This window comes from Engystomops pustulosus, chromosome 1, assembly GCF_040894005.1.
Source record: "Engystomops pustulosus chromosome 1, aEngPut4.maternal, whole genome shotgun sequence".
Lineage (NCBI taxonomy): Eukaryota > Metazoa > Chordata > Amphibia > Anura > Leptodactylidae > Engystomops > Engystomops pustulosus.
In genome coordinates, this window is record NC_092411.1 from 224,558,378 (window position 1) to 225,007,743 (window position 449,366).

Sequence of the window (449,366 nt, forward strand, 5' to 3'; positions counted from 1 at the left end):
AGGTCTTGCCAGGCAGCAGTTGCTGAAGGTCCACTGGACCACAACCAGTCGCTCAGGAGGGATGATATGCCGAGACACCAGTTCTTCACCAATGACATCTGAAGCACAAGAGAGGGCATGAGCCTTGATGTTCTTTTCTTCTGGAAGTAAATGGATAAGGAAATTGAAATGGGAAAAGAAGAGTGGCCAACGGGCTTGTCGAGGATTGAGTCGCTGTGCAGTCTGCAGATAGAGGAGTTTCTTGTGATCTGTGAAGATGAAGAACGTTAAATGAGCACCCTCTACAAGATAGCACCACTTTTCTAAGGCAAGTTTTATCGCCAATATTTCCCGATCTCCTATGGAGTAATTTCTCTCTGCAGAGGAGAAAGTCTTTGAAAAGAAACCTTAAGCAAGGGGCTAGTTTGAATGGCCAGCGCCAATGGAAGGTAGACAGGAACTGGGACAGGTGAGAAGCGTGGGCATTGCACTGGCTGGCACAGAGGGGCACGGGTGAGCCCGTGACTCGCGATATGGGTCATAGGAGCCCCCATGACAATGTTCTTTGTCGATTTCCAGAGTGTACTAGGTGATTCTCTAAGCAGATTCATTATGATCCCTGTGTGCTGACAATCAGGTTACATTATCAGGGTCCAGATGAAATATACTTTTATTTCTGAACATTCACTAGTATCTGACACAGAGAAAAAGAGAGATGAGACAGTTTAGAATGATACCAATCAATAAAAAAAATATTTTGGTCTCTTTCACCAATATTTGTGGTTTTGGGAAGTAGTACAAGTTTGATGATTCAATAGGAATTCATAACCTGTATTCTGTTCTTTTGAGGACCAATAATAAAAGACTATATTTATGCTAAAAGGGCTATATATTCATTGTTCATGGTATAAATTATAAAGTGGGTCAGGACCTGCTCATGGTTTGGCATTTACCCAATGTAACATAACAGACTGTGGTTCAGTCGCCATAGCATTCTGGAGTTTATTGAAGGCTATTTGGCCTGTTATTGCAGTAGTCTTAATACACACTGCCACAGGTATGGTAAAAAACAGTGGTACAAAACCAAAAATAATTGTATGGCTGATCCCTTGTTGCAGTACCCTAGGCCATTTATAAGGAGAGTAATAATGTTTTTGACAGTGTGTTAGTAAAAACTGAAAAAAAAAAAATACTATTTACATACCATTTTTTTTTTAGTTTTTAGTATTTCTCTACTTAGCAGAAACTGTTGTAAGGTGGCTTCACTAAATCAGAGCTACCATTCATTCAGTTTCCAGATCGGTGGGGGTTCCAGAGGTCAGACAGTCATACAGTGAAAAAATATTCTTGAGTTTGTAAGTTAGGAATATCTTTTTAATACTTGTAATATTGATATAGATGGGTTGTATACAACATTATATCAAACTGCATAGACAATATAAAAATAGCTACATCATTTTCACGTATTTAACAGCTAGGCATGAATTTAGTAAATTGATACTATGGCTTACATCCAACCTAATATGCAATATATTTTCTAACTTGATCATTCTTCTGTGAGCCAAAATACCTTTTAACAATATTATGTATCCTGGTAGTGGCAAGGGCTTAATGTTTTGTTTGACTGCCCTTAGATCTCTACTGATGTTTCATTGCTAAGTATATTTAGCAAACAAATCAAATTTGGAGTCCACCAACACCTCACAAACTTGAAATAATTCATGAGACTAATTCCATTTGGTGTACAGCATGAATCTGAGGAGCTCTTTATACTGTATGAGACATGTACAAGTGTGACTGATTAACCCATTGTCCATTACAAATAGCACTGCAAACCGCATTATTTGTGTCTTATAAATAATGGAAATGATGGACAGACACTGTTAATAGCAGTTTGAACTGGACCTAAGAGGAGAAAGAAACACTTTATAAAAAAAAAACAAAAAAAAACATGTACAACAAAGTCTCTTGTATTCACAACTATTATTGTCAATGACCTAAACTTAAATCTAAATGTACTGTTTAAAGTCGATCACATCCCAAGAACATCGGGGCAGCGTGCAGCGTAAAGTTAATATAGTACAATAATTATAATATTAAGACTATAGAAGAAATTGAACTGCAGGGCTACTCAACAGGCAGACAGTAGTCCAAGTCTAGATCCCAAGTGTCAGACCCCGGGCATCAAAAGAGTAGAGCAGTGTTCAATCTAACTAGTACAGGCAGTAGGTGTTACATACAGGATAGGCTCTTTAGGTATTTTATAATTGTAACTCTATAGTAGACACATTTTTTCTTCTCTGTGACAATAAAATTTTCAAAATTTTGTGCTGTCAAGGATAATCAATAAATATGTATTACAGACACCTTACAGCTGATCATTGAAGCCTTGAACTAAAGTAAAGCATTGTCTGGTTCCCCTAAAGTATTAAGAAGTAGTTCAGGCACAAAGAATAATGAGCTTCACATGTTTGGATTAATTATCTGTTTTTCAGCCTTTTCCTCCGGCGCCGAGGCCAGGCTTGTCCAAAGAGTCAAGGCTAACCCAAGGACAACAAGGAAGGAGCTCCGGGAAGATCTCATGGCAGTGGGGACATTGGTTTCAGTCAATACCATAAGTAACGTACTCCACCGCAATGGTCTCCGTTCCAGACGAGCACGTAAGGTACCTTCACTTTCAAAGCGTCATGTCAAGGCTCGTTTACAGTTTGCTCATGATCACTTGGAGGACTCTGAGACAGACTAGTTCAAGGTTCCCTGGTCTGATGAGACCAAGATCGAGATCTTTGGTGCCAACCACACACGTGACGTTTGGAGACTGGATGGCACTGCATACGACCCCAAGAATACCATCCCTACAGTCAAGTATGGTGGTGGCAGCATCATGCTGTGGGCCTGCTTCTCAGCCAAGGGACCTGGCCATCTGGCCGCATCCATGGGAAGATGGATAGCACGGCCTACTTGGAGATTTTGGCCTAGAACAGTGGTGGCGAACCTATGGCACGGGTGCCAGAGGTGGCACTCGGAGCCCTCTCTGTGGGCACCCAGGCCATCACCCAGCACAAAGGTCACCATTCAGAACTCCTCCTCCTGCAGTCACAGGCAGTCCAGAACGGGCCATGTTCAGCTGTATTTTAAAGTGACTTGAAGAGTAAGGGAGGAGCAAGGAGGAGTGGGCAGAGCTGGATTATCATTAAAGCCCCTTCTCAGGGCCTGTGATTCATCCTGTTCAGGGGACCTTAGAGGGAAGCTACAATAATAATATGAATTTCTCCGTCATTCTACTGTATTGGTGTCTTCAGGGCTCCAATGCGTTCGAATCTGTGACACAGCAGGGAGCAATAAGTTCCTTTAAATTGCCATTTGGCACTTTGTGAAAGATATGTGGCTTTCGTTTGTAGTTTGGGCACTCAGTCTCTAAAAGGTTCGCCATCACTGGCCTAGAACCTCCGCTCCTTCATCAAGGATCTTAGGATGCGTTGTCATTTCATCTTCCAACAAGACAACGACCCAAAGCACACAGCCAAGAAAACCAAGGCCTGGTTCAAGAGGGAAAAAATCAAGGTGTTGCAGTGGCCTAGTCAATCTCCTGACCTTAACCCAATTGAAAACTTGCGGAAGGAGCTCAAGATTAAAGTCCACATGAGACACCCAAAGAACCTAGATAACTTGGAGAAGATCTGCATGGAGGAGTGGGCCAAAATAACTCCAGAGACCTGTGCCGGCCTGATCAGGTCTTATAAAAGACGATTATTAGCTGTAATTGCAAACAAGGGTTATTCCACAAAATATTAAACCTAGGGGTTGAATAATAATTGACCCACACTTTTATGTTTAAAATTTATTACAATATAACTAAGCAACATAACTTTTTGGTTTGTAAGATTTATGCATCTGTTAATAAATCCTGCTCTTGTTTGAAGTTTGAAGGCTTTGACGTATTTGCTTCTTATCAAACCTGCTAAATCTGCAGGGGGTTGAATACTACTTGTAGGCATTGTATGCTACAAAGGGGCTCATTACACCTGGGTGGTAAATTCTGCAGCAATAGGCCAAGGTCAGGAGAAAGAAAAAAAACCTGGAAATCCCCATATTGCAGCCATCAAAAGAAGTCATATAACCCTAATGACTTAACAAATTTCATTTCCTACATACTGTGAGATAATACATCTCTCCTTTCAACAATTTAGGAAAAAGGCGGGAAACTTGTGTGCAGTCTGAGGTTAGAGGTGTCTGCTGCCTGGCGAGAGGCGATGTAACAGACCTGTGCACACGGCAGCCGGGCAGGTACAGCTGCGGCGCCTCACAGGAAAACTGCTGCTGCTGCTGAGGGAGGGAGGAAGGCGGGACTGGACACTGGGAGGGATAGCGGGACGACGCTGACAGCGAGGGGCGGAGGAGAAAGAGGAGGGGAAAAGAAAGGGGAAAGAGGGAGACGAAGAAGAAGAAGGAGGAGGGAGAAACAGAGATTCACAGTGGGGGGAAAATGTGTCTCTCCCATAATTTATCCCGTGCGATATCTCAAGAAGACGGGACATAGCGCGACCCCCCCTATTCGGAAACATTGCACTGCTCCTCTTCCATAGACAAGGCAAAGGGAGAGCCCCGGCCACTGCTTCCAGGAGGGGGGAGAAACTTGTGGTCGAAGGAAGGAAAAAAAAACCGAGGCGGAAGAGACCGACCAACCGCCCAGCGACTCCTGCCGGGGAGAGGAGGGAGGGATCCACTGCTCCCAGGAATAATACGAGCGGCGGATAAAAGTTTTCCTGAAGTTTGTCCGTGTACGGGAGGCGCTGAGATCCGGAGTACACGCTGAGGAGAGCCATGATGATGAGCTCGGGCGGAGGAGCGGGCGGCGGGGGAGAGGTGGTCTGCTCGGGCTGGCTCCGTAAATCTCCGCCGGAGAAAAAGTTAAAGCGCTTCGTAAGTACATGGTGCACAGTGTGAGTGGAGCCCTGGTGGGAGGGAGCGGCCTCACAGCCCTGGCACACATACGGCTCACTACCTCCGAGTGCCAGGAGCCTCTGCAACATCAGACACTACAACTCCCAGCATGCCCAAGGCTCTGTACACAGCCTCAGGGTCTAGATAAGTGCAGTCTATGGCTCTGCAGCTTCTATAATTTCTCCAGAAGCAATAAATCAAAAATTTTAATCTGCGAGTTTGTGTGATAATCCCCCAGCCCTGTGCCCTGTATGTCTTATAACTCAGGACCTGTCAGATTTTGAGCAATATCTTTATTCCAGTGTACAATAAGTGTACTGTGGTTTCCTCTCTATGGTATATGTTGGTGCTGTGTCCTGGTAATTAGGTGGCATCTTCAGATCTGTGTTTTTGTTGATACAACTGGCTATGTCCAGGCTCCTAGATGTGTTTCCAACTTGTATACGATTGTTGAACAGCAGCTCTCGTCTCCATTTGTTTTGTTGTTTCGGGATTTTAATTAGAATAGAGCGCCTGCTGTTCTCGGTCCAATAAAAATTTCATCTTGTATAGGCAACCTCTATAAATCTGCAATCCTATAGCTGTCAGCTGACTGCCATCTCATTTTCCACCTCCTATACATTTATATGATTGTCTGAGAGGCAGCTACCTATCTCTCTGAGATTATATCTATGGAACAGGTGAGATATAATGCCTGATCTTTATATCCCCCTAACATCTGCTCTAACAATATCCGTTACATTGACACGGCGATCATTGGGTTCAACTGATGTACATCTAATGTGTATAGGAAGCTTTTAACTATGCTTACACCTGTGTGAGAGACTGCTGCAGTATCCAATACTGGTAAAATACAGAAACTAGATTGATGAACCCTATTGACTATGCGGGTGCCAGACTCTTTTCGTGACTGTTACAAAGTGGATCCAATGCTTTTATATTTGGTAGTTCTGCCTATTTTTAACTAGGCAATGCAGCATTTAAGTGAATAAAGCCTGAAAGCATAACTAAACTTTTCAAGCCCCCCCTTCCCCCCGCCATATGAATAGATCAGGTGATTATAGTAACCTTGAAGGTGTGCTTCTGTTTTTCTACTCCTTTCTTTTCCATTAGTGAGCATTGTTTTCAAAAGCCTCCTCGAGACTCCTTATCTCTCAGCTGTCAGTGGATATAGAACAGAAAGCTGATTCACACAAACTGCTTTAAAGATTAATAAAGAAAATGTCCCTATACCTTTCTTTAAGTATATTACAAAGTTTAGTAGAAGCTGCACTATTGAAGTATGCAGTTTGATGAAATGTACAGGGGGGCTGATCCAGAGGGATTAAGCATATACAGGCAGTCCCCGGTTTACGTACAAGATGATAGGTTCTGTAGGTTTGTTCTTAAGTTGAATTTGTATATAAGTCAGAATTGTATACTTTATAATTATAACTCCAGGCAAAAAATTTTTTTGGTCTCTATGACAATTGGGTTTGAAAAATGTTGGGTTGTCATAAGAACCAGGATTAACAATAAAGCTTCATTACAGATACATTTGATAACTGTTGTAGCTGTTTATTTTAACCTGGGACTAAAGTACAGTAAATTACCAAAATCCAGAGGTCCATTTGTAACTAGGGGTCGTCTGTAAGTCAGGTGTTCTTAAGTAGGGGACAGCCTGTACAGTATTTTGTAAACACAATGCAAGTGTGAGAGATCTTCCTTTGTGTTATTTTGCTATTTAAAATGGTGAGCATTATTATTTCAGTATCACATTATTATTAGATACCGCCCAGATATCTCTTTGCATTGTGATGCAACTGCTTACTGCTTAGTCATTGAAGTTTTGTGCATTAGTCTCTTGCCCATTTATCAGTGTGGACTGTTTTGACAGAAACTTGGTATTGTATTCTGACAACCATCTGTGACCATACTCTTAAGGGCCACTGTATACAATCCAGAAACCTATTTCACGTGTTTGCTATATTTTCGAAGACTCAACACTGTGCACGGAGCCCCCTCCTGGTCACTGTACTATTACTTAGTACTGTAAACATGATCACAGTAATACTGTAGTTCCACGTAGAGGAATTAACTTAGACTGTGTTCACATTACGTTTTGTGCCATACATTGAAAGGACATGTTGGGGGGATTCTAATGCGTCCTTGCATCTTATGGCATAGAATTAGATCTATACCACTGTAGGCTTAAACAGTGTGATATGTCGGCTGGGGACCCCTGCTCCACCCTGTATGTAGAAGGAGTATACATCGGTGCTAGCCAGTGATTGGCTCCTGCCGGTGTACGTGGTGTTTTCCCGGTAATGTCACTGGTACGCTGAGAAGGACACTCCATTCCCCAGTAGCCTTAGTGACCAGTAGTAATTTGTACTGTTAACACTCAACACTCAAATAACACATCCTAGATCTGAGTGAATGAAACATTCTTATTAAAGAGGACCTGTCATCCATAAATCGGGCTAAAGTAAACAGCTCCTAGTGCTTGAACAAACGCCACAGTGTTAGAATGATAGCGTTACTGGAAACCTCCAGTAGCGCTATCTAACACTGCGGCAGAGTACAATGTAATCGTCGGACCGCTCGCAAAGCTGTCTGATGTATTCATGAGGGGGCGGTCTGAGGCGCTGCCTCTTCCCTGGAACGCCCCACTCGCTCCATATGCTGGCGGTGACTGCCCTAGTCACCGCCCCTAACCACGCCTCAACCCCGCCCCCTTATGAATACATCGGACCGCTTGGCGCGCGGTTCGACATTTACATTGTACTTCGTTTCCGGTAACGCTATCCTTCTAACACTGCGGCGTTTGTTTAAGCACTAGGGGCTGCTTACTTTGGAACATATGCTGTGACAAAATAAAAAATAAAAAAATCAATGGAAATCAAATTTATAAATCAATGGAGTCGTCCATTGGATTTGAAGTCGCCCACAAAATTAAAGCACATGCTGATCCAACTTTGATGAAATGTCCTTAAAACAAGTCAAAATGAGGCTCAATATTGTTTGTGGCCTCCCTACAACACCTCGGCATGCTCCTGATGAGGTTGTGGTCCTCCCAGACCTGGACTAAAGCATCCGCCAGCTACTTAACAGTGTGTGGTACAACGTGATGTTGGTGGATGTTGCAAGAAATTATGTCTCCTATCTGCTCAATCGGTTTCAGGTTTGGGGAAGGAGTGTCAAAGGCGGAGGTAGTGGTCTGCCAGGACTGGCAACAGGAGGAGCCCTGCAAAAGGACCTCCAGCAGGCCACAAATGTGCATGTGTCTGCACAGACTGTTAAAAACCGACTCCATGAAGATGGTATGAGGGCGCAGATGGGGGTTGTGGTCACACCGTGTAGGATGCTTAGCATTTGCCAGAGAAAATCGGGATTGGAAAATTTGCCACCGGCTCCCTGTGTTCTTCACAGATGTGAAGACGTCGTGGAGAGCAATCTGCTACCTGCAACATCCTTCAGCATGACCTATTTGGCAGTGGGTCAGTAATGGTGTGTGGTGGCATTTCTTTTTGAGGGCTGGACATATCTCTATATGCTCGCCAGAGGTAGCCTGACTGCCATTAGGTACTGAGATGAGATCCTCAGACCCTTTGTGAGACCATATGCTCATGCGGTTGGCTCTGGGTTCAAAGCTAGACCTCATGTGGCTGTAGTGTGTCAGCAGTTCTGGGACATCTTGTCTCACACCATCCATCCTCGCCCCGCAACATCGCGTCGCACCACAGACTGGCCAGGAGTTGGCAGAAGCTTTAGTCCAGGTCTGGGAGATGATCTCTCAGGAGACCATCCGCAACCTCATCAGGAGCATGCCGAGGCGTTGTAGAGAGGTCACAGTGTGTTTTTTCCATGTTTTTTTTCATTCTTTGTGTGACTCCAAATTCAGGCCAACATTGGTTAATACATTTGATTTTTTTTTTCTTGTCAGCACATTCAACTTTGTAGACAACAAAGTACTCAATGAGAATATTTCATTAATTCAGATCTAGGATGTGTTATTTGAGTGTTCCCTTTATTTATTTATTTATTTTAGAGCAGTGTACTTATTACTACAATAAAATGAACACAACAAGTTAATTAGTGTTCTGGTCACCTTGAAATAAATCTGCTGCTATGATAAATGACAGTAGAATATAACAGAAAAGTTGTAGAATTTACATAAAAATGCAGGTACTAACAGATCAATAAATCTGCCCTAGTTTGCCAAGCCACGTGATCCTGGCCTAGGTGTTTTGTGTTCTTGAGAATTGCATGATGCCACACAATGTACAAGAATATCGGTGAAAGGAGAAGGTCTCGCAACATCCTTGGTCACCATTGTCTCCTACTTCAATACATTTACTACTCAGTTTAACACTGTGTAGCAATGGCATTGAATTCTGTGAATTGTGACCTTCTGAATTCTTATTGATGGCCCAGCAAAGGCACACCCAGGAGTGTTTTTATGTAACTTATAGGTTTATCAGATGCAGGTATAAACCATTTTCGGTAAAGGAGTCGAATGTAAATAATTGGTGTTTCCAGTCAAGTGTGCCTTCTATGTTTCTTGTAGACCACACAATCGCAATATTTTATGTTGAACCACTTGCTGTTATGGTGAACCCACTACTACATGGAAAATGCCACTCTTGATCAATTTGGGTTTAACCATTTATCTGTTTCAAAGCTGTGGCTGAAAAAAATATATGTAAATTAACCTATATTATTCGTGAGGGTACCATTTGCTCTCTGGGGGGGGGTGTATATCTGTGTAATGTATGAAAATAAAGTATCTTGCCCCTTGGCTACTACAGGATAATTCTAATATAGACCACATGTTATATATCTTTTTCATTTGTCCATTGATACAAAAGTATGTCAAAGCAATATACAGGCACACAAGGTCCAGTCCTTAAATGTCTTTTACCTGTTTTAAGGGAATATAAAATATTTAATCTGGGAAAACCCCACATGTGTTAATTTTGTACCAGTTTTATCTTCATTGCTGTGCAACAGTAAGCTCCCGAAATAAAACCCTGAACCATGCCTTGCACATTCCTTTCCAGATTCCAGTCCGGATACATGCCACCTATGTAGGGGGAGGGGTGGTGTCTGTGCCAGTTGTTAGTGAAGGATGAGAGGGAATAGGGCTTGTGTTTGTAGTGTGCGCTGGTTGTTATTCACTGCACAGAGTTCTATTTCAAAACAGTCTGCTCCTATGAGTAGTAGTATAGACTTAGACTTGGTCTGAGTGAGAATGTGTGGGAATGTTGGCTGGCAGCATCGTTGGGAGGCTTCACGTAACACGTCTGCTGAGAGGACAAATTCCTGCACACGGTAGAAAGGCTGATAGTCCAGGCCCGCTGGCTTTATGTACATGTGTAATGTTTATTTTACAGAAATCGGAATTTACCTTTCCCTTTATTTGTGGGAACCAACCTGTAAATCAATTCAGTATAGAGATATGTGCCAGAACAGGGAAAACTATATGTAAATACGACCCAAAATGTTGGCTCTAGATTTGTTAACTATAAATCGTGCTGTATTAAAAGTGGAAATGAATCTGAACTTTGCCTCCATAAAGTATTTTTTTTTTCTTTTTTTAGTTGATATTTGGCTGGAATCCATTGTTCTGCATTCCAATGTTTAGTTGACAGTATCCTGGTAGAATTGGCCTGACAACATCTTGGCTGCCTCAATCTTTGATTTATAAATGCAAAATGTGGATTATGATTACTACACAATAACATACATTCAATGTCCCTAAAATTGCACACACAAATCTAAAAAGGGCTGGCCATTGGGAAATGTAGCTGGATGCTGAATGGGTTAAAAAGTAAAGGTTCATCCTGTTGATTTCTTACCACCCTCATCCCCTCCAGTTTCTTAAATCCCTTGTGCCTCTCTCATCACTGGCCCTTACTACACACAGGAAATGTCTGCTGCTGTTTCCCATTTTAGTGATTGGCTGAGCCTTATTCCCCTCACATAGAAAGCAGGGTGAGAATTTTTATTCATTTATTTTTTTTGAGACCCATTCTGCCCCATTTTTAGAAACATGTTGGAGGGGATTTATTAGGTAGACTTGTTTACAGACTTTTAGGAGCTCTGTTCCTGGCTGTATTTATTCTTGTTATTTTATTTTGCAGCTCCTTCTAATCTTTCCCATGCTTGGAGGGGACTGGGGTGTTTTTTGACCAATTTTTGGTGGCTATTTTATCCAATGGCAAATAAAGCGCCCACGTCTGGTATTGGGTGCGATGCAAATAAGGCACAAATCGGGTTTACTGGTAGATGTCAAAGTCCTGTGTACACATGAAAAGGTTGCAGAAAAATGTGCGAAATCCTTTTATTTCCGTCTTTGCAATATCCATACAGTGAAAAATAATATGAGCTCCCCAAATATGCTGTTTCTGCATTTTTTTTTTTTTTTTTTTGGGTGCATATGCTTCTTCTTTCTGATGGGTATGCCAATCATTGTGTAAACTGATATGGTGAACCTACTTGTCAGATGGGGAAACTGGAGGTGCACATCTGGACAGCTTCGTTCATTCCCTTAGAAAATTGCTTGGGAAGGGTACAGAATAGTAATTACAAAGCAGGAAGATTTCATGTCCAAAAAACTTTTCTTCATGTTTATGAACTATTTGTAGTAAAGTCCATCAATACCTGATTGTTGCAGGTCTGACTCTTTGCACCCCAGCTTATTGCTTTTTGAAGGGGATTCAATGTTCAGATGGACTCTACAGCCTCTTCATTGTGGACATCAGTGTGTCTTCCTTCACAACATTAATTTAACAAATGTCAGCTTAAATAAGTAAAACCTCTTTTTGGTAATGTTAAAGAGGTTGTCCCAGGTTTAAAAAACAAAAACTAACTGGCCAGTGGGGGAGATAACAAAAATGAACTTGTACCTGCACCCACCCGACCACTGCCACGTGCCTGATTCAATGCTTTAGCCAGAGACAAGAAGTTGTCGGATCCAAGCTCCTGCTTTTGCGAAAAAACGGAAGCATAACACTGACAGGAGACGGTGCCGGATAATAGGACCACTGCTGAAGGAAAGTATAATGTCCTTTTTGTTAGCTTCCCTGGTTGGTTATGTATTTTTTTTAAAACCTGGACAGTAACAAGAAATAATCTTTCTACCTTATGCTCACTGATGCTATCTGTGAAATGTCGTTGTTGGAAAACTGAAGCTTGGCTCCCTTTTTGCCTCAAACTTTTTATATTGTTCTTAATTGGATTTGTGTGTAAGTCGGAAAATGTATATTTTGTAAGTTTAACTCCAGGCAAATTCTTTTGTGGTCCATCTGATCACTGGATTTTGAAAATTTTAGGTTGTTAAGGGAACAGGGATTAACAATAGAGCTTCATTGCAGCAACACCTACAGTTGATCATTGCAGTCTGGGGCCAAAATTCAGTAAATTACCTGCACCCTGAGGTTACAGTGGAAGTAGTAACTAGAAGTTGTCTGTAAGTCGGGTGTTCTTAAATCTGGAACTGCCTGTAGGTATGTTTATTAAATACCTAATAATGGCCATACGCCATCTTACCTGGTTAACCACTATTGTGCAGCTCTACCTCCTTACAGGTTCGGCACCAATAACTTATATATTAAAAGTATCCATTTTTATTTTTCCAATTAAAAAAAAAACTGTTAGGATACTGTTCAACCATGCACTGAGCTTTTCCTCAGTTACAATAGCATATTTTAATAACTTGATTGAGGTTAGAAAACATTTACACATTTTCTATTACTATAGAGCAGTGATGGCGAACCTTTGAGAGACCGAGTGCCCAAACTGCAAACCAAAGCCAACGTTTCTATCGCGAGGTGCCAACACAGAAATTTAGCCCAATGGTGCCACAATACCACCTAACAATAAGACAAATAATACTGCCATATGATGATGCCACCTTTACAACCACATAGATAGTTTCATTCTATCTAATAAAGACTATAGAAAGGCCAATGTTACCCATAGTACTGCTATACTATCAGAGGTCGCACTAACATTTTTCCAGAAGGGTAATAATACTCCTCTCACCATTTTTGAGGAGTATTTTTAGGCGAGGAGGAGTATGAAATTTTCAGTAATGCATATAAATAAATACTGCCTGCAATCATTCATTTATGCATGAATATGATTGCAGCCAGTGTTTTGTGTGCTTAAATAGCCAATTGAGACAATTATATTAATTTCACATCATGCATTAAATAATGGGGCAAAAGCTCTTTCCTTTTGTCTCCTTAAATTATTTCAACCTACAGACCAGACTATGGCCGCCCCCCCACCTTTCCAGACCATGGCTGACACCCCAGCACCCGTGTCCAGACCTTGGCTGACACCCCAGATCCCCCCCCCCCCCCCCCCTATCCAGACCTCATCTGACACCCCTGATCCCCCATGTCTAGACCTCAGCTTACAGCCCAGACCCCCCCCCCCCGGCCCCCCTGTCCAGACCTTGGCTGACACCCCAGATCCCCCCCCTCCTATCCAGACCTCATCTGACACCCCTGATCCCCCATGTCTAGACCTCAGCTTACAGCCCAGACCCCCCCCCGGCCCCCCTGTCCAGACCTTGGCTGACACCCCAGATCCCCCCCCCCCTATCCAGACCTCATCTGACACCCCTGATCCCCCATGTCTAGACCTCAGCTGACACCCCTGCCCATACCTTGGCTGACACCCCAGACCCCCCCCCCCCCCCTATCCAGACCTCATCTGACACCCCTGATCTTCCATGTCTAGACCTCGGCTGACACCCCAGACCCCCCCCCTGTCCAGACCTTGGCTGACACCCCAGATCCCCCCCCCCCCTATCCAGACCTCATCTGACACCCCTGATCCCCCATGTCTAGACCTCAGCTTACAGCCCAGACCCCCCCCCGCCCCCCTGTCCAGACCTTGGCTGACACCCCAGATCCCCCCCCCTATCCAGACCTCATCTGACACCCCTGATTCCCCCATGTCTAGACCTCAACTGACACCCCAGATCCCCCCCCCTATCCAGACCTCATCTGACACACCTCATCTCCCATGTCTAGACCTCAGCTGACACCCCAGATCCCCCCCCCCCTATCCAGACCTCATCTGACACCCCTGATCCCACATGTCTAGACCTCAGCTGACACCCCAGACCCCCCCCCCCCAGCCCCCTGTCCAGACCTCAGTTCACACCGTAGACCTCCCTCACCCCTGTCCAGACCATGGCTGACACCCCAGACCCCTCACCCCCATCCAGACCATGGCTGATGCCCAAGACTCCCTCTGTCCAGACCATAGATGATCCCCAGCAACCCCTTCCAGACCATGGATGACGCCCCTGACCACCCATGGGTGGTGATGCTGGTCATGCAGACCTGATTGTGGACAACGCTGGCCGCTAGAGATGAGCAGTCACGATGTCCGCGTTCTGGTTCTACCGTGAGTCCCGGACCCAAACAGCCCAACAACAATGCGGCAAATTGAAGCTCCTTGCAACTAGCTGTGACCATGACTAGCCAGGGATGGCCATATCCACCAAAAATCATTATGGTCTCAGAAACTGACTGAAAGTAGAAGGCCAGTATCACCTAAAATGTAAGGCTGCTTTTACACATTGTATACATGATATATGCCCCTCCATGTATGCCCCTGCCTGGGCATCAGGCTGCTGCAGGTGTTACACTGATGTGATTACTCACTATGGAGTCAGACCCCAGCTCCCTTGTTGATCTGTTGTCACCTTGTCCTCTGGAAGGAAAGAGCTGTAACGGAGCACAGAGGTGGGGGCTGAGAGCTGAGACTCCAACAAGTCGCATGTTTTAAATGCATCCAAACCAAAGCAAACCTGGGATTCGCCTCTGGCGACTTGTTGGAGTCTCAGCTCTCAGCCCCCACCTCTGTGCTCCGTTACAGCTCCTTCCTCCACCACTGATATCAGCTCAACAGGCTATGAGCTCTGTCCCCGTGTCGGTGAAGGAGCAGGAGGTGGGAGTTGTACAGGAGTTGGATGCTGTGGAGAGAGTGTGAAGCACGGACAAGTTGTTGTTGTTAATGCCTCCAAAACAGACCTGGGACTCGTTAGAGGATTTTAATTGGGTGCAATTATATATATATATATATATATATATATATAATCTCTTCTGCAACCTGTCTTTAGTTAAAAAGAGGTCTCTGGTAACAGGTTCCCTTTAATGCCCATGCTTTTACAGGTTTTAGTTGTATAAGAATTACAGCTTCCAAATTTTCATTGGATGGTATTGTATGCTGCCTACATTGCCTATGTATCTGATGCAGTTGAGAATAGGGTTCCACCAATACTAGAATTTTGAGTACAATATTCAATACCAATGCAATATTTTCAAGAAAAGGAAAAAAGTATCTGAATGTTTAGGGTGCGGCCTCATGGGACGTTGACATTGTGTTTAGAAATGCAATGCAAATGTCTGGGGGCGGGGCTCAGTCTGCATATGTGTTTCCTTTGAAACGCATGCGATCAGTAACGGTCAACCAGGGATTTGCCAGGAGAAGCTTTACTGCTTTGACAGTGTAGTATGTGTGTGGTAAAGGTTGTCCTAGTAATGTTAATATAATATAAAATAGTATACTAAATAGTATAATTTAGAGATGGCAAATGGACCCACTGTTTCCTATGGGAAAAAATTTCAATATGCGTTATTTTGTCTCGTATGTGAACCACGTACATCCATAGAAGTCAATGGATCCACAAAAAAATGGACGCACATGCATGTCTTTAGGACATTTTGGGACATGGGAAGTATACATGTACCTTATACCAGCAGAAGCTAATCGCTCCTTTAGGCTATGTATAACAATAAGATGTTATAAAAAGAAAAAAGATCCATGTTTTATAGGAGACAAAGGGCATATTAATGCATAACAGGGCTAAAGGTAAAATTCTAGAATGGATTATAAACATAAAACTTTCCCATGGTATAGTATTGCTTATATTATAAATTCCATTTCACTAAATAATTCATTTCTCACAGAGCTCGCAGGCTGATCATAAAATTTGGCTCTTATGCAGACCACACACATGCTGCCATGTCTAGATTTTTTGCAAATGTACTGTGGCTGAATAAATGTAATAAATAGGAGAAGAAAATCTGTATTTGCTAGGTCGACCCATAGATCATGAGATTTAAGCTTTTGGGGTACTTTTAATACACATGCAAGCTGGGGCATATGACGGCGCACTGAAAAGGGGAAGAGGTGAACCCTCCCCTATCCATATAAAACGGCACTGCCTGGCCGCACACACAGGAAAAGATAGAGCATACCACACACATGTGATATCGTACCGTTGCTGGGCCACCGTTGCCATCTATGGGGACGTATATGCGGCCGCAATTTTGTAGCTGCATATACACTCACCGGCCACTTTATTAGGTACACCATGCTAGTAACGGGTTGGGCCCCCTTTTGCCTTCAGAACTGCCTCAATTCTTCGTGGCATAGATTCAACAAGGTGCTGGAAGCATTCCTCAGAGATTTTGGTCCATATTGACATGATGGCATCACACAGTTGCCGCAGATTTGTTGGCTGCACATCCATGATGCGAATCTCCCGTTCCACCACATCCCAAAGATGCTCTATTGGATTGAGATCTGGTGACTGTGGAGGCCATTTGAGTACAGTGAACTCATTGTCATGTTCAAGAAACCAGTCTGAGATGATTCCAGCTTTATGACATGGCACATTATCCTGCTGAAAGTAGCCATCAGATGTTGGGTACATTGTGGTCATAAAGGGATGGACATGGTCAGCAACAATACTCAGGTAGGCTGTGGCGTTGCAACGATGCGCAATTGGTACCAAGGGGCCCAAAGCGTGCCAAGAAAATATTCCCCACACCATGACACCTCCACCACCACCACCAGTCTGAACAGTTTATACAATGATGGATCCATGCTTTCATGTTGTTGACGCCAAATTCTGACCCTACCATCCGAATGTCGCAGCAGAAATCGAGACTCTTCAGACCAGGCAACGTTTTTCCAATCTTCTACTGTCCAATTTCTATGAGCTTGTGCAAATTGTAGCCTTAGTTTCCTGTTCTTAGCTGAAAGGAGTGGCACCTGTCTTCTGCTGCTTTAGCCCATCTGCCTCAAAGTTCGACGTACTGTGCGTTCAGAGATGCTCTTCTGCCTACCTTGGTTGTAACGGGTGGCGATTTGAGTCACTGTTGCCTTTCTATCAGCTCGAACCAGTCTGCCCATTCTCCTCTGACCTCTGGCATCAACAAGGCATTTCCGCCCACAGAACTGCAGCTCACTGGATGTTTTTTCTTTTTCGGACCATTCTCTGTAAACCCTAGAGATGGTTGTGCGTGAAAATCCCAGTAGATCAGCAGTTTCTGAAATACTCAGACCAGAACTTCTGGCACCAACAACCATGCCACGTTCAAAGGCACTCAAATCCCCTTTCTTCCCCATACTGATGCTCGGTTTGAACTGCAGGAGATTGTCTTGACCATGTCTACATGCCTAAATGCACTGAGTTGCCGCCATGAGATTGGCTGATTAGAAATTAAGTGTTAACGAGTAGTTGGACAGGTGTACCTAATAAAGTGGCCAGTGAGTGTACATCCCCGCAGACGTGCATGTCAATGTACCCGTTATGATGTATCTGGGGCGGGGCTCCCCCCATAGTGTTTGGTGCAAACATTTTATGAAGATGCACATCAATAAAATACTGCAGTTGATGTCCTATCCATCTCATTTGTGGAATTCTGATGCTTGCTCTTTGGGAGATTATCATCTAATCTACAAAGCGAAAACGGGACAGAATCGTTTCTTTATTTTATTCTGTATAACATTCAGTTTCTCTCCCATTTTTCGTTCCTTTGCCTACTCTCAAAAAGTAGGCCAGTTTATTAATAGAACAAGCTTTCCATATGGTTTATGCTGGTCATAACAGTGTTCCCAGGCCTGTAGACATGTTGTGCAAGTTAGAGGATTGATAGTCATCAATCATACTTGGGTTGCTGGCCTCACATGCTGTGATACCAGCTAATTGCCTGACATCACTGTGATTATGGCAGCTTGTTTAACCAGCATTGGCTAAATCGGGTAATTATGTTAATTATAGACACTTTGCCTTTTCCCCATTTAGAGAACATATGGAGGGCTTACAAGGGGGTAAGGGTGCGTTCACACGTTGCAGTTAAAACTGCATCACAATCAGCTTTGAGGTGGTTTTAGGTGCAGTTTTGTCAATTGTACAGGTGAAAGACATAAACTGAAAGAGTGAATTTGATTTTGAAGGGGAAACCTGCTCCACAAATGTCATTCACTCGTTCAATTCATGTCTTTCACCTGTTCATTTGACAAAACTGCACCTAAAACCACCTCAAAGTTGATTGCGATGCAGTTTTAACTGTAACGTGTGAACGTACCCTTGGCGTGGCGGCAGAGTAAGTTTTATTTTACCACCTAAAATTGAACTGGTTATTTGTTGGTAGTATTAGTTATTCTGTTGCTCCTCCTCCGATTTGTCTTTAATATGTAAAAAAGGCTTAAGGCACAGCTCACCTCAAGGTCTCTCGCCCTATCAAATCAGCCTGTACAGACAGAAGGTATGACAAGTTGTGGAATTCAAGGAAATCTGAGGAAATCACTTTAGTTTGTAACGCTGACTCCCGGATGACTCAGTTGAGAGAGATCTTTCCAGCACTGAAAATTCACTCAACTGACAAATGTTTCAACTTGCCACAGCTTTGCCCTAAGACCTGCATGTATACTATGTAACTGAAACTTGATTTTCTGGTTTGGTTTGCTTTGTGGTAGACCGTCTTGGGCAGGTGATTTGTCTTCTTTTTTTTTTTTTTTTTTTTTTTCTTCTTCTTAAATGAAAACCTCTTTTTTTTTTATTTTTTTATTTGTGGCTTCGAAAAAATTGAAAAAGGCAGTTCTGTTTTCAGTAAACAAAGCTTTTAATGATTGTACACTAATATTTTCATAATTAACCCCTTCCCACCTCTATTACACAGGCTCATGAATGGAGCTGGCGCCAGAAGCAGCGGGTGTCAGCTGTATATCAGTCTATAAAAAATTAACACTAATCACCTTTCTGATTCCGATTTTAGTATGTTGAGGGGTATGGTTTCCATAATGGGGTAATTGTTTCTTTTATTTAGGCCTCTCACAGTCAGTTGAAAGTCCTGAGTATAAGTCGAGATACCTAATTTTAACACAAAAAAACTAGAAAAACCTATTGACTAGAGTATAAGCCGAGGGTGGGAAATGCATTGATCACAGCCCCCTATAATGTATAGCCTGCTAGCCCCTGCCTCTAATAAAAATGCCTTTGGGAAAAAAAAACAAACCGTGTACTCCCTTTCTGACGTCCCCTGGCAGGTCCTCTTCTATACAGCGATGCTCCGGCATCGGCTGTGTCCCTGCGTGGTCCATTGCAGGCACCATGATGTGAGCTCGCTGACATCATAGTGTGTGTTGATGCCGGTGAACATAGTAGAATGTCAGTGAGCGGCTGACGTCACGACGGACAGCGCAGGGACACGGAGCACATGCCAGAGCATCGCTATATAGAAGAGCATCGAAAGGCGGGTACACTGTTTTTGTTTTTGTTTTTTTTTTTTTTGTTTGTTTTTTTTTTTCTTGGCTCGAGTATAAACAGAAGTGAGATTTTTCAGCACATTTTTGTGCTGAAATAGAGGGCTACCTAATTACTATGCATACAATAACAGCTTCAGGTGCGCCCTGATTGGAGTGGTGCCAAAGCTCCACCCACTCAGGGCCTCAGAATTTTTTCAGGCGGCTTCAGAGAAAGATGTGTTCCCAGGTAGAGCAGCAAAATATGTGGACAGTTACCACAGAATTGTTCAAAAGCTCTCACAAATTACAACTAGTGGTCCGTAAGTAACTAGGAGACATTTCTGGTCAGTTCTCTTATAGTAAGCTAGGAACGCTGTATTACTGAGCAATTTTCATGTTTAAACTATGACTGAAAACTTCTCTTTACTAATATATTATAAATAGCAAAGTCTATGTTTTCTGTGGCCTCCGTTTTATATTTTTGTAACTTTGTGTCACACACCATGCAGTATAGACCACCTATGACTGCTGTATACTAGTGTATGACCTGTATCATGTATATCAGATATGAGTGTTGTATGCTAGTCTGACTTGTGTCATATATATAGATAGATAGATATATATATATATCTATCTATCTCAACTATGGCTTCTACTGCTTCAAACTAGTGTCTCAATTGTGCAGATTATTGCTTAGGCCAGGCTGCCTGCCGATTATTGGTTCTGTGGTACATTTTGCCATATTATTCTGAAAGGGGATAATTACATGTTTATGATTAACCTCTCTCATAGCTATGAGCTACCTGTGAGGAAGATTCTAGCTGTAAAGACCCTCCTGGATGATGTAAAGGAAAATGGCCTAATTTTGTTTGAAACTGAATGATCTCTCCAATAAGGCTGTTGGGACCGCATTGTGTGAGCAGAGTGTTCACTCCATTATTGTTCACAACATCCAAAGACCTCAGAAGCTTGTTTGAGTGAACCCATGTCATTTCTGAGGCAGATGAAGCGTTTGCTTCCACAACACCTCACAATGGTGTCATTAGAGCGGGAACGCCAACCCTGCATCTCTGACATGGAAACCGCACCTACGGGAAATAACGAGGAGTGCAGTTGCCGGTGGGAGACCCTGCACCTCAGCTAACGAGGCTGCAGCTGGTGGCAGACCCCTCACCTCTCATAATGGTAACCATTCCTGGTAATGAAACTGCAGCGGGTGAAGCAAACCCCGCAGCCATGATGGAGGAGACCGTAGCTGGTCGAGAGATTTTGCATGTATAATAGGGGGTCTGAACCTTAGGGTATGTATTTTGTCTCAGGTAACATAAGACTGCTGTGATGTGACGGATAACAGCAGCTGACTAGATCCTGCATGTATGGAAGTGAGAGACCACAGCGGGAATAAAGAACCTGTCTTTGAATATGTGACAATGCACTTCTAGTTATAGGTGACTGCTACCTATGAGACATACCATACACTTCTCATTGTGTGTGAGTGCAATTTGGTGTGGCAGGCCCTTATCACAGAAAACTTATCAGGTGAAAAAATCAGCCTGAGTTCCTTTGACATCCTGCAGGGCCATGAGGATGCAATCCGTGAAAAGAGGATTTGCTCTACTGTCAGCTTACAATCCAAAACAACTCAGACGTTTGGTTTAGTTGGTTAACTAATTTTATCATAACATTAAAATAAAAATAAAATATATATAATTTTTTTTTTTTAACGTTATCTGAGCCTAATCCTTACAATTGAAGATGTTTTACTTCATTAATACTATTCCTGCCACACCAAGTGGGCAGCAGAGACACAAAGACGTACCTTGTGATATAACTACCGTATGTACTCGAGTATAAGCTGAGGCTCCAAATTTTACCACCAAAAACTGGGAAAACCTATTGACTCAAGCCAACGGTGGGCAATGCATTGGTCACAGCCTCCCAGTATATAGTGTGCCAGCCCCCCTGTAGTATACACAGCCTGCCAGCCCCGTTTGCCCAGTACTTAAAAAAAACGTACGTACTCAACTTCGGGTGGTCCCAATGTTCGGCGCGGCTCCTCTTATGTCTTTTGCGCAACTAACTGGTCCCTGCGACTCCTCCTGTCTGCTGTAACAGCCAGGAAAGATGTGGCTATGAGCTCTGCCGGCGCACACTATGATGTGGCCTCTGGTGACGTCCTAGTATGCGCCGGCTGGCAGAGCTCATAGCCGTGTCTTTACTGGCTGTTACAGCAGACAAGAGGAGCTGCGGGGACTGGAGCGTCGCAGAGAAGACAGAAGAGGAGCTGGATCGGGGGCGCCAGAAGGTGAGTATGTAAATTTATTTTTTTTTTTTTTAATTTTCCTCAGCCGAGGTGAGGTTTTTCAGCAAATTTTTTTTTTGTGCTGAAAACTCGGTCTTCCCATCTGCTACCCCGACCGGAACCTGTCCCTGGAATAACAAAATCCCTATTATCCCCTTATCAAAAATATGGGATCCGGGTTTCAAGTAAAAAACATGAGTTTAAAAAAATATAAGCACAAGGAGTCAGAAAATCATGACATGTTTCGCCCCCAAGGTTTCTGAGAGGGGAGAAAGGGATATGACCTCAAATCATAGATTCGAAAATATAACGCTAGGGTAAAACAGGTGTATCTTTAAAGGATTCAGAAACCGTCCCAATATTACGGAGAGGCAATACATAGATCCTATGCCAAGTTGTCCGTTAGCCGCTATAGTAATGCTGCTCGAGCGTGTGTTGGGAGGGAGAGCTAAATGTTCATGCTCCCTCTTTCCTTGCTGATCTGGATCAATGAGTCAGTGGACCAATAGTACTGCATTCCTTCACATTCAGATGGAATTGGAGGCTGTCCACCTGAGAAAATGTAGTTTGCAGATCATAGATTCCTGCAAACTCTGCTTTAATTTCTTTGTATCATCTCTTGCAAATAGAGGACTTTTGTAGCTTTCCCACAGCATATGTTTGGCTGGAGGGGTGAGTACTCCTCACTCTTCCCCTCTCCATAGGAAGGTGTGCAGCCGGGACGTACATACAGCAAAAGGTGAAGCCTGCTCTATATTTTCTTACGGCAGTGTACAGTGACATACTTGACTGCTAGCATACTCCCGACATATACAGTTGTGTGAAAAGAGCCTCAAAGGAAACCTAACACTTGAAATGGTAGGTGTAAGCTGCAAATACCGAGCACCAGCTCGCGATCGCGGGTGTTATAGACAGCTGACAGCCGCTGCTTCTGGTACCGGCTCCGTTCGTGAGCCGGTGCAAGAAGCAGGACGTTATAGTGCGTCCTGGTGCGCTAAGTATCTAGTCACCGGGACGTACTATAACGTCCATGTGCGCCTAGGGGTTTAAATGTACAGGTTAGATTTCTTAATCCCAGAACGCACAGTAAACTACTTTACTGTATTGTCCACACGTGTTTGTATGGAATCACTTTTATGGATAATTACTAGATCTTAAATTTCCCACAGCAAAGCAAACAGGAAACATACAAAGGGAAGTGAACATTTTAAATATAGCACTTGCAACTCCTACAGATTTTTTTTATTTATTTATTTTTTTAAATCTGATTGATCTTTATTGGATTTACAATTTTTGTAGAAAACAAACATCCCCAAATAAGATGTTCAAAATGTCTACACGTTTGTCTCAATTGAAATGACTCTTTATAACACTCTTGTTGTGCAATAGCTTGTACAACTTCAATTGATCAATGTGCAATTTGTAACCTTTTTGAAAACTGAGGAAGTGCATGATCATCTGTCATTGCATTGCCTCATGTGGGGAAGTGTTGTTTGAACACACGTTATAGGTTCACATCGGGCGACTTTTAAATGAACTATCTGCATAACAGGTCACCAACTCCAATATTTGAATGGGTGCAATTTTATTTTGGAAACTTTAATATATCTTATCACAAAGAGCAAGGGAAGGAAAATGGAGAAATAAGTACTTTCCTTATGACTTTTTTTCTGCTATATTCCATCTTTGCTGAAATATAAGCTCACTGAGCTGCCAGATTTCATAAGTGAGTGGAGATGAGTCACAGCAGATATGGGACAATTAAAAAGCAAGCACCATGCAGACAGTAAAACCTATAGAAAATACAGAAGGTATGGTGTTTCTTGGGCCCCTTTCACAAGAACGTATGCTATACCACATCCATTTTAATGGGCAATACAGCCATTTGTTTACAAGGGCGTATTGTCCACTGTACTGTGCTGTGATCACAATGGAAAAAATATAGAGCGTGTTCTTTTTTTCCTCATGTATTTACGTTCTACATGCCCCATAGAAGTCTACGGGAACGTTTAAAATGTGTTGCATATGTGCCGCATACATCAGTAGTAATCTCTTTGCAGTTGACTTGCACTGTCACTGTGCATGATTTTTTTTTGTTGTACTACACAGTTGATTAGCAATTCACCACTGGCCAGCTGTCTGTCTGCCCCATCCTTTAAGGGGATGTGCCATTAGTGACACTTATCCCCCTATTCACAAAATATTGATATATATACTGGACATATTCCTGGTCATTTGGCTAATCAGGTTCAGATTGTAAAATGCTCTGCACTCAGACCAGTCGGCACAACCTCAGCTGTAAATAAGCTAAAATACTAAATTGAAAAGTGAGACCTTTTTATACTGACAAATTCCCATTTTGCAAGTGATTCTACTTGTAATGCCCAGCACCAGCCGTGCACACAAGTCTTATTGTGTGTCTTGGAAATACAGAGTCAGATGAATAAAGAGCCATAATTGCTTCACATTTACCAAGAGCAAACAATCACCCACTTGTTCTATACAATGAGTACTGTTTAAAGCATTAAATACAATACAATTTAATGTTATAAGTGTGCTTGTGGGAAAAGAAGGGGGGAAATGAAAATACCTTGGCTAGGGTCTATGACCTGGCAAAGCTACTTCTTTGCTGCATGAAACCATAGTTTATCTAAAACGCCAAAGCTTCTTCTCATCTCATCTGATATAAATAGCTGTCATGGGTGAACAACATTTATTGGTCCCATGGCCACATTGCCATACTTCTTAACTTTAAGAGGCCCAGCACATTATAGCAATAAATAATACACCAGAAACCAAATACTGCATTCGGAGCAGACAATAGTGTAGACCCCCAGAACAGATGATGATAATAGAGCCCCCCCCGAGAGCAGTCAAAAATAAATAAATAAATAAATCCTCTTTATTTCCTGGCTCATCTTCTGCTCCACATTGCAGCTTTTCCTCTCCTCCATGTGCCTCTGTGTCCTGTGCTGGTTGTTTGCAGTGGAGAGCACCCAGGAGCAGTACAGTACAGCTGACAAGTGCTTGTCATTTCAGGAGTCTGGACACAGAGGGGACCGGCAAGAAAGAACCCCAGAACGGTGAGGCCTTTTCAGCTGCACTCATCGCTACCTGGCCTTCTGCAGCTATGATCAGCCATCAGTTATAAAAATGCTTATTGGACTGTGTCAGAAGGGTGCAGGATGCGTGTGGTCTGTTGGCAGTGGTTTGTGCATCCTCATCCAGGTTTGCAGTTGATATGATTGTGGCTGCACTTTAGTTACATGCTCAGTAGTGAAGTTCCTCCACTATAGATCAGAGAATAAAGGCACTGGCAAGGAATGCCTGCTCACATGTTAGAACTGCTAAGATGAGCAAGCACACAGCTTGCCTATTATCTGACACCCTCTACTGCTCCATCCTCTACCGGACACCCCAATCAACCACCCTTATATGGCCAAATGGGAAGCCATAGCAGGAGCCCCCATAGGGCAAGAGACCTGGCACCAAATATGGCAGAAAGCAGCAAAAACCTCCCTATGTATCTCTTACAGAGAAAATCTGTATAAATTATTGTACCATTGGTACCATACCCCATCGCAACTGCACAAGCTTTTCCCAGACACCCCTGATGTATGTTGGTGCTGTCAGGCCTAGGGTGGTACCCTAACACATATTCTGGATGTGCCCATTAGTGCAACCCTTCTGGAAGGAGGTCCATGATCTCTTATATGCAGTCTCTTTTCTTAAGATACCATTGCACCCGCTATTCTACTTATTGAATATACCCCCTTTAAAGATACCCAAATCCATGGGTAAACTTAGTCTACACATACGGCGGCAAGATGCTTGATAGCGAGCCATTGGAAGAGAACAGCCCCACTGACACTGCTGGAGCTTCAGGCTAGGATCCAGGAAATTAGAAGTATGGAACGCCTGACGGCTTCTCTGAACAACATGGTGCTAGCTTCTGACAAGGTTTGGGACCTATGGGATACTTACTGGGCTCTGGAAAGATTGTTAGATGATTGATCTGCTATCCCCCAACCTTTCCCTCCCCTTTTTTTCTCTTTATGTGCTCTGAGTCTTTTGTGATTTTGTTCTAGTTACATTGCTGCCTACTCCCAGATCTATTTAGGCAAATAGGGTGGGCATATAGGCCTATTTTATTAGCTAAATGTCTGCAAACTAAATGTACGCCGTCTTCTATTGATAGCTATGAGTGTGTAGTAGCAATATGTTTCATGTAAGAGATTCTGTCTGAACTTTATCTTTGCAACTTTGAAAAAATACTATTGTGTTCCTGTATAGTTTTGGTATAAGAAAACTTTCGAAAACTTTGGATCCCCTCGCAATGCCGGCGGCTCACAAACAATGTCGCCGGCAAGAGGCGTATGTCATTTTGTGTGGAGGCCGAGCTCGAAGACCCGAAGAGGAGCGGAACGTCTCGGAGAGGACAGAAGAACTCGAGGCAGCATCGGAAGCAAAAGAGGGGGACGTCGGAAAGGGGAGTACAATGTGGTTTCTTTTTACTACGGGGTTGGCAGGCTGTATAATACAGGGGGCTTGCTATATACTGACCAATGTATTTCTCACCCTCGGCTTATACTCGAGTCAATAGGTTTTCCAAGTTTTTTGTGTTTAAAATTGGGTACCTCGGCTTATACTCTGGTCGGCTTATACTCTAGTACAGTGGTGGCGAAACTATGGCAGCTACTGGACAGCTACCTTGTGTCACTAGGTTATTTCTGTGTAAAAATATGAGATGTATATAGCAGTCAGTTTTGTTTGAATCTTTACTTTACTGACAACGTATATGTATAAAAAGGTATTTTATAAAATCATAGTGGTAGGAATGGAACTGGCCCGAATCTCTTAATGTTGAAGTAGTAAACAGGATTTGTAATGACAATATTATGGGAGGAGGAAACTTACCAGTTTATAGGTCACCCAGAGCAAAACTCATTCTATCTGTACAATAGAATGATACTCAACCCTCCCCAATCATTTTCTATAGTTTTAATATTTCCCAAAATGAAAAGAAAATTTGAATGCGTAAAGTACCTTATATACTCGAGTATAAGCCTAGTTTTTCAGCACAAAAAATGTGCTGAAAACCCCAAACTCGGCTTATACTCGAGTCAAAAAAATAAATAAATCAAAAGTCGCCTTTCTGGCGGCACCCATAGATCTTCTGTGCGATCCATCCGGTATTATTGTGCTGCACGACGGGGAAGGGGGGGGGCTATATACACTGGGGCAGGGGCTGGCAGGCTATATACACTGGGGCAGGGGCTGGCTGGCTATATACACTGGGGCAGGGGCTGGCTGGCTATATACACTGGGGCAGGGGCTGGCTGGCTATATACACTGGGGCAGGGGCTGGCTGGCTATATACACTGGGGCAGGGGCTGGCTGGCTATATACACTGGGGCAGGGGCTGGCTGGCTACATACTGGAGAGGCTGTGACCAATGCATTTCCCACCTTCGGCTTATACTCGAGTCAATAGGTTTTCCCAGTTTTTTGTGGTAAAATTAGGGGCCTCGGCTTATACTCGGGTCGGCTTATACTCGAGTATATACAGTAAATATTTTATGGTACTTTTACCCCTTTACTGGACACCGCAAAATAAGAAAAAATGCAAACATAGTGGAATTGTGGAATTGTTGTGCTAAAGAAATTGTTGAATTAGAAAAGTGATATAAATGATATATTTTTATCTTCCCATCTTTGCAACAGAGTAATGTGGAATACTAGGTGCTTGATACTGTATATGTTTAAGGTAACTGTTCAGATGCTGGTGCTTGCTGTTGCTGTGATAAATGATAGCAAATCGCTTTCTACTCTTCATATTTTTTTCTATAAGAGAAACCATGACCTTTCTCTTGTTAAATGCATACTTTTAAAATGGAGGATTGATGTAGCCTTGGTGATTATGTTCCTATTGTTAAATGTGAGTAGAGAGAATTGTGAGGCTCCATTATCTTTATGCAGGAGTGCTATCCTAGTCCTCCAATCCTCTTATGCTCTTCGTAGCCCCATGTGTATTGCTGCATTTGTTTTATTAATATACAGTAGTTGAAGTCACTAACTTTGACCAAGGTCAGTCCTCCATTGTAGAGCGCAGCTTCTGCAGGCTGACGTGATGCTGGATTGTAGAGACACCATGGCAAACAGGTTTGTCCCTCGCTTTAGCATGTAGAAAATTCTCCTTCTGCTATTGTTTCCCTGGGATCAATCAAGTTCATTCTGATGGTTATATATACTTGTTTGCTTCAAGCCTTTTTATTATAGCTACTTTTTTTCTTGAAGTTGAATTTATGCTTGTAGCTTAAAGCTGGCAATGGACTTGATATTTGTTTAGGAGAATTGTGTTTCTTTTAGTGGTGGGATCTGTGTAATGCTTGTTTGTAGATTGAAAATGTTTGCAGGGGCATTGTGATCTGCTGTGCTTACAAGTCATTAACATTGTTACTTGCATTAATCCTTATTTTCTTTGTCTGAAACTGATGTCAGAAAGAAATGTATTTTATTGCATTTTCTTTACCTTACTGTGGCATATGTACATACCTCATTGTATACAAAGACCATTATATGTGGGTTTTGGTTTTGTTTTATGTTCAATGCACTTTTATCTTCTGGGCTGATGAGAATCTGATTTTCTAGCTTATGCAATTTTAATGAGCGTTAAAACCTTTCTGTAATAGCAATAGAGTTGGGTTGTGTCAATCATAAAGATGACTCTGCACAGTGGCTGTATTTGGGAGGAGAATAAAAGGTTCTGTGCTTCTTTAGCTTTTTATTATTTCTTTACTTTTAAGACTTGTTTAGCATCCAATAATTGTCTGTAAGTGCTGAAATGCCCATTACACCGTCTGACACTAGCAACACTCATTCAATACTTATGTTGGGTATGAGGAAAAACTGATTGTCTAGGATTAATTACAGAGGAACACTACAATTTAGCATTGCAAGACCATATAATGTTATACAGTTGTCTTGGCTGTAAGAAGGCAATACATCCCACTGGACGGGAGACATACCAGATCTCTGGTATCCCCCCACTGGGATCACTGGTGGTCGGGAGAAAAGGGTCCTGAAAGTAAACTAAATGACCCCATAGAACAGTGATGGCGAACCTTTTTAGCGACTGAGTGCCCAAACTGCAACTGCAAATCCTCATTTATCGTGCGGTGCCAACCAAAAATTAATTCAGCAACTTATTGCTCCGTGTTCTTCAACAACGTTCAATCATACTGGTCTCCGGGGGACACCAGCCAAGTAGAAAGGAGGGAAGATTTGCATTATTGCAGCTTCTTTACAGTGTCCCTCTGTACACAGAGAATCCAGCAGGAGGTCTTCCAAAGATAATTCGGTCATGTCTCCACATTCTCCCTCTTCCAAGTAGCCGAGTAAGTATCGCTTTAAATTATCACTGAAAACCGCATCTTTAAAGTTGTTTGGAACTGCAAGAAAATTATTTGCGTCCTGTCTGGTGTGCTGGGGCGATGGCCCAGGTGCCCACAGAAAGAGCTAGGAGTGCCCCCTCTGCCATCCGTGCCATAGGTTTTCCACCACTGCCATAGAGAATATGCCTACACTCTAGATTTCTCATAGATTTGAAGGATTGCCATCCCGTCCGAAGACCTGTTAAATGTTTCTTGTGGCCCAATCCATAGAAGTAAATAACAGAATTGTTATATTATAAGAAGACCATCTTGCTGTTTGTATGTTGTGTGGAATCCACTGTCTACCTGAAGCAATGCTGTTTTGAATATTGAATTGTTTGGGGAAAAGTCAATATTTTGTCCGCAGCAGCTGATTTTATTGGTGACATGCAGACAGGGTACGATTATAAAATCTATTGATGAAAAGTCTACCATGACTTGTAGGTACTTAAAACCAACTGCTCCTGATAGTCTTATAGTTAATCCCTTGGTCACAAAGTTCCGTTTTGGTAAAATTTTTGAAATGGGCTTCAAATAAGTTTTCGCTCCAGAAAATTCCCAACTTTGGCTACACTGATGGATATCTCTACAGGAAGTGACCCCTAACAGCGACCTCCAGTAAAAAGTATCTTCTGCAGTGCTATAGTGAATGAGAGCTCAATATCCTTTTATAAATACAGTAACGTGTTGTCATACTTGCCTATTTTTGTAATTTTTTTTTTTCAGATATAAAGCTAAATTCCACAGCTTTACATTTGTATTGCTTTGTAGCAAAGCGAGGAAAGGCAATACTAATTCACAAGTGTAGTAAACAGATTAGTAGATGGCATGGTTGCATTAGGATGTCAGGGGAGTAAAGTAATGGCTCACCATCCAGGCAGCCTAGTGAAATGGGACGATGATTACCTCATTCCATTAGCTGAATCCAGACTCAACAAGATTTAACATTTGTCAACATGAAAAGTGTGTGTGTAAGAAATATTGCAATCTTACGTTTAAAAATATGCATTTATTAATGCTCCATTAAAAAAAATAAGGTTATATAAAAGCTTAGCTTGTACATTTTGAAGTATTGCCTGTTCTTGATCATAGCTTATAGAAACCCATGGAATGAAATCCAGGACAGTCTGGGAGGCTTAATTTAACCTAAAGAAATGCAAAGGGATGTATTGGATTGTCAGCCGCATGATTAGTGGACACAGCGCCATATGATAACCTTATATTTACAGCTCTGCTTTCATTAAAATGAGCTGCAATTCCTACCACCTGCCACTTTATAGGAAACCGAGGTGGGCTTCTGGCTCCCTTCTCCATGCTTTATTTTAGTTATTGTTAGGACCTCAATATATTAGGCTACAAGAAAAACCCTTTAATCAATTTTTCCTTGTTATGCATTATTTTGCCAAAAAATCAATGTAAAATTATGTAAATTAAGATGAAAGGCTCTGGGAGTGTCACCCAGACCCCCGCCTCACTTGCTAAAATGTACATAGTGTCAGTGATCATCATTAATTTTTGTGCATGCACATTAGGAAGATGGCACTTGCCATGCTTGAGGTTTTATCTCTGAGGCTGACGACATGGGCTTTGGGATGCTTCTGACAATGGAGGAAAGATGTGCTCCGTGGGTGTGTTTTAGTCTCAAACAACACATCATCCCTGCCCCTCCTGGGAGCCCTTCAATCTCATTTACATAAGTCCATTTTTGGGCAAAAGCCTAAAAAAGGAATATAAAGACACTTTGCAGATGTTGACCTGGGACTCGAACCCAGGAGCCCAGCGCTGCAAGGCAGAAATGCTACTCAGCCACCGTGCTGTCCTAATGCAAGTCCTTTATACAATTACTTTTTGCACAACCTGCTGATCTGGAACAGGGAACTTGGTAGAAAAACAGGACGTTTAAACAGTCCTTCTCATCATACTGTTCAAGTTTTGATCAACAGTACTACACTGTTGCGAAGCCTCAAGCAGGGTGTTCTCACACAGAATTGGCACCTGCCGTTGACAGTGTCATCAGCAGGTTGTAACAGACTGGAAGAGTCTCATTACTCTGGACGTCCTTTGGCCATATCCCACAATGATGACCTTTATTGGGAACAACGGCCTGCAGAACTGGATGATTAGGATCACACAACTCGGGCAGATTTAAGGCGGTTGAATGGACCCCAGGTATCGCATCAAACCAAAATCATTTACATTTTTGTGGTAATGTGCAAGGCTACCTGACCACACCACCAGGCACTGGTGTCATTGTTTGCACTAGACAAGTAACCAGTGTGCCTCAGTGTTGGTCATTGATGAGACTATTCACGTGGAGCAGAAATAATGGCTGCCAATGATGTTGGAGACATCAAGAAGAGAAGTATCCATCAGCTTTTGCATTGGCTTTATGAATGGTACAGTTACTCTAGTAACCAGAGGTCACACTAACATGTTTCCAGGAAGGTAAATATGCTCCTTTCACCATTTTTGAGGAGTACTTTTAGCTGAGGAGTATAATCTTTTCAGTAATGGATGTAAATAACTCCTAGAGTTATATTAAGTGTATATGGACAAATATTTACGCAAGAAAATCGTTGCAGACCGTGGCTGTCGGCCTAGACATCCGCATTCTGGTTCAGCTGTCTGACCCGGCTGAGCACAATCTTCGAATGTAGAAGACATTCATTATACATAGAGTGCAGTGTACACCCCGGCCGTGGCTCTCACTTACCTTGCACTGCTCTCAGGTCCCACCGGGATCACAGGCCTGCAGAACGGGTAGGGAGCCCTGCAGCCTGCATATCCCCCTGGGCCTGCGCTCGCTCTGGGTCTATCTGGCGGGCCGGACACTGCATGTTTCCTGCACACTGCATGTTTCCTGCTGAGCGGTCTGACGCGCACTGCGATCGCACTATTGACATTTCCTTCTAATGCAGAGTGCGCCAAACTGTTCAGCCTGCTCACTACAGGGAATAATTGCCAAGCGTACATTTTCACATGGCAATTATTTTTGGTTATAATGTCTATGACGCATGGTGAGGCGTTAATGCGATCTCTGGTGATCTGTATATACAGACATGCAGAGAGGATGCGATGTGCGCCCCCCTTTGCATGTACTTTAACCCCCTCTGCACTGGGGACCCTGTTGAAGTCAATGGATTCCCTTGCAGACACATTGCTTATTATGAGCAATATGGGGGCCTGTGTGTCAGGGGACTGATTTCGGCCTACTGTCACAATGCAGGATTGGGCAGTCACACTGAGATCCTGATCCAGCCGCTGTTTTTTGTGTGCAGGGGTGCACACTGGGCCTTGGGGACGTGCAGAGCTCGCTCCTGGCCACGGCAGAAGGTCTTGTGACCGAGGATCTGTGCTCCGGTCATGTGACCTATAAGTCTGCGAATTGCTGCAGGACAGGAAGTTCTGGCCTCTGCAGTGCACACACTACTACTATACAAGACAGGCATCGTGGAGCCAAGGCCTGCAGCTTCTGGCTTGGACAGAAGGAAAAAGGATAAAAGTCCTGCGGATATATCTGCTTGGGAATTTTTTTCAGGAGTAAAAATGCCTTTACACACGTAATAGACGCTTGTAGAGGCGTTAATGCGATCTCTGCTAGTAACATTGCTTTATGTATTCATGGTGCCTCTACATGAACAACACAGGCCTTACCACATCTTCATGGATGACAATGCTCCAGCTCATGCAGGTTCTTCATTAGGGAAATGCAGCTGGAGAACTCGGGGACCTCAAATGGAGTGGCCTTTACTTTCTCCATGTTGCAGTGTATTTGCTCATAACTCATTTAAACCTCAGACATGAGGGCTGCCTTTTGGGAAGAACGTGGTGCCATGCCTCAGCAGACAGTCGGCTTGTGAATGGCAAAAGATGATGTTGATGTCAAGTTAGATAATGGTCAATGGACGCATCCCAAGTTACTCAGAATCCCATTTAAAATAACCATTATCTTAAGGAACTAAAATAACCAGGACAAGTTGGATTATAGTCCTAGTCCAAATTGTTTAAATGGCATATATATCCCTGATCGATACTGTTGAAAATTCCAGCAGCAACAAGGGGAAGACTGCTCTTACTAGCTCCATGCATGAAAAAATAAACCTACGACTTCAAAATGATGGGGATCGTTAAGTGGAGGACTTCCTGTACACAGTATATTTGTATGTGTTTATATTATAATATCAAATTATAAAGCTCTTTGATTCTTCAGTGATTTAACCCCTTAATGCTGAAGCCACTTTTCACCTTCCTGACACGGCCCATTTTTTCAAATCTGCCCTGTGTCACTAGAAGTGGTTATAACTTCGGAACGCTTTAACATATCCAAGTGACTTTAAAATTGTTTTCTCGTGACACATCATACTTCATGTTAGTTGAAAAATTTTGGTGGTATGTTTTGCATTTATTTATGAGAAAATCAGATATTTGGTGAAAATTTGGAAAAATGCTCGATTTTCAAACTTCAAAATGTTCTACTTTTTCCATACATAGTCATAACCGCAAAAATACTTAATGACTAACATCCACTGAATGTCTACTTTATGTGGACATGGTTTTTATGCATAGTCTTATTTTTGTAGGATGTTATGGGCCTTTGAACGTTAGGTGCGATTTTTCACATTTTCATAAAAAACGCAAAATCCTGCTATTGAGGGACCTGCTCAGGTTTCAAATCACTTTGAGAGACCTAAATAAAAGAAAACCCCATAAATTACCCCATTATAGAAACTAAACCCCTCAACGTACGTAAAACAACTTTTATGAAGTTTGTTAACCCTTTAATTGTTTTACAGGGGTTAAAACAAAATCGGATGCAATTTTGAAAGGGAAATTTTTTTGGCTAAATTAATGTGTTTTTCAAAAAATGTACAAATTTTCAGTGGATAAAATACCAAAACGCTCCACAAAATTTGATTCCCTATCCCTCCCGCGTATAACAATACCCCATATGTGGTGGTAACCTGCTGTATGGGTACACGCCAGGGCATCAAAGAGAAGCTGCGCCATTCAGAGCAGATTATGCATTGTCACTTTTTATTGGCTATACAATCTTTATTTTTTGGGGCAATTTGGACATAGAAGGGCTTATTTTTTGCGACATGAGATGCACTTTACAAATACTTCATTTTATTAGCTAATTGATGAGGTTTTATTAACTCTTGAATGTATGGGTGAAAAGAAAATTGTCAATTTTGGTTTACATTCTTTTTGTATTTTTTTGGGGGTCGTACACCATACACTAAAAATACTATATTATCTTTATTCTATAGGTCACTACGATTACAGTGATACCTCATTTATATAGTTTTTCATTTATTTTTACATTTTTACTGGATAAAAACTAATATAGAGGAAATCTCATTTGTTTTTGCATCACCATCTTTTCGGAGATGTAACTTTAATATTTTTTGGTTGACAGAGCTATTTTAGGGCTTATTTTTTACGTGTTGAGTTGTTCTTTTCAGTGGTACCATTTTGGCGCACATAACTTTTTTTTTGATCACTTTTTAGAACATTTTTGTGCAGAGATTTTATGAAAAATGTACATTTTTGGCGTGTTTTTCAGGTTTTGTTTTTACAGCATTCACCGAGAGGGTCTGAGTTATGTTTCTGAGTTATTGTACAGATTGTTACGGACACGGCGATACCAAATATGTGGGGGTTTTTTGGAGATTTTGTGTTTTTCTCACTTTATTGCATGTGTATAAGGAATATTTGTGTTTAAGGGACTTTAACTTTTATTAATTCTTTTTATTCAAAAATGTTTTTGTTTTTAACTTTTTTATTTACTTTTACAGGTAAGCTTGAAGAAGCGATCCACTGATCGCTTGTTCAAGCTATTCTTCACATTACACAGTGTAATACACTGCGCATGCTCAGTGTGTTACAGCTGGGTCCTGTCACAAGGCACGGACCCGGCTACAGGACGGAGATCGCGCAGCCCTGGGCACCGGCAGTCCCGGGGCTGCGATCGGAACAGCGGACCGCCCCGGTAAGCGCCGCGGGGGGGTTTGATTCACTTTAAATTCCCCCTAACACGCCGCGGTCAGCGAGACTGTGGCGTGTTAGGGGTTAACACCCGCGATCGGAGAAATTTCCAATCGCGGATGTTAGAGGCAGGTGTCGGCTATAATATATAGCTGACACCCGCAGCTTCTGGCCCCGACTCCGTTCAGGAGCCAGGGCCAGAAGCATGACGTAATAGTACTGCATTTTGAGGGAACGCACCTCCCGCGATGCAGTACTATTACGTCAAATGTCGGGAAGGGGTTAAGATTACTTTCTTCCTTAACCCTTTAATGACCTGGCCCTTTTTGTGTTTTCACTTCCATTTTTCAGTCCCCACCTTCAAAAATCTCAACTTTTTTTTTTATTTTTACTATTTTTGACTCCCCAAGGTACTTTAACCCTAGGTTGTCTGATCGGCTCTATCATATACTGCCATACTCATTAATTAAATGAAAGGGTTAAAACGAGGCAGCGCTGTGTCTTTGGAAGACGCGAGGCTGTCATGGCGATGGATCGCTGCTCCCCGATAATGTCACAGGGAGCGACTATCCTCGACAAGATTCTTTGCCCATGTGCCGCCATCTGCTTTGAAGCTGCGGCAGCGTTGCCAGGGGTGCCCGGGGCTGTGCGATCTCCTTCCTGTAACCGGGTCCGTGCCTTCTGACAGGACCCGGCTGTAACACACTGAGCATGCGCAGCATGCTCAGTGTGTTACATTACACAGTGTAATACATCTGTATTACACTGTGTAATGTGAAGAATAGCTTGAACAAGCGATCAGTGGATCGCTTCTTCAAGCTTACCTGTAAAAGTAAATAAAAAAGTTAAAAACATTAAGTAAAAACATTGTGTCAATTTTACATTCATGACACGACCAGTGACATCATCGGAGGTCCTTCAACCTTCTAAGAATAGCAAACCGTACCCATGTATGTGATTACATGAAATCACAGCAACCTCCATGGAAGATGGAGAGGAGTAGAGGTCCATGGAGGCTCCTATGACTTCATGTGATCAGATACATGCATGGGGTACAGTTCCCTATTATTAAGAGACGAAAGGACCTGAGATGATGTAACATGACATGAACTGTGACCAGTGAGAAGGCATGGGGAGGATTAGTTGGGAGGGGCCAGCCAAGATGCACACGCCCCTCTGATGCCAGGTAATAAAAGATGAAAGGTGATTTATGTGGATGTAAGCTAAACCATTTTTAGCTAAAAGAAGGGTGTCCGTAAAAGAATAGGGCTCTATAGGAACCAGTCACTGTCTGTATATGTGCAAAGGTGGTGACCGGTTCCCTTTAAAGGAAATCTACTATTTGCTTTTATGAATTATGCTGTAGCTACACTGATGCAGGAACATATCTTGTTTAATCCCTGAACTGAGTTGTTTTGCTAAAAAAATTAAGATAATAAGGCTCGGTCGCTCCTGTGGCTGTCCCGGCGCTTCTCCTCTTACCCTAATAATTATGCACTGCTTCAGAGAATGTTGTATTTACTGTATTGTCTATGACGCACAGACATAATCAGTCCCTGTACCATCCCCCAGCTAAGGTTGGGGGATGTCATCCAGCTAAGGTTGATTAGTCCTGTCTGGACAGTTTAGGAAGTTCAGTGTAATGTGTTTGTAATGTACTCAGCTATTCTGCACCCAGCAGAATGATTTTTATCATTGTTTTTTAAGCAAAATCACTTTGTTCAGGGATTAAACAAGATATGTTTCTGCATCAGCGTAGCTACAGCATTCTTCACTTCAAAAAATGTAATGTTATTGATGTCCCACCAATGCTAAACTGTCTCCATCCTGAAAGGCTTAATGTATTTGCTTACTTTTTACATTTCCCTTTTTTCCCCCAAAAAACTCTCAGATCCGACTTAACACATGAAATACTCAGAAGCAGAATTTATCAGTTATCAATAATTAGCAGACTTTTTGGTGTGTGTAAAATGATTGCAAGTGATGGAATTGGACTGATGACTTCCCAGTCACCTGCTTGTTAGTGCCAATCTGTGAATTCTTGGGGAGAAATGCTGGTTTTGTTGTCTTCGCCCCTCCGCTGCTAGAGGCAGGAGTCCCCCCACCCCTCCTGCATTAAATCATACTGGATGATCCGCAAGCACTGTTATTTCCACTTCCATTGTGTCTGCTTCCTGTTGGTCAAAGGTTATAAGGATGGGGTACTGCATGGAGATGGAAAGCTTACAGGAAAGAAAGCCTGCCTTGCATGTTTAAACTCTCTTCACTCACAAGCTTTTACATCATTTTTGGATTCTGCTGGCCAAACAAAGGTAATTTGCTATCTCCACCCCCTTCCCTTTGTGTTTGCGCTTTGCTTTGAGCAGAAGCAATGTTCACACTGAGGATGTTGCTGCTATAGGACGAAAAGGGATTTTGAGACGATGCTTGTCCTGTTGCATGAATGAAAGCTGCTTTTCATCTGTCTACTCTTAACTCTCTGCTTACCAGATTGGCTGTAATGCATTTCTACTGAAGACTTCCACCACGTCCCTTTCAGAAGAGCCTTAACCATTTGTTTTGCACACCGGTACATGATAATACAGGTTATGTAAGAAAATTGCTGTAGCTGGAGAAGAGGGCAATTGAATGGGCTCCACCCTTGCTTTGTATTTCTCGCTATGCTGTCTTTCAGTACTGTGTTGTGTGGGTTTTTTGTTAGGTACATGTGATTGTTGTATTCAGTTTATTATAAAAATATCTGTGTTTTCATTTTTTATAGCAAATAGATTTTATTACAGCACTTTGTTTTTATTCAGAGCTCATAGTTTAGTTAAATCAATCGGTATTCTTGCACAACGACTGCAAAATCCCTTGAACTCCACAAGCCATGTGCGTGTTTGGAAAGGGGTAACTTATGTAAAGTAAAAAACACTTTGAATAAAAAAAAATGCACTTTTCTGCTCTTAACCCACCAGGATGCATTGCTGCAGTTGTAATCATTTCATGTCTCCCATCATTGAGCCATCATGACAGTAAATATAGTTATCACATGGCCAATGATTGGCTACAGGGGTCACATGCTGGCTCACCATAAACTGGAACCAGGATGCCCACTGCATTGCTGGGGAAAAGAAGATATAATTAAGGTCCAGTAGTAATATACTTTACACCACCCCAGTAAACAAGTGGCATCATGCATGTTGATGTGTGTGATGCTCCCAATCGACAGTTCTTATGATTTCATTTCCACAGGCATGCTTGTTTCGACATTCCTGATTTGTTGTGGAATACTTTTACATGTGGTTTGTGAGATCCCATTCATACAAATTTTAAAGTGTTTTTTAATTTTTTTTATTATTATTATTAGTATTATTATTATTATTTTACTACATATCTTAGGAATGCCATGAATCTTAAAACATATAATGCCTGTTTAAGCATGACAAATCCCTGTTTGGCTTTTAAAGTGCACCAAAACTTTAAGCGACGAAAAAGTGCAGACGATGGTAGACGTTTTAATATAGTTTTATTAAAGAGATGTTCATGTGTCCTTTTCACCCTTCGCCCTTATGCATGCAGTTTAAGTGAATCGGGTTTCTGACCCCATACACCACTGACAGTTGAGAGTTTAATATCCGTGCCAGAAGACTTTAAGGGGTTTTGCAATGAAAGAAAATTCTCAAATCTCAACCTCCTTGTGATAACGCAATAAAGATCATTTTTAACAATGTACTTCATAATTTTACTTAGTTTTATTTATTTTTTGTAGCTTCTATCACTGGTCAGTGCAAAATTACAGGCTGTGGGCAGGGACTCTCTAAGCAGACACAGTACTTTGTACTTTGAGCTCACTAGCCTCAACACGCTCTGCGGTGGGGTGGGGGGCTGCTCTTCTGGGGAATCTGGGGACGGCATCAGCCCTGGCCAGCTCTGTAGGGTGGGTCTAGCTCCAGCGTTAGCCCCGGGGCAATCTATGAGGATTCGAGCGCCGGCGTCAACCCCGGTCTGCTCTATAGGTAAAGCCAATGAAAAAGTTGTGCACCACTTGTTATATAGATTAGGTAATATTACTTTAATGGTCCCAAGTTGCAACAGTAGCCACAAAAAGCCCTCTAGCTTTTTTGTATTAATGGACGTTTATTAGATCATTAATAGATGTTATATATAATTTATATATGTATTACTGAAAATTTCATACTCCGATAAAAATACTCCTCAAAAATGGTGAGAGGTGTATTATTTTCTTTTCTGAAAAATGATAGTGCGACTCTACAGACTCCTGGGAGGGGATGCTGCTCCTCCCTGCTCACATCGGAGGTGGTCATGTGACAGAGCTCTGTATGTAGCAGAGCTGTATGTGTTCCAAGACTGGATACAGATGTCTCCTGCACAGAATTGTGAGGAACAAGATCTCCCCTGTTCCCCATCAGTCCCTTCATCCCAGTCTTTCACTGTCTCTCTTTGCACCTCATGCTGCTCTCCCTCCCCCACCTTGTCATTGGGATTGTGCACTGTAAAGTGAAGCTATTAACCCTTAGTGTTCACACAGTACAGGCTTTAGACTGCATGTGACTGGTTTGCTTGGATTTCTTCCACTTATTCGTGTTCCCTGCTGCCTATGCAGTGTTCTTTGTATTTACTTGAGGGAAACCAAATGGATATAATGCTTAATTACTTTGAGAGAGAACACAAGACATCCTGGGATCTGTGGGCAAGCTAACTGACCTCAGCTTGAGGGCATAGACAAAAAACTAGTCATCGTTCTGTTTGTTTTTAAAGGGGGAATCGCATATAATTTGGTAAAATCATTATAACTTTACTGTTAGGCTTTAAGCAATGACTTTGTTAGAATACATCACTCATTCAGCTGTATACCACTTTCATGTGGCAGCTGAGGAACAGTGAACAGGATGTCTAGAGTGGAATAAAGCAAACCCTTTGGATGAGAGAACATTTTTTTTTTTTTTTTACTCTAAAATCTCTAATTCTCTATGGCTGTCTCATGGACTACTCTAGCTTTGCTTAGTACCCAAATTGTCTTTTGATGGCCGGTGGAAGAGGGTGACAAGTCTGATACAGTTTATCTTACTTCCTTGTGCTCTTGCTTCATGGAGGGGCATTATAATGATGTAATGCATTTGTGAGCTTTCAGCTTGGCTTCATAGTTTGGAGAGATTTATTCCTGACTTACCAGTAATGTGCCTTTCTGTAACAGAGAGCCCCATAGCCAACAGCTAGCCAGTCTTATATTTGATACCAGAATCGGTGGTTCTTTTGTCTATAATTTTAGTGGAAAAGGCTCTCCTGGAGTGAAGCCTGTTTTATTTTAGGCCACATATTTTTCTATTTTTATTTTTAAATTTCACAAATCTTTCAACAAATGTATGCTGATCATGGTTAATATAGTGAACTTGATAATAACTTAATACTTACCGAAACTAACTTACCCACTAACTTACCCACTAATTATTCAACTTGCTGTCCACTTTCAAGAAATCTCTTTCAGAAATGACACCTGCAGAAATTGTCAAGAGGATAATATTTAGTCGAGACCTAAATGTATGTCATGGTGCAGGAAGAGGTTAAAGAAACTTCCAAATTCACCATTAATGATATATTGCACAGTATTCCTTTAACTTTAACTGTAAATTTAGAAAAAAAAGTTTTGCATACATTAGTCTATTTACATACCACAAGCCTTATGATTACTGTACTTTTCTGTGTATGCAGCAAAGCTAAAGTTAGATGCAACAGCAAAAAGTAATTTTGCTGCTGGTGACAATAGTTTGAAAAACAGGAAATGTTATCCAAATGTGCATGAGGAACAGATGATCAGGATGGTGGTTAGTGGAGTGGAAACTTCCATTCAGCCTGTTTTTTCCTTATTTTGTTCAGTTGTAGATCAGTTTTACTTCCTGGAAAACCTTTTCCTAAAGTGTAAATGAACATATTTCATTGATTTGCATTTGCTTTGTCATCAGTGCCCCGCTGCCCCAACCGCATGTTCACAGAAGTGATATGTAATGAATAACGTGGAACATGTTACATATTACAAGACATTACAAGACTATGATAAGTCATAGTCTTGGCTTCCATTAGTTAGGTAGCAACTGCCAGATTTACTGCTTTCCAAGTGTTGTGTGTGTCCTGGGAGATCATTCCGGGTGAGCACTTCTCTAGAAAATTGTATAATACTTCATAGTGCTTCATATTGGGAAGTTGTTGAGAAGCATCCCTACTAAGGCTGAATTCATAAGGTGCGTTTGAACTTTGTTTTGAAGCGTAATTCAGATGCATCGTAGAGGGACTTGTCCCCATTGCAGGTGTATTTCAGAACAAGAACCAGTCGTTTTGCATTTTTTTAAAATTCAGTGGAAATGCATTTATGATTGTTTTTTGAGATGCACTTCAAAAGGCAATTCAAACGCAAGGCATGATTGTGGTATCCTTTTTATCAAGGATTCTTGCACAGATTACACAAAGGGTAGCCACCCAAGTCCCAGATTATCATGCTAACATGAATACAAAAATAAATAAAAATAAACAGGAATTGATTGCAACTTTATTGCCATATTTATGGGGAATAGGGCAATCACTGCTACAAGAGCTACAAATTGGAGCCAATTTCTTGAGGTCTATAGGGAGTTTTCTAGGAATGCTCCGTGTAGATATAGATGATTGTATATCTTATTTACTCCTCCTGTTAGTAGTTGATATACTGATAGGTATCTTGGGTATCCTATGTTGTAACCCAATATGGGATATAAACTCTGTCTATTAAGCCTAGTGGCCAGAGTGAGAACGGCAAGATGCACTCCTATTAAATGTCAACATAAAAACATGGTTAAAAATTAGGTCATTCTCTGGTGACAACTTCCCTTCAAGTCTATTCTGTAACAGACGGGGAAGATCTCTGCTGCAGTCCTGTATAAATATGTCACATCCAAAAATAGAAGTGCTCTAAGAATGTGAGATATTCTCCAATAACAAAGAGTAATTTATGTGGAGTTTTGTGCAATCTGCTAAAAACAGAGGCACTTTTGTCCTGTGCTTAGCATGGCTGCTGATGTCAGTTTGCTTGTCTGGCATTAAGCTTTTTGCTACTACTAAACTCTTCTTTGTACTCGCAGCCAGAAGACCTTTGTATATGGCCTATTAAAGTGCGCAGTTAGTAAATTGCTCCCCCCCCCCACCCCCCCGATTCTTGTTTAATCTGTGCCAGTCCCTATGAGTGATTCACTTACTGAAAGCAACAAACATAAAGAGTAGCAGGTGCTTATATACTAAAGTTAGCAGTGTACTTATGTACTGCGCAAAGCAATTAGACATCTGACGGAAGCACAAAGCCAACAAGAGTCATTATGATGAGTAATCTAAACTATTCAGACATAATTTTTTTGGGTAAGGGGAAATTGAGGATGTGTTAAAAAGGATGACTATTTTGGAATGAAGTGACATGTTTGGCCTCTGACACCAATTCAAAACATTTTTGTGTTATTAAATTCTATCGTTTTCTTGTCCCCGGGTCTATATATAGTGGCAGCATTTCAAACCGGAATGAATTTTCTGAACTTTTAAGATTCCTCTGCTGAATTCTTTGAGGAAGTCATTTTAATAAACTAGAACATAAATGGAGAGGAAGCTCTAAAAATCTTTAGCAATTTTCACTAAGCTGCTGTAGACCTGTTAGGGTGTGGTCACATAAGGCATTTACATTTAGAAACACAATGCAGTGTAAACGCCAGGGGGCGCTGCCCGACTGCAAATGCATGCGATTAGTAATAAGTAGGGGTATTTTTCATTGTTTACATACAAAACACTGGATGCTCTTTAACCTCTTCCCGCTCAGCGTCCGATATATCGGACGCTGAGCTCAGTGACTTAGCGCTCAGCGTCCGATATATCGGACGCTGAGCTGATGCCGGTTTGGCTCAAGATCTGAGCCGAACCGGCATCGGGAAAGACGGGGTGCCGGCTGTGACTGATAGCCGGCACCCCAGTGTAACACCCGCGATCGGAGTTGTCTCCGATCGCGGGTGCTTAACCCGTTAAATGCCGCGGTCAGCGCGACCGCAGCATCTCACATGTATCTGGGGGGTCTTTCCCCCACGATCGGCCCCCCCGAACCGTTTTCGGGGTGCGCCGATCGTTGCTATAGTAACTCTGGGGTCCGATCTGGACCCCAGAGTTACCTGCAAGAATTGCCAGTAAGATGGCGTCTGTGACGTCATCTTACTGGCATAGTGCCAGCCTATGCAAGTGTATAGGCTGACACTGATAATACTCTGCAATACATGAGTATTGCAGAATATTATCATGAAGAAGCAATCAGAAGATTGCTTCTTCATGTCCCATGGTATAAAAGTGAAAAAGTAAAAAAAAAAATGTTATTCAATAAAAAAATAAAGTAATAAATCACTAAAAATGCCCAAAACCCCCAAAACATATAAAGAGACATATAACTAAAAAAAAAAGTCTAAATCATAACACAAACCCCACATATATAGTATCACCGCGTCCGTAACAACCCGTAGAATAAAAGTAAATCATTATTGAACCCCCACGATAAACGCCGTAAAAAAAAACTGCTATAAACCTTCCAAAAATTATGATTTTTAGCTATTCAATCCCACAAAAAATGCTATAAAATGCGATCAAAAAACCATGTGTACTCCGACATGATACTGGTGCAAAGTACAACATGTCCCGCAAAAAACAAGCCATCAACCAGCTCCGTAGCCAAAAAAGTAACAATGTTATGCCACTTGGAAGACGGCAATACATAAATGATAGATTTTTCCCCACATTAGGGTTTTGTTTGACAAATTTAGTAAAACGTAAGAAAATATATTCAAGTCTGGTATCCCCGTAATCGTATCAACCCATAGAATAAAGATAACATGATTATTAGTCTATACGGTGAACACCAAAAAAAAAAAGAGTAAAAAATCCAGTACAGAATTGATGCTTTTCTACTCCTGCCCTCAAAAAAAGTTCCTAAATTTTCAACAATAGGTGATACCAACCCCAAAATGGTAACAATGGAAAAAGCATCTCATCCCGCAAAAAAAATGGCATCACATGGCCCCAATAACGCAAAAGCGAAAATTTTATAGCCTTCAAAAGGGGCCAATGAGGAAACTAAAATCCTGGCAGCTGCAGGGCGCTCCTTCCCTTCTGCGTCTCGCTGTGCGCCCATAAAACAAGTCACGGCCACATGTGGGGGGTCTTTGTACTCAGGAGAAATTGCAGAACAAATTGTATGGTGGGTTTTCTCTTTTTATATTTTGGAAATGTGTAAATATTAGGGCTAAATGAACGTATAAGGGAACAATTTGACCATTCTAAATTTCACCTCCATTTTGATTCAATTACTATGAAGATCTCAAGGGGTTAACAATCTTCGTAAAAGCGGTTTCTGATAGTTTGAGGGGTGCAGATTTGAAAATGGGTTGGTTATATACGGGGGTTTTGATGCTAAATATGTAAAATTTCATTCCAAACTGTATTTATCCCCAAAATAGTCAATTCTGAAAATCCGGAAAAGCGATATTCTTTTTGTAAGCCGCGTGACATCAAAATAAATTATCCAGACATATCAAAAATTATGAAAATGTAAAGTAGACAAATGGGAAATGTTATTCAGCAACTTATTTAGGTGGTAAATCTATCTGCCTGGAAACGCAATGATTTTGAATTTCGAAAATGGCAAATTTTTCAAAAAATTTATCATATTTTCTTTTTTTTTGTAAATAAACGCAAAACTTATCAGCCAAAATTTACCACTAAAATGAAGTACAACATGTGGGGAAAAAACAATCTCAGAATCGTTTTGATAAGTAACAGTGTTCAAAAGTTATAACCATATAAAGCGACGCAGGTCAGAATCCAAAAAATCGGGCTGAGCCTTAACCTGCAAAATGGCTGCGTCCTTAAGGGGTTAACGGTCGGATACGTTTCCGGGGAAATGAATACGTTATTTCTAAATGCAATGTAGACACCCTGTGTAACTGCACCCTAAAAATGGTGGTTCAATGGAAAAAAAAACACTCAGGTTTATAAATGAAATAAAACCTAAAACTAAAGAGGGCTGTAAAATGTGCTAAATGTCTCTGCCTTAACTGTGGGTTAGAACCCAAGTATTGCATGGAAACCACCCTACCCATGTGTGATCTTAAAGGGTTATTCTTGGAATATGAACATTGATACAAAAACCCATAATGCTGTAAGTAAATGAACTCCACAAAATTCAATGTCATTAATCATAAAATGTAGATTAAATAATTTGCCTTTTATGATTCACAAAATGTTATGGGCTTTCTAAAGTAGGCAGAGTTGTCGCCAAGATGGCTGCCATCTACAACTCCCATGATCCCTTAGTTCTCAGTAACTCCTCCTCCCTCTTATGCTCTGCACCCAGTGATGAGGTAACAGACTGTCCTGCCCTGTTACCATAGTAATGTGTAACTGCCATCACTGCACATTCCCTCACTGAGATGGGTCTTGCCACAACACTGGTCATACTGGATGCACTGCAAACAACTCACTGTAGCCAAACATAGTGATGATCACATGACCTGCCCAGGCACAGCAGGACATGTGATGTGGGCATGTGACCAGCGCCCATCTTCTGTTGTGTGCCTCCTCCACAGAGAAAAAATCACAAGACTGTTTAAATGGCCTGAAGCATCTAAATTCTTCATTACAGTGTATGTACACATCATTTTTCTTCCATGGGGAGCAGAATTTGAATTAAAAACTAATTTACATATTATCTTATTTTAATGACCCATTTGAATATGAATAATGCTTATTCCTGGAATAACTTCACCCATTAGCCAATTCCATTCTATTTCCCCAGAACTTAACCTCCTGCTGCTAACAATGATATTGCTGCACAGACAAACTTCTCCCCTTTTCCTGTGTAAGGGTGCATGTACACGAACATGTGCCCACACAGCTACGGCCGGTCTGGCACACGTCGGTGCACTGGAGAGGAGGAGAAGTGATTGCTGCTCGCCCCTCTCCTCTCCATAGAGAATACTGGTGCTCTATCTTCTATGCGGCCATGCCACGGTACGGTGAGTAAACGGTGTGCACACCGTACCGAGCCCGGGCGCCATAGACAACTATATGTCCCACATACGTTCGTGGGCATGGACCCTAAGGCCGTCTGTGCATGAATGTGTGCAGCCTGTGTAAACGGACCATTATATTGACCTGATTCCACAGGCTGAACACATTGAACAGTCCTCATGTCCTGTGCAATGTGTTCAGGCAGCATAAAGGGGACTGGCATTGTTTGCCATGTAAAATTACTTTGGGATGATTTTTCATCCTACTGAATTCTTATAATTCTATGTTTTGATCTTGGTGTAGAACATTTTTGTGAAATCTTGTTATGTGACAGGATTTGTATAGTTGACGTCTGTGTTCTTTCCCTTTAGGCATGGAAGCGGAGGTGGTTTGTGCTTCGAAGCGGGCGTTTAACTGGCGATCCTGATGTGCTCGAATACTACAAAAATGACCATGCCAAGAAGCCTATTCGTATTATTGACTTGAACCTTTGTGAACAAGTTGATGCTGGACTGGTTTTCCCCAAAAAAGAATTTGAACATAGTTATATTTTTGATATAAAAACTATTGATCGGATATTTTATTTGGTAGCCGAAAGTGAAGAGGAAATGAATCGGTGGGTTCGAAGCATATGTGACATCTGCGGTTTCAACCCCACTGAAGAGGGTAAGACTATATAAATGAACTTATGTTTTTCAGATGGCATAATTGTTACGTGTAAAGTCAGTCTCTGTGTAATGTTGGCTGTAGTGGTATTATAGTAGCATGAAAGTGAATGTGATGTGGAGATTGTAATTTACAGCAGACCACCCTATTTAAAAATGGGCAGTCTGCTGAGATCTCACTGCGTAATAATGATGTCCCTTTTCTGCCACGACTTTGTGAATCTGTCTGCTCCAAAATTCTGTTGAGTTACTATTATTTTTGTTGCACAGACCTTTTGTCAGTCCTCCTTTTCATAAGAAACCCCTCTTTTGTTGACATTCTTCTGGTGCAAATTACAACAGAATTGATAAATCTTCCCCACTATAAGTAAACCGCTTTTATTTGATGCAGTTTTGCATAAATTTTTTTTTCCATATGAAAATCTTCTGTGTGTGCAGTTTACTTAAAGGGAACCTGTCAACTATTTTTACCCCACTAAACTAGCAGCCCCCTCCAGATCACTGCCCCCATAACGGACATGTTAGTTAGACTTAGTTGGGTAGATTGTTTTGTCTGTATGAGCATGAATATTCAGTTGTATTACTGATGTATCATTTAATATATTCTTGCAGCTTGTGTCTACAGAAGACCAGAAAAATTGTGGGAAATGTATTAATGTGTCAGTCTTTAGACCAGTACATAGTAGACAGTTCTCTGCTGCTCCAGATTAATTATCCAGCATCAGACACAAGGATTAATTTGGAGCAGTATAAGACTGGTGAGTGGTACTTTGCACCTCATTTTAGTTGGTCTAGTTAGCTGCACCACAATGTTGAGTTTTCTGGCAGACTGATTATTTCTTTTGCAGACACACCCCCTTTTACTGCGGACAAGCCCCTTTTTTGCAGGAGTCTTAAAACGGCCTTAAATTGCCCTAAAATCTTCAGCAAAAATGGCATATAGCATTTCAGGTTCATATCACACCAGTTTTCTGGTGTAGACAGATTAATAATAATTCTTTATATAGCACACACAGATAACACAGCGCTGCACAAAGCTGTCAAATTGGTTCCTGTTCCCATGGGGCTCACAGTCTAAACAACCTACCAGTATGTTTTGGAGTGTGGGAGGAAACCGGGAGTACCTGGAGGAAGCCCACACAAACACAGAGAGAACATACAAACTCTTTGCAGATGTTGACCTGGGTGGGATTCGAACCCAGGACCCCAGCGCTGCAAGGCAGAAGTGCTACCCACTCAGCCACCATGCCGCCCTGATTGATAAGTTTTCTCCTTTGTGCTTAAATTGCAACTGGAACAACGCTGGAAAAAGTGTTTTGCAAGACCCTATTTGTTTGTGTCAATTTGCAGCCACCTATGGTTGTGATTGACTTATGCACTAATAGCTATTTGCCTCCGTTGTTCCATATTATGACACAGATGAAAGTTTCTCTCTGCTACATCAAGTCACTGTTGCGAACAACAGGGGAGCTTTGGTTAGGTCCAACCCCTAGATTAGTGATGGAAAACCTTTTAGACGTTGAGTGCTTAAACTACAACCAAAACCCACATATTTTTCGCAAATTGCCAATGCAACAAATTTAAGCAGCAACTTATTACTCCCTACTGTCACATGTTTAAATTGTATAGGCACCTGAAGACACCAATACAGTAGAATGAAGGAGAAGAAGTTTTGATTATGATTGTAGCTTCCTTCTAGGGTCCTGGGCTGCCTGTGACTGCAAGAGGCCTTGAGTCCTGTCTGGTGAACACTGTGCTGGGGTGATGGCATGGGTGCCCATAGAGAGGGCAACGAGTGCCACCACTGGCACCCATGCCATAGGTTCTCCACCACTACCCTAGATGAAGCGAAGAATTGCTCTCAGTGAAACAGCCATAGAGAGGTGACACTCTGTCCTGTGCTGGCGGTGTGGACATTGTGTGTGTGTGTGTGTGTGTGTGTGTGTGTGTGTGTGTATATACCCCTGCTCTCTTCTACTTATAGACAGTGACTTCATGCAACAGGAAGACACTTTAATCTCTGCTGCACATCCGGTTTGATCCTGTATTTCGCAATTATTTACCAATACTGTTTGCAGGATGGTTTTATTCATATATACATAATATGTGCTGAAATCTGAGCAGGATGGAAAGTCGTGCTTTGCTATGTCGTTAATTATGATATTTTGGCTCACCCCTGCCATAAGGTGTCTGAATGATACTGCTAAAATGTTGCTAAATTAAAAACACTATGGAAATAATGAAGTGCTTGCCAACCCTCATGTAAATGCCTATTTTTGTTCTGGTAGGTCTTCCATAATAGTAGCTCTGATATGTAATCACTGTCTTCGACATTGTTCAGTACATGTAGCGCTTGTACTTGGAGGATATTGCCTCCATTAGCTATGTGGAATATGGCACATTAGGGAGTCTTGCAACCACAGCTTCCCTTTTATGATAATGTTCAACCAGAAAAGCTAATGACATATTAATAATAAATACAGATTCAAGCACAGAGTAGTAAAGTCCAACAGGTTTGACCCATTTTCAACGCTGTATTGATCCTAACAAAAGCAAAATGAAAGGGAAAATATATTTTCAGTGATGCATCCTTAAAAACCTACTAGATTTACTATTTGATTTTGTTGCAAAATGTCCACCTGAAATGCTGGCTAGGTTTCATGAAATAAGTGAAAGTCCACTCTTTGTTTTGGCTTCTCTAAGTGCATAAAAGATCTCCTAGAAATGTGACTAGAGTTGTTTAAAGATAAAAATCCTAGAGAAATTGGAAAGCTGCATTCCTGCAACATCCTCTTCCAATGCTTCTTGTCTGAACATGCCATCAGTGGAAACTCCATGGTTTATTTTTAACATTCATTTGCTTCTGTAGATCTGAGACCCTCCAGTGTTCCTGTACAAGCACCCATTGAGATTCCCATGACTGCAGGCTCCGATGTCTCTGCCCATTCACACCATGGTCAACTCCCCCAGCCCTACCAACTCCTTAACGTACCACCTGTAGAGTCTGCAAACAACCACGAGGACCCCCCAGACTATTTACTGTTAATCAACTGCCAAAGCAAGAAACCAGAGCCATCAAGGTAAACGCTTCTTTTTACAGGGCAAAAATTATCTCAGGACTGTGGTGTCTAGCAGCCTAATATCCACAGTTAGGATCAATACTGCATTAATACAAGCAGTCCCCGGGTTACGTACAACATGGGTTCCATTGGTTTGTTCTTAAGTTGAATTTGTATGTAAGTCGAAACTGTATTTTTATAATTGTAGCTCCAGACTAAATTTATTGTTGTCCCAGTGACAATTGGATTTTCAAAATTTTTTGCTGTGATGGGACTAAAAAAATATCAATAAAGCTTCATTACAGACACCTTACAGCTGATCATTGCAGTCTGGGACTATAGTAAAGCATCCAGAGAGCTTCACCAAAGGTCACAGTGGGCAGAGGGGTCTTTAACTAGGGGTCGTCTGTAAGTGGGGGGTCCTTAAGTAGGGGACTGCCTGTATGTGTGTATTTTAATCTAATTCAGGTCAAATCAAAGCTGCCTCTTCTGATGGTAATGGAAGAATAAAAAAACGTATTGTCCTATTCATGTCTGGTCATTCTGGAAATGTTTTCAGTCCAAAAAAATATATATAGTTGTGCTGGTAAGAAAGGCGATTCAGTACATTTCAGACAGGTTTTTTAACAGCTTCATAAATCTCCCTTTGTACAAGAATATTTGTCCATAAGGTGGGGATGTTAGAAAACCATTTTACATTTATGTACAAATGTACAAATATTTTACAAATATGTACAAATATTTTACAGAAAAGTTAAGCCACCGAAAATAATTTTACATGAAATTAATGAAATATTCAATTGAGCTGACCGAAGGTACAATTTGATATTTTTGGACTTTAAACTTTTGCAGATGTTATGTGGGAATATATTTTTACTATTCCCAGGCAGTTGTATACTGATTGTAGGAACACGTTACTAAAATATCATACCGTTACATATGATATAGTTGTGGGGATGCAGGTGGATTGGTGACCACACTTCTACCCTCTAGAAAAATGTTAGGTGGATATACATTTGCTCTCACTCCAAAGGAAACCTCTGTTTAGTTGCATCAAATGAATTTGTATTCCAAGTTAAACTGGTAAATTGATGTGATGCTACCAAACTGTATATGCACTTAATGAATGCTTTTACTAGAGCGTAAAAGTGTGATCAACAATCCACCTTAACCCACACATCTATAGCGTTCTCAGGGGGATGGGCAGCAGCTACTCCTTCACACACAGGAAGGTTACCTACACACTAACTAGGCAAACATTGTCCGAGAATATCAGATGCTATTGTCATTTTTCCTCAACCAATTTCCCTGAATCTTGCAACTACTTTTCGTAAACTGAAGTCTAACCATAAAAACGGGTTGTTAGTAGTCCATTCTAGTTTTTAATGGATCTATTTCACAGTCCGTTAACCCCTTCCCGCCATTTGACGTAATAGTACTGCATCGCGGGAGGTGCGTTCCCGCAAAATGCAGTACTATTACGTCAAGCTTCTGGCGCCGGCTAATGAACGGAGCCGGCGCCAGAAGCTGCTGGTGTCGGCTATATATTATAGCTGACACCCGCCTCTAACACCCGCGATCAGAGGTTTCTCCGATCGCGGGTGTTAACCCCTAACATGCCGCGGTCGCGCTGACCGCGGCGTGTTAGAGGCATCTGAAGTTAATTAAAAGTGAATCGGACCCCCCCGCGGCGCTTACCGGGGGGGTCCGCTGCTCTGATCGCAGCCCCGGGACTGCCGGTGCCCGTGGCTGCGAGATCTTCCTCCGGAAGCCGGGTCCCTGCCTTCTGGCAGGACCCGGCTGTAAGACACTGGGCATGCGCAGCATGCTCAGTGTCTTACATTACACAGTGCAATACATCTGTATTGCACTGTGTAACCTGTAAAAAAGCTTGAACAAGTGATCAGAAGATCACTTGTTCAAGCTTAGATGGCAGTAAATGTAAAAAAAGTAAAAATAAATAAAGGTTTTTTACAATAAAAATAAATAATAAAAGAAAGTGAAAGTCCCCCCCCAAACACCACATTTCCCTTTACACGAGTAATAAAGTATAAAAAACACTAAATCACGAAAAAACCCCACTTATTTGGTATCCCTGCGTCCGTAACAATCTGTACAATAAATCATAATCATAATTGGACCCGCTCGGTGAACGTGGTAGAAAAAAAACGCTAAAAACTTGCAAAAAATTTAAACTTTTTATCAAATTGCTTTACAAAAAATGTTCTAAAAAGTGATCCGAAAAAGTTACAAGCACCAAAGTGATACCAATAAAAAGAGCAACTTGTCACGCAAAAAATAAGCTTACAACCAGCACCGTAAACCAAAAAATACTATAATTATGCCGCTATAAAAATGTCAATACTAAAACAAATGCAATTTTTTCTATTCTAGTTTTCCTTCAATAAAATTGGACAAATAAAAATAAAACTATATAAATGAGGTATCACCGTAATCGTAGTGATCCGTAGAATAAAGATAATATATTATTGTTATGCTACAGTGAACACCCCCCCAAAATAATGCTAAAAATACAAAACAAGAATTGATTATTTTATTTTCCTCCACACGTAAAAAGTTAATAAAATTGCTTCGATAAGCTAAACACCCTCTAAAATAAAGGTTTTTTTTACAGTGCATCGCGTCTCGCAAAAAATAAGCCCTTATTTGTCTAAATTGCTTAAAAAATAAAGATTGTATAGCCTATTCCCAACAAGCGTTGTTATAGAACGGTGCGGCGGGTAGTGACTTTCCAACACCGGTCAGACACAGTGATCGGGGTAAGACGGCGGCTGTTCCTGACGGCCATCCATCCTGCCCCATGGACCAGAAGGGTTACGTCCCCCCCCCCACACCCCCAGTTTATTATCGCTGCTATTGGCTCATCAATTCAGACGAGCCAATAGCTGCGAATTTACTTATGACGTCAGTAATACCGATCACCATGTCTGTAGATACTGTGATCGGGGCAGGGTGGCGGCTGTTCCTGACAGCCACCAATTTTGCCTTGCGGTCCAGAGGGGTTTTGTTGCCCCCCTCTGTCCATGTTGGCCGCTATTGGCTGGTCGATTTGGTCCAGCCAAAAGCAGCAATATTCGTCACAATGGGCATCGCTAGGGTGAATAAGAGCAACACTTGGTGATAATTTCCCTACAGAAAACGAAGATATGGTACAAAAGCGCTGGCCATGCACATTGTACAGATGATGCTGTACAACTCTTACGAGCTGTTCCAATGTGCAGGTCCTGCTGTATCATTTCTCCGTTTTCAAGAGGAAGATATTAGGAAACTAATATTAGGACAAGAAGGACGGGGCCCCTGTACCTCTGGTTTAGATGTTCCTGTGTTTTGCCAGGACAGCATTTTCCCGGCGAATTCTGCTGCTTCTAAAGGTAGGAGTCAATAAAGAGTTTGTTCCAAAAGAGGAGTTAGGATGGACACCACATACTACTAAGAGACCTGCGACAACTCCAGAGTGACAAAAGTTTAGTTGGTCCCCTGGTATATTCTACCTCCTTATACACTAGACATTCACAATTCACCCCCAACCTGTTGTGAATTAATTTCGGTAAAATGAATAATTGTAACAACTGTTATGTCCCGTTGCTCCCTATACCCCTCCATTATTTCATAAGGGGCGCCACATAATGGGCACTGAACTTTCCAGAAATAATTGCAATTTCCATCTTGGACTCCATTGCACATCATATTTGGAAACCACCTGTATGTTCTAAATTCTCATTTCACCACGTGTATTACACTACACCACATATTACACCTTGCTATATTCCCCAAGGGGTGTACATTCAACAATTAGGGTCACTTGTCGGGTTTTCCTCTGCTTTGGTACCACTACGGCTCCCCAAATGTATCCTGACACATGTGAAGGATTTCTTGCAAATTTGGCCTCTAAAAGACAAACATCCCTCTTTTCCTCTACTGTGCGCCCATAATACATTTTATATGCACATGTGGGGTACTTCTACACTCGGGAGAAATAGTTTTATCCCTTGTGGCTTACATAAATTAGGGGTAAAGTGACATTTATAGGAAAATTTTCACCTTTTTAATGATTAGGGCCTAATTGGATCATTCACCTGTAGGGGCAAATACATATATTACACATTGCAAAATTCTCTAAGGGGTGTGCATTCAAAGATTAGGGTCACTTTTCGGATTCTTCTCTGTTTTATACCACTAGGGTTCTCCAAATGCATGTCAAACATTTCTGTCAAATTTGGCTTCTAAAAGGCAAACATTCCCCTTTCCTTTTACTGTGCACCCATACAACATTTTATATACACATGTGGGGTACTTCTACACTTGAGAGAAATAGGTTTACACATTTTGAGGGGTTATTAAATTTTTTTATCCCTTGTGGCTATATAAAATTAGGAGTAAAATGACCTTTATAGGAAAATTTTTACCTTTTATCTATTTAAGTCCTAATTAAATCAAACAACTTTACGGTCAAATACACATATTACACCTTGCTAAATTCTCTAAGGGGTGTGCTTTCCAAAATGGTGATACTTGTTGGGGTTCCCCTCTGTTTTGGTACCACTACAGCTCTCTAAATGCATCCTGACATATGTAAAGGATGTCTGTCAAATTTGGCTTCTAAAAGGCCAACGCCCCTCTTTCCCTTCTGAGCTTCACTGCGTACCCATACAACATTTTATTTGCATGTGTGGGGCAATTTTATACTCGGGAGAAATGCTAGTACACATTTTTTGGGGTTGTTTCATCTTTAATGCCTTATGGGATACAAAAATTAGCCGTAAAAGTGACTTTTTTGGGAAAATGTTTATCTTTTTGCTTTTAGGGACCTAATTGAAGCAAACACCTGTAGGGGAAAATACACATATTACACCTTGCTGAATTCTCCAAAGGGTGCACTTTCCAAAATGGTGACACTTGTTGGGGTTCCCCTCTGTTTTGGTACCACTAGGGCTCTCCAATTGCATCCTGACACATGTAAAGGATGATTGTCAAATCTGGCTTCTAAAAGGCCAAAGCCCCTCTTTCCCTTCTGAGCCCTACTGTGTACCCATACAACACTTTATATGCAAAAGTGGTGCAGTTCTGTGCTTAGGAGAAATAGTTTTACACATTTATGGGGTTGTTTCATCTTTTATCCCTTGTGGCTTACAAAAATTTTGGGTAAAAGTGACTTTTTTGAGAAAATTTTCACCTTTTTTCCCTTTTGGGGCCTAATTGAATCAAACACCTGTTGGGGAAAATACACAAATTACACGTTGTTAAACTCTCCAAGGGGTGTACTTTCCAAAATGGTGTCTCATGTTGGGGCTTTCCTCTGTTTTGGTACCATTATGGCTCTCCAAATGCATCCTGACACATGAAAACTTTTTCAGCCATATTTGCCCTGCAAAAACGAAACAACGCTCTTTCCCTTCCAGGTGCCCCCCTGTGTCCGTACAGCAGGGTACAGTGACAAAATGGGTATTGGCATACTCAGGAGGAATTGCCCTAAACATTGTAAAATGCATTTTCCTTTTTAACCCATTGTGAAGGTGCAAATTTTAGTGTTCAATGAATCTATAGTAAGATAAAATTACATTTCTCTAATTTCACTTTCATTTATCTTTCACCCTCATGAAACGTTCATAGGGTTAACAAAATTCCCAAAGGTTGTTTTGAATATTTTGAGGGGTGTAGTTTCTAAAATGGTGTCATTTGTGGGGGTTTTCTGTCATGTGGGCCTTATAAAGGCACTTCTAACTGAATTGACCCTCCAAAAGTAGGTTTTGATGATTTTCGTGAAAATCTGAAAAATTGCACCTAAAGTTATAAGCCTCATAACATCCTAAATAAAGGAAAAGATGTTTGAAAAATGATGCCAAGTTAAAGCAGACATATGGAAAATGTTAGTTATCAAGTTATTTTAGTGATATGACCAACTTTCCAAAAAGTAGAAAATTTTGAATTTGGAAAACATTGTTTTTTTCAAAATTTTTGCCAAATTTCCATTTATTTCATAAATAAATACTAAATATATTGATTAAATTTCTCAACCAGCATGAAGTACAATGTGTCACGAAAAAACAATCTCAAAATCAACTGGATATGTTAAAGCGTTCCAAAGTTATAACCACTTAAATAGACACATGTCAGATTTTAAAAAATGGGCCGTGTCAGGAAGGTGAAAAGTGGCTTCAGCGTTAAGGGGTTAAAGTAACAGCCGTGTGCTGTCCATTCTTCACTGTTACTGGCGTAAGGGCACAAATATAACATTACAGACTCCACAAGCTGTGGAGCAGTGATAGAAAAACTGGGCGGTAGAGGAAGCTAGAGGAGGAGAACAAAATAGCTCATTTACATACAGCTTCAAATTCATCTTCTGAATAGCACCAGGACTCTGTGGGAGATGTCTAAAGGTAACTGTTACAAGGTTGGTGGTAGACATCACAGAAATTGGGAAGAAATTGCTGAGTCCTTCATTGTCCGCTTACCTTTATACCTTAGTGGGTGTACACTTCTGTTTGCTGCTACATGTGTTGGGTATTTCACATTGTCCTGTTTGTTCCTATGTCATTTGTGTTAACGTATCAGACATGGGTCATCGTCTCTTGCATCAGAGGAAGATTATCTGCTACTTGAAGATTTTGAGAGTAAAAAGATTACAAGGCTGTGAGTGTGAGGGCTTTGTAGCACCAAGTGAACTTTGCATGTTATAGGGAATCGCTCACATGTATGTTTTGGATTGAAAAATCTAACATAACCATTATTTTTGTGGATTTGTGTGGTTTTTTTGCAATGTTTTACTGAATTGTCACTTGTTACGGACTTATTGTTTTTATCACTCATACTTCATTATTTCTGAAGGGCATGCAAATATATAGTTTTATTATGTTGTAGTTGCATTACACTGTAATGATTGCAAAGTAATAATTTTTAATTTTCTTTCATATTTATGGAATTTATGGAAGTCATACCTAATGGAAACTTTTTTTTTTTTTAAACCACGTTCCTTAAAATATGTATGTGTGTGTGTATATATATGTGTGTGTATATAATATATCCTTTTTTATATTGAAGGTTTTCAAACTTCCTCTAAAATATTTGATTTATATTAGCATGCAATATTTACTCTGGCCACTCTTATCCTTCTAATAGACTAACACTTGCAAATTCTGCAGAGGTTTTCTATGGTGCAGTCACATAAGGCTAAGTGCATACTTGTGTTCTGTAAAGTCCGCTAATGGTGGAAAAAATAGCGCAGAAACCGCTTCCTCCCCCACCCCTCTTCCCCCCCAATATTCATAACAGGAGGTTTTAATTCAAGCCTATGGGGATCAGACGATTTTCTGTTCAATTTCCATTTTTCTACTTTAAAACAGAGCATAACTGAGGGGAGACCTCATTACAATGTACAAATACCTGAACGGACAGTACAAGGATCTCTCCAAAGATCTTTTTATACCTAGGCCTGTGACCAGGACAAGGGGGCATCCTCTACGCCTAGAGGAGAGGCGATTTTACCATCACCATAGACAAAGGTTCTTTACTGTAAGAGCAGTGAGACTGTGGAACTCTCTGCCGCAGGAGGTTGTTATGGCCGACTCTATGTACATGTTCAAGAGAGGCCTGGATGACTTTCTGGAGAGAAAAAATATCACGGGTTATGGGGATAAAACATTTATTTAATTCTTGAAGGTTGGACTTGATGGACTTGCGTCTCCTTCCAGCCTTATATACTATGATACTATGATAACTGAAAGCTATGTTCCTGAGCATCTGACACCTTAGATACTATGGCACCTTGGAGCACCTAACACACCTTAGGGATTATGAAGATTATGATCTCCTGCTGTGAGACATGGGGATCTCATAAATGCAATTGCACTTGAGCATGGCATCAAGGCAATCAAGGGGCCTAAGTGGTCCCATGAACTGCCTGGATAATATATTAAGAAAAAAAATAGTCCAGAAAAGAAAAATGTATCCACCTCCCCAACTACAGAAAAATAATACATATTGGGTATCATAGTCTTCATTATGAAAGTTTTTAATCCAGAAGATGAATAGCTAAAGTGCTAAAAGATAATGGTGGAATTATTTAGTTAAAGGGGTATTCTCACGAAGATGAGCTTCATGAAAATACTCTCGATAACAAAATAACACATTCTCTAATTCCTTGAATACAGCATTTCACAGATACAAGTCCAACTTGTCACTATCCTGGTGTGAACAATTATGTCTGTCCTTGGATCGACTGTAAATCTTCTGTCTATGGTCTGGCAGGGCAGATTCTTCACATGGATAGCTTCTCTCTTGTGCACATTGCAGTGCTCTCTGCCTACTGCTCCTCGCCCCCTGCATTACAAGATCAGCTCAGACTAAGGCACTTCTGGCCTGCAGGCAGCAGTGTGTAGAGACTTTCTCTACAAGTTACAGACAGATTAGGTCTTTATAGCAGAGCTGAATGTGTGTGTTATAGCTGGATAGTGTTTTTGTGTGTTATATCCATCTCATGGATCTCTTATTTTTGAACTTTCTCAACTCTCTTTCTATGTGTCTTACTAGTAGAATGTTCAGAAGATAAATGAAAGTGTAGCTAAACCCTGTACTCTGATACTCTAAGCACATTGTCAGCTCAGAGAGTCCCCGCCAATATAACAATGACCATCCCTGAGTGATAGGAGCTAAAACAGCAATAAAACTGAGTAAAATGGTTAAGTCCTTTTCTGAATATGGTCTTTCATAGTCAAACTCCTTTAATAAAAGTTAAACCGTTTACACCAAATTTGTGCTTTCAAATACTTTTGGGGGTTTCACCCTGTCTGGTTTTGAGTACTACTTTTTTTTCAAAATTGAATCTTAAAAACTAGTGCAAGAAACCATGCAACAAGCAGATAAATGCCCTGCAGTGAGCAAGCCCTAAAATAATTTACCATTCATCTATATTATTTTTCTCCTGTGCCGTCCCCTTACTAAGGTTCAAAAATGTTGATTTTTTTTTTATATTAATTACCTTTCTGATTCCAAATCTGTTTCTGTAACACATTTTGCTCAACTTCTGTTAAAATAAATTTTTTTAAAAGAACCTGAATGTAAATGTATCTGATTGATACCAAAATTCAGAAATCACTTTGCATATTTGTACTTGAGAGTACAACATTTTAAGTTTGTCTGTGCCTGTGCATCAGATATGAAGAAGGGGGCAATTGGAATAAGCCAGACAGCCAGACCCCTGAAAGCACAGACCTGGTCACATGCATCCACCAGAAACTCCCAGAAACCAATAGATGTGTCATTTTCTGGGGATTGGGACATCTTTGATAACCCTAGTATATTAGTAAGTGTTATGTTACATGTGGCTTTATTTTTAGCTGCACAATCTCTCAAGAAGTAAAGTACCATATAAAAATATACAATTTTAGCCTTGGATACGGCACATCAGAAAACTCATCTTTACTAATCTTGCTTGCCAGTTTTCAGTTTGGGACATCTATTGCATTATTGTATAATTTTTTATTTTTTGTATATTTTACTAATGCTTCTCTATTTCACGTTTAGATCTCATGCAGATTCTGCAAAGTCGGTAACATCTGAAACGGACTGCAATGATAATGTTGCCACTCATAAGAGTTCTTCAGCACACAAGCACACCCTAAATGGATACTTTCAGCAATCTAGTGTATATGACTCTCCATCCCGTGCTGGATCTTGCTCAGAGTCTAGTTTGTATAACTTGCCGAGAAGCTATTCACAAGATGTTTTACCAAAAGCAGTTTCTCCTTCTGGTACAGATGTGGATGGGGATCAGAGTGTTTTTAATATGTCCGGTGCATCCTTATTGGAATCCCAGCTAAGGCAAATGTCTGTAAGCTATGACATTCCACCCAGCTCAGGAAGCACATATCAGATACCTCGGACTGTACATGAAAACTCTTTAGGACAGTCTACAACAAAGTTAGAGACTATTGCTGATGTTCCCCCACCAAGACCACCAAAGCCTTATTACTCTTCTGAGCGCTCCCCAGCAGAACACAGTCTAACACGCACTGCCTCAGAGACTGACAGTAACTACTGTGTGCCTACAGGAGGAATGGCCACATCACGTAGTAATACAGTCTCTAGTTTAGAATTAAATAAATATAGGAAAGGTAAGGATACCTGTTTATTTTTTATATGTAACATTCTTAACAGTAAAAGTGTATTTGTATGTGCTCTGTAAATGTTCCAGATTTAACCTTTTATTAGTCATTGGGAGTTTTCACATTAACTTATTACTGAACCACAGAAACGGGGGGGGGGGGGGGGGGGTTACCAGCCTATTCTGTAATTTGAGTAATGGGTTTGATAGAGAAAACCCTGGCTTTCTCTTCCATATCCCAATGTATAATACTCAAATTTAGATAAAATCTAAATATTATTTATTATTCCATTATAAGTGTTGGATTTGGGATCTTTTATATAGGGGTTGGTAAAATTGTGGAATTGTACCAGAATTTTACAGACTCTGTTCACCTTCCCTTTTTTTAGACTGGTTTGTTGTTTCAGTGTGGCTTGATATGACTTGCAGGCTGCACTAAGACACAAGAAAGAATTATCACAGGCTGGCAGAAAAATGCCATATGGGCTTCTCATAAATATAAATCTCTCAGAATATGCCATTACCATTTCCTAGGTGAGCAGTTTACCTCTAGGGTCCCGACTTGTGGTTGACTATTGTCTACCAATCTTGATTTATGGATTGCAACGTTTATATATGGAAGAAGACAGTGGATCTGCACAATATCTTCCTAGTGATCACCCATTTCCCCAATAATGTTATCAATATTTTTGCAAACTGAACACACAATTAACACAGTGTCTAATCCAACTCGCTTTCCCAATTGTCTACCTATGTCATTTGAGTTTATAATAATTTTTTTTTCTAGATATGAGTTCCCAAGAGTTGTATGATGTTCCACGTCCTTTCCCCAGTGATAGATCTAGTTCACTTGAGGGTTTTCATTTTGTAAGTAACTGTATTTTCTATTGTTGATATTGTTAAGTGTGCTTTTAAGTATGTCTTTTACATGTTTTTACTTACCATTTCAGAAAAATAGAAGCATGTTGGCAATGGGTAGTTTCTCTACAGAAGAATTAGATGAAAACTATGTTCCTATGAACCCCAATTCTCCTCCTCGGCAGCATTCAAACAGCTGCACAGAACCCATCCAAGAAACCAACTACGTTCCCATGACCCCAGGCACGTTTGATTTCTCAGCATTCGGGATGCAAGTTCCACCTCCAGCTCACATGGGGTTTAGATCCAGTCCCCAAACCCCACCAAGGAGGTCTGTGCCCTCCACTGACTGTGAGCCTCCACCTGTAGATAGAAATCTGAAACCTCACAGAAAAGGTAGGTTGGGATTACAGCATGAACTGCTGCTTACTGCTTCCTCTAGCGAGCAATATTACCAAATGTTTCTCAAAGTTTAAGCTGCTTTCTTAAGAGCAACTCAAGACTGGTGGTGGATTGGTGTGCTGTGGTGCTACTGAAAAACTAATGCCAAAAGACTAAACTAACTTTTTTTTTTTTGGGTGTTAAATAGTTGACTCAACTCAACTGTGACCTCTCATTTTTAAGTTCAGTTTAATTAAATGCAGGGAATTAAAGACTACTCACTTCTAAACCAAACTCATGTGGATCAGCTATGTTCCCAAGAACAAGAATTGCACAGCTGGCAGCATGTGGTAGATAAATGTACAATATCTGTATAATTCCTTTCCATTATGATGTTTTAGAGAAATTCTTGTTTGAAACCGTATTCTAATGAGGCAGATTGTGCAGCAAGGTCATGCACACAGAGCACCGTGATTCCAGCCTTGGGAAAAGAGGGAATAGCAGCGCTCCGGCTGCTGAGGACACTACTTTGTTGCTCCGGTTGCCTCATTAGCATATGGTTTAACTGGGAACATACAGAAACTCTATAAAAACTACATTATGAGGAGAAAAATTAGAAAATCACAGTGAATTTCTCTACTATATGCTGCGCGGTTGATTCTCTTATACTGTTATAAAATTGGTAAATGCACTTTTTATTATGGGCTGATATGTTTTATACTGCATCATTTGAGTTAAAAGATAAAAATCGCGGTTTGCCGTCTCTGAGGTTATTTTGCATATTGCATGTTCCTTTTTTTTTTTTTTCTTTTAATTTAGCTTTGCTTTAAAAAAAAAAAAAAGCTGGAACACCCATCATTTTATATGTGCAGTTTTTAGTATCGGATCTCACCCCATAGAAATTACAACTATGATGTACCGAGCCTGTATCTTTAGACAGTTAGCCTTTGCACTTTTTAGCAAGATTTTTTTTCGCGCTATAAAGCTTATCTTATAGTCTGAAAAATATTGTGCATGTAAACATGTGGCATCTGTTGTAATGAAATTGGTCCTACTGAAGCTGATGCACCGTAATATACTTGAGTTTAAGTCGAGGGCCCAAATTTTACCACAAATAACTGGGAAAATTTATTGACTCATGTATAAGCCTAGGCCCTAAATAATGCCCGACAGCCCCTTGGTGTTTGAAAAAAAAAATTTACATACTCTCCTTCCGATGCTCTGCGCAGCTCCTCTTTTCTACACTTGTAACAGAGCAGGCAAATACAAATCTCTACCTGTTGAGACAAGTTCTCTACCTGCCGGTGCACACGGTGACCTCAGCAGCTGCTACACTCCCGCGTCATAGTGTGTGCTGGCGGGCAGAGTGCATGGACGCGTCTCTGCCCACTCTGTTACCAGTGAAGAGACGAAAGAAGAGGTGTTCCCAACATTAATTTGCTTACGTGTCGGTATGGAACAAAAATGGTGCACAAGACCAAGCCACAGGAACCTACATTTATGGACTGTATGCATTATAACATTGTGGGGTGGGCTAATACATACAGTCTGGTCTAATGTGTAATTCCCTAATCACAAACCACAATGTTTGCTGTGCAGCTGTGTTCATGTCCTTTCTTTTCTCCCTAAAGAGAGGCGAGTTTTGCCTTGAAGGTATAATTACATCTGGTTAAAAAAACAAAGTATAGCTTTTATGCTGATTTGGCCGATTAGTTTAGTGTTTGGGTGAAGAGACTTTTTGGCCATTAAACATAAATGAAAAAGTTGATCTGTCAAGCCTGGATGCGTTGTTTTTAACACTGCATTGAAATGTTAACATTATAACAGATGCTGTAATTGCTGTAACTTTTTTTTTTTTTTTTGAGAAAGTTGTTCAGAAAATCTACGTTTGCTTTGTATATATGAATAGTTTGTTCTGTAGAAAAATAAAACATTTACTCCCGCAAAAATGACAATTCATATTTGATTTTTTTTTTTTTTAATTCTTTTGCTCTCCTCTTTAGTTTTATTGATATCTCACATAAAAGCTTCACCTGGTTGATCTCTATGTGGATGTTAGGTCCAAAAGATGTGATTTTACAGTTTCTTTATGTTTAAAAGGGACTGTAATTGAAAACACTAATCAAAAAGCTCTTCATGCCTATATCAACCAATCACTGCATTGCTTTCACTTCTTGTAGTGCTCTTCGTAATTAGAAGCTTTACAGTGATTGGTTACTAGGTGGGGCATTTCATTGGGATGTAACCACATGACCTCTGTTATGGTGAAAAGGTATGGCATGCAGAGCCCTGTCTGTGGGCATGAAGGCCTTCACAGATGGTACTGGAGGCCGGCACCTGCAGTCCCACAAAATTTCAGGAGGAGCTTAGCACTATTTTAAAGCCTAAGGGTGCAGCCACACATTCAGTTTTTCAGATGCAGTTTTTAAAACCAAAAGCAGATTTGGATCATAATAGGTGAGGACTTATCAATAAGAAGTGCTCCTCCTCCTCTATTTTCACTCCACTCTGGTTCGGGCATCAAAAACTGCATCTGAAAAACTGAACGTGTGGACGCACCCTGAGATTGCAGGTTGGAGTATCTCTGTAGCTCCTGCACCAGGATTCTAGCTGTTTTAATGCAGTGATTTTCAACCTTTTTTGAGCCGCGGCACACTTTTTATACTTAGAAAATCCTGGGACACACCACCAACCAAAATAGCACAAAATGACACTAAAACAGTCATATTATACATATAGTTAATAATATAGATTGTAAATTTATTTTACTCACTCATTGTGAAACCTGGGCCTGTTTCGATAAACACAAAAGGGATATCCTGGCAGGAATGGTGGAAAGACACACACGAAGCTCTTCCTCAACAGTTCTCAGTTTCTCCCTGTTTTTAGTATATGGTGCTGATTATTATGTGGCTCATATAGTGCAAAATAAAGGAGTACAATGAGAAGTACTATGGCCATGAGGTCAGAGTACAAGTGCCAGCTCATATACTCAGCATATGGTGGGCATTACCTTGGCAGTGGGCAAATGCGAGAGTCTCTCCGCTCTCAGGATGATGCGCCGGCCTCGGTGATGTCATTTTGTCGCGCGAGGTTCAAAGCTTGCGGATGTGTTATTGTACACGTCTCCTACATTGTAAGAAGCCGTGACTGCGTATCGCTGCGCATTGCTGGGAAACAACACACAGGGGGCACCATAGTTTGGGGAACTTTCCCCGCGGCACACCCGACCATGTGTCGCGGCACACTAGTGCTTAAGAGTTCAAATAAAATTGCATGCAATGGGTTTTTAGCTATAGAACATTTCAAGCACATCCTTTTAGATTTTCTACTTTCAGAAGACATAAAAAGCTGACACTTTTTTTTTTTTTTTTTTTTTTTTTTTAGTAAATTACATTTCCTATAAGATAAAGATATATCTGTTCTGGAGCAACTTTTCTTAGAGAGAGGCACCACCCCCCCACGGTAAAAGCTGTTGACACTGTCCACAGTGATCCCGAAACATCTGCCCACAGTGATCCCAAAACAGATGTGATGGTAACAGCGCTTGTACTGCCAATGTTACTCCATCCGCCCCCGCCCCCCCCCCCCCCCCGCCCCAAAAAAAAAGAAATCCCTGGCAGATGAAAATGTTGTAGCTCCCACTACAAAAATATGAGTCGGTTTAATGCTGCAGCTCCTGACCCCGATACAAGGTCATGTGACTGGAGCAGACTCCAGTAGAGACTGAACTGGAGCAGCGATGAGCCCTCCCTGTCCAGTGTGCTAACATGACACTCTGTGCTCCTGCACTCAGAGCCATCTGCAGGATCAGGCTGACACACTGACTCTTACCATTGTTACATGTGATCCGTACAAAACAACACCGGGAGCACATATATTATATGCTACCTGCTAATACTTGCCCCAGGTTAAAAAAATAAAAGCCAAAAATAGTAAATGAAATAAGAAAATAAGTAAAAAAAAAAATTAAGGAAATCTACCAACAAAATCAAACATGAAAAACCAGACAAACACTTATTCATAGATCCAGGCACCCTGACTGTGGTAATCTTAAATTAGTTATACATGACCTCCTTCCTTCCAAAATCAACTTTTAAAATGTTAATGTATCTCAGGGGCTACCATAGCCTCACCGAGCAACCAACCCAACCGAGCAACTAACTGTGCTATGGTCTGGGGCGTAATCTGTGAGCTGTGCTACAGTCTGCGGTGTGTGGCGTCAGCTATTGCCTGCCTTTGTCCTGTATTTGTCCTGCACAATATTTGTCCTGTATTTGTCCTGCACAATATTTGTGCGCCCCCTCAAAGAATGACACTGCAATCCTCACTTGAGAAAAGGTTGTGCTCCCCTTGTTAAATGTATGGTATAAGCCCTTTTTAGCCCTTTAATGATTTTCTTGCATAAATGGTCAACTATTTAAATACAAGTATGTGTAATTTATTCTTGTGTAAAATTCATACTGTACCTTGGCTATAAAATGGTAAGAGGAGTATTGCCCTTCTGAAAAAATGTTATTGGGACTTCTGATCTCAAACATACCTTTTATAATGATCTTTGTGCCTTTATTTGTTCCAAAAAATATATAATAGTCTGGTGGTGCCCATTGGTCAGTCTTTGCACCAGGCACGGTACCTTATGAAGCCTCTATCTTTGTACAGCCCAGTTCATTCTCTGCCCCTTTGCTGATAATCTCACTTGCCCTCAGATCTGTTAGTTCATTGTGGAATCTGATGGTGCTATAGCCCAGCTTATGGAGCTGATGCTTGTATTCTGACTCGTACCTCAATGGTTTCTAGTGGTGTGTGCATTATGCGCATTTGCTATGCAAGATATTCCAAGTTGGAGGCTTGAATTTTTAGGGGGGGGGGGGGGGGTGGAGGCAATGCCTGACTACACCTATAGACTTTAATAAACTTTTTAGGGCAACTTTATTATCAGAAAATTATGTTGAGGATCCCTGTGGAAGAAGGTATAGGGTACTGCCAAGAGCTTGTACATCAACATACATACAATGGACATAGGATCCATCAAATATCAAACGATGGACATGGCCTTATTCTGAACTATCTGCACTTTTCTCTCACTTTTCAGTCTTTTCAATAAAACTTGTGTTATTTATATGATATAAATGAGAAGTGTTCTTACATTGTTGCAGATATACTTCCATTTAATTTTTTTTATATTACATTTTTTGCTTCAACTGCTGATATTGTAAGCGTGGCTCGCCCCATTTAACCACCAATCCATTGTACACTCCTAAGAGTTTTCTTACTGTCAATTAGCAGTAGGTAGTGCTGTAAAAGCATTTGTCTATTACTTTGCATGTACATACATCTCCTTGGGAAATACATCCTGAATACATAATTTAAATGCTGCATTGCTATTGATTTTTATAGAGATGCAAATGTACTTCACTTTAAATTCTAGCAATGAGAAAATTATAGAGGTGAGCTATTTTAATTTGCTGTGCTATAGGCGTAGCGTAAATATTAAATTGTTAAATTAGCCTAGGTGTTTCTTGTTTTTGACTTAGAGGACCTGTCAGGGCGATTTGGGAATCTAAACCTCCCATAGGTCCTTATGGGCTGGTGGTTTAGCGTCCCATATTGCCTATACCAAGTCGCTATAGGCACGCCATTAAAATAAATCTTTTATATTTGCTTCGTTCTGATGCTCCCCACATCTGCGCAATCCCACACTGCGCATGCTCCAAGTTTACTGCTCCAAAAGTAAAAAATCCAGTACAGAATTGATGCTTTTCTACTCTTGCCCTCAAAAAAAGTTCCTAAATTTTCAACAATAGGGGATACCAACATTGGTAACACTGGACAAAAGCATCTCATTCCGCAAAAAAAATGCCATCACGTGGCCCCATAATGATAATGTGGTGCAGATTTGAAAATGGATTTTTTAATGGGAGTTTTTGATATTAAATATGTAACATTTCATTCAAAGCAGTATTTATCCCCAAAATAGTCAATTTTGAAAATACGGAAAAGCGATATTCAATTTGTAAGCCTCATGACATCAAAATCCATTATCCAGACATTTCAAAAATGATGAAAATGTAAAGTAGACACATGGGAGAGGTTATTAAGCAACTTATTTAGGTGGTAAATCTATCTGCCTGAAAACCCAATGAATTCGAAAATGGCATTTTTCAAAATTCATACTTTTTTTTTTTTTGTAAATAAACGCAAAACTTATCAGCCAAAATTTACCACTAAAATATAGTACAACGTGTGAGGAAAAAACTCTCAGAATCTTTTATAAGTAAGTGTTCAAAAGTTATAACCATGTAAAGGGAAGCAAGTCAGAATACAAAAAAATGGGGCTGAGCCTTAAGCTATAAACTGGCTGTGTCCTTAAGGGGTTAAAGTAGCACACGGGGAGCTCTAGAGAGAGGTCTGATTTGCTTTACCAGACCCATTTTAGGTAAATAGAGAGGTGTGTGAGACACTGAATCACCAGTCCATTAGCACCTGTGGGTGGTTTAGAGTCTCAATTCCCCCTGACAGGTCCTTTTTAAAGCATTCTAATCAAATTCAATAAATAAATAATGCAGATGATAATCTACTTTGTAATATTAACCCCTTAACTACATGTGGCCTAATAGTACGGCACGCGTCAGGTGTGGGTACATGCAGCAAAGACTTACCGGTAACATGTGTGATTGATGCTAGCACCGATCGCGGGTGGTATGCTGGTGGCTTGGGACACGTGGATGGGACGGGGGGGGGAAGGGTGTGATGCGTAATAGTCAAAATATGTGCTGACGTCATTGTAGTCACCTTCTTAACAATGGATCATGTTGACACTTTAGGTTTCTGTAGGAAACTGAAGGGCTTTCTGCATCTTCCTTTTAAAGTGCACTGGTCATTTCAGGTGAATTTACGAGAACATTATGAATAATATTCAATCTGGCTTTTATTTAGGATGTATCAGTAACTTTTAGCTTGTTTTATCTAGTCTCTTAATGTTAAACCAAGTGGTCTCTGGGACAATAGGTGGAGACAAACTTTTGGTGTCTTCCATGCACTGTACATGGAGAAAATGGTAGATTCTGCTCTATAATGATTCCTGATTCTTTCAAAGGAACCATGGAGGGCGTTATAATGAAGTGCTGTGGGGAACGAGCTCCTTGACTTCTGTGGAAAGCTGTAATCTTATCCCTAACTTGACTAGCAGTCTGTCAAACTGAGCATTTAGACTTGCGCTAAATTCACACTGCCGCAAGGGGGACGTATATACGGCCGATATACGTCCCCCATAGACGGCAATGGGCGCACAGTGCCCTACGGGAGCACCATACCGCTCCGTACTCAGAGGAAAAAGATAGGACGTACGCCATACATCCCTATGGAAAGGGGCAGGGGTGAGCAGCGCTCACCACCTCTCCCCGCGCGCTGCCATTGCCCACCGTGCTACGGTACAGCGGGCAACGGCAGTGTGAATGTAGCCTTAAGTGGAGCCTGAGATGTGTGAAAAGCATACATTTTTATAAACGGGGTAATATAGGCTACATATATTCATAATGTATCCATTAAGTAGGTCCTCAGTATCAGATGATGGGGTTGGATTGGGGGTCCAACACTTGTCACCCGTTAGATCAGTTGTTCCCATCTTCTAAACAGAAAATGAAAAAAAGAATGTACAGCTCTAAGTCAAGGAACTCTTCCATTTTAAAAGGAATATAAATTAATAATATATACGACTTGCCTGCTCAATCTGGTCCTGCTTTTTACCACAAAAACTGCCCTAAATCTGCCGTCAATGTAGCAACAAACTTTTGTAACTATTTTTTGAGCCATCCTTTCTAATCAGCAGGAGAATGGCGTTTATTTGTGAAGAAAAAAAAAAGTGACTTCCACCAGGGCTGTGGAGACGGTGACTATTTTGGCGTCATGTTGGAGTCATGAGAAAATGGACCAACTCCTATACCACAAATGTATAATAAATTAAAAAATGTAAATCCAGGAATAGATTACACATTTTAAAAGAAAATTTAGTAATTTTATAATTTATTTTATTTAGACCAGGAGTGAGCAACATTTATTGGTCCATATTGGGTCATATTGCCACACTGCTCAACTTTAAGGAGCAACATCAGTAACCAGCAACTCAGGTGCGCCAACAGATATATATCACAAAATACCCCTGCTCCTCCAGAAATTATAGATGTACACAGTACAGCAATAAATACCACCCCAGCAACCAAATACTGCATTCAGTGCAGGCAATAATAGTACAGACCCCAGAGCATACAAATAATTCTAATAATAGAGACCATGTAGAAGATAATTACACTCTATAGACCACATTGTAGGCAAAAAGAAAAATCCTAGATCCTCTTCTGCTCCCTGCAGCACACTGTAGATTCTTCTCTCCACCATTCGCCACTTCAATAGGACCCGGAGAAGACTTGGGAGCAGTTCAGAACAGCTGACAAGTACTTGCCACTCCTGGGTCCTCTCCTGCGAGCGCTCTGCTCTGGGTCCTCACCTTGACGCAACCAGTGTCGGGAGTCATTGCATAGAACGAAGTGGCAGCAAAAGACCCAGGAACCGTGAGAACTTCTCGGCTGCATTAATCGCCACACGGCCTCCTGCACCAATGAATGTTTTCATCAGTTATGTTACATCTGTTATGAAAGCTCTCATTGGACACTGCGTGTCAGCAGCGTGAAGACCATAACTCATGGCTTGACAGGCCACATGTGGGTATAGGTTGTGCGCCCCTGATCCCCTTTTTAGTTGAGATGAATATGTACTGCACTTTATGTACATGCTCAGGAGTGAGGCTCTTCTGCTGTTACTATAGAACTGCCAGAGGGGCCAGGAAAATGTGACTTTGGAGTCAAAATAGATCGGAGTCGGTTGTTTTGGCTAACCAACTCCACAGCCCTGGACTTCACAGATAAATTGGGTGCAACACAAGAAAACTACTCCAACTACTCTAATAAAAATCTAAAAAAAAAAAGTGCAAAAATGGAGGAAAGAATGTGATAAATCCCACTTACTGTTTGTCTCCAGCATGAAAGTGCTCCATATTTGCCTATACTATAGATTTTATGCCAAGATTTCAGTGAAAAAATCAACTGTTTTAAATTTATCTGAAAATTTACCAACTCTAGAATTTTATTGAATTGAATGTTTTAAATTTTTAGTCCAATATATTACATGATGTAGTTTCTCAGGGAGAGTGTTAGAGGCACCCGAGCAGATGTTTTCTGCTGATGTGGTGCCATACATATGATTTATCAGGTGCTCTTAGGTGAGTATTTGCTTATGAAGAGTGGATTCGGGGCTTGGGAATAGGGCAGTGACTTTTTTCTGTATTCCTGTGTTGTGCTGGCTTCAGAAAGCTTCTGGCATGTGGCAATATTTTTCGTTTTGGTGCTTCCACTTTTAGCATGAAAGCAACTCATGTGGACAGGGTTGCTTTTGCTGATTTAACCCTGCTGTGCCTGGATTCCGCTGCTTTTCATGCAGAACTTTTTGTTCCTCCTCTTATTTTCTTTTTCCAGACAACTGTTTTATTAAGAGAGTCTTCTTTTTGCCAATTAGGTCAAAGCCCTAAAATTTTAAGACCTAAACCTCACGGTTTAGAGCGAACTGATTCACAAACCATAGGTGAATTTCCCAGAAGAAAAAAGGGTATGTATTTAGTTCTCCACCTTGTCCTGTATTAAACTGTTATGCACATCTGTCTAGGACTGCACATAGATGGTGCATGGTAAGACCTTAGATCCCATGGCTGTGGCGAAAGATGATTGGATTTAAAATTTAGACTTTTATTTTTAATTTCCTAAAAGTGTATTTATTTCCTTGTTCTCATATGACAATATATTGGGCAGAAATATAGACTCCTACTACATTTTTTTTTTTTTTTTTTTTGTTTACTGTTTGATATGTTCACGTAAAGGCAATAATAGTTCACTTTGGATTTTTTTTTAATGCAATTTATAGTATTGTATTGGTGCAGTGATTTTGTCTGTTTAGTAGATGTTTAATAGATGTGGTGGAGTGAAGGTTTTGCTTGAATGCAACTCACTCCAATGAAGTTTTATAAAGTTTGTCAACTGCTTAATCTTTTCCATAACAAACATAAAATAAAAATAGTCTTATTTCTTTATATATTTATAGGAATACAATTCAAGTAATGGCTCTTGTCTGTCAGTGTGATGTTTTAGTCCCAAAAAGTTTTGCATCCCTAGTCTAAAGCAATGCAGACTAAACTTCTATTGTATGAAGGGCAAAATCTTCTTGATCTCAAGGTTCATTATGTCATTACTTAATTATGTCTGTCTATAAAGCCTTGAACACGGTAAAATATATAATACTTAGGTTTGAAATGGCTTCAGCTCAGATCCAAGTACCATATTTTTTGGATTATAAGACGCACTTTTTAGCAAGAAAAAATCTTGCTAAAAGGTGCCTGCGTCTTGTAGACCGAAGGTCAAGAGAATCCAGCACTGTCAGACCCTCCTGACCGCTGTAATGGAGATCAGGTAATGTCTTGATATAGACCTGCACACGATCTCCCAGAGAGGAGAGCCTCCACCCTGCTCTCCCCTTTCCTGGGTGTCTTACAGGACCTGCGGTGATGTCAGATGTTTGTAACTGTATGGATGATGCAGAGCAGTGTGTGTGTAACTGTATGGATGATGCAGAGCAGTGTGTGTGTAATTGTATGAATGATGCAGAGCAGTGTGTGTGTGTGTGTAACTGTATGAATGATGCAGAGCAGTGTGTGTGTAACTGTATGAATGATGCAGAGCAGTGTGTGTGTGTGTGTGTGTGTGTAACTGTATGAATGATGCAGAGCAGTGTGTGTGTGTGTGTGTAACTGTATGAATGATGCAGAGCAGTGTGTGTGTAACTGTATGAATGATGCAGAGCAGTGTGTGTGTAACTGTATGAATGATGCAGAGCAGTGTGTGTGTGTAACTCTGCGGATGAAGCAGAGCTGTGTGTGTGTAACTGTATGGATGAAGCAGGGCTGTGTGTGTGTGTAACTGTATGGATGAAGCAGGGCTGTGTGTGTGTAACTGTATGGATGAAGCAGGGCTGTGTGTGTGTAACTGTATGGATGAAGCAGGGCTGTGTGTGTGTAACTGTATGGATGAAGCAGAGCTGTGTGTGTGTAACTGTATGGATGAAGCAGAGCTGTGTGTGCTGTGCTTTAGTGCGACCAATAGGGATATTTTAATTGGAGTAAAATATATTTTTATTTTATTTTCAATCTAAATCTGCGGTGCGTCCTATAGTAAGAAGCGTCTTATAGTCCAAAAAATACGGTATTTGAGTTTACTACTACTATACTGCATATACATTATCTGCACAACTGCTGTGACCCGGCATTATATATGGGCACTGCACAGTACTACTACTTTAACCTTGCACATATTGTCACAGTACGACTATTCGAGGCCCCTTACCGACAACTGTATATGGCAGCCAAAAGCACACTGTAGAGATGGCAGCTAGCATATGCCCATCGTACTAGTGCATTGTGCATGGAACGGTGAGCACACAATCATGTAAATAAAAAAAAATGCTATATCTTTAACCGGCCCAGCAGCGCAACTCCCTGTCGAGAGGGGAGGAGTCAGGAGTGATCACACCTCCACCTCTCCAGCAGAATGTGTACTATGCCCAGTTTCTTGCCCAAGCATAGGATAGATTTGTGTGAAAGAAACTGAATTCCTAACATATGGGCACAGCATTGTACTACTGATCATACTTATGTAGTGCACAGTACTACTACTACCCTTATCCTGTATGGATTTTTCTCCTGGGGAACATTTGTACTGGGCCCACTTGTGTGTTTAAATGACCATGACCATATGTTAGTGTTTTTTAAATGAAGAATCAGGATTCTTGTAAAAAGTGTTGTTTCATTTGGGAAATAATCTGTTGTTACCAGGTTCTTCCATATTGATACCGAAATAGATTTAAGAGTTAAAGAGAAACAAAACTGTTCAGTAATATTCGGATATTGGGTTAACTATTGGACAGTACATTCAGAAGAACATTAATTTCGGAGTTTTGGATCTCTTTTATTACAATGAGTTTTCTGTATTTTCATTTTGGTGTACGTCAAAACCATTGTCATGTTTTTGTGTTCTTCTTTATATAGTTAAACCAGCGCCACTGGAAATAAAGCCAGTCCCTGATTGGGTGGAGTTACCTGTTCGCTCTCCCGTAACCAGAAGCTTTACACGAGAGTATGTATTGATTTCTTAACTCTAATTATGTTTTGTCAATTAATATTGAAAGTGGGGATGGTTGGCCTTTAACCCCTTAAGGACCAGGCCCTTTTTCGTTTTTGGTATTCAATATTCTATGCCGTATACTGGGAAACCGGAAAAAAAAATTCTAAATGCAGTGAAAATGATTTAAAAACACATTTGAGCCATTTCTTGTGGGCTTGGATTTTACAACTTTCACTGTGTGCCCCAAATGACATGTCTACTTCATTCATTGGGTCAATACGATCACGGGGATAACAAATTTATATAGGTTTTGTGTTTTCATACATTTACAAAAATTAAAACCTGTACCCCAAAAATATTCTTCATTTTGCCGTCTTCTAGCGCTAATAACTTTTTCATACTTTGTTGTACGGAGTTGTGGGTAGTGTCATTTTTTGCGAATTTTGATGACGTTTTCAATGCTTCTATTTTTCGGACTGTACGACCTTTTGATCGCTTTTTATAGAATTTTTTTATATTTTTCAAAATGGCAAAAAAATGCCATTTGCGACTTTGGGCTCTATTTTTATTTACGGGGTTAAACGAAGTGAAAAACCGTTATTATATTTTGATCTGGCATTTTCGGACGCGATGATACCTAATGTGTTTTATGATTTTTACTGTTTATTTATATTTATATGACTTCTAGGGAAAGGGGGGTTATTTGAATTTTAGGGTTTTTTTAATATAATTTTTAAAAACTTTTTTAAATTTATTTGTTTTACTATTTTTTAGACTCCCTGGGGAACTTTAACCCTAGCTTGTCTGATTGATCCTACCATATACTGCCATACTACAGTATACTACAGGGATTTTGCACACCATCTATTATAATGTGCAAATTGCACATTGTAATAGCCTAGATCATGATAGCATCGGATCTTTGTGTGACCCGAGGCTATCATGGCAACAGATCTCCGCTCCCCGATGACGTCACGGGGAGCGGCGATCAGAGCCAAAATGACGGCGCCTGTCATTGTGAAGCAAACGCCCGGTTAGTATGAAGAGGGCTCAGCCCGTGAGCCCTCTTCATACTCCCCCAGGCGCAACAAGACTTCTTATTGTGCTGTGGGGTTAAAGGACATCTCTCAGTAGGGTTGACCATGCAAATCTGCAGACCTTGTTAAGTAGCAGCCACAGCAGGCTGTTTAACCACCCAACAGCTGGTGAATACATGGTGAATGGTGCCCAATAAATACCTCATGGTCAGCCATCGGTGTATGTGTATTATTACACTATAGTGGTGTTTTCTAATAGATTGCCAGGCAGCCTTTGCTAGCAGTGCAATATGTTTTATATTTTGGCTATAATGGCTTCTATAATGGCCTTGTAGTACTTATGTACTGCAAAGTCTCCTTGTGAGTCTAAAAAACTTTAGTTAAAATAGTGCCGCAACTTTTAAATGTTTTGAAAAATTTAAGAATAAAAACCTAATTAAAATGCTTGGGGAACTCCTCTTACTGCTGCACAGTTCCTCCCCTCTGCTCTGAGTAACTACAGTAGCAGGCTACTAGTTTATTACCACAGCAGACGCTAGGGTTTTTTTTGAGAGATCTCACATTGCAGTGAACCCAATGCTTTATAACGCCCCCTGCCTTCTCTCTTTTTTTGGTATTTCCCTCTTTCACCCCAAACCCTACCACTCCTGGAGTAACATATGTTGAATCCGGCTTACCTAACAGCCAGCACACCTGAGCAACATCTCACAACTGACTCCATAGTGTGCCAACTCTTTTAAAGTTCATAACTTCTATCAAGTCAACACAGTCTCTAGCAAAAGTAACTGAAATATTGTATGGTAATAAATTCCCCTCCGAATAGCCTATAAAGACATAACATAACAAGTGTTGTGTTCCAATTCTACATGTGTTGTGTTTCAGTTCCTCCAGGTTTCCCATGCCTCCCAGACCGGACTCTGTTCATAGCACAGCTTCCAGCAGTGACTCACAGGACAGTGAAGAAAACTATGTGCCTATGAATCCCAATCTACCCACAGATGGCCCAGTATGTATAATCTGGATTTTCAGGATTTATACTCTATATGTTGTGCTGCCAGAAATGCAAAGAATGTCACCAAGGGCTCATTTAGACGGACAGAATTGTGGCCAGATTACAGCCACAATAGCTACCCGTCATTGTGCTGTGTCACCGCACTCACCCCTCCTCCACCTGGACCTATGCTTGACCGAGATCTGGTCCAGGCGAGCACACAGCCCACTGAGTGTACTCAAACTGTTAGGAATTGTTAGGAATTGATATTATGTTACCTGCTTAGAAACAAACAACACTTTTTACATCGGGATAGCACTTTAAAGTGCAGATGACTTTGGTGAAATGTCAACATGATTGAAAACTGATTGAAGAAAGTCAAGGGAAAGGTGGCCATACTGATTGGAGCAACATCAAACAGACTATTAGACAAAATTTGCAGAAGGGCTGGGGAGGGCTCTTTAATAAAATAAAGCTCCTCAGGAGGAGGCTCCTGGAGGAGGTGAGTAAAGCTTTATTTTTTTTATTTTTTCAAAGAGCCCTCACCAGCCTACCTGCTAATTTTTTTTTTCTAGCTGGACAACCCCTTTTAAGTTTTTTTTATTTCATCCTGTCTGATTCTTCTGCAATTTTGTATTGTCACATTATCACTTGCCACTAATATTCAACCTATGCGTAAGACAATGTCCAAGCTTGAATAAAGAATATAACCTTTTAAAATGTTATTTTGCATTTATAGTGCATATTTGAGAGCAACAGCCTGGATGGAGGGAACAGCCCCATGGTGAAACCGAAAGGTGACAAACAAGTAGAATATCTAGATTTGGACTTGGACTCTGGCAAGTCAACACCTCCAAGAAAAGTATGTGAAATTACATTTCTAAGTTACATAACGTTTTAACAAAATATAACTCTGTGCTAGGTGACCTATAAGCATTTTACCCAAAATCCTCTTGTGCACCAGCAATCTGCCTTTTGTTTTAATAAAATGTACTTTTCATGAGCACCAGTTATGTGGTCATGCCTGCTAGTGCACACGTGTTTCTTTTCTTTCTGTTCCACCCTGTGACAACTAGTACTGGCCCTTGTTATACAAACATGGACTGGACTGGCACCACTTTAGATAAATAACTAGAGCTCTTTCAAACAAGCACAGAGTACACTGTACTGGAAAGAAAATCGGGGACCATAAAAGCGAACTCCTAAAGAATACATATCTTTATTGTACATCAATTTTCAAATAAAAAACACCATAGGTTAAAATACAAATAAACATTTTAAAAACGTAGCATAATGTTACCTTTAAAATACAACTATACCAGATTGGGCACAATACTAGGCCTTAACCCGGTGTTTCCCTCTCCCCAGCCTAATATACATGCATCAACTCAAATAAGGGCATTAATGCAAAGTACATGTACACAAATAGAAATTGCACTATAGTTTTACTGGTGAAAATCACAATAAAAATGAGAGAAAAGACAATATTACTGGTGTAGAAAAGGTATAAGCTTGGGGAGGTGGGATTAACACCCCAAGGGTATCATCTTTTCTTGAGCGGCTTCCTGGGAGTACTACCAAGTACTTCTCCTTTTAATCAATGACTGAAGTGTCCCATAGAACTTTATTTTGATAACTTTTTTACTTTTACGTCGACCGAGGTGTGATGCTTTGTTATCTGTGGGGCAAATGTCGCCATTTAATATTCCATGTAATGTACTGGAAAGCAGGGGAAAAAATCCAAATGCGATGAAATTGACAAACCATTCACATTTGCAGCGTATTCTTGTGGGCTCTGTTTTTACGTCTTGCAGTCTGTGATCCAAATGACACTTCTTTATTTTTTGGGTCGAAATGATCACAGGGATATCAAATCTATATAGGTTTTAGTAGATTTAAAAAACAAAAAATCTGGCGAAAAAGTGGCGATTCTTGTGCTATTTTCCGTTAGTTTTCACAGCCGGGAATAATAAAGTACTAGTACATCCTGGTGCGCGAAGGGGTTAAAGAAAGCCATTTTCTCATGTGATTTCTTTATGTTGCTGGTGAACTGTCTAGTCCTATTGTGTAAAATTTACATATATCTACTGTCCTTCATCCTCTGTATTACATACTGTTAATACTGGCTATGTAATGCAACATGTTATCTTGTTTTTATTCTTGTATTGAAACTAAACAAAGCCGTTTTTTACTTGGGAGTAAGCTTGGTTTCCCCGTTGACCGAGGCTAATGCTTTCCTTGCTTTTGTAGAAGAAGAGCACGGGGTCTGGTAGCAGTGCAGCAGAAGAAAAGGTGGATTATGTTGTTGTTGACAAGGAAAAAACCCTGGCACTGACAAATACCAGGAAGGCATGGACTGACGAAAGACAGTCGACCGAATCTGAAACCCCAACTAAGAGCGTCAAATGAATGTTTTCTAAAGCTGAACATTTGAATTTCATCATGACAAGCTAGCCAAGTTTTATATGGTGCAACACTATGTCATCTGTCATTTGAAGTCAACAGAACTTGTATTTTCAGAAACCTTTCAGATGACCAAGTAAGACAAAGACTGGATTGTGCACTGTGCAGTCTGAATCCCTCAGACAAATATGTAAATACACAACTATGGAGCTAGGACCATTTGTTTGACACATTTAGCCATGTTTGTAGTATTACTATGTTTTATGCACTTTGTGTGTTTGATACAATGGTTCTTGTGGCTAACAATTGTTTTGCCATTAACACCGCTAATTTCTTTGTTTTATTTCATATACTAATATAACTAAAAAGCTTGATAAAACTGTGTGATGGCCGGCTTTGCATAGTGGCATATACAGGCCTTCTATCACGGTCACAACTACAATTATTGTATCTTTTGATTGAGATGTTTATGCTTCCTTTTATGTTCCAATTTCAGGATAGTAGTGTTAATGTCCATACCTGCAGAATCATGTGCTTTTTTTTAACCTTTTTTTCTTTTTATATATTAGAGATCATGAATGTAAAATACTTTTTATTCAATGAAATTATATTTTGCTACCATGCCCTAAGCATATCTAGGAGCATTGGTGGTGACTGCCACATGACGGCTCCGTGCAGTTTATGTATCTTTACCACTAAAGATTGGATCGCATCACGGAAAAGCAGAAACATTTTTTATGGAATCAAGTATTGAAAAACTATTGGATTTTTTAAATATTATTTTTATTCATTTTGTTTTGTCCAAATGTGTAAAAAAACTTGTTTTACTAAATCAATTACTTTAAGCAGTACATTGAAGGAATATTCATAGAAATATATCATTCTGTCTCTTCAGAATTTGGATAATAATCTGTCACCATTTTATATTCTGATCTCTAATATTTGGGAGCCGAAGTAAACTTGTAATCTGTAATATGTAAAGTAGCTATGATTACATTATGGTAGTCCGTCAGGTATGTTGAGCATTTCTTACAACACACTAATGTATTTTTATTTACATATACTATGACCTCTTGGTGGAGATTCTGCAGGATAGGATCTTACACTAGTTCACATGATATGGGCCGCGATCTTGATACTCGGCCTCCTGGAGTCCATATGTTGTGTTCTTTTTAAAGTAGCATTTTTGTAAATGAAAGTGGAGCTCTAAAAATCAGGTACTTAGACAGCACTGCGGTGCTGATACTATGATCAGGTTGTTACAGGGAAATGTAAGCATCTAATACGTTCTAATACTGTAATGTGGAGACAGCTGCCATTAACTTTCTAGTGCAAGTACAAAACTGTGATTTGTGTTAATAAGCCAAGTATAGAATTTTTGACACCACTGTGCCCTTTGCATTGACATTTTTAAATTAACACCTGCTTTGCCTTATATTGACATTTTCTATGCAATCTGTTTTGTATAAGCCTATGTATCCCTTTTAACATATTATTTAATAGTTCCCAATTCCCATAATTTGCTACAATCCAGTCAGTTGGCTGTCACTCTTCAAGAAAAAGCAGTGTCTTGATAAATATCCTTACATAGTGTTCTGACATTTTGCCAGATTTATTCCATTTTAGAAGAAATGTTTCCTTTTTTTTTAATTTGACACTATCATCACAAATGATTTAAATTCAGAAATGTTTCCCATTGTTACTTGTTATAGATACTGTCATTATAGTCATGACAGCTGTAAAGTTGCTCATATACTTCTTTGCAAAACTCCGCTAATCAACAGTTTTTGTGGTTGAGAAGGTTTGGCTGTGTTTTGGTTTTTTAAAATAACTGATTCTTTTGTTATTGAGAGATAATGTATTGCCAGAGGGTTTCTCCACTCTCTGCCATGCTGGGAGTGCATGTGGATGGGGAGAATGTGAAGGCTTGGCCTCACTTGGGTTTGGCTAACAGCTATAAGAAACTTGATGATGATAGGTTCATTTACACTTATGTATGAAAAAATAGATTCCCTTTAAGTATTGAACAACTGCCAAACCCTTCAATGGAAACTGTCAGCATGCAATTTCTCCTAATGACAAGTTCCCTTACCCTTTTTAAAAGTATTTCCCAATCTGCTTTTACAATTAACAGTATTGCTTCCACTCTCTTTTAAAAGTACCTAAAAGTTTATGGTGCATCTGGTACGTGGCTGTAATCGTCATTCTCTGCTCGATCTTGCTCTTCCATCCTCATGCAGCCGTTAGCTGATCCTGTTCTCCAAACAGCTCATGTTGGCGGGAGAAAGCTAGTAGAGCGAAGAGTAGATGATGATAATGACATCAGGGGCTACAACGCCCCTGTGACTCAATACAGTTTGCTGGTAAACGTTAGGAAACATTTATCAACAATTATTATTATAAATAATAATAGAAGATTTTGCAAACTGTTGTAAAAAGGCTGCGGGACCCTGTCATAAGGTGAAAATGTGTGATTTGGTTCCTTCTAAGAAATTAGTATGCTTTAAAAATAAAAAGAGGAGCAACTACGCACACATAAACTTTGCACTCATAGCATATGTTTTTAAATTCAACAATTCCAATAATATCTAAACAAATTAAAAATACTATCTGTACATATCAATGGGAACATGCTATATCGTAAGAAGATTAATATGCATAACACATGGAAATGTGAAGAATAGTTTTAAAAATTATTGCTATGGTTACCAAATAAGTCAAGGTTTAAATATCAGAGTAGTTTTTTTTTTTTCTTCGCATAACTATTGATACAGTAACTATTCTCCATTCTCTAGTGAAGACTTATGTGGAGTGCGATTCTGATGGGCTTCTATGAATGGCAAACCTATTACTACCTATTGGCTGTAGTGAGGTTCCAATAAATTTAGTGGCCATACATGCACTGCTTCAGACAAAGATGCCTAAGAAGTTAAGAAAATCTACTACAGATACTCGCCTATTGTCCTCTTCATCTCGATCCCAGCGCTGGTCGTCTTTAAGCCTGACACCCTGTGATGAGAGGGCGGTGACGTCACACGAGAGGCGTGAATAATTAACAGTGCTGAGTGCCGTTTTTTATAACAATTTTTTTCCAGAGACCCTGGGTGTCAAGCTTAAAGACTACCAGTGCCAGGATCAGGATGAAGAGGTCAATAGGTGAGTATCTGTAGTTTAATTTTGCTTTACGTCAGTGGTAGATTTACTTGAAGGCGGCAGAGTCGCATGTAAAAGGCAATGAGGTGAAAAGAACTTGTTAACTAAAATAGAAATCATACGGATCGAAGTAAGCCAATAGACTGTAAAACAAGTTTATATCTGTTTTCTTTTTGGCTGCAATTTTCTAAAAAAAAACTTTGTCAAAATAGAAAACCTACAAGGATACAGTTAACATTGACAAGTAATAATTTTGGAGAGCTTTCCGTTTATGATGATTGTGTCTTTTTTTTTTAAACTGAGTTTACAATGGATTTATATTTTTACTCTGGTTATATGAATATATGAAAAGCGTAACTCCAAAGAAATTATAATAAACTCCTAGTTCTGCTAAAGTGCATAATACTACTGTCACAGCATGCAAGTTTTCAATTATTGTATGTACTGTAAAGATATGTCCATCGGTTTAGTGATAAATATGTACAATAATGAATACTTTTACCTTTACCCTGGCAGTCAGCAAAAGATTCTTGTAAATGGTTAATATGTCCGAGCCATTAAGTAGTAATGTCTCTATGTCCATGATGTGTTGAGTCCAAGTTTGCCTGATCAACAGCACTGGCAATGATCATTGGAATCATGGAATTGGCCAACAGTTTCTCAGACACTGCACTTCGGCTTGTATTTGCAGTGGAACTGAAGTGTCCAGAAGTACAAGCTGTAACACAAACATATGACCTGGTACTTGGATATTATTTGGCAGAGGAATAGAAATGCTAATTTTAGCCATGTGATTTAAGAATGCGTCTTATTGTTTTTAGTGTATTAAACTGGTACTTACTGTCACTGAAACCAGTGCAGGAGCTAACGAACACACACCAATGTCTACAGAAATAAACCTCTCTTGCTCACTGTATATTTTTCTGCCTCTTGCATCCTTACAGCAAATGTTCTTTATGTGTTGCCACACTGGCTAATATATGTTACATGATGTATGCAATTGTATATGTAATATATTCAGAAAACTTTCAGACCCTTTCACATATTCAATTTAATTTATTTTTTTAACTCATTAAGCATCCAGCCTGTTTGGCACTTAAAAGTGTATTCCCATCTGGGCATTTACATTTAATTTAATTCATCTGCCTTATATATGTGTCCATGTTGTCAACAATGTAGATGGTTGTCCTTGGATACAACCACCTCTGCACTGACAGTGATGGCCAAATATGTGCTATTGAACCCTGCCTGACCCCCTGTATTTGGTGTTAATTACCACAGGACGGTTGTAGGTGATGCAGTAACTACTGTGCATTTCCTATGCAAAAACTATTTGTTTCTATGTACAATCTCTCCAGCAAAAGTGGTCGTATCGAAGGGCAGCTGCCTTCTCTTCCTATGGAAACAAATGTCTACATGTATGGGAAATGATCCTCAAAATTAAATGTCAGTATCCAGGCCAAGAATACCCCTTTCATCTTTTGAAAACATTCCAGAAGACAAAACTTTATTTTTCTGTCGACATGAGGGGTTGCTGTTTTTTCCAAATGACTTTTTTTCAGTGTTTTTAGGGTAAATCTTAGGGGAATCTTAATAAACAACATTTATTAACTCTCTATTGGGTGGGGAATGAAAAAAAATGGCAGTCTGACTCGTTTCTACATATTTTTATGTTAAAAAAAAGTTTTTGTATAGTTTTTTTTTAATTTTTATTTCCATATGATTCAATGTACAGGCACAATTATTGCAATAACCCAAACATTTTGATCAGCACTCACCGGTTCAAGTAAAACATGGAATTGTCTTAATTTATCCAAAATAAAAGCACCACAAATATACAGCCATGATACTGCATCTATGGCTAAAGGCCTGAAACGCATCAGGTGCCATTTACACATTCTTATGGCTGCTAATTTTGTAATTCTTTTATTCTGGAAAAATCAACTATTCTACTTGATCATCAATTTGTTTAGGTTGTATGCAAGTTCAGGAGAGTGGAAGGCGTTTCTCAGCATCGTGCACCTGGGATACAGTGGATTTGCTTTTTCTGCAATTGGAATAACCTGGCTATCCCCTGGCACCCTCTGATTGCATCAAATGAATCACCCGTGATCACTGCTGGTAATCATTCTCCATTTAGGAGAGATGCAGTAGGAGTGTGTATGACACAGGAGTGTGTAATTGCTTGATCAACAGACATGCATTTTTGTCCAGTGGCGCTATCAATTGTTTATTTAGGACAAAAATGTGAGTTAATGAGGAGGACCGTTTCTAATATAAAACCAATATTTCCACAATCCCATTGCACTGAATACCCTCCAATAATAAATTTGCTAATTTAACTGGAAAACCAGAATTTTGCATAGACTGAAGTATTCAGAACATTTATTAGCTCTTGTAGATGTTAGTAGACTTTCATGGCAGTCCACAAGAGGTAAATTCATTTGACTGGACATGATTAGGAGATGTACCCCTGTTTGTACAAGTGCTTGCATCCAACAATAAATATCAGAGTGAAAACCAAGCCATGCGAAGAAAGCAAATCCCTTTACGAATCAGTGTAGACACAAAAAAAAAAAAACAACAAAAACAAATGCTTTCTTGAGGTGGCTGCCCCAAGAAATGGGAGAAGCACTTTTTGTTAAAGAAATAGGTAATTCTGTCAGAGCACCAAAGATCATGCATGGGGGTTAGAGAAACTTCAACAAGATCAAACATCACCACTGTTCCCTTGTTCAGAGGTTAGCATAAGTGTGGTTAACCTGTGAATCCCAGCCTAGTAAGTCTGCTATGGAGATGTAAGACAAAGATAGTCGTTAAATGGGGTCCTGACCCCCTAAGCAATGCAAAGAGAAGCTCATTAGGAGAAAATTACAGTATGACTTGGCATTCCCTGATTGTAGAAGGTTTGTGTAAATTTTTCAAATAACATTAAAAATAGTGGACTAGTTCCACAATAAGCATTCCAAGAACTTGAATGGCCTGCAGTCATGACCTTTCACTCATGATCCTTCCCTGGCGGTTGAAAACCTCAAGTCCTGTTCACAACCCTTCTATTTTCACCTTCATGAATCTGCAACAGGATGGCAGGTTACACTTTTCACATCTGATGGCCTGTTCTCACTGATGACCGATAACTTAAAGCTGTTAAAGTTTAACCTTACTCAAAGAGACAACGAGAATTTATTTTGAGTTCAATGACATCCCATTGGGCTATACATAGAAATTATTCAAGGAGCTCATAAGGTCCCTAATCAATTACCAAAATCAACTGGGATTACATAAACTTGAGCCACTACCACGCAAACATAAATTGCCTTGGTCTACATTGTGCCCTATAACCCTTTTAAAGGTTATATTATTCTGTAAAACCTTAATTATCTGGGAAGTAATGCTCCTGCATTGTGGTTTCCTGGAAAATTAATGGCCCTGGTGTGGGCACCTTGTCCTACGAATACAAAGAGCTGGGGTATGGCCTAAATGATAATGGCCAAAGGGGTAACTGCCCTGGTGTGTATGGTTATGACTGAGCCCTTGGTGGCCTGCATCGGAAATACTTTACTGCGCTTATGGGGATTGTTGTAGGTTGAATCAGCTTTAGATACTGTGCCAGGACACAGCGGAAAATGTATGATGCAGACTCCTAGATCCTCCACTTCAGGTGTGTAATAACCACCTGCTCCACCATTGCACATGGGTCCACACTGTCTGCAGCTTTCCTGGCCTCCCATGATTGATAGCAATCAGTAGTTCTGGGTGTGGCAAAGCAGTGCCTTAAAGTGGTGTCCCAGAACCAGCAATTGAGGATCCCACCTCCACCTGTGCAACCTCAGAAGATGAGGCTGATGTCAGAGTTTTCTGTGCTAGCCTTGTGTCATTGATGACCTCTTCAAGTGTGGACTCTCTTAATGTGGGTCCTATTATAAATAAAAAATTGGGAAAGATTATAATTACAATAAGTTAAATGGATAGCGGGAGTGCTTATGTTATCTAGCACTGGTCTAAGCATTTGTGACTGCAGAAATACTAAGAAATATACATTGAAAAATCTGTTACAAATTTATCTTGAATAACATTACCCCAAAAAGGTAACATTGCTCTGAAAATGTACATTTTAGAGACAGGCTGTAATCTAAAGATGAGGCTCTAAAAAGAAGGATCATAGTATCAAAAAGAAGTCATTATGTACTTGCACCAAAAAGGGCCAAACAATGGTCCCAGAGCCTCAAATGTTAGAAATGAATCCAGAGATCCACTTAGGAAATTGCAATGAATTTCAGCAGAAAGGGTACTAAGCAGCAAAAATGATGACCAGATGGATCTTTAGCTATCAGTCCAATTACCCGGGATAGATGGAACTTCTATAAAGGGTAAACTAATGGCCCAAACCCCCAAGCTTTCTCACCTTATCCTACATAAGTTTAAGTGAGGTACTAAGGATTCACAGTTGCAGCCTGCTGAGATTCTCCTGAAAGGCGAGGTATTTAACCTGTTCTAAGGATAACTACAGCAAAAGTTTTTTTCTACGACAAAGCTTATGTGATTTTATATTTGCAGGATTGTAAAATCTAAAAAGTTTTCCAATTCTTTCTGTAGCCTTCTGTTATTCTCCTGTGGATAGGGCCTAACTTGTGTTCATGGGAAAACCCCTTTAACCCCTACGCACACCTGGACCTTATGGTACGTCCCTGCAGGTAGATACTTTCTGTACTGGGACGTGCTATAACGTCCTGCTTCTGGCACTGGCTCACGAACGGACCGGGACCAGAAGCAGCGGCTGTCAGCTGTCTAGTACAGCTGACACCACGCTCTAACACTCGCAATCGGAGCCGGCTCCACTTACCCCTTACATGCCGCGGTCAACCATGAGGGTTTCTCCTATGGATCGCAGAACAGATCAGAGCTTTGCTGTTTCAAGTATGTATAAGTAATAAAAGTTAAAAAGACTAAAGTTTAAACATAAGAATAAATAAAAAATAAATACATAAAAATATAGCCCCTAAAATGTGACTTTCCCATAAAAACACTTAAAGTATAAAAAACAAACACACAAAAAAGTCGCCACATATTTGGTATTGCCCCGTCTGTAACAATCCGTGTAATAAAACAGAATAGTTACTGGACCTGCAGGTTAACGCCGGGGGAAAAAAACACAAAAAAATGGTCGAAAAAAAAGATTTTTAATTAATACCTTTAAAAAAAAATGCTGTAAAAAGTGATTAAAAAAATGTTACGCACTCTTAAATGAGACAACTAAAAAGAACAACTCTTCTCGCAAAAAATAAGCCCCTAACCAGATTTGTCAGCCGAAAAATAATAAAGTTCTACATATGTAAACATGGTGATGCTAAAATGAACAAGATTTTCTCCAAATTAGTTTTCAGTAAAATTTAATAAAATACACAAAACCCCCACATATTTGGTATCGCTACGTCCGTGACAATCTGCATAATAAAACAAAATCCGTATTGGACCCGCGAAGTGAACACTGTAAAAAAAACAATGTATGAAACGCTCTGAAAAAAAGAATTTTTAATTAATACACTTTAAAAAGTGATAAAAAAAATGTTCTGCACTGATAAAATAAGACCACTAAAAAGAACAATCCTTCTCGCGAAAAATAAACCAATAACCAGATTTGTCAGACAAAAAATTAAAAAGTTATGCATATAAAAGTCGGTGATGCTAAAATTAACATTTTCGCCAAATTTATTTTTATTCAGTAAAAATGGGGAAAAAACCCCATATAAATGATGTCTTTTCGTAATCGTAGAGACCCATAGCATAATAACAATATACTATTTTTATGGTACGGTAAAAACCCACAAAAAAGGTCCTAAAAAGAGTTAATAAAATCTCACCAATTAGCTATAGATGCTCCGAAATTATGTACCAGAAAAGTGCATGTCATGTGGCAAAAAAAGCCCCTATAGGTCCACAATAAAAAAGCAAAAAAAATTATGGCCGGTACAATGTGACAATGCAAATCTGCTCTGGATGGTGCCTCCTTTCCTTCTGTGCCCGGCCGTGCGCCCATACAGCAGGTTACCACCACATATGGGGTATCCGTGTACTCGGGAGAAATTGGGTATCAAACTTTGTGGAGCCTCTTTTCATTTAATCCATTACAAATGTTTAATTTTCCACCCAAAATGAAAGTATTGTCAAAAAATATTACAATTTGTAGACTGCACCTCCGTTTTGTTTTAACCCCTATAAAACATTAAGGGTTAAACAAACTTCTTAAAAGTGGGTTTTCATACATTGAGGGGTGTAGTTTCCATAATGGGGTCATTTACAAGTCTAGCTATTATTTAGGCCTCTCACAGTCAATTTGAAGTTGAGCAGGTCCCTCTAAATATGAGTTTTGGTGATTGTTCCCAAAAATTTCCCAAAAAATGGCACCCAAATTCTGAGCCTTATAACATTCTAGTAAAATATGTGGAATCTTAAAAAACCATGCCCACATAAAGCAGACATTTGGGAAATGTAAGTTATGAATTAATTTGGGTGCTATGACTATCTGCATCAAAAGTAGAGAATTTAGCCAGTAAGTCTTTGCTGCATATTGCAGCAAAGGCTTACCGGTAACACACACGATCAGTGCTAGCACTGATCGCGGGTGTTTTCAAGTCAATTGGCGCTGGCAATGCTGCGGGCGGCTTAAAAAAGATGGCGGCACCCATTGCCGCAATCGTCGCTCCATGATGATGTCACGGGGAGCGGCGATCCGTTTCCATGACAGCTTCAGGTCTCACGAAGGTCTGAAGCTATCTCGTTTTAACCCATTCATTACAATGTGCTAATTGCACATTGTAATGAATGAGGAGGAAAATCCCCATATACTGCCATACTGCAGTATGGCAGTATATGATAGGATCGATCAGACAACCTAAGGTTAAAGTACCACAGGGAGTCTGTAAAATAGTAAAAGTAAAAATAAAAAAAGTAAAAAAAAAAAAATTATAAAAAAATCTAAAAATTCAAATCACCCCCTCTCCCTAGAACTGATATAAATATTAATAAACAGTAAAAACCATAAACATATTAGGTATTGCCGCGTCCAAAAATGCCTGATCTATCAAAATATAATAACGCTTTTTCACAAGCGCCCAAGGCACTTTTTTTGCCATTTTGAAAAATATAAAAAGTGATCAAAAGGTTGTACAGTCCTAAAAATTATAGCAATGAAAATTTCATCAAAAGTCGCAAAAAATGACACCACCCACAGCTCTGTACACCAAAGTATGAAAAAGTTATTGGCGCCAGAAGATGACAAAACCCCCCAAAAATTTTTGTACAGGAGGTTTTAATCTTTGTAAATGTATGAAAACATTATAAAACCTATACAAATTTTATATCCCCGTAATTGTACCGACCCAAAGAATAAAGTAGACCTGTCATTTGCGGCGCACCTAATCCAAGCCCACAAGAAAACGTCGCAAATATGTTTTTTTTTTACCATTTTCACTGCATTAGGAATTTTTTTCCAGCTTCCCAGTACACGGCATGGAATATTATATACCGTCACTATGAAGTGCAATTTGTTATGCAGAAAATAAGATCTTTAAGTGGAAAAATAAAAAAGTTATAGATTTTTGAAGGTGGTGAGTGAAAAATTTTCAGTGAAAAAACTAAAAAAGGCCAAGTTGTTAAGGAGTTAAATTAATTTGAAGTAAAATGTGTCATGTGGAAACAATCTCAAAATCCCCTGGATATCTTATACTGTTCCAAAGCTATAAGCACTTATAGTGACACAGGGCAGATTTGAAAAATGAGGCCGCACCGTAAAGGCCAAAATAGGCTGAGTCCCGTAGGGGTTAAACACAGTATGGGGGGGGGGGTCTCAATTGGTTATTATAATTGGTTATTGTAGAGTGGCTCTACACATATTAGAATTCATTATGGGTCCAAATAGTTTAGCATATTTTAATTCTATAAAATTAATATAAAGTATAATTAATTTATATGCATAATATAAAGGGTGTAAAAAAAGTTCAGTATCTTGCAAAATACATATCGGATCAAAAAAAATGTCAAAATGTTTAAAAAGTAACAATACAGGTATTTTCCTATATTAGGTTCACAGCCAGGGAAATCAGTTATATTTTTTATAGACCGATATTTTTATGGTTTTTTTTAAATTTCTATATCAGTTCTGGGGAGGTGGCAGGATTTCGTAGGAAGTTAACCTAGGTGATGCTTTTTACGTTTCCTATTCTCTAAGGACCTCTGATTATAAGGCTTGCATGTTGAAAGTCTTGAAGAGACTTGTATTGCATTTACTGTAAGAAAATCTTCACACACAAAAAATTCTTTAAAAATGTCACTTGGGAGCTATTGCTAATCTCTGCTGCGAGCATTTAGCTGCAAACATGTCCCCCTATCTGGCAAAACTGCTCACAGTGCTTCTATGTGCTATAAGACCTCTTTATAAGCCAGGTTCATTAAAGCAACCCAAAAGGAGGCGCCGGCACTAAGATCTTCACATATCTAGGTAAAATAAATGTTCGGCTTTTTTTTTTTTTTTTTTTTTTTTTTTTTAACATTGCGCCCATGGACATTACTCATACAGGTTCGTTCGGGCCCCAATGCACAGGTACATAAGGAACTGTAGTTGGTTTAGGATCCATCTATGACTAACGATCCAGGGAACCTATTGTTTATTTGACTCCCATAAAAGGTTTACAGATTTTATATGAATTGTGGACATTTACTTTATATAAGCAGACGAATATGTAAAATAGAAGTAAAAATGGTGTACTTTACAATCCATTTATTAAATACAAATCCACTGTTTTGCTTTACCCAATGACGTCCAGTAGATGGCACTAAAAGACAATCCTGAATGCATCAATATGACAGATTTTACATGTTTAGACTGTAATGTATGGTATTTCTAAACTTTTAGGCCGTTATACCTAATATATTATTTATTCAGACAGGTTTTTCATGAATGCTCCGTGATCTTATCCTTTTGCATCATTTATCTACTTGACAACATTTACAAAAGTTTCAAAATCTACCTATACAAAGATTTACATGCATTTGTCTATGTTTTGGCAAGTTATATAACATGAGTGCTTACATACAGTTCCACATAAAAACAACTGCTCTATAAAAAAAAAAAAAAACTGTTTTTGTGACTTCTTACTGTAATGCTGATATATCGACTCTATATCGACTATATTGAATGCAGCTGGACTCGATTGTAAAAATCCTGACCTGACAGTAACACTCCTGATTGGCAGACACGGAGGTCTTCATCTGCTATCGGGAGGGAATCCTGTTACCTCTGCCTCTCTCCTTAGCGGCTATGATTACGCTTGATCGTGGCAGTTAAGGGGTTAAACTGCCCAGCAAAGAGAGATTTTGGATGCAGCTGGGGCCAACCGGACGCCTGCTGCACATTACGCCTGCACATGGGCAGGGCTGGCGTGATCAGCAGGATGAGATAAAGTCATAAAGTGGGAAATACCTGCTAATTAGGACGATCTATCTTGACCAATTAAGGTCAAGTAATCAGAGTATCAGAGTGCCCAGTCAGATCCAGCTACTGCTCCACTCCAGGAGACATTGAGAAGGTGGTTAGGGCCATGGAATCTTTCTGTAATTCATGGAAATTTGTACTATGTTTTTTGTAGTAAAAATCACCAAAATATGCTTGTATTTTGTCAATAAGAGAATAATTTGTCCCTAGAGGTGATACTTTAGATGAAGAATATGGCAGATAATGTGGATTTTTGACTTACAATACTAATGTTTCAGTATATTCCATTTACTGTAATGGTTAATGAAGGCCAATGCAAGTCTGCAATAATTATTATTGAGGTTAGTTCCACATACGGCACACTGGCAGTGCATTAACCACTGTAACCTTGTTCAAAGCTTTTGCGCTGTAAAGAAGCAACCGGGTGAGACGGATCACATCCAATTTGTTTTTTGAAAGGCAGTTACTTAAGCTGTGAATTTTTTCAGGGCTTCCACTTTGCAAAATGTAACATCTCCAAAATGCTTCCGTGATTACTCAATGAACTCGGAGACCATATCATGTGAATCTATTGTGTAGACCTCTGCACTTGAAGCCCCCGTTACAGTATTTTGGCATGACAATTAACTGTCCACTTACGTATTAACACAGAAGTGTGTGGAAAGTTGTTCAGAAATATACCAAGAAATAGATAATCTATTTGCAATTATCACCATTTTTATATTTAGAAGAATCTTGCAAATAAAATATCTGCATGATATATACAGTATTACACATTTTGACAGCCATAGACATCTAAAATACATCCACATATAATCACAGCATTCATAGTGATAAATAATTAACAGTCTCCAGTAACCCAGTAGTTGTTGCTGGGGATATGTAACATATCTATAGTCATATAACTCGACAATCAGCTTTTTACACTTACTCAAGCACAGCATTTTACATACATAGAAAGTATATAAACTACGTTAAGCATTTGTTCTTCTATGCAGAAATCTCAGTACATTGCTAGGAAATTGCAATTACATGCTGTTGGTTCTGCTTATGACAATGCCAGCTCATGCACGGCAATCTCCTAAAGTATGGATATCCTAATATCACAGGAGAAATAAGATTATAAATATCTGCAGATATCCTTTGTATGTCAAACACACGAAATTCTGAGAGGGTCCTTAGGGTAAGGCTGACAGTACTGCAAGTAACATAACAAATCATGAGGGCAACAACACCCTTAATGATAGTAAAGTCCCTCTGTCTGTTCCTGGATCTTAAGGTTCCATCCACAAATACTGTCTTTTGGTGCTTCAGGAGAATCAACACCATCTTAATGCTTACAAAGCACATTGCAATGATAACTAGGTAGAGTGCACCAGCGCCACATACCCAGTCGAAAATTTTCACACCCAGATCCTTTTCAGTCAAACTATTTAGAACAGAGCATGAACAAGTTCCATTAAGGTTCTGGTTATATGCACGGTTGGTTGGGACTAGTATTACATATGGGAAACAAGCCGCAATCAAGATTAAGGACGTTGCTCCCAAAACCAGGTGCACGTGAGTTCTTGTCCGGATGAAGAGTGGTTTGTTTTTAACCTTCAGAAGACGAAACAGCCCAAGGAAAATTGTCAATAACATGGTCCCTTTTCTTGCAATACATAGGAATAACACAGCAGTCTTGCAAGGAAACGACATCGGATAACAAATCCCTTGTTGATCCGGGATGATTATGGTCAGGACCCGAGAAACCAGTTGCAGTATATTGGTAACAGAAAGGTGCATCATTATAAGTTCTGCAGGTGACATCTTCTTAGAATTGCTGCCTATCATATACATTAACATTGAGTTCATTAAAATTCCTACAGTAGCAAGGAAACAATATGTGACAAACATTCTGCCCAACAACCTCAGAAGGACAAGTGTTCAGAAAGTGGCCAGGATTTTGAAGGTAGCTGACCTTTAAGGTTTCAACAGGTATTGCTTTTTACGTTTCTTATTCTCTAAGGACCACAGATAATAAGGCTTGGAGGCAAGACTTAGCATGTATCTTAAATGCCTTGAGAAGACATGTACAGTATGTATTTGGAAGCTTAGATCAATTAAATGTAATATTTTGATGAAATAATAGTAAAAAATACAGCACCGACTTCTACCATCTACCATCAAATTTGAGCATGATAAACCAGGCACAGTCACTGTGGTAATCTTCTAATATTTGTTATCCATGAACTCCTTCATTCTAACATAAACTTTTAAAGGTATGCTAATTAACCTGAGGGGCTTTGGATGGTGTTTCCAGAGAGGGAGGACAGAGAGAACTGGAGGTTGGATGTTCTGCTCATTATAACAGCTTGTGAAGCTACAGCACTTCATAGCATAATGTTAAAAGTTGACTTTAAAAGGAAGGAGGCCATGGATAACAAATATGAGAAGATTTGGGTCAACAATCTGGGTCTCTGGTTTATCCATGCTTAATTTTGATTTCCTTTTAATAGTGTATACAACAGCAGGACTATGCACAACACAACCAGCAATGGTTTAAAAAGCCAACACACTACAAATGGGCTAACAAAGAAAAAGCAGATGTGTGTCACAAAACGGCTTCAAAAAAAGTACATAAATTTTATTAACATGAAAAATAACAAAGAAATATTTATACACAAACTGGTTAAAACATTTAAGTTGTACATCCATACATACACAACAATTGGTTGTGTCAACCAGATAAGATCACTCAACCACACACCTCCTAATTAACAAAATAGTAAACCCCACGTCTACCCATGTATAAAGGTACTAAGACACTAAAATCAAATGCCTATTAATGACCTGGTGTGTCTAAAACCTATCAGCTAAAATACACAGTCCCAAGACATTGGGGCACATTTAGTAAGGGTCCGCACACCGCATTTCCGCAGGGTTTCCCTACTATTTACGATTTGCGCCACATTTAACAGGGGTTTTTGGAGTAATCGTGCCGACTTTCATGCGACACAAATTGGGGGCCGTGGCCGGCGGACAAACCGACTGATTCGGACTAAGCGGGGCTTTAAAATTCAAATTGTGTCGCAAAACATGCGCTCACATACACCAGGAAGAAGAAGGTGAACTCCAGCGGACCTCAGCTGGGAAGCAACACATGCAGGATATCTGGGGCATGATCTCAGTGAATTGCGCCGGACTTCATCCTCGTCGGACAACCTACCTCGGGGATCGCGACAGGACCGACCATTGACTAGTCTTTAAATAAGTATGCTACAAAGAGTACAGAGTACAAAAGTACTTAAAAATACCAAAAGGGGAAATGTTGTGAAAAAAAATGTATATGTATGTATATATTTATATACACACCCACAAGGCAGATACTAGCAGCGGATAGGTCATATTCCTGATAGATAACATCGGGCAGACCGAAGTTAAATAGAAGGTGGAGGGAGGTTAACCCCTTAACCGACTTAGCACTCAGTGGCGGATATATCCGCCACTGAGCTGATGCTGGCTTGGAGCCGAACCGGCATCGGGAAACACGGGGTGCCGGCTGTAACAAATAGCCGGCACCACAGTGTAACACCCGCGATCGTAGAGGTCTCCGAACGCGGGTGTGTAACCCGTTAAATGCGGGTGTGTAAACACATCTAACATGCCTCTGGGGAATCTTTCCCCCACGATTGGCCCCCCGAAAACAGTTCGGCGCAGATTGGGACCCCAGAGATGCCTGAAGGCACTGCCTGAAAGATGGCGTCTGTGACGTCATCTTACAGGCAGAGTGTCAGCCTATGCATGTGCATAGGCTGACACTGCTAATACCCTGCAATACATCAGTATTGCAGAGTATTATCATGAACAAGCAATCAGATGATTGCTTGTTCATGTCCCATGGTGGAAGTATTAAAAAAAGTTAAAAAAAAAAAAATAAAGTAATAAATCCCTAAAAATGCCTATAAGCCCCATAACATATAAAGAGACATATAACCCAAATAAATGTCTAAATCATAACAAAAACCCCACATATATAGTATCAGCGCGTCCGTAACAACCCATAGAATAAAATTAAAACTTTATTGAATCCGTACGATGAACGCTGTTAAAAAAAACTGTTGAAAACCCACCAAAAATTATCATTTTTACCTACAGTATTCAATCTTACAAAAAAATGCTATAAAAAGTGATCAAAAAACATATCTACTCCAGAATGATACTGGTGCAAAGTAAATCATGTCCCACAAAAAACAAGCCATCAACCAGCTCCGTAGCCAAAAAAGTAAAAATGTTATGCCACTTGGAAGATGGCAATGCAAAAATGATCGATTTTTCCCCACATTGCGCTTTTATTTGTCAAATTTAGTAATGTAAGAAAATATATTCAAGTCTGGTATCCCCGTAATCATATCAACCCATAGAATAAAGATAACATGATTATTAGGCTAAACGGTGAACACGGAAAAAAAAGTCAAAAATCCAGTACAGAATTGATGCTTTTCTACTCCTGCCCTCAAAAACGAGTTCCTAAATATTCAACAATAGGATATACCAACCCCAAAATGGCAACACTGGAAAAAGCATCTTATACCGCAAAAAAAAATGCCATCACATGGCCCCAATAATGAAAAAGTGAAAATTTTATAGCCTCCTTCCCTTCTGCGCCCCGCTGTGCACCCATCAAACAAGTAACGTCCACATGTGGGGGGTCTCTGCATTTGGAAGAAACTGCAGAACAAATTGTATGTTGAGTTTTCTATTTTTATCTTTTGGAGATGTGTAAATTTTAGGTCTAAATCAACGTATAACCGGCACAATTTGACCATTCTAAATTTCACCTCCATTTTGATTCAATTACCATGAAGATCTCAAGGGGTTAACAATCTTCCTAAAAGCTGTTTCTGATAGTTTGAGGGGTGCAGATTTAAAAATGGGTTGATTATATAGGAGGTTTTGATGCTAAATATGTAAAATTTCATTCAAAACTGTATTTATATGCAAAAGAGTAAATTCTGAAAATACGGAAAATCGCTATTCGATTTGTAAGCCGCGCAACATCAAAATAAGTCAGAAGTCAGAATCCAAAAAATGGGGCTGAGCCTTAAGCTGTAAAATGGCTGCGTCCTTAAGGGGTTAATAAAATTTATGTACTTTTTTGAAGCCGCTTTGTGACACACATCTGCCTTTTTTCTTTGTTAGATTTCCTTTAAATGGCACACAACATGATGCTGATTACCATATATAAATATACATTGTATTTATAGTGTAGCAAAACCCTAGTGGAATGTTCAATGTAAAGCTTTATTTGGAGTCTCCATCCATAATTTGGGACCCCAGTCTTCAATCTTCCTGAAAAAACACCCTCATGCCCCTATATGACTGTTATGCTATACAAATCTATACAACCTATTTCTAGTTCTTTTAAGGCAGTGTTAGCAATGTTACATTATTATTGTGTTTGGATATGGGTAGATATACGGTAGAGATGGAACAAAATAGTGTATTTGGATAGCAGAATACAATGTGGCTTTTTTTTTTTTTTTTAACATTGTCTAAATGTTTAATGTCTAAATGTTTCCTTTTTGGTTGAATATATCCAGAATTTTACCTCCACTCTAGGAAATGAAATCAACACACTCAATGTTTATGAAATCAAGTGTTTATCATTTTTCATTATGGCCTACACATTACATGTGGTGAATCTGGTGATCCCGCCCCCCCCAAAAAAACTTTATTATTATTAATTTTTATTTATTTATTAATTATTTATTTAAACATTGAATGCATGATTTTCTTTTCCATGAGTTTAAATGGGATGGGACCCAGGACACTGCACCAATAATATCCAGTTGTGTGACCATACAAATTGTAAGCAGGACCTACCACTATGTGGTAAGCAAACCCAGTAGCAGCAGCGGCAGCCATGGAAGCATCTATTGGAAGATGTCCACCTGTGTAATGGCAGTAGTAGTGGCAATTGTGATCTAGTGCAACAAAGCAGAACATAACAGGAAGTGCCCGGCTGAATTTTGGTAGGAATAACATTAGCATCAGACACAGTTTTGCTGTTTCTTCATAAGGCTGTGTTTGCTAAGTCTGATCAAATGATCTTCTACTATCTCTTCATAGGGGTCATTTGTCTCTATTTCGGACAATCTTCTTACAGCTTACTCTATGTCAATCCAGTTAGCTTGTCTACCAGGGAGACCAGTAAAGTGATTGGATTCAGAAGCAGGCATGAAATACTGGGGCACAATAGTCCTTGTAGGTTGCCTAAACTGATCCAAAGAAAAACCTTTGCCCCGTGTATCATTACAAGGGATAGCCGGCCATGTGTGACAGTTCCCTAGGTCCTCAAACTAGCAGGTGGAGCAGTTTTTTCCTTTACAACAAAGAAAAGATTGAAGTGTTTACTACACCATTCATCTTTACTGACATCTAAAAAAAAATATGGCAGATCAAATGCTTGCACTACTATGGAGCATTATACAGAGAAACTAGGGGCGTAACTACAATGGCTATGGGGCAGCTGTTATGGGGCCCACAATGTCAGGAGCCCCAGAATCCGACCTGACACTGTAAAGAATTGAGGATGTGTGCCATCTTCCATAGCACACACCTGTGTCAGCAGCTCAGACAAGAAATGTCAGGGTAGAGGGAATGGACAGAAGAATGACAGGACTAGGGATCTGTCATCTCTAATCTCGTTTACTTCCCCCATGTGGTCAGCAGGTACTGAGACAGATCTGTCCATATAAACGTATGTAAAAGTGTATAAATGTGTGAGTATTCAAAATATGTATATTTTCTCAGGGTGTAGGGGGGCCCCATTCAGAGGTCTGCTATGGGGTCCAACTCCTGAAACTTCCTCCAATCATGGAAGCAGTAACCAGTGAGCACACAAAGGGAGGTGGGAAGTGCTGCTTCAGGAGGTAACAGTCTGTGAATCTGCAGCATAGAGGGCTCTGATAACATGCCCATAGCCTTTTTGTCTCATTAGCATAATTTAAAAGTAGCTTTTTAGAAGGAAGGAGGCCAATGATAACAATTATAAGACACATACCACAGTCACAGCTACTGTATCTATGAGTTAATCTATCATTTTGATGTTAGATTTTCTTTAAACTTCATTATACATCATTCACTTTCAGCTATCCTCCTTGAGGAAGTGAAGTGTTGAAGATTAACCCCTTTCCGACATTGGATGTAGTACTGCGTCATGGGCGGCAAGGACTAGTCGCATCATAACATAGTACTACATCCAGCTTCTGGCACCAGCTGCCAAATGGCACGGGTGCACCTGAGTGAAGTTGGCCCCCCCACCTTGTTCAAATCAAACAAAATTGGTGTCAAACGTTTGTGCTACGTTTGTGCTGGTTTGTGCAGCAGAAATTTTCGTTTGTGCCGCTATCGTTTTTAAGATATTAATGAGAGTTTCCAGAGGTCATTGGAGGTTAACCAGCCCCCCCACCTTGCCCAAACCCAACCAAACTGGTGCCGAACAATTCTGCTACGTTTGTGCTGGTTTGTGCTGCTCAATTTTTTGTTTGTGCTGCTTTTGTTTTGAATAAATGACCAAAAAATTAAAGTTCAAAAGTTCAAGCAGCAAGAGAAAATACTTGTTGATGTAGTTTATTGTGTTATGTACAAATCTGCTCACTTTGTGTTATTATTTGTATGTGGCTTTTTGTGCGTAAACCTCCGCTTTGATGTGAGTTTTATGTAAAAACTTCCTTAATAATTTGTGTTTGTCACAAAGTTACATGAGGTTGGTACAGGATGTCAACTGTTAATCAAGGCAAATGCAATCAACAAGTTGTCTGCTTTCAAAAAATATATAGGTTTTAGGTGCGTCTTCGCTTTTTATTCTGTTTTATTGCTATGTTTTGCAGGTTGTGACTGTCTTAAAATTTCTAGCTGAAAAGCAGATATTTAGTTATTTCAGTTTTAGTGATATTATGATTTATTCTTGTGAACATATTACTATGAGGTATCTCTGAACTCTTTATATGTTAATCTATTACATTTAGGAGATGGAAAAGTAAATATTTTCTGTTTGGAGCATACCTTTGCCATCAAAGTCAGATTTTATGTAATTTTTATAATATTTTACATTTTGAATCTAAATTGCAAGAAGATGCATATGTCCATAAACTCTTTAATGCAATTTAACAAAATGGTGCAAGTGTCTGCTTTGAGAAAATATATGGTTTGGTGCAGTTTAATATGTTTCTGTCTGCTGTAATTTCAGCTTTATTTGTAAACCTCAAAATTGTAAAAATTGCTCTAGCCAATAATGCAACAAACTTTCCAGAAATGCCTGGCAGTGAATACGTTAACTCATTACTGCCACAGTCCATTTATGTATTTTAATTCTGACAGTCACATTTTTACTACTATTCTGTGTTTTTAGAAAAATAGTGAGTTTGTCTTTTGCTCCTCCCTCCCTCTTACAATGTTTGTAGTAAAAATACCACTTTTACTAATGAGCTCACATAATTGGACAGGCTACTGTCTCCCGCGGTTAAGAAGCTTATTACCTACTGCAGTCAGGGCTCCCATAAACTGATTTAATATTAGTCTCAGCATGTCAATATATTTCTATGCTTGCCATAAAATGAACTCTAGAATTTAAGAAACAAAGTTAGGATTTATTTACATACAACAGATTTGGTGTAGAAATGTTTTTTGACTGAAGGGCAATTTTATTCATCTACAGTTGAAACCAGAATTTTACATACATTATATAAAAAGATATAAAATATAAAAAGTCCTGTAGACGGATGACAATCATTATGTTTTAAAAAGAAAAAAAAGAAAAAGATGAGGACGGCACCTCAAGTGATATCTTCAAAAACAAGTAAACTAGAAACCAACCCCATTTTAGGGGCGATCATCTGGTTTCAATTTGGTTTTCAAGCCAAATTCCCCTTTGGGGGTAAAGGATGTCTCCAACTTCATGTTGAATTCCTCTCTGGTCTTCCAACATGGAACAGCTGCCTTTAGCCATAAACCGAATTCCCTTGGGAATTCCGTAAAAATCAATAGTAAGGGAAGAAAAAACTTAGCAAAAATTGGCGCAAAAAACCCAGACTAGAAAAGAAAAATATGGCGTGTCTAGATCAAGAAGACATTTGACTTAGCTCCATATAAACAATTGCTTTTCTTTTTATTTCTGAGTGTAAAATACAATTAAAAAAATCTAATAAAATAACTATTTTATACAGTCCTTGTGACACGTTTAGGTGTATAACCCCTTTCTCAAACTTCAGACAGAACAATCCTCAGTACACGGCAGACAAGGTTCCATATACCAATCCAACAGAAAAAAACAGGGAGAGGGTTTTGTCACACTTTAATAAATAACCAATAGGCATGCTGAGAGCAATAAATCAATTAAAATAAATGTATTAACTTACTTGTATTTGTTATAAAATAGATAATAAGAAATACACGTAATCAGTGTGCCTGCACCCACTTCCCCGCTTAGGTCCTCAGCGTCATCCAAAGGGAGTACCAGAAGTAGACATCTGGGTTGCTTTTGGCAGCAGTATAACAACTCTAGTAAGAGAGGGTGTGTCTCTCTAAGGACACCTGCGCATGCTTACTAGTGCGTGGTACTTCTTGAATCCAAAAATGGATACCCCCGAAAGCAGGGGCTGGCTATATACTAGGGGATATGGGAATGCAGGCTTTTTACCAGGGTGCATGGGCTGACAGGCTACATACTAAGGGAAATGGGCTGGCTGGCTATATACTAGGGGACATGGGCTGGCAGGCATTTGCTTTTTGTATACTTGGGCATGAGCTGACTGGATATAAATTTGTGGGAGAAGCTGCTGGCTATATACAAAGGGGCAGGGACTGCTGTCTGTATACTAGGAGGCAGGTTGACTACATGCTGGGAGCAGGGGCAGTCTGGCTGGCTATATACTATGGGGCATGGGAATGCAGGCTATATACTAGGGTGCATGGGCTGGCTGCCTATATACTAGGGGACATGGGCTGGCTGCCTATATACTAGGGGACATGGGCTGGCTGGCTATATACTGGAGAACAGGGGACTTGCTGGCTATTCACTGGGGGACAGGGGGCTGGCTGGCTATATATTGGTGGGTATAGGCTGGTTGGCTATGCACTAAGGGGCATGAGCTGGTTGGCTATTTACTGGGGGGACATGGACTGGCTGGTTATATACTGGGGGATATGTGCTGTCTATATACTAGGGGGCATAGGCGGGCTGACTATATACTGGGGTTTAGGGGGCTAGCTATATCCTGGAGGACAGGCTGGATATATAGTGGGGGGGCATGGGCTGGCTATATATTGGGGGACAGGGGGCTGGGTGGTTATATACTAGAGGGCATGGGCTGGATGGCTATATACTGGAGGCATGGGTGGACTGGCTAGCTGTGGGTGGGTGTAGGGTAGGTGGGAGTGGGTGTAGGCTGTGACAAATGCACTTACCACCCCAGGCTAATACTCAAGTCATTAGGTTTTCCCATTTTTTTGTGTTAAAAATAGGTACCTCGGCTTATATTCGGGTCGGCTTATACTCGAGTATTCGGGTCTGCTGGGATTTACTAAGGTCGTGCGCCCGATATCCGCCGGAGTTCACCTTCTTCTTCCCGGTGCATGTGAGTGCTTGATCTTGCAACACAATTCTTTTTTTAAATTCTGTGGTTTGTCCGAATCCATCTGGTTGTCCAACGGCGATTTCTGTTGCATGCAAGCCAGCACCGATGTGCCACAATCCGATAAGGGCGCCAAAACCCCCGGGCAATTCAGTGCAAAACAGTGCAAATTTGAAATATTCGGGAAAACCCAACGGAATCGTGGCCGCAGGACCCTTAGTAAATGTGTCCCAATGAATTGCAAGTTTTGAAAAACTACTTGACACTTGTAAGTCTTAAAATATAATAACGTATAAAACTCTTTGGACATACTATGTGGCACAATTATGACTACATGTAGAACATTTGTACATTATTATTTATTTGTAGCGTTATATAGGAGACACACAACTATAGGATACATTACAATTAACAATAGGAGAAAAATGCTTATTCAACAAAAAATTTCAAATTTTTACCACTTTGAAAAATACACACAAAACATATTAACTTAATCACCCAAAAAAATAAAGCAACATTTTGTTAACAAACAAAAACAATAAAAACGGAATCATCATCATGGATTCTGGGTCCTTAAGGGGTTAATGCACAATTTTATTCATGATAATGCATATTAATTCAATATAACTCTTTATATATATATATGCTATGGATTTATAAATTAAGCTAATAAAGCTAATAGGAGTACTTATAACATGAAAAACAACTGTGTAACTAGAAATTAGATTCAGTGCATATATTTATTCTGTGAAATGCAGATGATTATGAATTTCTATTGTAGATAGAAAATTTCTTCAATTATTACATGAAAAAATTGTACTTGTAGAGCACAGATACATTATATGAATACAGAGTGAATGGAAATCATAGTCTGACAATCCATATGTCAAATCTGTATAATACATATTTTTTAACATTCATTTATTAATACCCAACTACTGGGGTTTAGCTTTTGTTTTGTCTTCATACATATCAGTGACACGCAAATAAGTAACAATGTGTGAAACTATTTATATTTGAAGCATGTACACAGTAACAGTTTCCATTATATTAATAAAGTACAACACAATACTGTACAACACAAGATCCAAATGTATTAAAAAAACATATACAGTAACATTGAAAGTAACATTACTATCCATTATGAAACAGTCATTACCTCGCTTACATTAGTTGTTTTACAAGGTCTACAAAACATGATGCACTTAATTCTCTTTCTGAATCTCTTGTCTCCAAATCCCAAAATGAATGGAGAGACAACAGGATAGAGGTGTTCAATCAGTCTTCGAATATGATCTACAAATTCATTTGAGTAGTTCCGAAGCAACGCATCTATAAGATGGCAAATGACAAAAAACACCACCAAGCTTGTGATAACTTTAATGGCAGTGACCTCTCGGTGATGGCTTCTTTGTCCCTGTGACATGTCATGTGAGACAATAACTAGTTGATGTTTTCGAAGAATCCACAAAACTTTTACGTCCACCAAACACATCAGGATGATAGCCAGGCCCTGAAGAACTGTGCCAAACACCATGTCATAGGTTTTTAAAAAGAAGTCTTTTTCAGTTAGCACATCAAATAAAGAGCAGAAGCAGGTAGCATTCATGTGAACAGTATTTTGTCTGGGACGGTCCGAAGGAATAAGTAATGGGTATGGTACACCAGCTGCAACCCATATAAACCAGTTCAGAGCCAGACACAGCTGCACGCAAGATTTTTTCAAATGAATCAAGCTCAGAAATCTTTCCTTGTTTGTGATTTTTACCAAATGGAAAACATCAAGCAATAATGTAATCCACATACTTGCTTTTCTACTGCAAAATAAAATGAATAAAAAGAATTTGCATGGAATAGACATTGGATAGCAAAAATTATCCTGGTACGGAACTATTAAAGTTGGGATTCGCGTAATTAGCTGCAACAGATTTGCAATAGATAGATGAATGAAGAATATATCAGAAGCAGCAACTTTTACAGTGGAAAAACAAAATATATAAACTAGAAGAAAATTAACCGGCAATCCTACAGCAGCTAAGAAAATGAACATAACTTGCACATACATGATGAGCAGCGAGTCTTCCAACCTCCTATAGGCAAAATACGATGTTTTCTGGCAGGGAAGAAAAAAATATAATTGTATATTCTCCAAGGACTACTGCACAGATAATGACTGATCATAGTCGTCATAGGTCAGTGCTACTAGACATGTATTAACTTGCGGACGCAAAGAGCCGAATAGCTTAGGGCTGAAGAAGAAACTAAAATGTGCATTCGTACGGATACTATTAATGAACAAACTGACAATAACATCATTAGTTACTATTTTTGTTAAAAGATAACATATATGCTACATCCAGCTAAGGACAACAAAGACCGATAATAATAAACACACATATACAGTAGGTGCAAAAAGTATTCAGACCCATTTCAATGCTTCACTCTTTGTTTCATTAAAGCCAATTGGTAGGGAAAAAAAAGTTCTTTTATTAAACAAGAAAAACTGAAATAATCAAGATGGTCAAAAGCAATCAAACACTTTGATTTGACACTCACATTTAACTCACATGCTGCTTATTTCCTTCTGATCCTTCTTGAGGTGGTTTTACTCCTTCAATGGAATCCAGCTGTGTTTAATTAAATATATTGGACCTGATTAGGAAAGGTACACATCTGTCTATATAAGACCTCACAAGTCACAGTACATGTCAGAACACATGAGAATCTTGAGGTCTAAGGAACTGCCCAAAGAGCTCAGAGACAGAATTGTGGTAAAGCACTGTTTTGGCAAAGGTTACAAAATAACTTCTGCAGTATTTAAGGTTCCTAAGAGCACAGTGGCCTCCATAATCCTTAAATGGAAGAAGTTTGGGATGGCCACAACTCCTCCGTGTCCTGGCTATCCAATTGTGGGAGAAAAGCCTTGGTGAGAGGTAAAGAAGAACCCCAACCCCAACTGTGGTGAGCTCCAGAGATGCATTAAGGAGATGGTAGAAAATTCTACACCGTCAACTATCACTGCAGCCCTCCACCAGTCAAGACTTTATGGCCGACGGAAGCCTCTCCTGAGACTGCTCATCACCTGCCAGAACAGCATGACTGGTTGCAATTGAAGGAAAGATAAATGCGGCCAAGTACAGAGGTATCCTGGATGACAACCTCTTCCAGAGTGCTCTGGACCTCGAACTGAGCCAAAGGTTCCAACAAGATAATATAAGCACATAGCTAAAATAACAAAGCCGTGGCTTCAGAACAATTCTGTGACCATTCTTGACTCGCCCAGCCAGAACCTGACCTAAATCCCTGGAGAGACTTGAAAATAGGGGAATATTAATGACTCATTAGGAGTGTAATATCTGAAATGTAGAAATGACAAGGTGGAAACAAAAGGTAGGCAGAACACACTATTGAGTAATGAGTAATGTCTGCCTGCTGCCGGACAAAAGACACAGCATTCAACAGTCATACATCAGATTTGAATTACCCTAACTGGTTCATACCTGGGAGGATAAAAGACCACTGAAACAGGAAATGATGCATAGGTATAAAGCAGTTTAATAGAGGGTGAGGGGAACTTGTGCTACCTATGGACTCCATGAAATGGAGCCCCGTCATCTGACCTGAAACTAAAGCATGGAGTCTGTGCACCATAATATACATATTATGATGCACATTGTAGAGCATAATATGTATATAACACACATATATATATATATATATATATATATATATATATATATATATATATAAATAATGTATATGTTTGTGTATCTGTGATGTATATGGGGTGTATGTGTATATATACTGTATAGGGGGAAATTTATCACAAATGCCTGAGGTAAAACTGTTTTAGTTGCCCATGGAAACGTATCGGAGCTCAGCTTATTTTTTATAAATTGCTGTGGGAAAATTGAAAGCTGAGCTCTGATTGGTTGTTGTGGGCAACTAGAAAAGTTCAGCTCTCAGACACTTCATATCAATCTCCCCCTATGTATGTATATATATGTTTTCTGTATATGGCACTGTATGTGTGTGTATATATGCTCTATGTGTGTGTAAGAGAGTATAAATGTGTGTGTATGAGTGAAGAACTATATGTTTTTGTATATAGATGTGAGGAGGTTAGTGTCATTTGTATATTTTTAAGCAAGAAGGGGGGCCCATTCAGAAGTTTGCTATGGGGCCCTGCCTCTCCTAGTTATGCCCCTGATTAAAGTTTTTGAGCTTGATCACATAATGGCCCAGTAAAGCTTGTCTTGCTACCTTTGTTTGGACAATAAAATTGGAAGAAGAGATTTTCACATTTACAGAAGCTTCTAGTGATTTCTTTTACATGAGGAAGGCTCATTTAACATGGTCCTCAAGATTACTGCATATGGAAGTCACCTTAGGTAAGGATCTGAAATGGCAACAACCTGTAGCTCGCTCACTCTCCTGCCCGATGTAACTGTCACTAGAAATAAAGTCTTCATGGACAATCTTTGCATAAATAGATGTCTTCTAGTGACTCAAACACAGCTGAATTCAGGTGATTTAGAACAATGGAGAGATCCCAAGAAGAAAATGGTTCTTGAAAGGGCGGCCTTAACTTTTGAATGGGATGGACAACAAATCTTCCCTGTCCCTACAAAAAAGTCTTCTACTTACTAAACTCTCTCCTCTAAAATTCATTCTTAATGCAGCAGCCAGGCTTATCTTTTAGACCAACACTACATAGATGCCTCTGGCCTGTGCCAGTCACTACACTGGTTGCCCATCTCCTTCCAAATACATTTTAAACTAATAACCCTCATCCACAAACCTCTTCATAATGCTGCAACCCCCCCCCCCCACCTCTCCTCTCTCATTTTAATCTATCGCCCAACTCGTGCTCTTCGATCTGCCAGTAATCTAAGCTAATTCTCTTCCTTAATTCGAACTTCCCACTCACGTCTCCAGGACTTCTCCAGAGCTGCACCATGCACTATGGAATTCCCTACCCCGTTCTATCAGACTAATATCCAACCACCAAAGCTTCAAACGTGATCTTAAAACTCATTTATTTAGGCAAGCCTATCACACTTATTAACTGCATGCAATTTTAACTCTAAATGAACCAATTCTGGGTACTCCCCCTGTCTGCCATCCAGAAAATGCTTCTCTTCAGTCCCACTGACTTTCGACTTTGTGTATAAGATGTTTGCTGATGGCCAGTCCAAGCAGCAGCATTTTTATTTATGAAATAATTTTTATTCCATTCCCTTGAAAAAATGGCTGGACCATTATACAAGCTCTTATGCCTCTTTTGTCACCCCCCTCATCCTCAAACTGTAAGCTCTTGCAAGCAGGGCCCGTACTCCTATTGCTTCATATGACTGTTGTTAGTCTATAATGTCTTATTTTATTTGTATATGTTTCCCAGAATCTGTAAAGCACTATGGAACTTGATGGCGCTATATAAATAAAGCCTATTATTATTATTATTATATGGTTTTTCTTAACTTTGTAGAGGCTGGTAAAAAAAATATATATATATATATATATATATATATATAGAAAAATGGAAAAAAGCAGCACTCCAAATGGTTACTTCAAAAAAACGTGGTCTTTTATTTCATGTGCGACAGCGACGTTTCGGCTCACCTTGAGCCTTCCTCAAGCCAAACAATCAATGTGTTACAGGGATATATATACATAAGATACAATGATCATGTGACTACATAAGCCCCACCCCTTTCGTGTTACGGCCAATTACACAGTGACGTACATATATCCAGTAATATAAATACATATGTATACAAGTAATTCATATCAACATAAGTGCACTTAATCTATTGACAGTATGAAAGTGTACAAAACATATTCAGTTATATATACAGTAATAAATCGTTACCCTATGTCCAAGTGTTAAAGTGCACATAATTAAAATAACCCCCTCAGACGGTGGTTAGACGTACCGCCGTATGTTCCAAACCACTCCGATTCTCACTCCGGGTGTTCACTGGGTGTGCACAGACTCCAGCATATCGCTGGAACGCATCCTTGGCCCGCAAGCCTTGTGAGTCCGGGATTGCTTCCGCCCGGGGCACCGGAAGTGCTTCCCCGTTGCTATGGGGACGTGTTCATAATCGTCTTACGACCTCAAGTCGTTGTCTGCACCCTTAATCAGGTAATGTCCATAGACTTGGATAAATAAAGGTACACAAATAAATGTGAATTGGCACACAGCTTCTATATAGTTATGAAGATCCACGACGTCACCGCTCTGTGGAGGGTTTAAAGCCATGCAATCAGAATACTGGGTCTGGATGGTCACTCTCTCAGTGACCCCAACTCTGTGACCCATAAGGCGCAACCAATACCTCTCCTGGTAGACAGATGTCGTGACTTTAAATTATTGAAAGACGCTGTGGCCCGTGCATATTAGTGGTAACAGAGAATCATAAAAGATATCAGCGTGTGCACACACATCCAGCATATGGTGTGAGTGATTCATCAGAGGGTAGAACACACGGTGGTCGTCGTTATAAGCTCAAGATCTTTTTGGGAATTCATGATCTAAAACAATAAGAAAAAATAATTCCTATTAGTATACATATGAAATATTCACCAATTGTTATCTTTTACGTATACCGCTGGGACCGCCAAAGGGTGCAGGACTGTCGAGAGACTCCCCATATCTTACACTACATTCAATTTATAATCTACATTTAATCCGTTGGGTTTCAAAGTATTAAGCGAAAAAATCCATTGAAGCTCCCGTTTTTTCAAAAGCCGCTCCCTATCACCACCCCGTCTTAGTATGGGAATGTGATCAATTAGTCTAAAACGTAAGTGTTTTTCTGTGTGACCAACTTCACAGAAATGTTTGGAAACTGGTAGGTCTTTTCGACCAGATCTTATCGTATATCGATGTTGGTTAAAACGTACTTTAAAGGCCAAAGTGGTTTCGCCTACATATAACAGCCCACATGGGCAATACAGAATATATATCACGTAAGTGCTGTCACACGTTAGAAAATGTTTAATGCTGTACTGGACACCATTATGTGAAAACTTAGCTCCCTTTTCCATGACCTTGCAATTGATACAGTTACAGCAGGGGTAACAGCCCTGTCTGCTGTTTCCTGTTAGTGTCAACTGTCTGCCCGTTTTAGCAGACCCCACATCGGATCTAACCAGTCTATCTTTAATGTTTTGTGACCTACGGTAAGAAAAGAGGGGCGGATTCTCAAATTCTGAAATATTTCTATCAATGCCCGATAGTTTGGGCCAATGTCTACGGACAACTTTGGCTATTGCATCACTCTGATCGTTATATGTACTCACAAATGGTATCCTTTGAGTGTCACTTCCCTTCCTGCTGTCCATAAGTAAATTTTCTCTTGTTCTAATCTCTGCCTTCTGTAAATTTTGTAAAATAATGGAGTCCGGGTAACCCCGACTTTTGAATTTTTGGGCCATTTTATGCATGTTATTCATCGATTTCATCGGGTCACTGGTTATTCTTTTAACCCTAAGCAATTGACTATAGGGGAGAGATTTAATCGTACTGCGAGGGTGATTACTTTCATATCTCGTCAAGTTATTTCTGTCTGTTGGTTTAGTGTAGATGTCCGTGTCGAATTGGTTCCCCCGTTTCGTTACCAATACATCTAGAAACTGTAGGGAAACCTCTGAGGACACAACAGTGAACTTGATAGTTCTATCTATTGTGTTTAGGAAGGTATGGAATTCATCCAGTTGGTGTTGTGTACCAGACCATAGGAGGAAGACATCATCTATGAACCTCCACCACTCCAGGCAATGCCCAAAGAGTGGGGAGGCATAGATGACGTCCTCCTCCAAGGCCCTCATCACGATGTTGGCGTATGTGGGCGCCATATTCGCGCCCATAGCCACTCCTACTTTCTGAAGAAAAAAATCATCTCTAAATAAGAAGTAATTGTTTTTAAGGACAAAGTCCAATAATGTCATGATAAATTGTTGTGTGCCCAATGTTGGCTGTTTAGTATTGAGCATTCTCCGTACTGCTTCAAGGCCCATATCATGGTCAATGGACGTGTATAATGATATAACGTCAAAAGAAACCAAAAGAATGTTATCGTTTGTTGAAATATTAACTGCGTCCAATTTATTGATAAAATCTGATGTGTCCTTTATGTATGACCTACCCTCCGTGGCTAACTCTCTCAATGTTTTATCCAAAAATGTGGCAATATTCGAAAAGATGGATCCCGTGCCCGATACAATAGGTCTCCCCGGAGGTGAGACCAGACTTTTATGAATCTTAGGTAAGACGTAAAACACTGGAGTGGTGGGATGTTCAATTATCAAGTATTTATATAAAGCCTCATCAATGACTTTTGCCCTAAGGGCCCCATCCAGTATCTCCTTAATTTTTTTAGATAATCGGAATTTCGGGTCACCAGAAATCTTTTGGTAAGTATTCGTATCGGAGAGTTGCCTCAGGATCTCTGTTAGGTATGAGCTGGTATCCATGACGACGACCGCCCCGCCTTTATCGGCCGGCTTGATGGTAAGGTCGTCGTCATGGGCCAGCTCATCCAATGCAGAGATTTCTCCCGTGGTAAGGTTCGCATGTTTCAGTGGTTTATCAACATCAGCTAAACGTAGTTTTTTCAAATCATTCTTCACAGCTGTAGTAAATGCAGTGATATGGGGAGCATCAACTTCTGGTGAAAAATTGCTCTTATTATGTAACCCAAACTGTCTAAGATTCAATTCAGACTGGGACGGTAATAAACATGACATTTGATTGGCAAAGTAATATTTCAATTTGATGGCACGAAAAAATTGATGTAAATCTACCTCTAGCTGAAACCAATCTGGTCTAGCACATATGCAATACGACAGTCCTTTGGACAACACTGATATTTGGTCATTAGTCAAGTTTTTAGAGGAAATATTTACCACCAACTGCTTTAGTTCCGTTTCCTCAGGGCCATCTTGGGTATTGCTCCATTCGACTTGTGCTGGACTGCTTTTCCTACATCGGTTATGTTTTCTTCCTCCTCGCCGTGTCTTAGGTCTTTTTTGGTTGTATCCTGAGGTGTCCCTAAAAAAGAAAGGTCTTCCTCCATTTCATTGGATGCGAGAGTGGACCTCTGTGCAGATCGTTTGTGGAAGGCTCTATTTCGTTGTTTGTAACCGTCCCTTGCATTGGACTGGGTGCGTCCACCCTGCCAATGATAAATTTGGCCACTTTTATAATCGTCGGTATCCCGTTGCCACTTGCTCCTTTTTATGGCTTCCTGCTCTTCTTTGGCCACTTTTATAGAAGATTGGACCCGGGTCATAAATTTATTAAATTCTTCAGTTGTTAAAGCATTCCGTAACTGTGTTTCAATATCTTGCAATTTTATCTTTAAGGAGACAACTTCTTTTCTAATAAATTCAATATTTAATAACATCAAATCCATAGCATATTTGTTCGAAATTTGTGCAAACTTAGTGCAAAAGTCCATATCATGTAAGAAAAAAGTAGGCGTTATTCGGGAACGCATCCCTCTTGGGGCCATGTGTGCCTTATAATATTCGCTTAGTGTAACAAGATGTAATTGAAGTGTTACCAACCTCTTGGAATCATTGCCATATTTTCTCTTTAGTTCAGGTGTAGCTGGTGTTGTTAGAAAAGTGGCGTCCCCTTCCAAATCCTGCAAAATCCTTTCGCCATCCTCGGCTGAATACGTAAAGACATGAAAACGATCCACAGATGTAGTTATGTCCATTTTGTCAAAGTCAAATTCCTGAGCAGTGCAAGCCAATGGTACCCAAAAAATACAAAAGGAAAGTCCGGGCAGCACGTGCAAACAATTCGTGGGTGCAAGCTTGTTAGGATTGGGTAAACGATCCTCTATATGTAGAAAAATGGAAAAAAGCAGCACTCCAAATGGTTACTTCAAAAAAACGTGGTCTTTTATTTCATGTGCGACAGCGACGTTTCGGCTCACCTTGAGCCTTCCTCAAGCCAAACAATCAATGTGTTACAGGGATATATATACATAAGATACAATGATCATGTGACTACATAAGCCCCACCCCTTTCGTGTTACGGCCAATTACACAGTGACGTACATATATCCAGTAATATAAATACATATGTATACAAGTAATTCATATCAACATAAGTGCACTTAATCTATTGACAGTATGAAAGTGTACAAAACATATTCAGTTATATATACAGTAATAAATCGTTACCCTATGTCCAAGTGTTAAAGTGCACATAATTAAAATAACCCCCTCAGACGGTGGTTAGACGTACCGCCGTATGTTCCAAACCACTCCGATTCTCACTCCGGGTGTTCACTGGGTGTGCACAGACTCCAGCATATCGCTGGAACGCATCCTTGGCCCGCAAGCCTTGTGAGTCCGGGATTGCTTCCGCCCGGGGCACCGGAAGTGCTTCCCCGTTGCTATGGGGACGTGTTCATAATCGTCTTACGACCTCAAGTCGTTGTCTGCACCCTTAATCAGGTAATGTCCATAGACTTGGATAAATAAAGGTACACAAATAAATGTGAATTGGCACACAGCTTCTATATAGTTATGAAGATCCACGACGTCACCGCTCTGTGGAGGGTTTAAAGCCATGCAATCAGAATACTGGGTCTGGATGGTCACTCTCTCAGTGACCCCAACTCTGTGACCCATAAGGCGCAACCAATACCTCTCCTGGTAGACAGATGTCGTGACTTTAAATTATTGAAAGACGCTGTGGCCCGTGCATATTAGTGGTAACAGAGAATCATAAAAGATATCAGCGTGTGCACACACATCCAGCATATGGTGTGAGTGATTCATCAGAGGGTAGAACACACGGTGGTCGTCGTTATAAGCTCAAGATCTTTTTGGGAATTCATGATCTAAAACAATAAGAAAAAATAATTCCTATTAGTATACATATGAAATATTCACCAATTGTTATCTTTTACGTATACCGCTGGGACCGCCAAAGGGTGCAGGACTGTCGAGAGACTCCCCATATCTTACACTACATTCAATTTATAATCTACATTTAATCCGTTGGGTTTCAAAGTATTAAGCGAAAAAATCCATTGAAGCTCCCGTTTTTTCAAAAGCCGCTCCCTATCACCACCCCGTCTTAGTATGGGAATGTGATCAATTAGTCTAAAACGTAAGTGTTTTTCTGTGTGACCAACTTCACAGAAATGTTTGGAAACTGGTAGGTCTTTTCGACCAGATCTTATCGTATATCGATGTTGGTTAAAACGTACTTTAAAGGCCAAAGTGGTTTCGCCTACATATAACAGCCCACATGGGCAATACAGAATATATATCACGTAAGTGCTGTCACACGTTAGAAAATGTTTAATGCTGTACTGGACACCATTATGTGAAAACTTAGCTCCCTTTTCCATGACCTTGCAATTGATACAGTTACAGCAGGGGTAACAGGCTTACGGGCCAAGGATGCGTTCCAGCGATATGCTGGAGTCTGTGCACACCCAGTGAACACCCGGAGTGAGAATCGGAGTGGTTTGGAACATACGGCGGTACGTCTAACCACCGTCTGAGGGGGTTATTTTAATTATGTGCACTTTAACACTTGGACATAGGGTAACGATTTATTACTGTATATATAACTGAATATGTTTTGTACACTTTCATACTGTCAATAGATTAAGTGCACTTATGTTGATATGAATTACTTGTATACATATGTATTTATATTACTGGATATATGTACGTCACTGTGTAATTGGCCGTAACACGAAAGGGGTGGGGCTTATGTAGTCACATGATCATTGTATCTTATGTATATATATCCCTGTAACACATTGATTGTTTGGCTTGAGGAAGGCTCAAGGTGAGCCGAAACGTCGCTGTCGCACATGAAATAAAAGACCACGTTTTTTTGAAGTAACCATTTGGAGTGCTGCTTTTTTCCATTTTTCTACATATAGAGGATCGTTTACCCAATCCTAACAAGCTTGCACCCACGAATTGTTTGCACGTGCTGCCCGGACTTTCCTTTTGTATTTTTTGGGTACCATTGGCTTGCACTGCTCAGGAATTTGACTTTGACAAAATGGACATAACTACATCTGTGGATCGTTTTCATGTCTTTACGTATTCAGCCGAGGATGGCGAAAGGATTTTGCAGGATTTGGAAGGGGACGCCACTTTTCTAACAACACCAGCTACACCTGAACTAAAGAGAAAATATGGCAATGATTCCAAGAGGTTGGTAACACTTCAATTACATCTTGTTACACTAAGCGAATATTATAAGGCACACATGGCCCCAAGAGGGATGCGTTCCCGAATAACGCCTACTTTTTTCTTACATGATATGGACTTTTGCACTAAGTTTGCACAAATTTCGAACAAATATGCTATGGATTTGATGTTATTAAATATTGAATTTATTAGAAAAGAAGTTGTCTCCTTAAAGATAAAATTGCAAGATATTGAAACACAGTTACGGAATGCTTTAACAACTGAAGAATTTAATAAATTTATGACCCGGGTCCAATCTTCTATAAAAGTGGCCAAAGAAGAGCAGGAAGCCATAAAAAGGAGCAAGTGGCAACGGGATACCGACGATTATAAAAGTGGCCAAATTTATCATTGGCAGGGTGGACGCACCCAGTCCAATGCAAGGGACGGTTACAAACAACGAAATAGAGCCTTCCACAAACGATCTGCACAGAGGTCCACTCTCGCATCCAATGAAATGGAGGAAGACCTTTCTTTTTTAGGGACACCTCAGGATACAACCAAAAAAGACCTAAGACACGGCGAGGAGGAAGAAAACATAACCGATGTAGGAAAAGCAGTCCAGCACAAGTCGAATGGAGCAATACCCAAGATGGCCCTGAGGAAACGGAACTAAAGCAGTTGGTGGTAAATATTTCCTCTAAAAACTTGACTAATGACCAAATATCAGTGTTGTCCAAAGGACTGTCGTATTGCATATGTGCTAGACCAGATTGGTTTCAGCTAGAGGTAGATTTACATCAATTTTTTCGTGCCATCAAATTGAAATATTACTTTGCCAATCAAATGTCATGTTTATTACCGTCCCAGTCTGAATTGAATCTTAGACAGTTTGGGTTACATAATAAGAGCAATTTTTCACCAGAAGTTGATGCTCCCCATATCACTGCATTTACTACAGCTGTGAAGAATGATTTGAAAAAACTACGTTTAGCTGATGTTGATAAACCACTGAAACATGCGAACCTTACCACGGGAGAAATCTCTGCATTGGATGAGCTGGCCCATGACGACGACCTTACCATCAAGCCGGCCGATAAAGGCGGGGCGGTCGTCGTCATGGATACCAGCTCATACCTAACAGAGATCCTGAGGCAACTCTCCGATACGAATACTTACCAAAAGATTTCTGGTGACCCGAAATTCCGATTATCTAAAAAAATTAAGGAGATACTGGATGGGGCCCTTAGGGCAAAAGTCATTGATGAGGCTTTATATAAATACTTGATAATTGAACATCCCACCACTCCAGTGTTTTACGTCTTACCTAAGATTCATAAAAGTCTGGTCTCACCTCCGGGGAGACCTATTGTATCGGGCACGGGATCCATCTTTTCGAATATTGCCACATTTTTGGATAAAACATTGAGAGAGTTAGCCACGGAGGGTAGGTCATACATAAAGGACACATCAGATTTTATCAATAAATTGGACGCAGTTAATATTTCAACAAACGATAACATTCTTTTGGTTTCTTTTGACGTTATATCATTATACACGTCCATTGACCATGATATGGGCCTTGAAGCAGTACGGAGAATGCTCAATACTAAACAGCCAACATTGGGCACACAACAATTTATCATGACATTATTGGACTTTGTCCTTAAAAACAATTACTTCTTATTTAGAGATGATTTTTTTCTTCAGAAAGTAGGAGTGGCTATGGGCGCGAATATGGCGCCCACATACGCCAACATCGTGATGAGGGCCTTGGAGGAGGACGTCATCTATGCCTCCCCACTCTTTGGGCATTGCCTGGAGTGGTGGAGGTTCATAGATGATGTCTTCCTCCTATGGTCTGGTACACAACACCAACTGGATGAATTCCATACCTTCCTAAACACAATAGATAGAACTATCAAGTTCACTGTTGTGTCCTCAGAGGTTTCCCTACAGTTTCTAGATGTATTGGTAACGAAACGGGGGAACCAATTCGACACGGACATCTACACTAAACCAACAGACAGAAATAACTTGACGAGATATGAAAGTAATCACCCTCGCAGTACGATTAAATCTCTCCCCTATAGTCAATTGCTTAGGGTTAAAAGAATAACCAGTGACCCGATGAAATCGATGAATAACATGCATAAAATGGCCCAAAAATTCAAAAGTCGGGGTTACCCGGACTCCATTATTTTACAAAATTTACAGAAGGCAGAGATTAGAACAAGAGAAAATTTACTTATGGACAGCAGGAAGGGAAGTGACACTCAAAGGATACCATTTGTGAGTACATATAACGATCAGAGTGATGCAATAGCCAAAGTTGTCCGTAGACATTGGCCCAAACTATCGGGCATTGATAGAAATATTTCAGAATTTGAGAATCCGCCCCTCTTTTCTTACCGTAGGTCACAAAACATTAAAGATAGACTGGTTAGATCCGATGTGGGGTCTGCTAAAACGGGCAGACAGTTGACACTAACAGGAAACAGCAGACAGGGCTGTTACCCCTGCTGTAACTGTATCAATTGCAAGGTCATGGAAAAGGGAGCTAAGTTTTCACATAATGGTGTCCAGTACAGCATTAAACATTTTCTAACGTGTGACAGCACTTACGTGATATATATTCTGTATTGCCCATGTGGGCTGTTATATGTAGGCGAAACCACTTTGGCCTTTAAAGTACGTTTTAACCAACATCGATATACGATAAGATCTGGTCGAAAAGACCTACCAGTTTCCAAACATTTCTGTGAAGTTGGTCACACAGAAAAACACTTACGTTTTAGACTAATTGATCACATTCCCATACTAAGACGGGGTGGTGATAGGGAGCGGCTTTTGAAAAAACGGGAGCTTCAATGGATTTTTTCGCTTAATACTTTGAAACCCAACGGATTAAATGTAGATTATAAATTGAATGTAGTGTAAGATATGGGGAGTCTCTCGACAGTCCTGCACCCTTTGGCGGTCCCAGCGGTATACGTAAAAGATAACAATTGGTGAATATTTCATATGTATACTAATAGGAATTATTTTTTCTTATTGTTTTAGATCATGAATTCCCAAAAAGATCTTGAGCTTATAACGACGACCACCGTGTGTTCTACCCTCTGATGAATCACTCACACCATATGCTGGATGTGTGTGCACACGCTGATATCTTTTATGATTCTCTGTTACCACTAATATGCACGGGCCACAGCGTCTTTCAATAATTTAAAGTCACGACATCTGTCTACCAGGAGAGGTATTGGTTGCGCCTTATGGGTCACAGAGTTGGGGTCACTGAGAGAGTGACCATCCAGACCCAGTATTCTGATTGCATGGCTTTAAACCCTCCACAGAGCGGTGACGTCGTGGATCTTCATAACTATATAGAAGCTGTGTGCCAATTCACATTTATTTGTGTACCTTTATTTATCCAAGTCTATGGACATTACCTGATTAAGGGTGCAGACAACGACTTGAGGTCGTAAGACGATTATGAACACGTCCCCATAGCAACGGGGAAGCACTTCCGGTGCCCCGGGCGGAAGCAATCCCGGACTCACAAGGCTTGCGGGCCAAGGATGCGTTCCAGCGATATGCTGGAGTCTGTGCACACCCAGTGAACACCCGGAGTGAGAATCGGAGTGGTTTGGAACATACGGCGGTACGTCTAACCACCGTCTGAGGGGGTTATTTTAATTATGTGCACTTTAACACTTGGACATAGGGTAACGATTTATTACTGTATATATAACTGAATATGTTTTGTACACTTTCATACTGTCAATAGATTAAGTGCACTTATGTTGATATGAATTACTTGTATACATATGTATTTATATTACTGGATATATGTACGTCACTGTGTAATTGGCCGTAACACGAAAGGGGTGGGGCTTATGTAGTCACATGATCATTGTATCTTATGTATATATATCCCTGTAACACATTGATTGTTTGGCTTGAGGAAGGCTCAAGGTGAGCCGAAACGTCGCTGTCGCACATGAAATAAAAGACCACGTTTTTTTGAAGTAACCATTTGGAGTGCTGCTTTTTTCCATTTTTCTACATATAGAGGATCGTTTACCCAATCCTAACAAGCTTGCACCCACGAATTGTTTGCACGTGCTGCCCGGACTTTCCTTTTGTATATATATATATATATATATATACACACACACTCACCGGCCACTTTATTAGGTACACCATGCTAGTAACGGGTTGGACCCCCTTTTGCCTTCAGAACTGCCTCAATTCTTTGTGGCATAGATTCAACAAGGTGCCTCAGAGATTTTGGTCCATATTGACATGATGGCATCACACAGTTGCCGCAGATTTGTCGGCTGCACATCCATGATGTGAATCTCCCGTTCCACCACATTCCAAAGATGCTCTATTGGATTGAGATCTGGTGACTGTGAAAGCCATTTGAGTACAGTGAACTCATTGTCATGTTCAAGAAACCAGTCTGAGATGATTCCAGCTTTATGATATGGCGCATTATCCTGCTGAAAGTAGCCTTCAGATGTTGGGTACTTTGTGGTCATAAAGGGATGGACATGGTCAGCAACAATACTCAGGTAGGCTGTGGGGTTGCAATGATGCTCAATTGGTACCAAGGGGTCCAAAGAGTGCCAAGAAAATATTCCCCACACCATGACACCACCACCACCAGCCTGAACCGTTGATACAAGGCAGGATGGATCCATGCTTTCATGTTGTTGACGCCAAATTCTGACCCTACCATCCGAATGTCGCAGCAGAAATCAAGACTCATCAGACCAGGCAACGTTTTTCCAATCTTCTACTGTCCAATTTCAATGAGCTTGTGCAAATTGTAGCCTCAGTTTCCTGTTCTTAGCTGAAAGGAGTGGCACCCGGTGTGGTCTTCTGCTGCTGTAGCCCATCTGCCTCAAAGTTCGACATACTGTGCGTTCAGAGATGCTCTTCTGCCTACCTTGGTTGTAACGGGTGGCGATTTGAGTCACTGTTGCCTTTCTATCAGCTCGAACCAGTCTGCCCATTCTCCTCTGACCTCTGGCATCAACAAGGCATTTCCGCCCACAGAACTGCTGCTCACTGGATGTTTTCTCTTTTTCGGACCATTCTCTGTAAACCCTAGAGATGGTTGTGCGTGAAAATCCCAGTAGATCAGCAGTTTCTGAAATACTCAGACCAGCCCTTCTGGCACCAACAACCATGCCACGTTCAAAGGCACTCAAATCACCTTTCTTCCCCATACTGATGCTCGGTTTGAACTGCAGGAGATTGTCTTGACCATGTCTACATGCCTAAATGCACTGAGTTGCCGCCATGTAATTGGCTAATTAGAAATTAAGTGTTAACGAGTAGTTGGACAGGTGTACCTAATATAGTGGCCGGTGAGTGTATATATATATATATATATATATATATATATATATATATACACAGGAGTGGGAAGTATCATGTAAAAGGCGTGAATAATTAACAGCCTGGAGAGCTGCACATCACGTTGCCACGTTGTTGTTTTTTTTTTATACAGTGATTCCAGCATGTGAACATAAAAGAAGACCAGCGCCGGAATCAAGGAGAAGAGAACTATAGTTAAAGGACACCTATCATCTGGTCTCTGTAACTATTTCTGCCACTACTACCTGTTGGAGCAGCCCACAAGGATCCATTCCAGCCTTTTAACTAGTTAATTCATACATTAATCATGAAAAAAAATATTTTTTCTTTATTATGTAAATGAGGCTGGGCATATGGATAGAGATGTCATCCGTGTTACCCCTCCCCTCCCCCTGCTCATGTCTTGGTGAAATGTATAGATAAGCATTGCTAGTGCTTTACCTGCTGACATGCTCTATCTCCTAATACACATGTGTGAGACACAGACATCAGCTACACATGAATCTGACATGTTCTGCTATAACATGGCTGCCTGGAGCTGTGGTATCTCTCCTATACACACACAGGCTGCAGGGCTAGAAAGCACATGAAGGAACCATTACACCATTATACATCACACCATTATACAGGCTGTCAGTCAAGCACTGGGGGGTGTGGCTGTGCCTCCCACTCATGAATAAGCTGGACAGATTAATATGATAATGACTCATTGGACATCTCACAGGTCATTTGCATACAGCTTTAGAACATGATAGTTTGAGTGTACAGGCATGTAGAGGGACAATGCTTTCTAATGGCAGTTTACGAAAATATATTTAAATTAGGGGGTTAATTTGCCTGAGAGGTTTTCTTTAAGAATGCTTGGTTTAATTTTTCTTAATGGTATATTTCCTTTAACTAATCATAATAAAGACAAAGGGGTGGTGTTTACATGTATTTCTCAAATGGACCACTGCTACTGGTTCATAATTGGTGACATAAAAGTCTGGGCTTCAGACACACCCATTCCCTCTATATTGGGCCTAAGTTTTTGCCATTAATATGTTGTGATTGGTCAGTCTATTGATAACTGCACATCATACATATTTCACTGAAGATAGGTTGCAGATGCATATTACAGTTGCATTGCAAATATGCCTTTCTGCTTTCTCTAAGCATTTGCATTAAAATATAATTGTGTGTTATACTTACCTTGCACCCTGATAAAAACCTTTGTGTAGCCCCAGATCTAGAGGTAACAGAAAGAAAATGTTCCAGCTCACCAGCCTCTAAAACCACAGTCTCCTCGAACACCCCACTGCAAGGCGCATGGAAACATGAGACAAAAAAGTATGGAACCAGCTCATGGAGATCTTGTGAAGTGGTATTTCTTTATTTGCGCACAGGTGACATCCAGGTATACAGAGATACAAGTCTACGCGTTTGAAGTGGTTCACCCACTCTTATTCATGACAATGTCATTGTGTGGTATGTTTTGCATTTATTTATGAGAAAATCAGATATTTGGTGAAAATTTGGAAAAATTCTTGATTTTCGAATTTCAAAATGTTCTACTTTTTCCATACCTAGTCATAACCGCAAAAATACTTAATAACTAACATTCACCGAATGTCTACTTTATGTGCATATGGTTGTTTTATGCATACTCTTATTTTTGTAGGATGTTATGAGGCTTTGAATTTTAGGTGCAGTTTTTCACATTTTCATAAAAACGCAAAATCCTGCTATTGAGGGACCTGCTCAGGTTTCAAATCACTTTGAGAGGCCTAAATAAAGTAAAACCCCATAAATTACCCAATTATAGAAACTACACCCCTCAACGTACGTAAAACAACTTTTATGAAGTTTGTTAACCCATTAATTGTTTTACAGGGGTTAAAACAAAATCAGATGCAATTTTTGAAAGTAAAATTTTTGTTGGCTAAATGAATGTGTTTTTCAAAAAATGTACAAATTTTCAGTGGATAAAATACCAAAACGCTGCACAAAATTTGATACCCTATCCCTTCCGCGTATAATAATACCCCATGTGTGGTGGTAACCTGCTGTATGGGCACACGCCAGGGGATCGAAGGGAAGTTGCGCCATTCAGAGCAGATTATGCATTGTCACTCTTTATTTTTTGGGCAATTTGGACATATAAGGGCTTATTTTTTGCAACATGAGATGCACTTTACAAATACTTCATTTTAGTGGGTCATTAGCTAATTGATGAGCTTTTATTAACTCTTGAATGTATGGGTGAAAAGAAAATTGTCAATTTGGGTTTACTTTCTTTTCATATTTTTTGGGGGTCGTACACTAAAAATACTATATTAACTTTATTCTACAGATCACTATGATTACGGTGATACCTCATTTATATAGTTTTTCATTTATTTTTACAATTTTACTGGATAAAAACTAATATAGAGGAAATCTTATTTATTTTTGCATCGCCATCTTTTCGGAGACGTAACTTTAATATTTTTTGGTTGACAGAGCTGGTTTAGGGCTTATTTTTTTACGTGTTGATTTGTTCTTTTCAGTGGTACCATTTTGGCACACATAACTTTTTAGAACATTTTTGTGTAGAGATTTTATGAAAAAATACATTTTTATGAAAAAGTACATTTTTGGTGTGTTTTTCGGGTTTTGTTTTCACAGCGTTCACCGAGTCCAATAATGTTTCTGAGTTATTGTACGGATTGTTACGGATGCGGCGATACCAAATATGTGTGGTTTTTTGGCGATTTTGTGTTTTTTTCATTTTAATGCATTTGTATAGGGAATATTTGTGTTTAGGGGACTTTAACTTTATTTAATTCTTTTTATTAAAAAATGTTTTTATTTAATGTGTTTAACTTTTTTAAATTTACTTTTACGGGTTAGCTTGAACAAACGATCCACATCACATCTTCACATTACACAGTGTAATACAGATGTCCCGGGGCGGTGATCGGAGCAGCGGACCCCCCCCCCCCCCTCGGTAAGCGGCACGGGGGGGGTCCAATTCACTTTAAATGCCCCTAACACGCCGTGGTCAGTGCGAGTTAGGCATGTTAGGGGTTAACACCCGCGATAGGAAGTTTGACGTAATAGTACTGCATTTTGCGGGAACGTACCTCCCGCCATGCAGTACTATTACGTCAAATGTCGGGAAGGGGTTAACCAGATTCTTCAGACACAAATTTAAAAAGTTATGCATCTGAAAAGATGGTGATGCTAAAATAAACAAGATTTTCTCCAAATGAGTTTTTATTCAGTAAAATAATACACAAAATCCCCCACACTTTTGGTATCACTGCGTCCATTACAATCTGTTTATTAAAACAGAATTGTTATTGACAAAACACAAAAAAGCGCTCTGATAAAAAGACAATTTTTAATTAATACCCTTTAAAAAATGCTTTAAAAAGCGATTTAAAAAATGTTACACACTCCAAAATAAGACCACTAAAAAGAACAAGCTTCTTGCAAAAAATAAGCCCTTAACCAGATTCGTCATCGAATAAAAAATGTTTTGCATTTGAAAAACGGTGATGCTAAAATTATCACAGTAGTATACAGCCAACCAGAGCCCATGTAGTATACAGTTAGCCCGCAGTTTGCCAAGCACATAAAAAAAAACAAACAAACTTAGGCCCCTTTCACACTTGTGTTTTTTCTGCGCGTGCTTTTGACGTGCAGAACTTGCATTACACTCTTACCCATTGAAACCAATGGGTCTTTTCAGACTTGCATTTTTTTTAACGCACGTTTAAATCTCGGCATGCTCTACTTTTGCAAGTCACGTGAAAAACGCACCATATAAGTCTATGGAGATGCATCAAAAACGCATTGCACTCTGAGACACTTGCAAGTGCAATGCGTTTTTCACGCATCAATTGCCATAGAAAAGATAGAGCTCAGTCCTGAATCCATTGAAAATGCATTGAAAACGCACGTGAAAAACTGAGACACTGAACAAACTCTGACTGAAAACTGATTGCACTCTGATGCAAAATGTGCGTTTTTCACTGACCAAACCCTGATCAAAATCTGACGTGATCTGCAACGCAAGAGTGGAAGGGGCCTTACATACTCACCTTCGGGTGGTCCGGATGCTCGTGCAGCTCTCCGATGCTCTCGTCCCCGCGGCACCTCTTCTTTCTTCTCTTTGCTGTAACAGCCAGCAGAGATGTGTCCACGCTTTGATGTCATCAGCGGCGAAAACGCCACATCCTAGTGTGGGCCGGATGGCAGATCACATGGATGCTTCTCTGCTGGCTGTTACAGCAAAGAGAAGAAAGAAGAGGAGTCGCACCGAGCATCAGGGTGCCGGAGGGTGAGTATGCAAGTTTATTTTTTTTATTGACTCGTGTATAAGCTGAAGTGAGGTTTTTCAGCACATTTTTTTTGTGCTGAAAAACTCTGCTTACACATGAGAATACCGTATATACTTGTGTGTAAGCAGAGTTTTTCAGCACAAAAAATGTGCTGAAAAACGCCCCCTCGTCTTATACACGTCAATACATAACATGCATACTTAAAAAATATTAAAAAAATAATAAACGTATATACTCACCCTCCGGTGGCCCCGACGTGCAGCGCATTGTTTTTCTCCCAGGCGGCGCTGCTGACGTCATACTAGGCGTCCAGCAGAAGAAAGAAGACGGGCGCGGAAGCCTGAAGAGGACCCGCGCGGATATCAGGGGAGCAGCGCTGCGCATCGGGGCCACCGGAGGGTGAGTATATAAGTTTATTATTATTTTTTTTTTATGCTGGGCTCGCTCGCTTCCTTTCATTCTATGCGCAGATGTGTGCCCATACAGCAGTTTACCACCACATATGGGTTATGGGAGAAATTGGGTTTCAAACTTTGTGGGGCCGTTTTTCATTTAATCTAGTGGGAAGGTTTAATTTTCCACCCAAAATGAATGTATTGTCCAAAAATATTAGAGCGCACCTTCATTTTGTTTTAACCCCTATAAAACACCTACCGTATGTACTTGAGCATAAGCCAAGCTTTTCAGCACAATTTTGTACTAAAAATTCCCCACTCGGCTCATACTCGGATATACAGGGGGTCCCCTACTTAAGAACACCCGACTTACATACGACCCCTAGTTACAAACGTACCTTTGGATTTTGGTAATTTACTGTACTTTAGTCCTAGGCTACAATAATCAGCTATAACAGTTATCACTGGTGTCTGCAATGAAGCTTTATTGTTAATCCTGGTTCTTATGACAATCCAACAATCAGAACAAACCTACAGAACCGATATATATATAAAAAATAAATAAACTGAGTACTCGCCATTCCGACAGTCCCAGCAGCTCCTCTTCTATTTCCATGACCGCGGCGGGTCCGCGACAGTGCCTCTTCTTTCTTCAGGCCGGCAACAGCCCAGCCGGCACACAGGGGGCAGGCTATATACTACAGGGGGGGGGGCAGGCAGGCTGTATGCTACATGGGGGGGGCAGGCAGGCTATATGCTACATGGGGGGGGCAGGCAGGCTATATGCTACATGGGGGGGGCAGGCAGGCTATATGCTACATGGGGGGGGCAGGCAGGCTATATGCTACATGGGGGGGGCAGGCAGGCTATATGCTACATGGGGGGGGCAGGCAGGCTATATACTGTGACCAATGCATTTCACACCCTAGTCTTATACCTGAGTCAATAGGTTTTTCCTGCGTTTTGTGTTAAAATTAGAGGTCTCGGCTTATACGGTATATGGTTAACTTCTTAAAAGTACTTTTTCATACATTGAGGGGTGTAGTTTCCATAATCGGGCAATTTACTAGTCTTGCCATTATTTAGGCCTCTCACAGTCATTTGAAAGTTGAACAGGTCCCTCTAATTATAGGTTTTGGCGATTTTTTTAAAAAAAATATAAGCTTCATAAGATTATAGTAAAATACATGAAATCTTAAAAAAATCATGCCAACATAAGGGCTCATTCGCATGTACGTCCCCATAGACGGCAATAGCGGCGTGGCGCAGATACGGTGCCACACATGTGTGGCACGGATCCGGGCTGCACACCGCAAAAAGATAGAGCATGCTCTATCTTTCGGCGCGTGTGCTGCCGTGCGCCGCTATTTTCTATGGAGAGAGGAGGGGCCCCCCTCCTCCTCTCCAGCACACGACGGTATGCCCACACGGCGGGCATACCGCATGTGAATGTACCCTTAAGCAGACATTTGTAAAATAATTTATAAATTTGTGTGCTATGACTATCTGCTTCAAAAATAGTGAATTTAGAACTTTGAAAATAAAGAATTTTTCAAAATTTTTCCCAAATTTCAATTTTTTTAATGACTAAACACAAAAGATATCTTCCAAATTTTCAAACTAATTTGAAGTACAAAAGAGCCACAAAAATGATAAGGGTTATGGAGGGTCTCAGTTATGAAGAAAGATTAAAAAAACAAACAAACAAAAAACTAGGTATATTTAGTCTGGAAAAGCAGATGCGGTGTCCCTTCCAGTGGATCTGACAGGGGCACTGTCTCCGTCTGGAGAAAACAAAGTTTAAGCACCGGAGGCGACAGGGCTTTTTTACTATGAGAACTGTAAATCTGTGGAATAGCCTGCCACAGGCGCTGGTCACAGCAGGGACAGCAGAGAGCTTCAAGAAGGGTCTAGATTTTTTTTTTTTTTACACCCAAATAACATTGATGTTTATGTTATGTAGAATTGTTTCCCCTAAATCCCTTCCTCATCCAATCCCTTCCTTGGTTTAACTTGATGGACATGTGTTTTTTTCAACTGTATAAACTATGATACTATATCACAATAAAACTGTCTCAAAATCCCCCTTATGTATTAAAGCGTTACAAGGCTAAAACCACTTATAGTGACACAGGACAGATTTGAAAAATTGGGCCGTGTCCTAGTCCTGAAGGGGTTAATAGATCAGCAGCAGCATTGCCACTATTATCTGATACTGGCGAACCATACCTCTCTACCTTAATTCCCCCCCAAAAAAACAAACATGTATTAAAATCCCGTTTTCCATGCGTTTCAGACAGACAGTCTCAGGCTGCATTCACACCAATGTATGAAAATGGCCATATGCAACCTGGACCGTACCGTTTTTTTCATGGGTTACATATACGTCTAAACATTTACATTGCCATTGTTCACGCCGTACCGCATATGATAACAAACGTCACGTATATTCGTTCTCACATAGCATGAAAAGACAGTACTGGAGAAATTACACGTTCATATGAATGCAACCTTCCACCTATAAAACTGTACAATAAATCCTGTGTTTCAGCTTCATTTACAGGGAAACAGTGCAGTAAACCTTCTATATAATGACACTACACTACGGTAGCTTCAACCACTGAGAGTAGTGCTGCCTCCAAACACAAGGCTCGTCCATCTAAGCAAGAAAATGACGTCACATAATAGGAGACGTTAGCCGCACAACATATGGCGCCAAACCAGCTCGAACAATAGACGCGGGAGACAAGACCATAATACAACAACTGTAAAGAGCGGCATCTGCTGTAGTCTCGCGAGGATTGGCGCTGCTTCATATCTCCTCCTCTCATTCATCCAGCGCAGCTCTTCCGCCCTGTCCTACGAGCACAGCAGGGGGCGCGCACGTCAGCCGTAGTGAAACTACACACCCCAGTATGCAATGCAAATCAAACCACAGACTGAAGCCGCCGTCTTACGCGTCGCATGATGGGGATTGTAGTTTTATTGTAATAAAACACAAAAGAGCCTCCCTCTCCTTCCGTGTGGTTCTGAATACAAAAATCCGTGCCCCCCGTAAGCTAATTTAACGTCCATCGTGTGAGTGAATTGATCAGGCTACGCTACTGACACTAAACATTGGGACACCGGTAGAGAACACGCCGTTGAACTGAAGGGAGTTGTGTCAGATATCGCGAGACCTGTTATAGAAGTCCCGCCCACTCTACAACAACCTGATTGTGAAGGGGCAGGGGAAAAAGCCGGCAGCAGCACAGGAGCGCGCGCCTTCCCCTCCGGAGACTCCCGCCAGCCTCGTGTAGCGGTAGCGCCGCCTCCTCTCTATTGTCGGTTGTAGACGCGAAAACGGGAGACATGTCCGAGGAAATCGCAGAGCAGCGGAAAGACCCGGGCAGCGAGGTGAAGGAGGAAGACGATAAGATGACGGCGCAAGAGGCGGGGGTTGCTGACGGGAACAAGGTGCAACCGGGCACAGATGAAGCCACGGTCAAGGAGGAAGAAGCGCTGGAGGTGAGAGGGGGGTAATGGATGGACCGGGCAGATGTCTTGCGGGTCACACAACACACTGGGCGATCGGTACTAACAGGACCCGCGCTTATAGGGATAGGAGCGGTATCGCTTATGTAAGGCGGCCGTGGAGTCATCAGAACTATGTCTCCAGTGAAGACAATGGAGGATAAAGTAGTGTTGAGAAGCACTCTACACCCCCTGCGTTTAACCGCCGGAGGGCGCTGGCACCCTGGGCGTCCCGTGCGTGTGGGCGCCGGAGGGCGCTGGCACCCTGGGCGTCCCGTGCGTGTGGGCGCCGGAGGGCGCTGGCACCCTGGGCGTCCCGTGCGTGTGGGCGCCGGAGGGCGCTGGCACCCTGGGCGTCCCGTGCGTGTGGGCGCCGGAGGGCGCTGGCACCCTGGGCGTCCCGTGCGTGTGGGCGCCGGAGGGCGCTGGCACCCTGGGCGTCCCGTGCGTGTGGGCGCCGGAGGGCGCTGGCACCCTGGGCGTCCCGTGCGTGTGGGCGCCGGAGGGCGCTGGCACCCTGGGCGTCCCGTGCGTGTGGGCGCCGGAGGGCGCTGGCACCCTGGGCGTCCCGTGCGTGTGGGCGCCGGAGGGCGCTGGCACCCTGGGCGTCCCGTGCGTGTGGGCGCCGGAGCGCCCTCTGTGATGCTGCTGATTCATATGACAGCTAGTGCGGGAATATACCTTCCTTCTCACTCTTATCTGTATAATGATTGTCTTGGCACATTCTTCCAACCAGAGATCACGATCACGTCTATGACGCTTGTAGAGGCTTATTTACCCCCCCCCCCCCCAAAAAAAAAAAAACACCATGCGTTTAAATACACTTGGTGGTTTTTTGCAGTGTGGGTGCTAGAGCTGCCGCCGTTTGCTGTGCAAGATCGCAGTTCACGCCCGCACCACTTGGCAAAACCCACCCTTCTCTCTTGCCAAGCCATCTTGCGGCTCTGATAGAAAGTCGTCTGACTGGAGTTCAGGTCACATGACTTTCTACATCAGCCGCAGGCTGGAGCACTGAGTAGGTCTACCCATCCCCATGGCTGTGTGCGATCGTGCACACAGAGCCATGAACAAGATTGAGCGGTCTATGTGACAGCTCAATCCTGGACTGTGACAGAGGACCCCTTACCGACGTGTAGGCTGCTGATGCATGGAGGGGGCTCACAGGCTGAGTCCTCTCCTTCGCAGGTAAGTCTTTCCTAGCACCGATCGCGGGTGTCATCTCGTCGATCACCGCTGGCAGCTTCAAAAACATGGCGGCTCATAGGCGATAGCAGCGATCCGTTACTATGGCAGACCAAAGACCCGAGGCTTTTTATTTTCTCGAGTAATGTTTCCTGAGTGGATAATGTATTGATGCTGTAAAAAAAAAAAACAAAAAAAAAAAACAATTTTTATTAACAATTACCCTTTCTTCTGGAACAGGATTCTGGAAAAGAGGAGAATGATTCCCTTAATAAAACTAAAGAGAGCAATGAAATGGACCCAGATTATGAAGAAAAGAGGGTAAGTTCCTCTGTGTACTTTTCATGTTTGAACTTTAAGAGTTCTTTTGTGTTCTCACCTGTTAATCGTAATATAGGTCAAATTTTGCTGCATGCCAATCTGGTAAATTTTTCAAAAGGGTGAAGGGTGCAGCCACACGTTCAGTTTTTCATATGCAGTTTTTGAAGCCAAAAGAAGGTGTGGATGATAATAGGTTAGAACACTGAGAGAAGCTGCTCCTCTATTTTCACTCCCCGCCTGTTTTGGGCATCAAAGATGGAGATGTTTAATGGCATAGACAAGACATGTCCAGCTTGTTTAATTTATTTGTTTCCATTTCTGATTTTGTGTTTGCATAAACAGAAAGAAGACCGATCTAACAGATTTGAGTACCTCCTTAAGCAGACCGAATTGTTTGCACACTTTATTCAACCAGCAGCACAAAAAACACCAACTTCTCCATTAAAAATGAAGCCTGGACGTCCTAGGTTAAAGAAAGATGAGAAGCAAAATCTCATATCTGCCGGCGAGTATGTTTGATCTGTTCTGACTATTTATTAATGTTATATTATTATAGTTGTACTTTTTGTGTGCTGTAATTGGCTCATTTGCACACTTACAGCTACCCACAAGGACTTAAATAAGGAAATCTCAGTATTTCCTTGTTTAAGGGAACTAATTGACATCGATTTTGTACTGCAATATACACTCACCGGCCACTTTATTAGGTACACCATGCTAGTAACGGGTTGGACCCCCTTTTGCCTTCAGAACTGCCTCAATTCTTCGTGGCATAGATTCAACAAGGTGCTGGAAGCGTTCCTCAGAGATTTTGGTCCATATTGACATGATGGCATCACACAGTTGCCGCAGATTTGTCGGCTGCACATCCATGCTGCGAATCTCCCGTTCCACCACATCCCAAAGATGCTCTATTGGATTGAGATCTGGTGACTGTGGAGGCCATTTGAGTACAGTGAACTCATTGTCATGTTCAAGATACCAGTCTGAGATGATTCCAGCTTTATGACATGGCGCATTATCCTGCTAAAGGTAGCCATCAGATGTTGGGTACATTGTGGTCATAAAGGGATGGACATGGTCAGCAACAATACTCTGGTAGGCTATGGCGTTGCAACGATGCTCAATTGGTACCAAGGGGCCCAAAGAGTGCCAAGAAAATATTCCCCACACCATGACACCACCACCACCAGCCTGAACCGTTGATACAAGGCAGGATGGATCCATGCTTTCATGTTGTTGACGCCAAATTCTGACCCTACCATCCGAATGTCGCAGCAGAAATCGAGACTCATCAGACCAGGCAACGTTTTTCCAATCTTCTACTGTCCAATTTCGATGAGCTTGTGCAAATTGTAGCCTCAGTTTCCTGTTCTTGGCTGAAAGGAGTGGCACCCGGTGTGGTCTTCTGCTGCTGTAGCCCATCTGCCTCAAAGTTCAACGTGCTGTGCGTTCAGAGATGCTCTTCTGCCTACCTTGGTTGTAACGGGTGGCGATTTGAGTCACTGTTGCCTTTCTATCAGCTCGAACCAGTCTGCCCATTCTCCTCTGGCATCAACAAGGCATTTCCGCCCACAGAACTGCCGCTCACTGGATGTTTTTCTTTTTCGGACCATTCTCTGTAAACCCTAGAGATGGTTGTGCGTGAAAATCCCAGTAGATCAGCAGTTTCTGAAATACTCAGACCAGCCATTCTGGCACCAACAACCATGCCACGTTCAAAGGCACTCAAATCACCTTTCTTCCCCATACTGGGAACTGCAGGAGATTGACTTGACCATGTCTACATGCCTAAATGCACTGAGTTGCCGCCACGTGATTGGCTGATTAGAAATTAAGTGATAACGTTATAAGTGATAAGCAGTTGGACAGGTGTACCTAATAAAGTGGCCGGTGAGTGTATGATGTAAATAATGTGACTGATGTGCAGAAAACCACTATAGAACTAGAACTTTTCAGCTCCTAGTCTGGCATTCTGTATGAAAATAAGAGGATGTTCTACTTATTAAATATGCAAAACTGACAAATCTCTACCTTAAAGTGTTACTGTAAAGTTATGATTTTACCAAATTCTCATGCGATTCCCTCTTTCAAAGGGTATCTACAACCAGGATTGTATGCAAATGAGCCAGAGGGGCTTCATAGTTGTTAATCTTGTACTTCATAGTTGTCTTCCTGTACTTGCCCTGAAGTTGAGTCCAATCCATTCTGCCCACAGATCCCATGATACCTTGTGTTCTCTCATTAAGTAATTTAGCAGCAAGTCCAGTGAGATTCCTACAGTGTACATATAGATTGTATATGGTGACTAGCCCGGAAGCTTCAATCACATGGAGGAGCGTGGAAAATGTAATTAGTGGTAGAAATCATAAGTAAAACAGTTGCGTTTTAGTTCGTGGTGTTAGAGCACAAAGGGTTAATGGCTTATCTGGACAAAGCTGATGGTGTCAAGTACAAGGTGCGGGAGGGGTGCAGCATAAGGGGAACAAAGACAAGAAAGTTATGTAGAATCAGACTGGGATGGAGGAACTGATGGGGAAACAGAGGAGATCGTATGCCTCACTATTTTGTGTAGGATATCTGCATCCATAGTTCTGAACATTTTAACTCTGCTACACACGCACAGGGAGCACAGTCACATGACCTCCTCCTCTGAGAAGGGAGCAGCAGCTCCTCCCCTCCTGTTAGACTTTAGATTTAACACTGATTCACAGGGCTTGTCATCCCAGGCAGAGGAAGGAGCTACACTACTGTTCCCTTGGTCATAAAAATGTTTCAGAATACTTGCCTAAATAAAAAAGAACTTGTTGCTTCTCCCTGATGGTGTTTAGTGGTGGCAATGCCATTCTGACCATTGTCATGTGCTGCTTTCTGTAATATCTTTATGTAATACAAAGACTGGCAGTAATGGTATGTGTTGTGGCTTAACAGGAGAGGCAAGTATAAGTTCACTTTCATTTAAGCCCTCCCAGAGAGTGAGATGGCTAGATCTCTTGCACAACCCTTTTAAGATGCAGATTTTATGGAGTTGCCTTTTTAAATTCTTAAGCTCCCAATATACAGCATGAGTAAGGGTAGCTGTGCAGAGCTGTAAATCTGGCTGCTACATGGACTAGGCCTTAGGATGTGAACTTGCCCATGTGTAACTGCCTTCAGGCTTTAAAAAAATATATGGAAATATACTGAAGGTTTGTTTTCATAATAAGTGTACATTTGTATGAGAAATTTTTGTATATCTCTAAACCTGATCACAATTTGTTTCAGTAACCGACATCGAAGAACGGAGCAGGAAGAGGATGAAGAGCTATTAACGGAAAGTTCCAAAACGACCAATGTTTGCACCAGATTTGAAGAATCCCCATCCTGTAAGTTATCTTTTAGATGTCAGTTGTATAAGCTCCATTATATAGCAGCATATCTTGTAGCACTCAACAATCATGAGGTTCATTCAGATAAAATTAATGTTTCCTAGTAAAATGGGTTTTCATTTGGAGTATGATGAAATATAACAAAGCATTAAATTACTTGGCCACTTTATTTCATAGCTTTATTTTGCTTTTATAACTTGTATATTTAAGAATTCCACCTTAATGTTTACAGCTATAAATGTTTAATGTAGCACAGTATGACATCTAATTTATGTTTTTCACAGATGTAAAAGGTGGTACATTAAGAGATTATCAAGTCAGAGGATTGAACTGGCTCATATCATTGTATGAGAATGGTATCAATGGAATACTGGCTGATGAAATGGTATGTGACCATAGTCTTCTGCTCTTATTTTGGATATTACGCTTAGTGCTTGATTAGTGATTTGGATTTATTTTGAGGGTTCTGTAATTTTGTTGTTGGTTAGAGCCTCCCAAATAAAGGGGTTGTCCACATCCATCAAACAATTGATATGGTTTGTGTAAGGAAGTTATACAATTTTCAGATCTACTTTCTGTATCACTTCCTCACGGTTTTTAGATCACTACTTGCTGTTCTGCCATAGAAAGCTTCTATGTTGACTTCCAGTAGATACAAATCTCTCTGAGATGTGATGTTCATGCAGGTGCACAAGCAGTTATAATCACAGAGTGATAGAAGCTGTGTGATAACTGCTTGTTCACCTGCCTGTCTATCTCCTCACCATGGACAGATTTATTTTTACTTGAAGTAAACATTGAAGCTTTTTATAGCAGGACAGCAAGCAGAGATCTAGAAAACCATGGAATTGATACAGAAAGTATATTGGAGTATAACTTTTCCTTACACAAACCATATCCACTTTCAGCAAATAAATGATAACCCCTTAACGACCTGGCCCTTTTTTCGTTTTTTCACTTCCATTTTTCACTCGGCACCTTCAAAAATCTAACTTTTTTATTTTTACATTTGGCTCATTTTCTGCATAACAAATTGCACTTCATAGTGACAGTATTGAATATTCCATGCCATGTACTTGGAAGCGGGAAAAAAATTCCAAATGCAGTGAAAATGGTGAAAAACCGCATATGCAATGTTTTCTTGTGGGCTTGGATTTTACAACTTTACAATAGAGCGCCACAAATTACACATCTACCTTATTCTCTGGATTACCGGGATGCCAAATTTTTTATAGGTTTTATGTTTTCATACTTTTACATTTTTAGCAACTTTTGGCGTTTTCATTGCTATAATTTTTAGGACTGTGCAACCTTTTGATTACTTTTTATTAATTAATAAGTTTTGTTTTTTTTAATTTAAGGTTTCAAAATGGCGAAAAAGTGCCATTTTCGTCTTTGGGCGCTTTTTTCCGTTACAGGGTTAAATGCAGTGAAAAACCGTTATATTTTGATAGGATATTTTTGGACGCAGGGATACCAAATGTGCTTATGATTTTTACTGTTTATTAATATTGATATCCGTTCTAGGGAGAGGGGGGTGATTTGAATTTTTAGGGTGTGTTTTTTTTTTTTTTACCATTTTTGAAAATCCCTAAGGTACTTTAACCCTAGGTTGTCTGATTGTTCCGATCATATTCTGCCATACTACAGTATAGCCGCATATGTAGATTTTCCTACTCGTTCATTACAATGTGCAATTAGCAGCATCGGAAGACCCGAGGCTGTCATGGCGACGGATCGCCGCTCCCGGAGCAATCCGCTGCTTGAGCGCCGCCATTTTTTTTTTTAAGACGCCGGCAGCGTTGTGAAGGGGTTAAGTGATGTCATACACTCATGGAGAGGCCACATGTGGTGGTTGCATTGCGTTTGGCCGTACCTTAAGACTTCTTTACTTTTTGGCTAGAAAAACCCAATGTTTACTTTTTTTGGTGGGAAAACCCATTTTTAAATGCGAACTTAATTTTGGTTTACATTTGATCTGGTACATGGTTGTACAGCAGCTCTTTGGTTAGCAATAGAAAAACAGAAATGTCTTTGCTATGATTGCAGACAGCAGAAACAAACTTGGTGTCATTTGTTCTCCGGTGCAAATTATAACTCGAATCTCTGACAGCTCCTATCAAGTTTCTAGTGCAGGAAATGTGACCAACTCATTAACATAAGTAGATCTGTTAAAGCTTTATTCCCCAGTGCAATAAGCAGCAGCAATTCTTTCCTGATGGCTTGAAGTTATTGTTCTACAAACTTTTTGACATATAGCTACTTTTTTTCAACACTATTTGCCTCTTTTTTGTTTTGCTCATGATTGTATATTTAAATGTTGCACTTTCCTAGGGTCTTGGCAAGACACTGCAGACTATCAGTCTTCTTGGGTATATGAAACACTACAGGAATATTCCTGGACCACATATGGTATTGGTTCCCAAGTCCACTTTGCACAATTGGATGGCTGAATTTAAAAGATGGGTGCCCTCTTTACGTGCGGTCTGCCTTATCGGTGACAAAGATCAGAGAGTAAGTTTTACCACTTCTTGGTGGGTGTTGGTTTGTGCTTTTCCTGAAATGTTAATAACGTACTTTGTATTTTTAGGCTGCATTTGTTCGTGATGTCCTTTTACCTGGGGAATGGGACGTTTGTGTGACATCATACGAAATGCTCATTAAGGAGAAATCTGTTTTCAAGAAGTTTAACTGGCGTTACTTGGTTATTGATGAAGCTCACAGAATAAAGAATGAAAAATCTAAGGTTTGTATAATTATTTGCAGGATAAAAATTTAAATTTAAAAAAGAGATGACATGATTTATTCAAATATTTTATTTCTATTTCAGCTGTCCGAAATTGTGAGAGAATTCAAAACTACAAATCGTCTGCTTCTAACAGGAACCCCCCTTCAAAACAACTTGCATGAACTTTGGGCACTTCTGAATTTTCTGCTTCCAGATGTATTTAATTCTTCCGAGGCAAGTGATGTTTTACAAATTATAAGCTACTATAAAAAGAACATACATTTTAGCCAGTTCTTGCAATATAAAGAATCCAAAACTTTATCACAAGAATAAATAACACCGAAGGGAAACTAATTTAAAAATATTAAAATAATGCAACCTTGAAAGATACAATGCTGACTAACCACAGCATAAGCATGTAAAGACCAGAATTTCTATGTACAAATCATGCACATGAAAAGATGGTCGTGAGGACAAGAGGAAGGACTGGGGGAGCAGACTCTTATGGTTGCATTCTTTGTTATACTATACTAGGGGGTCACTTTAGGACGTTGAATTGTCCCTTTCATGCCCAACTGTTAAGGTGCTTTTCCTGCACCATCTTAAAGGACGTGTGTGTGTGCGCACTGTACCATGGTCAGGCATCATAGGCATCTAGTGGAACGCTTATGGACCAGATATACACCCCCACAATTCAGTGTGAAAGGGGCCTAAACATTTTGTGTACTTGGATGACTAACTTATTTTTGTGTGTACTATTTTCGACTTTAGGATTTTGACTCTTGGTTTGATACCAACAACTGCCTTGGGGATCAAAAGCTGGTGGAACGTCTTCATATGGCAAGTATCAGTACACTTGGCATTTATTTTATAAATATAAAATGAGGCACCCATTGTAGTGCACGTTTTAATACATTGAACTACTTATTTGTAGGTATTAAGGCCGTTCCTTTTGCGTCGTATAAAAGCTGATGTGGAAAAAAGTCTCCCTCCAAAGAAGGAAATTAAAATTTATGTTGGTCTCAGTAAAATGCAGAGAGAATGGTAAGTCATTGTAAGCCCTTAGCGACACTATCATCCATTTTTCATTCCTTATCTTCAAAAATCCGTAACTTTTTTTTTTTTTTTTTTTTTCTTCCATGTAAGGAGCTGTATGAGTGCTTGTTTTCTGCGTAGTAAATTTCACTTCATAGTGACAGTATTTTAGATTTCATACTGTGAAGCCGGGAAAATTCCACATGTAGTAAACTTGGTAAAAACGATTAATTTACGGCGTTATCTTGTGAGTTTGCATTTATGGCTTTCACCGAGCACCTTAAATTACATGTCTACTTTATTCTTTGAGTCGGTCTGATCACGGGGATACCAAATTTCTATAGGTTTTCTTGCATTTTTTAAAAATTTAAACCAACTGTACGAAACCATCTTATGGTGCTAATAACTTTTTTCATACTACAGTGTATGGAACTCTATAGCCTTTTGAAAACTTTTTAATGAAATTTTTATTTTTCAAAATGACAAAAAAGTGGAATTTTCGACTTTGAGCACTATTTTATGCTACAGGGTTAAATGACAGTTATTATATTTCGATCAGACATTTGGGGAAGCAGCGATGTCTAACTGGTTTGATTTTTACTGTTAGTATTTTTAGTTTTTAGTTTTTTTTTTTTTTTAAATGTTTAGCGATTTTTCACACCCCTATGGTACTTTAACCCTAGGTTGACTGATTCAACCATATACTGCCAAACTACAGTATGGCAGTATATGGGTATTTTACACATCATCTTGGTGGCAGTGATTGACGGCAAGCAATGATCACGGGTGTTACCCGTAAGCTTTTGCTGCAATATGCAGCAAACGCTTACTGGCTACGGAGAGGGCTGAAGATGCATTGGTCGGCGAAACGCAAGGGGCTACTGGGGTGTGGAGTAGCCGCACTGTGTAACCTCAGCTTCAGCTACTCCACGCCCCAGTAGCTTCTTTAGAAAATTTGCATATTAGGGGAATTAAAATGTATGAAAGTTGGGCCACAAACGAAAAGGGCTATACTACTGTACATTAGAGGAACCTGCCACCGGATCTACCTATTAAGATGGTAGGTTTCATTTGATTTCTAAACTCTCCTAGTCTAAAAAGATTCCTAAAAATCTATATTATCGGACAATCTTAGTCACTGATAACTAATTTACCCTTTCTCTCCATAATTGTCATTCCCAAATTTAAGCCCTTTAAGTTCTACCATATTTACTTTATTTTTTTTTCTCTCATCTATAGGTATACAAAGATTTTAATGAAGGACATTGACATTTTGAATTCCTCGGGGAAGACTGATAAAATGAGGCTATTAAACATCTTGATGCAGTTGAGAAAGTGTTGCAACCACCCTTACCTTTTTGACGGTGCAGAACCGGGCCCACCATATACCACAGATATGCACTTGGTTACAAACAGTGGTAAAATGGTTGTGCTACACAAGCTTCTTCCTAAGTTAAAAGAACAAGGTAACTGGTCTTGTATTGACAACACAAAATTGTATGTTATGGGTCAATGATATGAATTTTACAGCATTGTTCTAGTATACAGTAAAATATTTCTAAAACCATGTCTAAGCACCCCTTTACCTAGTTCAGGCTTTTGAGTTTAAATTCCTGTTAAATTTAATATTCACACCTGCTTGAAAATTCAACTTACAGTATTTAAAATTGTTATTTATGCTACATAGGTTCTCGTGTGCTGGTATTCAGCCAGATGACAAGAGTCTTGGATATCTTGGAAGATTATTGCATGTGGCGAAATTATGAATATTGCCGCTTGGATGGACAGACGCCTCATGATGATAGACAAGTTAGTGTTTCAGTCTGGTTTAGTTGTTCTACACTTGTGTCAAAGCTTCATGCTAATCCCACTATTTTTGCAGGAATCGATATTGGCATATAATGCTCCTGGTAGTTCGAAATTCCTCTTTATGTTGAGCACACGTGCTGGTGGACTTGGAATCAACCTTGCTACAGCTGATGTAGTCATCATATATGATTCTGACTGGAACCCTCAAGTGGATCTTCAAGCCATGGTATTTTAAATTTATTGATTGTGGGTTAAAAATTTTGCAAATGCCGTTTTGTTCCCCCAACCCCCCCCCCCTCCCCCAGCTTTTTTTTCTTTCATACAAAAGATTTTTTTTAAACTGTTGTAACCTTTTAAATTTGATATCCTTGTGCCAAAACCAAGGAATGAACTAAAGGTATTATTTGGAGCTCACCATGAATCCTGTAAAAACATAGCCCACAAGAAAATAATGATTGATGGGAGGAAAAAAATGTCAATGTACTTTGATTTTTGAAGGTGTCAGTAAAAAAGAGGAAAATCAAAAAAGTAAATTGGAAGCAAGGGGTTGATGTTATTATAATTTTCATACAATGAATGTTGTAATGAATAAAGTGCAAACGTCCAAATTGACACTTTTTAAACCATATACATTTGAATAAAAATTAATCAAATGCTTGTTCAGTTGACAAAATGTTATCAAAGAGGACAGCTCATTCATCACATTAACTAGCTCAACTCCATACACCAAAGTATGAAAATATAAGAGCTCAAAATTTTGTGATACAAGACTTTAATATTTTTCTAAAGGTATTGAATTTTACTAAATGTAGTATTCCAGTTACAAAGAGGTTGCATCAATTGTACTGTAACCTCTTTTAAAACATAACCCATATGATAATTGCACAACTGGTTGGTGGTGGGTGGCTAATTCCAAAGCATAAAAAAAAAAAAAAAAAAAAAAAAAAATTCCAGCTTCCCAGTAAATTGCAACGAATCAAATTGTGCGCCCAGGTAATAAAATTTACCCAGCCAATAACAAGCCATGATGGCTTCTTAAACAGAAAAAACATGACCTTTTCAGGAGTGAGAAAAAGAGAAAGCAAAAACCTTGTCCTCACAGGACTATTTGTTCACACTATTTAACATCCTTTTTTAGGACAGGGCTCATAGAATTGGGCAGACGAAAACTGTGCGAGTGTTTAGATTCATAACAGACAACACCGTAGAGGAACGGATTGTGGAAAGAGCCGAGATGAAACTACGGTTGGATTCAATAGTTATTCAACAAGGTATGTCCTTTGTAAATGTTTTCTATGTAAATAGAAAACATCACTGATTATCTATAAAAATGTACGAAAGATGGGGCAGCTCCTCTACAAATTCTTACTGTTATACTGCTGAATAAGGAATATATAAATACATTTTCCAGAGTGAGATAAGTAAAACGATGGCATGTCTCCATTTTGACCATAATGGCTTCTCTCAACTTTGCTGCCTATCGCTCACATCTTAATAAACCCGGTACAAAACCTGCAAGGTTGCAAATGGACATTGCTACATTGTCAAATTCACAATCCTGGGGGCGGGGGGTGCTCTGAGAATTTCCTTCCTTGCTCATTGCTAGGTGAGTGCCATAGCCAGATCTATTTCTGGTAGCTGAAGTTGTCTGAACCAAAGAACTTGGATTTCCCCCATCTTGCCTACTGCTAAATATGAAATATGGTTATTTGCGTTTTCAGCTGTGACCATTTAATCTTGTGTATCTAATGCAGGAAGGTTGGTGGACCAAAACTTAAATAAGATCGGAAAAGATGAGATGCTTCAGATGATTCGACATGGTGCTACACATGTGTTTGCTTCAAAGGACAGCGAAATCACTGATGAAGATATTGATGCCATCTTAGAAAGAGGCGAAAGGAAGGTATGTGTTATATTGTATCCTATATTGTTTAAGTTTTTTTTTTTTTTTTTTTTTATAAACTTGCACAATTTTTAACATTTATTTGTTTTCGTAACCTAGACGGCAGAAATGAAAGAAAAACTTTCAAACTTGGGGGAAAGTTCACTGAGAAACTTTACTATGGACACAGAGTCAAGTGTGTATAACTTTGAAGGTGAAGATTACAGAGAAAAGCAAAAGGTAATTGTGTCTGGACCCCGCTATCCATTAAACATTAGGAGTTAAATTGGTGGCTTTTATTTAATTACCAGTTCTTATTTGTAGCCTAATCTATATGGACTGATGGATGTAGAAGTAATTTTTTTTTTTCCCCTAGATGGCTTTTACGGAATGGATTGAGCCACCTAAGCGTGAAAGAAAAGCAAATTATGCTGTGGATGCTTATTTTAGGGAGGCCCTTCGTGTCAGTGAGCCAAAAATACCAAAGGTGAATGAATAAAATATTTTTGTGACTATTAAAGAGCAATAAACTCACATTCCGTTAATTCACTCTTTGCAAAACATTATTGTAAAAGTTCTTTCCTCTCCCTTTTTCTCCATATGCTAGGCTCCACGGCCACCAAAGCAGCCCAATGTTCAGGACTTCCAGTTCTTCCCTCCAAGACTGTTTGAACTGCTGGAAAAAGAAATCCTTTATTATAGGAAAACAATTGGCTATAAGGTACTACTTAAGTATTGACACTCAATGTTATATTTGTATAATGTTCTCTCAGGATGAATATTATTACACTGTTAAACTTTTTTTTTTTTTTTTGCTTTTATAGGTGCCTCGTAATCCAGACTTGCCTAATGCAGGCCAAGTGCAAAAGGAGGAGCAGTTAAAAATTGATGAAGCGGAACCACTTAATGATGAAGAATTGGAGGAGAAGGAAAAGTTGTTGACACAGGTGTGTGAAGATAGTATCGAAGAGACTTGGCACTCCTTCTTAGATACTTAAAATATACTATGAAAATTTTAAGTAAATGCGGAATAGCAATCCAAATCATTAATGCAGTGTCTCGGTCTATTAACATCAGACCTTCATAAGGCATGGATTGCAAGGTATAGTAGGGTGAGGAGCGCGGTACTATGACCGCTACGGCTCACTGGGCAAGCGGAGTATTCTCTTGCGGGTATACCCACCGGGCCGTTTGCCCAGTGTGACATAGCAGTCATGGTACCACACTCTACTATACCTTGCAATGCATGCCTGATGAAGTTCCGATGTTAGTAGACTGAAACGTTGCATTAATTTGTATTGCTATTCCTCATTCACTTAAATTTTTATGGTATATTTTTTATCTATGAAGGAGTGCCAAGTCTTTTCAATGTTATCTGGATGGTGTTATAACCTACTTGAGCACGCGGTGTGATTAATGTTGAGTGACGTGTACTATATATTGTGTGAAGATAAACTCTGCATTTTGGTTACAAATGTCTGTCGTGTGATATGAATGTCTTGTCACAAGAGGGCGTAAGTGTTTGAGTGATAATAGAGACGTAAAATGAATAAAGGCAAGGGATCCATGTAGTTATGTAGTTGGTGAAGCTGGTCAAAGGTTTTTTTTTTTTTTGGAAAAGCTTCATATTTGGGTTGCTACATTTTTGGTAATATTTATTTACAATTTTTTTTTTTAGGGTTTTACCAACTGGAACAAGAGGGATTTCAATCAATTTATTAAGGCTAATGAAAAATGGGGAAGGGATGACATTGAAAACATTGCCCGTGAAGTGGAAGGCAAGACTCCAGATGATGTAATGGAGTATTCGGGTAATTATTACTCCCATATTCTGTAATACCCTTCTTGTATCATCCCATCATTAAAACCTTTGTGTAGGCACTTAATAAGCTTTCATGTGTATATTTTCTGTTTTCCAGTGCTATATAATATCTTTGTGTAAATTAACCAATGATTCGCCTGTTTTCTTTTTACGCTGTCTGACTACATTATATTTCAGCTTGCTAAGATGAACTTGTAAGAATGAATAAGCACAATAGAGATGAGTGGACCTGACGTCCGGGTTTGGCCATACGAACAGATGCCGCTAGCAACTAGCCATTGCTATGATTTGCCGGGGGGCATCATTTGCCAGATTGACTGTTCGGTTGAACCCCTAACACAATCGTCGGGTCCACTCATCTCTAAAGATCAATAGGTATGAATGTAATGGCTGTTATAATCTGATTTCTTTTGTTTCCATTTCTTAGCCGTATTTTGGGAACGGTGTAATGAGCTCCAAGACATAGAAAAAATCATGGCTCAAATAGAAAGGGGAGAAGCAAGGATACAAAGGCGGATAAGCATAAAGAAAGCATTAGATACAAAGGTAACCAGACATTTGATATCTGTTGCTTTTTTTTTTTTTTTTTTAATATTTGTATGAATCTAAAATTACATTTCTTTTATAGATTGGTAGATACAAGGCCCCTTTCCATCAGTTAAGGATATCTTATGGCACCAACAAAGGGAAAAATTATACAGAGGAAGAAGATCGCTTTCTTATATGCATGTTGCACAAACTTGGTTTTGATAAAGAAAATGTATACGATGAGCTCCGGCAGTGCATTAGGAACGCCCCTCAGTTCAGGTTTGACTGGTTCCTGAAGTCAAGGACTGCAATGGTGAGTGATTGCTTAGTAAATGTAAACTTTAATTGAGCCTATGCTTACTGGTAGTATATTACCTGTATGCTAAAACCTGAAGAATGTTTAAAACTTGTTTATAAATGAGCTTCACTACCAGATTAAAGAGCCAGTCAGACAAATTAACTTCTCAAAACTAAATATATTTTCATAATCTGTCATTAGAAAGCATTGCCCCTATCCCCATATGGTCCCTCTACATGCCTGTAAATGTAAACAATCCAGTCCTAAAGCTGTATGCCAATGATCTTAGAAGGTTCCAATGAGTCATTTTCATATACCGTCTAGCTTATTCATGAGTGTCAGTCACAGCCCCAACCTACTGTGCTTGACTGTTGGCCTGTATAATGAGACACTACTGGTGCTGGCTCCTCTGTAGTTCCTGGTTCTTATGGCCACACCCCCTGCAACGTGTGTGTGTGTGTGTGTGTGTGTGTGTGTATATGAGATACTCCTACACACATGACTGACAGGCTGTATAATATTACACTCCTGGTGTTAGCTCCTCTGCTTCCTGGTTTTGATGGTCAGGCCCCCCCCCCTTCCCCCCCGTAGCCTGTGTGTATGAAACACAACTGCTGCAAGATGCAACCATATGTACAGGAGAAGAAAGCATGTCAGGACCTTGTGTAGCTGATGTCTGTCTCACACATGTATAGGAGAATACGGCATGTCAGCAGATAAAGCACTAGCAATGGTTTACTATACACTTCACACAGACTTGAGCAGGGGAAACGGGGTTGACATCACTTTCTCCATGTGACCAGCTTATTTACATAAGTGTGATTTTAGAATGATATATGAATTAACTAGATAAAGGTTGAGATTGAATCCTTGTGAGACCTGATGACATGTGTCCTTTAATGTTATTTATATAAGGAAAATGCAAAACTTTGATACACCACATATGGTGGCTTGTATTACTTTGATTGTCAATTGTTTATGCAGTAAAGTTGTTTTAAACTTTTTTGTTTTTAGGAACTTCAAAGACGTTGCAATACGCTGATCACTTTAATTGAAAGGGAAAACCTTGAACTGGAGGAAAAGGAGAAGGCTGAGAAAAAGAAACGTGGACCAAAACCTTCTTCGGTGAGGTTTTTGTTTAAAAATGGTCATTAAAGGGGTATTCCCACAAAGACAAGTTTCTTATATGTACTCAGCACATCAAAATAACACACTCCTAATAGACTTAACAAAAATGCAGCATTTCACAGATATAAGTCCAACCTGTCTCGGTCAATCCTGCTGTACATAATTTCAGTTGACCCTAGATCCAAGTGATACTGATTCACTTCCTGGTAGGAGATTATGAGAAGAGACAAGCTGCAAACTACAAGAACATAAGTGCTCCAGGGGAAGCGGAGGCAGGCACATATCTATGAGATGTAGCAGATCCCACAGTGTAATGGTCTATCAGCCTCTGTGTAATCATTTCATGCATCTCTGATCTGTCTAATCTCCGTGTCAGTGTGTTAGTACAATGTCAGAAGCCAGATGAAAGTGCATATACACTCTGTACCCTGATAATGTAACCACATTGTCACTCCACGAAACTAGATGGGTCATAATGTGTCTGTTAGAGGCCTCGCCAACCCCCCTGGATTTTGCACTGAACACCATAGAGAGTGATAGGAGCTAAAACAGCAAAAATACCTGAGTAAAATTGTAAAGCAAGGGGTTAAAATTGTCTGTGTTAACATTCCTTTTATTTTACTGACATGCCCCATAGAATTTTTATTTTTTTTGGTCTTAAAGGGGTATTCCAGGAATTTGACCGTCTGATGCAAAAACCCTTAATGCTCGAAGTAAATGAATATAACGAAAGTCACAAAATGGAGCTTAAATACTTCTATTTTATGGTTCACATAATATTATGGACTTTCTAAAGTAGGCAGTTATCACCAAGATGGCTGCCACTGGAAAGTCCCATGGTCCTTTAGTTCTTAGTAAAAGCTCCTCCCTCTCAGGCTCTGCTCCCAGTGATGTAACAGACTGGCTGGCTGTAGTCGGTTGGTTGCAGGACAATGATGGTGGTGATCACATGACCTACCCAGGCATGTACAGGACATGTGATGTAGATTTGCGACCAGCGGCCATCTTCTGTCCTGTGTGTGCCCTGTGCAGACAAAATCAACAGACTGAGTAGCGTTTAAATTTTTCATAACTGTATGGCAATAGCATTTTTCTGCTAAGAGGAGATAATGGCTTATATTAGCTTATATTTAAAGGACCTATTTGTATATGAATTATGCTGATTCCTGGAAAACATTTTTAAACCTTGATTATTTCTCGTTACAGGCACAGAAACGGAAAATGGATGGTGCTCCTGATGGCAGAGGAAGAAGAAAGAAGCTTAAGCTTTAAAGTGTATATTCTGTATTCAATAAATTTCAAAGTAGTTCTTTGCTTTACGGGTCTTCATAAGATGTACTGTACACTGATCAACTATTATGTCATTCAACGACATCAAGGTTCATCTGTTAAAATAGAAACTTAGTACTTGTTGTAGTTCTTTTTTTAAAAAAAAAAATACAGCTGAGCTGGACATTTTTTTACCATTAACATTTGAAGTAATAAAATGGCCTTTATTAAATGTGGTATTAAGAGGTGTATGTGTGTGTGTTTTTTTTTTTTTTTTTTTTTTTTTTTTTTTTTTTTTTTTTATAATTATAGGGAAGTAGTATCGTTCTATACCGTTTTCAGTCTGAAATATATATATTCAGAGTTGTCTTGAAAATTGCAATATGACAGAACATATGATAGATTAGATGATATCAGTGGGAACTTGGATCAAATGTGATGCACATGGTGAGCCAGCTTATGTTGAATATAAAAAGGCGCCCTGGCTTTCTGATAACTGGCAGGAAGCTTCACTTCTGGCCTGTTCCTACTTGGTCTATAATTTGGCTATAGCATGCTTCAGGTCCTGGTTCTCGCTGTAGCTAGTGTGTGGGGACAGGAATGCCCTCCACTGGTCCACCATACTACTGGGTATAGCTGAAGCCTGTGTGAAAGGCCTGTGTTGGTCTTCTCTCCTCCAAACTCTTGCAGGCTCCACACTTCCGGTCATGTTGATTTAAGCAACTTGGGGAGGGGATGGTGTGGAGCATAGGAAAGTGCACGAGGAGACAGACGCACACGCAGCAGCTTTGAACCCTGGCAAAAAGGCACCATGGTACTGAGACCTTGTGGCCCTTTTAGGGCCCAGATTGTGTTTCAACAAGAGAAGAACTTCCAATAGGACAATGTACCCAAGCTTGCCAACTGCCAAGGCCCCGCATTGCTACCAAGCCTACTAAGGGGACTCCCTTTCATGTGGGCCAAGTATGTTAATCTATATCCTTGAACGTCTCAATTTGCCGGCTTAGCCTAAAAAGGAAGCAGCCCTCTATCTTCACATGTTGCAGAAAATCAAGTGTAATAGTAGTGTTAAAGTGAATGTCATCTGGAAATATTCATCTAGACTGGGGGAGACTTAAAGTGTGAGGTAGAGATGAGCGAGCACTAAAATGCTCGGGTACTCGTTATTCGAGACGAACTTTTCCCGATGCTCGAGTGCTCGTTTCGAGTAACGAGCCCCATTGAAGTCAATGGGAGACTCGAGCATTTTTCAAGGGGACCAAGGCTCTGCACAGGGAAGCTTGGCCAAACACCTGGGAACCTCAGAAAAGGATGGAAACACCACGGAAATGGACAGGAAACAGCAGGGGCAGCATGCATGGATGCCTCTGAGGCTGCTTAAATGCACCATTATGCCAAAATTATGGGCAACAGCATGGCCATGACAGAGTGACAGAATGAAGCTAGATAGCATCTAAAACATCCAATAATTGACCCTGACACTATAGGGGACGGCATGCAGAGGCAGCGGCAGCAGCGGAAGGCTAGAGAGTGGCATGGCGACATACCCTAAATGGACTCAGGCTTCAAACCAATGGGTAGCAGAGAGGAACCAAAGGAGGTGAGCAAGAAGCGCTCAAATAATATCGGTACATGATAAAAGTTTGCCAGTATATTTTGTGGATTACACAGCAGGGTGGCGACAAAGTTAACATGGAAGCCATGAAAACAATCCAAAATTCTGCCTGACACAGCTCGTTTGATAAGGGGACGATGTATGGAGGCAGTGAACTAGTAGTAGATTAAAGGTGCTGCAGTTAAAACTATGTTAGTTGTTTCTTGGCATGGAGCTGGCGCTCCGCTGCCAGGCGAGCTTTCGCCAATCCAAGCCCCTGTCTCTAGGCTACTCCCCAAACAGCACTTCTAAGAACCTTTCGGATAAGATCAAGTGTAGTAGCGTTCTTATAAGTTTGGGATATGGCGGGTGAGGGGAATGTAAACATCTGCGCAAGAAGCGCTGAAATAATATCCGTAAATGAAAAAAGTTTGCCAGTGTATTTTGTGGATAACACAGCAGGGTGGCGACAAAGTTAACAACTTTGATGTGGAATCCATGAAAACAACCCAAATTTCGGCCTGACAAACCTCGTTTGATAAAGGGACGATGTATGGAGGCAGCTATATGGACGACTTTTGGAGGTAGCAATGGAGACAACGTGTGGAGGCTGCTATGGAGACAATTCAATTTGGATAGTGCCTGTATGTGGCAGTCCAAAAAATTTTTCAAATCAGAGGAGCAGGTAGGTGGCCCTCCAGAAAAATGGAATAGATTGAGTGCCTGTATGTGGCAGTCCAAAAAAGTTTTTAAACCAGAGGAGCAGGTAGGTGGCCCTCCAGAAAAATGGAATAGATTGAGTGCCTGTATGTGGCAGTCCAAAAAAGTTTTTAAACCAGAGGAGCAGGTAGGTGGCCCTCCAGAAAAATTGAATAGATTGAGTGCCTGTATGTGGCAGTCCAAAAAAGTTTTCAAACCAGAGGAGCAGGTAGGTGGCCCTCCAGAAAAATGGAATAGATTGAGTGCCTGTATGTGGCAGTCCAAAAAATTTTTCAAACCAGAGGAGCAGGTAGGTGGAGCTCCAGAAAAATTGAATAGATTGAGTGCCTGTATGTGGCACTCCCAAAAATTGTTTAAAACAGAGGACCGGGTCGGTGGCCCTCCAGAAAAATTAAATGCATCAAGTACTATAGGTAGAGCCAGTGGGCCCTGTCAAAAAATAGCCAGTTTCCTCTGCTTTACTGTACAAAGAGCAGGAGAAGGAGGAAAATGAGGAGGAGGAGGAGGAGTGGATAAATTATTCAGGTTGAGCTTCCTTCACCTGCTGGAGATTGGAAATTAGGAGAAATCCATGCTTTATTCATCTTGATAAGCGTCAGCCTGTCAGCGCTGTCAGTCGACAGGCGTGTACGCTTATCGGTGATGATGCCACCAGCTGCACTGAAAACCCGCTCGGACAAGACGCTAGCGGCAGGGCAGGCAAGAACCTCCAAGGCGTACAGCGCCAGTTCGTGCCACATGTCCAGCTTTGAAACCCAGTAGTTGTAGGGAGCTGTGTGATCATTTAGGACGATGGTATGGTCAGCTACGTACTCCCTCACCATCTTTCTGTAAAGATCAGCCCTACTCTGCCGAGACTGGGGACAGGTGACAGTGTCTTGCTGGGGTGACATAAAGCTGGCAAAAGCCTTGTAAAGCGTACCCTTGCCAGTGCTGGACAAGCTGCCTGCTCGCCTACTCTCCCTCGCTACTTGTCCCGCAGAACTACGCACTCTGCCGCTAGCGCTGTCAGAAGGGAAATACTGTTTCAGCTTGTGCACCAGGGCCTGCTGGTATTCATGCATTCTCACACTCCTTTCCTCTCCAGGGATGAGAGTGGAAAGATTTTGCTTGTACCGTGGGTCCAGGAGAGTGAACACCCAGTAATCGGTGCTGGAATAAATTCTTTGAACGCGAGGGTCACGGGATAGGCAGCCTAGCATGAAATCTGCCATATGCGCCAGAGTACCAACGCGTAAGAATTCGCTCCCCTCACTGGCCTGACTGTCCATTTCCTCCTCCTCCAACTCCTCCAATTCCTCTTCTTCTGCCCATACACGCTTAACAGTGAAGGACTCAACAATGGTCCCCTCTTGTGTCTCGCCAACATTCTCCTCCTCTTCCTCCTCATCCTCCTCCACCTCCACCTCCTCCGATATGCGCTGAGAAACAGACCTAAGGGTGCTTTGGCTATCAACAAGGGAATCTTCTTCCCCCGTCTCTTGTGAGGAGCGCAAAGCTTCCGACTTCATGCTGACCAGAGAGTTTTTCAACAGGCCAAGCAGCGGGATGGTGAGGCTGATGATGGCAGCATCGCCACTGACCATCTGTGTTGACTCCTCAAAGTTACTCAGCACCTGACAGATATCAGACATCCACGTCCACTCCTCATTGTAGACTTGAGGAAGCTGACTGACCTGACTACCAGTTCTGGTGGAAGTTGACATCTGGCAGTCTACAATCGCTCGGCGCTGCTGGTAAACTCTGGATAACATGGTCAGTGTTGAATTCCACCTCGTGGGCACGTCGCACAACAGTCGGTGAGCGGGCAGTTGGAGGCGGCGCTGCGCTGCCCTGAGAGTGGCAGCATCTGTGCTGGACTTCCTGAAATGCGCACAGATGCGGCGCACCTTCGTGAGCAAATCAGACAGATTGGGGTATGTCTTGAGGAAACGCTGAACTATCAGATTTAACACATGGGCCAGGCATGGCACATGTGTCAGTCTGCCGAGTTGCAGAGCCGCCACCAGGTTACGGCCGTTGTCACACACAACCATGCCTGGCTTCAGGTTCAGCGGTGCCAGCCACAGATCAGTCTGCGCCGTGATGCCCTGTAATAGTTCTTGGGCGGTGTGCCTTTTATCGCCTAGGCTCAGCAGTTTGAGCACCGCCTGCTGTCGCTTAGCGACGGCACTGCTGCTGTGCCTAGAGCTACCGACTGATGGCGCCATGCCCACGGATGGTCGTTCGGAGGAGGAGGTGGAGGAGGGGTGGGAGGAGGAGGAGGCATAGTAGGCCTCAAACACCTGGACCGAGGTAGGCCCCGCAATCCTCGGCGTCGGCAGTATATGACCAGCCGCAGGGTCACACTCGGTCCCAGCCTCCACCAAGTTAACCCAATGTGCCGTCAGAGATATATAGTGGCCCTGCCCGGCAGCACTCGTCCACGTGTCCGTGGTCAGGTGGACCTTGTCAGAAACGACGTTGGTCAGGGCACGGATTATGTTGTCTGACACGTGCTGGTGCAGGGCTGGGACGGCACATCGGGAAAAGTAGTGGCGGCTGGGGACCGAATACCGAGGGGCGGCCGCCGCCATGAGGCTGCGAAAGGCCTCGGTCTCTACTAGCCTATAGGGCAGCATCTCCAGGCTTAGCAATCTGGAGATGTGCACATTAAGGGCTTGGGCGTGCGGGTGGGTTGCACTATATTTGCGTTTCCGCTCCAGCGTCTGGGGTATGGAGAGCTGAACGCTGGTGGATGCTGTGGAGGATCGTGGAGGCGACGATGGGGTTTTTGTGGCAGGGTCCTGGGCAGGGGGCTGACTATCAGCTGACACAGGGGAAGGAGCAGTGGTGTGCACGGCCGGAGGTGAACGCGCTTGTTGCCACTGAGTGGGGTGTTTAGCATTCATATGCCTGCGCATACTGGTGGTAGTTAAGCTAGTAGTGGTGGAACCCCTGCTGATCCTGGTTTGGCAAATGTGGCACACCACAGTCCGTCGGTCATCCGGTGTTTCCTTAAAGAACCTCCAGACTTCTGAAAATCTAGCCCTCGCCGCAGGAGCCCTTGCCACGGGAGCTTCACTAGTTGACACATTTGGCGCTGATGCACCAGGTCTGGCCCTGCCTCTCCGTCTGGCCCCACCACTGCCTCTTCCAACCTGTTCTGGTCGAGGACTCTCCTCCGTCTCAGAAGCACTGTGTTCACCCGGCCTCTCAACCCAGCTTGGGTCTGTCACCTCATCATCCTCCGATCCCTCAGTCTGCTCCCCCCTCGGACTTCCTGCCCTGACAACAACTTCCCCACTGTCTGACAACCGTGTCTCCTCATCGTCGGACACCTCTTTACACACTTCTTCCAGTACGTCAACAAGGTCATCATCACCCACAGACTGCGACTGGTGGAAAACCTGGGCATCGGAAAATTGCTCATCAGCAACCGGACAAGTGGTTTGTGACTGTGGGAATGGTCCAGAAAACAGTTCCTCAGAGTATGCCGGTTCAAATGGCAAATTTTGCTGGGAGGGGGCAGACTGGGGGGGAGGAGACTGAGGTGCAGGAGCTGGAGGAGTGCCGATTTCGGTGACATGGGTGGACTGCGTGGAAGACTGACTGGTGGACAAATTGCTCGAAGCATTGTCGGCAATCCACGACATCACCTGTTCGCACTGTTCTGGCCTCAAAAGTGCTCTACCACGATTCCCAGTAACTTCAGACATGAACCTAGGGAGTGTAGCTCTGCGGCGTTCCCCTGCTCCCTCATAAGCAGGTGGTGTCTCACCCCGCCCAGAACCACGGCCTCTGACCCCTGCAGTAGTTGGACGCCCACGTCCCCGCCCTCGTCCTCTACCCCTAGCCCTCGGGTTAAACATTTTGAAAATGAGAGTTATAACTTGAATTTTTTTTTTAACTTTTTTTTTTTGTTTGTTTTTTTTTGTGTTTTTTAGTTTTTAAAACCAAACGATGCTATCCTATTGCTATGGCTATTTTCTAGCCAAGTATGAAAGCACACTGCTATGCCAGATGAGATGACGCTGAGTTATGAAAAAAATAAACGTAAAATAAAAAAGGAAATGGCAGACTGTGCCTAATTGAAATACAACCCCGGGCCCTAATAAATTTTCCCACTTCGGTCTTTGCGATGGATATGTGCGTCACTAAGCGCAAAACACAGTGGTCGCAAGTCTGACTCCAAATTGCTCACAATTTGCTAGTAGATGCACTGCAACAACTACAGCCACCAGCAGATCAACCAGAAATCAAATATATATAACGCTACTGTAGGCGTAATTAAGCCGTTTGTATTCTCCTATGGCTATTTTCTAGCTAAGTATTACAGCACACTACTATGCCAGATGAGATGACGCTGAGTTATGAAAAAAATAAACGTAAAATAAAAAAGGAAATGGCAGACTGTGCCTAATTGAAATCCAACCCCGGGCCCTAATAAATTTTCCCACTTCAGTCTTTGCGATGGATATGTGCGTCACTAAAACACAGTGGTCGCAAGTCTGACTCCAAATTGCTCACAATTTACTAGTAGATGCACTGCAACAACTACAGCCACCAGCAGATCAACCAGAAATCAAATATATATAACGCTACTGTAGGCGTAATTAAGCCGTTTGTATTCTCCTATGGCTATTTTCTAGCCAAGTATTACAGCACACTACTATGCCAGATGGGATGACGCTGAGTTATGAAAAAAAATAAATGTAAAATAAAAAAGGAAATGGCAGACTGTGCCTAATTGAAATCCAACCCCGGGCCCTAATAAATTTTCCCACTTCGGTCTTTGCGATGGATATGTGCGTCACTAAAACACAGTGGTCGCAAGTCTGACTCCAAATTGCTCACAATTTACTAGTAGATGCACTGCAACAACTACAGCCACCAGCAGATCAACCAGAAATCAAATATATATAACGCTACTGTAGGCGTAATTAAGCCGTTTGTATTCTCCTATGGCTATTTTCTAGCCAATTATTACAGCACACTACTATGCCAGATGAGATGACGCTGAGTTATGAAAAAAATAAACGTAAAATAAAAAAGGAAATGGCAGACTGTGCCTAATTGAAATCCAACCCCGGGCCCTAATAAATTTTCCCACTTCGGTCTTTGCGATGGATATGTGCGTCACTAAAACACAGTGGTCGCAAGTCTGACTCCAAATTGCTCACAATTTACTAGTAGATGCACTGCAACAACTACAGCCACCAGCAGATCAACCAGAAAACAAATATATATAACGCTACTGTAGGCGTAATTAAGCCGTTTGTATTCTCCTATGGCTATTTTCTAGCCAAGTATTACAGCACACTACTATGCAAGATGAGATGACACTGAGTTATTAAAACAATAAACGTAAAATAAAAAGAAACTGGCAGACTGTGCCTAATTCTACTCAAACCCCTAATAAATTTTCCCACTTTGGTGTTTGAGGTGGATATGTGTGTCACTAAGAGCTAAACACAACGGTAGCAAGTCCCCCTGCTAATTCCTCACAATATGGTACTAGCTGCAAATAAAAAAAAAAAAAAATTATAACGTTATTGTAGCCCTAAGAAGGGCTGTTGGGTTCTTTTAGAATCACTCCTGCCTAACAGTAAGCTAATAGAACACCCTAACGCTTTCCCTGACCAGCAGCAGCTCTCTCCCTAGCGGCATCCAGACAGAGAATGATCCGAGCAGCGCGGGCAGCGGCTAGTCTATCCCAGGGTCACCTGATCTGGCCAGCCAACCACTGCTATCTACGTGTAAGGGTACCACGTCATGCTGGGTGGAGTGCAGAGTCTCCTGGCTTGTGATTGGCTCTGTTTCTGGCCGCCAAAAAGCAAAACGGAGGGAGCTGCCATTTTCTCGAGCGGGCGAAATACTCGTCCGAGCAACGAGCAGTTACGAGTACACTAATGCTCGATCGAGCATCAAGCTCGGACGAGTATGTTCGCTCATCTCTAGTTATTATACTTGTTTACATCAATTCTCAGTCCTCTAACATGTAAGTTTGAATTTTTTTTGAATATTGTGTCTGAGAAATAATCTTTCAATTGATGTAACTCAAATCCATGTTTTCAAACAAGAGAACATGAAAATGTGCATTTGTCTATAATTTAAAAGATTTTGGACAAAAAATCTTTAATGTACATTGGGGGTATAGCTCAGTGGTAGAGCATTTGACTGCAGATCAAGAGGTCCTTGGTGCAACTCCGAGTGCCCCCTTGTACCATACATCTTCATTTTCAAGTCTTATACACAATACATCATTCACTATTTGAAGGATCATAAAATTACGAAATTACATTGCTTGACATGTCCAGTTACTTGAAATATTGAAGGTTTTTTTAAATTAGTTATTATACTTGTTTACATCAATTCTCAGTCCTCTAACATGTAAGTTTGAATTTTTTTTGAATATTGTGTCTGAGAAATAATCTTTCAATTGATGTAACTCAAATCCATGTTTTCAAACAAGAGAACATGAAAATGTGCATTTGTCTATAATTTAAAGTTTTTTGGACAAAAATTCTTTGACGTACTTTGGGGGTATAGCTCAGTTTTAGAGCATTTGACTGCAGATCAAGAGGTCCTTGGTTCAACTCCGAGTGCCCCCTTGTACCATACATCTTCATTTTCAAGTCTTACACACAATACATCATTCACTATTTGAAGGATCATAAAATTACGAAATTACATTGCTTGACATGTCCAGTTACTTGAAATATTGAAGGTGTTTTTAAATTAGTTATAATACTTGTTTACATCAATTCTCAGTCCTCTAACATGTAAGTTTGAATTTTTTTTAAATATTGTTTCTGAGAAATAATCTTTCAATTGATGTAACTCAAATCCATGTTTTCAAACAAGAGAACATGAAAATGTGCATTTGTCTATAATTTAAAAGATTTTGGACAAAAATTCTTTCACGTACCTTGGGGGTATAGCTCAGTGGTAGAGCATTTGACTGCAGATCAAGAGGTCCTTGGTTCAACACTGAGTGCCCCCTTGTACCATACATCTTCATTTTCAAGTCTTACACACAATACATCATTCACTATTTGAAGGATCATAGAATTACAAAATTACATTGCTTGACATGTCCAGTTACTTGAAATATTGAAGGTGTTTTTAAATTAGTTATTATACTTGTTTACATCAATTCTCAGTCCTCTAACATGTAAGTTTGAATTTTTTTTGAATATTGTGTCTGAGAAATAATCTTTCAATTGATGTAACTCAAATCCATGTTTTCAGACAAGAGAACATGAAAATGTGCATTTGTCTATAATTTAAAAGATTTTGGACAAAAATTCTTTAATGTGCATTGGGGGTATAGCTCAGTGGTAGAGCATTTGACTGCAGATCAAGAGGTCCTTGGTTCAACTCCGAGTGCCCCCTTGTACCATACATCTCCATTTTCAAGTCTTACAAACAATACATTATTCACTATTTGTAGGATCATAAAATTACGAAATAACATTGCTTGACATGTCCAGTTACTTGAAATATTGAAGGTGTTTTTAAATTAGTTATTATACTTGTTTACATCAATTCTCAGTCCTCTAACATGTAAGTATGAATTTTTTTTGAATATTGTGTCTGAGAAATAATCTTTCAATTGATGTAACTCAAATCCATGTTTTCAAACAAGAGAACATGAAAATGTGCATTTGTCTATAATTTAAAAGATTTTGGACAAAAATTCTTTGCCGTATATTGGGGGTATAGCTCAGTGGTAGAGCATTTGACTGCAGATCAAGAGGTCCTTGGTTCAACTCCGAGTGCCCCCTTGTACCATATATCTTCATTTTCAAGTCTTATACACAATACATCATTCACTATTTGAAGGATCATAAAATTACGAAATTACATTGCTTGACATGTCCAGTTACTTGAAATATTGAAGGTGTTTTTAAATTAGTTATTATGCTTGTTTACATCAATTCTCAGTCCTCTAACATGTAAGTTTGAATTTTTTTTGAATATTGTGTCTGAGAAATAATCTTTCAATTGATGTAACTCAAATCCATGTTTTCAAACAAGAGAACATGAAAATGTGCATTTGTCTATAATTTAAAAGATTTTGGACAAAAATTCTTTAATGTTCCTTGGCGGTATAGCTCAGTGGTAGAGCATTTGACTGCAGATCAAGAGGTCCTTGGTTTAACTCCGAGTGCCCCCTTGTACCATACATCTCCATTTTCAAGTCTTACACACAATACATCATTCACTATTTGAAGGATCATAAAATTACGAAATGACATTGCTTGACATGTCCAGTTACTTGAAATATTGAAGGTGTTTTTAAATTAGTTATTATACTTGTTTACATCAATTCTCAGTCCTCTAACATGTAAGTTTGAATTTTTTTTGAATATTGTGTCTGAGAAATAATCTTTCAATTGATGTAACTCAAATCCATGTTTTCAGACAAGAGAACATGAAAATGTGCATTTGTCTATAATTTAAAAGATTTTGGACAAAAGTTCTTTAATGTACATTGGGGTATAGCTCAGTGGTAGAGCATTTGAATGCAGATCAAGAGGTCCTTGGTTCAAATCCGATGGCCCCCTTGTTCCAAACATTTTCTTTTTCAAGTCTTATACACAATATATCATTCACTATTTGAAGGATCATAAAATTACGAAATTACATTGCTTGAAATGTCCAGTTAATTGAAATATAGAAGGTGTTTTTAAATTAGTTATTATACTTGTTTACATCAATTCTTAGTCCTCTAACATGTAAGTTTGAATTTTTTTTGAATATTGAGTCTGAGAAATAATCTTTCAATTGATGTAACTCAAATCCATGTTTTCAAACAAGAGAACATGAAAATGTGCATTTGTCTATAATTTAAAAGATTTTGGACAAAAATTCTTTAATGTACATTGGGGGTATAGCTCAGTGGTAGAGCATTTGACTGCAGATCAAGAGGTCCTTGGTTCAACTCCGAGTGCCCCCTTGTACCATACATCTTCATTCTCAAGTCTTACACACAATACATCATTCACTATTGGAAGGATCATAAAATTACAAAATAACATTGCTTGACATGTCCAGTTACTTGAAATATTGAAGGTCTTTTTTAAATTAGTTATTATACTTGTTTACATCAATTCTCAGTTCTCTAACATGTAAGTTTGAATTTTTTTGGAATATTGTGTCTGAGAAATAATCTTTCAATTGATGTAACTCAAATCCATGTTTTCAAACAAGAGAACATGAAAATGTGCATTTGCCTATAATTTAAAGTTTTTTGGACAAAATTTCTTTGACATACATTGGGGGTATAGCTCAGTGCTAGAGCATTTGACTGCAGATCAAGAGGTCCTTGGTTCAACTCCGAGTGCCCCCTTGTTCCAAACATGTTCTTTTTCAAGTCTTATACACAATATATCATTCACTATTTGAAGGATCATAAAATTACAAAATTACATTGCTTGACATGTCCAGTTAATTGAAATATAGAAGGTGTTTTTAATTTAGTTATTATTCTTGTTTACATCAATTCTTAGTCCTCTAACATGTAAGTTTGAATTTTTTTTGAATATTGTGTCTGAGAAATAATCTTTCAATTGATGTAACTCAAATCCATGTTTTCAAACAAGAGAACATGAAAATGTGCATTTGTCTATAATTTAAAGTTTTTTGGACAAAAATTCTTTGACGTACATCGGGGGTATAGCTCAGTGGTAGAGCATTTGACTGCAGATCACGAGGTCCTTGGTTCAACTCCGAGTGCCCCCTTGTACCATACATCTTCATTTTCAAGTCTTACACACAATACATCATTCACTATTTGAAGGATCATAAAATTACGAAATTACATTGCTTGACATGTCCAGTTACTTGAAATATTGAAGGTGTTTTTAAATTAGTTATTATACTTGTTTACATCAATTCTCAGTCCTCTAACATGTAAGTTTGAATTTTTTTTGAATATTGTGTCTGAGAAATAATCTTTCAATTGATGTAACTCAAATCCATGTTTTCAAACAAGAGAACATGAAAATGTGCATTTGTCTATAATTTAAAGTTTTTTGGACAAAAGTTCTTTGACGTACATTGGGGGTATAGCTCAGTGGTAGAGCATTTGACTGCAGATCAAGAGGTCCTTGGTTCAACTCCGATGGCCCCCTTGTTCGAAACATTTTCTTTTTCAAGTCTTATACACAATATATCATTCACTATTTGAAGGATCATAAAATTACGAAATTACATTGCTTAACATGTCCAGTTAACTGAAATATAGAAGGTGTTTTTAAATTAGTTATTATACTTGTTTACATCAATTCTTAGTCCTCTAACATGTAAGTTTTAATTTTTTTTGAATATTGTGTCTGAGAAATAATCTTTCAATTGATGTAACTCAAATCCATGTTTTCAAACAAGAGAACATGAAAATGTGCATTTGTCTATAATTTAAAGTTTTTTGGACAAAAATTCTTTGACGTACGTTGAGGGTATAGCTCAGTGGTAGAGCATTTGACTGCAGATCAAGAGGTCCTTGGTTCAACTCCGAGTGCCCCCTTGTACCATACATCTTCATTTTCAAGTCTTACACACAATACATCATTCACTATTTGAAGGATCATAAAATTACGAAATTACATTGCTTGACATGTCCAGTTACTTGAAATATTGAAGGTGTTTTTAAATTAGTTATTATACTTGTTTACATCAATTCTTAGTCCTCTAACATGTAAGTTTGAATTTTTTTTGAATATTGAGTCTGAGAAATAATCTTTCAATTGATGTAACTCAAATCCATGTTTTCAAACAAGAGAACATGAAAATGTGCATTTGTCTATAATTTAAAAGATTTTGGACAAAAGTTCTTTAATGTACATTGGGGGTATAGCTCAGTGGTAGAGCATTTGACTGCAGATCAAGAGGTCCTTGGTTCAACTCCGAGTGCCCCCTTGTACCATACATCTTCATTCTCAAGTCTTACACACAATACATCATTCACTATTGGAAGGATCATGAAATTACATTGCTTGACATGTCCAGTTACTTGAAATATTGAAGGTCTTTTTTAAATTAGTTATTATACTTGTTTACATCAATTCTCAGTTCTCTAACATGTAAGTTTGAATTTTTTTGGAATATTGTGTCTGAGAAATAATCTTTCAATTGATGTAACTCAAATCCATGTTTTCAAACAAGAGAACATGAAAATGTGCATTTGCCTATAATTTAAAGTTTTTTGGACAAAATTTCTATGACATACATTGGGGGTATAGCTCAGTGGTAGAGCATTTGACTGCAGATCAAGAGGTCTTTGGTTCAACTCCGAGTGCCCCCTTGTTCCAAACTTGTTCTTTTTCAAGTCTTATACACAATATATCATTCACTATTTGAAGGATCATAAAATTACAAAATTACATTGCTTGACATGTCCAGTTAATTGAAATATTGAAGGTGTTTTTAAATTAGTTATTATACTTGTTTACATCAATTCTCAGTCCTCTAACATGTAAGTTTGAATTTTTTTTGAATATTGTGTCTGAGAAATAATCTTTCAATTGATGTAACTCAAATCCATGTTTTCAACAAGAGAACATGAAAATGTGCATTTGTCTATAATTTAAAGTTTTTTGGACAAAAGTTCTTTGACGTACATTGGGGGTATATCTCAGTGGTAGAGCATTTGACTGCAGATCAAGAGGTCCTTGGTTCAACTCCAAGTGCCCCCTTGTACCATTTATTTTCAAGTCTTACACATAATACATCATTCACTATTTGAAGGATCATAAAATTACGAAATTACATTGCTTGACATGTCCAGTTACTTGAAATATTGAAGGTGTTTTTAAATTAGTTATTATACTTGTTTACATCAATTCTCAGTCCTCTAACATGTAAGTTTAAATTTTTTTGGAATATTGTGTCTGAGAAATAATCTTTCAATTGATGTAACTCAAATCCATGTTTTCAAACAAGAGAACATGAAAATGTGCATTTGTCTATAATTTAAAGTTTTTTGGACAAAAATTCTTTGACGTACATTGGGGGTATAGCTCAGTGGTAGAGCATTTGACTGCAGATCAAGAGGTCTTTGGTTCAACTCCGAGTGCCCCCTTGTACCATACATCTTCATTTTCAAGTCTTACACACAATACATCATTCACTATTTGAAGGATCATAAAATTACGAAATTACATTGCTTGACATGTCCAGTTACTTGAAATATTGAAGGTTTTTTTAATTAGTTATTAAACTTGTTTACATCAATTCTCAGTCCTCTAACATGTAAGTTTGAATTTTTTTGGAATATTGTGTCTGAGAAATAATCTTTCAATTGATGTAACTCAAATCCATGTTTTCAAACAAGAGAACATGAAAATGTGCATTTGTCTATAATTTAAAGTTTTTTGGACAAAAATTCTTTGACGTACATTGGGGGTATAGCTCATTGGTAGAGCATTTGACTGCAGATCAAGAGGTCCTTGGTTCAACTCCAAGTGCCCCCTTGTACCATTTATTTTCAAGTCTTACACATAATACATCATTCACTATTTGAAGGATCATAAAATTACGAAATTACATTGCTTGACATGTCCAGTTACTTGAAATATTGAAGGTGTTTTTAAATTAGTTATTATACTTGTTTACATCAATTCTCAGTCCTCTAACATGTAAGTTTAAATTTTTTTGGAATATTGTGTCTGAGAAATAATCTTTCAATTGATGTAACTCAAATCCATGTTTTCAAACAAGAGAACATGAAAATGTGCATTTGTCTATAATTTAAAGTTTTTTGGACAAAAATTCTTTGACGTACATTGGGGGTATAGCTCAGTGGTAGAGCATTTGACTGCAGATCAAGAGGTCTTTGGTTCAACTCCGAGTGCCCCCTTGTACCATACATCTTCATTTTCAAGTCTTACACACAATACATCATTCACTATTTGAAGGATCATAAAATTACGAAATTACATTGCTTGACATGTCCAGTTACTTGAAATATTGAAGGTTTTTTTAATTAGTTATTAAACTTGTTTACATCAATTCTCAGTCCTCTAACATGTAAGTTTGAATTTTTTTGGAATATTGTGTCTGAGAAATAGTCTTTCAATTGATGTAACTCAAATCCATGTTTTCAAACAAGAGAACATGAAAATGTGCATTTGTCTATAATTTAAAAGATTTTGGACAAAATTTCTTTGACATACACTGGGGGTATAGCTCAGTGGTAGAGAATTTGACTGCAGATCAAGAGGTCCTTGGTTCAACTCCGAGTGCCCGCTTGTACCATACATTTTCATTTTCAAGTCTTACACACAATACATCATTCACTATTTGAAGGATCATAAAATTATGAAATTACATTGCTTGACATGTCCAGTTACTTGAAATATTGAAGGTGTTTTTAAATTAGTCATTATACTTGTTTACATCAATTCTCAGTCCTCTAACATGTAAGTTTGAATTTTTTTTGAATATTGTGTCTGAGAAATAATCTTTCAATTGATGTAACTCAAATCCATGTTTTCAAACAAGAGAACATGAAAATGTGCATTTGTCTATAATTTAAAAGATTTTGTACAAAAATTATTTGACGTACATTGGGGGTATAGCTCAGTGGTAGAGCATTTGACTGCAGATCAAGAGGTCCTTGGTTCAACTCCGAGTGCCCCCTTGTACCATACATCTTCATTTTCAATTCTTATACACAATACATCATTCACGATTTGAAGGATCATAAAATTACGAAATTACATTGCTTGACATGTCCAGTTACTTGAAATATTGAAGGTGTTTTTAAATTAGTTATTATACTTGTTTACATCAGTTCTCAGTCCTCTAACATGTAAGTTTGAATTTTTTTGGAATATTGTGTCTGAGAAATAATCTTTCAATTGATGTAACTCAAATCCATGTTTTCAAACAAGAGAACATGAAAATGTGCATTTGTCTATAATTTAAAGTTTTTTGGACAAAAATTCTTTGACGTACATTGGGGGTATAGCTCATTGGTAGAGCATTTGACTGCAGATCAAGAGGTCCTTGGTTCAACTCCTAGTGACCCCTTGTTCCAAACATGTTCTTTTTCAAGTCTTATACACAATACATCATTCACTATTTGAAGGATCATAAAATTACGAAATTACATTGCTTGACATGTCCAGTTACTTGAAAAATTGAAGTTGTTTTTAAATTAGTTATAATACTTGTTTACATCAATTCTCAGTCCTCTAACATGTAAGTTTGAATTTTTTTTGAATATTGTGTCTGAGAAATAATCTTTCAATTGATGTAACTCAAATCCATGTTTTCAAACAAGAGAACATGAAAATGTGCATTTGTCTATAATTTAAAAGATTTTGGACAAAAATTCTTTAATGTACGTGGGGGGTATAGCTCAGTGGTAGAGCATTTGACTGCAGATCAAGAGGTCCTTGGTTCAACTCCGAGTGCCCCCTTGTACCATACATCTTCATTTTCAAGTCTTACACACAATACATCATTCACTATTTGAAGGATCATAAAATTACGAAATTACATTGCTTGACATGTCCAGTTACTTGAAATATTGAAGGTGTTTTAAATTAGTTATTATACTTGTTTACATCAATTCTCAGTCCTGTAACATGTAAGTTTGAAATTTTTTTGAATATTGTGTCTGAGAAATAATCTTTCAATTGATGTAACTCAAATCCATGTTTTCAAACAAGAGAACATGAAAATGTGCATTTGTCTATAATTTAAAAGATTTTGGACAAAAATTCTTTGACGTACATTGGGGGTATAGCTCAGTGGTAGAGCATTTGACTGCAGATCAAGAGGTCCTTGGTTCAACTCCGAGTGCCCCCTTGTTCCAAACATGTTCTTTTTCAAGTCTTATACACAATACATCATTCACTATTTGAAGGATCATAAAATTACGAAATTACATTGCTTGACATGTCCAGTTACTTGAAATATTGAAGGTGTTTTTAAATTAGTTATTATACTTGTTTACATCAATTCTCAGTCCTCTAACATGTAAGTTTGAATTTTTTTGGAATATTGTGTCTGAGAAATAATCTTTCAATTGATGTAACTCAAATCCATGTTTTCAAACAAGAGAACATGAAAATGTGCATTTGTCTATAATTTAAAGTTTTTTGGACAAAAATTCTTTAATGTACATTGGGGGTATAGCTCAGTGGTAGAGCATTTGACTGCAGATCAAGAGGTCCTTGGTTCAACTCCTTGTGACCCCTTGTTCCAAACATGTTCTTTTTCAAGTCTTATACACAATACATCATTCACTATTTGAAGGATCATAAAATTACGAAATTACATTGCTTGACATGTCCAGTTACTTGAAAAATTGAAGGTGTTTTTAAATTAGTTATTATACTTGTTTACATCAATTCTCAGTCCTGTAACATGTAAGTTTGAAATTTTTTTGAATATTGTGTCTGAGAAATAATCTTTCAATTGATGTAACTCAAATCCATGTTTTCAAACAAGAGAACATGAAAATGTGCATTTGTCTATAATTTAAAAGATTTTGGACAAAAATTCTTTAATGTACATTGGGGGTATAGCTCAGTGGTAGAGCATTTGATTGCAGATCAAGAGTTCCTTGGTTCAACTCCAAGTGCCCCCTTGTTCCAAACATGTTCTTTTTCAAGTCTTATACACAATACATCATTCACTATTTAAAGGATCATAAAATTACGAAATTACATTGCTTGACTGTCCAGTTACTTGAAATATTGAAGGTGTTTTTAAATTAGTTATTATACTTGTTTACATCAGTTCTTAGTCCTCTAACATGTAAGTTTGAATTTTTTTGGAATATTGTGTCTGAGAAATAATCTTTCAATTGATGTAACTCAAATCCATGTTTTCAAACAAGAGAACATGAAAATGTGCATTTGTCTATAATTTAAAGTTTTTTGGACAAAAATTCTTTGACGTACATTGGGGGTATAGCTCAGTGGTAGAGCATTTGACTGCAGATCAAGAGGTCCTTGGTTCAACTCCAAGTGCCCCCTTGTTCCAAACATGTTCTTTTTCAAGTCTTATACACAATATATCATTCACTATTTGAAGGATCATAAAATTACGAAATTACATTGCTTGACATGTCCAGTTACTTGAAATATTGAAGGTGTTTTTAAATTAGTTATTATACTTGTTTACATGAATTCTTTGTCCTCTAACATGTAAGTTTGAATTTTTTTTGAATATTGTGTCTGAGAAATAATCTTTCAATTGATGTAACTCAAATCCATGTTTTCAAACAAGAGAACATGAAAATGTGCATTTGTCTATAATTTAAAAGATTTGGGACAAAAATTTTTTAATGTAAATTGGGGGTATAGCTCAGTGGTAGAGCATTTGACTGCAGATTAAGAGGTCCTTGATTCAACTCCGAGTGCCCCCTTGTACCATACATCTTCATTTTCAAGTCTTACACACAATACATCATTCACTATTTGAAGGATCATAAAATTACGAAATTACATTGCTTGACATGTCCAGTTACTTGAAATATAGAAGGTGTTTTTAATTTAATTATTATACTTGTTTACATCAATTCTTAGTCCTCTAACATGTAAGTTTGAATTTTTTTTGAATATTGTGTCTGAGAAATAATCTTTCAATTGATGTAACTCAAATCCATGTTTTCAAACAAGAGAACATGAAAATGTGCATTTGTCTATAATTTAAAAGATTTTGGACAAAAAATCTTTAATGTACATTGGGGGTATAGCTCAGTGGTAGAGCATTTGACTGCAAATCAAGAGGTCCTTGGTTCAACTCCGAGTGCCCCCTTGTACCATACATCTTCATTTTCAAGTCTTACACACAATACATCATTCACTATTTGAAGGATCATAAAATTACGAAATTACATTGCTTGACATGTCCAGTTACTTGAAATATTGAAGGTGTTTTTAAATTAGTTATTATACTAGTTTACATCAATTCTCAGTCCTCTAACATGTAAGTTTGAATTTTTTTGGAATATTGTGTCTGAGAAATAATCTTTCAATTGATGTAACTCAAATCCATGTTTTCAAACAAGAGAGCATGAAAATGTGCATTTGTCTATAATTTAAAGTTTTTTGGACAAAAATTCTTTGACGTACATTGGGGGTATAGCTCAGTGGTAGAGCATTTGACTGCAGATCAAGAGGTCCTTGGTTCAACTCCGAGTGCCCCCTTGTTCCAAACATGTTCTTTTTCAAGTCTTATACACAATATATCATTCACTATTTGAAGGATCATAAAATTACGAAATTACATTGCTTGACATGTCCAGTTACTTGAAATATAGAAGGTGTTTTTAATTTAGTTATTATACTTGTTTACATCAATTCTTAGTCCTCTAACATGTAAGTTTGAATTTTTTTGGAATATTGTGTCTGAGAAATAATCTTTCAATTGATGTAACTCAAATCCATGTTTTCAAACAAGAGAACATGAAAATGTGCATTTGTCTATAATTTAAAGTTTTTTAGACAGAAATTCTTTTTTACGTACGTTGTGGGTATAGCTCAGTGGTAGAGCATTTGACTGCAGATCAAGAGGTCCTTGGTTCAACTCCTAGTGACCCCTTGTTCCAAACATGTTCTTTTTCAAGTCTTATACACAATACATCATTCACTATTTGAAGGATCATAAAATTACGAAATTACATTGCTTGACATGTCCAGTTACTTGAAAAATTGAAGGTGTTTTTAAATTAGTTATAATACTTGTTTACATCAATTCTCAGTCCTCTAACATGTAAGTTTGAATTTTTTTTGAATATTGTGTCTGAGAAATAATCTTTCAATTGATGTAACTCAAATCCATGTTTTCAAACAAGAGAACATGAAAATGTGCATTTGTCTATAATTTAAAAGTTTTTGGACAAAAATTCTTTGACGTATATTGGGGGTATAGCTCAGTGGTAGAGCATTTGACTGCAGATCAAGAGGTCCTTGGTCAAACTCCGAGTGCCCCCTTGTACCATACATCTTTATTTTTAATTCTTATACACAATACATCATTCACTATTTGAAGGATCATAAAATTACGAAATTACATTGCTTGACATGTCCAGTTACTTGAAATATTGAAGGTTTTTTTAATTAGTTATTATACTTGTTTACATCAATTCTCAGTCCTCTAACATGTAAGTTTGAATTTTTTGGAATATTGTGTCTGAGAAATAATCTTTCAATTGATGTAACTCAAATCCATGTTTTCAAACAAGAGAACATGAAAATGTGCATTTGTCTATAATTTAAAAGATTTTGGACAAAAGTTCTTTAATGTACATTGGGGGTATAGCTCAGTGGTAGAGCATTTGACTGCAGATCAAGAGGTCCTTGGTTCAACTCCGAGTGCCCTCTTGTACCATACATTTTCATTTTCAAGTCTTACACACAATACATCATTCACTATTTGAAGGATCATAAAATTACGAAAATACATTGCTTGACATGTCCAGTTACTTGAAATATTGAAGGTGTTTTTAAATTAGTCATTATACTTGTTTACATCAATTCTCAGTCCTCTAACATGTAAGTTTGAATTTTTTTTGAATATTGTGTCTGAGAAATAATCTTTCAATTGATGTAACTCAAATCCATGTTTTCAAACAAGAGAACATGAAAATGTGCATTTGTCTATAATTTAAAAGATTTTGTACAAAAATTATTTGACGTACATTGGGGGTATAGCTCAGTGGTAGAGCATTTGACTGCAGATCAAGAGGTCCTTGGTTCAACTCTGAGTGCCCCCTTGTACCATACATCTTCATTTTCAATTCTTATACACAATACATCATTCACTATTTGAAGGATCATAAAATTACGAAATTACATTGCTTGACATGTCCAGTTACTTGAAATATTGAAGGTGTTTTTAAATTAGTTATTATACTTGTTTACATCAGTTCTCAGTCCTCTAACATGTAAGTTTGAATTTTTTTGGAATATTGTGTCTGAGAAATAATCTTTCAATTGATGTATCTCAAATCCATGTTTTCAAACAAGAGAGCATGAAAATGTGCATTTGTCTATAATTTAAAGTTTTTTGGACAAAAATTCTTTGACGTACATTGGTGGTATAGCTTAGTGGTAGAGCATTTGACTGCAGATCAAGAGGTCCTTGGTTCAACTCCGAGTGCCCCCTTGTTCCAAACATGTTCTTTTTCAAGTCTTATACACAATACATCATTCACTATTTGAAGGATCATAAAATTACGAAATTACATTGCTTGACATGTCCAGTTACTTGAAATATTGAAGGTGTTTTTAAATTAGTTATAATACTTGTTTACATCAATTCTCAGTCCTCTAACATGTAAGTTTGAATTTTTTTTGAATATTGTGTCTGAGAAATAATCTTTCAATTGATGTAACTCAAATCCATGTTTTCAAACAAGAGAACATGAAAATGTGCATTTGTCTATAATTTAAAAGATTTTGGACAAAAATTCTTTAATGGACATGGGGGGTATAGCTCAGTGGTAGAGCATTTGACTGCAGATCAAGAGGTCCTTGGTTCAACTCCGAGTGCCCCCTTGTTCCAAACATGTTCTTTTTCAAGTCTTATACACAATATATCATTCACTATTTGAAGGATCATAAAATTACGAAATTACATTGCTTGACATGTCCAGTTACTTGAAATATAGAAGGTGTTTTAAATTTAGTTATTATACTTGTTTACAGCAATTCTTAGTCCTCTAACATGTAAGTTTGAATTTCTTTGGAATATTGTGTCTGAGAAATAATCTTTCAATTGATGTAACTCAAATCCATGTTTTCAAACAAGAGAACATGAAAATGTGCATTTGTCTATAATTTAAAAGATTTTGGACAAAAATTCTTTAATGTACATTGGGGGTAAAGCTCAGTGGTATAGCATTTGACTGCAGATCAAGAGGTCCTTGGTTCAACTCCGAGTGCCCCCTTGTACCATACATCTTCATTTTCAAGTCTTACACACAATACATCATTCACTATTTGAAGGATCATAAAATTACGAAATTACATTGCTTGACATGTCCAGTTACTTGAAATATTGAAGGTGTTTTTAAATTAGTTATTATACTTGTTTACATCAGTTCTCAGTCCTCAAACATGTAAGTTTGAATTTTTTTGGAATATTTTGTCTGAGAAATAATCTTTCAATTGATGTAACTCAAATCCATGTTTTCAAACAAGAGAACATGAAAATGTGCATTTGTCTATAATTTAAAAGATTTTGGACAAAAATTCTTTAATGTACATTGGGGGTATAGCTCAGTGGTAGAGCATTTGACTGCAGATCAAGAGGTCCTTGGTTCAACTCTGAGTGCCCCCTTGTACCATACATCTTCATTTTCAAGTCTTACACACAATACATCATTCACTATTTGAAGGATCATAAAATTACGAAATTACATTGCTTGACATGTCCAGTTACTTGAAATATTGAAGGTGTTTTTAAATTAGTTATTATACTTGTATACATCAATTCTCAGTCCTGTAACATGTAAGTTTGAAATTTTTTTGAATATTGTGTCTGAGAAATAATCTTTCAATTGATGTAACTCAAATCCATGTTTTCAAACATGAGAACATGAAAATGTGCATTTGTCTATAATTTAAAAGATTTTGGACAAAAATTCTTTAATGTACATTGGGGGTATAGCTCAGTGGTAGAGCATTTGACTGCAGATCAAGAGGTCCTTGGTTCAACTCCGAGTGCCCCCTTGTTCCAAACATGTTCTTTTTCAAGTCTTATACACAATACATCATTCACTATTTGAAGGATCATAAAATTACGAAATTACATTGCTTGACATGTCCAGTTACTTGAAATATTGAATTCTCAGTCCTCTAACATGTAAGTTTAAATTTATTTTGAATATTGTGTCTGAGAAATAATCTTTCAATTGATGTAACTCAAATCCATGTTTTCAAACAAGAGAACATGAAAATGTGCATTTGTCTATAATTTAAAAGATTTTGGACAAAATTTATTTGACGTACATTGGGGGTATAGCTCAGTGGTAGAGCATTTGACTGCAGATCAAGAGGTCCTTGGTTCAACTCCGAGTGCCCCCTTGTTCCAAACATGTTCTTTTTCAAATCGTATACACAATACATCATTCACTATTTGAAGGATCATAAAATTACAAAATTACATTGCTTGACATGTCCAGTTACTTGAAATATTGAAGGTGTTTTTAAATTAGTTATTATACTTGTTTACATCAGTTCTCAGTCCTCTAACATGTAAGTTTGAATTTTTTTTGAATATTGTGTCTGAGAAATAATCTTTCAATTGATGTAACTCAAATCCATGTTTTCAAACAAGAGAACATGAAAATGTGCATTTGTCTATAATTTAAAGTTTTTTGGACAAAAATTCTTTGACGTACATTGGGGGTACAGCTCAGTGGTAGAGCATTTGACTGCCGATCAAGAGGTCCTTGGTTCAACTCCGAGTGCCCCTTTGTACCATACATCTTCATTTTCAAGTCTTACACACAATACATCATTCACTATTTGAAGGATCATAAAATTACGAAATTACATTGCTTGACATGTCCAGTTACTTGAAATATTGAAGGTGTTTTTAAATTAGTCATTATACTTGTTTACATCAATTCTCAGTCCTCTAACATTTAAGTTTGAATTTTTTTTGAATATTGTGTCTGAGAAATAATCTTTCAATTGATGTAACTCAAATCCATGTTTTCAAACAAGAGAACATGAAAATGTGCATTTGTCTATAATTTAAAGTTTTTTGGACAAAAATTCTTTGACGTACATTGGGGGTATAGCTCAGTGGTAGAGCATTTGACTGCAGATCAAGAGGTCCTTGGTTCAACTCCGAGTGCCCCCTTGTTCCAAACATGTTCTTTTTCAAGTCTTATACACAATACATCATTCACTATTTGAAGGATCATAAAATTACGAAATAACATTGCTTAACATGTCCAGTTACTTGAAATATTGAAGGTGTTTTTAAATTAGTTATTATACTTGTTTACATCAATTCTCAGTCCTGTAACATGTAAGTTTGAAATTTTTTTGAATATTGTGTCTGAGAAATAATCTTTCAATTGATGTAACTCAAATCCATGTTTCAACCAAGAGAACATGAAAATGTGCATTTGTCTATAATTTAAAAGATTTTGGACAAAAATTCTTTAATGTACATTGGGGGTATAGCTCAGTGGTAGAGCATTTGACTGCAGATCAAGAGGTCCTTGGTTCAACTCCGAGTGCCCCCTTGTACCATACATCTTCATTTTCAAGTCTTACACACAATACATCATTCACTATTTGAAGGATCATAAAATTACGAAATTACATTGCTTGACATGTCCAGTTACTTGAAATATTGAAGGTGTTTTTAATTTAGTTATTATACTTGTTTACATCAATTATTAGTCCTCTAACATGTAAGTTTGAATTTTTTTGGAATAATGTGTCTGAGTAATAATCTTTCAATTGATGTAACTCAAATCCATGTTTTCAAACAAGAGAACATGAAAATGTGCATTTGTCTATAATTTAAAAGATTTTGGACAAAAATTTTTTAATGTACATTGGGGGTATAGCTCAGTGGTAGAGCATTTGACTGCAAATCAAGAGGTCCTTGGTTCAACTCCGAGTGCCCCCTTGTTCCAAACATGTTCTTTTTCAAATCTTAGACACAATACATCATTCACTATTTGAAGGATCATAAAATTACGAAATTACATTGTTTGACATGTCCAGTTACTTGAAATATTGAAGGTGTTTTTAAATTAGTCATTATACTTGTTTACATCAATTCTCAGTCCTCTAACATGTAAGTTAGAATTTTTTTTGAATATTGTGTCTGAGAAATAATCTTTCAATTGATGTAACTCAAATCCATGTTTTCAAACAAGAGAACATGAAAATGTGCATTTGTCTATAATTTAAAGTTTTTTGGACAAAAATTCTTTGACGTACATTGGGGGTATAGCTCAGTGGTAGAGCATTTGACTGCAGATCAAGAGGTCCTTGGTTCAACTCCGAGTGCCCCCTTGTTCCAAACATGTTCTTTTTCAAGTCTTATACACAATACATCATTCACTATTTGAAGGATCATAAAATTACGAAATTACATTGCTTCACATGTCCAGTTACTTGAAATATTGAAGGTGTTTTTAAATTAGTTATTATACTTGTTTACATCAGTTCTCAGTCCTCTAACATGTAAGTTTGAATTTTTTTGGAATATTGTGTCTGAGAAATAATCTTTCAATTGATGTAACTCAAATCCATGTTTTCAAACAAGAGAACATGAAAATGTGCATTTGTCTATAATTTAAAGTTTTTTGGACAAAAATTCTTTGACGTACATTGGGGGTATAGCTCAGTGGTAGAGCATTTGACTGCAGATCAAGAGGTCCTTGGTTTAACTCCGAGTGCCCCCTTGTTCCAAACATGTTCTTTTTCAAGTCTTATACACAATACATCATTCACTATTTGAAGGATCATAAAATTACAAAATTACATTGCTTGACATGTCCAGTTACTTGAAATATTGAAGGTGTTTTTAAATTAGTCATTATACTTGTTTACATCAATTCTCAGTCCTCTAACATGTAAGTTTGAATTTTTTTTGAATATTGTGTCTGAGAAATAATCTTTCAATTGATGTAACTCAAATCCATGTTTTCAAACAAGTGAACATGAAAATGTGAATTTGTCTATAATTTAAAAGATTTTGGACAAAAATTATTTGACGTACATTGGGGGTATAGCTCAGTGGTAGAGCATTTGACTGCAGATCAAGAGGTCCTTGGTTCAACTCCAAGTGCCCCCTTGTACCATACATCTTCATTTTCAATTCTTATACACAATACATCATTCACTATTTGAAGGATCATAAAATTACGAAATTACATTGCTTGACATGTCCAGTTACTTGAAATATTGAAGGTGTTTTTAAATTAGTTATTATACTTGTTTACATCAGTTCTCAGTCCTCTAACATGTAAGTTTGAATTTTTTTGGAATATTGTGTCTGAAAAATAATCTTTCAATTGATGTAACTCAAATCCATGTTTTCAAACAAGAGAACATGAAAATGTGCATTTGTCTATAATTTAAAGTTTTTTGGACAAAAATTCTTTGACGTACATTGGGGGTATAGCTCAGTGGTAGAGCATTTGACTGCAGATCAAGAGGTCCTTGGTTCAACTCCGAGTGCCCCCTTGTTCCAAACATGTTCTTTTTCAAGTCTTATACACAATACATCATTCACTATTTGAAGGATCATAAAATTACGAAATTACATTGCTTGACATGTCCAGTTACTTGAAATATTGAAGGTGTTTTTAAATTAGTTATAATACTTGTTTACATCAATTCTCAGTCCTCTAACATGTAAGTTTGAATTTTTTTTGAATATTGTGTCTGAGAAATAATCTTTCAATTGATGTAACTCAAATCCATGTTTTCAAACAAGAGAACATGAAAATGTGCATTTGTCTATAATTTAAAAGATTTTGGACAAAAATTCTTTATTGTACATGGGGGGTATAGCTCAGTGGTAGAGCATTTGACTGCAGATCAAGAGGTCCTTGGTTCAACTCCGAGTGCCCCCTTGTTCCAAACATGTTCTTTTTCAAGTCTTATACACAATATATCATTCACTATTTGAAGGATCATAAAATTACGAAATTACATTGCTTGACATGTCCAGTAATTTGAAATATAGAAGGTGTTTTTAATTTAGTTATTATACTTGTTTACAGCAATTCTTAGTCCTCTAACATGTAAGTTTGAATTTCTTTGGAATATTGTGTCTGAGAAATAATCTTTCAATTGATGTAACTCAAATCCATGTTTCCAAACAAGAGAACATGAAAATGTGCATTTGTCTATAATTTAAAAGATTTTGGACAAAAATTCTTTAATGTACATTGGGGGTATAGCTCAGTGGTAGAGCATTTGACTGCAGATCAAGAGGTCCTTGGTTCAACTCCGAGTGCCCCCTTGTACCATACATCTTCATTTTCGAGTCTTACACACAATACATCATTCACTATTTGAAGGATCATAAAATTACGAAATTACATTGCTTGACATGTCCAGTTACTTGAAATATTGAAGGTGTTTTTAAATTAGTTATTATACTTGTTTACATCAGTTCTCAGTCCTCTAACATGTAAGTTTGAATTTTTTTGGAATATTTTGTCTGAGAAATAATCTTTCAATTGATGTAACTCAAATCCATGTTTTCAAACAAGAGAACATGAAAATGTGCATTTGTCTATAATTTAAAAGATTTTGGACAAAAATGCTTTAATGTATATTGGGGGTATAGCTCAGTGGTAGAGCATTTGACTGCAGATCAAGAGGTCCTTGGTTCAACTCTGAGTGCCCCCTTGTACCATACATCTTCATTTTCAAGTCTTACACACAATACATCATTCACTATTTGAAGGATCATAAAATTACGAAATTACATTGCTTGACATGTCCAGTTACTTGAAATATTGAAGGTGTTTTTAAATTAGTTATTATACTTGTTTACATCAATTCTCAGTCCTGTAACATGTAAGTTTGAAATTTTTTTGAATATTGTGTCTGAGAAATAATCTTTCAATTGATGTAACTCAAATCCATGTTTTCAAACAAGAGAACATGAAAATGTGCATTTGTCTATAATTTAAAAGATTTTGGACAAAAATTCTTTAATGTACATTGGGGGTATAGCTCAGTGGTAGAGCATTTGACTGCAGATCAAGAGGTCCTTGGTTCAACTCCGAGTGCCCCCTTGTTCCAAACATGTTCTTTTTCAAGTCTTATACACAATACATCATTCACTATTTGAAGGATCATAAAATTACGAAATTACATTGCTTGACATGTCCAGTTACTTGAAATATTGAAGGTGTTTTTAAATTAGTTATTATACTTGTTTACATCAGTTCTCAGTCCTCTAACATGTAAGTTTGAATTTTTTTTGAATATTGTGTCTGAGAAATAATCTTTCAATTGATGTAACTCAAATCCATGTTTTCAAACAAGAGAACATGAAAATGTGCATTTGTCTATAATTTAAAAGATTTTGGACAAAAATTCTTTAATGTACATTGGGGGTATAGCTCAGTGGTAGAGCATTTGACTGCAGATCAAGAGGTCCTTGGTTCAACTCTGAGTGCCCCCTTGTACCATACATCTTCATTTTCAAGTCTTACACACAATACATCATTCACTATTTGAAGGATCATAAAATTACGAAATTACATTGCTTGACATGTCCAGTTACTTGAAATATTGAAGGTGTTTTTAAATTAGTTATTATACTTGTTTACATCAATTCTCAGTCCTGTAACATGTAAGTTTGAAATTTTTTTGAATATTGTGTCTGAGAAATAATCTTTCAATTGATGTAACTCAAATCCATGTTTTCAAACAAGAGAACATGAAAATGTGCATTTGTCTATAATTTAAAAGATTTTGGACAAAAATTATTTGACGTACATTGGGGGTATAGCTCAGTGGTAGAGCATTTGACTGCAGATCAAGAGGTCCTTGGTTCAACTCCGAGTGCCCCCTTGTACCATACATCTTCATTTTCAAGTCTTACACACAATACATCATTCACTATTTGAAGGATCATAAAATTACGAAATTACATTGCTTGACATGTCCAGTTACTTGAAATATTGAAGGTGTTTTTAATTTAGTTATTATACTTGTTTACATCAATTATTAGTCCTCTAACATGTAAGTTTGAATTTTTTTGGAATAATGTGTCTGAGTAATAATCTTTCAATTGATGTAACTCAAATCCATGTTTTCAAACAAGAGAACATGAAAATGTGCATTTGTCTATAATTTAAAAGATTTTGGACAAAAATTCTTTGACGTACATTGGGGGTATAGCTCAGTGGTAGAGCATTTGACTGCAGATCAAGAGGTCCTTGGTTCAACTCCGAGTGCCCCCTTGTTCCAAACATGTTCTTTTTCAAGTCTTATACACAATACATCATTCACTATTTGAAGGATCATAAAATTACGAAATTACATTGCTTGACATGTCCAGTTACTTGAAATATTGAATTCTCAGTCCTCTAACATGTAAGTTTAAATTTTTTTTGAATATTGTGTCTGAGAAATAATCTTTCAATTGATGTAACTCAAATCCATGTTTTCAAACAAGAGAACATGAAAATGTGCATTTGTCTATAATTTAAAAGATTTTGGACAAAAATTATTTGACGTACATTGGGGGTATAGCTCAGTGGTAGAGCATTTGACTGCAGATCAAGAGGTCCTTGGTTCAACTCCGAGTGCCCCCTTGTACCATACATCTTCACTTTCAATTCTTATACACAATACATCATTCACTATTTGAAGGATCATAAAATTACAAAATTACATTGCTTGACATGTCCAGTTACTTGAAATATTGAAGGTGTTTTTAAATTAGTTATTATACTTGTTTACATCAGTTCTCAGTCCTCTAACATGTAAGTTTGAATTTTTTTTGAATATTGTGTCTGAGAAATAATCTTTCAATTGATGTAACTCAAATCCATGTTTTCAAACAAGAGAACATGAAAATGTGCATTTGTCTATAATTTAAAAGATTTTGGACAAAAATTATTTGACGTACATTGGGGGTATAGCTCAGTGGTAGAGCATTTGACTGCAGATCAAGAGGTCCTTGGTTCAACTCCTAGTGCCCCCTTGTACCATACATCTTCATTTTCAATTCTTATACACAATACATCATTCACTATTTGAAGGATCATAAAATTACGAAATTACATTGCTTGACATGTCCAGTTACTTGAAATATTGAAGGTGTTTTTAAATTAGTTATTATACTTGTTTACATCAGTTCTCAGTCCTCTAACATGTAAGTTTGAATTTTTTTGGAATATTGTGTCTGAGAAATAATCTTTCAATTGATGTAACTCAAATCCATGTTTTCAAACAAGAGAACATGAAAATGTGCATTTGTCTATAATTTAAAAGATTTTGGACAAAAATTCTTTGACGTACATTGGGGGTATAACTCAGTGGTAGAGCATTTGACTGCAGATTAAGAGGTCCTTGGTTCAACTCCGAACCAAGTTACTTGAAATATAGAAGGTGTTTTTAAATTAGTTATTATACTTGTTTACATCAGTTCTCAGTCCTCTAACATGTAAGTTTGAATTTTTTTGGAATATTGTGTCTGAGAAATAATCTTTCAATTGATGTAACTCAAATCCATGTTTTCAAACAAGAGAACATGGAAATGTGCATTTGTCTATAATTTAAAGTTTTTTGGACAAAAATTCTTTGACGTACGTTGGGGGTATAGCTCAGTGGTAGAGCATTTGACTGCAGATCAAGAGGTCCTTGGTTCAACTCCGAGTGCCACCTTGTTCCAAACATGTTCTTTTTCAAGTCTTATACACAATACATCATTCACTATTTGAAGGATCATAAAATTACGAAATTACATTGCTTGACATGTCCAGTTTCTTGAAATATTGAAGGTGTTTTTAAATTAGTTATAATACTTGTTTACATCAATTCTCAGTCCTCTAACATGTAAGTTTGAATTTTTTTTGAATATTGTGTCTGAGAAATAATCTTTCAATAGATGTAACTCAAATCCATGTTTTCAAACAAGAGAACATGAAAATGTGCATTTGTCTATAATTTAAAAGATTTTGGACAAAAATTCTTTAATGTACACTGGGGGTATAGCTCAGTGGTAGAGCATTTGACTGCAGATCAAGAGGTCCTTGGTTCAATTCCGAGTGCCCGCTTGTACCATACATTTTCATTTTCAAGTCTTACACACAATACATCATTCACTATTTGAAGGATCATAAAATTACGAAATTACATTGCTTGACATGTCCAGTTACTTGAAATATTGAAGGTGTTTTTAAATTAGTCATTATACTTGTTTACATCAATTCTCAGTCCTCTAACATGTAAGTTTGAATTTTTTTTGAATATTGTGTCTGAGAAATAATCTTTCAATTGATGTAACTCAAATCCATGTTTTCAAACAAGAGAACATGAAAATGTGCATTTGTCTATAATTTAAAGTTTTTTGGACAAAAATTCTTTGACGTACATTGGGGGTACAGCTCAGTGGTAGAGCATTTGACTGCCGATCAAGAGGTCCTTGGTTCAACTCCGAGTGCCCCCTTGTACCATACATCTTCATTTTCAAGTCTTACACACAATACATCATTCACTATTTGAAGGATCATAAAATTACGAAATTACATTGCTTGACATGTCCAGTTACTTGAAATATTGAAGGTGTTTTTAAATTAGTTATTATACTTGTTTACATCAATTCTCAGTCCTGTAACATGTAAGTTTGAAATTTTTTTGAATATTGTGTCTGAGAAATAATCTTTCAATTGATGTAACTCAAATCCATGTTTTCAAACAAGAGAACATGAAAATGTGCATTTGTCTATAATTTAAAAGATTTTGGACAAAAATTCTTTAATGTACATTGGGGGTATAGCTCAGTGGTAGAGCATTTGACTGCAGATCAAGAGTTCCTTGGTTCAACTCCGAGTGCCCCCTTGTTCCAAACATGTTCTTTTTCAAGTCTTATACACAATACATCATTCACTATTTCAAGGAACATAAAATTACGAAATTACATTGCTTGACATGTCCAGTTACTTGAAATATTGAAGGTGTTTTTAATTTAGTTATTATACTTGTTTACATCAATTATTAGTCCTCTAACATGTAAGTTTGAATTTTTTTGGAATAATGTGTCTGAGTAATAATCTTTCAATTGATGTAACTCAAATCCATGTTTTCAAACAAGAGAACATGAAAATGTGCATTTGTCTATAATTTAAAAGATTTTGGACAAAAATTCCTTAATGTGCATTGGGGGTATAGCTCAGTGGTAGAGCATTTGACTGCAAATCAAGAGGTCCTTGGTTCAACTCCGAGTGCCCCCTTGTTCCAAACATGTTCTTTTTCAAATCTTATACACAATACATCATTCACTATTTGAAGGATCATAAATAGAGATGAGCGAACACTAAAATGCTCGGGTACTCGTTATTCGAGACGAACTTTTCCCGATGCTCGAGTGCTCGTCTCGAATAACGAACCCCATTGAAGTCAATGGGAGACTCGAGCATTTTTCAAGGGGACCAAGGCTCTGCACAGGGAAGCTTGGCCAAACACCTGGGAACCTCAGAAAAGGATGGAAACACCACGGAAATGGACAGGAAACAGCAGGGGCAGCATGCATGGATGCCTCTGAGGCTGCTTAATCGCACCATTATGCCGAAATTATGGGCAACAGCATGGCCATGACAGAGTGACAGAATGAAGCTAGATAGCATGTAAAACATCCAATAATTGACCCTGACACTATAGGGGACGGCATGCAGAGGCAGAGGCAGCGGCAGCAGGCTAGAGAGTGGCATGGCGACATACCCTAATTGGACTCAGGCTTCAAACCAATGGGTGTCAGAGAGGAACCAAAGGAGGTGAGCAAGAAGCGCTCAAATAATATCGGTACATGATAAAAGTTTGCCAGTATATTTTGTGGATTACACAGCAGGGTGGCGACAAAGTTAACATGGAAGCCATGAAAACAACCCAAAATTCTGCCTGACACAGCTCGTTTGATAAGGGGACCATGTATGCTTACAGTTCATGCCAGTCGCTGCACTGGCTGCCAGTCTCCTTTCGAATACAGTTTAAAATAATAATAACCCTCATCCATAAAGCTCTGTATAATGCTGCACCCCCCTACCTCTCCTCTCTTATCTCAGTCTATCGCCCAACCCGTGCTCTTAGATCCGCCAGTGATCTTAGATTAACCTCTACCCTAGTGCGGACCTCCCACTCGCGTCTCCAAGACTTCTCTAGAGCTGCACCAATTCTATGGAATGCTCTGCCCTGGACTATCAGACTAATACCTAACCTCCAAAGTTTCAAACGTGCTCTTAAAACCCATTTCTTTAGGCAAGCCTATAACACTCATTAACTGCATGAAGTTTTAACTCTTCTACTAACCCGTCCTGTGTCGTCCTCCCATCTGTTATCCAGCAACCAACAGGCACCAGACTTCTCTGCAGTCCCATTCACCCTGGACCTGGTATATAAGATGACGGCTGAGTGGTTCAAGCGACAGCAATTCCATTTATTATATTTTTTTCTATTCCCTAAGAAGAATGGCTTGACCATTAAATATTCTTTTACCTCGTGTTACCCCATCATCTTCATAAACCGTAAGCTCTGGCGAGCAGGGACCTCACTCCTGTTGTTCCATACAAATGTTGTGCTCTGTTACATTACATTTGTATTTGTTTCCTATGATTTGTAAAGCGCTACAGAATATGATGACGCTATATAAATAAAGATTATTATTATTATTATTATGGAGGCAGTGAACTAGTAGTAGATTAAAGGTGCTGCAACTATGTTAGTTGGATCTTGGGATGGAGCTGGCGCTCTGCAGCCAGGCGAGCTTTTGCCAATCCAAGCCCCTGTCTCTAGGCTACTCCCCAAACAGCACTTCTAAGAACCTTTTGTATAAGATCAAGTGTAGTAGCGTTCTTATAAGTTTAGGATATGGCGGGTGAGGGGAATGTAAACAGATGCGCAAGAAGCGCTGAAATAATATCCCTAAATGGTAAAAGTTTGCAAGTATATTTTGTGGATTACACAGCAGGGTGGCGACAAAGTTAACAACTTTGATGTGGAATGCCCTGTAATAGCTCTTGGGCGGTGTGCCTTTTATCGCCTAGGCTCAGCAGTTTCAGCACCGCCTGCTGTCGCTTAGCGACGGCACTGCTGCTGTGCCTAGAGCTACCGACTGATGGCGCCATGCCCACGGATGGTAATTCGGAGGAGGAGGAGGTGGAGGAGGGGTGGGAGGAGGTATAGTAGGCCTTTGAGACCTGGACCGAGGTAGGCCCCGCAATTCTCTGCGTCGGCAGTATATGACCAGCCCCAGGGTCAGACTCGGTCCCAGCCTGCACCAAGTTAAGTGTAGTAGCGTTCTTATAAGTTTGGGATATGGCGGGTGAGGGGAATGTAAACAGATGCGCAAGAAGCGCATGATGCGCATGGAGCTGGCGCTCCGCTGCCAGGCGAGCTTTCGCCAATTCAAGCCCCTGTCTCTAGGCTACTCCCCAAACAGCACTTCTAAGAACCTTTTGTATAAGATCAAGTGTAGTAGCGTTCTTATAAGTTTAGGATATGCCGGGTGAGGGGAATGTAAACAGATGCGCAAGAAGCGCATGATGCGCATGGAGCTGGCGCTCCGCTGCCAGGCGAGCTTTCGCCAATTCAAGCCCCTGTCTCTAGGCTACTCCCCAAACAGCACTTCTAAGAACCTTTTGTATAAGATCAAGTGTAGTAGCGTTCTTATAAGTTTAGGATATGCCGGGTGAGGGGAATGTAAACAGATGCGCAAGAAGCGCATGATGCGCATGGAGCTGGCGCTCCGCTGCCAGGCGAGCTTTCGCCAATTCAAGCCCCTGTCTCTAGGCTACTCCCCAAACAGCACTTCTAAGAACCTTTTGTATAAGATCAAGTGTAGTAGCGTTCTTATAAGTTTAGGATATGCCGGGTGAGGGGAATGTAAACAGATGCGCAAGAAGCGCTGAAATAATATCCCTAAATGGTAAAAGTTTGCCAGTATATTTTGTGGATAACACAGCAGGGTGGCGACAAAGTTAACAACTTTGATGTGGAATCCATGAAAACAACCCAAATTTCTGCCTGACACACCTCGTTTGATAAAGGGACGATGTATGGAGGCAGCTATATGGACGACTTTTGGAGGTAGCAATGGAGACAACGTGTGGAGGCTGCTATGGAGACAATTTAATTTGGATAGTGCCTGTATGTGGCAGTCCCAAACATTTTTCAAACCAGAGGAGCAGGTAGGTGGCCCTCCAGTAAAATGGAATAGATTGAGTGCCTGTATGTGGCAGTCCCAAAAATGTTTCAAACCAGAGGAGCAGGTAGGTGGCCCTGCAGTAAAATGGAATAGATTGAGTGCCTGTATGTGGCAGTCCCAAAAATTTTTCAAACCAGAGGAGCAGGTAGGTGGCCCTCCAGTAAAATGGAATAGATTGAGTGCCTGTATGTGGCAGTCCCAAAAATGTTTCAAACCAGAGGAGCAGGTAGGTGGCCCTGCAGTAAAATGGAATAGATTGAGTGCCTGTATGTGGCACTCACAAAAATTGTTTCAAACAGAGGACCGGGTAGGTGGCCCTCCAGAAAAATTAAATGCATGAAGTACTATAGCAAGAGCCAGTGGGCCCTGTCAAAAAATAGCCATTTTCCTCTGCTTTACTGTACAAAGAGGAGGAGAAGGAGGAAAATGAGGAGGAGGAGGAGTGGATCAATTATTCAGGTTGAGCTTCCTTCACCTGGTGGAGATTGGAAATTCTGAGAAATCCAGCCTTTATTCATTTTAATAAGCGTCAGCCTGTCAGCGCTGTCAGTCGACAGGCGTGTACGCTTATCGGTGATGATGCCACCAGCTGCACTGAAAACCCGCTCGGACAAGACGCTAGCGGCAGGGCAGGCAAGAACCTCCAAGGCGTACAGCGCCAGTTCGTGCCACATGTCCAGCTTTGAAACCCAGTAGTTGTAGGGAGCTGTGTGATCATTTAGGACGATGGTATGGTCAGCTACGTACTCCCTCACCATCTTTCTGTAAAGATCAGCCCTACTCTGCCGAGACTGGGGACAGGTGACAGTGTCTTGCTGGGGTGACATAAAGCTGGCAAAAGCCTTGTAAAGCGTACCCTTGCCAGTGCTGGACAAGCTGCCTGCTCGCCTACTCTCCCTCGCTACTTGTCCCGCAGAACTACGCACTCTGCCGCTAGCGCTGTCAGAAGGGAAATACTGTTTCAGCTTGTGCACCAGGGCCTGCTGGTATTCATGCATTCTCACACTCCTTTCCTCTGCAGGGATGAGAGTGGAAAGATTTTGCTTGTACCGTGGGTCCAGGAGAGTGAACACCCAGTAATCGGTGCTGGAATAAATTCTTTGAACGCGAGGGTCACGGGATAGGCAGCCTAGCATGAAATCTGCCATATGCGCCAGAGTACCAACGCGTAAGAATTCACTCCCCTCACTGGCCTGACTGTCCATTTCCTCCTCCTCCAACTCCTCCAACTCCTCTTCTTCTGCCCATACACGCTGAACAGTAAAGGACTCAACAATGGTCCCCTCTTGTGTCTCACCAACATTCTCCTCCTCTTCCTCCTCATCCTCCTCCACCTCCACCTCCTCCGATATGCGCTGAGAAACAGACCTGAGGGTGCTTTGGCTATCAACAAGGGAATATTCTTCCCCTGTCTCTTGTGACGAGCGCAAAGCTTCCGACTTCATGCTGACCAGAGAGTTTTTCAACAGGCCAAGCAGCGGGATGGTGAGGCTGATGATGGCGGCATCGCCACTGACCATCTGTGTTGACTCCTCAAAGTTACTCAGCACCTGACAGATATCAGACATCCACGTCCACTCCTCATTGTAGACTTGAGGAAGCTGACTGACCTGACTACCAGTTCTGGTGGAAGTTGACATCTGGCAGTCTACAATCGCTCTGCGCTGCTGGTAAACTCTGGATAACATGGTCAGTGTTGAATTCCACCTCGTGGGCACGTCGCACAACAGTCAGTGAGCGGGCAGTTGGAGGCGGCGCTGCGCTGCCCTGAGAGTGGCAGCATCTGGGCTGGACTTCCTGAAATGCGCACAGATGCGGCGCACCTTCGTGAGCAAATCAGACAGATTGGGGTATGTCTTGAGGAAACGCTGAACTATCAGATTTAACACATGGGCCAGGCATGGCACATGTGTCAGTCTGCCGAGTTGCAGAGCCGCCACCAGGTTACGGCCGTTGTCACACACAACCATTCCCGGCTTGAGGTTCAGCGGTGCCAGCCACAGATCAGTCTGCGCCGTGATGCCCTGTAATAGCTCTTGGGCGGTGTGCCTTTTGTCGCCTAGGCTCAGCAGTTTGAGCACCGCCTGCTGTCGCTTAGCGACGGCACTGCTGCTGTGCCTAGAGCTACCGACTGATGGCGCCGTGCCCACGGATGGTAGTTCGGAGGAGGAGGTGGAGGAGGGGTGGGAGGAGGAGGAGGCATAGTAGGCCTGAAACACCTGGACCGAGGTAGGCCCCGCAATCCTCGGCGTCGGCAGTATATGAGCAGCCCCAGTGTCAGACTCGGTCCCAGCCTCCACCAAGTTAACCCAATGTGCCGTCAGCGATATATAGTGGCCCTGCCCGGCAGCACTCGTCCACGTGTCCGTGGTCAGGTGGACCTTGTCAGAAACGGCGTTGTAGTGTTTTCAGAGGGTGACAACGCGCTCTATGTGGAGATTTGGAATAAGGTTTTTTGTCACACTGTCAGGTGTGGCAGACTGTGTAAGAAAGCTGCTGCGTCCTCTGGTATTCAGGGTGTGAGGCCCGAGAAGTTTTCAAGCGGTTATTTGTCTTTTGACCAGTATTTTGGTCGCGCTGCTTATGACAAAGATATAGGAACTTGACAGTTATCACACGTATCAATGTGAATTTTTTGAAGTGGTACAAGAATTTATTACAACAATATTTTTTAGAAACAAAAGTCTTTAGTTAAAATTATTTGTAAAAGTGGACTACGCGTTTCGGGGCGGGATTGGCCCCTTCTTCAGGTCCAGATGTTTCTGTAACGGGTAGAGATAATAGTTTCACATAATGTTTTGAGGATTTCACAATGGAAATATACAGTATTGTTAAACATAATGTATACACAATGTTGCTGGAGAAAACAGTAACAGCCTTTTTTCAGTATACAAGTGGTAGTCTTAAAATAGTGGGTGTTCCAAAAGACAGAATAAAACATATATATAAAAGGTTCTGAGTGGATCAATAAAAATTCATAAAATACATAAAATTCATAAATGATACATAGAAGTTTTTTATAAAATAGCGATATGGAGCCAAGTTGAAGGTTATAAATTTAAAGATTAAATTCTTTGAAAGTACAATTAAATCAAAACGGTTGGACCAGAATGTAGTACTAACCTCTCTGTGCTAGGAGGATATTTGCAGACTTTTAGCTGATTGCTCTAGAAGAGAGATGTTGTGTGTTAGGGACGTCCGAGAGGGGGATATGTGGTGGTAAAACGATATTAGGATATAAAAATGTGAAAGGGACTAACCTCTTGTGCTGGAATATAGTGGGGATATCTAAGCCTCTGAGGACCTATATTTAGAATGATCCCGCGAGACTGAAACATAAGGGAGTCCGTAATGAATAAAAAGTTACCATAATATGGGGATATAGAGGCTAATGGAGACTTACTCAGTGTCTTGTCTGTTCCTGCCGGCAGCAGATGCGTGAATGATCGCTGCTGATAGTGTATGACGGCTTTTTATAGCGGTGAAGGGGGAGGGTGCATGCGCAATGCAATCAGAATGTACTGCGCGTGCGCCAAAAATTATGGCGCGTGCGCCAAAAATTATGGCGCGTGCGCCAAAAATTATACGTGGAGAAGGATCAAACAGAGGTTCGGGGAGTGTTGCGAGGAGGAATGTCCAAAAATTTAAATAAGATTTATTCCCTGGTAATGGTCAAATGTAAATACGCTGAGTGTTTTTGACCTCCAAGGTGTATTCAATGAAAAAATATATCAAATTCTTTCTATAGTTTCATTAAGACCAAATGGACTCATGGTGTTAAGTTTAAAGATCCAGTAATTCTCCCTCTTTATAAGTTGATTTTGTCTATTAGGGAAATGTTTTGGAATCTGTTCTATAATGCTTGCCTTAACTTGGGAGAAGTCTTTGTCATGATGGAACTTAAAGTGTCTAGAGACGCTGTGTAGTAGGTACCCTGCTTTAGTCTTACTGCGGTGTGTGTTAATGCGCTCCCTAAAAGGTTGTGTTGTGCGGCCAACATATTGGAGGGAGCAGGGACATTCTAATAGATAAATAACATGATCGGAGGAACAGTTGACAAATGATTGTATTGAGAATGTCTCAGATGTAGTATGAGACGTAAAGGTTTGTGCCTTATGTTGCATGATCGTGCATGTCAGGCATCTTGGGCTATTGCACCTAAAAGAGCCTTTTACTGCTGGGAACAAGGTGTTGTGTTGGAGATTAGTGGTGGCGTTTTTTGTAGTAGAACGTAACTTTGTGGGTGCCAGAAATGTTTTTAGAGTTGGAGCTCGTTTGAATGTGAGCATGGGGTTCTTGGCAAGGGTCTTTGCCAAGTAGGGATCTTGCTGGAGTATTGGCCAATGTTTGTTTAGAATTGATCTGATAATCGTATGGTCAGATGAGTAGGTTGTAATGAAATTGAGATGCCGGTTTGTTGCTGGCGTGGAGGTTTTTTTGGATGGGAGTAAGCAGTCATCTTGGGTTAACTTATTCACCTTATGATAGGCGTCCTTAATGATGTTAAGGGGGTACCCTTTTTGTATGAACCGTTCCTTCAGTATCCCTGATTGTTCCATGTATGTTGGTCTGGAGGAGCAATTTTTTCGTATCCGTTTGAATTGGCTGTATGGGATATTATTGAGCCATTTTCTATGGTGGGAACTAGAAAACTCCAAAAAGCTATTGACGTCCACAGATTTAAAATATGTTTCTGTTAATAGTGATGTCTCTTTTGGGTCCACCGAGATGAGGAGGTCCAGATATTCAATACGGAGTGGTGAGATGTTTAGGGTGAGGGTGATGCCCCAAGGGTTACTGTTGATGGTGCATAGGAAGTTATGGGCTTCTTGTTCAGTGCCGGCCCAGATTAGGAACAGATCATCAATGTACCGTTTAAACATCTTGATCTTTCCGCTGTATTCTGAGTCCCCCATAATGAAATTCTTCTCGAATTCCCCCATAAAAAGGTTAGCGTAGCTGGGGGCGAATTTCGTCCCCATCGCCGTACCTCTTTTTTGGGAGTAGACAGAGGTCTGAAAGGTGAAAGTATTATGATTTAATATGAAGTGGATACTTTGAAGGATAAAATCCACCTGTTGGGCTGGCATTTTTTGAGACCTCTGCAAAGCTTGTAAGATTGCTTGTAGACCCAATTCGTGAGAGATATTGGTGTATAAGGAAGTCACGTCCATTGTCAATAGGTGGTATGATGGGTCCCATTTGAAGTCTTTTAGTTGCCGGATGAGTTCCGTGGAGTCTCTTAGAAACGGCGTTGGTCAGGGCACGGATGATGTTGTCTGACACGTGCTGGTGCAGGGCTGGGACGGCACATCGGGAAAAGTAGTGGCGGCTGGGGACCGAATACCGAGGGGCGGCCGCCGCCATGAGGTTGCGAAAGGCCTCGGTCTCTACTAGCCTATAGGGCAGCATCTCCAGGCTAAGCAATCTGGAGATGTGCACATTAAGGGCTTGGGCGTGCGGGTGGGTTGCACTATATTTGCGTTTCCGCTCCAGCGTCTGGGGTATGGAGAGCTGAACGCTGGTGGATGCTGTGGAGGATCGTGGAGGCGACGATGGGGTTTTTGTGGCAGGGTCCTGGGCAGGGGGCTGACTAGCAGCTGACACAGGGGAAGGAGCAGGGGTGTGCACGGCCGGAGGTGAACGGGCTTGTTGCCACTGAGTGGGGTGTTTAGCATTCATATGCCTGCGCATACTGGTGGTAGTTAAGCTAGTAGTGGTGGAACCCCTGCTGAGCCTGGTTTGGCAAATGTTGCACACCACAGTCCGTCGGTCATCCGGTGTTTCCTTAAAGAACCTCCAGACTTCTGAAGATCTAGCCCTCGCCGCAGGAGCCCTCGCCACGGGAGCTTCACTAGTTGACACATTTGGCGCTGATGCACCAGCTCTGGCCCTGCCTCTCCGTCTGGCCCCACCACTGCCTCTTCCAACCTGTTCTGGTCGAGGACTCTCCTCCGTCTCAGAAGCACTGTGTTCACCCGGCCTCTCAACCCAGCTTGGGTCTGTCACCTCATCATCCTCCGATCCCTCAGTCTGCTCCCCCCTCGGACTTCCTGCCCTGACAACAACTTCCCCACTGTCTGACAACCGTGTCTCCTCATCGTCGGACACCTCTTTACACACTTCCACTACGTCAAGAAGGTCATCATCACCCACAGACTGTGACTGTTGGAAAACCTGGGCATCGGAAAATTGCTCAGCAGCAACCGGACAAGTGGTTTGTGACTGTGGGAAGGGTCCAGAAAACAGTTCCTCAGAGTATGCCGGTTCAAATGCCAAATTTTCCTGGGAGGGGGCAGACTGGGGGGGAGGAGGCTGAGGTGCAGGAGCTGGAGGAGTGGCGATTTCGGTGACATGGGTGGACTGCGTGGAAGACTGACTGGTGGTGGACAAATTGCTCGAAGCATTGTCAGCAATCCACGACATCACCTGTTCGCACTGTTCTGGCCTCAACAGTGCTCTACCACGAGTCCCAGTAACTTCAGACATGAACCTAGGGAGTGTAGCTCTGCGGCGTTCCCCTGCTCCCTCATCAGCAGGTGGTGTCTCACCCCGCCCAGGACCACGGCCTCTGACCCCTGCAGTAGTTGGACGCCCACGTCCCCGCCCTCGTCCTCTACCCCTAGCCCTCGGGTTAAACATTTTTAAAATGAGAGTTATAACTTTATTTTTTTTTTTACTTTTTTTTGTGTTTTTTTTTTTTTTTTGTGTTTTTTGTTTTTTTTTGAGTTTTTAAAACCAAACAATGCTATCCTATTGCTATGGCTATTTTCTAGCCAAGTATCAAAGCACACTACTATGCCAGATGAGATGACACTGAGTTAGTGCCTAATTGAAATCCAACCCCTACTAAATTTTCCCACTTCGGTCTTTGCTATGGATATGTGCGTCACTAAGCGCAGAACACAGCGGTCGCAAGTCTCACTACAAATTGCTCAGAATTGGCTAGTACATGCACTGCAGAAAGTACAGCCACCAGCAGATCAACCAGAAATCAAATATATAGAACGCTACTGTATGCGTAAGTAAGCTCTTTGTATTCTCCTATGGCTATTTTCTAGCCAAGTATCAAAGCACACTACTATGCCAGATGAGATGACACTGAGTTAGTGCCTAATTGAAATCCAACCCCTACTAAATTTTCCCACTTCGGTCTTTGCTATGGATATGTGCGTCACTAAGCGCAGAACACAGCGGTCGCAAGTCTCACTACAAATTGCTCAGAATTGGCTAGTACATGCACTGCAGAAAGTACAGCCACCAGCAGATCAACCAGAAATCAAATATATAGAACGCTACTGTATGCGTAAGTAAGCTCTTTGTATTCTCCTATGGCTATTTTCTAGCCAAGTATCAAAGCACACTACTATGCCAGATGAGATGACACTGAGTTAGTGCCTAATTGAAATCCAACCCCTACTAAATTTTCCCACTTCGGTCTTTGCTATGGATATGTGCGTCACTAAGCGCAGAACACAGCGGTCGCAAGTCTCACTACAAATTGCTCAGAATTGGCTAGTACATGCACTGCAGAAAGTACAGCCACCAGCAGATCAACCAGAAATCAAATATATAGAACGCTACTGTATGCGTAAGTAAGCTCTTTGTATTCTCCTATGGCTATTTTCTAGCCAAGTATCAAAGCACACTACTATGCCAGATGAGATGACACTGAGTTAGTGCCTAATTGAAATCCAACCCCTACTAAATTTTCCCACTTCGGTCTTTGCTATGGATATGTGCGTCACTAAGCGCAGAACACAGCGGTCGCAAGTCTCACTACAAATTGCTCAGAATTGGCTAGTACATGCACTGCAGAAAGTACAGCCACCAGCAGATCAACCAGAAATCAAATATATATAACGCTACTGTATGCGTAAGTAAGCTCTTTGTATTCTCCTATGGCTATTTTCTAGCCAAGTATCAAAGCACACTACTATGCCAGATGAGATGACACTGAGTTAGTGCCTAATTGAAATCCAACCCCTACTAAATTTTCCCACTTCGGTCTTTGCTATGGATATGTGTGCCACTAAGAGCTAAACACAACGGTAGCAAGTCCCCCTGCTAATTCCTCACAAAATGGTACTAGATGCAAATTAAAATAAAAAAAGTAGAACGTTATTGTAGCCCTAAGAAGGGCTGTTGGGTTCTTTGAGAATCACTCCTGCCTAACAGTAAGCTAATAGAACACCCTAACGCTTTCCCTGACCAGCAGCAGCTCTCTCCCTAGCGGCATCCAGACACAGAATGATCCGAGCAGCGCGGGCAGCGGCTAGTCTATCCCAGGGTCACCTGATCTGGCCAGCCAACCACTGCTATCGACGTGTAAGGGTACCACGTCATGCTGGGTGGAGTGCAGAGTCTCCTGGCTTGTGATTGGCTCTGTTTCTGGCCGCCAAAAAGCAAAACGGCGGGAGCTGCCATTTTCTCGAGCGGGCGAAGTATTCGTCCGAGCAACGAGCAGTTTCGAGTACCCTAATGCTCGACCGAGCATCAAGCTCGGACGAGCATGTTCGCTCATCTCTAATCATAAAATTACGAAATTACATTGCTTGACATGTCCAGTTACTTGAAATATTGAAGGTGTTTTTAAATTAGTCATTATACTTGTTTACATCAATTCTCAGTCCTCTAACATGTAAGTTAGAATTTTTTTTGAATATTGTGTCTGAGAAATAATCTTTCAATTGATGTAACTCAAATCCATGTTTTCAAACAAGAGAACATGAAAATGTGCATTTGTCTATAATTTAAAAGATTTTGGACAAAAATTATTTGACGTACATTGGGGGTATAGCTCAGTGGTAGAGCATTTGACTGCAGATCAAGAGGTCCTTGGTTCAACTCCGAGTGCCCCCTTGTACCATACATCTTCATTTTCAAGTCTTACACACAATACATCATTCACTATTTGAAGGATCATAAAATTACGAAATTACATTGCTTGACATGTCCAGTTACTTGAAATATTGAAGGTGTTTTTAAATTAGTTATAATACTTGTTTACATCAATTCTCAGTCCTCTAACATGTAAGTTTGAATTTTTTTTGAATATTGTGTCTGAGAAATAATCTTTCAATTGATGTAACTCAAATCCATGTTTTCAAACAAGAGAACATGAAAATGTGCATTTGTCTATAATTTAAAAGATTTTGGACAAAAATTCTTTAATGTACAATGGGGGTATAGCTTAGTGGTAGAGCATTTGACTGCAGATCAAGAGGTCCTTGGTTCAACTCCGAGTGCCCCCTTGTACCATACATCTTCATTTTCAAGTCTTACACACAATACATCATTCACTATTTGAAGGATCATAAAATTACGAAATTACATTGCTTGACATGTCCAGTTACTTGAAATATTGAAGGTGTTTTTAATTTAGTTATTATACTTGTTTACATCAATTATTAGTCCTCTAACATGTAAGTTTGAATTTTTTTGGAATAATGTGTCTGAGTAATAATCTTTCAATTGATGTAACTCAAATCCATGTTTTCAAACAAGAGAACATGAAAATGTGCATTTGTCTATAATTTAAAGTTTTTTGGACAAAAATTCTTTGACGTACATTGGGGGTACAGCTCAGTGGTAGAGCATTTGACTGCCGATCAAGAGGTCCTTGGTTCAACTCCGAGTGCCCCCTTGTACCATACATCTTGATTTTCAAGTCTTACACACAATACATCATTCACTATTTGAAGGATCATAAAATTACAAAATTACATTGCTTGACATGTCCAGTTACTTGAAATATTGAAGGTGTTTTTAAATTAGTCATTATACTTGTTTACATCAATTCTCAGTCCTCTAACATGTAAGTTTGAATTTTTTTTTAATATTGTGTCTGAGAAATAATCTTTCAATTGATGTAACTCAAATCCATGTTTTCAAACAAGAGAACATGAAAATGTGCATTTGTCTATAATTTAAAGTTTTTTGGACAAAAATTCTTTGACGTACATTGGGGGTATAGCTCAGTGGTAGAGCATTTGACTGCAGATCAAGAGGTCCTTGGTTCAACTCCGAGTGCCCCCTTGTTCCAAACATGTTCTTTTTCAAGTCTTATACACAATACATCATTCACTATTTGAAGGATCATAAAATTACGAAATTACATTGCTTGACATGTCCAGTTACTTGAAATATTAAAGGTGTTTTTAAATTAGTTATAATACTTGTTTACATCAATTCTCAGTCCTCTAACATGTAAGTTTGAATTTTTTTGGAATATTGTGACTGAGAAATAATCTTTCAATTGATGTAACTCAAATCCATGTTTTCAAACAAGAGAACATGAAAATGTTCATTTGTCTATAATTTAAAAGATTTTGGACAAAAATTCTTTAATGTACACTGGGGGTATAGCTCAGTGGTAGAGCATTTGACTGCAGATCAAGAGGTCCTTGGTTCAATTCCGAGTGCCCGCTTGTACCATACATTTTCATTTTCAAGTCTTACTCACAATACATCATTCACTATTTGAAGGATCATAAAATTACGAAATTACATTGCTTGACATGTCCAGTTACTTGAAATATAGAAGGTGTTTTTAAATTAGTTATTATACTTGTTTACATCAATTCTCAGTCCTCTAACATGTAAGTTTGAATTTTTTTGGAATATTATGTCTGAGAAATAATCTTTCAATTGATGTAACTCAAATCCATGTTTTCAAACAAGAGAACATGAAAATGTGCATTTGTCTATAATTTAAAGTTTTTTGGACAAAAATTCTTTGACGTACATTGGGGGTATAGCTCAGTGGTAGAGCATTTGACTGCAGATCAAGAGGTCCTTGGTTCAACTCTGAGTGCCCCCTTGTACCATACATCTTCATTTTCAAGTCTTACACACAATACATCATTCACTATTTGAAGGATCATAAAATTACGAAATTACATTGCTTGACATGTCCAGTTACTTGAAATATTGAAGGTGTTTTTAAATTAGTCATTATACTTGTTTACATCAATTCTCAGTCCTCTAACATGTAAGTTTGAATTTTTTTTGAATATTGTGTCTGAGAAATAATCTTTCAATTGATGTAACTCAAATCCATGTTTTCAAACAAGAGAACATGAAAATGTGCATTTGTCTATAATTTAAAAGATTTTGGACAAAAATTCTTTAATGTACATTGGGGGTATAGCTCAGTGGTAGAGCATTTGACTGCAGATCAAGAGGTCCTTGGTTCAACTCCGAGTGCCTCCTTGTACCATACATCTTCATTTTCAAGTCTTACACACAATACAACATTCACTATTTGAAGGATCATAAAATTACGAAATTACATTGCTTCACATGTCCAGTTACTTGAAATATTGAAGGTGTTTTTAAATTAGTTATTATACTTGTTTACATCAGTTCTCAGTCCTCTAACATGTAAGTTTGAATTTTTTTGGAATATTGTGTCTGAGAAATAATCTTTCAATTGATGTAACTCAAATCCATGTTTTCAAACAAGAGAACATGAAAATGTGCATTTGTCTATAATTTAAATTTTTTTGGACAAAAATTCATTGACGTACATTGGGGGTATAGCTCAGTGGTAGAGCATTTGACTGCAGATCAAGAGGTCCTTGGTTTAACTCCGAGTGCCCCCTTGTTCCAAACATGTTCTTTTTCAAGTCTTATACACAATACATCATTCACTATTTGAAGGATCATAAAATTACAAAATTACATTGCTTGACATGTCCAGTTACTTGAAATATTGAAGGTGTTTTTAAATTAGTCATTATACTTGTTTACATCAATTCTCAGTCCTCTAACATGTAAGTTTGAATTTTTTTTGAATATTGTGTCTGAGAAATAATCTTTCAATTGATGTAACTCAAATCCATGTTTTCAAACAAGAGAACATGAAAATGTGCATTTGTCTATAATTTAAAAGATTTTGGACAAAAATTATTTGACGTACATTGGGGGTATAGCTCAGTGGTAGAGCATTTGACTGCAGATCAAGAGGTCCTTGGTTCAACTCCGAGTGCCCCCTTGTACCATACATCTTCATTTTCAAGTCTTACACACAATACATCATTCACTATTTGAAGGATCATAAAATTACGAAATTACATTGCTTGACATGTCCAGTTACTTGAAATATTGAAGGTGTTTTTAAATTAGTTATTATACTTGTTTACATCAGTTCTCAGTCCTCTAACATGTAAGTTTGAATTTTTTTGGAATATTGTGTCTGAGAAATAATCTTTCAATTGATGTAACTCAAATCCATGTTTTCAAACAAGAGAACATGAAAATGTGCATTTGTCTATAATTTAAAAGATTTTGGACAAAAATTCTTTGACGTACATTGGGGGTATAACTCAGTGGTAGAGCATTTGACTGCAGATCAAGAGGTCCTTGGTTCAACTCCGAACCAAGTTACTTGAAATATTGAAGGTGTTTTTAAATTAGTTATTATACTTGTTTACATCAATTCTCAGTCCTCTAACATGTAAGTTTGAATTTTTTTGGAATATTGTGTCTGAGAAATAATCTTTCAATTGATGTAACTCAAATCCATGTTTTCAAACAAGAGAACATGAAAATGTGCATTTGTCTATAATTTAAAGTTTTTTGGACAAAAACTCTTTGACGTACATTGGGGGTATAGCTCAGTGGTAGAGCATTTGACTGCAGATCAAGAGGTCCTTGGTTCAACTCCGAGTGCCCCCTTGTTCCAAACATGTTCTTTTTCAAGTCTTATACACAATACATCATTCACTATTTGAAGGATCATAAAATTACGAAATTACATTGCTTGACATGTCCAGTTACTTGAAATATTGAAGGTGTTTTTAAATTAGTCATTATACTTGTTTACATCAATTCTCAGTCCTCTAACATGTAAGTTTGAATTTTTTTTGAATATTGTGTCTGAGAAATAATCTTTCAATTGATGTAACTCAAATCCATGTTTTCAAACAAGAGAACATGAAAATGTGCATTTGTCTATAATTTAAAAGATTTTGGACAAAAATTATTTGACGTACATTGGGGGTATAGCTCAGTGGTAGAGCATTTGACTGCAGATCAAGAGGTCCTTGGTTCAACTCCGAGTGCCCCCTTGTACCATACATCTTCATTTTCAATTCTTATACACAATACATCATTCACTATTTGAAGGATCATAAAATTACGAAATTACATTGCTTGACATGTCCAGTTACTTAAAATATTGAAGGTGTTTTTAAATTAGTTATTATACTTGTTTACATCAGTTCTCAGTCCTCTAACATGTAAGTTTGAATTTTTTTGGAATATTGTATCTGAGAAATAATCTTTCAATTGATGTAACTCAAATCCATGTTTTCAAACAAGAGAACATGGAAATGTGCATTTGTCTATAATTTAAAGTTTTTTGGACAAAAATTCTTTGACGCGTTGGGGGTATAGCTCAGTGGTAGAGCATTTGACTGCAGATCAAGAGGTCCTTGGTTCAACTCCGAGTGCCACCTTGTTCCAAACATGTTCTTTTTCAAGTCTTATACACAATACATCATTCACTATTTGAAGGATCATAAAATCACGAAATTACATTGCTTGACATGTCCAGTTTCTTGAAATATTGAAGGTGTTTTTAAATTAGTTATAATACTTGTTTGCATCAATTCTCAGTCCTCTAACATGTAAGTTTGAATTTTTTTTGAATATTGTGTCTGAGAAATAATCTTTCAATTGATGTAACTCAAATCCATGTTTTCAAACAAGAGAACATGAAAATGTGCATTTGTCTATAATTTAAAAGATTTTGGACAAAAATTCTTTAATGTACATTGGGGGTATAGCTCAGTGGTAGAGCATTCGACTGCAGATCAAGAGGTCCTTGGTTCAACTCTGAGTGCCCCCTTGTACCATACATCTTCATTTTCAAGTCTTACACACAATACATCATTCACTATTTGAAGGATCATAAAATTACGAAATTACATTGCTTGACATGTCCAGTTACTTGAAAAATTGAAGCTGTTTTTAAATTAGTTATAATACTTGTTTACATCAATTCTCAGTCCTCTAACATGTAAGTTTGAATTTTTTTGGAATATTGTGTCTGAGAAATAGTCTTTCAATTGATGTAACTCAAATCCATGTTTTCAAACAAGAGAACATGAAAATGTGCATTTGTCTATAATTTAAAAGATTTTGGACAAAAATTATTTGATGTACACTGGGGGTATAGCTCAGTGGTAGAGCATTTGACTGCAGATCAAGAGGTCCTTGGTTCAACTCCGAGTGCCCCCTTGTTCCAAACATGTTCTTTTTAAAGTCTTATACACAATATATCATTCACTATTTGAAGGATCATAAAATTACGAAATTACATTGCTTGACATGTCCAGTTACTTGAAATATAGAAGGTGTTTTTAATTTAGTTATTATACTTGTTTACATCAATTCTTAGTCCTCTTACATGTAAGTTTGAATTTTTTTGGAATATTGTGTCTGAGAAATAATCTTTCAATTGATGTAACTCAAATCCATGTTTTCAAACAAGAGAACATGAAAATGTGCATTTGTCTATAATTTAAAAGATTTTGGACAAAAATTCTTTGACGTACGTTGGGGGTATAGCTCAGTGGTAGAGCATTTGACTGCAGATCAAGAGGTCCTTGGTTCAACTCCGAGTGCCCGCTTGTACCATACATCTTCATTTTCAAGTCTTACACACAATACATCATTCACTATTTGAAGGATCATAAAATTACGAAATTACATTGCTTGACATGTCCAGTTACTTGAAATATAGAAGGTGTTTTTAAATTAGTTATTATACTTGTTTACATCAATTCTCAGTCCTCTAACATGTAAGTTTGAATTTTTTTGGAATATTATGTCTGAGAAATAATCTTTCAATTGATGTAACTCAAATCCATGTTTTCAAACAAGAGAACATGAAAATGTGCATTTGTCTATAATTTAAAGTTTTTTGGACAAAAATTCTTTGACGTACATTGGGGGTATAGCTCAGTGGTAGAGCATTTGACTGCAGATCAAGAGGTCCTTGGTTCAACTCTGAGTGCCCCCTTGTTCCAAACATGTTCTTTTTCAAGTCTTATACACAATATATCATTCACTATTTGAAGGATCATAAAATTACGAAATTACATTGCTTGACATGTCCAGTTACTTGAAATATAGAAGGTGTTTTTAATTTAGTTATTATACTTGTTTACATCAATTCTTAGTCCTCTTACATGTAAGTTTGAATTTTTTTGGAATATTGTGTCTGAGAAATAATCTTTCAATTGATGTAACTCAAATCCATGTTTTCAAACAAGAGAACATGAAAATGTGCATTTGTCTATAATTTAAAAGATTTTGGACAAAAATTCTTTGACGTATGTTGGGGGTATAGCTTAGTGGTAGAGCATTTGACTGCAGATCAAGAGGTCCTTGGTTCAACTCCGAGTGCCCCCTTGTACCATACATCTTCATTTTCAATTCTTATACACAATACATCATTCACTATTTGAAGGATCATAAAATTACGAAATTACATTGCTTGACATGTCCAGTTACTTGAAATATTGAAGGTGTTTTTAAATTAGTTATTATACTTGTTTACATCAATTCTCAGTCCTGTAACATGTAAGTTTGAAATTTTTTTGAATATTGTGTCTGAGAAATAATCTTTTAATTGATGTAACTCAAATCCATGTTTTCAAACAAGAGAACATGAAAATGTGCATTTGTCTATAATTTAAAAGATTTTGGACAAAAATTCTTTAATGTACATTGGGGGTATAGCTCAGTGGTAGAGCATTTGACTGCAGATCAAGAGGTCCTTGGTTCAACTCCGAGTGCCCCCTTGTACCATACATCTTCATTTTCAAGTCCTACAAACAATACATCATTCACTATTTGAAGGATCATAAAATTACGAAATTACATTGCTTGACATGTCCAGTTACTTGAAATATTAAAGGTGTTTTTAAATTAGTTATAATACTTGTTTACATCAATTCTCAGTCCTGTAACATGTAAGTTTGAATTTTTTTGGAATATTGTGTCTGAGAAATAATCTTTCAATTGATGTAACTCAAATCCATGTTTTCAAACAAGAGAACATGAAAATGTGCATTTGTCTATAATTTAAAGTTTTTTGGACAAAAATTCTTTGACGTACATTGGGGGTTAAGCTCAGTGGTAGAGCATTTGACTGCAGATCAAGAGGTCCTTGGTTCAACTCCGAGTGCCCCCTTGTACCATACATCTTCATTTTCAATTCTTATACACAATACATCATTCACTATTTGAAGGATCATAAAATTACGAAATTACATTGCTTGACATGTCCAGTTACTTGAAATATTGAAGGTGTTTTCAAATTAGTTATTATACTTGTTTACATCAATTCTCAGTCCTGTAACATATAAGTTTGAAATTTTTTTGAATATTGTGTCTGAGAAATAATCTTTTAATTGATGTAACTCAAATCCATGTTTTCAAACAAGAGAACATGAAAATGTGCATTTGTCTATAATTTAAAAGATTTTGGACAAAAATTCTTTAATGTACATTGGGGGTATAGCTCAGTGGTAGAGCATTTGACTGCAGATCAAGAGGTCCTTGGTTCAACTCCGAGTGCCCCCTTGTTCCATACATCTTCATTTTCAAGTCCTACAAACAATACATCATTCACTATTTGAAGGATCATAAAATTACGAAATTACATTGCTTGACATGTCCAGTTACTTGAAATATTGAAGGTGTTTTTAAATTAGTTATAATACTTGTTTACATCAATTCTCAGTCCTGTAACATGTAAGTTTGAATTTTTTTGGAATATTGTGTCTGAGAAATAATCTTTCAATTGATGTAACTCAAATCCATGTTTTCAAACAAGAGAACATGAAAATGTGCATTTGTCTATAATTTAAAAGATTTTGGACAAAAATTCTTTAATGTGCATTGGGGGTATGGCTCAGAGGTAGAGCATTCGACTGCAGATCAAGAGGTCCTTGGTTCAACTCCGAGTGCCCCCTTGTAACATACATCTTCATTTTCAAGTCTTACACACAATACATCATTCACTATTTGAAGGATCATAAAATTATGAAATTAAATTGCTTGACATGTCCAGTTACTTGAAAAATTGAAGCTGTTTTTGAATTAGTTATAATACTTGTTTACATCAATTCTCAGTCCTCTAACATGTAAGTTTGAATTTTTTTGGAATATTGTGTCTGAGAAATAATCTTTCAATTGATGTAACTCAAATCCATGTTTTCAAACAAGAGAACATGAAAATGTGCATTTGTCCATAATTTAAAAGATTTTGGACAAAACTTCTTTGTCGTACATTGGGGGTATAGCTCAGTGGTAGAGCATTTGACTGCAGATCAAGAGGTCCTTGGTTCAACTCCGAGTGCCCCCTTGTACCATACATCTTCATTTTCAATTCTTATACACAATACATCATTCACTATTTGAAGGATCATAAAATTACGAAATTACATTGCTTGACATGTCCAGTTACTTAAAATATTGAAGGTGTTTTTAAATTAGTCATTATACTTGTTTACATCAATTCTCAGTCCTCTAACATGTAAGTTTGAATTTTTTTTGAATATTGTGTCTGAGAAATAATCTTTCAATTGATGTAACTCAAATCCATGTTTTCAAACAAGAGAACATGAAAATGTGCATTTGTCTATAATTTAAAGTTTTTTGGACAAAAATTCTTTGACGTACATTGGGGGTACAGCTCAGTGGTAGAGCATTTGACTGCCGATCAAGAGGTCCTTGGTTCAACTCCGAGTGCCCCCTTGTACCATACATCTTGATTTTCAAGTCTTACACACAATACATCATTCACTATTTGAAGGATCATAAAATTACAAAATTACATTGCTTGACATGTCCAGTTACTTGAAATATTGAAGGTGTTTTTAAATTAGTCATTATACTTGTTTACATCAATTCTCAGTCCTCTAACATGTAAGTTTGAATTTTTTTTTAATATTGTGTCTGAGAAATAATCTTTCAATTGATGTAACTCAAATCCATGTTTTCAAACAAGAGAACATGAAAATGTGCATTTGTCTATAATTTAAAGTTTTTTGGACAAAAATTCTTTGACGTACATTGGGGGTATAGCTCAGTGGTAGAGCATTTGACTGCAGATCAAGAGGTCCTTGGTTCAACTCCGAGTGCCCCCTTGTTCCAAACATGTTCTTTTTCAAGTCTTATACACAATACATCATTCACTATTTGAAGGATCATAAAATTACGAAATTACATTGCTTGACATGTCCAGTTACTTGAAATATTAAAGGTGTTTTTAAATTAGTTATTATACTTGTTTACATCAATTCTCAGTCCTGTAACATGTAAGTTTGAAATTTTTTTGAATATTGTGTCTGAGAAATAATCTTTCAATTGATGTAACTCAAATCCATGTTTTCAAACAAGAGAACATGAAAATGTGTAGAGATGAGCGAACACTAAAATGCTCGGGTACTCGTTATTCGAGACGAACTTTTCCCGATGCTCGAGTGCTCGTTTCGAATAACGAACCCCATTGAAGTCAATGGGAGACTCGAGCATTTTTCAAGGGGACCAAGGCTCTGCACAGGGAAGCTTGGCCAAACACCTGGGAACCTCAGAAAAGGATGGAAACACCACGGAAATGGACAGGAAACAGCAGGGGCAGCATGCATGGATGCCTCTGAGGCTGCTTAATCGCACCATTATGCCGAAATTATGGGCAACAGCATGGCCATGACAGAGTGACAGAATGAAGCTAGATAGCATGTAAAACATCCAATAATTGACCCTGACACTATAGGGGACGGCATGCAGAGGCAGAGGCAGCGGCAGCGGCAGCAGGCTAGAGAGTGGCATGGCGACATACCCTAATTGGACTCAGGCTTCAAACCAATGGGTGTCAGAGAGGAACCAAAGGAGGTGAGCAAGAAGCGCTCAAATAATATCGGTACATGATAAAAGTTTGCCAGTATATTTTGTGGATTACACAGCAGGGTGGCGACAAAGTTAACATGGAAGCCATGAAAACAACCCAAAATTCTGCCTGACACAGCTCGTTTGATAAGGGGACCATGTATGCTTACAGTTCATGCCAGTCGCTGCACTGGCTGCCAGTCTCCTTTCGAATACAGTTTAAAATAATAATAACCCTCATCCATAAAGCTCTGTATAATGCTGCACCCCCCTACCTCTCCTCTCTTATCTCAGTCTATCGCCCAACCCGTGCTCTTAGATCCGCCAGTGATCTTAGATTAACCTCTACCCTAGTGCGGACCTCCCACTCGCGTCTCCAAGACTTCTCTAGAGCTGCACCAATTCTATGGAATGCTCTGCCCTGGACTATCAGACTAATACCTAACCTCCAAAGTTTCAAACGTGCTCTTAAAACCCATTTCTTTAGGCAAGCCTATAACACTCATTAACTGCATGAAGTTTTAACTCTTCTACTAACCCGTCCTGTGTCGTCCTCCCATCTGTTATCCAGCAACCAACAGGCACCAGACTTCTCTGCAGTCCCATTCACCCTGGACCTGGTATATAAGATGACGGCTGAGTGGTTCAAGCGACAGCAATTCCATTTATTATATTTTGTTCTATTCCCTAAGAAGAATGGCTTGACCGTTAAATATTCTTTTACCTCGTGTTACCCCATCATCTTCATAAACCGTAAGCTCTGGCGAGCAGGGACCTCACTCCTGTTGTTCCATACAAATGTTGTGCTCTGTTACAATACATTTGTATTTGTTTCCTATGATTTGTAAAGCGCTACGGAATATGATGGCGCTATATAAATAAAGATTATTATTATTATTATTATGGAGGCAGTGAACTAGTAGTAGATTAAAGGTGCTGCAACTATGTTAGTTGGATCTTGGGATGGAGCTGGCGCTCTGCAGCCAGGCGAGCTTTTGCCAATCCAAGCCCCTGTCTCTAGGCTACTCCCCAAACAGCACTTCTAAGAACCTTTTGTATAAGATCAAGTGTAGTAGCGTTCTTATAAGTTTAGGATATGGCGGGTGAGGGGAATGTAAACAGATGCGCAAGAAGCGCTGAAATAATATCCCTAAATGGTAAAAGTTTGCAAGTATATTTTGTGGATTACACAGCAGGGTGGCGACAAAGTTAACAACTTTGATGTGGAATGCCCTGTAATAGCTCTTGGGCGGTGTGCCTTTTATCGCCTAGGCTCAGCAGTTTCAGCACCGCCTGCTGTCGCTTAGCGACGGCACTGCTGCTGTGCCTAGAGCTAGCGACTGATGGCGCCATGCCCACGGATGGTAATTCGGAGGAGGAGGAGGTGGAGGAGGGGTGGGAGGAGGTATAGTAGGCCTTTGAGACCTGGACCGAGGTAGGCCCCGCAATTCTCTGCGTCGGCAGTATATGACCAGCCCCAGGGTCAGACTCGGTCCCAGCCTGCACCAAGTTAAGTGTAGTAGCGTTCTTATAAGTTTGGGATATGGCGGGTGAGGGGAATGTAAACAGATGCGCAAGAAGCGCATGATGCGCATGGAGCTGGCGCTCCGCTGCCAGGCGAGCTTTCGCCAATTCAAGCCCCTGTCTCTAGGCTACTCCCCAAACAGCACTTCTAAGAACCTTTTGTATAAGATCAAGTGTAGTAGCGTTCTTATAAGTTTAGGATATGGCGGGTGAGGGGAATGTAAACAGATGCACAAGAAGCGCTGAAATAATATCCCTAAATGGTAAAAGTTTGCCAGTATATTTTGTGGATAACACAGCAGGGTGGCGACAAAGTTAACAACTTTGATGTGTAATCCATGAAAACAACCCAAATTTCTGCCTGACACACCTCGTTTGATAAAGGGACGATGTATGGAGGCAGCTATATGGACGACTTTTGGAGGTAGCAATGGAGACAACGTGTGGAGGCTGCTATGGAGACAATTTAATTTGGATAGTGCCTGTATGTGGCAGTCCCAAACATTTTTCAAACCAGAGGAGCAGGTAGGTGGCCCTCCAGTAAAATGGAATAGATTGAGTGCCTGTATGTGGCAGTCCCAAAAATGTTTCAAACCAGAGGAGCAGGTAGGTGGCCCTGCAGTAAAATGGAATAGATTGAGTGCCTGTATGTGGCAGTCCCAAAAATTTTTCAAACCAGAGGAGCAGGTAGGTGGCCCTCCAGTAAAATGGAATAGATTGAGTGCCTGTATGTGGCAGTCCCAAAAATGTTTCAAACCAGAGGAGCAGGTAGGTGGCCCTGCAGTAAAATGGAATAGATTGAGTGCCTGTATGTGGCAGTCCCAAAAATTTTTCAAACCAGAGGAGCAGGTAGGTGGCCCTCCAGTAAAATGGAATAGATTGAGTGCCTGTATGTGGCAGTCCCAAAAATGTTTCAAACCAGAGGAGCAGGTAGGTGGCCCTGCAGTAAAATGGAATAGATTGAGTGCCTGTATGTGGCAGTCCCAAAAATTTTTCAAACCAGAGGAGCAGGTAGGTGGCCCTCCAGTAAAATGGAATAGATTGAGTGCCTGTATGTGGCAGTCCCAAAAATGTTTCAAACCAGAGGAGCAGGTAGGTGGCCCTGCAGTAAAATGGAATAGATTGAGTGCCTGTATGTGGCAGTCCCAAAAATTTTTCAAACCAGAGGAGCAGGTAGGTGGCCCTCCAGTAAAATGGAATAGATTGAGTGCCTGTATGTGGCAGTCCCAAAAATGTTTCAAACCAGAGGAGCAGGTAGGTGGCCCTGCAGTAAAATGGAATAGATTGAGTGCCTGTATGTGGCACTCACAAAAATTGTTTCAAACAGAGGACCGGGTAGGTGGCCCTCCAGAAAAATTAAATGCATGAAGTACTATAGCAAGAGCCAGTGGGCCCTGTCAAAAAATAGCCATTTTCCTCTGCTTTACTGTACAAAGAGGAGGAGAAGGAGGAAAATGAGGAGGAGGAGGAGTGGATCAATTATTCAGGTTGAGCTTCCTTCACCTGGTGGAGATTGGAAATTCTGAGAAATCCAGCCTTTATTCATTTTAATAAGCGTCAGCCTGTCAGCGCTGTCAGTCGACAGGCGTGTACGCTTATCGGTGATGATGCCACCAGCTGCACTGAAAACCCGCTCGGACAAGACGCTAGCGGCAGGGCAGGCAAGAACCTCCAAGGCGTACAGCGCCAGTTCGTGCCACATGTCCAGCTTTGAAACCCAGTAGTTGTAGGGAGCTGTGTGATCATTTAGGACGATGGTATGGTCAGCTACGTACTCCCTCACCATCTTTCTGTAAAGATCAGCCCTACTCTGCCGAGACTGGGGACAGGTGACAGTGTCTTGCTGGGGTGACATAAAGCTGGCAAAAGCCTTGTAAAGCGTACCTTTGCCAGTGCTGGACAAGCTGCCTGCTTGCCTACTCTCCCTCGCTACTTGTCCCGCAGAACTACGCACTCTGCCGCTAGCGCTGTCAGAAGGGAAATACTGTTTCAGCTTGTGCACCAGGGCCTGCTGGTATTCATGCATTCTCACACTCCTTTCCTCTGCAGGGATGAGAGTGGAAAGATTTTGCTTGTACCGTGGGTCCAGGAGAGTGAACACCCAGTAATCGGTGCTGGAATAAATTCTTTGAACGCGAGGGTCACGGGATAGGCAGCCTAGCATGAAATCTGCCATATGCGCCAGAGTACCAACGCGTAAGAATTCACTCCCCTCACTGGCCTGACTGTCCATTTCCTCCTCCTCCAACTCCTCCAACTCCTCTTCTTCTGCCCATACACGCTGAACAGTAAAGGACTCAACAATGGTCCCCTCTTGTGTCTCACCAACATTCTCCTCCTCTTCCTCCTCATCCTCCTCCACCTCCACCTCCTCCGATATGCGCTGAGAAACAGACCTGAGGGTGCTTTGGCTATCAACAAGGGAATATTCTTCCCCTGTCTCTTGTGACGAGCGCAAAGCTTCCGACTTCATGCTGACCAGAGAGTTTTTCAACAGGCCAAGCAGCGGGATGGTGAGGCTGATGATGGCGGCATCGCCACTGACCATCTGTGTTGACTCCTCAAAGTTACTCAGCACCTGACAGATATCAGACATCCACGTCCACTCCTCATTGTAGACTTGAGGAAGCTGACTGACCTGACTACCAGTTCTGGTGGAAGTTGACATCTGGCAGTCTACAATCGCTCTGCGCTGCTGGTAAACTCTGGATAACATGGTCAGTGTTGAATTCCACCTCGTGGGCACGTCGCACAACAGTCGGTGAGCGGGCAGTTGGAGGCGGCGCTGCGCTGCCCTGAGAGTGGCAGCATCTGGGCTGGACTTCCTGAAATGCGCACAGATGCGGCGCACCTTCGTGAGCAAATCAGACAGATTGGGGTATGTCTTGAGGAAACGCTGAACTATCAGATTTAACACATGGGCCAGGCATGGCACATGTGTCAGTCTGCCGAGTTGCAGAGCCGCCACCAGGTTACGGCCGTTGTCACACACAACCATTCCCGGCTTGAGGTTCAGCGGTGCCAGCCACAGATCAGTCTGCGCCGTGATGCCCTGTAATAGCTCTTGGGCGGTGTGCCTTTTGTCGCCTAGGCTCAGCAGTTTGAGCACCGCCTGCTGTCGCTTAGCGACGGCACTGCTGCTGTGCCTAGAGCTACCGACTGATGGCGCCGTGCCCACGGATGGTAGTTCGGAGGAGGAGGTGGAGGAGGGGTGGGAGGAGGAGGAGGCATAGTAGGCCTGAAACACCTGGACCGAGGTAGGCCCCGCAATCCTCGGCGTCGGCAGTATATGAGCAGCCCCAGTGTCAGACTCGGTCCCAGCCTCCACCAAGTTAACCCAATGTGCCGTCAGCGATATATAGTGGCCCTGCCCGGCAGCACTCGTCCACGTGTCCGTGGTCAGGTGGACCTTGTCAGAAACGGCGTTGGTCAGGGCACGGATGATGTTGTCTGACACGTGCTGGTGCAGGGCTGGGACGGCACATCGGGAAAAGTAGTGGCGGCTGGGGACCGAATACCGAGGGGCGGCCGCCGCCATGAGGTTGCGAAAGGCCTCGGTCTCTACTAGCCTAAAGGGCAGCATCTCCAGGCTAAGCAATCTGGAGATGTGCACATTAAGGGCTTGGGCGTGCTGGTGGGTTGCACTATATTTGCGTTTCCGCTCCAGCGTCTGGGGTATGGAGAGCTGAACGCTGGTGGATGCTGTGGAGGATCGTGGAGGCGACGATGGGGTTTTTGTGGCAGGGTCCTGGGCAGGGGGCTGACTAGCAGCTGACACAGGGGAAGGAGCAGTGGTGTGCACGGCCGGAGGTGAACGGGCTTGTTGCCACTGAGTGGGGTGTTTAGCATTCATATGCCTGCGCATACTGGTGGTAGTTAAGCTAGTAGTGGTGGAACCCCTGCTGAGCCTGGTTTGGCAAATGTTGCACACCACAGTCCGTCGGTCATCCGGTGTTTCCTTAAAGAACCTCCAGACTTCTGAAGATCTAGCCCTCGCCGCAGGAGCCCTCGCCACGGGAGCTTCACTAGTTGACACATTTGGCGCTGATGCACCAGCTCTGGCCCTGCCTCTCCGTCTGGCCCCACCACTGCCTCTTCCAACCTGTTCTGGTCGAGGACTCTCCTCCGTCTCAGAAGCACTGTGTTCACCCGGCCTCTCAACCCAGCTTGGGTCTGTCACCTCATCATCCTCCGCTCCCTCAGTCTGCTCCCCCCTCGGACTTCCTGCCCTGACAACAACTTCCCCACTGTCTGACAACCGTGTCTCCTCATCGTCGGACACCTCTTTACACACTTCCACTACGTCAAGAAGGTCATCATCACCCACAGACTGTGACTGTTGGAAAACCTGGGCATCGGAAAATTGCTCAGCAGCAACCGGACAAGTGGTTTGTGACTGTGGGAAGGGTCCAGAAAACAGTTCCTCAGAGTATGCCGGTTCAAATGCCAAATTTTCCTGGGAGGGGGCAGACTGGGGGGGAGGAGGCTGAGGTGCAGGAGCTGGAGGAGTGGCGATTTTGGTGACATGGGTGGACTGCGTGGAAGACTGACTGGTGGTGGACAAATTGCTCGAAGCATTGTCAGCAATCCACGACATCACCTGTTCGCACTGTTCTGGCCTCAACAGTGCTCTACCACGAGTCCCAGTAACTTCAGACATGAACCTAGGGAGTGTAGCTCTGCGGCGTTCCCCTGCTCCCTCATCAGCAGGTGGTGTCTCACCCCGCCCAGGACCACGGCCTCTGACCCCTGCAGTAGTTGAACGCCCACGTCCCCGCCCTCGTCCTCTACCCCTAGCCCTCGAGTTAAACATTTTTAAAATGAGAGTTATAACTTTATTTTTTTTTTTACTTTTTTTTGTTTTTTTTTGTGTTTTTTTTTTTTTGTGTTTTTTGTTTTTTTTTGAGTTTTTAAAACCAAACAATGCTATCCTATTGCTATGGCTATTTTCTAGCCAAGTATCAAAGCACACTACTATGCCAGATGAGATGACACTGAGTTAGTGCCTAATTGAAATCCAACCCCTACTAAATTTTCCCACTTCGGTCTTTGCTATGGATATGTGCGTCACTAAGCGCAGAACACAGCGGTCGCAAGTCTCACTACAAATTGCTCAGAATTGGCTAGTACATGCACTGCAGAAAGTACAGCCACCAGCAGATCAACCAGAAATCAAATATATAGAACGCTACTGTATGCGTAAGTAAGCTCTTTGTATTCTCCTATGGCTATTTTCTAGCCAAGTATCAAAGCACACTACTGTCAGATGAGATGACACTGAGTTAGTGCCTAATTGAAATCCAACCCCTACTAAATTTTCCCACTTCGGTCTTTGCTATGGATATGTGCGTCACTAAGCGCAGAACACAGCGGTCGCAAGTCTCACTACAAATTGCTCAGAATTGGCTAGTACATGCACTGCAGAAAGTACAGCCACCAGCAGATCAACCAGAAATCAAATATATAGAACGCTACTGTATGCGTAAGTAAGCTCTTTGTATTCTCCTATGGCTATTTTCTAGCCAAGTATCAAAGCACACTACTGTCAGATGAGATGACACTGAGTTAGTGCCTAATTGAAATCCAACCCCTACTAAATTTTCCCACTTCGGTCTTTGCTATGGATATGTGCGTCACTAAGCGCAGAACACAGCGGTCGCAAGTCTCACTACAAATTGCTCAGAATTGGCTAGTACATGCACTGCAGAAAGTACAGCCACCAGCAGATCAACCAGAAATCAAATATATAGAACGCTACTGTATGCATAAGTAAGCTCTTTGTATTCTCCTATGGCTATTTTCTAGCCAAGTATCAAAGCACACTACTGTCAGATGAGATGACACTGAGTTAGTGCCTAATTGAAATCCAACCCCTACTAAATTTTCCCACTTCGGTCTTTGCTATGGATATGTGCGTCACTAAGCGCAGAACACAGCGGTCGCAAGTCTCACTACAAATTGCTCAGAATTGGCTAGTACATGCACTGCAGAAAGTACAGCCACCAGCAGATCAACCAGAAATCAAATATATAGAACGCTACTGTATGCGTAAGTAAGCTCTTTGTATTCTCCTATGGCTATTTTCTAGCCAAGTATCAAAGCACACTACTGTCAGATGAGATGACACTGAGTTAGTGCCTAATTGAAATCCAACCCCTACTAAATTTTCCCACTTCGGTCTTTGCTATGGATATGTGTGCCACTAAGAGCTAAACACAACGGTAGCAAGTCCCCCTGCTAATTCCTCACAAAATGGTACTAGATGCAAATTAAAATAAAAAAAGTAGAACGTTATTGTAGCCCTAAGAAGGGCTGTTGGGTTCTTTGAGAATCACTCCTGCCTAACAGTAAGCTAATAGAACACCCTAACGCTTTCCCTGACCAGCAGCAGCTCTCTCCCTAGCGGCATCCAGACACAGAATGATCCGAGCAGCGCGGGCAGCGGCTAGTCTATCCCAGGGTCACCTGATCTGGCCAGCCAACCACTGCTATCGACGTGTAAGGGTACCACGTCATGCTGGGTGGAGTGCAGAGTCTCCTGGCTTGTGATTGGCTCTGTTTCTGGCCGCCAAAAAGCAAAACGGCGGGAGCTGCCATTTTCTCGAGCGGGCGAAGTATTCGTCCGAGCAACGAGCAGTTTCGAGTACCCTAATGCTCGACCGAGCATCAAGCTCGGACGAGCATGTTCGCTCATCTCTAAAAATGTGCATTTGTCTATAATTTAAAAGATTTTGGACAAAAATTCTTTAATGTACATTGGGGGTATAGCTCAGTGGAAGAGCATTTGACTGCAGATCAAGAGTTCCTTGGTTCAACTCCGAGTGCCCCCTTGTTCCAAACATGTTCTTTTTCAAGTCTTATACACAATACATCATTCACTATTTCAAGGAACATAAAATTACGAAATTACATTGCTTGACATGTCCAGTTACTTGAAATATTGAAGGTGTTTTTAATTTAGTTATTATACTTGTTTACATCAATTATTAGTCCTCTAACATGTAAGTTTGAATTTTTTTGGAATAATGTGTCTGAGTAATAATCTTTCAATTGATATAACTCAAATCCATGTTTTCAAACAAGAGAACATGAAAATGTGCATTTGTCTATAATTTAAAAGATTTTGGACAAAATCTCCTTAATGTACATTGGGGGTATAGCTCAGTGGTAGAGCATTTGACTGCAGATCAAGAGGTCCTTGGTTTAACTCCGAGTGCCCCCTTGTTCCAAACATGTTCTTTTTCAAGTCTTATACACAATACATCATTCACTATTTGAAGGATCATAAAATTACGAAATTACATTGCTTGACATGTCCAGTTTCTTGAAATATTGAAGGTGTTTTTAAATTAATTATAATACTTGTTTACATCAATTCTCAGTCCTCTAACATGTAAGTTTGAATTTTTTTTGAATATTGTGTCTGAGAAATAATCTTTCAATTGATGTAACTCAAATCCATGTTTTCAAACAAGAGAACATGAAAATGTGCATTTGTCTATAATTTAAAAGATTTTGGACAAAAATTCTTTAATGTACACTGGGGGTATAGCTCAGTGGTAGAGCATTTGACTGCAGATCAAGAGGTCCTTGGTTCAATTCCGAGTGCCCGCTTGTACCATACGTTTTCATTTTCAAGTCTTACTCACAATACATCATTCACTATTTGAAGGATCATAAAATTACGAAATTACATTGCTTGACATGTCCAGTTACTTGAAATATAGAAGGTGTTTTTAAATTAGTTATTATACTTGTTTACATCAATTCTCAGTCCTCTAACATGTAAGTTTGAATTTTTTTGGAATATTATGTCTGAGAAATAATCTTTCAATTGATGTAACTCAAATCCATGTTTTCAAACAAGAGAACATGAAAATGTGCATTTGTCTATAATTTAAAGATTTTTGGACAAAAATACTTTGACGTACATTGGGGGTATAGCTCAGTGGTAGAGCATTTGACTGCAGATCAAGAGGTCCTTGGTTCAACTCCGAGTGCCCCCTTGTTCCAAACATGTTCTTTTTCAAGTCTTATACACAATATATCATTCACTATTTGAAGGATCATAAAATTACGAAATTACATTGCTTGACATGTCCAGTTACTTGAAATATAGAAGGTGTTTTTAATTTAGTTATTATACTTGTTTACATCAATTCTTAGTCCTCTTACATGTAAGTTTGAATTTTTTTGGAATATTGTGTCTGAGAAATAATCTTTCAATTGATGTAACTCAAATCCATGTTTTCAAACAAGAGAACATGAAAATGTGCATTTGTCTATAATTTAAAAGATTTTGGACAAAAATTCTTTGACGTACGTTGGGGGTATAGCTTAGTGGTAGAGCATTTGACTGCAGATCAAGAGGTCCTTGGTTCAACTCCGAGTGCCCCCTTGTACCATACATCTTCATTTTCAATTCTTATACACAATACATCATTCACTATTTGAAGGATCATAAAATTACGAAATTACATTGCTTGACATGTCCAGTTACTTGAAATATTGAAGGTGTTTTTAAATTAGTTATTATACTTGTTTACATCAATTCTCAGTCCTGTAACATGTAAGTTTGAAATTTTTTTGAATATTGTGTCTGAGAAATAATCTTTTAATTGATGTAACTCAAATCCATGTTTTCAAACAAGAGAACATGAAAATGTGCATTTGTCTATAATTTAAAAGATTTTGGACAAAAATTCTTTAATGTACATTGGGGGTATAGCTCAGTGGTAGAGCATTTGACTGCAGATCAAGAGGTCCTTGGTTCAACTCCGAGTGCCCCCTTGTACCATACATCTTCATTTTCAAGTCCTACAAACAATACATCATTCACTATTTGAAGGATCATAAAATTACAAAATTACATTGCTTGACATGTCCAGTTACTTGAAATATTGAAGGTGTTTTTAAATTAGTTATAATACTTGTTTACATCAATTCTCAGTCCTGTAACATGTAAGTTTGAATTTTTTTGGAATATTGTGTCTGAGAAATAATCTTTCAATTGATGTAACTCAAATCCATGTTTTCAAACAAGAGAACATGAAAATGTGCATTTGTCTATAATTTAAAAGATTTTGGACAAAAATTCTTTAATGTGCATTGGGGGTATAGCTCAGTGGTAGAGCATTCGACTGCAGATCAAGAGGTCCTTGGTTCAACTCCGAGTGCCCCCTTGTAACATACATCTTCATTTTCAAGTCTTACACACAATACATCATTCACTATTTGAAGGATCATAAAATTATGAAATTAAATTGCTTGACATGTCCAGTTACTTGAAAAATTGAAGCTGTTTTTAAATTAGTTATAATACTTGTTTACATCAATTCTCAGTCCTCTAACATGTAAGTTTGAATTTTTTTGGAATATTGTGTCTGAGAAATAATCTTTCAATTGATGTAACTCAAATCCATGTTTTCAAACAAGAGAACATGAAAATGTGCATTTGTCCATAATTTAAAAGATTTTGGACAAAATTTCTTTGTCGTACATTGGGGGTATAGCTCAGTGGTAGAGCATTTGACTGCAGATCAAGAGGTCCTTGGTTCAACTCCGAGTGCCCCCTTGTACCATACATCTTCATTTTCAAGTCTTACACACAATACATCATTCACTATTTGAAGGATCATAAAATTACGAAATTACATTGCTTGACATGTCCAGTTACTTGAAATATTGAAGGTGTTTTTAAATTAGTTATTATACTTGTTTACATCAATTCTCAGTCCTGTAACATGTAAGTTTGAAATTTTTTTGAATATTGTGTCTGAGAAATAATCTTTCAATTGATGTAACTCAAATCCATGTTTTCAAACAAGAGAACATGAAAATGTGCATTTGTCTATAATTTAAAAGATTTTGGACAAAAATTCTTTAATGTACATTGGGGGTATAGCTCAGTGGTAGAGCATTTGACTGCAGATCAAGAGTTCCTTGGTTCAACTCCGAGTGCCCCCTTGTTCCAAACATGTTCTTTTTCAAGTCTTATACACAATACATCATTCACTATTTGAAGGATCATAAAATTACGAAATTACATTGCTTGAAATGTCCAGTTACTTGAAATATTGAAGGTGTTTTTAAATTAGTTATAATACTTGTTTACATCAATTCTCAGTCCTCTAACATGTAAGTTTGAATTTTTTTTGAATATTGTGTCTGAGAAATAATCTTTCAATTGATGTAACTCAAATCCATGTTTTCAAACAAGAGAACATGAAAATGTGCATTTGTCTATAATTTAAAAGATTTTGGACAAAAATTCTTTAATGTACATTGGGGGTTTAGCTCAGTGGTAGAGCATTTGACTGCAGATCAAGAGGTCCTTGGTTCAACTCCGAGTGCCTCCTTGTACCATACATCTTCATTTTCAAGTCTTACACACAATACATCATTCACTATTTGAAGGATCATAAAATTACGAAATTACATTGCTTGACATGTCCAGTTACTTGAAATATTGAAGGTGTTTTTAATTTAGTTATTATACTTGTTTACATCAATTATTAGTCCTCTAACATGTAAGTTTGAATTTTTTTGGAATAATGTGTCTGAGTAATAATCTTTCAATTGATGTAACTCAAATCCATGTTTTCAAACAAGAGAACATGAAAATGTGCATTTGTCTATAATTTAAAAGATTTTGGACAAAAATTCTTTAATGTACATTGGGGGTATAGCTCAGTGGTAGAGCATTTGACTGCAGATCAAGAGGTCCTTGGTTCAACTCCGAACCAAGTTACTTGAAATATTGAAGGTGTTTTTAAATTAGTTATTATACTTGTTTACATCAATTCTCAGTCCTCTAACATGTAAGTTTGAATTTTTTTGGAATATTGTGTCTGAGAAATAATCTTTCAATTGATGTAACTCAAATCCATGTTTTCAAACAAGAGAACATGAAAATGTGCATTTGTCTATAATTTAAAGTTTTTTGGACAAAAACTCTTTGACGTACATTGGGGGTATAGCTCAGTGGTAGAGCATTTGACTGCAGATCAAGAGGTCCTTGGTTCAACTCCGAGTGCCCCCTTGTTCCAAACATGTTCTTTTTCAAGTCTTATACACAATACATCATTCACTATTTGAAGGATCATAAAATTACGAAATTACATTGCTTGACATGTCCAGTTACTTGAAATATTGAAGGTGTTTTTAAATTAGTCATTATACTTGTTTACATCAATTCTCAGTCCTCTAACATGTAAGTTTGAATTTTTTTTGAATATTGTGTCTGAGAAATAATCTTTCAATTGATGTAACTCAAATCCATGTTTTCAAACAAGAGAACATGAAAATGTGCATTTGTCTATAATTTAAAAGATTTTGGACAAAAATTCTTTAATGTACATTGGGGGTATAGCTTAGTGGTAGAGCATTTGATTGCAGATCAAGAGGTCCTTGGTTCAACTCCGAGTGCCCCCTTGTACCATACATCTTCATTTTCAAGTCTTACACACAATACATCATTCACTATTTGAAGGATCATAAAATTACGAAATTACATTGCTTGACATGTCCAGTTACTTGAAATATTGAAGGTGTTTTTAATTTAGTTATTATACTTGTTTACATCAATTATTAGTCCTCTAACATGTAAGTTTGAATTTTTTTGGAATAATGTGTCTGAGTAATAATCTTTCAATTGATGTAACTCAAATCCATGTTTTCAAACAAGAGAACATGAAAATGTGCATTTGTCTATAATTTAAAAGATTTTGGACAAAAATTCTTTAATGTACATTGGGGGTATAGCTCAGTGGTAGAGCATTTGACTGCAAATCAAGAGGTCCTTGGTTCAACTCCGAGTGCCCCCTTGTTCCAAACATGTTCTTTTTCAAATCTTATACACAATACATCATTCACTATTTGAAGGATCATAAAATTACGAAATTACATTGCTTGACATGTCCAGTTACTTGAAATATTGAAGGTGTTTTTAAATTAGTCATTATACTTGTTTACATCAATTCTCAGTCCTCTAACATGTAAGTTAGAATTTTTTTTGAATATTGTGTCTGAGAAATAACCTTTCAATTGATGTAACTCAAATCCATGTTTTCAAACAAGAGAACATGAAAATGTGCATTTGTCTATAATTTAAAGTTTTTTGGACAAAAATTCTTTGACGTACATTGGGGGTTAAGCTCAGTGGTAGAGCATTTGACTGCAGATCAAGAGGTCCTTGGTTCAACTCCGAGTGCCCCCTTGTTCCAAACATGTTCTTTTTCAAGTCTTATACACAATACATCATTCACTATTTGAAGGATCATAAAATTACGAAATTACATTGCTTCACATGTCCAGTTACTTGAAATATTGAAGGTGTTTTTAAATTAGTTATTATACTTGTTTACATCAGTTCTCAGTCCTCTAACATGTAAGTTTGAATTTTTTTGGAATATTGTGTCTGAGAAATAATCTTTCAATTGATGTAACTCAAATCCATGTTTTCAAACAAGAGAACATGAAAATGTGCATTTGTCTATAATTTAAAGTTTTTTGGACAAAAATTCTTTGACGTACATTGGGGGTATAGCTCAGTGGTAGAGCATTTGACTGCAGATCAAGAGGTCCTTGGTTTAACTCCAAGTGCCCCCTTGTTCCAAACATGTTCTTTTTCAAGTCTTATACACAATACATCATTCACTATTTGAAGGATCATAAAATTACAAAATTACATTGCTTGACATGTCCAGTTACTTGAAATATTGAAGGTGTTTTTAAATTAGTCATTATACTTGTTTACATCAATTCTCAGTCCTCTAACATGTAAGTTTGAATTTTTTTTGAATATTGTGTCTGAGAAATAATCTTTCAATTGATGTAACTCAAATCCATGTTTTCAAACAAGAGAACATGAAAATGTGCATTTGTCTATAATTTAAAAGATTTTGGACAAAAATTATTTGACGTACATTGGGGGTATAGCTCAGTGGTAGAGCATTTGACTGCAGATCAAGAGGTCCTTGGTTCAACTCCGAGTGCCCCCTTGTACCATACATCTTCATTTTCAAGTCTTACACACAATACATCATTCACTATTTGAAGGATCATAAAATTACGAAATTACATTGCTTGACATGTCCAGTTACTTGAAATATTGAAGGTGTTTTTAAATTAGTTATTATACTTGTTTACATCAGTTCTCAGTCCTCTAACATGTAAGTTTGAATTTTTTTGGAATATTGTGTCTGAGAAATAATCTTTCAATTGATGTAACTCAAATCCATGTTTTCAAACAAGAGAACATGAAAATGTGCATTTGTCTATAATTTAAAAGATTTTGGACAAAAATTCTTTGACGTACATTGGGGGTATAACTCAGTGGTAGAGCATTTGACTGCAGATCAAGAGGTCCTTGGTTCAACTCCGAACCAAGTTACTTGAAATATTGAAGGTGTTTTTAAATTAGTTATTATACTTGTTTACATCAATTCTCAGTCCTCTAACATGTAAGTTTGAATTTTTTTGGAATATTGTGTCTGAGAAATAATCTTTCAATTGATGTAACTCAAATCCATGTTTTCAAACAAGAGAACATGAAAATGTGCATTTGTCTATAATTTAAAGTTTTTTGGACAAAAACTCTTTGACGTACATTGGGGGTATAGCTCAGTGGTAGAGCATTTGACTGCAGATCAAGAGGTCCTTGGTTCAACTCCGAGTGCCCCCTTGTTCCAAACATGTTCTTTTTCAAGTCTTATACACAATACATCATTCACTATTTGAAGGATCATAAAATTACGAAATTACATTGCTTGACATGTCCAGTTACTTGAAATATTGAAGGTGTTTTTAAATTAGTCATTATACTTGTTTACATCAATTCTCAGTCCTCTAACATGTAAGTTTGAATTTTTTTGGAATATTGTGTCTGAGAAATAATCTTTCAATTGATGTAACTCAAATCCATGTTTTCAAACAAGAGAACATGAAAATGTGCATTTGTCTATAATTTAAAAGATTTTGGACAAAAATTCTTTAATGTACATTGGGGGTATAGCTCAGTGGTAGAGCATTTGACTGCAGATCAAGAGGTCCTTGGTTCAACTCCGAGTGCCCCCTTGTACCATACATCTTCATTTTCAAGTCTTACACACAATACATCATTCACTATTTGAAGGATCATAAAATTGCGAAATTACATTGCTTGACATGTCCAGTTACTTGAAATATTGAAGGTGTTTTTAATTTAGTTATTATACTTGTTTACATCAATTATTAGTCCTCTAACATGTAAGTTTGAATTTTTTTGGAATAATGTGTCAGAGTAATAATCTTTCAATTGATGTAACTCAAATCCATGTTTTCAAACAAGAGAACATGAAAATGTGCATTTGTCTATAATTTAAAAGATTTTGGACAAAAATTCTTTAATGTACATTGGGGGTATAGCTCAGTGGTAGAGCATTTGACTGCAAATCAAGAGGTCCTTGGTTCAACTCCGAGTGCCCCCTTGTTCCAAACATGTTCTTTTTCAAATCTTATACACAATACATCATTCACTATTTGAAGGATCATAAAATTACGAAATTACATTGCTTGACATGTCCAGTTACTTGAAATATTGAAGGTGTTTTTAAATTAGTCATTATACTTGTTTACATCAATTCTTAGTCCTCTAACATGTAAGTTAGAATTTTTTTTGAATATTGTGTCTGAGAAATAACCTTTCAATTGATGTAACTCAAATCCATGTTTTCAAACAAGAGAACATGAAAATGTGCATTTGTCTATAATTTAAAGTTTTTTGGACAAAAATTCTTTGACGTACATTGGGGGTTAAGCTCAGTGGTAGAGCATTTGACTGCAGATCAAGAGGTCCTTGGTTCAACTCCGAGTGCCCCCTTGTTCCAAACATGTTCTTTTTCAAGTCTTATACACAATACATCATTCACTATTTGAAGGATCATAAAATTACGAAATTACATTGCTTCACATGTCCAGTTACTTGAAATATTGAAGGTGTTTTTAAATTAGTTATTATACTTGTTTACATCAGTTCTCAGTCCTCTAACATGTAAGTTTGAATTTTTTTGGAATATTGTGTCTGAGAAATAATCTTTCAATTGATGTAACTCAAATCCATGTTTTCAAACAAGAGAACATGAAAATGTGCATTTGTCTATAATTTAAAGTTTTTTGGACAAAAACTCTTTGACGTACATTGGGGGTATAGCTCAGTGGTAGAGCATTTGACTGCAGATCAAGAGGTCCTTGGTTTAACTCCGAGTGCCCCCTTGTTCCAAACATGTTCTTTTTCAAGTCTTATACACAATACATCATTCACTATTTGAAGGATCATAAAATTACAAAATTACATTGCTTGACATGTCCAGTTACTTGAAATATTGAAGGTGTTTTTAAATTAGTCATTATACTTGTTTACATCAATTCTCAGTCCTCTAACATGTAAGTTTGAATTTTTTTTGAATATTGTGTCTGAGAAATAATCTTTCAATTGATGTAACTCAAATCCATGTTTTCAAACAAGAGAACATGAAAATGTGCATTTGTCTATAATTTAAAAGATTTTGGACAAAAATTATTTGACGTACATTGGGGGTATAGCTCAGTGGTAGAGCATTTGACTGCAGATCAAGAGGTCCTTGGTTCAACTCCGAGTGCCCACTTGTACCATACATCTTCATTTTCAAGTCTTACACACAATACATCATTCACTATTTGAAGGATCATAAAATTACGAAATTACATTGCTTGACATGTCCAGTTACTTGAAATATTGAAGGTGTTTTTAAATTAGTTATTATACTTGTTTACATCAGTTCTCAGTCCTCTAACATGTAAGTTTGAATTTTTTTGGAATATTGTGTCTGAGAAATAATCTTTCAATTGATGTAACTCAAATCCATGTTTTCAAACAAGAGAACATGAAAATGTGCATTTGTCTATAATTTAAAAGATTTTGGACAAAAATTCTTTGACGTACATTGGGGGTATAACTCAGTGGTAGAGCATTTGACTGCAGATCAAGAGGTCCTTGGTTCAACTCCGAACCAAGTTACTTGAAATATTGAAGGTGTTTTTAAATTAGTTATTATACTTGTTTACATCAATTCTCAGTCCTCTAACATGTAAGTTTGAATTTTTTTGGAATATTGTGTCTGAGAAATAATCTTTCAATTGATGTAACTCAAATCCATGTTTTCAAACAAGAGAACATGAAAATGTGCATTTGTCTATAATTTAAAGTTTTTTGGACAAAAACTCTTTGACGTACATTGGGGGTATAGCTCAGTGGTAGAGCATTTGACTGCAGATCAAGAGGTCCTTGGTTCAACTCCGAGTGCCCCCTTGTTCCAAACATGTTCTTTTTCAAGTCTTATACACAATACATCATTCACTATTTGAAGGATCATAAAATTACGAAATTACATTGCTTGACATGTCCAGTTACTTGAAATATTGAAGGTGTTTTTAAATTAGTCATTATACTTGTTTTCATCAATTCTCAGTCCTCTAACATGTAAGTTTGAATTTTTTTGGAATATTGTGTCTGAGAAATAATCTTTCAATTGATGTAACTCAAATCCATGTTTTCAAACAAGAGAACATGAAAATGTGCATTTGTCTATAATTTAAAAGATTTTGGACAAAAATTATTTGACGTATATTGGGGGTATAGCTCAGTGGTAGAGCATTTGACTGCAGATCAAGAGGTCCTTGGTTCAACTCCGAGTGCCCCCTTGTACCATACATCTTCATTTTCAATTCTTATACACAATACATCATTCACTATTTGAAGGATCATAAAATTACGAAATTACATTGCTTGACATGTCCAGTTACTTAAAATATTGAAGGTGTTTTTAAATTAGTTATTATACTTGTTTACATCAGTTCTCAGTCCTCTAACATGTAAGTTTGAATTTTTTTGGAATATTGTGTCTGAGAAATAATCTTTCAATTGATGTAACTCAAATCCATGTTTTCAAACAAGAGAACATGGAAATGTGCATTTGTCTATAATTTAAAGTTTTTTGGACAAAAATTCTTTGACGTACGTTGGGGGTATAGCTCAGTGGTAGAGCATTTGACTGCAGATCAAGAGGTCCTTGGTTCAACTCCGAGTGCCACCTTGTTCCATACATCTTCATTTTCAAGTCTTACACACAATACATCATTCACTATTTGAAGGATCATAAAATTACGAAATTACATTGCTTGACATGTCCAGTTACTTGAAATATAGAAGGTGTTTTTAAATTAGTTATTATACTTGTTTACATCAATTCTCAGTCCTCTAACATGTAAGTTTGAAATTTTTTGGAATATTATGTCTGAGAAATAATCTTTCAATTGATGTAACTCAAATCCATGTTTTCAAACAAGAGAACATGAAAATGTGCATTTGTCTATAATTTAAAGTTTTTTGGACAAAAATTCTTTGACGTACATTGGGGGTATAGCTCAGTGGTAGAGCATTTGACTGCAGATCAAGAGGTCCTTGGTTCAACTCCGAGTGCCCCCTTGTTCCAAACATGTTCTTTTTCAAGTCTTATACACAATATATCATTCACTATTTGAAGGATCATAAAATTACGAAATTACATTGCTTGACATGTCCAGTTACTTGAAATATAGAAGGTGTTTTTAATTTAGTTATTATACTTGTTTACATCAATTCTTAGTCCTCTTACATGTAAGTTTGAATTTTTTTGGAATATTGTGTCTGAGAAATAATCTTTCAATTGATGTAACTCAAATCCATGTTTTCAAACAAGAGAACATGAAAATGTGCATTTGTCTATAATTTAAAAGATTTTGGACAAAAATTCTTTGACGTATGTTGGGGGTATAGCTTAGTGGTAGAGCATTTGACTGCAGATCAAGAGGTCCTTGGTTCAACTCCGAGTGCCCCCTTGTACCATACATCTTCATTTTCAATTCTTATACACAATACATCATTCACTATTTGAAGGATCATAAAATTACGAAATTACATTGCTTGACATGTCCAGTTACTTGAAATATTGAAGGTGTTTTTAAATTAGTTATAATACTTGTTTACATCAATTCTCAGTCCTGTAACATGTAAGTTTGAAATTTTTTTGAATATTGTGTCTGAGAAATAATCTTTTAATTGATGTAACTCAAATCCATGTTTTCAAACAAGAGAACATGAAAATGTGCATTTGTCTATAATTTAAAAGATTTTGGACAAAAATTCTTTAATGTACATTGGGGGTATAGCTCAGTGTTAGAGCATTTGACTGCAGATCAAGAGGTCCTTGGTTCAACTCCGAGTGCCCCCTTGTACCATACATCTTCATTTTCAAGTCCTACAAACAATACATCATTCACTATTTGAAGGATCATAAAATTACGAAATTACATTGCTTGACATGTCCAGTTACTTGAAATATTGAAGGTGTTTTTAAATTAGTTATAATACTTGTTTACATCAATTCTCAGTCCTGTAACATGTAAGTTTGAATTTTTTTGGAATATTGTGTCTGAGAAATAATCTTTCAATTGATGTAACTCAAATCCATGTTTTCAAACAAGAGAACATGAAAATGTGCATTTGTCTATAATTTAAAAGATTTTGGACAAAAATTCTTTAATGTGCATTGGGGGTATAGCTCAGTGGTAGAGCATTCGACTGCAGATCAAGAGGTCCTTGGTTCAACTCCGAGTGCCCCCTTGTAACATACATCTTCATTTTCAAGTCTTACACACAATACATCATTCACTATTTGAAGGATCATAAAATTATGAAATTAAATTGCTTGACATGTCCAGTTACTTGAAAAATTGAAGCTGTTTTTAAATTAGTTATAATACTTGTTTACATCAATTCTCAGTCCTCTAACATGTAAGTTTGAATTTTTTTGGAATATTGTGTCTGAGAAATAATCTTTCAATTGATGTAACTCAAATCCATGTTTTCAAACAAGAGAACATGAAAATGTGCATTTGTCCATAATTTAAAAGATTTTGGACAAAAATTCTTTGTCGTACATTGGGGGTATAGCTCAGTGGTAGAGCATTTGACTGCAGATCAAGAGGTCCTTGGTTCAACTCCGAGTGCCACCTTGTACCATACATCTTCATTTTCAATTCTTATACACAATACATCATTCACTATTTGAAGGATCATAAAATTACGAAATTACATTGCTTGACATGTCCAGTTACTTAAAATATTGAAGGTGTTTTTAAATTAGTCATTATACTTGTTTACATCAATTCTCAGTCCTCTAACATGTAAGTTTGAATTTTTTTTGAATATTGTGTCTGAGAAATAATCTTTCAATTGATGTAACTCAAATCCATGTTTTCAAACAAGAGAACATGAAAATGTGCATTTGTCTATAATTTAAAGTTTTTTGGACAAAAATTCTTTGACGTACGTTGGGGGTACAGCTCAGTGGTAGAGCATTTGACTGCCGATCAAGAGGTCCTTGGTTCAACTCCGAGTGCCCCCTTGTACCATACATCTTGATTTTCAAGTCTTACACACAATACATCATTCACTATTTGAAGGATCATAAAAATACAAAATTACATTGCTTGACATGTCCAGTTACTTGAAATATTGAAGGTGTTTTTAAATTAGTCATTATACTTGTTTACATCAATTCTCAGTCCTCTAACATGTAAGTTTGAATTTTTTTTGAATATTGTGTCTGAGAAATAATCTTTCAATTGATGTAACTCAAATCCATGTTTTCAAACAAGAGAACATGAAAATGTGCATTTGTCTATAATTTAAAGTTTTTTGGACAAAAATTCTTTGACGTACATTGGGGGTATAGCTCAGTGGTAGAGCATTTGACTGCAGATCAAGAGGTCCTTGGTTCAACTCCGAGTGCCCCCTTGTTCCAAACATGTTCTTTTTCAAGTCTTATACACAATACATCATTCACTATTTGAAGGATCATAAAATTACGAAATTACATTGCTTGACATGTCCAGTTACTTGAAATATTGAAGGTGTTTTTAAATTAGTTATTATACTTGTTTACATCAATTCTCAGTCCTGTAACATGTAAGTTTGAAATTTTTTTGAATATTGTGTCTGAGAAATAATCTTTCAATTGATGTAACTCAAATCCATGTTTTCAAACAAGAGAACATGAAAATGTGCATTTGTCTATAATTTAAAAGATTTTGGACAAAAATACTTTAATGTACATTGGGGGTATAGCTCAGTGGAAGAGCTTTTGACTGCAGATCAAGAGTTCCTTGGTTCAACTCCGAGTGCCCCCTTGTTCCAAACATGTTCTTTTTCAAGTCTTATACACAATACATCATTCACTATTTCAAGGAACATAAAATTACGAAATTACATTGCTTGACATGTCCAGTTACTTGAAATATTGAAGGTGTTTTTAATTTAGTTATTATACTTGTTTACATCAATTATTAGTCCTCTAACATGTAAGTTTGAATTTTTTTGGAATAATGTGTCTGAGTAATAATCTTTCAATTGATGTAACTCAAATCCATGTTTTCAAACAAGAGAACATGAAAATGTGCATTTGTCTATAATTTAAAAGATTTTGGACAAAAACTCCTTAATGTACATTGGGGGTATAGCTCAGTGGTAGAGCATTTGACTGCAAATCAAGAGGTCCTTGGTTCAACTCCGAGTGCCCCCTTGTTCCAAACATGTTCTTTTTCAAATCTTATACACAATACATCATTCACTATTTGAAGGATCATAAAATTACGAAATTACATTGCTTGACATGTCCAGTTACTTGAAATATTGAAGGTGTTTTTAAATTAGTCATTATACTTGTTTACATCAATTCTCAGTCCTCTAACATGTAAGTTAGAATTTTTTTTGAATATTGTGTCTGAGAAATAATCTTTCAATTGATGTAACTCAAATCCATGTTTTCAAACAAGAGAACATGAAAATGTGCATTTGTCTATAATTTAAAGTTTTTTGGACAAAAATTCTTTGACGTACATTGGGGGTTAAGCTCAGTGTTAGAGCATTTGACTGCAGATCAAGAGGTACTTGGTTCAACTCCGAGTGCCCCCTTGTTCCAAACATGTTCTTTTTCAAGTCTTATACACAATACATCATTCACTATTTGAAGGATCATAAAATTACGAAATTACATTGCTTCACATGTCCAGTTACTTGAAATATTGAAGGTGTTTTTAAATTAGTTATTATACTTGTTTACATCAGTTCTCAGTCCTCTAACATGTAAGTTTGAATTTTTTTGGAATATTGTGTCTGAGAAATAATCTTTCAATTGATGTAACTCAAATCCATGTTTTCAAACAAGAGAACATGAAAATGTGCATTTGTCTATAATTTAAAGTGTTTTGGACAAAAATTCTTTGACGTACATTGGGGGTATAGCTCAGTGGTAGAGCATTTGACTGCAGATCAAGAGGTCCTTGGTTTAACTCCGAGTGCCCCTTTGTTCCAAACATGTTCTTTTTCAAGTCTTATACACAATACATCATTCACTATTTGAAGGATCATAAAATTACAAAATTACATTGCTTGACATGTCCAGTTACTTGAAATATTGAAGGTGTTTTTAAATTAGTCATTATACTTGTTTACATCAATTCTCAGTCCTCTAACATGTAAGTTTGAATTTTTTTTGAATATTGTGTCTGAGAAATAATCTTTCAATTGATGTAACTCAAATCCATGTTTTCAAACAAGAGAACATGAAAATGTGCATTTGTCTATAATTTAAAAGATTTTGGACAAAAATTATTTGACGTACATTGGGGGTATAGCTCAGTGGTAGAGCATTTGACTGCAGATCAAGAGGTCCTTGGTTCAACTCCGAGTGCCCCCTTGTACCATACATCTTCATTTTCAAGTCTTACACACAATACATCATTCACTATTTGAAGGATCATAAAATTACGAAATTACATTGCTTGACATGTCCAGTTACTTGAAATATTGAAGGTGTTTTTAAATTAGTTATAATACTTGTTTACATCAATTCTCAGTCCTCTAACATGTAAGTTTGAATTTTTTTTGAATATTGTGTCTGAGAAATAATCTTTCAATTGATGTAACTCAAATCCATGTTTTCAAACAAGAGAACATGAAAATGTGCATTTGTCTATAATTTAAAAGATTTTGGACAAAAATTCTTTGACGTACATTGGGGGTATAACTCAGTGGTAGAGCATTTGACTGCAGATCAAGAGGTCCTTGGTTCAACTCCGAACCAAGTTACTTGAAATATTGAAGGTGTTTTTAAATTAGTTATTATACTTGTTTACATCAATTCTCAGTCCTCTAACATGTAAGTTTGAATTTTTTTGGAATATTGTGTCTGAGAAATAATCTTTCAATTGATGTAACTCAAATCCATGTTTTCAAACAAGAGAACATGAAAATGTGCATTTGTCTATAATTTAAAGTTTTTTGGACAAAAACTCTTTGACGTACATTGGGGGTATAGCTCAGTGGTAGAGCATTTGACTGCAGATCAAGAGGTCCTTGGTTCAACTCCGAGTGCCCCCTTGTTCCAAACATGTTCTTTTTCAAGTCTTATACACAATACATCATTCACTATTTGAAGGATCATAAAATTACGAAATTACATTGCTTGACATGTCCAGTTACTTGAAATATTGAAGGTGTTTTTAAATTAGTCATTATACTTGTTTACATCAATTCTCAGTCCTCTAACATGTAAGTTTGATTTTTTTTTGAATATTGTGTCTGAGAAATAATCTTTCAATTGATGTAACTCAAATCCATGTTTTCAAACAAGAGAACATGAAAATGTGCATTTGTCTATAATTTAAAAGATTTTGGACAAAAATTATTTGACGTACATTGGGGGTATAGCTCAGTGGTAGAGCATTTGACTGCAGATCAAGAGGTCCTTGGTTCAACTCTGAGTGCCCCCTTGTACCACACATCTTCATTTTCAATTCTTATACACAATACATCATTCACTATTTGAAGGATCATAAAATTACGAAATTACATTGCTTGACATGTCCAGTTACTTAAAATATTGAAGGTGTTTTTAAATTAGTTATTATACTTGTTTACATCAGTTCTGAGTCCTCTAACATGTAAGTTTGAATTTTTTTGGAATATTGTGTCTGAGAAATAATCTTTCAATTGATGTAACTCAAATCCATGTTTTCAAACAAGAGAACATGGAAATGTGCATTTGTCTATAATTTAAAGTTTTTTGGACAAAAATTCTTTGACGTACGTTGGGGGTATAGCTCAGTGGTAGAGCATTTGACTGCAGATCAAGAGGTCCTTGGTTCAACTCCGAGTGCCACCTTGTTCCAAACATGTTCTTTTTCAAGTCTTATACACAATACATCATTCACTATTTGAAGGATCATAAAATTACGAAATTACATTGCTTGACATGTCCAGTTTCTTGAAATATTGAAGGTGTTTTTAAATTAGTTATAATACTTGTTTGCATCAATTCTCAGTCCTCTAACATGTAAGTTTGAATTTTTTTTGAATATTGTGTCTGAGAAATAATCTTTCAATTGATGTAACTCAAATCCATGTTTTCAAACAAGAGAACATGAAAATGTGCATTTGTCTATAATTTAAAAGATTTTGGACAAAAATTCTTTAATGTACATTGGGGGTATAGCTCAGTGGTAGAGCATTCGACTGCAGATCAAGAGGTCCTTGGTTCAACTCCGAGTGCCCCCTTGTACCATACATCTTCATTTTCAAGTCTTACACACAATACATCATTCACTATTTGAAGGATCATAAAATTACGAAATTACATTGCTTGACATGTCCAGTTACTTGAAAAATTGAAGCTGTTTTTAAATTAGTTATAATACTTGTTTACATCAATTCTCAGTCCTCTAACATGTAAGTTTGAATTTTTTTGGAATATTGTGTCTGAGAAATAGTCTTTCATTTGATGTAACTCAAATCCATGTTTTCAAACAAGAGAACATGAAAATGTGCATTTGTCTATAATTTAAAAGATTTTGGACAAAAATTCTTTGACGTACACTGGGGGTATAGCTCAGTGGTAGAGCATTTGACTGCAGATCAAGAGGTCCTTGGTTCAACTCCGAGTGCCCGCTTGTACCATACATTTTCATTTTCAAGTCTTACACACAATACATCATTCACTATTTGAAGGATCATAAAATTACGAAATTACATTGCTTGACATGTCCAGTTACTTGAAATATAGAAGGTGTTTTTAATTTAGTTATTATACTTGTTTACATCAATTCTTAGTCCTCTTACATGTAAGTTTGAATTTTTTTGGAATATTGTGTCTGAGAAATAATCTTTCAATTGATGTAACTCAAATCCATGTTTTCAAACAAGAGAACATGAAAATGTGCATTTGTCTATAATTTAAAAGATTTTGGACAAAAATTCTTTGTCGTACGTTGGGGGTATAGCTCAGTGGTAGAGCATTTGACTGCAGATCAAGAGGTCCTTGGTTCAACTCCGAGTGCCCGCTTGTACCATACATCTTCATTTTCAAGTCTTACACACAATACATCATTCACTATTTGAAGGATCATAAAATTACGAAATTACATTGCTTGACATGTCCAGTTACTTGAAATATAGAAGGTGTTTTTAAATTAGTTATTATACTTGTTTACATCAATTCTCAGTCCTCTAACATGTAAGTTTGAATTTTTTTGGAATATTATGTCTGAGAAATAATCTTTCAATTGATGTAACTCAAATCCATGTTTTCAAACAAGAGAACATGAAAATGTGCATTTGTCTATAATTTAAAGATTTTTGGACAAAAATACTTTGACGTACATTGGGGGTATAGCTCAGTGGTAGAGCATTTGACTGCAGATCAAGAGGTCCTTGGTTCAACTCCGAGTGCCCCCTTGTTCCAAACATGTTCTTTTTCAAGTCTTATACACAATATATCATTCACTATTTGAAGGATCATAAAATTACGAAATTACATTGCTTGACATGTCCAGTTACTTGAAATATAGAAGGTGTTTTTAATTTAGTTATTATACTTGTTTACATCAATTCTTAGTCCTCTTACATGTAAGTTTGAATTTTTTTGGAATATTGTGTCTGAGAAATAATCTTTCAATTGATGTAACTCAAATCCATGTTTTCAAACAAGAGAACATGAAAATGTGCATTTGTCTATAATTTAAAAGATTTTGGACAAAAATTCTTTGACGTACGTTGGGGGTATAGCTTAGTGGTAGAGCATTTGACTGCAGATCAAGAGGTCCTTGGTTCAACTCCGAGTGCCCCCTTGTACCATACATCTTCATTTTCAATTCTTATACACAATACATCATTCACTATTTGAAGGATCATAAAATTACGAAATTACATTGCTTGACATGTCCAGTTACTTGAAATATTGAAGGTGTTTTTAAATTAGTTATTATACTTGTTTACATCAATTCTCAGTCCTGTAACATGTAAGTTTGAAATTTTTTTGAATATTGTGTCTGAGAAATAATCTTTTAATTGATGTAACTCAAATCCATGTTTTCAAACAAGAGAACATGAAAATGTGCATTTGTCTATAATTTAAAAGATTTTGGACAAAAATTCTTTAATGTACATTGGGGGTATAGCTCAGTGGTAGAGCATTTGACTGCAGATCAAGAGGTCCTTGGTTCAACTCCGAGTGCCCCCTTGTACCATACATCTTCATTTTCAAGTCCTACAAACAATACATCATTCACTATTTGAAGGATCATAAAATTACAAAATTACATTGCTTGACATGTCCAGTTACTTGAAATATTGAAGGTGTTTTTAAATTAGTTATAATACTTGTTTACATCAATTCTCAGTCCTGTAACATGTAAGTTTGAATTTTTTTGGAATATTGTGTCTGAGAAATAATCTTTCAATTGATGTAACTCAAATCCATGTTTTCAAACAAGAGAACATGAAAATGTGCATTTGTCTATAATTTAAAAGATTTTGGACAAAAATTCTTTAATGTGCATTGGGGGTATAGCTCAGTGGTAGAGCATTCGACTGCAGATCAAGAGGTCCTTGGTTCAACTCCGAGTGCCCCCTTGTAACATACATCTTCATTTTCAAGTCTTACACACAATACATCATTCACTATTTGAAGGATCATAAAATTATGAAATTAAATTGCTTGACATGTCCAGTTACTTGAAAAATTGAAGCTGTTTTTAAATTAGTTATAATACTTGTTTACATCAATTCTCAGTCCTCTAACATGTAAGTTTGAATTTTTTTGGAATATTGTGTCTGAGAAATAATCTTTCAATTGATGTAACTCAAATCCATGTTTTCAAACAAGAGAACATGAAAATGTGCATTTGTCCATAATTTAAAAGATTTTGGACAAAATTTCTTTGTCGTACATTGGGGGTATAGCTCAGTGGTAGAGCATTCGACTGCAGATCAAGAGGTCCTTGGTTCAACTCCGAGTGCCCCCTTGTACCATACATCTTCATTTTCAAATCTTACACACAATACATCATTTACTATTTGAAGGATCATAAAATTACGAAATTACATTGCTTGACATGTCCAGTTACTTGAAAAATTGAAGCTGTTTTTAAATTAGTTATAATACTTGTTTACATCAATTCTCAGTCCTCTGACATGTAAGTTTGAATTTTTTTGGAATATTGTGTCTGAGAAATAGTCTTTCAATTGATGTAACTCAAATCCATGTTTTCAAACAAGAGAACATGAAAATGTGCATTTGTCTATAATTTAAAAGATTTTGGACAAAAATTCTTTGACGTACACTGGGGGTATAGCTCAGTGGTAGAGCATTTGACTGCAGATCAAGAGGTCCTTGGTTCAACTCCGAGTGCCCGCTTGTACCATACATTTTCATTTTCAAGTCTTACACACAATACATCATTCACTATTTGAAGGATCATAAAATTACGAAATTACATTGCTTGACATGTCCAGTTACTTGAAATATAGAAGGTGTTTTTAAATTAGTTATTATACTTGTTTACATCAATTCTCAGTCCTCTAACATGTAAGTTTGAATTTTTTTGGAATATTATGTCTGAGAAATAATCTTTCAGTTGATGTAACTCAAATCCATGTATTCAAACAAGAGAACATGAAAATGTGCATTTGTCTATAATTTAAAGTTTTTTGGACAAAAATTCTTTGACATACATTGGGGGTATAGCTCAGTGGTAGAGCATTTGACTGCAGATCAAGAGGTCCTTGGTTCAACTCGAGTGCCCCCTTGTTCCAAACATGTTCTTTTTAAAGTCTTATACACAATATATCATTCACTATTTGAAGGATCATAAAATTACGAAATTACATTGCTTGACATGTCCAGTTACTTGAAATATAGAAGGTGTTTTTAATTTAGTTATTATACTTGTTTACATCAATTCTTAGTCCTCTTACATGTAAGTTTGAATTTTTTTGGAATATTGTGTCTGAGAAATAATCTTTCAATTGATGTAACTCAAATCCATGTTTTCAAACAAGAGAACATGAAAATGTGCATTTGTCTATAATTTAAAAGATTTTGGACAAAAATTCTTTGACGTACGTTGGGGGTATAGCTCAGTGGTAGAGCATTTGACTGCGGATCAAGAGGTCCTTGGTTCAACTCCGAGTGCCCGCTTGTACCATACATCTTCATTTTCAAGTCTTACACACAATACATCATTCACTATTTGAAGGATCATAAAATTACGAAATTACATTGCTTGACATGTCCAGTTACTTGAAATATAGAAGGTGTTTTTAAATTAGTTATTATACTTGTTTACATCAATTCTCAGTCCTCTAACATGTAAGTTTGAATTTTTTTGGAATATTATGTCTGAGAAATAATCTTTCAATTGATGTAACTCAAATCCATGTTTTCAAACAAGAGAACATGAAAATGTGCATTTGTCTATAATTTAAAGTTTTTTGGACAAAAATTCTTTGACGTACATTGGGGGTATAGCTCAGTGGTAGAGCATTTGACTGCAGATCAAGAGGTCCTTGGTTCAACTCCGAGTGCCCCCTTGTTCCAAACATGTTCTTTTTCAAGTCTTATACAGAATATATCATTCACTATTTGAAGGATCATAAAATTACGAAATTACATTGCTTGACATGTCCACTTACTTGAAATATAGAAGGTGTTTTTAATTTAGTTATTATACTTGTTTACATCAATTCTTAGTCCTCTTACATGTAAGTTTGAATTTTTTTGGAATATTGTGTCTGAGAAATAATCTTTCAATTGATGTAACTCAAATCCATGTTTTCAAACAAGAGAACATGAAAATGTGCATTTGTCTATAATTTAAAAGATTTTGGACAAAAATTCTTTGACGTACGTTGGGGGTATAGCTCAGTGGTAGAGCATTTGACTGCAGATCAAGAGGTCCTTGGTTCAACTCCGAGTGCCCCCTTGTACCATACATCTTCATTTTCAATTCTTATACACAATACATCATTCACTATTTGAAGGATCATAAAATTACGAAATTACATTGCTTGACATGTCCAGTTACTTGAAATATTGAAGGTGTTTTTAAATTAGTTATTATACTTGTTTACATCAATTCTCAGTCCTGTAACATGTAAGTTTGAAATTTTTTTGAATATTGTGTCTGAGAAATAATCTTTTAATTGATGTAACTCAAATCCATGTTTTCAAACAAGAGAACATGAAAATGTGCATTTGTCTATAATTTAAATGATTTTGGACAAAAATTCTTTAATGTACATTGGGGGTATAGCTCAGTGGTAGAGCATTTGACTGCAGATCAAGAGGTCCTTGGTTCAACTCCGAGTGCCCCCTTGTACCATACATCTTCATTTTCAAGTCCTACAAACAATACATCATTCACTATTTGAAGGATCATAAAATTACGAAATTACATTGCTTGACATGTCCAGTTACTTGAAATATTGAAGGTGTTTTTAAATTAGTTATAATACTTGTTTACATCAATTCTCAGTCCTGTAACATGTAAGTTTGAATTTTTTTGGAATATTGTGTCTGAGAAATAATCTTTCAATTGATGTAACTCAAATCCATGTTTTCAAACAAGAGAACATGAAAATGTGCATTTGTCTATAATTTAAAAGATTTTGGACAAAAATTCTTTAATGTGCATTGGGGGTATAGCTCAGTGGTAGAGCATTCGACTGCAGATCAAGAGGTCCTTGGTTCAACTCCGAGTGCCCCCTTGTAACATACATCTTCATTTTCAAGTCTTACACACAATACATCATTCACTATTTGAAGGATCATAAAATTATGAAATTAAATTGCTTGACATGTCCAGTTACTTGAAAAATTGTAGCTGTTTTTAAATTAGTTATAATACTTGTTTACATCAATTCTCAGTCCTCTAACATGTAAGTTTGAATTTTTTTGGAATATTGTGTCTGAGAAATAATCTTTCAATTGATGTAACTCAAATCCATGTTTTCAAACAAGAGAACATGAAAATGTGCATTTGTCCATAATTTAAAAGATTTTGGACAAAAATTCTTTGTCGTACATTGGGGGTATAGCTCAGTGGTAGAGCATTTGACTGCAGATCAAGAGTTCCTTGGTTCAACTCCGAGTGCCCCCTTGTTCCAAACATGTTCTTGTTCAAGTCTTATACACAATACATCATTCACTATTTGAAGGATCATAAAATTACGAAATTACATTGCTTGACATGTCCAGTTACTTGAAATATTGAAGGTGTTTTTAAATTAGTTATTATACTTGTTTACATCAATTCTCAGTCCTGTAACATGTAAGTTTGAATTTTTTTTGAATATTGTGTCTGAGAAATAATCTTTCAATTGATGTAACTCAAATCCATGTTTTCAAACAAGAGAACATGAAAATGTGCATTTGTCTATAATTTAAAAGATTTTGGACAAAAATTTATTGACGTACATTGGGGGTATAGCTCAGTGGTAGAGCATTTGACTGCAGATCAAGAGGTCCTTGGTTCAACTCCGAGTGCCCCCTTGTACCATACATCTTCATTTTCAATTCTTATACACAATACATCATTCACTATTTGAAGGATCATAAAATTACGAAATTACATTGCTTGACATGTCCAGTTACTTGAAATATTGAAGGTGTTTTTAAATTAGTTATTATACTTGTTTACATCAGTTCTCAGTCCTCTAACATGTAAGTTTGAATTTTTTTGGAATATTGTGTCTGAGAAATAATCTTTCAATTGATGTAACTCAAATCCATGTTTTCAAACAAGAGAACATGGAAATGTGCATTTGTCTATAATTTAAAGTTTTTTGGACAAAAATTCTTTGACGTACATTGGGGTTATAGCTCAGTGGTAGAGCATTTGACTGCAGATCAAGAGGTCCTTGGTTCAACTCCGAGTGCCCCCTTGTACCATACATCTTCATTTTCAATTCTTATACACAATACATCATTCACTATTTGAAGGATCATAAAATTACGAAATTACATTGCTTGACATGTCCAGTTACTTGAAATATTGAAGGTGTTTTTAAATTAGTTATTATACTTGTTTACATCAGTTCTCAGTTCTCTAACATGTAAGTTTAAATTTTTTTTGAATATTGTGTCTGAGAAATAATCTTTCAATTGATGTAACTCAAATCCATGTTTTCAAACAAGAGAACATGAAAATGTGCATTTGTCTATAATTTAAAAGATTTTGGACAAAAATTCTGTAATGTACATTGGGGGTATAGCTCAGTGGTAGAGCATTTGACTGCAGATCAAGAGGTCCTTGCTTCAACTCCGAGTGCCCCCTTGTACCATACATCTTCATTTTCAAGTCTTACACACAATACATCATTCACTATTTGAAGGATCATAAAATTACGAAATTACATTGCTTGACATGTCCAGTTACTTGAAATATTGAAGGTTTTTTTAATTTAGTTATTATACTTGTTTACATCAATTCTTAGTCCTCTAACATGTAAGTTTGAATTTTTTTGGAATAATGTGTCTGAGTAATAATCTTTCAATTGATGTAACTCAAATCCATGTTTTCAAACAAGAGAACATGAAAATGTGCATTTGTCTATAATTTAAAAGATTTTGGACAAAAATTCTTTAATGTACATTGGGGGTATAGCTCAGTGGTAGAGCATTTGACTGCAGATCAAGAGGTCCTTGGTTTAACTCCGAGTGCCCCCTTGTTCCAAACATGTTCTTTTTCAAGTCTTATACACAATACATCATTCACTATTTGAAGGATCATAAAATTACAAAATTACATTGCTTGACATGTCCAGTTACTTGAAATATTGAAGGTGTTTTTAAATTAGTCATTATACTTGTTTACATCAATTCTCAGTCCTCTAACATGTAAGTTTGAATTTTTTTTGAATATTGTGTCTGAGAAATAATCTTTCAATTGATGTAACTCAAATCCATGTTTTCAAACAAGAGAACATGAAAATGTGCATTTGTCTATAATTTAAAAGATTTTGGACAAAAATTCTTTGACGTACATTGGGGGTATAGCTCAGTGGTAGAGCATTTGACTGCAGATCAAGAGGTCCTTGGTTCAACTCCGAGTGCCCCCTTGTACCATACATCTTCATTTTCAAGTCTTACACACAATACATCATTCACTATTTGAAGGATCATAAAATTACGAAATTACATTGCTTGACATGTCCAGTTACTTGAAATATTGAAGGTGTTTTTAATTTAGTTATTATACTTGTTTACATCAATTCTCAGTCCTCTAACATGTAAGTTTGAATTTTTTTGGAATATTATGTCTGAGAAATAATCTTTCAATTGATGTAACTCAAATCCATGTATTCAAACAAGAGAACATGAAAATGTGCATTTGTCTATAATTTAAAAGATTTTGGACAAAAGTTCTTTGACGTACATTGGGGGTATAGCTCAGTGGTAGAGCATTTGACTGCAGATCAAGAGGTCCTTGGTTCAACTCCGAGTGCCCCCTTGTACCATACATCTTCATTTTCAAGTCTTACACACAATACATCATTCACTATTTGAAGGATCATAAAATTACGAAATTACATTGCTTGACATGTCCAGTTACTTGAAATATAGAAGGTGATTTTAATTTAGTTATTATACTTGTTTACATCAGTTCTCAGTCCTCTAACATGTAAGTTTGAATATTTTTGGAATATTGTGTCTGAGAAATAATCTTTCAATTGATGTAACTCAAATCCATGTTTTCAAACAAGAGAACATGAAAATGTGCATTTGTCTATAATTTAAAGTTTTTTGGACAAAAATTCTTTGCCGTACATTGGGGGTATAGCTCAGTGGTAGAGCATTTGACTGCAGATCAAGAGGTCCTTGGTTGAACTCCGAGTGCCCCCTTGTTCCAAACATGTTCTTTTTCAAGTCCTATACACAATACATCATTCACTATTTGAAGGATCATAAAATTACGAAATTACATTGCTTGACATGTCCAGTTACTTGAAATATTGAAGGTGTTTTTAAATTAGTCATTATACTTGTTTACATCAATTCTCAGTCCTCTAACATGCAAGTTTGAATTTTTTTTGAATATTGTGTCTGAGAAATAATCTTTCAATTGATGTAACTCAAATCCATGTTTTCAAACAAGAGAACATGAAAATGTGCATTTGTCTATAATTTAAAAGATTTTGGACAAAAATTCTTTAATGTACATTGGGGGTATAGCTCAGTGGTAGAGCATTTGACTGCAGATCAAGAGGTCCTTGGTTCAACTCCGAGTGCCCCCTTGTTCCAAACATGTTCTTTTTCAAGTCTTATACACAATACATCATTCACTATTTGAAGGATCATAAAATTTCGAAATTACATTGCTTGACATGTCCAGTTACTTGAAATATTGAAGGTGTTTTTAAATTAGTTATTATACTTGTTTACATCAGTTCTCAGTCCTCTAACATGTAAGTTTGAATTTTTTTGGAATATTGTGTCTGAGAAATAATCTTTCAATTGATGTAACTCAAATCCATGTTTTCAAACAAGAGAACATGAAAATGTGCATTTGTCTATAATTTAAAAGATTTTGGACAAAAATTCTTTAATGTACATTGGGGGTATAGCTCAGTGGTAGAGCATTTGACTGCAGATCAAGAAGTCCTTGGTTCAACTCCGAGTGCCCCCTTGTTCCAAACATGTTCTTTTTCAAGTCTTATACACAATACATCATTCACTATTTGAAGGATCATAAAATTTCGAAATTACATTGCTTGACATGTCCAGTTACTTGAAATATTGAAGGTGTTTTTAAATTAGTTATTATACTTGTTTACATCAGTTCTCAGTCCTCTAACATGTAAGTTTGAATTTTTTTGGAATATTGTGTCTGAGAAATAATCTTTCAATTGATGTAACTCAAATCCATGTTTTCAAACAAGAGAACATGAAAATGTGCATTTGTCTATAATTTAAAGTTTTTTGGACAAAAATTCTTTGACGTACATTGCTCACAAAAGCTTACAGGAGTCTGAGGGGGTGACACAAGAGGTATAAGAGGTTGTATAATGGTAAAGCCAGTCTTTATAAGGGAACACAATAAAACAATTTAATAATTAAAATTGCTGCTTCTGGAACGAGCCATCAGCCACCATCTTATATACAAGCTGAAAGTGACTCCAGAGAAGCCTGGAGCTTGGTAAATATCGGGTGTTTGCTGGATAACAGACAGGAGAAGGACATTCGATGGATTGGTAGAGAGACTTTTTAACCCCTTATCACCGGCGCTTGTTTCTAGTGACCGATTATTAGAATCTGACATGTGTCACAATAAATGGTTATAACTTCGGAAAGCTTTAACATATCCAGGTGATTTTGAGATTGTTTTTTTAAGACACATTGTACTTCATGGTATTTGTAAAATTTAAGTAATAAGTTTACTTATTACTAATAAATGAAAAATTGGCAAAAGTTCATAAAAATTCTTCATTTTCAAAGTTTGAAATGTTCTGCTTTCCAGGCAGATAGTTAAAATACCCAAAAAGCTACATAACTAACATTTCCGGGATGTCTGCTTTATGTTGGGATGATATTTTATGCATTCTCTCACTTTTCTAGGATGTTATGAGGCGCAGAACGTTAGGTGCGATTTTTCTCATTTTCATGAAAATCGCCAAAACTCACATTTTGAGGGACAACTCAGCTTTCAAGCGACTTTGAGAGGCCTAAATAATAGTAAAACCCCATAAATTATCCCACTATAGAAATTTCACCCCTCCATGTATGTAAATCCACAGTCTATTAACCCTTTTAAAAATGACAGCAACAGATGCAGCAGCAGTGCATATGCAGAAATGTTACACTGCTCGGGTTATCGGAAACCTGCGATTTAGAAATTTTATAAAATTTTTGGGAAAACACATTAATTTAGGCCAAAACTGACAGCTTCATAATGAATTAAATAATGAAATGCTCTGCAAAGTTGGATGCCCAATTTCTCTCGAGTGTACTGATACACCATATGTGGTGTTAACTGCTGTATAGGCAAACGCCCGGGCATACAATGGAAGCAGCGCCATTCACAGCAGATTTGTATTGTCACATTGCACAGGCTATAAATTTTCAGTTTTTTGGTAATGTGAACATATGAGGGCTTATTATTTGCAGGGTGAGATGCAATTTATAGATAATTTATTTGGGGACTCTATAGCTTATTCATGAGATTTTATTAACTATTTCAAGGTGAACACAAACAAAATCATACATTTTTATTTTGGATTTTTAGCACTTTTTTCCCCACTCGCTATAACATAAAAATAATATTTTATTATTATTCTCTGGATCACTACGATTATGGTAATATCTTATTTAGATATATCGTTATATTATATAGTTTTTCTTATCTTTGCTCAATTTTACGGAGCAAAACTAATGTTAGCGAAAAATAGCATTGTTTTTACTATCGACAAATTTTCAGGGGCAGAACTTCTGTATTTTTCTGTTGACAGATCTGGTTGAGGTCTTATATTTTGTGAAAAGAATTGTTCCTTTCAGTCGTATCATATTAAAGCGCATAACTTTTTTGATAAATTTTTAGAGCATTTTTTGTGATGGTGTGATTTGTGATTGAAAAATAGTATATAACGGGAAGTTTTATGTGTGTGTGTAATGTTTTTACATTTTATAACTTTTCCACAATTGGGGTTTACACTACATTGTATTGCAGTGTACAATGTAAGTAGCTGAGAATGCTCTGTTAGTTACAGCCGGGTCCTGCCAAAAGGCGGAATCCGGTGTGAAGAGGAGCCGGCGGCCTCAGGGTACACGCTGGTGCCCGGGGCTGAGGCAGTACAGATTGAATCCCCGGTAAGCACCATGGCGTGTAAGGGTGATGTGATGTCAGAGCCCGACACCGGCACCAGCGAGACTCGATGTCCCAAAATCTTTTTCTGATGCGCCACCGTAGAAAGCCGTTGTGTCAGAAGAAGTTTTCTTAATGACCGCTGATTGGGCGGTCATTAACGGCTTAAGAGCATGTTTAAAGAATGCACATATCAGCCCCTGTCACTGTACAGGATTGTGCTGTCAGGATGTGCCATAGGTATAGGCACAAATATTCCCTGCCGAAGTTCCTGCCTGCAGTGCAAGGTCATGTGACATCAGTGGGCAATACTGAGTGACACTTCTTCGGACATATGAGTTCCACACATGTACATGGCATTATATTAATTTATCTAATATTAGTCATAGGAGCCTATGGCACATACAAAATTCTTTCATGTATTGGGCTTGTTGGGTTTACTGATGCCCTCCTGCTGATTCCTGGAGAATGTGCAAGTGAAACAAATGTGATGTTTGTTTGTCGCCTCATCATATTTGGATGCTACATTTTTATTTCTGATATTGCCGTGGACATCACTACTTTGGGCTTTTCCCCCAATTGTTTTTGATCCTTGGACTGGTTTTCCCATGTATACATATAATAATTGTATATATTGATATTAAAGGGGTTTTTCCACCAAACAAGTAAAGCCTTATGCACAGGATATGCCGTAACTTGCTGATCGTTGGGGGTCTCAGTGATAACAAAATTGAGGGTTCCAGTGGGATCCCAGGTACCTCCGTCGAACCCCTAGTCGCTCCCCGAGATTAATGGAGCAGACATCCGCACATCTCTATGGAGCTGATGGAGATTGACAAGTAGCATTGATCCTATTTTGGTATTGTACAAAATACACCAATGGAGCAAGAAGCTCACTAAACAAAAGTGCCACCAGTTACCTGATGAATAATAAATCTGCCCCAATGTACTTCACTTCTGGATGATTGCTATGTTGTTATTTTTACTATTAGAGTGCGTTCACATGACTGTCGGGACAACGTATATCTGGCTGCATAGACCGCTATGGCGCCCTGGCTCGGTACGGTGAGCACAACGAATGCTCACAGTTCTGAGCTGTGGCCGCAAAAAAGCTAGAGCATACCCTATCCTCGGCTGTGAGAACGGCCATGTGGCATTATTTGCTATGGAGAGGAGAGACGTCACCCCTCCTCCTCATCTACAGCGCGCCTCCATCGTGGGTGTGAATGCACCCTTATATGTAGAGCACCGCTAAAGGAAATCAAGTACTCAAAACAACCCTAGAAATATTCTGTCTGTCGCTAGTTTTGACACGCCGGGATAACCTAGAAAAGAAAGTTACAATTAGTAGCATAGAACAAGATGTCTCCATGTTGGAAGATGGAGGTGATGTCACGCGAGAGGCATGAATAATTAGCAGCCCAGAGCGCTAAGTGGAAGGAGAAACCTGCTCAAAATCTCAAAATGTATATGGAAGGGTAGATGGACACATGAGGTAAAAGAATACGAAAGTGCAGTTTTTGCGTATTGTAGGCGATCCTCAACAGATGGGACCATCTGATACGTCTTTTGTCGAGTATTCCTGGCTGTGGGGGATTCACGTGAAAAGCCTTGGAGACTGTTATGGGAAGAGCTAATGATAGTGGAGTAAAGCAGAAGGTCTTGTGATAAGCTAAGGTTACATGTGGGATGATTGGGTCGGAGATGTACACTGGAGATCAAAATTAGAGAATCATGTATGATCACTTGAATTTAACAGGAACAATTAGTGCCGAGGCCTTTGCTGTGAGTAACTTCAGCACATCTGCGGTCACAGGACATCACTAGTCTCTCACGCCTCTGGTGGGATCCTGGTCCACTCTTCTTCCAGTCTCTTCCACAGTTCTGAGACTGTTGTGGATTTCTTGGCCATAACTTTGTCACCAAGGATTTTCCAGAGGTTTTCTATTCTGGACACTGGGCTGCCATTTCATTGTTTCATTGAACTGCTTTACTCATTTTGCTCTGAGACAAACATTGTACTACATGTTAATTGTTCGCTGATTTAGTAAGAAAGGAACCATGTTTGCATAGAAACGCATATGCGATCGGCCGTGACCCACCCCCGTGTGCATTGATTTAATTTCAAAACGGTATCAAAACGCAATCTAATGATAGCACTTTAAATTGCTGGGGTAAAATAAAAGAGCACTTTATTATAACTGTGGCAAGCATTTTCATTGCTTTTGTTTCCCAAAATAATAACATAATAATATCTTTTGTATTTCTCCTTGTAAGATGTCAAACAAAGAGAGAGAAGAATCCAGGAGAGAAGTGGCTGTGCTGGCAAATATGAAGCATCCAAATATTGTGCAGTACAGAGAATCATTTGAAGGTTGGAAACTAAAATATATTGTCTTCATGCTAATTGCAACTTTATCCCTTATACATTGTAGAATAACGGGTTTGCTTCATAATTTCCTGGTTTAATATGTGTTTGTGCTTCTTTGGAAAGATCATGTCTATGTGTATCTTCAACCAAAATTGAAAAATCTTTGTACATTTCAACACAAAATATGCATCTACTCTAATGACCCCTGCACAAGAATGTGCTCGCTCTGTCGGAACAGACCCAAGTGTGGGTCAGATCGCAATGAACAAGCACTGTGCAGTGGAGGGGAGTCCTTGCATCATAGAGAAATACGATGCATGCAATTTTTTTTTTTTTGCCCACAAATGTCTACTCTATCTGTTTAGTAGTTACATTTATACAGCATTACCATTACAATCAGCCCTTTTAGGGCAACCACGAAACTGAACATATAGCTAAATGATCTTGGACACCGCCTGTGCAAGAATGTCCCCACACAGCAGTCAGAGCCAATAGTCAGAGTGCCCCCACAGCAGTTGGAGTGCTCCCCAAATTTACTAACTTTTTTTCCCACTTCTCCAAAGCTACAGCAGACTTCTTCTTTACTCCAGCACACAGAACTAAAGAAGAAGACTGCTGTAGCTTTAGGGGCAAGGTGAGTATGGAATTACCCTGCTCCTATACCGCATAGGGAATGGGAGCCAATGATGTAGGCTTGTGTTTAACACTGTGACTTAGATTGTCCACTTACATTATAATAATTGTCTTATTTTCCATGGTAAAGAACCACAGTGCATCTTTTATCTCTTAGTTTAAGAAATGAATACTGAATCCTTATTGTTATTTAGTTGCTATGTCTTATACGCAAACACCAATAACATTCTCTTCCTTGTAGAAAGTGGTTGCCTTTACATTGTGATGGACTACTGTGAAGGAGGGGATTTGTATAAACGAATAAATGCACAGAAAGGAGTTTTATTCTCGGAGGACCAGGTAATTGAATTGTACTCCAGTCGGATATCCTGCACAGATAATGGCTACGTTGGAAGGATAAAGTCTACACTGACAAGTTAAAATGCTAAATCCAGAATATTAAACTCTTACTTTGTTGAACTACTCTTGAATGTATGAATCTATTCAGTCTTTTTGGCAGGAGACAGGAGGGCACAGAATTTTGAGTTTTTGCCCAACTCTTCCACATCTGTCAGCTTGAAAGGGCATCTCCTGAAGTCTTTTTGCTAAAAAAAACAACCCCAAATCTAAATTATTGCCACCATGCTTTGATGTGGTAATGATGGTGATATGTGTTCTGTTCAGAGCCCAGTGCTGGAAGAACCAAGTGCTTAACTAGTGCAGAACTTAGTTCTGGTGCTTTATTTCTGTACCAAGCTCCGTTCTGGTGCTGTATTTCTTTAAGGAGTGTGTTTTCCTTGTTGTATTTATGGTTTGAGTATTGCTTTGATGATGTGTTTGTATTTGTACTGTTGAATATTTCTTAACTTCTTAACGCTGCCCTGCTGTTATGGTCTTTGACAAAAGGTCTGTGGCAGCTTTTGGGCCTTTGAACATTTTGCAAATGCAGTGATGTATATACATTAGGTTTCCCTTTTTTTTCACTAGATCCTAGACTGGTTTGTCCAGCTTTGTTTGGCTTTGAAGCATGTTCATGACCGAAAAATTCTTCATAGAGATATCAAGTCTCAGGTTAGGCAGAATTTTTAAACTCCATTGCAATTCTGGATTTTAGTAAAGTTTTACATGTTACTAATTAATGTTGTTTTTTCACTATTGTAGAATATATTTTTGACCAAAAGTGGGACCATCCAACTGGGTGATTTTGGTATAGCGAGGGTATTGAACAGGTAATTTTATTTCTACTAAAATGCTTACAGTTAATGTTTTTTCCCTTTTATTTTTCTTAATGGAGTATTTTTTCTTTATGTAAAGCACCATAGAACTGGCTCGCACATGTATTGGAACACCCTATTACCTGTCTCCTGAAATATGTGAGAATCGGCCCTATAACAATAAAAGGTAATTAATCCACAGACTTCTACTGACTAGTTTTGGTGTTTCCAAGGTAGGAGGCGGATTAAAGCTCAGACACCAGCGCTTCTGCATCTAGAATTCTTATTAAATACTGTCACTATGAAGCACAATTTATTACAGGAAAAAAAAGCCCTCACACAGCTCTATACATGGAGAAATAAGATTTTTGAGGTAGGAAGTGAAAAGCGGAAACACAAAAGCAAAAAAGGGCCAAGTGGTTAATATAAGGCATATGTATAGGTACTTCAGAACCCAAGATAGTGGCATATGAAGTGACAATCCACCCGCAGCCTCTAAACTTGACTCTTCTCTGCTAATTTATACTTGACTTTTTGGGGATGAATTTTGATAAACTGGCAAGATTTCACGTAAAGGAGGGAATTCCAGAAAGTACATACCCTAATTGAGGAGGTTGGTATGGGTTAAAATCTGGAGGTGATGTCTCTTTTAAAAAAAAAAGATTTACATTGTAAAGCCACACAATTTGCACCCAGTCTTTTCAGTGAGGCAGTGAAGGAAAGAATGATTTTGTCCTCTGCCTTGAACTTATATCTATCCTGGGGCTTTTACATATAGTTCAACGTACCTGTGCCCGCCCCCTGCTGCTCGTAGCATCAAACCATTGTTTTCTTCATTTGCAGGTCAGAGAGGGTTAGCTCTTACATTGGTAATGCTTTCCATCCTAATATTGATTTTCACAGCTTTATATATATTTTTTTCTCTTTCTCCAGTGATATCTGGGCCCTAGGATGTGTCCTGTATGAAATGTGCACTCTCAAACATGCAGTAAGTAGCAATTTGGGCACAATGAGGGGTGTCATGTCTTCAGGATCATTCAGATTTCATTTGCATGCTCTATAACAGCCCATATCTGCTGGTGTTATTTAATCTATGCTTGCAACATTTTAGGATTGTTTCATAGAGAGAAGTGTATAAGAATGCAGTTTTTATACAAATGATATATTCTGCATAACATTTCAAAAAGCTATTTTTTTATATTTCTGTGACTCCTTTCTTTTTGCAGTTTGAAGCTGGTAACATGAAAAACCTAGTATTGAAGATCATACGCGGCTCATACCCTCCAGTGTCTGTGCATTATTCGTATGATCTCCGCAGCCTGCTTTCTATGCTTTTTAAAAGGAATCCTAGGGATCGTCCATCTGTCAACTCCATATTGGAGAAGCCTTTTATATATAAACGCATTGAAAAGTTTTTATCCCCACAGGTAAATATGTACCTCTAGATCAAAGAATTGATTATCTCTATCTGTGTGTAGTCGAATTACTACATAGCTCAGTGGTAGAGCATTTGACTGCAGATCAAGAGGTCCTTGGTTCAACTCCGAGTGCCCCCTTGTTCCAAACATGTTCTTTTTCAAGTCCTATACACAATACATCATTCACTATTTGAAGGATCATAAAATTACGAAATTACATTGCTTGACATGTCCAGTTACTTGAAATATTGAAGGTGTTTTTAAATTAGTCATTATACTTGTTTACATCAATTCTCAGTCCTCTAACATGTAAGTTTGAATTTTTTTTGAATATTGTGTCTGAGAAATAATCTTTCAATTGATGTAACTCAAATCCATGTTTTCAAACAAGAGAACATGAAAATGTGCATTTGTCTATAATTTAAAAGATTTTGGACAAAAACTTTTTAATGTACATTGGGGGTATATCTCAGTGGTAGAGCATTTGACTGCAGATCATAGAGGTCCTTGGTTCAACTCCGAGTGCCCCCTTGTACCATACATCTTCATTTTCAAGTCTTACACACAATACATCATTCACTATTTGAAGGATCATAAAATTACGAAATTACATTGCTTGACATGTCCAGTTACTTGAAATATTGAAGGTGTTTTTAAATTAGTTATTATACTTGTTTACATCAATTCTCAGTCCTGTAACATGTAAGTTTGAAATTTTTTTGAATATTGTGTCTGAGAAATAATCTTTCAATTGATGTAACTCAAATCCATGTTTTCAAACAAGAGAACATGAAAATGTGCATTTGTCTATAATTTAAAAGATTTTGGACAAAAATTCTTTAATGTACATTGGGGGTATAGCTCAGTGGTAGAGCATTTGACTGCAGATCAAGAGGTCCTTGGTTCAACTCCGAGTGCCCCCTTGTTCCAAACATGTTCTTTTTCAAGTCTTATACACAATACATCATTCACTATTTGAAGGATCATAAAATTACGAAATTACATTGCTTGACATGTCCAGTTACTTGAAATATTGAAGGTGTTTTTAAATTAGTTATAATACTTGTTTACATCAATTCTCAGTCCTCTAACATGTAAGTTTGAATTTTTTTTGAATATTGTGTCTGAGAAATAATCTTTCAATTGATGTAACTCAAATCCATGTTTTCAAACAAGAGAACATGAAAATGTGCATTTGTCTATAATTTAAAAGATTTTGGACAAAAATTATTTGATGTACATTGGGGGTATAGCTCAGTGGTAGAGGATTTGACTGCAGATCAAGAGGTCCATGGTTCAACTCCGAGTGCCCCCTTGTACCATACATCTTCATTTTCAATTCTTATACACAATACATCATTCACTATTTGAAGGATCATAAAATTACGAAATTACATTGCTTGACATGTCCAGTTACTTGAAATATTGAAGGTGTTTTTAAATTAGTTATTATACTTGTTTACATCAGTTCTCAGTCCTCTAACATGTAAGTTTGAATTTTTTTGGAATATTGTGTCTGAGAAATAATCTTTCAATTGATGTAACTCAAATCCATGTTTTCAAACAAGAGAACATGAAAATGTGCATTTGTCTATAATTTAAAAGATTTTGGACAAAAATTCTTTAATGTACTTTGGGGGTGTAGCTCACTGGTAGAGCATTTGACTGCAAATCAAGAGGTCCTTGGTTCAACTCCGAGTGCCCCCTTGTACCATACATCTTCATTTTCAAGTCTTACACACAATACATCATTCACTATTTGAAGGATCATAAAATTACGAAATTACATTGCTTGACATGTCCAGTTACTTGAAATATTGAAGGTGTTTTTAATTTAGTTATTATACTTGTTTACATCAATTCTTAGTCCTCTAACATGTAAGTTTGAATTTTTTTGGAATAATGTGTCTGAGTAATAATCTTTCAATTGATGTAACTCAAATCCATGTTTCCAAACAAGAGAACATGAAAATGTGCATTTGTCTATAATTTAAAAGATTTTGGACAAAAATTCTTTAATGTACATTGGGGGTATAGCTCAGTGGTAGAGCATTTGACTGCAGATCAAGAGGTCCTTGGTTCAACTCCGAGTGCCCCCTTGTTCCAAACATGTTCTTTTTCAAGTCTTATACACAATACATCATTCACTATTTGAAGGATCATAAAATTACGAAATTACATTGCTTGACATGTCCAGTTACTTGAAATATTGAAGGTGTTTTTAAATTAGTTATAATACTTGTTTACATCAATTCTCAGTCCTCTAACATGTAAGTTTGAATTTTTTTTGAATATTGTATCTGAGAAATAATCTTTCAATTGATGTAACTCAAATCCATGTTTTCAAAGAAGAGAACATGAAAATGTGCATTTGTCTATAATTTAAAGTTTTTTGGACAAAAATTCTTTGCAGTACATTGGGGGTATAGCTCAGTGGTAGAGCATTTGACTGCAGATCAAGAGGTCCTTGGTTCAACTCCGAGTGCCCCCTTGTTCCAAACATGTTCTTTTTCAAGTCTTATACACAATACATCATTCACTATTTGAAGGATCATAAAATTACGAAATTACATTGCTTGACATGTCCAGTTACTTGAAATATTGAAGGTGTTTTTAAATTAGTTATAATACTTGTTTACATCAATTCTCAGTCCTCTAACATGTAAGTTTGAATTTTTTTTGAATATTGTATCTGAGAAATAATCTTTCAATTGATGTAACTCAAATCCATGTTTTCAAAGAAGAGAACATGAAAATGTGCATTTGTCTATAATTTAAAGTTTTTTGGACAAAAATTCTTTGCAGTACATTGGGGGTATAGCTCAGTGGTAGAGCATTTGACTGCAGATCATAGAGGTCCTTGGTTCAACTCCGAGTGCCCCCTTGTACCATACATCTTCATTTTCAAGTCTTACACACAATACATCATTCACTATTTGAAGGATCATAAAATTACGAAATTACATTGCTTGACATGTCCAGTTACTTGAAATATGGAAGGTGTTTTTAAATTAGTTATTATACTTGTTTACATCAGTTCTCAGTCCTCTAACATGTAAGTTTGAATTTTTTTGGAATATTGTGTCTGAGAAATAATCTTTCAATTGATGTAACTCAAATCCATGTTTTCAAACAAGAGAACATGAAAATGTGCATTTGTCTATAATTTAAAGTTTTTTGGACAAAAATTCTTTGACGTACATTGCTCACAAAAGCTTACAGGAGTCTGAGGGGGTGACACAAGAGGTATAAGAGGTTGTATAATGGTAAAGCCAGTCTTTATAAGGGAACACAATAAAACAATTTAATAATTAAAATTGCTGCTTCTGGAACGAGCCATCAGCCACCATCTTATATACAAGCTGAAAGTGACTCCAGAGAAGCCTGGAGCTTGGTAAATATCGGGTGTTTGCTGGATAACAGACAGGAGAAGGACATTCGATGGATTGGTAGAGAGACTTTTTAACCCCTTATCACCGGCGCTTGTTTCTAGTGACCGATTATTAGAATCTGACATGTGTCACAATAAATGGTTATAACTTCGGAAAGCTTTAACATATCCAGGTGATTTTGAGATTGTTTTTTTAAGACACATTGTACTTCATGGTATTTGTAAAATTTAAGTAATAAGTTTACTTATTACTAATAAATGAAAAATTGGCAAAAGTTCATAAAAATTCTTCATTTTCAAAGTTTGAAATGTTCTGCTTTCCAGGCAGATAGTTAAAATACCCAAAAAGCTACATAACTAACATTTCCGGGATGTCTGCTTTATGTTGGGATGATATTTTATGCATTCTCTCACTTTTCTAGGATGTTATGAGGCGCAGAACGTTAGGTGCGATTTTTCTCATTTTCATGAAAATCGCCAAAACTCACATTTTGAGGGACAACTCAGCTTTCAAGCGACTTTGAGAGGCCTAAATAATAGTAAAACCCCATAAATTATCCCACTATAGAAATTTCACCCCTCCACGTATGTAAATCCACAGTCTATTAACCCTTTTAAAAATGACAGCAACAGATGCAGCAGCAGTGCATATGCAGAAATGTTACACTGCTCGGGTTATCGGAAACCTGCGATTTAGAAATTTTATAAAATTTTTGGGAAAACACATTAATTTAGGCCAAAACTGACAGCTTCATAATGAATTAAATAATGAAATGCTCTGCAAAGTTGGATGCCCAATTTCTCTCGAGTGTACTGATACACCATATGTGGTGTTAACTGCTGTATAGGCAAACGCCCGGGCATACAATGGAAGCAGCGCCATTCACAGCAGATTTGTATTGTCACATTGCACAGGCTATAAATTTTCAGTTTTTTGGTAATGTGAACATATGAGGGCTTATTATTTGCAGGGTGAGATGCAATTTATAGATAATTTATTTGGGGACTCTATAGCTTATTCATGAGATTTTATTAACTATTTCAAGGTGAACACAAACAAAATCATACATTTTTATTTTGGATTTTTAGCACTTTTTTCCCCACTCGCTATAACATAAAAATAATATTTTATTATTATTCTCTGGATCACTACGATTATGGTAATATCTTATTTAGATATATCGTTATATTATATAGTTTTTCTTATCTTTGCTCAATTTTACGGAGCAAAACTAATGTTAGCGAAAAATAGCATTGTTTTTACTATCGACAAATTTTCAGGGGCAGAACTTCTGTATTTTTCTGTTGACAGATCTGGTTGAGGTCTTATATTTTGTGAAAAGAATTGTTCCTTTCAGTCGTATCATATTAAAGCGCATAACTTTTTTGATAAATTTTTAGAGCATTTTTTGTGATGGTGTGATTTGTGATTGAAAAATAGTATATAACGGGAAGTTTTATGTGTGTGTGTAATGTTTTTACATTTTATAACTTTTCCACAATTGGGGTTTACACTACATTGTATTGCAGTGTACAATGTAAGTAGCTGAGAATGCTCTGTTAGTTACAGCCGGGTCCTGCCAAAAGGCGGAACCCGGTGTGAAGAGGAGCCGGCGGCCTCAGGGTACACGCTGGTGCCCGGGGCTGAGGCAGTACAGATTGAATCCCCGGTAAGCACCATGGCGTGTAAGGGTGATGTGATGTCAGAGCCCGACACCGGCACCAGCGAGACTCGATGTCCCAAAATCTTTTTCTGATGCGCCACCGTAGAAAGCCGTTGTGTCAGAAGAAGTTTTCTTAATGACCGCTGATTGGGCGGTCATTAACGGCTTAAGAGCATGTTTAAAGAATGCACATATCAGCCCCTGTCACTGTACAGGATTGTGCTGTCAGGATGTGCCATAGGTATAGGCACAAATATTCCCTGCCGAAGTTCCTGCCTGCAGTGCAAGGTCATGTGACATCAGTGGGCAATACTGAGTGACACTTCTTCGGACATATGAGTTCCACACATGTACATGGCATTATATTAATTTATCTAATATTAGTCATAGGAGCCTATGGCACATACAAAATTCTTTCATGTATTGGGCTTGTTGGGTTTACTGATGCCCTCCTGCTGATTCCTGGAGAATGTGCAAGTGAAACAAATGTGATGTTTATTTGTCGCCTCATCATATTTGGATGCTACATTTTTATTTCTGATATTGCCGTGGACATCACTACTTTGGGCTTTTCCCCCAATTGTTTTTGATCCTTGGACTGGTTTTCCCATGTATACATATAATAATTGTATATATTGATATTAAAGGGGTTTTTCCACCAAACAAGTAAAGCCTTATGCACAGGATATGCCGTAACTTGCTGATCGTTGGGGGTCTCAGTGATAACAAAATTGAGGGTTCCAGTGGGATCCCAGGTACCTCCGTCGAACCCCTAGTCGCTCCCCGAGATTAATGGAGCAGACATCCGCACATCTCTATGGAGCTGATGGAGATTGACAAGTAGCATTGATCCTATTTTGGTATTGTACAAAATACACCAATGGAGCAAGAAGCTCACTAAACAAAAGTGCCACCAGTTACCTGATGAATAATAAATCTGCCCCAATGTACTTCACTTCTGGATGATTGCTATGTTGTTATTTTTACTATTAGAGTGCGTTCACATGACTGTCGGGACAACGTATATCTGGCTGCATAGACCGCTATGGCGCCCTGGCTCGGTACGGTGAGCACAACGAATGCTCACAGTTCTGAGCTGTGGCCGCAAAAAAGCTAGAGCATACCCTATCCTCGGCTGTGAGAACGGCCATGTGGCATTATTTGCTATGGAGAGGAGAGACGTCACCCCTCCTCCTCATCTACAGCGCGCCTCCATCGTGGGTGTGAATGCACCCTTATATGTAGAGCACCGCTAAAGGAAATCAAGTACTCAAAACAACCCTAGAAATATTCTGTCTGTCGCTAGTTTTGACACGCCGGGATAACCTAGAAAAGAAAGTTACAATTAGTAGCATAGAACAAGATGTCTCCATGTTGGAAGATGGAGGTGATGTCACGCGAGAGGCATGAATAATTAGCAGCCCAGAGCGCTAAGTGGAAGGAGAAACCTGCTCAAAATCTCAAAATGTATATGGAAGGGTAGATGGACACATGAGGTAAAAGAATACGAAAGTGCAGTTTTTGCGTATTGTAGGCGATCCTCAACAGATGGGACCATCTGATACGTCTTTTGTCGAGTATTCCTGGCTGTGGGGGATTCACGTGAAAAGCCTTGGAGACTGTTATGGGAAGAGCTAATGATAGTGGAGTAAAGCAGAAGGTCTTGTGATAAGCTAAGGTTACATGTGGGATGATTGGGTCGGAGATGTACACTGGAGATCAAAATTAGAGAATCATGTATGATCACTTGAATTTAACAGGAACAATTAGTGCCGAGGCCTTTGCTGTGAGTAACTTCAGCACATCTGCGGTCACAGGACATCACTAGTCTCTCACGCCTCTGGTGGGATCCTGGTCCACTCTTCTTCCAGTCTCTTCCACAGTTCTGAGACTGTTGTGGATTTCTTGGCCATAACTTTGTCACCAAGGATTTTCCAGAGGTTTTCTATTCTGGACACTGGGCTGCCATTTCATTGTTTCATTGAACTGCTTTACTCATTTTGCTCTGAGACAAACATTGTACTACATGTTAATTGTTCGCTGATTTAGTAAGAAAGGAACCATGTTTGCATAGAAACGCATATGCGATCGGCCGTGACCCACCCCCGTGTGCATTGATTTAATTTCAAAACGGTATCAAAACGCAATCTAATGATAGCACTTTAAATTGCTGGGGTAAAATAAAAGAGCACTTTATTATAACTGTGGCAAGCATTTTCATTGCTTTTGTTTCCCAAAATAATAACATAATAATATCTTTTGTATTTCTCCTTGTAAGATGTCAAACAAAGAGAGAGAAGAATCCAGGAGAGAAGTGGCTGTGCTGGCAAATATGAAGCATCCAAATATTGTGCAGTACAGAGAATCATTTGAAGGTTGGAAACTAAAATATATTGTCTTCATGCTAATTGCAACTTTATCCCTTATACATTGTAGAATAACGGGTTTGCTTCATAATTTCCTGGTTTAATATGTGTTTGTGCTTCTTTGGAAAGATCATGTCTATGTGTATCTTCAACCAAAATTGAAAAATCTTTGTACATTTCAACACAAAATATGCATCTACTCTAATGACCCCTGCACAAGAATGTGCTCGCTCTGTCGGAACAGACCCAAGTGTGGGTCAGATCGCAATGAACAAGCACTGTGCAGTGGAGGGGAGTCCTTGCATCATAGAGAAATACGATGCATGCAATTTTTTTTTTTTTGCCCACAAATGTCTACTCTATCTGTTTAGTAGTTACATTTATACAGCATTACCATTACAATCAGCCCTTTTAGGGCAACCACGAAACTGAACATATAGCTAAATGATCTTGGACACCGCCTGTGCAAGAATGTCCCCACACAGCAGTCAGAGCCAATAGTCAGAGTGCCCCCACAGCAGTTGGAGTGCTCCCAACTTTTTTTCCCACTTCTCCAAAGCTACAGCAGACTTCTTCTTTACTCCAGCACACAGAACTAAAGAAGAAGACTGCTGTAGCTTTAGGGGCAAGGTGAGTATGGAATTACCCTGCTCCTATACCGCATAGGGAATGGGAGCCAATGATGTAGGCTTGTGTTTAACACTGTGACTTAGATTGTCCACTTACATTATAATAATTGTCTTATTTTCCATGGTAAAGAACCACAGTGCATCTTTTATCTCTTAGTTTAAGAAATGAATACTGAATCCTTATTGTTATTTAGTTGCTATGTCTTATACGCAAACACCAATAACATTCTCTTCCTTGTAGAAAGTGGTTGCCTTTACATTGTGATGGACTACTGTGAAGGAGGGGATTTGTATAAACGAATAAATGCACAGAAAGGAGTTTTATTCTCGGAGGACCAGGTAATTGAATTGTACTCCAGTCGGATATCCTGCACAGATAATGGCTACGTTGGAAGGATAAAGTCTACACTGACAAGTTAAAATGCTAAATCCAGAATATTAAACTCTTACTTTGTTGAACTACTCTTGAATGTATGAATCTATTCAGTCTTTTTGGCAGGAGACAGGAGGGCACAGAATTTTGAGTTTTTGCCCAACTCTTCCACATCTGTCAGCTTGAAAGGGCATCTCCTGAAGTCTTTTTGCTAAAAAAAACAACCCCAAATCTAAATTATTGCCACCATGCTTTGATGTGGTAATGATGGTGATATGTGTTCTGTTCAGAGCCCAGTGCTGGAAGAACCAAGTGCTTAACTAGTGCAGAACTTAGTTCTGGTGCTTTATTTCTGTACCAAGCTCCGTTCTGGTGCTGTATTTCTTTAAGGAGTGTGTTTTCCTTGTTGTATTTATGGTTTGAGTATTGCTTTGATGATGTGTTTGTATTTGTACTGTTGAATATTTCTTAACTTCTTAACGCTGCCCTGCTGTTATGGTCTTTGACAAAAGGTCTGTGGCAGCTTTTGGGCCTTTGAACATTTTGCAAATGCAGTGATGTATATACATTAGGTTTCCCTTTTTTTTCACTAGATCCTAGACTGGTTTGTCCAGCTTTGTTTGGCTTTGAAGCATGTTCATGACCGAAAAATTCTTCATAGAGATATCAAGTCTCAGGTTAGGCAGAATTTTTAAACTCCATTGCAATTCTGGATTTTAGTAAAGTTTTACATGTTACTAATTAATGTTGTTTTTTCACTATTGTAGAATATATTTTTGACCAAAAGTGGGACCATCCAACTGGGTGATTTTGGTATAGCGAGGGTATTGAACAGGTAATTTTATTTCTACTAAAATGCTTACAGTTAATGTTTTTTCCCTTTTATTTTTCTTAATGGAGTATTTTTTCTTTATGTAAAGCACCATAGAACTGGCTCGCACATGTATTGGAACACCCTATTACCTGTCTCCTGAAATATGTGAGAATCGGCCCTATAACAATAAAAGGTAATTAATCCACAGACTTCTACTGACTAGTTTTGGTGTTTCCAAGGTAGGAGGCGGATTAAAGCTCAGACACCAGCGCTTCTGCATCTAGAATTCTTATTAAATACTGTCACTATGAAGCACAATTTATTACAGGAAAAAAAAGCCCTCACACAGCTCTATACATGGAGAAATAAGATTTTTGAGGTAGGAAGAGAAAAGCGGAAACACAAAAGCAAAAAAGGGCCAAGTGGTTAATATAAGGCATATGTATAGGTACTTCAGAACCCAAGATAGTGGCATATGAAGTGACAATCCACCCGCAGCCTCTAAACTTGACTCTTCTCTGCTAATTTATACTTGACTTTTTGGGGATGAATTTTGATAAACTGGCAAGATTTCACGTAAAGGAGGGAATTCCAGAAAGTACATACCCTAATTGAGGAGGTTGGTATGGGTTAAAATCTGGAGGTGATGTCTCTTTTAAAAAAAAAAGATTTACATTGTAAAGCCACACAATTTGCACCCAGTCTTTTCAGTGAGGCAGTGAAGGAAAGAATGATTTTGTCCTCTGCCTTGAACTTATATCTATCCTGGGGCTTTTACATATAGTTCAACGTACCTGTGCCCGCCCCCTGCTGCTCGTAGCATCAAACCATTGTTTTCTTCATTTGCAGGTCAGAGAGGGTTAGCTCTTACATTGGTAATGCTTTCCATCCTAATATTGATTTTCACAGCTTTATATATATTTTTTTCTCTTTCTCCAGTGATATCTGGGCCCTAGGATGTGTCCTGTATGAAATGTGCACTCTCAAACATGCAGTAAGTAGCAATTTGGGCACAATGAGGGGTGTCATGTCTTCAGGATCATTCAGATTTCATTTGCATGCTCTATAACAGCCCATATCTGCTGGTGTTATTTAATCTATGCTTGCAACATTTTAGGATTGTTTCATAGAGAGAAGTGTATAAGAATGCAGTTTTTATACAAATGATATATTCTGCATAACATTTCAAAAAGCTATTTTTTTATATTTCTGTGACTCCTTTCTTTTTGCAGTTTGAAGCTGGTAACATGAAAAACCTAGTATTGAAGATCATACGCGGCTCATACCCTCCAGTGTCTGTGCATTATTCGTATGATCTCCGCAGCCTGCTTTCTATGCTTTTTAAAAGGAATCCTAGGGATCGTCCATCTGTCAACTCCATATTGGAGAAGCCTTTTATATATAAACGCATTGAAAAGTTTTTATCCCCATAGGTAAATATGTACCTCTAGATCAAAGAATTGATTATCTCTATCTGTGTGTAGTCGAATTACTACATAGCTCAGTGGTAGAGCATTTGACTGCAGATCAAGAGGTCCTTGGTTCAACTCCGAGTGCCCCCTTGTTCCAAACATGTTCTTTTTCAAGTCCTATACACAATACATCATTCACTATTTGAAGGATCATAAAATTACGAAATTACATTGCTTGACATGTCCAGTTACTTGAAATATTGAAGGTGTTTTTAAATTAGTCATTATACTTGTTTACATCAATTCTCAGTCCTCTAACATGTAAGTTTGAATTTTTTTTGAATATTGTGTCTGAGAAATAATCTTTCAATTGATGTAACTCAAATCCATGTTTTCAAACAAGAGAACATGAAAATGTGCATTTGTCTATAATTTAAAAGATTTTGGACAAAAATTATTTGACGTACATTGGGGGTATAGCTCAGTGGTAGAGCATTTGACTGCAGATCAAGAGGTCCTTGGTTCAACTCCGAGTGCCCCCTTGTACCATACATCTTCATTTTCAATTCTTATACACAATACATCATTCACTATTTGAAGGATCATAAAATTACGAAATTACATTGCTTGACATGTCCAGTTACTTGAAATATTGAAGGTGTTTTTAAATTAGTTATTATACTTGTTTACATCAATTCTCAGTCCTCTAACATGTAAGTTTCAATTTTTTTGGAATATTGTGTCTGAGAAATAATCTTTCAATTGATGTAACTCAAATCCATGTTTTCAAACAAGAGAACATGAAAATGTGCATTTGTCTATAATTTAAAGTTTTTTGGACAAAAATTCTTTGACGTACATTGGGGGTATAGCTCAGTGAAAGAGCATTTAACTGGAGATCAAGAGGTCCTTGGTTCAACTCCGAGTGTCCCCTTGTTCCAAACATGTTCTTTTTCAAGTCTTATACACAATATATCATTCACTATTTGAAGGATCATAAAATTACGAAATTACATTGCTTGACATGTCCAGTTACTTGAAATATTGAAGGTGTTTTTAATTTAGTTATTATACTTGTTTACATCAATTCTTAGTCCTCTAACATGTAAGTTTGAATTTCTTTGGAATATTGTGTCTGAGAAATAATCTTTCAATTGATGTTACTCAAATCCATGTTTTCAAACAAGAGAACATGAAAATGTGCATTTGTCTATAATTTAAAAGATTTTGGACAAAAATTCTTTAATGTACATTGGGGGTATAGCTCAGTGGTAGAGCATTTGACTGCAGATCAAGAGGTCCTTGGTTCAACTCCGAGTGCCCCCTTGTACCATACATCTTCATTTTCAAGTCTTACACACAATACATCATTCACTATTTGAAGGATCATAAAATTACGAAATTACATTGCTTGACATGTCCAGTTACTTGAAATATTGAAGGTGTTTTTAAATTAGTCATTATACTTGTTTACATCAATTCTCAGTCCTCTAACATGTAAGTTTGAATTTTTTTTGAATATTGTGTCTGAGAAATAATCTTTCAATTGATGTAACTCAAATCCATGTTTTCAAACAAGAGAACATGAAAATGTGCATTTGTCTATAATTTAAAAGATTTTGGACAAAAATTCTTTGACGTACATTGGGGGTATGGCTCAGTGGTAGAGCATTTAACTGCAGATCAAGAGGTCCTTGGTTCAACTCCGAGTGTCCCCTTGTTCCAAACATGTTCTTTTTCAAGTCTTATACACAATATATTATTCACTATTTGAAGGATCATAAAATTACGAAATTACATTGCTTGACATGTCCAGTTACTTGAAATATTGAAGGTGTTTTTAATTTAGTTATTATACTTGTTTACATCAATTCTTAGTCCTCTAACATGTAAGTTTGAATTTCTTTGGAATATTGTGTCTGAGAAATAATCTTTCAATTGATGTAACTTAAATCCATGTTTTCAAACAAGAGAACATGAAAATGTGCATTTGTCTATAATTTAAAAGATTTTGGACAAAAATTCTTTAATGTACTTTGGCGGTATAGCTCAGTGGTAGAGCATTTGACTGCAGATCAAGAGGTCCTTGGTTCAACTCCGAGTGCCCCCTTGTACCATACATCTTCATTTTCAAGTCTTACACACAATACATCATTCACTATTTGAAGGATCATAAAATTACGAAATTACATTGCTTGACATGTCCAGTTACTTGAAATATTGAAGGTGTTTTTTAATTAGTCATTATACTTGTTTACATCAATTCTCAGTCCTCTAACATGTAAGTTTGAATTTTTTTTGAATATTGTGTCTGAGAAATAATCTTTCAATTGATGTAACTCAAATCCATGTTTTCAAACAAGAGAACATGAAAATGTGCATTTGTCTATAATTTAAAAGATTTTGGACAAAAATTGTTTGACGTACATTGGGGGTATAGCTCAGTGGTAGAGCATTTGACTGCAGATCAAGAGGTCCTTGGTTCAACTCCGAGTACCCACTTGTACCATACATCTTCTTTTTCAATTCTTATACACAATACATCATTCACTATTTGAAGGATCATAAAATTACGAAATTACATTGCTTGACATGTCCAGTTACTTGAAATATTGAAGGTGTTTTTAAATTAGTTATTATACTTGTTTACATCAGTTCTCAGTCCTCTAACATGTAAGTTTGAATTTTTTTGGAATATTGTGTCTGAGAAATAATCTTTCAATTGATGTAACTCAAATCCATGTTTTCAAACAAGAGAACATGAAAATGTGCATTTGTCTATAATTTAAAGTTTTTTGGACAAAAATTCTTTGACGTACATTGGGGGTATAGCTCAGTGGTAGAGCATTTGACTGCAGATCAAGAGGTCCTTGGTTCAACTCCGAGTGCCCCCTTGTTCCAAACATGTTCTCTTTCAATTCTTATACACAATACATCATTCACTATTTGAAGGATCATAAAATTACGAAATTACATTGCTTGACATGTCCAGTTACTTGAAATATTGAAGGTGTTTTTAAATTAGTTTTTATACTTGTTTACATCAGTTCTCAGTCCTCTAACATGTAAGTTTGAATTGTTTTGGAATATTGTGTCTGAGAAATAATCTTTCAATTGATGTAACTCAAATCCATGTTTTCAAACAAGAGAACATGAAAATGTGCATTTGTCTATAATTTAAAAGATTTTGGACAAAAATTCTTTAATATACATTGGGGGTATAGCTCAGTGGTAGAGCATTTGACTGCAGATCAAGAGTTCCTTGGTTGAACTCCGAGTGCCCCCTTGTACCATACATCTTCATTTTCAAGTCTTACACACAATACATCATTCACTATTTGAAGGATCATAAAATTACGAAATTACATTGCTTGACTTGTCCAGTTACTTGAAATATTGAAGGTGTTTTTAAATTAGTTATAATACTTGTTTACATCAATTCTCAGTCCTCTAACATGTAAGTTTGAATTTTTTTTGAATATTGTGTCTGAGAAATAATCTTTCAATTGATGTAACTCAAATCCATGTTTTCAAACAAGAGAACATGAAAATGTGCATTTGTCTATAATTTAAAAGATTTTGGACAAAAATTATTTGACGTACATTGGGGGTATAGCTCAGTGGTAGAGCATTTGACTGCAGATCAAGAGGTCCTTGGTTCAACTCCGAGTGCCCCCTTGTACCATACATCTTCATTTTCAATTCTTATACACAATACATCATTCACTATTTGAAGGATCATAAAATTACGAAATTACATTGCTTGACATGTCCAGTTACTTGAAATATTGAAGGTGTTTTTAAATTAGTTATTATACTTGTTTACATCAGTTCTCAGTCCTCTAACATGTAAGTTTGAATTTTTTTGGAATATTGTGTCTGAGAAATAATCTTTCAATTGATGTAACTCAAATCCATGTTTTCAAACAAGAGAACATGAAAATGTGCATTTGTCTATAATTTAAAAGATTTTGGACAAAAATTACTTGACGTACATTGGGGGTATAGCTCAGTGGTAGAGCATTTGACTGCAGATCAAGAGGTCCTTGGTTCAACTCCGAGTGCCCCCTTGTTCGAAACATGTTCTTTTTCAAGTCTAATACAGGCATTCCCCTACTTAAGGACACCCGACTTACAGACAACCCATAGTTACAGACGGACCCCTCTGCCCACTGTGACCTCTGGTGAAGCTCTCTGGATGCTTTAAAATAGTCCCAGATTGCAATAATCAGCTTAAAATTGTCTGCAATGAAGCTTTATTGATAATTCTTGGTCAATTACAGCAAAAAAATTTGAAACTCCAATTGTCACTGGGGCAAAAAAAAATAATTGTCGGGAACTACAATTATAAAGTATACAGTTTCGACTTACATACAAATTCAACTTAAGAACAAACCTACAGTCCCTATCTTGTATGTAACCCGGGGACTGCCTGTACACAATACATCATTCACTATTTGAAGGATCATAAAATTACGATATTACATTGCTTGACATGTCCAGTTACTTGAAATATTGAAGCTGTTTTTAAATTAGTTATAATACTTGTTTACATCAATTCTCAGTCCTCTAACATGTAAGTTTGAATTTTTTTGGAATATTGTGTCTGAGAAATAATCTTTCAATTGATGTAACTCAAATCCATGTTTTCAAACAAGAGAACATGAAAATGTGTATTTGTCTATAATTTAAAAGATTTTGGACAAAAATTCTTTAATGTACATTGGGGGTATAGCTCAGTGGTAGAGCATTTGACTGCAGATCAAGAGGTCCTAGGTTCAACTCCGAGTGCCCCCTTGTACCATACATCTTCATTTTCAATTCTTATACACAATACATCATTCACTATTTGAAGGATCATAAAATTACGAAATTACATTGCTTGACATGTCCAGTTACTTGAAATATTGAAGGTGTTTTTAAATTAGTTATTATACTTGTTTACATCAGTTTTCAGTCCTCTAACATGTAAGTTTGAATTTTTTTGGAATATTGTGTCTGAGAAATAATCTTTCAATTGATGTAACTCAAATCCATGTTTTCAAACAAGAGAACATGAAAATGTGCATTTGTCTATAATTTAAAAGATTTTGGACAAAAATTATTTGACGTATATTGGGGGTATAGCTCAGTGGTAGAGCATTTGACTGCAGATCAAGAGGTCCTTGGTTCAACTCCGAGTGCCCCCTTGTTCCAAACGTGTTCTTTTTCAAGTCTTATACACAATACATCATTCACTATTTGAAGGATCATAAAATTACGAAATTACATTGCTTGACATGTCCAGTTACTTGAAATATTGAAGGTGTTTTTAAATTAGTTATAGTACTTGTTTACATCAATTCTCAGTCCTCTAACATGTAAGTTTGAATTTTTTGGGAATATAGTGTCTGAGAAATAATCTTTCAATTGATGTAACTCAAATCCATGTTTTCAAACAAGAGAACATGAAAATGTGCATTTGTCTATAATTTAAAGTTTTTTGGACAAAAATTCTTTGACGCACATTGGGAGTATAGCTCAGTGGTAGAGCATTTGACTGCAGATCAAGAGGTCCTTGGTTCAACTCCGAGTGCCCCTTTGTTCGAAACATGTTCTTTTTCAAGTCTAATACACAATACATCATTCACTATTTGAAGGATCATAAAATTACGAAATTACATTGCTTCACATGTCCAGTTACTTGAAATATTGAAGCCGTTTTTAAATTAGTTATAATACTTGTTTACATCAATTCTCAGTCCTCTAACATGTAAGTTTGAATTTTTTTGGAATATTGTGTCTGAGAAATAATCTTTCAATTGATGTAACTCAAATCCATGTTTTCAAACAAGAGAACATGAAAATGTGTATTTGTCTATAATTTAAAAGATTTTGGACAAAAATTCTTTAATGTACATTGGGGGTATAGCTCAGTGGTAGAGCATTTGACTGCAGATCAAGAGGTCCTTGGTTCAACTCCGAGTGCCCCCTTGTACCATACATCTTCATTTTCAAGTCTTACACACAATACATCATTCACTATTTGAAGGATCATAAAATTACGAAATTACATTGCTTGACATGTCCAGTTACTTGAAATATTGAAGGTGTTTTTAAATTAGTTATAATACTCGTTTACATCAATTCTCAGTCCTCTAACATGTAAGTTTGAATTTTTTTGGAATATTGTGTCTGAGAAATAATCTTTCAATTGATGTAACTCAAATGCATGTTTTCAAACAAGAGAACATGAAAATGTGCATTTGTCTATAATTTAAAAGATTTTGGACAAAAATTCTTTAATGTGCATTGGGGGTATAGCTCAGTGGTAGAGCATTTGACTGCAGATCAAGAGGTCCTTGGTTCAACTCCGAGTGCCCCCTTGTACCATACATCTTCATTTTCAAGTCTTACACACAATACATCATTCACTATTTGAAGGATCATAAAATTACGAAATTACATTGCTTGACATGTCCAGTTACTTGAAAAATTGAAGCTGTTTTTAAATTAGTTATAATACTTGTTTACATCAATTCTCAGTCCTCTAACATGTAAGTTTGAATTTTTTTTGAATACTGTGTCTGAGAAATAATCTTTCAATTGATGTAACTCAAATCCATGTTTTCAAACAAGAGAACATGAAAATGTGCATTTGTCTATAATTTAAAAGATTTTGGACAAAAATTCTTTAATGTACATTGGGGGTATAGCTCAGTGGTAGAGCATTTGACTGCAGATCAAGAGGAAAATGTGCATTTGTCTATAATTTAAAAGATTTTGGACAAAAATTCTTTGACGTACATTGGGGGTATAGCTCAGTGGTAGAGCATTTGACTGCAGATCAAGAGGTCCTTGGTTCAACTCCGAGTGCCCCCTTGTACCATACATCTTCATTTTCAATTCTTATACACAATACATCATTCACTATTTGAAGGATCATAAAATTACGAAATTACATTGCTTGACATGTCCAGTTACTTGAAATATTGAAGGTGTTTTTAAATTAGTTATTATACTTGTTTACATCAATTCTCAGTCCTCTTACATGTAAGTTTGAATTTTTTTGGAATATTGTGTCTGAGAAATAATCTTTCAATTGATGTAACTCAAATCCATGTTTTCAAACAAGAGAACATGAAAATGTGCATTTGTCTATAATTTAAAGTTTTTTGGACAAATATTCTTTGACGTACATTGGGGGTATAGCTCAGTGGTAGAGCATTTAACTGCAGATCAAGAGGTCCTTGGTTCAACTCCGAGTGCCCCCTTGTTCCAAACATGTTCTTTTTCAAGTCTTATACACAATATATCATTCACTATTTGAAGGATCATAAAATTACGAAATTACATTGCTTGACATGTCCAGTTACTTGAAATATTGAAGGTGTTTTTAATTTAGTTATTATACTTGTTTACATCAATTCTTAGTCCTCTAACATGTAAGTTTGAATTTCTTTGGAATATTGTGTCTGAGAAATAATCTTTCAATTGATGTAACTCAAATCCATGTTTTCAAACAAGAGAACATGAAAATGTGCATTTGTCTATAATTTAAAGTTTTTTGGACAAATATTCTTTGACGTACATTGGGGGTATAGCTCAGTGGTAGAGCATTTAACTGCAGATCAAGAGGTCCTTGGTTCAACTCCGAGTGCCCCCTTGTTCCAAACATGTTCTTTTTCAAGTCTTATACACAATATATCATTCACTATTTGAAGGATCATAAAATTACGAAATTACATTGCTTGACATGTCCAGTTACTTGAAATATTGAAGGTGTTGTTAATTTAGTTATTATACTTGTTTACATCAATTCTTAGTCCTCTAACATGTAAGTTTGAATTTCTTTGGAATATTGTGTCTGAGAAATAATCTTTCAATTGATGTAACTCAAATCCATGTTTTCAAACAAGAGAATATGAAAATGTGCATTTGTCTATAATTTAAAATATTTTGGACAAAAATTCTTTAATGTACATGGGGGGTATAGCTCAGTGGTAGAGCATTTGACTGCAGATCAAGAGGTCCTTGGTTAAACTCCGAGTGCCCCCTTGTACCATACATCTTAATTTTCAAGTCTTACACACAATACATCATTCACTATTTGAAGGATCATAAAATTACGAAATTACATTGCTTGACATGTCCAGTTACTTGAAATATTGAAGGTGTTTTTAAATTAGCTATTATACTTGTTTACATCAGTTCTCAGTCCTCTAACATGTAAGTTTGAATTTTTTTGGAATATAGTGTCTGAGAAATAATCTTTCAATTGATGTAACTCAAATCCATGTTTTCAAACAAGAGAACATGAAAATGTGCATTTGTCTATAATTTAAAGTTTTTTAGACAAAAGTTCTTTGACGTACATTGGGGGTATAGCTCAGTGGTAGAGCATTTGACTGCAGATCAAGAGGTCCTTGGTTCAACTCCGAGTGCCCCCTTGTTCAAAACATGTTCTTTTTCAAGTCTAATACACAATACATCATTCACTATTTGAAGGATCATAAAATTATGAAATTACATTGCTTGACATGTCCAGTTACTTGAAATATTGAAGGTGTTTTTAAATTAGTCATTATACTTGTTTACATCAATTCTCAGTCCTCTAACATGTAAGTTTGAATTTTTTTTGAATATTGTGTCTGAGAAATAATCTTTCAATTGATGTAACTCAAATCCATGTTTTCAAACAAGAGAACATGAAAATGTGCATTTGTCTATAATTTAAAAGATTTTGGACAAAAATTATTTGATGTACATTGGGGGTATAGCTCAGTGGTAGAGCATTTGACTGCAGATCATGAGGTCCTTGGTTCAACTCCGAGTGCCCCCTTGTACCATACATCTTCATTTTCAAGTCATACACACAATACATCATTCACTATTTGAAGGATCATAAAATTACGAAATTACATTGCTTGACATGTCCAGTTACTTGAAATATTGAAGGTGTTTTTAAATTAGTTATTATACTTGTTTACATCAATTCTCAGTCCTGTAACATGTAAGTTTGAAATTTTTTTGAATAATGTGTCTGAGAAATAATCTTTCAATTGATGTAACTCAAATCCATGTTTTCAAACAAGAGAACATGAAAATGTGCATTTGTCTATAATTTAAAAGATTTTGGACAAAAATTCTTTAACGTACATTGGGGGTATAGCTCAGTGGTAGAGCATTTGACTGCAGATCAAGAGGTCCTTGGTTCAACTCCGAGTGCCCCCTTGTACCATACATCTTCATTTTCAAGTCTTACACACAATACATCATTCACTATTTGAAGGATCATAAAATTACTAAATTACATTGCTTGACATGTCCAGTTACTTGAAATATTGAAGGTGTTTTTAAATTAGTTATAATACTTGTTTACATCAATTCTCAGTCCTCTAACATGTAAGTTTGAATTTTTTTGGAATATTGTGTCTGAGAAATAATCTTTCAATTGATGTAACTCAAATCCATGTTTTCAAACAAGAGAACATGAAAATGTGCATTTGTCTATAATTTAAAAGATTTTGGACAAAAATTCTTTAATGTACATTGGGGGTATAGCTCAGTGGTAGAGCATTTGACTGCAGATCAAGAGGTCCTTGGTTCAACTTCGAGTGCCCCCTTGTACCATACATCTTCATTTTCAATTCTTATACACAATACATCATTCACTATTTGAAGGATCATAAAATTACGAAATTACATTGCTTGACATGTCCAGTTACTTGAAATATTGAAGGTGTTTTTAAATTAGTTATTATACTTGTTTACATCAGTTCTCAGTCCTCTAACATGTAAGTTTGAATTTTTTTGGAATATTGTGTCTGAGAAATAATCTTTCAATTGATGTAACTCAAATCCATGTTTTCAAACAAGAGAACATGAAAATGTGCATTTGTCTATAATTTAAAGTTTTTTGGACAAAAATTCTTTGACGTACATTGGGGGTATAGCTCAGTGGTAGAGCATTTGACTGCAGATCAAGAGGTCCTTGGTTCAACTCCGAGTGCCCCCTTGTACCATACATCTTCATTTTCAATTCTTATACACAATACATCATTCACTATTTGAAGGATCATAAAATTACGAAATTACATTGCTTGACATGTCCAGTTACTTGAAATATTGAAGGTGTTTTTAAATTAGTTATTATACTTGTTTACATCAATTCTCAGTCCTGTAACATGTAAGTTTGAAATTTTTTTGAATATTGTGTCTGAGAAATAATCTTTCAATTGATGTAACTCAAATCCATGTTTTCAAACAAGAGAACATGAAAATGTGCATTTGTCTATAATTTAAAAGATTTTGGACAAAAATTCTTTAATGTACATTGGGGGTATAGCTCAGTGGTAGAGCATTTGACTGCAGATCAAGAGGTCCTTGGTTCAACTCCGAGTGCCCCCTTGTACCATACATCTTCATTTTCAATTCTTATACACAATACATCATTCACTATTTGAAGGATCATAAAATTACGAAATTACATTGCTTGACATGTCCAGTTACTTGAAATATTGAAGGTGTTTTTAAATTAGTTATTATACTTGTTTACATCAGTTTTCAGTCCTCTAACATGTAAGTTTGAATTTTTTTGGAATATTGTGTCTGAGAAATAATCTTTCAATTGATGTAACTCAAATCCATGTTTTCAAACAAGAGAACATGAAAATGTGCATTTGTCTATAATTTAAAAGATTTTGGACAAAAATTATTTGACGTACATTGGGGGTATAGCTCAGTGGTAGAGCATTTGACTGCAGATCAAGAGGTCCTTGGTTCAACTCCGAGTGTCCCCTTGTACCATACATCTTCATTTTCAATTCTTATACACAATACATCATTCACTATTTGAAGGATCATAAAATTACGAAATTACATTGCTTGACATGTCCAGTTACTTGAAATATTGAAGGTGTTTTTAAATTAGTTATAATACTTGTTTACATCAATTCTCAGTCCTCTAACATGTAAGTTTGAATTTTTTTGGAATATTGTGTCTGAGAAATAATCTTTCAATTGATGTAACTCAAATCCATGTTTTCAAACAAGAGAACATGAAAATGTGCATTTGTCTATAATTTAAAAGATTTTGGACAAAAATTCTTTGACATACATTGGGGGTATATCTCAGTGGTAGAGCATTTGACTGCAGATCAAGAGGTCCTTGGTTCAACTCCGAGTGCCCCCTTGTTCCAAACATGTTCTTTTTCAAGTCTTATACACAATACATCATTGACTATTTGAAGGATCATAAAATTACGAAATTACATTGCTTGACATGTCCAGTTACTTGAAATATTGAAGGTGTTTTTAAATTAGTCATTATACTTGTTTACATCAATTCTCAGTCCTCTAACATGTAAGTTTGAATTTTTTTTGAATATTGTGTCTGAGAAATAATCTTTCAATTGATGTAACTCAAATCCATGTTTTCAAACAAGAGAACATGAAAATGTGCATTTGTCTATAATTTAAAAGATTTTGGACAAAAGTTATTTGACATACATTGGGGGTATAGCTCAGTGGTAGAGCATTTGACTGCAGATCAAGAGGTCCTTGGTTCAACTCCGAGTGCCCCCTTGTACCATTCATTTTCAAGTCTTACACACAATACATCATTCACTATTTGAAGGATCATAAAATTACGAAATTACATTGCTTGACATGTCCAGTTACTTGAAATATTGAAGGTGTTTTTAAATTAGTTATAATACTCGTTTACATCAATTCTCAGTCCTCTAACATGTAAGTTTGAATTTTTTTGGAATATTGTGTCTGAGAAATAATCTTTCAATTGATGTAACTCAAATCCATGTTTTCAAACAAGAGAACATGAAAATGTGCATTTGTCTATAATTTAAAAGATTTTGGACAAAAATTCTTTAATGTACATTGGGGGTATAGCTCAGTGGTAGAGCATTTGACTGCAGATCAAGAGGTCCTTGGTTCAACTCCGAGTGCCCCCTTGTACCATACATCTTCATTTTCAAGTCTTACACACAATACATCATTCACTATTTGAAGGATCATAAAATTACGAAATTACATTGCTTGACATGTCCAGTTACTTGAAATATTGAAGGTGTTTTTAAATTAGTTATTATACTTGTTTACATCAATTCTCAGTCCTGTAACATGTAAGTTTGAAATTTTTTTGAATATTGTGTCTGAGAAATAATCTTTCAATTGATGTAACTCAAATCCATGTTTTCAAACAAGAGAACATGAAAATGTGCATTTGTCTATAATTTAAAAGATTTTGAACAAAAATTCTTCAATGTACATTGGGGGTATAGCTCAGTGGTAGAGCATTTGACTGCAGATCAAGAGGTCCTTGGTTCAACTCCGAGTGCCCCCTTGTACCATACATCATCATTTTCAAGTCTTACACACAATACATCATTCACTATTTGAAGGATCATAAAATTACGAAATTACATTGCTTGACATGTCCAGTTTCTTGAAATATTGAAGGTGTTTTTAAATTAGTTATAATACTTGTTTACATCAATTCTCAGTCCTCTAACATGTAAGTTTGAATTTTTTTGGAATATTGTGACTGAGAAATAATCTTTCAATTGATGTAACTCAAATCCATGTTTTCAAACAAGAGAACATGAAAATGTTCATTTGTCTATAATTTAAAAGATTTTGGACAAAAATTCTTTAATGTGCATTGGGGGTATAGCTCAGTGGTAGAGCATTTGACTGCAGATCAAGAGGTCCTTGGTTCAACTCCGAGTGCCCGCTTGTACCATACATCTTCATTTTCAAGTCTTACACACAATACATCATTCACTATTTGAAGGATCATAAAATTACGAAATTACATTGCTTGACATGTCCAGTTACTTGAAAAATTGAAGCTGCTTTTATATTAGTTATAATACTTGTTTACATCAATTCTCAGTCCTCTAACATGTAAGTTTGAATTTTTTTTGAATATTGTGTCTGAGAAATAATCTTTCAATTGATGTAACTCAAATCCATGTTTTCAAACAAGAGAACATGAAAATGTGCATTTGTCTATAATTTAAAAGATTTTGGACAAAAATTATTTGACGTACATTGGGGGTATAGCTCAGTGGTAGAGCATTTGACTGCAGATCAAGAGGTCCTTGGTTCAACTCCGAGTGCCCCCTTGTACCATACATCTTCATATTCAATTCTTATACACAATACATCATTCACTATTTGAAGGATCATAAAATTACGAAATTACATTGCTTGACATGTCCAGTTACTTGAAATATTGAAGGTGTTTTTAAATTAGTTATTATACTTGTTTACATCAGTTCTCAGTCCTCTAACATGTAAGTTTGAATTTTTTTTGAATATTGTGTCTGCGAAATAATCTTTCAATTGATGTAACTCAAATCCATGTTTTCAAACAAGAGAACATGAAAATGTGCATTTGTCTATAATTTAAAAGATTTTGGACAAAAATTCTTTAATGTACATTGGGGGTATAGCTCAGTGGTAGAGCATTTGACTGCAGATCAAGAGGTCCTTGGTTCAACTCCGAGTGCCCCCTTGTACCATACATTTTCATTTTCAAGTCTTACACACAATACATCATTCACTATTTGAAGGATCATAAAATTACGAAATTACATTGCTTGACATGTCCAGTTAATTGAAATATTGAAGGTGTTTTTAAATTAGTTATTATACTTGTTTACATCAATTCTCAGTCCTCTAACATGTAAGTTTGAATTTTTTTTGAATATTGTGTCTGAGAAATAATCTTTCAATTGATGTAACTCAAATCCATGTTTTCAAACAAGAGAACATGAAAATGTGCATTTGTCTATAATTTAAAAGATTTTGGACAAAAAATCGTTGACGTACATTGGGGGTATAGCTCAGTGGTAGAGCATTTGACTGCAGATCAAGAGGTCCTTGGTTCAACTCTGAGTGCCCCCTTGTACCATACATCTTCATTTTCAAGTCTTACACACAATACATCATTCACTATTTGAAGGATCATAAAATTACGAAATTACATTGCTTGACATGTCCAGTTACTTGAAATATTGAAGGTGTTTTTAAATTAGTCATTATACTTGTTTACATCAATTCTCAGTCCTCTAACTTGTAAGTTTGAATTTTTTTTGAATATTGTGTCTGAGAAATAATCTTTCAATTGATGTAACTCAAATCCATGTTTTCAAACAAGAGAACATGAAAATGTGCATTTGTCTATAATTTAAAAGATTTTGGACAAAAATTATTTGACGTACGTTGGGGGTATAGCTCAGTGGTAGAGCATTTGACTGCAGATCAAGAGGTCCTTGGTTCAACTCCGAGTGTCCCCTTGTACCATACATCTTCATTTTCAATTCTTATACACAATACATCATTCACTATTTGAAGGATCATAAAATTACGAAATTACATTGCTTGACATGTCCAGTTACTTGAAATATTGAAGGTGTTTTTAAATTAGTTATTATACTTGTTTACATCAGTTCTCAGTCCTCTAACATGTAAGTTTGAATTTTTTTGGAATATTGTGTCTGAGAAATAATCTTTCAATTGATGTAACTCAAATCCATGTTTTCAAACAAGAGAACATGAAAATGTGCATTTGTCTATAATTTAAAGTTTTTTGGACAAAAATTCTTTGACATACATTGGGGGTATAGCTCAGTGGTAGAGCATTTGACTGCAGATCAAGAGGTCCTTGGTTCAACTCCGAGTGCCCCCTTGTTCCAAACATGTTCTTTTTCAAGTCTTATACACAATACATCATTGACTATTTGAAGGATCATAAAATTACGAAATTACATTGCTTGACATGTCCAGTTACTTGAAATATTGAAGGTGTTTTTAAATTAGTCATTATACTTGTTTACATCAATTCTCAGTCCTCTAACATGTAAGTTTGAATTTTTTTTGAATATTGTGTCTGAGAAATAATCTTTCAATTGATGTAACTCAAATCCATGTTTTCAAACAAGAGAACATGAAAATGTGCATTTGTCTATAATTTAAAAGATTTTGGACAAAAATTATTTGACGTACATTGGGGGTATAGCTCAGTGGTAGAGCATTTGACTGCAGATCAAGAGGTCCTAGGTTCAACTCCGAGTGCCCCCTTGTACCATACATCTTCATTTTCAATTCTTATACACAATACATCATTCACTATTTGAAGGATCATAAAATTACGAAATTACATTGCTTGACATGTCCAGTTACTTGAAATATTGAAGGTGTTTTTAAATTAGTTATTATACTTGTTTACATCAGTTTTCAGTCCTCTAACATGTAAGTTTGAATTTTTTTGGAATATTGTGTCTGAGAAATAATCTTTCAATTGATGTAACTCAAATCCATGTTTTCAAACAAGAGAACATGAAAATGTGCATTTGTCTATAATTTAAAAGATTTTGGACAAAAATTATTTGACGTACATTGGGGGTATAGCTCAGTGGTAGAGCATTTGACTGCAGATCAAGAGGTCCTTGGTGCAACTCCGAGTGTCCCCTTGTACCATACATCTTCATTTTCAATTCTTATACACAATACATCATTCACTATTTGAAGGATCATAAAATTACGAAATTACATTGCTTGACATGTCCAGTTACTTGAAATATTGAAGGTGTTTTTAAATTAGTTATAATACTTGTTTACATCAATTCTCAGTCCTCTAACATGTAAGTTTGAATTTTTTTGGAATATTGTGTCTGAGAAATAATCTTTCAATTGATGTAACTCAAATCCATGTTTTCAAACAAGAGAACATGAAAATGTGCATTTGTCTATAATTTAAAAGATTTTGGACAAAAATTATTTGACGTACATTGGGGGTATAGCTCAGTGGTAGAGCATTTGACTGCAGATCAAGAGGTCCTTGGTTCAACTCCGAGTGCCCCCTTGTTCGAAACATGTTCTTTTTCAAGTCTAATACACAATACATCATTCACTATTTGAAGGATCATAAAATTACGAAATTACATTGCTTCACATGTCCAGTTACTTGAAATATTGAAGCTGTTTTTAAATTAGTTATAATACTTGTTTACATCAATTCTCAGTCCTCTAACATGTAAGTTTGAATTTTTTTGGAATATTGTGTCTGAGAAATAATCTTTCAATTGATGTAACTCAAATCCATGTTTTCAAACAAGAGAACATGAAAATGTGTATTTGTCTATAATTTAAAAGATTTTGGACAAAAATTCTTTAATGTACATTGGGGGTATAGCTCAGTGGTAGAGCATTTGACTGCAGATCAAGAGGTCCTTGGTTCAACTCCGAGTGCCCCCTTGTACCATTCATTTTCAAGTCTTACACACAATACATCATTCACTATTTGAAGGATCATAAAATTACGAAATTACATTGCTTGACATGTCCAGTTACTTGAAATATTGAAGGTGTTTTTAAATTAGTTATAATACTCGTTTACATCAATTCTCAGTCCTCTAACATGTAAGTTTGAATTTTTTTGGAATATTGTGTCTGAGAAATAATCTTTCAATTGATGTAACTCAAATCCATGTTTTCAAACAAGAGAACATGAAAATGTGCATTTGTCTATAATTTAAAAGATTTTGGACAAAAATTCTAAAATGTGCATTGGGGGTATAGCTCAGTGGTAGAGCATTTGACTGCAGATCAAGAGGTCCTTGGTTCAACTCCGAGTGCCCCCTTGTACCATACATCTTCATTTTCAATTCTTATACACAATACATCATTCACTATTTGAAGGATCATAAAATTACGAAATTACATTGCTTGACATGTCCAGTTACTTGAAATATTGAAGGTGTTTTTAAATTAGTTATTATACTTGTTTACATCAGTTCTCAGTCCTCTAACATGTAAGTTTTAATTTTTTTTGAATATTGTGTCTGAGAAATAATCTTTCAATTGATGTAACTCAAATCCATGTTTTCAAACAAGAGAACATGAAAATGTGCATTTGTCTATAATTTAAAAGATTTTGGACAAAAATTCTTTAATGTACATTGGGGGTATAGCTCAGTGGTAGAGCATTTGACTGCAGATCAAGAGGTCCTTGGTTCAACTCCGAGTGCCCCCTTGTACCATACATCTTCATTTTCAAGTCTTACACACAATACATCATTCACTATTTAAAGGATCATAAAATTACGAAATTACATTGCTTGACATGTCCAGTTACTTGAAATATTAAAGGTGTTTTTAAATTAGTTATTATACTTGTTTACATCAATTCTCAGTCCTGTAACATGTAAGTTTGACATTTTTTTGAATATTGTGTCTGAGAAATAATCTTTCAATTGATGTAATTTAAATCCATGTTTTCAAACAAGAGAACATGAAAATGTGCATTTGTCTATAATTTAAAAGATTTTGGACAAAAATTCTTTAATGTACATTGGGGGTATAGCTCAGTGGTAGAGCATTTGACTGCAGATCAAGAGGTCCTTGGTTCAACTCCGAGTGCCCCCTTGTACCATACATCTTCATTTTCAAGTCTTACACACAATACATCATTCACTATTTGAAGGATCATAAAATTACGAAATTACATTGCTTGACATGTCCAGTTACTTGAAATATTGAAGGTGTTTTTAAATTAGTTATAATACTTGTTTACATCAATTCTCAGTCCTCTAACATGTAAGTTTGAATTTTTGTGGAATATTGTGTCTGAGAAATAATCTTTCAATTGATGTAACTCAAATCCATGTTTTCAAACAAGAGAACATGAAAATGTGCATTTGTCTATAATTTAAAAGATTTTGGACAAAAATTCTTTAATGTACATTGGGGGTATAGCTCAGTGGTAGAGCATTTGACTGCAGATCAAGAGGTCCTTGGTTCAACTCCGAGTGCCCCCTTGTACCATACATCTTCATTTTCAAGTCTTACACACAATACATCATTCACTATTTGAAGGATCATAAAATTACGAAATTACATTGCTTGACATGTCCAGTTACTTGAAATATTGAAGGTGTTTTTAAATTAGTTATTATCCTTGTTTACATCAATTCTCAGTCCTGTAACATGTAAGTTTGAAATTTTTTTGAATATTGTGTCTGAGAAATAATCTTTCAATTGATGTAACTCAAATCCATGTTTTCAAACAAGAGAACATGAAAATGTGCATTTGTCTATAAATTAAAAGATTTTGGACAAAAAATCTTCAATGTACATTGGGGGTATAGCTCAGTGGTAGAGCATTTGACTGCAGATCAAGAGGTCCTTGGTTTAACTCCGAGTGCCCCCTTGTACCATACATCTTCATTTTCAAGTCTTACACACAATACATCATTCACTATTTGAAGGATCATAAAATTACGAAATTACATTGCTTGACATGTCCAGTTTCTTGAAATATTGAAGGTGTTTTTAAATTAGTTATAATACTTGTTTACATCAATTCTCAGTCCTCTAACATGTAAGTTTGAATTTTTTTGGAATATTGTGACTGAGAAATAATCTTTCAATTGATGTAACTCAAATCCATGTTTTCAAACAAGAGAACATGAAAATGTTCATTTGTCTATAATTTAAAAGATTTTTGGACAAAAATTCTTTAATGTGCATTGGGGGTATAGCTCAGTGGTAGAGCATTTGACTGCAGATCAAGAGGTCCTTGGTTCAACTCCGAGTGCCCGCTTGTACCATACATCTTCATTTTCAAGTCTTACACACAATACATCATTCACTATTTGAAGGATCATAAAATTACGAAATTACATTGCTTGACATGTCCAGTTACTTGAAAAATTGAAGCTGCTTTTAAATTAGTTATAATACTTGTTTACATCAATTCTCAGTCCTCTAACATGTAAGTTTGAATTTTTTTTGAATATTGTGTCTGAGAAATAATCTTTCAATTGATGTAACTCAAATCCATGTTTTCAAACAAGAGAACATGAAAATGTGCATTTGTCTATAATTTAAAAGATTTTGGACAAAAATTATTTGACGTACATTGGGGGTATAGCTCAGTGGTAGAGCATTTGACTGCAGATCAAGAGGTCCTTGGTTCATCTCCGAGTGCCCCCTTGTACCATACATCTTCATATTCAATTCTTATACACAATACATCATTCACTATTTGAAGGATCATAAAATTACGAAATTACATTGCTTGACATGTCCAGTTACTTGAAATATTGAAGGTGTTTTTAAATTAGTTATTATACTTGTTTACATCAGTTCTCAGTCCTCTAACATGTAAGTTTGAATTTTTTTTGAATATTGTGTCTGCGAAATAATCTTTCAATTGATGTAACTCAAATCCATGTTTTCAAACAAGAGAACATGAAAATGTGCATTTGTCTATAATTTAAAAGATTTTGGACAAAAATTCTTTAATGTACATTGGGGGTATAGCTCAGTGGTAGAGCATTTGACTGCAGATCAAGAGGTCCTTCGTTCAACTCCGAGTGCCCCCTTGTACCATACATCTTCATTTTCAAGTCTTACACACAATACATCATTCACTATTTGAAGGATCATAAAATTACGAAATTACATTGCTTGACATGTCCAGTTACTTGAAATATTGAAGGTGTTTTTAATTTAGTTATTATACTTGTTTACATCAATTCTTAGTCCTCTAACATGTAAGTTTGAATTTTTTTGGAATAATGTGTCTGAGTAATAATCTTTCAATTGATGTAACTCAAATCCATGTTTTCAAACAAGAGAACATGAAAATGTGCATTTGTCTATAATTTAAAAGATTTTGGACAAAAATTATTTGACGTACATTGGGGGTATAGCTCCGTGGTAGAGCATTTGACTGCAGATCAAGAGGTCCTTGGTTCAACTCCGAGTGCCCCCTTGTACCATACATCTTCATTTTCAAGTCTTACACACAATACATCATTCACTATTTGAAGGATCATAAAATTACGAAATTACATTGCTTGACATGTCCAGTTACTTGAAATATTGAAGGTGTTTTTAAATTAGTCATTATACTTGTTTACATCAATTCTCAGTCCTCTAACATGTAAGTTTGAATTTTTTTGGAATATTGTGTCTGAGAAATAGTCTTTCAATTGATGTAACTCAAATCCATGTTTTCAAACAAGAGAACATGAAAATGTGCATTTGTCTATAATTTAAAAGATTTTGGACAAAAATTCTTTGACGTACATTGGGGGTATAGCTCAGTGGTAGAGCATTTGACTGCAGATCAAGAGGTCCTTGGTTCAACTCCGAGTGCCCCCTTGTACCATACATCTTCATTTTCAATTCTTATACACAATACATCATTCACTATTTGAAGGATCATAAAATTACGAAATTACATTGCTTGACATGTCCAGTTACTTGAAATATTGAAGGTGTTTTTAAATTAGTTATTATACTTGTTTACATCAATTCTCAGTCCTCTAACATGTAAGTTTGAATTTTTTTGGAATATTGTGTCTGAGAAATAATCTTTCAATTGATGTAACTCAAATCCATGTTTTCAAACAAGAGAACATGAAAATGTGCATTTGTCTATAATTTAAAGTTTTTTGGACAAATATTCTTTGACGTACATTGGGGGTATAGCTCAGTGGTAGAGCATTTGACTGCAGATCAAGAGGTCCTTGGTTCAACTCCGAGTGCCCCTTTGTACCATACATCTTCATTTTCAATTCTTATACACAATACATCATTCACTATTTGAAGGATCATAAAATTACGAAATTACATTGCTTGACATGTCCAGTTACTTGAAATATTGAAGGTGTTTTTAAATTAGTTATTATACTTGTTTACATCAGTTCTCAGTCCTCTTACATGTAAGTTTGAATTTTTTTGGAATATTGTGTCTGAGAAATAATCTTTCAATTGATGTAACTCAAATCCATGTTTTCAAACAAGAGAACATGAAAATGTGCATTTGTCTATAATTTAAAAGATTTTGGACAAAAATTCTTTGACGTACATTGGGGGTATAGCTCAGTGGTAGAGCATTTGACTGCAGATCAAGAGGTCCTTGGTTCAACTCCGAGTGCCCCCTTGTTCCAAACATGTTCTTTTTCAAGTCTTATACACAATAAATCATTGACTATTTGAAGGATCATAAAATTACGAAATTACATTGCTTGACATGTCCAGTTACTTGAAATATTGAATGTGTTTTTAAATTAGTCATTATACTTGTTTACATCAATTCTCAGTCCTCTAACATGTAAGTTTGAATTTTTTTTGAATATTGTGTCTGAGAAATAATCTTTCAATTGATGTAACTCAAATCCATGTTTTCAAACAAGAGAACATGAAAATGTGCATTTGTCTATAATTTAAAAGATTTTGGACAAAAGTTATTTGACGTACATTGGGGGTATAGCTCAGTGGTAGAGCATTTAACTGCAGATCAAGAGGTCCTTGGTTCAACTCCGAGTGCTCCCTTGTTCCAAACATGTTCTTTTTCAAGTCTTATACACAATATATCATTCACTATTTGAAGGATCATAAAATTACGAAATTACATTGCTTGACATGTCCAGTTACTTGAAATATTGAAGGTGTTTTTAATTTAGTTATTATACTTGTTTACATCAATTCTTAGTCCTCTAACATGTAAGTTTGAATTTCTTTGGAATATTGTGTCTGAGAAATAATCTTTCAATTGATGTAACTCAAATCCATGTTTTCAAACAAGAGAACATGAAAATGTGCATTTGTCTATAATTTAAAATATTTTGGACAAAAATTCTTTAATGTACATTGGGGGCATAGCTCAGTGGTAGAGCATTTGACTGCAGATTAAGAGGTCCTTGGTTCAACTCCGAGTGCCCCCTTGTACCATACATCTTCATTTTCAATTCTTATACACAATACATCATTCACTATTTGAAGGATCATAAAATTACGAAATTACATTGCTTGACATGTCCAGTTACTTGAAATATTGAAGGTGTTTTTAAATTAGTTATTATACTTGTTTACATCAGTTCTCAGTCCTCTTACATGTAAGTTTGAATTTTTTTGGAATATTGTGTCTGAGAAATAATCTTTCAATTGATGTAACTCAAATCCATGTTTTCAAACAAGAGAACATGAAAATGTGCATTTGTCTATAATTTAAAAGATTTTGGACAAAAGTTCTTTCATGTACATTGGGGGTATAGCTCAGTGGTAGAGCATTTGACTGCAGATCAAGAGGTCCTTGGTTCAACTCCGAGTGCCCCCTTGTACCATACATCTTCATTTTCAAGTCTTACACACAATACATCATTCACTATTTGAAGGATCATAAAATTACGAAATTACATTGCTTGACATGTCCAGTTACTTGAAATATTGAAGGTGTTTTTAAATTAGTTATTATACTTGTTTACATCAATTCTCAGTCCTGTAACATGTAAGTTTGAAATTTTTTTGAATATTGTGTCTGAGAAATAATCTTTCAATTGATGTAACTCAAATCCATGTTTTCAAACAAGAGAACATGAAAATGTGCATTTGTCTATAATTTAAAAGATTTTGGACAAAAATTCTTTAATGTGCATTGGGGGTATAGCTCAGTGGTAGAGCATTTGACTGCAGATCAAGAGGTCCTTGGTTCAACTCCGAGTGCCCCCTTGTACCATACATCTTCATTTTCAAGTCTTACACACAATACATCATTCACTATTTGAAGGATCATAAAATTACGAAATTACAATGCTTGACATGTCCAGTTACTTGAAAAATTGAAGCTGTTTTTAAATTAGTTATAATACTTGTTTACATCAATTCTCAGTCCTCTAACATGTAAGTTTGAATTTTTTTGGAATATTGTGTCTGAGAAATAATCTTTCAATTGATGTAACTCAAATCCATGTTTTCAAACAAGAGAACATGAAAATGTGCATTTGTCTATAATTTAAAAGATTTTGGACAAAAATTCTTTAATGTACATTGGGGGTATAGCTCAGTGGTAGAGCATTTAACTGCAGATCAAGAGGTCCTTGGTTCAACTCCGAGTGCCCCCTTGTACCATACATCTTCATTTTCAAGTCTTACACACAATACATCATTCACTATTTGAAGGATCATAAAATTACGAAATTACATTGCTTGACATGTCCAGTTACTTGAAATATTGAAGGTGTTTTTAATTTAGTTATTATACTTGTTTACATCAATTCTTAGTCCTCTAACATGTAAGTTTGAATTTTTTTGGAATAATGTGTCTGAGTAATAATCTTTCAATTGATGTAACTCAAATCCATGTTTTCAAACAAGAGAACATGAAAATGTGCATTTGTCTATAATTTAAAAGATTTTGGACAAAAATTATTTGACGTACATTGGGGGTATAGCTCAGTGGTAGAGCATTTGACTGCAGATCAAGAGGTCCTTGGTTCAACTCCGAGTGCCCCCTTGTACCATACATCTTCATTTTCAATTCTTATACACAATACATCATTCACTATTTGAAGGATCATAAAATTACGAAATTACATTGCTTGACATGTCCAGTTACTTGAAATATTGAAGGTGTTTTTAAATTAGTTATTATACTTGTTTACATCAGTTCTCAGTCCTCTAACATGTAAGTTTGAATTTTTTTGGAATATTGTGTCTGAGAAATAATCTTTCAATTGATGTAACTCAAATCCATGTTTTCAAACAAGAGAACATGAAAATGTGCATTTGTCTATAATTTAAAGTTTTTTGGACAAAAATTCTTTGACGTACATTGGGGGTATAGCTCAGTGGTAGAGCATTTGACTGCAGATCAAGAGGTCCTTGGTTCAACTCCGAGTGCCCCCTTGTTCCAAACATGTTCTTTTTCAAGTCTTATACACAATACATCATTGACTATTTGAAGGATCATAAAATTACGAAATTACATTGCTTGACATGTCCAGTTACTTGAAATATTGAAGGTGTTTTTAAATTAGTCATTATACTTGTTTACATCAATTCTCAGTCCTCTAACATGTAAGTTTGAATTTTTTTTGAATATTGTGTCTGAGAAATAATCTTTCAATTGATGTAACTCAAATCCATGTTTTCAAACAAGAGAACATGAAAATGTGCATTTGTCTATAATTTAAAAGATTTTGGACAAAAATTCTTTAATGTACATTGGGGGTATAGCTCAGTGGTAGAGCATTTGACTGCAGATCAAGAGGTCCTTGGTTCAACTTCGAGTGCCCCCTTGTACCATACATCTTCATTTTCAATTCTTATACACAATACATCATTCACTATTTGAAGGATCATAAAATTACGAAATTACAATGCTTGACATGTCCAGTTACTTGAAATATTGAAGGTGTTTTTAATTTAGTTATTATACTTGTTTACATCAATTCTTAGTCCTCTAACATGTAAGTTTGAATTTTTTTGGAATAATGTGTCTGAGTAATAATCTTTCAATTGATGTAACTCAAATCCATGTTTTCAAACAAGAGAACATGAAAATGTGCATTTGTCTATAATTTAAAAGATTTTGGACAAAAATTATTTGACGTACATTGGGGGTATAGCTCAGAGGTAGAGCATTTGACTGCAGATCAAGAGGTCCTTGGTTCAACTCCGAGTGTCCCCTTGTACCATACATCTTCATTTTCAATTCTTATACACAATACATCATTCACTATTTGAAGGATCATAAAATTACGAAATTACATTGCTTGACATGTCCAGTTACTTGAAATATTGAAGGTGTTTTTAAATTAGTTATTATACTTGTTTACATCAGTTCTCAGTCCTCTAACATGTAAGTTTGAATTTTTTTGGAATATTGTGTCTGAGAAATAATCTTTCAATTGATGTAACTCAAATCCATGTTTTCAAACAAGAGAACATGAAAATGTGCATTTGTCTATAATTTAAAGTTTTTTGGACAAAAATTCTTTGACGTACATTGGGGGTATAGCTCAGTGGTAGAGCATTTGACTGCAGATCAAGAGGTCCTTGGTTCAACTCCGAGTGCCCACTTGTTCCAAACATGTTCTTTTTCAAGTCTTATACACAATACATCATTGACTATTTGAAGGATCATAAAATTACGAAATTACATTGCTTGACATGTCCAGTTACTTGAAATATTGAAGGTGTTTTTAAATTAGTCATTATACTTGTTTACATCAATTCTCAGTCCTCTAACATGTAAGTTTGAATTTTTTTTGAATATTGTGTCTGAGAAATAATCTTTCAATTGATGTAACTCAAATCCATGTTTTCAAACAAGAGAACATGAAAATGTGCATTTGTCTATAATTTAAAAGATTTTGGACAAAAATTCTTTAATGTACATTGGGGGTATAGCTCAGTGGTAGAGCATTTGACTGCAGATCAAGAGGTCCTTCGTTCAACTCCGAGTGCCCCCTTGTACCATACATCTTCATTTTCAAGTCTTACACACAATACATCATTCACTATTTGAAGGATCATAAAATTACGAAATTACATTGCTTGACATGTCCAGTTACTTGAAATATTGAAGGTGTTTTTAATTTAGTTATTATACTTGTTTACATCAATTCTTAGTCCTCTAACATGTAAGTTTGAATTTTTTTGGAATAATGTGTCTGAGTAATAATCTTTCAATTGATGTAACTCAAATCCATGTTTTCAAACAAGAGAACATGAAAATGTGCATTTGTCTATAATTTAAAAGATTTTGGACAAAAATTATTTGACGTACATTGGGGGTATAGCTCAGTGTTAGAGCATTTGACTGCAGATCAAGAGGTCCTTGGTTCAACTCCGAGTGCCCCCTTGTACCATACATCTTCATTTTCAAGTCTTACACACAATACATCATTCACTATTTGAAGGATCATAAAATTACGAAATTACATTGCTTGACATGTCCAGTTACTTGAAATATTGAAGGTGTTTTTAAATTAGTCATTATACTTGTTTACATCAATTCTCAGTCCTCTAACATGTAAGTTTGAATTTTTTTGGAATATTGTGTCTGAGAAATAGTCTTTCAATTGATGTAACTCAAATCCATGTTTTCAAACAAGAGAACATGAAAATGTGCATTTGTCTATAATTTAAAAGATTTTGGACAAAAATTCTTTGACGTACATTGGGGGTATAGCTCAGTGGTAGAGCATTTGACTGCAGATCAAGAGGTCCTTGGTTCAACTCCGAGTGCCCCCTTGTACCATACATCTTCATATTCAATTCTTATACACAATACATCATTCACTATTTGAAGGATCATAAAATTACGAAATTACATTGCTTGACATGTCCAGTTACTTGAAATATTGAAGGTGTTTTTAAATTAGTTATTATACTTGTTTACATCAGTTCTCAGTCCTCTAACATGTAAGTTTGAGTTTTTTTTGAATATTGTGTCTGAGAAATAATCTTTCAATTGATGTAACTCAAATCCATGTTTTCAAACAAGAGAACATGAAAATGTGCATTTGTCTATAATTTAAAAGATTTTGGACAAAAATTCTTTAATGTGCATTGGGGGTATAGCTCAGTGGTAGAGCATTTGACTGCAGATCAAGAGGTCCTTGGTTCAACTCCGAGTGCCCCCTTGTACCATACATCTTCATTTTCAAGTCTTACACACAATACATCATTCACTATTTGAAGGATCATAAAATTACGAAATTACAATGCTTGACATGTCCAGTTACTTGAAAAATTGAAGCTGTTTTTAAATTAGTTATAATACTTGTTTACATCAATTCTCAGTCCTCTAACATGTAAGTTTGAATTTTTTTGGAATATTGTGTCTGAGAAATAATCTTTCAATTGATGTAACTCAAATCCATGTTTTCAAACAAGAGAACATGAAAATGTGCATTTGTCTATAATTTAAAAGATTTTGGACAAAAATTCTTTAATGTACATTGGGGGTATAGCTCAGTGGTAGAGCATTTGACTGCAGATCAAGAGGTCCTTGGTTCAACTCCGAGTGCCCCCTTGTACCATACATCTTCATTTTCAAGTCTTATACACAATACATCATTCACTATTTGAAGGATCATAAAATTACGAAATTACATTGCTTGACATGTCCAGTTACTTGAAATATTGAAGGTGTTTTTAATTTAGTTATTATACTTGTTTACATCAATTCTTAGTCCTCTAACATGTAAGTTTGAATTTTTTTGGAATAATGTGTCTGAGTAATAATCTTTCAATTGATGTAACTCAAATCCATGTTTTCAAACAAGAGAACATGAAAATGTGCATTTGTCTATAATTTAAAAGATTTTGGACAAAAATTCTTTGACGTACATTGGGGGTATAGCTCAGTGGTAGAGCATTTGACTGCAGATCAAGAGGTCCTTGGTTCAACTCCGAGTGCCCCCTTGTACCATACATCTTCATTTTCAATTCTTATACACAATACATCATTCACTATTTGAAGGATCATAAAATTACGAAATTACATTGCTTGACATGTCCAGTTACTTGAAATATTGAAGGTGTTTTTAAATTAGTTATTATACTTGTTTACATCAGTTCTCAGTCCTCTAACATGTAAGTTTGAATTTTTTTGGAATATTGTGTCTGAGAAATAATCTTTCAATTGATGTAACTCAAATCCATGTTTTCAAACAAGAGAACATGAAAATGTGCATTTGTCTATAATTTAAAGTTTTTTGGACAAAAATTCTTTGACGTACATTGGGGGTATAGCTCAGTGGTAGAGCATTTGACTGCAGATCAAGAGGTCCTTGGTTCAACTCCGAGTGCCCCCTTGTTCCAAACATGTTCTTTTTCAAGTCTTATACACAATACATCATTGACTATTTGAAGGATCATAAAATTACGAAATTACATTGCTTGACATGTCCAGTTACTTGAAATATTGAAGGTGTTTTTAAATTAGTCATTATACTTGTTTACATCAATCTCAGTCCTCTAACATGTAAGTTTGAATTTTTTTTGAATATTGTGTCTGAGAAATAATCTTTCAATTGATGTAACTCAAATCCATGTTTTCAAACAAGAGAACATGAAAATGTGCATTTGTCTATAATTTAAAAGATTTTGGACAAAAGTTATTTGACGTACATTGGGGGTATAGCTCAGTGGTAGAGCATTTAACTGCAGATCAAGAGGTCCTTGGTTCAACTCCGAGTGCTCCCTTGTTCCAAACATGTTCTTTTTCAAGTCTTATACACAATATATCATTCACTATTTGAAGGATCATAAAATTACGAAATTACATTGCTTGACATGTCCAGTTACTTGAAATATTGAAGGTGTTTTTAATTTAGTTATTATATTTGTTTACATCAATTCTTAGTCCTCTAACATGTAAGTTTGAATTTCTTTGGAATATTGTGTCTGAGAAATAATCTTTCAATTGATGTAACTCAAATCCATGTTTTCAAACAAGAGAACATGAAAATGTGCATTTGTCTATAATTTAAAATATTTTGGACAAAAATTCTTTAATGTACATTGGGGGCATAGCTCAGTGGTAGAGCATTTGACTGCAGATTAAGAGGTCCTTGGTTAAACTCCGAGTGCCCCCTTGTACCATACATCTTCATTTTCAAGTCTTACACACAATACATCATTCACTATTTGAAGGATCATAAAATTACGAAATTACATTGCTTGACATGTCCAGTTACTTGAAATATTGAAGGTGTTTTTAAATTAGTTATTATACTTGTTTACATCAATTCTTAGTCCTCTAACATGTAAGTTTGAATTTCTTTGGAATATTGTGTCTGAGAAATAATCTTTCAATTGATGTAACTCAAATCCATGTTTTCAAACAAGAGAACATGAAAATGTGCATTTGTCTATAATTTAAAATATTTTGGACAAAAATTCTTTCATGTACATTGGGGGTAAAGCTCAGTGGTAGAGCATTTGACTGCAGATCAAGAGTTCCTTGGTTCAACTCCGAGTGCCCCCTTGTACCATACATCTTCATTTTCAATTCTTATACACAATACATCATTCACTATTTGAAGGATCATAAAATTACGAAATTACATTGCTTGACATGTCCAGTTACTTGAAATATTGAAGGTGTTTTTAAATTAGTTATTATACTTGTTTACATCAATTCTCAGTCCTGTAACATGTAAGTTTGAAATTTTTTTGAATATTGTGTCTGAGAAATAATCTTTCAATTGATGTAACTCAAATCCATGTTTTCAAACAAGAGAACATGAAAATGTGCATTTGTCTATAATTTAAAAGATTTTGGACAAAAACTCTTTAATGTGCATTGGGGGTATAGCTCAGTGGTAGAGCATTTGACTGCAGATCAAGAGGTCCTTGGTTCAACTCCGAGTGCCCCCTTGTACCATACATCTTCATTTTCAAGTCTTACACACAATACATCATTCACTATTTGAAGGATCATAAAATTACAAAATTACAATGCTTGACATGTCCAGTTACTTGAAATATTGAAGGTGTTTTTAATTTAGTTATTATACTTGTTTACATCAATTCTTAGTCCTCTAACATGTAAGTTTGAATTTTTTTGGAATAATGTGTCTGAGTAATAATCTTTCAATTGATGTAACTCAAATCCATGTTTTCAAACAAGAGAACATGAAAATGTGCATTTGTCTATAATTTAAAAGATTTTGGACAAAAATTATTTGACGTACATTGGGGGTATAGCTCAGTGGTAGAGCATTTGACTGCAGATTAAGAGGTCCTTGGTTAAACTCCGAGTGTCCTCTTGTACCATACATCTTCATTTTCAATTCTTACACACAATACATCATTCACTATTTGAAGGATCATAAAATTACGAAATTACATTGCTTGACATGTCCAGTTACTTGAAATATTGAAGGTGTTTTTAAATTAGTTATTATACTTGTTTACATCAATTCTTAGTCCTCTAACATGTAAGTTTGAATTTCTTTGGAATATTGTGTCTGAGAAATAATCTTTCAATTGATGTAACTCAAATCCATGTTTTCAAACAAGAGAACATGAAAATGTGCATTTGTCTATAATTTAAAATATTTTGGACAAAAATTCTTTCATGTACATTGGGGGTAAAGCTCAGTGGTAGAGCATTTGACTGCAGATCAAGAGGTCCTTGGTTCAACTCCGAGTGCCCCCTTGTACCATACATCTTCATTTTCAAGTCTTACACACAATACATCATTCACTATTTGAAGGATCATAAAATTACAAAATTACAATGCTTGACATGTCCAGTTACTTGAAATATTGAAGGTGTTTTTAATTTAGTTATTATACTTGTTTACATCAATTCTTAGTCCTCTAACATGTAAGTTTGAATTTTTTTGGAATAATGTGTCTGAGTAATAATCTTTCAATTGATGTAACTCAAATCCATGTTTTCAAACAAGAGAACATGAAAATGTGCATTTGTCTATAATTTAAAAGATTTTGGACAAAAATTATTTGACGTACATTGGGGGTATAGCTCAGTGGTAGAGCATTTGACTGCAGATCAAGAGGTCCTTGGTTCAACTCCGAGTGTCCTCTTGTACCATACATCTTCATTTTCAATTCTTATACACAATACATCATTCACTATTTGAAGGATCATAAAATTACGAAATTACATTGCTTGACATGTCCAGTTACTTGAAATATTGAAGGTGTTTTTAAATTACTTATTATACTTGTTTACATCAGTTCTCAGTCCTCTAACATGTAAGTTTGAATTTTTTTGGAATATTGTGTCTGAGAAATAATCTTTCAATTGATGTAACTCAAATCCATGTTTTCAAACAAGAGAACATGAAAATGTGCATTTGTCTATAATTTAAAGTTTTTTGGACAAAAATTCTTTGACGTACATTGGGGGTATAGCTCAGTGGTAGAGCATTTGACTGCAGATCAAGAGGTCCTTGGTTCAACTCCGAGTGCCCCCTTGTTCCAAACATGTTCTTTTTCAAGTCTTATACACAATACATCATTGACTATTTGAAGGATCATAAAATTACGAAATTACATTGCTTGACATGTCCAGTTACTTGAAATATTGAAGGTGTTTTTAAATTAGTCATTATACTTGTTTACATCAATTCTCAGTCCTCTAACATGTAAGTTTGAATTTTTTTTGAATATTGTGTCTGAGAAATAATCTTTCAATTGATGTAACTCAAATCCATGTTTTCAAACAAGAGAACATGAAAATGTGCATTTGTCTATAATTTAAAAGATTTTGGACAAAAGTTATTTGACGTACATTGGGGGTATAGCTCAGTGGTAGAGCATTTGACTGCAGATCAAGAGGTCCTTGGTTCAACTCCGAGTGCCCCCTTGTACCATACATTTTCATTTTCAAGTCTTACACACAATACATCATTCACTATTTGAAGGATCATAAAATTACGAAATTACATTGCTTGACATGTCCAGTTACTTGAAATATTGAAGGTGTTTTTAAATTAGTTATTATACTTGTTTACATCAATTCTCAGTCCTCTAACATGTAAGTTTGAATTTTTTTTGAATATTGTGTCTGAGAAATAATCTTTCAATTGATGTAACTCAAATCCATGTTTTCAAACAAGAGAACATGAAAATGTGCATTTGTCTATAATTTAAAAGATTTTGGACAAAATTTCTTTGACGTACATTGGGGGTATAGCTCAGTGGTAGAGCATTTGACTGCAGATCAAGAGGTCCTTGGTTCAACTCCGAGTGCCCCCTTGTTCCAAACATGTTCTTTTTCAAGTCTTATACACAATACATCATTCACTATTTGAAGGATCATAAAATTACGAAATTACATTGCTTGACATGTCCAGTTACTTGAAATATTGAAGGTGTTTTTAAATTAGTTATAATACTTGTTTACATCAATTCTCAGTCCTCTAACATGTAAGTTTGAATTTTTTTTGAATATTGTGTCTGAGAAATAATCTTTCAATTGATGTAACTCAAATCCATGTTTTCAAACAAGAGAACATGAAAATGTGCATTTGTCTATAATTTAAAAGATTTTGGACAAAAATTCTTTAATGTACATTGGGGGTATAGCTCAGTGGTAGAGCATTTGACTGCAGATCAAGAGGTCCTTCGTTCAACTCCGAGTGCCCCCTTGTACCATACATCTTCATTTTCAAGTCTTACACACAATACATCATTCACTATTTGAAGGATCATAAAATTACGAAATTACATTGCTTGACATGTCCAGTTACTTGAAATATTGAAGGTGTTTTTAATTTAGTTATTATACTTGTTTACATCAATTCTTAGTCCTCTAACATGTAAGTTTGAATTTTTTTGGAATAATGTGTCTGAGTAATAATCTTTCAATTGATGTAACTCAAATCCATGTTTTCAAACAAGAGAACATGAAAATGTGCATTTGTCTATAATTTAAAAGATTTTGGACAAAAATTCTTTGACGTACATTGGGGGTATAGCTCAGTGGTAGAGCATTTGACTGCAGATCAAGAGGTCCTTGGTTCAACTCCGAGTGCCCCCTTGTTCGAAACATGTTCTTTTTCAAGTCTAATACACAATACATCATTCACTATTTGAAGGATCATAAAATTACGAAATTACATTGCTTGACATGTCCAGTTACTTGAAATATTGAAGGTGTTTTTAAATTAGTCATTATACTTGTTTACATCAATTCTCAGTCCTCTAACATGTAAGTTTGAATTTTTTTGGAATATTGTGTCTGAGAAATAGTCTTTCAATTGATGTAACTCAAATCCATGTTTTCAAACAAGAGAACATGAAAATGTGCATTTGTCTATAATTTAAAAGATTTTGGACAAAAATTCTTTGACGTACATTGGGGGTATAGCTCAGTGGTAGAGCATTTGACTGCAGATCAAGAGGTCCTTGGTTCAACTCCGAGTGCCCCCTTGTACCATACATCTTCATATTCAATTCTTATACACAATACATCATTCACTATTTGAAGGATCATAAAATTACGAAATTACATTGCTTGACATGTCCAGTTACTTGAAATATTGAAGGTGTTTTTAAATTAGTTATTATACTTGTTTACATCAGTTCTCAGTCCTCTAACATGTAAGTTTGAATTTTTTTTGAATATTGTGTCTGAGAAATAATCTTTCAATTGATGTAACTCAAATCCATGTTTTCAAACAAGAGAACATGAAAATGTGCATTTGTCTATAATTTAAAAGATTTTGGACAAAAATTCTTTGATGTACATTGGGGGTATAGCTCAGTGGTAGAGCATTTGACTGCAGATCAAGAGGTCCTTCGTTCAACTCCGAGTGCCCCCTTGTACCATACATCTTCATTTTCAAGTCTTACACACAATACATCATTCACTATTTGAAGGATCATAAAATTACGAAATTACATTGCTTGACATGTCCAGTTACTTGAAATATTGAAGGTGTTTTTAATTTAGTTATTATACTTGTTTACATCAATTCTTAGTCCTCTAACATGTAAGTTTGAATTTTTTTGGAATAATGTGTCTGAGTAATAATCTTTCAATTGATGTAACTCAAATCCATGTTTTCAAACAAGAGAACATGAAAATGTGCATTTGTCTATAATTTAAAAGATTTTGGACAAAAATTCTTTGACGTACATTGGGGGTATAGCTCAGTGGTAGAGCATTTGACTGCAGATTAAGAGGTCCTTGGTTCAACTCCGAGTGCCCCCTTGTACCATACATCTTCATTTTCAATTCTTATACACAATACATCATTCACTATTTGAAGGATCATAAAATTACGAAATTACATTGCTTGACATGTCCAGTTACTTGAAATATTGAAGGTGTTTTTAAATTAGTTATTATACTTGTTTACATCAGTTCTCAGTCCTCTTACATGTAAGTTTGAATTTTTTTTGAATATTGTGTCTGAGAAATAATCTTTCAATTGATGTAACTCAAATCCATGTTTTCAAACAAGAGAACATGAAAATGTGCATTTGTCTATAATTTAAAAGATTTTGGACAAAAATTATTTCATGTGCATTGGGGGTATAGCTCAGTGGTAGAGCATTTGACTGCAGATCAAGAGGTCCTTGGTTCAACTCCGAGTGCCCCCTTGTACCATACATCTTCATTTTCAAGTCTTACACACAATACATCATTCACTATTTGAAGGATCATAAAATTACGAAATTACAATGCTTGACATGTCCAGTAACTTGAAAAATTGAAGCTGTTTTTAAATTAGTTATAATACTTGTTTACATCAATTCTCAGTCCTCTAACATGTAAGTTTGAATTTTTTTGGAATATTGTGTCTGAGAAATAATCTTTCAATTGATGTAACTCAAATCCATGTTTTCAAACAAGAGAACATGAAAATGTGCATTTGTCTATAATTTAAAAGATTTTGGACAAAAATTCTTTAATGTACATTGGGGGTATAGCTCAGTGGTAGAGCATTTGACTGCAGATCAAGAGGTCCTTGGTTCAACTCCGAGTGCCCCCTTGTACCATACATCTTCATTTTCAAGTCTTATACACAATACATCATTCACTATTTGAAGGATCCTAAAATTACGAAATTACATTGCTTGACATGTCCAGTTACTTGAAATATTGAAGGTGTTTTTAATTTAGTTATTATACTTGTTTACATCAATTCTTAGTCCTCTAACATGTAAGTTTGAATTTTTTTGGAATAATGTGTCTGAGTAATAATCTTTCAATTGATGTAACTCAAATCCATGTTTTCAAACAAGAGAACATGAAAATGTGCATTTGTCTATAATTTAAAAGATTTTGGACAAAAGTTATTTGACGTACATTGGGGGTATAGCTCAGTGGTAGAGCATTTAACTGCAGATCAAGAGGTCCTTGGTTCAACTCCGAGTGCTCCCTTGTTCCAAACATGTTCTTTTTCAAGTCTTATACACAATATATCATTCACTATTTGAAGGATCATAAAATTACGAAATTACATTGCTTGACATGTCCAGTTACTTGAAATATTGAAGGTGTTTTTAATTTAGTTATTATACTTGTTTACATCAATTCTTAGTCCTCTAACATGTAAGTTTGAATTTCTTTGGAATATTGTGTCTGAGAAATAATCTTTCAATTGATGTAACTCAAATCCATGTTTTCAAACAAGAGAACATGAAAATGTGCAGTTGTCTATAATTTAAAATATTTTGGACAAAAATTCTTTAATGTACATTGGGGGCATAGCTCAGTGGTAGAGCATTTGACTGCAGATTAAGAGGTCCTTGGTTAAACTCCGAGTGCCCCCTTGTACCATACATCTTCATTTTCAAGTCTTACACACAATACATCATTCACTATTTGAAGAATCATAAAATTACGAAATTACATTGCTTGACATGTCCAGTTACTTGAAATATTGAAGGTGTTTTTAAATTAGTTATTATACTTGTTTACATCAATTCTTAGTCCTCTAACATGTAAGTTTGAATTTCTTTGGAATATTGTGTCTGAGAAATAATCTTTCAATTGATGTAACTCAAATCCATGTTTTCAAACAAGAGAACATGAAAATGTGCATTTGTCTATAATTTAAAATATTTTAGACAAAAATTCTTTCATGTACATTGGGGGTATAGCTCAGTGGTAGAGCATTTGACTGCAGATCAAGAGGTCCTTGGTTCAACTCCGAGTGCCCCCTTGTACCATACATCTTCATTTTCAATTCTTATACACAATACATCATTCACTATTTGAAGGATCATAAAATTACGAAATTACATTGCTTGACATGTCCAGTTACTTGAAATATTGAAGGTGTTTTTAAATTAGTTATTATACTTGTTTACATCAGTTCTCAGTCCTCTTACATTTAAGTTTGAATTTTTTTTGAATATTGTGTCTGAGAAATAATCTTTCAATTGATGTAACTCAAATCCATGTTTTCAAACAAGAGAACATGAAAATGTGCATTTGTCTATAATTTAAAAGATTTTGGACAAAAATTCTTTCATGTACATTGGGGGTATAGCTCAGTGGTAGAGCATTTGACTGCAGATCAAGAGGTCCTTGGTTCAACTCCGAGTGCCCCCTTGTACCATACATCTTCATTTTCAAGTCTTACACACAATACATCATTCACTATTTGAAGGATCATAAAATTACGAAATTACATTGCTTGACATGTCCAGTTACTTGAAATATTGAAGGTGTTTTTAAATTAGTTATTATACTTGTTTACATCAATTCTCAGTCCTGTAACATGTAAGTTTGAAATTTTTTTGAATATTGTGTCTGAGAAATAATCTTTCAATTGATGTAACTCAAATCCATGTTTTCAAACAAGAGAACATGAAAATGTGCATTTGTCTATAATTTAAAAGATTTTGGACAAAAATTCTTTAATGTGCATTGGGGGTATAGCTCAGTGGTAGAGCATTTGACTGCAGATCAAGAGGTCCTTGGTTCAACTCCGAGTGCCCCCTTGTACCATACATCTTCATTTTCAAGTCTTACACACAATACATCATTAACTATTTGAAGGATCATAAAATTACGAAATTACATTGCTTGACATGTCCAGTTACTTGAAATATTGAAGGTGTTTTTAAATTAGTCATTATACTTGTTTACATCAATTCTCAGTCCTCTAACATGTAAGTTTGAATTTTTTTTGAATATTGTGTCTGAGAAATAATCTTTCAATTGATGTAACTCAAATCCATGTTTTCAAACAAGAGAACATGAAAATGTGCATTTGTCTATAATTTAAAAGATTTTGGACAAAAGTTATTTGATGTACATTGGGGGTATAGCTCAGTGGTAGAGCATTTGACTGCAGATCAAGAGGTCCTTGGTTCAACTCCGAGTGCCCCCTTGTACCATAAATTTTCATTTTCAAGTCTTACACACAATACATCATTCACTATTTAAAGGATCATAAAATTACGAAATTACATTGCTTGACATGTCCAGTTACTTGAAATATTGAAGGTGTTTTTAAATTAGTTATTATACTTGTTTACATCAATTCTCAGTCCTCTAACATGTAAGTTTGAATTTTTTTTGAATATTGTGTCTGAGAAATAATCTTTCAATTGATGTAACTCAAATCCATGTTTTCAAACAAGAGAACATGAAAATGTGCATTTGTCTATAATTTAAAAGATTTTGGACAAAAATTCTTTGACGTACTTTGGGGGTATAGCTCAGTGGTAGAGCATTTGACTGCAGATCAAGAGGTCCTTGGTTCAACTCCGAGTGCCCCCTTGTACCATACATCTTCATTTTCAAGTCTTACACACAATACATCATTCACTATTTGAAGGATCATAAAATTACGAAATTACATTGCTTGACATGTCCAGTTACTTGAAATATTGAAGGTGTTTTTAAATTAGTTATAATACTTGTTTACATCAATTCTCAGTCCTCTAACATGTAAGTTTGAATTTTTTTTGAATATTGTGTCTGAGAAATAATCTTTCAATTGATGTAACTCAAATCCATGTTTTCAAACAAGAGAACATGAAAATGTGCATTTGTCTATAATTTAAAAGATTTTGGACAAAAATTATTTGACGTACATTGGGGGTATAGCTCAGTGGTAGAGCATTTGACTGCAGATCAAGAGGTCCTAGGTTCAACTCCGAGTGCCCCCTTGTACCATACATCTTCATTTTCAATTCTTATACACAATACATCATTCACTATTTGAAGGATCATAAAATTACGAAATTACATTGCTTGACATGTCCAGTTACTTGAAATATTGAAGGTGTTTTTAAATTAGTTATTATACTTGTTTACATCAGTTTTCAGTCCTCTTACATGTAAGTTTGAATTTTTTTGGAATATTGTGTCTGAGAAATAATCTTTCAATTGATGTAACTCAAATCCATGTTTTCAAACAAGAGAACATGAAAATGTGCATTTGTCTATAATTTAAAAGATTTTGGACAAAAATTATTTGACGTACATTGGGGGTATAGCTCAGTGGTAGAGCATTTGACTGCAGATCAAGAGGTCCTTGGTTCAACTCCGAGTGCCTCCTTGTTCCAAAGGTGTTCTTTTTCAAGTCTTATACACAATACATCATTCACTATTTGAAGGATCATAAAATTACGAAATTACATTGCTTGACATGTCCAGTTACTTGAAATATTGAAGGTGTTTTTAAATTAGTTATAATACTTGTTTACATCAATTCTCAGTCCTCTAACATGTAAGTTTGAATTTTTTTTGAATATTGTGTCTGAGAAATAATCTTTCAATTGATGTAACTCAAATCCATGTTTTCAAACAAGAGAACATGAAAATGTGCATTTGTCTATAATTTAAAGTTTTTTGGACAAAAATTCTTTAATGTGCATTGGGGGTATAGCTCAGTGGTAGAGCATTTGACTGCAGATCAAGAGGTCCTTGGTTCAACTCCGAGTGCCCCCTTGTACCATACATCTTCATTTTCAAGTCTTACACACAATACATCATTAACTATTTGAAGGATCATAAAATTACGAAATTACATTGCTTGACATGTCCAGTTACTTGAAATATTGAAGGTGTTTTTAAATTAGTCATTATACTTGTTTACATCAATTCTCAGTCCTCTAACATGTAAGTTTGAATTTTTTTTGAATATTGTGTCTGAGAAATAATCTTTCAATTGATGTAACTCAAATCCATGTTTTCAAACAAGAGAACATGAAAATGTGCATTTGTCTATAATTTAAAAGATTTTGGACAAAAGTTATTTGACGTACATTGGGGGTATAGCTCAGTGGTAGAGCATTTGACTGCAGATCAAGAGGTCCTTGGTTCAACTCCGAGTGCCCCCTTGTACCATAAATTTTCATTTTCAAGTCTTACACACAATACATCATTCACTATTTAAAGGATCATAAAATTACGAAATTACATTGCTTGACATGTCCAGTTACTTGAAATATTGAAGGTGTTTTTAAATTAGTTATTATACTTGTTTACATCAATTCTCAGTCCTCTAACATGTAAGTTTGAATTTTTTTTGAATATTGTGTCTGAGAAATAATCTTTCAATTGATGTAACTCAAATCCATGTTTTCAAACAAGAGAACATGAAAATGTGCATTTGTCTATAATTTAAAAGATTTTGGACAAAAATTCTTTGACGTACTTTGGGGGTATAGCTCAGTGGTAGAGCATTTGACTGCAGATCAAGAGGTCCTTGGTTCAACTCCGAGTGCCCCCTTGTACCATACATCTTCATTTTCAAGTCTTACACACAATACATCATTCACTATTTGAAGGATCATAAAATTACGAAATTACATTGCTTGACATGTCCAGTTACTTGAAATATTGAAGGTGTTTTTAAATTAGTTATAATACTTGTTTACATCAATTCTCAGTCCTCTAACATGTAAGTTTGAATTTTTTTTGAATATTGTGTCTGAGAAATAATCTTTCAATTGATGTAACTCAAATCCATGTTTTCAAACAAGAGAACATGAAAATGTGCATTTGTCTATAATTTAAAAGATTTTGGACAAAAATTATTTGACGTACATTGGGGGTATAGCTCAGTGGTAGAGCATTTGACTGCAGATCAAGAGGTCCTAGGTTCAACTCCGAGTGCCCCCTTGTACCATACATCTTCATTTTCAATTCTTATACACAATACATCATTCACTATTTGAAGGATCATAAAATTACGAAATTACATTGCTTGACATGTCCAGTTACTTGAAATATTGAAGGTGTTTTTAAATTAGTTATTATACTTGTTTACATCAGTTTTCAGTCCTCTTACATGTAAGTTTGAATTTTTTTGGAATATTGTGTCTGAGAAATAATCTTTCAATTGATGTAACTCAAATCCATGTTTTCAAACAAGAGAACATGAAAATGTGCATTTGTCTATAATTTAAAAGATTTTGGACAAAAATTATTTGACGTACATTGGGGGTATAGCTCAGTGGTAGAGCATTTGACTGCAGATCAAGAGGTCCTTGGTTCAACTCCGAGTGCCTCCTTGTTCCAAAGGTGTTCTTTTTCAAGTCTTATACACAATACATCATTCACTATTTGAAGGATCATAAAATTACGAAATTACATTGCTTGACATGTCCAGTTACTTGAAATATTGAAGGTGTTTTTAAATTAGTTATAATACTTGTTTACATCAATTCTCAGTCCTCTAACATGTAAGTTTGAATTTTTTTTGAATATTGTGTCTGAGAAATAATCTTTCAATTGATGTAACTCAAATCCATGTTTTCAAACAAGAGAACATGAAAATGTGCATTTGTCTATAATTTAAAGTTTTTTGGACAAAAATTCTTTGACGTACATTGGGGGTATAGCTCAGTGGTAGAGCATTTGACTGCAGATCAAGAGGTCCTTGGTTCAACTCCGAGTGCCCCCTTGTTCGAAACATGTTCTTTTTCAAGTCTAATACACAATACATCATTCACTATTTGAAGGATCATAAAATTACGAAATTACATTGCTTGACATGTCCAGTTACTTGAAATATTGAAGGTGTTTTTAAATTAGTCATTATACTTGTTTACATCAATTCTCAGTCCTCTAACATGTAAGTTTGAATTTTTTTTGAATATTGTGTCTGAGAAATAATCTTTCAATTGATGTAACTCAAATCCATGTTTTCAAACAAGAGAACATGAAGATGTGCATTTGTCTATAATTTAAAAGATTTTGGACAAAAATTATTTGACGTACATTGGGGGTATAGCTCAGTGGTAGAGCATTTGACTGCAGATCAAGAGGTCCTTGGTTCAACTCCGAGTGCCCCCTTGTACCATACATCTTCATTTTCAATTCTTATACACAATACATCATTCACTATTTGAAGGATCATAAAATTACGAAATTACATTGCTTGACATGTCCAGTTACTTGAAATATTGAAGGTGTTTTTAAATTAGTTATTATACTTGTTTACATCAGTTCTCAGTCCTTTAACATGTAAGTTTGAATTTTTTTGGAATATAGTGTCTGAGAAATAATCTTTCAATTGATGTAACTCAAATCCATGTTTTCAAACAAGAGAACATGAAAATGTGCATTTGTCTATAATTGAAAGTTTTTTGGACAAAAATTCTTTGACGCACATTGGGGGTATAGCTCAGTGGTAGAGCATTTGACTGCAGATCAAGAGGTCCTTGGTTCAACTCCGAATGCCCCCTTGTTCGAAACATGTTCTTTTTCAAGTCTAATACACAATACATCATTCACTATTTGAAGGATCATAAAATTACGAAATTACATTGCTTGACATGTCCAGTTACTTGAAATATTGAAGGTGTTTTTAATTTAGTTATTATACTTGTTTACATCAATTCTTAGTCCTCTAACATGTAAGTTTGAATTTCTTTGGAATATTGTGTCTGAGAAATAATCTTTCAATTGATGTAACTCAAATCCATGTTTTCAAACAAGAGAACATGAAAATGTGCATTTGTCTATAATTTAAAATATTTTGGACAAAAATTCTTTAATGTACATTGGGGGCATAGCTCAGTGGTAGAACATTTGACTGCAGATTAAGAGGTCCTTGGTTAAACTCCGAGTGCCCCCTTGTACCATACATCTTCATTTTCAAGTCTTACACACAATACATCATTCACTATTTGAAGGATCATAAAATTACGAAATTACATTGCTTGACATGTCCAGTTACTTGAAATATTGAAGGTGTTTTTAAATTAGTTATTATACTTGTTTACATCAATTCTTAGTCCTCTAACATGTAAGTTTGAATTTCTTTGGAATATTGTGTCTGAGAAATAATCTTTCAATTGATGTTACTCAAATCCATGTTTTCAAACAAGAGAACATGAAAATGTGCATTTGTCTATAATTTAAAATATTTTGGACAAAAATTCTTTCATGTACATTGGGGGTATAGCTCAGTGGTAGAGCATTTGACTGCAGATCAAGAGGTCCTTGGTTCAACTCCGAGTGCCCCCTTGTACCATACATCTTCATTTTCAAGTCTTACACACAATACATCATTCACTATTTGAAGGATCATAAAATTACGAAATTACATTGCTTGACATGTCCAGTTACTTGAAATATTGAAGGTGTTTTTAAATTAGTTATAATACTTGTTTACATCAATTCTCAGTCCTCTAACATGTAAGTTTGAATTTTTTTTGAATATTGTGTCTGAGAAATAATCTTTCAATTGATGTAACTCAAATCCATGTTTTCAAACAAGAGAACATGAAAATGTGCATTTGTCTATAATTTAAAAGATTTTGGACAAAAATTCTTTAATGTGCATTGGGGGGTATAGCTCAGTGGTAGAGCATTTGACTGCAGATCAAGAGGTCCTTGGTTCAACTCCGAGTGCCCCCTTGTACCATACATCTTCATTTTCAAGTCTTACACACAATACATCATTCACTATTTGAAGGATCATAAAATTACGAAATTACAATGCTTGACATGTCCAGTTACTTGAAATTTTGAAGGTGTTTTTAATTTAGTTATTATACTTGTTTACATCAATTCTTAGTCCTCTAACATGTAAGTTTGAATTTTTTTGGAATAATGTGTCTGAGTAATAATCTTTCAATTGATGTAACTCAAATCCATGTTTTCAAACAAGAGAACATGAAAATGTGCATTTGTCTATAATTTAAAAGATTTTGGACAAAAATTATTTGACGTACATTGGGGGTATAGCTCAGTGGTAGAGCATTTGACTGCAGATCAAGAGGTCCTTGGTTCAACTCCGAGTGTCCCCTTGTACCATACATCTTCATTTTCAATTCTTATACACAATACATCATTCACTATTTGAAGGATCATAAAATTACGAAATTACATTGCTTGACATGTCCAGTTACTTGAAATATTGAAGGTGTTTTTAAATTAGTTATTATACTTGTTTACATCAGTTCTCAGTCCTCTAACATGTAAGTTTGAATTTTTTTGGAATATTGTGTCTGAGAAATAATCTTTCAATTGATGTAACTCAAATCCATGTTTTCAAACAAGAGAACATGAAAATGTGCATTTGTCTATAATTTAAAGTTTTTTGGACAAAAATTCTTTGACGTACATTGGGGGTATAGCTCAGTGGTAGAGCATTTGACTGCAGATCAAGAGGTCCTTGGTTCAACTCCGAGTGCCCCCTTGTTCCAAACATGTTCTTTTTCAAGTCTTATACACAATACATCATTGACTATTTGAAGGATCATAAAATTACGAAATTACATTGCTTGACATGTCCAGTTACTTGAAATATTGAAGGTGTTTTTAAATTAGTCATTATACTTATTTACATCAATTCTCAGTCCTCTAACATGTAAGTTTGAATTTTTTTTGAATATTGTGTCTGAGAAATAATCTTTCAATTGATGTAACTCAAATCCATGTTTTCAAACAAGAGAACATGAAAATGTGCATTTGTCTATAATTTAAAAGATTTTGGACAAAAGTTATTTGACGTACATTGGGGGTATAGCTCAGTGGTAGAGCATTTGACTGCAGATCAAGAGGTCCTTGGTTCAACTCCGAGTGCCCCCTTGTACCATACATTTTCATTTTCAAGTCTTACACACAATACATCATTCACTATTTGAAGGATCATAAAATTACGAAATTACATTGCTTGACATGTCCAGTTACTTGAAATATTGAAGGTGTTTTTAAATTAGTTATTATACTTGTTTACATCAATTCTCAGTCCTCTAACATGTAAGTTTGAATTTTTTTTGAATATTGTGTCTGAGAAATAATCTTTCAATTGATGTAACTCAAATCCATGTTTTCAAACAAGAGAACATGAAAATGTGCATTTGTCTATAATTTAAAAGATTTTGGACAAAAATTCTTTGACGTACATTGGGGGTATAGCTCAGTGGTAGAGCATTTGACTGCAGATCAAGAGGTCCTTGGTTCAACTCCGAGTGCCCCCTTGTACCATACATCTTCATTTTCAAGTCTTACACACAATACATCATTCACTATTTGAAGGATCATAAAATTACGAAATTACATTGCTTGACATGTCCAGTTACTTGAAATATTGAAGGTGTTTTTAAATTAGTTATAATACTTATTTACATCAATTCTCAGTCCTCTAACATGTAAGTTTGAATTTTTTTTGAATATTGTGTCTGAGAAATAATCTTTCAATTGATGTAACTCAAATCCATGTTTTCAAACAAGAGAACATGAAAATGTGCATTTGTCTATAATTTAAAAGATTTTGGACAAAAATTAGTTGACGTACATTGGGGGTATAGCTCAGTGGTAGATCATTTGACTGCAGATCAAGAGGTCCTAGGTTCAACTCCGAGTGCCCCCTTGTACCATACATCTTCATTTTCAATTCTTATACACAATACATCATTCACTATTTGAAGGATCATAAAATTACGAAATTACATTGCTTGACATGTCCAGTTACTTGAAATATTGAAGGTGTTTTTAAATTAGTTATTATACTTGTTTACATCAGTTCTCAGTCCTTTAACATGTAAGTTTGAATTTTTTTGGAATATAGTGTCTGAGAAATAATCTTTCAATTGATGTAACTCAAATCCATGTTTTCAAACAAGAGAACATGAAAATGTGCATTTGTCTATAATTTAAAGTTTTTTGGACAAAAATTCTTTGACGCACATTGGGGGTATAGCTCAGTGGTAGAGCATTTGACTGCAGATCAAGAGGTCCTTGGTTCAACTCCGAGTGCCCCCTTGTTCAAAACATGTTCTTTTTCAAGTCTAATACACAATACATCATTCACTATTTGAAGGATCATAAAATTACGAAATTACATTGCTTCACATGTCCAGTTACTTGAAATATTGAAGCTGTTTTTAAATTAGTTATAATACTTGTTTACATCAATTCTCAGTCCTCTAACATGTAAGTTTGAATTTTTTTTGAATATTGTGTCTGAGAAATAATCTTTCAATTGATGTAACTCAAATCCATGTTTTCAAACAAGAGAACATGAAAATGTGTATTTGTCTATAATTTAAAAGATTTTAAACAAAAATTCTTTAATGTACATTGGGGGTATAGCTCAGTGGTAGAGCATTTGACTGCAGATCAAGAGGTCCTTGGTTCAACTCCGAGTGCCCCCTTGTACCATACATCTTCATTTTCAATTCTTATACACAATACATCATTCACTATTTGAAGGATCATAAAATTACGAAATTACATTGCTTGACATGTCCAGTTACTTGAAATATTGAAGGTGTTTTTAAATTAGTTATAATACTTGTTTACATCAATTCTCAGTCCTCTAACATGTAAGTTTGAATTTTTTTTGAATATTGTGTCTGAGAAATAATCTTTCAATTGATGTAACTCAAATCCATGTTTTCAAACAAGAGAACATGAAAATGTGCATTTGTCTATAATTTAAAGTTTTTTGGACAAAAATTCTTTGACGTACATTGGGGGTATAGCTCAGTGGTAGAGCATTTGACTGCAGATCAAGAGGTCCTTGGTTCAACTCCGAGTGCCCCCTTGTTCGAAACATGTTCTTTTTCAAGTCTAATACACAATACATCATTCACTATTTGAAGGATCATAAAATTACGAAATTAAATTGCTTGACATGTCCAGTTACTTGAAATATTGAAGGTGTTTTTAAATTAGTCATTATACTTGTTTACATCAATTCTCAGTCCTCTAACATGTAAGTTTGAATTTTTTTTGAATATTGTGTCTGAGAAATAATCTTTCAATTGATGTAACTCAAATCCATGTTTTCAAACAAGAGAACATGAAAATGTGCATTTGTCTATAATTTAAAAGATTTTGGACAAAAATTATTTGACGTACATTGGGGGTATAGCTCAGTGGTAGAGCATTTGACTGCAGATCAAGAGGTCCTTGGTTCAACTCCGAGTGCCCCCTTGTACCATACATCTTCATTTTCAATTCTTATACACAATACATCATTCACTATTTGAAGGATCATAAAATTACGAAATTACATTGCTTGACATGTCCAGTTACTTGAAATATTGGAGGTGTTTTTAAATTAGTTATTATACTTGTTTACATCAGTTCTCAGTCCTTTAACATGTAAGTTTGAATTTTTTTGGAATATAGTGTCTGAGAAATAATCTTTCAATTGATGTAACTCAAATCCATGTTTTCAAACAAGAGAACATGAAAATGTGCATTTGTCTATAATTTAAAGTTTTTTTGGACAAAAATTCTGTGACGCACATTGGGGGTATAGCTCAGTGGTAGAGCATTTGACTGCAGATCAAGAGGTCCTTGGTTCAACTCCGAGTGCCCCCTTGTTCAAAACATGTTCTTTTTCAAGTCTAATACACAATACATCATTCACTATTTGAAGGATCATAAAATTACGAAATTACATTGCTTCACATGTCCAGTTACTTGAAATATTGAAGGTGTTTTTAAATTAGTTATAATACTCGTTTACATCAATTCTCAGTCCTCTAACATGTAAGTTTGAGTTTTTTTGGAATATTGTGTCTGAGAAATAATCTTTCAATTGATGTAACTCAAATCCATGTTTTCAAACAAGAGAACATGAAAATGTGCATTTGTCTATAATTTAAAAGATTTTGGACAAAATTTATTTCATGTACCTTGGGGGTATAGCTCAGTGGTAGAGCATTTGACTGCAGATCAAGAGGTCCTTGGTTCAACTCCGAGTGCCCCCTTGTACCATACATCTTCATTTTCAATTCTTATACACAATACATCATTCACTATTTGAAGGATCATAAAATTACGAAATTACATTGCTTGACATGTCCAGTTACTTGAAATATTGAAGGTGTTTTTAAATTAGTTATTATACTTGTTTACATCAGTTCTTAGTCCTCTTACATGTAAGTTTGAATTTTTTTGGAATATTGTGTCTGAGAAATAATCTTTCAATTGATGTAACTCAAATCCATGTTTTCAAACAAGAGAACATGAAAATGTGCATTTGTCTATAATTTAAAAGATTTTGGACAAAAATTCTTTCATGTACATTGGGGGTATAGCTCAGTGGTAGAGCATTTGACTGCAGATCAAGAGGTCCTTGGTTCAACTCCGAGTGCCCCTTTGTACCATACATCTTCAATTTCAAGTCTTACACACAATACATCATTCACTATTTGAAGGATCATAAAATTACGAAATTACATTGCTTGACATGTCCAGTTACTTGAAATATTGAAGGTGTTTTTAAATTAGTTATTATACTTGTTTACATCAATTCTCAGTCCTGTAACATGTAAGTTTGAATTTTTTTGGAATATTGTGTCTGAGAAATAATCTTTCAATTGATGTAACTCAAATCCATGTTTTCAAACAAGAGAACATGAAAATGTGCATTTGTCTATAATTTAAAAGATTTTGGACAAAAATTATTTGACGTACATTGGGGGTATAGCTCAGTGGTAGAGCATTTGACTGCAGATCAAGAGGTCCTTGGTTCAACTCCGAGTGTCCCCTTGTACCATACATCTTCATTTTCAATTCTTATACACAATACATCATTCACTATTTGAAGGATCATAAAATTACGAAATTACATTGCTTGACATGTCCAGTTACTTGAAATATTGAAGGTGTTTTTAAATTAGTTATTATACTTGTTTACATCAGTTCTCAGTCCTCTAACATGTAAGTTTGAATTTTTTTGGAATATTGTGTCTGAGAAATAATCTTTCAATTGATGTAACTCAAATCCATGTTTTCAAACAAGAGAACATGAAAATGTGCATTTGTCTATAATTTAAAGTTTTTTGGACAAAAATTCTTTGACGTACATTGGGGGTATAGCTCAGTGGTAGAGCATTTGACTGCAGATCAAGAGGTCCTTGGTTCAACTCCGAGTGCCCCCTTGTTCCAAACATGTTCTTTTTCAAGTCTTATACACAATACATCATTGACTATTTGAAGGATCATAAAATTACGAAATTACATTGCTTGACATGTCCAGTTACTTGAAATATTGAAGGTGTTTTTAAATTAGTCATTATACTTGTTTACATCAATTCTCAGTCCTCTAACATGTAAGTTTGAATTTTTTTTGAATATTGTGTCTGAGAAATAATCTTTCAATTGATGTAACTCAAATCCATGTTTTCAAACAAGAGAATATTAAAATGTGCATTTGTCTATAATTTAAAAGATTTTGGACAAAAGTTATTTGACGTACATTGGGGGTATAGCTCAGTGGTAGAGCATTTGACTGCAGATCAAGAGGTCCTTGGTTCAACTCCGAGTGCCCCCTTGTACCATACATTTTCATTTTCAAGTCTTACACACAATACATCATTCACTATTTGAAGGATCATAAAATTACGAAATTACATTGCTTGACATGTCCAGTTACTTGAAATATTGAAGGTGTTTTTAAATTAGTTATTATACTTGTTTACATCAATTCTCAGTCCTCTAACATGTAAGTTTGAATTTTTTTTGAATATTGTGTCTGAGAAATAATCTTTCAATTGATGTAACTCAAATCCATGTTTTCAAACAAGAGAACATGAAAATGTGCATTTGTCTATAATTTAAAAGATTTTGGACAAAAATTCTTTGACGTACATTGGGGGTATAGCTCAGTGGTAGAGCATTTGACTGCAGATCAAGAGGTCCTTGGTTCAACTCCGAGTGCCCCCTTGTACCATACATCTTCATTTTCAAGTCTTACACACAATACATCATTCACTATTTGAAGGATCATAAAATTACGAAATTACATTGCTTGACATGTCCAGTTACTTGAAATATTGAAGCTGTTTTTAAATTAGTTATAATACTTGTTTACATCAATTCTCAGTCCTCTAACATGTAAGTTTGAATTTTTTTTGAATATTGTGTCTGAGAAATAATCTTTCAATTGATGTAACTCAAATCCATGTTTTCAAACAAGAGAACATGAAAATGTGCATTTGTCTATAATTTAAAAGATTTTGGACAAAAATTATTTGACGTACATTGGGGGTATAGCTCAGTGGTAGAGCATTTGACTGCAGATCAAGAGGTCCTTGGTTCAACTTCGAGTGCCCCCTTGTACCATACATCTTCATTTTCAATTCTTATACACAATACATCATTCACTATTTGAAGGATCATAAAATTACGAAATTACATTGCTTGACATGTCCAGTTACTTGAAATATTGGAGGTGTTTTTAAATTAGTTATTATACTTGTTTACATCAATTCTCAGTCCTGTAACATGTAAGTTTGAATTTTTTTGGAATATTGTGTCTGAGAAATAATCTTTCAATTGATGTAACTCAAATCCATGTTTTCAAACAAGAGAACATGAAAATGTGCATTTGTCTATAATTTAAAAGATTTTGGACAAAATTTCTTTCATGTACCTTGGGGGTATAGCTCAGTGGTAGAGCATTTGACTGCAGATCAAGAGGTCCTTGGTTCAACTCCGAGTGCCCCCTTGTACCATACATCTTCATTTTCAATTCTTATACACAATACATCATTCACTATTTGAAGGATCATAAAATTACGAAATTACATTGCTTGACATGTCCAGTTACTTGAAATATTGAAGGTGTTTTTAAATTAGTTATTATACTTGTTTACATCAGTTCTCAGTCCTCTTACATGTAAGTTTGAATTTTTTTGGAATATTGTGTCTGAGAAATAATCTTTCAATTGATGTAACTCAAATCCATGTTTTCAAACAAGAGAACATGAAAATGTGCATTTGTCTATAATTTAAAATATTATGGACAAAAATTCTTTCATGTACATTGGGGGTATAGCTCAGTGGTAGAGCATTTGACTGCAGATCAAGAGGTCCTTGGTTCAACTCCGAGTGCCCCCTTGTACCATACATCTTCATTTTCAAATCTTACACACAATACATCATTCACTATTTGAAGGATCATAAAATTACGAAATTACATTGCTTGACATGTCCAGTTACTTGAAATATTGAAGGTGTTTTTAAATTAGTTATTATACTTGTTTACATCAATTCTCAGTCCTGTAACATGTAAGTTTGAAATTTTTTTGAATATTGTGTCTGAGAAATAATCTTTCAATTGATGTAACTCAAATCCATGTTTTCAAACAAGAGAACATGAAAATGTGCATTTGTCTATAATTTAAAAGATTTTGGACAAAATTTCTTTACTGTGCATTGGAGGTATAGCTCAGTTGTAGAGCATTTGACTGCAGATCAAGAGGTCCTTGGTTCAACTCCGAGTGCCCCCTTGTACCATATATCTTCATTTTCAAGTCTTACACACAATACATCATTCACTATTTGAAGGATCATAAAATTACGAAATTACAATGCTTGACATGTCCAGTTACTTGAAAAATTGAAGCTGTTTTTAAATTAGTTATAATACTTGTTTACATCAATTCTCAGTCCTCTAACATGTAAGTTTGAATTTTTTTTGAATATTGTGTCTGAGAAATAATCTTTCAATTGATGTAACTCAAATCCATGTTTTCAAACAAGAGAACATGAAAATGTGCATTTGTCTATAATTTAAAAGATTTTGGACAAAAATTCTTTAATGTACATTGGGGGTATAGCTCAGTGGTAGAGCATTTAACTGCAGATCAAGAGGTCCTTGGTTCAACTCCGAGTGCCCCCTTGTACCATACATCTTCATTTTCAAGTCTTACACACAATACATCATTCACTATTTGAAGGATCATAAAATTACGAAATTACATTGCTTGACATGTCCAGTTACTTGAAATATTGAAGGTGTTTTTAATTTAGTTATTATACTTGTTTACATCAATTCTTAGTCCTCTAACATGTAAGTTTGAATTTTTTTGGAATAATGTGTCTGAGTAATAATCTTTCAATTGATGTAACTCAAATCCATGTTTTCAAACAAGAGAACATGAAAATGTGCATTTGTCTATAATTTAAAAGATTTTGGACAAAAATTATTTGACGTACGTTGGGGGTATAGCTCAGTGGTAGAGCATTTTTCTGCAGATCAAGAGGTCCTTGGTTCAACTCCGAGTGCCCCCTTGTACCATACATCTTCATTTTCAATTCTTATACACAATACATCATTCACTATTTGAAGGATCATAAAATTACGAAATTACATTGCTTGACATGTCCAGTTACTTGAAATATTGAAGGTGTTTTTAAATTAGTTATTATACTTGTTTACATCAGTTCTCAGTCCTCTAACATGTAAGTTTGAATTTTTTTGGAATATTGTGTCTGAGAAATAATCTTTCAATTGATGTAACTCAAATCCATGTTTTCAAACAAGAGAACATACAAATGTGCATTTGTCTATAATTTAAAGTTTTTTGGACAAAAATTCTTAGACGTACATTGGGGGTATAGCTCAGTGGTAGAGCATTTGACTGCAGATCAAGAGGTCCTTGGTTCAACTCCGAGTGCCCCCTTGTTCCAAACATGTTCTTTTTCAAGTCTTATACACAATACATCATTGACTATTTGAAGGATCATAAAATTACGAAATTACATTGCTTGACATGTCCAGTTACTTGAAATATTGAAGGTGTTTTTAAATTAGTCATTATACTTGTTTACATCAATTCTCAGTCCTCTAACATGTAAGTTTGAATTTTTTTTGAATATTGTGTCTGAGAAATAATCTTTCAATTGATGTAACTCAAATCCATGTTTTCAAACAAGAGAACATGAAAATGTGCATTTGTCTATAATTTAAAAGATTTTGGACAAAAATTCTTTAATGTACATTGGGGGTATAGCTCAGTGGTAGAGCATTTGACTGCAGATCAAGAGGTCCTTGGTTCAACTCCGAGTGCCCCCTTGTACCATACATCTTCGTTTTCAAGTCTTACACACAATACATCATTCACTATTTGAAGGATTACGAAATTACAATGCTTGACATGTCCAGTTACTTGAAAAATTGAAGCTGTTTTTAAATTAGTTATAATACTTGTTTACATCAATTCTCAGTCCTCTAACATGTAAGTTTGAATTTTTTTGGAATATTGTGTCTGAGAAATAATCTTTCAATTGATGTAACTCAAATCCATGTTTTCAAACAAGAGAACATGAAAATGTGCATTTGTCTATAATTTAAAAGATTTTGGACAAAAATTCTTTAATGTACATTGGGGGTATAGCTCAGTGGTAGAGCATTTGACTGCAGATCAAGAGGTCCTTGGTTCAACTCCGAGTGCCCCCTTGTACCATACATCTTCATTTTCAAGTCTTATACACAATACATCATTCACTATTTGAAGGATCATAAAATTACGAAATTACATTGCTTGACATGTCCAGTTACTTGAAATATTGAAGGTGTTTTTAATTTAGTTATTATACTTGTTTACATCAATTCTTAGTCCTCTAACATGTAAGTTTGATTTTTTTTGGAATAATGTGTCTGAGTAATAATCTTTCAATTGATGTAACTCAAATCCATGTTTTCAAACAAGAGAACATGAAAATGTGCATTTGTCTATAATTTAAAAGATTTTGGACAAAAACTATTTGACGTACATTGGGGGTAAAGCTCAGTGGTAAAGCATTTGACTGCAGATCAAGAGGTCCTTGGTTCAACTCCGAGTGCCCCCTTGTACCATACATCTTCATTTTCAATTCTTATACACAATACATCATTCACTATTTGAAGGATCATAAAATTACGAAATTACATTGCTTGACATGTCCAGTTACTTGAAATATTGAAGATGTTTTTAAATTAGTTATTATACTTGTTTACATCAGTTCTCAGTCCTCTAACATGTAAGTTTGAATTTTTTTGGAATATTGTGTCTGAGAAATAATCTTTCTATTGATGTAACTCAAATCCATGTTTTCAAACAAGAGAACATGAAAATGTGCATTTGTCTATAATTTAAAGTTTTTTGGACAAAAATTCTTTGACGTACATTGGGGGTATAGCTCAGTGGTAGAGCATTTGACTGCAGATCAAGAGGTCCTTGGTTCAACTCCGAGTGCCCCCTTGTTCCAAACATGTTCTTTTTCAAGTCTTATACACAATACATCATTGACTATTTGAAGGATCATAAAATTACGAAATTACATTGCTTGACATGTCCAGTTACTTGAAATATTGAAGGTGTTTTTAAATTAGTCATTATACTTGTTTACATCAATTCTCAGTCCTCTAACATGTAAGTTTGAATTTTTTTTGAATATTGTGTCTGAGAAATAATCTTTCAATTGATGTAACTCAAATCCATGTTTTCAAACAAGAGAACATGAAAATGTGCATTTGTCTATAATTTAAAAGATTTTGGACAAAAGTTATTTGACGTACATTGGGGGTATAGCTCAGTGGTAGAGCATTTGACTGCAGATCAAGAGGTCCTTGGTTCAACTCCGAGTGCCCCCTTGTACCATACATTTTCATTTTCAAGTCTTACACACAATACATCATTCACTATTTGAAGGATCATAAAATTACGAAATTACATTGCTTGACATGTCCAGTTACTTGAAATATTGAAGGTGTTTTTAAATTAGTTATTATACTTGTTTACATCAATTCTCAGTCCTCTAACATGTAAGTTTGAATTTTTTTTGAATATTGTGTCTGAGAAATAATCTTTCAATTGATGTAACTCAAATCCATGTTTTCAAACAAGAGAACATGAAAATGTGCATTTGTCTATAATTTTAAAGATTTTGGACAAAAATTATTTGAAGTAAATTGGGGGTATAGCTCAGTGGTAGAGCATTTGACTGCAGATCAAGAGGTCCTAGGTTCAACTCCGAGTGCCCCCTTGTACCATACATCTTCATTTTCAATTCTTATACACAATACATCATTCACTATTTGAAGGATCATAAAATTACGAAATTACATTGCTTGACATGTCCAGTTACTTGAAATATTGAAGGTGTTTTTAAATTAGTTATTATACTTGTTTACATCAGTTTTCAGTCCTCTAACATGTAAGTTTGAATTTTTTTGGAATATTGTGTCTGAGAAATAATCTTTCAATTGATGTAACTCAAATCCATGTTTTCAAACAAGAGAACATGAAAATGTGCATTTGTCTATAATTTAAAAGATTTTGGACAAAAATTATTTGACGTACATTGGGGGTATAGCTCAGTGGTAGAGCATTTGACTGCAGATCAAGAGGTCCTTGGTTCAACTCCGAGTGCCCCCTTGTACCATACCTCTTCATTTTCAATTCTTATACACAATACATCATTCACTATTTGAAGGATCATAAAATTACGAAATTACATTGCTTGACATGTCCAGTTACTTGAAATATTGAAGGTGTTTTTAAATTAGTTATTATACTTGTTTACATCAATTCTTAGTCCTCTAACATGTAAGTTTGATTTTTTTTGGAATAATGTGTCTGAGTAATAATCTTTCAATTGATGTAACTCAAATCCATGTTTTCAAACAAGAGAACATGAAAATGTGCATTTGTCTATAATTTTAAAGATTTTGGACAAAAATTATTTGAAGTAAATTGGGGGTATAGCTCAGTGGTAGAGCATTTGACTGCAGATCAAGAGGTCCTAGGTTCAACTCCGAGTGCCCCCTTGTACCATACATCTTCATTTTCAATTCTTATACACAATACATCATTCACTATTTGAAGGATCATAAAATTACGAAATTACATTGCTTGACATGTCCAGTTACTTGAAATATTGAAGGTGTTTTTAAATTAGTTATTATACTTGTTTACATCAGTTTTCAGTCCTCTAACATGTAAGTTTGAATTTTTTTGGAATATTGTGTCTGAGAAATAATCTTTCAATTGATGTAACTCAAATCCATGTTTTCAAACAAGAGAACATGAAAATGTGCATTTGTCTATAATTTAAAAGATTTTGGACAAAAATTATTTGACGTACATTGGGGGTATAGCTCAGTGGTAGAGCATTTGACTGCAGATCAAGAGGTCCTTGGTTCAACTCCGAGTGCCCCCTTGTACCATACCTCTTCATTTTCAATTCTTATACACAATACATCATTCACTATTTGAAGGATCATAAAATTACGAAATTACATTGCTTGACATGTCCAGTTACTTGAAATATTGAAGGTGTTTTTAAATTAGTTATTATACTTGTTTACATCAATTCTCAGTTACTTGAAATATTGAAGGTGTTTTTAAATTAGTTATTATACTTGTTTACATCAATTCTCAGTCCTGTAACATGTAAGTTTGAAATTTTTTTGAATATTGTGTCTGAGAAATAATCTTTCAATTGATGTAACTCAAATCCATGTTTTCAAACAAGAGAACATGAAAATGTGCATTTGTCTATAATTTAAAAGATTTTGGACAAAAATTCTTTAATGTACATTGGGGGTATAGCTCAGTGGTAGAGCATTTGACTGCAGATCAAGAGGTCCTTGGTTCAACTCCGAGTGCCCCCTTGTACCATACATCTTCATTTTCAAGTCTTACACACAATACATCATTCACTATTTGAAGGATCATAAAATTACGAAATTACAATGCTTGACATGTCCAGTTACTTGAAAAATTGAAGCTGTTTTTAAATTAGTTATAATACTTGTTTACATCAATTCTCAGTCCTCTAACATGTAAGTTTGAATTTTTTTGGAATATTGTGTCTGAGAAATAATCTTTCAATTGATGTAACTCAAATCCATGTTTTCAAACAAGAGAACATGAAAATGTGCATTTGTCTATAATTTAAAAGATTTTGGACAAAAATTCTTTAATGTACATTGGGGGTATAGCTCAGTGGTAGAGCATTTGACTGCAGATCAAGAGGTCCTTGGTTCAACTCCGAGTGCCCCCTTGTACCATACATCTTCATTTTCAAGTCTTATACACAATACATCATTCACTATTTGAAGGATCATAAAATTACGAAATTACATTGCTTGACATGTCCAGTTACTTGAAATATTGAAGGTGTTTTTAATTTAGTTATTATACTTGTTTACATCAATTCTTAGTCCTCTAACATGTAAGTTTGAATTTTTTTGGAATAATGTGTCTGAGTAATAATCTTTCAATTGATGTAACTCAAATCCATGTTTTCAAACAAGAGAACATGAAAATGTGCATTTGTCTATAATTTAAAAGATTTTGGACAAAAGTTATTTGACGTACATTGGGGGTATAGCTCAGTGGTAGAGCATTTGACTGCAGATCAAGAGGTCCTTGGTTCAACTCCGAGTGCCCCCTTGTACCATACATTTTCATTTTCAAGTCTTACACACAATACATCATTCACTATTTGAAGGATCATAAAATTACGAAATTACAATGCTTGACATGTCCAGTTACTTGAAATATTGAAGGTGTTTTTAAATTAGTTATTATACTTGTTTACATCAATTCTCAGTCCTGTAACATGTAAGTTTGAAATTTTTTTGAATATTGTGTCTGAGAAATAATCTTTCAATTGATGTAACTCAAATCCATGTTTTCAAACAAGAGAACATGAAAATGTGCATTTGTCTATAATTTAAAAGATATTGGACAAAAATTCTTTAATGTGCATTGGGGGTATAGCTCAGTGGTAGAGCATTTGACTGCAGATCAAGAGGTCCTTGGTTCAACTCCGAGTGCCCCCTTGTACCATACATCTTCATTTTCAAGTCTTACACACAATACATCATTCACTATTTGAAGGATCATAAAATTACGAAATTACAATGCTTGACATGTCCAGTTACTTGAAAAATTGAAGCTGTTTTTAAATTAGTTATAATACTTGTTTACATCAATTCTCAGTCCTCTAACATGTAAGTTTGAATTTTTTTGGAATATTGTGTCTGAGAAATAATCTTTCAATTGATGTAACTCAAATCCATGTTTTCAAACAAGAGAACATGAAAATGTGCATTTGTCTATAATTTAAAAGATTTTGGACAAAAATTCTTTAATGTACATTGGGGGTATAGCTCAGTGGTAGAGCATTTGACTGCAGATCAAGAGGTCCTTGGTTCAACTCCGAGTGCCCCCTTGTACCATACATCTTCATTTTCAAGTCTTATACTCAATACATCATTCACTATTTGAAGGATCATAAAATTACGAAATTACATTGCTTGACATGTCCAGTTACTTGAAATATTGAAGGTGTTTTTAATTTAGTTATTATACTTGTTTACATCAATTCTTAGTCCTCTAACATGTAAGTTTGAATTTTTTTGGAATAATGTGTCTGAGTAATAATCTTTCAATTGATGTAACTCAAATCCATGTTTTCAAACAAGAGAACATGAAAATGTGCATTTGTCTATAATTTAAAAGATTTTGGACAAAAATTATTTGACGTACATTGGGGGTATAGCTCAGTGGTAGAGCATTTGACTGCAGATCAAGAGGTCCTTGGTTCAACTCCGAGTGCCCCCTTGTACCATACATCTTCATTTTCAATTCTTATACACAATACATCATTCACTATTTGAAGGATCATAAAATTACGAAATTACATTGCTTGACATGTCCAGTTACTTGAAATATTGAAGATGTTTTTAAATTAGTTATTATACTTGTTTACATCAGTTCTCAGTCCTCTAACATGTAAGTTTGAATTTTTTTGGAATATTGTGTCTGAGAAATAATCTTTCAATTGATGTAACTCAAATCCATGTTTTCAAACAAGAGAACATGAAAATGTGCATTTGTCTATAATTTAAAGTTTTTTGGACAAAAATTCTTTGACGTACATTGGGGGTATAGCTCAGTGGTAGAGCATTTGACTGCAGATCAAGAGGTCCTTGGTTCAACTCCGAGTGCCCCCTTGTTCCAAACATGTTCTTTTTCAAGTCTTATACACAATACATCATTCACTATTTGAAGGATCATAAAATTACGAAATTACAATGCTTGACATGTCCAGTTACTTGAAAAATTGAAGCTGTTTTTAAATTAGTTATAATACTTGTTTACATCAATTCTCAGTCCTCTAACATGTAAGTTTGAATTTTTTTGGAATATTGTGTCTGAGAAATAATCTTTCAATTGATGTAACTCAAATCCATGTTTTCAAACAAGAGAACATGAAAATGTGCATTTGTCTATAATTTAAAAGATTTTGGACAAAAATTCTTTAATGTGCATTGGGGGTATAGCTCAGTGGTAGAGCATTTGACTGCAGATCAAGAGGTCCTTGGTTCAACTCCGAGTGCCCCCTTGTACCATACATCTTCATTTTCAAGTCTTACACACAATACATCATTCACTATTTGAAGGATCATAAAATTACGAAATTACATTGCTTGACATGTCCAGTTACTTGAAATATTGAAGATGTTTTTAAATTAGTTATTATACTTGTTTACATCAATTCTCAGTCCTCTAACATGTAAGTTTGAATTTTTTTGGAATATTGTGTCTGAGAAATAATCTTTCAATTAACCCCTTAAGGACGCAGCCATTTTGTAGCTTAAGGCTCAGCCCGATTTTTTGGATTCTGACTTGCGTCTCTTTATACGGTTATAACTTTTGAACACTGTTACTTATCAAAGCGATTCTGAGATTTTTTTTTCCCCACATGTTGTACTTCATTTTAGTGGTAAATTTTGGCAGATAAGTTTTGCATTTATTTACAAAAAAAAAGAAAATATGATAAATTTTTGGAAAAATTTGCCATTTTCGAAATTCAAAATCATTGCGTTTTCAGGCAGATCGATTTACCACCTAAATAAGTTGCTGAATAACATTTCCCATTTGTCTACTTTACATTTTCATAATTTCTGAAATGTTTGGATAATTTATTTTGATGTCACGCGGCTTGCAAATAGAATATCGCTTTTCCGGATTTTCAGAATTGACTATTTTGGGGATAAATACAGTTTGGAATGAAATTTTACATATTTAGCATCAAAACCCCCTATATAATCTACCCATTTTCAAATCTGCACCCCTCAAGCTATCAGAAACAGCTTTTACGAAGATTGTTAACCCCTTGAGATCTTCATAGTAATTGAATCAAAATGGAGGTGAAATTTAGAATGGTCATATTGTTCCCTTATACGTTCATTTAGCCCTAAAATTTACACATTTCCAAAAGATAAAAAGAGAAAACCCACCATACAATTTGTTCTGCAATTTCTCCTGAGTACAAAGACCCCCCACATGTGGCTGTGACTTGTGTTATGGGGGCACAGCGAGGCGCAGAAGGGAAGGAGGGCGCTGCAGCTGCCAGGATTTTAGTTTCCTCATTGGCCCCTTTTGAAGGCTATAAAATTTTCGCTTTTTCGTTATTGGGGCCATGTGATGCCATTTTTTTTGCGGGATGAGATGCTTTTTCCAATGTTACCATTTTGGGGTTTGTATCACCTATTGTTGAAAATTTAGGAACGTTTTTTGAGGACAGGAGTAGAAAAGCATCAATTCTGTACTGGATTTTTTACTTCTTTTTTTTTTGGTGTTCACCGTATAGACTAATAATCATGTTATCTTTATTCTATGGGTCGATACGATTACGGGGATACCAAACATGAATATATTTTCTTACGTTTTACTAAATTTGTCAAACAAAACCCTAATGTGGGGAAAAATCTATCATTTATGTATTGCCGTCTTCCAACTGGCATAACTTTGTTACTTTTTTGGCTACGGAGCTGGTTGATGGCTTGTTTTTTGCGGGACATGTTGTACATTGCACCAGTATCATGTCGCAGTACATATGGTTTTTTGATCACATTTTATAGCATTTTTTGTGGGATTGAAAAGGTAAAAATCATAATTTTTGGAGGGTTTATAACAGTTTTTTTTTACGGCGTTTATCGTGCGGGTTCAATAATGATTTACTTTTATTCTACGGGTTGTTACGGACGCGGTGATACTATATATGTGGGGTTTGTGTTATGATTTAGACTTTTTTTTGAGTTATATGTCTCTTTATATGTTTTGGGGGTTTGGGGCATTTTTAGTGATTTATGACTTTTATTTTTTTATTGAATAACTTTTTTTTTTACTTTTTCACTTTTATACCATGGGACATGAAGAAGCAATCATCTGATTGCTTCTTCATGATAATATTCTGCAATACTCATGTATTGCAGAGTATTATCAGTGTCAGCCTATACACTTGCATAGGCTGGCACTGTGCCAGTAAGATGACGTCACAGACGCCATCTTACTGGCAATTCTTGCAGGTAACTCTGGGGTCCAGATCGGACCCCAGAGTTACTATAGCAACGATCGGCGCACCCCGAAAACGGTTCGGGGGGGCCGATCGTGGGGGAAAGATCCCCCAGATACATGTTAGATGCCGCGGTCGCGCTGACCGCGGCATTTAACGGGTTAAGCACCCGCGATCGGAGACAACTCCGATCGCGGGTGTTACACTGGGGTGCCGGCTATCAGTCACAGCCGGCACCCCGTCTTTCCCGATGCCGGTTCGGCTCAGATCTTGAGCTGAACCGGCATCAGCTCAGCGTCCGATATATCGGACGCTGAGCGCTAAGTCACTGCGCTCAGCGTCCGATATATCGGACGCTGAGCGTTAAGAGGTTAATGTAACTCAAATCCATGTTTTCAAACAAGAGAACATGAAAATGTGCATTTGTCTATAATTTAAAAGATTTTGGACAAAAATTGTTTGACGTACATTGGGGGTATAGCTCAGTGGTAGAGCATTTGACTGCAGATCAAGAGGTCCTTGGTTCAACTCCGAGTGCCCCCTTGTACCATACATCTTCATTTTCAAGTCTTATACACAATACATCATTCACTATTTGAAGGATCATAAAATTACGAAATTACATTGCTTGACATGTCCAGTTACTTGAAATATTGAAGGTGTTTTTAATTTAGTTATTATACTTGTTTACATCAATTCTTAGTCCTCTAACATGTAAGTTTGAATTTTTTTGGAATAATGTGTCTGAGTAATAATCTTTCAATTGATGTAACTCAAATCCATGTTTTCAAACAAGAGAACATGAAAATGTGCATTTGTCTATAATTTAAAAGATTTGGGACAAAAATTCTTTGACGTACATTGGGGGTATAGCTCAGTGGTAGAGCATTTGACTGCAGATCAAGAGGTCCTTGGTTCAACTCCGAGTGCCCCCTTGTACCATACATCTTCATTTTCAAGTCTTACACACAATACATCATTCACTATTTGAAGGATCATAAAATTACGAAATTACATTGCTTGACATGTCCAGTTACTTGAAATATTGAAGGTGTTTTTAATTTAGTTATTATACTTGTTTACATCAATTCTTAGTCCTCTAACATGTAAGTTTGAATTTTTTTGGAATAATGTGTCTGAGTAATAATCTTTCAATTGATGTAACTCAAATCCATGTTTTCAAACAAGAGAACATGAAAATGTGCATTTGTCTATAATTTAAAAGATTTTGGACAAAAATTCTTTAATGTACATTGGGGGTATAGCTCAGTGGTAGAGCATTTGACTGCAGATCAAGAGGTCCTCGGTTCAACTCCGAGTGCCCCCTTGTACCATACATCTTCATTTTCAATTCTTATACACAATACATCATTCACTATTTGAAGGATCATAAAATTACGAAATTACATTGCTTGACATGTCCAGTTACTTGAAATATTGAAGGTGTTTTTAAATTAGTTATTATACTTGTTTACATCAGTTCTCAGTCCTCTAACATGTAAGTTTGAATTTTTTTGGAATATTGTGTCTGAGAAATAATCTTTCAATTGATGTAACTCAAATCCATGTTTTCAAACAAGAGAACATGAAAATGTGCATTTGTCTATAATTTAAAAGATTTTGGACAAAAATTCTTTGACGTACATTGGGGGTATAGCTCAGTGGTAGAGCATTTGACTGCAGATCAAGAGGGCCTTGGTTCAACTCCGAGTGCCCCCTTGTACCATACATCTTCATTTTCAATTCTTATACACAATACATCATTCACTATTTGAAGGATCATAAAATTACGAAATTACATTGCTTGACATGTCCAGTTACTTGAAATATTGAAGGTGTTTTTAAATTAGTTATTATACTTGTTTACATCAATTCTCAGTCCTCTAACATGTAAGTTTGAATTTTTTTTGAATATTGTGTCTGAGAAATAATCTTTCAATTGATGTAACTCAAATCCATGTTTTCAAACAAGAGAACATGAAAATGTGCATTTGTCTATAATTTAAAAGATTTTGGACAAAAATTCTTTGACGTACATTGGGGGTATAGCTCATTGGTAGAGCATTTGACTGCAGATCAAGAGGTCCTTGGTTCAACTCCGAGTGCCCCCTTGTACCATACATCTTCATTTTCAATTCTTATACACAATACATCATTCACTATTTGAAGGATCATAAAATTACGAAATTACATTGCTTGACATGTCCAGTTACTTGAAATATTGAAGGTGTTTTTAAATTAGTTATTATACTTGTTTACATCAGTTCTCAGTCCTCTAACATGTAAGTTTGAATTTTTTTGGAATATTGTGTCTGAGAAATAATCTTTCAATTGATGTAACTCAAATCCATGTTTTCAAACAAGAGAACATGAAAATGTGCATTTGTCTATAATTTAAAAGATTTTGGACAAAAATTATTTGACGTACATTGGGGGTAAAGCTCAGTGGTAGAGCATTTGACTGCAGATCAAGAGGTCCTTGGTTCAACTCCGACTGCCCCCTTGTACCATACATCTTCATTTTCAATTCTTATACACAATACATCATTCACTATTTGAAGGATCATAAAATTACGAAATTACATTGCTTGACATGTCCAGTTACTTAAAATATTGAAGGTGTTTTTAAATTAGTTATTATACTTGTTTACATCAGTTCTCAGTCCTCTAACATGTAAGTTTGAATTTTTTTGGAATATTGTGTCTGAGAAATAATCTTTCAATTGATGTAACTCAAATCCATGTTTTCAAACAAAAGAACATGAAAATGTGCATTTGTCTATAATTTAAAGTTTTTTGGACAAAAATTCTTTGACGTACATTGGGGGTATAGCTCAGTGGTAGAGCATTTGACTGCAGATCAAGAGGTCCTTGGTTCAACTCCGAGTGCCCCCTTGTTCCAAACATGTTCTTTTTCAAGTCTTATACACAATACATCATTCACTATTTGAAGGATCATAAAATTACGAAATTACATTGCTTGACATGTCCAGTTACTTGAAATATTAAAGGTGTTTTTAAATTAGTCATTATACTTGTTTACATCAATTTTTAGTCCTCTAACATGTAAGTTTGAATTTTTTTTGAATATTGTGTCTGAGAAATAATCTTTCAATTGATGTAACTCAAATCCATGTTTTCAAACAAGAGAACATGAAAATGTGCATTTGTCTATAATTTAAAAGATTTTGGACAAAAATTATTTGATGTACATTGGGGGTATAGCTCAGTGGTAGAGCATTTGACTGCAGATCAAGAGGTCCTTGGTTCAACTCCGAGTGTTCCCTTGTACCATACATTTTCATTTTCAAGTCTTACACACAATACATCATTCACTATTTGAAGGATCATAAAATTACGAAATTACATTGCTTGACATGTCCAGTTACTTGAAATATTGAAGGTGTTTTTAATTTAGTTATTATACTTGTTTACATCAATTCTTAGTCCTCTAACATGTAAGTTTGAATTTTTTTGGAATAATGTGTCTGAGTAATAATCTTTCAATTGATGTAACTCAAATCCATGTTTTCAAACAAGAGAACATGAAAATGTGCATTTGTCTATAATTTAAAAGATTTTGGACAAAAATTATTTGTCGTACATTGGGGGTATAGCTCAGTGGTAGAGCATTTGACTGCAGATCAAGAGGTCCTTGGTTCAACTCCGAGTGCCCCCTTGTACCATACATCTTCATTTTCAATTCTTATACACAATACATCATTCACTATTTGAAGGATCATAAAATTACGAAATTACATTGCTTGACATGTCCAGTTACTTGAAATATTGAAGGTGTTTTTAAATTAGTTATTATACTTGTTTACATCAATTCTCAGTCCTCTAACATGTAAGTTTGAATTTTTTTTGAATATTGTGTCTGAGAAATAATCTTTCAATTGATGTAACTCAAATCCATGTTTTCAAACAAGAGAACATGAAAATGTGCATTTGTCTATAATTTAAAAGATTTTGGACAAAAATTCTTTAATGTACATTGGGGGTATAGCTCAGTGGTAGAGCATTTGACTGCAGATCAAGAGGTCCTTGGTTCAACTCCGAGTGCCCCCTTGTACCATACATCTTCATTTTCAATTCTTATACACAATACATCATTCACTATTTGAAGGATCATAAAATTACGAAATTACATTGCTTGACATGTCCAGTTACTTGAAATATTGAAGGTGTTTTTAAATTTGTTATTATACTTGTTTACATCAATTCTCAGTCCTCTAACATGTAAGTTTGAATTTTTTTTGAATATTGTGTCTGAGAAATAATCTTTCAATTGATGTAACTCAAATCCATGTTTTCAAACAAGAGAACATGAAAATGTGCATTTGTCTATAATTTAAAAGATTTTGGACAAAAATTCTTTGACGTACATTGGGGGTATGGCTCAGTGGTAGAGCATTTGACTGCAGATCAAGAGGTCCTTGGTTCAACTCCGAGTGCCCCCTTGTACCATACATCTTCATTTTCAATTCTTATACACAATACATCATTCACTATTTGAAGGATCATAAAATTACGAAATTACATTGCTTGACATGTCCAGTTACTTGAAATATTGAAGGTGTTTTTAAATTAGATATTATACTTGTTTACATCAAGTCTCAGTTACTTGAAATATTGAAGGTGTTTTTAAATTAGTTATTATACTTGTTTACATCAATTCTCAGTCCTGTAACATGTAAGTTTGAAATTTTTTTGAATATTGTGTCTGAGAAATAATCTTTCAATTGATGTAACTCAAATCCATGTTTTCAAACAAGAGAACATGAAAATGTGCATTTGTCTATAATTTAAAAGATTTTGGACAAAAATTCTTTAATGTACATTGGGGGTATAGCTCAGTGATAGAGCATTTGACTGCAGATCAAGAGGTCCTTGGTTCAACTCCGAGTGCCCCCTTGTTCCAAACATGTTCTTTTTCAAGTCTTATACACAATACATCATTCACTATTTGAAGGATCATAAAATTACGAAATTACATTGCTTGACATGTCCAGTTACTTGAAATATTAAAGGTGTTTTTAAATTAGTCATTATACTTGTTTACATCAATTTTTAGTCCTCTAACATGTAAGTTTGAATTTTTTTTGAATATTGTGTCTGAGAAATAATCTTTCAATTGATGTAACTCAAATCCATGTTTTCAAACAAGAGAACATGAAAATGTGCATTTGTCTATAATTTAAAAGATTTTGGACAAAAATTATTTGATGTACATTGGGGGTATAGCTCAGTGGTAGAGCATTTGACTGCAGATCAAGAGGTCCTTGGTTCAACTCCGAGTGTTCCCTTGTACCATACATTTTCATTTTCAAGTCTTACACACAATACATCATTCACTATTTGAAGGATCATAAAATTACAAAATTACATTGCTTGACATGTCCAGTTACTTGAAATATTGAAGGTGTTTTTAATTTAGTTATTATACTTGTTTACATCAATTCTTAGTCCTCTAACATGTAAGTTTGAATTTTTTTGGAATAATGTGTCTGAGTAATAATCTTTCAATTGATGTAACTCAAATCCATGTTTTCAAACAAGAGAACATGAAAATGTGCATTTGTCTATAATTTAAAAGATTTTGGACAAAAATTCTTTGACGTACATTGGGGGTATAGCTCAGTGGTAGAGCATTTGACTGCAGATCAAGAGGTCCTTGGTTCAACTCCGAGTGCCCCCTTGTACCATACATCTTCATTTTCAATTCTTATACACAATACATCATTCAGTATTTGAAGGATCATAAAATTACGAAATTACATTGCTTGACATGTCCAGTTACTTGAAATATTGAAGGTGTTTTTAAATTAGTTATTATACTTGTTTACATCAATTCTCAGTCCTCTAACATGTAAGTTTGAATTTTTTTGGAATATTGTGTCTGAGAAATAATCTTTCAATTGATGTAACTCAAATCCATGTTTTCAAACAAAAGAACATGAAAATGTGCATTTGTCTATAATTTAAAGTTTTTTGGACAAAAATTCTTTGATGTACATTGGGGGTATAGCTCGGTGGTAGAGCATTTGACTGCAGATCAAGAGGTCCTTGGTTCAACTCCGAGTGCCCCCTTGTTCCAAACATGTTCTTTTTCAAGTCTTACACACAATACATCATTCACTATTTGAAGGATCATAAAATTACGAAATTACATTGCTTGACATGTCCAGTTACTTGAAATATTGAAGGTGTTTTTAATTTAGATATTATACTTGTTTACATCAATTCTTAGTCCTCTAACATGTAAGTTTGAATTTTTTTGGAATAATGTGTCTGAGTAATAATCTTTCAATTGATGTAACTCAAATCCATGTTTTCAAACAAGAGAACATGAAAATGTGCATTTGTCTATAATTTTAAAGATTTTGGACAAAAATTCTTTAATGTACATTGGGGGTATAGCTCAGTGGTAGAGCATTTGACTGCAGATCAAGAGGTCCTTGGTTCAACTCCGAGTGCCCCCTTGTACCATACGTCTTCATTTTCAAGTCTTACACACAATATATCATTCACTATTTGAAGGATCATATAATTACGAAATTACATTGCTTGACATGTCCAGTTACTTGAAATATTGAAGGTGTTTTTAAATTAGTTATTATACTTGTTTACATCAATTCTCAGTCCTGTAACATGTAAGTTTGAAATTTTTTTGAATATTGTGTCTGAGAAATAATCTTTCAATTGATGTAACTCAAATCCATGTTTTAAACAAGAGAACATGAAAATGTGCATTTGTCTATAATTTAAAAGATTTTGGACAAATATTCTTTAATGTACATTGGGGGTATAGCTCAGTGGTAGAGCATTTGACTGCAGATCAAGAGGTCCTTGGTTCAACTCCGAGTGCCCGCTTGTACCATTCATTTTCAAGTCTTACACACAATACATCATTCACTATTTGAAGGATCATAAAATTACGAAATTACATTGCTTGACATGTCCAGTTACTTGAAATATTGAAGGTGTTTTTAAATTAGTTATTATACTTGTTTACATCAATTCTCAGTCCTCTAACATGTAAGTTTGAATTTTTTTTGAATATTGTGTCTGAGAAATAATTTTTCAATTGATGTAACTCAAATCCATGTTTTCAAACAAGAGAACATGAAAATGTGCATTTGTCTATAATTTAAAAGATTTTGGACAAAAATTATTTAATGTACATTGGGGGTATAGCTCAGTGGTAGAGCATTTGACTGCAGATCAAGAGGTCCTTGGTTCAACTCCAAGTGCCCCCTTGTACCATACATCTTCATTTTCAATTCTTATACACAATACATCATTCACTATTTGAAGGATCATAAAATTACGAAATTACATTGCTTGACATGTCCAGTTACTTGAAATATTGAAGGTGTTTTTAAATTAGTTATTATACTTGTTTACATCAGTTCTCAGTCCTCTAACATGTAAGTTTGAATTTTTTTTGAATATTGTGTCTGAGAAATAATCTTTCAATTGATGTAACTCAAATCCATGTTTTCAAACAAGAGAACATGAAAATGTGCATTTGTCTATAATTTAAAAGATTTTGGACAAAAATTCTTTGACGTACATTGGGGGTATAGCTCAGTGGTAGAGCATTTGACTGCAGATCAAGAGGTCCTTGGTTCAACTCCGAGTGCCCCTTTGTACCATACATATTCATTTTCAATTCTTATACACAATACATCATTCACTATTTGAAGGATCATAAAATTACGAAATTACATTGCTTGACATGTCCAGTTACTTGAAATATTGAAGGTGTTTTTAAATTAGTTATTATACTTGTTTACATCAATTCTCAGTCCTCTAAAATGTAAGTTTGAATTTTTTTTGAATATTGTGTCTGAGAAATAATCTTTCAATTGATGTAACTCAAATCCATGTTTTCAAACAAGAGAACATGAAAATGTGCATTTGTCTATAATTTAAAAGATTTTGGACAAAAATTATTTAATGTACATTGGGGGTATAGCTCAGTGGTAGAGCATTTGACTGCAGATCAAGAGGTCCTTGGTTCAACTCCAAGTGCCCCCTTGTACCATACATCTTCATTTTCAATTCTTATACACAATACATCATTCACTATTTGAAGGATCATAAAATTACGAAATTACATTGCTTGACATGTCCAGTTACTTGAAATATTGAAGGTGTTTTTAAATTAGTTATTATACTTGTTTACATCAGTTCTCAGTCCTCTAACATGTAAGTTTGAATTTTTTTGGAATATTGTGTCTGAGAAATAATCTTTCAATTGATGTAACTCAAATCCATGTTTTCAAACAAGAGAACATGAAAATGTGCATTTGTCTATAATTTAAAAGATTTTGGACAAAAATTCTTTGACGTACATTGGGGGTATAGCTCAGTGGTAGAGCATTTGACTGCAGATCAAGAGGTCCTTGGTTCAACTCCGAGTGCCCCTTTGTACCATACATATTCATTTTCAATTCTTATACACAATACATCATTCACTATTTGAAGGATCATAAAATTACGAAATTACATTGCTTGACATGTCCAGTTACTTGAAATATTGAAGGTGTTTTTAATTTAGTTATTATACTTGTTTACATCAATTCTTAGTCCTCTAACATGTAAGTTTGAATTTTTTTGGAATAATGTGTCTGAGTAATAATCTTTCAATTGATGTAACTCAAATCCATGTTTTCAAACAAGAGAACATGAAAATGTGCATTTGTCTATAATTTAAAAGATTTTGGACAAAAATTATTTGACGTACATTGGGGGTATAGCTCAGTGGTAGAGCATTTGACTGCAGATCAAGAGGTCCTTGGTTCAACTCCGAGTGCCCCCTTGTACCATACATCTTCATTTTCAATTCTTATACACAATACATCATTCACTATTTGAAGGATCATAAAATTACGAAATTACATTGCTTGACATGTCCAGTTACTTGAAATATTGAAGATGTTTTTAAATTAGTTATTATACTTGTTTACATCAGTTCTCAGTCCTCTAACATGTAAGTTTGAATTTTTTTGGAATATTGTGTCTGAGAAATAATCTTTCAATTGATGTAACTCAAATCCATGTTTTCAAACAAGAGAACATGAAAATGTGCATTTGTCTATAATTTAAAGTTTTTTGGACAAAAATTCTTTGACGTACATTGGGGGTATAGCTCAGTGGTAGAGCATTTGACTGCAGATCAAGAGGTCCTTGGTTCAACTCCGAGTGCCCCCTTGTTCCAAACATGTTCTTTTTCAAGTCTTATACACAATACATCATTGACTATTTGAAGGATCATAAAATTACGTAATTACATTGCTTGACATGTCCAGTTACTTGAAATATTGAAGGTGTTTTTAAATTAGTCATTATACTTGTTTACATCAATTCTCAGTCCTCTAACATGTAAGTTTGAATTTTTTTTGAATATTGTGTCTGAGAAATAATCTTTCAATTGATGTAACTCAAATCCATGTTTTCAAACAAGAGAACATGAAAATGTGCATTTGTCTATAATTTAAAAGATTTTGGACAAAAATTCTTTAATGTACATTGGGGGTATAGCTCAGTGGTAGAGCATTTGACTGCAGATCAAGAGGTCCTTGGTTCAACTCCGAGTGCCCCCTTGTACCATACATCTTCATTTTCAATTCTTATACACAATACATCATTCACTATTTGAAGGATCATAAAATTACGAAATTACATTGCTTGACATGTCCAGTTACTTGAAATATTGAAGGTGTTTTTAAATTAGTTATTATACTTGTTTACATCAATTCTCAGTCCTCTAACATGTAAGTTTGAATTTTTTTTGAATATTGTGTCTGAGAAATAATCTTTCAATTGATGTAACTCAAATCCATGTTTTCAAACAAGAGAACATGAAAATGTGCATTTGTCTATAATTTAAAAGATTTTGGACAAAAATTCTTTGACGTACATTGGGGGTATGGCTCAGTGGTAGAGCATTTGACTGCAGATCAAGAGGTCCTTGGTTCAACTCCGAGTGCCCCCTTGTACCATACATCTTCATTTTCAATTCTTATACACAATACATCATTCACTATTTGAAGGATCATAAAATTACGAAATTACATTGCTTGACATGTCCAGTTACTTGAAATATTGAAGGTGTTTTTAAATTAGATATTATACTTGTTTACATCAAGTCTCAGTTACTTGAAATATTGAAGGTGTTTTTAAATTAGTTATTATACTTGTTTACATCAATTCTCAGTCCTGTAACATGTAAGTTTGAAATTTTTTTGAATATTGTGTCTGAGAAATAATCTTTCAATTGATGTAACTCAAATCCATGTTTTCAAACAAGAGAACATGAAAATGTGCATTTGTCTATAATTTAAAAGATTTTGGACAAAAATTCTTTAATGTACATTGGGGGTATAGCTCAGTGGTAGAGCATTTGACTGCAGATCAAGAGGTCCTTGATTCAACTCCGAGTGCCCGCTTGTACCATTCATTTTCAAGTCTTACACACAATACATCATTCACTATTTGAAGGATCATAAAATTACGAAATTACATTGCTTGACATGTCCAGTTACTTGAAATATTGAAGGTGTTTTTAAATTAGTTATTATACTTGTTTACATCAATTCTCAGTCCTCTAACATGTAAGTTTGAATTTTTTTTGAATATTGTGTCTGAGAAATAATTTTTCAATTGATGTAACTCAAATCCATGTTTTCAAACAAGAGAACATGAAAATGTGCATTTGTCTATAATTTAAAAGATTTTGGACAAAAATTATTTAATGTACATTGGGGGTATAGCTCAGTGGTAGAGCATTTGACTGCAGATCAAGAGGTCCTTGGTTCAACTCCAAGTGCCCCCTTGTACCATACATCTTCATTTTCAATTCTTATACACAATACATCATTCACTATTTGAAGGATCATAAAATTACGAAATTACATTGCTTGACATGTCCAGTTACTTGAAATATTGAAGGTGTTTTTAAATTAGTTATTATACTTGTTTACATCAGTTCTCAGTCCTCTAACATGTAAGTTTGAATTTTTTTGGAATATTGTGTCTGAGAAATAATCTTTCAATTGATGTAACTCAAATCCATGTTTTCAAACAAGAGAACATGAAAATGTGCATTTGTCTATAATTTAAAAGATTTTGGACAAAAATTATTTGACGTACATTGGGGGTATAGCTCAGTGGTAGAGCATTTGACTGCAGATCAAGAGGTCCTTGGTTCAACTCCGAGTGCCCCCTTGTACCATACATCTTCATTTTCAATTCTTATACACAATACATCATTCACTATTTGAAGGATCATAAAATTACGAAATTACATTGCTTGACATGTCCAGTTACTTGAAATATTGAAGGTGTTTTTAAATTAGTTATTATACTTGTTTACATCAGTTCTCAGTCCTCTAACATGTAAGTTTGAATTTTTTTGGAATATTGTGTCTGAGAAATAATCTTTCAATTGATGTAACTCAAATCCATGTTTTCAAACAAAAGAACATGAAAATGTGCATTTGTCTATAATTTAAAGTTTTTTGGACAAAAATTCTTTGACGTACATTGGGGGTATAGCTCAGTGGTAGAGCATTTGACTGCAGATCAAGAGGTCCTTGGTTCAACTCCGAGTGCCCCCTTGTTCCAAACATGTTCTTTTTCAAGTCTTATACACAATACATCATTCACTATTTGAAGGATCATAAAATTACGAAATTACATTGCTTGACATGTCCAGTTACTTGAAATATTGAAGGTGTTTTTAAATTAGTTATTATACTTGTTTACATCAATTCTCAGTCCTGTAACATGTAAGTTTGAAATTTTTTTGAATATTGTGTCTGAGAAATAATCTTTCAATTGATGTAACTCAAATCCATGTTTTCAAACAAGAGAACATGAAAATGTGCATTTGTCTATAATTTAAAAGATATTGGACAAAAATTCTTTAATGTGCATTGGGGGTATAGCTCAGTGGTAGAGCATTTGACTGCAGATCAAGAGGTCCTTGGTTCAACTCCGAGTGCCCCCTTGTACCATACATCTTCATTTTCAAGTCTTACACACAATACATCATTCACTATTTGAAGGATCATAAAATTACGAAATTACAATGCTTGACATGTCCAGTTACTTGAAAAATTGAAGCTGTTTTTAAATTAGTTATAATACTTGTTTACATCAATTCTCAGTCCTCTAACATGTAAGTTTGAATTTTTTTGGAATATTGTGTCTGAGAAATAATCTTTCAATTGATGTAACTCAAATCCATGTTTTCAAACAAGAGAACATGAAAATGTGCATTTGTCTATAATTTAAAAGATTTTGGACAAAAATTCTTTAATGTACATTGGGGGTATAGCTCAGTGGTAGAGCATTTGACTGCAGATCAAGAGGTCCTTGGTTCAACTCCGAGTGCCCCCTTGTACCATACATCTTCATTTTCAAGTCTTATACTCAATACATCATTCACTATTTGAAGGATCATAAAATTACGAAATTACATTGCTTGACATGTCCAGTTACTTGAAATATTGAAGGTGTTTTTAATTTAGTTATTATACTTGTTTACATCAATTCTTAGTCCTCTAACATGTAAGTTTGAATTTTTTTGGAATAATGTGTCTGAGTAATAATCTTTCAATTGATGTAACTCAAATCCATGTTTTCAAACAAGAGAACATGAAAATGTGCATTTGTCTATAATTTAAAAGATTTTGGACAAAAATTATTTGACGTACATTGGGGGTATAGCTCAGTGGTAGAGCATTTGACTGCAGATCAAGAGGTCCTTGGTTCAACTCCGAGTGCCCCCTTGTACCATACATCTTCATTTTCAATTCTTATACACAATACATCATTCACTATTTGAAGGATCATAAAATTACGAAATTACATTGCTTGACATGTCCAGTTACTTGAAATATTGAAGATGTTTTTAAATTAGTTATTATACTTGTTTACATCAGTTCTCAGTCCTCTAACATGTAAGTTTGAATTTTTTTGGAATATTGTGTCTGAGAAATAATCTTTCAATTGATGTAACTCAAATCCATGTTTTCAAACAAGAGAACATGAAAATGTGCATTTGTCTATAATTTAAAGTTTTTTGGACAAAAATTCTTTGACGTACATTGGGGGTATAGCTCAGTGGTAGAGCATTTGACTGCAGATCAAGAGGTCCTTGGTTCAACTCCGAGTGCCCCCTTGTTCCAAACATGTTCTTTTTCAAGTCTTATACACAATACATCATTGACTATTTGAAGGATCATAAAATTACGTAATTACATTGCTTGACATGTCCAGTTACTTGAAATATTGAAGGTGTTTTTAAATTAGTCATTATACTTGTTTACATCAATTCTCAGTCCTCTAACATGTAAGTTTGAATTTTTTTTGAATATTGTGTCTGAGAAATAATCTTTCAATTGATGTAACTCAAATCCATGTTTTCAAACAAGAAAACATGAAAATGTGCATTTGTCTATAATTTAAAAGATTTTGGACAAAAGTTATTTGACGTACATTGGGGGTATAGCTCAGTGGTAGAGCATTTGACTGCAGATCAAGAGGTCCTTGGTTCAACTCCGAGTGCCCCCTTGTACCATACATTTTCATTTTCAAGTCTTACACACAATACATCATTCACTATTTGAAGGATCATAAAATTACGAAATTACAATGCTTGACATGTCCAGTTACTTGAAAAATTGAAGCTGTTTTTAAATTAGTTATAATACTTGTTTACATCAATTCTCAGTCCTCTAACATGTAAGTTTGAATTTTTTTGGAATATTGTGTCTGAGAAATAATCTTTCAATTGATGTAACTCAAATCCATGTTTTCAAACAAGAGAACATGAAAATGTGCATTTGTCTATAATTTAAAAGATTTTGGACAAAAATTCTTTAATGTGCATTGGGGGTATAGCTCAGTGGTAGAGCATTTGACTGCAGATCAAGAGGTCCTTGGTTCAACTCCGAGTGCCCCCTTGTACCATACATCTTCATTTTCAAGTCTTACACACAATACATCATTCACTATTTGAAGGATCATAAAATTACGAAATTACAATGCTTGACATGTCCAGTTACTTGAAAAATTGAAGCTGTTTTTAAATTAGTTATAATACTTGTTTACATCAATTCTCAGTCCTCTAACATGTAAGTTTGAATTTTTTTGGAATATTGTGTCTGAGAAATAATCTTTCAATTAATGTAACTCAAATCCATGTTTTCAAACAAGAGAACATGAAAATGTGCATTTGTCTATAATTTAAAAGATTTTGGACAAAAATTGTTTGACGTACATTGGGGGTATAGCTCAGTGGTAGAGCATTTGACTGCAGATCAAGAGGTCCTTGGTTCAACTCCGAGTGCCCCCTTGTACCATACATCTTCATTTTCAAGTCTTATACACAATACATCATTCACTATTTGAAGGATCATAAAATTACGAAATTACATTGCTTGACATGTCCAGTTACTTGAAATATTGAAGGTGTTTTTAATTTAGTTATTATACTTGTTTACATCAATTCTTAGTCCTCTAACATGTAAGTTTGAATTTTTTTGGAATAATGTGTCTGAGTAATAATCTTTCAATTGATGTAACTCAAATCCATGTTTTCAAACAAGAGAACATGAAAATGTGCATTTGTCTATAATTTAAAAGATTTGGGACAAAAATTCTTTGACGTACATTGGGGGTATAGCTCAGTGGTAGAGCATTTGACTGCAGATCAAGAGGTCCTTGGTTCAACTCCGAGTGCCCCCTTGTACCATACATCTTCATTTTCAAGTCTTACACACAATACATCATTCACTATTTGAAGGATCATAAAATTACGAAATTACATTGCTTGACATGTCCAGTTACTTGAAATATTGAAGGTGTTTTTAATTTAGTTATTATACTTGTTTACATCAATTCTTAGTCCTCTAACATGTAAGTTTGAATTTTTTTGGAATAATGTGTCTGAGTAATAATCTTTCAATTGATGTAACTCAAATCCATGTTTTCAAACAAGAGAACATGAAAATGTGCATTTGTCTATAATTTAAAAGATTTTGGACAAAAATTCTTTAATGTACATTGGGGGTATAGCTCAGTGGTAGAGCATTTGACTGCAGATCAAGAGGTCCTCGGTTCAACTCCGAGTGCCCCCTTGTACCATACATCTTCATTTTCAATTCTTATACACAATACATCATTCACTATTTGAAGGATCATAAAATTACGAAATTACATTGCTTGACATGTCCAGTTACTTGAAATATTGAAGGTGTTTTTAAATTAGTTATTATACTTGTTTACATCAGTTCTCAGTCCTCTAACATGTAAGTTTGAATTTTTTTGGAATATTGTGTCTGAGAAATAATCTTTCAATTGATGTAACTCAAATCCATGTTTTCAAACAAGAGAACATGAAAATGTGCATTTGTCTATAATTTAAAAGATTTTGGACAAAAATTCTTTGACGTACATTGGGGGTATAGCTCAGTGGTAGAGCATTTGACTGCAGATCAAGAGGTCCTTGGTTCAACTCCGAGTGCCCCCTTGTACCATACATCTTCATTTTCAATTCTTATACACAATACATCATTCACTATTTGAAGGATCATAAAATTACGAAATTACATTGCTTGACATGTCCAGTTACTTGAAATATTGAAGGTGTTTTTAAATTAGTTATTATACTTGTTTACATCAATTCTCAGTCCTCTAACATGTAAGTTTGAATTTTTTTTGAATATTGTGTCTGAGAAATAATCTTTCAATTGATGTAACTCAAATCCATGTTTTCAAACAAGAGAACATGAAAATGTGCATTTGTCTATAATTTAAAAGATTTTGGACAAAAATTCTTTGACGTACATTGGGGGTATAGCTCATTGGTAGAGCATTTGACTGCAGATCAAGAGGTCCTTGGTTCAACTCCGAGTGCCCCCTTGTACCATACATCTTCATTTTCAATTCTTATACACAATACATCATTCACTATTTGAAGGATCATAAAATTACGAAATTACATTGCTTGACATGTCCAGTTACTTGAAATATTGAAGGTGTTTTTAAATTAGTTATTATACTTGTTTACATCAATTCTCAGTTACTTGAAATATTGAAGGTGTTTTTAAATTAGTTATTATACTTGTTTACATCAATTCTCAGTCCTGTAACATGTAAGTTTGAAATTTTTTTGAATATTGTGTCTGAGAAATAATCTTTCAATTGATGTAACTCAAATCCATGTTTTCAAACAAGAGAACATGAAAATGTGCATTTGTCTATAATTTAAAAGATTTTGGACAAAAATTCTTTAATGTACATTGGGGGTATAGCTCAGTGGTAGAGCATTTGACTGCAGATCAAGAGGTCCTTGATTCAACTCCGAGTGCCCGCTTGTACCATTCATTTTCAAGTCTTACACACAATACATCATTCACTATTTGAAGGATCATAAAATTACGAAATTACATTGCTTGACATGTCCAGTTACTTGAAATATTGAAGGTGTTTTTAAATTAGTTATTATACTTGTTTACATCAATTCTCAGTCCTCTAACATGTAAGTTTGAATTTTTTTTGAATATTGTGTCTGAGAAATAATTTTTCAATTACGAAATTACATTGCTTGACATGTCCAGTTACTTGAAATATTGAAGGTGTTTTTAAATTAGTTATTATACTTGTTTACATCAGTTCTCAGTCCTCTAACATGTAAGTTTGAATTTTTTTGGAATATTGTGTCTGAGAAATAATCTTTCAATTGATGTAACTCAAATCCATGTTTTCAAACAAGAGAACATGAAAATGTGCATTTGTCTATAATTTAAAAGATTTTGGACAAAAATTATTTGACGTACATTGGGGGTATAGCTCAGTGGTAGAGCATTTGACTGCAGATCAAGAGGTCCTTGGTTCAACTCCGAGTGCCCCCTTGTACCATACATCTTCATTTTCAATTCTTATACACAATACATCATTCACTATTTGAAGGATCATAAAATTACGAAATTACATTGCTTGACATGTCCAGTTACTTGAAATATTGAAGGTGTTTTTAAATTAGTTATTATACTTGTTTACATCAATTCTCAGTCCTCTAACATGTAAGTTTGAATTTTTTTGGAATATTGTGTCTGAGAAATAATCTTTCAATTGATGTAACTCAAATCCATGTTTTCAAACAAAAGAACATGAAAATGTGCATTTGTCTATAATTTAAAGTTTTTTGGACAAAAATTCTTTGATGTACATTGGGGGTATAGCTCGGTGGTAGAGCATTTGACTGCAGATCAAGAGGTCCTTGGTTCAACTCCGAGTGCCCCCTTGTTCCAAACATGTTCTTTTTCAAGTCTTACACACAATACATCATTCACTATTTGAAGGATCATAAAATTACGAAATTACATTGCTTGACATGTCCAGTTACTTGAAATATTGAAGGTGTTTTTAATTTAGATATTATACTTGTTTACATCAATTCTTAGTCCTCTAACATGTAAGTTTGAATTTTTTTGGAATAATGTGTCTGAGTAATAATCTTTCAATTGATGTAACTCAAATCCATGTTTTCAAACAAGAGAACATGAAAATGTGCATTTGTCTATAATTTTAAAGATTTTGGACAAAAATTCTTTAATGTACATTGGGGGTATAGCTCAGTGGTAGAGCATTTGACTGCAGATCAAGAGGTCCTTGGTTCAACTCCGAGTGCCCCCTTGTACCATACGTCTTCATTTTCAAGTCTTACACACAATATATCATTCACTATTTGAAGGATCATATAATTACGAAATTACATTGCTTGACATGTCCAGTTACTTGAAATATTGAAGGTGTTTTTAAATTAGTTATTATACTTGTTTACATCAATTCTCAGTCCTGTAACATGTAAGTTTGAAATTTTTTTGAATATTGTGTCTGAGAAATAATCTTTCAATTGATGTAACTCAAATCCATGTTTTAAACAAGAGAACATGAAAATGTGCATTTGTCTATAATTTAAAAGATTTTGGACAAATATTCTTTAATGTACATTGGGGGTATAGCTCAGTGGTAGAGCATTTGACTGCAGATCAAGAGGTCCTTGGTTCAACTCCGAGTGCCCGCTTGTACCATTCATTTTCAAGTCTTACACACAATACATCATTCACTATTTGAAGGATCATAAAATTACGAAATTACATTGCTTGACATGTCCAGTTACTTGAAATATTGAAGGTGTTTTTAAATTAGTTATTATACTTGTTTACATCAATTCTCAGTCCTCTAACATGTAAGTTTGAATTTTTTTTGAATATTGTGTCTGAGAAATAATTTTTCAATTGATGTAACTCAAATCCATGTTTTCAAACAAGAGAACATGAAAATGTGCATTTGTCTATAATTTAAAAGATTTTGGACAAAAATTATTTAATGTACATTGGGGGTATAGCTCAGTGGTAGAGCATTTGACTGCAGATCAAGAGGTCCTTGGTTCAACTCCAAGTGCCCCCTTGTACCATACATCTTCATTTTCAATTCTTATACACAATACATCATTCACTATTTGAAGGATCATAAAATTACGAAATTACATTGCTTGACATGTCCAGTTACTTGAAATATTGAAGGTGTTTTTAAATTAGTTATTATACTTGTTTACATCAGTTCTCAGTCCTCTAACATGTAAGTTTGAATTTTTTTGGAATATTGTGTCTGAGAAATAATCTTTCAATTGATGTAACTCAAATCCATGTTTTCAAACAAGAGAACATGAAAATGTGCATTTGTCTATAATTTAAAAGATTTTGGACAAAAATTCTTTGACGTACATTGGGGGTATAGCTCAGTGGTAGAGCATTTGACTGCAGATCAAGAGGTCCTTGGTTCAACTCCGAGTGCCCCTTTGTACCATACATATTCATTTTCAATTCTTATACACAATACATCATTCACTATTTGAAGGATCATAAAATTACGAAATTACATTGCTTGACATGTCCAGTTACTTGAAATATTGAAGGTGTTTTTAAATTAGTTATTATACTTGTTTACATCAATTCTCAGTCCTCTAAAATGTAAGTTTGAATTTTTTTTGAATATTGTGTCTGAGAAATAATCTTTCAATTGATGTAACTCAAATCCATGTTTTCAAACAAGAGAACATGAAAATGTGCATTTGTCTATAATTTAAAAGATTTTGGACAAAAATTATTTAATGTACATTGGGGGTATAGCTCAGTGGTAGAGCATTTGACTGCAGATCAAGAGGTCCTTGGTTCAACTCCAAGTGCCCCCTTGTACCATACATCTTCATTTTCAATTCTTATACACAATACATCATTCACTATTTGAAGGATCATAAAATTACGAAATTACATTGCTTGACATGTCCAGTTACTTGAAATATTGAAGGTGTTTTTAAATTAGTTATTATACTTGTTTACATCAGTTCTCAGTCCTCTAACATGTAAGTTTGAATTTTTTTGGAATATTGTGTCTGAGAAATAATCTTTCAATTGATGTAACTCAAATCCATGTTTTCAAACAAGAGAACATGAAAATGTGCATTTGTCTATAATTTAAAAGATTTTGGACAAAAATTCTTTGACGTACATTGGGGGTATAGCTCAGTGGTAGAGCATTTGACTGCAGATCAAGAGGTCCTTGGTTCAACTCCGAGTGCCCCTTTGTACCATACATATTCATTTTCAATTCTTATACACAATACATCATTCACTATTTGAAGGATCATAAAATTACGAAATTACATTGCTTGACATGTCCAGTTACTTGAAATATTGAAGGTGTTTTTAAATTAGTTATTATACTTGTTTACATCAATTCTCAGTCCTCTAAAATGTAAGTTTGAATTTTTTTTGAATATTGTGTCTGAGAAATAATCTTTCAATTGATGTAACTCAAATCCATGTTTTCAAACAAGAGAACATGAAAATGTGCATTTGTCTATAATTTAAAAGATTTTGGACAAAAATTCTTTGACGTACATTGGGGGTATAGCTCAGTGGTAGAGCATTTGACTGCAGATCAAGAGGTCCTTGGTTCAACTCCGAGTGCCCCCTTGTACCATACATCTTCATTTTCAAGTCTTACACACAATACATCATTCACTATTTGAAGGATCATAAAATTACGAAATTACATTGCTTGACATGTCCAGTTACTTGAAATATTGAAGGTGTTTTTAAATTAGTTATTATACTTGTTTACATCAATTCTCAGTCCTGTAACATGTAAGTTTGAAATTTTTTTGAATATTGTGTCTGAGAAATAATCTTTCAATTGATGTAACTCAAATCCATGTTTTCAAACAAGAGAACATGAAAATGTGCATTTGTCTATAATTTAAAAGATTTTGGACAAAAATTCTTTAATGTACATTGGGGGTATAGCTCAGTGGTAGAGCATTTGACTGCAGATCAAGAGGTCCTTGGTTCAACTCCGAGTGCCCCCTTGTACCATACATCTTCATTTTCAAGTCTTACACACAATACATTATTCACTATTTGAAGGATCATAAAATTACGAAATTACATTGCTTGACATGTCCAGTTACTTGAAATATTGAAGGTGTTTTTAAATTAGTTATTATACTTGTTTACATCAATTCTCAGTCCTCTAACATGTAAGTTTGAATTTTTTTGGAATATTGTGTCTGAGAAATAATCTTTCAATTGATGTAACTCAAATCCATGTTTTCAAACAAAAGAACATGAAAATGTGCATTTGTCTATAATTTAAAGTTTTTTGGACAAAAATTCTTTGATGTACATTGGGGGTATAGCTCAGTGGTAGAGCATTTGACTGCAGATCAAGAGGTCCTTGGTTCAACTCCGAGTGCCCCCTTGTTCCAAACATGTTCTTTTTCAAGTCTTACACACAATACATCATTCACTATTTGAAGGATCATAAAATTACGAAATTACATTGCTTGACATGTCCAGTTACTTGAAATATTGAAGGTGTTTTTAATTTAGTTATTATACTTGTTTACATCAATTCTTAGTCCTCTAACATGTAAGTTTGAATTTTTTTGGAATAATGTGTCTGAGTAATAATCTTTTAATTGATGTAACTCAAATCCATGTTTTCAAACAAGAGAACATGAAAATGTGCATTTGTCTATAATTTAAAAGATTTTGGACAAAAATTCTTTAATGTACATTGGGGGTATAGCTCAATGGTAGAGCATTTGACTGCAGATCAAGAGGTCCTTGGTTCAACTCCGAGTGCCCCCTTGTACCATACGTCTTCATTTTCAAGTCTTACACACAATACATCATTCACTATTTGAAGGATCATAAAATTACGAAATTACATTGCTTGACATGTCCAGTTACTTGAAATATTGAAGGTGTTTTTAAATTAGTTATTATACTTGTTTACATCAATTCTCAGTCCTGTAACATGTAAGTTTGAAATTTTTTTGAATATTGTGTCTGAGAAATAATCTTTCAATTGATGTAACTCAAATCCATGTTTTAAACAAGAGAACATGAAAATGTGCATTTGTCTATAATTTAAAAGATTTTGGACAAATATTCTTTAATGTACATTGGGGGTATAGCTCAGTGGTAGAGCATTTGACTGCAGATCAAGAGGTCCTTGGTTCAACTCCGAGTGCCCGCTTGTACCATTCATTTTCAAGTCTTACACACAATACATCATTCACTATTTGAAGGATCATAAAATTACGAAATTACATTGCTTGACATGTCCAGTTACTTGAAATATTGAAGGTGTTTTTAAATTAGTTATTATACTTGTTTACATCAATTCTCAGTCCTCTAACATGTAAGTTTGAATTTTTTTTGAATATTGTGTCTGAGAAATAATTTTTCAATTGATGTAACTCAAATCCATGTTTTCAAACAAGAGAACATGAAAATGTGCATTTGTCTATAATTTAAAAGATTTTGGACAAAAATTATTTAATGTACATTGGGGGTATAGCTCAGTGGTAGAGCATTTGACTGCAGATCAAGAGGTCCTTGGTTCAACTCCAAGTGCCCCCTTGTACCATACATCTTCATTTTCAATTCTTATACACAATACATCATTCACTATTTGAAGGATCATAAAATTACGAAATTACATTGCTTGACATGTCCAGTTACTTGAAATATTGAAGGTGTTTTTAAATTAGTTATTATACTTGTTTACATCAGTTCTCAGTCCTCTAACATGTAAGTTTGAATTTTTTTGGAATATTGTGTCTGAGAAATAATCTTTCAATTGATGTAACTCAAATCCATGTTTTCAAACAAGAGAACATGAAAATGTGCATTTGTCTATAATTTAAAAGATTTTGGACAAAAATTCTTTGACGTACATTGGGGGTATAGCTCAGTGGTAGAGCATTTGACTGCAGATCAAGAGGTCCTTGGTTCAACTCCGAGTGCCCCTTTGTACCATACATATTCATTTTCAATTCTTATACACAATACATCATTCACTATTTGAAGGATCATAAAATTACGAAATTACATTGCTTGACATGTCCAGTTACTTGAAATATTGAAGGTGTTTTTAAATTAGTTATTATACTTGTTTACATCAATTCTCAGTCCTCTAAAATGTAAGTTTGAATTTTTTTTGAATATTGTGTCTGAGAAATAATCTTTCAATTGATGTAACTCAAATCCATGTTTTCAAACAAGAGAACATGAAAATGTGCATTTGTCTATAATTTAAAAGATTTTGGACAAAAATTCTTTGACGTACATTGGGGGTATAGCTCAGTGGTAGAGCATTTGACTGCAGATCAAGAGGTCCTTGGTTCAACTCCGAGTGCCCCCTTGTACCATACATCTTCATTTTCAAGTCTTACACACAATACATCATTCACTATTTGAAGGATCATAAAATTACGAAATTACATTGCTTGACATGTCCAGTTACTTGAAATATTGAAGGTGTTTTTAAATTAGTTATTATACTTGTTTACATCAATTCTCAGTCCTGTAACATGTAAGTTTGAAATTTTTTTGAATATTGTGTCTGAGAAATAATCTTTCAATTGATGTAACTCAAATCCATGTTTTCAAACAAGAGAACATGAAAATGTGCATTTGTCTATAATTTAAAAGATTTTGGACAAAAATTCTTTAATGTACATTGGGGGTATAGCTCAGTGGTAGAGCATTTGACTGCAGATCAAGAGGTCCTTGGTTCAACTCCGAGTGCCCCCTTGTACCATACATCTTCATTTTCAAGTCTTACACACAATACATTATTCACTATTTGAAGGATCATAAAATTACGAAATTACATTGCTTGACATGTCCAGTTACTTGAAATATTGAAGGTGTTTTTAAATTAGTTATTATACTTGTTTACATCAATTCTCAGTCCTGTAACATGTAAGTTTGAAATTTTTTTGAATATTGTGTCTGAGAAATAATCTTTCAATTGATGTAACTCAAATCCATGTTTTCAAACAAGAGAACATGAAAATGTGCATTTGTCTATAATTTAAAAGATATTGGACAAAAATTCTTTAATGTGCATTGGGGGTATAGCTCAGTGGTAGAGCATTTGACTGCAGATCAAGAGGTCCTTGGTTCAACTCCGAGTGCCCCCTTGTACCATACATCTTCATTTTCAAGTCTTACACACAATACATCATTCACTATTTGAAGGATCATAAAATTACGAAATTACAATGCTTGACATGTCCAGTTACTTGAAAAATTGAAGCTGTTTTTAAATTAGTTATAATACTTGTTTACATCAATTCTCAGTCCTCTAACATGTAAGTTTGAATTTTTTTGGAATATTGTGTCTGAGAAATAATCTTTCAATTGATGTAACTCAAATCCATGTTTTCAAACAAGAGAACATGAAAATGTGCATTTGTCTATAATTTAAAAGATTTTGGACAAAAATTCTTTAATGTACATTGGGGGTATAGCTCAGTGGTAGAGCATTTGACTGCAGATCAAGAGGTCCTTGGTTCAACTCCGAGTGCCCCCTTGTACCATACATCTTCATTTTCAAGTCTTATACTCAATACATCATTCACTATTTGAAGGATCATAAAATTACGAAATTACATTGCTTGACATGTCCAGTTACTTGAAATATTGAAGGTGTTTTTAATTTAGTTATTATACTTGTTTACATCAATTCTTAGTCCTCTAACATGTAAGTTTGAATTTTTTTGGAATAATGTGTCTGAGTAATAATCTTTCAATTGATGTAACTCAAATCCATGTTTTCAAACAAGAGAACATGAAAATGTGCATTTGTCTATAATTTAAAAGATTTTGGACAAAAATTATTTGACGTACATTGGGGGTATAGCTCAGTGGTAGAGCATTTGACTGCAGATCAAGAGGTCCTTGGTTCAACTCCGAGTGCCCCCTTGTACCATACATCTTCATTTTCAATTCTTATACACAATACATCATTCACTATTTGAAGGATCATAAAATTACGAAATTACATTGCTTGACATGTCCAGTTACTTGAAATATTGAAGATGTTTTTAAATTAGTTATTATACTTGTTTACATCAGTTCTCAGTCCTCTAACATGTAAGTTTGAATTTTTTTGGAATATTGTGTCTGAGAAATAATCTTTCAATTGATGTAACTCAAATCCATGTTTTCAAACAAGAGAACATGAAAATGTGCATTTGTCTATAATTTAAAGTTTTTTGGACAAAAATTCTTTGACGTACATTGGGGGTATAGCTCAGTGGTAGAGCATTTGACTGCAGATCAAGAGGTCCTTGGTTCAACTCCGAGTGCCCCCTTGTTCCAAACATGTTCTTTTTCAAGTCTTATACACAATACATCATTGACTATTTGAAGGATCATAAAATTACGTAATTACATTGCTTGACATGTCCAGTTACTTGAAATATTGAAGGTGTTTTTAAATTAGTCATTATACTTGTTTACATCAATTCTCAGTCCTCTAACATGTAAGTTTGAATTTTTTTTGAATATTGTGTCTGAGAAATAATCTTTCAATTGATGTAACTCAAATCCATGTTTTCAAACAAGAGAACATGAAAATGTGCATTTGTCTATAATTTAAAAGATTTTGGACAAAAATTCTTTAATGTACATTGGGGGTATAGCTCAGTGGTAGAGCATTTGACTGCAGATCAAGAGGTCCTTGGTTCAACTCCGAGTGCCCCCTTGTACCATACATCTTCATTTTCAATTCTTATACACAATACATCATTCACTATTTGAAGGATCATAAAATTACGAAATTACATTGCTTGACATGTCCAGTTACTTGAAATATTGAAGGTGTTTTTAAATTAGTTATTATACTTGTTTACATCAATTCTCAGTCCTCTAACATGTAAGTTTGAATTTTTTTTGAATATTGTGTCTGAGAAATAATCTTTCAATTGATGTAACTCAAATCCATGTTTTCAAACAAGAGAACATGAAAATGTGCATTTGTCTATAATTTAAAAGATTTTGGACAAAAATTCTTTGACGTACATTGGGGGTATGGCTCAGTGGTAGAGCATTTGACTGCAGATCAAGAGGTCCTTGGTTCAACTCCGAGTGCCCCCTTGTACCATACATCTTCATTTTCAATTCTTATACACAATACATCATTCACTATTTGAAGGATCATAAAATTACGAAATTACATTGCTTGACATGTCCAGTTACTTGAAATATTGAAGGTGTTTTTAAATTAGATATTATACTTGTTTACATCAAGTCTCAGTTACTTGAAATATTGAAGGTGTTTTTAAATTAGTTATTATACTTGTTTACATCAATTCTCAGTCCTGTAACATGTAAGTTTGAAATTTTTTTGAATATTGTGTCTGAGAAATAATCTTTCAATTGATGTAACTCAAATCCATGTTTTCAAACAAGAGAACATGAAAATGTGCATTTGTCTATAATTTAAAAGATTTTGGACAAAAATTCTTTAATGTACATTGGGGGTATAGCTCAGTGGTAGAGCATTTGACTGCAGATCAAGAGGTCCTTGATTCAACTCCGAGTGCCCGCTTGTACCATTCATTTTCAAGTCTTACACACAATACATCATTCACTATTTGAAGGATCATAAAATTACGAAATTACATTGCTTGACATGTCCAGTTACTTGAAATATTGAAGGTGTTTTTAAATTAGTTATTATACTTGTTTACATCAATTCTCAGTCCTCTAACATGTAAGTTTGAATTTTTTTTGAATATTGTGTCTGAGAAATAATTTTTCAATTGATGTAACTCAAATCCATGTTTTCAAACAAGAGAACATGAAAATGTGCATTTGTCTATAATTTAAAAGATTTTGGACAAAAATTATTTAATGTACATTGGGGGTATAGCTCAGTGGTAGAGCATTTGACTGCAGATCAAGAGGTCCTTGGTTCAACTCCAAGTGCCCCCTTGTACCATACATCTTCATTTTCAATTCTTATACACAATACATCATTCACTATTTGAAGGATCATAAAATTACGAAATTACATTGCTTGACATGTCCAGTTACTTGAAATATTGAAGGTGTTTTTAAATTAGTTATTATACTTGTTTACATCAGTTCTCAGTCCTCTAACATGTAAGTTTGAATTTTTTTGGAATATTGTGTCTGAGAAATAATCTTTCAATTGATGTAACTCAAATCCATGTTTTCAAACAAGAGAACATGAAAATGTGCATTTGTCTATAATTTAAAAGATTTTGGACAAAAATTATTTGACGTACATTGGGGGTATAGCTCAGTGGTAGAGCATTTGACTGCAGATCAAGAGGTCCTTGGTTCAACTCCGAGTGCCCCCTTGTACCATACATCTTCATTTTCAATTCTTATACACAATACATCATTCACTATTTGAAGGATCATAAAATTACGAAATTACATTGCTTGACATGTCCAGTTACTTGAAATATTGAAGGTGTTTTTAAATTAGTTATTATACTTGTTTACATCAGTTCTCAGTCCTCTAACATGTAAGTTTGAATTTTTTTGGAATATTGTGTCTGAGAAATAATCTTTCAATTGATGTAACTCAAATCCATGTTTTCAAACAAAAGAACATGAAAATGTGCATTTGTCTATAATTTAAAGTTTTTTGGACAAAAATTCTTTGACGTACATTGGGGGTATAGCTCAGTGGTAGAGCATTTGACTGCAGATCAAGAGGTCCTTGGTTCAACTCCGAGTGCCCCCTTGTTCCAAACATGTTCTTTTTCAAGTCTTATACACAATACATCATTCACTATTTGAAGGATCATAAAATTACGAAATTACATTGCTTGACATGTCCAGTTACTTGAAATATTAAAGGTGTTTTTAAATTAGTCATTATACTTGTTTACATCAATTTTTAGTCCTCTAACATGTAAGTTTGAATTTTTTTTGAATATTGTGTCTGAGAAATAATCTTTCAATTGATGTAACTCAAATCCATGTTTTCAAACAAGAGAACATGAAAATGTGCATTTGTCTATAATTTAAAAGATTTTGGACAAAAATTATTTGATGTACATTGGGGGTATAGCTCAGTGGTAGAGCATTTGACTGCAGATCAAGAGGTCCTTGGTTCAACTCCGAGTGTTCCCTTGTACCATACATTTTCATTTTCAAGTCTTACACACAATACATCATTCACTATTTGAAGGATCATAAAATTACGAAATTACATTGCTTGACATGTCCAGTTACTTGAAATATTGAAGGTGTTTTTAATTTAGTTATTATACTTGTTTACATCAATTCTTAGTCCTCTAACATGTAAGTTTGAATTTTTTTGGAATAATGTGTCTGAGTAATAATCTTTCAATTGATGTAACTCAAATCCATGTTTTCAAACAAGAGAACATGAAAATGTGCATTTGTCTATAATTTAAAAGATTTTGGACAAAAATTATTTAATGTACATTGGGGGTATAGCTCAGTGGTAGAGCATTTGACTGCAGATCAAGAGGTCCTTGGTTCAACTCCGAGTGCCCGCTTGTACCATACATCTTCATTTTCAATTCTTATACACAATACATCATTCACTATTTGAAGGATCATAAAATTACGAAATTACATTGCTTGACATGTCCAGTTACTTGAAATATTGAAGGTGTTTTTAAATTAGTTATTATACTTGTTTACATCAATTCTCAGTCCTCTAACATGTAAGTTTGAATTTTTTTGGAATATTGTGTCTGAGAAATAATCTTTCAATTGATGTAACTCAAATCCATGTTTTCAAACAAAAGAACATGAAAATGTGCATTTGTCTATAATTTAAAGTTTTTTGGACAAAAATTCTTTGACGTACATTGGGGGTATAGCTCAGTGGTAGAGCATTTGACTGCAGATCAAGAGGTCCTTGGTTCAACTCCGAGTGCCCCCTTGTTCCAAACATGTTCTTTTTCAAGTCTTATACACAATACATCATTCACTATTTGAAGGATCATAAAATTACGAAATTACATTGCTTGACATGTCCAGTTACTTGAAATATTAAAGGTGTTTTTAAATTAGTCATTATACTTGTTTACATCAATTTTTAGTCCTCTAACATGTAAGTTTGAATTTTTTTTGAATATTGTGTCTGAGAAATAATCTTTCAATTGATGTAACTCAAATCCATGTTTTCAAACAAGAGAACATGAAAATGTGCATTTGTCTATAATTTAAAAGATTTTGGACAAAAATTATTTGATGTACATTGGGGGTATAGCTCAGTGGTAGAGCATTTGACTGCAGATCAAGAGGTCCTTGGTTCAACTCCGAGTGTTCCCTTGTACCATACATTTTCATTTTCAAGTCTTACACACAATACATCATTCACTATTTGAAGGATCATAAAATTACGAAATTACATTGCTTGACATGTCCAGTTACTTGAAATATTGAAGGTGTTTTTAATTTAGTTATTATACTTGTTTACATCAATTCTTAGTCCTCTAACATGTAAGTTTGAATTTTTTTGGAATAATGTGTCTGAGTAATAATCTTTCAATTGATGTAACTCAAATCCATGTTTTCAAACAAGAGAACATGAAAATGTGCATTTGTCTATAATTTAAAAGATTTTGGACAAAAATTATTTAATGTACATTGGGGGTATAGCTCAGTGGTAGAGCATTTGACTGCAGATCAAGAGGTCCTTGGTTCAACTCCGAGTGCCCCCTTGTACCATACATCTTCATTTTCAATTCTTATACACAATACATCATTCACTATTTGAAGGATCATAAAATTACGAAATTACATTGCTTGACATGTCCAGTTACTTGAAATATTGAAGGTGTTTTTAAATTAGTTATTATACTTGTTTACATCAATTCTCAGTCCTCTAACATGTAAGTTTGAATTTTTTTGGAATATTGTGTCTGAGAAATAATCTTTCAATTGATGTAACTCAAATCCATGTTTTCAAACAAAAGAACATGAAAATGTGCATTTGTCTATAATTTAAAGTTTTTTGGACAAAAATTCTTTGATGTACATTGGGGGTATAGCTCGGTGGTAGAGCATTTGACTGCAGATCAAGAGGTCCTTGGTTCAACTCCGAGTGCCCCCTTGTTCCAAACATGTTCTTTTTCAAGTCTTACACACAATACATCATTCACTATTTGAAGGATCATAAAATTACGAAATTACATTGCTTGACATGTCCAGTTACTTGAAATATTGAAGGTGTTTTTAATTTAGTTATTATACTTGTTTACATCAATTCTTAGTCCTCTAACATGTAAGTTTGAATTTTTTTGGAATAATGTGTCTGAGTAATAATCTTTCAATTGATGTAACTCAAATCCATGTTTTCAAACAAGAGAACATGAAAATGTGCATTTGTCTATAATTTTAAAGATTTTGGACAAAAATTCTTTAATGTACATTGGGGGTATAGCTCAGTGGTAGAGCATTTGACTGCAGATCAAGAGGTCCTTGGTTCAACTCCGAGTGCCCCCTTGTACCATACATCTTCATTTTCAAGTCTTACACACAATACATCATTCACTATTTGAAGGATCATAAAATTACGAAATTACATTGCTTGACATGTCCAGTTACTTGAAATATTGAAGGTGTTTTTAAATTAGTTATTATACTTGTTTACATCAATTCTCAGTCCTCTAACATGTAAGTTTGAATTTTTTTTGAATATTGTGTCTGAGAAATAATCTTTCAATTGATGTAACTCAAATCCATGTTTTCAAACAAGAGAACATGAAAATGTGCATTTGTCTATAATTTAAAAGATTTTGGACAAAATTTCTTTGACGTACGTTGGGGGTATAGCTCAGTGGTAGAGCATTTGACTGCAGATCAAGAGGTCCTTGGTTCAACTCCGAGTGCCCCCTTGTACCATACATCTTCATTTTCAATTCTTATACACAATACATCATTCACTATTTGAAGGATCATAAAATTACGAAATTACATTGCTTGACATGTCCAGTTACTTGAAATATTGAAGGTGTTTTTAAATTAGTTATTATACTTGTTTACATCAATTCTCAGTCCTCTAACATGTAAGTTTGAATTTTTTTGGAATATTGTGTCTGAGAAATAATCTTTCAATTGATGTAACTCAAATCCATGTTTTCAAACAAAAGAACATGAAAATGTGCATTTGTCTATAATTTAAAGTTTTTTGGACAAAAATTCTTTGATGTACATTGGGGGTATAGCTCAGTGGTAGAGCATTTGACTGCAGATCAAGAGGTCCTTGGTTCAACTCCGAGTGCCCCCTTGTTCCAAACATGTTCTTTTTCAAGTCTTACACACAATACATCATTCACTATTTGAAGGATCATAAAATTACGAAATTACATTGCTTGACATGTCCAGTTACTTGAAATATTGAAGGTGTTTTTAAATTAGTTATTATACTTGTTTACATCAGTTCTCAGTCCTCTAACATGTAAGTTTGAATTTTTTTGGAATATTGTGTCTGAGAAATAATCTTTCAATTGATGTAACTCAAATCCATGTTTTCAAACAAAAGAACATGAAAATGTGCATTTGTCTATAATTTAAAGTTTTTTGGACAAAAATTCTTTGACGTACATTGGGGGTATAGCTCAGTGGTAGAGCATTTGACTGCAGATCAAGAGGTCCTTGGTTCAACTCCGAGTGCCCCCTTGTTCCAAACATGTTCTTTTTCAAGTCTTATACACAATACATCATTCACTATTTGAAGGATCATAAAATTACGAAATTACATTGCTTGACATGTCCAGTTACTTGAAATATTAAAGGTGTTTTTAAATTAGTCATTATACTTGTTTACATCAATTTTTAGTCCTCTAACATGTAAGTTTGAATTTTTTTTGAATATTGTGTCTGAGAAATAATCTTTCAATTGATGTAACTCAAATCCATGTTTTCAAACAAGAGAACATGAAAATGTGCATTTGTCTATAATTTAAAAGATTTTGGACAAAAATTATTTGATGTACATTGGGGGTATAGCTCAGTGGTAGAGCATTTGACTGCAGATCAAGAGGTCCTTGGTTCAACTCCGAGTGTTCCCTTGTACCATACATTTTCATTTTCAAGTCTTACACACAATACATCATTCACTATTTGAAGGATCATAAAATTACGAAATTACATTGCTTGACATGTCCAGTTACTTGAAATATTGAAGGTGTTTTTAATTTAGTTATTATACTTGTTTACATCAATTCTTAGTCCTCTAACATGTAAGTTTGAATTTTTTTGGAATAATGTGTCTGAGTAATAATCTTTCAATTGATGTAACTCAAATCCATGTTTTCAAACAAGAGAACATGAAAATGTGCATTTGTCTATAATTTAAAAGATTTTGGACAAAAATTATTTAATGTACATTGGGGGTATAGCTCAGTGGTAGAGCATTTGACTGCAGATCAAGAGGTCCTTGGTTCAACTCCGAGTGCCCGCTTGTACCATACATCTTCATTTTCAATTCTTATACACAATACATCATTCACTATTTGAAGGATCATAAAATTACGAAATTACATTGCTTGACATGTCCAGTTACTTGAAATATTGAAGGTGTTTTTAAATTAGTTATTATACTTGTTTACATCAATTCTCAGTCCTCTAACATGTAAGTTTGAATTTTTTTGGAATATTGTGTCTGAGAAATAATCTTTCAATTGATGTAACTCAAATCCATGTTTTCAAACAAAAGAACATGAAAATGTGCATTTGTCTATAATTTAAAGTTTTTTGGACAAAAATTCTTTGACGTACATTGGGGGTATAGCTCAGTGGTAGAGCATTTGACTGCAGATCAAGAGGTCCTTGGTTCAACTCCGAGTGCCCCCTTGTTCCAAACATGTTCTTTTTCAAGTCTTATACACAATACATCATTCACTATTTGAAGGATCATAAAATTACGAAATTACATTGCTTGACATGTCCAGTTACTTGAAATATTAAAGGTGTTTTTAAATTAGTCATTATACTTGTTTACATCAATTTTTAGTCCTCTAACATGTAAGTTTGAATTTTTTTTGAATATTGTGTCTGAGAAATAATCTTTCAATTGATGTAACTCAAATCCATGTTTTCAAACAAGAGAACATGAAAATGTGCATTTGTCTATAATTTAAAAGATTTTGGACAAAAATTATTTGATGTACATTGGGGGTATAGCTCAGTGGTAGAGCATTTGACTGCAGATCAAGAGGTCCTTGGTTCAACTCCGAGTGTTCCCTTGTACCATACATTTTCATTTTCAAGTCTTACACACAATACATCATTCACTATTTGAAGGATCATAAAATTACGAAATTACATTGCTTGACATGTCCAGTTACTTGAAATATTGAAGGTGTTTTTAATTTAGTTATTATACTTGTTTACATCAATTCTTAGTCCTCTAACATGTAAGTTTGAATTTTTTTGGAATAATGTGTCTGAGTAATAATCTTTCAATTGATGTAACTCAAATCCATGTTTTCAAACAAGAGAACATGAAAATGTGCATTTGTCTATAATTTAAAAGATTTTGGACAAAAATTATTTAATGTACATTGGGGGTATAGCTCAGTGGTAGAGCATTTGACTGCAGATCAAGAGGTCCTTGGTTCAACTCCGAGTGCCCCCTTGTACCATACATCTTCATTTTCAATTCTTATACACAATACATCATTCACTATTTGAAGGATCATAAAATTACGAAATTACATTGCTTGACATGTCCAGTTACTTGAAATATTGAAGGTGTTTTTAAATTAGTTATTATACTTGTTTACATCAATTCTCAGTCCTCTAACATGTAAGTTTGAATTTTTTTGGAATATTGTGTCTGAGAAATAATCTTTCAATTGATGTAACTCAAATCCATGTTTTCAAACAAAAGAACATGAAAATGTGCATTTGTCTATAATTTAAAGTTTTTTGGACAAAAATTCTTTGATGTACATTGGGGGTATAGCTCGGTGGTAGAGCATTTGACTGCAGATCAAGAGGTCCTTGGTTCAACTCCGAGTGCCCCCTTGTTCCAAACATGTTCTTTTTCAAGTCTTACACACAATACATCATTCACTATTTGAAGGATCATAAAATTACGAAATTACATTGCTTGACATGTCCAGTTACTTGAAATATTGAAGGTGTTTTTAATTTAGTTATTATACTTGTTTACATCAATTCTTAGTCCTCTAACATGTAAGTTTGAATTTTTTTGGAATAATGTGTCTGAGTAATAATCTTTCAATTGATGTAACTCAAATCCATGTTTTCAAACAAGAGAACATGAAAATGTGCATTTGTCTATAATTTTAAAGATTTTGGACAAAAATTCTTTAATGTACATTGGGGGTATAGCTCAGTGGTAGAGCATTTGACTGCAGATCAAGAGGTCCTTGGTTCAACTCCGAGTGCCCCCTTGTACCATACATTTTCATTTTCAAGTCTTACACACAATACATCATTCACTATTTGAAGGATCATAAAATTACGAAATTACATTGCTTGACATGTCCAGTTACTTGAAATATTGAAGGTGTTTTTAAATTAGTTATTATACTTGTTTACATCAATTCTCAGTCCTCTAACATGTAAGTTTGAATTTTTTTTGAATATTGTGTCTGAGAAATAATCTTTCAATTGATGTAACTCAAATCCATGTTTTCAAACAAGAGAACATGAAAATGTGCATTTGTCTATAATTTAAAAGATTTTGGACAAAATTTCTTTGACGTACGTTGGGGGTATAGCTCAGTGGTAGAGCATTTGACTGCAGATCAAGAGGTCCTTGGTTCAACTCCGAGTGCCCCCTTGTACCATACATCTTCATTTTCAATTCTTATACACAATACATCATTCACTATTTGAAGGATCATAAAATTACGAAATTACATTGCTTGACATGTCCAGTTACTTGAAATATTGAAGGTGTTTTTAAATTAGTTATTATACTTGTTTACATCAATTCTCAGTCCTCTAACATGTAAGTTTGAATTTTTTTGGAATATTGTGTCTGAGAAATAATCTTTCAATTGATGTAACTCAAATCCATGTTTTCAAACAAAAGAACATGAAAATGTGCATTTGTCTATAATTTAAAGTTTTTTGGACAAAAATTCTTTGATGTACATTGGGGGTATAGCTCAGTGGTAGAGCATTTGACTGCAGATCAAGAGGTCCTTGGTTCAACTCCGAGTGCCCCCTTGTTCCAAACATGTTCTTTTTCAAGTCTTACACACAATACATCATTCACTATTTGAAGGATCATAAAATTACGAAATTACATTGCTTGACATGTCCAGTTACTTGAAATATTGAAGGTGTTTTTAAATTAGTTATTATACTTGTTTACATCAGTTCTCAGTCCTCTAACATGTAAGTTTGAATTTTTTTGGAATATTGTGTCTGAGAAATAATCTTTCAATTGATGTAACTCAAATCCATGTTTTCAAACAAAAGAACATGAAAATGTGCATTTGTCTATAATTTAAAGTTTTTTGGACAAAAATTCTTTGACGTACATTGGGGGTATAGCTCAGTGGTAGAGCATTTGACTGCAGATCAAGAGGTCCTTGGTTCAACTCCGAGTGCCCCCTTGTTCCAAACATGTTCTTTTTCAAGTCTTATACACAATACATCATTCACTATTTGAAGGATCATAAAATTACGAAATTACATTGCTTGACATGTCCAGTTACTTGAAATATTAAAGGTGTTTTTAAATTAGTCATTATACTTGTTTACATCAATTTTTAGTCCTCTAACATGTAAGTTTGAATTTTTTTTGAATATTGTGTCTGAGAAATAATCTTTCAATTGATGTAACTCAAATCCATGTTTTCAAACAAGAGAACATGAAAATGTGCATTTGTCTATAATTTAAAAGATTTTGGACAAAAATTATTTGATGTACATTGGGGGTATAGCTCAGTGGTAGAGCATTTGACTGCAGATCAAGAGGTCCTTGGTTCAACTCCGAGTGTTCCCTTGTACCATACATTTTCATTTTCAAGTCTTACACACAATACATCATTCACTATTTGAAGGATCATAAAATTACGAAATTACATTGCTTGACATGTCCAGTTACTTGAAATATTGAAGGTGTTTTTAATTTAGTTATTATACTTGTTTACATCAATTCTTAGTCCTCTAACATGTAAGTTTGAATTTTTTTGGAATAATGTGTCTGAGTAATAATCTTTCAATTGATGTAACTCAAATCCATGTTTTCAAACAAGAGAACATGAAAATGTGCATTTGTCTATAATTTAAAAGATTTTGGACAAAAATTATTTAATGTACATTGGGGGTATAGCTCAGTGGTAGAGCATTTGACTGCAGATCAAGAGGTCCTTGGTTCAACTCCGAGTGCCCCCTTGTACCATACATCTTCATTTTCAATTCTTATACACAATACATCATTCACTATTTGAAGGATCATAAAATTACGAAATTACATTGCTTGACATGTCCAGTTACTTGAAATATTGAAGGTGTTTTTAAATTAGTTATTATACTTGTTTACATCAATTCTCAGTCCTCTAACATGTAAGTTTGAATTTTTTTGGAATATTGTGTCTGAGAAATAATCTTTCAATTGATGTAACTCAAATCCATGTTTTCAAACAAAAGAACATGAAAATGTGCATTTGTCTATAATTTAAAGTTTTTTGGACAAAAATTCTTTGACGTACATTGGGGGTATAGCTCAGTGGTAGAGCATTTGACTGCAGATCAAGAGGTCCTTGGTTCAACTCCGAGTGCCCCCTTGTTCCAAACATGTTCTTTTTCAAGTCTTATACACAATACATCATTCACTATTTGAAGGATCATAAAATTACGAAATTACATTGCTTGACATGTCCAGTTACTTGAAATATTAAAGGTGTTTTTAAATTAGTCATTATACTTGTTTACATCAATTTTTAGTCCTCTAACATGTAAGTTTGAATTTTTTTTGAATATTGTGTCTGAGAAATAATCTTTCAATTGATGTAACTCAAATCCATGTTTTCAAACAAGAGAACATGAAAATGTGCATTTGTCTATAATTTAAAAGATTTTGGACAAAAATTATTTGATGTACATTGGGGGTATAGCTCAGTGGTAGAGCATTTGACTGCAGATCAAGAGGTCCTTGGTTCAACTCCGAGTGTTCCCTTGTACCATACATTTTCATTTTCAAGTCTTACACACAATACATCATTCACTATTTGAAGGATCATAAAATTACGAAATTACATTGCTTGACATGTCCAGTTACTTGAAATATTGAAGGTGTTTTTAATTTAGTTATTATACTTGTTTACATCAATTCTTAGTCCTCTAACATGTAAGTTTGAATTTTTTTGGAATAATGTGTCTGAGTAATAATCTTTCAATTGATGTAACTCAAATCCATGTTTTCAAACAAGAGAACATGAAAATGTGCATTTGTCTATAATTTAAAAGATTTTGGACAAAAATTATTTAATGTACATTGGGGGTATAGCTCAGTGGTAGAGCATTTGACTGCAGATCAAGAGGTCCTTGGTTCAACTCCGAGTGCCCCCTTGTACCATACATCTTCATTTTCAATTCTTATACACAATACATCATTCACTATTTGAAGGATCATAAAATTACGAAATTACATTGCTTGACATGTCCAGTTACTTGAAATATTGAAGGTGTTTTTAAATTAGTTATTATACTTGTTTACATCAATTCTCAGTCCTCTAACATGTAAGTTTGAATTTTTTTGGAATATTGTGTCTGAGAAATAATCTTTCAATTGATGTAACTCAAATCCATGTTTTCAAACAAAAGAACATGAAAATGTGCATTTGTCTATAATTTAAAGTTTTTTGGACAAAAATTCTTTGATGTACATTGGGGGTATAGCTCGGTGGTAGAGCATTTGACTGCAGATCAAGAGGTCCTTGGTTCAACTCCGAGTGCCCCCTTGTTCCAAACATGTTCTTTTTCAAGTCTTACACACAATACATCATTCACTATTTGAAGGATCATAAAATTACGAAATTACATTGCTTGACATGTCCAGTTACTTGAAATATTGAAGGTGTTTTTAATTTAGTTATTATACTTGTTTACATCAATTCTTAGTCCTCTAACATGTAAGTTTGAATTTTTTTGGAATAATGTGTCTGAGTAATAATCTTTCAATTGATGTAACTCAAATCCATGTTTTCAAACAAGAGAACATGAAAATGTGCATTTGTCTATAATTTTAAAGATTTTGGACAAAAATTCTTTAATGTACATTGGGGGTATAGCTCAGTGGTAGAGCATTTGACTGCAGATCAAGAGGTCCTTGGTTCAACTCCGAGTGCCCCCTTGTACCATACATCTTCATTTTCAAGTCTTACACACAATACATCATTCACTATTTGAAGGATCATAAAATTACGAAATTACATTGCTTGACATGTCCAGTTACTTGAAATATTGAAGGTGTTTTTAAATTAGTTATTATACTTGTTTACATCAATTCTCAGTCCTCTAACATGTAAGTTTGAATTTTTTTTGAATATTGTGTCTGAGAAATAATCTTTCAATTGATGTAACTCAAATCCATGTTTTCAAACAAGAGAACATGAAAATGTGCATTTGTCTATAATTTAAAAGATTTTGGACAAAATTTCTTTGACGTACGTTGGGGGTATAGCTCAGTGGTAGAGCATTTGACTGCAGATCAAGAGGTCCTTGGTTCAACTCCGAGTGCCCCCTTGTACCATACATCTTCATTTTCAATTCTTATACACAATACATCATTCACTATTTGAAGGATCATAAAATTACGAAATTACATTGCTTGACATGTCCAGTTACTTGAAATATTGAAGGTGTTTTTAAATTAGTTATTATACTTGTTTACATCAATTCTCAGTCCTCTAACATGTAAGTTTGAATTTTTTTGGAATATTGTGTCTGAGAAATAATCTTTCAATTGATGTAACTCAAATCCATGTTTTCAAACAAAAGAACATGAAAATGTGCATTTGTCTATAATTTAAAGTTTTTTGGACAAAAATTCTTTGATGTACATTGGGGGTATAGCTCAGTGGTAGAGCATTTGACTGCAGATCAAGAGGTCCTTGGTTCAACTCCGAGTGCCCCCTTGTTCCAAACATGTTCTTTTTCAAGTCTTACACACAATACATCATTCACTATTTGAAGGATCATAAAATTACGAAATTACATTGCTTGACATGTCCAGTTACTTGAAATATTGAAGGTGTTTTTAATTTAGTTATTATACTTGTTTACATCAATTCTTAGTCCTCTAACATGTAAGTTTGAATTTTTTTGGAATAATGTGTCTGAGTAATAATCTTTTAATTGATGTAACTCAAATCCATGTTTTCAAACAAGAGAACATGAAAATGTGCATTTGTCTATAATTTTAAAGATTTTGGACAAAAATTCTTTAATGTACATTGGGGGTATAGCTCAATGGTAGAGCATTTGACTGCAGATCAAGAGGTCCTTGGTTCAACTCCGAGTGCCCCCTTGTACCATACGTCTTCATTTTCAAGTCTTACACACAATACATCATTCACTATTTGAAGGATCATAAAATTACGAAATTACATTGCTTGACATGTCCAGTTACTTGAAATATTGAAGGTGTTTTTAAATTAGTTATTATACTTGTTTACATCAATTCTCAGTCCTGTAACATGTAAGTTTGAAATTTTTTTGAATATTGTGTCTGAGAAATAATCTTTCAATTGATGTAACTCAAATCCATGTTTTCAAACAAGAGAACATGAAAATGTGCATTTGTCTATAATTTAAAAGATTTTGGACAAAAATTCTTTAATGTACATTGGGGGTATAGCTCAGTGGTAGAGCATTTGACTGCAGATCAAGAGGTCCTTGGTTCAACTCCGAGTGCCCGCTTGTACCATTCATTTTCAAGTCTTACACACAATACATCATTCACTATTTGAAGGATCATAAAATTACGAAATTACATTGCTTGACATGTCCAGTTACTTGAAATATTGAAGGTGTTTTTAAATTAGTTATTATACTTGTTTACATCAATTCTCAGTCCTGTAACATGTAAGTTTGAAATTTTTTTGAATATTGTGTCTGAGAAATAATCTTTCAATTGATGTAACTCAAATCCATGTTTTAAACAAGAGAACATGAAAATGTGCATTTGTCTATAATTTAAAAGATTTTGGACAAATATTCTTTAATGTACATTGGGGGTATAGCTCAGTGGTAGAGCATTTGACTGCAGATCAAGAGGTCCTTGGTTCAACTCCGAGTGCCCGCTTGTACCATTCATTTTCAAGTCTTACACACAATACATCATTCACTATTTGAAGGATCATAAAATTACGAAATTACATTGCTTGACATGTCCAGTTACTTGAAATATTGAAGGTGTTTTTAAATTAGTTATTATACTTGTTTACATCAATTCTCAGTCCTCTAACATGTAAGTTTGAATTTTTTTTGAATATTGTGTCTGAGAAATAATCTTTCAATTGATGTAACTCAAATCCATGTTTTCAAACAAGAGAACATGAAAATGTGCATTTGTCTATAATTTAAAAGATTTTGGACAAAATTTCTTTGACGTACGTTGGGGGTATAGCTCAGTGGTAGAGCATTTGATTGCAGATCAAGAGGTCCTTGGTTCAACTCCGAGTGCCCCCTTGTACCATACATCTTCATTTTCAATTCTTATACACAATACATCATTCACTATTTGAAGGATCATAAAATTACGAAATTACATTGCTTGACATGTCCAGTTACTTGAAATATTGAAGGTGTTTTTAAATTAGTTATTATACTTGTTTACATCAATTCTCAGTCCTCTAACATGTAAGTTTGAATTTTTTTGGAATATTGTGTCTGAGAAATAATCTTTCAATTGATGTAACTCAAATCCATGTTTTCAAACAAAAGAACATGAAAATGTGCATTTGTCTATAATTTAAAGTTTTTTGGACAAAAATTCTTTGATGTACATTGGGGGTATAGCTCAGTGGTAGAGCATTTGACTGCAGATCAAGAGGTCCTTGGTTCAACTCCGAGTGCCCCCTTGTTCCAAACATGTTCTTTTTCAAGTCTTACACACAATACATCATTCACTATTTGAAGGATCATAAAATTACGAAATTACATTGCTTGACATGTCCAGTTACTTGAAATATTGAAGGTGTTTTTAATTTAGTTATTATACTTGTTTACATCAATTCTTAGTCCTCTAACATGTAAGTTTGAATTTTTTTGGAATAATGTGTCTGAGTAATAATCTTTTAATTGATGTAACTCAAATCCATGTTTTCAAACAAGAGAACATGAAAATGTGCATTTGTCTATAATTTTAAAGATTTTGGACAAAAATTCTTTAATGTACATTGGGGGTATAGCTCAATGGTAGAGCATTTGACTGCAGATCAAGAGGTCCTTGGTTCAACTCCGAGTGCCCCCTTGTACCATACGTCTTCATTTTCAAGTCTTACACACAATACATCATTCACTATTTGAAGGATCATAAAATTACGAAATTACATTGCTTGACATGTCCAGTTACTTGAAATATTGAAGGTGTTTTTAAATTAGTTATTATACTTGTTTACATCAATTCTCAGTCCTGTAACATGTAAGTTTGAAATTTTTTTGAATATTGTGTCTGAGAAATAATCTTTCAATTGATGTAACTCAAATCCATGTTTTAAACAAGAGAACATGAAAATGTGCATTTGTCTATAATTTAAAAGATTTTGGACAAATATTCTTTAATGTACATTGGGGGTATAGCTCAGTGGTAGAGCATTTGACTGCAGATCAAGAGGTCCTTGGTTCAACTCCGAGTGCCCGCTTGTACCATTCATTTTCAAGTCTTACACACAATACATCATTCACTATTTGAAGGATCATAAAATTACGAAATTACATTGCTTGACATGTCCAGTTACTTGAAATATTGAAGGTGTTTTTAAATTAGTTATTATACTTGTTTACATCAATTCTCAGTCCTCTAACATGTAAGTTTGAATTTTTTTTGAATATTGTGTCTGAGAAATAATTTTTCAATTGATGTAACTCAAATCCATGTTTTCAAACAAGAGAACATGAAAATGTGCATTTGTCTATAATTTAAAAGATTTTGGACAACAATTATTTAATGTACATTGGGGGTATAGCTCAGTGGTAGAGCATTTGACTGCAGATCAAGAGGTCCTTGGTTCAACTCCAAGTGCCCCCTTGTACCATACATCTTCATTTTCAATTCTTATACACAATACATCATTCACTATTTGAAGGATCATAAAATTACGAAATTACATTGCTTGACATGTCCAGTTACTTGAAATATTGAAGGTGTTTTTAAATTAGTTATTATACTTGTTTACATCAGTTCTCAGTCCTCTAACATGTAAGTTTGAATTTTTTTGGAATATTGTGTCTGAGAAATAATCTTTCAATTGATGTAACTCAAATCCATGTTTTCAAACAAGAGAACATGAAAATGTGCATTTGTCTATAATTTAAAAGATTTTGGACAAAAATTCTTTGACGTACATTGGGGGTATAGCTCAGTGGTAGAGCATTTGACTGCAGATCAAGAGGTCCTTGGTTCAACTCCGAGTGCCCCTTTGTACCATACATATTCATTTTCAATTCTTATACACAATACATCATTCACTATTTGAAGGATCATAAAATTACGAAATTACATTGCTTGACATGTCCAGTTACTTGAAATATTGAAGGTGTTTTTAAATTAGTTATTATACTTGTTTACATCAATTCTCAGTCCTCTAAAATGTAAGTTTGAATTTTTTTTGAATATTGTGTCTGAGAAATAATCTTTCAATTGATGTAACTCAAATCCATGTTTTCAAACAAGAGAACATGAAAATGTGCATTTGTCTATAATTTAAAGTTTTTTGGACAAAAATTCTTTGATGTACATTGGGGGTATAGCTCAGTGGTAGAGCATTTGACTGCAGATCAAGAGGTCCTTGGTTCAACTCCGAGTGCCCCCTTGTTCCAAACATGTTCTTTTTCAAGTCTTACACACAATACATCATTCACTATTTGAAGGATCATAAAATTACGAAATTACATTGCTTGACATGTCCAGTTACTTGAAATATTGAAGGTGTTTTTAATTTAGTTATTATACTTGTTTACATCAATTCTTAGTCCTCTAACATGTAAGTTTGAATTTTTTTGGAATAATGTGTCTGAGTAATAATCTTTTAATTGATGTAACTCAAATCCATGTTTTCAAACAAGAGAACATGAAAATGTGCATTTGTCTATAATTTTAAAGATTTTGGACAAAAATTCTTTAATGTACATTGGGGGTATAGCTCAATGGTAGAGCATTTGACTGCAGATCAAGAGGTCCTTGGTTCAACTCCGAGTGCCCCCTTGTACCATACGTCTTCATTTTCAAGTCTTACACACAATACATCATTCACTATTTGAAGGATCATAAAATTACGAAATTACATTGCTTGACATGTCCAGTTACTTGAAATATTGAAGGTGTTTTTAAATTAGTTATTATACTTGTTTACATCAATTCTCAGTCCTGTAACATGTAAGTTTGAAATTTTTTTGAATATTGTGTCTGAGAAATAATCTTTCAATTGATGTAACTCAAATCCATGTTTTCAAACAAGAGAACATGAAAATGTGCATTTGTCTATAATTTAAAAGATTTTGGACAAAAATTCTTTAATGTACATTGGGGGTATAGCTCAGTGGTAGAGCATTTGACTGCAGATCAAGAGGTCCTTGGTTCAACTCCGAGTGCCCGCTTGTACCATTCATTTTCAAGTCTTACACACAATACATCATTCACTATTTGAAGGATCATAAAATTACGAAATTACATTGCTTGACATGTCCAGTTACTTGAAATATTGAAGGTGTTTTTAAATTAGTTATTATACTTGTTTACATCAATTCTCAGTCCTCTAACATGTAAGTTTGAATTTTTTTTGAATATTGTGTCTGAGAAATAATTTTTCAATTGATGTAACTCAAATCCATGTTTTCAAACAAGAGAACATGAAAATGTGCATTTGTCTATAATTTAAAAGATTTTGGACAAAAATTATTTAATGTACATTGGGGGTATAGCTCAGTGGTAGAGCATTTGACTGCAGATCAAGAGGTCCTTGGTTCAACTCCAAGTGCCCCCTTGTACCATACATCTTCATTTTCAATTCTTATACACAATATATCATTCACTATTTGAAGGATCATAAAATTACGAAATTACATTGCTTGACATGTCCAGTTACTTGAAATATTGAAGGTGTTTTTAAATTAGTTATTATACTTGTTTACATCAATTCTCAGTCCTGTAACATGTAAGTTTGAAATTTTTTTGAATATTGTGTCTGAGAAATAATCTTTCAATTGATGTAACTCAAATCCATGTTTTAAACAAGAGAACATGAAAATGTGCATTTGTCTATAATTTAAAAGATTTTGGACAAATATTCTTTAATGTACATTGGGGGTATAGCTCAGTGGTAGAGCATTTGACTGCAGATCAAGAGGTCCTTGGTTCAACTCCGAGTGCCCGCTTGTACCATTCATTTTCAAGTCTTACACACAATACATCATTCACTATTTGAAGGATCATAAAATTACGAAATTACATTGCTTGACATGTCCAGTTACTTGAAATATTGAAGGTGTTTTTAAATTAGTTATTATACTTGTTTACATCAATTCTCAGTCCTCTAACATGTAAGTTTGAATTTTTTTGGAATATTGTGTCTGAGAAATAATCTTTCAATTGATGTAACTCAAATCCATGTTTTCAAACAAGAGAACATGAAAATGTGCATTTGTCTATAATTTAAAAGATTTTGGACAAAATTTCTTTGACGTACGTTGGGGGTATAGCTCAGTGGTAGAGCATTTGACTGCAGATCAAGAGGTCCTTGGTTCAACTCCGAGTGCCCCCTTGTACCATACATCTTCATTTTCAATTCTTATACACAATACATCATTCACTATTTGAAGGATCATAAAATTACGAAATTACATTGCTTGACATGTCCAGTTACTTGAAATATTGAAGGTGTTTTTAAATTAGTTATTATACTTGTTTACATCAATTCTCAGTCCTCTAACATGTAAGTTTGAATTTTTTTGGAATATTGTGTCTGAGAAATAATCTTTCAATTGATGTAACTCAAATCCATGTTTTCAAACAAAAGAACATGAAAATGTGCATTTGTCTATAATTTAAAGTTTTTTGGACAAAAATTCTTTGATGTACATTGGGGGTATAGCTCAGTGGTAGAGCATTTGACTGCAGATCAAGAGGTCCTTGGTTCAACTCCGAGTGCCCCCTTGTTCCAAACATGTTCTTTTTCAAGTCTTACACACAATACATCATTCACTATTTGAAGGATCATAAAATTACGAAATTACATTGCTTGACATGTCCAGTTACTTGAAATATTGAAGGTGTTTTTAATTTAGTTATTATACTTGTTTACATCAATTCTTAGTCCTCTAACATGTAAGTTTGAATTTTTTTGGAATAATGTGTCTGAGTAATAATCTTTTAATTGATGTAACTCAAATCCATGTTTTCAAACAAGAGAACATGAAAATGTGCATTTGTCTATAATTTTAAAGATTTTGGACAAAAATTCTTTAATGTACATTGGGGGTATAGCTCAATGGTAGAGCATTTGACTGCAGATCAAGAGGTCCTTGGTTCAACTCCGAGTGCCCCCTTGTACCATACGTCTTCATTTTCAAGTCTTACACACAATACATCATTCACTATTTGAAGGATCATAAAATTACGAAATTACATTGCTTGACATGTCCAGTTACTTGAAATATTGAAGGTGTTTTTAAATTAGTTATTATACTTGTTTACATCAATTCTCAGTCCTGTAACATGTAAGTTTGAAATTTTTTTGAATATTGTGTCTGAGAAATAATCTTTCAATTGATGTAACTCAAATCCATGTTTTAAACAAGAGAACATGAAAATGTGCATTTGTCTATAATTTAAAAGATTTTGGACAAATATTCTTTAATGTACATTGGGGGTATAGCTCAGTGGTAGAGCATTTGACTGCAGATCAAGAGGTCCTTGGTTCAACTCCGAGTGCCCGCTTGTACCATTCATTTTCAAGTCTTACACACAATACATCATTCACTATTTGAAGGATCATAAAATTACAAAATTACATTGCTTGACATGTCCAGTTACTTGAAATATTGAAGGTGTTTTTAAATTAGTTATTATACTTGTTTACATCAATTCTCAGTCCTCTAACATGTAAGTTTGAATTTTTTTTGAATATTGTGTCTGAGAAATAATTTTTCAATTGATGTAACTCAAATCCATGTTTTCAAACAAGAGAACATGAAAATGTGCATTTGTCTATAATTTAAAAGATTTTGGACAAAAATTATTTAATGTACATTGGGGGTATAGCTCAGTGGTAGAGCATTTGACTGCAGATCAAGAGGTCCTTGGTTCAACTCCAAGTGCCCCCTTGTACCATACATCTTCATTTTCAATTCTTATACACAATACATCATTCACTATTTGAAGGATCATAAAATTACGAAATTACATTGCTTGACATGTCCAGTTACTTGAAATATTGAAGGTGTTTTTAAATTAGTTATTATACTTGTTTACATCAGTTCTCAGTCCTCTAACATGTAAGTTTGAATTTTTTTGGAATATTGTGTCTGAGAAATAATCTTTCAATTGATGTAACTCAAATCCATGTTTTCAAACAAGAGAACATGAAAATGTGCATTTGTCTATAATTTAAAAGATTTTGGACAAAAATTCTTTGACGTACATTGGGGGTATAGCTCAGTGGTAGAGCATTTGACTGCAGATCAAGAGGTCCTTGGTTCAACTCCGAGTGCCCCTTTGTACCATACATATTCATTTTCAATTCTTATACACAATACATCATTCACTATTTGAAGGATCATAAAATTACGAAATTACATTGCTTGACATGTCCAGTTACTTGAAATATTGAAGGTGTTTTTAAATTAGTTATTATACTTGTTTACATCAATTCTCAGTCCTCTAAAATGTAAGTTTGAATTTTTTTTGAATATTGTGTCTGAGAAATAATCTTTCAATTGATGTAACTCAAATCCATGTTTTCAAACAAGAGAACATGAAAATGTGCATTTGTCTATAATTTAAAAGATTTTGGACAAAAATTCTTTGACGTACATTGGGGGTATAGCTCAGTGGTAGAGCATTTGACTGCAGATCAAGAGGTCCTTGGTTCAACTCCGAGTGCCCCCTTGTACCATACATCTTCATTTTCAAGTCTTACACACAATACATCATTCACTATTTGAAGGATCATAAAATTACGAAATTACATTGCTTGACATGTCCAGTTACTTGAAATATTGAAGGTGTTTTTAAATTAGTTATTATACTTGTTTACATCAATTCTCAGTCCTGTAACATGTAAGTTTGAAATTTTTTTGAATATTGTGTCTGAGAAATAATCTTTCAATTGATGTAACTCAAATCCATGTTTTCAAACAAGAGAACATGAAAATGTGCATTTGTCTATAATTTAAAAGATTTTGGACAAAAATTCTTTAATGTACATTGGGGGTATAGCTCAGTGGTAGAGCATTTGACTGCAGATCAAGAGGTCCTTGGTTCAACTCCGAGTGCCCCCTTGTACCATACATCTTCATTTTCAAGTCTTACACACAATACATTATTCACTATTTGAAGGATCATAAAATTACGAAATTACATTGCTTGACATGTCCAGTTACTTGAAATATTGAAGGTGTTTTTAAATTAGTTATTATACTTGTTTACATCAATTCTCAGTCCTGTAACATGTAAGTTTGAAATTTTTTTGAATATTGTGTCTGAGAAATAATCTTTCAATTGATGTAACTCAAATCCATGTTTTCAAACAAGAGAACATGAAAATGTGCATTTGTCTATAATTTAAAAGATTTTGGACAAAAATTCTTTAATGTACATTGGGGGTATAGCTCAGTGGTAGAGCATTTGACTGCAGATCAAGAGGTCCTTGGTTCAACTCCGAGTGCCCCCTTGTACCATACATCTTCATTTTCAAGTCTTATACTCAATACATCATTCACTATTTGAAGGATCATAAAATTACGAAATTACATTGCTTGACATGTCCAGTTACTTGAAATATTGAAGGTGTTTTTAATTTAGTTATTATACTTGTTTACATCAATTCTTAGTCCTCTAACATGTAAGTTTGAATTTTTTTGGAATAATGTGTCTGAGAAATAATCTTTCAATTGATGTAACTCAAATCCATGTTTTCAAACAAAAGAACATGAAAATGTGCATTTGTCTATAATTTAAAGTTTTTTGGACAAAAATTCTTTGACGTACATTGGGGGTATAGCTCAGTGGTAGAGCATTTGACTGCAGATCAAGAGGTCCTTGGTTCAACTCCGAGTGCCCCCTTGTTCCAAACATGTTCTTTTTCAAGTCTTATACACAATACATCATTCACTATTTGAAGGATCATAAAATTACGAAATTACATTGCTTGACATGTCCAGTTACTTGAAATATTAAAGGTGTTTTTAAATTAGTCATTATACTTGTTTACATCAATTTTTAGTCCTCTAACATGTAAGTTTGAATTTTTTTTGAATATTGTGTCTGAGAAATAATCTTTCAATTGATGTAACTCAAATCCATGTTTTCAAACAAGAGAACATGAAAATGTGCATTTGTCTATAATTTAAAAGATTTTGGACAAATGTTATTTGACGTACATTGGGGGTATAGCTCAGTGGTAGAGCATTTGACTGCAGATCAAGAGGTCCTTGGTTCAACTCCGAGTGCCCCCTTGTACCATACATTTTCATTTTCAAGTTTTACACACAATACATCATTCACTATTTGAAGGATCATAAAATTACGAAATTACATTGCTTGACATGTCCAGTTACTTGAAATATTGAAGGTGTTTTTAAATTAGTTATTATACTTGTTTACATCAATTCTCAGTCCTCTAACATGTAAGTTTGAATTTTTTTTGAATATTGTGTCTGAGAAATAATCTTTCAATTGATGTAACTCAAATCCATGTTTTCAAACAAGAGAACATGAAAATGTGCATTTGTCTATAATTTTAAAGATTTTGGACAAAAATTATTTGAAGTAAATTGGGGGTATAGCTCAGTGGTAGAGCATTTGACTGCAGATCAAGAGGTCCTAGGTTCAACTCCGAGTGCCCCCTTGTACCATACATCTTCATTTTCAATTCTTATACACAATACATCATTCACTATTTGAAGGATCATAAAATTACGAAATTACATTGCTTGACATGTCCAGTTACTTGAAATATTGAAGGTGTTTTTAAATTAGTTATTATACTTGTTTACATCAGTTTTCAGTCCTCTAACATGTAAGTTTGAATTTTTTTGGAATATTGTGTCTGAGAAATAATCTTTCAATTGATGTAACTCAAATCCATGTTTTCAAACAAGAGAACATGAAAATGTGCATTTGTCTATAATTTAAAAGATTTTGGACAAAAATTATTTGACGTACATTGGGGGTATAGCTCAGTGGTAGAGCATTTGACTGCAGATCAAGAGGTCCTTGGTTCAACTCCGAGTGCCCCCTTGTACCATACATCTTCATTTTCAATTCTTATACACAATACATCATTCACTATTTGAAGGATCATAAAATTACGAAATTACATTGCTTGACATGTCCAGTTACTTGAAATATTGAAGGTGTTTTTAAATTAGTTATTATACTTGTTTACATCAATTCTCAGTTACTTGAAATATTGAAGGTGTTTTTAAATTAGTTATTATACTTGTTTACATCAATTCTCAGTCCTGTAACATGTAAGTTTGAAATTTTTTTGAATATTGTGTCTGAGAAATAATCTTTCAATTGATGTAACTCAAATCCATGTTTTCAAACAAGAGAACATGAAAATGTGCATTTGTCTATAATTTAAAAGATATTGGACAAAAATTCTTTAATGTGCTTTGGGGGTATAGCTCAGTGGTAGAGCATTTGACTGCAGATCAAGAGGTCCTTGGTTCAACTCCGAGTGCCCCCTTGTACCATACATCTTCATTTTCAAGTCTTACACACAATACATCATTCACTATTTGAAGGATCATAAAATTACGAAATTACAATGCTTGACATGTCCAGTTACTTGAAAAATTGAAGCTGTTTTTAAATTAGTTATAATACTTGTTTACATCAATTCTCAGTCCTCTAACATGTAAGTTTGAATTTTTTTGGAATATTGTGTCTGAGAAATAATCTTTCAATTGATGTAACTCAAATCCATGTTTTCAAACAAGAGAACATGAAAATGTGCATTTGTCTATAATTTAAAAGATTTTGGACAAAAATTCCTTAATGTACATTGGGGGTATAGCTCAGTGGTAGAGCATTTGACTGCAGATCAAGAGGTCCTTGGTTCAACTCCGAGTGCCCCCTTGTACCATACATCTTCATTTTCAAGTCTTATACTCAATACATCATTCACTATTTGAAGGATCATAAAATTACGAAATTACATTGCTTGACATGTCCAGTTACTTGAAATATTGAAGGTGTTTTTAATTTAGTTATTATACTTGTTTACATCAATTCTTAGTCCTCTAACATGTAAGTTTGAATTTTTTTGGAATAATGTGTCTGAGTAATAATCTTTCAATTGATGTAACTCAAATCCATGTTTTCAAACAAGAGAACATGAAAATGTGCATTTGTCTATAATTTAAAAGATTTTGGACAAAAATTATTTGACGTACATTGGGGGTATAGCTCAGTGGTAGAGCATTTGACTGCAGATCAAGAGGTCCTTGGTTCAACTCCGAGTGCCCCCTTGTACCATACATCTTCATTTTCAATTCTTATACACAATACATCATTCACTATTTGAAGGATCATAAAATTACGAAATTACATTGCTTGACATGTCCAGTTACTTGAAATATTGAAGATGTTTTTAAATTAGTTATTATACTTGTTTACATCAGTTCTCAGTCCTCTAACATGTAAGTTTGAATTTTTTTGGAATATTGTGTCTGAGAAATAATCTTTCAATTGATGTAACTCAAATCCATGTTTTCAAACAAGAGAACATGAAAATGTGCATTTGTCTATAATTTAAAGTTTTTTGGACAAAAATTCTTTGACGTACATTGGGGGTATAGCTCAGTGGTAGAGCATTTGACTGCAGATCAAGAGGTCCTTGGTTCAACTCCGAGTGCCCCCTTGTTCCAAACATGTTCTTTTTCAAGTCTTATACACAATACATCATTGACTATTTGAAGGATCATAAAATTACGTAATTACATTGCTTGACATGTCCAGTTACTTGAAATATTGAAGGTGTTTTTAAATTAGTCATTATACTTGTTTACATCAATTCTCAGTCCTCTAACATGTAAGTTTGAATTTTTTTTGAATATTGTGTCTGAGAAATAATCTTTCAATTGATGTAACTCAAATCCATGTTTTCAAACAAGAAAACATGAAAATGTGCATTTGTCTATAATTTAAAAGATTTTGGACAAAAGTTATTTGACGTACATTGGGGGTATAGCTCAGTGGTAGAGCATTTGACTGCAGATCAAGAGGTCCTTGGTTCAACTCCGAGTGCCCCCTTGTACCATACATTTTCATTTTCAAGTCTTACACACAATACATCATTCACTATTTGAAGGATCATAAAATTACGAAATTACAATGCTTGACATGTCCAGTTACTTGAAAAATTGAAGCTGTTTTTAAATTAGTTATAATACTTGTTTACATCAATTCTCAGTCCTCTAACATGTAAGTTTGAATTTTTTTGGAATATTGTGTCTGAGAAATAATCTTTCAATTGATGTAACTCAAATCCATGTTTTCAAACAAGAGAACATGAAAATGTGCATTTGTCTATAATTTAAAAGATTTTGGACAAAAATTCTTTAATGTGCATTGGGGGTATAGCTCAGTGGTAGAGCATTTGACTGCAGATCAAGAGGTCCTTGGTTCAACTCCGAGTGCCCCCTTGTACCATACATCTTCATTTTCAAGTCTTACACACAATACATCATTCACTATTTGAAGGATCATAAAATTAAGAAATTACAATGCTTGACATGTCCAGTTACTTGAAAAATTGAAGCTGTTTTTAAATTAGTTATAATACTTGTTTACATCAATTCTCAGTCCTCTAACATGTAAGTTTGAATTTTTTTGGAATATTGTGTCTGAGAAATAATCTTTCAATTAATGTAACTCAAATCCATGTTTTCAAACAAGAGAACATGAAAATGTGCATTTGTCTATAATTTAAAAGATTTTGGACAAAAATTGTTTGACGTACATTGGGGGTATAGCTCAGTGGTAGAGCATTTGACTGCAGATCAAGAGGTCCTTGGTTCAACTCCGAGTGCCCCCTTGTACCATACATCTTCATTTTCAAGTCTTATACACAATACATCATTCACTATTTGAAGGATCATAAAATTACGAAATTACATTGCTTGACATGTCCAGTTACTTGAAATATTGAAGGTGTTTTTAATTTAGTTATTATACTTGTTTACATCAATTCTTAGTCCTCTAACATGTAAGTTTGAATTTTTTTGGAATAATGTGTCTGAGTAATAATCTTTCAATTGATGTAACTCAAATCCATGTTTTCAAACAAGAGAACATGAAAATGTGCATTTGTCTATAATTTAAAAGATTTGGGACAAAAATTCTTTGACGTACATTGGGGGTATAGCTCAGTGGTAGAGCATTTGACTGCAGATCAAGAGGTCCTTGGTTCAACTCCGAGTGCCCCCTTGTACCATACATCTTCATTTTCAAGTCTTACACACAATACATCATTCACTATTTGAAGGATCATAAAATTACGAAATTACATTGCTTGACATGTCCAGTTACTTGAAATATTGAAGGTGTTTTTAATTTAGTTATTATACTTGTTTACATCAATTCTTAGTCCTCTAACATGTAAGTTTGAATTTTTTTGGAATAATGTGTCTGAGTAATAATCTTTCAATTGATGTAACTCAAATCCATGTTTTCAAACAAGAGAACATGAAAATGTGCATTTGTCTATAATTTAAAAGATTTTGGACAAAAATTCTTTAATGTACATTGGGGGTATAGCTCAGTGGTAGAGCATTTGACTGCAGATCAAGAGGTCCTTGGTTCAACTCCGAGTGCCCCCTTGTACCATACATCTTCATTTTCAATTCTTATACACAATACATCATTCACTATTTGAAGGATCATAAAATTACGAAATTACATTGCTTGACATGTCCAGTTACTTGAAATATTGAAGGTGTTTTTAAATTAGTTATTATACTTGTTTACATCAGTTCTCAGTCCTCTAACATGTAAGTTTGAATTTTTTTGGAATATTGTGTCTGAGAAATAATCTTTCAATTGATGTAACTCAAATCCATGTTTTCAAACAAGAGAACATGAAAATGTGCATTTGTCTATAATTTAAAAGATTTTGGACAAAAATTCTTTGACGTACATTGGGGGTATAGCTCAGTGGTAGAGCATTTGACTGCAGATCAAGAGGTCCTTGGTTCAACTCCGAGTGCCCCCTTGTACCATACATCTTCATTTTCAATTCTTATACACAATACATCATTCACTATTTGAAGGATCATAAAATTACGAAATTACATTGCTTGACATGTCCAGTTACTTGAAATATTGAAGGTGTTTTTAAATTAGTTATTATACTTGTTTACATCAATTCTCAGTCCTCTAACATGTAAGTTTGAATTTTTTTTGAATATTGTGTCTGAGAAATAATCTTTCAATTGATGTAACTCAAATCCATGTTTTCAAACAAGAGAACATGAAAATGTGCATTTGTCTATAATTTAAAAGATTTTGGACAAAAATTCTTTGACGTACATTGGGGGTATAGCTCATTGGTAGAGCATTTGACTGCAGATCAAGAGGTCCTTGGTTCAACTCCGAGTGCCCCCTTGTACCATACATCTTCATTTTCAATTCTTATACACAATACATCATTCACTATTTGAAGGATCATAAAATTACGAAATTACATTGCTTGACATGTCCAGTTACTTGAAATATTGAAGGTGTTTTTAAATTAGTTATTATACTTGTTTACATCAATTCTCAGTTACTTGAAATATTGAAGGTGTTTTTAAATTAGTTATTATACTTGTTTACATCAATTCTCAGTCCTGTAACATGTAAGTTTGAAATTTTTTTGAATATTGTGTCTGAGAAATAATCTTTCAATTGATGTAACTCAAATCCATGTTTTCAAACAAGAGAACATGAAAATGTGCATTTGTCTATAATTTAAAAGATTTTGGACAAAAATTCTTTAATGTACATTGGGGGTATAGCTCAGTGGTAGAGCATTTGACTGCAGATCAAGAGGTCCTTGATTCAACTCCGAGTGCCCGCTTGTACCATTCATTTTCAAGTCTTACACACAATACATCATTCACTATTTGAAGGATCATAAAATTACGAAATTACATTGCTTGACATGTCCAGTTACTTGAAATATTGAAGGTGTTTTTAAATTAGTTATTATACTTGTTTACATCAATTCTCAGTCCTCTAACATGTAAGTTTGAATTTTTTTTGAATATTGTGTCTGAGAAATAATTTTTCAATTGATGTAACTCAAATCCATGTTTTCAAACAAGAGAACATGAAAATGTGCATTTGTCTATAATTTAAAAGATTTTGGACAAAAATTATTTAATGTACATTGGGGGTATAGCTCAGTGGTAGAGCATTTGACTGCAGATCAAGAGGTCCTTGGTTCAACTCCAAGTGCCCCCTTGTACCATACATCTTCATTTTCAATTCTTATACACAATACATCATTCACTATTTGAAGGATCATAAAATTACGAAATTACATTGCTTGACATGTCCAGTTACTTGAAATATTGAAGGTGTTTTTAAATTAGTTATTATACTTGTTTACATCAGTTCTCAGTCCTCTAACATGTAAGTTTGAATTTTTTTGGAATATTGTGTCTGAGAAATAATCTTTCAATTGATGTAACTCAAATCCATGTTTTCAAACAAGAGAACATGAAAATGTGCATTTGTCTATAATTTAAAAGATTTTGGACAAAAATTATTTGACGTACATTGGGGGTATAGCTCAGTGGTAGAGCATTTGACTGCAGATCAAGAGGTCCTTGGTTCAACTCCGACTGCCCCCTTGTACCATACATCTTCATTTTCAATTCTTATACACAATACATCATTCACTATTTGAAGGATCATAAAATTACGAAATTACATTGCTTGACATGTCCAGTTACTTGAAATATTGAAGGTGTTTTTAAATTAGTTATTATACTTGTTTACATCAGTTCTCAGTCCTCTAACATGTAAGTTTGAATTTTTTTGGAATATTGTGTCTGAGAAATAATCTTTCAATTGATGTAACTCAAATCCATGTTTTCAAACAAAAGAACATGAAAATGTGCATTTGTCTATAATTTAAAGTTTTTTGGACAAAAATTCTTTGACGTACATTGGGGGTATAGCTCAGTGGTAGAGCATTTGACTGCAGATCAAGAGGTCCTTGGTTCAACTCCGAGTGCCCCCTTGTTCCAAACATGTTCTTTTTCAAGTCTTATACACAATACATCATTCACTATTTGAAGGATCATAAAATTACGAAATTACATTGCTTGACATGTCCAGTTACTTGAAATATTAAAGGTGTTTTTAAATTAGTCATTATACTTGTTTACATCAATTTTTAGTCCTCTAACATGTAAGTTTGAATTTTTTTTGAATATTGTGTCTGAGAAATAATCTTTCAATTGATGTAACTCAAATCCATGTTTTCAAACAAGAGAACATGAAAATGTGCATTTGTCTATAATTTAAAAGATTTTGGACAAAAATTCTTTGACGTACATTGGGGGTATAGCTCATTGGTAGAGCATTTGACTGCAGATCAAGAGGTCCTTGGTTCAACTCCGAGTGCCCCCTTGTACCATACATCTTCATTTTCAATTCTTATACACAATACATCATTCACTATTTGAAGGATCATAAAATTACGAAATTACATTGCTTGACATGTCCAGTTACTTGAAATATTGAAGGTGTTTTTAAATTAGTTATTATACTTGTTTACATCAATTCTCAGTTACTTGAAATATTGAAGGTGTTTTTAAATTAGTTATTATACTTGTTTACATCAATTCTCAGTCCTGTAACATGTAAGTTTGAAATTTTTTTGAATATTGTGTCTGAGAAATAATCTTTCAATTGATGTAACTCAAATCCATGTTTTCAAACAAGAGAACATGAAAATGTGCATTTGTCTATAATTTAAAAGATTTTGGACAAAAATTCTTTAATGTACATTGGGGGTATAGCTCAGTGGTAGAGCATTTGACTGCAGATCAAGAGGTCCTTGATTCAACTCAGAGTGCCCGCTTGTACCATTCATTTTCAAGTCTTACACACAATACATCATTCACTATTTGAAGGATCATAAAATTACGAAATTACATTGCTTGACATGTCCAGTTACTTGAAATATTGAAGGTGTTTTTAAATTAGTTATTATACTTGTTTACATCAATTCTCAGTCCTCTAACATGTAAGTTTGAATTTTTTTTGAATATTGTGTCTGAGAAATAATTTTTCAATTGATGTAACTCAAATCCATGTTTTCAAACAAGAGAACATGAAAATGTGCATTTGTCTATAATTTAAAAGATTTTGGACAAAAATTATTTAATGTACATTGGGGGTATAGCTCAGTGGTAGAGCATTTGACTGCAGATCAAGAGGTCCTTGGTTCAACTCCAAGTGCCCCCTTGTACCATACATCTTCATTTTCAATTCTTATACACAATACATCATTCACTATTTGAAGGATCATAAAATTACGAAATTACATTGCTTGACATGTCCAGTTACTTGAAATATTGAAGGTGTTTTTAAATTAGTTATTATACTTGTTTACATCAGTTCTCAGTCCTCTAACATGTAAGTTTGAATTTTTTTGGAATATTGTGTCTGAGAAATAATCTTTCAATTGATGTAACTCAAATCCATGTTTTCAAACAAGAGAACATGAAAATGTGCATTTGTCTATAATTTAAAAGATTTTGGACAAAAATTATTTGACGTACATTGGGGGTATAGCTCAGTGGTAGAGCATTTGACTGCAGATCAAGAGGTCCTTGGTTCAACTCCGACTGCCCCCTTGTACCATACATCTTCATTTTCAATTCTTATACACAATACATCATTCACTATTTGAAGGATCATAAAATTACGAAATTACATTGCTTGACATGTCCAGTTACTTGAAATATTGAAGGTGTTTTTAAATTAGTTATTATACTTGTTTACATCAGTTCTCAGTCCTCTAACATGTAAGTTTGAATTTTTTTGGAATATTGTGTCTGAGAAATAATCTTTCAATTGATGTAACTCAAATCCATGTTTTCAAACAAAAGAACATGAAAATGTGCATTTGTCTATAATTTAAAGTTTTTTGGACAAAAATTCTTTGACGTACATTGGGGGTATAGCTCAGTGGTAGAGCATTTGACTGCAGATCAAGAGGTCCTTGGTTCAACTCCGAGTGCCCCCTTGTTCCAAACATGTTCTTTTTCAAGTCTTATACACAATACATCATTCACTATTTGAAGGATCATAAAATTACGAAATTACATTGCTTGACATGTCCAGTTACTTGAAATATTAAAGGTGTTTTTAAATTAGTCATTATACTTGTTTACATCAATTTTTAGTCCTCTAACATGTAAGTTTGAATTTTTTTTGAATATTGTGTCTGAGAAATAATCTTTCAATTGATGTAACTCAAATCCATGTTTTCAAACAAGAGAACATGAAAATGTGCATTTGTCTATAATTTAAAAGATTTTGGACAAAAGTTATTTGACGTACATTGGGGGTATAGCTCAGTGGTAGAGCATTTGACTGCAGATCAAGAGGTCCTTGGTTCAACTCCGAGTGCCCCCTTGTACCATACATTTTCATTTTCAAGTCTTACACACAATACATCATTCACTATTTGAAGGATCATAAAATTACGAAATTACATTGCTTGACATGTCCAGTTACTTGAAATATTGAAGGTGTTTTTAACCCCTTAAGGACACAGCCATTTTGTAGCTTAAGGCTCAGCCCGATTTTTTGGATTCTGACTTGCGTCTCTTTATACGGTTATAACTTTTGAACACTGTTACTTATCAAAGCGATTCTGAGATTGTTTTTTCCCCACATGTTGTACTTCATTTTAGTGGTAAATTTTGGCAGATAAGTTTTGCATTTATTTACAAAAAAAAAGAAAATATGATAAATTTTTGGAAAAATTTGCCATTTTCGAAATTCAAAATCATTGCGTTTTCAGGCAGATAGATTTACCAGCTAAATAACTTGCAGAATAACATTTCCCATTTGTCTACTTTACATTTTCATAATTTCTGAAATGTCTGGATAATTTATTTTGATGTCACGCGGCTTACAAAAAGAATAGCGCTTTTCCGGATTTTCAGAATTGACTATTTTGGGGATAAATACAGTTTGGAATGAAATTTTACATATTTAGCATCAAAACCCCCTATATAACCAACCCATTTTCAAATCTGCACCCCTCAAGCTATCAGAAACCGCTTTTACGAAGATTGTTAACCCCTTGAGATCTTCATAGTAATTGAATCAAAATGGAGGTGAAATTTAGAATGGTCATATTGTTCCCTTATACGTTCATTTAGCCCTAAAATTTACACATTTCCAAAAGATAAAAAGAGAAAACCCACCATACAATTTGTTCTGCAATTTCTCCTGAGTACAAAGACCCCCCACATGTGGCCGTGACTTGTTTTATGGGGGCACAGCGAGGTGCAGAAGGGAAGGAGGGCGCTGCAGCTGCCAGGATTTTAGTTTCCTCATTGGCCCCTTTTGAAGGCTATAAAATTTTCGCTTTTTCGTTATTGGGGCCATGTGATGCCATTTTTTTTGCGGGATGAGATGCTTTTTCCAATGTTACCATTTTGGGGTTTGTATCACCTATTGTTGAAAATTTAGGAACGTTTTTTGAGGACAGGAGTAGAAAAGCATCAATTCTGTACTGGATTTTTTACTTTTTTTTTTTTTGGTGTTCACCGTATAGACTAATAATCATGTTATCTTTATTCTATGGGTTGATACGATTACGGGCATACCAGACATGAATATATTTTCTTACGTTTTACTAAATTTGTCAAACAAAACCCTAATGTGGGGAAAAATCTATCATTTATGTATTGCCGTCTTCCAAGTGGCATAACGTTGTTACTTTTTTGGCTACGGAGCTGGTTGATGGCTTGTTTTTTGCGGGACATGTTGTACATTGCACCAGTATCATGTCGCAGTACATATGGTTTTTTGATCACATTTTATAGCATTTTTTGTGGGATTGAAAAGGTAAAAATCATAATTTTTGGAGGGTTTATAACAGTTTTTTTTTACGGCGTTTATCGTGCGGGTTCAATAATGATTTACTTTTATTCTACGGGTTGTTACGGACGCGGTGATACTATATATGTGGGGTTTGTGTTATGATTTAGACTTTTTTTTGAGTTATATGTCTCTTTATATGTTTTGGGGGTTTGGGGCATTTTTAGTGATTTATGACTTTATTTTTTTATTGAATAACTTTTTTTTTTTACTTTTTCACTTTTATACCATGGGACATGAAGAAGCAATCATCTGATTGCTTCTTCATGATAATATTCTGCAATACTCATGTATTGCAGAGTATTATCAGTGTCAGCCTATACACTTGCATAGGCTGGCACTGTGCCAGTAAGATGACGTCACAGACGCCATCTTACTGGCAATTCTTGCAGGTAACTCTGGGGTCCAGATCGGACCCCAGAGTTACTATAGCAACGATCGGCGCACCCCGAAAACGGTTCGGGGGGGCCGATCGTGGGGGAAAGATCCCCCAGATACATGTTAGATGCCGCGGTCGCGCTGACCGCGGCATTTAACGGGTTAAGCACCCGCGATCGGAGACAACTCCGATCGCGGGTGTTACACTGGGGTGCCGGCTATCAGTCACAGCCGGCACCCCGTCTTTCCCGATGCCGGTTCGGCTCAGATCTTGAGCTGAACCGGCATCAGCTCAGCGTCCGATATATCGGACGCTGAGCGCTAAGTCACTGCGCTCAGCGTCCGATATATCGGACGCTGAGCGTTAAGAGGTTAAATTAGTTATTATACTTGTTTACATCAATTCTCAGTCCTCTAACATGTAAGTTTGAATTTTTTTTGAATATTGTGTCTGAGAAATAATCTTTCAATTGATGTAACTCAAATCCATGTTTTCAAACAAGAGAACATGAAAATGTGCATTTGTCTATAATTTTAAAGATTTTGGACAAAAATTATTTGAAGTAAATTGGGGGTATAGCTCAGTGGTAGAGCATTTGACTGCAGATCAAGAGGTCCTAGGTTCAACTCCGAGTGCCCCCTTGTACCATACATCTTCATTTTCAATTCTTATACACAATACATCATTCACTATTTGAAGGATCATAAAATTACGAAATTACATTGCTTGACATGTCCAGTTACTTGAAATATTGAAGGTGTTTTTAAATTAGTTATTATACTTGTTTACATCAGTTTTCAGTCCTCTAACATGTAAGTTTGAATTTTTTTGGAATATTGTGTCTGAGAAATAATCTTTCAATTGATGTAACTCAAATCCATGTTTTCAAACAAGAGAACATGAAAATGTGCATTTGTCTATAATTTAAAAGATTTTGGACAAAAATTATTTGACGTACATTGGGGGTATAGCTCAGTGGTAGAGCATTTGACTGCAGATCAAGAGGTCCTTGGTTCAACTCCGAGTGCCCCCTTGTACCATACATCTTCATTTTCAATTCTTATACACAATACATCATTCACTATTTGAAGGATCATAAAATTACGAAATTACATTGCTTGACATGTCCAGTTACTTGAAATATTGAAGGTGTTTTTAAATTAGTTATTATACTTGTTTACATCAATTCTCAGTTACTTGAAATATTGAAGGTGTTTTTAAATTAGTTATTATACTTGTTTACATCAATTCTCAGTCCTGTAACATGTAAGTTTGAAATTTTTTTGAATATTGTGTCTGAGAAATAATCTTTCAATTGATGTAACTCAAATCCATGTTTTCAAACAAGAGAACATGAAAATGTGCATTTGTCTATAATTTAAAAGATTTTGGACAAAAATTCTTTAATGTACATTGGGGGTATAGCTCAGTGGTAGAGCATTTGGCTGCAGATCAAGAGGTCCTTGGTTCAACTCCAAGTGCCCCCTTGTACCATACATCTTCATTTTCAATTCTTATACACAATACATCATTCACTATTTGAAGGATCATAAAATTACGAAATTACATTGCTTGACATGTCCAGTTACTTGAAATATTGAAGGTGTTTTTAAATTAGTTATTATACTTGTTTACATCAGTTCTCAGTCCTCTAACATGTAAGTTTGAATTTTTTTGGAATATTGTGTCTGAGAAATAATCTTTCAATTGATGTAACTCAAATCCATGTTTTCAAACAAGAGAACATGAAAATGTGCATTTGTCTATAATTTAAAAGATTTTGGACAAAAATTATTTGACGTACATTGGGGGTATAGCTCAGTGGTAGAGCATTTGACTGCAGATCAAGAGGTCCTTGGTTCAACTCCGACTGCCCCCTTGTACCATACATCTTCATTTTCAATTCTTATACACAATACATCATTCACTATTTGAAGGATCATAAAATTACGAAATTACATTGCTTGACATGTCCAGTTACTTGAAATATTGAAGGTGTTTTTAAATTAGTTATTATACTTGTTTACATCAGTTCTCAGTCCTCTAACATGTAAGTTTGAATTTTTTTGGAATATTGTGTCTGAGAAATAATCTTTCAATTGATGTAACTCAAATCCATGTTTTCAAACAAAAGAACATGAAAATGTGCATTTGTCTATAATTTAAAGTTTTTTGGACAAAAATTCTTTGACGTACATTGGGGGTATAGCTCAGTGGTAGAGCATTTGACTGCAGATCAAGAGGTCCTTGGTTCAACTCCGAGTGCCCCCTTGTTCCAAACATGTTCTTTTTCAAGTCTTATACACAATACATCATTCACTATTTGAAGGATCATAAAATTACGAAATTACATTGCTTGACATGTCCAGTTACTTGAAATATTAAAGGTGTTTTTAAATTAGTCATTATACTTGTTTACATCAATTTTTAGTCCTCTAACATGTAAGTTTGAATTTTTTTTGAATATTGTGTCTGAGAAATAATCTTTCAATTGATGTAACTCAAATCCATGTTTTCAAACAAGAGAACATGAAAATGTGCATTTGTCTATAATTTAAAAGATTTTGGACAAAAGTTATTTGACGTACATTGGGGGTATAGCTCAGTGGTAGAGCATTTGACTGCAGATCAAGAGGTCCTTGGTTCTACTCCGAGTGCCCCCTTGTACCATACATTTTCATTTTCAAGTCTTACACACAATACATCATTCACTATTTGAAGGATCATAAAATTACGAAATTACATTGCTTGACATGTCCAGTTACTTGAAATATTGAAGGTGTTTTTAAATTAGTTATTATACTTGTTTACATCAATTCTCAGTCCTCTAACATGTAAGTTTGAATTTTTTTTGAATATTGTGTCTGAGAAATAATCTTTCAATTGATGTAACTCAAATCCATGTTTTCAAACAAGAGAACATGAAAATGTGCATTTGTCTATAATTTTAAAGATTTTGGACAAAAATTATTTGAAGTAAATTGGGGGTATAGCTCAGTGGTAGAGCATTTGACTGCAGATCAAGAGGTCCTTGGTTCATCTCCGAGTGCCCCCTTGTACCATACATCTTCATTTTCAATTCTTATACACAATACATCATTCACTATTTGAAGGATCATAAAATTACGAAATTACATTGCTTGACATGTCCAGTTACTTGAAATATTGAAGGTGTTTTTAAATTAGTTATTATACTTGTTTACATCAGTTTTCAGTCCTCTAACATGTAAGTTTGAATTTTTTTGGAATATTGTGTCTGAGAAATAATCTTTCAATTGATGTAACTCAAATCCATGTTTTCAAACAAGAGAACATGAAAATGTGCATTTGTCTATAATTTAAAAGATTTTGGACAAAAATTATTTGACGTACATTGGGGGTATAGCTCAGTGGTAGAGCATTTGACTGCAGATCAAGAGGTCCTTGGTTCAACTCCGAGTGCCCCCTTGTACCATACATCTTCATTTTCAATTCTTATACACAATACATCATTCACTATTTGAAGGATCATAAAATTACGAAATTACATTGCTTGACATGTCCAGTTACTTGAAATATTGAAGGTGTTTTTAAATTAGTTATTATACTTGTTTACATCAATTCTCAGTTACTTGAAATATTGAAGGTGTTTTTAAATTAGTTATTATACTTGTTTACATCAATTCTCAGTCCTGTAACATGTAAGTTTGAAATTTTTTTGAATATTGTGTCTGAGAAATAATCTTTCAATTGATGTAACTCAAATCCATGTTTTCAAACAAGAGAACATGAAAATGTGCATTTGTCTATAATTTAAAAGATTTTGGACAAAAATTCTTTAATGTACATTGGGGGTATAGCTCAGTCGTAGAGCATTTGGCTGCAGATCAAGAGGTCCTTGGTTCAACTCCGAGTGCCCCCTTGTACCATACATCTTCATTTTCAAGTCTTACACACAATACATTATTCACTATTTAAGGATCATAAAATTACGAAATTACATTGCTTGACATGTCCAGTTACTTGAAATATTGAAGGTGTTTTTAAATTAGTTATTATACTTGTTTACATCAATTCTCAGTCCTGTAACATGTAAGTTTGAAATTTTTTTGAATATTGTGTCTGAGAAATAATCTTTCAATTGATGTAACTCAAATCCATGTTTTCAAACAAGAGAACATGAAAATGTGCATTTGTCTATAATTTAAAAGATTTTGGACAAAAATTCTTTAATGTACATTGGGGGTATAGCTCAGTGGTAGAGCATTTGGCTGCAGATCAAGAGGTCCTTGGTTCAACTCCAAGTGCCCCCTTGTACCATACATCTTCATTTTCAATTCTTATACACAATACATCATTCACTATTTGAAGGATCATAAAATTACGAAATTACATTGCTTGACATGTCCAGTTACTTGAAATATTGAAGGTGTTTTTAAATTAGTTATTATACTTGTTTACATCAGTTCTCAGTCCTCTAACATGTAAGTTTGAATTTTTTTGGAATATTGTGTCTGAGAAATAATCTTTCAATTGATGTAACTCAAATCCATGTTTTCAAACAAGAGAACATGAAAATGTGCATTTGTCTATAATTTAAAAGATTTTGGACAAAAATTATTTGACGTACATTGGGGGTATAGCTCAGTGGTAGAGCATTTGACTGCAGATCAAGAGGTCCTTGGTTCAACTCCGACTGCCCCCTTGTACCATACATCTTCATTTTCAATTCTTATACACAATACATCATTCACTATTTGAAGGATCATAAAATTACGAAATTACATTGCTTGACATGTCCAGTTACTTGAAATATTGAAGGTGTTTTTAAATTAGTTATTATACTTGTTTACATCAGTTCTCAGTCCTCTAACATGTAAGTTTGAATTTTTTTGGAATATTGTGTCTGAGAAATAATCTTTCAATTGATGTAACTCAAATCCATGTTTTCAAACAAAAGAACATGAAAATGTGCATTTGTCTATAATTTAAAGTTTTTTGGACAAAAATTCATTGACGTACATTGGGGGTATAGCTCAGTGGTAGAGCATTTGACTGCAGATCAAGAGGTCCTTGGTTCAACTCCGAGTGCCCCCTTGTTCCAAACATGTTCTTTTTCAAGTCTTATACACAATACATCATTCACTATTTGAAGGATCATAAAATTACGAAATTACATTGCTTGACATGTCCAGTTACTTGAAATATTAAAGGTGTTTTTAAATTAGTCATTATACTTGTTTACATCAATTTTTAGTCCTCTAACATGTAAGTTTGAATTTTTTTTGAATATTGTGTCTGAGAAATAATCTTTCAATTGATGTAACTCAAATCCATGTTTTCAAACAAGAGAACATGAAAATGTGCATTTGTCTATAATTTAAAAGATTTTGGACAAAAGTTATTTGACGTACATTGGGGGTATAGCTCAGTGGTAGAGCATTTGACTGCAGATCAAGAGGTCCTTGGTTCAACTCCGAGTGCCCCCTTGTACCATACATTTTCATTTTCAAGTCTTACACACAATACATCATTCACTATTTGAAGGATCATAAAATTACGAAATTACATTGCTTGACATGTCCAGTTACTTGAAATATTGAAGGTGTTTTTAAATTAGTTATTATACTTGTTTACATCAATTCTCAGTCCTCTAACATGTAAGTTTGAATTTTTTTTGAATATTGTGTCTGAGAAATAATCTTTCAATTGATGTAACTCAAATCCATGTTTTCAAACAAGAGAACATGAAAATGTGCATTTGTCTATAATTTTAAAGATTTTGGACAAAAATTATTTGAAGTAAATTGGGGGTATAGCTCAGTGGTAGAGCATTTGACTGCAGATCAAGAGGTCCTAGGTTCAACTCCGAGTGCCCCCTTGTACCATACATCTTCATTTTCAATTCTTATACACAATACATCATTCACTATTTGAAGGATCATAAAATTACGAAATTACATTGCTTGACATGTCCAGTTACTTGAAATATTGAAGGTGTTTTTAAATTAGTTATTATACTTGTTTACATCAGTTTTCAGTCCTCTAACATGTAAGTTTGAATTTTTTTGGAATATTGTGTCTGAGAAATAATCTTTCAATTGATGTAACTCAAATCCATGTTTTCAAACAAGAGAACATGAAAATGTGCATTTGTCTATAATTTAAAAGATTTTGGACAAAAATTATTTGACGTACATTGGGGGTATAGCTCAGTGGTAGAGCATTTGACTGCAGATCAAGAGGTCCTTGGTTCAACTCCGAGTGCCCCCTTGTACCATACATCTTCATTTTCAATTCTTATACACAATACATCATTCACTATTTGAAGGATCATAAAATTACGAAATTACATTGCTTGACATGTCCAGTTACTTGAAATATTGAAGGTGTTTTTAAATTAGTTATTATACTTGTTTACATCAATTCTCAGTTACTTGAAATATTGAAGGTGTTTTTAAATTAGTTATTATACTTGTTTACATCAATTCTCAGTCCTGTAACATGTAAGTTTGAAATTTTTTTGAATATTGTGTCTGAGAAATAATCTTTCAATTGATGTAACTCAAATCCATGTTTTCAAACAAGAGAACATGAAAATGTGCATTTGTCTATAATTTAAAAGATTTTGGACAAAAATTCTTTAATGTACATTGGGGGTATAGCTCAGTGGTAGAGCATTTGGCTGCAGATCAAGAGGTCCTTGGTTCAACTCCGAGTGCCCCCTTGTACCATACATCTTCATTTTCAAGTCTTACACACAATACATTATTCACTATTTAAGGATCATAAAATTACGAAATTACAATGCTTGACATGTCCAGTTACTTGAAAAATTGAAGCTGTTTTTAAATTAGTCATTATACTTGTTTACATCAATTCTCAGTCCTCTAACATGTAAGTTTGAATTTTTTTTGAATATTGTGTCTGAGAAATAATCTTTCAATTGATGTAACTCAAATCCATGTTTTCAAACAAGAGAACATGAAAATGTGCATTTGTCTATAATTTAAAAGATTTTGGACAAAAATTCTTTAATGTGCATTGGGGGTATAGCTCAGTGGTAGAGCATTTGACTGCAGATCAAGAGGTCCTTGGTTCAACTCCGAGTGCCCCCTTGTACCATACATCTTCATTTTCAAGTCTTACACACAATACATCATTCACTATTTGAAGGATCATAAAATTAAGAAATTACAATGCTTGACATGTCCAGTTACTTGAAAAATTGAAGCTGTTTTTAAATTAGTTATAATACTTGTTTACATCAATTCTCAGTCCTCTAACATGTAAGTTTGAATTTTTTTGGAATATTGTGTCTGAGAAATAATCTTTCAATTAATGTAACTCAAATCCATGTTTTCAAACAAGAGAACATGAAAATGTGCATTTGTCTATAATTTAAAAGATTTTGGACAAAAATTGTTTGACGTACATTGGGGGTATAGCTCAGTGGTAGAGCATTTGACTGCAGATCAAGAGGTCCTTGGTTCAACTCCGAGTGCCCCCTTGTACCATACATCTTCATTTTCAAGTCTTATACACAATACATCATTCACTATTTGAAGGATCATAAAATTACGAAATTACATTGCTTGACATGTCCAGTTACTTGAAATATTGAAGGTGTTTTTAATTTAGTTATTATACTTGTTTACATCAATTCTTAGTCCTCTAACATGTAAGTTTGAATTTTTTTGGAATAATGTGTCTGAGTAATAATCTTTCAATTGATGTAACTCAAATCCATGTTTTCAAACAAGAGAACATGAAAATGTGCATTTGTCTATAATTTAAAAGATTTGGGACAAAAATTCTTTGACGTACATTGGGGGTATAGCTCAGTGGTAGAGCATTTGACTGCAGATCAAGAGGTCCTTGGTTCAACTCCGAGTGCCCCCTTGTACCATACATCTTCATTTTCAAGTCTTACACACAATACATCATTCACTATTTGAAGGATCATAAAATTACGAAATTACATTGCTTGACATGTCCAGTTACTTGAAATATTGAAGGTGTTTTTAATTTAGTTATTATACTTGTTTACATCAATTCTTAGTCCTCTAACATGTAAGTTTGAATTTTTTTGGAATAATGTGTCTGAGTAATAATCTTTCAATTGATGTAACTCAAATCCATGTTTTCAAACAAGAGAACATGAAAATGTGCATTTGTCTATAATTTAAAAGATTTTGGACAAAAATTCTTTAATGTACATTGGGGGTATAGCTCAGTGGTAGAGCATTTGACTGCAGATCAAGAGGTCCTTGGTTCAACTCCGAGTGCCCCCTTGTACCATACATCTTCATTTTCAATTCTTATACACAATACATCATTCACTATTTGAAGGATCATAAAATTACGAAATTACATTGCTTGACATGTCCAGTTACTTGAAATATTGAAGGTGTTTTTAAATTAGTTATTATACTTGTTTACATCAGTTCTCAGTCCTCTAACATGTAAGTTTGAATTTTTTTGGAATATTGTGTCTGAGAAATAATCTTTCAATTGATGTAACTCAAATCCATGTTTTCAAACAAGAGAACATGAAAATGTGCATTTGTCTATAATTTAAAAGATTTTGGACAAAAATTCTTTGACGTACATTGGGGGTATAGCTCAGTGGTAGAGCATTTGACTGCAGATCAAGAGGTCCTTGGTTCAACTCCGAGTGCCCCCTTGTACCATACATCTTCATTTTCAATTCTTATACACAATACATCATTCACTATTTGAAGGATCATAAAATTACGAAATTACATTGCTTGACATGTCCAGTTACTTGAAATATTGAAGGTGTTTTTAAATTAGTTATTATACTTGTTTACATCAATTCTCAGTCCTCTAACATGTAAGTTTGAATTTTTTTTGAATATTGTGTCTGAGAAATAATCTTTCAATTGATGTAACTCAAATCCATGTTTTCAAACAAGAGAACATGAAAATGTGCATTTGTCTATAATTTAAAAGATTTTGGACAAAAATTCTTTGACGTACATTGGGGGTATAGCTCATTGGTAGAGCATTTGACTGCAGATCAAGAGGTCCTTGGTTCAACTCCGAGTGCCCCCTTGTACCATACATCTTCATTTTCAATTCTTATACACAATACATCATTCACTATTTGAAGGATCATAAAATTACGAAATTACATTGCTTGACATGTCCAGTTACTTGAAATATTGAAGGTGTTTTTAAATTAGTTATTATACTTGTTTACATCAATTCTCAGTTACTTGAAATATTGAAGGTGTTTTTAAATTAGTTATTATACTTGTTTACATCAATTCTCAGTCCTGTAACATGTAAGTTTGAAATTTTTTTGAATATTGTGTCTGAGAAATAATCTTTCAATTGATGTAACTCAAATCCATGTTTTCAAACAAGAGAACATGAAAATGTGCATTTGTCTATAATTTAAAAGATTTTGGACAAAAATTCTTTAATGTACATTGGGGGTATAGCTCAGTGGTAGAGCATTTGACTGCAGATCAAGAGGTCCTTGATTCAACTCCGAGTGCCCGCTTGTACCATTCATTTTCAAGTCTTACACACAATACATCATTCACTATTTGAAGGATCATAAAATTACGAAATTACATTGCTTGACATGTCCAGTTACTTGAAATATTGAAGGTGTTTTTAAATTAGTTATTATACTTGTTTACATCAATTCTCAGTCCTCTAACATGTAAGTTTGAATTTTTTTTGAATATTGTGTCTGAGAAATAATTTTTCAATTGATGTAACTCAAATCCATGTTTTCAAACAAGAGAACATGAAAATGTGCATTTGTCTATAATTTAAAAGATTTTGGACAAAAATTATTTAATGTACATTGGGGGTATAGCTCAGTGGTAGAGCATTTGACTGCAGATCAAGAGGTCCTTGGTTCAACTCCAAGTGCCCCCTTGTACCATACATCTTCATTTTCAATTCTTATACACAATACATCATTCACTATTTGAAGGATCATAAAATTACGAAATTACATTGCTTGACATGTCCAGTTACTTGAAATATTGAAGGTGTTTTTAAATTAGTTATTATACTTGTTTACATCAGTTCTCAGTCCTCTAACATGTAAGTTTGAATTTTTTTGGAATATTGTGTCTGAGAAATAATCTTTCAATTGATGTAACTCAAATCCATGTTTTCAAACAAGAGAACATGAAAATGTGCATTTGTCTATAATTTAAAAGATTTTGGACAAAAATTATTTGACGTACATTGGGGGTATAGCTCAGTGGTAGAGCATTTGACTGCAGATCAAGAGGTCCTTGGTTCAACTCCGACTGCCCCCTTGTACCATACATCTTCATTTTCAATTCTTATACACAATACATCATTCACTATTTGAAGGATCATAAAATTACGAAATTACATTGCTTGACATGTCCAGTTACTTGAAATATTGAAGGTGTTTTTAAATTAGTTATTATACTTGTTTACATCAGTTCTCAGTCCTCTAACATGTAAGTTTGAATTTTTTTGGAATATTGTGTCTGAGAAATAATCTTTCAATTGATGTAACTCAAATCCATGTTTTCAAACAAAAGAACATGAAAATGTGCATTTGTCTATAATTTAAAGTTTTTTGGACAAAAATTCTTTGACGTACATTGGGGGTATAGCTCAGTGGTAGAGCATTTGACTGCAGATCAAGAGGTCCTTGGTTCAACTCCGAGTGCCCCCTTGTTCCAAACATGTTCTTTTTCAAGTCTTATACACAATACATCATTCACTATTTGAAGGATCATAAAATTACGAAATTACATTGCTTGACATGTCCAGTTACTTGAAATATTAAAGGTGTTTTTAAATTAGTCATTATACTTGTTTACATCAATTTTTAGTCCTCTAACATGTAAGTTTGAATTTTTTTTGAATATTGTGTCTGAGAAATAATCTTTCAATTGATGTAACTCAAATCCATGTTTTCAAACAAGAGAACATGAAAATGTGCATTTGTCTATAATTTAAAAGATTTTGGACAAAAATTATTTGATGTACATTGGGGGTATAGCTCAGTGGTAGAGCATTTGACTGCAGATCAAGAGGTCCTTGGTTCAACTCCGAGTGTTCCCTTGTACCATACATTTTCATTTTCAAGTCTTACACACAATACATCATTCACTATTTGAAGGATCATAAAATTACGAAATTACATTGCTTGACATGTCCAGTTACTTGAAATATTGAAGGTGTTTTTAATTTAGTTATTATACTTGTTTACATCAATTCTTAGTCCTCTAACATGTAAGTTTGAATTTTTTTGGAATAATGTGTCTGAGTAATAATCTTTCAATTGATGTAACTCAAATCCATGTTTTCAAACAAGAGAACATGAAAATGTGCATTTGTCTATAATTTAAAAGATTTTGGACAAAAATTATTTGTCGTACATTGGGGGTATAGCTCAGTGGTAGAGCATTTGACTGCAGATCAAGAGGTCCTTGGTTCAACTCCGAGTGCCCCCTTGTACCATACATCTTCATTTTCAATTCTTATACACAATACATCATTCACTATTTGAAGGATCATAAAATTACGAAATTACATTGCTTGACATGTCCAGTTACTTGAAATATTGAAGGTGTTTTTAAATTAGTTATTATACTTGTTTACATCAATTCTCAGTCCTCTAACATGTAAGTTTGAATTTTTTTTGAATATTGTGTCTGAGAAATAATCTTTCAATTGATGTAACTCAAATCCATGTTTTCAAACAAGAGAACATGAAAATGTGCATTTGTCTATAATTTAAAAGATTTTGGACAAAAATTCTTTAATGTACATTGGGGGTATAGCTCAGTGGTAGAGCATTTGACTGCAGATCAAGAGGTCCTTGGTTCAACTCCGAGTGCCCCCTTGTACCATACATCTTCATTTTCAATTCTTATACACAATACATCATTCACTATTTGAAGGATCATAAAATTACGAAATTACATTGCTTGACATGTCCAGTTACTTGAAATATTGAAGGTGTTTTTAAATTAGTTATTATACTTGTTTACATCAAGTCTCAGTTACTTGAAATATTGAAGGTGTTTTTAAATTAGTTATTATACTTGTTTACATCAATTCTCAGTCCTGTAACATGTAAGTTTGAAATTTTTTTGAATATTGTGTCTGAGAAATAATCTTTCAATTGATGTAACTCAAATCCATGTTTTCAAACAAGAGAACATGAAAATGTGCATTTGTCTATAATTTAAAAGATTTTGGACAAAAATTCTTTAATGTACATTGGGGGTATAGCTCAGTGGTAGAGCATTTGACTGCAGATCAAGAGGTCCTTGATTCAACTCCGAGTGCCCGCTTGTACCATTCATTTTCAAGTCTTACACACAATACATCATTCACTATTTGAAGGATCATAAAATTACGAAATTACATTGCTTGACATGTCCAGTTACTTGAAATATTGAAGGTGTTTTTAAATTAGTTATTATACTTGTTTACATCAATTCTCAGTCCTCTAACATGTAAGTTTGAAATTTTTTTGAATATTGTGTCTGAGAAATAATCTTTCAATTGATGTAACTCAAATCCATGTTTTCAAACAAGAGAACATGAAAATGTGCATTTGTCTATAATTTAAAAGATTTTGGACAAAAATTCTTTAATGTACATTGGGGGTATAGCTCAGTGGTAGAGCATTTGACTGCAGATCAAGAGGTCCTTGATTCAACTCCGAGTGCCCGCTTGTACCATTCATTTTCAAGTCTTACACACAATACATCATTCACTATTTGAAGGATCATAAAATTACGAAATTACATTGCTTGACATGTCCAGTTACTTGAAATATTGAAGGTGTTTTTAAATTAGTTATTATACTTGTTTACATCAATTCTCAGTCCTCTAACATGTAAGTTTGAATTTTTTTTGAATATTGTGTCTGAGAAATAATCTTTCAATTGATGTAACTCAAATCCATGTTTTCAAACAAGAGAACATGAAAATGTGCATTTGTCTATAATTTAAAAGATTTTGGACAAAAATTCTTTGACGTACGTTGGGGGTATAGCTCAGTGGTAGAGCATTTGACTGCAGATCAAGAGGTCCTTGGTTCAACTCCGAGTGCCCCCTTGTACCATACATCTTCATTTTCAATTCTTATACACAATACATCATTCACTATTTGAAGGATCATAAAATTACGAAATTACATTGCTTGACATGTCCAGTTACTTGAAATATTGAAGGTTTTTTTAAATTAGTTATTATACTTGTTTACATCAATTCTCAGTCCTCTAACATGTAAGTTTGAATTTTTTTGGAATATTGTGTCTGAGAAATAATCTTTCAATTGATGTAACTCAAATCCATGTTTTCAAACAAAAGAACATGAAAATGTGCATTTGTCTATAATTTAAAGTTTTTTGGACAAAAATTCTTTGATGTACATTGGGGTTATAGCTCAGTGGTAGAGCATTTGACTGCAGATCAAGAGGTCCTTGGTTCAACTCCGAGTGCCCCCTTGTTCCAAACATGTTCTTTTTCAAGTCTTACACACAATACATCATTCACTATTTGAAGGATCATAAAATTACGAAATTACATTGCTTGACATGTCCAGTTACTTGAAATATTGAAGGTGTTTTTAATTTAGTTATTATACTTGTTTACATCAATTCTTAGTCCTCTAACATGTAAGTTTGAATTTTTTTGGAATAATGTGTCTGAGTAATAATCTTTTAATTGATGTAACTCAAATCCATGTTTTCAAACAAGAGAACATGAAAATGTGCATTTGTCTATAATTTTAAAGATTTTGGACAAAAATTCTTTAATGTACATTGGGGGTATAGCTCAATAGTAGAGCATTTGACTGCAGATCAAGAGGTCCTTGGTTCAACTCCGAGTGCCCCCTTGTACCATACGTCTTCATTTTCAAGTCTTACACACAATACATCATTCACTATTTGAAGGATCATAAAATTACGAAATTACATTGCTTGACATGTCCAGTTACTTGAAATATTGAAGGTGTTTTTAAATTAGTTATTATACTTGTTTACATCAATTCTCAGTCCTGTAACATGTAAGTTTGAAATTTTTTTGAATATTGTGTCTGAGAAATAATCTTTCAATTGATGTAACTCAAATCCATGTTTTCAAACAAGAGAACATGAAAATGTGCATTTGTCTATAATTTAAAAGATTTTGGACAAAAATTCTTTAATGTACATTGGGGGTATAGCTCAGTGGTAGAGCATTTGACTGCAGATCAAGAGGTCCTTGGTTCAACTCCGAGTGCCCGCTTGTACCATTCATTTTCAAGTCTTACACACAATACATCATTCACTATTTGAAGGATCATAAAATTACGAAATTACATTGCTTGACATGTCCAGTTACTTGAAATATTGAAGGTGTTTTTAAATTAGTTATTATACTTGTTTACATCAATTCTCAGTCCTCTAACATGTAAGTTTGAATTTTTTTTGAATATTGTGTCTGAGAAATAATTTTTCAATTGATGTAACTCAAATCCATGTTTTCAAACAAGAGAACATGAAAATGTGCATTTGTCTATAATTTAAAAGATTTTGGACTAAAATTTTTTAATGTACATTGGGGGTATAGCTCAGTGGTAGAGCATTTGACTGCAGATCAAGAGGTCCTTGGTTCAACTCCAAGTGCCCCCTTGTACCATACATCTTCATTTTCAATTCTTATACACAATACATCATTCACTATTTGAAGGATCATAAAATTACGAAATTACATTGCTTGACATGTCCAGTTACTTGAAATATTGAAGGTGTTTTTAAATTAGTTATTATACTTGTTTACATCAGTTCTCAGTCCTCTAACATGTAAGTTTGAATTTTTTTGGAATATTGTGTCTGAGAAATAATCTTTCAATTGATGTAACTCAAATCCATGTTTTCAAACAAGAGAACATGAAAATGTGCATTTGTCTATAATTTAAAAGATTTTGGACAAAAATTCTTTGACGTACATTGGGGGTATAGCTCAGTGGTAGAGCATTTGACTGCAGATCAAGAGGTCCTTGGTTCAACTCCGAGTGCCCCCTTGTACCATACATCTTCATTTTCAATTCTTATACACAATACATCATTCACTATTTGAAGGATCATAAAATTACGAAATTACATTGCTTGACATGTCCAGTTACTTGAAATATTGAAGGTGTTTTTAAATTAGTTATTATACTTGTTTACATCAATTCTCAGTTACTTGAAATATTGAAGGTGTTTTTAAATTAGTTATTATACTTGTTTACATCAATTCTCAGTCCTGTAACATGTAAGTTTGAAATTTTTTTGAATATTGTGTCTGAGAAATAATCTTTCAATTGATGTAACTCAAATCCATGTTTTCAAACAAGAGAACATGAAAATGTGCATTTGTCTATAATTTAAAAGATTTTGGACAAAAATTCTTTAATGTACATTGGGGGTATAGCTCAGTGGTAGAGCATTTGACTGCAGATCAAGAGGTCCTTGATTCAACTCCGAGTGCCCGCTTGTACCATTCATTTTCAAGTCTTACACACAATACATCATTCACTATTTGAAGGATCATAAAATTACGAAATTACATTGCTTGACATGTCCAGTTACTTGAAATATTGAAGGTGTTTTTAAATTAGTTATTATACTTGTTTACATCAATTCTCAGTCCTCTAACATGTAAGTTTGAATTTTTTTTGAATATTGTGTCTGAGAAATAATTTTTCAATTGATGTAACTCAAATCCATGTTTTCAAACAAGAGAACATGAAAATGTGCATTTGTCTATAATTTAAAAGATTTTGGACAAAAATTATTTAATGTACATTGGGGGTATAGCTCAGTGGTAGAGCTTTTGACTGCAGATCAAGAGGTCCTTGGTTCAACTCCAAGTGCCCCCTTGTACCATACATCTTCATTTTCAATTCTTATACACAATACATCATTCACTATTTGAAGGATCATAAAATTACGAAATTACATTGCTTGACATGTCCAGTTACTTGAAATATTGAAGGTGTTTTTAAATTAGTTATTATACTTGTTTACATCAGTTCTCAGTCCTCTAACATGTAAGTTTGAATTTTTTTGGAATATTGTGTCTGAGAAATAATCTTTCAATTGATGTAACTCAAATCCATGTTTTCAAACAAGAGAACATGAAAATGTGCATTTGTCTATAATTTAAAAGATTTTGGACAAAAATTATTTGACGTACATTGGGGGTATAGCTCAGTGGTAGAGCATTTGACTGCAGATCAAGAGGTCCTTGGTTCAACTCCGACTGCCCCCTTGTACCATACATCTTCATTTTCAATTCTTATACACAATACATCATTCACTATTTGAAGGATCATAAAATTACGAAATTACATTGCTTGACATGTCCAGTTACTTGAAATATTGAAGGTGTTTTTAAATTAGTTATTATACTTGTTTACATCAGTTCTCAGTCCTCTAACATGTAAGTTTGAATTTTTTTGGAATATTGTGTCTGAGAAATAATCTTTCAATTGATGTAACTCAAATCCATGTTTTCAAACAAAAGAACATGAAAATGTGCATTTGTCTATAATTTAAAGTTTTTTGGACAAAAATTCTTTGACGTACATTGGGGGTATAGCTCAGTGGTAGAGCATTTGACTGCAGATCAAGAGGTCCTTGGTTCAACTCCGAGTGCCCCCTTGTTCCAAACATGTTCTTTTTCAAGTCTTATACACAATACATCATTCACTATTTGAAGGATCATAAAATTACGAAATTACATTGCTTGACATGTCCAGTTACTTGAAATATTAAAGGTGTTTTTAAATTAGTCATTATACTTGTTTACATCAATTTTTAGTCCTCTAACATGTAAGTTTGAATTTTTTTTGAATATTGTGTCTGAGAAATAATCTTTCAATTGATGTAACTCAAATCCATGTTTTCAAACAAGAGAACATGAAAATGTGCATTTGTCTATAATTTAAAAGATTTTGGACAAAAATTATTTGATGTACATTGGGGGTATAGCTCAGTGGTAGAGCATTTGACTGCAGATCAAGAGGTCCTTGGTTCAACTCCGAGTGTTCCCTTGTACCATACATTTTCATTTTCAAGTCTTACACACAATACATCATTCACTATTTGAAGGATCATAAAATTACGAAATTACATTGCTTGACATGTCCAGTTACTTGAAATATTGAAGGTGTTTTTAATTTAGTTATTATACTTGTTTACATCAATTCTTAGTCCTCTAACATGTAAGTTTGAATTTTTTTGGAATAATGTGTCTGAGTAATAATCTTTCAATTGATGTAACTCAAATCCATGTTTTCAAACAAGAGAACATGAAAATGTGCATTTGTCTATAATTTAAAAGATTTTGGACAAAAATTATTTGTCGTACATTGGGGGTATAGCTCAGTGGTAGAGCATTTGACTGCAGATCAAGAGGTCCTTGGTTCAACTCCGAGTGCCCCCTTGTACCATACATCTTCATTTTCAATTCTTATACACAATACATCATTCACTATTTGAAGGATCATAAAATTACGAAATTACATTGCTTGACATGTCCAGTTACTTGAAATATTGAAGGTGTTTTTAAATTAGTTATTATACTTGTTTACATCAATTCTCAGTCCTCTAACATGTAAGTTTGAATTTTTTTTGAATATTGTGTCTGAGAAATAATCTTTCAATTGATGTAACTCAAATCCATGTTTTCAAACAAGAGAACATGAAAATGTGCATTTGTCTATAATTTAAAAGATTTTGGACAAAAATTCTTTAATGTACATTGGGGGTATAGCTCAGTGGTAGAGCATTTGACTGCAGATCAAGAGGTCCTTGGTTCAACTCCGAGTGCCCCCTTGTACCATACATCTTCATTTTCAATTCTTATACACAATACATCATTCACTATTTGAAGGATCATAAAATTACGAAATTACATTGCTTGACATGTCCAGTTACTTGAAATATTGAAGGTGTTTTTAAATTAGTTATTATACTTGTTTACATCAATTCTCAGTCCTCTAACATGTAAGTTTGAATTTTTTTTGAATATTGTGTCTGAGAAATAATCTTTCAATTGATGTAACTCAAATCCATGTTTTCAAACAAGAGAACATGAAAATGTGCATTTGTCTATAATTTAAAAGATTTTGGACAAAAATTCTTTGACGTACATTGGGGGTATGGCTCAGTGGTAGAGCATTTGACTGCAGATCAAGAGGTCCTTGGTTCAACTCCGAGTGCCCCCTTGTACCATACATCTTCATTTTCAATTCTTATACACAATACATCATTCACTATTTGAAGGATCATAAAATTACGAAATTACATTGCTTGACATGTCCAGTTACTTGAAATATTGAAGGTGTTTTTAAATTAGTTATTATACTTGTTTACATCAAGTCTCAGTTACTTGAAATATTGAAGGTGTTTTTAAATTAGTTATTATACTTGTTTACATCAATTCTCAGTCCTGTAACATGTAAGTTTGAAATTTTTTTGAATATTGTGTCTGAGAAATAATCTTTCAATTGATGTAACTCAAATCCATGTTTTCAAACAAGAGAACATGAAAATGTGCATTTGTCTATAATTTAAAAGATTTTGGACAAAAATTCTTTAATGTACATTGGGGGTATAGCTCAGTGGTAGAGCATTTGACTGCAGATCAAGAGGTCCTTGATTCAACTCCGAGTGCCCGCTTGTACCATTCATTTTCAAGTCTTACACACAATACATCATTCACTATTTGAAGGATCATAAAATTACGAAATTACATTGCTTGACATGTCCAGTTACTTGAAATATTGAAGGTGTTTTTAAATTAGTTATTATACTTGTTTACATCAATTCTCAGTCCTCTAACATGTAAGTTTGAATTTTTTTTGAATATTGTGTCTGAGAAATAATTTTTCAATTGATGTAACTCAAATCCATGTTTTCAAACAAGAGAACATGAAAATGTGCATTTGTCTATAATTTAAAAGATTTTGGACAAAAATTATTTAATGTACATTGGGGGTATAGCTCAGTGGTAGAGCATTTGACTGCAGATCAAGAGGTCCTTGGTTCAACTCCAAGTGCCCCCTTGTACCATACATCTTCATTTTCAATTCTTATACACAATACATCATTCACTATTTGAAGGATCATAAAATTACGAAATTACATTGCTTGACATGTCCAGTTACTTGAAATATTGAAGGTGTTTTTAAATTAGTTATTATACTTGTTTACATCAGTTCTCAGTCCTCTAACATGTAAGTTTGAATTTTTTTGGAATATTGTGTCTGAGAAATAATCTTTCAATTGATGTAACTCAAATCCATGTTTTCAAACAAGAGAACATGAAAATGTGCATTTGTCTATAATTTAAAAGATTTTGGACAAAAATTATTTGACGTACATTGGGGGTATAGCTCAGTGGTAGAGCATTTGACTGCAGATCAAGAGGTCCTTGGTTCAACTCCGAGTGCCCCCTTGTACCATACATCTTCATTTTCAATTCTTATACACAATACATCATTCACTATTTGAAGGATCATAAAATTACGAAATTACATTGCTTGACATGTCCAGTTACTTGAAATATTGAAGGTGTTTTTAAATTAGTTATTATACTTGTTTACATCAGTTCTCAGTCCTCTAACATGTAAGTTTGAATTTTTTTGGAATATTGTGTCTGAGAAATAATCTTTCAATTGATGTAACTCAAATCCATGTTTTCAAACAAAAGAACATGAAAATGTGCATTTGTCTATAATTTAAAGTTTTTTGGACAAAAATTCTTTGACGTACATTGGGGGTATAGCTCAGTGGTAGAGCATTTGACTGCAGATCAAGAGGTCCTTGGTTCAACTCCGAGTGCCCCCTTGTTCCAAACATGTTCTTTTTCAAGTCTTATACACAATACATCATTCACTATTTGAAGGATCATAAAATTACGAAATTACATTGCTTGACATGTCCAGTTACTTGAAATATTAAAGGTGTTTTTAAATTAGTCATTATACTTGTTTACATCAATTTTTAGTCCTCTAAAATGTAAGTTTGAATTTTTTTTGAATATTGTGTCTGAGAAATAATCTTTCAATTGATGTAACTCAAATCCATGTTTTCAAACAAGAGAACATGAAAATGTGCATTTGTCTATAATTTAAAAGATTTTGGACAAAAATTATTTGATGTACATTGGGGGTATAGCTCAGTGGTAGAGCATTTGACTGCAGATCAAGAGGTCCTTGGTTCAACTCCGAGTGCCCCCTTGTACCATACGTCTTCATTTTCAAGTCTTACACACAATACATCATTCACTATTTGAAGGATCATAAAATTACGAAATTACATTGCTTGACATGTCCAGTTACTTGAAATATTGAAGGTGTTTTTAAATTAGTTATTATACTTGTTTACATCAATTCTCAGTCCTCTAACATGTAAGTTTTAATTTTTTTTGAATATTGTGTCTGAGAAATAATCTTTCAATTGATGTAACTCAAATCCATGTTTTCAAACAAGAGAACATGAAAATGTGCATTTGTCTATAATTTAAAAGATTTTGGACAAAAATTCTTTGACGTACGTTGGGGGTATAGCTCAGTGGTAGAGCATTTGACTGCAGATCAAGAGGTCCTTGGTTCAACTCCGAGTGCCCCCTTGTACCATACATCTTCATTTTCAATTCTTATACACAATACATCATTCACTATTTGAAGGATCATAAAATTACGAAATTACATTGCTTGACATGTCCAGTTACTTGAAATATTGAAGGTGTTTTTAAATTAGTTATTATACTTGTTTACATCAATTCTCAGACCTCTAACATGTAAGTTTGAATTTTTTTGGAATATTGTGTCTGAGAAATAATCTTTCAATTGATGTAACTCAAATCCATGTTTTCAAACAAAAGAACATGAAAATGTGCATTTGTCTATAATTTAAAGTTTTTTGGACAAAAATTCTTTGATGTACATTGGGGGTATAGCTCGGTGGTAGAGCATTTGACTGCAGATCAAGAGGTCCTTGGTTCAACTCCGAGTGCCCCCTTGTTCCAAACATGTTCTTTTTCAAGTCTTACACACAATACATCATTCACTATTTGAAGGATCATAAAATTACGAAATTACATTGCTTGACATGTCCAGTTACTTGAAATATTGAAGGTGTTTTTAATTTAGTTATTATACTTGTTTACATCAATTCTTAGTCCTTCAACATGTAAGTTTGAATTTTTTTGGAATAATGTGTCTGAGTAATAATCTTTCAATTGATGTTACTCAAATCCATGTTTTCAAACAAGAGAACATGAAAATGTGCATTTGTCTATAATTTTAAAGATTTTGGACAAAAATTCTTTAATGTACATTGGGGGTATAGCTCAGTAGTAGAGCATTTGACTGCAGATCAAGAGGTCCTTGGTTCAACTCCGAGTGCCCCCTTGTACCATACGTCTTCATTTTCAAGTCTTACACACAATACATCATTCACTATTTGAAGGATCATAAAATTACGAAATTACATTGCTTGACATGTCCAGTTACTTGAAATATTGAAGGTGTTTTTAAATTAGTTATTATACTTGTTTACATCAATTCTCAGTCCTCTAACATGTAAGTTTGAATTTTTTTTGAATATTGTGTCTGAGAAATAATCTTTCAATTGATGTAACTCAAATCCATGTTTTCAAACAAGAGAACATGAAAATGTGCATTTGTCTATAATTTAAAAGATTTTGGACAAAAATTCTTTGACGTACGTTGGGGGTATAGCTCAGTGGTAGAGCATTTGACTGCAGATCAAGAGGTCCTTGGTTCAACTCCGAGTGCCCCCTTGTACCATACATCTTCATTTTCAATTCTTATACACAATACATCATTCACTATTTGAAGGATCATAAAATTACGAAATTACATTGCTTGACATGTCCAGTTACTTGAAATATTGAAGGTTTTTTTAAATTAGTTATTATACTTGTTTACATCAATTCTCAGTCCTCTAACATGTAAGTTTGAATTTTTTTGGAATATTGTGTCTGAGAAATAATCTTTCAATTGATGTAACTCAAATCCATGTTTTCAAACAAAAGAACATGAAAATGTGCATTTGTCTATAATTTAAAGTTTTTTGGACAAAAATTCTTTGATGTACATTGGGGTTATAGCTCAGTGGTAGAGCATTTGACTGCAGATCAAGAGGTCCTTGGTTCAACTCCGAGTGCCCCCTTGTTCCAAACATGTTCTTTTTCAAGTCTTACACACAATACATCATTCACTATTTGAAGGATCATAAAATTACGAAATTACATTGCTTGACATGTCCAGTTACTTGAAATATTGAAGGTGTTTTTAATTTAGTTATTATACTTGTTTACATCAATTCTTAGTCCTCTAACATGTAAGTTTGAATTTTTTTGGAATAATGTGTCTGAGTAATAATCTTTTAATTGATGTAACTCAAATCCATGTTTTCAAACAAGAGAACATGAAAATGTGCATTTGTCTATAATTTTAAAGATTTTGGACAAAAATTCTTTAATGTACATTGGGGGTATAGCTCAGTGGTAGAGCATTTGACTGCAGATCAAGAGGTCCTTGGTTCAACTCCGAGTGCCCGCTTGTACCATTCATTTTCAAGTCTTACACACAATACATCATTCACTATTTGAAGGATCATAAAATTACGAAATTACATTGCTTGACATGTCCAGTTACTTGAAATATTGAAGGTGTTTTTAAATTAGTTATTATACTTGTTTACATCAATTCTCAGTCCTCTAACATGTAAGTTTGAATTTTTTTTGAATATTGTGTCTGAGAAATAATTTTTCAATTGATGTAACTCAAATCCATGTTTTCAAACAAGAGAACATGAAAATGTGCATTTGTCTATAATTTAAAAGATTTTGGACAAAAATTTTTTAATGTACATTGGGGGTATAGCTCAGTGGTAGAGCATTTGACTGCTGATCAAGAGGTCCTTGGTTCAACTCCAAGTGCCCCCTTGTACCATACATCTTCATTTTCAATTCTTATACACAATACATCATTCACTATTTGAAGGATCATAAAATTACGAAATTACATTGCTTGACATGTCCAGTTACTTGAAATATTGAAGGTGTTTTTAAATTAGTTATTATACTTGTTTACATCAGTTCTCAGTCCTCTAACATGTAAGTTTGAATTTTTTTGGAATATTGTGTCTGAGAAATAATCTTTCAATTGATGTAACTCAAATCCATGTTTTCAAACAAGAGAACATGAAAATGTGCATTTGTCTATAATTTAAAAGATTTTGGACAAAAATTCTTTGACGTACATTGGGGGTATAGCTCAGTGGTAGAGCATTTGACTGCAGATCAAGAGGTCCTTGGATCAACTCCGAGTGCCCCCTTGTACCATACATATTCATTTTCAATTCTTATACACAATACATCATTCACTATTTGAAGGATCATAAAATTACGAAATTACATTGCTTGACATGTCCAGTTACTTGAAATATTGAAGGTGTTTTTAAATTAGTTATTATACTTGTTTACATCAATTCTCAGTCCTCTAACATGTAAGTTTGAATTTTTTTGGAATATTGTGTCTGAGAAATAATCTTTCAATTGATGTAACTCAAATCCATGTTTTCAAACAAGAGAACATGAAAATGTGCATTTGTCTATAATTTAAAAGATTTTGGACAAAAATTCTTTGACGTACATTGGGGGTATAGCTCAGTGGTAGAGCATTTGACTGCAGATCAAGAGGTCCTTGGTTCAACTCCGAGTGCCCCCTTGTACCATACATCTTCATTTTCAATTCTTATACACAATACATCATTCACTATTTGAAGGATCATAAAATTACGAAATTACATTGCTTGACATGTCCAGTTACTTGAAATATTGAAGGTGTTTTTAATTTAGTTATTATACTTGTTTACATCAATTCTTAGTCCTTCAACATGTAAGTTTGAATTTTTTTGGAATAATGTGTCTGAGTAATAATCTTTCAATTGATGTTACTCAAATCCATGTTTTCAAACAAGAGAACATGAAAATGTGCATTTGTCTATAATTTTAAAGATTTTGGACAAAAATTCTTTAATGTACATTGGGGGTATAGCTCAGTGGTAGAGCATTTGACTGCAGATCAAGAGGTCCTTGGTTCAACTCCGAGTGCCCCCTTGTACCATACGTCTTCGTTTTCAAGTCTTACACACAATACATCATTCACTATTTGAAGGATCATAAAATTACGAAATTACATTGCTTGACATGTCCAGTTACTTGAAATATTGAAGGTGTTTTTAAATTAGTTATTATACTTGTTTACATCAATTCTCAGTCCTCTAACATGTAAGTTTGAATTTTTTTTGAATATTGTGTCTGAGAAATAATCTTTCAATTGATGTAACTCAAATCCATGTTTTCAAACAAGAGAACATGAAAATGTGCATTTGTCTATAATTTAAAAGATTTTGGACAAAAATTCTTTGACGTACGTTGGGGGTATAGCTCAGTGGTAGAGCATTTGACTGCAGATCAAGAGGTCCTTGGTTCAACTCCGAGTGCCCCCTTGTACCATACATCTTCATTTTCAATTCTTATACACAATACATCATTCACTATTTGAAGGATCATAAAATTACGAAATTACATTGCTTGACATGTCCAGTTACTTGAAATATTGAAGGTTTTTTTAAATTAGTTATTATACTTGTTTACATCAATTCTCAGTCCTCTAACATGTAAGTTTGAATTTTTTTGGAATATTGTGTCTGAGAAATAATCTTTCAATTGATGTAACTCAAATCCATGTTTTCAAACAAAAGAACATGAAAATGTGCATTTGTCTATAATTTAAAGTTTTTTGGACAAAAATTCTTTGATGTACATTGGGGTTATAGCTCAGTGGTAGAGCATTTGACTGCAGATCAAGAGGTCCTTGGTTCAACTCCGAGTGCCCCCTTGTTCCAAACATGTTCTTTTTCAAGTCTTACACACAATACATCATTCACTATTTGAAGGATCATAAAATTACGAAATTACATTGCTTGACATGTCCAGTTACTTGAAATATTGAAGGTGTTTTTAATTTAGTTATTATACTTGTTTACATCAATTCTTAGTCCTCTAACATGTAAGTTTGAATTTTTTTGGAATAATGTGTCTGAGTAATAATCTTTTAATTGATGTAACTCAAATCCATGTTTTCAAACAAGAGAACATGAAAATGTGCATTTGTCTATAATTTTAAAGATTTTGGACAAAAATTCTTTAATGTACATTGGGGGTATAGCTCAGTGGTAGAGCATTTGACTGCAGATCAAGAGGTCCTTGGTTCAACTCCGAGTGCCCGCTTGTACCATTCATTTTCAAGTCTTACACACAATACATCATTCACTATTTGAAGGATCATAAAATTACGAAATTACATTGCTTGACATGTCCAGTTACTTGAAATATTGAAGGTGTTTTTAAATTAGTTATTATACTTGTTTACATCAATTCTCAGTCCTCTAACATGTAAGTTTGAATTTTTTTTGAATATTGTGTCTGAGAAATAATTTTTCAATTGATGTAACTCAAATCCATGTTTTCAAACAAGAGAACATGAAAATGTGCATTTGTCTATAATTTAAAAGATTTTGGACAAAAATTTTTTAATGTACATTGGGGGTATAGCTCAGTGGTAGAGCATTTGACTGCTGATCAAGAGGTCCTTGGTTCAACTCCAAGTGCCCCCTTGTACCATACATCTTCATTTTCAATTCTTATACACAATACATCATTCACTATTTGAAGGATCATAAAATTACGAAATTACATTGCTTGACATGTCCAGTTACTTGAAATATTGAAGGTGTTTTTAAATTAGTTATTATACTTGTTTACATCAGTTCTCAGTCCTCTAACATGTAAGTTTGAATTTTTTTGGAATATTGTGTCTGAGAAATAATCTTTCAATTGATGTAACTCAAATCCATGTTTTCAAACAAGAGAACATGAAAATGTGCATTTGTCTATAATTTAAAAGATTTTGGACAAAAATTCTTTGACGTACATTGGGGGTATAGCTCAGTGGTAGAGCATTTGACTGCAGATCAAGAGGTCCTTGGATCAACTCCGAGTGCCCCCTTGTACCATACATATTCATTTTCAATTCTTATACACAATACATCATTCACTATTTGAAGGATCATAAAATTACGAAATTACATTGCTTGACATGTCCAGTTACTTGAAATATTGAAGGTGTTTTTAAATTAGTTATTATACTTGTTTACATCAATTCTCAGTCCTCTAACATGTAAGTTTGAATTTTTTTGGAATATTGTGTCTGAGAAATAATCTTTCAATTGATGTAACTCAAATCCATGTTTTCAAACAAGAGAACATGAAAATGTGCATTTGTCTATAATTTAAAAGATTTTGGACAAAAATTCTTTGACGTACATTGGGGGTATAGCTCAGTGGTAGAGCATTTGACTGCAGATCAAGAGGTCCTTGGTTCAACTCCGAGTGCCCCCTTGTACCATACATCTTCATTTTCAATTCTTATACACAATACATCATTCACTATTTGAAGGATCATAAAATTACGAAATTACATTGCTTGACATGTCCAGTTACTTGAAATATTGAAGGTGTTTTTAAATTAGTTATTATACTTGTTTACATCAATTCTCAGTCCTCTAACATGTAAGTTTGAATTTTTTTGGAATATTGTGTCTGAGAAATAATCTTTCAATTGATGTAACTCAAATCCATGTTTTCAAACAAAAGAACATGAAAATGTGCATTTGTCTATAATTTAAAGTTTTTTGGACAAAAATTCTTTGATGTACATTGGGGGTATAGCTCAGTGGTAGAGCATTTGACTGCAGATCAAGAGGTCCTTGGTTCAACTCCGAGTGCCCCCTTGTTCCAAACATGTTCTTTTTCAAGTCTTACACACAATACATCATTCACTATTTGAAGGATCATAAAATTACGAAATTACATTGCTTGACATGTCCAGTTACTTGAAATATTGAAGGTGTTTTTAATTTAGTTATTATACTTGTTTACATCAATTCTTAGTCCTCTAACATGAAAGTTTGAATTTTTTTGGAATAATGTGTCTGAGTAATAATCTTTTAATTGATGTAACTCAAATCCATGTTTTCAAACAAGAGAACATGAAAATGTGCATTTGTCTATAATTTTAAAGATTTTGGACAAAAATTCTTTAATGTACATTGGGGGTATAGCTCAATGGTAGAGCATTTGACTGCAGATCAAGAGGTCCTTGGTTCAACTCCGAGTGCCCCCTTGTACCATACGTCTTCATTTTCAAGTCTTACACACAATACATCATTCACTATTTGAAGGATCATAAAATTACGAAATTACATTGCTTGACATGTCCAGTTACTTGAAATATTGAAGGTGTTTTTAAATTAGTTATTATACTTGTTTACATCAGTTCTCAGTCCTCTAACATGTAAGTTTGAATTTTTTTGGAATATTGTGTCTGAGAAATAATCTTTCAATTGATGTAACTCAAATCCATGTTTTCAAACAAGAGAACATGAAAATGTGCATTTGTCTATAATTTAAAATATTTTGGACAAAAATTATTTGACGTACATTGGGGGTATAGCTCAGTGGTAGAGCATTTGACTGCAGATCAAGAGGTCCTTGGTTCAACTCCGAGTGCCCCCTTGTACCATACATCTTCATTTTCAATTCTTATACACAAAACATCATTCACTATTTGAAGGATCATAAAATTACGAAATTACATTGCTTGACATGTCCAGTTACTTGAAATATTGAAGGTGTTTTTAAATTAGTTATTATACTTGTTTACATCAGTTCTCAGTCCTCTAACATGTAAGTTTGAATTTTTTTGGAATATTGTGTCTGAGAAATAATCTTTCAATTGATGTAACTCAAATCCATTTTTTCTAACAAAAGAACATGAAAATGTGCATTTGTCTATAATTTAAAGTTTTTTGGACAAAAATTCTTTGATGTACATTGGGGGTATAGCTCAGTGGTAGAGCATTTGACTGCAGATCAAGAGGTCCTTGGTTCAACTCCGAGTGCCCCCTTGTTCCAAACATGTTCTTTTTCAAGTCTTATACACAATACATCATTCACTATTTGAAGGATCATAAAATTACGAAATTACATTGCTTGACATGTCCAGTTACTTGAAATATTGAAGGTGTTTTTAAATTAGTTATTATACTTGTTTACATCAATTCTCAGTCCTCTAACATGTAAGTTTGAATTTTTTTTGAATATTGTGTCTGAGAAATAATTTTTCAATTGATGTAACTCAAATCCATGTTTTCAAACAAGAGAACATGAAAATGTGCATTTGTCTATAATTTAAAAGATTTTGGACAAAAATTATTTAATGTACATTGGGGGTATAGCTCAGTGGTAGAGCATTTGACTGCAGATCAAGAGGTCCTTGGTTCAACTCCAAGTACCCCCTTGTACCATACATCTTCATTTTCAATTCTTATACACAATACATCATTCACTATTTGAAGGATCATAAAATTACGAAATTACATTGCTTGACATGTCCAGTTACTTGAAATATTGAAGGTGTTTTTAAATTAGTTATTATACTTGTTTACATCAGTTCTCAGTCCTCTAACATGTAAGTTTGAATTTTTTTGGAATATTGTGTCTGAGAAATAATCTTTCAATTGATGTAACTCAAATCCATGTTTTCAAACAAGAGAACATGAAAATGTGCATTTGTCTATAATTTAAAAGATTTTGGACAAAAATTATTTGACGAACATTGGGGGTATAGCTCAGTGGTAGAGCATTTGACTGCAGATCAAGAGGTCCTTGGTTCAACTCCGAGTGCCCCCTTGTACCATACATCTTCATTTTCAATTCTTATACACAATACATCATTCACTATTTGAAGGATCATAAAATTACGAAATTACATTGCTTGACATGTCCAGTTACTTGAAATATTGAAGGTGTTTTTAAATTAGTTATTATACTTGTTTACATCAGTTCTCAGTCCTCTAACATGTAAGTTTGAATTTTTTTGGAATATTGTGTCTGAGAAATAATCTTTCAATTGATGTAACTCAAATCCATGTTTTCAAACAAAAGAACATGAAAATGTGCATTTGTCTATAATTTAAAGTTTTTTGGACAAAAATTCTTTGACGTACATTGGGGGTATAGCTCAGTGGTAGAGCATTTGACTGCAGATCAAGAGGTCCTTGGTTCAACTCCGAGTGCCCCCTTGTTCCAAACATGTTCTTTTTCAAGTCTTATACACAATACATCATTCACTATTTGAAGGATCATAAAATTACGAAATTACATTGCTTGACATGTCCAGTTACTTGAAATATTAAAGGTGTTTTTAAATTAGTCATTATACTTGTTTACATCAATTGTTAGTCCTCTAACATGTAAGTTTGAATTTTTTTTTAATATTGTGTCTGAGAAATAATCTTTCAATTGATGTAACTCAAATCCATGTTTTCAAACAAGAGAACATGAAAATGTGCATTTGTCTATAATTTAAAAGATTTTGGACAAAAATTATTTGACGTACATTGGGGGTATAGCTCAGTGGTAGAGCATTTGACTGCAGATCAAGAGGTCCTTGGTTCAACTCCGAGTGCCCCCTTGTACCATACATCTTCATTTTCAATTCTTATACACAATACATCATTCACTATTTGAAGGATCATAAAATTACGAAATTACATTGCTTGACATGTCCAGTTACTTGAAATATTGAAGGTGTTTTTAAATTAGTTATTATACTTGTTTACATCAGTTCTCAGTCCTCTAACATGTAAGTTTGAATTTTTTTGGAATATTGTGTCTGAGAAATAATCTTTCAATTGATGTAACTCAAATCCATGTTTTCAAACAAGAGAACATGAAAATGTGCATTTGTCTATAATTTAAAAGATTTTGGACAAAAATTCTTTAATGTACATTGGGGGTATAGCTCAGTGGTAGAGCATTTGACTGCAGATCAAGAGGTCCTTGGTTCAACTCCGAGTGCCCCCTTGTACCATACATCTTCATTTTCAATTCTTATACACAATACATCATTCACTATTTGAAGGATCATAAAATTACGAAATTACATTGCTTGACATGTCCAGTTACTTGAAATATTGAAGGTGTTTTTAAATTAGTTATTATACTTGTTTACATCAATTCTCAGTCCTCTAACATGTAAGTTTGAATTTTTTTTGAATATTGTGTCTGAGAAATAATCTTTCAATTGATGTAACTCAAATCCATGTTTTCAAACAAGAGAACATGAAAATGTGCATTTGTCTATAATTTAAAAGATTTTGGACAAAAATTCTTTGACGTACATAGGGGGTATAGCTCAGTGGTAGAGCATTTGACTGCAGATCAAGAGGTCCTTGGTTCAACTCCGAGTGCCCCCTTGTTCCAAACATGTTCTTTTTCAAGTCTTATACACAATACATCATTCACTATTTGAAGGATCATAAAATTACGAAATTACATTGCTTGACATGTCCAGTTACTTGAAATATTGAAGGTGTTTTTAAATTAGTTATTATACTTGTTTACATCAATTCTCAGTCCTCTAACATGTAAGTTTGAATTTTTTTTGAATATTGTGTCTGAGAAATAATTTTTCAATTGATGTAACTCAAATCCATGTTTTCAAACAAGAGAACATGAAAATGTGCATTTGTCTATAATTTAAAAGATTTTGGACAAAAATTATTTAATGTACATTGGGGGTATAGCTCAGTGGTAGAGCATTTGACTGCAGATCAAGAGGTCCTTGGTTCAACTCCAAGTGCCCCCTTGTACCATACATCTTCATTTTCAATTCTTATACACAATACATCATTCACTATTTGAAGGATCATAAAATTACGAAATTACATTGCTTGACATGTCCAGTTACTTGAAATATTGAAGGTGTTTTTAAATTAGTTATTATACTTGTTTACATCAGTTCTCAGTCCTCTAACATGTAAGTTTGAATTTTTTTGGAATATTGTGTCTGAGAAATAATCTTTCAATTGATGTAACTCAAATCCATGTTTTCAAACAAGAGAACATGAAAATGTGCATTTGTCTATAATTTAAAAGATTTTGGACAAAAATTATTTGACGAACATTGGGGGTATAGCTCAGTGGTAGAGCATTTGACTGCAGATCAAGAGGTCCTTGGTTCAACTCCGAGTGCCCCCTTGTACCATACATCTTCATTTTCAATTCTTATACACAATACATCATTCACTATTTGAAGGATCATAAAATTACGAAATTACATTGCTTGACATGTCCAGTTACTTGAAATATTGAAGGTGTTTTTAAATTAGTTATTATACTTGTTTACATCAGTTCTCAGTCCTCTAACATGTAAGTTTGAATTTTTTTGGAATATTGTGTCTGAGAAATAATCTTTCAATTGATGTAACTCAAATCCATGTTTTCAAACAAAAGAACATGAAAATGTGCATTTGTCTATAATTTAAAGTTTTTTGGACAAAAATTCTTTGACGTACATTGGGGGTATAGCTCAGTGGTAGAGCATTTGACTGCAGATCAAGAGGTCCTTGGTTCAACTCCGAGTGCCCCCTTGTTCCAAACATGTTCTTTTTCAAGTCTTATACACAATACATCATTCACTATTTGAAGGATCATAAAATTACGAAATTACATTGCTTGACATGTCCAGTTACTTGAAATATTAAAGGTGTTTTTAAATTAGTCATTATACTTGTTTACATCAATTGTTAGTCCTCTAACATGTAAGTTTGAATTTTTTTTTAATATTGTGTCTGAGAAATAATCTTTCAATTGATGTAACTCAAATCCATGTTTTCAAACAAGAGAACATGAAAATGTGCATTTGTCTATAATTTAAAAGATTTTGGACAAAAATTATTTGACGTACATTGGGGGTATAGCTCAGTGGTAGAGCATTTGACTGCAGATCAAGAGGTCCTTGGTTCAACTCCGAGTGCCCCCTTGTACCATACATCTTCATTTTCAATTCTTATACACAATACATCATTCACTATTTGAAGGATCATAAAATTACGAAATTACATTGCTTGACATGTCCAGTTACTTGAAATATTGAAGGTGTTTTTAAATTAGTTATTATACTTGTTTACATCAGTTCTCAGTCCTCTAACATGTAAGTTTGAATTTTTTTGGAATATTGTGTCTGAGAAATAATCTTTCAATTGATGTAACTCAAATCCATGTTTTCAAACAAGAGAACATGAAAATGTGCATTTGTCTATAATTTAAAAGATTTTGGACAAAAATTCTTTAATGTACATTGGGGGTATAGCTCAGTGGTAGAGCATTTGACTGCAGATCAAGAGGTCCTTGGTTCAACTCCGAGTGCCCCCTTGTACCATACATCTTCATTTTCAATTCTTATACACAATACATCATTCACTATTTGAAGGATCATAAAATTACGAAATTACATTGCTTGACATGTCCAGTTACTTGAAATATTGAAGGTGTTTTTAAATTAGTTATTATACTTGTTTACATCAATTCTCAGTCCTCTAACATGTAAGTTTGAATTTTTTTTGAATATTGTGTCTGAGAAATAATCTTTCAATTGATGTAACTCAAATCCATGTTTTCAAACAAGAGAACATGAAAATGTGCATTTGTCTATAATTTAAAAGATTTTGGACAAAAATTCTTTGACGTACATAGGGGGTATAGCTCAGTGGTAGAGCATTTGACTGCAGATCAAGAGGTCCTTGGTTCAACTCCGAGTGCCCCCTTGTACCATACATCTTCATTTTCAATTCTTATACACAATACATCATTCACTATTTGAAGGATCATAAAATTACGAAATTACATTGCTTGACATGTCCAGTTACTTGAAATATTGAAGGTGTTTTTAAATTAGTTATTATACTTGTTTACATCAATTCTCAGTCCTCTAACATGTAAGTTTGAACTTTTTTGGAATATTGTGTCTGAGAAATAATCTTTCAATTGATGTAACTCAAATCCATGTTTTCAAACAAAAGAACATGAAAATGTGCATTTGTCTATAATTTAAAGTTTTTTGGACAAAAATTCTTTGATGTACATTGGGGGTATAGCTCAGTGGTAGAGCATTTGACTGCAGATCAAGAGGTCCTTGGTTCAACTCCGAGTGCCCCCTTGTTCCAAACATGTTCTTTTTCAAGTCTTACACACAATACATCATTCACTATTTGAAGGATCATAAAATTACGAAATTACATTGCTTGACATGTCCAGTTACTTGAAATAATGAAGGTGTTTTTAAATTAGTTATTATACTTGTTTACATCAATTCTCAGTCCTCTAACATGTAAGTTTGAATTTTTTTGGAATATTGTGTCTGAGAAATAATCTTTCAATTGATGTAACTCAAATCCATGTTTTCAAACAAGAGAACATGAAAATGTGCATTTGTCTATAATTTAAAAGATTTTGGACAAAAATTCTTTGACGTACATTGGGGGTATAGCTCAGTGGTAGAGCATTTGACTGCAGATCAAGAGGTCCTTGGTTCAACTCCGAGTGCCCCCTTGTACCATACATCTTCATTTTCAATTCTTATACACAATACATCATTCACTATTTGAAGGATCATAAAATTACGAAATTACATTGCTTGACATGTCCAGTTACTTGAAATATTGAAGGTGTTTTTAAATTAGTTATTATACTTGTTTACATCAATTCTCAGTCCTCTAACATGTAAGTTTGAATTTTTTTGGAATATTGTGTCTGAGAAATAATCTTTCAATTGATGTAACTCAAATCCATGTTTTCAAACAAAAGAACATGAAAATGTGCATTTGTCTATAATTTAAAGTTTTTTGGACAAAAATTCTTTGATGTACATTGGGGGTATAGCTCAGTGGTAGAGCATTTGACTGCAGATCAAGAGGTCCTTGGTTCAACTCCGAGTGCCCCCTTGTTCCAAACATGTTCTTTTTCAAGTCTTACACACAATACATCATTCACTATTTGAAGGATCATAAAATTACGAAATTACATTGCTTGACATGTCCAGTTACTTGAAATAATGAAGGTGTTTTTAAATTAGTTATTATACTTGTTTACATCAATTCTCAGTCCTCTAACATGTAAGTTTGCATTTTTTTGGAATAATGTGTCTGAGTAATAATTTTTCAATTGATGTAACTCAAATCCATGTTTTCAAACAAGAGAACATGAAAATGTGCATTTGTCTATAATTTAAAAGATTTTGGACAAAAATTATTTAATGTACATTGGGGGTATAGCTCAGTGGTAGAGCATTTGACTGCAGATCAAGAGGTCCTTGGTTCAACTCCAAGTGCCCCCTTGTACCATACATCTTCATTTTCAATTCTTATACACAATACATCATTCACTATTTGAAGGATCATAAAATTACGAAATTACATTGCTTGACATGTCCAGTTACTTGAAATATTGAAGGTGTTTTTAAATTAGTTATTATACTTGTTTACATCAGTTCTCAGTCCTCTAACATGTAAGTTTGAATTTTTTTGGAATATTGTGTCTGAGAAATAATCTTTCAATTGATGTAACTCAAATCCATGTTTTCAAACAAGAGAACATGAAAATGTGCATTTGTCTATAATTTAAAATATTTTGGACAAAAATTATTTGACGTACATTGGGGGTATAGCTCAGTGGTAGAGCATTTGACTGCAGATCAAGAGGTCCTTGGTTCAACTCCGAGTGCCCCCTTGTACCATACATCTTCATTTTCAATTCTTATATACAATACATCATTCACTATTTGAAGGATCATAAAATTACGAAATTACATTGCTTGACATGTCCAGTTACTTGAAATATTGAAGGTGTTTTTAAATTAGTTATTATACTTGTTTACATCAATTCTCAGTCCTCTAACATGTAAGTTTGAATTTTTTTGGAATATTGTGTCTGAGAAATAATCTTTCAATTGATGTAACTCAAATCCATGTTTTCAAACAAGAGAACATGAAAATGTGCATTTGTCTATAATTTAAAAGATTTTGGACAAAAATTCTTTGACGTACATTGGGGGTATAGCTCAGTGGTAGAGCATTTGACTGCAGATCAAGAGGTCCTTGGTTCAACTCCGAGTGCCCCCTTGTTCCAAACATGTTCTTTTTCAAGTCTTACACACAATACATCATTCACTATTTGAAGGATCATAAAATTACGAAATTACATTGCTTGACATGTCCAGTTACTTGAAATAATGAAGGTGTTTTTAAATTAGTTATTATACTTGTTTACATCAATTCTCAGTCCTGTAACATGTAAGTTTGCATTTTTTTGAATATTGTGTCTGAGAAATAATCTTTCAATTGATGTAACTCAAATCCATGTTTTCAAACAAGAGAACATGAAAATGTGCATTTGTCTATAATTTAAAAGATTTTGGACAAAAATTATTTAATGTACATTGGGGGTATAGCTCAGTGGTAGAGCATTTGACTGCAGATCAAGAGGTCCTTGGTTCAACTCCGCGTGCCCCCTTGTACCATACATCTTCACTTTCAATTCTTATATACAATACATCATTCACTATTTGAAGGATCATAAAATTACGAAATTACATTGCTTGACATGTCCAGTTACTTGAAATATTGAAGGTGTTTTTAAATTAGTTATTATACTTGTTTACATCAGTTCTCAGTCCTCTAACATGTAAGTTTGAATTTTTTTGGAATATTGTGTCTGAGAAATAATCTTTCAATTGATGTAACTCAAATCCATGTTTTCAAACAAAATAACATGAAAATGTGCATTTGTCTATAATTTAAAGTTTTTTGGACAAAAATTCTTTGACGTACATTGGGGGTATAGCTCAGTGGTAGAGCATTTGACTGCAGATCAAGAGGTCCTTGGTTCAACTCCGAGTGCCCCCTTGTTCCAAACATGTTCTTTTTCAAGTCTTATACACAATACATCATTCACTATTTGAAGGATCATAAAATTACAAAATTACATTGCTTGACATGTCCAGTTACTTGAAATATTAAAGGTGTTTTTAAATTAGTCATTATACTTGTTTACATCAATTCTTAGTCCTCTAACATGTAAGTTTGAATTTTTTTTGAATATTGTGTCTGAGAAATAATCTTTCAATTGATGTAACTCAAATCCATGTTTTCAAACAAGAGAACATGAAAATGTGCATTTGTCTATAATTTAAAAGATTTTGGACAAAAATTATTTGATGTACATTGGGGGTATAGCTCAGTGGTAGAGCATTTGACTGCAGATCAAGAGGTCCTTGGTTCAACTCCGAGTGTTCCCTTGTACCATACATTTTCATTTTCAAGTCTTACACACAATACATCATTCACTATTTGAAGGATCATAAAATTACGAAATTACATTGCTTGACATGTCCAGTTACTTGAAATATTGAAGGTGTTTTTAATTTAGTTATTATACTTGTTTACATCAATTCTTAGTCCTCTAACATGTAAGTTTGAATTTTTTTGGAATAATGTGTCTGAGTAATAATCTTTCAATTGATGTAACTCAAATCCATGTTTTCAAACAAGAGAACATGAAAATGTGCATTTGTCTATAATTTAAAAGATTTTGGACAAAAATTATTTGACGTACATTGGGGGTATAGCTCAGTGGTAGAGCATTTGACTGCAGATCAAGAGGTCCTTGGTTCAACTCCGAGTGCCCCCTTGTACCATACATCTTCATTTTCAATTCTTATACACAATACATCATTCACTATTTGAAGGATCATAAAATTACGAAATTACATTGCTTGACATGTCCAGTTACTTGAAATATTGAAGGTGTTTTTAAATTAGTTATTATACTTGTTTACATCAGTTCTCAGTCCTCTAACATGTAAGTTTGAATTTTTTTTGGAATATTGTGTCTGAGAAATAATCTTTCAATTGATGTAACTCAAATCCATGTTTTCAAACAAGAGAACATGAAAATGTGCATTTGTCTATAATTTAAAAGATTTTGGACAAAAATTCTTTAATGTACATTGGGGGTATAGCTCAGTGGTAGAGCATTTGACTGCAGATCAAGAGGTCCTTGGTTCAACTCCGAGTGCCCCCTTGTACCATACGTCTTCATTTTCAATTCTTATACACAATACATCATTCACTATTTGAAGGATCATAAAATTACGAAATTACATTGCTTGACATGTCCAGTTACTTGAAATATTGAAGGTGTTTTTAAATTAGTTATTATACTTGTTTACATCAGTTCTCAGTCCTCTAACATGTAAGTTTGAATTTTTTTGGAATATTGTGTCTGAGAAATAATCTTTCAATTGATGTAACTCAAATCCATGTTTTCAAACAAGAGAACATGAAAATGTGCATTTGTCTATAATTTAAAAGATTTGGGACAAAAATTCTTTGACGTACACTGGGGGTATAGCTCAGTGGTAGAGCATTTGACTGCAGATCAAGAGGTCCTTGGTTCAACTCCGAGTGCCCCCTTTTACCATACATCTTCATTTTCAAATCTTACACACAATACATCATTCACTATTTGAAGGATCATAAAATTACGAAATTACATTGCTTGACATGTCCAGTTACTTGAAATATTGAAGGTATTTTTAATTTAGTTATTATACTTGTTTACATCAATTCTTAGTCCTCTAACATGTAAGTTTGAATTTTTTTGGAATAATGTGTCTGAGTAATAATCTTTCAATTGATGTAACTCAAATCCATGTTTTCAAACAAGAGAACATGAAAATGTGCATTTGTCTATGATTTAAAAGATTTTGGACAAAAATTCTTTAATGTACATTGGGGGTATAGCTCAGTGGTAGAGCATTTGACTGCAGATCAAGAGGTCCTTGGTTCAACTCCGAGAGCCTCCTTGTACCATACATCTTCATTTTCAAGTCTTACACACAATACATCATTCACTATTTGAAGGATCATAAAATTACGAAATTACATTGCTTGACATGTCCAGTTACTTGAAATATTGAAGGTGTTTTTAATTTAGTTATTATACTTGTTTACATCAATTCTTAGTCCTCTAACATGTAAGTTTGAATTTTTTTGGAATAATGTGTCTGAGTAATAATCTTTCAATTGATGTAACTCAAATCCATGTTTTCAAACAAGAGAACATGAAAATGTGCATTTGTCTATAATTTAAAAGATTTTGGACAAAAATTATTTTACGTACATTGGGGGTATAGCTCAGTGGTAGAGCATTTGACTGCAGATCAAGAGGTCCTTGGTTCAACTCCGAGTGCCCCCTTGTACCATACATCTTCATTTTCAATTCTTATACACAATACATCATTCACTATTTGAAGGATCATAAAATTACGAAATTACATTGCTTGACATGTCCAGTTACTTGAAATATTGAAGGTGTTTTTAAATTAGTTATTATACTTGTTTACATCAGTTCTCAGTCCTCTAACATGTAAGTTTGAATTTTTTTGGAATATTGTGTCTGAGAAATAATCTTTCAATTGATGTAACTCAAATCCATGTTTTCAAACAAGAGAACATGAAAATGTGCATTTGTCTATAATTTAAAAGATTTGGGACAAAAATTCTTTGACGTACACTGGGGGTATAGCTCAGTGGTAGAGCATTTGACTGCAGATCAAGAGGTCCTTGGTTCAACTCCGAGTGCCCCCTTGTACCATACATCTTCATTTTCAAGTCTTACACACAATACATCATTCACTATTTGAAGGATCATAAAATTACGAAATTACATTGCTTGACATGTCCAGTTACTTGAAATATTGAAGGTGTTTTTAAATTAGTTATAATACTTGTTTACATCAATTCTCAGTCCTCTAACATGTAAGTTTGAATTTTTTTTGAATACTGTGTCTGAGAAATAATCTTTCAATTGATGTAACTCAAATCCATGTTTTCAAACAAGAGAACATGAAAATGTGCATTTGTCTATAATTTAAAAGATTTTGGACAAAAATTCTTTAATGTGCATTGGGGGTATAGCTCAGTGGTAGAGCATTTGACTGCAGATCAAGAGGTTCTTGGTTCAACTCCGAGTGCCCCCTTGTACCATACATCTTCATTTTCAAATCTTACACACAATACATCATTCACTATTTGAAGGATCATAAAATTACGAAATTACATTGCTTGACATGTCCAGTTACTTGAAAAATTGAAGCTGTTTTTAAATTAGTTATAATACTTGTTTACATCAATTCTCAGTCCTCTAACATGTAAGTTTGAATTTTTTTGGAATATTGTGTCTGAGAAATAATCTTTCAATTGATGTAACTCAAATCCATGTTTTCAAACAAGAGAACATGAAAATGTGCATTTGTCTATAATTTAAAAGATTTTGGACAAAAATTCTTTAATGTACATTGGGGGTATAGCTCAGTGGTAGAGCATTTGACTGCAGATCAAGAGGTTCTTGGTTCAACTCCGAGTGCCCCCTTGTACCATACATCTTCATTTTCAAGTCTTACACACAATACATCATTCACTATTTGAAGGATCATAAAATTACGAAATTACATTGCTTGACATGTCCAGTTACTTGAAATATTGAAGGTGTTTTTAAATTAGTTATTATACTTGTTTACATCAGTTCTCAGTCCTCTAACATGTAAGTTTGAATTTTTTTGGAATATAGTGTCTGAGAAATAATCTTTCAATTGATGTAACTCAAATCCATGTTTTCAAACAAGAGAACATGAAAATGTGCATTTGTCTATAATTTAAAGTTTTTTGGACAAAAGTTCTTTGACGTACATTGGGGGTATAGCTCAGTGGTAGAGCATTTGACTGCAGATCAAGAGGTCCTTGGTTCAACTCCGAGTGCCCCTTTGTTCAAAACATGTTCTTTTTCAAGTCTAATACACAATACATCATTCACTATTTGAAGGATCATAAAATTATGAAATTACATTGCTTGACATGTCCAGTTACTTGAAATATTGAAGGTGTTTTTAAATTAGTCATTATACTTGTTTACATCAATTCTTAGTCCTCTAACATGTAAGTTTGAATTTTTTTTGAATATTGTGTCTGAGAAATAATCTTTCAATTGATGTAACTCAAATCCATGTTTTCAAACAAGAGAACATGAAAATGTGCATTTGTCTATAATTTAAAAGATTTTGGACAAAAATTATTTGACGTACATTGGGGGTATAGCTCAGTGGTAGAGCATTTGACTGCAGATCAAGAGGTCCTTGGTTCAACTCCGAGTGCCCCCTTGTACCATACATCTTCATTTTCAATTCTTATACACAATACATCATTCACTATTTGAAGGATCATAAAATTACGAAATTACATTGCTTGACATGTCCAGTTACTTGAAATATTGAAGGTGTTTTTAAATTAGTTATTATACTTGTTTACATCAATTCTCAGTCCTCTAACATGTAAGTTTGATTTTTTTTTGAATATTGTGTCTGAGAAATAATCTTTCAATTGATGTAACTCAAATCCATGTTTTCAAACAAGAGAACATGAAAATGTGCATTTGTCTATAATTTAAAAGATTTTGGACAAAAATTATTTGACGTACATTGGGGGTATAGCTCAGTGGTAGAGCATTTGACTGCAGATCAAGAGGTCCTAGGTTCAACTCCGAGTGCCCCCTTGTACCATACATCTTCATTTTCAATTCTTATACACAATACATCATTCACTATTTGAAGGATCATAAAATTACGAAATTACATTGCTTGACATGTCCAGTTACTTGAAATATTGAAGGTGTTTTTAAATTAGTTATTATACTTGTTTACATCAGTTTTCAGTCCTCTAACATGTAAGTTTGAATTTTTTTGGAATATTGTGTCTGAGAAATAATCTTTCAATTGATGTAACTCAAATCCATGTTTTCAAACAAGAGAACATGAAAATGTGCATTTGTCTATAATTTAAAGTTTTTTGGACAAAAATTCTTTGATGTACATTGGGGGTATAGCTCAGTGGTAGAGCATTTGACTGCAGATCAAGAGGTCCTTGGTTCAACTCCGAGTGCCCCTTTGTTCAAAACATGTTCTTTTTCAAGTCTAATACACAATACATCATTCACTATTTGAAGGATCATAAAATTATGAAATTACATTGCTTGACATGTCCAGTTACTTGAAATATTGAAGGTGTTTTTAAATTAGTCATTATACTTGTTTACATCAATTCTTAGTCCTCTAACATGTAAGTTTGAATTTTTTTTGAATATTGTGTCTGAGAAATAATCTTTCAATTGATGTAACTCAAATCCATGTTTTCAAACAAGAGAACATGAAAATGTGCATTTGTCTATAATTTAAAAGATTTTGGACAAAAATTATTTGACGTACATTGGGGGTATAGCTCAGTGGTAGAGCATTTGACTGCAGATCAAGAGGTCCTTGGTTCAACTCCGAGTGCCCCCTTGTACCATACATCTTCATTTTCAATTCTTATACACAATACATCATTCACTATTTGAAGGATCATAAAATTACGAAATTACATTGCTTGACATGTCCAGTTACTTGAAATATTGAAGGTGTTTTTAAATTAGTTATTATACTTGTTTACATCAATTCTCAGTCCTCTAACATGTAAGTTTGATTTTTTTTTGAATATTGTGTCTGAGAAATAATCTTTCAATTGATGTAACTCAAATCCATGTTTTCAAACAAGAGAACATGAAAATGTGCATTTGTCTATAATTTAAAAGATTTTGGACAAAAATTATTTGACGTACATTGGGGGTATAGCTCAGTGGTAGAGCATTTGACTGCAGATCAAGAGGTCCTAGGTTCAACTCCGAGTGCCCCCTTGTACCATACATCTTCATTTTCAATTCTTATACACAATACATCATTCACTATTTGAAGGATCATAAAATTACGAAATTACATTGCTTGACATGTCCAGTTACTTGAAATATTGAAGGTGTTTTTAAATTAGTTATTATACTTGTTTACATCAGTTTTCAGTCCTCTAACATGTAAGTTTGAATTTTTTTGGAATATTGTGTCTGAGAAATAATCTTTCAATTGATGTAACTCAAATCCATGTTTTCAAACAAGAGAACATGAAAATGTGCATTTGTCTATAATTTAAAAGATTTTGGACAAAAATTCTTTAATGTACATTGGGGATATAGCTCAGTGGTAGAGCATTTGACTGCAGATCAAGACATCCTTGGTTCAACTCCGAGTGCCCCCTTGTACCATACATCTTCATTTTCAAGTCTTACACACAATACATCATTCACTATTTGAAGGATCATAAAACTACGAAATTACATTGCTTGACATGTCCAGTTACTTGAAATATTGAAGGTGTTTTTAATTTAGTTTTTATACTTGTTTACATCAATTCTCAGTCCTGTAACATGTAAGTTTCAAATTTTTTTGAATATTGTGTCTGAGAAATAATCTTTCAATTGATGTAACTCAAATCCATGTTTTCAAACAAGAGAACATGAAAATGTGCATTTGTCTATAATTTAAAAGATTTTGGACAAAAATTCTGTAATGTACGTTGGGGGTATAGCTCAGTGGTAGAGCATTTGACTGCAGATCAAGAGGTCCTTGGTTCAACTCCGAGTGCCCCCTTGTACCATACATCTTCATTTTCAAGTCTTACACACAATACATTATTCACTATTTGAAGGATCATAAAATTACGAAATTACATTGCTTGACATGTCCAGTTACTTGAAATATTGAAGGTGTTTTTAATTTAGTTATTATACTTGTTTACATCAATTCTTAGTCCTCTAACATGTAAGTTTGAATTTTTTTGGAATAATGTGTCTGAGTAATAATCTTTCAATTGATGTAACTCAAATCCATGTTTTCAAACAAGAGAACATGAAAATGTGCATTTGTCTATAATTTAAAAGATTTTGGACAAAAATTATTTGACGTACATTGGGGGTATAGCTCAGTGGTAGAGCATTTGACTGCAGATTAAAGAGGTCCTTGGTTCAACTCCGAGTGCCCCCTTGTACCATACATCTTCATTTTCAATTCTTATACACAATACATCATTCACTATTTGAAGGATTATAAAATTACGAAATTACATTGCTTGACATGTCCAGTTACTTGAAATATTGAAGGTGTTTTTAAATTAGTTATTATACTTGTTTACATCAGTTCTCAGTCCTCTAACATGTAAGTTTGAATTTTTTTGGAATATTGTGTCTGAGAAATAATCTTTCAATTGATGTAACTCAAATCCATGTTTTCAAACAAGAGAACATGAAAATGTGCATTTGTCTATAATTTAAAAGATTTGGGACAAAAATTCTTTGACGTTCACTGGGGGTATAGCTCAGTGGTAGAGCATTTGACTGCAGATCAAGAGGTCCTTGGTTCAACTCCGAGTGCCCCCTTGTACCATACATCTTCATTTTCAAGTCTTACACACAATACATCATTCACTATTTGAAGGATCATAAAATTACGAAATTACATTGCTTGACATGTCCAGTTACTTGAAATTTTGAAGGTGTTTTTAATTTAGTTATTATACTTGTTTACATCAATTCTTAGTCCTCTAACATGTAAGTTTGAATTTTTTTGGAATAATGTGTCTGAGTAATAATCTTTCAATTGATGTAACTCAAATCCATGTTTTCAAACAAGAGAACATGAAAATGTGCATTTGTCTATGATTTAAAAGATTTTGGACAAAAATTCTTTAATGTACATTGGGGGTATAGCTCAGTGGTAGAGCATTTGACTGCAGATCAAGAGGTCCTTGGTTCAACTCCGAGAGCCTCTTTGTACCATACATCTTCATTTTCAAGTCTTACACACAATACATCATTCACTATTTGAAGGATCATAAAATTACGAAATTACATTGCTTGACATGTCCAGTTACTTGAAATATTGAAGGTGTTTTTAATTTAGTTATTATACTTGTTTACATCAATTCTTAGTCCTCTAACATGTAAGTTTGAATTTTTTTGGAATAATGTGTCTGAGTAATAATCTTTCAATTGATGTAACTCAAATCCATGTTTTCAAACAAGAGAACATGAAAATGTGCATTTGTCTATAATTTTAAAGATTTTGGACAAAAATTCTTTAATGTTCATTGGGGGTATAGCTCAGTGGTAGAGCATTTGACTGCAGATCAAGAGGTCCTTGGTTCAACTCCGAGTGCCCCCTTGTACCATACATCTTCATTTTCAAGTCTTACACACAATACATCATTCACTATTTGAAGGATCATGAAATTACGAAATTACATTGCTTGACATGTCCAGTTACTTGAAATATAGAAGGTGTTTTTAATTTAGTTATTATACTTGTTTACATCAATTCTCAGTCCTCTAACATGTAAGTTTGAATTTTTTTGGAATATTGTGTCTGAGAAATAATCTTTCAATTGATGTAACTCAAATCCATGTTTTCAAACAAGAGAACATGAAAATGTGCATTTGTCTATAATTTAAAAGATTTTGGACAAAAATTCTTTAATGTGCATTGGGGGTATAGCTCAGTGGTAGAGCATTTGACTGCAGATCAAGAGGTTCTTGGTTCAACTCCGAGTGCCCCCTTGTACCATACATCTTCATTTTCAAATCTTACACACAATACATCATTCACTATTTGAAGGATCATAAAATTACGAAATTACATTGCTTGACATGTCTAGTTACTTGAAAAATTGAAGCTGTTTTTAAATTAGTTATAATACTTGTTTACATCAATTCTCAGTCCTCTAACATGTAAGTTTGAATTTTTTTGGAATATTGTGTCTGAGAAATAATCTTTCAATTGATGTAACTCAAATCCATGTTTTCAAACAAGAGAACATGAAAATGTGCATTTGTCTATAATTTAAAAGATTTTGGACAAAAATTCCTTGACGTACATTGGGGGTATAGCTCAGTGGTAGAGCATTTGACTGCAGATCAAGAGGTCCTTGGTTCAACTCCGAGTGCCCCTTTGTACCATACATCTTCATTTTCAAGTCTTACACACAATACATCATTCACTATTTGAAGGATCATAAAATTACAAAATTACATTGCTTGACATGTCCAGTTACTTGAAATATAGAAGGTGTTTTTAATTTAGTTATTATACTTGTTTACATCAATTCTCAGTCCTCTAACATGTAAGTTTGAATTTTTTTGGAATATTGTGTCTGAGAAATAATCTTTCAATTGATGTAACTCAAATCCATGTTTTCAAACAAGAGAACATGAAAATGTGCATTTGTCTATAATTTAAAGTTTTTTGGACAAAAATTCTTTGACGTACATTGGGAGTATAGCTCAGTGGTAGAGCATTTGACTGCAGATCAAGAGGTCCTTGGTTCAACTCCGAGTGCCCCCTTGTTCCAAACATGTTCTTTTTCAAGTCTTATACACAATACATCATTCACTATTTGAAGGATCATAAAATTACGAAATTACATTGCTTGACATGTCCAGTTACTTGAAATATTGAAGGTGTTTTTAAATTAGTTATTATACTTGTTTACATCAGTTCTCAGTCCTCTAACATGTAAGTTTGAATTTTTTTTGAATATTGTGTCTGAGAAATAATCTTTCAATTGATGTAACTCAAATCCATGTTTTCAAACAAGAGAACATGAAAATGTGCATTTGTCTATAATTTAAAAGATTTTGGACAAAAATTATTTGACGTACATTGGGGGTATAGCTCAGTGGTAGAGCATTTGACTGCAGATTAAAGAGGTCCTTGGTTCAACTCCGAGTGCCCCCTTGTACCATACATCTTCATTTTCAATTCTTATACACAATACATCATTCACTATTTGAAGGATCATAAAATTACGAAATTACATTGCTTGACATGTCCAGTTACTTGAAATATTGAAGGTGTTTTTAAATTAGTTATTATACTTGTTTACATCAGTTCTCAGTCCTCTAACATGTAAGTTTGAATTTTTTTGGAATATTGTGTCTGAGAAATAATCTTTCAATTGATGTAACTCAAATCCATGTTTTCAAACAAGAGAACATGAAAATGTGCATTTGTCTATAATTTTAAAGATTTTGGACAAAAATTCTTTAATGTTCATTGGGGGTATAGCTCAGTGGTAGAGCATTTGACTGCAGATCAAGAGGTCCTTGGTTCAACTCCGAGTGCCCCCTTGTACCATACATCTTCATTTTCAAGTCTTACACACAATACATCATTCACTATTTGAAGGATCATGAAATTACGAAATTACATTGCTTGACATGTCCAGTTACTTGAAATATTGAAGGTGTTTTTAATTTAGTTATTATACTTGTTTACATCAATTCTTAGTCCTCTAACATGTAAGTTTGAATTTTTTTGGAATAATGTGTCTGAGTAATAATCTTTCAATTGATGTAACTCAAATCCATGTTTTCAAACAAGAGAACATGAAAATGTGCATTTGTCTATAATTTAAAAGATTTGGGACAAAAATTCTTTGACGTACACTGGGGGTATAGCTCAGTGGTAGAGCATTTGACTGCAGATCAAGAGGTCCTTGGTTCAACTCCGAGTGCCCCCTTGTACCATACATCTTCATTTTCAAGTCTTACACACAATACATCATTCACTATTTGAAGGATCATAAAATTACGAAATTACATTGCTTGACATGTCCAGTTACTTGAAATATTGAAGGTGGTTTTAAATTAGTTATAATATTTGTTTACATCAATTCTCAGTCCTCTAACATGTAAGTTTGAATTTTTTTTGAATACTGTGTCTGAGAAATAATCTTTAAATTGATGTAACTCAAATCCATGTTTTCAAACAAGAGAACATGAAAATGTGCATTTGTCTATAATTTAAAAGATTTTGGACAAAAATTCTTTAATGTACATTGGGGGTATAGCTCAGTGGTAGAGCATTTGACTGCAGATCAAGAGGTCCTTGGTTCAACTCCGAGTGCCCCCTTGTACCATACATCTTCATTTTCAAGTCTTACACACAATACATCATTCACTATTTGAAGGATCATAAAATTACGAAATTACATTGCTTGACATGTCCAGTTACTTGAAATATTGAAGGTGTTTTTAAATTAGTTATTATACTTGTTTACATCAGTTCTCAGTCCTCTAACATGTAAGTTTGAATTTTTTTGGAATATAGTGTCTGAGAAATAATCTTTCAATTGATGTAACTCAAATCCATGTTTTCAAACAAGAGAACATGAAAATGTGCATTTGTCTATAATTTAAAGTTTTTTGGACAAAAGTTCTTTGACGTACATTGGGGGTATAGCTCAGTGGTAGAGCATTTGACTGCAGATCAAGAGGTCCTTGGTTCAACTCCGAGTGCCCCTTTGTTCAAAACATGTTCTTTTTCAAGTCTAATACACAATACATCATTCACTATTTGAAGGATCATAAAATTATGAAATTACATTGCTTGACATGTCCAGTTACTTGAAATATTGAAGGTGTTTTTAAATTAGTCATTATACTTGTTTACATCAATTCTCAGTCCTCTAACATGTAAGTTTGAATTTTTTTTTAATATTGTGTCTGAGAAATAATCTTTCAATTGATGTAACTCAAATCCATGTTTTCAAACAAGAGAACATGAAAATGTGCATTTGTCTATAATTTAAAAGATTTTGGACAAAAATTATTTGACGTACATTGGGGGTATAGCTCAGTGGTAGAGCATTTGACTGCAGATCAAGAGGTCCTTGGTTCAACTCCGAGTGCCCCCTTGTACCATACATCTTCATTTTCAATTCTTATACACAATACATCATTCACTATTTGAAGGATCATAAAATTACGAAATTACATTGCTTGACATGTCCAGTTACTTGAAATATTGAAGGTGTTTTTAAATTAGTTATTATACTTGTTTACATCAATTCTCAGTCCTCTAACATGTAAGTTTGATTTTTTTTTGAATATTGTGTCTGAGAAATAATCTTTCAATTGATGTAACTCAAATCCATGTTTTCAAACAAGAGAACATGAAAATGTGCATTTGTCTATAATTTAAAAGATTTTGGACAAAAATTATTTGACGTACATTGGGGGTATAGCTCAGTGGTAGAGCATTTGACTGCACATCAAGAGGTCCTAGGTTCAACTCCGAGTGCCCCCTTGTACCATACATCTTCATTTTCAATTCTTATACACAATACATCATTCACTATTTGAAGGATCATAAAATTACGAAATTACATTGCTTGACATGTCCAGTTACTTGAAATATTGAAGGTGTTTTTAAATTAGTTATTATACTTGTTTACATCAGTTTTCAGTCCTCTAACATGTAAGTTTGAATTTTTTTGGAATATTGTGTCTGAGAAATAATCTTTCAATTGATGTAACTCAAATCCATGTTTTCAAACAAGAGAACATGAAAATGTGCATTTGTCTATAATTTAAAAGATTTTGGACAAAAATTCTTTAATGTACATTGGGGATATAGCTCAGTGGTAGAGCATTTGACTGCAGATCAAGACATCCTTGGTTCAACTCCGAGTGCCTCCTTGTACCATACATCTTCATTTTCAAGTCTTACACACAATACATCATTCACTATTTGAAGGATCATAAAACTACGAAATTACATTGCTTGACATGTCCAGTTACTTGAAATATTGAAGGTGTTTTTAATTTAGTTATTATACTTGTTTACATCAATTCTCAGTCCTGTAACATGTAAGTTTCAAATTTTTTTGAATATTGTGTCTGAGAAATAATCTTTCAATTGATGTAACTCAAATCCATGTTTTCAAACAAGAGAACATGAAAATGTGCATTTGTCTATAATTTAAAAGATTTTGGACAAAAAAATCTTTAATGTACATTGGGGGTATAGCTCAGTGGTAGAGCATTTGACTGCAGATCAAGAGGTCCTTGGTTCAACTCCGAGTGCCCCCTTGTACCATACATCTTCATTTTCAAGTCTTACACACAATACATCATTCACTATTCGAAGGATCATAAAACTACGAAATTACATTGCTTGACATGTCCAGTTACTTGAAATATTGAAGGTGTTTTTAATTTAGTTATTATACTTGTTTACATCAATTTTCAGTCCTCTAACATGTAAGTTTGAATTTTTTTGGAATATTGTGTCTGAGAAATAATCTTTCAATTGATGTAACTCAAATCCATGTTTTCAAACAAGAGAACATGAAAATGTGCATTTGTCTATAATTTAAAAGATTTTGGACAAAAATTCTTTGATGTATGTTGGGGGTATAGCTCAGTGGTAGAGCATTTGACTGCAGATCAAGAGGTCCTTGGTTCAACTCCGAGTGCCCCCTTGTTCCAAACATGTTCTTTTTCAAGTCCTATACACAATATATCATTCACTATTTGAAGGATCATAAAATTACGAAATTACATTGCTTGACATGTCCAGTTACTTGAAATATAGAAGGTGTTTTTAATTTAGTTATTATATTTGTTTATATCAATTCTTAGTCCTCTAACATGTAAGTTTGACTTTTTTTTGAATATTGTGTCTGCTAAATAATCTTTCAATTGATGTAACTCAAATCCATGTTTTCAAACAAGAGAACATGAAAATGTGCATTTGTCTATAATTTAAAGTTTTTTGGACAAAAAATCTTTGACATACTTTGGGGGTATAGCTCAGTGGTAGAGCATTTGGCAGCAGATCAAGAGGTCCTTGGTTTAACTCCGAGTGCCCCCTTGTTCCAAACATGTTCTTTTTCAAGTCTTATACACAATATATTATTCACTATTTGAAGGATCATAAAATTACGAAATTACATTGCTTGACATGTTCAGTTACTTGAAATATTGAAGGTGTTTTTAATTTAGTTATTATACTTGTTTACATCAATTCTTAGTCCTCTAACATGTAAGTTTGAATTTTTTTTTAATATTGTGTCTGAGAAATAATCTTTCAATTGATGTAACTCAAATCCATGTTTTCAAACAAGAGAACATGAAAATGTGCAATTGTCTATAATTTAAAAGATTTTGGACAAAAATTCTTTAATGTATATTGGGGGTATAGCTCAATGGTAGAGCATTTGACTGCAGATCAAGAGGTCCTTGGTTCAACTCCGAGTGCCCCCTTGTACCATACATCTTCATTTTCCAGTCTTACACACAATACATCATTCACTATTTGAAGGATCATAAAATTACGAAATTACATTGCTTGACATGTCCACTTACTTGAAATTTTGAAGGTGTTTTTAAATTAGTTATTATACTTGTTTACATCAATTTTCAGTCCTCTAACATGTAAGTTTGAATTTTTTTGGAATATTGTGTCTGAGAAATAATCTTTCAATTGATGTAACTCAAATCCATGTTTTCAAACAAGAGAACATGAAAATGTGCATTTGTCTATAATTTAAAAGATTTTGGACAAAAATTCTTTAATCTACATTGGGGGTATAGCTCAGTGGTAGCGCATTTGACTGCAGATCAAGAGGTCCTTGGTTCAACTCCGAGTGCCCCCTTGTACCATACATCTTCTTTTTCAAGTCTTACACACAATACATCATTCACTATTTGAAGGATCATAAAATTACGAAATTACATTGCTTGACATGTCCAGTTACTTGAAATATTGAAGGTGTTTTTAAATTAGTTATTATACTTGTTTACATCAGTTCTCAGTCCTCTAACATGTAAGTTTGAATTTTTTTGGAATATTGTGTCTGAGAAATAATCTTTCAATTGATGTAACTCAAATCCATGTTTTCAAACAAGAGAACATGAAAATGTGCATTTGTCTATAATTTAAAAGATTTTGGACAAAAATTATTTGACGTACATTGGGGGTATAGCTCAGTGGTAGAGCATTTGACTGCAGATTAAAGAGGTCCTTGGTTCAACTCCGAGTGCCCCCTTGTACCATACATCTTCATTTTCAATTCTTATACACAATACATCATTCACTATTTGAAGGATCATAAAATTACGAAATTACATTGCTTGACATGTCCAGTTACTTGAAATATTGAAGGTGTTTTTAAATTAGTTATTATACTTGTTTACATCAGTTCTCAGTCCTCTAACATGTAAGTTTGAATTTTTTTGGAATATTGTGTCTGAGAAATAATCTTTCAATTGATGTAACTCAAATCCATGTTTTCAAACAAGAGAACATGAAAATGTGCATTTGTCTATAATTTAAAAGATTTGGGACAAAAATTCTTTGACGTACACTGGGGGTATAGCTCAGTGGTAGAGCATTTGACTGCAGATCAAGAGGTCCTTGGTTCAACTCCGAGTGCCCCCTTGTACCATACATCTTCATTTTCAAGTCTTACACACAATACATCATTCACTATTTGAAGGATCATAAAATTACGAAATTACATTGCTTGACATGTCCAGTTACTTGAAATTTTGAAGGTGTTTTTAATTTAGTTATTATACTTGTTTACATCAATTCTTAGTCCTCTAACATGTAAGTTTGAATTTTTTTGGAATAATGTGTCTGAGTAATAATCTTTCAATTGATGTAACTCAAATCCATGTTTTCAAACAAGAGAACATGAAAATGTGCATTTGTCTATGATTTAAAAGATTTTGGACAAAAATTCTTTAATGTACATTGGGGGTATAGCTCAGTGGTAGAGCATTTGACTGCAGATCAAGAGGTCCTTGGTTCAACTCCGAGAGCCTCCTTGTACCATACATCTTCATTTTCAAGTCTTACACACAATACATCATTCACTATTTGAAGGATCATAAAATTACGAAATTACATTGCTTGACATGTCCAGTTACTTGAAATATTGAAGGTGTTTTTAATTTAGTTATTATACTTGTTTACATCAATTCTTAGTCCTCTAACATGTAAGTTTGAATTTTTTTGGAATAATGTGTCTGAGTAATAATCTTTCAATTGATGTAACTCAAATCCATGTTTTCAAACAAGAGAACATGAAAATGTGCATTTGTCTATAATTTTAAAGATTTTGGACAAAAATTCTTTAATGTTCATTGGGGGTATAGCTCAGTGGTAGAGCATTTGACTGCAGATCAAGAGGTCCTTGGTTCAACTCCGAGTGCCCCCTTGTACCATACATCTTCATTTTCAAGTCTTACACACAATACATCATTCACTATTTGAAGGATCATGAAATTACGAAATTACATTGCTTGACATGTCCAGTTACTTGAAATATAGAAGGTGTTTTTAATTTAGTTATTATACTTGTTTACATCAATTCTCAGTCCTCTAACATGTAAGTTTGAATTTTTTTGGAATATTGTGTCTGAGAAATAATCTTTCAATTGATGTAACTCAAATCCATGTTTTCAAACAAGAGAACATGAAAATGTGCATTTGTCTATAATTTAAAAGATTTTGGACAAAAATTCTTTAATGTGCATTGGGGGTATAGCTCAGTGGTAGAGCATTTGACTGCAGATCAAGAGGTTCTTGGTTCAACTCCGAGTGCCCCCTTGTACCATACATCTTCATTTTCAAATCTTACACACAATACATCATTCACTATTTGAAGGATCATAAAATTACGAAATTACATTGCTTGACATGTCTAGTTACTTGAAAAATTGAAGCTGTTTTTAAATTAGTTATAATACTTGTTTACATCAATTCTCAGTCCTCTAACATGTAAGTTTGAATTTTTTTGGAATATTGTGTCTGAGAAATAATCTTTCAATTGATGTAACTCAAATCCATGTTTTCAAACAAGAGAACATGAAAATGTGCATTTGTCTATAATTTAAAAGATTTTGGACAAAAATTCTTTGACGTACATTGGGGGTATAGCTCAGTGGTAGAGCATTTGACTGCAGATCAAGAGGTCCTTGGTTCAACTCCGAGTGCCCCTTTGTACCATACATCTTCATTTTCAAGTCTTACACACAATACATCATTCACTATTTGAAGGATCATAAAATTACGAAATTACATTGCTTGACATGTCCAGTTACTTGAAATATAGAAGGTGTTTTTAATTTAGTTATTATACTTGTTTACATCAATTCTCAGTCCTCTAACATGTAAGTTTGAATTTTTTTGGAATATTGTGTCTGAGAAATAATCTTTCAATTGATGTAACTCAAATCCATGTTTTCAAACAAGAGAACATGAAAATGTGCATTTGTCTATAATTTAAAGTTTTTTGGACAAAAATTCTTTGACGTACATTGGGGGTATAGCTCAGTGGTAGAGCATTTGACTGCAGATCAAGAGGTCCTTGGTTCAACTCCGAGTGCCCCCTTGTTCCAAACATGTTCTTTTTCAAGTCTTATACACAATACATCATTCACTATTTGAAGGATCATAAAATTACGAAATTACATTGCTTGACATGTCCAGTTACTTGAAATATTGAAGGTGTTTTTAAATTAGTTATTATACTTGTTTACATCAGTTCTCAGTCCTCTAACATGTAAGTTTGAATTTTTTTTGAATATTGTGTCTGAGAAATAATCTTTCAATTGATGTAACTCAAATCCATGTTTTCAAACAAGAGAACATGAAAATGTGCATTTGTCTATAATTTAAAAGATTTTGGACAAAAATTATTTGACGTACATTGGGGGTATAGCTCAGTGGTAGAGCATTTGACTGCAGATTAAAGAGGTCCTTGGTTCAACTCCGAGTGCCCCCTTGTACCATACATCTTCATTTTCAATTCTTATACACAATACATCATTCACTATTTGAAGGATCATAAAATTACGAAATTACATTGCTTGACATGTCCAGTTACTTGAAATATTGAAGGTGTTTTTAAATTAGTTATTATACTTGTTTACATCAGTTCTCAGTCCTCTAACATGTAAGTTTGAATTTTTTTGGAATATTGTGTCTGAGAAATAATCTTTCAATTGATGTAACTCAAATCCATGTTTTCAAACAAGAGAACATGAAAATGTGCATTTGTCTATAATTTTAAAGATTTTGGACAAAAATTCTTTAATGTTCATTGGGGGTATAGCTCAGTGGTAGAGCATTTGACTGCAGATCAAGAGGTCCTTGGTTCAACTCCGAGTGCCCCCTTGTACCATACATCTTCATTTTCAAGTCTTACACACAATACATCATTCACTATTTGAAGGATCATGAAATTACGAAATTACATTGCTTGACATGTCCAGTTACTTGAAATATTGAAGGTGTTTTTAATTTAGTTATTATACTTGTTTACATCAATTCTTAGTCCTCTAACATGTAAGTTTGAATTTTTTTGGAATAATGTGTCTGAGTAATAATCTTTCAATTGATGTAACTCAAATCCATGTTTTCAAACAAGAGAACATGAAAATGTGCATTTGTCTATAATTTAAAAGATTTGGGACAAAAATTCTTTGACGTACACTGGGGGTATAGCTCAGTGGTAGAGCATTTGACTGCAGATCAAGAGGTTCTTGGTTCAACTCCGAGTGCCCCCTTGTACCATACATCTTCATTTTCAAATCTTACACACAATACATCATTCACTATTTGAAGGATCATAAAATTACGAAATTACATTGCTTGACATGTCCAGTTACTTGAAAAATTGAAGCTGTTTTTAAATTAGTTATAATACTTGTTTACATCAATTCTCAGTCCTCTAACATGTAAGTTTGAATTTTTTTGGAATATTGTGTCTGAGAAATAATCTTTCAATTGATGTAACTCAAATCCATGTTTTCAAACAAGAGAACATGAAAATGTGCATTTGTCTATAATTTAAAAGATTTTGGACAAAAATTCTTTAATGTACATTGAGGGTATAGCTCAGTGGTAGAGCATTTGACTGCAGATCAAGAGGTCCTTGGTTCAACTCCGAGTGCCCCCTTGTACCATACATCTTAATTTTCAAGTCTTACACACAATACATCATTCACTATTTGAAGGATCATAAAATTACGAAATTACATTGCTTGACATGTCCAGTTACTTGAAATATTGAAGGTGTTTTTAAATTAGTTATTATACTTGTTTACATCAGTTCTCAGTCCTCTAACATGTAAGTTTGAATTTTTTTGGAATATAGTGTCTGAGAAATAATCTTTCAATTGATGTAACTCAAATCCATGTTTTCAAACAAGAGAACATGAAAATGTGCATTTGTCTATAATTTAAAGTTTTTTGGACAAAAGTTCTTTGACGTACATTGGGGGTATAGCTCAGTGGTAGAGCATTTGACTGCAGATCAAGAGGTCCTTGGTTCAACTCCGAGTGCCCCTTTGTTCAAAACATGTTCTTTTTCAAGTCTAATACACAATACATCATTCACTATTTGAAGGATCATAAAATTATGAAATTACATTGCTTGACATGTCCAGTTACTTGAAATATTGAAGGTGTTTTTAAATTAGTCATTATACTTGTTTACATCAATTCTCAGTCCTCTAACATGTAAGTTTGAATTTTTTTTTAATATTGTGTCTGAGAAATAATCTTTCAATTGATGTAACTCAAATCCATGTTTTCAAACAAGAGAACATGAAAATGTGCATTTGTCTATAATTTAAAAGATTTTGGACAAAAATTATTTGACGTACATTGGGGGTATAGCTCAGTGGTAGAGCATTTGACTGCAGATCAAGAGGTCCTTGGTTCAACTCCGAGTGCCCCCTTGTACCATACATCTTCATTTTCAATTCTTATACACAATACATCATTCACTATTTGAAGGATCATAAAATTACGAAATTACATTGCTTGACATGTCCAGTTACTTGAAATATTGAAGGTGTTTTTAAATTAGTTATTATACTTGTTTACATCAATTCTCAGTCCTCTAACATGTAAGTTTGATTTTTTTTTGAATATTGTGTCTGAGAAATAATCTTTCAATTGATGTAACTCAAATCCATGTTTTCAAACAAGAGAACATGAAAATGTGCATTTGTCTATAATTTAAAAGATTTTGGACAAAAATTATTTGACGTACATTGGGGGTATAGCTCAGTGGTAGAGCATTTGACTGCACATCAAGAGGTCCTAGGTTCAACTCCGAGTGCCCCCTTGTACCATACATCTTCATTTTCAATTCTTATACACAATACATCATTCACTATTTGAAGGATCATAAAATTACGAAATTACATTGCTTGACATGTCCAGTTACTTGAAATATTGAAGGTGTTTTTAAATTAGTTATTATACTTGTTTACATCAGTTTTCAGTCCTCTAACATGTAAGTTTGAATTTTTTTGAAATATTGTGTCTGAGAAATAATCTTTCAATTGATGTAACTCAAATCCATGTTTTCAAACAAGAGAACATGAAAATGTGCATTTGTCTATAATTTAAAAGATTTTGCACAAAAATTCTTTAATGTACATTGGGGATATAGCTCAGTGGTAGAGCATTTGACTGCAGATCAAGACATCCTTGGTTCAACTCCGAGTGCCTCCTTGTACCATACATCTTCATTTTCAAGTCTTACACACAATACATCATTCACTATTTGAAGGATCATAAAACTACGAAATTACATTGCTTGACATGTCCAGTTACTTGAAATATTGAAGGTGTTTTTAATTTAGTTATTATACTTGTTTACATCAATTCTCAGTCCTGTAACATGTAAGTTTCAAATTTTTTTGAATATTGTGTCTGAGAAATAATCTTTCAATTGATGTAACTCAAATCCATGTTTTCAAACAAGAGAACATGAAAATGTGCATTTGTCTATAATTTAAAAGATTTTGGACAAAAAAATCTTTAATGTACATTGGGGGTATAGCTCAGTGGTAGAGCATTTGACTGCAGATCAAGAGGTCCTTGGTTCAACTCCGAGTGCCCCCTTGTACCATACATCTTCATTTTCAAGTCTTACACACAATACATCATTCACTATTTGAAGGATCATAAAACTACGAAATTACATTGCTTGACATGTCCAGTTACTTGAAATATTGAAGGTGTTTTTAATTTAGTTATTATACTTGTTTACATCAATTTTCAGTCCTCTAACATGTAAGTTTGAATTTTTTTGGAATATTGTGTCTGAGAAATAATCTTTCAATTGATGTAACTCAAATCCATGTTTTCAAACAAGAGAACATGAAAATGTGCATTTGTCTATAATTTAAAAGATTTTGGACAAAAATTCTTTGATGTATGTTGGGGGTATAGCTCAGTGGTAGAGCATTTGACTGCAGATCAAGAGGTCCTTGGTTCAACTCCGAGTGCCCCCTTGTTCCAAACATGTTCTTTTTCAAGTCCTATACACAATATATCATTCACTATTTGAAGGATCATAAAATTACGAAATTACATTGCTTGACATGTCCAGTTACTTGAAATATAGAAGGTGTTTTTAATTTAGTTATTATATTTGTTTATATCAATTCTTAGTCCTTTAACATGTAAGTTTGACTTTTTTTTGAATATTGTGTCTGCTAAATAATCTTTCAATTGATGTAACTCAAATCCATGTTTTCAAACAAGAGAACATGAAAATGTGCATTACCTCTGCAGGACCTCTTGATCTGCATTTGACTGCAGATCAAGAGGTCCTTGGTTCAACTCCGAGTGCCCCCTTGTACCATACATCTTCATTTTCCAGTCTTACACACAATACATCATTCACTATTTGAAGGATCATAAAATTACGAAATTACATTGCTTGACATGTCCACTTACTTGAAATTTTGAAGGTGTTTTTAAATTAGTTATTATACTTGTTTACATCAATTTTCAGTCCTCTAACATGTAAGTTTGAATTTTTTTGGAATATTGTGTCTGAGAAATAATCTTTCAATTGATGTAACTCAAATCCATGTTTTCAAACAAGAGAACATGAAAATGTGCATTTGTCTATAATTTAAAAGATTTTGGACAAAAATTCTTTAATCTACATTGGGGGTATAGCTCAGTGGTAGCGCATTTGACTGCAGATCAAGAGGTCCTTGGTTCAACTCCGAGTGCCCCCTTGTACCATACATCTTCTTTTTCAAGTCTTACACACAATACATCATTCACTATTTGAAGGATCATAAAATTACGAAATTACATTGCTTGACATGTCCAGTTACTTGAAATATTGAAGGTGTTTTTAAATTAGTTATTATACTTGCTTACATCAATTTTCAGTCCTCTAACATGTAAGTTTGACTTTTTTTTGAATATTGTGTCTGATAAATAATCTTTCAATTGATGTAACTCAAATCCATGTTTTCAAACAAGAGAACATGAAAATGTGCATTTGTCTATAATTTAAAAGATTTTGGACAAAAATTCTTTAATGTATGTTGGGGGTATAGCTCAATGGTAGAGCATTTGACTGCAGATCAAGAGGTCCTTGGTTCAACTCCGAGTGCCCCCTTGTACCATACATCTTCATTTTCAAGTCTTACACACAATACATCATTCACTATTTGAAGGATCATAAAATTACAAAATTACATTGCTTGACATGTCCAGTTACTTGAAATATTGAAGGTGTTTTTAAATTAGTTATTATACTTGTTTACATCAATTCTCAGTCCTCTAACATGTAAGTTTGAATTTTTTTGGAATATTGTGTCTGAGAAATAATCTTTCAATTGATGTAACTCAAATCCATGTTTTCAAACAAGAGAACATGAAAATGTGCATTTGTCTATAATTTAAAAGATTTTGGACAAAAATTCTTTAATGTACATTGGGGGTATAGCTCAGTGGTAGAGCATTTGACTGCAGATCAAGTGGTCCATGGTTCAACTCCAAGTGCCCCCTTGTACCATACATCTTCATTTTCAAGTCTTACACACAATACATCATTCACTATTTGAAGGATCATAAAATTACGAAATTACATTGCTTGACATGTCCAGTTACTTGAAATATTGAAGGTGTTTTTAAATTAGTTATTATACTTATTTACATCAATTCTCAGTTCTCTAACATGTAAGTTTGAATTTTTTTTGAATATTTTGTCTGAGAAATAATCTTTCAATTAATTTAACTCAAATCCATGTTTTCAAACAAAAGAACATGAAAATTTGCATTTGTCTATAATTTAAAAGATTTTGGACAAAAATTCTTTAATGTACATTGGGGGTATAGCTCAGTGGTAGAGCATTTGACTGCAGATCAAGAGGTCCTTGGTTCAACTCCGAGTGCCCTCTTGTACCATACATCTTCATTTTCAAGTCTTATACACAATACATCATTCACTATTTGAAGGATCATAAAATTTCGAAATTACATTGCTTGACATGTCCAGTTACTTGAAATATTGAAGGTGTTTTTAAATTAGTTATTATACTTGTTTACATCAATTCTCAGTCCTCTAACATGTAAGTTTAATGTTTTTTTGAATATTGTGTCTGAGAAATAATCTTTCAATTGATGTAACTCAAATCCATGTTTTCAAACAAGAGAACATGAAAATGTGCATTTGTCTATAATTTAAAGTTTTTTGGACAAAAATTCTTTGACGTATGTTGGGGGTATAGCTTAGTGGTAGAGCATTTGACTGCAGATCAAGAGGTCTTTGGTTCAACTCCGAGTGCCCCCTTGTTCCAAACATGTTCTTCTTCAAGTCTTATACACAATACATCATTCACTATTTGAAGGATCATAAAATTACGAAATTACATTGCTTGACATGTCCAGTTACTTGAAATATAGAAGGTGTTTTTAATTTAGTTATTATATTTGTTTATATCAATTCTTAGTCCTCTAACATGTAAGTTTGACTTTTTTTTGAATATTGTGTCTGCTAAATAATCTTTCAATTGATGTAACTCAAATCCATGTTTTCAAACAAGAGAACATGAAAATGTGCATTTGTCTATAATTTAAAAGATTTTGGACAAAAATTCTTTAATGTACATTGGGGGTATAGCTCAGTGGTAGAGCATTTGACTGCAGATCAAGAGGTCCATGGTTCAACTCCGAGTGCCCTCTTGTACCATACATCTTCATTTTCAAGTCTTATACACAATACATCATTCACTATTTGAAGGATCATAAAATTACGAAATTACATTGCTTGACATGTCCAGTTATTTGAAATATTGAAGGTGTTTTTAAATTAGTTATTATACTTATTTACATAAATTCTCAGTCCTCTAACATGTAAGTTTGAATTTTTTTTGAATATTGTGTCTGAGAAATAATCTTTCAATTAATTTAACTCAAATCCATGTTTTCAAACAAGAGAACATGAAAATGTGCATTTGTCTATAATTTAAAAGATTTTGGACAAAAATTCTTTAATCTACATTGGGGGTATAGCTCAGTGGTAGCGCATTTGACTGCAGATCAAGAGGTCCTTGGTTCAACTCCGAGTGCCCCCTTGTACCATACATCTTCATTTTCAAGTCTTACACACAATACATCATTCACTATTTGAAGGATCATAAAATTACGAAATTACATTGCTTGACATGTCCAGTTACTTGAAATATTGAAGGTGTTTTTAAATTAGTTATTATACTTGCTTACATCAATTTTCAGTCCTCTAACATGTAAGTTTGACTTTTTTTTGAATATTGTGTCTGATAAATAATCTTTCAATTGATGTAACTCAAATCCATGTTTTCAAACAAGAGAACATGAAAATGTGCATTTGTCTATAATTTAAAAGATTTTGGACAAAAATTCTTTAATGTATGTTGGGGGTATAGCTCAATGGTAGAGCATTTGACTGCAGATCAAGAGGTCCCTGCTTCAACTTCGAGTGCCCCCTTGTACCATACATCTTCATTTTCAAGTCTTACACACAATACATCATTCACTATTTGAAGGATCATAAAATTACGAAATTACATTGCTTGACATGTCCAGTTACTTGAAATATTGAAGGTGTTTTTAAATTAGTTATTATACTTGTTTACATCAATTCTCAGTCCTCTAACATGTAAGTTTGAATTTTTTTGGAATATTGTGTCTGAGAAATAATCTTTCAATTGATGTAACTCAAATCCATGTTTTCAAACAAGAGAACATGAAAATGTGCATTTGTCTATAATTTAAAAGATTTTGGACAAAAATTCTTTATTCTACGTTGGGGGTATAGCTCAGTGGTAGAGCATTTGACTGCAGATCAAGAGGTCCTTGGTTCAACTCCGAGTGCCCTCTTGTACCATACATCTTCATTTTCAAGTCTTATACACAATACATCATTCACTATTTGAAGGATCATAAAATTTCGAAATTACATTGCTTGACATGTCCAGTTACTTGAAATATTGAAGGTGTTTTTAAATTAGTTATTATACTTGTTTACATCAATTCTCAGTCCTCTAACATGTAAGTTTGAATGTTTTTTTGAATATTGTGTCTGAGAAATAATCTTTCAATTGATGTAACTCAAATCCATGTTTTCAAACAAGAGAGCATGAAAATGTGCATTTGTCTATAATTTAAAGTTTTTTGGACAAAAATTCTTTGACGTATGTTGGGGGTATAGCTCAGTGGTAGAGCATTTGACTGCAGTTCAAGAAGTCTTTGGTTCAACTCCGAGTGCCCCCTTGTTCCAAACATGTTCTTCTTCAAGTCTTATACACAATACATCATTCACTATTTGAAGGATCATAAAATTACGAAATTACATTGCTTGACATGTCCAGTTACTTGAAATATAGAAGGTGTTTTTAATTTAGTTATTATATTTGTTTATATCAATTCTTAGTCCTCTAACATGTAAGTTTGACTTTTTTTTGAATATTGTGTCTGCTAAATAATCTTTCAATTGATGTAACTCAAATCCATGTTTTCAAACAAGAGAACATGAAAATGTGCATTTGTCTATAATTTAAAGTTTTTTGGACAAAAATCCTTTGAAGTACTTTGGGGGTATAGCTCAGTGGTAGAGCATTTGACAGCAGATCAAGAGGTCCTTGGTTTAACTCCGAGTGCCCCCTTGTTCCAAACATGTTCTTTTTCAAGTCTTATACACAATATATTATTCACTATTTGAAGGATCATAAAATTACGAAATTACATTGCTTGACATGTCCAGTTACTTGAAATATAGAAGGTGTTTTTAATTTAGTTATTATACTTGTTTACATCAATTCTTAGTCCTCTAACATGTAAGTTTGAATTTTTTTTTAATATTGTGTCTGAGAAATAATCTTTCAATTGATATTACTCAAATCCATGTTTTCAAACAAGAGAACATGAAAATGTGCATTTGTCTATAATTTAAAAGATTTTGGCCAAAAATTCTTTAATGTATATTGGGGGTATAGCTCAATGGTAGAGCATTTGACTGCAGATCAAGAGGTCCTTGGTTCAACTCCGAGTGCCCCCTTGTACCATACATCTTCATTTTCAAGTCTTACACACAATACATTATTCACTATTTGAAGGATCATAAAATTACGAAATTACATTGCTTGACATGTCCAGTTATTTGAAATATTGAAGGTGTTTTTAAATTAGTTATTATACTTATTTACATCAATTCTCAGTGCTCTAACATGTAAGTTTGAATTTTTTTTGAATAATGGGTCTGAGAAATAATCTTTCAATTAATTTAACTCAAATCCATGTTTTCAAACAAAAGAACATGAAAATTTGCATTTGTCTATAATTTAAAAGATTTTCGACAAAAATTCTTTAATGTACGTTGGGGGTATAGCTCTGTGGTAGAGCATTTGACTGCAGATCAAGAGGTCCTTGGTTCAACTCCGAGTGCCCTCTTGTACCATACATCTTCATTTTCAAGTCTTATACACAATACATCATTCACTATTTGAAGGATCATAAAATTACGAAATTACATTGCTTGACATGTCCAGTTACTTGAAATATTGAAGGTGTTTTTAAATTAGTTATTATACTTGTTTACATCAATTCTCAGTCCTCTAACATGTAAGTTTGAATGTTTTTTTGAATATTGTGTCTGAGAAATAATCTTTCAATTGATGTAACTCAAATCCATGTTTTCAAACAAGAGAACATGAAAATGTGCATTTGTCTATAATTTAAAGTTTTTTGGACAAAATTTCTTTGACGTATGTTGGGGGTATAGCTCAGTGGTAGAGCATTTGACTGCAGATCAAGAGGTCTTTGGTTCAACTCCGAGTGCCCCCTTGTTCCAAACATGTTCTTTTTCAAGTCTTATACACAATATATCATTCACTATTTGAAGGATCTTAAAATTACGAAATTACATTGCTTGACATGTCCAGTTACTTGAAATATAGAAGGTGTTTTTAATTTAGTTATTATATTTGTTTATATCAATTCTTAGTCCTCTAACATGTAAGTTTGACTTTTTTTTGAATATTGTGTCTGATAAATAATCTTTCAATTGATGTAACTCAAATCCATGTTTTCAAACAAGAGAACATGAAAATGTGCATTTGTCTATAATTTAAAGTTTTTTGGACAAAAATTCTTTGACGTACTTTGGGGGTATAGCTCAGTGGTAGAGCATTTGACAGCAGATCAAGAGGTCCTTGGTTTAACTCCGAGTGCCCCCTTGTTCCAAACATGTTCTTTTTCAAGTCTTATACACAATATATTATTAACTATTTGAAGGATCATAAAATTACGAAATTATATTGCTTGACATGTCCAGTTACTTGAAATATAGAAGGTGTTTTTAATTTAGTTATTATACTTGTTTACATCAATTCTTAGTCCTCTAACATGTAAGTTTGAATTTTTTTTGTATATTGTGTCTGAGAAATAATCTTTCAATTGATGTAACTCAAATCCATGTTTTCAAACAAGAGAACATGAAAATGTGCATTTGTCTATAATTTAAAAGATTTTGGACAAAAATTCTTTAATGTATGTTGGGGGTATAGCTCAATGGTAGAGCATTTGACTGCAGATCAAGAGGTCCTTGGTTCAACTCCGAGTGCCCCCTTGTACCATACATCTTCATTTTCAAGTCTTACACACAATACATCATTCACTATTTGAAGGATCATAAAATTACGAAATTACATTGCTTGACATGTCCAGTTACTTGAAATATTGAAGGTGTTTTTAAATTAGTTATTATACTTGTTTACATCAATTCTCAGTCCTCTAACATGTAAGTTTGAATTTTTTTGGAATATTGTGTCTGAGAAATAATCTTTCAATTGATGTAACTCAAATCCATGTATTCAAACAAGAGAACATGAAAATGTGCATTTGTCTATAATTTAAAAGATTTTGGACAAAATTTCTTTAATCTACATTGGGGGTATAGCTCAGTGGTAGAGCATTTGACTGCAGATCAAGAGGTTCTTGGTTCAACTCCAAGTGCCCCCTTGTACCATACATCTTCATTTTCAAGTCTTACACACAATACATCATTCACTATTTGAAGGATCATAAAATTACGAAATTACATTGCTTGACATGTCCAGTTACTTGAAATATTGAAGGTGTTTTTAAATTAGTTATTATACTTATTTACATCAATTCTCAGTTCTCTAACATGTAAGTTTAATGTTTTTTTGAATATTGTGTCTGAGAAATAATCTTTCAATTAATTTAACTCAAATCCATGTTTTCAAACAAAAGAACATGAAAATTTGCATTTGTCTATAATTTAAAAGATTTTGGACAAAAATTCTATGATGTATGTTGGGGGTATAGCTCAGTGGTAGAGCATTTGACTGCAGATCAAGAGGTCCTTGGTTCAACTCCGAGTGCCCCCTTGTTCCAAACATGTTCTTTTTCAAGTCTTATACACAATATATCATTCACTATTTGAAGGATCATAAAATTACGAAATTACATTGCTTGACATGTCCAGTTACTTGAAATATAGAAGGTGTTTTTAATTTAGTTATTTTATTTGTTTACATCAATTCTTAGTCCTCTAACATGTAAGTTTGACTTTTTTTTGAATATTGTGTCTGATAAATAATCTTTCAATTGATGTAACTCAAATCCATGTTTTCAAACAAGAGAACATGAAAATGTGCATTTGTCTATAATTTAAAGTTTTTTGGACAAAAATTCTTTGACGTACTTTGGGGGTATAGCTCAGTGGTAGAGCATTTGACTGCAGATCAAGAGGTCCTTGGTTCAACTCCGAGTGCCCCCTTGTTCCAAACATGTTCTTTTTCAAGTCTTATACACAATATATCATTCATAGAGATGAGCGAGCACTAAAATGCTCGGGTACTCGTTATTCGAGACGAACTTTTCCCGATGCTCGAGTGCTCGTCTCGAATAACGAGCCCCATTGAAGTCAATGGGAGACTCGAGCATTTTTCAAGGGGACCAAGGCTCTGCACAGGGAAGCTTGGCCAAACACCTGGGAACCTCAGAAAAGGATGGAAACACCACGGAAATGGACAGGAAACAGCAGGGGCAGCATGCATGGATGCCTCTGAGGCTGCTTAATCACACCATTATGCCAAAATTATGGGCAACAGCATGGCCATGACAGAGTGACAGAATGAAGCTAGATAGCATCTAAAACATCCAATAATTGACCCTGACACTATAGGGGACGGCATGCAGAGGCAGCGGCAGCAGGCTAGAGAGTGTCATGGCGACATACCCTAAATTGACTCAGGCTTCAAACCAATGGGTGGCAGAGAGGAACCAAAGGAGGTGAGCAAGAAGCGCTCAAATAATATCGGTACATGATAAAAGTTTGCCAGTATATTTTGTGGATTACACAGCAGGGTGGCGACAAAGTTAACATGGAAGCCATGAAAACAACCCAAAATTCTGCCTGACACAGCTCGTTTGATAAGGGGACCATGTATGGAGGCAGTGAACTAGTAGTAGATTAAAGGTGCTGCAGTTAAAACTATGTTAGTTGGATCTTGGCATGGAGCTGGCGCTCTGCTGCCAGGCGTGCTTTCGCCAATCCAAGCCCCTGTCTCTAGGCTACTCCCCAAACAGCACTTCTAAGAACCTTTTGTATAAGATCAAGTGTAGTAGCGTCCTTATAAGTTTGGGATATGGCGGGTGAGGGAAATGTAAACAGATGCGCAAGAAGCGCTGAAATAATATCGGTAAATGATAAAAGTTTGCCAGTATATTTTGTGGATTACACAGCAGGGTGGCGACAAAGTTAACAAGTTTGATGTGGAATGCCCTGTAATAGCTCTTGGGCGGTGTGCCTTTTATCGCCTAGGCTCAGCAGTTTGAGCACCGCCTGCTGTCGCTTAGCGACGGCACTGCTGCTGTGCCTAGAGCTACCGACTGATGGCGCCATGGCCACGGATGGTAATTCGGAGGAGGAGGAGGTGGAGGAGGGGTGGGAGGAGGAGGAGGTATAGTAGGCCTTTCAGACCTGGACCGAGGTAGGCCCCGCAATCCTCTGCGTCGGCAGTATATGACCAGCCCCAGGGTCAGACTCGGTCCCAGACTGCACCAAGTTAAGTGTAGTAGCGTTCTTATAAGTTTGGGATATGGCGGGTGAGGGGCATGTAAACAGATGCGCAAGAAACGCATGATGCGCATGGAGCTGGCGCTCCGCTGCCAGGCGAGCTTTCGCCAATCCAAGCCCCTGTCTCTAGGCTACTCCCCAAACAGCACTTCTAAGAACCTTTTGTATAAGATCAAGTGTAGTAGCGTTCTTATAAGTTTGGGATATGGCGGGTGAGGGGAATGTAAACAGATGCGCAAGAAGCGCATTCTAACATGTAAGTTTGAATTTTTTTTGAATAATGTGTCTGAGAAATAATCTTTCAATTGATGTAACTCAAATACATGTTTTCAAACAAGAGAACATGAAAATCTTCATTTGTCTATAATTTAAAGTTTTTTGGACAAAAATTCTTTGACGTATATTGGGGGTATAGCTCAGTGGTAGAGCATTTGACTGCAGATCAAGAGGTCCTTGGTTCAACTCCAAGTTCCCCCTTGCTCCAAACATGTTCTTTTTCAAGTCTTATACACAATATATCATTCACTATTTGAAGGATCATAAAATTACGAAATTACATTGCTTGACATGTCCAGTTACTTGAAATATAGAAGGTGTTTTTAATTTAGTTATTATATTTGTTTACATCAATTCTTAGTCCTCTAACATGTAAGTTTGACTTTTTTTTGAATATTGTGTCTGAGAAATAATCTTTCAATTGATGTAACTCAAATCCATGTTTTCAAACAAGAGAACATGAAAATGTGCATTTGTCTATAATTTAAAGTTTTTTGGACAAAAATTCTTTGACGTACTTTGGGGGTATAGCTCAGTGGTAGAGCATTTGACTGCAGATCAAGACGTCCTTGGTTCAGTTTTGAGTGCCGCCTTGTTCCAAACATGTTCTTTTTCAAGTCTTATACGCAATATATCATTCACTATTTGAAGGATCATAAAATTACAAAATTACATTGCTTGACATGTCCAGTTACTTGAGATATAGAAGGTGTTTTTAATTTAGTTATTATACTTGTTTACATTAATTCTTAGTCCTCTAACATGTAAGTTTGAATTTTTTTTGAATATTGTGTCTGAGAAATAATCTTTCTATTGATGTAACTCAAATCCATGTTTTCAAACAAGATAACATAAAAATGTGCATTTGTCTATTTTTTTAAAAGATTTTGGACAAAAATTCTTTAATCTACATTGGGGGTATAGCTCAGTGGTAGAGCATTTGACTGCAGATCAAGAGGTCCTTGGTTCAACTCTGAGTGCCCCCTTGTACCATACATCTTTATTTTCAAGTCTTACACACAATACATCATTCACTATTTGAAGGATCATAAAATTACGAAATTACATTGTTTGACATGTCCAGTTACTTGAAATATTGAAAGTGTTTTTACATTAGTTATTATACTTGTTTACATCAATTCTCAGTCCTCTAACATGTAAGTTTGAATTTTTTTGGAATATTGGGTCTGAGAAATAATCTTTCAATTGATGTAACTCAAATCCATGTTTTCAAACAAGAGAACATGAAAATGTGCATTTGTCTATAATTTAAAAGATTTTGGACAAAAATTCTTTAATGTATATTGGGGGTATAGCTCAGTGGTAGAGCATTTGACTGCAGATCAAGAGGTCCTTGGTTCAACTCCGAGTGCCCCCTTGTACCATACATCTTCATTTTCAAGTCTTATACACAATACATCATTCACTATTTGAAGGATCATAAAATTACGAAATTACATTGCTTGACATGTCCAGTTACTTGAAATATTGAAGGTGTTTTTAAATGAGTTATTATACTTGTTTACATCAATTCTCAGTCCTCTAACATGTAAGTTTGAATTTTTTTTGAATATTGTGTCTGAGAAATAATCTTTTAATTGATGTAACTCAAATCCATGTTTTCAAACAAGAGAACATAAAAATGTGCATTTGTCTATAATTTAAAGTTTTTTGGACAAAAATTCTTTGACGTATATTGGGGGTATAGCTCAATGGTAGCGCATTTGACTGCAGATCAAGAAGTCCTTGGTTCAACTCCGAATGCCCCCTTGTTCCAAACATGTTCTTTTTCAAGTCTTATACACAATATATCATTCACTATTTGAAGGATCATAAAATTACGAAATTACATTGCTTGACATATCCAGTTACTTGAAATATAGAAGGTGTTTTTAATTTAGTTATTATATTTGTTTACATCAATTCTTAGTCCTCTAACATGTAAGTTTGACTTTTTTTTGAATATTGTGTCTGAGAAATAATCTTTCAATTGATGAAACTCAAATCCATGTTTTCAAACAAGAGAAAATGAAAATGTGCATTTGTCTATAATTTAAAGTTTTTTGGACAAAAATTATTTGACGTACATTGGGGGTATAGCTCAGTGGTAGAGCATTTGACTGCAGATCAAGAGGTCCTTGGTTCAACTCTGAGTGCCCCCTTGTTCCAAACATGTTCTTTTTCAAGTCTTATACACAATATATCATTCACTATTTGAAGGATCATAAAATTACGAAATTACATTGCTTGACATGTCCAGTTACTTGAAATATAGAAGGTGTTTTTAATTTAGTTATTATACTTGTTTATATCAATTCTTAGTCCTCTAACATGTAAGTTTGAATTTTTTTTGAATATTGTGTCTGAGAAATAATCTTTCAATTGATGTAACTCAAATCCATGTTTTCAAACAAGAGAACATGAAAATGTGCATTTGTCTATATTTTAAAAGATTTTGGACAAAAATTCTTTAATGTACATTGGGGGTATAGCTCAGTGGTAGAGCATTTGACTGCAGATCAAGAGGTCCTTGGTTCAACTCCAAGTGCCCCCTTGTTCCGAACATGTTCTTTTTCAAGTCTTATACACAATATATTATTCACTATTTGAAGGATCATAAAATTACGAAATTACATTGCTTGACATGTCCAGTTACTTGAAATATAGAAGGTGTTTTTAATTTAGTTATTATACTTGTTTATATCAATTCTTAGTCCTCTAACATGTAAGTTTGAATTTTTTTTGAATATTGTGTCTGAGAAATAATCTTTCAATTGATGTAACTCAAATCCATGTTTTCAAACAAGAGAACATGAAAATGTGCATTTGTCTATAATTTAAAAGATTTTGGACAAAAATTCTTTAATGTATATTGGGGGTATAGCTCAGTGGTAGAGCATTTGACTGCAGATCAAGAGGTCCTTGGTTCAACTCCGAGTGCCCCCTTGTACCATACATCTTCATTTTAAAGTCTTACACACAATACATCATTCACTATTTGAAGGATCATAAAATTACGAAATTACATTGCTTGACATGTCCAGTTACTTGAAATATTGAAGGTGTTTTTAAATTAGTTATTATACTTGTTTACATCAATTCTCAGTCCTCTAACATGTAAGTTTGAATTTTTTTTGAATAATGTGTCTGAGAAATAATCTTTCAATTGATGTAACTCAAATCCATGTTTTCAAACAAGAGAACATAAAAATGTGCATTTGTCTATAATTTAAAGTTTTTTGGACAAAAATTCTTTGACATATATTGGGGGTATAGCTCAGTGGTAGAGCATTTGACTGCAGATCAAGAGGTCCTTGGTTCAACTCCGAGTTCCCCCTTGCTCCAAACATGTTCTTTTTCAAGTCTTATACACAATATATCATTCACTATTTGAAGGATCATAAAATTACGAAATTACATTGCTTTACATGTCCAGTTACTTGAAATATAGAAGGTGTTTTTAATTTAGTTATTATATTTGTTTACATCAATTCTTAGTCCACTAACATGTAAGTTTGACTTTTTTTGAATATTGTGTCTGAGAAATAATCTTTCAATTGATGTAACTCAAATCCATGTTTTCAAACAAGAGAACATGAAAATGTGCATTTGTCTATAATTTAAAGTTTTTTGGACAAAAATTCTTTGACGTACTTTGGGGGTATAGCTCAGTGGTAGAGCATTTGACTGCAGATCAAGACGTCCTTGGTTCAGCTCCGAGTGCCGCCTTGTTCCAAACATGTTCTTTTTCAAGTCTTATACACAATATATCATTCACTATTTGAAGGATCATAAAATTACAAAATTACATTGCTTGACATGTCCAGTTACTTGAGATATAGAAGGTGTTTTTAATTTAGTTATTATACTTGTTTACATTAATTCTTAGTCCTCTAAAATGTAAGTTTGAATTTTTTTTGAATATTGTGTCTGAGAAATAATCTTTCTATTGATGTAACTCAAATCCATGTTTTCAAACAAGATAACATAAAAATGTGCATTTGTCTATATTTTAAAAGATTTTGGACAAAAATTCTTTAATGTACATTGGGGGTATAGCTCAGTGGTAGAGCATTTGACTGCAGATCAAGAGGTCCTTGGTTCAACTCTGAGTGCCCCCTTGTACCATACATCTTCATTTTCAAGTCTTACACACAATACATCATTCACTATTTGAAGGATCATAAAATTACGAAATTACATTGCTTGACATGTCCAGTTACTTGAAATATTGAAGGTGTTTTTAAATTAGTTATTATACTTGTTTACATCAATTCTCAGTCCTCTAACATGTAAGTTTGAATTTTTTTTGAATATTGTGTCTTAGAAATAATCTTTCAATTGATGTAACTCAAATCCATGTTTTCAGACAAGAGAACATGAAAATGTGCATTTGTCTATAATTTAAAAGATTTTGGACAAAAATTCTTTAATGAAAATTGGGGGTATAGCTCAGTGGTAGAGCATTTGACTGCAGATCAAGAGGTCCTTGGTTCAACTCCGAGTGCCCCCTTGTACCATACATCTTCATTTTCAAGTCTTACACACAATACATCATTCACTATTTGAAGGATCATAAAATTATGAAATTACATTGCTTGACATGTCCAGTTACTTGAAATATTGAAGGTGTTTTTAAATTAGTTATTATACTTGTTTACATCAATTCTCAGTCCTCTAACATGTAAGTTTGACTTTTTTTTGAATATTGTGTCTGAGAAATAATCTTTCAATTGATGTAACTCAAATCCATGTTTTCAAACAAGAGAACATGAAAATGTGCATTAGTCTATAATTTAAAGTTTTTTGGACAAAAATTCTTTGATGTACGTTGGGGGTATAGTTCAGTGGTAGAGCATTTGACTGCAGATCAAGAGGTCCTTGGTTCAACTCCGAGTGCCCCCTTGTTCCAAACAAGTTCTTTTTCAAGTCTTATAAACAATATATCATTCACTATTTGAAGGATCACAAATAGAGATGGGCGAACATACTCGTCCGAGCTTGATGCACGTTCGAGCATTAGCGTACTCGAAACTGCTCGTTGCTCGGACGAATACTTCGCCCGCTCGAGAAAACGGCATCTCCCGCCGTTTTGCTTTTTGGCGGCCAGAAACAGAGCCAATCACAAGCCAGGAGACTCTGCACTCCACCCAGCATGACGTGGTACCCTTACACATCGAAAGCGGTGGTTGGCTGGCCAGATCAGGTGACCCTGGAATAGACTAGCCCCTGCCCGCGCTGCTCGCGTCATTCTCTGTCTGGATGCCGCTAGGGAGAGAGCTGCTGCTGGTCAGTGAAAGCGTTAGGGTGTTCTATTAGAATAGTGTTAGGCAGGAGTGATTCTACAAGAACCCAACAGTCCTTCTTAGGGCTACAATAACGTTTTATTTTCGTTTTTTTTTTGTTTGCTTGTGGCTGGGGTTGCTGCTATTAGTACTGCAGCTGGTACCATATTGTGAGTAATTTGCAGGGAGACTTGTGTTTAGCTCTTAGTGATACACATATCCACCTCAATACAATACAATAGCGTTATATTTTCCTTTTTTTTGTTTGCTTGTGGCTGGGCTTGCTGGCATTAGTAGAGCAGCTAGTACCATATTGTGAGGAATTTGCAGGGAGACTTGTGTTTAGGTCTTATTGACACACATATCCACCTCAAACACCGAAGTGGGACAATTTATTAGGGGTTTGATTTGAATTACGCCGAGCCTGCTGATTTATTTTTTTTACGTTTATTTCTTTTTAGAACTCACATTAATCTGCCAAAGCAGTGTGCTTTGAGTGTGGGCTAGAAAATAGCCATCGGAGAACCCCAACGGCTTATTTAGGCCTACAATAGCGTTATATTTTCCTTTTTTTTTTTGTTTGCTTGTGGCTGGGCTTGCTGGTATTAGTAGTGCAGCTAGTACCATATTGTGAGGAATTTGCAGGGGGACTTCCGACCGTTGTGTTTAGCTCTTAGTGACACACATATCCACCTCAAACACCGAAGTGGGACAATTTATTAGGGGTTTGATTTGAATTACGCCGAGTCTGCTGATTTATTTTTTTTTACGTTTATTTCTTTTTAGAACTCACATTAATCTGCCAAAGCAGTGTGCTTTGAGTGTGGGCTAGAAAATAGCCATAGGAAAACCCCAACGGCTTATTTAGGCCTACAATAGCGTTATATTTTCCTTTTTTTTTGGTTTGCTTGTGGCTGGGCTTGCTGGCATTAGTAGTGCAGCTAGTACCATATTGTGAGGAATTTGCAGGGAGACTTGTGTTTAGCTCTTAGTGACACACATATACACCTCAAACACCGAAGTGGGACAATTTACTAGGGGTTTGATTTGAATTACGCCGAGTCTGCTGATTTAATTTTTTTTACGTTTATTTCTTTTTAGAACTTACATTAATCTGCCAAAGCAGTGTGATTTGAGTGTGGGCTAGAAAATAGCCATAGGAGAACCCCAACGGCTTATTTAGGCCTACAATAGCGTTATATTTTCCTTTTTTATTTGGTTTGCTTGTGGCTGGGCTTGCTGGCATTAGTAGTGCAGCTAGTACCATATTGTGAGGAATTTGCAGGGGGACTTGCGACCGTTGTGTTTAGCTCTTAGTGACACACATATCAAACACCGAAGTGGGACAATTTATTAGGGGTTTGATTTGAATTACGCAGAGTCTGCTGATTTATTTATTTTTAACGTTTATTTATCTTATAACTCAAAGTCATCTGGCACAGCACAAAATCCAGTTGTGTGCTGTCAGTGTATAGCCATAGCGATAGGATAGCATCGTTTTGTTTAAAAAAAAAACACAAAAAACACAAAAAAAAAAAATTTGAAGATTACACTTTGATTTTGAAAATGTTTAACCCGAGGGCTAGGGGTAGAGGACAAGGGCGTGGACGTGGGCGTCCAACTACTGCAGGGGTCAGAGGCCGTGGTCCTGGGCGGGGTGAGACACCACCTGCTGATGAGGGAGCAGAGCTACACCTAGGTTCATCATGTCTCAAGTTACTGGGACTCGTGGTAGAGCACTGTTGAGGCCAGAACAGTGCGAAGAGGTGATGTCGTGGATTGCAGACAATGCTTCTAGCCATTTGTCCACCAGTCAGTCTTCCACGCAGTCCACCCATGTCACCGAAATCAGCACTCCTCCAGCTCCTCCACCTCAGCCTCCTTCCCCCCAGTCTGCCCCCTCCCAGCAAAATGTGGCATTTCAACCGGCATATTCTGAGGAACTGTTTTCTGGACCCTTCCCACAGTCACAAACCACTTGTCCGGTTGCTGCTGAGCAATTTTCCGATGCCCAGGTTTTCCACCAGGTTTTGCCCCTTGACAAAGTCCTGTGAGGACGAAACACGTGTCGGGGAGGTGCTGGGCAGCTCTCCTCTTATGCGCTGTTGACACTTTAAAATTGTAGGTATAACTGTTTTACTTCTACATTTGCGCTTCTATTTACTTATTGTTGACTCATACAGCATTGAATGGTCTCTAGGGCTTTGCACTATGCACTTTATGATGTTATGTAATATCTTGCCTATTGTCCACTAACTATCTGTGCTGCCCAGCACCCATTTTGGCTGTTTGCCTTGTAACCACCTGGTATTATGTGATTGTCTTATTTTTAACGTATATCAATAAATTTCATGTTTTAGTAACGCACGCTCACTTTGTTTCTCTTTTTTTGGTTATTTCCACCGGTCACAGTCTGTGGGTGATGATGACATTATTGACGTAGTGGAAGAAGTGTGTAAAGAGGTGTCGGACGATGAGGAGACACGGTTGTCAGACAGTGGTGAAGTTGTTGTCAGGGCAGGAAGTCCGAGGGGGGAGCAGACTGAGGGATCGGAGGATGATGAGGTGACAGACCCAAGCTGGGTTGATAGGCCGGGTGAACACAGTGCTTCTGAGACGGAGGCGAGTCCTATAGCAGAACAGGTTGGAAGAGGCAGTGGTGGGGCCAGACGGAGAGGCAGGGCCCAGAGCTGGTGCATCAGCGCCAAATGTTGCCCGTAGTCAAGCTCCCGTGGCGAGGGCTAGATTTTCAGAAGTCTGGAGGTTCTTTAAAGAAACACCGGATGACCGACGGACTGTGGTGTGCAACCTTTGTCAAACCAGGATCAGCAGGGGTTCCACCACTACTAGCTTAACTACCACCAGTATGCGCAGGCATATGAATGCTAAACACCCCACTCAATGGCACCAAGCCCGTTCACCTCCGGCCGGGCACACCACTGCTCCTTCCCCTGTGTCATCTGCTAGTCCGCCCCCTGCCCAGGACCACGTCCCAAACACCTCCCGTGCGAAAACCCCATCTTCGCCTCCACGATCCTCCACAGCATCCACCAGCGTTCAGCTCTCCATACCACAGACACTGGAGCGCAAAAGGAAGTATAGTGCAACCCACCCACACGCCCAAGCCCTCAACGTCCTCATCTCCAAGTTGCTTAGCCTGGAGATGCTGCCCTATAGGCTGGTAGAGACCGAGGCCTTTCGAAACCTCATGGCGGCGGCCGCCCCTCGGTATTCGGTCCCCAGCCGCCACTACTTTTCCCGATGTGCCGTCCCAGCCCTGCACAAGCACATGTCAGAGAACATCATCCGTGCCCTCGCCAACGCCGTTTCTGACAAGGTCCACCTGACCACGGACACGTGGACGAGTGCTGCCGGGCAGGGCCACTATATATCGCTGACGGCACATTGGGTTAACTTGGTGGAAGCTTGGACCGAATCTGAACCTGGGGCTGCTCATATACTGCCGAAGCCGAGGATTGCGGGGCCTACCTCGGTCCAGGTCTCAAAGGCCTACTATGCCTCCTCCTCTTCCCACCCCTCCTCCACCTCCTCCTCCGAATTACAATCCGTGGGCATGGCGCCATCAGTCGGTAGCTCTAGGCACAGCAGCAGTGCCGTCGCTAAGCGACAGCAGGCGGTGCTCAAACTGCTGAGCCTAGGCGATAAAAGGCACACCGCCCAAGAGCTATTACAGGGCATCACGGCGCAGACTGATCTGTGGCTGGCACCGCTGAACCTGAAGCCAGGCATGGTTGTGTGTGACAACGGCCGTAACCTGGTGGCGGCTCTGCAACTCGGCAGACTGACACATGTGCCATGCCTGGCCCATGTGTTAAATCTCATAGTTCAGCATTTCCTCAAGACATACCCCAATCTGTCTGATTGGTGCGCTGCATCTGTGCGCATTTCAGGAAGTCCAGCACAGATGCTGCCACTCTCAGGGCAGCGCAGCGCCGCCTCCAACTGCCCGCTCACCGACTGTTGTGCGATATGCCCACGAGGTGGAATTTAACATTAACCATGTTATCCAGACTTTACCAGCAGCAAAGAGCGATTGTAGACTGCCAGATGTCAACTTCACCAGAACTGGTAGTCAGGTCAGTCAGCTTCCTCAAGTCTACAATGAGGAGTGGATGTGGATGTCTGATATCTGTCAGGTGCTGAGTAACTTTGAGGAGTCAACACTAGAGATGAGCGAACACTAAAATGCTCGGGTACTCGTTATTCGAGACAAACTTTTCCCGATGCTCGAGTGCTCGTCTCGAATAACGAACCCCATTGAAGTCAATGGGAGACTCGAGCATTTTTCAAGGGGACCAAGGCTCTGCACAGGGAAGCTTGGCCAAACACCTGGGAACCTCAGAAAAGGATGGAAACACCACGGAAATGGACAGGAAACAGCAGGGGCAGCATGCATGGATGCCTCTGAGGCTGCTTAATCGCACCATTATGCCGAAATTATGGGCAACAGCATGGCCATGACAGAGTGACAGAATGAAGCTAGATAGCATGTAAAACATCCAATAATTGACCCTGACACTATAGGGGACGGCATGCAGAGGCAGAGGCAGCGGCAGCAGGCTAGAGAGTGGCATGGCGACATACCCTAATTGGACTCAGGCTTCAAACCAATGGGTGTCAGAGAGGAACCAAAGGAGGTGAGCAAGAAGCGCTCAAATAATATCGGTACATGATAAAAGTTTGCCAGTATATTTTGTGGATTACACAGCAGGGTGGCGACAAAGTTAACATGGAAGCCATGAAAACAACCCAAAATTCTGCCTGACACAGCTCGTTTGATAAGGGGACCATGTATGCTTACAGTTCATGCCAGTCGCTGCACTGGCTGCCAGTCTCCTTTCGAATACAGTTTAAAATAATAATAACCCTCATCCATAAAGCTCTGTATAATGCTGCACCCCCCTACCTCTCCTCTCTTATCTCAGTCTATCGCCCAACCCGTGCTCTTAGATCCGCCAGTGATCTTAGATTAACCTCTACCCTAGTGCGGACCTCCCACTCGCGTCTCCAAGACTTCTCTAGAGCTGCACCAATTCTATGGAATGCTCTGCCCTGGACTATCAGACTAATACCTAACCTCCAAAGTTTCAAACGTGCTCTTAAAACCCATTTCTTTAGGCAAGCCTATAACACTCATTAACTGCATGAAGTTTTAACTCTTCTACTAACCCGTCCTGTGTCGTCCTCCCATCTGTTATCCAGCAACCAACAGGCACCAGACTTCTCTGCAGTCCCATTCACCCTGGACCTGGTATATAAGATGACGGCTGAGTGGTTCAAGCGACAGCAATTCCATTTATTATATTTTTTTCTATTCCCTAAGAAGAATGGCTTGACCATTAAATATTCTTTTACCTCGTGTTACCCCATCATCTTCATAAACCGTAAGCTCTGGCGAGCAGGGACCTCACTCCTGTTGTTCCATACAAATGTTGTGCTCTGTTACATTACATTTGTATTTGTTTCCTATGATTTGTAAAGCGCTACAGAATATGATGACGCTATATAAATAAAGATTATTATTATTATTATTATGGAGGCAGTGAACTAGTAGTAGATTAAAGGTGCTGCAACTATGTTAGTTGGATCTTGGGATGGAGCTGGCGCTCTGCAGCCAGGCGAGCTTTTGCCAATCCAAGCCCCTGTCTCTAGGCTACTCCCCAAACAGCACTTCTAAGAACCTTTTGTATAAGATCAAGTGTAGTAGCGTTCTTATAAGTTTAGGATATGGCGGGTGAGGGGAATGTAAACAGATGCGCAAGAAGCGCTGAAATAATATCCCTAAATGGTAAAAGTTTGCAAGTATATTTTGTGGATTACACAGCAGGGTGGCGACAAAGTTAACAACTTTGATGTGGAATGCCCTGTAATAGCTCTTGGGCGGTGTGCCTTTTATCGCCTAGGCTCAGCAGTTTCAGCACCGCCTGCTGTCGCTTAGCGACGGCACTGCTGCTGTGCCTAGAGCTACCGACTGATGGCGCCATGCCCACGGATGGTAATTCGGAGGAGGAGGAGGTGGAGGAGGGGTGGGAGGAGGTATAGTAGGCCTTTGAGACCTGGACCGAGGTAGGCCCCGCAATTCTCTGCGTCGGCAGTATATGACCAGCCCCAGGGTCAGACTCGGTCCCAGCCTGCACCAAGTTAAGTGTAGTAGCGTTCTTATAAGTTTGGGATATGGCGGGTGAGGGGAATGTAAACAGATGCGCAAGAAGCGCATGATGCGCATGGAGCTGGCGCTCCGCTGCCAGGCGAGCTTTCGCCAATTCAAGCCCCTGTCTCTAGGCTACTCCCCAAACAGCACTTCTAAGAACCTTTTGTATAAGATCAAGTGTAGTAGCGTTCTTATAAGTTTAGGATATGCCGGGTGAGGGGAATGTAAACAGATGCGCAAGAAGCGCATGATGCGCATGGAGCTGGCGCTCCGCTGCCAGGCGAGCTTTCGCCAATTCAAGCCCCTGTCTCTAGGCTACTCCCCAAACAGCACTTCTAAGAACCTTTTGTATAAGATCAAGTGTAGTAGCGTTCTTATAAGTTTAGGATATGCCGGGTGAGGGGAATGTAAACAGATGCGCAAGAAGCGCTGAAATAATATCCCTAAATGGTAAAAGTTTGCCAGTATATTTTGTGGATAACACAGCAGGGTGGCGACAAAGTTAACAACTTTGATGTGGAATCCATGAAAACAACCCAAATTTCTGCCTGACACACCTCGTTTGATAAAGGGACGATGTATGGAGGCAGCTATATGGACGACTTTTGGAGGTAGCAATGGAGACAACGTGTGGAGGCTGCTATGGAGACAATTTAATTTGGATAGTGCCTGTATGTGGCAGTCCCAAACATTTTTCAAACCAGAGGAGCAGGTAGGTGGCCCTCCAGTAAAATGGAAT

At 36.1% G+C, this 449,366-nt stretch overlaps 4 protein-coding genes and 362 non-coding genes across 372 annotated transcripts; all 366 read left to right on the top strand.

Annotated features, from left to right (window-relative positions):
• The first annotated feature begins 4,356 nt into the window (after positions 1-4,356).
• On the top strand, positions 4,357-82,051 carry GAB1 (GRB2 associated binding protein 1). Of its 7 annotated transcripts, none has more exons than XM_072119746.1 (12): positions 4,357-4,902; positions 46,619-46,913; positions 49,782-49,992; positions 56,545-56,622; positions 59,512-60,101; positions 60,879-60,958; positions 61,042-61,345; positions 70,901-70,990; positions 73,476-73,563; positions 75,471-75,594; positions 76,319-76,441; positions 77,830-82,051. In XM_072119746.1, the coding sequence occupies exons 1-12, from the start codon at positions 4,804-4,806 to the stop codon at positions 77,986-77,988; spliced, it is 2,241 nt and encodes a 746-aa protein (XP_071975847.1). In that variant the 5' UTR covers positions 4,357-4,803; the 3' UTR covers positions 77,989-82,051. The 7 variants fall into 7 exon arrangements, with proteins under 7 accessions (XP_071975847.1, XP_071975861.1, XP_071975878.1 ...); XM_072119728.1 differs by lacking the exon at positions 4,357-4,902 and adding an exon at positions 37,304-37,501; XM_072119760.1 differs by lacking the exon at positions 56,545-56,622 and having other exon boundaries at positions 4,362-4,902.
• Positions 82,052-126,366: 44,315 nt separating this feature from the next.
• Positions 126,367-144,639, top strand: SMARCA5 (SNF2 related chromatin remodeling ATPase 5). The gene is made up of 24 exons (XM_072119789.1): positions 126,367-127,027; positions 128,456-128,536; positions 128,879-129,045; positions 131,801-131,901; positions 132,189-132,289; positions 134,239-134,418; positions 134,495-134,650; positions 134,735-134,866; positions 135,404-135,472; positions 135,567-135,676; positions 136,907-137,133; positions 137,355-137,476; positions 137,550-137,702; positions 138,615-138,747; positions 139,231-139,379; positions 139,479-139,598; positions 139,735-139,845; positions 139,966-140,079; positions 140,183-140,305; positions 141,037-141,169; positions 141,608-141,726; positions 141,809-142,021; positions 143,021-143,131; positions 144,341-144,639. The coding sequence occupies exons 1-24, from the start codon at positions 126,872-126,874 to the stop codon at positions 144,404-144,406; spliced, it is 3,147 nt and encodes a 1,048-aa protein (XP_071975890.1). The 5' UTR covers positions 126,367-126,871; the 3' UTR covers positions 144,407-144,639.
• A 9,383-nt stretch (positions 144,640-154,022) lies between these two features.
• Positions 154,023-154,094, top strand: TRNAC-GCA (transfer RNA cysteine (anticodon GCA)). The gene has a single exon. It is a non-coding gene; the product is annotated as a tRNA-Cys (tRNA).
• Positions 154,095-154,414: 320 nt separating this feature from the next.
• TRNAC-GCA (transfer RNA cysteine (anticodon GCA)) lies at positions 154,415-154,486 on the top strand. The gene has a single exon. It is a non-coding gene; the product is annotated as a tRNA-Cys (tRNA).
• A 1,103-nt stretch (positions 154,487-155,589) lies between these two features.
• TRNAC-GCA (transfer RNA cysteine (anticodon GCA)) lies at positions 155,590-155,661 on the top strand. The gene has a single exon. It is a non-coding gene; the product is annotated as a tRNA-Cys (tRNA).
• A 1,889-nt stretch (positions 155,662-157,550) lies between these two features.
• TRNAC-GCA (transfer RNA cysteine (anticodon GCA)) lies at positions 157,551-157,622 on the top strand. Its single transcript has one exon. It is a non-coding gene; the product is annotated as a tRNA-Cys (tRNA).
• Positions 157,623-160,272: 2,650 nt separating this feature from the next.
• TRNAC-GCA (transfer RNA cysteine (anticodon GCA)) lies at positions 160,273-160,344 on the top strand. Its single transcript has one exon. It is a non-coding gene; the product is annotated as a tRNA-Cys (tRNA).
• A 712-nt stretch (positions 160,345-161,056) lies between these two features.
• On the top strand, positions 161,057-161,128 carry TRNAC-GCA (transfer RNA cysteine (anticodon GCA)). The gene has a single exon. It is a non-coding gene; the product is annotated as a tRNA-Cys (tRNA).
• A 319-nt stretch (positions 161,129-161,447) lies between these two features.
• On the top strand, positions 161,448-161,519 carry TRNAC-GCA (transfer RNA cysteine (anticodon GCA)). Its single transcript has one exon. It is a non-coding gene; the product is annotated as a tRNA-Cys (tRNA).
• Positions 161,520-162,622: 1,103 nt separating this feature from the next.
• TRNAC-GCA (transfer RNA cysteine (anticodon GCA)) lies at positions 162,623-162,694 on the top strand. Its single transcript has one exon. It is a non-coding gene; the product is annotated as a tRNA-Cys (tRNA).
• A 712-nt stretch (positions 162,695-163,406) lies between these two features.
• On the top strand, positions 163,407-163,478 carry TRNAC-GCA (transfer RNA cysteine (anticodon GCA)). Its single transcript has one exon. It is a non-coding gene; the product is annotated as a tRNA-Cys (tRNA).
• A 320-nt stretch (positions 163,479-163,798) lies between these two features.
• On the top strand, positions 163,799-163,870 carry TRNAC-GCA (transfer RNA cysteine (anticodon GCA)). The gene has a single exon. It is a non-coding gene; the product is annotated as a tRNA-Cys (tRNA).
• A 1,104-nt stretch (positions 163,871-164,974) lies between these two features.
• TRNAC-GCA (transfer RNA cysteine (anticodon GCA)) lies at positions 164,975-165,046 on the top strand. Its single transcript has one exon. It is a non-coding gene; the product is annotated as a tRNA-Cys (tRNA).
• Positions 165,047-166,150: 1,104 nt separating this feature from the next.
• On the top strand, positions 166,151-166,222 carry TRNAC-GCA (transfer RNA cysteine (anticodon GCA)). Its single transcript has one exon. It is a non-coding gene; the product is annotated as a tRNA-Cys (tRNA).
• A 1,104-nt stretch (positions 166,223-167,326) lies between these two features.
• On the top strand, positions 167,327-167,398 carry TRNAC-GCA (transfer RNA cysteine (anticodon GCA)). Its single transcript has one exon. It is a non-coding gene; the product is annotated as a tRNA-Cys (tRNA).
• Positions 167,399-167,680: 282 nt separating this feature from the next.
• Positions 167,681-167,752, top strand: TRNAC-GCA (transfer RNA cysteine (anticodon GCA)). Its single transcript has one exon. It is a non-coding gene; the product is annotated as a tRNA-Cys (tRNA).
• A 320-nt stretch (positions 167,753-168,072) lies between these two features.
• On the top strand, positions 168,073-168,144 carry TRNAG-GCC (transfer RNA glycine (anticodon GCC)). Its single transcript has one exon. It is a non-coding gene; the product is annotated as a tRNA-Gly (tRNA).
• Positions 168,145-168,464: 320 nt separating this feature from the next.
• TRNAC-GCA (transfer RNA cysteine (anticodon GCA)) lies at positions 168,465-168,536 on the top strand. Its single transcript has one exon. It is a non-coding gene; the product is annotated as a tRNA-Cys (tRNA).
• A 319-nt stretch (positions 168,537-168,855) lies between these two features.
• On the top strand, positions 168,856-168,927 carry TRNAC-GCA (transfer RNA cysteine (anticodon GCA)). Its single transcript has one exon. It is a non-coding gene; the product is annotated as a tRNA-Cys (tRNA).
• A 320-nt stretch (positions 168,928-169,247) lies between these two features.
• Positions 169,248-169,319, top strand: TRNAC-GCA (transfer RNA cysteine (anticodon GCA)). Its single transcript has one exon. It is a non-coding gene; the product is annotated as a tRNA-Cys (tRNA).
• A 320-nt stretch (positions 169,320-169,639) lies between these two features.
• Positions 169,640-169,711, top strand: TRNAC-GCA (transfer RNA cysteine (anticodon GCA)). Its single transcript has one exon. It is a non-coding gene; the product is annotated as a tRNA-Cys (tRNA).
• Positions 169,712-170,423: 712 nt separating this feature from the next.
• Positions 170,424-170,495, top strand: TRNAC-GCA (transfer RNA cysteine (anticodon GCA)). Its single transcript has one exon. It is a non-coding gene; the product is annotated as a tRNA-Cys (tRNA).
• A 320-nt stretch (positions 170,496-170,815) lies between these two features.
• Positions 170,816-170,887, top strand: TRNAC-GCA (transfer RNA cysteine (anticodon GCA)). Its single transcript has one exon. It is a non-coding gene; the product is annotated as a tRNA-Cys (tRNA).
• A 320-nt stretch (positions 170,888-171,207) lies between these two features.
• TRNAC-GCA (transfer RNA cysteine (anticodon GCA)) lies at positions 171,208-171,279 on the top strand. Its single transcript has one exon. It is a non-coding gene; the product is annotated as a tRNA-Cys (tRNA).
• A 320-nt stretch (positions 171,280-171,599) lies between these two features.
• Positions 171,600-171,671, top strand: TRNAC-GCA (transfer RNA cysteine (anticodon GCA)). Its single transcript has one exon. It is a non-coding gene; the product is annotated as a tRNA-Cys (tRNA).
• A 712-nt stretch (positions 171,672-172,383) lies between these two features.
• On the top strand, positions 172,384-172,455 carry TRNAC-GCA (transfer RNA cysteine (anticodon GCA)). The gene has a single exon. It is a non-coding gene; the product is annotated as a tRNA-Cys (tRNA).
• Positions 172,456-173,167: 712 nt separating this feature from the next.
• On the top strand, positions 173,168-173,239 carry TRNAC-GCA (transfer RNA cysteine (anticodon GCA)). The gene has a single exon. It is a non-coding gene; the product is annotated as a tRNA-Cys (tRNA).
• Positions 173,240-173,559: 320 nt separating this feature from the next.
• On the top strand, positions 173,560-173,631 carry TRNAC-GCA (transfer RNA cysteine (anticodon GCA)). Its single transcript has one exon. It is a non-coding gene; the product is annotated as a tRNA-Cys (tRNA).
• Positions 173,632-173,913: 282 nt separating this feature from the next.
• On the top strand, positions 173,914-173,985 carry TRNAC-GCA (transfer RNA cysteine (anticodon GCA)). The gene has a single exon. It is a non-coding gene; the product is annotated as a tRNA-Cys (tRNA).
• A 1,787-nt stretch (positions 173,986-175,772) lies between these two features.
• Positions 175,773-175,844, top strand: TRNAG-GCC (transfer RNA glycine (anticodon GCC)). The gene has a single exon. It is a non-coding gene; the product is annotated as a tRNA-Gly (tRNA).
• A 712-nt stretch (positions 175,845-176,556) lies between these two features.
• TRNAC-GCA (transfer RNA cysteine (anticodon GCA)) lies at positions 176,557-176,628 on the top strand. Its single transcript has one exon. It is a non-coding gene; the product is annotated as a tRNA-Cys (tRNA).
• Positions 176,629-188,384: 11,756 nt separating this feature from the next.
• TRNAC-GCA (transfer RNA cysteine (anticodon GCA)) lies at positions 188,385-188,456 on the top strand. The gene has a single exon. It is a non-coding gene; the product is annotated as a tRNA-Cys (tRNA).
• Positions 188,457-189,168: 712 nt separating this feature from the next.
• Positions 189,169-189,240, top strand: TRNAG-GCC (transfer RNA glycine (anticodon GCC)). Its single transcript has one exon. It is a non-coding gene; the product is annotated as a tRNA-Gly (tRNA).
• A 320-nt stretch (positions 189,241-189,560) lies between these two features.
• Positions 189,561-189,632, top strand: TRNAC-GCA (transfer RNA cysteine (anticodon GCA)). Its single transcript has one exon. It is a non-coding gene; the product is annotated as a tRNA-Cys (tRNA).
• Positions 189,633-190,736: 1,104 nt separating this feature from the next.
• TRNAC-GCA (transfer RNA cysteine (anticodon GCA)) lies at positions 190,737-190,808 on the top strand. The gene has a single exon. It is a non-coding gene; the product is annotated as a tRNA-Cys (tRNA).
• Positions 190,809-191,520: 712 nt separating this feature from the next.
• TRNAC-GCA (transfer RNA cysteine (anticodon GCA)) lies at positions 191,521-191,592 on the top strand. The gene has a single exon. It is a non-coding gene; the product is annotated as a tRNA-Cys (tRNA).
• Positions 191,593-192,203: 611 nt separating this feature from the next.
• On the top strand, positions 192,204-192,275 carry TRNAC-GCA (transfer RNA cysteine (anticodon GCA)). The gene has a single exon. It is a non-coding gene; the product is annotated as a tRNA-Cys (tRNA).
• A 320-nt stretch (positions 192,276-192,595) lies between these two features.
• On the top strand, positions 192,596-192,667 carry TRNAC-GCA (transfer RNA cysteine (anticodon GCA)). The gene has a single exon. It is a non-coding gene; the product is annotated as a tRNA-Cys (tRNA).
• A 1,102-nt stretch (positions 192,668-193,769) lies between these two features.
• TRNAC-GCA (transfer RNA cysteine (anticodon GCA)) lies at positions 193,770-193,841 on the top strand. Its single transcript has one exon. It is a non-coding gene; the product is annotated as a tRNA-Cys (tRNA).
• Positions 193,842-195,337: 1,496 nt separating this feature from the next.
• Positions 195,338-195,409, top strand: TRNAC-GCA (transfer RNA cysteine (anticodon GCA)). Its single transcript has one exon. It is a non-coding gene; the product is annotated as a tRNA-Cys (tRNA).
• Positions 195,410-196,121: 712 nt separating this feature from the next.
• TRNAC-GCA (transfer RNA cysteine (anticodon GCA)) lies at positions 196,122-196,193 on the top strand. The gene has a single exon. It is a non-coding gene; the product is annotated as a tRNA-Cys (tRNA).
• A 712-nt stretch (positions 196,194-196,905) lies between these two features.
• TRNAC-GCA (transfer RNA cysteine (anticodon GCA)) lies at positions 196,906-196,977 on the top strand. The gene has a single exon. It is a non-coding gene; the product is annotated as a tRNA-Cys (tRNA).
• Positions 196,978-197,297: 320 nt separating this feature from the next.
• Positions 197,298-197,369, top strand: TRNAG-GCC (transfer RNA glycine (anticodon GCC)). Its single transcript has one exon. It is a non-coding gene; the product is annotated as a tRNA-Gly (tRNA).
• A 320-nt stretch (positions 197,370-197,689) lies between these two features.
• Positions 197,690-197,761, top strand: TRNAC-GCA (transfer RNA cysteine (anticodon GCA)). The gene has a single exon. It is a non-coding gene; the product is annotated as a tRNA-Cys (tRNA).
• A 10,200-nt stretch (positions 197,762-207,961) lies between these two features.
• Positions 207,962-208,033, top strand: TRNAC-GCA (transfer RNA cysteine (anticodon GCA)). Its single transcript has one exon. It is a non-coding gene; the product is annotated as a tRNA-Cys (tRNA).
• A 712-nt stretch (positions 208,034-208,745) lies between these two features.
• TRNAC-GCA (transfer RNA cysteine (anticodon GCA)) lies at positions 208,746-208,817 on the top strand. The gene has a single exon. It is a non-coding gene; the product is annotated as a tRNA-Cys (tRNA).
• Positions 208,818-209,529: 712 nt separating this feature from the next.
• TRNAC-GCA (transfer RNA cysteine (anticodon GCA)) lies at positions 209,530-209,601 on the top strand. Its single transcript has one exon. It is a non-coding gene; the product is annotated as a tRNA-Cys (tRNA).
• A 1,395-nt stretch (positions 209,602-210,996) lies between these two features.
• On the top strand, positions 210,997-211,068 carry TRNAC-GCA (transfer RNA cysteine (anticodon GCA)). Its single transcript has one exon. It is a non-coding gene; the product is annotated as a tRNA-Cys (tRNA).
• Positions 211,069-211,780: 712 nt separating this feature from the next.
• Positions 211,781-211,852, top strand: TRNAC-GCA (transfer RNA cysteine (anticodon GCA)). Its single transcript has one exon. It is a non-coding gene; the product is annotated as a tRNA-Cys (tRNA).
• A 1,104-nt stretch (positions 211,853-212,956) lies between these two features.
• TRNAC-GCA (transfer RNA cysteine (anticodon GCA)) lies at positions 212,957-213,028 on the top strand. The gene has a single exon. It is a non-coding gene; the product is annotated as a tRNA-Cys (tRNA).
• A 611-nt stretch (positions 213,029-213,639) lies between these two features.
• On the top strand, positions 213,640-213,711 carry TRNAC-GCA (transfer RNA cysteine (anticodon GCA)). The gene has a single exon. It is a non-coding gene; the product is annotated as a tRNA-Cys (tRNA).
• A 320-nt stretch (positions 213,712-214,031) lies between these two features.
• Positions 214,032-214,103, top strand: TRNAC-GCA (transfer RNA cysteine (anticodon GCA)). Its single transcript has one exon. It is a non-coding gene; the product is annotated as a tRNA-Cys (tRNA).
• Positions 214,104-214,423: 320 nt separating this feature from the next.
• TRNAC-GCA (transfer RNA cysteine (anticodon GCA)) lies at positions 214,424-214,495 on the top strand. Its single transcript has one exon. It is a non-coding gene; the product is annotated as a tRNA-Cys (tRNA).
• A 1,787-nt stretch (positions 214,496-216,282) lies between these two features.
• TRNAC-GCA (transfer RNA cysteine (anticodon GCA)) lies at positions 216,283-216,354 on the top strand. The gene has a single exon. It is a non-coding gene; the product is annotated as a tRNA-Cys (tRNA).
• Positions 216,355-216,674: 320 nt separating this feature from the next.
• TRNAC-GCA (transfer RNA cysteine (anticodon GCA)) lies at positions 216,675-216,746 on the top strand. Its single transcript has one exon. It is a non-coding gene; the product is annotated as a tRNA-Cys (tRNA).
• Positions 216,747-217,458: 712 nt separating this feature from the next.
• TRNAC-GCA (transfer RNA cysteine (anticodon GCA)) lies at positions 217,459-217,530 on the top strand. The gene has a single exon. It is a non-coding gene; the product is annotated as a tRNA-Cys (tRNA).
• A 1,888-nt stretch (positions 217,531-219,418) lies between these two features.
• On the top strand, positions 219,419-219,490 carry TRNAG-GCC (transfer RNA glycine (anticodon GCC)). The gene has a single exon. It is a non-coding gene; the product is annotated as a tRNA-Gly (tRNA).
• Positions 219,491-219,810: 320 nt separating this feature from the next.
• Positions 219,811-219,882, top strand: TRNAC-GCA (transfer RNA cysteine (anticodon GCA)). Its single transcript has one exon. It is a non-coding gene; the product is annotated as a tRNA-Cys (tRNA).
• Positions 219,883-220,594: 712 nt separating this feature from the next.
• Positions 220,595-220,666, top strand: TRNAC-GCA (transfer RNA cysteine (anticodon GCA)). The gene has a single exon. It is a non-coding gene; the product is annotated as a tRNA-Cys (tRNA).
• Positions 220,667-221,770: 1,104 nt separating this feature from the next.
• TRNAC-GCA (transfer RNA cysteine (anticodon GCA)) lies at positions 221,771-221,842 on the top strand. Its single transcript has one exon. It is a non-coding gene; the product is annotated as a tRNA-Cys (tRNA).
• Positions 221,843-222,453: 611 nt separating this feature from the next.
• Positions 222,454-222,525, top strand: TRNAC-GCA (transfer RNA cysteine (anticodon GCA)). Its single transcript has one exon. It is a non-coding gene; the product is annotated as a tRNA-Cys (tRNA).
• Positions 222,526-224,805: 2,280 nt separating this feature from the next.
• On the top strand, positions 224,806-224,877 carry TRNAC-GCA (transfer RNA cysteine (anticodon GCA)). The gene has a single exon. It is a non-coding gene; the product is annotated as a tRNA-Cys (tRNA).
• Positions 224,878-225,589: 712 nt separating this feature from the next.
• Positions 225,590-225,661, top strand: TRNAC-GCA (transfer RNA cysteine (anticodon GCA)). The gene has a single exon. It is a non-coding gene; the product is annotated as a tRNA-Cys (tRNA).
• A 1,887-nt stretch (positions 225,662-227,548) lies between these two features.
• On the top strand, positions 227,549-227,620 carry TRNAR-GCG (transfer RNA arginine (anticodon GCG)). Its single transcript has one exon. It is a non-coding gene; the product is annotated as a tRNA-Arg (tRNA).
• Positions 227,621-227,940: 320 nt separating this feature from the next.
• Positions 227,941-228,012, top strand: TRNAC-GCA (transfer RNA cysteine (anticodon GCA)). Its single transcript has one exon. It is a non-coding gene; the product is annotated as a tRNA-Cys (tRNA).
• A 320-nt stretch (positions 228,013-228,332) lies between these two features.
• TRNAC-GCA (transfer RNA cysteine (anticodon GCA)) lies at positions 228,333-228,404 on the top strand. The gene has a single exon. It is a non-coding gene; the product is annotated as a tRNA-Cys (tRNA).
• Positions 228,405-228,724: 320 nt separating this feature from the next.
• Positions 228,725-228,796, top strand: TRNAC-GCA (transfer RNA cysteine (anticodon GCA)). Its single transcript has one exon. It is a non-coding gene; the product is annotated as a tRNA-Cys (tRNA).
• A 1,104-nt stretch (positions 228,797-229,900) lies between these two features.
• On the top strand, positions 229,901-229,972 carry TRNAC-GCA (transfer RNA cysteine (anticodon GCA)). The gene has a single exon. It is a non-coding gene; the product is annotated as a tRNA-Cys (tRNA).
• A 1,496-nt stretch (positions 229,973-231,468) lies between these two features.
• TRNAC-GCA (transfer RNA cysteine (anticodon GCA)) lies at positions 231,469-231,540 on the top strand. Its single transcript has one exon. It is a non-coding gene; the product is annotated as a tRNA-Cys (tRNA).
• A 320-nt stretch (positions 231,541-231,860) lies between these two features.
• On the top strand, positions 231,861-231,932 carry TRNAC-GCA (transfer RNA cysteine (anticodon GCA)). The gene has a single exon. It is a non-coding gene; the product is annotated as a tRNA-Cys (tRNA).
• A 712-nt stretch (positions 231,933-232,644) lies between these two features.
• Positions 232,645-232,716, top strand: TRNAC-GCA (transfer RNA cysteine (anticodon GCA)). The gene has a single exon. It is a non-coding gene; the product is annotated as a tRNA-Cys (tRNA).
• A 4,803-nt stretch (positions 232,717-237,519) lies between these two features.
• On the top strand, positions 237,520-240,922 carry LOC140124056 (serine/threonine-protein kinase Nek1-like). Its single transcript, XM_072144384.1, has 7 exons — positions 237,520-237,654; positions 238,526-238,623; positions 239,251-239,334; positions 239,425-239,492; positions 239,578-239,664; positions 240,411-240,465; positions 240,704-240,922. The coding sequence occupies exons 1-7, from the start codon at positions 237,558-237,560 to the stop codon at positions 240,920-240,922; spliced, it is 708 nt and encodes a 235-aa protein (XP_072000485.1). The 5' UTR covers positions 237,520-237,557.
• Positions 240,923-241,746: 824 nt separating this feature from the next.
• TRNAC-GCA (transfer RNA cysteine (anticodon GCA)) lies at positions 241,747-241,818 on the top strand. The gene has a single exon. It is a non-coding gene; the product is annotated as a tRNA-Cys (tRNA).
• Positions 241,819-242,922: 1,104 nt separating this feature from the next.
• Positions 242,923-242,994, top strand: TRNAC-GCA (transfer RNA cysteine (anticodon GCA)). Its single transcript has one exon. It is a non-coding gene; the product is annotated as a tRNA-Cys (tRNA).
• A 320-nt stretch (positions 242,995-243,314) lies between these two features.
• Positions 243,315-243,386, top strand: TRNAC-GCA (transfer RNA cysteine (anticodon GCA)). Its single transcript has one exon. It is a non-coding gene; the product is annotated as a tRNA-Cys (tRNA).
• A 4,804-nt stretch (positions 243,387-248,190) lies between these two features.
• LOC140105244 (serine/threonine-protein kinase Nek1-like) lies at positions 248,191-251,565 on the top strand. Its single transcript, XM_072129226.1, has 7 exons — positions 248,191-248,325; positions 249,187-249,284; positions 249,912-249,995; positions 250,086-250,153; positions 250,239-250,325; positions 251,072-251,126; positions 251,365-251,565. The coding sequence occupies exons 1-7, from the start codon at positions 248,229-248,231 to the stop codon at positions 251,563-251,565; spliced, it is 690 nt and encodes a 229-aa protein (XP_071985327.1). The 5' UTR covers positions 248,191-248,228.
• A 449-nt stretch (positions 251,566-252,014) lies between these two features.
• TRNAC-GCA (transfer RNA cysteine (anticodon GCA)) lies at positions 252,015-252,086 on the top strand. The gene has a single exon. It is a non-coding gene; the product is annotated as a tRNA-Cys (tRNA).
• Positions 252,087-252,406: 320 nt separating this feature from the next.
• On the top strand, positions 252,407-252,478 carry TRNAS-GGA (transfer RNA serine (anticodon GGA)). Its single transcript has one exon. It is a non-coding gene; the product is annotated as a tRNA-Ser (tRNA).
• Positions 252,479-252,798: 320 nt separating this feature from the next.
• TRNAC-GCA (transfer RNA cysteine (anticodon GCA)) lies at positions 252,799-252,870 on the top strand. Its single transcript has one exon. It is a non-coding gene; the product is annotated as a tRNA-Cys (tRNA).
• Positions 252,871-254,366: 1,496 nt separating this feature from the next.
• Positions 254,367-254,438, top strand: TRNAC-GCA (transfer RNA cysteine (anticodon GCA)). The gene has a single exon. It is a non-coding gene; the product is annotated as a tRNA-Cys (tRNA).
• A 712-nt stretch (positions 254,439-255,150) lies between these two features.
• On the top strand, positions 255,151-255,222 carry TRNAC-GCA (transfer RNA cysteine (anticodon GCA)). The gene has a single exon. It is a non-coding gene; the product is annotated as a tRNA-Cys (tRNA).
• Positions 255,223-255,542: 320 nt separating this feature from the next.
• TRNAC-GCA (transfer RNA cysteine (anticodon GCA)) lies at positions 255,543-255,614 on the top strand. Its single transcript has one exon. It is a non-coding gene; the product is annotated as a tRNA-Cys (tRNA).
• A 1,047-nt stretch (positions 255,615-256,661) lies between these two features.
• On the top strand, positions 256,662-256,733 carry TRNAC-GCA (transfer RNA cysteine (anticodon GCA)). Its single transcript has one exon. It is a non-coding gene; the product is annotated as a tRNA-Cys (tRNA).
• Positions 256,734-257,445: 712 nt separating this feature from the next.
• Positions 257,446-257,517, top strand: TRNAC-GCA (transfer RNA cysteine (anticodon GCA)). Its single transcript has one exon. It is a non-coding gene; the product is annotated as a tRNA-Cys (tRNA).
• Positions 257,518-257,837: 320 nt separating this feature from the next.
• On the top strand, positions 257,838-257,909 carry TRNAC-GCA (transfer RNA cysteine (anticodon GCA)). The gene has a single exon. It is a non-coding gene; the product is annotated as a tRNA-Cys (tRNA).
• A 424-nt stretch (positions 257,910-258,333) lies between these two features.
• Positions 258,334-258,405, top strand: TRNAC-GCA (transfer RNA cysteine (anticodon GCA)). The gene has a single exon. It is a non-coding gene; the product is annotated as a tRNA-Cys (tRNA).
• A 1,496-nt stretch (positions 258,406-259,901) lies between these two features.
• On the top strand, positions 259,902-259,973 carry TRNAC-GCA (transfer RNA cysteine (anticodon GCA)). Its single transcript has one exon. It is a non-coding gene; the product is annotated as a tRNA-Cys (tRNA).
• Positions 259,974-260,685: 712 nt separating this feature from the next.
• TRNAC-GCA (transfer RNA cysteine (anticodon GCA)) lies at positions 260,686-260,757 on the top strand. The gene has a single exon. It is a non-coding gene; the product is annotated as a tRNA-Cys (tRNA).
• A 712-nt stretch (positions 260,758-261,469) lies between these two features.
• TRNAC-GCA (transfer RNA cysteine (anticodon GCA)) lies at positions 261,470-261,541 on the top strand. The gene has a single exon. It is a non-coding gene; the product is annotated as a tRNA-Cys (tRNA).
• Positions 261,542-261,861: 320 nt separating this feature from the next.
• On the top strand, positions 261,862-261,933 carry TRNAC-GCA (transfer RNA cysteine (anticodon GCA)). The gene has a single exon. It is a non-coding gene; the product is annotated as a tRNA-Cys (tRNA).
• A 320-nt stretch (positions 261,934-262,253) lies between these two features.
• TRNAC-GCA (transfer RNA cysteine (anticodon GCA)) lies at positions 262,254-262,325 on the top strand. Its single transcript has one exon. It is a non-coding gene; the product is annotated as a tRNA-Cys (tRNA).
• A 712-nt stretch (positions 262,326-263,037) lies between these two features.
• Positions 263,038-263,109, top strand: TRNAC-GCA (transfer RNA cysteine (anticodon GCA)). The gene has a single exon. It is a non-coding gene; the product is annotated as a tRNA-Cys (tRNA).
• A 314-nt stretch (positions 263,110-263,423) lies between these two features.
• Positions 263,424-263,495, top strand: TRNAC-GCA (transfer RNA cysteine (anticodon GCA)). The gene has a single exon. It is a non-coding gene; the product is annotated as a tRNA-Cys (tRNA).
• Positions 263,496-263,815: 320 nt separating this feature from the next.
• TRNAC-GCA (transfer RNA cysteine (anticodon GCA)) lies at positions 263,816-263,887 on the top strand. Its single transcript has one exon. It is a non-coding gene; the product is annotated as a tRNA-Cys (tRNA).
• Positions 263,888-264,599: 712 nt separating this feature from the next.
• TRNAC-GCA (transfer RNA cysteine (anticodon GCA)) lies at positions 264,600-264,671 on the top strand. The gene has a single exon. It is a non-coding gene; the product is annotated as a tRNA-Cys (tRNA).
• A 320-nt stretch (positions 264,672-264,991) lies between these two features.
• On the top strand, positions 264,992-265,063 carry TRNAC-GCA (transfer RNA cysteine (anticodon GCA)). Its single transcript has one exon. It is a non-coding gene; the product is annotated as a tRNA-Cys (tRNA).
• Positions 265,064-265,775: 712 nt separating this feature from the next.
• TRNAC-GCA (transfer RNA cysteine (anticodon GCA)) lies at positions 265,776-265,847 on the top strand. Its single transcript has one exon. It is a non-coding gene; the product is annotated as a tRNA-Cys (tRNA).
• A 320-nt stretch (positions 265,848-266,167) lies between these two features.
• On the top strand, positions 266,168-266,239 carry TRNAC-GCA (transfer RNA cysteine (anticodon GCA)). Its single transcript has one exon. It is a non-coding gene; the product is annotated as a tRNA-Cys (tRNA).
• Positions 266,240-267,343: 1,104 nt separating this feature from the next.
• TRNAC-GCA (transfer RNA cysteine (anticodon GCA)) lies at positions 267,344-267,415 on the top strand. Its single transcript has one exon. It is a non-coding gene; the product is annotated as a tRNA-Cys (tRNA).
• A 320-nt stretch (positions 267,416-267,735) lies between these two features.
• On the top strand, positions 267,736-267,807 carry TRNAC-GCA (transfer RNA cysteine (anticodon GCA)). Its single transcript has one exon. It is a non-coding gene; the product is annotated as a tRNA-Cys (tRNA).
• Positions 267,808-268,121: 314 nt separating this feature from the next.
• TRNAC-GCA (transfer RNA cysteine (anticodon GCA)) lies at positions 268,122-268,193 on the top strand. The gene has a single exon. It is a non-coding gene; the product is annotated as a tRNA-Cys (tRNA).
• A 320-nt stretch (positions 268,194-268,513) lies between these two features.
• Positions 268,514-268,585, top strand: TRNAC-GCA (transfer RNA cysteine (anticodon GCA)). The gene has a single exon. It is a non-coding gene; the product is annotated as a tRNA-Cys (tRNA).
• Positions 268,586-268,905: 320 nt separating this feature from the next.
• TRNAC-GCA (transfer RNA cysteine (anticodon GCA)) lies at positions 268,906-268,977 on the top strand. The gene has a single exon. It is a non-coding gene; the product is annotated as a tRNA-Cys (tRNA).
• Positions 268,978-269,297: 320 nt separating this feature from the next.
• Positions 269,298-269,369, top strand: TRNAC-GCA (transfer RNA cysteine (anticodon GCA)). Its single transcript has one exon. It is a non-coding gene; the product is annotated as a tRNA-Cys (tRNA).
• A 2,281-nt stretch (positions 269,370-271,650) lies between these two features.
• TRNAC-GCA (transfer RNA cysteine (anticodon GCA)) lies at positions 271,651-271,722 on the top strand. The gene has a single exon. It is a non-coding gene; the product is annotated as a tRNA-Cys (tRNA).
• Positions 271,723-272,434: 712 nt separating this feature from the next.
• TRNAC-GCA (transfer RNA cysteine (anticodon GCA)) lies at positions 272,435-272,506 on the top strand. The gene has a single exon. It is a non-coding gene; the product is annotated as a tRNA-Cys (tRNA).
• Positions 272,507-273,218: 712 nt separating this feature from the next.
• On the top strand, positions 273,219-273,290 carry TRNAC-GCA (transfer RNA cysteine (anticodon GCA)). The gene has a single exon. It is a non-coding gene; the product is annotated as a tRNA-Cys (tRNA).
• A 320-nt stretch (positions 273,291-273,610) lies between these two features.
• On the top strand, positions 273,611-273,682 carry TRNAC-GCA (transfer RNA cysteine (anticodon GCA)). Its single transcript has one exon. It is a non-coding gene; the product is annotated as a tRNA-Cys (tRNA).
• A 320-nt stretch (positions 273,683-274,002) lies between these two features.
• Positions 274,003-274,074, top strand: TRNAC-GCA (transfer RNA cysteine (anticodon GCA)). The gene has a single exon. It is a non-coding gene; the product is annotated as a tRNA-Cys (tRNA).
• A 712-nt stretch (positions 274,075-274,786) lies between these two features.
• On the top strand, positions 274,787-274,858 carry TRNAC-GCA (transfer RNA cysteine (anticodon GCA)). The gene has a single exon. It is a non-coding gene; the product is annotated as a tRNA-Cys (tRNA).
• Positions 274,859-275,178: 320 nt separating this feature from the next.
• Positions 275,179-275,250, top strand: TRNAC-GCA (transfer RNA cysteine (anticodon GCA)). Its single transcript has one exon. It is a non-coding gene; the product is annotated as a tRNA-Cys (tRNA).
• Positions 275,251-277,530: 2,280 nt separating this feature from the next.
• TRNAC-GCA (transfer RNA cysteine (anticodon GCA)) lies at positions 277,531-277,602 on the top strand. Its single transcript has one exon. It is a non-coding gene; the product is annotated as a tRNA-Cys (tRNA).
• A 320-nt stretch (positions 277,603-277,922) lies between these two features.
• Positions 277,923-277,994, top strand: TRNAC-GCA (transfer RNA cysteine (anticodon GCA)). The gene has a single exon. It is a non-coding gene; the product is annotated as a tRNA-Cys (tRNA).
• Positions 277,995-278,314: 320 nt separating this feature from the next.
• On the top strand, positions 278,315-278,386 carry TRNAC-GCA (transfer RNA cysteine (anticodon GCA)). The gene has a single exon. It is a non-coding gene; the product is annotated as a tRNA-Cys (tRNA).
• A 320-nt stretch (positions 278,387-278,706) lies between these two features.
• TRNAC-GCA (transfer RNA cysteine (anticodon GCA)) lies at positions 278,707-278,778 on the top strand. Its single transcript has one exon. It is a non-coding gene; the product is annotated as a tRNA-Cys (tRNA).
• Positions 278,779-279,098: 320 nt separating this feature from the next.
• On the top strand, positions 279,099-279,170 carry TRNAC-GCA (transfer RNA cysteine (anticodon GCA)). The gene has a single exon. It is a non-coding gene; the product is annotated as a tRNA-Cys (tRNA).
• Positions 279,171-280,665: 1,495 nt separating this feature from the next.
• Positions 280,666-280,737, top strand: TRNAC-GCA (transfer RNA cysteine (anticodon GCA)). Its single transcript has one exon. It is a non-coding gene; the product is annotated as a tRNA-Cys (tRNA).
• A 1,496-nt stretch (positions 280,738-282,233) lies between these two features.
• TRNAC-GCA (transfer RNA cysteine (anticodon GCA)) lies at positions 282,234-282,305 on the top strand. The gene has a single exon. It is a non-coding gene; the product is annotated as a tRNA-Cys (tRNA).
• A 320-nt stretch (positions 282,306-282,625) lies between these two features.
• Positions 282,626-282,697, top strand: TRNAC-GCA (transfer RNA cysteine (anticodon GCA)). The gene has a single exon. It is a non-coding gene; the product is annotated as a tRNA-Cys (tRNA).
• A 320-nt stretch (positions 282,698-283,017) lies between these two features.
• On the top strand, positions 283,018-283,089 carry TRNAC-GCA (transfer RNA cysteine (anticodon GCA)). Its single transcript has one exon. It is a non-coding gene; the product is annotated as a tRNA-Cys (tRNA).
• Positions 283,090-283,801: 712 nt separating this feature from the next.
• TRNAC-GCA (transfer RNA cysteine (anticodon GCA)) lies at positions 283,802-283,873 on the top strand. Its single transcript has one exon. It is a non-coding gene; the product is annotated as a tRNA-Cys (tRNA).
• Positions 283,874-284,193: 320 nt separating this feature from the next.
• On the top strand, positions 284,194-284,265 carry TRNAC-GCA (transfer RNA cysteine (anticodon GCA)). The gene has a single exon. It is a non-coding gene; the product is annotated as a tRNA-Cys (tRNA).
• A 1,104-nt stretch (positions 284,266-285,369) lies between these two features.
• Positions 285,370-285,441, top strand: TRNAC-GCA (transfer RNA cysteine (anticodon GCA)). Its single transcript has one exon. It is a non-coding gene; the product is annotated as a tRNA-Cys (tRNA).
• Positions 285,442-285,761: 320 nt separating this feature from the next.
• Positions 285,762-285,833, top strand: TRNAC-GCA (transfer RNA cysteine (anticodon GCA)). Its single transcript has one exon. It is a non-coding gene; the product is annotated as a tRNA-Cys (tRNA).
• A 1,104-nt stretch (positions 285,834-286,937) lies between these two features.
• On the top strand, positions 286,938-287,009 carry TRNAC-GCA (transfer RNA cysteine (anticodon GCA)). The gene has a single exon. It is a non-coding gene; the product is annotated as a tRNA-Cys (tRNA).
• Positions 287,010-287,329: 320 nt separating this feature from the next.
• TRNAC-GCA (transfer RNA cysteine (anticodon GCA)) lies at positions 287,330-287,401 on the top strand. Its single transcript has one exon. It is a non-coding gene; the product is annotated as a tRNA-Cys (tRNA).
• A 320-nt stretch (positions 287,402-287,721) lies between these two features.
• Positions 287,722-287,793, top strand: TRNAC-GCA (transfer RNA cysteine (anticodon GCA)). Its single transcript has one exon. It is a non-coding gene; the product is annotated as a tRNA-Cys (tRNA).
• A 320-nt stretch (positions 287,794-288,113) lies between these two features.
• On the top strand, positions 288,114-288,185 carry TRNAC-GCA (transfer RNA cysteine (anticodon GCA)). The gene has a single exon. It is a non-coding gene; the product is annotated as a tRNA-Cys (tRNA).
• A 320-nt stretch (positions 288,186-288,505) lies between these two features.
• On the top strand, positions 288,506-288,577 carry TRNAC-GCA (transfer RNA cysteine (anticodon GCA)). Its single transcript has one exon. It is a non-coding gene; the product is annotated as a tRNA-Cys (tRNA).
• A 712-nt stretch (positions 288,578-289,289) lies between these two features.
• TRNAC-GCA (transfer RNA cysteine (anticodon GCA)) lies at positions 289,290-289,361 on the top strand. The gene has a single exon. It is a non-coding gene; the product is annotated as a tRNA-Cys (tRNA).
• A 320-nt stretch (positions 289,362-289,681) lies between these two features.
• Positions 289,682-289,753, top strand: TRNAC-GCA (transfer RNA cysteine (anticodon GCA)). The gene has a single exon. It is a non-coding gene; the product is annotated as a tRNA-Cys (tRNA).
• Positions 289,754-290,073: 320 nt separating this feature from the next.
• On the top strand, positions 290,074-290,145 carry TRNAC-GCA (transfer RNA cysteine (anticodon GCA)). The gene has a single exon. It is a non-coding gene; the product is annotated as a tRNA-Cys (tRNA).
• A 320-nt stretch (positions 290,146-290,465) lies between these two features.
• On the top strand, positions 290,466-290,537 carry TRNAC-GCA (transfer RNA cysteine (anticodon GCA)). The gene has a single exon. It is a non-coding gene; the product is annotated as a tRNA-Cys (tRNA).
• Positions 290,538-291,249: 712 nt separating this feature from the next.
• On the top strand, positions 291,250-291,321 carry TRNAC-GCA (transfer RNA cysteine (anticodon GCA)). The gene has a single exon. It is a non-coding gene; the product is annotated as a tRNA-Cys (tRNA).
• Positions 291,322-291,641: 320 nt separating this feature from the next.
• TRNAC-GCA (transfer RNA cysteine (anticodon GCA)) lies at positions 291,642-291,713 on the top strand. Its single transcript has one exon. It is a non-coding gene; the product is annotated as a tRNA-Cys (tRNA).
• A 320-nt stretch (positions 291,714-292,033) lies between these two features.
• TRNAC-GCA (transfer RNA cysteine (anticodon GCA)) lies at positions 292,034-292,105 on the top strand. The gene has a single exon. It is a non-coding gene; the product is annotated as a tRNA-Cys (tRNA).
• A 1,104-nt stretch (positions 292,106-293,209) lies between these two features.
• Positions 293,210-293,281, top strand: TRNAC-GCA (transfer RNA cysteine (anticodon GCA)). The gene has a single exon. It is a non-coding gene; the product is annotated as a tRNA-Cys (tRNA).
• Positions 293,282-293,602: 321 nt separating this feature from the next.
• On the top strand, positions 293,603-293,674 carry TRNAC-GCA (transfer RNA cysteine (anticodon GCA)). Its single transcript has one exon. It is a non-coding gene; the product is annotated as a tRNA-Cys (tRNA).
• Positions 293,675-293,994: 320 nt separating this feature from the next.
• On the top strand, positions 293,995-294,066 carry TRNAC-GCA (transfer RNA cysteine (anticodon GCA)). Its single transcript has one exon. It is a non-coding gene; the product is annotated as a tRNA-Cys (tRNA).
• Positions 294,067-294,386: 320 nt separating this feature from the next.
• On the top strand, positions 294,387-294,458 carry TRNAC-GCA (transfer RNA cysteine (anticodon GCA)). Its single transcript has one exon. It is a non-coding gene; the product is annotated as a tRNA-Cys (tRNA).
• Positions 294,459-294,778: 320 nt separating this feature from the next.
• TRNAC-GCA (transfer RNA cysteine (anticodon GCA)) lies at positions 294,779-294,850 on the top strand. Its single transcript has one exon. It is a non-coding gene; the product is annotated as a tRNA-Cys (tRNA).
• Positions 294,851-295,170: 320 nt separating this feature from the next.
• Positions 295,171-295,242, top strand: TRNAC-GCA (transfer RNA cysteine (anticodon GCA)). The gene has a single exon. It is a non-coding gene; the product is annotated as a tRNA-Cys (tRNA).
• Positions 295,243-295,954: 712 nt separating this feature from the next.
• TRNAC-GCA (transfer RNA cysteine (anticodon GCA)) lies at positions 295,955-296,026 on the top strand. Its single transcript has one exon. It is a non-coding gene; the product is annotated as a tRNA-Cys (tRNA).
• A 320-nt stretch (positions 296,027-296,346) lies between these two features.
• Positions 296,347-296,418, top strand: TRNAC-GCA (transfer RNA cysteine (anticodon GCA)). The gene has a single exon. It is a non-coding gene; the product is annotated as a tRNA-Cys (tRNA).
• Positions 296,419-296,738: 320 nt separating this feature from the next.
• On the top strand, positions 296,739-296,810 carry TRNAC-GCA (transfer RNA cysteine (anticodon GCA)). Its single transcript has one exon. It is a non-coding gene; the product is annotated as a tRNA-Cys (tRNA).
• A 320-nt stretch (positions 296,811-297,130) lies between these two features.
• TRNAC-GCA (transfer RNA cysteine (anticodon GCA)) lies at positions 297,131-297,202 on the top strand. The gene has a single exon. It is a non-coding gene; the product is annotated as a tRNA-Cys (tRNA).
• Positions 297,203-297,523: 321 nt separating this feature from the next.
• On the top strand, positions 297,524-297,595 carry TRNAC-GCA (transfer RNA cysteine (anticodon GCA)). The gene has a single exon. It is a non-coding gene; the product is annotated as a tRNA-Cys (tRNA).
• Positions 297,596-297,915: 320 nt separating this feature from the next.
• TRNAC-GCA (transfer RNA cysteine (anticodon GCA)) lies at positions 297,916-297,987 on the top strand. Its single transcript has one exon. It is a non-coding gene; the product is annotated as a tRNA-Cys (tRNA).
• Positions 297,988-298,699: 712 nt separating this feature from the next.
• TRNAC-GCA (transfer RNA cysteine (anticodon GCA)) lies at positions 298,700-298,771 on the top strand. The gene has a single exon. It is a non-coding gene; the product is annotated as a tRNA-Cys (tRNA).
• A 320-nt stretch (positions 298,772-299,091) lies between these two features.
• TRNAC-GCA (transfer RNA cysteine (anticodon GCA)) lies at positions 299,092-299,163 on the top strand. The gene has a single exon. It is a non-coding gene; the product is annotated as a tRNA-Cys (tRNA).
• A 320-nt stretch (positions 299,164-299,483) lies between these two features.
• TRNAC-GCA (transfer RNA cysteine (anticodon GCA)) lies at positions 299,484-299,555 on the top strand. Its single transcript has one exon. It is a non-coding gene; the product is annotated as a tRNA-Cys (tRNA).
• A 320-nt stretch (positions 299,556-299,875) lies between these two features.
• Positions 299,876-299,947, top strand: TRNAC-GCA (transfer RNA cysteine (anticodon GCA)). Its single transcript has one exon. It is a non-coding gene; the product is annotated as a tRNA-Cys (tRNA).
• Positions 299,948-300,659: 712 nt separating this feature from the next.
• Positions 300,660-300,731, top strand: TRNAC-GCA (transfer RNA cysteine (anticodon GCA)). The gene has a single exon. It is a non-coding gene; the product is annotated as a tRNA-Cys (tRNA).
• Positions 300,732-301,051: 320 nt separating this feature from the next.
• Positions 301,052-301,123, top strand: TRNAC-GCA (transfer RNA cysteine (anticodon GCA)). The gene has a single exon. It is a non-coding gene; the product is annotated as a tRNA-Cys (tRNA).
• Positions 301,124-302,619: 1,496 nt separating this feature from the next.
• On the top strand, positions 302,620-302,691 carry TRNAC-GCA (transfer RNA cysteine (anticodon GCA)). Its single transcript has one exon. It is a non-coding gene; the product is annotated as a tRNA-Cys (tRNA).
• A 320-nt stretch (positions 302,692-303,011) lies between these two features.
• TRNAC-GCA (transfer RNA cysteine (anticodon GCA)) lies at positions 303,012-303,083 on the top strand. The gene has a single exon. It is a non-coding gene; the product is annotated as a tRNA-Cys (tRNA).
• Positions 303,084-303,395: 312 nt separating this feature from the next.
• On the top strand, positions 303,396-303,467 carry TRNAC-GCA (transfer RNA cysteine (anticodon GCA)). Its single transcript has one exon. It is a non-coding gene; the product is annotated as a tRNA-Cys (tRNA).
• Positions 303,468-304,179: 712 nt separating this feature from the next.
• TRNAC-GCA (transfer RNA cysteine (anticodon GCA)) lies at positions 304,180-304,251 on the top strand. The gene has a single exon. It is a non-coding gene; the product is annotated as a tRNA-Cys (tRNA).
• A 320-nt stretch (positions 304,252-304,571) lies between these two features.
• TRNAC-GCA (transfer RNA cysteine (anticodon GCA)) lies at positions 304,572-304,643 on the top strand. The gene has a single exon. It is a non-coding gene; the product is annotated as a tRNA-Cys (tRNA).
• A 712-nt stretch (positions 304,644-305,355) lies between these two features.
• On the top strand, positions 305,356-305,427 carry TRNAC-GCA (transfer RNA cysteine (anticodon GCA)). Its single transcript has one exon. It is a non-coding gene; the product is annotated as a tRNA-Cys (tRNA).
• A 712-nt stretch (positions 305,428-306,139) lies between these two features.
• Positions 306,140-306,211, top strand: TRNAC-GCA (transfer RNA cysteine (anticodon GCA)). Its single transcript has one exon. It is a non-coding gene; the product is annotated as a tRNA-Cys (tRNA).
• A 382-nt stretch (positions 306,212-306,593) lies between these two features.
• Positions 306,594-306,665, top strand: TRNAC-GCA (transfer RNA cysteine (anticodon GCA)). Its single transcript has one exon. It is a non-coding gene; the product is annotated as a tRNA-Cys (tRNA).
• Positions 306,666-306,985: 320 nt separating this feature from the next.
• On the top strand, positions 306,986-307,057 carry TRNAC-GCA (transfer RNA cysteine (anticodon GCA)). The gene has a single exon. It is a non-coding gene; the product is annotated as a tRNA-Cys (tRNA).
• Positions 307,058-307,377: 320 nt separating this feature from the next.
• Positions 307,378-307,449, top strand: TRNAC-GCA (transfer RNA cysteine (anticodon GCA)). Its single transcript has one exon. It is a non-coding gene; the product is annotated as a tRNA-Cys (tRNA).
• Positions 307,450-307,769: 320 nt separating this feature from the next.
• Positions 307,770-307,841, top strand: TRNAC-GCA (transfer RNA cysteine (anticodon GCA)). Its single transcript has one exon. It is a non-coding gene; the product is annotated as a tRNA-Cys (tRNA).
• Positions 307,842-308,161: 320 nt separating this feature from the next.
• On the top strand, positions 308,162-308,233 carry TRNAC-GCA (transfer RNA cysteine (anticodon GCA)). Its single transcript has one exon. It is a non-coding gene; the product is annotated as a tRNA-Cys (tRNA).
• A 320-nt stretch (positions 308,234-308,553) lies between these two features.
• Positions 308,554-308,625, top strand: TRNAC-GCA (transfer RNA cysteine (anticodon GCA)). Its single transcript has one exon. It is a non-coding gene; the product is annotated as a tRNA-Cys (tRNA).
• Positions 308,626-308,945: 320 nt separating this feature from the next.
• TRNAC-GCA (transfer RNA cysteine (anticodon GCA)) lies at positions 308,946-309,017 on the top strand. The gene has a single exon. It is a non-coding gene; the product is annotated as a tRNA-Cys (tRNA).
• Positions 309,018-309,337: 320 nt separating this feature from the next.
• TRNAC-GCA (transfer RNA cysteine (anticodon GCA)) lies at positions 309,338-309,409 on the top strand. Its single transcript has one exon. It is a non-coding gene; the product is annotated as a tRNA-Cys (tRNA).
• A 2,427-nt stretch (positions 309,410-311,836) lies between these two features.
• On the top strand, positions 311,837-311,908 carry TRNAC-GCA (transfer RNA cysteine (anticodon GCA)). The gene has a single exon. It is a non-coding gene; the product is annotated as a tRNA-Cys (tRNA).
• Positions 311,909-312,228: 320 nt separating this feature from the next.
• Positions 312,229-312,300, top strand: TRNAC-GCA (transfer RNA cysteine (anticodon GCA)). The gene has a single exon. It is a non-coding gene; the product is annotated as a tRNA-Cys (tRNA).
• A 320-nt stretch (positions 312,301-312,620) lies between these two features.
• Positions 312,621-312,692, top strand: TRNAC-GCA (transfer RNA cysteine (anticodon GCA)). The gene has a single exon. It is a non-coding gene; the product is annotated as a tRNA-Cys (tRNA).
• Positions 312,693-313,012: 320 nt separating this feature from the next.
• Positions 313,013-313,084, top strand: TRNAC-GCA (transfer RNA cysteine (anticodon GCA)). The gene has a single exon. It is a non-coding gene; the product is annotated as a tRNA-Cys (tRNA).
• Positions 313,085-314,188: 1,104 nt separating this feature from the next.
• TRNAC-GCA (transfer RNA cysteine (anticodon GCA)) lies at positions 314,189-314,260 on the top strand. Its single transcript has one exon. It is a non-coding gene; the product is annotated as a tRNA-Cys (tRNA).
• A 712-nt stretch (positions 314,261-314,972) lies between these two features.
• Positions 314,973-315,044, top strand: TRNAC-GCA (transfer RNA cysteine (anticodon GCA)). The gene has a single exon. It is a non-coding gene; the product is annotated as a tRNA-Cys (tRNA).
• Positions 315,045-315,364: 320 nt separating this feature from the next.
• Positions 315,365-315,436, top strand: TRNAC-GCA (transfer RNA cysteine (anticodon GCA)). Its single transcript has one exon. It is a non-coding gene; the product is annotated as a tRNA-Cys (tRNA).
• A 320-nt stretch (positions 315,437-315,756) lies between these two features.
• Positions 315,757-315,828, top strand: TRNAC-GCA (transfer RNA cysteine (anticodon GCA)). The gene has a single exon. It is a non-coding gene; the product is annotated as a tRNA-Cys (tRNA).
• A 1,166-nt stretch (positions 315,829-316,994) lies between these two features.
• Positions 316,995-317,066, top strand: TRNAC-GCA (transfer RNA cysteine (anticodon GCA)). Its single transcript has one exon. It is a non-coding gene; the product is annotated as a tRNA-Cys (tRNA).
• Positions 317,067-317,778: 712 nt separating this feature from the next.
• On the top strand, positions 317,779-317,850 carry TRNAC-GCA (transfer RNA cysteine (anticodon GCA)). The gene has a single exon. It is a non-coding gene; the product is annotated as a tRNA-Cys (tRNA).
• Positions 317,851-318,555: 705 nt separating this feature from the next.
• TRNAC-GCA (transfer RNA cysteine (anticodon GCA)) lies at positions 318,556-318,627 on the top strand. The gene has a single exon. It is a non-coding gene; the product is annotated as a tRNA-Cys (tRNA).
• Positions 318,628-319,339: 712 nt separating this feature from the next.
• TRNAC-GCA (transfer RNA cysteine (anticodon GCA)) lies at positions 319,340-319,411 on the top strand. Its single transcript has one exon. It is a non-coding gene; the product is annotated as a tRNA-Cys (tRNA).
• Positions 319,412-320,123: 712 nt separating this feature from the next.
• Positions 320,124-320,195, top strand: TRNAC-GCA (transfer RNA cysteine (anticodon GCA)). The gene has a single exon. It is a non-coding gene; the product is annotated as a tRNA-Cys (tRNA).
• Positions 320,196-320,515: 320 nt separating this feature from the next.
• On the top strand, positions 320,516-320,587 carry TRNAC-GCA (transfer RNA cysteine (anticodon GCA)). Its single transcript has one exon. It is a non-coding gene; the product is annotated as a tRNA-Cys (tRNA).
• A 320-nt stretch (positions 320,588-320,907) lies between these two features.
• On the top strand, positions 320,908-320,979 carry TRNAC-GCA (transfer RNA cysteine (anticodon GCA)). Its single transcript has one exon. It is a non-coding gene; the product is annotated as a tRNA-Cys (tRNA).
• A 320-nt stretch (positions 320,980-321,299) lies between these two features.
• On the top strand, positions 321,300-321,371 carry TRNAC-GCA (transfer RNA cysteine (anticodon GCA)). Its single transcript has one exon. It is a non-coding gene; the product is annotated as a tRNA-Cys (tRNA).
• Positions 321,372-322,139: 768 nt separating this feature from the next.
• TRNAC-GCA (transfer RNA cysteine (anticodon GCA)) lies at positions 322,140-322,211 on the top strand. The gene has a single exon. It is a non-coding gene; the product is annotated as a tRNA-Cys (tRNA).
• A 320-nt stretch (positions 322,212-322,531) lies between these two features.
• TRNAC-GCA (transfer RNA cysteine (anticodon GCA)) lies at positions 322,532-322,603 on the top strand. The gene has a single exon. It is a non-coding gene; the product is annotated as a tRNA-Cys (tRNA).
• Positions 322,604-322,923: 320 nt separating this feature from the next.
• On the top strand, positions 322,924-322,995 carry TRNAC-GCA (transfer RNA cysteine (anticodon GCA)). Its single transcript has one exon. It is a non-coding gene; the product is annotated as a tRNA-Cys (tRNA).
• A 320-nt stretch (positions 322,996-323,315) lies between these two features.
• On the top strand, positions 323,316-323,387 carry TRNAC-GCA (transfer RNA cysteine (anticodon GCA)). Its single transcript has one exon. It is a non-coding gene; the product is annotated as a tRNA-Cys (tRNA).
• A 320-nt stretch (positions 323,388-323,707) lies between these two features.
• On the top strand, positions 323,708-323,779 carry TRNAC-GCA (transfer RNA cysteine (anticodon GCA)). Its single transcript has one exon. It is a non-coding gene; the product is annotated as a tRNA-Cys (tRNA).
• A 320-nt stretch (positions 323,780-324,099) lies between these two features.
• On the top strand, positions 324,100-324,171 carry TRNAC-GCA (transfer RNA cysteine (anticodon GCA)). Its single transcript has one exon. It is a non-coding gene; the product is annotated as a tRNA-Cys (tRNA).
• A 320-nt stretch (positions 324,172-324,491) lies between these two features.
• On the top strand, positions 324,492-324,563 carry TRNAC-GCA (transfer RNA cysteine (anticodon GCA)). The gene has a single exon. It is a non-coding gene; the product is annotated as a tRNA-Cys (tRNA).
• A 320-nt stretch (positions 324,564-324,883) lies between these two features.
• On the top strand, positions 324,884-324,955 carry TRNAC-GCA (transfer RNA cysteine (anticodon GCA)). Its single transcript has one exon. It is a non-coding gene; the product is annotated as a tRNA-Cys (tRNA).
• Positions 324,956-325,275: 320 nt separating this feature from the next.
• TRNAC-GCA (transfer RNA cysteine (anticodon GCA)) lies at positions 325,276-325,347 on the top strand. Its single transcript has one exon. It is a non-coding gene; the product is annotated as a tRNA-Cys (tRNA).
• Positions 325,348-325,667: 320 nt separating this feature from the next.
• On the top strand, positions 325,668-325,739 carry TRNAC-GCA (transfer RNA cysteine (anticodon GCA)). Its single transcript has one exon. It is a non-coding gene; the product is annotated as a tRNA-Cys (tRNA).
• Positions 325,740-326,059: 320 nt separating this feature from the next.
• Positions 326,060-326,131, top strand: TRNAC-GCA (transfer RNA cysteine (anticodon GCA)). Its single transcript has one exon. It is a non-coding gene; the product is annotated as a tRNA-Cys (tRNA).
• Positions 326,132-326,451: 320 nt separating this feature from the next.
• TRNAC-GCA (transfer RNA cysteine (anticodon GCA)) lies at positions 326,452-326,523 on the top strand. The gene has a single exon. It is a non-coding gene; the product is annotated as a tRNA-Cys (tRNA).
• Positions 326,524-326,843: 320 nt separating this feature from the next.
• Positions 326,844-326,915, top strand: TRNAC-GCA (transfer RNA cysteine (anticodon GCA)). Its single transcript has one exon. It is a non-coding gene; the product is annotated as a tRNA-Cys (tRNA).
• A 1,312-nt stretch (positions 326,916-328,227) lies between these two features.
• TRNAC-GCA (transfer RNA cysteine (anticodon GCA)) lies at positions 328,228-328,299 on the top strand. Its single transcript has one exon. It is a non-coding gene; the product is annotated as a tRNA-Cys (tRNA).
• A 712-nt stretch (positions 328,300-329,011) lies between these two features.
• Positions 329,012-329,083, top strand: TRNAC-GCA (transfer RNA cysteine (anticodon GCA)). Its single transcript has one exon. It is a non-coding gene; the product is annotated as a tRNA-Cys (tRNA).
• A 705-nt stretch (positions 329,084-329,788) lies between these two features.
• TRNAC-GCA (transfer RNA cysteine (anticodon GCA)) lies at positions 329,789-329,860 on the top strand. The gene has a single exon. It is a non-coding gene; the product is annotated as a tRNA-Cys (tRNA).
• A 712-nt stretch (positions 329,861-330,572) lies between these two features.
• On the top strand, positions 330,573-330,644 carry TRNAC-GCA (transfer RNA cysteine (anticodon GCA)). Its single transcript has one exon. It is a non-coding gene; the product is annotated as a tRNA-Cys (tRNA).
• A 712-nt stretch (positions 330,645-331,356) lies between these two features.
• On the top strand, positions 331,357-331,428 carry TRNAC-GCA (transfer RNA cysteine (anticodon GCA)). The gene has a single exon. It is a non-coding gene; the product is annotated as a tRNA-Cys (tRNA).
• A 320-nt stretch (positions 331,429-331,748) lies between these two features.
• Positions 331,749-331,820, top strand: TRNAC-GCA (transfer RNA cysteine (anticodon GCA)). The gene has a single exon. It is a non-coding gene; the product is annotated as a tRNA-Cys (tRNA).
• A 320-nt stretch (positions 331,821-332,140) lies between these two features.
• Positions 332,141-332,212, top strand: TRNAC-GCA (transfer RNA cysteine (anticodon GCA)). Its single transcript has one exon. It is a non-coding gene; the product is annotated as a tRNA-Cys (tRNA).
• Positions 332,213-333,309: 1,097 nt separating this feature from the next.
• Positions 333,310-333,381, top strand: TRNAC-GCA (transfer RNA cysteine (anticodon GCA)). Its single transcript has one exon. It is a non-coding gene; the product is annotated as a tRNA-Cys (tRNA).
• A 712-nt stretch (positions 333,382-334,093) lies between these two features.
• On the top strand, positions 334,094-334,165 carry TRNAC-GCA (transfer RNA cysteine (anticodon GCA)). Its single transcript has one exon. It is a non-coding gene; the product is annotated as a tRNA-Cys (tRNA).
• A 320-nt stretch (positions 334,166-334,485) lies between these two features.
• Positions 334,486-334,557, top strand: TRNAC-GCA (transfer RNA cysteine (anticodon GCA)). Its single transcript has one exon. It is a non-coding gene; the product is annotated as a tRNA-Cys (tRNA).
• A 320-nt stretch (positions 334,558-334,877) lies between these two features.
• Positions 334,878-334,949, top strand: TRNAC-GCA (transfer RNA cysteine (anticodon GCA)). The gene has a single exon. It is a non-coding gene; the product is annotated as a tRNA-Cys (tRNA).
• Positions 334,950-335,269: 320 nt separating this feature from the next.
• TRNAC-GCA (transfer RNA cysteine (anticodon GCA)) lies at positions 335,270-335,341 on the top strand. Its single transcript has one exon. It is a non-coding gene; the product is annotated as a tRNA-Cys (tRNA).
• Positions 335,342-335,661: 320 nt separating this feature from the next.
• On the top strand, positions 335,662-335,733 carry TRNAC-GCA (transfer RNA cysteine (anticodon GCA)). Its single transcript has one exon. It is a non-coding gene; the product is annotated as a tRNA-Cys (tRNA).
• A 320-nt stretch (positions 335,734-336,053) lies between these two features.
• Positions 336,054-336,125, top strand: TRNAC-GCA (transfer RNA cysteine (anticodon GCA)). The gene has a single exon. It is a non-coding gene; the product is annotated as a tRNA-Cys (tRNA).
• Positions 336,126-336,445: 320 nt separating this feature from the next.
• Positions 336,446-336,517, top strand: TRNAC-GCA (transfer RNA cysteine (anticodon GCA)). The gene has a single exon. It is a non-coding gene; the product is annotated as a tRNA-Cys (tRNA).
• Positions 336,518-336,837: 320 nt separating this feature from the next.
• On the top strand, positions 336,838-336,909 carry TRNAC-GCA (transfer RNA cysteine (anticodon GCA)). Its single transcript has one exon. It is a non-coding gene; the product is annotated as a tRNA-Cys (tRNA).
• A 768-nt stretch (positions 336,910-337,677) lies between these two features.
• TRNAC-GCA (transfer RNA cysteine (anticodon GCA)) lies at positions 337,678-337,749 on the top strand. The gene has a single exon. It is a non-coding gene; the product is annotated as a tRNA-Cys (tRNA).
• A 320-nt stretch (positions 337,750-338,069) lies between these two features.
• Positions 338,070-338,141, top strand: TRNAC-GCA (transfer RNA cysteine (anticodon GCA)). The gene has a single exon. It is a non-coding gene; the product is annotated as a tRNA-Cys (tRNA).
• A 320-nt stretch (positions 338,142-338,461) lies between these two features.
• TRNAC-GCA (transfer RNA cysteine (anticodon GCA)) lies at positions 338,462-338,533 on the top strand. Its single transcript has one exon. It is a non-coding gene; the product is annotated as a tRNA-Cys (tRNA).
• Positions 338,534-339,637: 1,104 nt separating this feature from the next.
• Positions 339,638-339,709, top strand: TRNAC-GCA (transfer RNA cysteine (anticodon GCA)). Its single transcript has one exon. It is a non-coding gene; the product is annotated as a tRNA-Cys (tRNA).
• Positions 339,710-340,421: 712 nt separating this feature from the next.
• Positions 340,422-340,493, top strand: TRNAC-GCA (transfer RNA cysteine (anticodon GCA)). Its single transcript has one exon. It is a non-coding gene; the product is annotated as a tRNA-Cys (tRNA).
• A 712-nt stretch (positions 340,494-341,205) lies between these two features.
• On the top strand, positions 341,206-341,277 carry TRNAC-GCA (transfer RNA cysteine (anticodon GCA)). The gene has a single exon. It is a non-coding gene; the product is annotated as a tRNA-Cys (tRNA).
• A 320-nt stretch (positions 341,278-341,597) lies between these two features.
• TRNAC-GCA (transfer RNA cysteine (anticodon GCA)) lies at positions 341,598-341,669 on the top strand. The gene has a single exon. It is a non-coding gene; the product is annotated as a tRNA-Cys (tRNA).
• A 320-nt stretch (positions 341,670-341,989) lies between these two features.
• TRNAC-GCA (transfer RNA cysteine (anticodon GCA)) lies at positions 341,990-342,061 on the top strand. The gene has a single exon. It is a non-coding gene; the product is annotated as a tRNA-Cys (tRNA).
• Positions 342,062-342,381: 320 nt separating this feature from the next.
• On the top strand, positions 342,382-342,453 carry TRNAC-GCA (transfer RNA cysteine (anticodon GCA)). The gene has a single exon. It is a non-coding gene; the product is annotated as a tRNA-Cys (tRNA).
• Positions 342,454-343,557: 1,104 nt separating this feature from the next.
• On the top strand, positions 343,558-343,629 carry TRNAC-GCA (transfer RNA cysteine (anticodon GCA)). The gene has a single exon. It is a non-coding gene; the product is annotated as a tRNA-Cys (tRNA).
• A 712-nt stretch (positions 343,630-344,341) lies between these two features.
• On the top strand, positions 344,342-344,413 carry TRNAC-GCA (transfer RNA cysteine (anticodon GCA)). The gene has a single exon. It is a non-coding gene; the product is annotated as a tRNA-Cys (tRNA).
• A 712-nt stretch (positions 344,414-345,125) lies between these two features.
• On the top strand, positions 345,126-345,197 carry TRNAC-GCA (transfer RNA cysteine (anticodon GCA)). The gene has a single exon. It is a non-coding gene; the product is annotated as a tRNA-Cys (tRNA).
• A 320-nt stretch (positions 345,198-345,517) lies between these two features.
• Positions 345,518-345,589, top strand: TRNAC-GCA (transfer RNA cysteine (anticodon GCA)). Its single transcript has one exon. It is a non-coding gene; the product is annotated as a tRNA-Cys (tRNA).
• Positions 345,590-345,909: 320 nt separating this feature from the next.
• TRNAC-GCA (transfer RNA cysteine (anticodon GCA)) lies at positions 345,910-345,981 on the top strand. The gene has a single exon. It is a non-coding gene; the product is annotated as a tRNA-Cys (tRNA).
• Positions 345,982-346,301: 320 nt separating this feature from the next.
• Positions 346,302-346,373, top strand: TRNAC-GCA (transfer RNA cysteine (anticodon GCA)). The gene has a single exon. It is a non-coding gene; the product is annotated as a tRNA-Cys (tRNA).
• A 712-nt stretch (positions 346,374-347,085) lies between these two features.
• On the top strand, positions 347,086-347,157 carry TRNAC-GCA (transfer RNA cysteine (anticodon GCA)). The gene has a single exon. It is a non-coding gene; the product is annotated as a tRNA-Cys (tRNA).
• A 320-nt stretch (positions 347,158-347,477) lies between these two features.
• On the top strand, positions 347,478-347,549 carry TRNAC-GCA (transfer RNA cysteine (anticodon GCA)). Its single transcript has one exon. It is a non-coding gene; the product is annotated as a tRNA-Cys (tRNA).
• A 712-nt stretch (positions 347,550-348,261) lies between these two features.
• On the top strand, positions 348,262-348,333 carry TRNAC-GCA (transfer RNA cysteine (anticodon GCA)). The gene has a single exon. It is a non-coding gene; the product is annotated as a tRNA-Cys (tRNA).
• Positions 348,334-349,045: 712 nt separating this feature from the next.
• TRNAC-GCA (transfer RNA cysteine (anticodon GCA)) lies at positions 349,046-349,117 on the top strand. Its single transcript has one exon. It is a non-coding gene; the product is annotated as a tRNA-Cys (tRNA).
• A 320-nt stretch (positions 349,118-349,437) lies between these two features.
• TRNAC-GCA (transfer RNA cysteine (anticodon GCA)) lies at positions 349,438-349,509 on the top strand. Its single transcript has one exon. It is a non-coding gene; the product is annotated as a tRNA-Cys (tRNA).
• Positions 349,510-349,829: 320 nt separating this feature from the next.
• On the top strand, positions 349,830-349,901 carry TRNAC-GCA (transfer RNA cysteine (anticodon GCA)). Its single transcript has one exon. It is a non-coding gene; the product is annotated as a tRNA-Cys (tRNA).
• A 1,483-nt stretch (positions 349,902-351,384) lies between these two features.
• On the top strand, positions 351,385-351,456 carry TRNAC-GCA (transfer RNA cysteine (anticodon GCA)). The gene has a single exon. It is a non-coding gene; the product is annotated as a tRNA-Cys (tRNA).
• Positions 351,457-351,776: 320 nt separating this feature from the next.
• TRNAC-GCA (transfer RNA cysteine (anticodon GCA)) lies at positions 351,777-351,848 on the top strand. Its single transcript has one exon. It is a non-coding gene; the product is annotated as a tRNA-Cys (tRNA).
• A 320-nt stretch (positions 351,849-352,168) lies between these two features.
• TRNAC-GCA (transfer RNA cysteine (anticodon GCA)) lies at positions 352,169-352,240 on the top strand. Its single transcript has one exon. It is a non-coding gene; the product is annotated as a tRNA-Cys (tRNA).
• Positions 352,241-352,945: 705 nt separating this feature from the next.
• TRNAC-GCA (transfer RNA cysteine (anticodon GCA)) lies at positions 352,946-353,017 on the top strand. Its single transcript has one exon. It is a non-coding gene; the product is annotated as a tRNA-Cys (tRNA).
• Positions 353,018-353,729: 712 nt separating this feature from the next.
• On the top strand, positions 353,730-353,801 carry TRNAC-GCA (transfer RNA cysteine (anticodon GCA)). Its single transcript has one exon. It is a non-coding gene; the product is annotated as a tRNA-Cys (tRNA).
• A 320-nt stretch (positions 353,802-354,121) lies between these two features.
• Positions 354,122-354,193, top strand: TRNAC-GCA (transfer RNA cysteine (anticodon GCA)). Its single transcript has one exon. It is a non-coding gene; the product is annotated as a tRNA-Cys (tRNA).
• Positions 354,194-354,899: 706 nt separating this feature from the next.
• TRNAC-GCA (transfer RNA cysteine (anticodon GCA)) lies at positions 354,900-354,971 on the top strand. The gene has a single exon. It is a non-coding gene; the product is annotated as a tRNA-Cys (tRNA).
• A 705-nt stretch (positions 354,972-355,676) lies between these two features.
• TRNAC-GCA (transfer RNA cysteine (anticodon GCA)) lies at positions 355,677-355,748 on the top strand. The gene has a single exon. It is a non-coding gene; the product is annotated as a tRNA-Cys (tRNA).
• A 320-nt stretch (positions 355,749-356,068) lies between these two features.
• TRNAC-GCA (transfer RNA cysteine (anticodon GCA)) lies at positions 356,069-356,140 on the top strand. The gene has a single exon. It is a non-coding gene; the product is annotated as a tRNA-Cys (tRNA).
• A 320-nt stretch (positions 356,141-356,460) lies between these two features.
• TRNAC-GCA (transfer RNA cysteine (anticodon GCA)) lies at positions 356,461-356,532 on the top strand. The gene has a single exon. It is a non-coding gene; the product is annotated as a tRNA-Cys (tRNA).
• Positions 356,533-357,237: 705 nt separating this feature from the next.
• Positions 357,238-357,309, top strand: TRNAC-GCA (transfer RNA cysteine (anticodon GCA)). The gene has a single exon. It is a non-coding gene; the product is annotated as a tRNA-Cys (tRNA).
• Positions 357,310-358,021: 712 nt separating this feature from the next.
• TRNAC-GCA (transfer RNA cysteine (anticodon GCA)) lies at positions 358,022-358,093 on the top strand. The gene has a single exon. It is a non-coding gene; the product is annotated as a tRNA-Cys (tRNA).
• Positions 358,094-358,413: 320 nt separating this feature from the next.
• TRNAC-GCA (transfer RNA cysteine (anticodon GCA)) lies at positions 358,414-358,485 on the top strand. Its single transcript has one exon. It is a non-coding gene; the product is annotated as a tRNA-Cys (tRNA).
• A 320-nt stretch (positions 358,486-358,805) lies between these two features.
• TRNAC-GCA (transfer RNA cysteine (anticodon GCA)) lies at positions 358,806-358,877 on the top strand. Its single transcript has one exon. It is a non-coding gene; the product is annotated as a tRNA-Cys (tRNA).
• A 320-nt stretch (positions 358,878-359,197) lies between these two features.
• TRNAC-GCA (transfer RNA cysteine (anticodon GCA)) lies at positions 359,198-359,269 on the top strand. Its single transcript has one exon. It is a non-coding gene; the product is annotated as a tRNA-Cys (tRNA).
• A 320-nt stretch (positions 359,270-359,589) lies between these two features.
• On the top strand, positions 359,590-359,661 carry TRNAC-GCA (transfer RNA cysteine (anticodon GCA)). Its single transcript has one exon. It is a non-coding gene; the product is annotated as a tRNA-Cys (tRNA).
• Positions 359,662-360,373: 712 nt separating this feature from the next.
• TRNAC-GCA (transfer RNA cysteine (anticodon GCA)) lies at positions 360,374-360,445 on the top strand. Its single transcript has one exon. It is a non-coding gene; the product is annotated as a tRNA-Cys (tRNA).
• Positions 360,446-360,827: 382 nt separating this feature from the next.
• Positions 360,828-360,899, top strand: TRNAC-GCA (transfer RNA cysteine (anticodon GCA)). Its single transcript has one exon. It is a non-coding gene; the product is annotated as a tRNA-Cys (tRNA).
• Positions 360,900-361,219: 320 nt separating this feature from the next.
• On the top strand, positions 361,220-361,291 carry TRNAC-GCA (transfer RNA cysteine (anticodon GCA)). The gene has a single exon. It is a non-coding gene; the product is annotated as a tRNA-Cys (tRNA).
• A 320-nt stretch (positions 361,292-361,611) lies between these two features.
• Positions 361,612-361,683, top strand: TRNAC-GCA (transfer RNA cysteine (anticodon GCA)). The gene has a single exon. It is a non-coding gene; the product is annotated as a tRNA-Cys (tRNA).
• Positions 361,684-362,003: 320 nt separating this feature from the next.
• TRNAC-GCA (transfer RNA cysteine (anticodon GCA)) lies at positions 362,004-362,075 on the top strand. Its single transcript has one exon. It is a non-coding gene; the product is annotated as a tRNA-Cys (tRNA).
• Positions 362,076-362,395: 320 nt separating this feature from the next.
• Positions 362,396-362,467, top strand: TRNAC-GCA (transfer RNA cysteine (anticodon GCA)). The gene has a single exon. It is a non-coding gene; the product is annotated as a tRNA-Cys (tRNA).
• Positions 362,468-362,787: 320 nt separating this feature from the next.
• TRNAC-GCA (transfer RNA cysteine (anticodon GCA)) lies at positions 362,788-362,859 on the top strand. The gene has a single exon. It is a non-coding gene; the product is annotated as a tRNA-Cys (tRNA).
• Positions 362,860-363,179: 320 nt separating this feature from the next.
• TRNAC-GCA (transfer RNA cysteine (anticodon GCA)) lies at positions 363,180-363,251 on the top strand. The gene has a single exon. It is a non-coding gene; the product is annotated as a tRNA-Cys (tRNA).
• A 320-nt stretch (positions 363,252-363,571) lies between these two features.
• Positions 363,572-363,643, top strand: TRNAC-GCA (transfer RNA cysteine (anticodon GCA)). Its single transcript has one exon. It is a non-coding gene; the product is annotated as a tRNA-Cys (tRNA).
• Positions 363,644-363,963: 320 nt separating this feature from the next.
• Positions 363,964-364,035, top strand: TRNAC-GCA (transfer RNA cysteine (anticodon GCA)). Its single transcript has one exon. It is a non-coding gene; the product is annotated as a tRNA-Cys (tRNA).
• Positions 364,036-364,355: 320 nt separating this feature from the next.
• On the top strand, positions 364,356-364,427 carry TRNAC-GCA (transfer RNA cysteine (anticodon GCA)). The gene has a single exon. It is a non-coding gene; the product is annotated as a tRNA-Cys (tRNA).
• A 1,160-nt stretch (positions 364,428-365,587) lies between these two features.
• TRNAC-GCA (transfer RNA cysteine (anticodon GCA)) lies at positions 365,588-365,659 on the top strand. Its single transcript has one exon. It is a non-coding gene; the product is annotated as a tRNA-Cys (tRNA).
• A 712-nt stretch (positions 365,660-366,371) lies between these two features.
• TRNAC-GCA (transfer RNA cysteine (anticodon GCA)) lies at positions 366,372-366,443 on the top strand. Its single transcript has one exon. It is a non-coding gene; the product is annotated as a tRNA-Cys (tRNA).
• A 1,160-nt stretch (positions 366,444-367,603) lies between these two features.
• Positions 367,604-367,675, top strand: TRNAC-GCA (transfer RNA cysteine (anticodon GCA)). Its single transcript has one exon. It is a non-coding gene; the product is annotated as a tRNA-Cys (tRNA).
• Positions 367,676-368,387: 712 nt separating this feature from the next.
• On the top strand, positions 368,388-368,459 carry TRNAC-GCA (transfer RNA cysteine (anticodon GCA)). The gene has a single exon. It is a non-coding gene; the product is annotated as a tRNA-Cys (tRNA).
• Positions 368,460-368,779: 320 nt separating this feature from the next.
• On the top strand, positions 368,780-368,851 carry TRNAC-GCA (transfer RNA cysteine (anticodon GCA)). Its single transcript has one exon. It is a non-coding gene; the product is annotated as a tRNA-Cys (tRNA).
• A 2,819-nt stretch (positions 368,852-371,670) lies between these two features.
• On the top strand, positions 371,671-371,742 carry TRNAC-GCA (transfer RNA cysteine (anticodon GCA)). Its single transcript has one exon. It is a non-coding gene; the product is annotated as a tRNA-Cys (tRNA).
• A 1,166-nt stretch (positions 371,743-372,908) lies between these two features.
• TRNAC-GCA (transfer RNA cysteine (anticodon GCA)) lies at positions 372,909-372,980 on the top strand. Its single transcript has one exon. It is a non-coding gene; the product is annotated as a tRNA-Cys (tRNA).
• Positions 372,981-374,084: 1,104 nt separating this feature from the next.
• Positions 374,085-374,156, top strand: TRNAC-GCA (transfer RNA cysteine (anticodon GCA)). The gene has a single exon. It is a non-coding gene; the product is annotated as a tRNA-Cys (tRNA).
• A 1,557-nt stretch (positions 374,157-375,713) lies between these two features.
• Positions 375,714-375,785, top strand: TRNAC-GCA (transfer RNA cysteine (anticodon GCA)). The gene has a single exon. It is a non-coding gene; the product is annotated as a tRNA-Cys (tRNA).
• Positions 375,786-376,105: 320 nt separating this feature from the next.
• Positions 376,106-376,177, top strand: TRNAC-GCA (transfer RNA cysteine (anticodon GCA)). Its single transcript has one exon. It is a non-coding gene; the product is annotated as a tRNA-Cys (tRNA).
• Positions 376,178-376,889: 712 nt separating this feature from the next.
• Positions 376,890-376,961, top strand: TRNAC-GCA (transfer RNA cysteine (anticodon GCA)). The gene has a single exon. It is a non-coding gene; the product is annotated as a tRNA-Cys (tRNA).
• Positions 376,962-377,734: 773 nt separating this feature from the next.
• Positions 377,735-377,806, top strand: TRNAC-GCA (transfer RNA cysteine (anticodon GCA)). Its single transcript has one exon. It is a non-coding gene; the product is annotated as a tRNA-Cys (tRNA).
• A 320-nt stretch (positions 377,807-378,126) lies between these two features.
• On the top strand, positions 378,127-378,198 carry TRNAC-GCA (transfer RNA cysteine (anticodon GCA)). Its single transcript has one exon. It is a non-coding gene; the product is annotated as a tRNA-Cys (tRNA).
• A 320-nt stretch (positions 378,199-378,518) lies between these two features.
• TRNAC-GCA (transfer RNA cysteine (anticodon GCA)) lies at positions 378,519-378,590 on the top strand. Its single transcript has one exon. It is a non-coding gene; the product is annotated as a tRNA-Cys (tRNA).
• A 320-nt stretch (positions 378,591-378,910) lies between these two features.
• Positions 378,911-378,982, top strand: TRNAC-GCA (transfer RNA cysteine (anticodon GCA)). Its single transcript has one exon. It is a non-coding gene; the product is annotated as a tRNA-Cys (tRNA).
• Positions 378,983-379,302: 320 nt separating this feature from the next.
• TRNAC-GCA (transfer RNA cysteine (anticodon GCA)) lies at positions 379,303-379,374 on the top strand. The gene has a single exon. It is a non-coding gene; the product is annotated as a tRNA-Cys (tRNA).
• Positions 379,375-380,534: 1,160 nt separating this feature from the next.
• Positions 380,535-380,606, top strand: TRNAC-GCA (transfer RNA cysteine (anticodon GCA)). Its single transcript has one exon. It is a non-coding gene; the product is annotated as a tRNA-Cys (tRNA).
• A 712-nt stretch (positions 380,607-381,318) lies between these two features.
• On the top strand, positions 381,319-381,390 carry TRNAC-GCA (transfer RNA cysteine (anticodon GCA)). Its single transcript has one exon. It is a non-coding gene; the product is annotated as a tRNA-Cys (tRNA).
• Positions 381,391-382,102: 712 nt separating this feature from the next.
• Positions 382,103-382,174, top strand: TRNAC-GCA (transfer RNA cysteine (anticodon GCA)). The gene has a single exon. It is a non-coding gene; the product is annotated as a tRNA-Cys (tRNA).
• A 320-nt stretch (positions 382,175-382,494) lies between these two features.
• On the top strand, positions 382,495-382,566 carry TRNAC-GCA (transfer RNA cysteine (anticodon GCA)). Its single transcript has one exon. It is a non-coding gene; the product is annotated as a tRNA-Cys (tRNA).
• Positions 382,567-383,720: 1,154 nt separating this feature from the next.
• TRNAC-GCA (transfer RNA cysteine (anticodon GCA)) lies at positions 383,721-383,792 on the top strand. The gene has a single exon. It is a non-coding gene; the product is annotated as a tRNA-Cys (tRNA).
• A 1,490-nt stretch (positions 383,793-385,282) lies between these two features.
• On the top strand, positions 385,283-385,354 carry TRNAC-GCA (transfer RNA cysteine (anticodon GCA)). Its single transcript has one exon. It is a non-coding gene; the product is annotated as a tRNA-Cys (tRNA).
• A 320-nt stretch (positions 385,355-385,674) lies between these two features.
• TRNAC-GCA (transfer RNA cysteine (anticodon GCA)) lies at positions 385,675-385,746 on the top strand. Its single transcript has one exon. It is a non-coding gene; the product is annotated as a tRNA-Cys (tRNA).
• Positions 385,747-386,514: 768 nt separating this feature from the next.
• Positions 386,515-386,586, top strand: TRNAC-GCA (transfer RNA cysteine (anticodon GCA)). Its single transcript has one exon. It is a non-coding gene; the product is annotated as a tRNA-Cys (tRNA).
• A 712-nt stretch (positions 386,587-387,298) lies between these two features.
• Positions 387,299-387,370, top strand: TRNAC-GCA (transfer RNA cysteine (anticodon GCA)). The gene has a single exon. It is a non-coding gene; the product is annotated as a tRNA-Cys (tRNA).
• A 712-nt stretch (positions 387,371-388,082) lies between these two features.
• On the top strand, positions 388,083-388,154 carry TRNAC-GCA (transfer RNA cysteine (anticodon GCA)). Its single transcript has one exon. It is a non-coding gene; the product is annotated as a tRNA-Cys (tRNA).
• A 320-nt stretch (positions 388,155-388,474) lies between these two features.
• Positions 388,475-388,546, top strand: TRNAC-GCA (transfer RNA cysteine (anticodon GCA)). Its single transcript has one exon. It is a non-coding gene; the product is annotated as a tRNA-Cys (tRNA).
• A 320-nt stretch (positions 388,547-388,866) lies between these two features.
• Positions 388,867-388,938, top strand: TRNAC-GCA (transfer RNA cysteine (anticodon GCA)). Its single transcript has one exon. It is a non-coding gene; the product is annotated as a tRNA-Cys (tRNA).
• A 768-nt stretch (positions 388,939-389,706) lies between these two features.
• Positions 389,707-389,778, top strand: TRNAC-GCA (transfer RNA cysteine (anticodon GCA)). Its single transcript has one exon. It is a non-coding gene; the product is annotated as a tRNA-Cys (tRNA).
• Positions 389,779-390,098: 320 nt separating this feature from the next.
• TRNAC-GCA (transfer RNA cysteine (anticodon GCA)) lies at positions 390,099-390,170 on the top strand. The gene has a single exon. It is a non-coding gene; the product is annotated as a tRNA-Cys (tRNA).
• Positions 390,171-390,490: 320 nt separating this feature from the next.
• TRNAC-GCA (transfer RNA cysteine (anticodon GCA)) lies at positions 390,491-390,562 on the top strand. Its single transcript has one exon. It is a non-coding gene; the product is annotated as a tRNA-Cys (tRNA).
• A 320-nt stretch (positions 390,563-390,882) lies between these two features.
• TRNAC-GCA (transfer RNA cysteine (anticodon GCA)) lies at positions 390,883-390,954 on the top strand. Its single transcript has one exon. It is a non-coding gene; the product is annotated as a tRNA-Cys (tRNA).
• A 320-nt stretch (positions 390,955-391,274) lies between these two features.
• Positions 391,275-391,346, top strand: TRNAC-GCA (transfer RNA cysteine (anticodon GCA)). Its single transcript has one exon. It is a non-coding gene; the product is annotated as a tRNA-Cys (tRNA).
• Positions 391,347-392,450: 1,104 nt separating this feature from the next.
• On the top strand, positions 392,451-392,522 carry TRNAC-GCA (transfer RNA cysteine (anticodon GCA)). The gene has a single exon. It is a non-coding gene; the product is annotated as a tRNA-Cys (tRNA).
• A 1,882-nt stretch (positions 392,523-394,404) lies between these two features.
• Positions 394,405-394,476, top strand: TRNAC-GCA (transfer RNA cysteine (anticodon GCA)). The gene has a single exon. It is a non-coding gene; the product is annotated as a tRNA-Cys (tRNA).
• Positions 394,477-394,796: 320 nt separating this feature from the next.
• Positions 394,797-394,868, top strand: TRNAC-GCA (transfer RNA cysteine (anticodon GCA)). The gene has a single exon. It is a non-coding gene; the product is annotated as a tRNA-Cys (tRNA).
• A 320-nt stretch (positions 394,869-395,188) lies between these two features.
• On the top strand, positions 395,189-395,260 carry TRNAC-GCA (transfer RNA cysteine (anticodon GCA)). Its single transcript has one exon. It is a non-coding gene; the product is annotated as a tRNA-Cys (tRNA).
• A 1,882-nt stretch (positions 395,261-397,142) lies between these two features.
• Positions 397,143-397,214, top strand: TRNAC-GCA (transfer RNA cysteine (anticodon GCA)). Its single transcript has one exon. It is a non-coding gene; the product is annotated as a tRNA-Cys (tRNA).
• Positions 397,215-397,534: 320 nt separating this feature from the next.
• On the top strand, positions 397,535-397,606 carry TRNAC-GCA (transfer RNA cysteine (anticodon GCA)). Its single transcript has one exon. It is a non-coding gene; the product is annotated as a tRNA-Cys (tRNA).
• Positions 397,607-397,926: 320 nt separating this feature from the next.
• Positions 397,927-397,998, top strand: TRNAC-GCA (transfer RNA cysteine (anticodon GCA)). Its single transcript has one exon. It is a non-coding gene; the product is annotated as a tRNA-Cys (tRNA).
• Positions 397,999-398,318: 320 nt separating this feature from the next.
• Positions 398,319-398,390, top strand: TRNAC-GCA (transfer RNA cysteine (anticodon GCA)). The gene has a single exon. It is a non-coding gene; the product is annotated as a tRNA-Cys (tRNA).
• Positions 398,391-398,710: 320 nt separating this feature from the next.
• TRNAC-GCA (transfer RNA cysteine (anticodon GCA)) lies at positions 398,711-398,782 on the top strand. Its single transcript has one exon. It is a non-coding gene; the product is annotated as a tRNA-Cys (tRNA).
• Positions 398,783-399,102: 320 nt separating this feature from the next.
• On the top strand, positions 399,103-399,174 carry TRNAC-GCA (transfer RNA cysteine (anticodon GCA)). The gene has a single exon. It is a non-coding gene; the product is annotated as a tRNA-Cys (tRNA).
• A 320-nt stretch (positions 399,175-399,494) lies between these two features.
• On the top strand, positions 399,495-399,566 carry TRNAC-GCA (transfer RNA cysteine (anticodon GCA)). The gene has a single exon. It is a non-coding gene; the product is annotated as a tRNA-Cys (tRNA).
• Positions 399,567-399,886: 320 nt separating this feature from the next.
• TRNAC-GCA (transfer RNA cysteine (anticodon GCA)) lies at positions 399,887-399,958 on the top strand. Its single transcript has one exon. It is a non-coding gene; the product is annotated as a tRNA-Cys (tRNA).
• Positions 399,959-400,278: 320 nt separating this feature from the next.
• TRNAC-GCA (transfer RNA cysteine (anticodon GCA)) lies at positions 400,279-400,350 on the top strand. The gene has a single exon. It is a non-coding gene; the product is annotated as a tRNA-Cys (tRNA).
• Positions 400,351-400,670: 320 nt separating this feature from the next.
• TRNAC-GCA (transfer RNA cysteine (anticodon GCA)) lies at positions 400,671-400,742 on the top strand. The gene has a single exon. It is a non-coding gene; the product is annotated as a tRNA-Cys (tRNA).
• Positions 400,743-401,062: 320 nt separating this feature from the next.
• Positions 401,063-401,134, top strand: TRNAC-GCA (transfer RNA cysteine (anticodon GCA)). Its single transcript has one exon. It is a non-coding gene; the product is annotated as a tRNA-Cys (tRNA).
• A 320-nt stretch (positions 401,135-401,454) lies between these two features.
• TRNAC-GCA (transfer RNA cysteine (anticodon GCA)) lies at positions 401,455-401,526 on the top strand. The gene has a single exon. It is a non-coding gene; the product is annotated as a tRNA-Cys (tRNA).
• Positions 401,527-401,846: 320 nt separating this feature from the next.
• On the top strand, positions 401,847-401,918 carry TRNAC-GCA (transfer RNA cysteine (anticodon GCA)). The gene has a single exon. It is a non-coding gene; the product is annotated as a tRNA-Cys (tRNA).
• A 320-nt stretch (positions 401,919-402,238) lies between these two features.
• Positions 402,239-402,310, top strand: TRNAC-GCA (transfer RNA cysteine (anticodon GCA)). The gene has a single exon. It is a non-coding gene; the product is annotated as a tRNA-Cys (tRNA).
• Positions 402,311-402,630: 320 nt separating this feature from the next.
• Positions 402,631-402,702, top strand: TRNAC-GCA (transfer RNA cysteine (anticodon GCA)). Its single transcript has one exon. It is a non-coding gene; the product is annotated as a tRNA-Cys (tRNA).
• A 320-nt stretch (positions 402,703-403,022) lies between these two features.
• TRNAC-GCA (transfer RNA cysteine (anticodon GCA)) lies at positions 403,023-403,094 on the top strand. The gene has a single exon. It is a non-coding gene; the product is annotated as a tRNA-Cys (tRNA).
• A 320-nt stretch (positions 403,095-403,414) lies between these two features.
• Positions 403,415-403,486, top strand: TRNAC-GCA (transfer RNA cysteine (anticodon GCA)). The gene has a single exon. It is a non-coding gene; the product is annotated as a tRNA-Cys (tRNA).
• A 320-nt stretch (positions 403,487-403,806) lies between these two features.
• On the top strand, positions 403,807-403,878 carry TRNAC-GCA (transfer RNA cysteine (anticodon GCA)). The gene has a single exon. It is a non-coding gene; the product is annotated as a tRNA-Cys (tRNA).
• Positions 403,879-404,198: 320 nt separating this feature from the next.
• On the top strand, positions 404,199-404,270 carry TRNAC-GCA (transfer RNA cysteine (anticodon GCA)). Its single transcript has one exon. It is a non-coding gene; the product is annotated as a tRNA-Cys (tRNA).
• A 320-nt stretch (positions 404,271-404,590) lies between these two features.
• Positions 404,591-404,662, top strand: TRNAC-GCA (transfer RNA cysteine (anticodon GCA)). Its single transcript has one exon. It is a non-coding gene; the product is annotated as a tRNA-Cys (tRNA).
• A 320-nt stretch (positions 404,663-404,982) lies between these two features.
• Positions 404,983-405,054, top strand: TRNAC-GCA (transfer RNA cysteine (anticodon GCA)). Its single transcript has one exon. It is a non-coding gene; the product is annotated as a tRNA-Cys (tRNA).
• Positions 405,055-405,374: 320 nt separating this feature from the next.
• Positions 405,375-405,446, top strand: TRNAC-GCA (transfer RNA cysteine (anticodon GCA)). Its single transcript has one exon. It is a non-coding gene; the product is annotated as a tRNA-Cys (tRNA).
• A 320-nt stretch (positions 405,447-405,766) lies between these two features.
• On the top strand, positions 405,767-405,838 carry TRNAC-GCA (transfer RNA cysteine (anticodon GCA)). Its single transcript has one exon. It is a non-coding gene; the product is annotated as a tRNA-Cys (tRNA).
• A 711-nt stretch (positions 405,839-406,549) lies between these two features.
• On the top strand, positions 406,550-406,621 carry TRNAC-GCA (transfer RNA cysteine (anticodon GCA)). The gene has a single exon. It is a non-coding gene; the product is annotated as a tRNA-Cys (tRNA).
• Positions 406,622-407,333: 712 nt separating this feature from the next.
• TRNAC-GCA (transfer RNA cysteine (anticodon GCA)) lies at positions 407,334-407,405 on the top strand. Its single transcript has one exon. It is a non-coding gene; the product is annotated as a tRNA-Cys (tRNA).
• Positions 407,406-407,726: 321 nt separating this feature from the next.
• Positions 407,727-407,798, top strand: TRNAC-GCA (transfer RNA cysteine (anticodon GCA)). The gene has a single exon. It is a non-coding gene; the product is annotated as a tRNA-Cys (tRNA).
• Positions 407,799-408,118: 320 nt separating this feature from the next.
• TRNAC-GCA (transfer RNA cysteine (anticodon GCA)) lies at positions 408,119-408,190 on the top strand. Its single transcript has one exon. It is a non-coding gene; the product is annotated as a tRNA-Cys (tRNA).
• A 712-nt stretch (positions 408,191-408,902) lies between these two features.
• On the top strand, positions 408,903-408,974 carry TRNAC-GCA (transfer RNA cysteine (anticodon GCA)). The gene has a single exon. It is a non-coding gene; the product is annotated as a tRNA-Cys (tRNA).
• Positions 408,975-409,294: 320 nt separating this feature from the next.
• TRNAC-GCA (transfer RNA cysteine (anticodon GCA)) lies at positions 409,295-409,366 on the top strand. Its single transcript has one exon. It is a non-coding gene; the product is annotated as a tRNA-Cys (tRNA).
• Positions 409,367-409,686: 320 nt separating this feature from the next.
• TRNAC-GCA (transfer RNA cysteine (anticodon GCA)) lies at positions 409,687-409,758 on the top strand. The gene has a single exon. It is a non-coding gene; the product is annotated as a tRNA-Cys (tRNA).
• A 320-nt stretch (positions 409,759-410,078) lies between these two features.
• Positions 410,079-410,150, top strand: TRNAC-GCA (transfer RNA cysteine (anticodon GCA)). The gene has a single exon. It is a non-coding gene; the product is annotated as a tRNA-Cys (tRNA).
• A 712-nt stretch (positions 410,151-410,862) lies between these two features.
• Positions 410,863-410,934, top strand: TRNAC-GCA (transfer RNA cysteine (anticodon GCA)). Its single transcript has one exon. It is a non-coding gene; the product is annotated as a tRNA-Cys (tRNA).
• Positions 410,935-412,038: 1,104 nt separating this feature from the next.
• TRNAC-GCA (transfer RNA cysteine (anticodon GCA)) lies at positions 412,039-412,110 on the top strand. Its single transcript has one exon. It is a non-coding gene; the product is annotated as a tRNA-Cys (tRNA).
• A 1,104-nt stretch (positions 412,111-413,214) lies between these two features.
• On the top strand, positions 413,215-413,286 carry TRNAC-GCA (transfer RNA cysteine (anticodon GCA)). The gene has a single exon. It is a non-coding gene; the product is annotated as a tRNA-Cys (tRNA).
• A 713-nt stretch (positions 413,287-413,999) lies between these two features.
• On the top strand, positions 414,000-414,071 carry TRNAC-GCA (transfer RNA cysteine (anticodon GCA)). Its single transcript has one exon. It is a non-coding gene; the product is annotated as a tRNA-Cys (tRNA).
• Positions 414,072-414,783: 712 nt separating this feature from the next.
• Positions 414,784-414,855, top strand: TRNAC-GCA (transfer RNA cysteine (anticodon GCA)). Its single transcript has one exon. It is a non-coding gene; the product is annotated as a tRNA-Cys (tRNA).
• A 320-nt stretch (positions 414,856-415,175) lies between these two features.
• Positions 415,176-415,247, top strand: TRNAC-GCA (transfer RNA cysteine (anticodon GCA)). The gene has a single exon. It is a non-coding gene; the product is annotated as a tRNA-Cys (tRNA).
• A 1,497-nt stretch (positions 415,248-416,744) lies between these two features.
• Positions 416,745-416,816, top strand: TRNAC-GCA (transfer RNA cysteine (anticodon GCA)). Its single transcript has one exon. It is a non-coding gene; the product is annotated as a tRNA-Cys (tRNA).
• Positions 416,817-417,136: 320 nt separating this feature from the next.
• TRNAC-GCA (transfer RNA cysteine (anticodon GCA)) lies at positions 417,137-417,208 on the top strand. Its single transcript has one exon. It is a non-coding gene; the product is annotated as a tRNA-Cys (tRNA).
• Positions 417,209-417,528: 320 nt separating this feature from the next.
• TRNAC-GCA (transfer RNA cysteine (anticodon GCA)) lies at positions 417,529-417,600 on the top strand. The gene has a single exon. It is a non-coding gene; the product is annotated as a tRNA-Cys (tRNA).
• A 712-nt stretch (positions 417,601-418,312) lies between these two features.
• On the top strand, positions 418,313-418,384 carry TRNAC-GCA (transfer RNA cysteine (anticodon GCA)). The gene has a single exon. It is a non-coding gene; the product is annotated as a tRNA-Cys (tRNA).
• Positions 418,385-419,489: 1,105 nt separating this feature from the next.
• TRNAC-GCA (transfer RNA cysteine (anticodon GCA)) lies at positions 419,490-419,561 on the top strand. The gene has a single exon. It is a non-coding gene; the product is annotated as a tRNA-Cys (tRNA).
• A 320-nt stretch (positions 419,562-419,881) lies between these two features.
• On the top strand, positions 419,882-419,953 carry TRNAC-GCA (transfer RNA cysteine (anticodon GCA)). Its single transcript has one exon. It is a non-coding gene; the product is annotated as a tRNA-Cys (tRNA).
• A 712-nt stretch (positions 419,954-420,665) lies between these two features.
• Positions 420,666-420,737, top strand: TRNAC-GCA (transfer RNA cysteine (anticodon GCA)). The gene has a single exon. It is a non-coding gene; the product is annotated as a tRNA-Cys (tRNA).
• A 1,105-nt stretch (positions 420,738-421,842) lies between these two features.
• On the top strand, positions 421,843-421,914 carry TRNAC-GCA (transfer RNA cysteine (anticodon GCA)). Its single transcript has one exon. It is a non-coding gene; the product is annotated as a tRNA-Cys (tRNA).
• Positions 421,915-422,626: 712 nt separating this feature from the next.
• Positions 422,627-422,698, top strand: TRNAC-GCA (transfer RNA cysteine (anticodon GCA)). Its single transcript has one exon. It is a non-coding gene; the product is annotated as a tRNA-Cys (tRNA).
• Positions 422,699-423,018: 320 nt separating this feature from the next.
• Positions 423,019-423,090, top strand: TRNAC-GCA (transfer RNA cysteine (anticodon GCA)). The gene has a single exon. It is a non-coding gene; the product is annotated as a tRNA-Cys (tRNA).
• Positions 423,091-423,802: 712 nt separating this feature from the next.
• TRNAC-GCA (transfer RNA cysteine (anticodon GCA)) lies at positions 423,803-423,874 on the top strand. The gene has a single exon. It is a non-coding gene; the product is annotated as a tRNA-Cys (tRNA).
• A 713-nt stretch (positions 423,875-424,587) lies between these two features.
• TRNAC-GCA (transfer RNA cysteine (anticodon GCA)) lies at positions 424,588-424,659 on the top strand. The gene has a single exon. It is a non-coding gene; the product is annotated as a tRNA-Cys (tRNA).
• Positions 424,660-424,979: 320 nt separating this feature from the next.
• Positions 424,980-425,051, top strand: TRNAC-GCA (transfer RNA cysteine (anticodon GCA)). Its single transcript has one exon. It is a non-coding gene; the product is annotated as a tRNA-Cys (tRNA).
• Positions 425,052-426,155: 1,104 nt separating this feature from the next.
• Positions 426,156-426,227, top strand: TRNAC-GCA (transfer RNA cysteine (anticodon GCA)). The gene has a single exon. It is a non-coding gene; the product is annotated as a tRNA-Cys (tRNA).
• A 1,105-nt stretch (positions 426,228-427,332) lies between these two features.
• TRNAC-GCA (transfer RNA cysteine (anticodon GCA)) lies at positions 427,333-427,404 on the top strand. The gene has a single exon. It is a non-coding gene; the product is annotated as a tRNA-Cys (tRNA).
• Positions 427,405-427,724: 320 nt separating this feature from the next.
• Positions 427,725-427,796, top strand: TRNAC-GCA (transfer RNA cysteine (anticodon GCA)). The gene has a single exon. It is a non-coding gene; the product is annotated as a tRNA-Cys (tRNA).
• A 1,058-nt stretch (positions 427,797-428,854) lies between these two features.
• TRNAC-GCA (transfer RNA cysteine (anticodon GCA)) lies at positions 428,855-428,926 on the top strand. The gene has a single exon. It is a non-coding gene; the product is annotated as a tRNA-Cys (tRNA).
• A 712-nt stretch (positions 428,927-429,638) lies between these two features.
• TRNAC-GCA (transfer RNA cysteine (anticodon GCA)) lies at positions 429,639-429,710 on the top strand. Its single transcript has one exon. It is a non-coding gene; the product is annotated as a tRNA-Cys (tRNA).
• A 1,888-nt stretch (positions 429,711-431,598) lies between these two features.
• TRNAC-GCA (transfer RNA cysteine (anticodon GCA)) lies at positions 431,599-431,670 on the top strand. Its single transcript has one exon. It is a non-coding gene; the product is annotated as a tRNA-Cys (tRNA).
• Positions 431,671-432,775: 1,105 nt separating this feature from the next.
• Positions 432,776-432,847, top strand: TRNAC-GCA (transfer RNA cysteine (anticodon GCA)). Its single transcript has one exon. It is a non-coding gene; the product is annotated as a tRNA-Cys (tRNA).
• A 1,497-nt stretch (positions 432,848-434,344) lies between these two features.
• Positions 434,345-434,416, top strand: TRNAC-GCA (transfer RNA cysteine (anticodon GCA)). The gene has a single exon. It is a non-coding gene; the product is annotated as a tRNA-Cys (tRNA).
• Positions 434,417-434,736: 320 nt separating this feature from the next.
• Positions 434,737-434,808, top strand: TRNAC-GCA (transfer RNA cysteine (anticodon GCA)). Its single transcript has one exon. It is a non-coding gene; the product is annotated as a tRNA-Cys (tRNA).
• A 320-nt stretch (positions 434,809-435,128) lies between these two features.
• TRNAC-GCA (transfer RNA cysteine (anticodon GCA)) lies at positions 435,129-435,200 on the top strand. Its single transcript has one exon. It is a non-coding gene; the product is annotated as a tRNA-Cys (tRNA).
• Positions 435,201-435,520: 320 nt separating this feature from the next.
• On the top strand, positions 435,521-435,592 carry TRNAC-GCA (transfer RNA cysteine (anticodon GCA)). Its single transcript has one exon. It is a non-coding gene; the product is annotated as a tRNA-Cys (tRNA).
• Positions 435,593-437,299: 1,707 nt separating this feature from the next.
• On the top strand, positions 437,300-437,371 carry TRNAC-GCA (transfer RNA cysteine (anticodon GCA)). The gene has a single exon. It is a non-coding gene; the product is annotated as a tRNA-Cys (tRNA).
• Positions 437,372-438,476: 1,105 nt separating this feature from the next.
• Positions 438,477-438,548, top strand: TRNAC-GCA (transfer RNA cysteine (anticodon GCA)). Its single transcript has one exon. It is a non-coding gene; the product is annotated as a tRNA-Cys (tRNA).
• A 1,104-nt stretch (positions 438,549-439,652) lies between these two features.
• TRNAC-GCA (transfer RNA cysteine (anticodon GCA)) lies at positions 439,653-439,724 on the top strand. Its single transcript has one exon. It is a non-coding gene; the product is annotated as a tRNA-Cys (tRNA).
• A 320-nt stretch (positions 439,725-440,044) lies between these two features.
• On the top strand, positions 440,045-440,116 carry TRNAC-GCA (transfer RNA cysteine (anticodon GCA)). Its single transcript has one exon. It is a non-coding gene; the product is annotated as a tRNA-Cys (tRNA).
• Positions 440,117-440,436: 320 nt separating this feature from the next.
• On the top strand, positions 440,437-440,508 carry TRNAC-GCA (transfer RNA cysteine (anticodon GCA)). Its single transcript has one exon. It is a non-coding gene; the product is annotated as a tRNA-Cys (tRNA).
• Positions 440,509-441,611: 1,103 nt separating this feature from the next.
• On the top strand, positions 441,612-441,683 carry TRNAC-GCA (transfer RNA cysteine (anticodon GCA)). The gene has a single exon. It is a non-coding gene; the product is annotated as a tRNA-Cys (tRNA).
• Positions 441,684-449,366: the final 7,683 nt, after the last annotated feature.

What these genes read in the sequence shown, in the direction of transcription:
- GAB1 (XM_072119728.1), top strand. Translation starts at nt 37,319, where the DNA reads ATGATCCGCAAGCACTGTTATTTCCACTTCCATTGTGTCTGCTTCCTG. An exon ending in ATTTCCCAGAAGAAAAAAGG is followed by an intron (nt 70,991 to 73,475) that starts GTATGTATTTAG and finishes TTCTTTATATAG; the next exon opens with TTAAACCAGCGCCACTGGAA. An exon ending in ACCAGAAGCTTTACACGAGA is followed by an intron (nt 73,564 to 75,470) that starts GTATGTATTGAT and finishes GTTGTGTTTCAG; the next exon opens with TTCCTCCAGGTTTCCCATGC.
- SMARCA5 (XM_072119789.1), top strand. Translation starts at nt 126,872, where the DNA reads ATGTCCGAGGAAATCGCAGAGCAGCGGAAAGACCCGGGCAGCGAGGTG. An exon ending in CGCCTCATGATGATAGACAA is followed by an intron (nt 137,477 to 137,549) that starts GTTAGTGTTTCA and finishes CTATTTTTGCAG; the next exon opens with GAATCGATATTGGCATATAA. An exon ending in TAGAAAGAGGCGAAAGGAAG is followed by an intron (nt 139,380 to 139,478) that starts GTATGTGTTATA and finishes TTCGTAACCTAG; the next exon opens with ACGGCAGAAATGAAAGAAAA.
- LOC140124056 (XM_072144384.1), top strand. Translation starts at nt 237,558, where the DNA reads ATGTCAAACAAAGAGAGAGAAGAATCCAGGAGAGAAGTGGCTGTGCTG. An exon ending in ATAGCGAGGGTATTGAACAG is followed by an intron (nt 239,493 to 239,577) that starts GTAATTTTATTT and finishes CTTTATGTAAAG; the next exon opens with CACCATAGAACTGGCTCGCA. An exon ending in TGTGCACTCTCAAACATGCA is followed by an intron (nt 240,466 to 240,703) that starts GTAAGTAGCAAT and finishes TTCTTTTTGCAG; the next exon opens with TTTGAAGCTGGTAACATGAA.
- LOC140105244 (XM_072129226.1), top strand. Translation starts at nt 248,229, where the DNA reads ATGTCAAACAAAGAGAGAGAAGAATCCAGGAGAGAAGTGGCTGTGCTG. An exon ending in ATAGAGATATCAAGTCTCAG is followed by an intron (nt 249,996 to 250,085) that starts GTTAGGCAGAAT and finishes TCACTATTGTAG; the next exon opens with AATATATTTTTGACCAAAAG. An exon ending in TGTGCACTCTCAAACATGCA is followed by an intron (nt 251,127 to 251,364) that starts GTAAGTAGCAAT and finishes TTCTTTTTGCAG; the next exon opens with TTTGAAGCTGGTAACATGAA.